General features: G+C 39.3%; 11 protein-coding genes and 1 long non-coding RNA gene across 19 annotated transcripts; 8 read left to right on the top strand and 4 right to left on the bottom strand.

Annotated features, from left to right (window-relative positions):
* The first annotated feature begins 1,605 nt into the window (after nt 1-1,605).
* On the top strand, nt 1,606-79,685 carry LOC137274571 (glutamate receptor ionotropic, kainate 2-like). The gene is made up of 13 exons (XM_067807831.1): nt 1,606-1,837; nt 47,080-47,220; nt 54,772-54,912; nt 55,236-55,475; nt 55,771-55,976; nt 59,321-59,377; nt 60,185-60,412; nt 63,120-63,224; nt 67,496-67,618; nt 72,157-72,357; nt 73,166-73,995; nt 74,994-75,180; nt 75,904-79,685. The coding sequence occupies exons 2-13, from the start codon at nt 47,124-47,126 to the stop codon at nt 75,952-75,954; spliced, it is 2,466 nt and encodes an 821-aa protein (XP_067663932.1). The 5' UTR covers nt 1,606-1,837; nt 47,080-47,123; the 3' UTR covers nt 75,955-79,685.
* On the top strand, nt 24,578-30,296 carry LOC137272099 (uncharacterized). The gene is made up of 3 exons (XM_067804460.1): nt 24,578-24,869; nt 26,561-27,851; nt 30,194-30,296. Exons 1-3 carry the CDS (start codon nt 24,578-24,580, stop codon nt 30,294-30,296), a joined length of 1,686 nt encoding a protein of 561 aa, XP_067660561.1.
* Nucleotides 79,686-105,872: 26,187 nt separating the features above from the next.
* LOC137272993 (armadillo repeat-containing protein 3-like) lies at nt 105,873-131,442 on the bottom strand. The gene is made up of 22 exons (XM_067805432.1): nt 131,350-131,442; nt 130,510-130,564; nt 130,105-130,222; nt 129,483-129,608; nt 129,002-129,073; nt 128,096-128,271; nt 127,555-127,681; nt 127,059-127,198; nt 125,987-126,125; nt 125,661-125,777; nt 125,177-125,329; nt 124,717-124,825; nt 123,771-123,947; nt 122,924-122,996; nt 122,519-122,655; nt 121,886-122,010; nt 119,202-119,340; nt 116,489-116,593; nt 111,192-111,401; nt 110,468-110,630; nt 109,839-109,934; nt 105,873-106,933 (listed from the first exon to the last, which is right to left on the bottom strand). The coding sequence occupies exons 2-22, from the start codon at nt 130,555-130,557 to the stop codon at nt 106,823-106,825; spliced, it is 2,661 nt and encodes an 886-aa protein (XP_067661533.1). The 5' UTR covers nt 130,558-130,564; nt 131,350-131,442; the 3' UTR covers nt 105,873-106,822.
* Nucleotides 131,443-220,123: 88,681 nt separating this feature from the next.
* LOC137272100 (uncharacterized) lies at nt 220,124-222,368 on the bottom strand. Its single transcript, XM_067804461.1, has 2 exons — nt 222,322-222,368; nt 220,124-221,510 (listed from the first exon to the last, which is right to left on the bottom strand). Exons 1-2 carry the CDS (start codon nt 222,366-222,368, stop codon nt 220,124-220,126), a joined length of 1,434 nt encoding a protein of 477 aa, XP_067660562.1.
* Nucleotides 222,369-223,706: 1,338 nt separating this feature from the next.
* Nucleotides 223,707-375,710, top strand: LOC137274572 (rho GTPase-activating protein 7-like). Of its 6 annotated transcripts, XM_067807833.1 has the most exons (19): nt 223,707-224,206; nt 236,094-236,192; nt 239,528-239,839; nt 257,459-258,922; nt 293,292-293,328; nt 353,441-353,512; nt 355,755-355,836; nt 362,565-362,625; nt 365,468-366,683; nt 370,312-370,579; nt 370,823-371,244; nt 371,357-371,482; nt 371,638-371,768; nt 371,948-372,142; nt 372,296-372,442; nt 372,629-372,792; nt 372,977-373,102; nt 373,374-373,550; nt 373,812-375,710. In XM_067807833.1, the coding sequence occupies exons 2-19, from the start codon at nt 236,124-236,126 to the stop codon at nt 373,924-373,926; spliced, it is 5,184 nt and encodes a 1,727-aa protein (XP_067663934.1). In that variant the 5' UTR covers nt 223,707-224,206; nt 236,094-236,123; the 3' UTR covers nt 373,927-375,710. The 6 variants fall into 6 exon arrangements, with proteins under 6 accessions (XP_067663934.1, XP_067663933.1, XP_067663936.1 ...); XM_067807832.1 differs by lacking the exon at nt 236,094-236,192 and having other exon boundaries at nt 223,867-224,206; XM_067807835.1 differs by lacking the exons at nt 223,707-224,206; nt 236,094-236,192; nt 239,528-239,839; nt 257,459-258,922 and adding an exon at nt 260,926-261,101.
* A 5,183-nt stretch (nt 375,711-380,893) lies between these two features.
* Nucleotides 380,894-403,168, top strand: LOC137274573 (uncharacterized). 2 transcript variants are annotated; one of them, XM_067807839.1, is made up of 18 exons: nt 380,894-381,201; nt 381,300-382,312; nt 384,083-384,266; nt 388,100-388,215; nt 388,461-388,650; nt 389,339-389,481; nt 393,927-394,074; nt 394,421-394,552; nt 395,314-395,445; nt 395,920-396,014; nt 396,293-396,486; nt 396,947-397,081; nt 398,004-398,234; nt 399,946-400,112; nt 400,490-400,621; nt 401,301-401,474; nt 402,140-402,375; nt 402,798-403,168. In XM_067807839.1, exons 2-18 carry the CDS (start codon nt 381,334-381,336, stop codon nt 403,055-403,057), a joined length of 3,648 nt encoding a protein of 1,215 aa, XP_067663940.1. In that variant the 5' UTR covers nt 380,894-381,201; nt 381,300-381,333; the 3' UTR covers nt 403,058-403,168. The 2 variants fall into 2 exon arrangements, with proteins under 2 accessions (XP_067663940.1, XP_067663939.1); XM_067807838.1 differs by having other exon boundaries at nt 380,898-380,947.
* Nucleotides 403,169-407,014: 3,846 nt separating this feature from the next.
* LOC137274575 (uncharacterized) lies at nt 407,015-419,646 on the bottom strand. Its single transcript, XR_010956186.1, has 3 exons — nt 419,318-419,646; nt 412,179-412,229; nt 407,015-411,343 (listed from the first exon to the last, which is right to left on the bottom strand). It is a non-coding gene; the product is annotated as an uncharacterized lncRNA (long non-coding RNA).
* Nucleotides 419,647-419,994: 348 nt separating this feature from the next.
* On the top strand, nt 419,995-433,742 carry LOC137274576 (putative divalent cation/proton antiporter TMEM165). The gene is made up of 7 exons (XM_067807840.1): nt 419,995-420,357; nt 430,752-430,986; nt 431,396-431,494; nt 431,862-431,938; nt 432,284-432,460; nt 432,795-432,900; nt 433,288-433,742. Exons 1-7 carry the CDS (start codon nt 420,163-420,165, stop codon nt 433,356-433,358), a joined length of 960 nt encoding a protein of 319 aa, XP_067663941.1. The 5' UTR covers nt 419,995-420,162; the 3' UTR covers nt 433,359-433,742.
* Nucleotides 433,743-445,096: 11,354 nt separating this feature from the next.
* On the top strand, nt 445,097-450,891 carry LOC137274577 (sequestosome-1-like). Of its 2 annotated transcripts, XM_067807843.1 has the most exons (7): nt 445,097-445,113; nt 445,605-445,895; nt 446,305-446,400; nt 447,276-447,499; nt 448,413-448,626; nt 448,930-449,340; nt 450,013-450,891. In XM_067807843.1, the coding sequence occupies exons 2-7, from the start codon at nt 445,727-445,729 to the stop codon at nt 450,171-450,173; spliced, it is 1,275 nt and encodes a 424-aa protein (XP_067663944.1). In that variant the 5' UTR covers nt 445,097-445,113; nt 445,605-445,726; the 3' UTR covers nt 450,174-450,891. The 2 variants fall into 2 exon arrangements, with proteins under 2 accessions (XP_067663944.1, XP_067663942.1); XM_067807841.1 differs by lacking the exon at nt 445,097-445,113 and having other exon boundaries at nt 445,498-445,895.
* Nucleotides 450,892-456,599: 5,708 nt separating this feature from the next.
* Nucleotides 456,600-482,967, top strand: LOC137272994 (uncharacterized). Its single transcript, XM_067805433.1, has 5 exons — nt 456,600-457,743; nt 458,287-458,382; nt 458,937-459,260; nt 481,004-481,234; nt 481,415-482,967. Exons 1-5 carry the CDS (start codon nt 456,921-456,923, stop codon nt 481,579-481,581), a joined length of 1,641 nt encoding a protein of 546 aa, XP_067661534.1. The 5' UTR covers nt 456,600-456,920; the 3' UTR covers nt 481,582-482,967.
* A 4,185-nt stretch (nt 482,968-487,152) lies between these two features.
* On the top strand, nt 487,153-513,325 carry LOC137274578 (protein Jade-1-like). The gene is made up of 17 exons (XM_067807844.1): nt 487,153-487,342; nt 489,811-489,941; nt 490,302-490,385; nt 490,586-490,665; nt 491,392-491,546; nt 499,795-499,833; nt 500,292-500,452; nt 501,281-501,339; nt 503,331-503,420; nt 503,637-503,699; nt 503,901-504,019; nt 504,446-504,551; nt 504,711-504,884; nt 505,102-505,238; nt 506,363-506,483; nt 506,618-506,743; nt 510,213-513,325. Exons 2-17 carry the CDS (start codon nt 489,884-489,886, stop codon nt 512,646-512,648), a joined length of 4,008 nt encoding a protein of 1,335 aa, XP_067663945.1. The 5' UTR covers nt 487,153-487,342; nt 489,811-489,883; the 3' UTR covers nt 512,649-513,325.
* A 5,987-nt stretch (nt 513,326-519,312) lies between these two features.
* LOC137274579 (short coiled-coil protein B-like) lies at nt 519,313-529,727 on the bottom strand. Its single transcript, XM_067807845.1, has 6 exons — nt 529,660-529,727; nt 529,317-529,539; nt 525,751-525,828; nt 523,636-523,722; nt 522,291-522,447; nt 519,313-520,842 (listed from the first exon to the last, which is right to left on the bottom strand). The coding sequence occupies exons 2-5, from the start codon at nt 529,378-529,380 to the stop codon at nt 522,305-522,307; spliced, it is 372 nt and encodes a 123-aa protein (XP_067663946.1). The 5' UTR covers nt 529,381-529,539; nt 529,660-529,727; the 3' UTR covers nt 519,313-520,842; nt 522,291-522,304.
* Between the last annotated feature and the right edge of the window lie 18,003 nt (nt 529,728-547,730).

Here is a 547,730-nt window from a genome sequence, read left to right on the forward strand (position 1 = left end):
CCACTCAACCGCAATGCGAGAAATAAAACAATTAATACAGTTGTTTGTTTAGTATGATCAGATCGCCTGCGAGTATCGTTCCAAACAAACGCTGCTACAGCTATCGTAGAAAAAGGAAGGAAGTGCATCAGAGGAGGTTTAATAAGCAGCCGGTGAATAATTATCTGTGATATCAAGATGGTCATACCGTGTGATAGTTACTGGGGGGGGGGGGGGGGGGTTGACTGCCCCCAGAAACTCATCTTTGCGTTAGAGGCGACCAAATGGCTTGTAGGCCTGGTTGGTGGCGTGGCATGGCACTTCGACAACGAAATCGTGGGTCATTACGCTTAATATACAGGACTGTAGGTCAGGTCTAAGCTTTTAGTTACTATCCTATGAGATGCAGTTTGTTATTTGAGGTCGGTAGATCATATGGCAGTCGCCTCCTACATGTAGTCCCAAACTTTGGGCCAAACACTCATAAAGTCTCGCAGAGTCACAGGCATTAAATACAGAAGACACATATAGTCTCGCAGACTCACAGGCATTAAATACAGAAGACACACATAGTCTCGCAGACTCACAGGCATTAAATACAGAAGACACATATAGTCTCACAGACACTCATATCAGCAGATGCAGAGGTATAAAGACACATAAAGTCGCACAGATGCACACATGTTTACTTACCCATGGGCAGTTACATAAACACGCTTAGTGAGTGAGTTGAGTTTTACATTGTTGTTAGCAATATTTCAACAATATCACGGCAGGGTCACCACAAATGGGTTTCACATACTGTACCCATATTAGGAATCGAACCCGGATCTTTTGAATGACGAGAGAAAGAGTTTAACCACGAGGCTACCCTGCACGTGGGCGCAAGTAGTCATATTGCCACAAGCATAGGCTCTCACAGACAATATACACACAGGCACCACACATGTACTTATAGACACACATACCCAGACACCGATGAATACACACAGACACGTACATACACGTACACGTGCACACCCGGGCTAATCTTACAAACAAGAACATACATGGCCCTGGATATTGACTATATGAGAATAGAAACAAAGCTGGGGATTTTTGCTTGATGTAATCATTAAATGTGGGTATCATACATTTAATGCCTCATTTCGTATTCTAGACGAGTAAATGAATATCGGGCTGGCACAATAATCCTTAGAGGAAAAACATGGAATTCTCATTAACATATATCATACAAGTATAATGAAAGTGTGGAAATATATCGACACACAGCTCCGTTGGGACAGCATGCCCCTCGTGGACCGCCAACAGCTGCATTAGTGGTGAGATATATCCACAAAAGTACCTGGGCGCTTGAAGCTATGTAGTAGTAAAACAAAATACTACGTATACTCATTAAAAATGGAACCAGTCTGAAAATACAGCCCCTAAGCAAAAACAATTAAATGAATGTAATTATTTGTGGGCCGCAATGCCCCAATGCTAAATATCCGAAGTGCGGTCGGAACATCGAGAGCGTTGCCGTTGTTAATTGCCGACGAACACAGATGAAGGTACGGTAGTGTTATTCCGTGTCCAGGCGGTAACTGCACCATGTGTTCTCACAGGATGAGGAATCGATAGTTTAATATGTCACTGATTCCCTCCTCGGTTTGAACGCTGAGATCAACACATGCAGCGAGAGAGGTTAACTTTTTGGACTCTGCGGTCGAAATTTATCGCCCGGTAAAGGGGATTCAGATATATGTGAACGACGGTTTGTGTAGAGGAAGGATGCGAATTGCGATATAGCGACTGTAGCGTATCGTGAAGACATGACAAGTTGGAATGTTACAGGGGAGAACGTGATTCGAGCCAGGTAGGTGCAAAATCAGTTTTTCTGTGATCAATGGGCACACCTCCACGTACCTGTTTTCTTGAAAGTTTGCATATCACCGTGTGACAGAATACATTACATTCACTGTTATACGCGCACATCCATGAATGCCTTCATTGTATCATGTACATAGGGTGTTTAGCGTGTATCAGCAAAATATATTCATGATTTTTGAGTAATGAACGTGTAGAAGTGTCTGTAGCATGGTCCTCATGACTGGACGTAAATGACCTCTTTAACAATGTTATACATTCCTCTTTAAATGGTGCCCATGAGTGGCCCTGATTTATGTCAGCAGTTGTGATGTCGACAGGGCATTTATAGGTTTTATAGCTCAAGCGTAATCTAAGCTTCGTTATTTGCTAACTGGAGTATATCTCATGTGTGAGAAAAGATAAAAGTGCAGAAATGCATCATGATAACCCAGATATGAGTCTGTGGGAATGATTGTCGAATGAACAGAGTGGCTTTCATATGTACTGCAAGAATATAGATCTGTCAACCATAGATTAACATGTTCGATGTTTTTTAGAAGATGTCGCATCAAGGACATGTATCAGTCTGTGTGTTTGTCTGTCTGCATTTCCGTTTGTGTGTCTGTTTTTTTCTGATTTGTTTTCCTAGTGTTAGTCTTGCTATATTTCTATCTGTGGGGTTCCGTCTTCCCCCAGCCTGTGAATCTGTCTGTGAAAGAGTTTGTCTCTGACTTCTCTTTTCATATCTGTACTACCGTCTACAATGATATATAATTATTCTGATCTATTACCACGCGTCTTCATTAACCCTCGTTACTCAAACGTTGAATTTACTTAAACCTTGAATTAGAAGACCAATGTATTGTCTGTGATACGTTATGACTATAAGCGTCTCTGCTCACATCACCTCACATGCTCTCGTGTTCGTACCGAGGCACATATATCCGCATCCGTCAAGGTGCCGTTACACGTATGGTGTTAACTCATCACCATAGCAAGTCGTAGTTTGATAAGTACCAAGCGACATAATGAAACGCGGGTTCTCAGGCTGTAAAATATTCTCCATGAAACATTCCATATCCTTTGATCCTGTAGTTACGTTACTCGCCGCATGACGGCTACCACGCTGTCAGGCTAGTTCACTGCTTCTAGCATGTCACGTTGTTAATGAGGCGTCTACGTTTCTGTTAATGACGACGTGGCACACGTCATGATCTCAGCATACCCTGTTCGTTGATTATTTTTTTAAAAATTCAAAGTAGAACTCACTGACTTTATATACTTTATGTAATTACACTTACAGAAGTAGTCTGTCTCGCACTCCCTGAACCACATTATTTTCACTAATGCCTAACCCTCCCTGCAATGCTAAATCCTTAAATGAAGCAAGTCAGATGTCCTCGTAGTATTACTGTTTCCATTCCTAGTTGTCACACGGCTTAGGAGTAGGACTTCTTACCACTGAGAGTACAATTGTCTCGGAACTGAAGACCTACCATACACAGTATGCCAGTTTTGTCTGAGCACATCCGGTTGCAATGCAAGGGCGATAACCCTGCATGTCTTTGCGACGCCTGGCTGCTTGATGTTTTAAAAAAAGATGATCCTATCATTTCAACAAAATAGTATAGGTAATAAATACATTTTAATGTTGGTGGGCATGGTAAATGTAAACATTTGCAGTTGAGCTACTTATGATAGTTCAACTTCAATTGATGTGCTGGGCGCAAACAGACATTACTTCTGGTTCAAGTCGCCCTGAAACTACACCAGCATCACGACGCCTGGTTTGCATGTCAGTGGCCATGGTGATAAAGAGGGGAAAGGAATGTCTGTATGGTATATTTGTTGGTGTGAACTAATCTGGAGGAGTGCATGGTGTCACGTGCCCTCTGACACAATATACACTGGGTCCATGAAGTAGTGCTTATAACTGTGGTTGTTCGACGTTACCAAGGCTTACGTCCAAGGTTCTGGTATACAATTCTCAAGAAATCACATAAGTTTCATTAACTGAGCACAATGCCAATATCTGGTGTAACCTCCGCCAACTGCATTACCCTCCCTGACCTTATCTCTGATCGAGTGTAACAGACATTGACTTCGATGCTGAGGGAATTGCATTTCATTATTGATAGAGAGCTTGTTCCAGTACATCGAGATTTGTACTTGACGTATTCCACTACCCACCATGTTCCATACTTGCACTGTGATCTGGACTCATAGCGGGCCAAGGTAGAGTTGCTACAGTCCCTCGAAGGAAGAGATCACGACGTGGTCTATTATTGTCGTTCACAAAGACAGGACTTCCATAAAGAATGGATGTTTAGCGGATGGCCTTCGAAATGTGGTACAACAACTCAGTCGAGGGTGTCAAAGTTCTACCATTGTCCACTCAGATTTTGTGTGATCGTCACAAGGTCAACATTGCAGTCATGTGAGGGACACCCTACACCATCAACGAACCCTACACCAACAGCGAACCCTACACCATCAACGAGCCCTACACCATCAAGGGACCCTACACAATCAGCGAATCTCGCCAAACAGTATTTGCTAAGACATTCGTTGTGCATGTTGTGCCACACAAGAGTTTCGTAGCAGGGGTACCTTCCCCATGACATCAAATTTCAGTGACTGCGAGTTCCACGGGCCATAGTGGATTAGTGGTTAAAGAGTTCCCTCCTCACGCTGAAAATCCGGGTTCAGTTCCCCACATGGATCTCATGTGTAAAGTCCATTTCTGGTGTTTCGCGCCACGATATTGCTGGAATATTGCTAAAAGTGGCGTAAAACTAAACTCAGTCATTCGAGTTTGACTCGATACTAGCCGTGCTGTTTTGTTGACCATACAAACTAATATATGCATTTACATGACTCTATGAGGGGAAAAAAGATTAGGTGTTCCGATGCCCTTTTCCAAGTGTATATATTTCCGTTTTATTGTTTTCGTGCTTCTGATCAACGCATAAGTAAAACCCTAAAATTGTCTTGTGAGTTTCATGGTCTAAAAAATTATATAGTATAGTCCATTGACAACGAGAAGAAACGTTTCCAAGGCAACAATGTTTTCAAATCAATTTCAACGGTGGGTCATCATACTGTTTCAGCCAAAACGTAATCATTTGAATCCAGTCATGTCAACACTCTTTTCTTCAGCCTCTTGACTGGATGTATTCAGAGACTTTCGCATGCGAACTTCCATTATTCTTTTGTGACGTCACAATAAAACTGACGTTTGCTCCCCGTGACTGATGGCGCAGTTATGTGTGTTCGAAACTAAACGTCAATATTTTATATGATGGACTTTAGTTCAGTATATTTGACATACAAGAACAATTAGAAGGTGTTATCACAAACTAAATACGCGGATGCGTATTCGTTGTATGAAATGTTTACAGATACATTAGGTAATGAATATCAGTGAGGTTGATTATATTGAACTTCTTGTACATCGCAATGACATGTTCAATGTAACGCACAGTGCCTTTGTTAAGTCATACTGTGTGACTCCAATTATTATCTGACATCCTTCGTTTTCATAATGCGTGCTGAAAACCGCCTTTTAATTATGAAGGTGTCTGCACATATTGTACTACCTACATTCATAATAAGCATCCGGGCGTGAATTTTATTGTGGAAACTATTGATGTATATACAGCTAAATACGTGCTTTGTACGAAATGGTTGAATTAAGTAGCCTGGGTGTAGTTGCACTTAAGGTGAGTTATATCATTTGGGGTCAAGTGTGACGGAAGACCATGTCTAATTAATAACTAGAATTACCAAGTGCCGATATGACCACTGTTTTAGTAGTTGATCATCAGCGATCAGGTAGGTGAGATTGTTTGAACAGATGTAATTAATCATTTGCAGATTTGTTTGTTGTTATCCCTGGAACCCATAGAACAGTAAACGTTGAAAGTTTAGGCAGCACTGCATGGAGGATGATTTTGGTGATGTGAGCGACTATAGTTTGCAGCATTTTAGCAAAATGCAAGCAACGTCTTTGTTGGGTAGCCGTGGTGTAAGAGCGTTCTCTTGTCACATTGAAGACCCGAGTTCGATTCCCCACATGGATACAATGTATGAAGCCCATTTCTGGTGTCCCCCGCCGTGATGTTGCTGGAAAATAGCTAAAAGTAGCGTAATACTAAACAGGAATTCGAATCCTGACTTTCGTAGTGACGAGCGAACTCCTTTGCCACTGGAATACCGAACCGTCACAATTTTAGGCTAAAGAACTGGAGTCGTTGAAATTGTATTATTCTTTGAAGCAAAATTACAGACTACTTTCATCGTAGTCGTTGTCAATAGGTCACGTGTTAGTGACGTCATCCAGGTCTAAATAATGTCGGGAAACTCAAGCATCAAACGTACATCAATGGTACCGTCATTTGATGTTAATATCAGCACACGCGCTAATAACATCCTCGCTTAATACAGTAGTATTTACGTTGTTAGTGGTATATTGAACGCAACCTTGCCCCATATATAATAACAACAAAAAAGTGAGAGGTCGTATGTGTGGTCATGAATATTCATGAAGTATCTCATCTACAAAGGACTCCATAATTCACATTGTTCCACTTAAACATGAAATATTAAGCTATTCAATGATTTGCTTTTACGTGACGTATGGTTCTGTGTGAGTCTAATGAAAGCGTAACCAGCTGCTTGCTTTTATATAGCGCTCCTGCAGCCCATAGAGACTTGGGACATAACGTTCATGTATACATCGATAGTTTCCCAACGGATCGGGTATACAAATTCTGTCATGTGGAGATTCAAAACGGGTGTCTTGTAAAATGGGCAACCGTTCTGATTACTGACCACACATGCCTACTCCCACTGTGACCGTTTCATGACGCATGCTACTAACAGCATAAATTATACATAGCTCTAATTGCATTGTATGTATTCACGCCTCCATGCATTTTGTGAACACGTCTGATGAGCCGTCGATCTGCACAGAGTGTACATTATATCTGGAGCGGTAGAGGTTAGTACTTAAATATTCCTCATCTATTAAGAATGGTGGATCACAATGGCTTTGTAAGGTGTTCTTGTTGACAATGCCTCCCAAAACAATTGCTGATGCATTTACAAAAACGTCGACGTTGACGGAGTATTGACGTAAAACAATGACACGGATTCAAATGTTACTGCAGTCAGTACGTTTCATGGGTTGCTAAATACTACTGATTTTGATCTGGGAATTGTGAGGTTGATGGTTCGGGTTAGAGAGACCATTCCATACTGTAATCAGTGCTGAGTGCCGGGTGGACGTCGAAAGGTAGGTGTTTAACGGTTCATTTGGGTTTTGGATTCATAAAGCTCGAAAATTAAGGAGCAATTTAGCTTTAAAAATCATCAAAAGAATATCATAGGTGTTTAACGGATCATTTATGTTTTGGATTCATCAAACTCGATAATTCAGTGGCAATTTAGTTTTAAAGGTGACCGCACAGGACAGTAATCATTATCAATTGATAACCTGGTTACGAGTTACGAGTGGCAATATCTGGTTTTGAGCAGAGGGATGGCACGTCAACGTTTGGCCGAAATGTATCCTTTCCGCAGACTCTCGATTCGTTGTTTTCTTTCCCGGGTTGTTTTCCTTTCGTCTCTCTTGGTTATTGACCGTTTCTACCATACCTCAGTCCTGTTGTCCATGTCCCACCTCTTGGATATGATCCACCCGGAACTTTCGGGTACTTTGAGGCACAACCTGACTATATCATGACGTGAAGCTGTGAAGACGAATGTGACAAAACCAGTAGGCGCTTACGACATAATCTGCAAGGATGGTTATGGTAAAAACAGATTCATAATATCAAGAATCCAAAACGTCACATGATAGCAGAGTTTGGTTTCAAGTTTTGCAACATATACTCAAAGTTAAAAGTTCCTCGACTATCACATTCTAGTACACCGCGTGGCATGGTTGTTATGGAAATAATTTCAAGACCAGACAATAACCAGTCTCGTTTATCTGCCTAAAACATTGGGAGTAGACAACGAAATGTTTGACCCATATGAGTGGGATTTTAGAAGTTGGGAAGTACAACATAGATAAACTTTATGGATAGCAACCCTTTTTTTCTTGAGTGATACGTTTCACATTCCTGCTTGACATCGGTACTAGACTTTGTACCAAAACGTCGCACCCAAGAAATAAAGAAGTTCTTATCCATAAAGTTTGTCTACATTGTGATGAAAATCGTATGAAGGCATCACCGAAATTAAAATCAGTGATAACAGCAGGTATTTCGCTTTCTCCATTTGGTTACAGCAATATAAAATCGGAAAGGAAATTAATTTTATTGATAGACGCATTATTAATTTATACGAAGGGAATTCCTATTTCATCTTATACAAAGTTATCACCCGCGTATATCGCTCATTGCCATAGGTAATCTCCTCGGTGTCGTTCATTACATGTGGGTGTTGTATATCACAACCCTGCAATATGACCTCTGTTTCTGTTCTGATCATGGCTATGTACACACTATGATCATGAATCAACAACAAATTGATTAGAAACACACGTGTCACCACCATATATGCAGGTGTAACGTTACATTACAACGGTTTCTATACAGTCACGTCTTGTGCCTACACCCGGTGTCTCATACGATACTGCGATGTTGGGGAATGCATCACAGTGCCTGCTGGGGACATGATTTTATGTGATCACACAATTTCAACATCTAAGCTAACTCGTTCCACATTCTCCAGTCGAAAATCGACTGCGCTTGGGATCAAGCAGTTGACCTTTGTCGTAGTTTGTCTACAATCAGATCTGATTTGTAGCAAGTTCTCTTATATGATGAAACAATGCTATTCGACATGTTCGTGTCATACTTTATTCCATCTGTCTCCCCGGCAAGTGTGAAACATTTTATCGCGCTAAATTGCATTCCTATTAACGGTGCTATTCTCGCATGTCACGAAACCCGGATGTATATAGCTTTGTGAAAGGATGTACGCGGGACCCGGATGTGGGCGGTATTTTTAATGCTGGTGTGACCTTTGGGTCATTTTGCCATAATTTGCCATGAGAGATAGCCACTTTTAGGTGATTATTTTGGTTGTAATTGGTCAATTTAAAGCATCAGCGCTTAACCATGAAAACTCAGTGTCTAATATCAAAGGAAAGCATGGCCATGTCCTTAGTAAATACTGTAAATATTGTTAATTTGACCGGAGTTCGAAATAAATAAGCTCTATTTAAACTTTAGTTTAGTTAAAACAAACATGTTTCATGTGGGATTAGGTTATAATCCAGACTATGTCCATGTTCTCGACATTGTCAACTGTTTTGCCATCACACCTGTTCGTGACGTTAAGTAACGACTGTTATTACGAATGCCTAACGTACGGTAAGTGCATCAAAGTTCTTGTTTCCAAAGTGAAAGGTTTACTTGTAGGTAATTAACCGAAAATAGACTAGTCACTGGTAGGCCTTTTAGAACGGTTTTATATAATGTTTATCTCTATTGACCCTACAACAGAGCACCGAGTTAGTTTCTTGTATAACTAACTATTCCAGTACCCATAAGCCTCTTCTGGGAGAATGCAGTTTTACTGCGGCTGTACGATTGGGTCGAGAAGCATGTTGACATTATCATGTCGATTTGCTGTCTTACTTACAATTTTTCATCCCTGTGGCTTTTCTCAGGAATCGGTGTTTAAGCGGAATTACAAAAGGTTTTGACTTTTGTTCTGATAAAGCGCGTTTAGGATGCGTGGAACAGGTGAATCAGATACACAGGTGGAACTGAGTTGTACCTCGCTTAGACCTGAGGTCAGTCATAGTTCATGCCGTGAATTACAGGTAGAGAAAATATACGCAACGACACCAACCATGAACCATGTAGTTTACAGATATCTGATTCGTTAGATTTCTGGATATGGATTTCTGGGGACGTGGATGGGGTGAGATCTGCGTGGTTTGGTTCATGGGGCGGATATGTTCTACACCTGCTTTCAGCTCTGTACAGTATTGTTGCAGTTCTTCAATTGGCTTGGCTCTGGGAAATTCTTTCTCTCTCAAACGCGTTTCCTATTTCTGAAAACTGGATATGAAAACCCACATGACCGTAAACATTTCCAGTCTTATGAATGTCATGTATGGTGTAACCAGGATCCAGTGATCGAAAGTTCGAATCTCAGTCCCCCGAAGTGTAGTCCTTTGGTTGCCTACAGTATGCCCATGTTCGTTTATATCGTCTTATTAAAATAATTGATCATGTTAGCAGTACACAGATATATTTAACGCAAATGGCATGATCATTAATCTTCATGCCGATAGCTTCTGCAAAATAAACAATTGAGAATTTGACATTTCCAGAAAACCAACAGGTTCCATTGCAATACCTTGCCCTTTTAAATTTAAAACCCCGAGTGAAGTTGTTTTTGAAAATAGTGAAAATATGCTTATAGGTTGAGTACGCAAATTATAAAGTTTTGAATTAGTTTGAAACAAATGTAATTTGGTCTAGCTGTTTCATATTTCATATGTTGTTGTAATGTTGATTCTGTGTGACATTCTGTCGAAGAAAAAAACCTGAGGATTTTAAGGGATTCTAGATCTAAAGCATCCTAACTCACTGAACAAATTTCTGCTAAATATGTATTCATTAGCTCAATACCGGCACCAGTGATACCACGGCATAGGTGAGCTTCGGGGATAATACAGTCTTGAAGTATTTTGACATTAACACAGGTGTTAGCTTTTAACTACATGTAGACGTTTTAAAAATATAATAATATCATTAATTTGATGACGTCAGGCTCCGTGCAGCTGTTCTCTAAAAATGAATGAACTAATACGTAACGTAAACAGGCTTTGAAGATTCGACATTTCATAATTCCGTGTCTTCAGTATGGTGGATGTTTTCCCAATGGTGGCGGATGTTTTCCCATTGGTCCATTGGATGAATCCAGCATTATAATGACCTTTACAGCGCCAACTAAAATGAACTCCGATTCCCGTCACGACGTCTGGTCATCCCTCACTGACACGCCACGTTACAGAGGATACGTTTTGGATATAACAACACACCTGCTCGCTGGTACATATGGCCTCCTTTAAATAACTGTCTGTCACAGAGCAAAGTCAGATATGTATGTTAATTATCTACTAATAATATCTAAAAATGATGGCACACGTGATCTTTAGCAAAAACGATGACGAAATTTCACTCGTTTAGTTGCAACAGTGGCCATTAGGCTGAGTAGTTGCTGTTAAGGGGGTCGGGAGGAGGACATGGTGAAAGCATTTTCCTGTGATTTGAAAAGTGTGATCTGTTCAGAAAACATAACAAATGGTGCATGTTGAACGTGTGTGTTTTAACTGCCCAAACTGTAGATAAGGTATTTCATAGTTACAAGTATGAGTGTGTGACAGATAGATATATGACAGATAGATCTATGACAGATAGATAGATAATGGAGGTAATGGAGACTGGCTGGAAATAACAAAGAGCATATACTTAGGCAGATTCACTCACATTATTCAGCTCACTCAGACGTGGGTATGAATCATATACCGTGTTTGATACAATGGGTCAAATATAATCACGTGCTTGATAACGTGTTAGAATCTACTCCGAAACGTCGCTCTCACTGTTACAAAGAAGTTGTTCATCCATATATTGTTATCCTTCCTTAAATATAAGTGTCCATGCAGGATGCCGGCCCATGATGTGTCACGTCATCCCATTACGCATATGAACAATAAGCATGCATATCCAGCGTTCGAAATAACCCCCTGCCCGGAGGCCCATCGCCAGTTGTTGTATTGGGCCGGCAGTTTCAAATTTGTGCAGGCACTTATGGCCTTCAGTAATTTATCTGTCAATTATTTTACCACTGGAATGTTTACACGTTTTTCTTTATTAACGTTCTAGAAACATCCAAGATCCCTCATGTAATGATAACTTACAACTCAATTCCGGGTATTTCTTTTGCGTGGGGTTGTCAACACCAGTTAAACAAATAAAAACTCTGTGTGCCATAGGATTCGCTTGATTTTGTGGAAACAGTGTGAAACTGTGAACAATGTAGTCAGTTTTGTTGGCCTGCAGATTTCATTCAGGGCTCGTAGATTTTAAAGGCCTGCAGGTGGCAGTAGGCCCTGATAAGTATTGCAAACACTGTCCATATATTACGTCAAACATTTTCGAATTAATTCTTTTACTTCATACATACAGAGAATATCCATCATATATCTTTAAAACCCCGGGCAACAGATCCTCGCCGACGTTCCGTAGACTCTGTGGGTCCGAGGGACGGGGGATAAAGTAACAGATAGCAAGGGTGGGTTGATAGAGGACCCGCTGACTAACAGCGATAAAACCATTCCATAAACAGGATGAAAGTTCAACGCCTCCACTGCAGATTCTATGGAGCATAAAGGCATAATAGCCATGAATATTATATGACTGGATCATTACTGATTGTAATCGGCAGATACCGGGTGTCCGCGAGAATATGAGACTGCTCTGCCCAAACACAGGTTGGCAATATTTATGTCGAGTTCAACGATGTATTTAATTGCCTACCACAAATACCAATGTGTTATTGAAAGATTGTTGAATCTTCAACAAAAGGCAGTCTCTTAAAACAGTAACCATTGTTAAAGATATCCCCTCTTTTCAAACTGATTATAGGCCAGTGGTCCGACACCCTCTAAAGGAGAGTAGACATCATATTCTGGAGTTGCCGGATGAAAAACAGAACCTTGTAAAACATCTAATTTTCCACATAAACATAGAGTGTCTTTGGATTAACCCTCCAAATAAAGAAAGGCATAACTAGTATTCCTCTGTTCAAAGGGCGTCACTTTAACGGAATTTCACCCGTGAAGATCGGGGTTAAAATTGGTCTTCAGCAGCCCATGCTTGTCGTAGAAGGCGATTAACGGGATGTGGTTGACATCATGCTGTTGGTCACTGGTTTGTTTGGTTCAGACTCGATTTTTACAAAGCACCGTCATATAGCTGAAATATTGCTGAGTGTGGCGTAAAACTAAACTCACTCACGCATTGTCGGAATTACGAATTACTGAAATGACGAAAACATGAGGATCTTCCTTATTATATGATAAGTCTATGGCCACTGCGTCTACAAGCACGGTTTGCGGAAGACCAGTTCTTACCCAGGGACACTTTTAACATAACGATCGTAGCGTTAACTTATCTGCAACTGTTATATTTAACAGTCCTGGCTACAGCCGTTGTGTGTTACGGTGTCCTGAGATATTCGTGTGACTCACTAACAGAGATAGAACTTTTGAACACAGGTGTTATTATTGTCGTCTAGAAGGTTTGTTTTCTTCCACCTTATAAGAAAGTACTGGTGTATCCGATGATAGTAATGTTTGGACAAAGTTTAGGTTCTGCTAGACACTTCTCTGTTATGTCTGAAATAGCCTTAGCCACTATCATACAGGCCTCCAAATGGGCGGGGGTCTGCAAAAAAATATACTTAGGTATTCAGTTCAATAACAGTATAAAGGAAGTCACTTATTGATACGGCTTCTTTTACCTAAATAGTTCTAATAGCAGTTATAGGATTACAGAGCACCCTCATACCTATTTACACTTACACATCACAGTGCTTGGGGGATGACTATTTGCTCCGATACAAATATTGACATTTGCAATAGAGGTGAAGCACTTCAGCTACTGAGAACAGGTTCCAAAATGCCTTAGAGCTGTTTTTCCTTTACATAATCGTAGACAATCATTAAATGCATGGGACAGACAATCACTGTTTTCTGAAAAAACACGAGAAACACCTTCAGGAATTACGGCCTAGATTTTCGACGCTCTCTTAGTGCTAAGATCGTAACTTAATGATTATTTATGACACCTATGACTATCTTAACGCTAAAGAAAATCTAGGCTCTGGATTATATTTCCAGCAGAGCTCCGAACATGTGTGGGATTTTAGAAGGCACCGTGGTGATTTAAGAGAAATAGTTGCATCCACGAGCCCCCACGTTGAAATCAATCTAAAAAGGACTTTGGTGTAGAAGTGTGCACAAGTAACACATTCAGCATGATCATTCTAAACATGTGTAGGAGGCTGGTCAAACGTCGCAGCTGACAGATTCAGATATCTGACGGCTGAGACAGGAAAGTAATGGAACATCCAAACTGGTGTGATGGTTACTAGAATCGCTAAGGTAACCGTTATTCTGTGCATCCTCCGAACGCATGTGTACAACGCTAAATGTATACAGATGGCATTCAACAGGAGAATTACATACAATACACAAACTTCTCATATTGGTCGTAGACGACATATAGTAATAATAATTATTATTATTTTATTCTTTTGGATGCATATTATAGCTGTGTGCTGTAATTTGGATAATGTCAGTCCGTCAGTGTGAAGTGTCAATTCGGACTAAAATGAAACTGAATTATTTATGTGCCTAACCTCAGTATCGTAGAGGTTGAGTTTTGTCAGCAAGAAAGACGTTCTTGAAGGCGTCTGACCCCGTCCTCTTAGCATTATTCCCGGGTGGAACGCTTAAGACGACTTTTTATGATGCAATGAGTTGCGCCAGGATCCGCTGACCCTTGTCTGACAGCACCATACTGTTCACATTGGCTTGTCCCTCAAGATTGAGCTGGCACTTTCATGTAACTATAAAAATGTTCATTGCAGCGTAAAGCCCACCATACCGTCTTCATGAAACATAAGTCTTCGTCACATTAGGCGCCGTTTGGAGTTGTGACTTGTACTGATTCATTTCTAGTCATGGGTATAGCATACAACGTGCTGTTATAATTTAAGAGCGACGGGCCCAGTACAAATCCTATTTGCGCCCAACACGAGTATAGCGTATAATCTTAGTCGCGAGTTATCACCACTATTGTGATTCAACTACAGCTTACCGTGTTATTAACCTATACCCCGTATTATTTGTGCAGACGGTCTGTCAGTATAGGACTGGAACAGTGTAATTACTGAATCCTGAATCACGGTTCTTATCGCGCCATTCATTATCTTGACAAAACCCCAATATTTCCCGATCATTATTCAACATTGTAAATCATACAGACAAACAGTCTCCATACTGTGAGTAATGGAAGGAAAATTATCACGCACATTGATTCATATCAGAACTAGTGATTGAGCTAAAATCATTTATCTTGCATCGATATAACTTTGTCATTTTGGTAGTTTGATACAGCTGTTTATCCTAGGAAATGTGTTTGTCTCAGACTATGGGCCACGTACATATTTCCATACTTATGATAATAATTCCACATTAAACTCTCTGCTAAACTCGGATTGTACAGTCTCTACTGTTCGGTAGGTATGTGTTGATGAATCACAATCCATCATGTGTTGATGAACCACAATCCATTATGTGTTGATGAATCACAATCCATCATGTGTTGATGAACCACAATCCATTATGTGTTGATGAACCACAATCCATTATGTGTTGATGAACCACAATCCATTATGTGTTGATGATCCACAATCCAAATTTTGTAAAGGTTCAGCAGTGACAACCATAAACCGTTGTGAAAGCAATAACACAACCTTGAATGGTATAACTTTAAACGTTCATATTTTACACATATTTAACACACCTTACGCAAGAGAATAAGATTTTACATTTTTGAAGGTGAGTTAAGGTAGAGAGTTCAAAATGTCCTTGAACGTGTGATGGTGACTGATTTGTTTATTCCATAAAGGATGGGCGTGCTCGTGAGTTATTAGATTAACGTGCTTTTTAATCACAAGATGCAATGATTAATTACAACCAGGTGATTTATTACATGAATATATTTGTGCATGGGCTAAGTATAAGAAAATGTCAAATGTGATAAGATTACATGTAAATGCAGTTACAAAGACTAGTTTACCCAACTAAGTGCAGCATCTTACATACGAATACTTGAAACCACCGGATTTGAAGATTGAAAACGGATTCTCGCAGCTTTGCCCCTGCAATAGAAGTTTCAGTTTGGACGCAACATACTTTCTCGGGGGTAAGAATGATTGACTTCTCTGACTGTGCTATCAGAAACAATGACAAGGGCAATCCATTGTGTGAGCACTTTCAGTAATTGCTAACCAAGTTACACGCAGCACCTGTTTAAGGGTAGATTCACTTTAGCATGAACGATGAGCGTGGAATAACTGTGAAATCCTAACAGTAATGTTCGATATTTACACTCATAGATTGCTTTTTAGTTTGATCAGAAACACATATTAAAGGTTGGTGGAAATATATATCTATATTTTTTCATAGATATTCATGATATTCAGGACGTAAAATCTTGAATCACTGTGAATAGTTTCAAACCATGAGTACTTTTATTAGATTGTAATACACTAAAGGATTCAGCAAGAGGGGACGACAATGGATGACTTATTTGACACCGCGTTACACAGTTATTAAAATATACGAGGTCTCACAGATGACCGTTTATTTCTAGAATTGATGATGATTGATCTTCTTGGTGCATCTACAATGATCGTTGAATACAGTTTTCCAGCGCAATAGAATTAACACACACTTTCCACGAACATCAGCCACGAAGGCAAACAATAGCTGCGTACTATATTCTTCTTGTTCTGGCTTCTCAGAATTCAACACAAAGCTTGACAGAGAACTGGATTGAATGTATTGTTAACACTCGATCAAAAAGTCTATCATAATGGCTTTAGTCGTGCTCTGATGTGTAAATATATACATCGCTATAATGAAATACCAGGCAAACAAACCATGAAATCAATGATTGTAAGAAACACTCATGAAAGTAGAGGTTATTGATCACTCTGTCGCGTAGGTATATGTGAGTAAATGTATTTTTATGACTTGAAAGCAGTTTTAAGGAGGAATTCAACACAGTGAAATGTTTTTGCATATGGTCATCTCTACCCGATATAGCCACTATTGTATTCTTCATTCACTTCCACCCTGATGCCGGAGTACAACTCACGTCAAGCAATCAGTGTACCTTTTTAGGAGTGCTTCACATCTGATTCTGCCAAAGCCATTTGGCGACAAATGTAAACAATGGCTTATTCAACCATATGTCTTCAAGTCATCAGTGTGTTAGTTTTACCATCAAGGAATCAATAGATAACCGGACTTTGACGAGATTCATTATTTATAGACCCTGGCACAATGACAGATTAACAGAACTGATATATAGCTGAACAGTTTCTGATGTCGGGGTGCAAATACAAGGAAAGTGCTTCTGTGAAGGGCAAAATGAATCATGACCCACTTCTCCACATGTGCAGCCTTGCGTATGTGTCAATATAAGAATGCATTAATACAACTGATAATTAATTAATAGTTTATATATTGAGGGGCCGGTGTAAGAACAGCGAGTTTATTCCAACCGGTGTCACGTCCAACGACCTGTAGTAACTATGGCAATATTGCCGCAATGAAAGTATTATGTTTCCGTCTTGCATAGTTCAAAGTTATAGTTGATCTTACAACTCACTGACTCTTGGCCTCGATGAATTCCAGTCAAAACAGTAACCTTCAACATTTGCATTCATTAGTGTGGTAGTAACTTTATGACATTATGTGAAGAGCTAGGCACAAAAAGTGTCTGGCAGTTTACTATATACGACTGTAAGTCATATCAAGAGGAGAGGGGCTCTTTTGCGAATGTACAATTTGTGTCAGGCAAAAATCCGAACCAAATACGTTTTTTTCCAGATGTACATGGAATGGAATGCGCTCTACAAGTGGGTGAATGTTTCAACTATGACACCATGAGGGACTCTCATGTCTCGAATAATAACACTGTGTTAAAACAGCGATATACTCATTTTACTGTATGAATTATGCTGCAAATATTTGCTGGAGAAACTGTTTCAGTAGGTTTGCATTCCTAAAGATAAAAAGAAAACGTTTGCCCAAAGTATTTAAGCCTCTTGGTATAGATGTCATTATGGGTAAAGGATATATCTGGAAAATATAGTTTCACCATATTTTATTCGTGCTTTCTAAAATGTCGAATTTATACGTCTCAGTTTTGAAATGTCCAAATTAACGATATCATCTTCAAATATCTATAGAAGTCATGGTATATGTTACACATTTTAGAATGAACTCTATGCAATTTACATACAAAATGAACATTTCTGACGATATGATACAGTTCAAGAAACTTAGATGTGCGTTTCCACTCTATTCATGTTTAAATTAATGGTAAACAATTCTAGTTGTGTAAGTCTCATTACCTACTGTTCTTGACCTACGTCTTGCTGGCCTCCAAGTTCATCGTTACCTACAGTCTTAAAGAACCGAAATCAGATTCGGTATTTGCTAATCATGAATATCAACAGGGCTGGAATACCACAGGAACGCATTATTAAGAATGAGCTATGCATTTATAACACAAAGCTGAAAAACAGTCAGAGACGTGTATGTTTCGATCCAGTCTGGAAGGTGGTTGTTGACCATATCGATTAGGCATTATAGTTATTACTGATATACAAGAGTGGTGTTGCGTGTTTGGAAATGACCAATCGGTTGATGCGTCATGCCCCACGTGGGCTCATTGTCTACTGTTTACACTGGTAATTCAGCAGAGGAAGTACAATAGATGAAGTGAACTGACAAAGGTGATATGTACGTGATGCAAGTAATCGTGATAACTTTGATCAAGACAAGGAAGCCAGTGCATGTGGGTCACTAGTTGAGGATAAATCTATGTGGGGTGATCCGATACAACCCGAGTGTACCGATCCAGCCTCCATGAACAGTGTTATAGACCTATCACGGGGTGTCATCTGAGGATGAATCTCGATCCTATGGTGATCAGATACACTCCGAGTGTTCCAGGCCAACCTCTGTGAACAGTGTTTCAGACCTATCAGCTGGATGTGGGAAGAAACCACACTGTGATGTTTGTCCCTGATCTTTGCCGTTTAGATGTAAACATTGAACACAGTGTTGACTAACAGAACATTATACTGAAGCTTAAATCATGTAATACACGGATATAACCCTGTGCAACGAATTTAGACGTCAGGCGCGTTGCAAGCCATATTTTCCCGCGTAAGCCGAAAGCTTTAAATTTGAATAACATTGAAGGCTTACCTCTGTAGCAAGAATCATGCGTAAGCCAAGGCTGTCTTATTATAGTAGCTACGCCCCTGGACGCCATGATTTGTGGTCACACTGACACCAACAATCGCAGTAAGACTGACTGTGACTGGATCCAGTGTTCAGGCTCGCTGACGTGCCTGGATTATGGCATCGTAATCCAGTTGAGGAAATCGATGCTCATGATGTTCATCACTTCATCAATGTATTGCCTGGTTCAAATTCGAATGTTTAACAAAGGCTGTTATATAATTATGTAGCTAGAATATTGCTGAGCATAATTTTAAAGAATAAATAAACATCAACGACAGCTACTGCGTGAATTACTATTTACACGCATGACTTTCAGCTTAGATTCAACCTCCAACACAATAATATACAGTGCTCCCGCAAGTGATGTAAGGTCGGAGAAGAAGCACGGCACTATCACTGACACGTGCAATACGCACTGGCAATATATACACTGTTGAGAGCGGAAACCCCAAACCACATCTGGGATGCATGTATTTCAGTTTTATTTGAAAATTTGCTGTTCATGTACAAGGTCATTATATAGGCATTTGTGACATTGCTTGTTCGCTGTTTCGGGTTGGTTGTCAGAAAGCGTTATTCATTTTCAAAGCTGAGCTGACGTTATCATTTACAGATTTACTATTTGAGCTCAAAACCTTTTCGGCTGAAACATTCTGTTATTTTTCCACCATAAAGTCCTTTATCAATTCATATTAATGCCATACGATATGATATTATAACACTATACAGAGCGTTAAGGTCAGAAAATAACCAGACTCGATTATCCGCCGAAAAAGGTTTCATGCACGTTAAAGGGCAAAGTATTGAAAATCATATGGCTGGATCACTGAAAATCAATGATGACATCCCGTATTGAATAAGTATGAATAACCATGTTCTACCCTACGTACAAGAAAATATGTTCTGTTTTCATTTCATTCCGGCGTCACTGCGAATCTTGGCAAATGTATACACAATGTTAAAAAGCGTAATGTCATGTAACGTTATTTGTTACCAATTCAGTCTTCGTCTTTGGGAAAAGTGATGTGTGTGCTCAAGGGCCGTGTCGTCATGATTTACCACCTGAGTACAAACATGTTTATTTAAATTCAAAACATAATTTGTGGCTACCTTTGCCAAGTGCTGCGTTTTTATAGGGATATGGCCGTAAATGTAAATAGTACACGCCATGTTGTAATTAGGGGTGTTTCGGGCAAAATAGCTTTTAGAACCAATAAACTTGTCCTCTGTGGAGGCATTTCAGCTGTTTCGTATATTTACAGATTCGTTAATCACAAGAACACTCAGCTTACAATAACACAACCTGCATGTGGAACTCTATCATATCTCGACTTAGAAAAGAGAAGGATGGCTGTTTACTTCATGCAGTCAGACATACATGTGAAAAACAAAACGTATCTTCAAGAACAAACGAGAACAGTCATTTTGAATTATGGAATACAGCTTATAGTTTACATACTTCTAAATATCCTTGATAACTTGTGATCAAGATGCACGCGTGGTGCAAGGCTGGTCTGAAGAGAACAAGACCCGTCATGGTCAAAACCCAATGCTACATCATCATTCACGTTGTAATATAGATGTATGAACTCACTCACACCCGATAACAGCTAGTTTACTGGCAGTTATACGGTAAACGGCATTCATTACTATCAAATGGCAATATTTGGTGTGTTTAATGTGCGGACACACAGCAGAAATCAATAACCCGTGTCAGGATATATCAGTGGATATTGCCGATCGTTCCAGTTCATTAATACTATATTTCTCTTTCTCTAAGCAACAGAACATATTTGGAAAGAATGAATACTGGTTATAATTGTTCAAATTGTGTAAGTCCTTTGATTCCTTGATTTTACTTGATGTCGTCACATACGTAATAGCGGATTGGCGTAATGGCGACCCGCATGTATTCCATGTTGTGGGAAGACATATAATGTCTGGACATGAACGAGGTTTAATCAAGTACACCAGAGTTAATGAAGTAAAACCAACAAAGCACATTGATGAAACCATTGATTCTCCTATAAAACAGATTCCATAAATATTTTCACACTGAATGGCATCTGTATGGTTTATGGAACTGTGCTGGAATGTTTTTCAAGAAGAGAATCAGCCCTCAGTGTTTCCAGCAATCCCATTTGGAACTAGATTTGGGAACACCCAATATCATATCATTCATGCAAATCATGATTTTTTTTAAAAAATAAGGCGGTTTAACAACCCGTTCAACTTTAACCTTTTCATAGAAATGTTTCCTAATCACGCTCATCTAAAGAACACAGTGTCGACGTTTACCGAGCCGGATACAATCTGTCTCAGTTCCGGTAAACTATACGACCTATCCACTGCATAAACAGAGTGAGGGTATTCCTATTGAGGAAGGTCACTGTGACACGAGGTGGTACTGACATCCCCTCCCCCAATAACCCCTCAGGGTAAACATGACAGGTTTGTTATGGGCGTGTATTTCAAATCTTGTCTTTTACATGGAAATACGTTGTTCTGTACCAGGACCTTCGGTATTAGAAATCCTCCCCCGCATTTGATTGCATGTTTATAAACTTCCTGTCCATAATAAAGTTGGTAATGCACAGATTTCCACCAGACTCCGTAGTTTGTGCTTAAATTGGTTGTTAGTGTGTGCGAAGTGAGCTTTGTGGAAGCCAGTGGTATATACTAAATGGGATGGTTCGCCCCCTACTACGCTCCCAGGATAGAAAATGGAGTTTAAGTTTCATCGAGTTTATAAAATTAAGACTACTTTACTACACATTGCTGACCAAACGGATTTTGCCTGGATATAACGCTTTCTTCCTCGGAAACGAGGTTGTGGTTGAAGTGACAATATTATCGTAAGTAATATTATATTGACCCCAAGAGTGAAAGTGTTATGTTATAAGCAATGTCATGTAAAATCCTAATGTCCATCAATAAAATACACATTTTGCTACCAGTAGAAAGTAATTTTGATTTTGTAAGTCGGTGAAAACAAAATTAAATAGTATTCATCCTCAGACAGGGCGCCGCCATTTTTGAAAATCCTGAAGTCACGGGCTAAAGTCCGTTAGAATTAATGAGATTATGATTTGTTCTCATCAAGTTAGAAAATCAAAACTACTTTTTACTTGTAGTTAAAGATGCATTTGAATCATGGCCACAAAACCTTTAAGATAAGGACTTCTTCCAAGGAAGCAAGGTAGGGGTCGAAGTGACATGTATATTGCAAGCAATGTTATATTGACCTCCACCTCACTTCCAAGAGTGAAATTGTTATCTTATAAGCAATGTCATGCAACATCCTATTGTCCATCAATAAAATACATATTTTACTACCAGTAGAAAGTAATTGTCCTTTTGTAAGTCGGTGAAAACAAACTAAAATAGCATTCACCCCAAGACAGAGCGCTGCCATTTATGAAAATCGTGAAGTCAAATCCATTTGAATTAATGAGATTAGGTATGGTTTGTTCTCATCACGTTAGAAAATCAAAACTACTTAAATATCTATTTGAATCATTACCAAAAGGAGTTTGCATGACACAACCTGTAACATAACCTAAGCGAGGTCGGGGTCGAAGTGAAAATACTGCGTGATAAATTTCTTCACTTGTTAAATTTACTTGGTTTGTAGCGTTCACTCACCAGTATGTAGACACTTGTCAATATACGTCTTTATACTTTATACTTAATCCTAATTACTTTATAATCATACTTGTATGCATTTTGAAAAAGAAGCGATCTGCGAATGTATAACAGGAATGTAATATGTAGAGATTTCATAGTTTTCTTATATGAATCATAATTCGCACGCACACCCTCGTGCATGTCGTGTGCATCGTTACACTTAACGACGAAAACAATGATTCTGCTGAAAGCTACGACAACTTATTAAAAACAAAAATGCAAATATTAAAATTAGAGTTATAGGAGCAATGTCAGGCTATTACCTTCATCGAGGAATGTATCCATCAATATCCACAAAAACGAGTGATATATAATTCATCTGCGGATTTCCCAAGTGATGTGACTTTTAACAGTCTAATATACGAAAACGTGATGTATCGTTTCAGGTTTTTCACATGGCTGTATAGTTTCATTGGTTACCCAAGATAGCACACCTGGCAAGTAATTGCATAATGTGCGTCATACTTTTTATAAAGTTATTTCGTCAGCCAATAATGAGTAATCAATGTATTGGCGGTTAATCCTTTGAAAGAAGGGTGTTGTTTTACATAGACACAGACACGACAGACTGTATTCAGTATAGATTAGTAAATGTACATACATAAACTCTACCTTTATACAAATCCCCCATTTAAATCCCCACAAAACTAATTAATCAGTCAGCGTGTTATCGGTTAATACTTTGATCGATCCAGACAAAAGAAATCCTAAATGGGGGCCTTTGTCGGGTAATCTAAGTGGCGTTACCACTAATTATTTACCTGTTATAAATTCATTAACTGAGTATCAAGTGAATCATAACAAATGACGTGTCGGTTTATACCACCTAACACGGATTACAACCTTGCGACATCAAGTGATTTTGACAGAATCGTCTATGAAAACAAGGGTTGTAACTCCAAAACTAGGCGAAGCAGGAGACAAACCTAAATGATAGTAGATTGTGAGAACATATAGCTTTCATTTTTCTCCACAGCTTTCGCGATTTCAGGTTTGTACAAACCTGTAAACGAAATAGTTTAACCCCTGAAATGTAGATTAATACTGCACAGACCCTCATTTCTATACCCACTATTACGTCACGGAGACGCGCCGCTCTGATTGGTTGAAATTACGTTTGCGGCTGAGAATTGTGCACTGTTGAGAAAAAGGTCGATTTAAGGTAATTAAAGATCGAAATGAGCAGTTTTAATCACGGGGTTTCATTTATAACGATGTGAGCAAGTGATTTTGCATTTGTACCCTATTAGAGTATATGTGACCTTTATTGTAGTGTCAACTGATGTGGACATATGTGCACCAGATACGAAAACTAAGTTTGAAAGTTTAACACCATGTAAAATGACGTTTGTTTGAACTCAGTACGCGTGATTGTATTTTTTTAAACTTGATACTAAATTCAAACTTATCATGTGGACAAGCATTTAAGCAGACCGCTAAATGCAAAATCATATACATCATGTACATCTGAGGGCTATTTATGAGCTGAAAACTAATTGCGGGCTTATCTCTATGTGAGCTTTATATAGTAAATATATTCCTTCCATCCATATTTGAGCTGTACGTGCTTGGACAACACAATATGTTGACTCATTTACATGTGAGCTCTCCATGTGTTAGCTGAACACAAAATACAGACTTATCTACGTATTAGCTCTATATGCCCGAGTTTAACACGAAATGATGACTCATTTAAGTGAGCTCTGTGTTTTAACTTAAATGTTGACTCAAACTATAAATATGTAAGTGCTTTATGGTTCAACTTCTTTATTATACAAGGTCACAACGTTTCGAGACCCATTGTTATCAGTCTACTGTTATGTGTATATATACTACAACCCTTTAGTTTTACCCTCACTTCACCTGAAGAGACTAGAATCTGTCTCGAAGTTTGATTCCTCCAACTTCTAAATGCCTTTGAAACAACTTATACGACATCATCATGGAGATGAGGCAGTCTCAGCGCTCAACCGATTCACCAACTTGTTAATCAAGAAGACTCGAAATGACAACCAGCTTACATTCCTTCTGAGATGCCGGGATAACAAACTAGTCCCTAAAGGCCTGCAACTGAAAACCTCCCTCCGACGGTCAACACCAGCTATTGCTAAGATCCTGCATGAAGCCAGCAGCAAGATACTGAAACACCAGATAAGCAACCTGAGGCAAGACAGGAGTCACCTTCACCAAGCCATACAGAATGGTAAGTCAACCCTTAAACACCAACTGGAGTCAGACATATGAGAAGATTCAGAACATCACGGTCACCTCATCTAAGTCACTTCAGGACAAGATCAGAACCAACCACATCAAGAAATTCCAAGACCTCCTCAACCATAGTGTCAAAAACAGGAACAAAACAGCTAGGAAAAACAGAGATGAATACCTGAACAAAACAGTAATAAACCTAAGCAGCAAACCATTGACAACCTCACAGATCTCACTCCTATCCAAAGGACTAAGCTATGTGCCGACCAACCCATGTCCCAACCCAGATGTGTACATCAGCGACATAGAGAAGGGTAGTGTTCCCCCTAGGCACATTTAGGAGGGCGCAGCGCCCTGCCCTTTGATTTTTGCGCCCTGCCCTTTTCGCCTCAATCGCAGTCGTTTGCTACGCCGAGTGTGCATTTTCCGGATTTTACCAAGGGCGGAGTTCTCTCCCTTTCTTGAGGAGTCGCAATGATCTGTGGATTACATGGAATGTATTTTAGTGCGTTTGGGGACAGATATTCATACGACTGTGCCGTTTAGGTGAAATTCTGTAACTCGAAAATGTCCGCCATTTTGAACCCATTGGCAATTTGAAACTGAACTTGTTTTACTTCGTTGTTTGTCCTGGTAAATGAAATAGTTGAAACAGCTTACACACTGTTAAAACAGTTCTTTTAGTTTTGTGTTTAGTGGCGATTTCATTAACAAGTATGTCTTGAAGGAATAAAACTTTTTCGATTTCAAACAATGGTAAGCCATACGCCATGTTGAAGCAGACAGAACTTACAGTAGATACTTACGTCCAGGCGAATGTTTGTGGGATATTTTAGTAAAAATAGTCATGATATCAAATTTTACTATCTTAGAATATTTTTAACATGGTATACATTTGTATACTATTTTTCAGGCCGGAATTAGACGAGACAGAGGTAGTTTCCTATGACAACTCAAGGAGTCAGAGGCAGTTATTCAAACAAAGAAGAAAGATGGTGGTCACAAAACTGCATTTGACACATATTGGCAGCAAAACCGGCCCTGGCTGAGGTACTCAGAAGATGACGAAATGAAGGGAAAGATGTTTTGTTCATTATGCTCCAAGTGGAATACCAAGGGCAGAAATAGATCTCAGGTTTGGACAGAGGTTGGATGCGAGACTGTCCGACTTGATAAGGTTTCCATTCCATGAGAATTCTCAAATGCATCAAGATGCTGTCCTTATGGAAAAGGATGACAAAGTGTCCATTGAAAACATTTTCTCAAGATACACAGAAAAGGAAACTGCCGCACTGTAAGATGCACAGAAAGTACTGTTTTTCATTAATAAGCATAACCTGCCACACACAACTTTATATCACCTTCTTATTGACTTGTGCATAGAACTTGGTGCTTCAAACTTGGCAATGCTGAATCACGGCAAAAATGCATCACACACTGGATACAGTACAGTACCGGAGTTCATAGAATGCCAAGCTGAAGTTTTCGAAGAAACGGTTATTGGGAAGATAAAGGATAGCAGTTCATTTGGATTAATGTTGGATGAGTACACTGATGTCTCAACCAGAAATTGAAATTAAAAGACAATTCGACTTCATATACATTTTGTTATTTTTTCCAACATGCCCTTTTATGTTATGAAGTGCCCTTTTCCCATGAATTTACCCTGCCCTTTCTGAACCCTAGAGGGAACACTAAAGGGACTGCAACAACTGGCCCCTAATGGCAATGTGGACTACCTACGACACCAAATAGCTGACATCATCCGCAAAACCCCACGCCAACAGAACAACCTGTCCAAAGATGAGAGGAAAGCAATACAAGAACTCAGAAAGGACAAGGGGATCACCATCACGGCTGCAGACAAAGGGAAAGCCACAGTTATCATGGACACTCCAGAATTCACACAGCTAGAAGACAAGACCCTGGAAGACCCCACAACTTACAAACCTCTAAAGAAAGACCCTACAGCCAAAAAGAAAACTCTGAAGACCCTCCATACCAACCGAGAAATCAGTGATTCCATATTCAACCACCTCAATCCCAACAACGCCCAACCACCATATGCCCGCGCCACTGTCAAAATACATAAGAACCATGTAAAGACTAGAATCCTTGTGTGCTCTAGAGGATCTGTCTACTACAACACGGCCCAACATCTATCCCGCACCCTAGCCCCACTGGGAAAAACTGGCAGCTCCTTTGTGAAAGATTCGGCATCCCTCGTACAGCAACTGAGAAACACCAGTGACACAAAAAAGTTAGTCAGCTACGACGTGGTAGACCTATTTACCAATATACCCATCAAAGAAGCCATTCACATCCTATCTACTAGACTGGAAACATCTCTACCAGACCTAGACACCAAACTCACAGCCCAAAGCATCGTCGATCTTGTAAGTAAATGCTTCGACACTTCATATTTCAACTGGAATGGCCAGCTCTACCAACAGATCCATGGATTGCCAATGGGACCCCCTCTATCACCACTACTGACAGAAATATACATGATTGCCTTTGAAGACACTGCCCTGAAAACTGCACCATTCACCCCAAAGCATTGGTTCCGCAAAGTAGATGATGTCCTAGCTCTCCTGGACGACAACCAAGATCCAGAGGCCCTGCTGCAACACTTGAATTCCCAACACGCAAGAATTCAGTTTACAATGGAAGAAGAGACACACCAACAGCTTCCCTTCCTGGACATTCTTCTCCACCGACGCCAACAATCCATTGCCACCAGTGTTTACCGTAAACCAACACATACGGATCAGTATATTCATCACCAGTCCAACCATCATCCCCAGATCAAGAAAGGCATAGTAGCTACCCTGGCACGAAGAGCAAAAGCGGTCTGCAGCCCAGACAGCCTCCACAGCGAATTAAAACACCTGAAATCAACCTTCCAAGACCTTAACGAGTACCCACCCCATCTAGTCAGCAACACCATCACCAAGACCCTGAAAGAAACTCCCAAGTCAACTAAACCAGAACCTTCCCCCATCAGAATTAGCATACCATACCATGGCCAGATAAGTCATCGCATCAGCCGTCTCATCAAGAAAACAACAGGAATAGACGTCACCTTCCGTAGCGACACCAACCTGAAAACGCTACTATCAGCTAATGGACGTGGGCCAACAACACCTAAATGCAACAACCCATCAGGATGCATCTAACAGATCCAATGCAGTTGTAAAGAGACATATATTGGTGAAACTGGTCGACCACTGGCTATCAGGTTAAAAGAACACAAAATATCAGTTCAAAATTTGGATCAGAAGTTTGCTGCATGTGAACACATCATGCACAAGCCCAATCACAAGATTGTTTGGGACAACACCAGGACATTAGTTAGGAACGCCAATGACTTAAAAAAACGGAAGCTCCTAGAAGCCATTGCAATCAAGCGGAACAATCCCTCAATCAACAGAGACGGAGGTGTTTACTTACCCAATGCATGGAATCACCTTATCCTCAGTGACTAATCTTTATCCAAACATCTTTACCTGTAACTCGTTAACCTAATCAACACAAGCCTGCACATCAATCAGTTGAAGCCTGCACATAAGTTGAAGCCTGTACATCTATCAATCGAAGCCTGTACATCTATCAATCGAAGCCTGTACATCAATTAATAGAAACCCGTATATCTTGTTACCCATTGTTATCAGTCTACTGTTATGTGTATATATACTACAACCCTTTAGTTTTACCCTCACTTCACCTGAAGAAGAGACTAGAATCTGTCTCGAAACGTTGTGACCTTGTATAATAAAGAAGTTGAACCATAAAGCACTAGTCTTTTAGTTTGATTCCTCCAACTTCTAAATGCCTTTGAAACAACTTAATGTTGACTTAGTCCTACTGCTGAGCTGCATAAAAGGCGACTCAACTTGGCGTAAGAGGCGACTAACGGGATCGGGTGGTCAGACTCGCTGACTTGGTTGACACATGTCATCGGTTCCCAATTGCGCAGATTGATGCTCATGTTGTTGATCACTGGATTGTCTGGTCCAGACTCGATTATTTACAGACCGCCGCCATATAGCTGTAATATTGCTGAGTGCGGCTTAAAACTAAACTCACTCACTGAGCTGCATGTGCGAAACACTGAATACAATCTTCTCCACATTTAGTAGCTGTATGTAGTACCAACACATTGATCAGACTTATCAACGTGTGGGCTCTAGGTGTTTTTCTTCACTCATCTGCATATGAGCGCCATGTGTAAGCTCACAGCTAAATCTATACCAACATTATGTGAATATTGTCTCGTTCAAATTTCTGCACGCTGTGTTCTCTATACGTTGTGTAGAATCGTCTACAGGCGTTCTATGTGTCCGCTAATGACGAACACTGGTTGTAGTACTATCGGTATACATGTATTCACAACATGCTGTTCGAATTATACGTATTGCTATATTTTTATCAGAACCGGTATAATACTAGGCAAAAATGGCTTTTGTGATCATCTCTAAGGCTTACACAGATTTTTAATCACAACTTATGCTTCCTCTCGTAATCAAATTACATGGTCTGAATTGTACAAACTTGGAAGAATTTATAACTATCTGCCTAATTATGAGATTGTTGTTATTAGAGTCATTACATCTATTTTAGGGGAAATAGTGTGTACAGTCAGTGTCATTCACTGTCAGACACTTCAGGACCCATTACACCGCAATACTTATTGGAATACTGATACCTGTATTGCAATACATGTTACATTCCAATGCAAAGTCCTGCTAACTACAGCACTCTACTAAGCAGCTGTAAGTGAAATATGAGCACGTGAGTATGATTTTACGCCGCCCTGAGCATTACTTCAGCAATGTCACATGGGGGACACAAGAAATTGGCTTCACACATTGTAACCATATTGGGAATGGAAACCGGGTCTAAGGCGTAACCAGTGAACGGTTTTACCACTGAGCTACCGTCGTGTGAAAGATGAATGTCAGACGTAGACACAACAGGTCAACAAATAAGTGATGGGTGCCTAAAAACTGACCTGTGACAATATACAAGAATAATACTATATCCGTAAGCTCCTATATGCTAGGATGTGATATGTAAAAACTTGAAAACCAAGTTAGTTGTCCTATATCATTTCGTTCTCTAAGACGTGAAAGACGCAAGACACAAACACAGAACATTTCTCATATGGCGTGAAACTATTCAAACTGCAAATCATTGATTGGATGACAGAACTAAGACTACCTCGGACAGAAAGCATGTAATTGCATCCAGAACCACGGAATTAAAAGGTTGATTTATATTGACATTATGACGCTGTCAGGAGCGCCTGTATTGCAGCAGCCGTGCGCCTAAATGCCGAGTCCTTCTGTCCACAAGTCTGGCCATGGCACTCCAGACTGACGAGGGCACAAATAGTCTTGGCTTGAAAGCCAGTAATTAAACACTAGTCAAACATTTCATTGACATATGCTGGAACAATTATACAGAACTAACTACCACTCAATGTGTTGTATGTGTATGGGGACGTGTAAATGCAACATAATGTTCACAGAGATTAACGGTACTGATGTGTGATGCCGCCAGGGTGACATTAAAGGTAAGCCACTTTATTTTCTGTTTAAATTCTAACTTTTACGTTATGTTTTACCTATTCAGACGTATAGTATATACATTACTGATACTGCATACAGAAGTATATAAATATATAAAAAAAATCCAATATATATTAAAACTCTTCAGTATCGTGAGACATTCCTGCGAAAAGCAGGAGCTATTGTAGTAATAAATGTAGTAATGACTTTTACACTGCTTTTAGTAATATTCCAGCAATATCACTGAGGGGGACACCAGAAATGGGCTTCACAATTGTACCCATCTTCGGCGTGATGAGCGAAAGCTTCCATTTCTAGGCTATCCTCACCGCCCCATATGCAGTCATAGATCAATGTCAAATAGTCATGGTGTAGGTCTAGCGAAAACAATCTCTGTTGTAAACCGTCAAATACGAACACTGCATCACTTAATTTATGGGCTGATCTGTCATTTCATCATCTTGCACAGCAAACAGTCTATTTTAGGGGGTAAAGTCACACGGACAAATACCCCCTAGCATGTTCGCGGATACAAAATGATCTCCTCCTAATTACTTTGAACATTGTCAAGCATACCAGACCATGAGTGTCGCTACAAGATGGTTTCGTGTTTCTTGTCGGCTGTAATAACATAACCAAGTGCATAGCATGTGGGGATGGGATGTATCCCGTCTCAGGAATCTGTTTACTTTGATGTTCCTGGAAGTCCATAAAGGTACGTACACTATCAGCGGGGAGCGGCAATCAAGGCAGTTCCACCAGTCGCTACCTTCACGTGAACCATCTACCTTAGGTTAATAAGTTTTCAGTAGCTGTCTGTGCTATTGGGGAGATCATATATGTTTTACTGATTAGACTTTATTTTTCAAAGATCTAAAAATATCTGTTTACGTTAGAGATCCTTGTGTCCATGAGGTCAGTGAGACGAAACAGGTCACTGTAAGCAACAAAGTTCAGTGTTACAGATTTGCTTGCAGTGATATAGTACCGCCGAGAATACGCAGAATATTATGTTTGCGAGTGGTGTCATAAATACATTAGATTTTATGACATGGTATTTTTGCAACAAGTGATTATAAATTTACAAGTAGAAATGAAGATAACAGCTTTGCGTGGTTTACTTTTGATAAAACAGGGAAAGGTAACAAATTTGTGTTTAAATGAAATCCCAACCGATATTATAGATGCGTTTAAGGACCAAATATGCTTGTATTCCGTCAGACACAAACCTACATATATAAATATACAATGCAATTATGAAAGTGATCAGATGTAATAAACCTTATATCTGGTATATTACAGCACCGGCTGGGTAACTTACTGATTCTAGTGCTCTCGTGGGTGTATTCCAGTTCCATCAGGCCGGGGTACCTCATTGCTAGTTCCTGGGCCGCACTATTTTCTTCCGTGCCTTGCCTATTCTGCACTGCTAAAGCCCTAAATGAAACAAGTCTAGATTTCCGCAGTTTCTGAATGTTACCAATGTAAGGAATTTATGTTATCAAATTTACACATATTCATTAACTATACGTGACAGGGACCAGAGTCTGATTCTGATTCTGTTGGTAATATAGCTTTTCACAACACTTTCCTTTGTCATTTTGTTGTTTTTCTGAGAGTCAAGTCCAATGAAAATACATGTAGCAGGTGTGGTCAGATAAAAAATATGAAAGAGTCAGTATTTCATTACTTCCTTTGAGTATTTGAAAGTCATAACGAGTCAATAGGCTTGACAGTAATGTCCTTTCATGTTGTGGTTTCAAAAAGGTTTCTTATACTTCAGGGTTCATTTCCTGTCTCCGGATTTAATGGGTGGCATGACTGACTGGACAGTATTTGAGACTGCTGGTCACAATCCATCCCTTAGCTTCCTACTTTCTGGTAAAGTTCATATCCAGCTTACAATTTAAAATTGCTTAATGTGTCCCCAGGCATCTCTTGAGTAGTATTCCTACTCTGAAAAGCGTTCCTGATTATAAGCCTTTATGTCACAGGGTAACATCATGGGTGCGCATACCACTGAGTGTAATGAATGCACAGACAATTGTATTAGCCCGTCATTTCAGAGTTTGATTATATCAAATGGAATGCAAAAGCGTAAGTTCAGGACTATTTTCGGGGACAGCCGACATTTTTACTCCTGAACACAGTTCTTCGTCTCTGTGATGCTGGTCTGAGGCAGGATGACTGTCGTGTACATAAATGGTTTGTCTCTGAAAACTTACAACATTAACCCTCATTCAAATTGACAAGCAACCCTAGTGTATGAGAGAGTGGGTATTTTGTTTTACTCCGCGCTCAGCAATATTCCAGCTATATAGAGGCGGTCTGTGAACATTAGAGCCTGGACCAGACAAGACAGTGATCATATGAGCATCGATAGTGTCAACTTAGTCATCCTTCACCACTCGATCCCGTTAGTCGTCTATGTCAAGTAGCATGGGTCAATGAAGATCAGTTTTATCCCGGATCTTCACGGGTTAGACCGAAGGTTCTAAACCCTGAGGAAATTTATTTGGTTTTTTTTTTCATGAGAGTAAAAGACTTGATGACATAGTTCAGAGACAGTGTAACAGTCTAACAGTCATGTATGTAACCGCTAGAACATGGACACCTGAAGGCGATGCACAGACTAATAAACCCACAGATTATATTTAACATGTTAGCCTCTGGTAAGACATCCTATTACAGTATGTATACAGTTTCGATAAATCATATAAATAACTCAGTATAACAGATATCTATATCGTCCTTAGCAAACGTCTGACAGTAAGCCACATGTATGGTTCATACAGCCGACATATTCTCTATGTTGTACTTACTTTTATAGATATAAGATATATCTATATCGTTCATAGCAAACGTCTGACTGTAAGCCACATGCGTGGTCCACACAGCCGACAGATTTACCTGCACTTAACGCATGTGATTAGAACCTGTATTTATTTGATGAACCAGATGCTGGATCAGCAATGCAGCTTATGTTGATACCCTCCAGGACAAACTGCCTTCCTGAAGACATCAACGTAATGCACGGTTAAGGTGACAAAACTAAATACTTCTGAAATAAAGTGAGGTAATGTTATATCAGATGAGTGAAGTTCTGAATATATTCTATAATTACTATGCAGCGGATAGTATTGAGTACGAATAAGGACGGTTAATATTGACAGTGGAAATAGACGTTGATAACATAAACAGTAGAAACAGACGTTGATAACATGAACAGTAGAAACAGACGTTGATAACATAAACAGTAGAAATAGACGTTGATAACTTCAAACACTTACTCGTATCTGAGCACTGACTACTTAGCACGGGCTTCATGATCACTGCAGTGGGCCCACGTTCATTCTCGAACGTAAGCAAACCAGCAGGTGCTGTTAGATCGGTGAGAGTCTATGAGAGGACGGGACTCCTAGTGACTCCTCGCTGCTTCATGCTTCAGTGCACATAAGTACAGAACGTGGAGCTACGGTTTCATCGGCGACAGGTACCGTTACTAAATTTAATGATGAGACTCACTTGAACTTTATATCACGGAATCAGGTCAAATTATTCACAGTCGCATAGTCAGTTTATTCATAATTATCCACCCTCTATCTTGCCTATTAATTAATCTGAGCCACCATCTATCTCGCCTAGCGATTAACCCGTTCACCGAGTGTGTTTATCCAACCTGCTTCTATTTCTAGTTAACCCTTGAATTGCTTTTATCCATTACATATCAGAACTAATCTTACGCCTGGCCTCCATTCCTCAACTGGAGTTAGCATTCAGTACCGAGTAAATGTCATCTTACCATGTCAAGTTTCCACTCGTGCTCTCTTATTACTCTGTTGTTCTGATGTACACATGCATCTACATCCGAGTATTCTACCTGAAGACGAGGTCGGGGACACAAATAGTTCTTATCAAAATTAATTGAATTGTGTAAAGGTTTAAATATTTAACTTGTAATGGAAAATTTGAACAAGATAGATATGGAGGAAAGGTAATATATCACCTGCCGACAAAATGTTGGTAAAGAAGATTATTTAGTGTTTAAAGGATGTGTTTAATGTTAGTACTGACTTCGATGTGACAGACCTTTGTTACTATATTCACATTACCCTATGGTCTCCACACATGCTCTGTTGTTGCTATCTCTTACGAAATGTATGGCTGGTTAAAGAAAGACTCAATGGAAAATGTGAAAAGAAACGAGACTTTATAAATAACATCATTGTAACTCAGGCGGACACTATTTGAGACAAAATCAACAGACATAAAACTGACAGTAAGACATGCTTTGGAAGAATTTGTGAAACGGCTCAAAAGAATATCATTTGGCAAGACGGATGAAATGTGTACCCAAGTTGGAGTAAGTCGGACTCAAGTCTGAGATTTTTATTAATGCCCAGCAAAGAATATTTATGAATATTAATGTCATACTAATTACTTGTTAAACTAGTATAGATACGATAGAAATGATATACTTGAACTTTACGAAATATTAATAAGTCTAAAGATGTACTCCACAGAGAGGTGTGATGAATGTCCATCTCTGATATAATTAAACAAGGACTGTTGAAATATTGGTCTGCGATGATATACAGTAGAATACGGAATTTAGTACAGTTATCCATGAAACTGTAGACAGAGCTGACGTGAATCGGTTAAACGTTATCTGCTGGATTAGACAGAGCTAACGTGAATCGGTCAAACGTTATCTGCTGGATTAGACAGAGCTAACGTGAATCGGTCAAACGTTATCTGCTGGATTAGACAGAGCTGAACACAGACAACAAGTTGTCCCAATTATAAGTTACCACAAAGTGTAAAAATTACACCACGTATCTTTCATAAATGTTGTCAGACAGACACAAGTTTAGATCAAAACCTTCCCAAGTCAGTACATGTATTCCACCGATTATTCAAACATCGAGCACAGTTCGAAAGATATCTCTTATCACTATTCTCAGGATGTAATATTCCGATTATTAAAATACGATCCAGTAAGCATATATTACCACTAGAACATAGCATATAGGGATATATACCACGGAAAGGCTATTCGTTGTCGCTGTAATACAATTGCCCTAATCGTTATCTATTAATGTCCTTTTCTCATTACTTGTGTTAACTGTACGTTCACAAAAAGTAATTCACAAGATCTTTTAAATACTAAAACGGATTTAAAACAGTTCGTAAAATACATCAGAACAATGTGTGATGCAGAAGAATCTGCCTCGTTACTGAAACATGTCCGATGTTAAATTTTTATAAATGTTTGTTGTTCTCTTTGTTGCAACTGTTATTGTTGTTGTTGTTGTTGTTGTTGGTGGTGGTGGTGGTGATGATGATGATGACAATGACGGCGACGATAAACGTATTTTTCTTAGATGACTCCGAAGAGGAAAGTGGCTTAAAATTTAAGTGTACAACGAGAAGCAACATGAAATATATAGGTGGGCCATCAATGCGTATCTGAAGCTTGTAATAATGGGGACATACACACTATTTAAATATGGACATTTCACAGTGGACTAAACCCCATACACCGTGATCTCCAGCGTTGTGCAACAAGTGGAGTGAGGGACTATGGTGGCAACATTACAACAATATCGTGGCGGGCAGAAACATGATGATCAGGATAGTCAGGAAAAGAATCGACTTAATGCTGAGTGTATAAATTGACCCGTGAAGATCTGGGTTAGAATTGATCCTCAGTAACCCATACATGTCGTAAGAGGCGACTAACGGGATCGAGTGGTCAGGCTCGCTGAATTGGTTGAGAAATTTCATCGTATCCTAAGTGATTGATATTCATGCTACTTACCACTGAATTGTCTGGTCCTGACTCGTTTATTTACAAACTGCCGCCATAAAGGTGAAATATTGCCGAGTACGGTGTTAAACAACCTACCAACTCAGCAACCTAACCAGAGTATATATTATCAAGGCATGGATGCAGTGCTTCTGAGTATCTACATCTGCGTTGTTGACATTCTTCATCTTTCAATGGCTGTCAGTAAACACAACGAAGACACACAGCTAAAAATTCTGAAGAACTGCTAGTATTGCATTTAATTTCAAAAGAGTAGTCGATGGAATTTATTCGAGTTACCCGTTTGAAATATTGCAGCTTGAGAATTGTATAGATATTTGAGAAATAAATAACCTTTAGAAGAACAAAACAAAAGAACTGAACGAAAACAAAAGAACTAAAAGAACACAGAACAGCGTCCACGGAGTACGTCTCATGTTAGTTATGCTAGCTACTAACATTACATGAAAACATCTTCAGTGTTTCTCTCCGCAACTTGTCATATCAGTTATTGCAGAGAGAGCGTACGTTGGGAAATACAACTAACCTATGTAACCAGACTCGCGAGTCTGTCATACCCTTTATACAGTCCTTTTCCTGACAGTCACATGACACTAAACGATATAATCGCTGTTCTGTGTTAATATGTTTACTTCGGTTTTAAAACTGCAATTAAACGTAATGCAGCCATGTATTATGAAACGACGTTTTTTTCAGCTTCTGGTGTATTCAACAACGATGCGCCCAGATCAGCTCGGCGAGACTGCATGTTATAGGAAGCTATCATCGGTATTCACAAACAGAATCCTCCTGAATATCGTTTTCTGGTGGTATTATTATACAGTAAACCAATCATGACGGCCCGATTAAAATTCATAACACTTGGGTTTTTTTGATTCGCGTGCATTGTTCCGACAAACTAATCTGCTCCAGTTCGCCAGCGATGGACGGGGCTCATACGAATTCCAGGTGTCCAACGACTGTGTATTGAGGTCTGCCTTTGTTGACTGTAAACATGTCTGCTATCAATAAGTAACACAGGTTTGAAGGATCTGTTGGTTTGTTTACCAAAACATCAACCACCAACGCCGCTCATACGACATAAAGTATTGACGATCATATTAAACACCCGTTCCATAGGAAACTATCAGCGTTAGAGTAGATACTAAATTTTTCAACTGTAAACAGCACAAAACCACCAGTTTACAACAAGCGAATACAACAAGAAATTGTCCTTTTTTCCGATTTATTTATTCTTTCAATTACGCAGAAGCAGATGATAAACTATATTTATAGTTTACTTCTGTATGTGAATCTGTTAACACTGAACGAGTTACGGCTCGGTGCCATATTCCAGACAGACGTAGGTACACCGACAGTAGAATTTGTTCCATTGTGATACGTGGGCATACATGTGATAGAACCCTTGGAACTCGCCACACCAGGGGCAAAGTGAGCTACGACTTTGATCTATAAATTCGATTATTCCTTGAATGATTTAATCAGAAAAAACTGCCGTTGTGTAAATATTCATGACAGAGCTAGGCTCAGATGGATGGCAGGGGGCGGTTCTCTTCTGCGATCAAAATACCTGTTCAACAGAAACACTCTGTTCTTAATAGAAATAACGGTTAGTATTCACACACACCGTTCTTTGAGACACCAGATGATCATACACAATAACGTGTATACAAGCATTGCTTTAGTCTTGACCAGTAAATAACTTTGCTGCTTAGAACAGAATGAAGTTAGTGAGCCCCTACTAATCAAAACAAGAAAGAAGGCAATGTGTTAGTCATCAGACCGGAAATGGCATTTCCAGACGTAGACCATGCGTTGTTACAATAACCGTCTTAGACCATAAGGAATTTGCCAGAGTTTACAGAACTATTCATGCACCCCGTTATCTTATAATTATTCCATCTAACATTGCCGAGTATGTACATGTTAACTCATGGCGTCGTATGACACAGATGGTTGATCATTCACAGCCATCAGTACCTCACACTGTTAAACGTATCATTGTATACATGTTTCGGGCTACGTGTCTTCCACACTGGCTGCAAAGCTTTAAGCCATGAACTCACAATTATGTTTTCTCGTTCACCTCACACTGAAGGTTTAATTCAAACTTTCCTATGTGGAGAAAACGCCAATGTCATAATAGTTCTTACTTTCTTCCATATATCCTTTGGGCTGCTTTGGATTTCCTTCGACTACTAGCTCTGGGTTGAGCTAGATCTCATTGGGTTGCCTTGGTTGGTTTGTTGGTTGACTGCTTGTTGAATGCCGCACTCACCAATATTCCAACTATGTGGCGGCGGTCTGTAAATGATCGAGTCTGAACCAGACAATCCAGTGATCAACCGCATGAGCATCGATCTAATAGGATACGTTGACACATGTGAGCGAGGCTGACCACCCAATCCCCTTAGTCGCCTCTACGAGAAGCATAGTGGTGCGAAATGACAACCATGGCAATGGGAGTTCTTAGAATGATCATTTATTCTTTGAAGAAAAAATTCTGAAATAATCAGAAAAGACACTCAGTAAACATTCTGATAAAGTAATATTATATATACACTCATAATACAACACTCATAGCCATTTACTCTGGACCAAGCATGATCAATACATGAACAATACGCATGATCTCTACATTGTGACTATTAACAGAAGCTACAGTGCTTCATAAATTACAAATAACTCTACAGGCTCTAAAATGGTTCCACTACCGGCAAATATCTCACACAGGCTTAATATATTCCTTTAGTTGCATTTCTCTCAGATAATGCTACAATCTCTAATGCCAGATGTGAAAGGGAGCTCTTGAACGATAACAACACAGTTTGAGGACCTTGATGCCCAGCAAATGACTCTGTTGGAGCAAAGAGACGTGATAGGTTGTTACATGTCACAACCGCACACAATGTCTCCGACTCAAAGTTTACTCAAATTCATGAAAGGTGGCAATACGAAGAAACAAACAAATATTTCACCTGGATATGAACGTTCCATTGCAAAATCTAAAAAATGTAGCAGATGATATAGTCGACGCCTCGTCTGTCCGTAATCATTTTGTTTCCGGAGCATAACTCTAAAACCGTTCAATATTTTTAGACCACAATTGATAGATATAATAATCTGAACCTATGGTTGTGCCTTTTGCTATTTACAGAGTTTTGGCATTTTTATTTATTTATCTGTTATTTATTCATTTTTGTTTTTGTTTTTGTTTTTGTTTTTCCATGGAACATTTTGGTGTTAGTCTAATGGTGGGGTGGGCTTCGTTTGCGGAGCAGAACTAAAAAATCGTTCAATATTTTTCTGCAAAACTTGGTAGATATGTCAATCAGATCCCAAAGTGGTGCCATTTGCTATCTACTGTTTTTGTGATATATTATTTTCTCGGTTTCCATGGAAACGTTTCGGACTTAGTCTCAAAATGGAGGGATGGGCTTCGTTTCCGGAGCAGAACTCAAAAACCGTTCAATAGTTTTCTGCCAAACTTGGTAGATATGTCAATCAGAACCTAACGTTGTGCCTTTTGCTATTTACAGGTTTTTGTGATTTATTAATTTTTCGGTTTACATGGAAACGTTTTTGACTTATTCTCAAAAGTGAGAAGTGTGTTTCGTTTCCGAAGTAGAATTCAAAAACTTCTTAATATCTGTCAGTAAAACTTGGTGGATATGAGTGGCAGACGCCAAAGTGGTGCCTTTTGCTATTTACAAGTTTTTGTGATTTATTATTTTCCCAGTTTCCACAGAAACGATTCTGACGTAATCTCAAAATGGAGTAATGGGCTTCGTTTCTGGAGCACAACTCGAAAACTTGGTAGATATGTGAGGTAGACCACAACGTAGTGTTTTTTGCTATTTAGAAAGTTTTGGCATTTCTATTTTCCCGGTTTCCATGGAAAGAATTCGGACTTAGTCTCAAAATGTAGTGATTGGCTTCGTTTCCGGAGCACAACTCGAAAACCAATTGATGTCTTTCAACAGATCTTGGTAGATATATGAGACAGATCTTGAAGTGGTGCCTTTTGCTGTTTACTGATGTATAGCATATTTTTCATGATTTCCATGGAAACGATAGCCTTCAGATGATTTTGTCCTTTCGAATATTTGGGGGCCGGGGGGATATGTCATGTTCTGATGACTCTTGTTAAGATAAAGAGAACTTCCTATGCGACAAAATATGAACACGGGGGATATTTAAATTTGATATTTAAAAAATAGTTATCATTAGTTTATGAAGAATTAACCCAATAGACCTGTAGCCAATTCAAACCACATGTGTTACCGAAGATCAATTGCAACCCGGACATTCACGGGTTTTCATTGCCTTGGAATTGACGAGGCTTACTCTGGGGTGCTCTTGGTTGCTTCATGTTACATTGAGTTTTTGTGTAATTGATTGGAATTGCTGTGGATTGGTTTGTGCTGTGAAAATGAACATTGTTCACAGTTTGGCCACATTCCAAAGTTTTGTTCTGTAAAATAACGGGCGATGTTAAGTCATTAAACTCTCGTGTTATTTGTGGTGTGTTTTGAGGCAAAGTACCTCAGCATTTCAAGCTCTTCTATGTGACAGTCTGTCTGTTTCTTCTGCCAAATGTCATCGGTCTCATTATGTGTTCTTAAGAATGAATGCGTCAAACTGTGAACCTGAAAGGCCTTACTTTTGGAGTTCCGACCTCTTCTGTTCTGTTATTATGCACCGATGAGCGACATGCTTCAACATGAAAATGTTTGATTTGAGCTATTGGCAAGAACATATGTATTAAACATGGAACGGATGTATTCCAAACAAATAATTATTACAATATTTTCTCAGTCACATTTAATATAAATTTCCGAGCATTTTAATGTAGGAGTATATTCCCAGCTGCCATGTGGCCAAATATGTTTATTCCTTCGTTGATGCTGAAGCAGGTGTGCTAAATCTGCTCACAATTAATGGGCATGATTTTACTTAATGACCAAATTAAATGTCAAATGACTGTTGTTGCAAGTCATGATATCATGCACTATAGAACTGTTAGCGCCATAGTTTAAAGAACAAGTCAGTAAGGTAAGACTGCACGTTTACGTGTTTCACGTCATGTATTTTTTAAATCAAATAATGTTTGGTGAAACATTATTCAACTACATGTCTTTATGTACATCTGGCCTTAAATAGCTTGTATGCGGTGGTGAAGAATGTGAAGTTGTAGTGCCATTATGATCCATTGATACGATTTGAACAGTCAGTCGCATCATCCCGTTTTTGTTAGTCTGTGTGATCTACATCTATTGAACCTAGCTTTGACGAACTTGTATATTTTAGATAATGACCTTCCATCGCATGGGAAAGAATGGCAATCTGTATATAGGTTCCTATGACTATTTCATACCACTTTCATAATATATGACATCGTATATAATCTTTATGATGCTGACTTCGAAGCACTGAATATTGAGAGGTCGGGGAGGACTTATCATCAGTATCAGGTTTTAGTAACCTCCTGTACACTGTTCTACGATTTGGGGAAATGACACATTGATGATGTCTCGTGTCCACTAGCAATAAGTGATGCGTTTGTGGTTTTCAGATGAAACATCAAAAGAGCCCATAAAGAACTGCTGGCTTGAAGGTTCTGATTTGTTTTGTAGTGTACTCTAATGCCGGTGTGTATTGGTATGAAGCTTTACTGAAGAGTCTCTTCTTCAGTTTCATTTATCCATGCTGTGATTTCAGCAAAATGGAACCGTGGGTGATTGTATGCTGCACGGTAAACCCGTGCCTTGAATTAATGGATAGCAAAAGCGTCCGTCCAATTAGGGCAGTATTTACCCTTTCCGTGTAAAGCATCATTTCAGTGATAGGGGCATTGAGTGGTCGGCTTCCCTTCGGTAAACGGTTGCAGAACAATTTGACAGCTTGAAATATGTATCAACATTTGCATTCCCATCCAAATACTTCATGATTTTCACGACCCAGAGCAAATAAATAGGAACCTTTGACATTCGTAAACGTTGGAGATATGTTAATGTTACTCCCTTTTGAATTTGCCATATTTTATGCTTGTGTGGCTTCCACGGGGCAAGTATGATTCGTGCATGTACATTTCTACCAAAGCTTCATTTCCTCCGGGAGTCACAGCTATCTTCAGTCGATGGAGTGGGCTAGTATTTGCCATTCCTCGATGTACTACTCGTAGCTGCGTTGAAGCATCGCTCTGTGTTGTGTTTATCGGTGTACGCCAACTACTTTGAGGAACTCTGGCTGATCGTAAACTGTAACGTTTCGCTGGGACTGAACGTAAGTAGATCATAGTCTGTAGACCCCTACATCCGGGATCTTTTATTCATTACTATGAACATGAGTACTGCTCCATCTTCTTCAAGTATGATATATTCATGGGAGAAGGTAAGTTACGTACAGAAGTTGTATGAAGGGCAGTTTACACTTTTAGCTGAGAATCAGAAAATGGAATATCAGCTTATTGTTAATTTGTGTTATCGATGATATGTCCAGTTTTGTTAGGGTGGGTTTTTTTATAACACAGCTTTCATTTTAGACGATTCACATAATGATATAACATGCAGTGGTACTTGTCTTCCTCTGCGGAGTATTGCTGCCTATTCCTTCCAGTCCTGGCACACAGGGGGCATGCGGTGCTTAACATGTCTTGTATTATACTTGTGAGGCTACTGAAATAAAAGCATGAATCATCACCAGAAAGGTGACTTTTGCGTGGAGAAATCAAAACTACGTTTGTGTTGCGCACATCGTTTATTGTCGGCACAAAATATCGTTGTCCATATAATCGCCAAAACCTCTGGAAAGTAAACTAAAATTTTGATCGCAGCTTTTCCAAGGAAAAGGGCTAAAATGTGTCAGATTTGTAAATTCTTAAATCCAGGAAAGGGATAATCGATAATGACGAGTCGTAGTGTCTTTACGTCACATCAAGTGGCGGCTACATTGTGGACGAAACATGGAAACCACGACAGAGTGATTCTAGCATGAACCCATAGGAGCAGCCTCCGCCTATAATTTTAGTCACTCTTTACATGCCCAGATCTCAGTCTGAAACATGACAGCAACAGTCCCAGCACTGTATAACAACATTGAACCACCTGCTGAAATTAGGCTTTCAGCGAAAATCAGAAGAGATAAATGTAGTGTGTGCTAGCGTACTTTCGACGACTACATTACTGTCCCAATGTACATGTACACGTGTACCTGGGGAACAGAATTAGCTGAAGCAGTCGTGGGTTCATTGTATTCATGAATCTGATGCATTTAGTATAGCAATGTTTAATGCTCAAATATAACAGCTATATATGTGTGTAAATGTAGTTAGTAGATATAACGTCTAGACAGACTGACATAGAAAAATGAAACAATGCGTTTATGGATGCTGGCGTTTGAATATATGTGTTATGTGTAAGGAATCGTGCATAAACAAATGCATTAGATGGTTGGGTATTGCACACTGACATTGACGGCGGACAGACAATCCGGTGATTCACATCACGAACATTGGTCTACCCAATAAAGAACAATCCAAGCGAGCCTAATCACCAATCACGTTGGTTTCTTCTTATCAAGAGCATGATTTGCTTAAAGACGATTTCCAGTGTGTTTTTTTACCTCTTTATAGACTCAAAAACATATGAGAAATGTGATCTGACATACATAGTTTACCGTTACCAGACATGGCATAACAGCTGAATAAGTCGGGATTAATTTAGTAAGTCCTCATCAAGTTTTGTATTGACACTGTTTACAAATCGTTAGGGGTGGTAATTGCTATCTTAAGAGCGCAATTTGGGTTTACTTCCTCTTTAATATCGAGCCGACTTGAACACGCTCATAAGCCCCTCATTCAAACTATCAACACAACTATCAATAAAGCTCCTATTTCTTCACACATAAACGTGTATTAGAATTTGAGCAAAAAATGTTGAATAATTGAGGAATTTGAGATGTGAGAGGTTTCAACCTATTGCATGACAAACATATCTAGCGATGCTATAATTCCACATGTACCAGTTATTTTCTTGGAAACGTGTTTTTAATAGATTCCTTTGCCCAATAAAATATATGTTGAATTTTAGACATGAGTAAGAGCTGTCTTATTATTGAAAAAAATAACTATCATTGCAGTTTTCAAATAATTACACTTGCTGATATTCTTCGTTTGAAGCAGGGAACGTCGAAATTTCTGGCACACTGATTCAAGATATAGCGCCGAGAATCTAATACATTTATTAACTCTATTATTTAAAAAAATCACTGCTGGCTCCGGATTCTCGCGTGTGTCACCTTGGATCTTAAAACTATTTGCGACTGCAAGAGGTCGCATCCGTAGTTGTCAAACATGCTTAATATTTTACAACGTTGTGTATAACATAACATAAAAAGAAACATACAGTACAGTGAAAGTAGGTTGTATAAACATTGAAAAAAATCAATAGAATCATGCTTTGCAGCAACTGTGCAGATGCAGGAGCCATGGAGCCATGTAGCCGTAAATTAACGTGACGAGTTCCGTCCCTTTTAAGACGTGCCAGAAACTTATGATCGACAGTTTGAATCCCGGCCCTACGTGAGATGTGTTCCTTGGCTTGCCAGCATCCTATCTGTGCTCAGTGTCAAAACTACATCAACCAGGGCTTTCCTACCACAACGGATACTGATATTCATAGATTAGAGTTGGTAGATTGAGTGTTCAATTTCCCTTTCTGAATAAATACTGAATATCTTCCAAGCAACTTAAACAGAAGCGACACAACATTTTTTTCCCATGAGAGTAAGGAGGACGCGTAAAAATCCGGGTAAGTATTGGTCTTCCATGCTTGTCTAGATCGGGTGGTCAGACTCGCTGACTTGGTTGTCACATGTCATCGTATCCCAACGGCATAGAACAATGCTTCTGATCACTTGGTTGTCTTCTGATCAATCGAGCATTTACAGACCGTCGCCATACAGCTGGAATATTTCTGAGTAAGGCGTTAAACAACAAACAAACAAACCATACTATGACGATATCTGTGTACAGTCCATCTGAAAATGTCTACTATATCATTAACACATGTTCATGAACCACTGTTATAGACAGAGATGTTATGTTCACGAAAGGTTGAGCGGTGGCCCCCGTCACTAACACAAGGAAATGGAAGGGTGGTACTCACCCGTATAAACAACTTTGAGCGAGGATTGTATGACGTTATTTGAAACAATGGTAGAATGAAGAACACCAGGCTGGAGCAGCTAGAACATCACTCCACATTACAAAAATGACCAGTAATGGTATGAGCAGATTTCGAAGATGCTACTAGAACAAAACAATGTAACGAAAGAGACCCCTTTGGAGTTCAGACATGTATTATAGATACTCGAGCCAAAGATAAGTGACGTGCCAGTATGTAGAGAATGGTTCAAGATCACGAATCGCAACACACACCACCCCGCAACACAAAACTCACACTCTTATTTCCACGTCCATTGTAGTATACAGAACAAGTGTTTGATTAGCACGGGGAACGGTTGATAAGTCCTGAAACTGAGAAACAGAAGTGATGGAGATAGCTACTCACTTGTTCTGCTGATGGACAGCTAACCCATTGCTTTAAACATTGTTGGAATCCTGTCTAAAGAAATGTACGCGTACACGCCTTTGAAGAATTTGCTCCATGGGAACTGATGTGTTATGTGATATCTCATGCTTTTGATAACCTTCATCCATGATGTCAGTCTCAATATCACATCGTATATAATCAATCTCAACAAACCGGGAATCATATTTCAGCTCTTGCAGCCAGGAGGCATTTACAGTTTGGTGGACTGAGAGACAGTCACAGTTTACTGCTCGTTGCTGTTAACGCAACTAGGTGTTTGTCTGTATTTATGTGGCCACCATCTGATCATATACCAACTGATTTGTGTGTTCTTTTAAGTGTACAGGGTTGTCATAACACGGAAAGAGTCCGTACACAAAGCTGACTCAGAGTTTTTTCAAATGGTCACAGGTGGGCTCGAGCCCACCTCGAGCTCACTGATTCCCTAGCCTGGCGCTTTAACCAGCTATGCATCCCAACAAAAAGTAAAGAGTAATAATAGTATAAGACTTAGGAGTAAGGAGTCACCTAGGTATAACCATTTGTAATCATCCTTTGATTTGTAAATGATTTGCCAAATATCTCTCGTTTGATTCAATATTACACATTTCCCAGCGATTAGGGACGTTGGTGCAGCTGTTAGGGTCACGACCCACGCTCCAGGAGACACTTCTAGCACAAACAGCTGATGTCATATTGCCTGCACAAATATCATGATCGAAGTAGACTCTCAGTCGTTGTTCAGACCCAACGTCTGTTGTGAAAGGTCCCTAACTGAAACAATAAGTTAACCTTGCAATCCATATATAAGAGCGCCGACAAAAAACCAAGAAATGGAGCACTTTTATCAATCATTTTAGAAAACTAGACTGACAAACCAATGCAAATCTCTGCAGAGTATTTAAAACGGTAGAACACACTAGAGTGGCAGTGCACAACAGAGGATATACATTATACAACAGCAATGGAAATATTTGAAAAATCAATAAATTAACCAGACATCTGTTCGCAAAACATTCAGGTGTGAAACCAACAAGCAACAATAAAATGTTAAATAATACACAACTATTTTACAGAATCATATCAAGGATAACATGTACTATTCTAGTCTGACTTGTAAACATGATCAACTTTTAGTCGGATTTCACATTCAGGTAGATATATGTTTCTGTTATATCGGCCATAATTAGTGTATTTTGTTTGTTTCAGGAATGATAGTCCTCTAGAATAAGTGGTCCGACTTGGGAAGGAATATGTTCAAGATGGCAGAAGGTGTGGCCTTGCCTCACCTGGTAATATGTGCAGTGTGGTTTACTAGTCACGGAGCGCTCACAGCCACGCTGAATATAGGTAGGTAACATCTTGTATGGTCAAAAGGTCAGCTGTCACCCAAGGACTTTGGGAAGTTTGTAGTCCTGTTTGGGTATTTTACATTAAATGCTGTCAGGGGTGGAGGGAGTCATCCTTGTCAGCCTCGCAAGCTATTCTTGAAACGTTCGTCTTTCTACGAAGTTCTTAAACCCCTGCTATCACTAGGACTTAGAAATGCTGTGACTGCTCTAGCGAACAACTGGTGAAACTCGGCCATTAATGAACGTTTTGATGTCTTTTTCCTTTCGTGGAAATCGAAGACATGGGACATATATCTTCGGTTCTACAATTAGGAGAACTGGCTCAAACTTTAATTCATATACCTAAACCCACATGACTTAGCAGCATACAAGTTGGTTGGATGGTTGTTAACGTCGCACTCACCAATATTCCATCCAAAAGGCGGTTGTCTGCAAATGATAGAGACTAGACCAGACAATCAAGTGCCCAAATGCGTGAGCACCGTTCTACACATTTTGGATACGATGACATGTGTCATCGAGTCTGACCACCCGATCCCGTTACTCGTCCCATACAAGAAGCATGTGTTGCTGAAGACCAATACTAACCCGGTTTATGGCCATGTATCAGGATATGCTGGTGCCAACTATTCAATAGTAACATGTGTCATAAAAATGGGAATGGTATGCAGAAAGTCAAGAATACAAACGAAACAAAATTAACCCTGCCTACCATGCTGCATAAGATATCATATTAATTACGTCAGAACATTTGGGTCAAATCACATTTCCAAATTCTAAAATTTATATTTTTTCCGACAACCCGTATCCTAGGTCAAGCGGTTAATGCTATACTTTGAACACATGCTTCTGAGATATCATCTAATAATACATTTCATGTTGCACGGATACGTTTTTCATGTTGATTCCGACTTTTTTCAAACGACTTGATCTTGTCCTATAATTGTCAGTTTAATCAAAACGATTCCAATAACTCAGTCGCGCTCTCGACATAAAGGGTAGAGGACTGAACTGTGGTACATGCTGATGGCGATCAGTATCATATTACCAAGCTGTTCATGGTTTTGTTGGTTATAATTTCAAACCTTATTAAAAGCTACTTTAATGTCGTTGGGAGCACACAGCAACGCTGGAGGCATGTGTTCGGTGACGTTGAAAACATCTGTCACGTTGTCGTGCGGATTTTGCCAACAGTTGCGCAATCGGAAAGTATTGTCTGCGACGGAAAATCAATTGTTTCAAGTTTGCACTTGACGAAGCAACTCATTATTATTGGCATATTTTTTCAATTTCGTGTTCCTGGGATAATGCTTTAATGAAAGAGCAGTGCAATTATGAGGGCGTGTACACACAATCTCCGATAACTAGCCTGCAGATTTCTGATTAGATGGAACTAAAGGCAATGCAATAACTATATCGTGTTCTACTTGTTTGACACATACTCGCGGTGCTATATGACTGTTTGGAATAAAAGACAGCATATAAATCCCCAGAAAAGTGAGGGAGTATGGTTTAACGCCACTTTTAGCAATATTCCTGCAACATCGCGGCGGGGACACCAAAAATGGACTTCACACATTGTACGCAAGTGGAAACAAATAGAAGACCGTACAATAAGAGGTAGACCGTGTCTATAGATCGCCCTTGATGTGCGAAATATTTCTCAATGCTCGATCAGATGTCTATGGCGGAATCCAGCTATTATACACATAGGTATACACAGAGACAGGGCTATAACTACAGTTGTAAAGTGTAACAAAATTCGGTCAATTACCCGTGTCTAACAAAGGTTTATATATGACATCTGACTTCAAAGAAAACACCCGAAATAAAGTACTGGTGTCTAACAAAGCTTACAAAAATTCCGTCCACCAAAAGTTCTAAGAACACGTGCTTACTTTTGAAATACACGTGCCCAAAGTACATTTTTGCTCTCTCAAAAGCCAGGATATAACGGTAATTTCACTCCCAAGGATTGATGCACAACTGTATAGCTATGAAGGTAATGTCACTCCCAAGGATTAATGCTCAGCTGTAAAGCTATGAAGATAATGTCACTATCAAGGATTAATGCACAGCTATAAGGCTATGAAGGGAATGTCACTCCTAAGGATTAGTGCTCAGCTGTAAAGCTATAAAGGTAATGTCACTCCCAAGGATTAATGCACAACTGTAAAGCTATAAAGGTAATGTCACTCCCAAGGATTAATGCTCAGCTGTAAAGCTATGAAGATAATGTCACTATCAAGGATTAATGCACAGCTATAAGGCTATGAAGGGAATGTCACTCCTAGGGATTAGTGCTCAGCTGTAAAGCTATAAAGGTAATGTCACTCCCAAGGATTAATGCACAACTGTAAAGCTATAAAGGTAATGTCTCTCCCAAGGATTAATGCTCAGCTGTAAAGCTATGAAGATAATGTCACTATCAAGAATTAATGCACAGCTATAAGGCTATGAAGGGAATGTCACTCCTAAGGATTAGTGCTCAGCTGTAAAGCTATAAAGGTAATGTCACTCCCAAGGATTAATGCTCAGCTGTAAAGCTATGAAGATAATGTCACTATCAAGGATTAATGCACAGCTATAAGGCTATGAAGGGAATGTCACTCCTAAGGATTAGTGCTCAGCTGTAAAGCTATAAAGGTAATGTCACTCCCAAGGATTAATGCTCAGCTGTAAAGCTATGAAGATAATGTCACTATCAAGAATTAATGCACAGCTATAAGGCTATGAAGGGAATGTCACTCCTAAGGATTAGTGCTCAGCTGTAAAGCTATAAAGGTAATGTCACTCCCAAGGATTAATGCTCAGCTGTAAAGCTATGAAGATAATGTCACTATCAAGGATTAATGCACAGCTATAAGGCTATGAAGGGAATGTCACTCCTAAGGATTAGTGCTCAGCTGTAAAGCTATAAAGGTAATGTCACTCCCAAGGATTAATGCTCAGCTTAAAAGCTATAAAGATAATGTCACTCCCAAGGATTAATGCTCAGCTGTAAAGCTATGAAGGTAATGTCACTCCCAAGGATTAATGCGCAGCTATAAGGCTATGAAGGGAATGTCACTCCTAGGGATTCATTCTCAGCTGTAAAGCTATAAAGGTAATGTCACTTCCAAGGATTAATGCTCAGCTTACAAGCTATAAAGATAATGTCACTCCCAAGGATTAATGCTCAGCTGTAAAGCTATGAAGATAATGTCACTCCCAAGGATTAATGCACAGATGTAAATCAGAAACACAACAGTGTTCGACTTGGAGAAGAGGGGCGTTAGGTGTTACGGCGTATGTTATGGATAATTACGTCAGTTAAATTATATATTTCGATGTTCCAATTAAATGAAGTAATCGAAGACTAACACCAAACGACCAAGCAATCGATCACATTTTCTCCTAATTGAAAATAAATGATTTTGGAACTACTGTTATTTTTTTTATTAAATTCATGACGAAAGAACATATCTTAGACGTTATCAGCGATTGAAAACGTCTTTAAGTCTTAGAAAAATCACTTCACTTGCTAAAAAGTCTTGACTGAATATTTCTTGAAGACAATAGGAATTTTATATTATAACTTCATGACATGATAGTCATCACTTTAATGCAGCAAGTTACACCATTTAACACTGAATGCAAAATTCGCAAATTTGCACAGTTTCTATATAAAACAAAACAAGAAATTATAGGTATTTTTTCTTCCTACTTGTCTGCAATAACAGCCTGAATAGAATCATCTGAAAAATGATGCTAACCAATATTTTTCGATGCTTGCTCTTTGGTAATGAACCAGTCATTAGTGACCTCCCTGCCTCTTTCACTCTTGTGTCCACATGTTGCACAGAGATGAAGATATAACAGCGGCTGTTTGAGGGATGGTGATGTCGAGATAACCTCAACCTGAACCGCCTAATTATACGTCTTGTGACGCGGGGAGAAGTTGGCATACTTCGGCGTAACTCAGCCGTTAAATTAACACCTTAGTATATATAGGTCAGGATGTTAAGAGCAGACCATTGGCATTGGACTTCACGTAGTGCGTTATATGGTGTACTGCCTAGTGAAGCCTCCGCAGGCAATGTGTTCCTCGTGACAGGTTGCGCGATGGTTCTGGCAATATGTGCGTTGTGTTCACCTGAGGTTGCAAACGTGATGAAGTGGGCGATAATTAGGGATGAAGATAAGTAACATACAGATAACTCGAGAAATCTGTCTCTCTTCACGAAATGATAAGATCTTCATATAGTTGATTTGAGTGAGTGAGTTTAGTTTTACGCCGCATTCAGCAATGTTCCAGCTGTATGACAGCGGTCTGTAAATAATCGAGTCTGGACCAGACAATCCTGTGACCAACAACATGAACATCGATCTGCGCAATTGGGAACCGATGACATGTGTCAACCAGGTCAGAGAGCCTGACCACCCGATCCCGTTAATCGCCTCTTACGACAAGCAGTATCGCCTTTTATGGCAAGCATGGGTTGCTGAAGGCATATTCTACCCCGGGGCCTTCACGGGTCTGTAAAGTGTGTATCTGAAGTGTGTATGAATCAGACATACTTTATCAGTTCAGAAATGTTTGCTGGAGAAGATAGTTTACTCCTCGTTTTACGGGTTTAAAACACAATGTTCCAGATCTAACAAATTATCCAGCCTTCACATCCACACTACCCTCTTAAACTTTTGAAACCTTCATTGATCACATTGACCATCTTCTACCACGGCGCCACCAGGACCATCTCCTACTTCAATTGTATTATTCATTGAACGTATAATTTACGCGATAGTGATATGACGTCATTTTGCTATGGGGCACTTTACTCAGTAACCACAAAGGAATAATGGTTTTACACAGCCAAACATAATCAAAGTACATTTTGTGAGAATTACTGAAAATGGTTGTATCGCATCTTTACCCTCATGTGTAATACATTATTAATTAGTTTATAATATGCATTTACATAACTCGACATTCTTGGTCATTAGCCGTTCACATTACTGTACAACCATACTGAATTAGCTTGTTGCAATTAACATTGTAATTCCTGCAGGGTTATGTAACAGCTAACTGTTCAGCAAGAGGTTACGAACGAACGAACTGAACTGCGTGAACCTTTATCAAATTCGAATGTTTTCCTAATATTGTGCAGATTTTCCTCCCCTGTTTGTATTGTGGACTGTGTGCCACGTGTGCTTAAACACAATTTTTCCAGTACACCCATTCACCTTTCAGAAAGTCGTCATTTTAAATTTTGTAGGTTTATCGTGTCATCTTTATACAACATTCCGACGCCCAATGCCTACCTCACAAGAGTATAGCGTCTGAGATACGTTGCCATGCAACTTGTAAGAGCAACATGCTGCAGTCGTATTTTGTATATATCTAGAGTCTACTATAAGAAAAATGATCAAGCGATGTACGGCTTTCAGGGACATATTTTCCATTAACCGTCGTCTCGAAGGTATCATGTATTCCCAATGAGTTATATTGTTTCATTAGGATAGGCCGGGATAATGGGTTAATTCAAGAAGGTTTTTTGTTTTGCGTGAACAGACATGTTATGTGCATTTCCAGGATTGATAAAGTTTGAGGAGTTCCTGAAACGGTCTTTTCTGTGATGCGGATCATAAATCTAAATCAACTTCAAGGGGATCTCAGTATGGGTCTAGATTTTGAGACTATATGGTTAACTAATATATGACGGTACTTTGGGTAATACTTACATTCTTGATATGGAGCAGAAAGCAGCACACGGTGGATTTTGAAACACAAATCCTTGGTTCCGTGTCTGGCATATTGGTGAGTCAGTTATCGTCATGACTCGCCTATTATTAATCCCGAGGTTATTGCCGCAGCCATTGTGTCTAGGACTGCAAGTTTACCTTTCTACCATGACGGTATCGTTTGATTGAAATAACAGCATCCCCAACCATCCCGCCCGTGGTGCTTGATGTCCGACCTCAGTGTGGCAAATCGTTGCCGGGTGATACTGAAATGTGGGTGGGAATTCGATAAAACAAAAACGGATTGAGTAAAGTGATCTTGGCGTCAGGTGGAATGCTCATCGGGGAACGCACTATTACCTGAAGCCCAACTGCTGCAGCTTTCGGTATCTGATTTTCTTCCCTGCATACAACATGATATCATGAGTGTTATACTGAACAAAAAGAAATATAGGCGTCTTAACGATTCGGGAAATATTGTTAGTGAAGACGTTACAAAATTTTACAAACGTAAACCTCAATATTTCCATGATTCATGATGAGTTTATTCAGACTATGTTTATATGTTTGATTTACCACAAGCCCTCAGGGATGATAATCATCACACTTGATGAAAACGTTTATGCGGCCAAATAGTGCAACGTGCTAGTATAAACAGTTATAATGCCGTATAAACCCCCGCAATGCAACGGCGATAAAAGTAACAAGAATGTTGTTGATATATTACGTCGAGATGAGGCAGCATTTTCAAATGAAAGTATAATCACATGGGCAAGTGGAAGCAGGCAGAAACTGATACTAACACACGCACACGCACACGCACACGCACACGCACACGCACAAGCACTTGTACACACAGACCAGAAGAGTGTGTAGTAGACTAGACGATCTCCTGACCCGATAACCTCATGCCCGTATTTATCTCATGTTCCCGGAGAAATGAGAAAAACAAACTGTAGTAAAAAAATGACTTGCCTTAGATTTCGTTTAGATATGGGAACCCTGTGGTGTAAGGTGTCAGTCTCAACACGTGAGTTTATGTACTGTTATACAAACTAATATCCACTCAAATACACGCATTGTGAATTTTGACAGGAATGAAAATATTGACTAAGAAAACATTCTTTTGCAAAACGTTCACTTGAACAAATAGTTGTTCAAAAAGCGTTTACAGGCGCGTAGAAGAATCATGAATCAGACGGGGTGTAAGCTGTTTGAACCGATTCGTGCCGATGAAAATTAATTTGTTAATACATTATAACATTACAAAAATGCATCAGTGAATAACGATCATGACACTCATTTGAACATACCCGTCTAAATTGTGTGAAGAAATAATTGTCACTAGATGAACACACCATAAGGCCAGATAGACTGGTGATTGATTCAACCAGCACAACAGTGTAATGATGTGGTATCCACATGAAGATAGCATGGCTGTGTGTTACCTCAACAACAGGAAATTATACCACTGAAGAAACTAGAGCACATTGGATTCACAAATGATGAAACCAAGGAGGAAACGGGTGATGAAAATTAAGGGAAAATGTGACAATTTATTCCATTCCTTTGGAAATGTTTCATCTGTATGGGTATATAGCACATTTTCTAAAATGCATTGGCATTGGCTAGTGGCATGGTCGCAAAATGGAATATCCCCTACTTTTTAATGGTATTTATTTCAAATAGACGCCATGAAATTCGAAAACGAAGTATGTAATGGTACCAAGGTTTTAAAACTGAAATTTCAACAACGACGTCAGTTATCTTATCAAAATTTGTGATACCACATGAAATTTTAGATATGATGTTCTTATATGAACAGGAGTGCTACCATCATGGCGGGAAGTGGTGGCCAACTCATCACGTGGCGTTAGCAACGTCATCAATTACAACATCACCAACCTGAAGTTTTACGACATCTTCACACACGAGGGTCAGAGCACCTACACACGGATGGGAGAAGGTAATAGTCTCTCGCTATTCAGCATATGTAGGTAAATTTGTATTTCGTATTGATCAAATCCGAGGGACAGAACCATTACTTTTCGGCAATGCATAAAATAGGCATACGAAACGAATAATGTTAGGGAAATGGTCATTCAAACAATCGAATCGCCTTTGCATGTGTTTGTGATAGGGGTGACCACCGAGACACGATACGCTCACCTTTACGTGGACACCCGGTATTACCTCCATGTCATTAGCATATACTCATAGTGGAGTCAGATTCTCATGAAATAAGCGCGACATCAAGGTTAAAAACAATAAATTCAAACCTTATTTCAGTTCATCGAAGAATACAGCGTTGGTCCATCGACGCCATTATCGGTCCCTATGACAACGGCGTGGCTTTGGCAGCAGAAGAACGGAAGATTCCTTACCTTGCTACGTCTCCGGTGACCAGGGAGACGCTAAAACACACTGTCCAGCTCTTGCCGGAACTGGACGACTTCTGCCAGGCCCTGCTGGAATTTGCGCAAAAACAGAACTGGAAAAAGATCAGCGTCTTCTATGATGATGATAAAGGTGAATGATGATGATGATGATGATGATGATGATGATGATGATGATGATGTTACAAGAATATCCATAGCATTGATATGCTTTGTGTGAGTTAGACTTCTACACCGCATTATTAGCAGTGGTCAAGATACATCATGGGAGGACACACGAATGTGTAGAAATGGTATAATTTCGTGTTGAGCGAACACTTTAACCACTGGGCCATACCACCAACAACATTCTGTCGATGTCGTAAGTTCATACAGAAGCATGACATATTACTAAATATATCTTTGTTTCTATTGAATTCCAAACACAGGTTTGGCGGTGCTGGAACGACTGATGACAAACCATTCTCTGTCTGTCAAGGCCTGGAGACTCCCTGATCCAGGGCCGAAAACACGTGACACGCACCGTATCATGGGGTCGAAAGCAAGAGAGGCGCTTGTACAGATGCGAAAAGTCCTGGTCGAACACTCTATAGTGATATGCGGTAAACTCTACACAGAGTTCCTTCTCAGAGAGGTATGTCTCCGGAACTGTTACTCACTACCACACTTACTCTAGCTCTGGTTTCAGTGCGTCCTCTAGATGTCGGATACATAGCTTGTTCCAAGTACGAACGTGTTTGTTTGTTTTTTTAAGAACTGATAGCATGGACCAGCTGGTCACATTCCCTGGCCTAATGGGACAGTGCTGTGTTGTGACTATGTGTCCCAGTCCACCCACCTCTGAATGGGTAACTCGTAAAGATGGGAAAACCACATTAACTCGGTGCGCCGAGTGGTCGAGTTGTATGATCCCCAGGGAGTTCAGATTGATAACTGTGGCATTTGAGACGGACAATCAGTGATTGCATGGAAAACAAAGCACCTTTGAGCAAGTGATCTGGATATTTGGCGCGAAATAAATAAATAAATAAATAAATAAATAAATAAATAAATAAATAAATAAATAAATAAATAAATAAATAAATAAATAAATATTGTGCGGCGTTCAACAATATTCGATAGCTAGTGTAAAAAATATTGTGTTACACCCATGAGCAAAGATAAGCACGTAATATTATATGCTTGAAAAACAACCCCACTTTCTGTGATAAATGAAACAACCGTTTCGTATCTTTGCATTAACTACTTAATGTGTTTGTTTGTTATCGTTAAGCACGTACAGCCCCTTCATGCACCGTTATCTCGACACTCCAGTTATCAGAAACGTCTTTAACACGGCGACAACGATATCATGGTGAGAAACCGATGGAAGATTTCTTTTGAACAGTAGTGTACATTCTGCTCGAAAATGCTAGGCAGAAATATCTGTGTCACAACATAAAGTGAATCAGATATAATACGAATGTGAAGCAGAACGAGTATTAAAATACTATCAACCAGTCACCTCTTCACACAAATACAAGACAGTTTACTGATGGTGATTACAGATTTTCCCTCACACACAGAAAGGATTACTTTTATGTTTAATTAATCCCCAGACGTGAAGACGGTAAGCCTTTTTTAAATGGTCCAAGATCAAATACTACTGATAATCACAGGGAATGGTTAACATCGTGCTTAAACCAAGTCCACAGATTTCCTCTCGTTATCGAATATACTCCTTGGTCTTGGGATTCGCGTATTCCATGTTTTTAAAAATAATTTAATGAAGATTTCGAAGGCTAGCCAGATCCAGTGATTTATGGCTGGGGGAATTCTATGTTGATGCTAGTCAATTTGTTTTCATCAAAACAAGTAATTCAAAAGATTAAAACCATCCTCTGTTGCTGTGGTTTATCTCGAAGATATGGTTGAGGATGCTGATCTACTTTCACTCAGATATTCAAGGTATCTTCAGCACGCAAGAGGATCGCTGATGTAGTCCACCATTGCACGTTTCTTGTGATAGAAGGATTCTCTGGAATATTTCACCGCCTTATCAATGGCATATTTTTAAAACTCATGACGCAAACGCGATATATTATACTTATAGTATCTAGACATGCACGAGGCAATACGACTGATACACACTATAGCCTCGTTAATCCAGACCCTCTGTAATAATAAACATTTATATAGATAAGGACAAACTTTATGGATGAGCAACTTCTTAAAGTTTGTCCTTATCTGATTCACCAACATTCCACTCAAAGAGGATAACATTCATATAGGAATGTGGATATACAGAATATATTACAGGCAGTGTCTAAACACGTGCATTACAGTACAGCTTATATTGCAGTCCCGTCATTCTGTAATCCTCAAATTTCAATTTAGAAATGTAAATGTAAAGATTGTGTCTAAGAAGTCATAAATCCCACACATGATTCTAAAATCAGCGCGATTCCACTGGGAATGGTACCTTCCGGATGAGCGGGAGTGTTTACAGGTAAGCTTGTTATGACTTTCTACACTCTGGCGGATCTGAACTACAGTGAAAGAAAACTGATGGCTGATATTGTCAACTCAGTAACAAAAATCTCACGACAAAACCAGTTCAATATTCAAGCTAAATAAGAGTCCGTCATGAAACATTATCAGCTAGTAATGACAGCAGGATTGCTGAGACTAGCGTTTCCTGCACCACTGGCGACTCCGGTCACAGGCGTAGGCATAGGCAATGGCAAATCAGTTGCTTACGTGGAAAAACATGAATGTTGGTTCAAGTCGAAATAGGGAGCTGCATCGGAAGTCATTCATTAAACAGAAGATTAAACAACAGAAGGCAACAGACGTGAAACTTGTAATTTCACAGGAAGTGTGTGGTAACAGTTTCAGTAATATGATTGAACTTAATCAAGAAGTTGTCACACAAATAAGAAAATGGGCTTTCTTTTGCTGATGACCAGTTCTAATAGAGATCTTTACTCGGATAATTGGTTACTTGTTTCTTCAATGTGTGAGAAGACACAAGAAATCTAGATCTGCCAAAGTATGGTATCATTGCAACCAGACATGCCGCATAATGTCCCACAAAAAGGAGGCAGACAAATTGACAAGGAAATGAAAAAGAGATGGACATTATGTCAGTGTATGGGAACACATTTCACCTGTCAGTAGCAGCACTGGCTTGCAGCAACATTATCTGCCAGGTGAATTAATTATATCTTCGCAGATAATTTTGTCTGTTATTTTTTCGGTTAATTGAGCATCATGTAAATATATACTGAACTAACATAGTTAGGGATATGTAAATTTTGTCATTATTAATAATGATGTATTTATTCATTGACACACTGATGAAATATCAGTCCACTTCTTCTGTCCATTATATGAACTCAGCTGGAACTCGGGACCGTTTGAAACAGGCCTTGTTGTCTTATTAACCTCATAATGGAACCACATAAAACCAGAACTTCTGCATTCGGTACCACTAAGTGGGTTGTTATTCCTGATGATCTCCTGCTCCCCTTAAGTACTCCATCTTCCCTGTTCAATACAGTAACATTCGGCATATGGGTTTATGGACAACAACAAAGGGAAGTTTACCTGACAAAGTATTCAATGCAACAAATCGTATCGATAATTGCTGCACCCTCTGTCTGGTAGTCTCAGTTCAGTGACGCTAAAACTATCTATTTGTTCGTTTCCTTAACAAATAACCCAAATAGGGAGTAATTGGTATTAATTTTCTACTTTAATATATATTCGTAGTTGTTAATTACATTGAATCATGAGTACGTCAGCACATCATTTATTATAAACCTTAAACCTTAATACGATATTGTGTATGTCCGTTTGTTAGCTTATTATAGTAATGAGGTGTCTTTAAGGGACATAATAATAATCATGACCCCGATTTTGACCCGTCCCTATTTTGTATAACTTGTTCCATTGTGATAATGATGTTTGCTAATCTACGACATGCTTCTTCCCCAGGCTCGCAACCTCGCCATGTTGTCAACGCCTCCGTACGAATGGGGCTTCTACGATCCGGTATGTATAACTGCGCGTCACTCCACACTTAGTGAGTGATTTGGGTTCATCGTAATTTTTGAAACAATAGTTTTGGAATATCAAGGGGCGTCAGATAGATATGGGAATGCCGGAAGTGACGTAGGGTTTAGATGTTTACCATTTCTTTGAAACATGCCGCTGACATAACTGCAAATATAATTAGAAAAAATCAGAGATTAGAACCCAGTATTTTGTGTTTGGGTACATTAAACGGATGCAACTACGTACAGTCAGTTGCTCTTCTTTAGTGCTGAGGCGCCAGTGTCCCTTTCTGAATCTGACCAATGTTTTGTATAATCACACTGATATAAGACACGTTATATTTGGGATTGCATCTTTCCCAGAAAAGTTCAAATTCTAGATCTTCGTTTTTATTTTAATCCAGTCCGATTTCACCCACGTGTCTCACTCAAACTGTTGTAAGTACGGGACGCGGGTAGCCCAGATGTGCCCAGGTCATGGTAGGTTTATCATAAGCCTGAGCTGATGGGTTCGAATCCCGTTTGGTCATCATTATGTTTATGATCTGTCAGTGCATTCATGGGTTTCAACACAATGGTAATTGTTTTTCGTCCTTTCAATTTACCTGGTGAATTGGCCGCCTGGAGTATGTGCTGGAATCAGAATTCCAAAACAGTTTCAACTACTCATGTTTTTGGTACTGGTGTGTTGACATGTCTGCCATTGCAGTTTAAAGATTTATTAATGACATCTCATTATAATACTATGGCAACTGAACCAGTCTACGAGCAATGGGTTTATATCTACTTGTGTTGTTACCCCTAGGGCGACGCTATCGGCGATCTGTTCGAGCCTTACCGAGACATCGCCGTCAACTTCACTGTTTTCTCCTTATTGCCTTATAACTCCTCCGTCAGCGACATGGCCAGCCTCAACATCAAAAGCCACATCAACCAGTGGAAGCTTGAGTACGCCCTCGCACACGACGCTATGCAACTTCTGATAGCGTCCAGCATACAGACAAACGACAGTCTCCTGAAGAACATCAAGAGTGTAAGTCAGGCGGTCATTCGTCCTGCATTAATGTAGATAGAAAGATCACGGTTACATGCTGTCCAATGAACATGGGCAATCTCAGCGTTCATTACATTTAAATATTCGCAACTAAACCTTTCCCACATAAGGAAGAAATCAGTAGAAATGATTGTGGTATTTTGACTTTCTCGTAAATATGCCTTTACCAAACAAAACTGACACCAGGTGTTCGCAAAAAGTGTATGCATCAGTTGCATGTCTCACAAACCCCCGCAAAGACATGTCAGCAAAGACATGTCAGCATGTTGTTAAGCTAAAACCAACAACAATGCGACTTATTCATAACCAGTAGGAATATATGTACATGCGAATTCTTGTTATTATTTACACACTACTAGAGCCATCATTAGTTGAAGAGATACATGTTTTGTCGGTACTACAAACGTTTGGGTCTTGTTTCTGCTAACCCTTACAGTGTATAGGTAAATATGATACATCCATACGTACGTCGATATCAACGTATACAAATCCAAAGATAATTGATCAACTAGTATGAAAACCAATGATCCGAAACGCCTGAAATAACGAGTCTCACACAAATAACTTCAGCTGTTCTGAAAAGAATAGAGTTGAGAATTATAAGAAATTTATATTTGAAATTATTAAATATTAAATGCCTCACGTTGTCTGTGTCCATCATTCATAGATCTGACAGTCGAGCTGTATTGACATCAGTGCTTGTGACATATAAAGGTGACACAAAACTGTTCCTACGTGTAATACTGCATGAAACATGGGAATATAAATGACATGGGAATATATTACCCTATACAAATTGCCAGTTGATTAAGGTTATCAGTCACTCTCGGGTCACATAAACAATCTGTCCTGAAACTTAGATTGTGCTACCGGGCTAATTGCATACTGACAGCAGCGTCTCACATGATACAGTCCTTAATACAGTACCGGACAAAAGAAGCCGTATGCTTATTAAATGGTTAGTTCATGGTTATGTATTTGACATGGCGTTATTGGTAACATATTTCGTACATAACCATACATTGAGTGAACAAAGTATTCCAAATGCATAATACGTTTATGGTGACATTCGTACAGTTCGATCCGCAAAGCAAATTATGTTGTCAAGTGGGGTTCAGTGAGTAAAATTTTAACGTCACCTCGGCAACATTTCAGCAATATAGTGACGAGAAGGGTTTTACATACAGAGTAAATATATGATCTTAAATAATGAGTCATCAAAGGACTGTTAAGTGACTACAGTATCACAGATAGTGTTTAAAACGAGAACGGAGATCTGAATCTATTTTATTTACGAAGACAGTACAATATAAAAACAGGCTATAGGTCGTCAAGAACGGACAGTAGATCACTATGATAGGGACCATGGAGACTTACAGTACTTATCCCTTCAGCCGCTGGTTCAGACAACCCGTGATAAGATCTGCAGGCCATAGTCCATATCATATAAATGAGTACCTCACAACAGATGATCAACATATTGGGGGCGGGGGCAACTTCCTATCACATTCAGTAAAGAAAGTCTAAATTTATATTTGTCCAGATACACCTTGCAGTAACAAACATCAAAACCATTAAATCGATAAAGTCATGGTACTTTGTCCAGAGCGTCATGGTACTTTGTCCAAAGCGTCATGGTACTTTGCCTTATTGTTATGTCTGATCCTTTCTCATCTCAATCTTAGTCACTATCCTAAAATAGTTCGTAACATTACGATGTCGTAGTTTTTTTTATCATTGACTTTAGAATGTCGTAGCTCTACTAATGCTATGTGGGTCGGAAACCTGCAATGTAAGTTATTGCTATCATGTCGGCAGTTTGCATATTAATTTACCAGTGCCAGGATCCGCTGCTCGAGGTTTGAATCCCAGTTTGATCGTGTGTATTCGTTACTTGTCAGCACCGCGAACTGTTCTTCAGCTTCATCGCACTGTACTACTGTAGATAATAAAATGCTTTTTACATAGCTATAGTTAAGCCTGATCACAACAGACTATAGCCATCTGACAAAGCAAGTGTTCTTTATTATTACATCCGAGTTACACTCTCAGGGGAAATACCCCTACCTCTCATACAGTATTCTGCGCTCAGCAGCTGCTAATGCGGAGCCAGTGACCTCTCCATCCTCTGTAACAATAAGCTGACACATCATAAAACTTACATTCGAGATGACCCACCATTGTTATTATAATGCTAGGGAGATCGTGACTTGGCCTTGATCCGAAGAGTTATGTAACGCAGACGGGTCTGCTTGAAAGAGTGACTTGGTTTTACGCCGCTTTCACCAATATTCCATTTACCTCACAGCAAACTCATATACCCATGTGGGAAATCGAATCCGGGTCTTCAGTGTGACGAGCGAACGCTTTAACCACCAGACTACCCACAGTTCTCGGCTTGCCATAACCCAGGCATCGATTATTCCCGATCATGTATATAGGTTTGGCAGCACCAAAGTTGGAATAGCCTGAGACCTGCATTACTTCGGGTTCCCCTCCCATATTAAACAGACATGACTGATAAGTAAAGCACTATCTTAAAGGACAGTATCCCAACTCACTCACATACAAATTATTAGTATGAAAACATAAATAGATGTGAGAAATCGGAAGGTGGTGTTCTCCCTCCATCATACACTGGTTTAGATTATTTTTTTTTTAAATTCCTTTGTGTTTTTTTTTTCAGAACCAAGAGTTTGGTTTGACTGGCAACCTTCAGTTAGACACTCACGGCAAGAGGTCTAACTTCACCGTCCATCTAACTGGCTACACGGGCAACGAGAGTTACCCGGTGAGTGGTATTTACAGTTATCCGGTAAGTCAGTTATGAGTTTTCTCCCTTGACCCTCTGTCGCTACGTTGCTGGTCGTCATCACGATGGTGTGTCCTGCGATGTCGTACCGTTGGTATTAGCTTTAATTTATGTGTACCGATTTATTTTCGTTACATCGTTAGAAACTATCGTGCTTGCCAAGGATCGTCTCAATGAAATGGCTACACCTCTTACGTTGCTACTGAAACATAAATTAGTAGTACAGTACCCCTTTCGCAGCGCTAAGATGATCGTAACTCACATACTTTAAGATATACTTACGACTGTCGTAGCGCTAAGATGATCGTAACTCACATACTTTAAGATATACTTACGACTGTCGTAGCGCTAAGATGATCCGGGCCCTGGAATATTTATTCTCTACAGATTCAGCGAAATTATTGAAGTTATTCCCGGATACATGTAAGTCGTGTCTGACTCCGTGTCATGGGCTATATAATATTATATCTCTCTCCCCTCATCCTGGCGAAGGAAGGATTGGTGCAGCTGCGCCATGTTGCTCGTATATCGAGCACGTTTCGGACCTAGATTTTCTCTTAGCGCTAAGATAGACGTACGTTTATGTTAATGTATGGTACTTACGACTATCGTAGCGGTAAGAGAGCTTCGAAAATCTGGGCCCTGGACCTGTGCGTGTTAATGGGTAACCTGTAAATGTACTGGAGGTTTGGGTGTGCGTGGTTCAGGTACAGTATGGCTGATCATACGGTACATTGCAAAGCTTCTGACAGGGTAATGGACATCACTGGTGTTATCACGTTTCATAATTAATAATATCGTTCGGTTAAGAAGTTTAACTTTAAACCTGTATTGAACAGTTACCGTTATATCAAGTGGTCTTTGACTCTGATTAATGTAAGGAATTTACTAGAGACGTCGTCGTCACATATGAACGCGTTATAGTGGGGATCTGTACCGTTTCGCATGTGCGACTGCATGTGGTTTTATGCCGTTTTTGCAATATACCTGCAATATCACTGCAAAAATGTGAACACGCATTGTTCCAGTATGGAGACTTGAACCTGGGATGTCGGCAGGATCAGCGACTGCCCCACCGGTCTATTCTTTTGAGAATCATGGCTGAGAAGATAATGATTTCTTGTGAAAACACATTCTTATCAACATTTAAACACGTCATGAGCCATAATTTGACAGTTATATTCTACACGTATTAGTACATTTTTCGAAGTCGTAAATATTTCAACGAACAGTTTAATGTTTTATGCTTGTGTATCTTTTCACTACTCTCCCCTCAAATCAACCCTGACATCGAGAGGATTCTTAACAGTAGTGACGCCTCCTGAGGGTTGGCAGGTTATAAGGATAATTAATGATGGGTTGAGCCATATCAGGGACATTGCATCAAAGTGTGTGAGAAAATGTTCCACACTGACACATATACAGGTAATGGGCACTCCCATATTCGTATTATGTAATTCCTTCAGGTCAAGACCCGTGAAGATCCGGCATAGAATTGATCTTCAGTAACCCATGCTTGTCGTAAGAGGCCACTAACATCATCGGGTGGTCAGGCTTGCTGACCTGGTTGACACTTGTCATCTTACCCCAGTTGCGTAGATCGATGGTCATGCTGTTGATCACTGGATTGTCTGGTCCAGGCTTGATTATTTACAGACCGCCGCCGTATTGCTGGAATATTGCTGAGTGCGGCGCAAAACTAAATTCACTTTCAAGTCGAGATGTCGGGTAATGGCGTTATGCAACTATGCCCTTTTGTGTTATCTGTATGACCCATTATGTTTAAGCTTTATCCAGACTGTTGTTGTAGATCACTGTGATAGTAGTTTCTCTGCCTATAGAGTTCAAAAGTCATACTCTAGTTCAGTGTGAAGGTCGATATGAAATTTCATTACTTCGAAACCTGCGTTTCTTTTGCGGTTCAGTTTGTATTGCTCTCATCTTTGTTCCCTTTATTGATATTGTTTGTTAACAATGATAACGTTTGCTTCGCTATCAGTATATCCGAACTTGTACATTAGAATCACCTAACCGTTGCTTCAAACACTTCTATGACGGACGTCAAAGATCGTGAAACGATGTTCAGTGATAAAAGAGAATCCTTGTTTTTACTGTTAGCAAATAATCGCGTTGAAAAACATTCCTATATCGTGCAAGTATTCAATAAAGTCATAAATATTTGTAGACCTCTGTGTGTTTCAATATATTTACGTTAAATGTTGTTCAATGTGCTTCAGGCAATGTAGTGGCTTTCATTGGCAATCGATTCGAAGTACCACAATGTATGTGTATCCTGCCCAGAAACGGTTGACATTGTATTGTGTTTAGAGGAGCCTCAGACGTATGGGATCGTTATTTCTCAGTGTATGTTTCCATGTCACGCCTTTTCCTAAATATTGCACTGGGGAATCAACTCTTCCTTTAGTCCTTGCTCGACATGTCCCGCCTATTTACAGAAATATGTATGAAAGACGCTTGAGCTGCTATCTGTAATGTCTAGTTTTCTAGAAATGCTTATCCTGCGATGTTAGTAGAGTTACATGAGAACGTTACGTGCGTGTGTGTTGGAGGTTGGAAGGGTTTTACTTACAAATGCGTTGATATTGTCACCCCTTCGTGGTCGTAATGACTCGTGTATTGTAGGTCTGTGACATAAGGTACAATATTAGGAATGTTTATCGTGCTTGAGTCAAATGACCATTCAGCCGTATATTTAGCACCGTCTCCCATCTAGCCGTGTATTCCTTTAGGCATTCTACCACAAGCAACAAAGAACCACCCTCCGTACCACCCACCACCTCCCCAAAGGCATCCAACACATCCACAAAATCTCTTCCATACATACAACCCACCCAACACCATCCCACTTATACCACCCACTCACAGAGTGTTTCATATCAGTGGTATCAACGTTGACAACACTATCCGGAATAAGCACCTCATTGACGTAGATTCCAAGTACAAATGGCCACACCGATTATTCATGACAGGAACTTATCTTATATTTCGTGCAACTTGAGGCAATTCCAATGTTTCTGTTTTCGTTCTTTCATCACATCTTATTGCCTGCGTGTCTTCGTTCCTATTCCACCTGCAGAGACACTGCTGGCACGCTTCATGGACACACTCCTAGATCTGTAATATGGGAAATCTCATAACGTTTTTATCAAAGCATTGAGGATGGAATTCCTCATCAATACGAACATTGATCTTCACACAACCGAAAGTAGCTGATAGGTCTACTTATATCTATCTCTATATCCATATGTATCTACTTCTGTGTTAACCATTTGTGACAGGCTCACCCGTTTAATGAATGTTACCGATAGGAATGACAAGACATACGCACGTAGGCAGGAGCACTGAATTATCAGTTTGAGAAAATGTCACACGGAACAAAACATGGAATGTAATATATAGGTGTCTGTGGAGTATACAAAAGTCGCATTTTCACCACACTACATTCACATAACTAACAACCTTGCTATAAACAACAACCAATGAAACTCGCGATTTTAAAGAATTCCCCGATTAGTCTTGGCCAGATTTCACATAGTTGTATATTTATGTGTGTTTTTATCGTACGTCAATATATTTAGTGCGTTGTTTAAGAAACCTCTTACAGGTGATTTCGATTTACTCCTATAATTTTTAGTATTGACCGGGTGAATGAGTGAAGGGTGGAGTGCGTACCACCACATGAAGAGTATTCAAGATGTAACGCGTCGCGTCAGTGTTTACGGGATAATACGGCCCATAATTACGCTCTCGTACAGAGGGGAAATATTTCGGAAAGACAATGAACGTAGGAATGGTCATGACAGTTCAGGATTATACTTGGGTGACTTTTATTTTAAAGGTCGACCAGCGATCCTGACATGAATAAATTCAATCAAGATAAACTTCTGCTTAGTATTATTCGTTATTCGCACCATCATACTGGGTCTAACAAACCCAACGGTCCCATAGTCATGATTCCTTGCGATACAGGGAACATATGACTAGGACAGGAGCCGAATCGCTTGTCTCAAGTTCCTTGTTCATATTGGCATAGTATACAATAATAACAAATATACTAGTTACAGCAAGTCTTAGACTTGTATGAAACAGTACTAGTGCACAATACATTAAGGTGAAGAGGTCTTTTGTCATTAGATAATGGTGCACTTAAATTGTATTTGTGTGTTTTGTGTCTTGTTTACCTATCTCGTTTAATAAAGTAATTAAATGAGCCGTTACTTTGATTCCAGCACGGGGAATGGCTGAAGCGTCCGTCTCACAGTTACCTTCTCCTCAACACGTCTCAAGCTCCACCAAAGCGACGACGTATTTTCCCACTGAAAGGTCGCACGGTCAAGGTCGTCATGATTTTAGTAAGTAATGGTAGCGACAAAAAACGGTCATAAGCAGTGTCGTCATGGGAAAAGTTCACAACCAACCTCACATTTTTACGATCTTCCTCTGTAACCTCCCTGAAACGCCATTCTTATATATACGCAGTCAGTCTTACATAATAGATAGACAGCGAGACAGAGCGACAGACAGACAGACAGATAGATAGATCTGGACTCCCTAACACAGTAAGTTTTACACAGTCAGTCTTAAATAAACTCCCTGACACAGTCCTTCTTATATATATTACATTGACTCCCTTACAGTGAGTCCTGTATACACTCTCATATATAGGCTCCCTAATGCAGTCAGTCTTATATGCAGACTCCCTAATACAGTCAGTCTTATAAATAGACTCCCTAGTATAGTCAGTCTTATGACTAGACTCCCCAATACAGTCAGTCTTATAAGTAGACTTTCTAATACAGTCAGTCTTATAAACAGACTCCCTAATACAGTCAGTCTTATAAATAGACTCCCTAGTATAGTCAGTCTTATGACTAGACTCCCCAATACAGTCAGTCTTATAAACAGACTCCCTAATACAGTCTTATAAATAGACTGCCTAGTACAGTCAGCCTTACAAAGAGATTCCCTAATACAGTCAGTCTAACATATATAGACTCCCTACTACGGTCTTTCTTATATATAATCTCCCTGATGCAGAAACACTAAGGACACATTTAAACGGGAAGAACTAATTAATTAAGGTTTTGACTGGTGACACACACCAAGACCGAGGTTCAATTACAATTAATCGGCGTTAATGATAATTAGCGTTTAATATGACAATACAACGGCAGTGACCTACACAGTAATGGAATTAATATAGGAAAGGCAAGTGTGATATGTGATTTGATTAACCAATTATCTTCTCGTGTGACACTTTATTTAGTAATTATGATTAACACCAGGATATACGTTTACAAAGAGTGTTGTTTGCAATAGAATATTCTTGTTAAGCATACGTAATTCAGTGACACAGTGAACAAAGACTCTAAACAAAGATTCCAGTATTACACACGTTGTTCGCTTAACATCTTAAAAATCCTTCAAAGGGAGATCATGATATCAGTGCTGACAATATTCAGACGGAATAGACTGAAAATGATTCATACAGTATAAGGTGTGGAGAGTGATGACGTCATCCCCATGGTGCTATGTCTATTCACATTGAATGAGTCAGTCCCAGTGGTGCAGTTCATCATCATCATTCATCATTTATTTCGGTACTCAAGTGATAAACATAAGTACTCATCATGGTTACATTCAATAATGGAATTGTTTCTCACGAGTACACAATGTAATTTAAAACATGTTGGGAGATACTGACCTATAAATAAAGGTCACTGTAAACATAGAGATGACCCTCTAACTGTCGTGTTTAACCAACTGTTAGGTAGATACTGAATGTAGAACCGAAGGTCAACTTTTCCTCCCCAGTCTCTTTCAGTTGGCATGCACGCTATGCACAACGATGGAAACTGTTTAGTCCCCCGCAGCACGGAACGGGGGATTATTTCTTGAGCAGCATCTGTACGTACGTCCCTACTTCCCTACGTCCCGATTCTTCATATACGAAATATATATATAATGAAATCAAGAAACCTATACCTCATTGAAACCACATGTGATCATTGAAGGGTGCGCTGCAAGTGTATGTAATGTGCGGCGTTAAACAACCAACCAACCAACTGTGACCGGACTGGTTGGGTGTCTGTGTACCCCTGCATCATGGGTCCTCACTTGCAAATATCATTAAACCCTTTCTACCTCTGTTATGTTCTACCAACGACGAATATGTGTGTGAAACAATAGTTCATTCACATTTCATGGCAAGATCAAAATTCCAGACCAGTTTGCAACATGACTTTCCGTATTAAATAATTTGTTTGCATACACCATTGACAAAGTGTTATGTTCTATGAAAAGAACGAAGTGGTTTGATGATCCTACAGACCATTTGTAGAAAATGTTTTATGTCTGAAATTCAGTCCCTTTAATTGATATTGACAAACCAGGGAGGTCTTTCACGGTGAAAAAAAATCTGTACTAATGACTTAATCAAATAAAACGAACTATAATGCTTAGAAAACAAATACAGTTGACAGCTGAACACATCTGGGACAAAGACTGCGTCCACGGAAGGCCCATTACATAAAAAATAGATTACTCTTTGATTGTAATTATAATCAATCGTAAGTCGTAAATGGAGGCACTTCCACTAACAGATTGTGCAATGTTTGTGATGCAATCTGTCCGGTAACGGGAAACGACTAATATTCTTTATTAATCAGATAAATATCACGTTTACAATACAATGATATGGGCGCCGGCACTGCATGACTCTTGCAATGTTTGTTAACTCAAATAGTCGCGGGACGTAATCACGACGGATTAAATTTTTTCCATTTGTTTTGTGAAAGTTATTTCGTTTCGCAATGCTTGATTTACATGTTTTTACAAAGACCCTGACTTCACTCTGTAATCCATGTGTTGAGTCAGGGTTATTGGCGTTATGTACAGTTGGGAATATTTTGTTTCGCAATGCCAAACTTACCAATTTTTCAAATAACTCTCTGAATTATAGAGATTCACTCAGTATCCTTAGTGTTGTGTCATTCGCGTTTTAAAGCGGGTTGTTTACTTGTTTGGTGTGTTCCATCAGTTGTTTTAGCCTTCTCTCGGCCTGTATTCACTCGAATGTAGTCCGAACAAGCCATTATTAACAGTCAACTTCCCACTCTTTTCGCTGGTACTCATTCTCAACCACCAGAGTGATACTCGTTTCTTTTCACGACCGGAAATCAACTTCTGAGGGCATTTCATATGCCCCTTTTGTGTTAGATACCAGACTGCACAGGGTGTGTTTTGAACTAGGTCCCCACAATATGCCAAACAACAGAACAACCTTTATCTGTTTTCACCCGGGCTTCCAAACTGTAACAAACATAATAACGCTTATGGTATATCATATGTAGCATGCAGCCTTGCGGGAACACTTGGAACCCATTGCGCAAAATGATCAAATCTTAGAGTGATTGAGTGAGTTTAGTTTTACGTCGCACTTAGCAATATTCCAGCTATATGGCGACGGTCTGTAAATAATCGAGTCTGGACCAGACAATCCAGTGATCAACAACATGAGCATCGATCTGCGCAGTTGGGAACCGATGACATGTGTCAACCAAGTCAGTTAGTCTGACCACCCGATCCCGTTAGTCGCCTTTTACGACAAGGGTGTTAGGAATTGGAACTAGCAATGCAGTTGTAGAAAGATTGTTTTGTTTCCAGAATGTTTTGAGATGACATACCTAACATTTTATGACATCTCTGATCACACATAAAACACTGTCACGGTATAACATCTCACATTAACCATATAAGATGTAATCAAAAACTTTCCATAACCATCGGAAACCACTGGCAACACATGTCGCAAACACATGCAAAGTCAGGGGAAATGTTCACAAGTACAAGTCAAAATAAGGAAGCCTATTTCTATCAATCATTTGTCACATCCGACTTTTCACTTATGTTCTAACGGTCTGAAACTTTAGAACCCTTGAACAGTAAGAGCAACAGTTTGGAATATTCGTTGGAATCGCACGTTTGTCTGTCAAACCTGTTAAATACATACACCGAATGCTGGAACTGCTGGTATGCTGTTAGGCCTGAAGGGAAAGTTAACAATATGAACATTGAAAAATTAAATGAAGTTATCTCAAACAAGAGCGACACGCCACTTTCCATAATCAGTGAAAGTTAAAAGTGAATGAGTTAAGATAAAATATGGTCTCACTGATCCGTTATCAGACTATCGGAGGTAGGATTGTTGTAAACATTTCACATTCTGGATCTGTTTTGTTTCTCGTATAAACTTAGCATTCAAACAACACACCTGGACGAGATGTGCGTGTCTGTAACAGACTATCCGGTAAATGTCGAGGACTTCCAGTCAACAAAGACACAGAACCTACAAAACAGTCCGTTTGGGTTCAAATGAGAAGAAGTATGAATGATTAAATAACTGCTCGGAAAAAGAAGTGCACAAAACATAAATAAGACACATGGTCCTGAAACCTGTGTACCCGACAGTCTGGAATCTAATGTTTCATGGTCGATCAAGGGACAGGTTATTTGAGAAACAATCATGTAATAGTGTGCTATTTTCACGCTGCACACCGAGGGATGAGAAGCGGCTGGTGGAACAGCGACGGTGCGTTCTTCACGTGCAAGTGAGGACAGACACATGAGATGACCCTTACCGTTCAAGAAACGGTCGTTTTGTGCGTTTTTCCCTATTTCCAGCTATTCAATCATTCATCGTTCTCATTTGAACCCAAACGGGCTATAATCACCAATCAACTCAGTGGCCTCTTTGACAAGCATATTTTGGTTGGGGCCTATATTCTTACATAGAATCGCAACGAATTTTCAAACGCATCAATGTAGATGTCATAAGGCAGCTCCGTGTGAAGTACCAGTTATACAACTTCTCCCTCTTCTTGTCTTTCAGGAGCAGCCCTTCACCATGTTAAAGAGGGATGCGGTCATGAGACGCGGTAACGACCGGTTTGAGGGGTTTGCCGTCGATCTCCTGACACACGTGGCTGAAACTCTAAGTTTCAACTTTGAGATCTACCTTGTTCCTGATGGGAACTTCGGCAGTAAGAAAGATGGCGAATGGAATGGCATCATAAAAGAATTGCTTGATGGAGTAAGTCAGCGTCACTCCCGGCTCCCGTACCATCTAGATACTTGAATGGAACAGATTAAGTTGTTATTTGTCAGGTCGAAGTGTATCGTCGGTGGTGTCATATCCAGATGTGTACTTACACAAAAGTAGCACTTTAAATAGTATAAATAGTTTTATGTGTGCCAGGGTGTTCCCCCCAGATAAACCCTTCTGTCGTGCATTAGTTTTCACAACATCAGGTATTTATCTTGTAGATACATTGAGAAAACAATGTAGATAGCAAGACTAACGGATATATATTGCTTTAAATAAATTCACATGTTTCACATATACCGAAGTTCGTAATAAACGTACCATGTAATACTACGTCGTCAGAACTTACGTGGTCCATTTCACGTGGTGCGAAGTCGTTGTGTCTCGATGGTTTTTCTTTTAACTCCAATGAAAGAGTTATATTTTTATGGGTACCTCCTCTTCTATGCTCACTTTGATTTCGAATACAATTCGAAAACAGGAAATCCTTGTTCTGTGACATCATCAAAAGTCATTTGTAAGAAAAACAAAATTACGGAAAATTATTCTCTTCGCCATCTCGCCATTTTGGCACTTTACTAAAATTGTAATCATTGTTTAGTGTATAACAGAAATCTAAATTTCAAATGTGAAATTTGGATTTGAACTCACAACTATTTAAAGCTGATGTTTAGTTTGATTGAAAATGAGTTTTTCAAGCAGTAATATTCACGTGTTTAAGAAACGTAGTGCAAAGGGAAATCTTTAAACACATATTATTCATCTATACACGATATAGATATGACCATATTTGCAGGAAGCAACAATGTCGGTGGCTCCCCTCAGCATCAACTCCGGACGCGAGGAGGCTGTTGACTTCACCAAGCCGTTCATGACACGGTACATCACAGTTATCCTAAAGATCCCCCAGAGAAAGGTGTCCTACTTCGAGTTCCTCAACCCCTTGTCACTCACCGTGTGGGGGTGTACCCTCGCAGCTTTCGTAGTCGTCAGTTTTGTCCTGTACATGTTGGAGAGAATCGGTTCCACCAAACAGAGAACCAACCCCCAGATCTCTGTCAGGGAGAGTTTCTGGTTCATATTCGGGTCCCTGCTGCAAGGCAACACCGATGCCTGTCCGATCACAATCCCAGGACGTATCCTAACCAGCTCATGGTGGTTCTTTGCCCTCATCTTAATCTCCTCCTACACCGCTAACCTTGCAGCTTTCCTCACCGTGAAGAAGATCAACACCCCAATAAAATCTGTCACAGACCTGGCCCAGCAGACCAAAATCAAGTACGGAACGGTCAAAAACAGTGGAGTCATGTCCTTCTTCGCCAACACAAACATTGAGCATTTCTCCAAGATGTGGGCACAGATGTCGGAGATAGAACCTGATTCCATGGTGGACAATACAACAGAAGGTTATAGCAAGGTAACAGATGGGAATTATGCCTTCTTCTGGGACACCACTGTCAACAAGTATAAGACTACCACGGACTGTGATGTAATGGAGATAGGGCCACCGTTCGACCCTAAGGGTTTTGGTATTGGCGTTCCACCAGGGGCGACTTATCTGGAAGAGCTCTCCATGACAATATTGAAGCTCAGCGATAGTGGCATATTGCATGAATTGGAGAACAAGTAAGTATGCGTACAATCGTGTACAGTTAGGTACATTTGTATACATGGGCTCAGTAGAAGTAGCTGCAGAGCATGTTTAGTATTAGGCATGATGTCTTGAGTCTTGGATAAATGGGTCTCCAGCAATGTATGATGGCCGTATAAAGTGGATTGCTCAGACTTGGTGGAGTTGTTGATATAGTGTCAATGGTTTTCATAGCTAAAATCAAATTGAGATCACACATTACATAACCAATATTTACTAGAGAAAATCTCGAAATGCAGTCTGGGCCTTGTACACAAAACGGACTGCGCCATGACTATGTTTTAGCTAATGATAAGTGCGGGCAGTACGAAGTGCTAGGAACACTTTGTGCATGAGAACCTTGGTGTAAACGGGTGCCAATTCTTCTGTATGCATTGGTAGTTAGTGCGTATTGCTAGTTTATACGTATGTATGAAAAATCTCGCCACATCAGATCACCGCCATATGCTTCTCCTCACGCAAGTTTCCTTGCACTGTACTGACACCACATAAGCTGTTGTTTGGATTTCTCATATACAAACTACTCGGTCTGCTCTCGGGGCATCTCAAGTAATTACTGTAACGGTGGTTTCCTTGGAAAAGGACTGACGTCACTAATTAACTCATTTCCCAGTTTTAGATTTATTCATATTCCCATAAGATGTCTCATATTTACATTTAACATAACATTACATAAAAACATTTGCTACGGTGCATTCCGAAAGGGTTGTACTCCCAAACGTATCCTTGACATGCCTGAGATGAAGAAGCTGCTCGTTCCTTGTGATAGAAGTAGGCCTTTAGTCGCTAGAGTTTACTATAAATAATTATTAGAAACCTGATCTTGGTTCGAATGCCCACAAGGATACAGTTGGAGAGGCGAGTGTTGTACCGCTACCGAAACCAAAGTAAGGCGGTCATCCGTCATTCAGGTAGCTTTTGGGGGAAGAGAACTTCTTACGTTCAAACGGTGTATTTTCTCCCTATGGTGCAGGTGGTGGGGAAGTAGGAGCTGTCCGGACCCAGCCAAGTCGTCGTCGGATGAGACGTCGGAACTCCAGATTGAGAACGTGGCTGGCGTCTTCTTCATCCTGGTCGGGGGTATAGTGATTGCAGGGTTGGCCTGTGTCGCGGAGTACTCTGCAAACCTCCTGCTCAAGGTCAAGAGGAACAACAAGAAGGTAAAGAAACAGGCCACTCCGTGATCAACTCTATCGACGCTGGCCGCTGAATATTCGTCACTCTTTCTATATCAGCCTCTGAATATACTTCACTCTTTCTGTACCAGCCTCTGAATATACGTCACCTTAACCATACCGGCATCTAAACATTCGCCACTCTCTGTATACCAGTCTCTGAATATACGTCACTATCTCTATGCCAGACTCTAAATATTCGCCACTCTCTGCACCAGTCTCTGAATATACGTCACTATCTCTATGCCAGGCTCTAAATATTCGCCACTCTCTGTACACCAGGCTCTGAATATACGTCACTATCTCTATGCCAGGCTCTAAATATTCGCCACTCTCTGCACCAATCCCCGAATATACGTCACTTCTTTTATACCAGGCTCTGGATATTCGTCAATCGCTCTTCACCACGCTCTGGATATACTCCACACTTCCTAAATCAGCGTCTGGCAAATAGTCATACTCTCTATATTCATCTGTCAGTATTCTCTACAGCGGTCTCTCTACATTTGTCACTGCCTCTGCAGAAGCTTCTGAACTGTTGTCTTTCTCTACTCCCGACTCCGTATTCAACATTCTCTCCTCTGTAATCGCGCTCTGGAAACACCAAACCCTCTCTCTCACGAGTCTCTGAAATCAACAGAATTAACAAAGCCTATTTCGGTGTTAAACTGATCTGCTATTGAAATATATTCTCTGTTTTCCTTGAAGGATAAACCAGATTTCACTGCAAACAGCAAAGAAAAGTCCAGTTTTCTATGAGTGACATGGCATTGATAGCAATACATACCACATACCACGGTTGAAAAGCCTCCTGATTGGACGGAGAGACAACCTCAACGCCTGAGTGCCATACAGATGACTTCCGCCAATACCGGAAGTCCGAGCTGATGTCGCAAAGGGAGTCCAGTTTCGGTTTTCATTCACTGTTTGATGTCAGGTTCCCGATTGGAAATTGTTCCAATTTCGATTAATGGTTTCCGAAATGAGTGCTCAGTAATACAGAATTCATACGGCAGTATGTTCCTGTTTTTATTTTAGGAATTATCCGAAAACGAAGCTGTTTGTGTTGCTCTTCCGTTATCTGGATAACATTAACGTGCATATTTCCTGGTTCGGATTGTGTTGATGTGGATGTGCCTTGAGACAACTACATGGCGTTCTACAAAGTAACCACTTCATCTTTGAAAGCTCAGGTTTTCATGAGGATGGTAACTATTAACAGAAACTCACAGACGGTGTATAAGTATTTAATGATATATTTGTATATGTATTATATAACTTAGTTTTGAAAGATATGATATGCAAATTTCATAAATGTACTTTTTGTTTCTCTCGGTTTGTTTTTCTTTTTTTTCTTTTCTTTTTTTATTTATGAGGCCTAGGTTGAACTTACACATTTTATACTGATGCATTGTTTTATATCCTTCATTGTCATCCTTTGTATATACCTCGCACTGTGTTCATCAGTTGTAAAGTGTCGGACAAAAGAAGGTACATGCGAGTTTAAATTGAAAAATACAAGAAATGAGTATTCGATAGTGATTGATGGATGGCAGTTTTCAGCCTGGTACCGTTTTTAATTAACTTTCTAGGCAAATCAAATTCCCAAGTATTTTATTTTGCCCGACACGTAGCATCTCCGTAAAGCATTGTTGCATATGACAAATGTACATTGATAATCCTCAAGCGAGCTTCATACCAAAACACAGACCATGATGTACGAACCGCAAACTATATTACTCTAAAGAAGTGAAGGACCATCTAAAGTCTTCATATTACAGAAGTTACTCTGTCATGCCAATACATCTCTTGAGTAGTTTTAAATTCATTATTGTGTTCCTGTTTTCTGATCAGTCTCACATGACTGATTCTCTGACTGCGAGTGTGTGCATAGCGGTAAATGTTGCTGTGCAGTCCAGGTATTATCCGGAGATAACATTAACGATTGGTTTCGTCCGGATAAATCATCAACATTCACGTGACTTTATGCAACAGAGTTTTGAAGAAGTGCACTGTTTATATGCAGCTGATGCACAGTTATTATGTATTCCTGTGTGTGTGTGTCTATCTACTCAAACGGACCATGAGCATACATTTGTTGATATATCTGTTCTTTTATGCACTTTATGTGGCCTGTATAAAATACTTCTAAATGAACCTGTACAGCGCGTTTGAAAAGACAATCGTGGATTTTATATGTTGTTATAGCAGTTGGGGTCATTGTTATGTAGGGTCGAAAAAAAGGTGATAAATGGTACAGTTGGACTGTTGTTATTCAGAGGGACTGATCATTTGTTTTAGGAGTGTCATTAGAATGTTTCTAATCTAAGGATGATGGATTGTACATGAAGTGAAGGGGCGGCAAAATTTGACAAAGTCATAAGAACAATCCCACTGTCCACCCCTCTCCGTCTTACAATTGTAACACCCAAACCCAGATTACACAGGGTTTCACCAAGTACGTCGAGCACAAATAAATCCTGACCATTCCTCAAACCGCGAGATCAGTTTGGAAGTAATGAAAGTGTTCAAACTGCATGTAAATGCTTTGTGTATTGTAGATGCCCAGTCTCCGGTGTTCCACATTGCAAGGTTGGTGTATATTTGTGTATTCAGATTATGCTAGGAGACTTCTCTGGAACAGAAACTTAGAAAGATAATTTGGAACATATGAATAGTACCTATACAACAACGACCCCGTCTGCTAATTGTGGTTAAACCCGTCTGTATATCGCGAATCACCATGTATATTTATCATACTGTACTCTCTGTTGCGTATGATCAGTCAGACCTGGCAGCGTATCCAGGTAGTTGATCGTATGTATATATGTAAGTATTGTCTCTGTGTGTGATACCTGCCTGTCTAGCAGGCCTCACCTGGGCCGATGGTCCAGCTGACCTAACAGTGGGGCACGGCATCCGTCCCATCCTCGTGCAGTTCCTCCCACAAATGAGCAAGACAGCATGACTCCATGTTTCCTCACGTATGTAAAGTGGGCATATGTGGTTTTCCCAGGTTGGTGAATCTTCCGACTTTCCAAAATTAGGTAATATGACTTTTTCAGTATTTTGAAAGCTGGCGTGTCAGTTACCATGTTATCAATGTGATCAGTGGTTGAATTGGGGTTTTTTTCTGAAAAGGGTTAGATGTAAATTTGTTTCCTAAATCTACAAATTGGGAAGTAACATTGTTTGTGAACGGTCATTGTTGGGGATGTAATATATTCAAGAGTGTCGGAATCTGAGTGAATGAATTCTGTATGAAAAAGTCATAATCTCCACAAGTACACCACAAGTCGATAAATCATCGTGAGCAGCACAGCCAGCTAGGTGTAAATAGGAAAACTTTGGATACTCACAGTAACATTTTCTTCCAACATAATCATTAAGACTGGACAAATTCGTTAAGGTGTTTATGTCAGACACGTGGTCTAACCTTCCCTATGGACATGTTGAACAGTGGAGGGGCAAGGCACACAGTAGAGGTGTCCCCCTTAGAGGTGATCGTGCATTCAATCTCATATTCACTTCAGTCTGTTTCTAAGGCTGTCCACACCATGCTCGTGTTACGAAATGGTAAACGTCCAATACCTGCAGCATTTGGGGTTTTGCCCTAGACAATAAGGTGACAGCCATGATATAATTGAAATACAACTACAAACAGCATCAAACAAAAATGAGTAGCATTAAGGCAAAAATGACTACACGTTGGTGTCTTCATCAATGTTCGCCTGTTGGACATGAACACGAAATAGAACACGACAACGCAATTTTTAAGAAATAACTTTAATAACCCTAAAGCAACATTTTGTATCAGTAGCTAATATCTCGGGTGATCTGTATTACATTCAGTGTACAATGTTTTATGTCGGAATATTGGCAAACGTTTCTTTTCAAGAAAAGCCTGCAAGTAGCTGGTTTGAACTGTATATTGTGTGGACATTTCAGTTGTAGTAACTTGTTTGCTTCTCACTTGCGACCAACCATACGCTGAACTTTTGCGCTATTTAACTGAAGGAACATAAAAAATAGAAAGTAGAGATATATTTGTTTCGTTGAGGATATTCGTATTAAGCAACTGTTCGTGTTAAAAAGAGACATTTCTTTGAAGACTCGGAAACAACGTATCTATGGTATAACTTGTTCGTGTAAATACATCTTTAAAGAGTAAGGGAATGGTGGGGTAGCCTAGTGGTTAAAGCGGCGTGAGACCATACTCACTCACTCAGAAGGTAGGTGTTGGTTGCCCTACTTGATCAAGTCGCTATGTCGTCACCCACGACTGAAGAGAGTTCAACAATGTCGTGCTGGCTCTTGTGTCGGATGGAGGAGAACGTTGTGCTTTCGTTCTCAGGTAGTTTTGTAATTGTGCCTGAATGAACGTAGATACGTATCTTGGACCTGTATCACAAACTCATTGTCAAGAATGACTGTCAATTTTGCCTGAAGAATTTTCCATCATACAAAATAAACTGTTCCTCTTATCGGAAGTGGAAGTGTTGTTAATCATGTTTCCTTTCTCACACACATGATTATTAATGTTTTCTGTTTTCATATCCACTATGTCTAACACTCCTTAATCACAGAAGACACCACAATGATATCCCTTATCTGCTTTTTCAAACACAGACACCACAGGATAGGGATCTATCAAGGCTGCCCTACGAAGTTTACGTTTAACGTGAAAAGTGTCCACATTAAACACGGCAGACTATACACACAAGCCAATACATTTTGATGCATACTGACACAAAACAGATTACTTTCTTAACTGCTGTGTAACATCATATCGCGATAGTGTATAGAAGGTTTTAAGAGTACCTCCTCCGGCAATTCTATTTTTTGTCGAAAACGACTACGATTGGTGTGAGATGAGACAGCTTAATAGCACAAGTGTCGTTCCAATCTATTCCTACGGCTAGATTATTATTTGTGGAAGGCAGCTGTCTCATATCGAAAGACCTTCAAACTCGAGACCCTGCTCATATTCCTTCGGACTATGGCACATTTCGTTTTAAAACCTTCCTTCATGTCGAATATGCACTGGCATTCTTGCTGATTCTTCTAATTTTTTTCTCTCCCATGGTAAGGGTATATGGCATAACAACCACGATGGCATTCATCACCCCACTGTATGTAACGGCATACCGCGGCGGCGGGGTAGCCCAGTAGTTAAAGCGTTCTTTCGTCACACGGGTGACACGGGTTCCGTTCCCCACATGCTTACAGTGCGCGGAACCCGTTTCTGGTGTCCTCGTCGTGATATTGCTGTAACATTGCTAAAAGCGGAGTAAAACTAAACTCACACACTTACACCACTCATACTGGAACATCATTTACTCATTACCTGGAGGAAACCATTCCGTCTCGCCAATGGAAACAATTCGAATTTTCCAGTTTTCTTACTCTTATTTCACACTTCATTTCTGTTGAGTTAGATTTGTCTCTAGTTTTTGTTGGTATCCGTACAATGTATCGTACTGTAGCTGGCCCTGAAACCAACCAACATTATCTGACAGAGGAATTGCTACACACGATTTCACTGTTTCATATATACTCACAAGTCCTTTCAACATTCTACCGTTTAGCCCATACAATGAGACCAGTTTCAATGTTTGTCTCCCTTAAAAATCAAAAGTCCAGTACCATGAGGCTGCAAGGATGACAAGAGGACTTGGGTCAGAACATGGCCCCGGTATCTGCCAGTAGGATCCCCTGAACGAGTAAAACTTAACTCGTCAGGGAGGTCAAGCCTGTTCTAGAGAAGCATCTTCGTAACGTCACACCCTGCGCAACATTATTGTTCAGAGAATTTCATTTATTTTCAGACACGGAAACAGTGATAATACATGGAACAGTAAACAATGATATAAATAATAATGATGTAATGTAATAGTTTTTACTGTTTCATTTTTAACACTGGTCAGTGACTTGTACACTGGTTTCAGAGTTCTCTGGGATAGTACTTCAATGAGCCAACTTGATAAGATGTCCTGCAGCATCCAGATATTGAAGAGGTGATTTTCTGCCGTTTTACAGGTGTTCCTTAAGTCGCAGGAGTCTAGCATTGAGTTCGCTATAAACACGCTTCCAAGACTTAGGAAGGGCACCACAGTCAAGTTGGGCACGCTTTGTTTTGTTTGCTGCTTCTATCTTCTTTATGTTTGTGATGAAGAGGTAGATGTGTGGGTGGGCTTTGGTGATGAGGTTCTTCAGTTTCAGGTGCCATCCTTCCAAGTGGTTGTTTGTCCTTTGTCCTATGTTTTCATTATGCGTCCAGATCCGTATGATAAAGCGCCCTCCGTAGTCAACCCATGCACGCGTGACATTGTCCTTGAAGTTCCTGACCTTGTCTGACTCTGGGTCTTCTTCCATGGCAGCGATCCAAGTGGCCTGCACCATGTCTCGAGGAAGTAATGGAAGGAGAGCTGCTCTCCTGATATGAGTTTGAACTTGTGGGTTGTCCGTGTGGTCTTTCACCAGTCCCTTCTCAGCTACGTTTCTCCACATGGCCTGCGTATAATGAAAGAAGCATCCAAACATATCGTCGTTGTCCCCATCATCAATGCACAGGAATTCCTTTCCATCTTAAGTGTGTGCCCATCTCCTTCAAACTGAACTTCAGCCAGTGACTTGGGCAGGACTTTGCTTCAGTGTCGATAGAGAGATGACTTGACTCGAGTACGACCTGACAGATCCTGGGTCAGCAACCTCGCGTCCGAGTGCTTTAACATTATAATAGTTCAGGGCGAAAGTGTGCTTTATTACACTATACATGGTGGTGGAGCGAACTGTATTTCTTTTCTAAGATTCCGTATTCAATAACTTCTAAGCCTAATTTCGATTAATCTATGGCAGAAAACAAACGACGGTGTCTGTGACCTAAATTAAGAATCCTCGCACAGGGCTAACTGACGCGTTGTTCTTTTGACGTGTCAACCCCCTACGTTAACCCCCTGGATGCCGAGTTTTTTTCAGGCGCACATTTTCATTAGGTTTGAAAAGTGAACGTTGTGCGAGATTTGCGCTCGCGTGGTCCTGGATCTGCGTACGGCTATGAAATTGCACAGACATGTAGAATATTTAATTTCCTATCCGTTGGTATAAATATAATTGTGACTACCTCAGGGGTTTGAGAAATAGACACTGCTAAAAGTTGTTCAAAACTTTTGTGTGTGTTCAAAAACAGTAAATTTCTCAGTTTTTTATCGTACACCAATAAAAGCACTCTGCTACGATTTTTTTAATTTGGCATCTTTACGGAAAGTGTGAGCGAAGAAAATACAGCTTGATATCTGAACGACATAAGTGTATATGAAATGGATGTATGTGCTAATGCATAACGTCCTACTCACAAAATCAAAAATGACCTGCAATAAATGTCAAAAATCGATTTTCTACTATGACGTCAAACGTCGACAGAGAGGTCATGCACGTATAAAGGTAAGGGGGCATAACTCAGCTATGGTTTACATTAAGGTCAATGTAACTCCGATCACATGGAGAGAATTTGCTGTGGATATGGACAGTATATTTTCGTTATGTTTTGTTCACAGTGAACCAAACTATTCCAATACAAATTTTCCCAATGTGAGAGGATACCTTTTGGTAGTTTCACAATTTGTAAGAAAAGATGCAAGTGTACTACATCAAAAAGCAGGCAATAGCGATTTGGATGTCCCTATCCGGTACATATTTTAGTTCTTAGATTCCCATATTCTTCTGTTTGTGTATATGTATTTTTATTAATTTTCCATCATTATTAACGGAGTAACAGCCACATATTCAAACGTAATGAAATAACTGAAGATAATGCGACATTTTAGTTGACGTCACGGCATGTTTTGTGCATTTTGTGACGTCGGAAAAAGACTACTCTGGTTGCTGATTTTTATATATCTAACCTAATTTCTACTCAATGTGTAAAAGATCTCGGCTTCTGCGTCAGAATTCAACACTTTTTAGCCAAAATATGAAATGAATGGTTTTATCACTGAAATAGTGTCCTGATTATATCAACAATTACACGGTTTTACTACATATCTTATTGTGAGCAACACGCGCACCTGTCTAGCATCAATTTAGCGTAAATGAAAATTTCACAACACCTGAATATTCATTGAGTATTCATTTAGGAAAAAGACTTTTCTTCTCATGATTATGAAATCAATTCCCTTCATAAGTATGCAATGAAAAGTACAAAGAGACCGCTTTTTCAGTAAAGAAGTATTAGAAAATGGACGTAAGGCTTGTCCAAATTAAGACTTGACCTGATTTATAATATTTTTAACAATTTCCGTATAAATATTGTTTGAGTTAGACATTCTGCCATCAGATATATTTTAATCGCATTTGAATTGACTTTATTATCGAAAAACAATGATAATGAATCATGAAACGTTTTGACAAACTCGCACCTGGTCAATTAATATTCATAATAGTTTTGTCTATAAAAACGACACAAACCAATACAATGAACAAGACAATTCCTTTAAATAGTAGTATGTGTGCCCCTACATTTGATAAAATGTACAAATCATTTTCATTAATATTATCCGTTTTACTTATAAGTTGGAAGTAAATCGCTGTTTATTAACCTGTTCATATGAAACTGCAATATTTGTCCCAACGTATTGAATATTGCACATGACGGGAACTAAAGCATATGTTGCAGTAATGGTTACGTGTGATCTTCCAACACTTGTGTAGAGGCTTAAAATGTGATGTAATACACTTACTGAGTCAATTTCCCATGTAAATATTATTCAAACAATCCAAAGCTTTCAAAGAATAAAAACGGATACCTTATATCCACACATGATATGGTGTTGAACATGGATATATGTAGATACTGAAATCAATTTCATGAAAAAATATCTGAACGATGCGCAAAATATACATCACAATACTAAAAGTGCAATCGGAATGGTATGGGCATTGTGTTTACTCTTGTTCAACCGACCTTCACCTCAAAGAAATTGCCTAATATGTGCAACAATGTTGACGTGTGACATCACTACCGATGACCGATTTCTTTCAAAATGGCGGCTTCGCTGAGAAGGGTACACAGGATTTTGAGACGACTTTTTGCTTGATTCAGGGATCTTTTGTATATAAATGTGAGATGTAAGTAATCAGAATTATTCTGACTATCTGTGTATTGTTATATGTTCTTATCGTTTACATTGTAAATGACGGAAGAAGCCAGAAATGCCGATAAGTACTGTTGTCGTTCTGCGTGATTTTGCGTCAGTCATGGCGTCAGGCTGCACTAAAAGTTTGACAGTTTCTTACGAATTACCAAATTATTTCATTGCATCTATTTTCAATTTGCTATTTTTTTGCCACGATACTCTTCCCCTGAATATACTAAGCGTACTGAGCCATTGTAAGCAATGATTAGAGAGCTGGATGTTGGAAAATTTCCGAAAATGCTACGCAGTGTAAAATTGAAATTTTTCTTTGTTTACATTTCAGTCAAGCGCTGTCTTTCGAGCACAGCGTTCGTTTTCAGACAAAGCATATTTCGTTTCGTTTTGTCTAGACAGTTGGTACTGGTGACAAAGACCATTTGTAATTTGATTCTAAGATGCATGGGGAGTTCAGTGATACATTTGTCGTAGCTAACTATGAAGTATACATGATGTAATAGGCTTCTCAATACCGGCCTTCTCGAAACGTGATTTTGTAAACACTATCCAATATGGCGGAAAGCGCACTTCGGCGTTCGTGTAAGTGTATTTTCGAAAACATCCCAACCGATTCTGGGTACATCGGTGACGTTTCAGAATTATCATTCCTGCTTACATGAAAACTTGATATCAGTGATCATTAATATGCTATTTTTGAAATTCATTACTTCCAGTAATTATCCGATTTTCACATTTCAAAACACACTGCTAATAACGCTGTGAATCTCGATTTTGTACAGTTTGAAAAATGGCGACATTTACGATGAAGCCTATTTTGAAAGGCGAGTTTAAGCACTTTAGCTTGGTCTGAGGTAATAGTGGATGGTATCAAGAAACTGGGAATTTTCCGCAGAATTCAAAACTGTGAAGTATTTATATATGCGTGGTATATTTAGAATTTTATTGGACTTCCAAGTGAGGTATGTAGAGGAAGGACATATATGTCCCTGTGGCATCCAGGGGGTTAAGACAAAGGTTACTAGAAAAACAAATGATGAACAATTTGATGATGGTTTATGGTCGGGTTAAATATCTTCTCTAGACCATTTTAATTACATCCGTGATTCTCTTAAACCATACAAGGCAAAATGACCGCCTCATTTCTGCTACCAATGAAAGTTTAGATCAGTACATTCAGGGGAAGCTGACAAGTCAAGCGACATTTCACGATTGCATTATGGGAATGTAAACATTGCCACCATTACCGTAAGATTTTGAGTCGAACTATGAGACATTTTATCCGTCGGAAAACATAAACGTATTTTTTTCCACAGTGATGTTGGCTGTGTGGTGCAACTGCAAACCAAGAAACGGGATGCGACGAATCAGTTTGATGTGGGAAGCTGTACGAGGCGATGGCAACTGACATCCATCGTGACGTTAGTTACATTGTGACGTAATGCAAAAAAAGTTCGATTACTAGGGGGCAGACTGGAATGGCGCAGCGACGTCAACACATTGTGACGTAATGCAAAAAGTGCACATTATCGTCTGATAAAGTATTGTCGGCGCCTTTGATCTTTCGCCGAAGCATCTTAGATTTGCTTATATTACAAGGGGGTATGCACATTAAATCAAACACGGAGAACAAGAAGGGTTGGTCTAAGTTAACGCTCTTCACGTACCGCACGTTCTTTTGGTTCACTGTTCCAACTGCTGCGCTTACCCCCTTGTAATACAAACCAATAATAACAATTTGGATCTATGATCCCTTGTTACACAACATTTATCCTTAGAAAATTCTAAGACTTAAATTTTCAAATGGCAAGGTAGAATTATGGATTCGCAATACTATTTTCACTATATTTGGTCTAATTTTTTGTTTAAAGTGAAATTCTATGGTACGTTTTCAATGCAAATAGACAATAAGAACAAATAATTATTTATCAGTTTCGTAATGCTACTTTCCCAAATGGTCATGGGTAAAATAGCATTGATGGTTCTCTTGTCGGAAGAGTTTATATCCAGACAATTCCGGTAGCACGAACGTATAAATTACACAAAGGCACGTGCGTTTGTGGAAAGTATCTTTTAGGGAGGCTACAGATGAACCCGCAGTAAGCCGTACCGGAATAGTCTCGTGGACACCCTCAATAAAAGAGTCCTTGGAGGAATGACCACGTCAGTTGTTCACTGAATATGTGTGGTCAGTCTGTTGGTTTTATGATTGTAAGTGATGTCCAAATAGAACCTGTGGCGCTGCAGTGCCCGTGAGTTCACAGTATGCTATTAGTGTGACCACTATTAACACTGTCATGTATGCGCATCCACGCCTCCCGCCTCATCTAATTCGTTTCGTGGTATCTGTTCCCATTTTTATGCTCCAATGTTGTTGAGTGGGAAGTAGTCATTAGGAAAGTATGATAACATCACCTAATTCATCACAAGTTGTCACACAAACGTTATCGGCCAACTGTGAATTATCGTCATTTCTCTGGGCCAATGGGAATGCTATCATGATTGTGTAGTTGACTGACGACTTTGTTTATGACTTGTGCTAATTCGTTATTGTGGTCAGTGACAATCAATGGGGACTTGTATAGTGAAGTGCTTTTAGGCAGCCATCCAGTTTAACATTTAATACAAATATACTTAGGAAATATATTCAACAATGGAAACCTTTTAAACTGGAAAGGTATCTATTTCAGTGACATGCGATATTCAATGAGTGAATTCTGATGCTGCTGTTTGCAACAGAATGGAATCATTTCTGTGCATATTTCGGATGTGATATTTTATACCAACAACACGCCTGGGGGTACTCTGGGGTATTATGTAACAGCACCTATGCTGGTAGTCTGAGGACTGGTGATTTTGTGGATTTTGTGTGATCGTATCCAGCTCTAACGATCACTGGACTGTCTGGAGTAACAGGCTGTCCCTAGTAACAGGCTACCGTCATGTACCTAGAATATTGTGTGTGGATTAAAACAGAATGTTGGATGGACTCATGCTCATGGTGTCACTCACTGGATTGTGTGGTTAAGCGGAATAGCTGTATTGAGAGGTGAGCGGTGATAAACCACAAGCAAACAGAGATTCTAAAGGGGTATGATGCTACGACCGTTTAGAAGGTCACGATTCACTGTATGTTGCCCCCCAAAGGCAAAGGTAAACCAGAATCTTGGACATGGTTCTTGGTCTCCTTAACCAAACTGCTCACGTCTGAGGCCTGTATCACTTCTGGCTTCCGCGTGAAATGACGGCCGTAGTATAAAATTTGTGGACAGTCAGGAATGGTGCGGGTCCTGGATGTTGTCCATTTTGGCGAAGCCAGTCGACTACGTACATGCTGCCGACAGACATTAGTACAACCGGCGACGAACCGACAATCATCGGATTCTGGCGCACATGTAACTATATGTACAGACAGGGGATATGGGATTTACCTATTTGGGGTGGAGTGGAGGTGTGGTCTGAGACCAATTAAGTAATACTCCTCACGCACAATAATTAAGCAATACACAGCCATCACAAACAGCTAAATAGTCACGTGTGTGGGAACATGGCAAGACCGGCCCATTACGTCATCTGGATCAAACGCCAAACGCCCACGTGCTTGCTTCTCTGATTTGCAATATATCACGGTGTCCAGAGAGACGTTAATTTGTCATTCTGTCATTTGTTCTCAGTCTACTAGTTACCTTGATCACCGCAAACACAGATCCAGATATACCACACGAACTACACTCCCCAGCAACAGGCATTCGCAATCTCCAGGGAGTGTCCAGGAACCGACAACCACCAACAGCCATTCCAGTTGTCCCCAGATTTGCAGTGTAGTTTTTGAACAGGCTCCCTTGTTGCCCGTCGGTCGTATAGTGCTAGACCTTTGCTTTGAGTGCATTTAGCCGACGTGAAACAAAACCTACATTGTTCTATTATTGACATCCAGCGACAGTTAACTCAATTTCCTCAAGCAGTTCAGACAATGAGGGCACACAAAGGGATATTTGTAACTAGAGACACTCGGACTGAGTTCTGTGTGCCTCAGCAAGTGCTTAAAAATGTTCAAACAGCGGCGCATATCAACAACTTATGATGCAGACGCCGGAGGACATGATCTGATGCGAAATCAGTTCCATCGAAAGCATTGGTTAGTCTTCAGCCATCATCATCGTCGTCGTCATTGGACTACATTTACTGATATTGTTATTACAATGATATCTGAACACTGAACAGGGTGTTCAAATCCTGAACAGAATGGGTCGGTGAGTAGCCAAGTGGTTAAAGCACCGGCTCGTCACGCCGAACACCAGGGTTTGATTTCCCTTCAGTGAGATACCACTTGCAGGTGATGCCCAGGCGTTATATGGCTTGGATGTCATGAAAACAGTCGCACGCAATACTCCTTTCTTAACTGATCACCCTTAAAGATCAGAGTCTTCATCTTCAATAAGCCATGCTTGTCGTAAGAGGCGACTAACGGGATCGGGTGATGAGGCTCGCTGATTAGGTTAACACTAGTCATCGTATCCCAGGTGCGTCATCGTGACATAGAGACTTGATATTGATGGGTTTTATGTCATAATGTTGTTTTATGTAATGCGTTGTGATATAATGTTTACCTTTCTAAAGAGGCGTTTTACCTTTAAAGTGATTGTATTCACTGCAAGGGTGGAATCACCGTCATCGGGTGCTGTATGATAGTCAGCAAAGTCGAAACTCGGCGACACGGGCTTTTTTATACACGCTAGACAAAAGGAGTGGCTGTACTGCAGTTCGCGTGTCACTTCTTAAAGGGGAAGTAACCCTGGGTGTACATGATGATCAACATGATTTATTATACATGCACCAGTTATTTCATCGCGCCACGTCTCCATGTAATCATTCGTGTCGACGTGTTTGCTCATCGCTCGTCAATATTTCACCAGTTGATTCCCAATTTGCACACCCGCCTTTCTGGCCATGTTTACTGTGCTCCATGCATCCGACTATAATTATTCTTTACAAAGCGGTAATGGAATGGTATTGTTCTAGCCTGCTGGATATATCAGTGCTGCCTGATAGAAGAATGATCTACCTGGGATAAACGGCCTCCAGGGACCTTTCATTCCGGTCAACAATTGACTGATGCCCCCGGGAACTCGCAAACTGGGTTCAGTTTCATTGTCATTCGGAATATTCATTCGGAGACCAGTAACTGTTGGTGGTTTCAGTGTAACAGTACAGATTGACACAATGTCATCTAGTCCAAGTCGGTCAGACTGCCTTTAATGACTACAGTCTGCATTTCATCTGAAATTAAGAGTCTATTTTTAACGATTGGTTCATTAGTTGTTGTTAGCTTATGGCCCATGGCTATAACAACACAATAGGCATGTAACCAAATGTACGCTGACAATTATCACTGTTGCTATGACAACTACATTGATTGTTTTCATCATGGAATACAACCACCAACCAAATATTTAGTAAGAATTCGAACGCATTCAAGTTTAATAATATTTTGCCGATGCATAAACGTAGACACCTGTGTGTATATTCAGCGTGACCTGTGCGTATTTACGCAGCAATCACACCTGTTGTTAGATTCAGCTTTCTAGTGAAGAATCTGTAAGGGCGCCATCCCCTCAGCTTTCTCTCCTCTGAGTATTTCATTTAAAATCCCGTCATATCAGTGTTGACAGCTGGTACAAGTAATTTAGACTGGACTTTTACATCTATTGCTCGACAATTTGTGTTTTGATACAGTGAGAGCTAAATGTTTTATTGATTTGTAAGTCCTGGCAGGAAAAAATGACAAAACGTATCTCTCAACATTGAAATATTGGTATCTGCGTTCATGATTGTAATATTTTTAGTCACCAAGTGTAATAAAGCCGGGCTGGAACGCTTTCGAAATAATCACATACAGTACAGTTACTACCATGTAGCTTCAAAGACAAATACGTGTATAATCGCCTTAAGTCCATTCTCTTCCCACAGAGGTTACTTGTCATATCTTCCTACGAACCTCTGTTCTAATACGGCCATATTTCGCGGTTCTCATAAAATCCCCTACCGGCAAAAAAATGGCAGCAGATTTATCCCCCTTTTTTCTGTCCAATCAGGACACGTGTTACATCGACTTAGATACAACTTGACAAATGCAAGCAATGTGGAGAAACAAAAATGACATGACTGAGTTCTGTCTTGAAGAAACATTTGAGTATCGCGCTCGGGAATAGGTTCTAGTTTTCACGATGCATCCGGAAATTACCGAGATCTTTCGAACGATCACTTTTGAAACAAGGTCGCTGATTGCACTACTAAATCTGATTGCCTCCAATCACGAGTCTTGAACACTCGCACCATGAAAGGGTCGTATTAGAACAGAGGTTACGTAGGAAAATTTGACAAGTAACCATTGTGGAAGAAAATGCCTTAAGTCTTGTAGACAAGAATTTGTCCTTTGATATATTGCAAACAAGTCGCGGTCTTGCTAAGAAGTCGACATATTTCAGATAAGTCTATGAGAACAATCTATGACTGGAACTGCCATGAGAGAAATTAACAAAACGTTCTTAAAGTTGTCGCGACACATCGTACATAATATAATGAGCTCTTTATGGTATACTTATGTAGCCCATATGTCACCTTTCTTTAGAAGGCGGCGGTTTCTTATATGCTGCATTTCCCCGTGGATGTAACGGGGTGTCCCCAGTTTGCCAGCAGGTAATGTATAAAGGTTCCAGATCACTGGATCGTGCTAAACTCTTAAAACAACAGGTGATGTACTTTTTGCTTACCCCTGAGCTGGTGAACATGATGCACCTTACCACTGAAACGAACTGGTGAACACAGTTTTACCTGTACTGAAACTAATACGGTTAAGCGATTTGATCATATGTTTAAACCATTGCACCATGGCAAAAGCATTAGTTCAGTACACATACACCCCTATTGCCAGAGCTTACTATATGATGGGCACAAGTTCCGAGTGAAAATCAGAAGGCGAGAGACTGTGAACTGGAAGTGTTGATTACAAAATGCCATTTAGAAAGTATTTTGTTTAGTTGAGTCCCATGCGGGATTCGTACTGGAATGAGTACTTTACAAAGAAAGTGTAATCCCAAATATAGCATATGATGCAGGAACTGGAGGTGTTGTAAGGCTGGGTGTCCTGCAACAATTAACACTGACAAGAACCTCATCACCACATGTATGTATATGTTGATATAAATGAACTAATGAAGTAACAGTGTCAGTTTTATGGGTAGCTTAAAAGTCACATGCAACCAAAACATCGAACATAATTAAAACACAATCATCAGTTATTAATGACATATAATATACATTGCTGCTTGTTTAAAAACAAATAACCAAAATTATAAGCGTACAATCGCGATTCAAAAGTGCAATATTCTGTACTTAGGCTCACTTCCCCCAAAACGAAGCCTTCGGGAGACCGAACCCAGTCATAGGGGTTGGATGTGCACTCAAGTGTAACGAAGGCTTCCGATTGGCTGGTTCATTTGCTGATGTGCTGAGGGCTCATTTTGTGGACAGAAAGATGATCTGTCTGATGGGCATTTAAGAAGTATGGCGAGTCACAAAAATGTAATATTCTTTATGGATAACAACTTCTTTTATTGTACTTGATGCATCGTTACAGTATGAATTCATATACCGTTGTGAAACAAAATCATATACACTGGGAGAAGTTGTTATCCATAAAGAATCTATATAGGGATGTTGGTTTTTGTAAATACATGTTCTCTGAATTTGCGTTCGATCCAATCAAAAATCATCCCAGTAGAGATGATAAACTACTGAGTGGCTGGAAACAGCCATTCGTCCAAATACAAAGCAGGACTCGAAACTGACAAGATTTTGCGTCAGTTTCCGTCAGATCCAGTCATCCGAGAAAAATGGATGTAGTTTGTCTGCAACTCACAGACATAAAAACATGTCATGTGTTCAAGTATCACACCTGCCTAATTACATAATGATGCAGAGACAGGACTCGGGTGCGCGAGTTATAAATCAATTTATTTTGTTTATGGCGTGTAGCCTGATATGTGGTCAATGATTGAAGCTGTGTATTGCATATTGTCTTTAGCAGACAAGCAGACAGGCATTTGAGACATTGAGCTTTCTCTGTGACAGAGGCTGCTTACCACAATCAACAAGGTTTTTTTATGTAACGAGTAGATTATTTACTTCTTTGTGTACACAACCAAGATTAGACGACTGCTCACGACCTCATACTCCGGGCATTCATACTGTTTCAAGCTCCGCGAACATATTCACTGCGCATGCGTTATGGGCGCAGCGCAGAGCAGCACAGCTGTTGAAACCACTTTTTCCCCCAGCGCTGGGGGAAATTTAGTGAATCGTTTGAACTCCGATTTCGCGGGATTTTTGTTCATCAAGTTTTATTTTTCAATTTAAGAGGCTGAATTGGCATTTTTGATGATTTGTTTCGGTATGCGAAAGGTATCAGAATCTGCAAAGTTATGTTTAACCTTGCATGTGACCTTTGATGATGTATTCTCCCTCGCAAGGCCACGTGAATCAATCAGAAATGGACATTCTTAAATGGGGCAGGATAAATATGCCCTGTACGTGAACCTTGAACTTGCACTTACATTTCATCATTTAATAAGTAATTCCTAGGTTTTTAACTGTTATATTCTGTGTATCTTGTGTAGTAACGGAGAACTATGCATATCAGATCGAATTTCCCTGAGCGCGTGAAGATCTGGGCCTAGATTTAAAAATTTCTCTTAGAACTAAAATAGTCGTAAGTTAACGTTATTGTACGATACTTACGACCATCGTAACACAGGGAGAGCTTCGAAAATCTACGTCCAGGGTTCGAATTGGTTTTTAGCAACACATGCCTGTCGCATGAGGCCGCATACGGGATTGGGTGGTCATGTTCGCTGACTTGGTTGAACTATGTGACTGCATAGATCGAAGCGTATGGTGTGAATCACTGGACTGACTGGTCCAGACTCGATTATTTACAGGCCGGCCGTTAAACAACGAACAAAAAGAACTAACAGACAATCCTATGTATTTGTATATGTCAGTATGTAAAATGTCTTAGCTACTCACTGATATTCAAACTGGATTCAGTTGGAATCCATACACCTTTTGTTATATATTAGAAACAAAATGATGGGATTCATCGGAATTGAATTTTTACTTTGTGTGGGCAAAAGTCATTATGTGGCGTCTAGCATCAATGCATGTTTGGCATCTTCTGGACATGCTTGAGATCATATTGCGAACTGTCTCCATTGGAATTTGGCGCCACCTCGTCCGAGTGCCTGTAGGCTTGCTGGTGGCTGTGGTTTGCCTCTAACCCCGCGTCCCAAGTTATCCTACAAATGTTTAGTAAGTGAGAGTCTGGAGATTTGACAGGCCAAGGGAGACTTTTATCCGCTGCTGCATGAGAAAACCCCAAGCATCTCTTGCTCTACGAGGTCGAGCATTTTGTCCTGGAACTCAAAGTTTTGACCAATCCTTTGCGAGAATGGAATCACTACTGGTCTTAAAAGTTCATCCACAATTGGCCTGTCAAATGTCCCTGGACATACGATATTATACCCCACACTAAAACACTTTCACCACCGTAACTGTCATGCGCTAGACATTGACGTCATTTTTAGCGCTTCCCATTGTCTTCGCCAAACCCGTGCAACGCCAGTGCTTCCTGTCGCGATTACCAAACTGTGGATACGACTGCAGTCTAAGCTTGTGCTGCACAGTAAGTGGAATTCCACGGAATAGGCGCCTTGACTTCAAATGGCCAGACGTCAGTCGGTTTCTTGCCGTACTGCAAGGAACTCGCATTCCTGTTGTTCGGAATTGCCTCTGAATTTCTGATGCTGTCACGAACTGATTTCTAAGTTCATTTGCAGTAATATAGCGATCTTGTCGGACTGTTCTCTTTCGTCACCTATCTGTCGGTATCGTTTCATTAGGCTGGAAATCACACTTTTTGATTTCTTATAATGACGTGCTACCTCCTTTCGAGATCTGCCACCATGCACCACGCCGATAGCCTCCCATTGCTGGTTTCTTGTCTGGAGTTTTGGGGGCGTTTTGATACACTGTCCTCAAAGGGGTGACAGGTTTTATACGGCGGTGATACACGTGCTTCAACGATAACACTTTCTTCTTCATGCCTTCTTTAAGTCTAGCAAGTATTGTTAGAATTGCGGATCAGGTTTGAATCCAGCACCGGCTTAATTATGCACGACTTACTGAAGTCTGTCTTCTTATATAGGTGTTCCTTTAAATTTTGTTTCCAGGATATCTGTTTATGTGTGTAATATCTGGCGCATACCAACATACTGCCGTATAAAACAGAGTGCAGTAAAATATTATGCAGTGAAACCTGTCTAAACCGGCATCCAACGGGACCGAAATAAAATGATGGTTTATACAGGGTACCGGACTAGACAGTGACGATAATTGTCCAACATAGCTGCCATTTACACTCTTCAATCTCTTTATCTCTATAATCCCTTTGATCTTTTGACATTATACAACAAGTTAAAACAGTGTTGATGGCAGATAATTGATATTTATTCAGCACTAAATATTGTTCAAATAACAAGTACAAATCAGCAATTGTGCAAGAAATCACTACTTCCTGATTGTGTAGCATGCAGAGATCTAGGAGTAAACTGGATATGGATAACCGGATTGATCTGCTCATTCCCATCCCGGCTGTATTTACTTTTTTAGCATTCAATATTGCTCTTCCAAATGTATACTGAATAATAAACACAATGAAACAACGGGTGCTGCAGCTAATCTAGCTCACCACGTATGTGTACATTTGGTAAAGTAATTTAGTAAAATTTAATTTATTAAAGTAAAAGTAATTTATTGAAAAGTAATAAAATTTCGAGGAAGTATTGTAGCGTGCCATATCCCTCCTGATTTATTAGCCTCTCGCCTGTTTTCAGCAAATGGTTCAGTGTTGTAAAAAATGATGTCGAAAAGGAGACAAGAGCGTATACAAACACTCATCTGTTTACCTGTTTACTGTGCGCTACAGTTTGCCTGTGGTTTAATTTCAATAGAGTATTCATTCTACAGCAAATACACAGAATTTCATTTCATACAAAGTTGAAAGTAGCGTTTGAGTGACACCGAAAGACACACGGTATCATAATCTGAACTTTTATACAAACCAACAAGGCGGTTTATGTCTGCAAAATGCCATCAAATGTTGAATCAACGGGGAGTGTGACCACCATAAGCTTCAATACACGCCAAAGCACGTCTGCGCACTGATGACACAAGACGACGAATGACGTTAGGCGTGATTCATTTCCATTCCTGCAGGAGACACTGTTTCAGTTCTTCAGCGATGACAGCTGGCGCTGGTACTCTTCTGATTAATTTTGTCGATCCAGGTAGTGTGATAAGTGTTCTATCCGACTCATGTCGGATCAACATGCTGGCCACGACAAAACTACAGTGTTTTGCAGAGTCATGCAGAAAGTCGTTTGTCAGTCTTCGTGCATGAGGCCTTGTATTACCGTGCTGGTCCCTGTTTCTTTCTTCGAGCATTCAGGTTGCCATGAATAATCACAAGATCGCCGCGGAACCCATCCCACACCCCCACGCCACCGAATGCAAACGGTCGGACTTTCTGAACGCAATTCGGCGCTAAGCGTTCATGTACGCATCCGTAACACGGGTAGTGTCGTGATCACTGTGCAGGCAAAACCTGCCGTCGTACGAAAGGCTAATGCTGCCACTTTTGTAGCATAAAATAATTTTTTCAAAGAAAGTTCTCGTTACTTCGATTACTCGTTGCTTCAAGTATTTTCTCGTTATTTAAATAATTTTCTCGTAACTTCGAGTATTTTCTCGTTATTTCAATTACTTTTTCGTTCCTTCGATTAATTTCTCGTTACTTCGAGTATTTTCTCGTCGCTTCGAGTTTCAGTCAAAAACTTGAAATTTCGAGTATATACTCCTTGCTTTGATTGTTTTTCTTAATTTCTATGTTTGATGAATTTAGCGTGTTTAGTTTAGGAGATCTGATCCGAGCAAGATGACATCCTCATAGTCACACACACCCTACACCACCCGAGTTTCAGTGATCATAAAACAAAATTTCAGTTCATTAGGGAGGTTGTGCACCCTTGCAACCACGGTATCTTCCCATAAGGCAGACCTCACAAAAGACAGACCACTTAAAACAACACACTCCAGGTTTGTTTGCATAAGGCTTTATTAAGCTGATAATAATGGCTTGTGCCCAGATATGTAATGTATAAACAAAACTTTTTTTAATTTATGTAATGAATTATGATTTTTATATTAAGATCTATTACATCAAAGATACAATATAAAGAGCTTGAGAACATTCTCAACTTCTCAAACAACTCAGTTCTCTACTACGTTTCACTCTAAATACTACTAAACTAAGAGAGATGGGAATGTGTTGTTACTGTACCCTGCAGTGACTGGTAGCAGAACAGAACAGAATTTTTATTCCTTTCTCAAAAACACAAAAGGTGAAACATAGAACCTACAAGTATGTAAAAATATAAATAAAATATTTACATGATATCATTTGAAGAGGCACAGAGTTTCATATATTTGGATAATTTGAGAGTGATTGGTTGATAAATCGCATTTCATGAGAAAAAAGATGTACAGATAGAGGGATTCACAGAGAAATATTTTGATGATATTAATGATATTCGTTGTTCAACAAGTGGTGGGCATATTAGTAAAACATGGAATTCGTCACATATGGCTTGAATACAAAGATTACAAAGTCGGTTTTCTTTCAAAACATTCAGACAGCGCCTTGTTTCCATTGGTAATCTATGATTTGCAGTCCTAAATTTTGTCATTGAAATTCTACTTGGAAAGGTTAATTTAAGATAAAGTTCTGGAATAAGTTCATTTTCATACATTGTGTAATGAAATCCTTTCGCTGATTGAGTATTACTTGAATTCTAAGATTGTATAAACTGATCTTACTCCGGCACTGTACTCACTATACTCAAGTGTGCGACTGAACTTGAAGCGACGACAAAACAATATCTCAGCTGAATTGCCTGGATGTGGTGATCATCACCGGCCGTTGTCACAAGTGGTCGACCATCATTGGCCTGTGTGAAGTACTCAGCAGGTATAGGCTGAACTCAGTGCACAGGTCTGATGACAGTTGCTCGGGACACCGAAGCCGAAGGTTGTGGGCCATTCCGACAGCTGGTCAACAGAAACAGCTGGGCTTCACATATGTGGTACAGTGCGCGGGATCGATCCCGGACCTTGACGAGCCAACGCTTTAACCGCTAGTAGACTACCCTGAACCTATATTGCAAACCTAGTTTTTTGTGAAGTGAACATCGTATCCCTTCGTGCTTGTTGGCTCCATACAGTTCAGTTCAAGTTCTGTACAGAAATCTGTAACGATCATTTTCAAACTGTTACACCTCTCTTTCTCTCTCTTTTTTTTCTCTCTCTCTCCCTCTCTCTCTCTCCCCCTCTCTCTCTCTCCAAGAAGCTCACCTTTCAAAGGGGTTTCACAAAATCTAATGTATATCCACTTTCAACAAAGAAACTAATCGCACTTCCCTGTTAAATATACATCGTCCAGCCTGTGAGCTGATTCATATAGGGACGTACATTTGTATTCGCGTCTTAGTCGGCGTAGTAAGACAATGTAAGCGGAAGTGGAACACAGATTACGAATCCTTTAGACCTCCGGGTCTAGTCTGTCTCCTACTGACGCCCAGTCGATAGCAACAAACAGGGGAACCCGCGAATTTACAACTGTTCTTCAGCAATCCATGCTTGTCTTAGGAAAAGAGTAACAAGATCCGGTGGTCAGGCTTGCTGGCGTGGTGACACAGGTCATCGTATCCCAACTGAGTAGACCGATGCCCATTCTGTTGATCACTGGATTGACTTGATAATTTACAGACTGCCGTCATATAACCTGAAAGTTGCTGAGTGCGGCGCTAAAAATGACTTGTAGAGCAGAGCAGGTCATATGGCGTTGGCGTTGGCGCTGGCGGTTGCTGTTGGTGGTTGCTGACATACTGATATGGGAACCAGCCCCGAACGTTGATGCCAAGGAATGTAACAATGAGAGTTCGTCCACAGTCGCTGGAATCTGTGGGTTTAACAAGAATGTCTCACAGTCACTTTTTTCCTAACTGCCCTTCCGTCCCTGCAATACTAGAGCCTTAAGTGAAGCAAGTCACAATTTAAATGGGTTGATTTGTTACTATCAGTCGTATATATACAAATGAACATTAGTTAAGCACCACCCATTTTCATGCTATAAGATTGTGTTTAACACAACACAGTGGTCATGATATGGAAACCAAACACATGATTATAATTTCGTTAACTGAACCATCTAAAGTGTCAATCCATCAACTACCAACACTGCTGCTACTTTCAGCTGTAATTTATCGACGGTCAAATGGGGGCACCTAAAATGTTGTCGATAATCATGTCCAAAACGATGGTCACACAGACAATGTCTGTGGTCCAGCGTACACAAAGTTCTCAAAAATCGTTCACTGTTCAATCCTAAGACAACAGTAATGGTGACATCAGTATTTGATGCATCCTCCCCTCATGCTGGAAATCAAAAGCCGAAAGCGCATCATTGGAATGCTCTGCCACTCGTCATGAACAGCCTGGGCTAATTCCTGTAGATTTTGAACAGGTGCATCCCTTACTTGAACTTGATGCCCCAGATGGTCCCATAAATGGTCAATCAGGGCTTCTCGCAGCCCAAGGTAATGTGTCAACTGCGTTGTTCTGCAGTTATGCGATAACAGCTCTGGAACGATGGGGTCTAGCATTGATGACAAGGGCACGGTCATCACGTGGAGTGGTCTTTCTATGGCCTTCCTGATCACGGACGATCCTTGACGTTACCAGTGGCCGCATGTGTCCTTACAAGGCGACTAATGATAGTGTGACTGATATTTAATCTGGACTCAATACTGCGACAGGACAAATCAGCTTCATGCATACCAATGATCTGCCATCTGGTATTTTCAGAAAACCTACGCCTCGGCATGTCCAAAAAAGTTCAATTTCAACACTGTTCACTTATTGATGCGTCGATAAGAAAGCAATGTGAATACTACATTTCACCGTTTTATACCCCTCAGTCGCTTGTACCACGACAGAACATTAGCATGAAAAGCATGCATTTGGGTCAGCAAGTGAATTTTATGCTAACTGCATGTGTATTTAGATATAACTGGTTGACTTCTCTGTCTTGATCCCTTTTTGTTACAATCCACGATTATTTTGGGTAGTGCTTAATTAATGCTCGTGTGTATATATTCCGAGTCTAGACTTTATCGTTTAAGTTAAGGTGTATTTATTGATAAGTGATCGAGGAAGGGAGATGTATCAGGAAACTGTAATACTACCAGACACCCCTAATGGTTTAACAACGTGGCTTTAAGGCAATATAAGCAGACACCCCGAATGATTCAACAACTAGGCTATAAGGTAGTGCTGTCAGACATCCCTAATGGTTCAGCAATGAGGCTTTAAGGCAGTACTGTCAGAAACCCCTAATGGTTCAACAACTAGGCTTATGGCAGTACAACCAGACAGCCCTAATGGTTCAGCAACGAGGCTTTAAGGCAGTACTGTCAGACACCCCTAATGGTTCAACAACGAGGCTTATGGCAGTACAACCAGACACCCCTGATGGTTCAGCAACGAGGCTTATGGCAGTACAACCAGACACCCCTGATGGTTCAACAACTAGGCTATAAGGTAGTGCAACCAGACAGCCCTAATGGTTCAGCAACGAGGCTTTAAGGCAGTACTGTCAGACACCCCTAATGGTTCAACAACGAGGGTTATGGCAGTACAACCAGACACCCCTGATGGTTCAGCAACGAGGCTTATGGCAGTACAACCAGACACCCCTGATGGTTCAACAACTAGGCTATAAGATAGTGCAACCAGACACCCCTAATGGTTCAGCAACGAGGCTTTGAGGCAGTACAACCAGATACCTCTAATGGTACAACAACGAGACTTATGGCAGTACAACCAGACACCCCTAATGGTTCACCAACGAGACTTATGGTAATGCAACCGGACAGCCCTAATGGTTCAAAATTGGGGCTTTAAGGTAGTACAACCAGACACCCCTGATGGTTCAACAACGAGGTGTTGTTATCATTTAAATGCAATATACAACCAAGGAATGAACAGCATAAGCACACCATGTTGTACAAAATCCGATTATACACGTACATGTTTTAGAGGTTGAACGGTGATATAAACTTTGCATGCGATTTCGATGCATTCAGGATGTTGTAAACCCAGGATGCTGGGCTGTTTTACATGCCGGCAGCCTTAATGCCATACTCTTAAAATCGTGATAATGTCGATAATTGTTTTTATACAAAATATCAATAATATATTTCAAGGTCAATGAGAACTCGCCGTCATGTCGTAGTCATTCCTAGTAAATCGTATTGTGCGAGTTGTACAGCTATTGTATCTGTGAGTGAGGTTTTATCGCGCAATATCACGACGTGGAACTCCAGAAATGGGCTTCACTTGTTGTACTCATGTAGGGATTGTCGAACCGGGTTTTTGGCATGTCGAGCCACCGCCTTAACCGGCTAACCCGGCTTCCTGAAATCGCCCCTTTATTTTGTTTTTTGCGATATGAGGTACTGACAACAGTTTTCAACACCTTTCTCGGACACACACCTTCGCTTGACATTGTTCATACTGATAGAGTTCGGGTGCCTTCTACAAAATGTCTCATCATAGCAATCAATGTAGTTGTCATAGCACCAGTGACCAGATTATTTTGTATGGTGTTTGGCAATGAACCAACCTCAAAACAGAAACTAAATTTCAGCTAGTTTATACAGCAATCATGTAGTCATAAAAGGCACTCGGACTAGGTAACATTGCGCAAATCACTGATGCCAACAGCAGTCGCTAGTCTCCGAATGAATATTCCTCATGACAATGAGACCGAACCCAGTTTGCGGGTCCCCACATTTGCATCAGTCAATTGCTGACCAGATGGAAGGGTCCCTGGAGGCCGTTTATCCTAGGTAGATCATTCTTCCATCAGGCAGCGCTGATTTATCCAGCAGGGTAGAACAACACCATTGCATTACCGCTTTGTAAAGAATAATTATAGTCGGATGCATGGACCACAGTAAACATGGCCAGAAATGCGGTCGTGCGAACTGTTGGTTTGACGAGCGATGAACAAACCCGTCGAAACACACGTGATTACACGGAGACGTGACGCGATGAAATAACTGGGGCATGTTTAACAAACACGTGTTGGTCATAACTTACTTCCTGGGTTACTTCCCCTTTAAGAAGTGACGCGGGAACTGCAGTATGGCCACCGAGTGCGCATTTTCAGACAATGTAAAAAGTCAGTGCCGCTGTGTTTGGTATTTGTTTGCATTCAAACCGCAGCCGATAAGGGTCGCCCCGTCCTTGCAGTTAATACAAACAATTTTAATGAGACAATGCGCCATTACAAGAATTAAAAAGTATGTAACTATAAAACGAAATACAAAGTTACTTTATTGCATTAGAAATCTCATCAATTTAGGGAGCACATTTGGGGTTTTATGTATCTTCGAACGAAGCTCTTTTCCTGTCCCTGGACAATGTTAAAAGAGGAATATGCTTCAGCAGAACAGGAAATCAAACTAATTTGATCTTCTCTGGTGCGGTTTTCAACAAAAAACGTAGCTCCACTCGGAGAATATTTGATTACCATACCATCCTGTCCACCTTCTAGCTTTCGATTGTTGTCCATGCACACAATCCCCTCCCACTTGTTTCTTTACATATCCCACAAGATCCTGCAACAACCAACGATCACAATACCATGTAGGCTACAGCTGAGGTGGATGAACATCTGGGGATGACATGATCTAAAAGTAAAGTCGGAAACAGAAAAAAACTCTCTCACTCTCTCGCATTTGCACAACTGCAAATAGAATGTGTCGAAATAACTCACTTCGGCCTAACTGGGCAGCCATTAGGATATCCAGAGAAAAAATGTTTACTCGTAAAATCGGGCAACTCTTAGAAATAATATGAATCGCGGCTGGAAACAATAGATCAGACTATGGCTGTTTCTTTTTTTTCTGTGGTGGACTCCAAGGTAGCTAAATCCTTAATATTTTCTAATATTTTTTAATGAAAGTTATTATTTTATACTTATAATGAAGCTAAGTCCCTAAGTCTAATTGCAAAATGGTCCTTTAAGAAGTGTTCATTGTAATACAATGTCATCGCACACTAATTTGCAAAAAGCCATGGTCTGTACCAAGTAAGTCGCTTTGCACTTTGCGGATGATGATGATTTTTATAGAGTTTCATGTACGATATGACTGACCATCCACCACCACCCACCACCCACCACCCACCACCCACCATCCACCGCCCACAACCACCAGTCCACTGTAACCATGGAGACTAACCAAGGGTGATGACGTCGGTCCTGCAGTATAGCCAGCAGTAAGTGTATTTTGTATGGTGACTAATTAGTGTTCCTTTGACATATGTATAAGTTTATAATATATGATGGTAAAGTACAGCTGAATGTGCAGTAAGCCATCATCAGACATGGTACTGTGGACTCGAATGCGGTCAGACGATGTTGTTCTCGTTTCTACATAAACTGGATCAGCTGTTGCTATGCGGCGTCGCTTGCTGAACCCATTTAACCACTTGTTCAGGAGACAGAGAGACAGAACTCCATCCAAGTGTCTATAGTTACCATTATCTTTTTTGTGTGTTCCTTTTAGCTCAACTTTGTATACGTTTTCTTTCACGACGTGAGTGATGAGTATAATGTAAGTGGCGTAGGTGATCGTTGATGTATTATGGTAGCAAAACATTTGCGTGCGAAATGGTCGGTAAAATGGTGTAACAACTAATAACAAGATTGTATATTTCTTCATGTCACGATACTGGTTTGATTTCCATTCGTCACTACTCGTAAGCTCCATGAAGATATTGGGCATCTGCCGAATAACGCGAGTTGGTCACGACTGGTTGACGAGCCTTGTGACTCGCCATAAAGAGATGCGATCCTTACGCGTGTGCGATCAACAATCTCGGGGTCAAATCCCAATCTATAACCAGTCATTTTTCTTGGTTTGTCAGAAGTTCGGTTTCACCAAAGCAGTGAACTTACAAGACTTGCGCCACTTCTGTAAGGGACATTCTCGCGATTCTCCACCTTTGGAAACAAACCTAAAACGCGAGATTTGGCCAAAATATATCGTATATCGTATCCAATATATACGATATACACAACATGAACTCACATCTAATGAGCGTGTCATCATAATAACTACAATGCACGAGAGTGCACGTACAGGTATTAAGCGATGCAATATAACACAGAGCCCATATTCTGGAAACGTTCGAAGCCCTACGAATTCTTAACTTTGGTCGTAGCCAATGTGTTAAGAATGGGCTTAAGAACTTCTTAGGGCCACGAACGTTTCGAGAATATAGCTAGCCAGGTGACTGACGTTATCACGTACGTGTTTACAGTGATATACAAAACGAGTGTTGGTATAAAGACTTGTAATAATACATAGTTTAACAATGAATTGGACTGATACTGTATAAAGAACACACCTGAGTGAGTGCCATTAAAATTTACTTGATTGTTACAATGTTGCAAAACTAGGATGGTGCACGTACATATCACGTTTATGCTCATTGGCAGAAACATCATGCAAACTGGTTTGCATAAACGGTTGACGTCACACATAACAGTGTACAGAAACCATTAGTCTGTCGTACAGACCCTGAAGTATATATATCCAAGAAAGTCCACGCAAGTCTAGAAAATGTGGCAAGTCTAGATTTCCTTAGCTTCATCTTCTGAAAATGAAGAAAGTCTCAGGGCTCCATTTCATTATATTATTTTTTTCACTATGAACGTTTTTTCAGTAAAATATGTTCATTTCAGAGACTAGCTGTTAGTCTAAGAAACCATAATGAATTGTGCAGTTTCAAGCATGGGTCGTCGGCCTCCAACGTCTGAAAATCAACACAATGAAGCCGTCGGGCGATTATGTTGTGGTCAGCAAGTAAGAGACGTCGCCAGTCACTTCCCAGTTCTTTACAGCACAATCAGTCCAGTTGTAGGCGTGCCATCAACACTTGCCCTACCCTGCGATGTGTAACGTCTTTTGACTCTTCCATTGTGCGGTTACATGATCAATTTATTTCTATGTTCAATGAATTATAGCATCAAGTTCTCGTGATCTCGCATTCTCGCACTTTTGCCATTTTAAGCTTGTTTCCAAAGGTCGAGATCGCAAGAAAGTCACTTACAGTACTCCATACTTTGTACTGCCCTCAACTTCATGCCATAGCGTGTCAGCTGCTTTCTTCACCAAAAGCCAGAAGTGATGCATTTTGTTTATGGTGCTGAAAAACCAAGAGCCATGTTCACCGTCGGGAGGCAACATACAGTGAATCGTTACTTACTGAACGGTCGTAACGCCATACCCCGGTAAAATTTCTGTATGTGGTTTAAGGCTGCTCCCAGTGCAACTATACATCTGAACCAGATATATACCATACAATCCAACTGGCGATCTAGTCTAGGGCCATCTTATGTGAAGCAAAGGTCCCTACCCAGAGTCTCCATTCCTAATTGTGATCTGATATCGGACTCCAGGACACTCCAAGCATCATTGTTTAATGCCGATATGAATGTGTTACTAGTTAACAAAATGAGACTTTCCAGTTGTGTAGTGTGTGCGTGTGTAGGTGTAGGTGAAGGTGTATATCTGTGTACCGTTCTGTCTGTCCAGGTGTGTGCACGTGCGTTCACATGTGTTTAACACCATACTCAGAAATAATCTTGCTACATGTCCACAGCCAGTAACCAATCAAGTACAGACCAGACAATTCAGATATGACGCCATGGTCAACAAAATCACCAAACCACAGACGACCAGCATTAGTTGGTCTCACCCAAAATCTCACCTAACCTACCTAACTAGTACCACCTAATCTCCATCTAACTAGTACCACTAACTTTAAATGTCAATCAAAATATCTTCTGAAATTGTATTAGTACACTAATACATCCCATTGTCTTGTAAATAACAGCATCAGATTTCCATTATAGAAGATCATATATCACTGAAGTGAATACCTTATCAGTTTGAAATGTTCGCATTGTTCTAAGTATTATTTGTATTAAATTTTGAACTGGTTTGCTGCATAAAACTAGTAAAAGAACTTCACTAAACAAGTCCATGTACCAAATTAGGGTCAAAACCTGAATTTAGTGTCACTGTTTTGCTTTGGTCTTAACACAAATACACAACTTGGTGAACCTGGGCCTAGATTTGCAAAGCTCTCTTAGTGTTCAGATAGGTGTAAGTTAATGTTAATGAATGGCACTTATGACTATCTTTGCGCTAAGAGCGCTTCAAAAATCTAGGCCCTGGACTTAAATCATGCTTCATGACAAAACAACAGAAACAAAACTTCAAGGATGTGCATTTAATCATTTGAAATTGTATATGTACACCATGACAGATGGGTGGATTTTATCACAAACACTGTACTACCATTATTTACATATAGTGACATGGTAACAAAAACACTGGCACAGACATATCTAGTTATAGTAATGCTGCTTGTTTTATGTACAATAATGTTAAATCTAAATCATGATAGATATCACAGACTGTTGACTAACCAACTGACCGATGTGATGCACAACAGATAGGAAGAAGCATGTAACAACTGTGCATCATCATACTTGCATCACAGACTGTTGACTAACCAACTGATCGATGTGATGCACAACAGATAGGAAGAAGCATGTAACAACTGTGCATCATCATACTTGCATCACAGACATTATTGCCTAGCAACATAACACAATCATCTTCAGATAAGTGATCATTATGTCCACACATACTTTTGGCAAATCAATCACTACATCTCCACAATCTCAGCTCCTAGATTTTACCTCAAAACTTTAAAATTCAATTTCTATTATTTAATGTCCATTTTTAAATCACCTACTGACATGTTTGACACCTGATTTACATCGTATAACTCGGTTACATCAGTTACAAAGTGAACATGATCATACACATGACTTTTTTATAAAAAAAAGGCTATAAATGTCATTTCAGAATAAACATGATTTAGAGGACATAAAGAAAGCTACTAATAAATTCCACCAAATATCTGACACCACATTACTAATCCTTCATCTAATCTCAAACAGATAACAGTAATTGAAAAACAAATCAAATTATTCTCAAACCTGATACAGACTCTTATAGTAACAAACAGGTGAGAGTCTGCAACTGATTTTCATACATTATGTTACCAAGATTAAGAAAAAAAGAAAAAGTCCAATGTGTAGTTGCCCCCTTAGTAGCTTCTGGCTGGCATTGCAGTGAGTGTCTGTCTGTTAACAGCTACAACTTCTGGTAGCTGACAGCCTCAGGTGTGTTGACTGGCAGAAGTTTGCCTGGCTCATGGATCAGATCAACAATGTAGGGCTTCGGTGGGTACCTGGCACCACCAGCCTGGAACACACACAAAATACATGTGTCATACATGGCAGTGAGTGATGAGAGCACGTGGGTGAAATTGTCCATGTCATTCATTGTGAAAACAGTGACTGAATGACGCTAAATGCAAAGATTAAACCATTAACTTCACTGGCTGGGTGCAGCTGGGCTCTGGGCTATAAACTAAAAATGAAAAAATTGAGCTGAACCAAAGAATGTACATCCTTAAAGCACTTAACAAGTTTTCTTAATGCACTCCCTTTTCCAGTAAAACTAGATATATTTAATAGACTTCAGATAGCTATTAAGTATATTTTCACTATAAGACATAACAGACAGCAATTGAAAACCAACAAAATCTGCACCCCCCAAGTTCTGCCTGAAAGTGAGTAGCTAAGAAAGTATCACTATATTTGTGATAGTGAGTTGCTTAAGATGTGTGTTTCCTGTGTACATTATCTCAGCCAAACATGTCCCTGTTGTTAGCTATCCCTCATGAACACTGTCAACTGTTTTGTTTGTTTATGTATAAAATCATGTACATCAATCATTAACATGCACCTTGTACTAAATATACTTGCTGAATGGTTCAAACAAATCTTTGTGGGTTCATAATGACACAGAAAGCGTTGCTTGATAATTTGTTAGATCATCAGTATGAATATTTTAGAGTTTAATATTTCACACTACTTAAGCTAAACTTAAAAGCAGTAAAGACAAAAAAAGATTAAACTAAAAGATAAAATGAGTTGTTAAAATTACTAGTCTGTGCGTATTCTTTACAGAGCATCCAACAAGAACAAATGCTTGAGTGAGTGAGTAGAGTTTTATGAATTATTCCAGCTATATGGGAGCGATTTGTAAATAATCAAGTCGACAAATGCTTGAGATGCTAGGAACCAGACCAAGCATGGTCCAGGGTAACATGGTAGGGGTTGGGGATTCAGGGCCAGTGTATCATATTGCAAATTCCCTTTTCAGAAAAGTCACTGAAAATGATATATTCAAATACAACCATGTCCTGTTAAAGGTCACATGCAACCAAAAAATCAGACATAATCAAAACAGTTATCACTTGTTCATGATACATAAAATGCATTGGTGATTGTGAAAATGGCTATCAAAGATGAAATATACCAAATTATGAGCGTATAATCACAAATCAAAAGTGCAATATTTTGTACTTGGGTTTACCTCCCTCAAAATGAAGCAGCTGCGATATCAAACCCAGTCACAGCCGGTGGGTGTGCACTCATGTGTAACAATGCCTTGTCATTGGCCACTGGTTCATTCGCTGATATGCTTAGCCGGTTCTTTGTTTATGGCTTATAGGTCTTAATTTCAAACTGTATGTGGTCAGTGATTGAAGTTGTGCATTGCATATTGTCATTAGCAGACAGGCAGGCAGACATATAGGTGTCAATAAACCAGACATTGGGTTTTCCCTGTGACAGAGTCTGCTTATCACAATCAACATGCTTTTTTATGTAAAGAGTAGATTATTTACTTGTTTGTGTACACAACCAAGATCAGACTACTGCTCGGGCAGGCATACTATCTGAAGCTCTGCAAAACTACTCACTGCGCATGGGTTATGAGCACAGTGCACCATAGCTGTCGAAACCACTTTTTCCCCAAGCGCTAGGGGAAAATTAGTGAAAAATAGTGAGTTTGAACTCCTATTCTGTGTACTTTCTTCATCACGTTCTTTTTAAATTTATGGGTTGAACTGGCATTTTTAGTGATTTGTTTCAGTAAGAGCATACCGAAAGGTATCAGAATCTGCAAAGTTGATTTTGCGTTGCATGTGACCTTTAAGTGGTCAAAAAGTGCATGCTAAAGTTTGGCTTGAGATTTGTTTAGGCATGTCTCTCAGTAATAAAAGTCTCAAACCAAAAGGCACGAGCATTGGCAGGTATATCTTTACACAATGATACTGCATCATTTCCAGACTTATTACATGGGCTTTGCTGAGATAACATACCCAGTGAGTGGTGGTATGTTGTGTTCAGAGACTAGAGGGAATGGTGGTTTGATCTCATTTCATTACAAAGACATTCAAAGATAGCTCTTGCTGTTAGCCTTCCTGGTGCTCAGTATTATTGATATAAAACTCGGGCTGGTCAGATAGAAGTACACTGTGTCTGTACCAGTGTAAACTGCAGCATGAAATCTTAGTGGACTCACTATAGCACTGGTCATGTACAGACAGCCACAGTGTGTCACAGACTTTCAAGAATGCCTTGACACAAATGCTATCATTTCAACCCCAGCTGGCATACAGTGATCCAACTGAAATATATTATAATTCACAGGAGCATTAACCCACAACAGTTCAGGGATAGCTGACAGTGAAGGAGGTTTCAGATGAAAAACTGAAGACTTCAGATTTATGATTATTAACGAATATTTTTGCATTACACACTTCATGTTATGTATATTTAGCATATTAATGACTGATGTCAGCCCAAATATAGGATTTTGAGCTATGCAGGGGTGGATCCAGAGGAGGTACACACACATTTTCTTTCCCTGAGGAGCATTTCCCTTTGGACTTCATGATCGTGTGCACCCTATCTCCTCCAAAATCCTGGATCCACCCCACCTATGGTATAATAGAGGAGTTATTCACATGAATTTATTATTGATACATGTGGAGAATGAGTCTTATTTGTGATAAGGAATCATGGGTCGCAAGTAACCTGGTGATAGAAGGCACTATGGACTCGGTTGACTTGGTTGACAAGATGTCCATGATTTGGATCACTGGATTGTCAGGTTCAGAGTTGATGACAAACAAATCACCAGCATTTACCAGGAATTTTGCTAAAGGTGGTGTTAAACAAGCAAGATACACACAAACAACTATGACATGAAGTTTATGTTTATCAGTGACCACTGGTGTGAAATATGACATTACCACTTCATCTTCTTGTGGGAGCATGACTTCATTCCAGGCACGGTTGTACTCTCCCCGGGTCAAAGAACATCCCACAGCAATACGGTCAGCCAGCGTCTACAAGGAAAGATAAGTTCAACTGTGAGAAATACCAGATCTCCTCCAGAGTTAAATGAGGTCCTGTTGTTTAACATCCATAACACTTTGACTATCAACCAATCATGAAGAGTTCACATTTCTACATCTTCATCTGAATGAACACATGAATTCATACAATCAGGTACTCTGGAAATCTGAAGTAGACAGAGGACTGGGACGAACAACAGATGAAAACATATGGAACCAAGCCCAGCTGATCAGCAAAAGAACCCTTTGACCAGAGGGCTGATGTTTTCCAAACCTTCAGCATATCAGAGTTATTTTCACACCAGCAATATCACAGCAGGGAACACCACAATCATAAGACACATCAGACACATGCTTCAATTATTGCAACCATGTGGTAAATCAAACCTCCCTGTACAGTTTTTAACAGACAGCTCTAATCATGGTGATCAATTGCTTTAGAACCACAAAGCTTCCTCTAGGATAAAGAACCACAAGAGCCAAGACCTGGCAAAGTAAAAGATGCTAATACTCCTGAAATTCACCTTGAAGAGCAGTGCTCTGTGCACATGGATTCCAGCCTTGATCTTGCCAATGGGGACGACATTCGACTTGAGTTCAAACTTGATCTGACTGAGAGGAAGTTCCCAGCTGAAGTTTGTCACCTGTCCCTTCTCTATAGCACCTCCCATCTTCTCAGCCACATACCTGCCACCACATAAGCAATCATGTCTACTTGTGAACAGGAAATACAATCAGTTGAGAAACATTAACATGTCTCTGAAACTCTAAATATTTGACAGAGACAGTTCTTCAATTATCTTAGTAAGTTTTGACACTGGAACTGGCACTACTACACTTGCCAGGTATTACAGACTAGTTTAAGCCATATGCAGCAATTGTTTTAGGGTCTGTTTGACAGACACAAATACATACAGTTTCTGCATCTTGGACCCAGGAAACTTGTGACCCACTGTCCATTTTAGTGCCTAAATTCCCTCTAACTATCCACCTCACATGTAAAGGCATTCAAAGTATCTTTGATTGGGATTATTTGGCACATAGTATTATGTGCACATAACAACTTGCACATGAAGTGAATGTGCAGCAAAATGAAAAAATTGTCAGAGACAAAGAACACAGCCAACTGCTCTCACTAAGACAAAGCCTAAACATGAAAATATTTTTCTTAAATTGAGCATGTGAGACCAATGTATTACACATTATTGTGAGGAGTATTTGACAGAATTTATCAGGGCAACTACATACTCTGCGAGTGCCACCACCTGCAACCTGGTAGTGGCCAGCGGCTGGATCTTCTCCACCACATCCTCCAAGTATTTAAACAGGGTAGGGTCAGCTGGTGTAGTAAAGGGTTTATTCTCCTCAGCTGCCTGAGCCTCAGCTTCCTTGGCCAGCTGAGCCTGAATCTCCTCCTCCTTCTGTTTCTCCTCCCGCTCACGTTGGGCCTTGGTACGCCTGTGTGAGAGAGGGGTACAGGGTTATACAGAAGTAGGGTATAAAGTTAGGAAGGACAGAGCTGTAGGATAAGGTATGCATGGAATACAGGGTCATGTGGGAGAGGGGTACAGGGTTATGTAGTAGAGAGAGGTACAAGGGTTATAATTGGATATATATCAGAGGGTATAGGGTTATATAGAAGAGGTAAAGGGATATTTAGGAGAGGTACAGGGTTATTTGAGACATAGAAGAGTGGCACAGGGTTTTATAGGAGATGGGTACAGAACTATTTCAGAGAGGGTAAATGGTTAGGTATAGGAGATGGGTAAAGGGTTACATATGAGAGGTTACATGGAAGATGGGTAGAGAGTCATATAGTAGAGGTTATAGGGTTATGTAGGAGATGTAACAGGGTTGTATGATAAAGGTTACTGGGTTATATAGGATAGTGGTACAGGGTGACACAGGAGAGTTTGCAGGGTTATATAGGAGAGGTTACAGTGTTAAGTAATGGAGAGTACATGGTTACATAAAAAAGGTTAAAGAATTATGTAGGAGAGGGGTACAGGGTTATGTAGGAAGTTGGGAAAAGCTCAGGTCGTTTTGTCTAAGTATTTGTCTTACACAGGGCATATAAACTTAGAGTAATCTACAATACTTTGTCCACGGGATGTTCATAGGAGCAGGGCACTGAATACAGGAAACACAATACTGTACATCATAATACATTTATAACAAATAATAATAAATTTTATTGTTTTGGTCAATTCAAATTAGTCTTAATGATGAACCTGGCCAAAACTTGGCATAAGAAGATAGGTCATTAAACCTAATAAAAATATTGGTCCAGCTCTGTCATACCAGTTACAAAATTAATCAAATAATGCAGAAGTTATCATTTGAATGCAAAACACTATGAGAAACTAGCATCAAGTGCAACAATTGTATATACTACCAAAGATATTCAAATTCATTGTGAAAAAAAAAGCAAAATATTATGTGAAAGAGATGTACTTCAGCTAGATGCAGAAGATAAGCAGCTTATGTAGAACTAGATCATTCCTAAACCATTCAGTATATTCAAGATTCAGTTTCTGTACAAGAAGAGGAATTTAGTCAACAGGAGTGAGCCATGCACTGATGTGCATCATAATTTCAAGGTAACAGAAGACAACATCCCTCTAAAGTCATTGTGTATTTAAGCTGGAAGCTTCTGACATACACAGTTTTATTATCAGCCTTAAAATGCAGCAGAGCTTTTGATCAAAATACCTGTTCCATTGTCCATTACAGTAACTAGCTGGAAATGACAAATATGTGATATGATGCAAGCTAAATTGTGCTAAAGTATCTCACAAGTGTAAGTTTGAATTCTAGCTGGCAAAGAAGCAGTGATGTTTTCGTGTAGGTAATAAGGACACAGGCCTTGAGCTGGGATTTCTGGGAGTTCTGCTTTCTGTTTCCAGAGCCTAAACATCACAATCATTGTGAAACAAAGAGACTGTATGTGGGATAAGGGTAATCATAAGCATCCGGGACCACTTGCACTAAGCGATCTTAGCGCTACGACGATCTTAAGCCTATGTTAGAGTATAGGAGTTACAATCATTGCAGCGCTAAGATTGTTTTGTGCAAGGAGGCCCTGGAGTCATAATTATCTTAAAATTTTTATTAGAAAACTCAAACATGCTTTGACTGTCAAGTATCTGAAGCCATAACCCTAAAAATTTACCATTCTGAAAAGAAAAATTAAATGATTAATTATTCTGTCTCTGTCTTTCATTTCCATCAAAGACGAAATCTCACAAGCATCACATCTGTTTGAGACAAAAGATCAACTCTGACATGGACTTAAAAGAGCCATTAGGGGATTGATGTCAGACAGCATTGATAAAACACTACAATGCTGGTATTATCTGTAATACTAATCAGCTGCAAACATTTACACCATGTTCTTCAACTGTCAGTGACGTAATGGAATCCAGCACAGAAACGTGGTAGAGAACAAGAGTCCAGGATAATACTGATCCTTAGGGGAAGATCTACTGAAAAAATGTCTCATTATTATGTCTGAATTACAATGCCATAAAACATATTGTTATTTACCACATGTTTACATGAAATGAGATTTTTGTATTTTTTCAAAACTCATAACTAAACTTGTACATGAAATTGCTAAACACATTAAATAAATATAAACTACATGACTATTTACAAGGTCAATGTAACCACTGTTTTGCAGTAATGTTTGGGATATTTCTCAATGTCTCACAGCAATGACAAGAATGTTGAAAGTACCATAAAATAATTAATTTATAATGGAGTAGTTCTGAATATGACAGAACAAACTTATCCATAGTTTAGAATTCATACAAGGTTGAAGCATAAGCATAGCACTCCTCACTGTGAAAATTGTTAACTGAATGAAAAATAAATTAAAATCAGTTTCTCTAGAATCCTTATTCTGGAAAAAAGGAATTTAAGGCAGTTAAAGCAAAAATACAATAATTAATTCTGAAAAAGCAAAATAAAAAACTACAAATTGTTTTAAAAATCTTGTGTCAAAAAAGAAGAAAAGCAGAGCAATTTGCTACATGACATGATGAGCAGCTAGCTACCCCTGCTGTGCACCTGCTACAGCATGAGGCATCGCCTGTCTTCCCCGTCTACACTACCACAGCTTCAGGAGAAGGGGATTAGGGAAGTAAAGGTTAATAATTCTCTAACTGCCACTGATAAATGTCTATCTAATTCTGTAATCTCAATACTTTTTCTTGATAATGCTTTTCCATGACAATCGTTTGGGTGGGGAAGATTTCTTATGTCTAGTCTCATGGTCAGGCTGTTCTTCCTGTTCAGATGGGGACAAAGGTTCAGTGGCCTCCTGCTTCCTGTACATGCAAACATAGGAGTTGAGCATTTGGCCACACTGTTGGTATCAAGTATATACTAATGCACTTGTAAAATGTAAAGTGTCTCAGGCTACTTGTCCAGAGTCAGTTTTTGTCTGCATGTAAAACTTGACAATAAATTTCAAATCACAAATCTGTCTAGATTGACTAAATGAACTAGGGTCAACAGAGATGATAAATGAGCAGGACTTGACACCATCAGGATTAATGACATTTGTCAGCCACCATTTAATACCAGTCAGTGAGGACAATGATTCGCACTGATTCATTATTAAAGAACATTTTGACTTGTCTAAGTACACTTTAAACATAAAATGCTAATTTTCTGTCACTTGGGCATGGCATTGCTACATCCTCCAATTAAGCTCCAATTTAGTTAATGGTAGCAGCAATCACTTTATAGCTTCAAGATATATCGTATGAAACTGCCAATATGGACATAATTTGCTGACAAACTAGTTTATAAGGATTTTGCAAGCTGTATCTGTAGCACCGTCAATTCTCACTCTAATTTACTATAGATCATATATATACGACTCAAAAACAGGTTGGGTATCCAGTGATTTACAGTACCAAAGACATTTTAGGGGAAATCCTTAGGAAAAACTGTTAATAGGATGAAAAGTGTTTGGAACATCTAAATATTCACTTGCTCATAATCTCTTCACCTGGGTCTCGAAATCACTTCACCTGGGCCTCTGTTTGCTTATAACATTACCGCCAGTGTGGAAACAGGTGACATTATAACAACACTCACATCCCTGCAGATAAGACACACCTATCCTGCCAAGCCATTCCTAAACACCAGAGTGATGTAATTACGATAAAGACATGATTCTGTTTCAGTATATGATAAAATAACTATCAACATTTTCTGATACAGTGAAAGAGTCCATTATCGAACCAAGGCAAGGAGAGAAAATCTGTTAAGTATTACAGTCAAGACATCACTTTGACAAGAGCACTTTAGAGATGTCTACATAGGATAAGATCTTGCCTTCCTCAGTGGTTCTTCCCACAAAACTTACTTGTTATCACTACAGGTGTGTCCGCAATCTTGAAGAGCAATAACTGCCATATTTTTAAAGTCAACACACCCCACTGTCTAAAATGAATCATTAGACTCTGTCTATTATCTCTTGTATGTACAATACATCATTGACTGACATGATGTATACAAACATGGTGAAAAAATCAATGTTTTTGATGAATGAGGATTTTTGTGACCTTTGTTGGTACATCACTGTATGATGACTGGCACAGACAGAGAGAAATGATTCCTGAAAGCTTTGATAAGCTGCAGGTCATTAGAAATATGATGGCTACATCAAAGACAGTCTGTCCAGCCAAATGTATTTCACACTATGATTACTGAGCTTTGAAGATTACTTCTACAATCTTCCAATCTTCTTCTAATATATCTGATTTCATGTGAGAATGTTACTTATATTCAAACTTAGCCAGTGTAACAAACATATAATCTACAAACCGCACTGCTCATACATTCTGTATGAAGCTTTTGCAAGTCATTTCAAGACTGAATGAATGACCTTCAAAGTTACCTTGACATTTGACATAATCATGGTATATCATTGGTATTGAGTTCATTTTTGAGAGCTAACGGTTTAGTGTTTGGAAATTGTTTGGATTTCTAATGAACAAGTCTGAACTTTTGAAATTTTAAGAAAGTTTTATAATCTGATCTCTGGTGACCTTGACCTCTTAGACAGTGAGTCAAAAGTTAAATGATCACGTTCCTACCTTACAGATCATGCACACATTCACAACTACTCACATTATCATATACACAAGTCAGTCCTACTCCTACTTCATACTGAGTGACTTTGACCTTCAGTGTCATCCAATTGTATCTCAGGAGCATTTCCAGAGTTAAATAGGTGTTACATAGAGCATGGAGAATCCAATATCTGAATCCAACTGCAGCAGTGGCAGAGCTCAATTACATGAAAACATTGACCCTTACCAGTCACTTCCTATTGGCAAAATATAACATAATATATCACCTACTGTACATTAATCAACATACTAGTAAGATAACAAAAACAAGTACATTAATCAACATACTAAATGAGATAACTAAAAAGAAACTTCTGAAAACAAACAGTACTTTGACAACCCAAAATATCCCAGCACACTCTATATCTGACTTTTAAAATATTGACGGCAACTCACGACTTAGTTTCTCGCCCAGTTCGAGATGACTTCCCAGAAACGCTTGTCTTGGAGCTGTCAGTCTTCAGGGCTTCATTATCCTCCTGCCTGGGGGGAGGGGTCGGCCTAGTACACAACATGGACAATAATACTTACATGAGGAGAAATTCAACTCTGGTTTCAATTACATATTATGATAAACATTGTTTTAACATTGCTTCATGAAAGAGAAATTATGTGGAAGATGTCATTAAAAATCTCAGTCTTATTATGAAATACAACATTAAAATAGCTTTGTGATTTTAAAATTCATCATCATCAAATCACCTCCTTTTCTACAAGTATACAGTTGAACATTCCAATCAGTGATCATGATGATTGAATGTAGCAAGTTCTCTAGACTATCAGAGCTAGATTAGTCCTCTACTGAGTGTAACACTATTTCAAGGTTAAACATTTCTATCTAGGATCGGTTCTGAAAATCATTTGATTCTGATTTACATTCTTTGCTCTAAAAGCATAAAGAAAAAATATCTTTGAGCTATTATGATGCAGTTGCTGTTAAATGAAGAGCCAACTGAAGCAAGACCTGTACATTATCTGCAGAATGCAGAAAGATGACAGAGTGTAAGTTGGGAATAACACAGCTCTCTTGCTCTTAACAGCAAACCAAGAAACATAATTGATGGTGATGTGGTTGGAACCCACAAAGAAGACTCCTGGTGTGCCAAGTGAACACAACTCTCAGCACCTGATACACCAGGGACATCCGAACCGAAAGAGAAATGACTGTTAAGGTTGTACTCAGCAGCTCACATTAAATTATATATTATTCACTCCAACATGGATAACAACACAGAGGCATTTTTTCTGCTTTATGATCATGAGGATGGTATCTAAAGGTTTCTGAGATAAAGTAATTGTATCTAACAAATAAAAAGTTGCTATGGCTAAAACCACTGGAAATTTGCAGTGAAATTAACAGCTTCAGTTTAACACTACATGTGTTTTAGGTCAATTCAGTGTTAGAAGGATGCCCATGAATTTGAACCCTAATACAGCCAGGCAAGCTGAGAGAAAGAGCTGCAATGTCAAGATTCTAAGACGATAAAGGACATGGATCTGTCATACATAGGGAAGCAATATGAATGAATGCTTTTCTCCTGTCTGAGGCATCATCACCATGGCTATACTAATATAAGGTCAACATAGTGGCTATACTAATATAAGGTCAACATAGAGACGCAACTGCATGTAAGCAAATTAACCCTTCTCCTCCATCAGCTCTGTATCATTACAGCCCAGTGGAAGATTAGGGGATAAGAGGTTAACATTTCAGTCAGAACAAGCTTCTATCTATCTTGCTATGTCACTAGTTTCAATACTTTTTCTTTAGAATGGATTTCCACGACAAGCGCCTACTTCCTGCACCAAGTGAAGACTGAGAGTCTGTTTCTGAATCAGGTTCTGTCGAAGGTGGTGGAGGAGGCGGACTCTCTTTCACCTCAACTTTCCTGAGATGCATACATGTACACTTTAAAACACACCAAATATATAGTTTGTCAGGTCACCTGCTGGTTGACTTAACACTTTATCAACTGCTGGGGTGATGTCTGTTGTGCTTAGATAACTCCTGTCTAATCGTCTGTAATGTAACTCCACAAACCTTTCAAGAATATTTGGAATGTTTATCTGAATTCATACTGTAGTAGGTATGGGTTTACACCACTTCTAGTAATATTCCAAAACTATCACAGATGGGAACACCAGAGATGGGCTTCACACATTGTACTCATGTTAGCAATCAAACCCATGTTTTAGGTCTGACAGGTAAATGCTCTAACCACTAGACTACACCACAGCATTTTGTATTGTCTCACCAAGAAAAAATGAATGACAAAATACATAGCTTACCTTGAGCCAAACTAAATAAACCTTTATTGACTAACATTCATAAGAAGACAGGAACAGATAAGGTTCACAAAATGCCGACAAAAGAGCCTAAAGTTAAATCACATAAACTTAATCACATATATATCACACAATTATTGCATAGTTGCCAACTATAACTATGCTGCTTGACAACAGTGCCAAGAACAATTAAAAAAATGCTGCCTTAATGGTACCCCAGTATCTAAAAACAGTTGTTTTCAATAAATTGTGACTAATTTGTTACCCAACGGGCAGCTTATCAAATTCTTATCAAACAAAAAACATTATATTACACAAGACCATGCAACCATTTTCCAATTAACTGAATCAAACCATTATAAAACAATACCATTTTATACCACTTTGCACATGAAACGTTTATGTATGTGAGGAATACGCATGAAGTTTAATCTGTTACTTGTGTTTCTGTACATCAATATATTAAAGTCTCTGTATCATTAAATAGTTCTCTCAATATAAATACAAGTGTTTACTATGATGACAGAATATCTAAGATCATCCTACCTTAACATACAAGTACAATACTGAAATGTATCAACTTGTCCACTATTCATGGTCCCTATATACAAAGGTTTGTTGATACATGTACTAGCAGTCTAATGCTTGTCATTGAATATATATAATTTTGATGGTAGCATATGACCCATATAAATTGAAAAGGAGCCCAAAAGAGACCAGAGATTCATTTAGGTCTTTGGCATTGCAGATGGGGTTTGGAATAATGGAAAATAATGTGGTTCAGGGACTGTGAGACAGACTAATGTACTAGGGAAATACTCACTCTTGTTTTGAATTGATGAGCAGGATGGGTCTCTTGTCATTCATCTCCTGCTTGCAGTAGTCTTCCAGGGACAAGAATTTGGTGCCAGGCTTCAGCTGACCGGCATCAAAGAAACCATCTTCTATCAGGTTCCCACTACCTACAGATATAAGATATGTGAAGGATATAATATGACCCGCAGGCATTATAGAAATGTAAACTCACTTCCCTTGGAAATGCCACCAAGTCTTTGGCACTTGGGGTTTTCCTCGCAGAAATAACGCCCAAGGGTCATGTTATAGCCAACTTATAAATTGTCCGAGGAGATACTTTAGATATACTTTCGATTTACTGCTGAAATCAACTGGGTTGAGACTGCCTCACAATGCATGTGCTCTGCAAGTGCTAACCATGCCCTTACATGTACATTGCTTGAACTACTCGGCTTGTGAGAAACCAACAGTTCACACCAACAAACAGTTTCTTCACAGCGATCCTTCGTAGCCTAGTTGATGAAACCACCAAGCTAGTAAGTGAAGGGTTGGGGGTTCGAATCCAAGTGTCGACACTACATGTTGGAATTTGTCAATAATGTCATATTTAACATTGCATTCAATGATGGCAAGATAAAGTCATATCAATCTTCAAAACTTTGTAATAATTCAAAGTGAAGGACTATTTCTTAGAAAATCCTGGGCAGAGGGACATTATTAAGGTAATGCCCAGGGCAAAGGTACATTATTTAAACAAGTGCCCGAGGAAACAAGATTGTATCAGATTTGAGGGATATTACGAAAAGGAGTGTCCCCAAAGAACAATAGATTGACGTCACTGTTGGGTTTTAAGTGTAGGATATAACATGACTATACATAAAATACTTTTCAAAAGTAAGCCCACCCTCCTGTGGGAAATACCAACAGGCCTCTGGCCCTCGGGCATTTCTCAGGGAAGAAGGATCACTTTGCAATAATGCCAACGTGTCATGTTACATCCAACTTATAAACCAAATACAGACATATACTTTAGATATAATGTCAATATTTGGTATCCACAGATGGTCTTCATCAGATGGCACACCCATCTCCAACATCCTGGAACCACCCCTGTATTGAATGTCTGTCTATCATTTTACACCAGATTGTCATATTTCAGCTATATGGTGGCAGACAGACAACGATTCAATCTACACCATACAAGCCTGTGATTGACATCACATCCCTTATCACCCTGTGACTGACACAGTGTGCAACAATCTACATCATGAGGGTATGATGGCAATCAGTCAACCACATCACATCCCTTATCACCCTGTGACTGACACAGTGAGCAACGATCTATATTCTGAGGGTATGATGGCAATCAGTCAACCACATCACATCCCTTATCACCCTGTGACTGACACAGTGAGCAACGATCTATATTCTGAGGGTATGATGGCAATCAGTCAACCACATCACATCCCTTATCACCCTGTGACTGACACAGTGAGCAACGATCTATATTCTGAGGGTATGATGGCAATCAGTCAACCACATCAAATCCCTTATCACCCTGTGACTGACACAGTGAGCAACGATCTATATTCTGAGGGTATGATGGCAATCAGTCAACCACATCAAATCCCTTATCACCCTGTGACTGACACAGTGAGCAACGATCTATATTCTGAGGGTATGATGGCAATCAGTCAACCACATCAAATCCCTTATCACCCTGTGACTGACACAGTGAGCAACAATCTATATTGTGAGGGTATGATGGCAATCAGTCAACCAGATCACACTTCTTATCACCCAATTCATAGGTTGTCCTCCTATGACAGACACAGCTTGCTGGCCACCAACTCTAACCTAGAAAAGCCACCATGATACATATGCATTTCCAAGTTGTCTTCATGAGCGAAACTCCAGGAATTCCCAGACATTACTTAACTACTACAATAACACACTGGTAAATGTGGACACAGCTTAATAATGAATTTACCACAAGCATTCCGATAATAATGAATTTACCACAAGCATTCCTCAAACTACCCTACATGAAAATATGTTTGCTTACTTTCAAGTAAACAGCAGAAAGAATTTTAACACCAAGGTAGCAGACATGTTTAACAGAAAGGAAACTATTATTGAATATGTAGGATTTAATACCTGAATAAAACCCACAAGTACAACTGATGAAAGAGAACTGAATCATGTTTAAAGCTATGATGTCTGTAACACAGAGCAGCCAAATAGGTTATAGCGTAGCAACAAGAGTGATCAACTCCTTCAGCTCCTGAAACCTTGATATACACTGACAGACATCCTGTCAACTTTCTGTTGACTGGTCAAACTAGGATTGACAATCAACAGTGACATATATATCATATGTGCCAAAATCACTTTTGCCTAGCTACCATTGTTTCAGCATTTTGTTGTCTGTGACACCAGTTAATAGTTGAATGTGACATCAATGAGCAGGGCTGTCACACTTGCTGACCATGTTTTACTCCACAAATGCATATGAAAAAAGTGGATAGTAAAGATATTATTACACTTGAGGAAAGTTTGCATCATGACGTATACTGAACTCGCTCTCACTCGAGCTATTTAAGATGACTGTTTTACATATGTTGTTTGACAGACTTTCCTCAAGTGTAATAATTTCTTTATTATAATATGCTCTATTTATCCTGTAGCGGTTAGTGACAGGTGTGTGCGTACCTAGATGTCCTGAGAGGGCATATTTAGCGGACAAGTTGCTGTCAAGGAGTCTGTCAAGTGCAGCATCTGTGAAGGGACTTCGGCGTGTGCTGGACATCTGAATCTGTTGTAGGACATCTAGGCCACTAGAACAAAACCCCATACATCTAGAACTGTCCACCATTGGAGCCATGTTTAACATAACTGGAAGCACCCACAGGTTGCAAGGAACATATTATAGTAAAGTGGCCATGATCAGATTGAAGAAATTATTAAGACTTTCCAAGAGTGGGTACACTGCATATGTTATCTTACAATGGTCTCAATAAAGTTCAGCACAACAGTCATTCTGAGTTTACTATTTGTAAGTACCATTACTGCTCAGCACAGAACAATTCCTTTTCTGACATTACCATTTGCACTTGATTCATTTTCCAGTTACTAGAATCGGTGAGCCAACTTAAAACATCTTTACTACATCTTTACTACTTATCAGGACAAGTTAGTTATGGGGATAGTTCTTTGACAATAACTGGAACTAATTTGACCAACCTTTGTTTGCTTCTACTGCCAATGAAAAGTTAATAGGATATAGATAATTAACACCTAATCAGGAATGCATTCACCTAATGAATCACATATTGCTAATCTCACCCAAGTTTACATATTTCTGTGGCAGTGGGCTCATCAACACCACACACTGTGACAGCCCAAGATGCGTTTCTCCGCACTTCATCGTTTCCAGAATGCAACAGAACAATCAAGGGCTCCACTCCACCAGATACACGTAGCTGGATGAAACAAGGAAAAGCCTCTATCACTTAACATGTAATAACCAGACAATAAACAATGAGTGAAACACCAGTAAAATCTTTGATGCGTTAAGATGGACAAAGGGACATAACTGTGCACATTGCATGAATGTACTTGCACTTGTTTGTTTGTTTGCAAGTACATTATGTGAAATGGAAATATAGGTAAGGTGCAACACTGACATGTCCTTGAAAGTCTTAGTAACAAATTTTATGTTATGTTGGAAAACAAGGCTGCAAGTCTCACCTCTGTCCGGGCATCAGCATCACACACAAAGGCTGCCAAAGCTAGAGCAGCTTTGCTCTGGACATTTGTATTGCTGAAATTATGACAAATGGACAAATTTCTGAAATCAGTTCTTGAGAATATACAAGGACTATATTATATAGAGCATAAACATGGATGCTTCTTGTGACTTTGGAAACTTTGCTGAGTTAATTCACCCAAGCAGAGAAGCACGCCAGTTAGGGCCAACAGGGGTTTCACCAGGAACCTCAATGGGACCTGAAACCCTTATCATAATAGTTGGTGGAGAATCTGGGTACAAGAATGAGGTGAGCGGAGTTCCAGCTTAACCCCTGGGCATTTCCTAAAAATAGCATAATCCTGCTTGCAGGTGCTCCTACACAGACAGTTGGAATACTGGACTCAATATTTCGATATATATGTGAGCATATATACAGTATTTTATAACAATGGACAGGCGAAGACTCAACAACTGACACATACAGAAACAATACAGTACAGTTGATGTAATGGAAAGCACGGCCAAGGGGGATGACCAATTAAATGCCATATAATGTAACTAAAGAGAGTGACAGTATGGTACAGGGTGGCTGTCAAGACAATGTGATAAGAATTAGGAATGCAGACTTAATAATTACAAATAAGTCTCACAAGACATTGCTACATAGTTTATTGTATTTAGAAATATTTGGACGATGGCTGTCCTGAAATGAACACAATAACACTATTCTGACCATCATATTACCACTTCTTCCTCCATGACACCCTTGGGTTCCACCCTTCTGACATTCCACAGAGGTGTATGTCAATCCTGTGAAAGTGTAACAGTATGGAGCATATTGCCTACCTGGACTTAAGTGGGTCTATGAGGGAGGAGACAACAGCACGGTTGAGACACTCGATACGGAGCACCTCCTCCTGAGCCAGGTTGGTAAGGACACTGGCACTGTTGGCTACAGCCTCTTCCCGACTGTCAGACAACAACTGGATTAGAGAGTCTAGCCCATTCAGGTTCAGCATCTCACTGGAAAACATCAAAGGCATGGTATACACATCATTAACTGGCTATACACACAAACCTTTCTCAGTGATCTCCCAGCATGTTTCAACAATCACTCCAGGAAAGAATTGCCTCTGTAACAAGCTGTCACACAGGGTTAACAAGACTGCTGGTGACAATGAAATCTGAATAAAACATACAAGAAAGGTTTACTAACTCTACCATAACATTCCATATCTATCTCAGAAGTCTGTAAACAATCAAGTGAGAGCCACACAAACCCACAAACTGGTGGCTGACTGCATGGATATGATGACATAGCCAGGTCAGACATTGTGACCTTCTAATCCTCTTTTAACTATTCCCACTTTTATTTCATTATCATCACAGGAGGTGCTGGTAATCTAGTCTGACCTTTGATTTAGATATGTGAAGGTGAAGGTCATATTACCAATTCAAGAAAATTTTACTTTGTTGTAACTAGTGTGAGGTGAGTGTGTTTAGTTTTATGTTGCACTCAGCAATATTCCAGCCATATGGTGGTGGTGTGTAAATAATCGAGTCTGAACCAAACAATTTAGTGATCAATAGAGTGATCATCAATCTACACCACTGGGATATGATGACCTGTGTCAACCAAGTCAGCGAGCCTGACCACCCAATCCTGTTAGTTGCCTCTTACGACAAGCATGGGTTACTGAAGATCACTTCTAACCACCAATGATCTTCACAGGTACTGTATACCCAATAAGTGTCTACTGCAATGTAACAAGAACACAGTACAACAACTGACTTGCAGTTTGTTGAGTTGGCCGTGGTGAGGTTGGCAAGAGCTAGTGTCACTGACTCCTTCACGTCTCCACTTTCCGAGTTGAGCAGCTTGATCAGAGGTGCCAGCCCCTCTGTAAATACAACCTTTCTCAGTGACAATTCTGACAATCTTTAATGCTATTCCTGGACAAATACATCAGTAAAAGTAACCATATAATTTGGTAAAAGAAAGTTAACTCTGTATGAATGTCAGAGAATATGAACTAAAGTAAATGGATTTATTGAAATGGACTAATTGTAGTTACACCTTGCAGTAGTTGTGTCAATCAACATGTCATAAAAACCACATCAGTGTTGTCGTAGTTATCATCAAAGTCATGGATTGACTCTGTACAAATGTAATTCATTGTGCACTTGTAAGTTAAAGATAGGCTATTTCATATCAGCAGAAACAAGTAAATATAGAGGAGCATGTGACTGACCCCACTCTCTAATGGAGTCTCTGCTGCTGAGGTTCTCACACATGATGGCGAGAGCCAGGGCTGCTGCACTCTGTACATCCACTGACTCATGTGAGAGCAGGTGAATCAACATCTTCTCAGCCTCCTGCTCATGTAGGATCTTACGGTTCTCCACTGAAAAGGGGAGGTAACACACTGGTAACACAAGAACTGGCTCTATGATGAAAAAAATGTACCAGTAGGATCATCTCTCTTCCCTTTCAAAGTGAGATTCTATGTTTCCATGGTGGTAGTTTATTACCGATATTATGCTACCACAGTCACCGTCGAGGCATTGTGACATTCACTTCAGCCATAGAGGACAGTCACTCACACCATCTGGGCATGACACACACTTACATCATCTGTAAGTCATTGTGGAACAACAGCCCACACTTCTATGGCATCATGATACACTCCAGCCATAATCAATTATTAAAACAGTGTGATAAAAATATTTACTGACCATTGCGTGCTGACCGAGCAATGGCTCTAGCAGCACTCATCTTGACATCAGGGAGAGTGGGGATGATGGAATCTCCTCCTGGGGACTGTTCATCCTTCTCCTCAGTCGCCTTCTTGGCTGCATCACATAATGGACAAATTGCCAATGGAATCCATAAAATATCACCACACAGAAAATGTTGGGGACAGTTTATTTGTCACCTTTTCTGATATGATAGCCATTGCAGGTAAACTAAAATGTGATGAAAATATTTTGAGGAGGAAATCTATAAATGATGAAATGTTTTGCTACTGTGTGTTAAGTTTTGTGCCATCAGTTAAACTGACCTTCTCCCTTAGCACTCTTCTTGCCAGCTCGTGACCCCGCCTTCTTGTCAGCCTTTCCCCCTTTGGTCTCCTCCTCTGCAGGAGGCTGGTCAGTGATGATTGCTACAAGCTTCTTCAGGCCACCTGTCTCTTTGATTTGCTGGATACAAAATACATTTCACATCTTTCAGAATTCTACACAACAAAACAGATTGCAGAACCCTCCATACTCATCAGACAAAGATCAGTTGTATACATGTGCCTACAGGTGACAGAAATACATAGTCACTGAATTATTGATATCTTGGAGTTTTGCCTTTACAGGACTTTACACCTGAAGTATTATGTCTCTTTTATTATGAACCATTGACGTCAAATTCATGCAAATGGCACAGGGAAAAGTATGATATTTCAGGTAAACAAATTGAGGAATGTTGACTGTGACTTGGCCTTGATTTCTAAGTGTGACTGAGTGAGATGTTTGGCCCTTGGACAAGACAAGAAATTGATTCAGCCCCATCATGCCTACCAAAGACAAAGTTTCCCACAGTGCAGAAAAACACAGACAAGCCCATATTAACTGAGGAAACAGCAACAGATACATAATACTCCACTACTGAAACAGTACAATCAACAATGGAAGGTGACGAATCTCCGAATCTCCAACATTTTGCACCAGCGATCTTTGGCCTGTGCTGCACATGCCCATTACAGTCAGCACTTCATTCAAATTTCTGAGCAACCATGATTCACCTCTGTAGAAAAAGTATTGAATATGTCAAAATAATTGCTGTCAATCATTTGGAAGATGTCAATATGCGGTCAAGACTTTCTCTTTCATGTGTGCATGCATAAAATCAAAGGTTCCTTGTATTTTTATCCAGTGTTAGTGAGTTATGTTGCTGTTTTTACTGTTTTAGTAGCCAGGTATTATGTTTATGTTGCTAATTCCATGATTTATGTGGGCTTTTCAGCATTTTCCTGCAGAGTGGAAAAGTTTTCTTTAGTAGGCCTGCCCATAGCACGGACCTGTGTGTTTCACTCCAGGTTACAAATGTTCGGATGGATGAAGCAGAGGATGAGCAACACCTACCTCCAGACTCTCCACATCCTCCAGCAGATTGGACAAAACTATCACTGCCATTACGTGTAGGTCATTCCACTCAGGATGAGCCAAGAAGTTGATCAGGTGTGAGATGGCTTCAAGCTCTCTCAACGAGGCCCGATTTTCAGCTACATATAGAAGTGAACATAAGACCTGATCAGTCAAGATTCCACTGTTATCATAATTTACAACAGCTGCCTATATCCAGTATCTTAAACATTCAGCTGGGATACCAAGATTATTTATTTAAGGAAAAGATAATATGCAGCAGAATCAAGCATTGTATAACGAAGGGCAACATGTTAAATCTCTTAAACATTCACTGGTGATACCAAGATTATATATTCAAGGAAAAGATATTATGCAGTAGAATCAAGCATTGTACAATGAGGGGCAACATATTTTTCCAGCAGGATCTTAGATGAAATTCTGATCTCGACATTCACAACAAATATATGACAAGAATTAGACACAATTGACCTACCATCCTGTGAAGACCGATCTAGAGCGAGGAGAGACAGCTTCTGGATGATGGCGTACTCAGACTTCAGAAGGTCTAACATTGGTTGGAGGCCATCATACTCCCGCACAGCGCCTCGTGTCTGGTAGTCCTGCATACACCATAGACAGAGGGTAATGATGAACACAACATATCAATACTAATAATACGACCTTCACACTAGCAAGCACATTTAAAACACAAGATCAGCTGTCTGTTACATTCTTACATTCAAACCCAGCTCGGTCAAATGCACAGTTCCAACCTAACACTCTCTATATTTATCAGTATTAAAACCTGGATGCATCAAATTCATTTGTTACTTCAAACTCAATGTGGAGTCCCCTAATTTTTGATAAGTAAAAACTGCCCTGATAAGTACAACTCAAAAGTAAAGGATCTAGCTAAACTGCAAGCTTGCAAAAACTTTATCAGTTACACACCATTAATTTATATGTACACATTCAAATGACATCATACTTATCACAAGTCTTATCACACAACAGTATAATTACACAATACTAACAAGTAACATCTGGGCAAGAGCTTCAATGGCATTTTTCTGAACATCCGGATCCGTGGAGGATAGACATTTGACGAGGGGTTCGATGCCATTGTTCTCAAATATGGAGACCTTTGTGGAGAACTCTGTGGCCATATAGGACAGAGCCAGGGCAGCAAACTCATGGACGACCGTGTCCTCTGGGGAAACACAACACACAGGACATATAGACTCACACCATCTATCTCAAACATGTGAGTGAGTGAAAAAGTGAGTGAGTTTAGTTTTATGCTGCATTCAGCAATATTCCAGCTATATGGCAGTGGTCCGTAAATAATTAAGTCTGGACCAGACAATCCGGTGATCAACAACATGGGCACTGATCTGAGCAAATGGGAATCGATGACATCTCAAACATGTAGTAATTTTTAATTTATGCATTAGTCTAAATTGCTTAAATATCTGAAGACTGTTACAAATCATTCTAATTTAACTTAGTATGTACCATTGCATTGGTCAATGCTATAAATTTCTGACTGTATTATCAGCATATCAGCATATACAATCCCAATGCATAAACTGATTCACTAAAACTTCGGAATGTATCCCAACACTGAAGGGGTGATGCTGTTTCTTCAGGGCATAATCATTTGCAGAAGCCCTAGAACTTCAGTTAACTCCTTTAGAATGTCTAACATCAATTGAATTTGTGTTAAGAAAAGACAAAACTATACCATAAATTCAATTGTAAGTTTACTTCAGATAAGTCACAATATCTGAAGTCTGTTATGAATAAGACACAAGATTAGTTACCAAATAACGTATTCACACCCAATTGTTACATCTCCCTGTTCAAGTACAGAGACTAAATCTTAATACCAAAACAAATTCTGGAACAAAGAAATTGGTGACTTGTAGAGTGTCTCTTACCTTCTGGTTGCAAGAGATTCACGAAAGCAGCTATAGAATCATCTCTCTTTCGTAATAATTTCCTCACATCAGCTGAAGACAAAAGGTTTTGAATATCTTGATCTACAAGTAATCCAGTTCTACACTGGAAACAGAGAATGTTAATTTCTTAATTATGCACCATTGTGATTAACCCTAAACAATTATCTAGCAATGAAATGGTCAAATGTAACATTATATATTTGGGAGTACACTTTCTGAGTAAAATACAGATTCTACTACATTTTTGTTAAAGTCACACTGGCTGAGTCTGATGGTGTCCCGGATGGGATAGGAATCAACCCAACAAAAATGAACTAGAATCTGTACTTTACTGACAAAGTGTAATCCCATTCATAACACATGCTACAACATACAATACATTTAACACAAAGCCTTTGAGTGGTAACAGACAAACGCATTTACCATAAGGTATCATCAACTCCACATGAAAACAACTTACGATGTGCACACATCACTCCAAGAGCCATGCAAGCATTGCGTCTGACAGTTCTGTCCTCTCCCTGGACCAGCCTCAGCAAGGGATCAATGGCATCAAGGTCTAGTAATGTCTTCTTGTTCTCATCACCTAAATACATAAACACGCTGCTGTATCTGTCAAATACAGTGAGATACCTCAAAGAACTTCATATATCATACAGGATACTATAACTGCAGCCAAGCTGAGGATCCGGGTTCAGTTCCCGACATGGGTATGATGTATGAAGCCCAATTCTTGTGTCTGTCGCCATGATATTGCTGGAATATTGCTAAAAGCGGCGAAAAACTAACACGCTCACTCACTATAACTGCAGTCATTTACACCGACATATTTTCAGATGAGCTCTTCTCATATCTAAAGACCCATGCTCTATATTTGGTATAACATAAGGAATTCAGATTCAGATTCTCTTGGTAGATGGTGAGGTAAGCAAGCTTACACAGAGGCATATTATCATGTATCACAAACACAGTTATCTCCACACTTCATCAAAGTTTCCTCTCAAGATCTTGGTCATCTGAAAAGACTAATCTTGTTAAAAGAAAATGGCTCCTTTTTCTGTGGGCTTGTAGAAATATCTTACATTTATCAACAAACTTGTAGATTGCTTCACATGCCTTAGACTGCACATCTTCCTCTGGACTGTTGAGCATCAACACAACCGTGGCTGCCTGTCGGCTTTCAACCAGGAGAGTGTCAAACTAAACATAAGTAAACAGTTGGGATCAGATATTACTTATTACCAGACACCTGCAACCTAAATGCGTGGATCACAGTAATTATCATGCTGTCTAGCAGATTTAGTAAATTAACTCTTATATGACGTGGTGTTTTGATATACTGATATTGTTAAATTATATGGGATCACATAGGTTGGTAAAATATTTTGGGCTAAAGTTCAGACAAACGACCATGAAATCAATGAACTAAAAAGAAAAGAAATTCCTAAAGTCATCCAATGCAAAGTCTATATATGATTTGTACTTACCACGTCCTCTGGAGGAGCTTTCTTGTCTTCTTTCACTTTCTTCCCCATTATGAATCTAATGCAGAATAAATATCTCATAAATCGTGCTTTATAGATGAATACATGAAAAAATATCAAAGAAACCTAAATAAAATACATATGTATTTCATTCTTATACAGTCATAATAGACATTCTGCACTGTTTGATAATAATGACCTGGTATCAAATAATGTCTAGATATCTCAACACAAATTTGTCACAATGCATTTGGATATTATTTTCATTATCAGCCGAAGTAGATATTTTTGCACCAAATGTAACCTCATTATTTCCTGCAGTTGAGGAGCTGTGTTATAGTAACTTACACATGTCCAATTATGTATGCGTCTGGACCTATGTGTCTTATGATACAGATTAACCAGATGACAGTTCTACTTCATTCCTTCTACTTCATTATCACCGAGCATCCCAATAAACGGCATAAATATGCATCGACAGACTGGTGGAATTTCATGGAATCCATACGAACTGTTATGTCTAGTCCAAATATCAATAGAAGCAGAAACGTTCCATCCTTTTGCATGAATTATTTACTAAATTACACTCTCATCTAATTCACGCAGAACATTAACTTGGCCCCATTTACTTCACCTGGATTCTTTTGAAGGATACTCGTGTGATCAAATGATAAGCAGACGAATTCTCGACTGAAAACAGATCTACCGCATGACAACAGTGCGTCTACGTTCTCATTCAGTTACAGTGATCGTTCTGCATGAGTTCCTAACATCCGCTGATGTCTTTGAATGCGATGTTATGAAAACAAGCCCAACAAACATGTGCTATGCAACATGACTTACCGAACCAAACAGAAAACAATCCCCAAAGAGATGTTTTCAGGTTTGGCGGAAGTTAGGTGATGCTGTTGCTATATGACGCGACAAAACAAGTGCGCACACATCGATGACGTCATTATACTATTTTAGTAACAACACACTTTATTGAAGACATTTGACAGTTCATCTCAAATGGTGCATGTATCACACTCTGGGAACTGTTTGTTTCTCAAACCTTCATAATTCCCAGTGTAGCCAAGCAGACTTTTGCGTCTGTCGTACCGTTTGTTCGCGTCCTCCAACTCCTGCACTAATGAAGCTTTAATGCTAAAACACCTGAAATATTTTACTGCATACGAATCAATAAAATATTTACCCATCCTAATGTGGTTCCATGGCATCATGAAACAGTTCCATATAATATCAACAAAAGAAGGCACACATACATGTTCTAAGCATTTTTATAACCTTAACACAGAGACTATAATATTATACGTGTATCATAGTCCCTGATTAACATTACTCTTTCTTCAACACCTACTACTTGTGGTCAAAATAATGAATACACCACAAAACACTAAATGATGTTGTTGCTTTGTGGTTGTTTATAGATGTAGTTGTTGTTTTATATGACTATCATTACTTAACATATGCTGTCTGAACCTATTGAAAATTTCAATGTTATATGCTTTTAGGGGAATACCACTAAGTAAAATCCGGATCAAGAAGACCGAATCAAACCTGGTTATTGGCAAACACATTGCCACGTTTATTACATTTTAACAACTCATTGCTAAAAAAGTCGAATGAATTAATAAAAATTATATATCTTATATTAAACGAGTTAACTGAATAAAATATGCATGTACGTTCAAATATTTTGTGCGTAGTTCCTAACCAAGTTTGATAATATTTACGTGTTGAGGGATTGAAGAGTCACAGTGAAATTCCACAGGAAAAATGGCCCAAGACGATTAGTGAAAATGGTGATTATTTGGCACAAAACTGACTCCAATTTAAAAATAAGTACAAACAAAATCCAAAAGAACACATCTATAAAAAGACCGTTGTTCAGTCAAGAATGTACATTTAGAAAGTGGCCAGACGTGACGCGTTATATTTGGACAGCACTTTTTCAATAAAGGACAGATTCTAGTACTTATGTTAGGTTGAGTTGCGCCCGGGATTAGAACCACTCTAAGAGGCAGGCTCTTCACTTACTCTGGCAGAAGCGTAGCTAACATTACAAAAAAAATATTTAAAACATAATAATAAAAAGGCCCGGGCTTACATGGCTGATGCTGAAACGGCTGTGCAAAAACTCGATAATATTTAAATATATAGCTTTGCAATCTATCGGGCTTACGCGAAATAATTGGCTTGCTGCGTCTGCCTGGTGACACATCTCATGACCTACTTTTCTCAAGTAACAGTTAATTGGTCGGCCAACAGTCTGAGAGAGTCCCCGTGATGTACCAAAGAAAAATGTGAAAAATAAATTGATAGCTACCACTCCGAGGTGAAGGACATTTGAGATATTGCCAAAGCAAAGAGAGAAATAAAACACTATTAGTTAAATGCCAAGTAAATCTAGATTAGATGAAAGGCAAACGGTTTAATAATCAGATTTAAAACCATATAATACAGGCTTTGGCGTCGGAGGGCACGCTGAAACGTCGTCATTTTTGTAAAGAGTGAAAAGTCCATGGATTCTTCAAATACCTGTGTACAAAGAATTTAATACCACTATTCTATATTACTGACGGCGGCACCTGAGAAGATCACTCCGCATTTTATCCGCCAAGTTGTTGGCGCGTGCACGTGCCGCACGCGCGGCATTTGCATGAAGATTCGTGACGTGTCCATTTCAAGTTGGAGGTTGTTGATAACGGTGTAAGTGATTTCACAGCAGATCAACAAGTTCTTTCTTCGAAGTTTGTTTGTAGTTTTTCCGATTACGACCAAGAAAGTCTTCGTCAAGGGGCAGTTAGAGTAAAGGCGGGGTAAGTTATGTTATTACGATATTTAGTTGAGATAAAAGAAGTGTAATGTTTGCGTTTATCATTTACCTTTAAAGATACATTATACATAGAAAATTGTGGTTTAATTTACAACATTATAATTAGATTAAAAGTATAATAAATCCCTTTAAATTCAACCAAAATTATGTTTCACTGGAACGATTAGAATTATCAAAGGGACACAACTCCTTCTGACTTATCTTCATATAATGTTGGCTAAGTCGTCCTTAAAATTTACAACCACACTTGAAAATCATTGATCTATGCTTCCCATCCAATGTTCAGACTCACTTAAGTTAACACTAAGTCTCTCTCTCTCTGTCTGTCTCTCTCTCTCTCTCTGGTTACAATGAAGACTGCTTTCTTCACTAACTTGGGGGAACTATTTGCAAACATTATGCAGATGAAATTCAGGAGGTCAAGCATCAAGTTGCTGAACAGCTTGTTCAAACATCGTGCACGTGACCAGCTGCGTTTTGTTGTAAATGTTTGTGAAGAATTCACCAATTTTCACTGGTTTTATCATTTATTGAACTCATGGCAATAATCTTTCTAACGTTATGAATTGGTTTACAATAGGTCAGTTATGTGTAAACAGTACCTTATACAGTACGGAATATTTTGCAAAAAATATTTTAGAACAGTTGCCTGAATTAAGGGGTTATACCAGAGACCATATAATATATTATATGGTCTCTGGTTATACCTACACTAATGAGTCTAAACTTTTGATGGAAAGGTTAGATTATCTTATTTTTCAACCAAGTTTCTTTGTAAATAATGGTATGTTAAACCAACTAAAACCATGCTATACTTATATCCTGTTATATTAACATGTTTTCTTGAGACAAGTGATAAATTTATGATAAATTTCTTTTCCAACCTGAATAGCTTCACATATATTATATTGACAGATGAACAAGTATATGCAGTGCCCTTTTGTCATACTCTAGAATGTGGCCCAAATTCATGTACCTGACACTGATCTCTAAATCATTGAGATATCCTTACCTTGTTAGTGAGTTGGCAAGTTAACCACCTTGGTCATGTGGACACGGTATCTGACTTAGGACTAAAAAGTTAAAAGTTCAAATCCCAGCATGGGACTGAGAAAGTTTAAAGCCAGTTTAGTGCAACTGGCCCAGTTGATATGATGGTTCCATTACATGTGTGCAGAGGTATCCAGTAGCGGTATGGGAGTGGCTTGTCGGTGGTTCCACTAAGCTAATTAACAACGTACATCACAACTTCACATTATCAGAATTGGTCTTCAGCAAGCAGTGCCATTTTAAATTAGTATGGTTTTACACATCTTTAGCAACATTCCGGCAATATCATAGCTATGGTCACCAGAAATGGGCTGAACACATTGCACCCAAATGGGGAATCGAACCCAGGACTTCAGCATGAAGGGCAAATGCTTTAACCACAAGGCTACCCCACTGCTCCTCCAGATTTAAGAGATAACATGGTCCAACTTGTGTTGGTGGGTCATAGAGGTCACTATAACCCAGGTCTAAAAATTGATGCTCTTGATGTCACTCACTGATTTGTCTAGTCCTGATGTAATTATTTATACAATACCTTCATACTGCTGGATTATTGTAGAATTAAACATTAAACTCTGAGCAAAAGTACTGTTGTCAGTTGTATTTGAATGGTGTATAAAACTGACAACATCTGTACATCGTGCTCCAGATTTCAGTTTATATATTACAGCATTCTCATCAAAATGAACCACAATCAGTGCCATCTTCTTTTTAAGCACATGGGTGTTCGCATCGTTTTTGTGAAAAAAAGCAACCACAGCATGATGAGTTTCAAAAAAAGATGGTACTGAATAAGGTTTGTTGTTAAAATCAGAATAAGGTTCATTTTTAGCTTCAGAATCAATGAAGGTATACATACAGGTTAGAATTGGTCTTCAGTAACCCGTGCTTGTTATAAGTGGCAACTAATAGGATCAGGTGGTCAGGTTCGGTGACCTGTGTGTCACATGTCATCCATGGGTGCCACATGTCATATCCGAACTGATGTTCCTGCTTTCCTTCTGTTTATAATTGGATTGTCTGGTCCAGATTTAATTATTTACAGACCACCTTCATGTAGCTTAGAAATGTCAGAATGCGGAGTGATACCCTCTTAAAGATAATTATATTTGCATTTAGTGTTAGGATTTATATGAAATCACAGCAATCTATTGACATAAATAGAAAATTATAGACTTCTTACATACATATGACATGCTTTAATGTCCCTGCCAAGAACCCAGATTTTTTTTAACCTCTCTTATTGCTAACATGGTTGTGAGTGCCATACATTAACATTAACTTACGAATATCTTAGTGCTAAGGCCCAGATCTTTCTTTATGTTTGTTATGTTAAATAAGTACATTACTGTCATGCTTATGAGATGTAGATGGTTATTTATCCAGTAACATTAATATTACCTTTTTCATTAAGTTCTGTTTAGAAGTAAGAATCCAAGACTTTACCTTGACTTACAAACACAGGAGTTGCAGGGATCCGTAATTATTAGTTTTAAGAGACTTTACAGGTAATACAGGGCTCTTGTGAAGAATGGTTTAGAAACCTGTATGTATTGATAATTTCTTGAGAGCCCAAAATGAATCATTGATCATGAGGACTGATGGGAGAAACAATGCAAGTAACTGACCCAAAAGCAAAAACCAAACCTTTATCAAAGTCACAGATTTGTTATGGGTGCAATAACGTATATTGTACATCCTTCTGGAGGCAGTGAAGTTTCTTGTACATCCATTCTCCAGTAACACTTGTGTGTGCTGGACCCATATTTGTGCATTGTGTAAAATCCAGAGGATCCATGAAAAATATGTAGGACAAAAATAAAATCAATCATTCTCTCTGAACAATTTGTTGGTTTTGAAATATTTAAATGGTCAACAAGAGAACATGTCTCACACTGCTTGGTGAAGTAGTGAAGGGCCATGGAGCACACTAAGCAATTTTATGTAAAAATTTTACTTAATTTTGACACATTCCTGTCATGGCATGAAGAATAACTGTGCATATAGTTATGCAAGATTGCCATGGTAACAGCCTCTGTCATGTGCTCACATCTATTTCTGTGTTCTTTATGGAGCTTCAGTCAGGTCTTGGTCACGATGCAGTCTAAGTAAACTCATCCTCAGTACTTTTCGTTACACTCCACCACTGACTCTAACAAAACCTTATGGGAGGTCGCGTCAGGTAACCTTTGAGACTGACCTATCAGAACACAGCTTACCAAACCGCGAAAGTGCACATTCACACATCCCCTTTGAACTTTTTATCTCGAAAAGGTTCGTACCCGAACGATTCCGAATGCTGTTTAGCGTATGATCGCTTCCGGGTGATGCACACAGCATACGTACAGCCATGACAACGGTGAGTAAACAGTCGCTGAAAATATTGTTTTTGACAATATTCAAGGATGTTATCGTGCAGAAATATTTGCTAATAGTAACCATGCCAACAGAAACCCCAAAGCGTATATACTGCAGGTCAAATAACTGTGTTATATGCTGATTTGTGTTTGTGGAGAGACCTGTGTCGGTGACCTGAATATTTTGAAAGTCCCTCCGATCCCTAAATAGTAGCTGTTGTCTGATTGGTTAATTCTATTTAACCGTCTCACATTTGATTGGACTGTCATTGGTTGCTCAAAGGTTACCTGACGTGACCTTCTACTAGGTTTTGTTAGACTCAGAGGTGGAGTGAAACGAAATACACTGAGACTAAGTATACTTAGACTGAGTCACGATGTGGCTGAAATATTGCCAGCGTGAAGTAAAATCGTAACTCACTCACTTCAATCAGATAGATCTATCCAGGGTATAGTGGAGCGTTATCGGAACAGATTCCCTTGAGGATGCAATCAGATCAGGGTTTGTGGAGTAGCCTCGTTAAAACATTTGCTCTTTGAGGATCCGTTTTGATTCCCCTCATGGGTACAATGAAAGAGTCCCATATCTGGTGTTCCCCGCTGTGATATTATTAGAATATTGCTATAAGCGGGTAAAACTCACTCACTCACTCACTCACTTGACTCAGATCAGTTAAATTCTTGATAAAGTTGATATAGTGACACAAGATGGAAAGCTAATCAGTTTATCTGGGAATACAGCATTAAAATAAAACATGTTGAATATGCTAACATAAAGATAGTACACTGCATGTTTTTTTTTAAAATGTTTGAAGTTTGCTGAATTTAGGGGAGGTTTATCAGTAAAGTGAAGATATATCTGGTCTAAAAATGCACTTTGCCCTTTAATCAAGGTAAGACCATAGTTGTTTTTACTTGCTGTACAGATCAGATGACAAAATCCTTTTAAAGTGAGAGAAGACTTCCCTGTATTTAATCTCGTTGATGAGCTAGCAGTATCTCAACAAGTACCAATGTTACTAATTTTGCATCAGCATGAAGGGGATTATATAACATGAAGACAATATGAAGCTTTTTTTTAGCTTTTTTTTGTCTGGTACAGACATACTTGTAGAGGATGAAACAAATAATAATAAATCAGAATTGGTCTTTCAACAGGTTTTGTTGGTAAAAACAATTTGAAAAACGATTTCCTTTAATATTACCTCCAGCTCTCTAGAGAGGTCGTTTCTGCATCACTGGTATACTTGTGTAAAACTTAGCCAGCAAAAACAAACCGATTGCTCCCAAAACACAAGCTGTGTGTGTATTGTAGAAGTGAGAATAGATATAGCACACTATTCTAGCTATTTCTGGATTAAGTATATCTTGAGTCGCATCTGCTGTCTATTTAAAGTCAGCTCAGCCTTGCCTCAAGGTTCTGGAATTTAAGTCTTCTCTGTTAGGCCAGGATCTCTCCCTGATAAACACGACGTACCATGTTTGTTTTTTGTTCTGATGGAAGAGGCTTCTGCAGAAGACATTTTACCACATAAGAATGTAATACGAGACAATTCAGGTAATGACACATAATCCTTTACCATTGGAGCTGTTAGTTACCTAGTTGCACATTGTAAGTGTCATTGATGACAAAGTCAAGAATAATATCAACAGCTCAGAAGAGTTAATCTATGCATATATATATGCAACATTGTTTTTACTGATTTTTTTAACTATAGGTTAGTAATTGAAGGAGTAGGAAGCGCTGTACTGATCTGCCAAGCCAACACTGGTCAGAAATACTTTTCTAACTTGCTGGAATCTTAGGACAAACTTGAAGCATACCATGACAACATTATAATTGTAATTAATTTTACCTGCTGCTTTTTTGTGTTACTGATTTTTTTTTTTTTTTTTTTTTTTTTTTTTAATTATTTCACTTACATCGAGTAAGATCATGATCAAAACTTTACTTTTAACTTCAAATCTATCAGTCAGACTCTCAGCAAATTTACACTTTCATCCTTGGCCCTGTTTATCTGGAGACTTGGTAACTTGGTTTACTGTGTACATCATCAATGCTCATTATATCAACCACTAGGTTGTCTACTTCAGAATCACTGCCACATAGCTTTGAATGTGCAGTTAAACATATTAGCAGTGAATGTTAGGGAACATAGTCATCTTATGTGGTTCCAGTGTAATGGGGTTCAAATGAAGTACTTATGATATTCTGATATGATCTACATGGCACAATGATACATGGCTTATTCATACAGAAAACACTATTAGAACAGCATTTTTGGGAGCTGGAGAGGCAGTAAGGGACGGACTTTATGGATGAACAACTTCTTTATTCTGGTGATGCAACATTTCAGTACAGTCTTGTATCTTTGTCAAGCAGGAAAGACAACATAACAGGAATCTATCAAAATGTCGCATCACCTGAATAAAGAAGCTGTTTATCTGTAAAGTTTGTCCTTATCATGCATAGAAAAGTTTAAGTAATGAATTCGTATGTAAAGGCATGTATAAAGAGAGTTACATGGAGCATTATCAAAATAGTAACATAGTGTAGCATTAGATTACATGAAGTGTTGTAAAATCTCCAGTTCCTGACAACAGTTCTTGTTTTGAAGCCACTGTGTATACGCTTATCATATGACTTGTGAATCAGTTAACATGATCATGTCAATATGAACTTGATATTTCTGTAGCTCAGTATTCTTTGCCTTAGACTGTATTTTCTTTACCAGGATATCAAAGCTCCTGCACCAAGTTAACAAACCAAAACCATGGAATGATGATGATCTATATACTTGTTTGAGGTTCCTACTTGAACCCATTCGAGAGACAATGTCTGGACATAAACAGGATAGGGAATAGGAGGACTTAAGGATTATATGTTTATAAGATAACATATTTGATACATAGCACTTCCATGAAGAAACAGTGGCAGAATTCTATAAACTACAAATATTAACACAGTAGTTACAACGTTGTGTAGTATAATCACTCAGGAACAATATGAGGAGACTATATAATTTGTAAGTTCGTTGTTATAGGTATTGTTTATTCTGAACAATGAACATGGGGAAAATATGGGATGAACTCACTAATCAACTGAAAGCTATAATTTCTGAGAATAAAATAGCTGTGCCCCTCTTGGCAATATGTCTGCTCGGTACTGATTTGAGCTGTTTGCAACAAACCAATGAAGTGTACCTTTTGAGCTGAACTGAGTTGCCATCTGTTTCAGAGAAAATGTAAGAAAACCCTTAATGGTGATCTTCATACTTATTTCTACTAAATCTAGGGTGAGTTATTTCAGAAACCACAAGCAGTAACAAGATACAACTTTGCCTCCTTTAGACTAATCCAGCAAACTCAGTCTCATGTAAGAAATTTAATGCCTCTTCATAAATCTAGGTAGTGCTTTGTTTATGTACTGACTGGCTCATTCTGTATGGGGAAGCTGTTCTACATGTGCAGCAGTCAAGTTGGAGACCAGGCTAGACGTTTAAAGCCAGTACTAAGATACACTCACTTTGATTATTTTAAAGAAGTATTTCTTGAACTGAAATAGTGAAATTTATAAAAAGGCAGTCACTGGTTTCAGGCAATCTAAATGTGAAGACTGGTTTAGCATGTCGTTGGCTCTCAGATCTATACAATGGGCGGGAACATGTGCAAACATGTAAGCCTCAGGCTAGTTAAAGTTCATTATCCGGATTGTCCTGGTAGCTTTTTTTTTCATGCAACCATTGAAACTAATTATCATTTTTCAGTAATCACATGCAAAAATTCTTCTTTTGATCACAAAACAAGATCTTAAAGAAACATTTATGACATACTCATATTTTGGAACTGTTGGCATAAAAGTGTGGAGACTGTCTAGTCTGCCCCCAGCTGGCTGGTTGGTTTAAGCTGCACTCAACAGTATTCCACCTGTGTGGTGGCGGTCTTTTACTAATCAAGTCTGGGCCAGACAATCCAATGATCAACATCATGAGCATCGTTCTGCACAACTGGAAGGAATGCTATGTGATGCCCAGTCAGACAACCTGATCACCCAATCCCGTTTGTCGCCTCTTATGATGGGCATGTCTAGCATTTTCATCAAAATCAACCTTGACCTTGATGTATGTTTATATAAGAAACCTGTAGGTACACACAGCCTCCAGTTTCACCATTAGGCAATACAGATTAAACATTCATGTCAGTGTGCAGGAACTACTATATAGCGTGACATGATGCTCTGTATCTGGTATTACAGAACAACATGCCTGCTGAGTTGTACAGAACAATGTGTTCACTATCACCTGTTATAGCCACATAGCACATGGACTGTGGCATGACGGGTCATATCGGGGCATGGTGCTTGTATGCTAAGTAAGTAAGTAAGTAAGATTAAGGTGAACTTCAATGGGGACCAACCTTTAAGTCACGTACTGCCCTTTTAAAATCCTGGCTTTGCTTACCATATTTTTTGATGAAGAGGGCCCTGTTTTACAAAACTCTCGTAAGCCTAAGATCTCGTAACTTTTCTCGTAGCTCTTGTACCTGGTATACTGTAACATAGGAGGTGCAAATGCTACGAGAAAAGTTACGAGATCTTAGGCTTACGAGAGTTTTGTGAAACGGGCCCCAGGCCCCTAAGCTCCCCTAGTGTTAATTTCATTGACTTTTGAACAAAGTTTGTTTTCAGTCACTAGACACCAGGGTTTTTGCAGAAACAGTCCTTTTCTAATTAGTGCTCAGTCACCATGGTAATGCGTTTTATGTACCAGCACCCAGTTCAGAAGCGCACTTCAACCAGGATGTTGACTCAGCAAGAGAGTAGAGTGTATTTTGATTGTATTACCTATGTTGTATATGGATGACCTTCACAGCCTGTGAAGTGAGCCCTTTCTGCAATGCCAAAGCTCTCAATGAAACAAGACTGTCAGTATTTCTTAAGCAACTTTTTGTATAAAGGTTTGTACTTAATCTTATGCTACACCCTTTTTAAAGACAATAGCAAGACTAGTTGTACTCAGGTCCATAATCTGCCATCCCTTTTTCTCTCTCTCTCTCTCTCTCTCTCTCTCTCTCTCTCTCTCTCTCTCTCTCTCTCTCTCTCTCTCTCTCTCTCTCTCTCTCTCTCTCTCTCTCTCTCTCTCTCTCTCTCTCTCTCTCTCTCTCTCTCTCTCACACACACACACAAACACACACACACACAAATGTTATGGTTACCCCTCCATATGTTATGGTTAAACTTAATTCAGGGTAGCTAGGATTATTTCTTATTTCAGACATTATGAGGGATGCTCTGTGGCAAGCACATGTTTCCATGCATGTTTGTGGCCATCTTGATACAGTTTTGAAATCAATTTCTGGTGTCCCCCACTGTGATATTGCTGGAATAAGGCTGAAAGTGGGTAAGATCTCACTCACTCACTCTTTCACACACTCACTCACTCACTCAAAGTTTTCATCTAATAATTGGTTAAAGATTTGGAACTTTTCCTACTTGAAATCAATAATATTGGCATAAGAATTACTTGTGTTCCCCCGAACCCTCCCTTCCCATTGAATTTCCAACCATTGGTGTTGCCTTGGGACTGGCAGAGTCTGAATGATTCTCTCTGTTTCTTTGTCTGTCTGTTGAACAACTTTGTACAGGTCTCTATATTTCTTCTTCATAGTCAACTGTACAAATGTTTAAGGGTCATTGATGAACACTGTCTGTGTTGTCGCATAACATTCACGTTTTTTCCATCAAAAACTGAAAAGTGGCAAGGATGGTAAATATGCTGTACAAATTGTGCTTGATAACAGCTGCTTGTTCAAACTAACCCCTCCCATTTAAGGAGGTGAACCTGTGTTGATAATAAATATTGGGTATGTCTCCCACTGAAATCATATTTAACCATGGTTAAATAGATATCTCAAATATTTGAGAGTCATTGCTTTGTATGGAATGAGATTAAAATGATGAAAAAGAATACAGGATGTCAAACAAGGCCATGGCTTGTTATAAATGATAGATCAAACATTGAAGCTGCTGAGACTCTTTTATACATGCAGGTTGCATGTTGATGTATTTACTTTACTGTGGGCACAACTGGGACGATGTTTTTAAATGTGTCAAGGACGCAGCTTTTGTGGATTTATCCTTAGTATCCAAGAAGTAGCAGCAATGTAAATGTCCTCCCCCATCACTAGTTCCTTCAGCTCCCATTGTCCTCCCCAATCACTAGTTCCTTCAGCTCCCATTGTCCTCCCCAATCACTAGTTCCTTCAGCTCCCATTGTCCTCCCCAATCACTAGTTCCTTCAGCTCCCATTGTCCTCCCCAATCACTAGTTCCTTCAGCTCCCATTGTCCTCCCCAATCACTAGTTCCTTCAGCTCCCATTGTCCTCCCCCACTACTAGTTCCTTCAGCTCCCATTGTCCTCCCCAATCACTAGTTCCTTCAGCTCCCATTGTCCTCCCCAATCACTAGTTCCTTCAGCTCCCATTGTCCTCCCCAATCACTAGTTCCTTCAGCTCCCATTGTCCTCCCCAATCACTAGTTCCTTCAGTTCCCATTGTCCTCCCCAATCACTAGTTCCTTCAGCTCCCATTGTCCTCCCCAATCACTAGTTCCTTCAGCTCCCATTGTCCTCCCCCATCACTAGTTCCTTCAGCTCCCATTGTCCTCCCCCATCACTAGTTCCTTCAGCTCCCATTGTCCTCCCCAATCACTAGTTCCTTCAGCTCCCATTGTCCTCCCCAATCACTAGTTCCTTCAGCTCCCATTGTCCTCCCCAATCACTAGTTCCTTCAGCTCCCATTGTCCTCCCCAATCACTAGTTCCTTCAGCTCCCATTGTCCTCCCCAATCACTAGTTCCTTCAGCTCCCATTGTCCTCCCCAATCACTAGTTCCTTCAGCTCCCATTGTCCTCCCCAATCACTAGTTCCTTCAGCTCCCATTGTCCTCCCCCATCACTAGTTCCTTCAGCTCCCATTGTCCTCCCCCATCACTAGTTCCTTCAGCTCCCATTGTCCTCCCCCATCACTAGTTCCTTCAGCTCCCATTGTCCTCCCCAATCACTAGTTCCTTCAGCTCCCATTGTCCTCCCCAATCACTAGTTCCTTCAGCTCCCATTGTCCTCCCCAATCACTAGTTCCTTCAGTTCCCATTGTCCTCCCCAATCACTAGTTCCTTCAGCTCCCATTGTCCTCCCCAATCACTAGTTCCTTCAGCTCCCATTGTCCTCCCCAATCACTAGTTCCTTCAGCTCCCATTGTCCTCCCCAATCACTAGTTCCTTCAGTTCCCATTGTCCTCCCCAATCACTAGTTCCTTCAGCTCCCATTGTCCTCCCCAATCACTAGTTCCTTCAGCTCCCATTGTCCTCCCCAATCACTAGTTCCTTCAGCTCCCATTGTCCTCCCCAATCACTAGTTCCTTCAGCTCCCATTGTCCTCCCCAATCACTAGTTCCTTCAGCTCCCATTGTCCTCCCCAATCACTAGTTCCTTCAGCTCCCATTGTCCTCCCCAATCACTAGTTCCTTCAGCTCCCATTGTCCTCCCCCACTACTAGTTCCTTCAGCTCCCATTGTCCTCCCCAATCACTAGTTCCTTCAGCTCCCATTGTCCTCCCCAATCACTAGTTCCTTCAGTTCCCATTGTCCTCCCCAATCACTAGTTCCTTCAGCTCCCATTGTCCTCCCCAATCACTAGTTCCTTCAGCTCCCATTGTCCTCCCCAATCACTAGTTCCTTCAGCTCCCATTGTCCTCCCCAATCACTAGTTCCTTCAGCTCCCATTGTCCTCCCCAATCACTAGTTCCTTCAGCTCCCATTGTCCTCCCCAATCACTAGTTCCTTCAGCTCCCATTGTCCTCCCCAATCACTAGTTCCTTCAGCTCCCATTGTCCTCCCCAATCACTAGTTCCTTCAGCTCCCATTGTCCTCCCCAATCACTAGTTCCTTCAGCTCCCATTGTCCTCCCCAATCACTAGTTCCTTCAGCTCCCATTGTCCTCCCCCATTACTAGTTCCTTCAGCTCCCATTGTCCTCCCCAATCACTAGTTCCTTCAGCTCCCATTGTCCTCCCCAATCACTAGTTCCTTCAGCTCCCATTGTCCTCCCCAATCACTAGTTCCTTCAGCTCCCATTGTCCTCCCCAATCACTAGTTCCTTCAGCTCCCATTGTCCTCCCCAATCACTAGTTCCTTCAGCTCCCATTGTCCTCCCCAATCACTAGTTCCTTCAGCTCCCATTGTCCTCCCCAATCACTAGTTCCTTCAGCTCCCATTGTCCTCCCCAATCACTAGTTCCTTCAGCTCCCATTGTCCTCCCCCACTACTAGTTCCTTCAGCTCCCATTGTCCTCCCCCATCACTAGTTCCTTCAGCTCCCATTGTCCTCCCCAATCACTAGTTCCTTCAGCTCCCATTGTCCTCCCCAATCACTAGTTCCTTCAGCTCCCATTGTCCTCCCCAATCACTAGTTCCTTCAGCTCCCATTGTCCTCCCCAATCACTAGTTCCTTCAGCTCCCATTGTCCTCCCCAATCACTAGTTCCTTCAGCTCCCATTGTCCTCCCCAATCACTAGTTCCTTCAGCTCCCATTGTCCTCCCCCACTACTAGTTCCTTCAGCTCCCATTGTCCTCCCCCATCACTAGTTCCTTCAGCTCCCATTGTCCTCCCCAATCACTAGTTCCTTCAGCTCCCATTGTCCTCCCCAATCACTAGTTCCTTCAGCTCCCATTGTCCTCCCCCATTACTAGTTCCTTCAGCTCCCATTGTCCTCCCCAATCACTAGTTCCTTCAGCTCCCATTGTCCTCCCCAATCACTAGTTCCTTCAGCTCCCATTGTCCTCCCCAATCACTAGTTCCTTCAGCTCCCATTGTCCTCCCCCACTACTAGTTCCTTCAGCTCCCATTGTCCTCCCCAATCACTAGTTCCTTCAGCTCCCATTGTCCTCCCCAATCACTAGTTCCTTCAGCTCCCATTGTCCTCCCCCATTACTAGTTCCTTCAGCTCCCATTGTCCTCCCCAGTCACTAGTTCCTTCAGCTCCCATTGTCCTCCCCCACTACTAGTTCCTTCAGCTCCCATTGTCCTCCCCCATTACTAGTTCCTTCAGCTCCCATTGTCCTCCCCCACTACTAGTTCCTTCAGCTCCCATTGTCCTCCCCCATTACTAGTTCCTTCAGCTCCCATTGTCCTCCCCCATTACTAGTTCCTTCAGCTCCCATTGTCCTCCCCCATTACTAGTTCCTTCAGCTCCCATTGTCCTCCCCCACTACTAGTTCCTTCAGCTCCCATTGTCCTCCCCCATTACTAGTTCCTTCAGCTCCCATTGTCCTCCCCCATTACTAGTTCCTTTAGCTCCCATTGTCCTCCCCCATTAGTACCACCTTCAGCTTACCTACCTGTGGAGGATTCAAGGTCAGAGTAGGTGTCTACCACCTTCAGCTTACCTACCTGTGGGGGATTCAGGGTCAGAGTAGGTGTCTACCACCTTCAGCTTACCTACCTGTGGGGGATTCAAGGTCAGAGTAGGTGTCTACCACCTTTGGCTTACCTACCTGTGGGGGATTCAGGGTCAGAGTAGGTGTCTACCACCTTTAGCTTGTCTATCTGTGGGGGATTCAGGGTCAGAGTAGGTGTCTACCACCTTCAGCTCGTCTACCTATGGGGGATTCAGGGTCCAAGTAGGTGTCTACCACCTTTAACTTGTCTACCTATGGGGGATACAGGGTCCGAGTAGGTGTCTACCACCTTCCAATTGTCTATCTGTGGGGGATTCAGAGTCAGAGTAGGTGTCTACCACCTTCATCTTGTCTACCTATGGGGGATATACGGTCAGAGTAGGTGTCTACCACCTTCCACTTGTCTACCTCTGGGGGATTCAGGGTCGGTGTCTACCACCTTCCGCTTTTCTACCTGTGGGGGATTCAGGGTCGGTGTCTACCACCTTCCGCTTGTCTACCTGTGGGGGATTCAGGGTCAGAGTAAGTGTCTACCACCTTCCGCTTGTCTACCTGTGGGGGGATTCAGGGTCGAAAGTATAGGAGAAAACATGCCTCCAAGGTTTTGGTAGACAATGTAAAACTGGATGGGGAGGGATTTCCGGACACTGATGGTTTTACATTGTCTACCAACACCAAGGAAAAGTGTTTTCTCTATCATATATACTGTCAATGATGGGTAATTACAATGTAGATGATCATTTAATGAAGCTACATAACAATAACTGAAGTGCGACTAAAATCAATTTAATGACTTAATGACAGTAACTATAAGTAGATAATTTAATTCCTTCAGCTTTTTTGGCCACGGTGGTCGTGGGGTAAGGCATCTGCCTACGGATGAGAGAATTGCAGTTCCAATCTCCCTTCAGAAAACCTTTGTATTGTGACTTTAATCTTGAACGATGTTTTCAGGAAAAGTAAACCCTGGGAAGCGGTCTTACAAACGAAAAGTAAAACCTGGGAAGCAGTCTTACTAATGAAAAGTAAAACCTGTCCTTCCAAAACAAAAACCTCAAATGCGGTTATTCTGGGAAAATAAGATGACTTAATATGTAGTGAGAAGCACACTTTAGGTTTATATTAGGTGTCTGCCACCGTCCGCTTGTCTACCTATGGGCGATTCAGGGTCAGAGTAGGTGTCTACCACCTTCTGCTTGTCTACCTGTGGGGGATTCATGGCCCGGGTAGGTGTCCACCACCCATCTGTGAACATTAAGTGTATACAGAAGTGGTTCTTATGAAACATTACTGTTTGGAAGGACTATGTATATGGTGTATAACATGAAGGGAAGGGAATAGGTGAATAGTTCACCTTCAGTTTAATGGGATGTGAGGATGTCAAAAATCCAAATCTAATGATTAATCTTCAAAGACATGTTCAGTAGTTTGCATCCAAGAATTCCCATGGGATCTTTTAAAGCTGATTCTTCCCAAAATTGTGTTCGGGGTGTCAGGGACCTCGGTTTGTCTATCTAACGGAGTCTTCAGGTGTTGGGACCTTTTCCAGCAAAGAATCTTCCTGTAATGTCTAGGATATAGTCTGGGACCTATTTTGTCCAAGAATACACACTGAAACCTTCAGTTGAATTGTAATGTGTGGGACCTGTTCAAATCAAGAACCCCATGTAATGTCTAGGACCTGTTCCAACTAAGAAGCCCCATGTAATGTCTAAGAGCTGTTCAAACCAAGAATGTCCATGTAATATCTTGGGCCTGTCCTACTCTGGGTTCCCCATGTAATATCTGAAACCTTGAACCAGGAATCCCCAAATAATATCCAGGACCTTTTCAAACCAATGATTCCCATGTAATGTCTGGGACCTCTTCAAAACAATGATTTCCATGCAATGTCTGGGACCTCTTCAAACCAATGATTTCCATGCAGTGTCTGGGACCTCTTCAAAACAATGATTTCCATGCAGTGTCTGGGACCTCTTCAAAACAGTGATTTCCATGCAGTGTCTGGGACCTCTTCAAAACAGTGATTTCCATGCAATGTCTGGGACCTCTTCAAACCAATGATTTCCATGCAATGTCTGGGACCTCTTCAAAACAGTGATTTCCATGCAGTGTCTGGGACCTCTTCAAAACAGTGATTTTCATGTAATGTCTGGGACCCCTTCAAACCATGAATACCCATGTAATGTCTTGCACTTCTTCAAACCAAGAATTCACATGTAATGTCTGTGACCTGGTCAGACCAAGAATTTCCATGTAATACCTGGTGATCAAGAATTCTACATCAGAGAGCCATGTGGTTTCTGACACCAACCCTTCCATCAACTTTCTGAACAACACAGGCTCCATGGAACCATTAAGAAAAAGAATTCTTTTCATGCAGTTCATGAATTCTCTCCAGTCCACTCAGCTAAATCTGTAAAAAAAAAATTTTTTTTGATTTACCGCCTCATGAAATGTATGCATAAACACATAAAAGAATGTTTAACCTTCATTTAAAACACATAAGGCAACAAAATGATAGTGAAGTTCTTTGACAGCCAATCAGTCGTTCATTGGTCATGTTAGCAATGTGCAGAAAAGTTTTGAAGCTCTTGACCAGACCTTAAGAAAACACGTTCCCCATGTTATCAGTGTTTTCCTCCGGCCAGTGATCACCAAAAGCCGTTATCACCTCATTACCTTCATCCTCACAGCCTCGCAGACTGATGCTTTCTGATTTAGGCGGATGGAACATCAAACGGAATGAATGGTGGAGGGTTTTAGGGGAGGATACAGACACCAAACGCCTCCATCAGGTGTGGAGCTGGTTTATAGGTCTGCTGCTAAGTTAAAGAGTCAGACTGCAGACTCTCTGGCAGTTCTAGAGATGAACACTTTAATTCTTAAGTGCCTTCGTACTTTGTTTACACCGTTCACAAAAACTTAATGAAATTTGACTTTCATAGGAATTTGGTCAGCTTGGTCAGAAGGAGAAAGAGCTATTTTGACAGATGAAACCTTGCAATTGTATACTGATATGAGAAGGGAGGTAATGAACTAGAAAACTGCAAAAAGATCACCAAAATATTTCTTTTCAGCCTTGACTGTTATTATTAAGAATTAATACAAAAAATGTGACAAAATATGTACATACAAACTGTAACAAACTGTACATATATTATTTGTGATTGTAAACCAAAAGTCACTGTGTTCTGTAATCTGATTGGTTGAAAAACATGATCAAATGGTATTAGATTCCCGGAAACTGTAAGACTATTCACTGCGTATTTACACGTAAACAATTGTTTTGTTGTGTCATCAACAGTGGTGACGTCATTCAAATCATATTGTGACGTAAAGTTAGAATGACGTCACAAATGAGCAACTCCAGATGCTACCATGGGAACCAGCTGAAACGGCCAGCTGATGACACTTTACTGCTGTACTCATACTCGATGTAAACGAGTGCAGACAGTAAAACCCCTTTGGTTTACTTTTTTGTTTACAATGTCGATAAACATCATGTGTTGGCCAATTTCTGGGAGTTATTGAGCATTTAAAGCACGGGAATATTTCCCGGAGGTTTCAAATGAAATATTCCCATGCTTTAAATACTCAATAACTCCCAGAAATTGGCCAACACATGATGTTTATCTCCTAAGTGAACATCAACTGAATAGATATACATACACATAAGGTGACTGGATGATGTGATGCAACCTGCAACATGTAATGCAACATGCTTTTCAATAAATATGTATTGCGGTATCTTTCCTATGTGTTCTATTATTTTGCTATGTGTTGGTATATCACAGAATACAAAATATAGCAAGTTTGATTATTTCAGCACTGTTCACCCTAAGATCTACAGAGACTTTCATTCACAAGAGATGTAATGTTTCAAAATCAATTGACACATTACGCACGAATGATTTTCTCTCATATTGTTACCCTGTATCCATGACAGCTAAATAGCACTGACAGGCTGTTTGTCTTTGAATCATATTTTCATGAGTGAGTGAGTGAGTTTGGTTTTACGCCGCACTCGGCAATATTCTAGTTGTATAGCAGTGATCTGTAAATAATCGAGTCTGGACCAAACAATCCAGGAGTCAAAAGCATGAGCATCAATCTTTGCAATATCAAACCGATGATATGTGTGAACCAAGTCCGCAAACCTGACCACCCGATCCCATTGCTGAAGGCCTATTCTACCCCGCATCTTCACGGGTCTTTTCATGATGAAAATGAAAATGGTCTTCAATGTATGATTACACTTGACATATTATTCACTATAAAAAACATGATTTAACATCAGTCCCAAACAATATGCATGTTGCAACTGTCGGTAAATACATTAACAGAACCTGACTAGGGGTCACTTAGATGCCCATTCCCCTCTTCGTGCTGAAAGTTTATTAAATGACTATTGAAACTCACGAAACAAGTACAAATGAGGTGTGCCCCCACCTTTCTCAAAAGTGTGCAACACCCAATCCCACCCCTTTCTCAAGGAGCCGTATCCACCCTGAAATGGATGTGGTTGACTGGCTCAGTGATTTCTTCATTCCGTGTCTGTCCCAGTGGTGTTGATTGCTACTCATGGTGTCAGTCACTGGATTGTCTGGTCCAGACTTGACTATTTATTGGTGCCCTTTTATACAAACAGAAAAGTACTGTAAGTAACCTCATTAGGTCAAAGAAAATGTTCATTCATGACACTGTGTAAGTGTGTATCAATAGATTCCATGAACTCAACGTTACACTTCCTGATCTTTTGAAGTACACATACTCACTCACTTAAAACCTGCCAGCACACCCTCACCCACTGACATACTCACTTACTCTCTCAGAACTGTACATACACCCTTACCAACCCTCAGAATCACTCAACCACTAACAAACTCAGTCAATCACTCACTCACTGACTACCATCCACACACCCTCAACCACCACCTCACTCACTCACCCAGAATCTGTCCACACACTAAGTCACTCTGTAACAGAGACTGAGCCCTCACGAATGGTTAAAGCTGAACAAGGGGTTGGCAGATATGGGTATCAGAAAGTATGAGTGTTTGTACAGAATGCTGCTGACCTTATTATAGAGATAAGTTGTGCTTTCATATCAGACCGTTAGGCTGTTCCTGTGGCCAAGCTGGCCAGCTGTAGCATTGAACAGGTCCCATGAGATAGTGGACCTTTGCTCTGTGTCAGTGAAGCCTGCATTGAGTGAACTGCAGGGGAGAGTTCCTGTCTAACACTTGGCTGGAGAGATCTACATACCCCTTACAACTCTGTATCACACAGTTGTTGGCGCAGGAACACTCTCATGTGTTGGTGAATGATTTAACTGGATACAACTGTGAAAGTTGGACATTGGTCACTTCATTTGTACAGGTATGCTATATGGTTACTGACTGGACTGCTAATTTTGTTGGATAATTCATTTGGTCAATATGAGGAGGTTACAATTTGTACTCCTTTGGATTGTATGAGCTAACTTCTGTGATTAACTTGTGTATATGTTACTTTCATCTTCATTTTGTGGTTCTGTTTGTTAAGTACCTTCTATTTTTTTTTTTATAAAATCATATCCACATGTAAAAAATTATTCAACATATCAGACATTTTAAGACTATTGTAGGATTCTGGACTTCTGACTGTCTTCTTGTGGTGCAAATAAGGTAAATTTTATTATACCCTTTAGTTGTTTTGACATTGATAATGAACATATGAAATGATTTTTGTCAAATTACCTGTGCTTTTGAAACCATGATAAAGTCAGTAAGCTGCATGGTCAGCACAATCAATACCACTGCTGCTGCTGCTACTACTACTATTACTACTACTACTACTACCACCACCACCACCACCACCACCACCACCACTACTACTACTACTACTACTACTACTACTAGCTGTAGCTGTAGTCTTACATGAACAATGGCTGTCATGTTCATCATCAAATTATCACAGTTATTCCTGTTATTGAACAGTAACTATTTCACAATGATTGCAATGATTAGGTTTGATTCATCAAAAATGAAATATTATCACCTTAGTTATCAATGACTATTATGACTTTTCAGGTATGATGTTTCAATATCGGTTTAAATTATTTCCACATCGCAAGAACGTAATTTTGACTCCAACATGAACAGTTTCAAGCACTAAAATTATCTAGTTAGAATTGTTGTTAATTAGTAGACATCGCCAAATTGACGATGGATTTGACGCTACTCAGGGCTTTACACAGATTTTGCAAAAAGAGAGTCATGGTGACGAACAGTGTTTATTTTGGGGAGTCATTTTCAATGTTTGGGAGTCTTGAAATTTTGGGTGTAATATTTATTTGTGTATATCAAAAAGCAAGAGTTTTGCAAAGATTTTGTTGTTTTGTGTTGTATTGTCATTTCTAAAGGGGTTAGAAAATCCCATCGCCCAACACCCAGGACAAGTCAGTTTTCATTTCGGGCAATCAAATAATGACAATGCATCTTACTTGTCCATGGACTACCAGATAATTTTCACTTATGGTTTCAAACTATCTTGGATATTATTTCACATCTGCCCATAATGAAGCTATTAAAGCTTGCAATAATAATTTAGTAGAGCTAGTAGAGAGTGACATTATCACTCTTCAATAAATAGTCCAGTAAACATCATGCATTGTGTCATAAAATCAGGGCAAGTGGAAAATTAGTCAGGACAAGTTACTTTCTTGAAGTCACTTTTCAACATATTTTTGAACCCCTGTCATATGTTACCAGAAGTTGATAAATAGCATATTTTGCAAAGTTCAAATCAGTCATAACAGAGTCCAGTAAACTTAACCAATAATGTGATTTATTTACGCTTGCATACAGTTATTAACATAAATTGAAAGAAATAACTAAATTAATGAAGACCTTGTGAAAACGCTCATCAATTGCTTATCAACTCACACTGATTGAACTGAATTCTGGGGGTCACACATAAAACTTGCGCCAAGCTTCACTCGTATGATAATACATTGTATTTTGAGAGTGTTTTACAAACTTGTTGCGTGAAATATGCAGCATGCAGCAATCACGCATCATTTTAACCGTGGGTGCATAATTTCCATTCCTGATTTCCCAGTCAAATTTTGGAAAAAGGTTTCATTGTGATAGGTTTTGTTTAATAAATCAAATCAGATGTTTTACTAGTGTGAAGAATTGATTAGAATGTCCAATATCCATCATGCATCAAATGGAATCAAAGTCTGGATGAATCATTGCAGTCATGATGCTTATGATATTGACAAAATAATTCCGTAGACTCTGCTTTTCGCAAATATTAGTGAATATTTTGGAAAGTTTTTGTTTTTGTTATTTACAAACAAAGTGAAGTTTATGTAAGGGACAAGTTGATAACCATAACAGGTGCTTAGTTTTGCTTCAAACTTAGCTAAATTTCAAATAGCAAACATTTATGAACAGCTGCCAGAATCAACCTTAGTGGTTTGGGAATTTGATAAGCAAGTTTGACAACTGAAACAGTGTTTTCGGGTGTTTTTGTGACTATGTTGATAGATAGTATGGTAAAGAATCCAAAGAGTTTCTAAATTGTTCCTTGTCAGATGGTTAGTGCCAGAGAAGCTCTTCTTGAAAGAAGGTCCAGGTCTACTGAAGTCTCTTTAATATAAATACTTTTTTTCTCGCCTGGAGGTTTTTGGTGTACCCTGTAGTTTGGCTTCACTGTTGTAGCAGGTGCAGAGGAAGTGGACGTTGTTGTCGACACTGCTTCAGAATTGAGAGAGGAAAAAAATTGTTTGATCTTCATCTGATGAAAACAAAAATAAACACCATGATGCTGGTTTTTAAGAGGTTTTCTAAACTCCAGGTTTCGTTTCAAATTGTACATTGAAATTTTAGATAAGCAGTATTAGGTAGCTTGCTTAAAATTATTTTCTTTGAAACGGATAAATAAACAAATGAATATGTTTGAAAGCATCTTTCACAAATGAAGATGCAGGAATATGTTAGTTCTGTTTTTGCTGGCTCTCTTATGTACATGCGGCCAAGAGCAGATTACACTTGGCAGTTTGCCCTGTACAGGCACTGTACTAAATCTGTATTGTCCTCAAAGAGCATCTAGTTAGCCTCATGGTTAAAGCATTCACCCAGGTTCAATTCCCCATGTGGGTACAGTATGTGATGTGGGTACAATATTCTGATGTTGAAATATTGCTAAAGAGGCTGAAAACTAGACTCACTATAGGTATTATGCTGTGCTAAAATTAAGGTCTACTGTCAGATTAAATAAGGTCTCATAGCTTGTATAGTAAGGTTTTACAGGGTGTTTAATAATGTCAAATATTCTGTTTGAAATGATCTCATAAGATATTTGATATGATATTATATGTTGTTTAACAAGGTCTCATATGTTGATAAATAAGGTCTCAAATCTTGTTAAAAGAACAAATAAACTCACATTGTACTCTTTTACCCACTATATATGAAAGACTTGTGGTTCATCTTAAGCGGAACACCAAATTCATTCTTGAAAAATGTGTGGTTACTTAATAACGTGCGATTAATAACGAGTCATCTGCTTCACTTTCGCCTGCCATCAAAACCACAGACAGGTTTTGTAACTCTGTCGCCAGACACTGCAGTGATGTGTGGAGGAATTTTCAGTTAGTTGTATATAAAATGTGTAACAATCCTAAACAGCATTTATTCTCAGACTTGCAGATCTTTGTGACAGGGCACTGCCATTTTTTTAAATCATACAGTCACGATTTTCTCAAAGTCATTTTTAGAATTAGTTAGATTGTGGTTTGTTTTCATCAAACTGAATGATCAAAAGTACTTCCTAATGATAGTTAAATATGCTTTTGAATCATGACAAAAAAGATTTTGCACAACACCGCTTGTAACAGAACTACAAGAACAATTTATAATAATTATGATATCCAGCGATTTTGACAGAATCATACTTGAAAATAAGTTGTATCTCGGAAATTAACCAAAGCTGGTGACAAGATTAAATGGCAGTAGATTGTGAAAACATAGAGCTTTCATTTTTCAAAGCAATTGTCACGATTGCAGGTTTAGACAAACCTATAATCCACTGTAGTAATGTATGAACTACGCCCTTGAACTCTGATGGCGTGGATCAGTGCTCAGTTAAGAGATAAATATACTGTTTTCAGTTTATGTGTTTAATATAAATTTAACCTGTCTAATTAAAAGTTTGAACTTACAGCACAAATTTCATTCAAGAGTTACTTCACTTTCATCTCAGTATTTAACCCTCAGCTTACCAAACCAAGCAGCAGGTGGATGTATCATGGAGACACAACATCCTTTTTCTGCCATAGCTTCATTCATACTTACCATCATGGTCAATCATTTCCCTATAGGCATACTGTAGAAGTAGTTCCGCAGTGAATAGATGAGTCCTGCAGTAAATAGCTGTGGCTTCTGTCCAGTGAACACAAATCATTATCATTATTATCATACCAAGGCGGTATTGTCCAGGTACAAGAGGCTATTTTCTGGTTCAAGGGTTCTTTTCGTCAGGAATAACTGAAACACGGGAGAGGGTGTAGTTATTGTGAAATAATCCCACAGCTCTGGGTGGGAAGAGACTTGTATACACTGATAGTGATGTTCTCTCACAATTTAGAGAACTGTGATGGACCCAGGTAGATGGTTATAAATATGGATGACTGACCCACAAATTCATGGGAGAATAATCATTATTATAAGTAAAGAAAGATATTGACATTGTCAGAATGTACAAGAAAATGTAGGGTTGATAATGAAATTAATGAAAAATAGATTTGACACAGCTTGTCATTTTCTGCCTAATTGATGAAGAAAATATGGTTTAATGTTGTTCTGATTAGCAAAGAATACTTCTTTTCATGCTGTATTTCTGTCAGTGCACAGATCCAGAGTACAGTGTGAATGAAATAGATTTTAATCCTATGAAGAACCAAGTTGGGAAAAGGCCTTAGCAATCCATGCTTGTCACAAGAGGGATGTGTGGCAGAACACAGAGTCATCCCATAGATGACATCCTTGCCATGTCAGCTTGCTGATAGGGATATACCTCTTTGGTCATGTGGTCAGAGGGTCCTTGGTTTGAATTCCATCACTGGACTCTGTATATGGCCGCACATGTGAAATAAGATTTCATTGTCAGGCTCACTGACTGGTTTAATGCATGACATCTTATCTAAACTGTGCATGTCAGTGCCCTAGTATCAGTCATTGGATTATCTGGTCCAGTTTCAAATATCTACTGCCTGCTGTCTAAATATTTCTGAGTGTGTTTTGTTGAAAATGTGCCCTTTTCATTCAGTATCTAAATAATAGATATGACATGTTATGAGTTTGTGATGGATGTTACTGAAATGTTCCAATGCAAAACTGTGGAACTTATGTCAGCATAATTATATGAGATCAAGGAACAATTTTAGGGAGGGTTCTCTAAAGGAACCTCTAGATCTTGATCCCTTTGTCTCTAAAGGAACGACATGTCTCTAAAGGAGCCCCTCGTCTCTAAAGGAGCCCCTTGTCTCTAAAGGAACCCCTTGTCTCTAAAGGAATCTCTTGTCTCTAAAGGGGTCCCTTGTCTCTACAGCAACAACTTGTCTCTATGGAGTCCCTTGTCTCTAAGGGTACAACTTGTCTCTAAAGGAACGACTTGTCTCTAAAGGGGTCCCTTGTCACTAAAGGTACCTCTTGTTCCTAAAGGAGCCCTTTGTCTCTGGAGGAGCTAGTCTGGTTTCATGGTAAATGAGGTAAATGTCTGAGACTGGCATTGTTTCAGAATTTACTCCCACATCAAGACAATAGACCCTGATTTAACAGGGAAAACAGTTCAAAAAAAGGCATTTCCAAAGATATATTTGGGTGTTTTATGGTTTCAATGTTAACCGTGTAAAGTTAATTTCCCTTGAGAAAATAAAGCATTATCTTGTCTTAACTCACTCATGCTTATCTTGAACCCTCAAATGCAAGGCCTCAGAAGCTCGAGTATTAGAATCATTTGCAAAATAATCACTGTTGTGGTGAACTAAGAATAGGTTGTCAACTATTCTTTTGTGTATGTTAAAACAAATTTCATGATTACATACACCAGAAGAAATATGACATCTATTAACACCGATTAATAGCACTTCCATCATCACAGATGAGTATGAACTGCAGTGTCACAGAAGTACTCCAGGAAACGAGTGGCTTTGAAATACCATTTGCTTCCTTTGGATAAAGGCCATTCTGTATAAAGTAAAACTAAGTTCTTATAAAGTAGTCACGTGGCTTTGCTTGGTTTCAACACGTTGTTCATATGGTATATATTTCCCTTTGAAAACTTCAAGTAGCTTCTTGAAAATGTCATCCTATGTTGACCCTTTTAACAATTCAAAGGCAGGAAAAATTATCTCAAGTGTCGTCATTTTCTGCCTGAGAAACTCCCTACACACCTTTCCCTACCTCTACCATTTGTTTTCCTCTCCAGACAGCACAGCACACTTCAGATCCACAAAGCCACAGAAAATTGTTTTCACCTGCTAATTGCTGTGTAATATGATATCAAGATATATAAAGTTTTGGATGTGTTATTAGTTGAAAACCAAGCTGTAAAAGGTCAATGTGTCTATGACACAGGTAGTCTGCGGTGACAGTCATTAGTGCAGATCAGCTTTCTCTGCTCATATCAAATCATCTTTGTTCAATAGTACGTGATTATCAGGCTTATGAGAGGACAGGATTTGCTGGTGGTTATGCTGTTTGTATTTCAGTATGATTGTGACACATGAATCGAGCCTCTAGCTGATTGTCATGATGAGCTATCACGTTGCTTGTCTCCAGTCTGTGATTCCATTTGAAATTCAAACATGTCTAGACATTATACATTGTAGTGTATGGGAATATGGCTGTCCAGTCAGAATGGATAGATATGCTATAGGACTCAATAGAAGTTAAGGATCATGTGTCGTATGCCATGGCAGTTTAAATATGGTTATATGATGGTAAGGGTGTTCTTTAACTGCTGTTGAATAATATATATTTTTAATACGTATGTAATTACAGATGACTGAGTTAATGTGCCTATTGATTGAACTTGTACACTAGTGAAATGTTGATAGAAATAATAGAAATCACTTGTAGAGTGCGTAATATCCACTTCAAAGATGCTCAATGGTACCAAGGACAAATTATGCACAGAGTGCAGACATTAGTTTTTTGTGATATCAGGTATCTGGTAGTGTTCATTCCTGGATTCTGATTTCTTAATTTCTGCGGATGCTAGTTTGGGAAAATGTGTTTGTTTTGATAAATAGAAGGGATTTTGGAATTCGGATTTTGTACAAGGTGTCAGGGCTAGAAAGTAAGGTGTAGATCTGCTAGGCTGTGCAGATTGTCATATTAGGAACCAATATCATGGGTTTGAGTCCTTGTGTGGCCTGATTAAGTTTCAGAATTTACCAGAAATATACCAATATTCTTGAATTTCTCTATAGTGATATAATGATGATCATCATTTACGTGTAAGATACCTATTTGCACAATATGCAGTGTATACAATGAATGTTATCAAGTCAAAATTACACAAAGCTGACACATCAAACCAGTGCTAAACACCTTCGATCTAATCAGAGTATGGTTCAAACTATTATTATACCAGACTCTCTCACTCCTGTGCTCTCTTGTTCACTCACTCACAAAAGGTAAGGGATCACTGGTAACATCATACCATTTGCCACACTGCAGTTGCACTATCCAATCAAGTTTGTGCCATTTTGGCTTTGATGGAGGGCTTCACTGTACCAAATGTATGTACATTCTCAGACAACAAGGGGAACACAGACTTTGATGAAAATACCAAAAACTAAATAACACTTTCTAGTTGAAGGATCTACATAGAATGTCTCACAGAAAACAGATTTAGGGGCCAATAGAACTGGCACCATTGACACAAGAATGGGTGAGGATTTATGAGTTGACCAAAATAACCATTGGCGCTAAATGCCTTTTGACTTGAGTTTCCACCTGTACTGTGTATTGCAGACTTTCAGGAGACCCTGTGGCACTGCCAACTCCATCACAGATCAAAGGAAGGGAGGTCACAAACAGAGCTTGCCAAAAGCTGATTAGATATAAGCTCTGAATTTTTGTCTTAGAACTACCTATTCCTTGTCTCAAAATCACATTTCAACTTACATCTATGAGTAAAGATTTTTTGCACTTCTGGAACAAATCATTTTCTTTAAAATGCCATTTTTTCGCTCCCAGAAATATACTATGGAGCACAGGAACAAATTGCTGTATAAATAACTGTGTATCAACCTGTATATCAACCTGTTTATCTTCATTTATAGTATGGAGCGATGGGGTAGCCTGGTAGTTAATGTGATCACCCATCATGCCGAAGACCGAAGTTCAGTCCCACACAAGGACACAATGTGTTAATCCCATTTCTGACGTCTCTTGCTGTGATATTGCTGGAACATTGCTTAAAACAAACTAAACTAAACTTAACTAACTCACTCACTCACTCATTCACTTACTTTGTGGTATACGTATGTCAGTTCCAGGTCATTGCTAAGTATTTGTTTCTGTATGGTATTGTTACCCTGACCTGTAAGATATTTGTTAATATAGTTAATAACATATTGTCACTGTCCGTATACGGAACATTTTTGCAATAAGTATGTAATATTTTGTATCTACAAAAATTCCTGTCCGTACATCTGCTGGTACCTGAGTCTTATCAAAACTGTTCTTTCTACAGGTAAGAAAAACTGATATGACGTTTTACCCTTTTTTTATTTCACCTTATCCCTGCTGTGACGTTTTCATTTTAAGATAATTTGGGACTAAGTGTTTCAGGTTCTGAAATAAAGAAAACAAGAATTCTACATATATATAATTTAGATAAAACTCATGTCCTCAAAATTAGCTTGAAAACAAAAACTGGGTGAAAAAAGCCACTGGTTTTGTAAATTAGAGTAAAACTTTAAAGGCATGTTGTCTCAAAAACATTTATACCTGTGCATTAAAAAATGTGCTAAATGACATATAAACTAATGTTTTGTCATTGCATGTTTATGATTTTTTATACTAACAAATAAATCCATTCGAACTGAAAAGGAGCCCATGTGAGGTAGGTGATAACCAGGGGAAATGTAGACTTGATTCATTTAGAGCTTTAGCATTGCAGGGAGTGCTTGGCTTTAGGAAAAATAATGTCGTTCAGGGATTGTGAAGCAGACTGTATTAACATGTCTAGGCACTTCCTCCAACTTGGCTTCCAATGTCTTGAATCCCATTTCCCCACTGGTATGGAGATAGTTCTTTGTTCAGTGTGTAAATATGATATTGTTTTTGTAGTTTTATGAGGAATTCATCATCTTTTGGCTCATTAAAATTAATACAATTTGACATTGAAAAGAACAAAGTTGATAAGATTCGCATCAAGTTTGTGATGACCAGCTGCTGCCTAAACCTGGTCCTTCCTTCATTACCAGCTTTTTCTATAACTGTTAACTTATAACTGCCTATCTTTGAGATATGTTTAAACATAATTCTGACATTGTCCTGAACCTGTTTCCCAGAGGAAGTCATTAAGATCACCAGGGCAGCTTTTATTTCAGGAATCATGATAAACACATTTGTAAATTGCTGTCTGTGGTTTAAACATCATACGCTGGGTGAGGTTATGTAGGAGAGATGACAGCAAGTGGTCACATCAGCTGAGACAAACTGTTGATACTGTGAACAGTAGCGATACCTCCCAGAGTTAGACAGGAAGTTCCTGGAGAGACTCACTGATCTGTGTTGACACTTTTGAACATTTACTCTTAATGTGTGTTTTTTATCTAAACCCTTTTGACAAAACTTCACACCAACGGGGCATTAATTACTACTACTTTTTTAATCAATGAATGTGTATTGGTTGAGCATTATGCTAACAGGAGTGTAACATGCAGTTATATTTTGTTTGTATTTGTTAGCTTATAGTGAGATCTGCAGTTGAGGCAAATGTAGCCTGATCTTGACCTTTTTCTCATGGCTAAATGCTTCTCAAGACAGGAATATTGTATACAAGGTTTATGACTTAATGGCTGTGTGATAGTGTATTATTTATGTTTAGTTTTTCCCTTGATGGCCCTCCCAGAGCAGGCAGCATCAAATGTGCTTGATGCCAGATACTGCCCATATGATACTTACAAAGCCATCAATGGAAAATGTATTATACTATAAGTAGCTATACATCAAGTGTATCCTAAAATTCTCCTAAATACCACCAGAACCTATTATAAAAGTTTATACCTGTGTGTTATAACATTCTGCAAACCTTGACATATAGCCTGCAATGAGTGTGAGTATGCAATAAAGTCTTCTTCTTCTTTGCACTGGTTTATAATCAAAACGATTCTTGTTAGATTTGAAAACAACATCATCTGGTTGAACTCAAAATTCTTAAATGTCACAAGTGGAAATATAGTGAATAAAGATTTATTAGTTTTGAAAAATACAGTATAGTAACTGTAATAACTGTTGGGTGAGACTCTTCGAGGAACAGGGTGTAATGTTACTTTTTGGTGAGACAAAGGGTGTATTGTTACTGTTAGGTGAGACACTTCCTGGAACAGGGTGTAGTGTTACTGTTAAGTGAGACACTTCCTGTACCAGGATATAGTGTTAATGTTGGGTGAGACACTTCCTGTATCAGGGTGTAGTGTTACTGTTAGGCGAGACACTCCTGGATCAAGGTGTAGTGTTACTGTTGGGTGAGACACTCCTGGAACAGGATGTAGTGTTATTGCTGGGTGAGATGCTTCCTGGAACAGGGTGTAGTGTTACTGTTAGGTGAGCAGGGGTTAAAAAATCCCATCGCCTGAGGCCTGGGACAAGTCAGTTTTCATTTCGGGCTATCAAATAATGGTATCTTACTTGTCCGTGGACAACTAGATATTTCAAATTTCAAACTGCAAATAGACTTGGATTTCATTTCATATCTGCTCATAATGTAGCTATTACATTTCGCAATTATAATCATTTAGAGCTGTGGTTCTTTGTTAATGTTGGGAGAGACACTCCTATAACAGGGTGTATTATGTTACTGTAAGTTGAGACACTTCCTTTAACAGGATGTAGTAGTTTAGTCAGGTAATACACTTCTTGGAACAGGGTGTAGAGTTGAGATTCTTCCTAGATCATTGTGTAGTGTGAATCATTTCTCTTTCCAGTGTTTAGCATTTCCTTCTAGTTAGATATTTGCTACACCAGATCATAAATTCAAGTGGACATGGCAGTACCCTTGTAACTGCTTGCCATCTTCACTCTTGGAAATTAAACTGAACAGAACCAAACCAAGGAGATGCTTTGCTCCTTTGAAAGATTTGTAATTTCCTGTGCTTGTAGTAGTCAGGAGCATTTAATTTGAGTGATTAAGATCGTTTTAAAGTTTCTGTGGTGACTTGAAATTTTGCAGGTCACCCTTTCAGTTTTGATTTGTTGAGAGGGAAGTTGATGAGCAGGTGTTTCAGTCAGGGTCACCTAGACCTTGATGGAGGAAACATGTCTGAGTCTTGTGACCTCTTGTATCTTTTATCTTTTTGTTACAGTTGCTGTGAGTGAAATGTCATTTTCTTTGCTTTTTGTGAACTGACACTGTGTTCTGTTGTTTCAACTGGGAAGGTCACACGATGTGGGTTGCTTTATTGAGAATTATGGCAAACTTCAAGTTTAGCCTTTATTAAAATATTTTAACCATTCTCCATAATAAATGCCATATTCCAAGTGACACAGGATTGTAGAACAAGTGTTTATGAGTGCTCATTTCAAAGATCCACATAACTACATGACTGTATTAAAGATCTTTTGAACCCATGAAGGTCCGGGTAGAATAGGCCTTCAGCAACCCATGCTTGCCATAAAAGTTGACTATGCTTGTCGCAAGAGGTGACTAACGGGATAGGGTGGTCAGGCTTGCTGCCTTGGTTGACACATGTCATCAGTTCCCAATTGCGCTCATCAGCTCAATGCTCATGCTGTTGATCACTAGACTGTCTGGTCCAGAGTTGATTATTTACAGACTGCCACCAGATAGCTGTAATATTGCTGAGTGCAGCAAAAGCTAAACTCACTCAATCACTACAGATGTTTTCAGAAAAACATGTAGTGTGGGTAAATAATTGGCCAGTAATCATATTGACATCAGTGTTTAACCTTAAAATGCAGTTCATGAGACTAAACAATTGACTGTTTACAGCAAACAGATAGATGGTGGCAACCTGTAAATAAACAAGTCTGGATCAGACAAACCAATGATTGATATTGTGAGTAATGACGGGACATCATTGTAATTTAACAAGGAATCAGCCTAATGTCAAAGACTGATAGGTTAATCCTCTGAGATGCCTCTTAAACCTAGGATGGATTCCTGGGGAAGAATTGTCGCCCTGACTTCTCACAGTCAGTGGATGACTAAACATTTTTCACTTTTCCAGACCCCTGAAGATCTGGTTTAGAGTAGCTCTTCTGCAACCCATTCTTGTCGTAAGAGGTGTCTTATGACTTGATTGATACATGTCATCCTATCTCAGTTAGATTGATACTCATTATGTTGATAACTGGATTGTCTGGTACGTACTCGATTATTTACAGACTGTTAGTGGAATATAGCTGGAATATTGCAACTTTAAACAACAAGCAAACAAGCTATAGTGGGACAACTACAAGTTATGCATTAACATTAGCCTTTATTTTGTAGCAAAATGATCTGCTAACAAGAAAAATCCCAAAGCCTAGCCTTGAGAAAGCTGTAACCATAAAAATTCATATTGATGCCATTGTTAGAAACTTATTGCTTCATGTTCCAACAATGTACAGACTCCATGCATGTATGCTGCTGGCTGACCTTGATCATGAACTACACCCGTTGATCATAGACTACACCCTACACTACATTGTACATGAATGTTTCAGTCTGGATGGACATGTCCCCAACATGATCTCACGTGTGATGTTGACATTACATCAGGAACTACACCCTACACTACATTGTACATGAATGTTTCAGTCTGGATGGATGTGTCCCCAACATGATCTCACGTGTGATGTTGACATTGCATCATAAACTACACCCTACACTACATTGTACATAAATGTTTCAGTCTGGATGGACGTGTCCCCAACATGATCTCACGTGTGATGTTGACATTACATCATAAACGACACCCTACACTACATTGTACATGAATGTTTCAGTCTGGATGGACATGTCCCCAACATGATCCCACGTGTGATGCTGACATTGATCATGACTATCAAAAGTCTCCTGCTGTGAATATATTTGTTTGTGATAACTAACATGGGTATCACCTTCACACAGCTCGCTAGGATGGAAGATGAAAGGTAGTTGAAATATCAGTGTGTGACTTGTCATATAATTAGATGTATTCAGTACGGGCATGTAATTAAAGCCATATTCCATCCTAGGTTTGGATTTTGGTGTTATCATCTGTGGAGCCTGTGATTGTAGTCAGTGACTGGATGACAAGGATAAGTAATGGATTCAACCACTTGATTGTGTGGTCCAAGTGTTTGATATGACTCTGTTATCTACCAACCTTGGGTGAGTGAGTGAGTTTAGTTTTACGCCACTTTTTAACAATATTCCAGCAATATCACGGCGGGAGACGCCAGAAAATGGGCTTCACACATTGTACCCATGTGGGGAATCAAACCCGGGTCTTCGGCGTGACGAGCGAACGCTTTAACCACTAGACTACCCCACCAACCTTGGATAAGAAGGGGGACAAACTGTTCATTCCTGACATTCCTACAACAAACACATAACAGAGACTTTTTTTGTTTTTAAGAAGCAGTCTTCATTTGTTTTTGCTTGAGTCAGGAGCAACACCATAGAAGAACAATGAATTCATCATTCAGTAACCCACAGCCATCCATAGTCTTATCATACAGACCCTGAAGCAAAGATATCCAAGCCCATGCAAGTCTAGAAAATGTGGCAAGTCAAGATTTCCACAGCTTCTGAAAGTGAAGAAAGTCTCAGGGCTCCTTCTCATTATATGTATAATTTTTTTACTACAAACATATTTTTCTGTCAAATATGTTCATTTCATTTCAGAGACTAGTTGTTAGCCTAAGCCATCCATGACCCCTATCCAAAAAGAGAACTCTTAACACACTCTTATGCCTTTACTTCATGGAACACTCTGGTAATACATTCTACCCACAAAGTCCTATGTGGCTGTTGCAGCCTGGGTTGAGGTTCTGGGGAGCTCCTGAGTCCACACACAGATCATGTTCAAATTAGTCTGCCTGGGAGGTGCTGTAGTTAGGTTAGACAGGATGACACTGAGATTCCCATCTTCACAACTCTTAGATCAACAAGTTGGTGTAACATACTCTCCGACTTCCTTCATGCTCTGTGAATATTTACTGCATATTCAAGGCAGGATCTGCTACATGCAGGTGTTTTCCTCCTTAACGGTTGCAAAAAATGACATTTCTGTGTGCAAAATGCTCAAGCAGTGAGTTGCTATTTCCGTTACAAGTACAAGATGTGCTTTCTGTTCCACATTTCTATGTGCAAGATTTCCATGTTGAATGCTTCACAACCACATGTTTAGTGTAATCATATTTGTTGGTTATGAAGATAATACTGCCCATCATGATAAATGTCAGGTACACAGTATCTAAGAATCATAGGAATAGTTTCCTCACAACTGATTGCAGCATGTCTGTCATACACAGAGCCCTGTTACAGCTATGTTCTTCAGAGGTGTCAATAAAAATCAGCATACTTGTGTATGCTTTGATTGCTCTGGGGTCTCCCCAAGATCTTTCCCTCCTAAACGTGTGTATGAATACAGGAGACAGGCTGGTGGTCTGAAGGGAGATGGCCTCGCTCTGGAAGATGGGGCTAGTTGGGTTAATCGTATGATAATGACAGGAATGATAAATGATCCTGCCATTATTTTAAGAGCTTTCGAGTATCTCCTCTCCCTGTGTGCCACTTACCTGGTGACTTTCAAGGAGCCGCACCATTTCGCTCACCTGCCCTGGGGACAGTTTCCTCATTAACAAGGTGAGTTGTCAGGTTAGCATCTTCAACAAGGATTCTTGTATTTTATTAATGGTAACAGAAACTTGGGTCTTGTCTGACTGGGATTTGGTACTGTTCTGCAAATATTTATCACAGAAAACATAAACCAGTGAAAAGAACATTTATTCCAAGGATTTAAAATTTATGAAGATTGAGGAGCACCACATCAGTTTTGTTGATTTACAAACTCATAAAAAGATTTGACCGTTATGAAAAGTTAGCTGTGAAGCAAAAGTATAAAGCAAAAAAAATATATATCATTTATTCCGAATACTATGGACTGTTTGATAAAAAGTCATCTGTTTTGTCAAAAGCATCTACTTTATGATATTGATGTTTGTTTTGAAGTAGTTACGTCAATGAAAATTCAAAAACAGATCTGATTTAAATACAAGTGAAATAAAAAATGTATTAGTTTGTTTTCTCAACAAATTTCAGTTTGAAGGAGCAGTTATTCTGATAATGGTTTCATTGTGATTATCTGCGAAGTTTCTTTCTATCGCTAGAGTATTTGTACTATTATCATAAAATCTCTCACTTGGAGGAGACAAATGTTTTTTACATGATAGTACAACTCCAGTGTGACAGTTTTGAGTGGCGACATTCCTTCGTAACTACATTCACAGGCATATCTCCACGAAGACTTGTGTTGTTGCAAAGCCTTATAACAGCTCTTAGTGCATTAACTTTTTCTGCCAAGGGCTCAGCGGCCAAATGCCCTAGTATGTACACATTGTCGTAATAAGCCTGGGTAGTAAGCTGAGGTTTGCTCTGTGGTACTTTGCAGTGGGGATTTGTTGGATGTTGAAATGAGATGGGTGGATGGTTTGTGCTTGTTCTTGCACCTGCAGGGGTAAGGTGATCTGAAGGTGGGTTCACCCAGATGATTAATTCTTGAATTAAGATCCTGCATCCCATGAAGTAGCAATGTTGGGATGAATGAGGAAGAAGATACCTTACTCTTTCTGCTGGGGGGGATTTGGTGGAGGGCAAACAAGTTTATTTCAGTAGGTCGTGTAATTGAATCATTTATTTCATCACACTGTGGTTATTCAAGTACATCTTTGTGGTTACATTGTTACAAGTGTCCCAGTAGTGTAAGATGTTGGTTAAGTTGTGTCCCTTTGGTGAGACAGGGCAAGTGACTTCAAGATAGTATAACTTGTCCTGACTAATTTCTGCTTGCCCTGATATTATGACACAATGTGTGATGTTAATGTTTATTGGACTATTTATCGAAGAGTGATAATTTCACTCTCTGCCCGCTCAATTTTATTATTATTGCGAATTTAATAGCTTCATTACGAGCAGATATGAAATGAAATCCGAGATTATTTGCAGTTTGAAACCATAAGAGGAAATTATCTAGTAGTCCACAGACAAGTAAGCAACCTTTATTTTATTGCCCGAAATAAAAACTGACATGTCACGAAAGTCGGGCGTTGGGATTATGTAACCCCTGATGATGTTGCTATTAGAAGCATAAAACCATACTCACTCACTCACTCACCCACCTTGTCAGGAAGCTAGCTTGGGACCACAAAGGAGAAACCATCAAATCACATGTTTTTTCCTTTCAGTGGCGCAGCATGAAAAACTTCATGCACACAAGAATTAAATAGTGTTACACGACATCAACACCTCTCTCATAGGTGGTCTTATCTGTAATATATACTGGCTGTGATCACAGGACATAGGTTACCATGTGTCAACCAGTGTTTGCATATACTACTACTGGGACAACTGTCTCTCACTACTATACTCCCTCAGTGAAGCTTAGCCGACCTAACAGCTTTGCTGAAACTGAATTTATTTGTTTTATGATATTGATATGGAGTATAGAACATGTTTCAGTTACACCCTTACCAAATCCATTTTCATTCATGATCTGCCCAATTGGAATATCTAAGCATAGTCTTCAGGTAAATAGTTTAATACTGATATCTGTCAACAATGGGGAAAGAGGAGCTATAGAGTGAGTTATTTGAATGTTGCATGTGTAGTTGAGTTTCTCCATGCTGGGTACATGCTCATTTCTGGTGTCTGGTTCTGAATATTAACATCAGATTCCTGAAGACATTTCTGTGGGGATGCAATAGGAAACAAATGTTATCTTACTGAGAGTTGATATTGTCACTTGGTTAAGGTACATGTACCTAAGTCATGTTCTCTTTTATCTGTGTGGGCATGGTGGGGTAGCTCAGTAGTACCTATTTTCATTCAACATGTTTGAAATGTATCTTGCAAATGTGGAGTGCATTTTGTGTGATATATATAGGTTAGCAATAAAGGTTTCTCTTTGTATGAGAACTTGACTCCAGAGAACTTGTATGAGAAAGTGGAACAGATTTTACAACCAATATATGAATTTAGAAAATTTTAAATAACAGACTATTGTCTGTCTGTACTGTACTATCTAAACTTGGCTCTTTAATGGATAGGCTTAGCACTCTGTACAGCCTTTGAGTGAGTGAGTGAGTGAGTTTAGTTTTACGCTGCACTCAGCAATATTACAGCTATATGGTGGCGGTCTGTAAATCGAGTTTGGACCAGACAATTCAGTGATCAACAACTTGAGCATCGATCTGCGCAATTGGGAACCAATGACAACCAAGTCAGCAAGCCTGACCACCCTATCCCGTTAGTCGCCTCTTACGACAAGCATAGTCGCCTTTTATGGCAAGCATGGGTTGCTGAAGGACTCTTCTACCCCAGGACCTTCACAGGTACTACAGCCTTTGAGCAAGGATAGGGTACATTGCATGTTGCCCATTTTCATCCTCCCCTGCTGTCTATGTAGTCTTAGAGTAAGTGAGTGCAACATTCTAGCAATATCATGCTGGGGGACACCAGAAATGGAATTCGCTCATTGTACCATTGTTTTCGCTGTGATGTGCGAACAATTAGCCACGAGGCTACTCCACTGCCCCACCTGGAGAATGAGCTTAGAAATGATTTGGCATCTACAAATTGTCTAAATGCATAAAATTGTCCACCAAGAATTAATTCATTCATTTTGATGAATAGTAAAAGAAGATTTTGATAAAAAAAAAAAAAAAACAGTTTAAGAAGATTTTTATCAAAGAGGACTTTTGTTAACACTGGCTATTATTAAATTACATTTGGAATCTGTTACCTTTCTGTGCAAGCATGGTAATTTGTGCTCAAGGTAAAGTGATTATTATGGTGATAAGCCATAAGCCAGTTGATGAGCTGATTTCCACAGGTACATCTGGTGTTTGTCTGATCGTTGATAAAGGACTCTTTTTATTAACTGTATGATTGCACCAGAAAGATGTACATTTAACATGAAGAAAAAACACCATTTTTCTCAAATCAGAAATATTTTCAGAGTCGAACAAAGACCATCTAACAGAGCTTTTGAAATGTCAAAGGAAATGAGTTTCAAGATTCAAATGTATTGGGGAATAAAAGTGTGTTCTTCAGCAACCGATACGATAATTGCTCATTCCTTTTTGAAATTGAGATGTAGAGGACACCCAAAGCGACATACAAAAAGGTTTATCTCAATATACAAAAAGTGGAGCATAAATAACCACAGCACATGAGCAATATGTGTGCAATGCTTCTAAAGGCCAAATGAAGAGGCTACTTCAGACTGCTTAGTTGCAGGAATTATTCTTGGCAGCGGTTAATTTGCTGAAGCTAAACTGAATCAGACTAATTATTTTTGCATCTGAGAGGTTTAAAGAAGTTCACTTTCTTGTAAGGGGTTAAATTAACTTTGTTATTTTCTTACTGTTCATCCGTGTCTGGTACTGGCAGCCATGGAGGGTTAAACATGGCTGACATTCTGTGTACAGAGTTGCATCCCTTGGCCACTCACTCACACACTCACTCATAGCGGTGGCAGTAAGCAATATTCCACCTATGTGATGGCAGCCATTAAATATTTGAATCTAGACCAGACAAGCCAGTGACTTATGTTAAGAGCATAATATGGATCCACCCTGTTATTCTCTGTTGGTACAATAACATGCAAACTGCTGAACGTGATTGATCCACCGAGAGCATTTGTAAGACCAGCATTGGTTGATGAGTACTGCCTCATACCGATGTCCCCAGGGATGTGTTTTTATCACGCTGCGCACTGTGCAACACAATAAAGTTTTGAATTTGAAGTCCCCGCTACAACTGGTCAATTCATGGTACAATGCAGCCATATGTTTATAAGAACTGAAAATTACTGACAAATATTTCTTAAAGGCAAGTTGTGATGGGTGTTGTAGGATGTAGTATATATTTTTATTTATTCCATTATTTCAAAAAGGAAGGAGAGAATGAACAAAGGCCTGTGAGTATTAAATTAGACTAACGCTTAGTTTCTGATGATATATATTTTTTTAGAGTAACAAATAACCCACTTAAATTGAAAAGGAGCGCCAGTCAGATGGGGATTCGACCTAATGGATTCTAGACTTGCTTCATCTGGGGCTTTAGCATAGCAGGGAGGGCTAGGAAGAAAGGACACTAATGTGGTTCAGGTACTGTGTCACAGACTAGTATTAGTGTTTTGACATACATTAACTTGTTAGTAGTATTCTCTTCAAAATGGAGCAGTAGCTGAATGAATGCCATGATAAATGTTCCAGTGTTAGTACATACCATGTACTGACATATCAGACAGTTTGTGCAGCCATGGCCATTTATAATTGACTAATAAAACTGTCAAGAGTTTAACAAGGCAGTAAGTGGTCATAATATTCCCATAAAACATTAGGCTAATTGAAATTTAACTCTTTATAGGATGGAATTAGATAGGCGTTGCTTTCAATTCTCACAAATTTAAATTGATTTTATGTGATTATGAAATAAATTAGTGTGTCTAAAAAACTGTTTAAGTTTCAAAGCAGTGACCATTATCGTGACAGAATGACATACATCCTGGACCAGCTATGAAACATCCATACCACAGAGGTCACTCATGGGATAATGTTCCCTGACTCGTCATGCATTTATAAATTTCAACTGTTCTAAATTGGGAAAGCAAATTAGGAGCACAAAGGTTAAAGTTGTTTTCAAACATTATCTGAAACATGGCAAGCATTTGATTGTGGCACAGTGGATAATGTGTTAACTAGGAAATGGACTAGATGAGGGTTCAATCACTCATGTTGATTATACAATACCCAGCCTCTCATTATTGGCATTGCTACTAACATAATAAAATAAGAAAATTGAAGTAAACAGCTTGCAAAAGAGTTTCGTTTATATCCATTAGTTGATTCATCTGAAACTTTTTCATTTGAAACAAAATTGACTGTAAATGAACATAGGGAAGAGGTTGGATTGTACAGGCAGAAAAGATCCCCTTGCCTCCTTGGTTGTTTGAGCTTTCACAAGGACATAGGGAAGAGGCTGGATTGTACAGGTAGAAAAGATCCCCTTGCCTCCTTGGTTGTTGGAGCTTTCACATGGACATAGGGAAGAGGCTGGATTGTACAGGTAGAAAAGATCCCCTTGCCTCCTTGGTTGTTGGAGCTTTCACATGGACATAGGGAAGAGGCTGGATTGTACAGGTAGAAAAGATCCCCTTGCCTCCTTGGTTGTTGGAGCTTTCACAAGGACATAGGGAAGAGGTTGGATTGTACAGGCAGAAAAGATCCCCTTGCCTCCTTGGTTGTTGGAGCTTTCACAAGGACATAGGGAAGAGGCTGGATTGTACAGGTAGAAAAGATCCCCTTGCCTCCTTGGTTGTTGGAGCTTTCACAAGGACATAGGGAAGAGGCTGGATTGTACAGGCAGAAAAGATCCCCTTGCCTCCTTGGTTGTTGGAGCTTTCACAAGGACATAGGGAAGAGGTTGGATTGTACAGGCAGAAAAGATCCCCTTGCCTCATTGGTTGTTGGAGCTTTCACAAGGACATAGGGAAGAGGTTGGATTGTACAGGCAGAAAAGATCCCCTTGCCTCCTTGGTTGTTTGAGCTTTCACAAGGACATAGGGAAGAGGCTGGATTGTACAGGCAGAAAAGATCCCCTTGCCTCCTTGGTTGTTGGAGCTTTCACATGGACATAGGGAAGAGGCTGGATTGTACAGGCAGAAAAGATCCCCTTGCCTCCTTGGTTGTTGGAGCTTTCACATGGACATAGGGAAGAGGCTGGATTCTACAGGCAGAAAAGATCCCCTTGCCTCCTTGGTTGTTGGAGCTTTCACAAGGACATAGGGAAGAGGTTGGATTGTACAGGCAGAAAAGATCCCCTTGCCTCCTTGGTTGTTGGAGCTTTCACAAGGACATAGGGAAGAGGTTGGATTGTACAGGCAGAAAAGATCCCCTTGCCTCCTTGGTTGTTGGAGCTTTCACAAGGACATAGGGAAGAGGCTGGATTGTACAGGCAGAAAAGATCCCCTTGCCTCCTTGGTTGTTGGAGCTTTCACATGGACATAGGGAAGAGGCTGGATTGTACAGGCAGAAAAGATCCCCTTGCCTCCTTGGTTGTTGGAGCTTTCACATGGACATAGGGAAGAGGCTGGATTGTACAGGTAGAAAAGATCCCCTTGCCTCCTTGGTTGTTGGAGCTTTCACAAGGACATAGGGAAGAGGTTGGATTGTACAGGCAGAAAAGATCCCCTTGCCTCCTTGGTTGTTGGAGCTTTCACAAGGACATAGGGAAGAGGTTGGATTGTACAGGCAGAAAAGATCCCCTTGCCTCCTTGGTTGTTGGAGCTTTCACAAGGACATAGGGAAGAGGCTGGATTGTACAGGTAGAAAAGATCCCCTTGCCTCCTTGGTTGTTGGAGCTTTCACAAGGACATAGGGAAGAGGCTGGATTGTACAGGCAGAAAAGATCCCCTTGCCTCCTTGGGTGTTGGAGCTTTCACAAGGACATAGGGAAGAGGCTGGATTGTACAGGCAGAAAAGATCCCCTTGTCTCCTTGGTTGTTGGAGCTTTCACAAGGACATAGGGAAGAGGTTGGATTGTACAGGCAGAAAAGATCCCCTTGCCTCCTTGGTTGTTTGAGCTTTCACAAGGACATAGGGAAGAGGCTGGATTGTACAGGCAGAAAAGATCCCCTTGCCTCCTTGGTTGTTGGAGCTTTCACATGGACATAGGGAAGAGGCTGGATTGTACAGGCAGAAAAGATCCCCTTGCCTCCTTGGTTGTTGGAGCTTTCACATGGACATAGGGAAGAGGCTGGATTGTACAGGTAGAAAAGATCCCCTTGCCTCCTTGGTTGTTGGAGCTTTCACAAGGACATAGGGAAGAGGTTGGATTGTACAGGTAGAAAAGATCCCCTTGCCTCCTTGGTTGTTGGAGCTTTCACAAGGACATAGGGAAGAGGCTGGATTGTACAGGCAGAAAAGATCCCCTTGCCTCCTTGGTTGTTGGAGCTTTCACAAGGACATAGGGAAGAGGCTGGATTGTACAGGCAGAAAAGATCTCCTTGCCTCCTTGGTTGTTGGAGCTTTCACAAGGACATAGGGAAGAGGCTGGATTGTACAGGTAGAAAAGATCCCCTTGCCTCCTTGGTTGTTGGAGCTTTCACAAGGACATAGGGAAGAGGCTGGATTGTACAGGTAGAAAAGATCCCCTTGCCTCCTTGGTTGTTGGAGCTTTCACAAGGACATAGGGAAGAGGCTGGATTGTACAGGTAGACAGATCACATAGCACCTTTGTTTGTTGACGCTTTTTCAAGAACATTGGGAGAGGATGGATTTTACAGGTAGAATAGATCTCCTTACTTCCTTGGTTGTTGGAGTTACGTGGGGTGGGGGGATGTTGGTTTTACAGGCCATCAATGAACCTTTTTCCCATTTGGGCCAAGCAGTCTTCTGGAAGCCATTGTGTTTCACGTCCTACACAAAAGCATGTCACCATATATGCTGTTCCCACTTCCTAAAGCACAGTTGTCCTCATACCCACCAATAAATATTTCTTGGATAGATTTGTCTCAAACATGAAACAGGAGACAGATTTTTCCTCTTTACCCCAAAGTTGATTACATGAAATACCAAACATAAGGTGAGCATGAGACAGGCTAGCACAGTAGCCATCCGAGCATCTTTGGTTCAGACTCCTGAAATATTTCTGCTTGAGTCTGCTTGTTCAGTTTATTTTACACTTTTACAGAAATTACTCAGTCTTTTTGTCAATTTTACCTAGGTATTAAAACCAAACTCTGGAAGAAGGTACAACAAAGCCAACTCACGACTTCAAAGGCAGTTCCCCATAAATGACCGGTGATAGTCTGAGACACAGTCACTGTCCAGCAGCTCCTGTTCAAAGCAAGATCAGTTGTCTAATCTAGCTGCTACAGTGACAGACCACTTGTGGACAGCTTTACATTTCAATGTTCTTTAACAGGAAATTAGAATTTGTGACTTCTTGATCCTGGTAGTCTTCAGACGGAGTTCCCTCAAGGAGAACTGCTGTAGCCCACAGATCTGTGCAGCAAGTGGCAAATAACCACACCATAGATGACTCAGTCAGTTGTGACTTCAAATGATTTAACATGACAGTGAGTGAGTGAGTGAGTTTAGTTTTACGTCGCACTTAGCAATATTCCAGCTATATGGCGACGGTCTGTAAATAATCGAGTCTGGACCAGACAATCCAGTGATCAACAACATGAGCATCGATCTGCGCAATGGGGAACCGATGACATGTGTCAACCAAGTCAGCTAGTCTGACCACCCGATCCCGTTAGTCGCGTCTTACGACAAGCATAGTCATTAACATGACAGACACCTCATGGACTGACTTGTTTTTGAAAATATAACCATGTGTAATTTATGATGTGTAATTTTAAGAAGGTAGAGTTCATGTATCCCCTCTGGCTCTTTTGCTGATGTAGGGTAGCCTAGTGGTTAAACCATTTGCTCTTCATGCCGAAGACCCGGGTTCAATTCCCCACATGGGTACAATGTGTGAAGTCCATTTCTGGTGACCCCACCATGATTTGCTGGAATATTGCCAAAAGTGGCGTAAACACTAAACTCATGCATCCTGTCACTCAGCTTCAGCGTCAAGTGTCATCAATACAGATTTCCTGATAGAATTGTTTGGTCATGGGTTAGGGGACGAGGACAGTGTTTTATAATGATGATGAAGACATCCATAACTTTCCATGGGAGGTGTGATGGAGCTAAAGTTGAGATAAGATTTGAGATGCTTCTACAGTTTTTAGGATTTCAATATTATGGATTTTGACATCAGCTTTTTAAGCAATACTGTTGGAAAGTCCAGTGGTCGAAAGAGCATGACCAGTGCATTTATCAGCTGGACAAAACAGTTTATTCACACAGTCAGACCAGCCTGTAGACTGTGCATATTTAATTTTGATAGCAACAAACTAGCCCATATAGATGGAAAAAGAGCCCAAGGGAGACCAGAGATTCAGAACCTGAGGAATTCTAGACATTTCATTTAAGGCTTTAGCATTGCAGAGAGGGCTTGACAGCAGGGAAAATAGTGTGGTTCAGGGACTATGAGACAGAATAACCAGCCTGTTTCATTTGTTGAAGTGATTCAAAATACAGTCTGGATTTGTTCTAACCATTGAAATTGCCCAGAAATGATTGAGTTTGGTTTTTATGTTTGCTTTTAGTATAACATTCTAGCAACATCACATTGGGAAACACCAGAAATGAACTTGACACGTGAAGGTCCAGGGTAGAATAGGCCTTCAGCAACCCATGCTTGCCATAAACTGCAACTCTGCTTGTTGTAAGAGGCGACTAACGGGATCGGTTGGTACATGTCATCGGTTCACAATTGTGCAGATTGTTGCTCATGCTGTTGATCACTGGATTGTCTGGTCCAGACTTGATTATTTACAGTCTATTGCCATATAGCTGGAATATTGCTGAGTGCGCCCTAAAACTAAACTCACTCACCCCAGAAATGGGCTCCACACAATGTACCCATGTACGGAACAGAGCCCGAGCCATCAGCATGAGTGGATGGTTTAACCTCTAGCCTACCCCCATGACCTGCACTGAAATAAAACAGTGATACATATAGTTTTGTTTGATTTGGTATGGTGAAATTCGCTGTGCAGGAATTGGGATACTGCGCTCATTTTCAAGAGGTCTCCACATTCAGATCATCTTGTTACTTGTCATTCATTATTGTCAAATGTGTGAACTAACATGAACTTAAAAGTACTGGACATATGTTAAGGAAATGTAATTCTTTCTCCCTGTCCTCTAAATACAATACTTTAAATAAAAAACAGTTATAGCAAGCAAAAAAGTATTAGAGTATTAGAGATTGGTAAATAATATGTCAGCTAGTTTTAGTCTAGTTTTTGAAGGAAAGATTGAGCATAGTGCTATATATTTTTTTAACAATGAGCAATAGTCTCAACATACACTGTTTTGGTCACTTTTTTCAATGAATTTACAGACAATCCAACATAGATTTTGTGGAAACAATGTACATTAATGTTCATAAGATAGCAGTATGTTTTTGCATGTTACAACTAATTTTGTTGCATTAGTGTCATAAGAAATTGTATATCATACAATAACTGGGTAGAAAAGAATGGAAAACACTTGTAGTAAGAATTACTGAGATGAATTATATTTGTGACTTCCTCCGTCCATGTTATGTTGCACAATACCTCCTCCCACATACATGTATTGCAACATCGTTTAATGTCAGTGTAACTTTGTATTACAGCAAAACCTGACCAGCTGCCATTGTGTATTGAAGAATTAACCACTCCCAGGAACTGAGGAATTGATGGGAACCATCTGGATGTAATCAGAAAATAACAACAGCAAGTAAAACAACAAAGGCCGCTCCATCGGGGGTCCCCTCCTCGGAGCACAGGTGCTGTGTTGTCTGCAGTTGCACATAGTTTGCACTGTTGCCTGGTCAAGGACTTGGATACCTGGATGTGATGGAGAACAGGAAGCATGGTGCTGGTCATCTAGATTGTTGCAGGTAAGGAGTTCTACTATTACATCTGGAACAATTTGAGATCAGTTATGGAAGTATTAGGAACTGTGTTGTTGTATTGTTATTGAAATCTGTCCAGTTGACTCACGATATGACACAGTCAACAAGACATTCTGTAGAAGGTGTCAAAATCATTGAACAAGGGAGTTCGGATTTGCAGCATTTTGAAACCACTTAGTTATCACTGACAAACCAAGACACACGATCAAGGTGAACCGGGATTCAAACCCCGGAACTTGAGTCTCCTGCATGCCTGCTGGTCACCATTTACTGGGGCACCTTAGAGACTGGCTATGTAACTTGACTGCTCCCTTGTTGAAAATATGCTTGTTATTCTGTTGAGTAAGAAGGAAGCCGTTCCTCAGTGATAAGGTGTTGCTTTATAACCAAGTCCATCGCCATGTTATAACTGTTATGCAACGGGAATATAGTATGTCTCACAGTCCCTGACAGTCCCTATTTTCTGAAAGCTCAAGACCTAATTGAAGCAAGTCTAGATTTCCTCGGAATCTCTCGTCTCCTTGGGGCTCTTTTTCAATTTGTGGGTTTGTTACTATCAAATTCATGCATATTCAGGGATGAAGTGTGGCTACTACAGCAGTGAACAACAGTCTGTCTGTTATGGTTTATATTCTTGTATCACCGACAACATCTCAGTGTCAGTCAACAGCTGGATTAGCAATGAAGACAGGGTGGACTTTCATCACAATTACTTTATCAATCATTGCTCTTATCTGTACAGAATGATACATCATAAAAATGTAAACAAGTGTAAATAAATACCTCAAATAAAGGATTTCTAGCCAGTGTCATGGAGTCAGGCCTTCAACTGCGTATAGTCAGCGGTGAACTGCAGCCCATTCACAATCATGTTTAGAATTCTCTGATTTTTTATTTGCATTTTCGTTCTACGACAGTATTTTCATCATTAAAGGGTTCTCTAAGAGCTGTGACTCACAGAGTGAGTTTCATTATGTGATAATCATCAGATTATGATATTGTATTTCTGCATGATCACAGAATTTCCTTTTCAGTATGTTGCTATCATTTATGAAAACAGCTGAAGATGTTCTATTAAGAACTGTTGATAAAATTTGCATTAATCATATCAAATTACAAATTACTTGTCAAATTAAACAAGAAGGTCACATATCAAAGACGTTTCAAGTATTTGACTTATCCTTGCTGTCGCTATCATTATAAGGCTGTGTAATAAGACGAAGTCACCCTGAGATATTATCAGAGAAGAGGATAATTATCTCCAAGTACCATATACATTATTAAGTGATAGTATAGACTTACAGCAACCCAACACCCCTTTAAGGCTATGGCTGTTATCATATAATAATAACCTACTCCCCTGACAACTTCTAAAATCTTGAATCATTCCAACAGAACTGAAGTTACTTTGAAATAAATCAAGGTGTGGCAATCTGACTTTACATTCAACTGAAGACAATGGAAGAGAGCAGTGAGGCCCAAAATGGGTTCCAACATTTTTTTAGTATCATAAACGTTTAAATGGTGGCTTGTCCCAGATGAGCAGTTCAAGCAAATGTCATAGAAGTAAATCAGAAAATGTATCAGGCAAATGTATCGGCCTCAGTATTATGAAGAGGACACGTCAAGGCCTGCTCCACAAAGCAATCTTAATTAGTGCTAAGATTGTCCATAGTTGCATATAATATCATAGACTTGTAAGTATTATAATGTTGATATATATCACTTTCAGGAACAGGGCAATGGGGTAGCCATGTGGTTAAAGCATTTGTTTGTCATGTCAGAGACCTAGGTTCAATTCCGCACATGGGCAAAGTGTGTGAAGCCCATTTCTGGAATTTCCCTCAAGCAGAATATGCATGTACAGTATGTACTTAAAGTCACTGTTTCCATTTAGCATGCTAGAATGTTTCTTATGACACAGTATCACTGCTCAGTGACAGAAATGGGAGAAAATCTGTCATGTTTAGAAAATGCAAAATCAACTCATCCTTCCCTGCCTGCTCTTGGTACCATGTATCTGGTTACCGATTGTGACCATAGTACACTTACGTATACTGAAATACCTCAGCCATTGAAAAAAAATGTAGGTGAAATTTTGACCTAGATGTCAATGTGAAATATGTGGTACGAACGATGTTGAAACATCACCAATACAGAATGAAGAATTTGTATATCCATGAAAATAATCCTCATCTACCCAACTTCAAGAATGCCAATCGAAGAAGTCATGCCTGTGCCATTATCAACCCATTAATTTGCCTTTTGAAGTTTCAGTATTCGCACCATTCCATGTTTCTTTCATTCAGCTTACACACAATGATAAAACTGTCACACTGATCATAGGAATGTTAAAGGGGCACTGATGCGGAGCGAATAATGTTTCTCGCCAACGGTCTAATTACGAAACCAAACCGCAAATTGGTCAGCGCCCGCTCCTTCGACCGTGACGGACGAAGGAACTGGGCTCCTGTCCATATCAGCACAATTTCTTCGCCTAAACAGTCAGGAGGCCGGATGCCCATCATATGCCATTTGTTTAAAAATATCCATGGTATTCCCTGTCTGATCGTAACCAAATATCCCAGCAGTGTAGTTCTTTTCGGATGCTTGGATGGTATAGTTACTGATCCAATTTGATCCTATTTCTGTGTTTTTCACATCGATATTTGATCATGTTACATGAAAATATGATGTCTACAGGCACGTAGCAAGCCATTTGTTTCAGTATGGAAGATTGCAAAGCTTTACATATAGGTAGTTTTGAGTGTTGGTTCAGCTGTGATAGCAAATATCATACGTACATTTTGGTAGCTATGGTAGCTACAATGGTTTATTATTTATGATAATAAAAACACACGGTTGATTTATTTGAATTCGTAAACAAAAAACGATGACTTTGCCTTTGGTAGAGAAATCTGAAAATTTTCTTACGTAAAAACCCCTTATTTCACCTATTTACCCAAGTACACAGCAAATACCTGTGTGTATTCCTTATTTAACAAAATTCCGTTGGTATCTGCAAAACAGTTTCGGCCCATAAGTGTTTTCAGGCTGCATGCGACACAGAGATTACATCTTCCTTGCTGTAACTCGCGTTTGAACCTACACGTGTTACTTGTCATCCTTCTCTGGATGGTCAGTTAACGAATTTATAACAGGTATAATTAGTAGTAACACCACTTCGGTTACTCAACAAAGGTTCCCATGTGGCATTTCTCCTGTCTGGAGTAAATACTCAACATTATAAATTAAGGCCTGTAATTGCAAATGTATTGTATGTTATGTAATATGTGCATGTAAGTGATGCAAGAGGGTTTATCAGCTGAGTTGCAAAAACAAACATCGATCAAAGGATTAACCGATAACACACTGATTGATTAATTACTGTTATCTCCTAGCGGATTTGTCAAAAGGCAGTGTGTGTAGATGACTACACCCTGTCGTAAAGAGTGAGTGCAAAAACAACATCCTCCCTTCAAAGAATTAACCACCCTTGCGCTCATTGATTGATTGTTCATTATTGGTTAACTAAATTACTTAGAATAGTGGACATCATACAATTAGTTGCCAGGTGTGCTATCTTGGGAGACCAATGAGAGGTTTATCTGGTTTTCACTAACGAAAGACGTGAAACGATGTGTTACTTTTTCGCAAACTAGACAGTTGTAAGACACGCGACACAGAGCATGATTATTTACCAGCTGCAGATGAATGGAATACGATTTCTTTTATGTGGATATTGATGGATGCATTCCTGAACAAGGTAGTAGCCTGACATTGTTGCTATAAAATTAGTCTGTTTTACATTCATTATTTGCAATTTGTTTTAATTTATTTGTTGTAGCATTCAGCAGAATCTGTATGACAGAAAACACACACTAGATCGCGTATGTGTGTGAAATAGGATCCACATTGACAATGTATAAATGTTGCTGTTATGTTAGAAATTCACTATGAGTATAAGCAGGTCGTGTGTTCTTTTATTAATTTTCAGAATCATACAAATATGACAATAAACTAATCAGGGTTATGAGACAAAATATAGAGACGTACATTGGCTTCGTTATTTTTCCGCCCTAATAGTTTTTTACCATTTCTACCACTGGCAGATGATTAACCTTCAAAGTGTTTCATTTGTTTTCATAATACATTTGTAATGAAGTAAAAATGACTTCACCTAAGTTGATCTGTCTATAATTAAACTATCAGTTGCGCTTACGGAATGCGCAGCAGAGGTCACGAACCAGTCACGAATTCTGGGATATCATCCGGGTACTCACGGGAGAAAAACAATAACAAACGTTTACACCAGTCCACGGAAATTGCTCCGCATCAGTGCCCCTTTAATGTCTCTGGCTCACAAGAAGAGCTCAAGATGGAAGTACACAACCCATACAGGGCCTCTCCTGACATGGTTTCTTTAACCCAGCAGGCTGGTCATTTGGTCAGCCAAGGTCTGAGGATGTGGGGCACAGGATTCAGGTTCCATCCAGATAGATTGTTTGTTCTACAATGGATCCATGTATTTGCATAGCCAGTTTATCTAATCTTTTCGTAAACCTTATACTGATATCCAAGTGTTTCAATGCATACAGTGATGGCCCATAATCCAGTGCTTCCTTCTCTACTGTTCAACATGTAATACAGAAAATATATATCTACAGATACTACATCTGTCTAAATGTTAACTGTCATGTGTTACATCCTAGCTCAGAAAAGGCAGACTTTGTTACAAATGTCCTCTCATGTTCATAGACAGAACATATCTTTACACATTGCAAGACAGAAAGTTAATATTTTGTCGTATGTACGTGAGTGAGTTTCAGTGAGTTTTATAAACACCTTTATGTACCTCTTATAACAACATGTTATACCATTTAGCATCATGTGTATCAAATAAATAGTTACCTCTGGTTTAGGTATTTGTTGAAGCTAGTACTCTGATGTACTCTGCCTTTAGGGGTGTTTTGTGGAATAAAAGATTTGGTTCTTGATTCCTCAAGAAAGTTCAAAGCATTATGTTGCATACTGGTGCTACAGTTAAAAATTGCCATGACAAAAGGTATCAGAACTCCCCTCAGAACCAGCAAAATATGTCACTGACAAGTCAAAAATATGCAGAATTTTGTTTTGAACAGAGAGCAAGATACAATGATTCACAATAGAGGTTTCATGTACAATGCAACTGAGTCAAATGTAAAGTAATGGGTCAAAATCTAATATCAACTCACCAATGTCTTGGTCTGAGAGTGAGAAACAGTTATGCTGAATGTAACACAGCAAGAGGTCAGGCAGCAGTCACATAGGTTGATGTTAGCCGAATGGTGTACTGCAGTTAATCGAATGGTGTACTGCAGTTAATCGGTATGTGTCCATCCCCAACAACCAGCCTTTATATGCGTCACTGATTCCTGAAGATTCGAGCACGATACAACCATCAGCTTAGTCTCATTCTTACCTCAGTCAAAACATTCTCAAAGGGTGATAACTGTAGAGAACTAGTTTAAAGGCCTACCGCTAAAATAGTAATAGCACTGAACATTTATGATACGAAATGTGACCCATAACTATCACTCAAAACTCTAAACATTGTGACCCAATTATAATTATCACTTAATCAGCAACACAAACTACAGAAAATACACTCTCGTAACACTGGAGAGAGCATGTTTGTTATGTTGTATGTTTTAAAATTTTCAGGGACTTTGAGAATCACCTTAGAGTGAACACATAGATCACTGGACTATCCCACAACCCCATTTAGATAAAAACAACTGTTGGGTTGTTCTTGTGATTGATCAGAGTTTTTTTGCTGCTAAATACTTACTCACTCGATCACTGAGACTAGTGTCGCTGCTTGACCTGACACAACAATGAGGGGACTGCATGCTTGACATGACAGTATGATGAGGGTGCACTTACTGCTTGAATATTTAAATCTGACACGACAATCCAGTGATTGACATCATGAGCATTAATGTATGCAAAGGTGGAAATGACATGACTGCACGCTTAAATCATTTGTTGATAGGATGGATGAAAGAATCATAGAATCTAACACATTATCACCATCTCTGATTCTGTGAACAGTAACAATACCACAGCATGTGCTTGTTTTTACACATTATTTCCTGCAGGGGCCGTTACGTCAATAGACCATTATTGTTCCATTTTTGTGCAAGTGAAATGTAATTACATAGGAAACAACAAAATATTGAACCATTGATTTTTATCCAAGGGCATTAACAAAGTTAAACTTGAGTTTCAGCTTAAGCCACGTGCCTCACAGATTGATTGGATAATCAAGAAAGCATGTTATTGGCTGAGCGTTATTGACCATGTTGACTAATCACGAGCATTGTATATAATGATTGACATAACAATGAACCAATCAATATGGGTCTTTGTTTTCAAATGTTCACCCAACAAGCTGATCAAATTGTACAGAACAATAACTTGAATGTCAGTGCTGAAAATGGTTCTGCACTATCCGGCTGTTTCCAACGTATCCCAGGTAACCATGTTTTTATGGTCAAGTATATGGATGTCTATCTGAGTTACCTCTTTTGATGGAGATTCTCTCTGTGTCTTCACTGGGAGGTGTGAGTATTGTTTCGTTTTCAGTTTTCACACTTTGGACTTTACACTTTGAGTCAGTTGTCAAACATTTGTGATTCATTTGGTACTGGATTCATTTCCTTCATATCATCCATACTCTTCCTGAATACACAACTATTGTTTTTAAATGTCTCATTTCACAAATTAATCTTTCAGATGATTTTGTATCTTATATATATTATTCTGAAAAGTCCAGTGGTTACAGATTGATGTTTCAGTGTTTCACTGCATGAAATGCGTACATACATATACTCATGGAAACAAGTAAGGGAACACATGAAAGTACAAGTGTTCCTTTATGTATTTCCAGAATTTCACTGACACTGCAATACATACCTTGTGAAGAAACCTGGAAAAGAATAAAGGAACACATGTACTTTCCTGTGTTCCCTTATTTGTTTCCATGAGTATATGAATATATAAGTCTTATGTTCTCTTGAGGATAATACAGTCTCATGTATGCCTCTTCGTGTCAGTGTTACTCAAAGGTGTCAAATGATTGTGCTTCAAGTGATTGCAAGATAATGACAACTGAACAACATTGGGATATGATGACACACAATCGTCCAGGATAAGCCTTAACGTGTGTCTATGATGATCAGTATCGCACAGTGTAAAGTGTCCTCATGAACTAAATATTTCTAGTGTCTCAAAAAATTGGCAAAAATTGTTAGTAAAATCTGTCCATTTAGAAATTAGTACCAAGGGAGAGTTTAACTACAGGATCAGACACTTTTTGACATATAAGAGTCGATGATGATGCATTCTCATACAGGAATCCTAAGGGGCACATTCAAAGCATGAACAGAGTCCTTAGAGGTTGTGTGTCAATCAAGTATAAAGTTTCTTCATCTGAGACTGATCACCTGACAGATTTATTTATCCTTTTAGTCAGCTGGTTACCTCTTAAAACCCAGGGTCTCAACAGAGTGTTTAGTTGTAGCATACTGCCATTTGAAGCTGCATGAAAGATGTAAGATTATCAAAGCCCTGAAAAACTTGACTAATCATATACAGGTCAAAGTGTTTACAACCATTTTGAAATTCATGAAAGACAGATGATAATCAGATGAACCACAGAATCAAACCCACAACCAGTGCATCCTGGCCATCAAGGGACATCACTCCACATGGCCACTTATGTTCCTATAAACTGATCTGTAAGACTAGCGTAACAACCAGTTTTTGAAATGAACATATTTTGTGGGGAAAAAAAGTTCATAATGAAAAACATGTAGCATGTAATGAAAAGGAGCCCCGAGGCCATATCTTCATTTAGACATGCCACATCATGTAGACTTGCATGGGTTTCTTGGATATTTGTATCTGGAGGTCTGTAAGACAAGTTGTATGCTCTGTATGACTGGTTTGTATGATGGGTTTGCCCAGGTAGTTATTTGTGAACACAAGGAGAGAACGGTAGTAAACAGCTGCTGAAGCATGTCAGTCTGTCTCGACTCTCACACCCTACTTCAGATGCTAATCAGGCTAATTTCAGCCAAACATTCTCTAGGTTTCTTTCAGGATTTTTTCTGGAAGTTTTTACAACCCCTTAATTGGATTTTCATGAAATGTATGTGCATGCACTGTTTAGTAGAAACTCTAGATTATATGTACGCCAGTTTTAGAACATTATAACCTTTTCAAATTACAGCTATGTTCTAAATATAGGTCTAAATTAGTTTTCAAGATTGAATGAATGTTATTATTTGAGAGGAATATTTCAGCTGTTTTGGAGCTGTCTATAACTAACAACATTTTAATCACATTAACAAAGGGTTGATGGCATGACAGACCCTCAGTTACCATGGCAAAAGCACTCCGTCATGACATGTGTTGTCATGGTGACGTGCTCAGTGTAAATTAGTCTGTCTCACATTCCCTTAAAAGTATCATTTTCCCTACAAACTAGGGTTCTCGCCATGTTAAAACCCTAAATGAAGCAAAGTCTAGATTTCCGCAGGTCTGACTCTCAGGTGTCACAGGGGTTCCTTTTCAATTTGAATGGGTTTATCAAAATTATGTATATCCAGAGACTATAAACATTAGACTAAGTGTAATTTAGTAAACTGTGTTGGTAATGGTCATCAGCAGATTGTTGCTAAAAGTGACTAATATTATTTCAGGTCAAACTCAGTGACTTGTTTGATGCATGTCATCTGATGTCAATCACTGGTTTGTCATCAGATTTGAATATTTACAGACTGTCACCATATAATATGAGTGCTGTGTTACAAGTAAATGTCAAATAGACATCATACAACAAAGAATGTATTGAGCCTACCTTTGTATATACAGAGTGAATGAGCAGTATTCCAGCTATATAGAGGTGGAGGGCACCAGAAATAGGCTTCACATCTTACACCCATGAGGAGAATCGAACCCCAGTGTTCTTCTTACCACTTGGTTATCTTACTGATCTTGAAATAGATACTTCCTGCTCACACTCCAACTTCAAGTGTCCCTTAGTCAGGAAAAACTTATTTCTTATTTTATATGTTTTCATTTTCTTTTTGCTAAGAATAGAAGTTGTGAGAACAGTAATTACAAAAAGATTTAGGCACGGAACAAGCAATATTAAAATACAGAGTTGACCTTACAGGGTTGTAGACTGATTCATATTTCAAAAAGAAATAATCTTGGTTGTCAAAGAGTTAACATGATGAAAGCTAAATTGGAAAATAAGCCTAAAAATACTTACAAGTTATTTTCCACTGTAGTGACATTCACCTGTATGTTTGTGAAAAGTAAAGTAAATGTTTTGGATTGTCATACTTCATCATTATTTTTGATGAGATCTCTAAAACCTGCCTCAAACTGGATGATTGCTGTTTGGATTCAGTAATAAAAATAATCTCAAATACCTTTTTTAAACTAAAAATGTAGTAATCAATGAAAAAAACATTAGTCATTTGTATGATTAGATTGAAGCTTGGCTTTTTGTTTAGTGATTTGTGATATCTCTAATTAATGATCATTATCTAAGCTGGGCGGGCCTGTAAACACAAGCATTTCTGTATTACCTATGTTTTATATACTGTATTTTCAATGACGATAGATAAAACTTGACACTAAGTCAAAACATCATGTTAACGCTATACACACAAATAATGTTCTGAATTAAAGGACAAGATATGGATGACACTGGTATGCTTTCAAAAAGGTGAAGCTTTGTTTACATGAACACAGAAATGGAATGCTTTCAATGTGTGACATACTTGAAATGTCATTTCTTAACGTACATGGATTGAAATTGAAATGTGTGAAAAGGTTGATGATGTATGGATAAGCTGACTTTTAAAACTACTCTGTCATTTCTTTGTCAGCCAGAAGAGACCATAAGAAAATGTATTAAATGACATCATTGGAATTGCAGCTGCTAGCTGTTTATGAGTTTGTGATGGAGAAAGGTTATTATAGAACTGTAAATATTTACGAGAATACTATGTCATATATTTCTATATTTCACAATTGTCAATTTTTTTCATGCTGTTTTGAAGTGAAAAGTCCACACAAAAAAGAACAATTGGAAAACAATGTCATAAACTTCACAACTTTAATTGTCTGTTAATTGTTCATTTCCCGGTTTTGTGTTTGATGTAACTTTTTATCAGGACCTTTTAAGTAGCAGATGTAACTTCTAATCAGGACCTTTTAAGTAGCAAATAGAAAACAATGCATGTACCTTCACCATTTTATTTCCTTGTCAAATACAACAAAAACAAAACAAGGTACATTCTAGCAATGAAATATGGAAGTAACAGCCAGAAAACTGTTATTTTGATGAGGTTAAGTATTGTTCCTATGCTCATTAATTTCCTACAATTGTGTGAATCAGAACTGTCAAAAACATTACAGAGGTCAAATGCATATTTTTCCTTTCAACCAGTTGTGAATATTTGTAACAATGCTTCCTGTTTTGTTGACCTCCATGCTATTTTGGCCTCTGTAAGATTCTAACGTTCATTTCAATGGGTTGCTGTTCGGACACTGTCTCAAAACTTGAAAATGTGTTTGGGGTTTGTTTTTGGAAAATACTTAACTGTAATTATTTCTGATTTTAGAAAGATTGTTTTGTTAAATCAGAGACCATATAATCTATTATATGGTCTCTGGTTAAATTAAATCCATTTAATTATACATATACTTGTAAATCTCTGTAAGAATATGTTTTTCTGTCTAATACATTAGTTCAATGGGGAAAACAAGTTACTATTTTTGAGATTGTCCCCATACACAGAGCAAAATACTGTCAAAGTGACATGCTATGACAAACAAGATTTCATTGGTCAAAAACCTTGAGGGCAAGTGCCCCTGTTGTGATGCATCTTTGCCCCATGGGTGATTTTTCCCTCACCCTCAACCCTGCCCTCCCCTCCCCACCTTGACCCCAGCCACCCTGCCTGCTGTCCCCTTCAGGGTGTGGTATTGTTAGACCCCTCTGTCCACAGAACTTGCCACAACGCAAGCCAAGCTTCTGTCCACAAACACTTGGCAACAATGGTTGACAATCACCATAAAGACCCTTGTGATCCTCCAGCTCTACGTGGCATTGTGCACCCTGAAGATGATAATTTAATTGGTCATGATGTGGCCCTTGAAGAAGAATTCATGTTGAAAGTGTCCCATGTTTTATGCATGGTCTATATCTCATTATATATCTTGTGTTCAATATTCCATGTTTTATCCTGTGTTATATACATCACGTTATTTCATATATTCTATATCCCATTTTATGTCCTATGTACTGTAAACCATGTTAAATCCAGTAGACTTTATGCCATGTCCTGTCCCAATGTAGTATGTATGTGCCATGTCTATGTGAGTATTATCTTGTATTTCCTGTGTTTTATGTCCAACATAATATATCCTATGTTGTACATCTTCATGTTTTAAGTTCTATAGAATGTTTATCTGTCCTATGTTTTGTAGGTCATGTTCTACAACTGATCTTCAATGTTTATGTTCCTTTTGTTCCAGTTATTTACCATTTGTTGTAAATCCTATTTGTGCTGTGGCATATTTTTTGTTTTGTGTTCTGTGACTTATCATCTATGTCATATATTCTGTCATCAGTTATGTATCTCGTGTCATTCCCCATGTTGTGTTCTAAGTGCTATATATTACGCCATGTGAATTGAATATTTGTGGTATAGTTCAAATTTTGAAATTCCTGCTACATGTCTCTGTTACAAATCTGTGTTATGGCCTTTCTTATCCATCCCCTGGCCTCTTGGGTACATACAACACCCCTCACTTATACACCAGCCAGTGTTCACACATTTATCCTTAACCTTTGACCTTCTGTCCATCAAGAGTTGGCCTCATCCATCCCAAGTAATGTTGTCCACTAAACAAGCAGGCCATGAAGGGCTGCCATCATTTATACCATGCCATGATATTCTCACTCATTGTCAAACCAACATTCTTTGAATTTCTAGTTTAAAAGGAAGAATTATAAAACTTTCTCAATAAATTATGAACCTTTTTCCCTTGTTCAGATTAGGCATTATACTGCATACTTTGCTTGATGACCAAAATCTAGATCATACAATGCGTGAAACTGTCCTCCAGTGACTGTTTTCGTCATCTTAAATTATTCTTCTACAAAAGCACATCTACATTTTATGGTGAGGTTTACAATCACCAAAAGTTGTCAAGGAAATAGCCTTTTCTTCAACAGATGAGGTATGTTTTGATCTGTCAAACGTGATATTGAAACTATGAACTTTCAGAAAAACAGACAATTATTAATGCTTCAATACTCATTAACGCATTCAATTTAATGAACAAAATCATATATCATGTCATAAAGCATACCTACTTTGAATTTTACTCCTTGTCATTGTGAAAAATTTTATTGCTGAAATTGAAAAAAATGCCCTCCCGTGCATGAAAAGTGGGGTCATTTATGTCCCTTAAATGTTTTCGGCTGACAGTCCAAACTGAGTATATATCAAGTGTAGTCGAGGTTAAATCTCAGAATCACAAAGAGAGCATCATAGTGCCCCCTGCTATTGTCAACACACACTTTGAATCTTCCGCCTCGTTTAGGTGTAACTGTACGATAGTCTCGACACTTTACACCTGGCTGAGCGTTAGCTATGCTGAAGTAGGCTTGTCTGAGCAGTGAGACTACGACAACCCTTTACTGCAATCCTCAAACTGCTTCTCTCAACGCTGCCACAATCATTATTCAGGGTGTGGAGGGTAGGTCAGGCTCCAGCAGTCCCTGCGTTAAGGGGCAGCAATTGTCTCGCTGATTGGTTGATTTAATCCAGTTTGCCGGAACAATTTGTGTGCACATGTTCACTCAGAAGGATTAGACAGAAACTTGGAATACTCACACGGATGTTATCTGCTTGGTTGGGTGAGTTTTTAAGGATGAGTTGAGATTTATATTTGTAGTGAATATCTTTTCTATGAATTTATACAAGAATTTTATTTTACATGATGTCACAAACTTTTAAGTATGGGTTGTGTGTTTTATAATTGTTTTCTTGTTAGATGTCATATGTATATTTTCTCCTTCTGTTGTCTGTACAGTTGTAATGATTAGAAAACACAACTAGTGTAGACCATTCAGTTTTAAAGTCAAAATGTTTAATGTCTAAATTAGTTAGGCATAGTTGATGAAAATTGAAGAAACAAATATTCTGGTAAGAAATTGCACTAAGTATAAATTAAGAGAATGTTTTAGGTAGGCCTTTATGTTTTCATATCTAAATTGTAAAGTTAATTTTTTTTTATTGTACATGTATTTCTATGTATGTGCACACATTATTATTCACATAGGTATATTTCAATAATGACTTCATAAATTTGAAAATGCTTGTTTATTTTTTGATAAATCATTCAGTAAGTCATTTTTATGATAATGTAATACATATATTTACAAGTAGAATGCCTTTTTCCTGTTATTCAGAGACGATTATTAAGATAATGAAACTGAATTGTTTGTCAAATAAAAATGACCGAGTAAATTTCAAACTGTAGAATTTCTTGGTTAATTTAGGTTAATAAACACAGTTGAATGCATAGTACCATTTAAAAAGTGGTCAAATGTTATGTTATATTTTTGGGATTACACTTTCACAATAAAGTACAATTTCTACTTATTTGTTAGGATGATTCATAGCCAGGAATCGAACCCATACTCTCAGAGATATGGCATCCAATCACACAAACCTAACAAAAGCACTAGAATCTGTACTTTCCTGAGAAAGTGTAATCCCAAATATTACATATATTACAATAAACACAATTTTAAAAAAAACTTGTTTAGCATATGTGGTAACAAATTCAATAGTTTTCATACAGGTCGACACAGAATATTCAGTTAGTAAGTCAGACAGTACATGTGACTCCTGTTTCTTCAAGGACAGGCTATGCTGGGAAAGGCATGAAATGCACAGTCTGATGCTGGTATGACATTAACTGATGACAGTTAACACCACCAAACATAGTTTTTCTTCATGATATTGTCTGTTTTTTCTGCAAAACATGGTGTGATTCTTGCCATTGTGTCATGTTACACAATGTACCTAGCGTGCTATTGGGTGGTGGACTACCACACCATGCCGTTGACCAATTGTAGGAATCTGTGTAACGGCCCTGATCTGATTGGCAGACCAGTAACTGATGATTACCATGTTCGTAAAAGGGTTGTTGCTGTTGTGTAGTACAGTTTGACAGCAGTCTCTTTTTTATCATGATTCTTAAAGTTTTGTTAATTAGTTTTGAAGATATTTGAATTGCTTTCAACTCATTTTCACTAATCTTAAGCAGAATAGACAATCTCATGCTGCCAACACAACCAGCTGTCAACTCAGTCATGTGCAACCAACAAAAACCCATTGCAATGCAACTTATCATACACATTCCATTGCAGCACAACATAACACACAACCCATTGCTACCCAACCCATCACACATTCAGTTGCAACTCAACACACACACACAAGCCATTGCAACCCGTCATACACAACCCATTGTAACCCAACACAACCCATCATACACAACCCATTGTAACCCAACACAACCCATCATACACAACCCATTGTAACCCAACACAACCCATCATACACAACCCATTGTAACCCAACACAACCCATCATACACAACCCATTGTAACCCAACACAACCCATCATACACAACCCATTGTAACCCAACACAACCCATCATACACAACCCATTGTAGCCCAACACAACCCATCATTCTACACATACTGTAACAGTGTGTGACATCTTTGACAATGCATGACATTATGTCATATTGTCCTCAATAATGGAGCAGTGCATTGCCCCAGCTGACCAATCAGCATTGAGAAACACTAACATGCACATATCAGACCTATACCACTTCATCCTTTGGTGTCATCCCATCCTTCTACTCCATGTACTTCATGTCTGATACCACGACATGAGAGCCTCCTGCAGCCTCGTCCTATGTCCAGACAAACCTCTCAGCATGTCAGCAGTGAGGAGCCCCTGTCTCCACTTAATGATACAGCACATAGGTGATGGGTGTGATATCAGATGGTCTGATGTCCATTGGTCAATGTCCATGTCACATACAGGACTTGTTACTGCCTGGTGTGTGATACATATTGAATACCGACCCTCTTAAGGAATTGATTGTTGCGATATCTGATTGTCAGTCTGCTTATGTCAGATTTCAGGAACCTTATACTGTGTTGTGTATTCTGATACAACAACAACAACAGTGGTAATGATGACTCTCTATGTTTGATGTATTTGGATTTTCAACTCAGAAATTTTAGTCTGTCTCTGAGACCCTGGAGAATAAATGGTAATTCAATACCACTAAAGTTCCAGAAAGATTTTCCAAGTCAGTGTAGCCTAAAAGAATTTAGCCTTGTTCCTGGCTTCTTTAAGATTTCTTCATACTTAACTGTATTTATGGGACAAAATGTTAATTCAACAGAAATCTTTGTGCTTTAAACACAAGAAAGTGAGTTGTTTTTTCATGCAAAGATTTTGGACAGTAATAACATGTTCCCAGTTGTACCTGGTGAATTGTCACTCTAATAACTGCTACTAATTGTTAAATGTTGGCTTCTATTCCTCACTAATTAACCATTAAGTGTTGGCTTCAATTTGTTCCACTGTTTAGCCTGCATCATGGTATATATATATGTTTTCCATTATCTCACATTTATATTTCTCTACCAGTATTTCACCTGATGAACGAGTAAGGATATCCTCCAAAACATTGTGTTCCTCATTAAACTTAATAAGCCTGTATCCTTGATGTATCCTTGATGTTGAAGGTTACCACCATAACTCTGGTGCGACAATTTCCCAAAGCGGGACTTGTCTCCAGAGAGAATCTCACCTGGATATGACCATCTTCTGTGATATTAATGACAAAGTGTTTGAAAACAGTGCTAAACCTAACTGACTCTCTCCAGCTATCCTGTTGACAGCCACTTGTTGATGTACAGGTACGTTGGCGGCAGTAGGTTAGGGGGTGAGCTCATTAGTAGACACACCTGTCCCATCTGTTCAGGTATCTTCAACACACTCGACACTTTGTTACCTGCCACCCATGCCTTGAACTTTGTAAGAATTACTTATAGGAAAGAGAGAACGAGTGAGTAGCATGTGATCATTTGGCAGCAGTCCATGATGAACTTGAGAGAGAGATATTCCTGTCCATAGGTTGTAACACTGTGCCATGACATCATAATGCCATGTTGTGTTCTTTTGTTGTTTAATACTGCATTCAGCAATATTCCAGTGTCTTAAATTCCAAGCCTGTACCCGACCATCCGTTCATGGATATTGCTATCCGTGCAGTCCACCAGGTCACCATGCAGGGGGTCCATTTGTTCACCTCTTACAACCAGCATAGCTCCTTGAACCTATTCCCCATGCTGGACCACTGGATCCATTTGGTCACCCCTTACAACCAGCATAGCTCCTTGAACCTATTCCCCATGCTGGACCACTGGATCCATTTGGTCACCCCTTACAACCAGCATAGCTCCTTGAACCTATTCCCCATGCTGGACCACTGGATCCATTTGGTCACCCCTTACAACCAGCATAGCTCCTTGAACCTATTCCCCATGCTAGACCACTGGATCCATTTGGTCACCCCTTACAACCAGCATAGCTCCTTGAACCTATTCCCCATGCTGGACCACTGGATCCATTTGGTCACCCCTTACAACCAGCATAGCTCCTTGAACCTATTCCCCATGCTGGACCACTGGATCCATTTGGTCACGCCTTACAACCAACACTGTTTTGAGAGTATTTTAGACTTTGAGTCTATTATGTCATTCAGACATCAATTTTAGGTTATTTCTGAGGTAGTGAGTCAAAGTTTATTTGACGCTATTTGATGTAAATATTACTTAAACATGTTAAAGGGCACAGCTAAACACTGATCCACTGAACTTAAGTGGATCTTTGAACTTCAAACTATCCACCTGAAAGGCTTGAATGATAACGTCTAATCTTGGATTACCCCAGCCTCCAGCCTCACTGTCTAAAATATTACTGGTCATTGTATGAGATTAACATCAACAGGAGAAAACAGCTGGGTGTACTTATGCTTCTTTTGTCAGTATCTTCAGAAGAATAGGAAAGCCGCAATAACTGGTCGTGCCTAGTGGGAGTTGAGATTGATAATGCAATGTTTCCTTTGAGTTTGATATCCAGTGATGGAGGGAAAAATACAAGCACCGGGAGCATGTGCTAGTTGCGGGACTATGTTTTATATAAACATCCTATAATAAATGATAATAATATATGATGTATATTGCTAAGGTGTGATTTCATTGAAAGAAACTTGGTCAAGGTAATCGCTTTGTCTTGTCTGATTATTTCATTCAACAATTAACGATGCATTACATAAAATATGGATGTCATGGGATGGAACTTGATATTCCATTGTTTTGAGGCTTGGCTGAAATTTGATGACAAGATCAATTAGGATTATGTAAATGTTGCCTCAGTCAATAACTGTGATAAAACAATAAAAAGGCTAGACACAGAAATGACATATTATGGAATATGCTGTTCTATAGATTAGGCAAGTGAGATTAATGGAGCCCAGTGTGAGGCAGCTGGATGTTTATTGTACTTGCCGTAGAAGCAGTTTGACACATCTAGCCCTCAACATATTGCAGTAGCCTTACAGATCAAAACATGTGGACTATATAAACCTGGTGAGTGACAAAACATGCTTCTATACTATGGGGATAGTGTAATACAGGAAGTGGACTATCTGGCTCTCGTAGTGTGTCTTAGCTAGCCTTATGCTTGGGAATAGTAGATCTCAGAATAATGTGAGTCTCATACATTGCAGGAATATGTAAGTGCCTCGATCATTTCTTAAAGGAACTATAGGTGGCCCAGCGTACTTTAACTGTGGCATGACCTTGTGATCCTGGGGATAGTACCTGATTTAGCACTATACACTTGCTTGTGTGTTTTAGTGATGTGATAAAGAACCTGTACCATTCAGTCTTTCATACCACCTAAGCAGACATGTTTTGATGTGTCTCACTCATTCACTCACTCACTCACTCACTCACAATATAACTCATTCATTGCTTTTGCAAATGATTGATTGATATCTAAATAATCCCAACACACCTTGAATTAAGCATGCATAAAAAGAACATTAATTCATGTAGTATTCAATATTTTATCAAATGACAATGATAGCATCTCTCTGACAAGACAATGGTATGCTGCAGTGATTAATGTCATACACCATGGTGCAACAGTCTGTATTGACATGGGAGATAACACAAATATTTAACACTGAGCTTTAACTCCATATTTTACAATGACTATCATGGAGACAAAGGGTTAGAGTTACTGCAAATACATTCGGTGCTGTGACAGATCATGTGGCAACCATTAATTAATTTTCCTTTAGAAGAGGTAAAAATTATAGGATTGTCCTTTGAGAAAATCATTAAAAGCTTACTCTGGCCAGCTGGCTCAAAGTAGTACCGTAGATAGATTATGCTGATGGAGAAATGTAAGTTTATTATAGGGAAGGGAAGGAATGTACCTCTGTTCCAACTGTTGACAGAGGAATGCCTTGTACATGGTTGCCTTGTTGAGAATGGAACTGGGTTATCAGCACAAAGAACCAGCACTTTCAGCATTGGACTATCCCTGGATCATGTATTTAGAGAAATAAACATTGTGCTTTGCATGCTGAAAAAGCTCTTTAGACACAAAACTGTCACTGTTGGTGCCTAAAGAAATGTCACAGCTTTGTTGACTTGACTGTAACTGGTGGTGCATACAAAATTGTAAAGACTTTGTTTGGCTTAGCTGTAACTGGTAGTACAGACATAACTGTAAAGGTTTTGCATGGTTTGTCTATAACTGGTAGCACAGACAAAGTTGTAAAGGCTTTGCATGGTTTGGCTGTAACTGTTATTTCCACCTGTTTCGACAGATGGTGGCTCCAGCAGACTAGAATCAGGGAGGAAATTGATACACATGACATACAACACTGTTTACACAGGGACCATACTCATTGTACATATGATTTATGCTGGCTTTAAATATCTAAAACAGTTCAAATATCTGGAAACTGAAAGCAGCAAACATATTTAAATAACGGATTCGGGAGTCAAAGAATATTAAAGTGGCATTAATATTCTGCACCATGTTTGTCATTAGTTGAGGTATATTAGGGTTTTATCTGATGATATTTGAGAGCATTTTTTGAGTAGCTTTGACAAGACAAAGATCACATTGCAAATTGGATGTGACAGGATGTTGAAGGTGCATCATTGTTATGGAAAACAGGAATAGCTGAAAGCAGTGAGCATTGACAGAAAGGGTATTGAAAAGAGGAAGTAATGTATGCTATTGTACTTATTATAAATATTTCTCTTTGTTCTTGATATACTTTATTGTTATGATATATTCACATAGAATTGTAAAGGGAATGAACAAATCAAACAAAGATTGAAAGCATTTTTTCTCAATATACCTCACTAACATACTTGTAACTGTGACAAAAAAAACCAAGTAAGGCTAGCCAGAAATAGAATGTATGACTGCCTTTAATACACCCAAATTGTGAAGATGTCTTTGATACAATGTGAGCGATATTTTGGTGTAGTTTCTAACACCATTATCAACACCAGTTCAAAATTACTGTATCATTATCAGCATAATGCATTTAGTGTGTGAAGATAATCAGGATATCATCTGCAGATGAAGAATAAGGACTATTTGTATGGAAAAACAACTGAATAGGCGATGTTTCCACATAGATTCCAATGCAGTGGTCAAACAAGTGATGACATCTTCTGTAGATGTAAACTGACCATGATGACTAAAGCTCTTGTCATCTTCTCCGAAATATCATTATTCAAAATCACAAAAAAATGCAAAACAAAATATCGTTATTTTGACTGATTTTTTGCCATGGGATATATTTTATATAAGAGTTTATATTGCCAATCATAATCCAAAGATCACTTTGTGCACCTGTATGAACAATCCCATTTGAAAGTGGTCAGATGTAATATTTGTTATATTTTACATTAAGCTTCCTAAGTAAAGAAAAGATTCTGGTACTGTTGAGTCCCATCCGGGATTCGAACCCATACACTCAGAGTCAGGCACATAATCACCAGCAGCTGGTTCAATGGTATTTTTATTCATCCATATTGATCCAGCTATCTCATAGTTGGGCACCATGTTTTAAGCTCATGCATCCCCAGTATATTATTATTATATGTTTTACAGATTAAGATTAAAATGCAGCAGAGAGGGTTTGGGTGATCCTGGCACAGTCAGGCTGGTCAAGCTCATCATCAGCTCAAGGCCCTCACCCCCTCTACACGCAGCCCAGACAGTGAATGGGACTTCTCCCAGGAAACACTGCCGAGTCGAACCCATCAAGAACTTTATTATTATTATAATTATTATTATCATCCTAATTATCTCTGTTGTAATGTATTAATTTGCATGCTAGAACTGTTTGTAGGTGGCCCTTAGTGGGTCTATTTATGCAGAATATCATTATGAATACTCTAAAATAACATTCATGTCAGCTGGCAGGCATATACAAAAACATCATTTCTCAGCATTTTGTATCTGTCCCTTTAGATGCATATGAAGAATAAAATCACAAATTATGATAAAAAAACAAAAAAACAAATGTGTGTCATCTGGCAAGTGTATACAGACATCATGACTGAACTTTATGTATCTGGTCCTTTTGAATGCATATGTAGAATAAAATCACAAATTAGGTTTAGAAAAAACGTATGTCAGCTGGCACATGTTTTTGAACATCATCACCTGCTGGTCATGTGACGGGTATATTCAAACATAGTAATGTCTAAGCATTTTTTATATGTATAGATGTATACATGGAATCACAAATCATTTAAAGAACTTAAGAAAATGTCATCTAAGCAGGTGGATAAGAAAATTATCACCTGCTTGTCATGTGTTTTGACAACTGAACTGTGAGGCTCTCAGCATGTATAACATTTTTCACATCATCACACATAAAGAATACAATTTTATGGAAATAAGCCATAACTCACCTGCATTATAATACAGGGAAATGATGTGAAATGTCATCACAGTCGGTTTATCCACTAGAGCGTGAAGATGGTTTTGTGTCATACAGCCGTTGTAATGTCTCACAGGCTGTCTCACAGTCCCCAAACTGAATAAATTTCCCTTGGTCCTGCTCTTTCTCAAAGTGATAGTATTAAATGAAGCAAGTCTGGATTTCCTCAGGTTCTGAATCTCCCATCTTACTGGGGCTCCTTTTCAATTTAAACAGAATTATCTATTACTATCAAAGGAATATATGTTCAGACACTTAATGCTAGTATAGTTAAGTCATAGTGTTGCGTTTTACTTGACTGTCAGTTCTGTTTGGACTTTGAGTCTACAACACATTATACAGTAATTTGCACTGTAACAAACAAAATGTTGAAAATAGAAATATGGCTTTGGCTCTTGTGACCTAATAATGATAAAATTATGGTACCAACAAGGTGCCCAGAAAGTTAGAAGGTCAGTGGGCTTGGACAAGTTTTTGGATTTGGTTTGTTTTCATAGGGTTTTTTTTGTTTTGTTTTTTGTTTATTTCTTCTTTTTTTTGTACTCGTTTTCTTTTGTGCCACTTGGGAAAATGTTCCATCTCTTTATAATGGTGGCCTTTAAATGAAAGGCATAACAATCCAGTGGTTGATATTGTGAACATCACTCCACATCACCAAGGTAACCACTCTCCACCAGAATGTGATATCCCATATTATATGCTGCTGAAGGGGATGGTAGGGTAGTCAAGTGGTTAAAGTGTCTGCTCATCATGCCGAAGACCCAGGTTTGATTCTCCACATGGGTACAAAGTGTTAAAAACCCATATTTGGTCTTCTCAGTTACGATATTACTGGAATATTGCTAAATGCGGCATGATTCCATAATCAGTCAGTCACTTTCTGTTGCTGACACATGCAATGTCTAATATTCATGAATAGTTAATGAATGCATTTGCATGTATATTAAATGTAGACAACAGTGTTTAATCATGTGAGAGTCACGTTACCACATAAAATGTAAGTCAGTCATTCCCAGGTAACAGATCAACACATTCAGCTATAACCTCCAACATGGCTCTGTTGCTCTATATACTCTTAATGTATTCCTGGCATTGGGCTAGTATGTGACACCATGATTACTTTTACCTGTGGGAATAGAGAGAAGCTGTTGATTGTGTAGTGAAGCTGTGTTACCTGAGACAGTGTGTAGTAAATTAACCTGGAATACTGTAGTACAAGTTTGACTGTGTGTAACATCTGGTCGGACGAAGGTATCATCTCCCTGTATTGTAGGATGTCAGTTTGATCTGTTGTTGTCGGCGGTGTGTCTGTACCAGAGATGTTGAACTTGGAGTAACACTTACAGATGGGCCATCTTTCCATGTCTGACACACCTGTGAGATTGATATGTAACTTGGTAATACAGTACTGAGGCACCTATGCACTTACCTTGTGCCCAACACTGTCATCCATCTTCACACAGCTTATGCTAACACAGTCAGTGGCCATCGAAATGGATTAATACCGTTACTGAGGTAATGTGGTTTACAATATTAGGAACAATTTCAGAATATATTTAGACAAATGTTTTGCTATTATTATTTGTTACAAGGCTTGTTTCTGGATTATTTGTTATGGATTATGACATAATTCAGGAATAGTTTGTTTATTTTTGCTAAAATATTTCAGGTTGACTATTATTTTTGCCAAATTGAACTGCAGTCTGTAGTCTGTTTGAGCAGTTGGATAGCCAGCGGTGCTTGTCACTCTGAAGAGTGAGTGAGGTTTTACGCACTATTCCAGCCACAGGAGCGGTCACCAGAGGTAGGCTTCACACACTGTACCTTTGTGGGGTCTTCAACACAATGAGTGAACTCTTTAACCTCTTAGTTACCCCACCACCACTGTATAGCTGAGGACCTGTCTTCAATTCCAAACATGGCTAGTGTCCATTTTTGGGGTTCCCAACGGTAGGTTTAAAAGTAAGTGTTCCACTGCATTGTCTGCCAGTAGCTATTAAGCTGAAGGGAGTATGACAATCAACATGTATTTTCATGTCACAAACATATTTCGTGGGATAAAAATGACTGACGGTTTATAAGAAACAAGACAAACACCCAATTGTGATCATACCTGGCGCCATTCAACTACATAAAGAACATACTTTATATCTTCAAGTAGTCGAACACACATTTTGTCATAAAATCCATGACAAATTTGATTGATCTGAGATGAACCTGATCGGTGCACAGCACCTGATAGTGATCTCATGATGTCAATACGATTCACTATATTGACATATGTCAGGTGTGAGCTTAAACAGAATAAGTCATTGGAGGAAAACATAAAAACTTTGAAAAATTCTCAGTTCTCTACTCATGAAAAAAGAAGAGTGTAGGCTGCTGGAGCTAAGAAGAAGATAAGGAATGAGACTGAGAATCATTTTATACAAGATATTTGTGGGTTTATAAGTGAGACAAGGGATTCACAGTGTCTGTCCATGTGAAGCCTGAGCCTAAATCAGGCCATGGGATTACAAATTCTGGCTGTTTATGTACACAGTTATTCTGTGTCTTGAAGGATGTATATGTGTGTAATCTCAAGTGTTGGTATGCAGCTATGTTTTTAATTGTGTGAATATGAGGCTGGGTCTTGTGTTTAACATATAGCACTGCAGATTATGGCATTCAGGTGCCAGGTGAACAGGGTGACGGAGACCTGCATCCCTCCGGGGGGGGGATTATTGTTACATCTTAGACTGCTCTTCATGGGGTGTATATATTTGAATGCTAGTACCGTGTTAATGAAGTGCTGTGTCTCGCTGCAAGGCAGTTCCTTTGATGCATGTCATGCGCATACTCTGTGTGGTTTGATGCATGTAGACCTGGCAGTGATAGACAGGTGCTCATGTGAGTAGAATATGAGAGGACACGATGTGAATAACTGTTATAGTGCTTCTGACACAAGGCTGCTCTGACATTGTCTACATTTCCAGAAAGAACTAGGAACAGGTAATTCATTAGCTGCCTTCAAGGTTGGATAAAGCACTTCTTAAGAAACAGTCTCTATTGTAATTGTTGTTTGTTTGTTTATGTTTTACTATTAAAAATGGTCCTGGCAATTCTTTGAATGACTATGGGTTAGGATTATTTCATGTATTTTCCTATCTGTACTAAACTGAAGAGGTATCATCAAAGGCAGCTGTTTGAAACTGTTTGTATCTCTCAGCAGCACATGGAATAAGTCCTTCCTTCTTAACTTATAGCTTGTGATTTAATATATTACACTGTCAATATTTTGTTCATAGATTGTCTTTACATATAGTCATGGACTAACAAAATTGACTGGGTCCCATGTACTGTTAATTGACCTCTACACATGATGACTAAGCTTTTACTTTGGGACAAATAAAAGGTCATGTCATGTATCAATGGTCGTTCAGCTTCTAAATGCCTTTCAATAACTTCACAAGTTTACCACAACTATGTTTAAGGTTATTAAAACATCAAAAAACAGCAGAATATATATTATTTCTAAAATGTTTAAAATAAGTTGGACTGTTATTGTAAAGATTAGTAGAACTAGACTTGCCCAAATATGCTGTGTTTTTCTAATATTTTGGCTTCAAGCTATGTATGAGAGGTTGCACCTTTACTATATGATGCTACATGATGACATGGTGCACACATCAATATCTCACAGCCTGCCTGTTAAACTTTATGTTTTACAGCTCTGTCTGCCTGGAGGAATGCAGCAAAATAAATAAACTGAAAAGTTATGCTACTTTTAATTAAGGAGTGTTTTTTTTTAATTTTTTTTAGTTAAATCTGTAAAAGAAAACAATTACATGATGTCCAAGATCTGAACAAGTCTACATTTCGTCAATTTTAGGAAGACTCAGAATAGTAAGTCCTTAAGTATTTTGTTTTAAATGATTAAATATAAGTCAAGTTTGAAGTATTAGTGAAACAAGGAATTAGAATGATCTGGTGTGATAATGGTTGAAATAAATAAAACATCAGTACTTAAAGACATATCCCCAACCACAGAATCTTTTCAAGACAACAACATATACCAGTTAAGCTGATATGATTAATTTACTGTGACACATTGCATCAAGCTGATTCTTGTAGCCAGATGCTGGTCACATCAAGATGGTAACTGTCACGTAGCTGGGCCAGGATAGCGTGAAGTAACGACCAGCAGACAATAGCACCTGTCACTGCCAGACAGAATGTGATGACCAGTCTATGGCTGCTGGTGAAACCCTATATTTTAATACAAGACTTTGACCAAGAGCACTTGGTTTCCCACCTTCACTCTGATGGGTTATTTTTTCAGCCTGGCATTTTTTCCATCAGGGATTATATGAAAACAGAGGCTTATGCTGTGATTCATGTCACTGTAGCGGGTTGACAGGTGGATATATTTGTTGGACCTGGGATGTCAGGTGATGGAGATATGTTTGGGAAATAACCCAGTTGTACTGAACCCCAGGTAAAGTATTTACCACTTCAATAACAATCATAAAGGTAAACGTTGCACAGGTAAAAGTATTATGGGTAATGGTTGCACAGGTAAAATATACCATTTCAGTAAAAGCTATCCTTGTAAATAACATTTAGGTAAAAGTCATGTAGGTAAAATATAGCATCTAAGTATTTGTGATACAGGTAGAAGACACAATAATGATTGTAAAGGAGAAGGTAAAGTGTACATTATAAGCAAAAGTCATACAGGTAAAAAGAACTATTTTGGATAAGTCACATTGGCAAAATATAAAATCAAAATTTTTATGGTACAGGCAAAAAGTGTGATAAAGCTCCTGCAAAGTTAACATGATTTCATACCAGCAGGTACAAGTCATAAATAAAGTGAAATAAACCTCAGGGTTAAAGTTATACATATCAGATATACTGTCCAGGTAAAAGTCATCCAGATAAAAGTTTACAGGTTAAATATAGCATCTAGGTAAATGTTTTGCAGGTAAAACATACAATATATATTTAATCTGTACAAGTGAAATATACTACTTAGATTAAACAACACTGATGAAATGTTGATATAGTTAAACTATTCTTCAGACTGATGATGTCAACAGGAAAAAGTTGTTTCAATACATTTTGTGTAGGATTAGACTGTCTTACAGACCCTGAAACAAATAAATCCAAGAAAGCCTAAGCAAGTCTGAAAAATGTGGCAAGTTTGGATTTGGACATATAAAGATGGAGAAAGTCCCAGGGCTCCTTTTCATTTTATATATATGTATGTGTATATGTGTGTGTATGTGCGTGCAGGCGTGTGTGTGTGTATGTGTGTGTGTGTGCATGCGTGTGTGTGTGTGTGTGTGCATGCGTGTGTGTGTGTATTTCTTTGTTTACTTTGAACATTTTTCTGTAAAATATGTTCATTTCAGAGACTAGTTGTTGGCCTAGTCGAGGATAAAAGGTTGTAGCAATGGAAGGAATTTTTGGACATTGTAGTGGCAGCAGTAATACTAGTCTGTCTCACAGTCCCTTCACCACATTATTTTCTCAGAACCGCATTCCCTGCAGTGCTAAAGCCCTAAATGAAGCAAGTCTAGATTTCCCCAAGTTCAAGGCTCTTTAGAAGGGGTTGATATATTACAATAGAAGTTAGGTATGTTGAGAGACTAATTGTTAGTCTATGGTAATAGCAGTAAAAGAAGATGTCATAGTGATACTGAAGTAAATTGAAGCACTACATATTGTGAGAGTTTTAAATATGTCCATGGTGTTCCCCTACCACCATGTGAATGTGTAGAGTCTGGTAGTCCGGGGTGCTTGATGATTAAGCCACTTGAAGCTTCAGCAATGATTTTGTGGCCTATTTGCCATATTATGTAACAGTGACACAACACAACTAATTTGGTTACAGGTGATAACGTCAGATGAATAATGTTACCTGATGACAGTTGATTAACATAATCCACTTGCCTTTGTCACCAGGTATAACAATGGGTGTTTGAGAGCACCTTAATACTGTTTATATATGTTAAAGACTTGGTGAAGAAAATTATATATACCATGACCAAACCATGTTAAATATTTGATGGAGGTCTTTGTTCTGTTACTTAATCCTAAAGATGATTATTGACCACTGTTAACATTGGTCCGACTGCATGTTCCAATCGTTATGTAAGTATCAACAGTCAAAAGTCAAAAACAACAAACTGTCTTTGTCATTGAATCATTTTTGTACAAGACGTTTCTGCAAACAATTAAAACAATTTTATGTGTAAAAGAATAAACAATTTCAGACATATATCCAGTTTAGAAATCCGAACCTTTTCAAATGCCATTTCCTAGACCTGTTTATCAAGATAAGTGTAATTAAAATCTCCTTAAAATGTATGTGCCATCACTAACGATGGAGCATCTCATCACTTAGTCTGGGGGTTGTTTTTATGCACTGTGTTTAAGTTTAATGTTTGATGTTAAGGAAGCAATTAGGTTAGAAATGTATGTTTTTATAAAAGACGTATATCTCTTGGCAAACCTCAGCCCAGGGAGACATGAGCTAGGTTTCAGGTAGTAATCCCACCAATATTGCAGGGGATGTATTTTAACTGCAACTCATCTCCCATCAAAGCCACTCTAATGAAGCACGTTGTGTGCTCAGTTCCCTCCATCTTGATTGTGTCTTGCATTAGGCTATACCTCAAAAAAGAACTTTAAACCATCCTCACTTTTAATTATCTAAATTTTTCCCCTCAAAGTCTCTGTCCTGCTCAGTTACCTCTCTACTGGAGCCAGTCTCCAATTTCTTTATTCTCCGATTCTCCTTGACTAGAACCAGGTTGTACACAGCAAGACTGGAATCAGTCAGTCTTTGTGAACTGTCAGTTAATCTGAGACTGAAACCAGTCTCTTGTTTGTGTGCACTCAATTTCTTCTACAACTGAAACCAGTCTCTTATTTGTGCTCTCAGTTTCCACCCAGACTGAAACCATTCTCCTGATTTTATGCTTTCAGTTTCTCCTAGACTAGAACCAATGTTAAATTTTGTGGTGTCTCAGTTTCTCCTAAGCTAGAACCAGTCTCTTATTTTGTGCTCTCAGTTTCTCCAAGGCTGAAACCAGTTTCTTATTTGTAACCTTTCATCATCTCCCAGGCTAGAACAAGTCTCTTATTTTATGGACTCTCAGTTCCTAATAGATTAGAACCAGTCTCGGTGTGCTCTCAGTTTCTCCAAGACTGAAACCAGTTTCCTATTTGTAGGCATTCCGCATCTCCTGGGCTAGAACGAGTTTCTTATTTTGTGGGCTCTCAGTTTCTATTAGATTGGAACCAGTCCATGTTTGTGTGCTCTCAGTTTTTCTTTCATAGAAACCAGTCTAATGAATCCTTCAAAAACAATTAACACCAAATACTCTAACAGTTTCCTTTCTGTTCCAACTAGATTGAAACCAGTCCCTTATGAGTGTGGTATCAGTTTCTGCTAGACTGAGTCAGTCTTCATCTGAGACTTTCACTGAAGACTTTCTACCACAGTTGAAACACCATGGCATAAAACCATGAATGTCGTACAAATAGTCCATATCTAACACTGACACACCAGTAGTATTCCCAGGTTTATAACCTTGTTACACCAACAGTGAGATACACCATGCCATACCATGACATAAAACCATGAATGTCGTACAAATAGTCCATATCTAACACTGACACACCAGTAGTATTCCCAGGTTTATAACCTTGTTACACCAACAGTGAGATACACCATGCCATACCATGACATAAAACCATGAATGTCGTACAAATAGTCCATATCTAACACTGACACACCAGTAGTATTCCCAGGTTTATAACCTTGTTACACCAACAGTGAGATAAACTCTCATGTCCTCCTCTCATTATTACTATTATTGCTTTGCAATGTTCATGGAGTTGGCACATGCTTGTACACTTTCTCCTGTTGTCACAGTGGAAGGATAATAACTGAATCTATGTTTGTTGATCAGTTCACACAGCGGTGTCATGAGGCTCCTGTTGTACACATGTTGACACAGCTCCAGTAAGATGAGACATCTAGCTGGTTTTGTCAAGGTTGCTTGTCAGGTCATATCTCCTGATGGAGTGCTCTTCTTGCATCTATACCCTCTTACTTCATCACTGGACCTCATGAAGATCTTGGTCAAAACTGGTCCAAGCAGGTGGTAAGAGGTGACTCAGGTTGAACTGGGAGGTCAGCCTTGGTGACTGAACTGTATCACAAATGCTCAGTGCTCATGAGATCAATCACTGGATTCTATAGTGAAGTATGTACTGCAGGAGGGAGGCACACAACATGGCAAGAAAGCAAACAAACAAAGAAGCAAGTCATTGGTAGGGACATCAACCTGCTGCTGAGTTTGATGCAGATTGTCAATGTAAACCGGCAGCATTGTGCAGCGTGGGCAGTGTTTGGTAATAGCTGTTTGAGTACAAGGACAAAATGGGATTAAAATAACTCATAAATAAGAATTCCTTGTAGAGCTTTACATTGTAGAGTGACTATTGTTGTACTCAGTTAACCCTATGCTTCATCTGTAATGCTCACCCCTATCTCCACCCCATCCTTACCCCTTCCAGTGTTAGCCACCACCTACCTTCATGCTCCCTATATAATTCTCATTGCTTCTGTAACCGTATTTTTGCCATGCACCCTCACCCACTTCGTTAACTCTACCCCAGTCTACTGTAGCCCCTCTCCACATCCTGTGGAACCCTCACCCCTTCCAGTAACCCCACTCCACCCATACCCTCAGCACCTTATGCTCCCTCACCTACGATCTGTAACCCTAACCCTGTTTACCGCTATCTTCTGTAACCATACCTGTCCCCCTAAATAATCCCACCACTCCCCTATTACCTCAAAAGCTCCCTTATAGCCCCACCCATTTCCTGAAACAGCCGTTTTTAATAATGTGACCCCTTCCTCTCCAGCCCCTACCTGTCTCCTCCTCCCCCCTTCACCTGCTGTGATATGTCAATATTTACTGTCACCATAACCTCTATAGTTAAGTTATCGGTGTGTTGGACAACATACCCTGAATATTCCACGCAGTTCTGCCAGTCAGCCCACCCCGCTACGTGTACAAGACACCCTTGTGTGACCACCTGTCCAGGAGTGACTTAGGAATTAGCTCATAGGTAACAGGCGTAAATCTGAGGGTTCATTCAGTCATACCATTATACTGGGGTATGCCCCTATGACATCTGACATTGAATATTATGTTTATGCTGATTGATTTTGATAAGGGACCATGTAATAGTTAAAAAATTCCTACTTGTGAAATTGGCATTTTCTGCATTTAAGGAGATACCAGTTCCTAATCCAGTGTACTAAGTGTGTAAATCTCATTATTGATGAATGCCCAGTGTCCACATTGGTTTTTATGTTTATTTTTTCATAAATGTTCAAATATAGTGCAATCAATTCTTATGAAAAATTATAGCTGGGACAAAAACTTCACAGATTGCTTAACAAACAAAATTAATCACAAAAATATTGACAGTGATACAAAATCAGTGACAGATGTCAGCCTAGTTAAGCAAACAGTGAAAAGTAACCCAAGCCCTTTCATAAACAGAAGAAATCTCTGCTAAATTCAGTCAGGTGCCTGCTTTCTGTCATATCCTGAACCATTTGTGAACCACTTTTAAAAAAAAATAATGCCACCACATGTTTGCAAAACCCGCTCATTTTAAGATGAACCAATCAGGAAGCTAGTTTATTGGTTGGTTGGTCTTATTCAGGGATTTTATGAGAAGCAGCCTAAAAGGTTACTTGGTTGGTCAACCAAATACTATGGAATCACTTGCAATTTGATTATACATGTATAACTGCTTTATATCTGCTTTATGTCAGGAACTGTTTAACATGGTGGTGTCTCAGAGTACATGAACATATGGCAAGGGGTTGTTGTGATGCCCCACTGAAACTGACTACACTCTTGATGTTACAGCAGGTGTAGACGAAGACAGAATGAGGACTTAATGCATGTGGCGTTGCACTTAAGTATCAATAAGGAAATAATCGGTCAGTAGATTTATAAAGCAAAAAGTAAAGATTCTGTGTAAAGATTCAGCTGGATATGGCCAGCTGCCACCTGCATTGCTCTTGCCCTTTGTGAATTGTACTAGACACAGACTACAGGCAAAGGTTAATATGACTATATCTGATCTCTAGTGTATGGGATATTCTGCTGTTATATCTGTAACTCTGCCACGAGACAGGGTGTGTTCTGTTTGAGGTGGTTTACTGTCTGTATGGATTCTTTAAGATACTGTAGGCATTAAAATGTCATTTCATAACTGATTTAAAAAGTTGTTTTTTGTAATTGTCATTTCTAGTACATGAAGTGGATGTATACAGTTTTGCACACTGCCCTTAAAGTGATTCAACAATGTACATGTTTTCGGTCATGGTACAAGTCCATTATGATGTCAGATGGAAACAGTGATTGCATATAACATGTATTATTTGGGGATTTATATTATTATTTGGGATTACACTTACTTAGTAAAGTACAAATTCTACCCCAATCACCAGCACACAAAGTCAGTTGCCCAACTGGTAGTCTAAACTGTGGACATTGTGTACCCCTCTGATAAGTTGATTGATGCTTTTGTTAATTGCAGGTCATTGTAGCCAATGGTTCATGCTCATGATGTCAATCACTTGTTTGACTGGTTGAGACTTATTGAAAGGAACATTGCAGAGTTAAACTACAATAAACAAATACATTTACACATCACTAATTGCATCTAGTTACACCTATACTTCTGATGACAGTGGCCACAGAATTACACCCCTCAGTGGCCTAGTGGGTGGGGCATCTGTACTGAGAACACAGTCAGTAGTTCAATCCCTCACCATACCAAAAAAGCATTAAATAATGGTACTTCTTGTTGCCCTGCCTGGTTGTCATCATGGAAAGTATCAAACAAAGGCTGAGAGGCTTGGAGTCTGTATTGTGAGCTCTTTAGGTTACGGTGTTTGCAGTGTATCACAGTGGGGCAGTGCTATTGAACCAGCATTAGTTTAGACTGGTGCATACACGCACACCCGTTCTTGACACAGACATTCAAGTGCGATAATCTTTCAAATAACTAGAACCACACCCTTTATGAAATTTGTTTTCCTGAATTATCTTTATAATCATATGTCATTGGCCGACATAAAAGATCATCCACTATCCCAGGCTAGTCTGTGGAGACCCCAGCCCCTGGGAACTTAACAGAGTGGAAAGTTAATCTTTCACCCATTTGCTCCTTGGTGGGGATGTATTGACAATGGTAGTAATCAAAGTTTGGTAGAACTCACTTCAGCGGTCTCCGTGCTGTTTGTTGTACAGTTGGGTCATTGAATATATCTTACAGAATGTGAAATTAATATTTGTAGCAATGATATTTTCCATTGATGTTCTGTTGTGTGCCTGGGATTGAAGTCTGTGCAAGGTTCCATTATTAATGAACAGCCAGCAGACTGTGTTTGTTGTAAGTTAGTTTAGAGGGAGACCGCTAGATCTTTGGGTGAACTTTGGAGAACTTAATAGCTCTGTTTTCAGTTGAAGCTTGTCCCCACCCAAGGAACTTAGTTGAAAGGTGTTGGAGAGGTTAATGGTTTCAAATACCTGCACCTTCCACAGGTTTGTTACAACTGCCATCGAGACCCATGTCATGTTGCCTTGATGCTCTTTGACAAATGGAATTTTATAGAAACCTTATACCATTATGCTTGCTTGAATTCAGGAACAGGAGAGATTACTTCGTGTTCATTTTGTCACCCTAAATTACTCATTTTGAAACTGCATAATACATTTTAGAGGGGGGGAGGGGAGGGGTTCTTGTGCCTTAAAATTTGAGTAATTTTGATTTAAAGTAAGAAACCCTTGATGTATACCACTTGAAGAAGTGCAAGACTGTCTGATTTTGTCATATGTTCTTTGATTGCTTTGCGTAGTATGTATATATGTTAAACATTTGAAATACCTACCTTCTGAAGTACATATTGAAAAAGGAATGATATCTGGCAGGTGCGAAAATAATTAAAGGGATCAGTAATTACATGTGATTTACACTACACATGTCATACACTACAAGCTTAGAAACACAGCCTAAAAATATTTGATTAAGGAAGTATATTAGAAACAAATAGTGATAACACAGTTAAATATCCATCATTTTCTGTTTTGAAGTGGGAAATGTTTATTTGGTTATATAACATCTTTTCATATTGATATAGCATCTTTTGATTTTGAGAATTTTCTTTTTGCAATGGACAATATCTGGCTATTATGGCAGCTTTGATATTGAGCTTTTCTCTATTTTTAATGGAAAAATATTTTACCAGATATCGGTTCTATTGGTATTGAGCATTTTCATTTTGTAATGAGCAAATAATACCATTCAGAGTGTCAGCCAGTTGTTGAAGCCTCTTCTTCCCAGTGACATTTAATGAGTGTAACCTCTGTGTTGAGGTATAGACTTGCAACAGTTGTAAACATAAGCTGGCTGTGTGGAAAATGGCGCTTGTCTCAGGTTCGAAGAGGCAAAGATATATGTTTTTTCCCAGACATGATCTATTGCAGATTTACAGACTTAATCCATTAGTACAACCACAGCTACATTACAGGATATATAATGCTATTTAAGGGCCATGCTGCAAACTCTATGGGCCCCCAAAAGGCATATCATAATGAAATTTTCCAATTATTGTCTTTAGTCTAATACAGGATTCCTGGATGACTAATACTGATGAGTGTTCTGTAAACCATGTTCAGAGCCATAGTATACTTCTCACCAGCCCTGAATATGCATAAATTATGGTAATTGTTTCATCTCCTTCGGACAGCATCCCCTTAACATGATTCAGGTTCTCTGAAATCAATAAGTTGAGAAGGTGGTCAGTTCTTGAATGTCTGGTCAGCCAGCCAGCAATTAGCACATAATTAACTTCACTGTTGATTAGTATTGATGAAATTCTATAGGGTAAACAGTAGTCTGGCTGTTGACACTGGACTTTACCTGGTCAGTGAACACTACCTTGATTGTCTCGTTAAGGGACAGGTGAAATTCAGCTGCTGGTGAGTACAAATGTCCTTCCTTATAGATGTGAAAACATATTACACACCCTGAAATCCAGTTAATATTGAGACACTTCATTGAAAATCATTTAGATTTCAGAGCATGTGGAGAACAGCTATGTTACATGAAACTTGTTGAATGTTCATACGATGTGATATGACTGAAGTACATGTTATATTTGGGATTACTCTTTCACAGCATAGTACAGATTCTGGATGGCAATCAATCCAACAGAAGTACTAGAATCTGCACCTTTTTTTTATCAGAAAGAATAATCCCAAATTTGACATGTATTACATTTGACCATTTTCGAAATGGCATTGAGTTCATATATGACTGAAGGCTGGAGTAAAGGGCAGCAGAATGTAGTACTGAATCACTGTCTCTTTCTTTTGGTTTAGCAACAGATTTATTTTTGACATATACTCCCCATCAAAAGTTTAATCACTAAAGCACTCGCTGTATGTTATGTGTATATATATATATATGGTTACATCAAAGATGATTTTCGCCGCTAGCTTGGGTTAACCAACTGCAAACCTTATGCAAATGAATTTCATGAGGGTCATGCTTAAATTGCTGAAAAGCATGTGAAAATATGGTGCATGTGAACTACTGCATTCTGGTTGATGAAGAATTGTGAAGAATTCACCAACTTTCACTGAGTTTCATAATTTATTGAACTCATAACACTGATGTTTTCAACATTACAAATTTGTTTTACAATACATCAGTGACTCTAAACTTTTGATGGTAGTATATATACAGCTCTTACTAGGTGTTTGAGGGGTTATTTTTGAAATCATAATCTGAAACTAGAGCTGTCAGTTGCTGCACTGATGAGAACAGGATTTGTCAGGCATTTGATATTATCATGACTCAAGATTGATTCCAACTACAACACACACTATAGCTAATGTTTATGTACAACTGCAAAACTGGCTCTGAAGGATTAGGCTTTTTCAAGCATGTTGTGTTGAAGTTTTCTTTTCAGTATTGTAGTAGTAATAAAGAACTTAGCTACCTGCAAATATTACTATGATGGTTGTTCTATGTTATGCTGCATGTGAGATGGATGCGAAGTTATTAGTGCTTTGATCTCTGAGTATGTGTCACACAGCTGACATAGCTAGGCCATATCAGGCCATTTTCAGGGTATGGTATTCAGCATGATCAAAAGACATGGATGGATTTTTCTGATTAAATCTTCTGAAGCTATTAGAAGAATGCTTTGATTATAGCATGGAATAATTAATATCATCAGAACAATTTAAGCAATATGAAATACAGAAAATAGGACGATGCCAAATATTGGCATTATTTGCCAACTGTGTGTTCTTCATGGAGGGGTCATGTTTGATCAGTTTGTCTATGTCACTGACCAGTGCCAGTTAATATGGATTGCTATTAGTTCACTCTGGGGCTTTGAATAATGGTTATTGATGAAACAGAGACACAAGGCTTTGACCAACTGCTGGTCACTCGCTGGTCAGCTGTTCTTCTGGTTGGTCAGCTTGTATGCATTGGTGAGAAAGTAGCAGGTGCTTGGTGCATCGTAATGAATGACTGGGTTTTATGTCCAGTGGAAAATTAAATGCTAATGGAAATTTAAGCCGTAAAGCTGAAAATTGGGGTCTAATGGAAGAGGTTTTATCATAGCAATTTATTAATTGAGAAATATGATGCATGTTCCTCAATATGACACTGTTGGCCTGATATTCCATAAAATGTTCCGTGGAGCAGAACAATGTGTTTTGTGATATAGGAAATGGAATGTTATTTCAATGCAGATTATCAAGAGTGGTATAAAATATACATGGCATGAGAAAGGTCGACTCTTGAGCATAAGGTGTTGCTATGGTAATGCCATTTGTATGGAATGTTTTAGTGGAGGAAATCCTATTTTATCATGAAGATATTTTGACCTTTTATATTAATCATAATTCATGTAGGTAATAGGAGACTTGTATAGTGACTGTATATAAACTGTGTGTAAACTATTGTTTAAGCTGGATAATAGTTTTTGCCATAGATGTTCAGGTAAGTAGACAGGAAGTTGTTTGTGGTTTAATAATATCACACATTTCTGGCAAATAATTTCTCATATTTAAACAATGTATTGTAACTTGTAGAACTTGTTCATTTCCTCTCTTATCATATACATCCAAGACGTGAAATGTTTTTACATTTCTGACGTTGATTCCTCCTTTTGTCATTATAATATTTCATGTATTTTTCTAACTACCCTGATGCTTTAAAGGTAATTAATGGTCAAGTTAATTGGCAGTCCAGACAAGTTTGTTCATGTCACTTACACATGACTTCCTATGACTGAATTCAGACGGTATATGTAACAGGTACTGAAAAACCTAACAACACAGGGGGACAGGTAGCCTTGTGGTTATTGTGATTGCTCATCACACCAAAGACCCAGTTCGATTCCCTACCTGGGTACAATGTGTGGAGCCCATTTCTGGTGAAGAGCCCTGCTGTGCTATTGCTGGAGTATTGCTAAAAGTAATATAAAACTAAACTCACTCACTATACATAGACAGTGTGTTCTTGGTGTCTTGGATGAGTGCTTGCAGAGGGAGATGACCCTCCTTCTAAGATGACCCTTACCACTGGACATTTAGGGGGATAAAACAAGGACAAGTCTATTTGGATCTTGGAATACTGTGTCTGAGTGGGATCCCCACAGCATGGTATTTCAGTGGAATAGTGGTCTGAAACCAGGATATCTCCACACAAGTATGTACACAAGCAAGCACTACATGTCCATGCATGTCACCCATCTTGCTACAATGTCAGGCAGAAAAAAAAGAAAGTGTCATTCTTTGTAGTTATTTTAAGTCTCATTTTTCATCTTCTGCCTTTATATCCACACATGCAATCCATGGATAATCTCCTATTTTCCAGAATGCATCAGTGGTAACAATGTAGCTGTCAGAATTGATACCGAGTTGTTATAAGGTATTTACATTCATGATTGAGCAGACGTCAATATTTCTTTAATGAAAGCATCAGCTCCTCATGTCCCAGATGAGCTCTCAGACTTCACCAAGTAATTATCCCACATTAAGATGGGCCTTATTATTGGGAGACATTGAGATGGGTTAGAGTCAACAGGCAACCATTATCCAGGATGCAACTGTAGATTCAGGACTATGGTAGAGTACTGTGCCTTTCTTATAGCCTTTGTAGTTTTTTTGTTGTTGTTGTATTGTGTTATGGATCTCTCGGAAGATATTTGTATTTATCAACTAGACAAAATTCTGCAGACTTTAATAATTGGTGTGATATGCAATGTCAGTTTTTGTCTTGACATCGTTAAGAAATTACAATGTTCTATGGACACTTGTTAGTGATATCAGACATTATTGTCTGCTTAGGTTTACTGTAGAAATTCATAAGACAGTTTATAACTTGTAGGAGATCTAGCCATCTAGCCTCACTTGCCAAGAAACTCAACTATAAAATAGTGTATGTTCAAATGCTATGATGTCATAGAGTTTCCTCTTGTTTCACTAATGTGTTGACATGTCACGATAGACTGAGTTTTGCTGGGTTACGGTACTAATTGTTCGGGAACACGAAACGGTAAGTTCAAACTGTTGCTCAAAACTATTTCACCAAATATTAGTTTTCATAGCTTGTGATAAACCAGTCTAAGGCCATGGTACATAGTCAGTGAACTTGTGGCTGATATCTATTCTGTCCACTAAACCTATTCATACTGATATATATATATATATATAATTGCATCTTCACAGTTTTCACACAGCTGCTCCTAGGTCAATGTTAATCTGGTTTTGATTTAAGTATAAATCAAATCCAAGGTCTGCTGATTGTACCAGTGTACAAACTTCAACAGTTGTACATCAACAGATGATTTTCAATTTCAGTAATACAGTACGTTTTCTCTCTTTGACAGTTAATGCCATATCTAGCAGTGTTCCTGTTGTATGATGGTCTGTAATAATCAGCTCTGGGCCAGATAAACCAGTAATTAACATGAGCGTTGATATATGCAGTAGGGATACAATGACATGTCAACCAAGTCGGTGATCGGACTACAATAGGACTAAGTTATGATTGATTGGTTTCTCTCCTACACTTAATCAAGTGTGGTTTGTGTGCTGACTACTTGAAATCTGTTGAATAACTGATGTTTTCAATATGTATTTGTTTGCATTGTGATCTTGTGAATTCTTGAAGTGTGATTGAGGGGGTCATCATTGAAAGTGAAACTGAAAGGAGACAGACCATTTAAGAAACACATGTCATCCATGTTTTTTTTTTAGATGTGTATAAGATTTTAGTGGTCTTGGTGATTCCTCAATGGGTTCACATAAAGGTACCCAAATGTATTTGGTATTCAGACTTGATGACTTGTTTGATTTCATGTCATTCAGTGACAGCTCATGGTGCTGCTCAGTGTATCTCTCACCACTTCAAACTTTCATTGCCAGATTATAAGAAGATCTAGTGTGTCATACAGACCTTGAAACAGACATACCCAATTCAGTTCTTGCTGTTCAAGCATACATGGCAGGTCTAGATTACTACAGTTTCCAGAAATCAAGAAACTGTCTGGGCTCGTTATTATTATATTTTATGGGTACAAGTAAGGAACTGTTTTCTTTATACATGTATGTTCATTTCAGAAATTAGATGTTAGCCTAACCACCATCAGATATCTGTAATACTGAAGATCCTCAACTAAATCCTTGTTTATATCAACAGAGTGACCCCTTTTGTGATGGGAGGCTACTCTGAATGTACAAGGTAGTGTTGATCCATCGTGTCTGATCATCAATACCTCCTTGTCATTAGCCAATCAAACTGATGGAGCAGTTCAATATCCTGTCATCACAGAGCTTTACATTCTGTGTCGCATTTAATGAGTCATCATTAACAGGGCAGTAATATTGTTTTGTGGGAACCCATAACCGCATACATCGGAGTCAGACAAAACTAACATACAGTCATGTTCAAACACATTTAGGAATCTAATTCAGATAAATTTGGTTGAGGTAGTCCTGGACATGTTGATTTTCTCACATTCATCTAATGACGGCAATTAACTTCACATCCAGTGGAGTTATAATGGTGGCCATAGGTCACACTATGTGGGATAGTCAACTCACCACTACGAAAATGTTTGGGGTTTTGTTTATATGTTTATTACTTATTCTTGTTTAATGCTATAGGTATGACTATTCAAAACATGTGACACTTCTGTATAATTAGGTCAGGGCAAGATGAAATCAGTGATTGATGTAATAAGCAAAATTCTTACTGAGGTGGAATGTACTGACACAAAATCAGAATATATTTAGGCACAATGGAAATTATTACAAGCACAGTGTGGAATGATTTTATTCTGACATTGACAAACGGTTTTCCATAAATGTATCAGTATAGTAATCACACCCGAGGAAACTATGGATATTATAATCTATTAAGTGGCTGTGAGTGAGTATGTTATTATGCAACTTTTGGCAATATCAAAGTGAGGGACACCAGAAATGGGCATTTCATTTGTTCCAATGTAGGGATTGAACCTGGGTCTTTGGCATGATAAGCAAATGCTTTAACCACTAGACTGCCCTCTTGCCCCCATAAGTGTCTGTGATACTCATCAAAAGCCATGATTCTATGTTTGTTTTGACACTGTATATATTACTGTGAGTTTAGTTTTATACTTCACTCGGCAATATTACAGCTATATGACGGTATTTTAAGTGATATACGACTGAATGACCGAAGCAGTGACAGCAAAACATGTCTACATAGGGTTTATCCTGATTTTCCAGTGCTGATGATCCATCGATTGTGAGGATGTATCTGTTAATGAGGGGTCTGAGAAAGGCCAGACAACTTGTGTGGTGTTGGAATATCCTGTGTGGTATTCAGTGCTCTATGGATGTGTGGTTTTGATCAAGCTTGTGTTCAGGGCTGAAGAAAGTGTTTCATTAGCAGTATAAACCAAATATAGACCCTGTTACATACACACTAATAGTCAGACAACTACTTCAAGATGAACTCAAGGTGTTTGTGTTGGAACTTCAAAGATGAGGTATATTTATGGTGTTGATGTATTTTCTATTTTGGATTTTTAAGAAAAGAATATTTTTTTCTAAGCTATAATTAGGTTATGTGGTATTGTATATTGTACATTATTGATTTACATAAAAGCCAAAGTCTTTAGAAACGTTTCATGGTAGCACTTATCAAAACAATTCAAAACAATATTTTTGTTCATTTTTTTCATTGAATTTCTGTACCTCAACTTTTAACAAGTTTATGCCTTATCTTACCATGGGCTAGTGAGGTAAATATAATGTTAACTAAAGGCCAAGGTTCAAACCTCGACATTGGGATGATGTGCTAAGCCCATTTCTACTATGAGTGAGGTTAGTTTTACGCCACACTCAGCAATATTCTAGCTATATGGTGGCAGTCTGTAAATAATCAAGTCTGAACCAGACAATCCAACCGAGTCAACGAGCCTGACCACCCGATCCCTCTTGCAACGAGCATGTGTTACTGAAGATCAATATTCTACCTCCTGGGTGATTTCTGCTGTGATGTTGGTAAAATATTGCTAAAAGCAGCAATCACACTCACTTAACTCAGCTCTAGGTTATGTGGTTTAGAAACATGGCAGTATAAATACCAAGAAAAGACTCTGATGTTTCAAGTTTGTTTTGTCGGTTCATCACCTGTGAAATATAAGCATTGCCTCCTCCTGTGCATGGAGGGGATTCTCAGCCATTAGAGATGTTAGGATGGTTGTTATGACATAGTGTTCAAAGAGGCAGAATACAAGGTGATATACTCCATAATGACTTGGCTCAATGCCAGTAGTTGGACAGTTTTAACATGTGTCAGAGCTGGTAAAACACCACCAATTCTTTAAGCTGGATAAGGCCGATTATTCTTCAAGACTAAACATTGTGTTTTTCTCATATATTGTGTCTGTTTAGCTTGTTGTGATTGAAAGTTATTTTTAACATAGAAAACAATTTTTTTGTTGAGAATAGTTTTGTTGAGAAATAATTTCTGAAAGTTGGAGAAAACATGAAAGTATACGTAGTTTCCAGGTTGTGTGGAGCAGAAGATATATAATTGTTATGGTATCATAAACTTTTTAACTTCTTAGAAAATACATAAAGTAATGATCGAATATATTTTGTGTTTCTTTAACTTAGTCTACTTCCATTTTCTCCATATTCTTGCCTTATATGTAAGTGGACATCAGTGTGTTGCTCTGTTTTAGTCCTAAACTTAATATATATACCCATCTGCCAAACCCTAACTCTGTGCCTAAAATACAGCAATTCTAAATTTCCCATAAATTTCTCATCTGGGCTTAATTTATATTCAGCTGAGATCTCTGCTTCTTTCAAGAATATTGATCCATAGATTCTTTGCAAGGTTCGATTCCCCACATGAAATCCCGGTCTTGAAATATGTGGAATATTGCTAAAGCCATTGTAAAGTAGTACTCACTCATTCTCTCTCTCTCTCACTCACTCACTGGCACTTAAATATGTGATTGAAATTTCTCACAAGGGGATATTGCATGAGAAATCACTAGAATATTTCATCTATCATGAAATCACTAGAATATTTCATACGTTCATATGTGAACTTTTGTCACCTTCACCCATAAAGCTACTCACGTATCATGAAAACCCATCTCATTGACTATTCATGCTTGCAAGAAGTTAAAATTTGAATGAAAAAAAGTTGTCCTGTGAGCTTCAGTATCAGGTGAGCTATTATCACAAATCATGGTAAGTACCCGGTTTTCTTGATTCAAATAATCTGGATCATGTAGACTGTGTTGAACAAATATGATTTGTGAGAAGTCAGTACTTAGAATGTGATGTGGTTGACACGTATTATGATGTCTGGTTTAAGGACAGGCATTGTCAACAAAATGTCAAAAAATGACATGTAAAGCAGAAAGATCAACATTTTGTGTTGCTGTAGGGAGCCAATAATAGACATTACCTTATATGTCATCTATTGTTTACAAACAAAACACCATGACTTGTTAAATGGTGGAAATTGATACCTGTTTTGAGGAAAAAAGTATTTGGGAGTTTGCCAACAATTTCACAGACAGTGTACAATGCTGTTTTTACCATATTACTGAACAGATATGTTGAACGTTTAAACCCTTTTGATCTTACCGTGACAATTGTGTATTTCATGGTTGTGTTTGTGATAAATGATTTTATTCAATATTAAATTAAACTGAATTAAATTAAGTTAAATTAGTGGCAGGAAAGTTAAAGAACATACTTGCTGTGTATGTGATATGCATACCTTTCTGTACCACTGTAGATGTGGGGTGGAAGTTGTGGGGGTAGGGGTGGCGATAGCAGTACTAGAGGTATTTGTTGGGGTGGAGTGATAGTACTGGAGGGGAGAGAGGGTAGTAGAGAGTAGTAGCAGGAATAATATTAGTAGTGGTGGTAACATTGAGGTGGCAGTACTACTCGTGATGCTATTAGTAGTAGGAGTCGTCATTGTGGAAAAGTAGCAGGAGTTGTCATTGTGGAGAAGCAGTAGCAGTCGTCATCGTTGAGAAGTAGTAGGAATCGTTGCAGTTGGGAAGGTTGTAGCAGGTGTGGTGGTGGTGGTAGTGGTAGTAGTAACAGCAGCAGTTGGGAGGGTTGTAGCAGGTGTGGTGGTGGTAGTAGTGGTAGTAGTAACAGCAGCAGTTGGGAGGGTTGTAGCAGGTGTGGTGGTGGTAGTAGTGGTAGTAGTAACAGCAGCAGTTGGGAGGGTTGTAGCAGGTGTGGTGGTGGTAGTAGTAGTAACAGCAGCAGTTGGGAAGGTTGTAGCAGGTGTGGTGGTGGTGGTAGTGGTAGTAGTAACAGCAGCTGTTGGGAGGGTTGTAGCAGGTGTGATGGTGGTAGTAGTAACAGCAGCAGTTGGGAGGGTTGTAGCAGGTGTGGTGGTGGTGGTAGTAGTAACAGCAGCAGTTGGGAGGGTTGTAGCAGGTGTGGTGGTGGTAGTAGTGGTAGTAGTAACAGCAGCAGTTGGGAGGGTTGTAGCAGGTGTGATGGTGGTAGTAGTAACAGCAGCAGTTGGGAGGGTTGTAGCAGGTGTGGTGGTGGTGGTAGTAGTAACAGCAGCAGTTGGGAGGGTTGTAGCAGGTGTGATGGTGGTAGTAGTAACAGCAGCAGTTGGGAGGGTTGTAGCAGGTGTGGTGGTGGTGGTAGTAGTAACAGCAGCAGTTGGGAGGGTTGTAGCAGGTGTGATGGTGGTAGTAGTAACAGCAGCAGTTGGGAGGGTTGTAGCAGGTGTGGTGGTGGTGGTAGTAGTAACAGCAGCAGTTGGGAGGGTTGTAGCAGGTGTGGTGGTGGTAGTAGTAACAGCAGCAGTTGGGAGGGTTGCAGCAGGTGTGGTGGTAGTAGTAACAGCAGCAGTTGGGAGGGTTGTAGCAGGTGTGGTGGTGGTAGTAGTGGTAGTAGTAACAGCAGCAGTTGGGAGGGTTGTAGCAGGTGTGGTGGTGGTGGTAGTAGTAACAGCAGCAGTTGGGAGGGTTGTAGCAGGTGTGGTGGTGGTGGTAGTAGTAACAGCAGCAGTTGGGAGGGTTGTAGCAGGTGTGGTGGTGGTGGTAGTAGTAACAGCAGCAGTTGGGAGGGTTGTAGCAGGTGTGGTGGTGGTAGTAGTGGTAGTAGTATCAGCAGCAGTTGGGAGGGTTGTAGCAGGTGTGGTGGTGGTGGTAGTAGTAACAGCAGCAGTTGGGAGGGTTGTAGCAGGTGTGGTGGTGGTGGTAGTAGTAACAGCAGCAGTTGGGAGGGTTGTAGCAGGTGTGGTGGTGGTAGTAGCGGTAGTAGTAACAGCAGCAGTTGGGAGGGTTGTAGCAGGTGTGGTGGTCGTAGTAGTGGTAGTAGTAACAGCAGCACCAGGAATGCTGTTGCAGTAGTTGTAATACAGTCTGTACCAGCAGTAGCTTTGTTTATAATGTTTGCGACATCACAGCTGTTATATGTCTAGCTTCCATGTGTACAGAGTGACCTTGACATATCCACGCACATGTTCTAGCTTGGGTTCACACACACCCCAAAACATAAACACACATAAAATAACATTTCAAAAGGATATATGCAAAATTGTTCAGATACTCAATCAAATACACTGCACTCCGTGTCTTTAACTTCAAGCTATGTAAACTGCATCTGTCAAAATATAATTTTAACTCACAGAATGTTTTCCTTATGTTAACAGCTTCAAAATTAATTGAGATGATTTAGGTTTCACATTTGAAAACTGATATCCTCCAGGATATGATGCAGTGTTTGTTTGTGTACATGTCCCAGACAGGAAGACTAAAACTGAATGTTAAGTCTATGAATCTGTTGTAAGTCTCTCCATGTAATTGGCAAGTCTATGCCTACAATTATCCACAGATGCCAACAAGTATAACTTGTTGCTATTAGTCATATGTTGTATAGATTATAACTGATACAGATTTACTTAGAGACTCAAGTCTATGCATGTTCTTCTATCGATGTACACATAGTCTGTCGTACAGACCCTGAAGTATATATATCCAAGAAAGACCACGCAAGTCTAGAAAATGTGGCATGTCTAGATTTCCTTAGCTTCAGGAAATGAAGAAAGTCTCAGGGCTACATTTCATTATACTTTATTCACTATGAACGTTTTCTTAGTAAAATATGTTCATTTCAGAGACTAGCTCTTAGTCTAATGTACACAGAACTTCGGGTCTTCTGTGTTCTGTGAAACATCACAGAACATACCAGTAAATGTGGTGACCAAGGACAGTGCCATCTGTGTGTGTCTCCATGTGTCATTAAACATCTGTTGAGGACAGGACCTGGTTGCTATGCATGTTGCGCTCATTCAGAAAGTCACTAGTCTTGCTTCATGTCCCCCGAATGATGCATCTGCGGATGTGTGGCAGTTCTGCCTTATAATTAGCCAATATATATGTAGATGTACACTAGCAGTAGAAGGAGGTCAGTGGATGGGGACAACTGATTCTTTTTATCTATGAAATGTGGGAATTATCATTTCAACTATTGATCACTTTCTTAGAGACTTGCACAAGTCTTTGGACACGTTAATGTCATCACTGTTGTTTTTGAAAGGGAAACTTTGTTGAAGTCATGAGAAAAATCTGATTCAGACACTATATGACCAAGACTTTACTTTTGCTATTGATTTTATGAGGGAAAGCCTTGGCTAAAGGAATGGCAAATCTGCATGTATGGAAAGATGTTTTGTGTATTTGAAATTCAGTTTAAAGTATAATGAGTGCCATGTTTTTTCTTGTCTCAGCTTGTCTTAGCTGATATCAAATATGTAAATGTCTTTTTCAAGAGGGGTAAATTCAATTCCATTTTCAAGGAAGGAATTTATAGATTCAGTCTTAAACTGTTTTGTCTTGCATGTTACAGTAAAGGCCATTTTATGAACTTATTGCAAGCAATTAAAGATAGGGGTGGTGGACTAGAGGATAAAGCATTTGCTTGTCATGCCGAATAATCAGGTTTGATTTCCATCACTGGTACACCATTTGAACCCATTTCTGCTGTCCCCTGCCATGATATTGCTGGAATATTGCTAAAAGCAGCGTATAACTGAAGTCACTCAATCACTAATTGAGGATGGAATAGTCTTGGATTGTGATATCAGATCAAGTTTTCAGTTATAACTCTGACCACTCAAATTCAATCAGTCACCCTATTTTCAATGTAACTGGAGTCTTTTTTTTTTTGTCTTTTTTTTTGTCAAAACAAAGTTTGAATAGGAAGTGCCACCTCCTATCACATTCTGGTATCTGGTGTGGTGGAAGCCCTGCTGCACATAGAAAACTGGTGAGGTGTAATTAGTGTTTACTGTAGTGCCACTGCTGGTGTTAGATGTAGCAGGTAATTAGTGTAAAGTGTCAGTTGCAAGATTTCTTGGTGCTTCTACCAACTTTCTTTGGCATGATTTAACAAATGTTAAATTACTAAACCCCTTACAAGCTTCACATTTCTCTAAAACAGTCTTCTTACATTGTTGCTAATCAACACTGATTAGTTTCAACACAACTTTTTGAGGTGGCAAATTGACATTTCCAATTTACCTCTGTTGAAAAAGTAATTTATTTAAAGGAATAATGTGCAGAGAGACCATTGCCTGCTGGGTACTCCTCTGAAGACGTCACAGAGTGCTGCAGCTCCTCAGGCTCTGAAGTCAGCGCCAATAAACAGTTCCTTCTCCGTTAGCCTATCTCTCACTTTCTCTCCTGGCAGTGGGAGGAAAAGCAATATGTAGAACTCTTATTCTCTGGAGAAGCAAAAACACATGTTGAGTGGGAGGCGGTGGTTCCAGTCTGTGGCGGGAAATCTTGCCAGAAATTGTGAATGACTTCATCGAGCTTGTTAATTCATGAAGAATGTAATGGCGTAACCTGTGATGTCATTGTGGCTACAAGAGTGCTCCTGTTCATAAATATCTTCATTTGTGTCATTTGACTGAGAAGAGATAAAAAGCTGTAATCTGAGTCTCATGGAAGTGTTGTCACACTTCAGTCAGTTTCCTGTGGACCCACACATTCTGGCGCGACTTTCTGTGTTTGTGTTTCTGGGAAAAACTCTGATCTATATTCAAGCGAATGTGCTCTTATGGGCAGAGGTAAGGAGGTGTCATGTTATCATTAGAGTTTCAGTGATGTATTGTTGTTCATGTTGATCTTTGTGTTAACACCAGGGAACACAAGATAGAATATACAAACTAGAGTAGCTCTGTCATTGTTTACACAACACTGACTTAAATTCATTGTCCACTTTTGTTTTCCACAGTCTTCTGGTTACTAATTTGAATGAAAGCTGTGTGTTACAGAACACTGTTTTCTTACTCTCGAATATTCATAACAGTAAAACAACAATCAGATCATGTAATGCTTGGTCTTTACTGTTAGGGGCCATTTTTAACATGGCTTAAATGATGTATATTACTAAATCAGTTTATGGTTTATTATCTCATGTACAGAAGGGTGATGATATTGGAATTTCCTTATTTATTAGGAACCCCTGCCAAAAGTGGTGACTGTATAATTCCAATTTTGTCATGAACCTTTGTTTATGAATCACTATCAAATCATCATGGCACCCAGTGTTCAGGAAAAAGTAAACACATTCTTCCCTGTTGGTGGTTCTGGTCACAAACAAATGCAAAGTCAAATTGTCTCCTTGAACAAAAACATGTGAATACCTGTTTCAGACTGAGATAAGAAAAAGCATTGATGATCATTTTAGTTACTGATATTTAGTTACTGATATTGTTAAATTTGGAACTATTCCCTGTCTCATTCATTCTGGTGGAGAGCACTTTTTCACTCTGAATCCTTATTAGATCAAAGACTCGTGAAGGTCCATATTAAAATATTGGCCTCTAGTAACTCATGCTTTTCATTATTTTTAAGGAGGCTACGAACGAGTCAGACTCACTGACTTGGTTGACACATGTCATTGGTTCCCAGTTGTGCAGATCGCTGCTGCTGCTGTTGATCACTGGATTGCCTGGTCCAGACTCGATTTTTTACAGACCAATGCCATACATCTGGAATATTGCTGAGTATGGCATAAAACAAAGCTCATTCACTAATAAATCTAAACAAGGAACATATGAAGCAGCCCCTCTTGGTAGGTAGGTCGGAAGGATGAAATCTGCCATTTCATGGTTATCGAACATTAAAGTGTTAATTTGGACAAATTGTGTTTTAGATAAATAAGGCCCAATTCCCACTATCTAAGAGAAAATTATAATTGGTGAGCCCATTAGATAGTGGACATTTTCAGCGTGCCTTGCATTTGATTCTCATCATGTACAGCATATGAATTCATTCCCATATTTAGAGACTAAAAGTAGCGTAAGATCATTTCTTTTTCTTTTTTTTTGACATACTCATTTATGATAATCACTGACTAAATCTGACTCTCTCATACAATTGCCAGTTTAGAATTAAATGAAACTATAACTATCATAATCATGGCGAATGTTGATTGTGGCATTTTTATTGTTTTCAGACAAGAAACCAAAGCCACCACCTATTAAAAAAAACCAATTGAATATTGAAATACACTTGTTTGAATTTGTGTAAGAAAATATTGATGCCATAAAAATATAAAAGTGCTAGCTGAAGATCATTTCATATTATAAGCATCAAGTAATGCCAAATGATCTAAGGACACACTCAGAGAAATTCCTGATCAAACTGTGTGGGCTTCAGATTTTCTATGACAGTGTATACATAAACATCTTCATTGTGTTCAATAAATGTTTCCATGAACCATCTGTATAGGGTAATGGTGTTTAGTGTTTTCATACACAGCAATTGTAAACCTATTTGGGTAGATTATCCTGGAGGGCCCTTATTGTAATCTTAGCGTGACCTAAGTAAGATCTACTGCTTCACCTTCAATGAACAAATGGCAGCATGTTTGTTCTGAAGCACCTTGTAGGCTGTATATCTTATCATTGTGGCATGTTGGAAGGAACCTGACATCAAACCACTGCCCTCAACTCACAGGCTAGATGTTTGATAAGTTTGAAGTAGTTTGATTTTGCTTTTCCTTACAGAGCTTTTAAGCTGCTGTTGATACCTTCATTGCTGTATGTGACTTGAAACCCTCCTCTCAAAAAAAAAAAATTGAATTACTTGGATGCACTTTTTGTAAGCTATCAGAGCACTGACTCAATAAAAGTCTTCCTGACATTGCTTGATGGAAACATTTGTTAAATCTGGATTTATGCTTTCATAGTAAGTAGTACCTGTCAGGTAGAGTTATTGTACACTTGTTCAAGTGAATTTGAATACCATGAGTTATATTTAGTTGTAACAGATACAGCAATACCCTGAAGAGGTAACTTCTTCAATGCAAAGTAGTGTTGACTAAAGAGAAAAGTCTCATGACCCATTTAAAAATTGTTTGTGTGCTAATTCATTTCTCTATCTCTAGTTGACAATACAGATGTTCAGATGTATCTTTAATGTTATCTTGATCAGCTGATTGAAGAATGGAATGTAGATGGTGCCATTCTGATGGTCCTGAAGATGAGAAATGTCCTGTTTCTTTGTACATGTCATGAGTTCAGACAAAAGCCACAATGAGCCAATAAATAAGTTTTGAGTAGCAGGAGATTTAATCTATGGGACTTTTATTATCTTATGGCTTTACTTAAACATACCAGGGTAAATCTATATCCATATGATATCCTTCTTCAGTGTACTTTTCCCACACTAGATACAATGCTGGAAGCACATCATTACCAAGTTCAGTGGATCAGTGTTCTCAGCCCCCTGGGGAGAATACAACTGATGCTCTCTTTCATAACCTGAGGGAGTCTAGACTTGCCTCATGTAGGGTTTTAGCATTGCAGGGAGGGTTAGGCATTAGGGAAAATAATGTTGTTCAGGGAGTGTGAGACAAACTTCACCCTGATGAAGGAAATGTAACCTAACCATCCTCACAGGTTGCATTTGTCCAGAAATAGGCTTGGTTCTTTCTGACAACACAAGGACACTCTAGTGTTTAGCAATTTATATGTTTGAGGTAGTGTTTTGTTCCTGTCTCTCTGTTGTCTCGATGGCGTAACCCAATCTTAGTCTAGCCATCACATGGCAAGCACAATGGAGAACAAACAACTCCAGGGAAGAAATCCTAACCTCTTCAACAACTCACGTTCATCTCAACCTAAAACAAATGATTATTTCTTCTTTGTATGTCATGTGTCACCCATATTTAAGATACGACATTGTTTACCAAATTTCAAGGTACATGACTCCTCCCAGACTGAGTCTTGGTACCAAGCCCTAACTCCAGACAGCGCATATTTCAGTAATGCTCTCTACCTGCCAACACAAAGTGCTCAAGGAAGGGTTGGTCTGTCCAAATACCCTCCCACATATTCAGGATGTGCTGTGTTCTGCAGGCTTAGTACTGGATGACGATGGTGTTTATTTTAAATGTTGAAGGATGGTCAACATTCTTAAATTTTTGTGAAACTGAAGTACTGTTTTCAATAACTATATCATATAACAATGTGTTTTACATAGTGTTTGTGTGTGTGTGTCTGTGTGTCTGTGTGCCTGTCTGATCCTACAACTGGTATAATACTCCACATCTTCTGTCTGTCCGTCTGTCTGTCTGTCTGTCTGATGCTACAATATATAATAATATAATATAATACTGCACATCTTCAGTCTGTCTGTCTGTGTGTCTTTCTGCCTTTCTGCCTGCCTGCCTGTCTGTCTGATCCTACAACAGGTGTAAATCACTGCTGGCTGAAGAGATGTGAATTTCTTATTCTGTTTTAGCAATATTTCCAAGTGTACTTGTGTCTTGTGTTTTTATCACTGCTATATTAACTAGTCTTAAATCAATGTCGGCTTGTTCTCAAGAGTTCAGTATGGCAGCTACCATTTTCTTTACACAACTGGTTTTGTATGTTTCATCAGATGCTCCAGGAAACCATCTGTTCAAGGCATCATTACGTATAGACCTTGTCCTCTCCTGACCTTAACTGACCAGTGTACCGATACCAACACAACTGTTTAAATATGGGTAGAATCTGTATGTATTTATGGCTGTAGGAAGCAGATGTGACTATTTATGAGGGCATTTGTATGGGAATATACTGTGGTCAGTTCAGGTGATAGACAGATGTGTTTGAAGAGGGAAGTGTTTGCAAATAAACATCTGGATAATATGGATGTTTTCGTTTGAAATAGGTTCCTGATTTGAAAATCTGGCAGAAACCTGTACATCCTTCACAGAGAATCCATATTAAATAGATTGATTTTGTTTGTTTTAATTAACAGAAATAATAAAACATATTGAAATGAGAGTATAATACGAATGAATTCATTTTAGCCATATGTTGAATCATGTAGACAGTGGAATTTTAGTTCAGTTGTATTATCAAACAGCTTGAAGATAGAAACTAGAACTGATTATGTGCTGCATCGCTCCTGATCTTGATTATTCATAGAATTTGAATGTCTGTTGAATATTCACTTGATGGTAAAGGTATTACATTTCTCATCAACAAAGAAGTTGATGTCTTAGGTTTTCGTTTCATCTGAAGAATTATTATTAAAAATTGTTTTTGTCTCTAGCTATCAGATCGCAATGACTGGATCATAGATGAAGGAAACTGGGTTGATGTTGTATAGAATTCTTTTCTGTAATCCTTCTGATAAGTATGTTTGCAAGAATTTCTTAAAGGGGGATGTTGATATTGTAGTATACATAGAACAGGTGTCTGCCTATAATCTACATGCTTAACACCATGTTCTCTAACTTTTTCAGATGAGTGAGTATAGGTTAGATGATACATTTATTGCTTAGCATTCCATCAAGAAACAGTAGCAATTTTCTATAAACTACAAGTTTGAACTGAGTAGTTACAAACATATGGAAATATGGATACACAAATGATATACATTCCAACAGGTTATCATTTGTAGTATAATCACATGGAAACAATATAAGGTAATACACAAAATTAATTTAAAATTGTAAATGTCATGACATGTTTTAGAAATAGTTTCGGGATTTCTGTCGTAATAAAAATTGTTAAAAATAGTTCTTCTCTAGAAAGTGTAGCAAAAATTTTATCATGAAAAAGCAATGGTTGTAGAAGTGATTCCCTTTCTTTGTTATACTTGGTACAAGATATCATGTAGTGTTGTTCATCTTCTAGGACATTGCACATTTCACTGAGACATTGTACTCATGGGGTTGCAGGTTTTGTATATTTGCAAGAATTTCTTTAAGGGGTTGTTACCATGGTATAGGTATAAGAGGTGTCTTATCTATTGTGTACAAGTTGAACAGAATGTTGTGTTATTTCTTCAGATAGTGTATTTCCAAGATTTGATTGAATAAAGGTGTTACTGTGCAGAGATGGCACTGATATACATGGAGTGAGTATCAGTTAGCAGGTGCTCCTGCCAGCCTTGACCCAGATCAGAGTCTGTTGTGCCTCATTAGGGTCAGTACTGAATATCAACAACTTGGGAAACATACCTTGGGAAGGAAATAGACAGAAGGTAAATTGAGAAAAGTGCTGGAAGAAATGGCTGAATGTAGCATTTAATGGACTCAAATTGTTCCACATGCCTCTGATTTGCTGTTTAGGAAACTGCAGTTGTAGAAATACTAAAATGCAAATTTGGTAAACGTGGTTTTATCACAATTTTCAGATAGATTGCTACACTACTACGTGATCTAGTCATATTTTTTCACCATGGTTTTGTCTTTTTTTACTGAGTGATTGAGAGAGTTAACATTTAAATCGCATTAGAAATAGTTAAGCCACATCATGACTATGAAACCTGCAGATTGAAAAGATCATGAATTATGTGTGAAGCCATGATGGTGACTTTTGTCCTATCATGAATGTGCCTGATTACTTCACATATTTTGCCATATAATTATTATGATGATTTAGAGCCAAAATTATGACCCTTCTACAAGTAGGTGACTTATTTGTTAAAGTTATGCAATTATATTCCTTGTGTCTCTTCTGGAAGTTGATAATTTGTCCCAGAGGTGTGAGTGTTCAGTAATCACACTGCCCGATCCTTCTTCAAATTTTGACATGAATAGACAATGTAGAACCTGTTCCTTGTGGCCATGGCAGAAATTCACTACTCATTCAACATGCTCTGTTTTGTGCAGTATTGGGTAACCTGAAAAATGAAAATTGAGTTCAAAATACTTCAAAATGTTCAAATGCAACCACTGCAGATATTCTTGCCTACCTGTGCAGAAAGAGATTATATAATCTTACAAGGCAGTACAGTTCAGTATTAGTATGTCAAGAAACATCAACAGTAACACTAGATTGTCTGTTCGTATCAAATTATTTACAAACTGAAATATTTCTGACAGCAGCATTAAACTAATATCAAACAAATGTTGAAATCCAATCGAAAACATTTCTAAGTGATTAACCAATAATTAGAAATTCACACCAAAGCAGTGATCCATGCTAATATATGAGAAGGGAACAGCAAAACCAAATGCAGTCTCTTGCAATGCCACAGTGATGAATAGTTCAATGTAGTTTCTCTTGCAGACAACTTTATATTATGTATCAAGGGAAAGTTTAACAAATCTTGAAATGTTTTAATATTTCAGGCAATAAATGCTAATCTGGCTAATGTGTGGCAGTCAGTTCAAGTTACTTAGTAAAACTCTTTCATCTAGTGCTGATGGTACACTCACTCACTAACTCACTCAAGGTACAGCTTTTTGGCCTTGACCTGTTACTTGACCTTATGAGTTGTGAGTATGAGGTCAGCGCTGTGTAAACTGTAATGGGGTTCTGATGGCCATTAGTTGCCACTTGTTGAAGACAGTATAATGGCTGAGCATTCTTGGAATCATTCATGGAATCGGTTAAGTGGCAGGATAATTACTGGTGATGAATCCCTGCTTTTAGGACCTGTCTGTAGCTCCTGATCGTTATACCAACAGAACTAGGAATCATGAACTGTCTTTCATTCTATTCACATAATGATTCATATAATACTTGACAATGATGCGCTGCCACAATTTCAACACAAAAGTCTAATAGTCAAGGTCTAAAACTGAACATAACAGAGCTATATTAAGAGTGGTGTTATAGTGAGGAAATGTGGTATAGAAAGGTAATAGGAATAATATCAGTTCTGTTAAATAGAGGAAATGATTGGAAAGATATAACAGACGCTTACATAATGCAGGATAGAGGCAGGTCAGTAAACATGAGTGGTGCAGTTCATGGATAATGTAATATATTTAAAATGATTGTAGAAAATGAATCTTCATATATGTCCATGAACCAGTCAGCAATAATGACGTAGTTATCATTAAAGCTATGCATGTCTTTGATTTCCTTGAGTTTTTGACAATGTGCGTCCAAACAAGATGATCTCAACAAACTGTTGGGCAACACAGTGCAGAACCAAAGCACAAAAACTATCACTCAAGTATTCTCTCTTTTTATGACTTTGCTGACAAACATATGTTTGAAAGGATGCCAAGAACAATTTCAAAATATTTTTGAAAGCAAACTTTGCTGAGCTTTCACAATTTATTGCCATTAACCTCAAAAGCAATATTTGAAAAAACTTTGAACTGCCACATGTGTGAGACCTAGGGGAAGGCATGGTGCACTGGATGGCCATGGTTGTCTTTGGAGACTGTGACATGTTGGTAGTGATTAAAGGTCTCAAGTAGTGAATGAAGATTTTGGGTAGTTCTTGTGAAGTGAATGAAGATCTTGTGAAGTAGATGAGGGATTTGTGAGTAAAGGAAGACCTTGCAAAGTAAATTAAGGTTGTGTAATAAATGAAGGCCTTGTGTAGTGAATGAGGATTTTGTGACATGAATTAAGCTAATTAGTGGGGAGTGACTAAGTTTGTGCAGCTTGAACAGTACTACCATGTTTTTTTCAGGTGAAGAACTGATTTGCCTTTATAAGTGTTTGTAATGGGTTCAACAGCCAACCTGATGGTGAACACGTGGCATCATCACTACATGTCTTTGATAATTGTTCCTAAACACATGCGCTCATACAATGGAGATCTTATATAAATATGAAAATGGTATTTTTATTAGTAATCACCTCATGTTTACTGAATGGGTGGGAACAAGGATGGCACATGTCATACAAGTTTGCTTGTTGATGAAAGCAGTGAGGTGTTTATTGAAACTAAGGATCACATGTAGGTTCAGTCTTGTATTCTAATCTCTCAGACAGCTCATCCTGACAAAACTAGGGGTGATAACTGGACAGCAAGTTGCTTTTGCTAATAAAATGGTTCAGTCTGTCTGTCCTGAGGTCACAGAATACATGACACCTTTTAGACTCAATGCTAAACTTAACAAATTTCTGCTTAATCAGTGTCATTGCAACAGTCAAATACAGAGTTCTGTGCCTTAAGAAAGATCATTATAACCAGTAATTGCTGATCCATAACACTGTCTACCAGGTAGGAATTGGACTTTAGTAGCGAAGGTTTCTTGTCAAAGGTGACCTACAGGATCACATGGTCAGGTTCAGTGACTTGCGTCATGTCATAACATCCCAGTTGATCAGTGCTCACAATCACATCACGGGATTGTCTGGTCCAGACTAAACTGATGGCAGACCACCAAAATTCAGCTGAAATATTGCTCAATACAACATTTAACACCAAACAAAACACACACAAAATACCACAGACTGCTAGAATTTCCAGTTGCCTTTGAAGGTGATAGTGCCTTGGTAAGTTCAAGTTTGTGTGTTGATGAAAGAGTAGGGTCTTTGAAGTGATGGATGCTAGTATGCCTTGGCCTCCAACCAGCATCCTGTCAGCACTCTTGACTGTACAACAGACTGGGGTGTGCTACTTATCTGTTCTGTCAGTGCCCAAAGTGTTCACATGTCAGAACTCAATGTTTGGTGCTGTCAGTATGTGTAACTTGGTCTGAAACCTTCTTCAGTCACAGGAGTTTTGTTTAATTTTGTTTTGAGAAGTGTTTCAGGACTTATGTGGTGTCAGATTAGTGTTGCAGATAACCCTAGAGTGTTGTAAGACATAGATGTTTCCATCTTTGGTGATAGGACGGGATGTGGTATTGCCAAACCTATAAACATAATCAAACTGAGATTTAGACCCATTAACACAAGTTTTTGACATTCCTAAAGGGATGTACCAACATGAGCCTCAGTTAGACAGCAATCATGGTATATGAGTAATAGAAGTGATTTCGGGGCATAATTAACACTTCAGGTGGTGTTCCAGTAGTAACATTGCTGCTAATCAGACTCAGAAATATTTTACATTGTTGCTTGACCACTTACAGATTTAAATAATTGAAATATTATTATCAGACAAGTAGACCAATATCCTTATGCTAGTAGAAGGATGGCTTTTTGTCCAAACATCTGGTATTGTGACATTACCTCAAATCGTAAATGAGTGGTGGACGATGTTGTAAAGACAGGTATGCTCCATCGTTATGGACCCATGGTCCTCATAATGCTATTGGTTAATGATTACAGTTAGTAATAGTGAAGTGTTAACACAAGTCTTCATTTGGTGTTTATTTTGCATACTGTCTTTCACAGATTATCAGCATTGCATCTTTCAGTCCCTGAACCATACTTGTTGGCCTTTTGACCATTCCTAGGATCTCTCACACTCCATGAATCATGCTATTTGCCAATAAGACCAGCTCCTACTGTAATGATGTAACTTTGATTGAGCAAGTGCACATTTTCCACACCAAATGAAATGCACATGTCATTTGGTCTCCTTTTCAGCTCAAATGTAGTTGCTTGTTTGATTAAAAGATTAATCATTGCTTCAGTATTAGGTGTGTAATGTATTATTTCATATCTTAATTTTTAAATGATGTATTGCCATTGAATAGCTGCAATATTGCTGCAATGAATTCATCTTCTCCAACTAGGGCATGTGAGTTCAATGAAGTCCCTGAAGTTCGGGGTGAGCTGCCTCACATGTGTTGGGGCTCCTTTAGGTAGAGATATATAGGTATATATTTTGTATATGCAGGCTATTTTCTGCCACTGTTTATCCATGGCACTGAGTCTTGCTGGGGTGTTTATTGAAGTGGAATTCAGTGGCCAACCAGGTTATATGAACTACAAATAGGAAACAAAAGTTTATTTTCTTTACTGTAGAGTTCCAGCTGGAGGAAATGTGTGATTGGCCATGTTCCACCGGAAACTCATTTGTTTGGATCATTGGATAGTTTTATACCCTCATTGCAATGACAATACATGTCATGTTTAGATGTTATCATGAATTTATTATGCCCAATTTGACAACCATGGAGATCCACTGAAATATATGTGGCTCCAAGTTAGATACACGTCATTGTCTCTTGAGACCAACCAGACTGTTGTTATGTTCAGGTCGACCTACGTCAGGTCAAATGTTTCTACCTGGTGCGGTAACTGAAGATGGACCCTTTCCTCTGAGAGTACGAGGTACATCCACACAACACAGAAATAGTCTTCAAGTCATTACAGAGTTTGGCACTCAGAAGTAGAGCACCTGTCAGCTATAAATATGTGTCTGAGTTCTGGTGTCTTTTTTCATGTTATTTTCTTCTTCTTGTTCTTGTTTCACACCATATTGGCAATTATTCATCATGATGTGGAACTTTACTAACTGAGCTTCTACAAACCCCCCAGTGATTGATTTTCTTAGCAATTCACATAGTGAGGTTGAGAGGGAAACGGCAAATGGTTAGAGCATTCGCTCGTCATGCCAAAGACCCTGGTTCTATTCCCCACAGGGGTACAATGTGTGAAGTCTGGTGTCCCCTAACATAATATTGCTGGAACATTGAATGAAGTGGCATAAAGCTAAACTCATTGACTCTGATTGAGATTTTATTGTTAATAGGCTTTCCTTTAGGTGGCTTAGTGTAGTATTGAATAAGAAACAAAGCACTGGAGATGTATGCATTCACCATTCAGCTACTGCAAGAATCTGTGTGAACATGTTATAAGATTATATATACCAGCAAAGGTGCACATCTTTGAAAGGAATATTCCTGTATTCTTTACACACTGCATGAAACACCCACGTTCAAAATACACTTCTAAACCATATACATACAGGTTATGGTGTCTGTTAGAATCAGATGTCATTTATTATCCTAACATTTTTGAAAAACATTTTTATGTAATATCGTTTTCACTTCCTGCGGCACTGTGCCAGGGGTTTGTGTCTTACATTATTTATATGTCTGGAGCTGTCTCTGAGTGTTTCTACCATCCCATGTCAGTGTGTGCTTAAGGTATTTACGATAGCAACACAGGAAGCGATTATCTCAACAGTGAAACTCATACAATATACATCCCAGCCAAGAGGGATGCCAGTCAGGTGGTGATGACATTACACACTGTACAGGGCTGTTTCACTATAATCTACAATGTTAAACATACCCATTGTCATATGTTATGGTCAGAAAGTCATTTCCCGTGTAAGGGGATCAGTTATATGGTTTATTTCAATTGTAGGAAGTTTAGCATTTGTTTGTCTTTTTTTGCACCTTAAAGTCTGCTACAGGGAATTTCCATTTGATGTTTCTATAATTTCCGTAGAACACTTTATATCATATTATGATGTATTGTTGATATATGGTTTATGGTTCTGCAATATTCACATTTTGGGGCAGACGTTGATGCAGAGTTGTGTCCCTTTATGCAGGATGCGATTCACTGGTTTTGTAATGGATTAGGTTTCAATGTAGAAATATTAATATTACCAATAATTATTGTACCCTTTGGGCTAAGGAAACATAAATAAACATTGAGGGTACATCAGCCCATTGTCCCCAAGGGACCAGTGAGCAATGTACTCATCTTTCTCATGTTCGTTCTGAATTGTTTGAATCAGGGGTACAAATATTTTGGTTGTTATTAGTAGATTTTGTTGACAAGAAAAAAACAGATTTAGAGTTATCTGCCTTCCATCCTGATCGGTTGTTTGATCTGTGTGTTTCAGAATGTAAGGTGTGTTTGAGCTGTGCTTGGCATGGAAATGATGACCAGCAATGTGGACAATGACTACAAGGCGCTTGAGAGGTACATCCTCAAAATACAGGTGAGTGAGTGAGGCAGTTGAGGTTTACATGGCTTTTAGCAATATTCCACTGATATCACAGTTGGGAACACTGGAAACAAGCCTCATTGTCCCCAATGTGGGAAATCAAGCTCAGGCTTAACTTCCCTCTGCCCTCTTCCCACTGCCCCATGTACATGTAGACCAGAATCTAGTGTGTGATGTAAGTCTGTGAGGAGTCTCAGTAACACCTGCCCAAATGGATTGGCTGGTCAGGCTCCATGGCCTTGTGGTGTAGATTGTTGTCAGTGTCAATGGATTCCTTGGTCCCGACTTGATTATGCACTAGTTGTCATATTAGTGAAGTATTGTAGTGTGCTACTGACAATTAACTATTAAACATCATACAAACTGAGCAGGCACAATGAAATCTTTTTGAAATGGACTTTGTGATCAGGTTTAGACAGACAACACCTCCTCAGAGTATATTCATTTCTCACTTCTTTGTGAAAATTTAATTGAAAAAGCTTAAAATAACAAAAAGTATCAAGTTTTAAGTAGGAAGTAGTAATTTTTTTGTGTTGAAGTAATGAAGGCGATGTCATCCCACCTGGTATGTCATGCGTTACACTGTGGCAGACAAGCAACATGTGCAACAGCCAGTCAAATCGCTGCCTGCTGTTAATGCCAGTTATCACTGGTGATATCTTGACAAATTCAGGAATCGGTTTTCTCACTAAGGTAGATGAAAGATAAGGTTCGTGTTAAAACTGAAACTCCAAATGAGAACCGTGTGTTGACACTTCAACATTTCCTTCCACACAAAAAATAACTCACAAAAACATGGTTTTGGGGAACACCAGACCAGGACTTTCACTGGGGTATAATTGTATTCTGTGCTTGTTGGTTAAAGATGCAAGAAGAACATGGTAAAGTTATCGTTGATAAATACCCATAGAGGATAATTTGCATTACAGATCTTGTCATGAGTGTTGAAAGTAATTATAAACATTTATCTGATTGTTTGCAAAAGTCAGATCTGAAAGTAGAGTCTTTGAAATTTCTATAACAGCTAATTAAGTATGAATACTTGCAAACATTCATTTGTGTTCAAAATGGCCTGCAATGAATCTGTTGACAGTAAGTACGAACCTGCATTTATCTAACTATATCAGCATACCAAGCACATAAGCTGAATCTTTAAAACACATGTTTTGAAACATTATTTAAATATGAATCTCATATCATTTAGGAGATACTCATATTTCTCAAAGCCGAAGTTTAGCTAAACCATTTGGGACCTGAAAAGGATATGTCCTTGATTTTGTCTTGTACTAAACACTTGGGAAAGTATCCAAAATGTTTGGTTATTTAAATGAACTTATCTTGGTGTTAAACAGGTTCCCACCATCTGCTCTCCTGTATCCCACTGTGTAAGTTTGAGATAAAGCATTAAAGATGACCTATGGTGTACCAGTATGCCAACATTGTGATATAACCACTGAAAATGTGTTACAGAACAAGAAGAAGTAATGATAACATAATAATAATAATAATCGTGGTGTCATATAGCACATCAATCCATGATTAATGCATGCTATGATCGCACATATATGTGTGTATTGAGTCATTCTAGAAAGGCAGTTTTAAATAAGTAGGTTATTAGCTGAGATTGGAAGGTGGCAATTGTTGAAGACTGTCTGAGATTGAGGGGGAGATTGTTGAAGACTGTCTGAGATTGAGGGGGAGATTGTTGAAGACTGAGATTGAGGGGGAGATTGTTGCATTGGATACATCCTGAAGAAATAGTGGCAGTATTCTACAAAGTACAAAGTATGTGCTCAATGATTATGAAGCACACAGGTGCTTGCAGACAGAAGAGTGTGTTTTAGAAAGATAATGTAATTATAGGAGGTGAAAGGTGAAAGAAGTAATGATGCAGATATGTTTTGTTGTACAAAAATTTGTTCATTATACATTGTTGACAAAATTGTTTCTGGTAACCACTGGCAAATAAGCTTAAGAGCTGCTCCTTTTTGCGATGAATACCAAATCTGTTATTATGCCAGAGGATTATTTGGAGAACTGATTCACATTCTGGGTTGTATTTTATGTATTGTGCTCCTCTTCCTCAAAGACTTTACATGTATTGAAGAGATGTTGTTCAAATGAAGTTGGATTGTTTTAATCTCTTTAAATGTTTTGATATATATTCATACACTCAAATACATGCATGTCATCATCAGTGCCAGAAGCAAGGTAAGTGTGAAATGCAGTAACTGCAGGTAACCTACATTGAACACTGATGTGTACACCAACCCATCAAGAGCACCCTTCATTAAAGTTCCAATTCAAGAAACGTGCAACATTCAATTAGTGACCAGAGATGCCCCTGGGGTACACAGCCCCATGTTGTTATGGTGGCTAATGGTATAGTAGGATGATACCATATGATGATGACCACATGGCCACTCTGACTCTTCCCCTGGTCCGCTGGCTGCCCCCAGGGTCTGATGAACTCTTGCCTCTTTGCGTCATCTTAAACCTCTCATCAACCAGGTCCTTGTACCAGTAATATCAGATGGATACTTTTCTCAGGAGTATTTATTCTTTGATGGAATTGAAAGCAGTAAGTTCTCATAGTTATTCATTTTGTCTGTGACTTGTGTTGGACATGCTTGCATTAGTAACCTACATCTTCTCCTCACTAAGGTACACTGATCTTAACCAAGGGGAATAAGGTGAAGTGGCTCAATGTGATAGAAAATGCTTTCCCTGATATATTCTACTCATCTTTTCAGAGGGATAATCAGATGTCATTCAAGTTATATAGATACTTGGTATATCATATTTATTTTTATATATTGTACTACCCCTGTAAAAACTGGAGTGGTGCTTTTATTGCTGACTTTGTTAATATTTGAACTACTAATTTTAATCATTACATGGTCTCTGTTTTAATGCATTACTGGATCCTAAATGTCACCAGTGGTTCCAGAAAATGTTAGTATGAGGCAGTCTGGATTAGAGCAAAAGAAATAATCAGAGCATCCTTGTCTCGCTGATTAAACAGAGATAACTATGATGACGTGGGGGTCGTTGGGTCGTTGTCCACTGGCATTCTAGAATGAGTATGTGCATGCATGCATACATGCATGTGTCTCTGTATGAGTGCATTAGATATTTCAGATTATTTTCAGACATTTTTTTACCAGGATATGTGAAAGTGTGCTTTATGCCCCTCAGGGGACACCTGAAATGGGTGTCATACATTGTACTCATTTGGGGAATCGAACCCAGGATATGTAAGAGCCTGCCTGACCTTCACCTTGACATGTCAGAGACATTTTTTACATAGATGTGTTTTGTATTTTCAGGGAGAAATATGTGAAGCCATATCAAATGTCACCGATGACTTAAAACGTGAAATTGCTGAGGATGTACATGTGGGGAAGGTGACCAATCTGAAGCCTGGTAACAAAACTGAGGAATCTAACAACAATTCTCAATGGATAAATTCAAATCATTCAAGTGGTGGAGAAAAGGATAGTTGTGAAGTGGAAGAGGGTCGTCGGCAGTCACGAGAGTTGACCCGTCGGTCCAGCAAGGAAGGATATCGCTACTGTTGTATCGACAGAGACTGCTGTGACGAGGAGCAGGATGCGGAGCTACAGTATGGGGACAAAAAGGTAACCTCATCCTCTGGTATACTGGGTATTTTATTTTCATTCCCGTATCTGTTTGCTGCCAAAACTGTGCTCAAGGAGTGGTGTTATTGTACACAATGCTCACACTATCGACCACTGAACTAGTCAAGTTGCAGTGTCTATGTCAGCAGCTCGTACTGTTCATTGCTCACACTATCGACTACCAATCCTGTGAACTTAGCATGTGATCATACACATATGACACAGTTCAATGCCCATTCTGTTGACCTCTGAACTGTTTAAATTAGCAAGTGACTAAGGCTGCATAAAAGAATTTAAATGTTTTCAGGTACATATTGTTTTCTCACAAATACAGCTTGGCAAGTTTAGCACATGTTAATGAGTTGCAGATTCAGGTTCTTACAGACATTCATTCTTATAGTGCACAAATAGTTAATCGGGACATGGCGAAGTCAAAATTATTTTTTTTAAATAGAAATACAAAATTGTTACACACACAAATATAAGTGACGCACCGTTGCCCAAGAAACATTTTAATTTTTGTATTTAACCTTAATGCTCACACTAGAGAAGGTGGTCTTTACCACATTTTATTGTAAGAAAACATATTTGCTGATTATGTTGAGGACATTTACCATAAACCCTCTGAAATTGGGTTTGCATAAACAAATAGCAACCTTCTCATTGGAATGATAAAATGAGATATTTTCCCAAATCATGCCTCTCAAAGATGTCTTCAGCAACTATATATCTGAGTTTCTTGAACCTACATGAGCAAGATTGAACAAGTGACTCTTACATATCTTGAAAATATTCTTTTTATGGACTCAGTGATGTCCCTATTAACCATATCATCATGAAGTACATTGCTTTCATTCTGTTTGAGTGTTCTTGATATCGTCCCCATGAATCTTCTTGTTATTCCATGTTCAAGTACGACTGCACTCACTGAGTGCCAGTACAATCAAGGACATGCAGTCAGTCAGTGAGTGAGTTTAGTTTTATGCCACACTCAGCAATAATCCAGCTATGTTTCAGGGGTCTGTAAATAATCGAGTCTAGTCCAGGCAATCCACAGCATGAGCATAAATCTGTGCAAATGGGAACCAATAACATGTGTCAACCAAATCAGCAAACCTGACCACCCGATCACATTAGTCACCTCTTACGACAAGTATAGTCGCCTTTTATGGCAAGCATGGGTTGCTGAAGGCTTATTCTACCCGGATCTTCGTGGGTCGATAACTGGAGAAGAGCATCTTTACATTTTTTTACAAACGTTTTTGTATTTTCAAGAGAAATAAAACTTGTCATAAATATGATGCACTAAAGAACATGAGCCATTAACCCACATAACACATGCAACATTTCTTTTATCCAAAAACATTTAGAGATTAATTTTTAAAGCATATGGTCCAGATATTGGTAATTACATAACTGTACTTTGTGACCTAACAAGCACATGTAAGGCATCACTCGTTGCCATAACATATAGGTACAGAGGTATCTTCAGTTTCACAGGTTTTCAATGTGAACCATATGTCCCTTCATGTTGCTTCACAGTTCCCTGTGAATCATTTCCTGGTCTCCCCTCAGCCACACCTGGGTCTACAACATGGAGTCTGGGCGATATGTACATAAGTGCAGTCCCTCTCTCTTCAGATATGTTGTGTAGGGCCAGTAAACAACCACTCCTGTTCGCCTCTTGTTTAGAGTCAGTGAGTGAATATTGCTATATACAACAGTAAGCAATATTCCAGCTGTAAATCTTCCAAACACTAAATTAAATTAAAAAGTGAAACTCAAGTCTAGTGTATTTGGTATGATTCAGCAAGGCTTCAGGAATAAACATTGTCCTCAGCTCCATTTGAGATCTACATTTTTTCATTGGTTATGTATTTATGATGAGCACAACCTCTGGAACTACATATTAGCTTGTCTGTTAGTAATCAGACCTGGGCAAGCAGACCTGTGTTCGAAAGTGTGAGCAACAGCCATAGAGCATGGGTACGATAATAGTCATATCACAGTCAAACAACCCAAAGTTCCATAATGTCAAGATCAGTCATGCTACAACAAGTAATTATGACTCTTGAGCACTATTTCATTTGGGAGATGACATAGTTCATTTTCATATGAAGTTACCTGGACTCTGTTCCCTTTGTGGATTTGGGGTGTTTTTGTTTTTTTTCTAGTTATCTGGTATTGCCGCAGTGGTGACAGCTATATATTGCATTATGTAACCCAGTGGTAGTTATGGTCATGTGCTATAGAAAAGTCTCAGTTCTCTTCCCTCGTGAATCCCACTTTTTGTATCTGCTACGTTATCAAACGTCTACAGCAGTGATTCATGCTTTCAGAAAGAATGGATTATGAGCCTGAAATTGTTTTAGATTCAGCTGGTGTATGAGCAGTAATGACACTGATTATAAAAATGATTGAAATATGTTGCACTGATGTAAATCCTTGCTTTTCAACTATCCTGGAACATTTCTAGACTAGTTACCATGGAGACTAATGCATGTCACATGGTTCCAGGTAGTTTTGAAAACAAGATTCTTTTTCTAAAGACAAAATATGACTGGTTGGAAATAGCATCTTATTTAACTACAACTGTTGGCAATTATTTCTCAAAGTAATATTCTTTTCCAAAGAAGGAGATACAACTGGTCTGTTATAGGATCTTCTTTAGCCAGTAAAACAATATATTTTGGAAGTTTTGCAAAAGAGAAATGATTATTCACCAGAAGTAGCATCTTATTCAACAAGTAAAAACTTTGTGTTGCAAGAATCTGTTTTGAGTACCAATTCATCATCGTAATGTTTCTGGTCAAAAAGTAGACTATCAGTGTTTCATCTGTTCTAGTGGTTTCAGAGCAACTGATATCCAAGAGATGTGATATGTTATGATATACACCATCTTGATAACATTTGAGTTATTTCATGTACCAAGTTCCAAGAGGCCACTGGCTACACAGTCCAATAGGTTGTCTCATTACCATTAGAAAAGATCCAAAGATCTAATCTTGTTGAGTTCCAGTCAGTATAGCGCTAAATGATAGGAAGTGTACCCTGATACTGGCTGAAAACTAAACTTATTCCACCCTAGTCTCTGATGTCTTTATGGTAAAATGCTCCACAGTACCGCCTAAGGGTAGTTTACCAAAATGAAAGCAGCCCAAACTTACGTCACCATGTCACATCCAACTCACGTCTACCCCTTTGATCTCCATGGCAGGAACAAGACCTTATTGTTGTCTGTCTAACTGACACAGAGGAGCTTAGTTTGAGGTAAACACCCTGGTCAGTCTCGGTCAAATTGACCCACTCAGGTAGCAGGTGCAGCTCCACTTATACATACAGAGACCTAATGCACTGGGGTCTATCATAAATGACCTGGTACCGACTCTTTACATAGTGTCACAATGTTGATTGTAGCCTGCTCCATTAGCCAGTAGTGTAGGGATTCTTTCAGCTTCTCAAGGAAGTAATTAAAGTGGCATTTTCATAGGACCTATTTTTGATGGTGGGAACTATTTTTGTTACAAATTATGGTAATGTCAGTCAATAAAGTATTGTATGTCAACGTATAAACAGTGCTGGACACTTTGGGGTCATGACCAGTGAAGTTTCCATGCTCTCTAGTAAACATCAATGATAGAAAATTGTGCTGGAGGTTTTTTACAGACACACAATGTTTCATCCTGTTTGCGTAGAAAATGTGAATGAATGCAAATGATTTCAACTGCATGTCCTGTGTGAATGTTTGAGTCATAAGACTTGTTAAAGTTGTAGATCGCTTGTCATATAAAACTGACATTTCTTTTCTGATGAGGAACACAGGGTTCATCGTGTCAGTAGGTAACTTTCTTCAGCCCTGTATTAGAATAGCTATCAATATGATCCTGAATGTTTATGAACATTTGAATTCCAGTGAAGCATGATACAGATCACAAACCTTGATACTCCATATTGTTACCCCAGTCAGACATAAACCTTGATGTATGTCTGTTGCTTCATTAAAAAGGGATTTTTTTTTTTTTTTTTTTTTTTGCTGTTTTGCAATATCTCCTTGACAGGGATCTTTTTTAAATACGACTGTATCGGATTTAGTAAGATCCTGCGTTTATGTCGGCGATATAAGAATAGGGAATAAGATATTGGATATTTCATAATATTTTATAACCTGTGCTGTACAATCATTCATTATATAAATGGGATCAAGAGTTAATCTAGTGTATCTGGTGGTTTAAAGCACAGGCAGAATCAATTGTTTCCTGCAAATGTTCTCTCAAATGTGAAAGTTATGCAAAACACGTGCAACCAGAAATCAGTCTATATGAAGTGAGTTTCATGAAAGAGAAGTATATTTCCATGCATGGTGTTGGACCTATTGCTTAGTGGCACCAAGGTCAGTTTATCTATATCATGATCCCAGCAAATGATGGCATAATCGTTGATCTTTGTAAATGGGATTCGATGACATGCCTCACCTAAGTCTGTGATCCTTACCATCCGAGACTGTTTATTGCTTTTAACCAATTCCAGTCACCTTAAAAGTTACACCCATGAAGGTCCTGGGATAGAATAGGCCTTCAGCAACCCATGCTTGCCATAAAAGGCGACTATGCTTGTCATAAGAGGCAACTTAGGGGATCGGATGGTCAAACTCGCTGACTTGGTCGACACATGTCATCGGTTCTCAATTGCGCAGATCGATGCTCATGTTGTTGATCACTGGATTGTGTGGTCCAGACTCGCTTATTTACAGAACACAGCCATATAGCTGGTACATTGCTGAGTGAGGCGTAAAACTAAACTCACTCACTCACTCACTTAAAAATTACAAAGCCAGTTTAGCAGAAATGTACATGCTTGCTCCACCCATATACAACCAAATTAAACAAATGTTTGAGTCACAAAACACATAGTGGTCAGCGAGCTGGATGAATGCCGGGCGGGTTCTCTGGACTATAGTTAAGGTCCTTTATCTGGGACTTTTTGACCTTGAGGCACCTGCATATCTTGACAAGTTTTATATCATCTTTTAATGAGTTAGTTTATCTTGAAGTGGAAGATATAGTGACACCTGTTATCTTGACCCTCTTCAAGTGACCCTCAGGCTGAAGGTTTTCTACCAATGTTAGGAAGAAATGGCAGTTTGAGGATGTCTGTATTTTGACTGTTGATGCTGATGGTTAAGGCCTTTCTAAACCTGTTACAGAATGTTTCCAGTCAAGCTGTTGGTGATAATAAATGATGCAGCTGACAGTCCTTGACTAGACCTCACACATTCAATGAATAGACACTTCTAGCTCTATTTAGTTCTACTGTTTCAGTTTCATTGTATGATGTCATGGGACTGTGATGTCATAACAGAATCATTGATCTTTTATATTGTCTCTGATGTAAGCTGGAGGAATCTGACTACATGGAGAGTCCATTTATTTTGTAATCACTCATCGATACGTAGAATAATCATGATTTTATCTAAACTTATCTCCTGAAGACTGTTTCACATCGGTGTTATTTTTTGTACATAAAATATGTGTATCTTCTTCAGTAGCTGTTCCTTATCATGTTTTCCCGTCTGTTGGTTTGTTTGTCATGTGTGTAATAATACATTGGATTCTGTTCATAAATCTACCTGGGGTCTATACAGGAGAATGTTTGACTTTTGCAGTAGAAAGTTTGTAATTTACATACTGTTCTGTTGAGTCAAAAAATATTTTTCATCCTTCACAATTTTTAATGTAGATTTAAGACATAATTGTCCATTTTTCCATTTCTGAATGATCCTAAACACCTTCTTTGAGAGGCATTTTAGCAGTTGTATAGGTTAAAGAAAACCCCAAATCAATACTTAGCAATCCAATGTTATATCAACCTTGTCAATAGTATATACTTCCTATGCAGCTATGTATATATTCTCCTTGTTTCAACTTATCACATGCTTTATAACAGTGTTGCAATGAAGAAGTTGAGCATCCATAGAAGTATTCCCTATCCGAAATTCATGCTGGTCAAGTGGGGTCATTCACGATGACAGTCCACACCTTGAGGACAGTGGTCATGGAGGCTTTCCCAGCCGGAGGGTCTCCACACACCACCCACACAATAACAGTGTCGATACAATCACCGATATGGCAGCCACGAGTCCACCTCATGCAGGAACAATCGTAGAGCATGTATGTTGAACAGAATGACTGAATTAATAGGCACGATTTTATATGGTATGCTGACGATTATATGTCAGGGTAGCACAGCCCATGCTGGCTGACCATTTTTGGGTCAAGCTCTGATTACTAACATTTGTTGTTGTTCATTCAAGCATGTACTGGAATGTGAAGTATACACGACACTGTAAATCAGTTTAAACTAAACAAGTTGTTTGTATTGGTCCTTGAGGTGTAGTGGATGATACTATATCGCACAGGTCAGGGATATTATTCTTTAAAGAGTTTACCGTCTTGCCTGAGTTAATGTAGCTTGTCGAGCCACCTTGGTATGCTAGGGTATGTTGTAGGGAGTGTGTCTCCACACGTGCTGTCAGAATACAACAAACAAATGAGATATGTCAACTATGCTGGAATCTAACACAGGTTGAATCTCCATGGACAACTGATACTGTTTTATCCACTGTTGGGTATAAAGTACTAGGCTGATTGTCAGCTGTTGTATGTCTTAAGCATCCCGGCTACAGTTTTAAGGAAGTCATATAGCAGTGTGGGCAGATATACTCTGTTTTTGTTACCTGTGCAGTTACATCACCTGGGGCAACACCTGGATTTACCTGTGATTGGGATTGTTTGTAGTGGTGTTATATGTATGCCTATGAAATGGAATCTACCAGGTTGGAATGTTAAGTGGTGAGTATGTTTGCTGGTTTAAGTCTTTCATGGATATATACAGTGAGAGAGTTTGTTTAAACGCCTCTTCGATAGTATTCAAGTTCTATACAGGTGTGTCAGCTTGATGCAGGAGAAGTCACGGGGCTTGTATCGGTTAAAAAAACATATATGTGTCTATTCAACTGTTTGTCTTTCTAACACTGTTTCTAGGTGATACAAGCCCCTGTGGGAGAAGCAATATTGATATCAGACATTTTTAACAGTATTGAACCCTATAAGGACTGGTGTGATGCTGCAAAAAATCATCTGTGTTGTTTAAAGTCATTGTTTAATATAGTACAGCTGTACAATGGGACCAAGTAAAGCTTCAAGTTTGAATCAAACAATCTAGTGATTGATATCACGAGCAACAATACATGCTGTTTGGGTATAATGATAATCGATCACCAAGTTACTGCCTGATGTCCACGTCCATTAAGTCACTTCTTATGACCAGCAAAGGATGCTTGGATATACCCTATCCCAGAATGCTATGCAGGTATAACGTCTCAGTTCCGACTTTGGACATTGTGGTTGAATGAGTTAAATGAAATTTGCTGAGTCACCAATGCTCCCCATAGATTTACAGTTTTAACACATTCCTTTCAGTGACTGAGGTGAAAACTGCTTGGGTGTCTATCTGCTCGAGTCACTTCATCATAAGGGTATGTGTAAGAATGAAGATTTTATGGATATCAACTTTTTTATTATGAGAACACAACGTACTCCTTCATCAGGTGAATGAGAATGGGGTACAGAGCTATATTTATATGTACAGGTAAACCAATAACAGTTAACTCCGAAACGTTGTGTTCTCGTAATAAAGAAGTTGATATCCATAAAACCTTCATTCTTATGTATTTCACTTCTAAATGCCCTTCAAAGACTTGAAGAGTATGTGTGTTTATCACAGACAACAGTTGTGTGGACAAATGAACATCTGAACTTTTCTTCAGTCAAATTATGTGTCAAAACCATCATGAATGAAGATGTTGAAGATATAGTATTTGATGCTTTTACTGAGGATTCATCTGTGTCTGTGCTACAACCTACCCTCTTTTTGATGAGATACAAGGACAGTGTACATGGTACATCTGTAGACAAGGTACTGTAGTTTGATGGTCCTGGCTCACTTCCTGGAAATACATTGTACCATTGGCGTGATTGCTATTCTTTAATAACAGGTGGAGTAGGTGGCCCATACATCTAAGCTGCTGCCGTATGTTATGAGGAGTTGCACCTCATAGGAATGGGTTTGAATCTCTTTATCTCCAGCTATGACATCAATCCACAGAAGAGAAGGAGATCAGATTTGGATCAAGATGGAAATGGAAGAGGGCCAGATGGGAAAAGGCTAAAAATGAGAATGTGTTAAAAATATAAAAAGGGACCAGAATAGGGAGAAAATAGGGTAAAATGTGAACATCAACTGAGGTCAAGGATGAAAGTAGGAAAGGCTTATCAATCATCAGGGATGAGAATGTGATGAAAAGGAAAATAGTAATGTAATGTAAATGGGAATGGAAAAAGGTGTCGCGATGGGCCCATGGTTTAAGCTGACAATGGTATTGGATTATGATTAAGGTTAGAATTAGCATTATGATGAAGTGGGATGATGATGAAAATGGAATGAAGATGAGTTTGAGATGACGGAGGGAGTGGGACTAGATTAGCATCGGATTCAAGCTGGGAGTAGGATGAAAAGTGAAAAGCACTTTATGATGACATGCACATGGGTGTGCAGACAGACTGGATGATATCGAGGAGGACAGATTCAGGATGCCTTCCATGGATCCAGAGATGTTGGTTAGTGACGCAGAAAAGATGCAGTCATTGTTACCCCGGACACTGTTTCAACCAGTCCTGCTTAAACCAACTGTCTGTAGAAATGTAACAGCTGGTTACTCTTAAAATACATACCTTCTCAGTATAAATGTAGATCCATGCGTTACACCACTACTTACAGGGTATCTGGTCTCAATAGTGCGTATTAATAAATACATACCACATTTCATGACTGACTGAGTGAGTTGATCTCACTTTTGACTGGCAGACGTCTGGTATGTTTGATTTGATAAGATGACAGTATTATGAACATGACATTACCAAGTTTTTGCCTGGACTACGCTGTGTGGTTAGCTCCAGTGTCATTACAAGTCATGGTCCAGGAGTGATGTAAAGGCTGCTTAATTATCAACATAGCTCTCAGGGAAAGCTGAACGTTCTTTGAATTCATCAGCAATGTGATGTTTACATTGAAAGAGTTTTCTTTTCAAAAGATAAGAGCATGGCTTATGTACAGCATGGGAAAAATGTTTCATGATGAATGCTGGAAGTTTGTTGCAGTTTAAATACTGTGTTTCCTCAAATAAACGTTGGCTTCTGATAGGCTCCAGAGGTAAAGTAGCAGTTTAAGATATAAGTGCCAGGCCTCTAATAAGTGCAGGGTATTTTTTTATAAATGTGTTTTGCCTTGATCCAAATATAGATGTATTGAGGAATGTTCCCTTTAGTCATAACTTTCTGTTCTCCACATGGCACGGGTTCATGAATATTGTGTAATCATCAAAGCTGCAATCAGAGGATCAATAATAATTTGAAGGGTAAACAACCATTTATTAGCAAATAGCAGGGTCCAGTGATCACTGGGCCTCTAAGAAATGCCAGGTCTGAATGTCTACTGAAAAAATAGAAGAAGAAGAAACCCTTCTTCTTGAAAAAATAAGTGCCAGATGCTTATTAGAGAATTGTTATGATATGTCTGTAGTGACTGTTTCCCTGCTGTCTCATCTCTGTCTTGAGGCATTAATCTGGAACTTCTGGAAACACCAAGTTACCTCTTCAGTCTTGTCACCAAGGAGTTCCATGATTCTCTTCAAATCCACTTTGTTGGGATTCCAAGCTGAAATATGTCTCTTGCAACCTATGCTGGCCACTTGCTTGAGTGTGATCTTCCCATAGTGTCAAAAAGCACCTTGATCTTTCTACATATTCTGTTACAAATACATAGAGACCCTATATTCTCTTTAAGTGTTGTCTCACCATAGTGTCAAGACATCCCTAGATCTTTAGAATGTCTAATACAGATATCAGGATACTTTAGAGTCTCTTAAGTGTGGTGTCACCATTCTGTCAAGATGTCCCTAGATCTCTAGAATATCTAATGCAGATATCAGGATACTTTAGAGTCTCTTAAGTGTGGTGTCACCATTGTGACAAGATGTCCCTAGATCTCTAGAATATCTAATACAGATATCAGGATACTTTAGAGTCTCTTAAGTGTGGTGTCACCATTGTGTCAAGATGTCCCTAGATCTCTAGAATATCTAATAGAGAAATCTAGATTAGATACCTTAGAGTCTCTTAAGTGTGGTGTCACCATTGTGTCAAGAAGTGCCTAGGTCTCTGCAGTGTCTAATCCAGAACATTGATACCTTTCAGTTGTTTAGATATGAACTCTGTATTAGCAGGTAAGCATTTCAACAAATATAGTTTTGGTGTTAGATATGATCTCTGTGTCGCCATAGGTACAAGTGCCTTTTGAATGTCATGCATTAGGGATAGCATCTAGGACCAATTACAGTAATAGTCACTCTTTGAATCCATTTGGGAGATGACAAACATTCTTGTGTGTGCTGATAATGCGCAGGTTGAAAGTTGAAATCTCATGACATTCACAATTTTTCCCTTTGTGTGTCTATTGCTAACTGATATAATCTTTAAACACCCAAGTGCTGCTCCACCAGTTCATGGGCCTTTAATGTACAAGACAGACACAAGGTAGTACATGCCTTTAATGAGGCAAATGCTGTCAGCTTGGTACGGCTCTGAAATACATTTAGGGATTGGGTTTCAAGAGATAGCTTCTGTTGGTACATTACTTTGTATAATTTATCTGTCAAGGTAGTTTTTGCTTCAAGAACTGCATATGCCTGTAATAGATCAGGAAAACATTTATTTCAATTTAAGGCAGTGAGTGTGTATGAATTCCTGGATTGCCAGGCATTATGATATTGTCATCTGAGCCTGACACTCTAGATACACTCTGAGAGATCACACTTGATTATGGGCAGTGGGGTGGCTTAGTGGTTAAAGTATTCACTCATCACAACAAAGACCCTGGTTCGATTCCCCACATGGATACAATATGTGAGGCCAATTTCTGGTATCATCTGTTGTAATATTGATGTAATAATGACAAAAGCAACGTAGAACTGAAATCATTCACTCACAGTTCATTGTGTGAGATTCATGTACAGAAAATATGTATCATAAAAATATGTACCCTTATGATCCATTCAGTGAGCCTGCTCTTTCTTCGAAGAATGTCACGCCTCATTCCTCACCTCGTAGAATACATAATGTTATGAAATATTTAAATGAACGCTGGGAAATAATTATGCTATCTTATCCCTCTACACCAGCCTTAAGGGCCTGCCATTTCATATTTCGATGAGGAGATACTTAGAAATAAGTGCAGATTATCTTCAAGTTTTATCCACTTGAATAAAATGGATGTTAAAAATAATATGTCATGATTTTAAAAATATTTTATGGGATCTGTGATTGAAAGCAACGATGAAAAAAGTATTTTTTGAGGAAAATACCCGATCCTAGCTTCCTCACTGTCAGCATAATCATGTTTTGTTCTATTTTCACTACATGGAATTTTGTGGATTAACAAAACAGGCTTGAAACCTCAAGCACACAATAATCTTGATCCCAGAGAACAAGGGCTACCACTGTATGTGAACAAACACTCTAGACCTTTCGCGAATACGGTGTTTACAGGCCAGACATGAAACACTGACACCCAGGATAATGCCATCAAATATTATCCAGGCTATAAGCAATAATTTGTGTATTCACCATCAGTAATAAAAGCTAGAACAAGGAAAGGGTGGATCCCACTCTTTGTTTATGGCTGTTTGAGAGGAGGGGGGGCAGCTCACGGCAATCTGGAGGTTCTCTCTAGGTACTGGGTTACTGTTTACTGTGTTTAAAACCTGTACTTGACATTGTTGTATGGACACATGTCTTTTCTCATCCTATCTGGCTCTGTCTGCCAATCACACTGACATGTACGTGCCTCCGGTCATTGTATCCACTGCTTGCTTTATTGTTGAATATGAAATCAACATATTTTCATGGCGTCTAAGGCCTTGGGGACATCTTGTTTGTATTTGCAATGTGCCAAGTTGTTAAATGTAAACTCAAGCTTGAAGTGATTTTGTAACAAGTTTATTGATTGCATCAAATTTATAAATATATGTACTATTTTTCCAGATTCAATTGATAAAATTGAGGAAAATATATTTTTGAATTCCATGGATTTGGCACATGCTTCTGACTGATTGTCTTGAATAAACTTGTAACTAGAAATTGATGCATCATGAAAAGGCTTCTGAGATTCCTAGCTTTCAAAGGTTATCAATTGGTTGATTTGGTTTGATGACTTGGTTGATGATGTTTCCTACCCCAATAATGTGGCTTGTTCATCATATCAACCACTTGATTATTGCTGCCTTGTACAACAAGCTTAACAAATGTTATTATAACTATGTATAACAGTGCGGGTGAGTGGTGGACTGGACTGGAAAATGATGACCTCCATCACCGCAAGCTCTCCTCAAAATGTGAAATAGTTAACCTTTTTTTCATTAGTAAGATTTCAGATATTGGTGACAAACCCCAACTCTGGTCCTAACTCTTTTATTTATGTTGCTCTTCAGAAGAAAATTAAGCTGTTCCCTTTATATAGCCTGTATAGTTGTTAGAATTCAAGACAGGAGTTGTTTCCTTTTATATAGCCTGTATGGTTGGTAGAATTCAAGACAGTAGTTGTTTCCCCTGTATATAGCCTGAATGGTTGTTAGAATTCAAGACAGAAGTTGTTTCCCCTGTATATAGCCTGTATGGTTGTAAGAATTCAAGACAGAAGTTGTTTCCCCTGTATATAGCCTGAATGGTTGTTAGAATTCAAGACAGAAGTTGTTTCCCCTTTATGTAGCCTGTATAGTTGATAGAATTCAAGACAGTAGTTGTGTCCCCTTTATATAGCCAGTATGGTTGTTAGAATTCAAGACAGTGGTTGTTTATTAAAGTCATCATTTTGAGATTATGTGATTATCTAGACAAATCTAGAGTTAGCTATTTTAAGGAAATAATTATCAAACATCCATGTACTGATATATCAGAGCAGGATTATACTGTTTAATCAGTAGACATGCCACAAGTGAATGAGATTGATGCAAGTATTCTTCCCACACAAACAAAAAAAGAAAATTACAGGTAGACAGTAGGTAATAGTAGAAGTATAGTATTTCATAAATAATGGATTTAAAATAACAGGGTTGTTTGTTAAGGTAAAATCAATACCACTCTCTTTAGATGTGTTGCTCCAGATTTATTGCTTGTGTAAATTTGATACAATGTAATATGATCTTAGTGCCCTTATGATACTGGAGAAGGGGAGTGTGGGAAACAGCATGAGCAACGTGTGGCACTGGTCTACAGTAAACTGACCTAGCTTCTCTTGCCGCCATCGAATGAATGTCCCTTTACTATTACATCCCTCTTTACTTATCCCAGCTTTAGATTATAAACAGTACAAGCCACTTGTTAGTGTGTACGTCTATCACCCTGCTCTCTAGGTTGCTAGGCCCAGGACCTACTCACAGATAAGGACTGATGGTTGTATTTCAATATTATGAATGGATTCACAACAAGGAACACATGGCTCACTGCAGTTAAAGCTGTACATCCCTGCAGGAAGTGGCTGATGTTGGTTGATTGGTTGGTCCAATATTCCAGCTATATGGCGGCATTCTGGACCAGACAGTCTGATGATCAACATCATGAGCATCGATCTACGCAGTTGCTGATGTTGAGTGAGATCTAGCTGATCATTAAAAAGGAGTATATGTGAAGGCATGGAGTTAGTGAGTGAATGCAGTTTTTTGCTATATATTAGTTTCATGAAAGTCTTATCCATAACCTCCAAAGTGATACAGCTTGTAGCTTTGAATCATTTGGCAGAATTAACCAAATGCTTGGTCTCTGAATATATATCATTTTGCTAGTAATAAATGCACACACAATGAACAGGAGCTCCATTTAGATGGGAGATTCAGAACCTGAGAAATCTATACTTGCTCTGTTTAGGGTTTTAGTATTGCAGGGAGGCCTAGTCTTTAGGGGGAAAAGATGTGGTTCATGGAGGGTGAGACAGACTGTGGTAGAACCATCATCTCAACTCATCCTGGCAATGTCAGATGATAAGATCTGAAGCAGATGAACCAAAGACAAAAAGTGTGAGACATGATATCAGTATTCAAGGTACAAGGTCAGGGTCTGTGCTCTCACAAAAAAATCCCTATGGTTTATCAAGCTGGATAAAAACTGTTCTTTATTCTCTAGCTTTGGAAGGCCAAAGTGTCCATGTCTCTCCTGTTAGTCCCTATATAGAAAGAGTACATGTCTCTCCTGTTAGTCCCTATACAGAGATAGTCCCTATTCACTATTGCTTATAGTTTAAGCTAAATCTTTCCTCTATAAGATTGTACAAAGTGATGATCGTTGTTGTTCTAATTGTGAACATGAAAATGAAACCATTGAATGCTTATTTACAAATGCTATGAAGTTCTGCTTCTAATTGAGTTGGTTAAAAAATGAAACTGGTTGTGGTATTGATTTCAACCTCTCTTCATTTTTTCTGGGTGACCCCAATGAAAGCATTCATGTGAACAAGCTATGCATTATCATAAAAAATACTTCTACATATGTAAATGCACACTTAAACAATTCAATTTTAACCATCTCCTAAAAATTATGAAGTTGTATTATGATGTTGAAAAGTGTATATTTGGTGAAGATAATGAAGAAAAATTGTCTGGCTGTTTTACAGTTTAAACATCATGGCTAGTTCTCTTTTAGTTTCTCTCTCTCTCTCTTTCCCTCTCTCTGTCTCTCTCCTCTTCTCTCTATCTTTCTCTCACTCTTACATGTAAACGAGAATGAAAAAAAGCAAAACAGTACAATTATCTTCTCAATTACGGTAGCGATTCCCTGATATTTCAGTGTCTAGATCTCACAGAGACACATTCATGGTCAAGTGCGGTTCGAGGGGGTATATATGACTTCCATGTGAAATGGTTGTAGAAGTCCAAGGATGCTATTATGAACTGAATTACTGCTTGCATAGGTACTATTTAATACACTAGGTTATGCTTTGAAGTTGATTATATCAAACAGCAGATGATATTTTAAATCTGATGTTATCTTTTATTTCAAGAAACTGTTGGGACGGATTATGAAGGACAAACAGAAGCACTCAGCCTGAGATATTTGTGTCTTGGAAGAATATCAGGATAGCCTTGGGTTCTCCGTTAGCACTGCATGAACAATCACCTTGGGAAAATAAACACAAGTGAGGGAAAGAGTGCAAGGAGTACATATTGAATTATCATCCACATTAACATCAACTTCACTATGGGTTAGGGGAGAGGGTGGGTGGGGTGGGGTATGTAGGTTAGTGGGTCCTGTGTTGGGTTATGGCATAATGCATTTTGGGTTTGATTCCATAGCTGTGTTAGCTTTGTGTTCATTAGTTTATAACATTTGGAAAAAGTTGTAAAATCTGTGAGCAAAATCAACCCAAATTAAAGCAGGAATTGTAACTTTTAATTTTCTGTATATAAGTATAAAACAACTATAGGAGGAATGTACCTTGAAATCATCTGCATATAACTATACCACAACTGTAAAAGAGATGTACTTTTAAATCATCTGTATTGATGTACATGTGTCCCACAACTGTAGAAGGAATGTACTTTTAAATTGTCTCCAGTTAGATTTACCACAACTATAGGGAGAATGTACCTTTAAACCCTCTATCAGTAGAAGGAATGTACCCTTAAATCCTCTGTATATAAGAATGCCCTAATTGTGGGAATATACCTTTAAAACCTGTTTATCAATTTACAACTGTAGTAGGAACATACCTTTAAAAACATAAATATACCACATTAGGTGGCCCATGTTATCTATGTTGCCGATATATCTACGATCACATCCAGTATAGAGCACCTTCAAATGATCACGTGATCATTAAGTTTCTGCTTACATCCATACATATGATGTGTGCCACGTCTCTTTGGTCGATACTTTTTATCAGATAAAAGTTGAAAGGTAACGGAAGCTGGTGATAACGTGTGAAGTGTGTATGATAGATGGCATGTACACAGTCCATAATTAACACTATGGGTTTACACTGGTGATAAATGTCACATTTACAGGATTAAACACCAATTCAGGGAGGAATATTTGATCATTATGATAGTCACAGACGACCCATCTCCCAGAATGGTACGTGATAACTATTTTGTGTTCATAGATTCAAACTGGTGTAAGTGACCATTTTCTTAAAGAATGTCTCTGTCATACATTTTGTGCTAGTTAGCTTCTGGTGGGTTGAATAAATTTGAGGGGGGTTGGAATATTGTATTCTTTTGATATCATACAAATGTGTATTCTTCAAATGTCACCACTTCTGACATCATTGAGTGTGCATTGAATATACTTTCTCATTCCTTTCATTTCCAAAAAGAAGTGACTCATTTGCATAATGCCTCAAAAATTCATATTTTGTTATTGTTATAGCCCTACCTCAATATTTGTTGTAATGAGACATAACAAAATATATGCCAAAATTAAAGCCTATGTATGCATGAAATAGATAATCCTAGATATATCGTTGGCATCTTTTGTATTTGAATTATAAATTGAAATGACCGTCAGTGGGCCACACAGCCTCTCTATGACACCATGTTTTTTTACCAACATAACGTGATAAATCATTCTGTTCATAAGCTATATTTAATATATGTGTATATATATGTGACGATATTCATCATGATCGTCGCTGTTGTCGTCGTCACTAAATTATGTTGTAAACATTAATATTGTCAGAAGATATGAGATTTATTTTTCATGAATAAACTATTTTTCATGAAGTTCAAAGTAATGTTGCAAATCATCTCCTGTGAATTTGTACAGAATATATTAAAAATGTATGAGTTTTTTTTGTGTGTGTTTTTTTTTAATTTGTTTGCTTCTTTACTCTCTAAATAATTAGTTGCTCTTTGTTGATGGGTATTACACTTCTTAAACAAATAAACTACATTTGTGAAAGATGTTCAAATGATTCAAGCATTCAGGCCTTAGAACTGTTGGAGATTTTACTGCAGCTTCGGTCAGTTATCCACAGCTTGCCACTGAACTCATCACCTGCAAAACTAAACTATAGCTAGTGTCTGATCATATATAATTTTGATGCTAACAAGAAAAAACCATGTAAATTGAAAACGAACACCAGGGATACCAGAGATTCAGAACCTGAGGAAATCTAGACTTGCTTCATTTAAGGATTTAGCATTGTAGAGAGGGCTTGACAGTAGGGAAAAAATTGTGTTTCAGGGGCTGTGAGCAGACTACTGGAGAACAGCAAAACTGGGATGACTTCCACATGATATGACTATGACTCAGATATATGACAATATGTCAGCACAATGTTGGTGAAGCCAGTTTTATTCCAAGAACTATCACCAGGGTTAGATGTAGAGCCCATAAAGACTTCAGACCATGTAGTATGTATTGCATGAAGTCAAGGAGCAGTGTTGCCATTTGGATGTATAGGTAACAGTCTTTGTTGCTTGAATCTTCTGTCTAATGTGAGCCTTATCCCTTTCAGGAGCTGGTGGTCTCCGACGATGATGGTAAAACAACATCATGTCTACCTTCAGTTGATCACACGGAGCAAATAATCAGTCATGTGATCAACCAGCAACGGACCAAGAGGAAGAGCCGATCAGAAAGCAGTGATGATACTGGGAATCTGAGGAAAAGCCAATCGCGATGCAGCAAAGATATAGCAGGGCTATCTGATACTGAGCATAGTTACACAGACTTTGGTTGCCAAGTTCCACCAAGCCCAATCAAGATATGCAAAGAGTATCTTTGTAAGAATTGTTCAAAAAGCAACTGTGATCAAATAAATAAAAACTGTAAATGTGTTTCTGAAAAACAAAATTCACATGCTGAAACTGCCAGGAAGAATTCCATCGGTTGTCAGACAGTCTCATCCAAAGTAGACGTGAAAGATGTAGAAAAGATGTCAAAAAGCTTACAAACCAAAGATAAACTGTTAACTTTGCACAAACATGGAAGGGTTTCAAGAGCTACACAGACTCACAGGAGACTCAAGTCTGCCCTGATGGAATCCGGGAAGCAGGGAGTCCCAACAAGGTCAAGGTCATTTGAACGAACACGGGAGATCGTCACCAGAGTCAACCCTCGTCAAAGGAAGTCTTCTGATAGTGGTCTACCGAGCAAATTCAGTGGAGAGCTGACCATTGCTATAGATGAAAACATGCAGAGTTTAATGGAGGATAAATCCCCTGAGATGCAGGTTGTTGTCAACTCGTCAACTCCAGTACTGGATCGCAGACGCCCATTCAGACGAGCAAACTCAAATGAAAATGGCAACAAAACAACTGAAGCAAGTGAAAGCTTGAAAGTTGATCAAAATCAAAATATGCAGTGTAACACATGCATTGACTCTACGGTGAAACCAAGTCGTGAGAACTGCCTTCAGAAGCAACCAGTTGAACAAAATGGACGCTCACCTAGAATACCACCTCGGCACTTGACAAAGAAGTCAGGTGAAGAAAGCATAATAATTAGTCCTGAAATGTCCAGAACATGGCATGGTATAACCGGGACTGGTTTTTCAAAACCATTAGCACCAAAGATGGGAGTTGGTATGATGAGTTCTGAGAGTGCCCCCCATTTCACTTTGCTCAACAGACGTAATGCTAGTCTTGCTAATATTGGCAATGGTGTGACGACAATGGGCCAAGGTCAAGTTCATCGAAGTTTACCCCATATTTCAAAATCATTACTCGATGCCATGCATAAAAGGTATTGCTCATATCAGTATTCACAACAGCGTCACCTACTGGCTGTTGGAAGACCCCCTTTTAGTACTGAATCAGTACAAGTAGTACAACTGCCTCCACCCATCCCCCCACGGGGTACCCCTGTCGACTCAGACACACCCATCTCCACCCCAGGGAGCAGCCACCAGTCTTCACCCCACTCACAACACACAGTCAAAGGGGAGGGAACTCCAAGCAGCACACCTACACTGAAAAAGGTAAGACTAAGTTCATACCTTAGACCAAAGATTCATATATAAATAGTCCCATCATTATTGTATTTTGTATTGAAATGATCTTCTGTCCTAGTGCACGACAAGGGTCGTGGGTTTCCCACTTGTCTAACTCGCTGCAATTTACAGCGTTGTGTACCTTTGGTGGACAAGGAACCTGATTGTGAGTTTGAATCCCAGTTCACACTGCTTATGTTCGAAGGTTATTCGTACCCCCTACATTAAGCTGTCACATTGTGATCTGATATTAATACCATTCAAAGCATGATCAGGACAGTAGGGTCACCTAGTGGGCAAAGTCTTCACCCATTTATTGTGTCCCCTGCTGTGATGTTGCTGGAAACATTGCTGCAAGCAGCTTAAAAACAATCTTACTCTCTCACTCAAAACAGCAGCAAACCTACTTACTCTAATTCCCAACAGATGTTGATTCTGTGTAGCCTAAATGGTAATAAAAATTTTCCTTGTGTCCTTGAGTAGAGTCTAACAAAACAAACTAATTTGTTTAGTGTAACAAGTCATATTTTGGATGCATTTGAAACCATGTCTAGGTTGTTTTTGTCCAGGCACCTAATATGAGATGGCATATATCTTTGCCCATCATCTCCCTTACATGATACAAGCATACCTGTTGTCTGACATTTCAAATTCTGCCTGCTGTATTGTCTTGTAATGATTACCATTTGTGAAAAGGAACCAATCATGATTTTTTTTTGCATGTAAACTGACTGAAGTTTCATACAATCCTTCTGTATGCATGCATTTAGTCAGTCGGGGTGTCTTGGATGAATAAATACAGTGTGTTTGTAAAGTTGGCATCTGTGATTCTTGAAAATCAAACTTGAGAAGATAAAAATGCGATTCATTTGGTCAAACTCTGTTTGGATCAGTGCTCATGTCTGCGGTGCTGTACAAGCTTGGTGGTGGTGGCGTAGCCTAGTGTTTATGGCATTCAGTCATCCTGCTGAAGGCCCGCTTGATTCCCCACATGGCTACAATGTGTGAAGTCCATTTATGGTGTCCCCTGCTTTTGATTTTGCTGGAATATTTCTAAAAGTGGCATAAAACCCAACACACGCTAACTCATTCACTCACTCACTCACTCACTCACTCACTCACTCACTGTACAAGGTTGAATATTTACATGGTGTTATCCCACATCTGAAATATTGTGGAGAGTGCTGTCAAACAACATAAAGTCTGTATGTCCGTAGAAATTTAGAAAGCCATAAATACCAGGAACCAGCTAATATCAGGCTGAAAATTGCCTCCCTCACATTACTGGCACTGCATTTCCAGTATAGACTAAACTGTAGGTTAACCACTGACAGGGCTTCGTGTGCACACAACCTCTGATGTCATGATTGTGCACTTTTAACTAGTATGTGAGCCAGGGCCGATTTCTTATACATCCTCTAATGGTGTGAACTCTCTCCTTGAAATATACAACTGTATATACCTCTTTGTCCAAACATGTGAAAAATGTATTAGTTCTGTTTAGTCTTTTAGAATAAGGAATCTACTGTTCCACAACTGGGGCATAGAAAATAATGTGTTTATATTATTTTTACCCTTCAAAAGCAGCACTTTAAAAGTGACGCATGGAAGTTTCAAACAATAGATTCTGTGTATAAAACATCAGCAAACTGTTTAAAATATATTTTCTGGTCTACATGAACTCACAACACCATTCACAGATACATTTTTGTGAAAGGAAGGATGTGTTTATTGTGAGGATGGCATATAACATGTTAAGGATAAAGATGCCACATTTAGCTTCATAGCAGCATGCGATAATCAGGAAACTTGTGGCATTTGACTGTGTCTGTTGGGAGAAGTGAGACGTTCATTCTTCCGTTATTGTATCCGTTGTTCTTTCCGTTATGAGTAGTCAACAGATGAGCCAAATCCAGGCCTGATGACCTGTTGCTACTTGACCTGTCCAGTTTCCTGGTACACTAGCTGGTATCAAGTCTCAGTTTATCAGTGTGTGACTTTCATGCAGTTAGTTCTCATCATGCAGTCAACACAAGTGCATATGTGTTCAGTAATTGGTGACTTGTAAGATTAATTTTGTGTGTGTGTGTGTGTGTTGACCCACCAAATGGAATATACCATGAAAAAGAGATATCAGACTTGGAGTCATCGACGAGGAGTGTCGTTGGTGAGTTCAATTTTTGTACAGTGATAATGATTAAGGAAGGGTTTGGGTCATTATTAATTTAAGTAATCTGTTATTAAGCAGTTTTGAAACTGAAAGATCCGTCTGTTGAACCAGGATCTGCTGCTGTGACATGATTACAGATGTTCCTCAGATGTTTCAGTTTCTTGTTCATAAAGTTATTTACCAATGTTCCAGCAATACAGGAGTACTATGTTTGCTGAACAGCCAATTCAGTGATTGATATTATGAGTAAAGATTCGCACAGTCAGGCAATAATCAGCCAGTCAACAGAGTAACCAAACTGGACTACCTAAATCTTTACGTTGTCACAGCACCTAGGTCCTTATTCTCAAAATGTTCGTAGTAGTCAGAATTCTTAACTTTTGTTCATAGCCAATGTGTTAAAAATGGGTTTGAAAAGTTTGTAGGGCTACGAATGTTTTGAGAATAGCTAGCCTGTTTCTTGGCGCCAATGTTCCTGAGAATTCTTAACTTTGATCATAGTCAGCGTGTTAAGAATGGGCTTGAGAAGTTTGTACGGCTATGAATATTTTGAGAATAGCTAGCCTGTTTCTTGGGACCAATTCCAGTTTGCCAGTCCATAGTTCAATAGGTTGGCAATATCTGTAGCATGGATAGTTGAAGTTGATTCTTAACTGCAACCCCTACAGGTGAAGATGTTTGTGCATCTTGTATCTACTGTAACAAACTGTTGCCTTCCTTTAAACTCCTCTCAGTCTTCGATACATGGTGTATTGGGACAGTCAACAACTGTCTATGATGACATGTTGTTTAGAATGAGTGTTGTTTTAGTGAATGTTGTTAAGCATAAGTTGTTTAACAATGCTGACATCAACTTTCCGCCTAAAGAACAAGTGCCTGTAATTTGTGAGGACCAGGCAATCCAGAAAGTAGGAGCATGGATTCGCTCTTCTGTTTTGTGATCTTTATACTGATGCTTAGTCTCTGAAGATATAGATAATTTTGATAGTAACAAATAGTCCCATTTATACTGAAAAGGAACCCCTGCAAAATGGGAATGGGAGGTGAACCCAATGAAATCTACACTTGCTTCATTTAGTGGTTTAGCATCGCTTGGAGGATTAGGCACTGTCCCAGTCCACCAAGCTGTGATTGGATACCTCGTAAGGATGGGAAATCCACACTAACTTGATGCGCCTAGTGGCAGCAAGCATTGTATGATCCCCAGTAAATTGATAATGTGACATGCCATTGAGATTAACATCCAATGATCAAGGAATACCCAAAGTGCATTTGCATCATCACCTTGAATAAAATCTTATCCCTGAAAATGGTTCCTAAATACATTCATAAAATATGATGAAAAGGAATCCAGAAACGTTCCACAATTGCAAGCAGAAAATGATAGTTTGGATCTGCCATATGGGCTTAGACTGTTAGGTATATTAGATGGAGGGTCTATATGAAACTGAGTTTAGCAATATTCCTGAGTGAGTGAGTTTAGTTTTATCTGCTTTTAGCAATATTCCAGCAATATCATGGCAGGGACAACAGAAATGTGCTTCACACATTGTATCCATGTAGGGAATCAAACCTAGATCCTTGGTGTGACAAGTGAACACTTAAACCACTAAGCTTACCCCACCACCCCATGTATGACAGACTTATCACCACTGGGTGGTTTGTGTAAAACTGCATGTATGTATCTCTACGCTGGACTCAGTGTCTGATCATCACTGGATGGTTTGTGTAAAACTGCATGTATGTATCTCTATACTGGACTCAGTGTCTGATCATCACTGGGTGGTTTGTGTAAAACTGCATGTATGTATCTCTACGCTGGACTCAGTGTCTGCTGCACAGATAGGGAGGACTTGATGTCTGCCACATTTATCAATGAAGGATGTCAATAGTCACATGCATGTAGTAGTATTGCTTGTAAATAAACACGTCAGTGTACGAGGCACGAGATAAACAGTCAGCTTGGCTCTCTGGAGGGCAGTATTCTATCAAACATGGGTCACAGTGAATTGTCATCTAGGATAAGGAAGGGTAAACATGCATTATGTCACATCTTCACTCATACCAATGCTCAGTCAGATGGTGATTTTTTAGTTTTAGAAAGCAATGATGAATATCTTGTCATATGACTAACATTACATCTGAAAGGTGTATCTGATTCCGTTTGCAATATCATGGCAAATGTTATCAGGAATTGGTTCCACACTTTGTGCCCATGTCAGACCTGGTCATTCATCATGATGAGCAAACTCTGCTATCACGAGCAGTCCACATCTTTGTATTTTTGGGGTGGGGTGGTAGCTTAGAGACTGAAGCATTTGCTTGCCATGCTGACGACTTGGGTTCGAATCCCCACATGGACACAATGGGTAAAATGCACATTTGTGGTGTCATTGATGTGGTGATATGGCTAGAATATTGCTAAAAGCAGCGTGAAACCACACTCATGCACTCACTCACTCTTTGAATATTGAACAAAAGTAGATTTGGGCTTAGATGATAAATGAGCAGGTGAATAAATAGTGTTGTCACATTTAGCATTATTGCAGACACATCATGGCAGGGACGTCAAGAATGGGTTTCATGTTGGGAGTAGAACTTGGGACCTGTGTAGTGAAAGGACACCCACTCATGTGACTATCCCCTCAATGAAATACACAGTCAGTTGTATTTCAATATGTTGAACAATGATTACATTAATACCAACAAAGTATGATTCTAAACAAGCACCTGTTTTGTTTGTCTGAGGAGAATAGGATGTCCCAGTAAGGTCATGGTCATATGTTCAAATGCATGTCATAACATAGACCGTGAGGCTCTCAGGAACAAGCTCTCCAACTTTGTCCCCCTTGACGAGGAGTGTGTTATCACCTCCTCCACACACCCCCACTGCCAACCCAGCTGCTTCACCCTCCACAGCAGGACCACTGATAACCTATCTCTGCTGTACAGGGTATGTGACTAGAAGCATGTGCAGACATCAGATCCGTGTTTAGTGCTGGTGGATGGATGAAGAATATTACCCTGAATTGTTGTCTATAATTGAAATTGGATGGCAACAATGGCTACTGGCCATATCCAGTTTGGGTGAAGCTACTGACCACTGGTTTCAACTGTTTTCTTGAGTTTTCATGGTTGTTTGTACAATTGTTTAGCTTGGTTATGGATTTGTTATTAATTCAGCTTGGTGTGGAAAATATTTGCACAATTCAGAAATAACATGGCTAGGTACCTAGCTGAGGCTTGAACAGTGCCTCTATCAATCATCACTGCATAGACACTGTTACGTCCATAAAGAATTAAGTTCTGATGACAAACTTACCTTATTACTGTTTACTGCACACAGAAGATTTGGGGGATGGCAGGCATAAAAATATTCTTAAAGTATCGTTTCTCTATTTTCTCATTTTTTAAAAGTTTCATGGGCCATAAATTTTGGGCCTGATAACATGAATTGTCCGAGGTTTGCCAACTGCCAGCACAAAGCTTCAATTATTTATATAATCTGACATAATTCTTCACTGACTCACTAACATCATGAGGTCAGAGAGTAGCATCTGTTGTAATAAATACTTAGGACAGTTGTATTGTGAGACGATGAACTCACTTTGTTGCTATTCTTGAGCCAAGAACTATTGTCATTAGACAGGATGTATTTCCTTACATTGTAAAATTTATGGGAAACACAGGATTTAGCTAACCTGCCAGGTGCATTCACAGACATGTGATGCCTACAGAAACACTTCATTGATGACATCCGTGTAAAGAAACACTGACTTTAAAATCAACTCACAGATAACCCACAATAATATATTGGAAACAGAAGCCAAATAGTGATAAGTCACAGACTACACTGACTGACTTTACATGTGATATTAAAGGTTCTTCTGTGTCGTGGCATTGAACCCAAGTCACTCACTCATGCTGGTCTTTAGGATCATGAGTACTAACAGTTGTGAGTTAGCCGTACGAGTAACCAACTTGTCATTTCAGGATTTGTTACACAGATGCATGTGCGTTTGACTTGTCACAAACCCATGATAATTTGTTAATATCCCACACTGAACTTATGAAACCTGGACCTTTGGTGTTACAGGCAGAAAACTCTAACCACAAGACTTCCCTATCCCTCCCTTTTAGTGTAAGGTATCAGGATGATTTTAACACTCTCTTGGAGGCCTGTTACTCATACCAAACAGTGTCATGAGGCGGGGCTGTGTTTCTGGCTAGTGTATATAAGCTATATTGTCACACAGGAAACATGCTGTGATTCACCACGATCTTAATTACATGTCCCATCTATGTTCCAGCAAATATGTCTCCTGTCTATCCAGCTGTACTGAAGTCTTTAATATCCCAGACTGTCTCCAGTTTTATCACTTGCTTTTATATGTTTTAGTCTCTGTTTTCTTAATGTTATATTTTTTCTTAGGATTTGTGATTTTATGTTCATTTCCCATGGTGGCATGTGAGGTAGGGAAATGGTTAAAGTGTTCATGTCATCCCACTATTTGGGTTAATATTCCAAGTTGGCACTACATGTGAAGCCCATTCTGGTGCACAACCCCGGGGTCCTCTGCATAATGAGAAAATGCTTTAACCACTAGGGTACCACACTGCCCAACAGTGACCTGTTTGAAATCAACCACCTCCTAACAGCGACTCATGCTGAAATTAATTCAGCAGGCTGAAGGTTAAGGAGACTTGCGATGTGCTGGTCAGTGCTGTTAGATTCTTTTATTCACTCCCGTTTATTTACATTTTGGTGATACGTCAACAGGATGTGCAGCGTATCACCAGTATGAACAAGAAATAAACTGCTTACATTTTATTTGATTTTATGTCAAGTATTAAACAGCACAACTTAAACAACAGTAATGTGGAAAAGTTTGGCGATCCTTTACTTTTTTCAGTAGTATGTGTCCTTTAGAACAGTGAAATTCACTTCTGGTGCTCCCCACCATATTATATAATATATATATATTGTTGGAATATTGCTACAAGCAGAGTACAACTAAACTCACTCACTCACTCTTTAGAACAGACAGTGTTGGAATCTGGATACCCTTGTACAGGAATGCATAATGATGTTTATAAGAGCCTCCTTTGAGAAGAAGCAATATGATCTGGCAAAATATGAAAACAGAAAGCATCCTCCAACCGGGTCCCATAAACTCACATAACATACATACTTCCTGCAGCAAATAACAATTCATGACTCATACTTGGACATTGATTATATACACTGACACTTAAGGGTACATAAATAACAACAATTGTTCATGGTAGGCTGTTATTTTTTGTTACTGTTAAAATGGTCTTTGCTGTTTGTTAAGGTCTGGTATATATTTCTGTTTCATGTTAAATGGAGCAGAAATGAAGCAAGTTGCTGACTTGTTTGAAACGTCATCGTTGCCTAGATCAACGCTCATGCTGTTGGTCACAGGTTTGTCTGAACCAGACTTGATTATTTACAGACTGCCACCATAGGGATGAAATATTCCTGAGTGTGTCATAAAACTGAACTCACTCACCCACATAAATCAATATTCAGAGCTGTGTCAGTTAGGAATGGCAGAATCCTGTTATCATGGTTTTGCATTTCCAAATTCAGTTTTGTTTTAATTCTTGGTTTATGTGCAGCATATCCATGTTCTAGGATTTCTGCCCAGAATCACCATCGTCTTTCTTCCTACATTGTCAGAGTGGCAGTAATCTAACTCCAAATCAAGAAAGACGTGTCATTGACTTGGAGCAATCACGTAATACAAAGTTAAGAACATAAGGTTAGACTATTCGGGTTTTTTCAGTGTATTTTACGTTGCTTTGCTCACTCACTCTCTCACTCACTCACTCACTCACTCACTCACTCACTCACTCACTCACTCTCTCATCACTTACAATGACTGCTTCTGGGTTTACAAGAGTGTAGGTTTGGTCTAAAACTTGTTGCCATTGTTTCATTTCCTGCGCTACATCGCAGGATGTCACTAAAACATTGAACAAAAAAATACACATCCCACAGAACACCCCTTTATCAAGGTCCATTAAATACCCATAATCTAAAGAACACCCTTTGCCATTATCCATGAAAGTATCCCCCCATGCTTGCTGAAACACCATGAACTCAGTAACACTATACTTCTCACATCAAATAATCTTAACCTTCAGCCCTCCTGTTACCATTCCAAGCAATTTATTGCAATACACCTATGATAAAAAAACATTATGTATCTTTCTGTACTCTTCTACAACATGAATACCCCTACACCCAGTTACCTGTGATATTGTTAAGTTATCCAGGTGTACAACCATGTACCCACCCTGCATCAATATGACTGCACTACCTTGCCACCCAAACCCTCTTTCCTGAGGGTATGCTATCAGTTGGGCCCTGTGTGTGAAGCTACCCTCACAAAGAACCCGTGTCAGTGCCTCATCCAGCCTCAAGTAGTCAGACCCAGCCAAGGCTTTGTAAACCCTCAACATTGAGGGTTTAATGTTGAGTCAATATTTGTCAACAAATGTAGAATGGCATAACAATGACACTAAGCGTAAAGAGTTTGTTTCTATACATCAGTCCCTTCACCCCCTGTGCAGTTCGCACTGAAAACTTAATCTTCTATGACTGTCATATAATTCCTTGTTGCTTGTTAACCAGATTAATAGTTCAATAAAAGGTACATTTTACATCATGCTATAGCTTGGGGATTTGTTTCATGTAGACTATAGTGTTAATTAATGAGCTTGGGTGTTGTAAATTCTACTTTGGTGGCCTTCTACTCAACAGGCTGGAAATACTTTGATCTGGTAAGTTTCAAATCACACTTACAATACTGGATCATTAAGGATAGTTTAAGTGATTTGCCAGGTATGGCAGGATGGCTTGCAAACCATTGTGTCTGTGCATGCCAACTGCTGATAGTATGAGCAATCATGCATGTTGGTGATAGCTGTCACCATGGAAACACATTGTATCCACCGTGCCCCATGTATGGGTGAGTGAGTGAGTCTAGTTTTATGCCACTTCACCACTATTCCAGCATTGTCATTGCAAGGGACAGCAGAAATATGCTTCACACATTGTACCCATGAGGGGAATCAAACCAAGGTTTTCAGCTCGGCTAACCATTAGGCTACCCCACCACCTCCTACTATGGGGAGCAGCCAGAATCTTGGTAAATCTACAGTTGTGATTTTAGTAGAGCTTGCTGAAAGGGATTGGATGAGTACCTGGGGTGTTTGCTTAGAAGCATACCCTGTACACTACCCAGGCCCATGGTTAGACGCGTGATATACTGTTTGACAATTATTGCAGTACACCTTCATCGCTCTGTGATAAGTCCTGTATGTAGTATTTCTTTCAGTCTGTTCATGCATTACTTCTGATGTTTTTATCTTTGATTTATGCTTCAGTCACCTTCAGTGTATGTGTTAGATCATTTCACATGTGGATCTGAATGGCTTTTTATCTGAGCTCTTGTAAAACAATTGTTGATCAGACATTTTGTACCAGGCTTTTGATACCAGGGCAGAGGCAGGTTATAGAACACTTTAACCTCCAGTTCTAATAAGTAAGAGAAGAGGAAGGTTTTTAGGCACTTTTAGCAATATTCCATCATAGCAAGGAAAAACAGAAGTGGCTTTTAAGCATTGAACCCATATGGGGAATAAAAACTATGCCTTCGATGTGACGAGCAAATGCCACTCAGCTACTCCACCGCTCAATCCCATTAGGCAATTTGGTAAACATTGTATTCAAAAGGACACATCTCTCTCTCTCTCTCTCTCTCTCTCTCTCTCTCTCACACACACACACACACACACACACACACACACACACACACACACACTCACTCACTCACTCACTCATGAAAATGATGTTTAAAGAGACAACTATTATTGACATTTATGGAAGCAGAGGTCTGAGGTCCCCTACAGGCTCTGAGATATAATGATGAGTTCAGTTTGTGGAGCTAATTATGAGCCCCAGTTATTAAATTCTTATCACGATGGTATGGTCAATAGGTAGGAGATAATCCTGCTGGTAATCTTACAGAAGATGTATGTGAGTGTGATGGTGATCACAATAAGAGATACGTATCTGTCTGTGCCATGTCATCCAGGTCCATGGAGGCCATGACACGTGGTCAGACCACTCTGACATAACACTGCATGTGTTACATGTAATCCGATCTACTCTAGGAATATACTCCTGTGGCATGAGAAGTAGTCAAGCCTGATTATGTTTCTGAATTAATCTGCATCCCTGCCAAGCTGCCACCTATTGTGGCAGCTTCATGAAATATGGTGTATTCCTGATGCAATATATCCCTCAGGTTATTTCACCGATTGAATGGAACTGAGGCTCAGAGACAGCCGGCATGAACTGTCTCATTTGGGGAGCATTTGATATTGGAAGAATAAATGTTCAGTAGGTCATATAATCTTGTGAAAGTAAAGGTGACTTTTCAAAGAAAAAAATAATATGACTTTGTTTTTATTTGGGTTTATTATGTCTGTTTTATGTTGAAATTTCAGTGGTAGTGAAAGAACTACATTTTTAAGCAGATGAATTTCTTCTCACACTTTGTGTGACAGGTGTGTTTGACAAGTTGGAAATTGATATGGAAATGTTGGGGGTGTTCTACTGCTATCTGTGCAAACCACAAACACTGCAGGGAATGGATTAACTTCTGCACTGGTGTAAACATGGAATTATATATACATATAAATCTTTGGAGAAGAAGCATTGATTTATTAGTCAGAAAGTCTTTTTCCTGAACCTCACGGTCAGAAACAGCAGAAAAACTGACAATTCATGATTGAGCTTAAACACTGAAATTGTTAAGCGCTTGCTCGCTTGCTCACTCACTTACTCAACCACCCACCCACTCATCCATTCCTGCACTCACATATCCACTCACATACCCATTCCTATACTCACTCACCCACTCACAAGAAAACACATACACAGTAAATCAAACTGCAGCCAGACCTCAGTAACATCAATAATCCGTAATCCTTAATGGTAATGAACCTCCTATTTACAAAATCTGGAGCAATTACAATTATCTCAAGATAGCTCACAGATGAAATGGTTATTGCCGAGAACATGATGACATATGCCCAAATACCAAGTCGTCTATGGACTGCACAGTAATTAAAGTTACCAGGGTTCCTACTATCTGCTTTCTACAGACATTGATTTATTTAGGATTCATTCATACAATGTGTTTTGCATGACTCACTCACTGAATAATTAATACAGAAATTGGTTACCCAACAGTGACAACAAATGTGGTTTAATTAATGCATGAGTGTTTCCCTTTAATAAAAATACTGAAGTAGTTTTTGTCTTTCAAAATGTTATTAATATTATTAATATTAATTGTGGGTAAAATATTCTATAGATTTAAGTGCAAATGGTGGATTAATAGTAACACGTCAAGAATTTACAAGCATTAAGCTGAATTTTCCCTTGTAATTATATAAGTTATTATCTGTTTGTCTGTGAATAAGAGCAAGCATCTTTGTTTGGGACACAGTGTTTGATTAGCAGTTTCATGTTAACAAGATTCTGATCAAACTGTAGAGCTACTGTGGAAGTCTTTCACTGTAATAGTGAACAAGATTTCCTTTGATTAAATGTTTAACCTTTAGATTGTATGCAGCAAAATAAAGATGTATAAATGAACTAAGTGCACATTCTAAATTGCGACCTAAAAAAAATATGTATCTTCTGTGGCATATTTACTGAATGAAATGGTCACAGTTGGGTTCATTCCTTGCCAGCTGAGGTTAGTTAAGTGTACCTGTCAACCCCATGTGACAATGGACTGGCCCACTCTCAGGTAGGGAGTATCAATGAAGTAGCGATCTCGAGTGTGGTATGTCCGTGGATGAACTGGCAGTCATAGCTCAATATCATGGACACGACAGGCAAAGAAAGTGCTCCTACACACTCGTAAAGCTGGACCATGAGAGATTATAGGACATGATTTGACCCTGTGCGCTGGACGACAGTTTACACACTTGGAACGTGTTGAGAGTTGTACCTGTGTTTTACCTGAGCTTACCTGGACGTTGACTTGTTAGTGGCATGACTCTTTACCATGGCTGATGTATGTTTTTATATCAAGTCGCTGTCACTGTTGTGTGGCAGTGAAGACGGAGGAAAATGGACATTGCAGGTACGCCACAACTTTTTACTTTAGACAAACTTTTCTTCCGTGGCCACGGGGAATGTGACCCTCTGCTGGAAGAGTTTTTGCAGCTTTACAATCATTCTCAGCAGTCCTCATAGCAAGGAGCCAAGCACAGCACGTAACTCAGGGCTAAAATCTTTATAAATATGCAGCTCGCTTGTGCCTCAATCAAAGCAAACAGTTTTTGCTCGTCCACACTTGCCGAAAATTTCAAAAGATTTCTTGAAAGGAATATGAATTTCAAATTCCGAAAATCTCAGCAACCGACTATAAAGATGATCCATATTGAGTTTTAATGTGAAATTGTTTGCCTTGGTTACTTGGCATTCAGTAGGTTCCAGCAGCACTAAAAGTCAGGGTTCAGTGGATACTCCTTTTAACTGCGTTTTACAGATGACTTGCTGAAATTTGGAGGGAAATTATGGATAAATATGAAATATTTCTTTGTCCTATATGCCTAAACTTCATTTGCCTGAAACTTTAGGAATGACATAAAATGTGCATATTGAAGGATCATGAACATTTTAGTAGTATGACATATATTGTATTCTCTGTAATCCCTACTAATATTCATGAACATATTCATGATCCTAATTTTGGGTGTTTTTGTGGGCTCAGTATATGTGAAATGTTCATGTAGAATTAGATTCTGTTAATAATTTGTAAATTTGTTTCTGTATGAGTAATGATGTAAGATAAATTCAGCATGTGTACGAAGGTTGATAGCTACATCAGTCATTTAAATATTTTCTTGATCTTTCTGACCAATTTCAAGAGTTAAAATATTTTAGTCTCATGTCATTTTGTTCCCCTGATGATTGTTAATATTTTTAGGTCTGTTTCATATTTGTGAAGATTTTGTCAGTTATCATTAGATTATTTAAAAAAACCAAACTGTATGTTCTTCCAGCAGGGACATATTGAAATCAAACAAAGATGAAGGCACTGCCCTCTACTTCTAAATTACATTTAATAACATTTGATTAATGAAGTGATATTGCATGTGGAAGAGCCACTGTGCAGACAGAGTGGCTTTATTGAATAGTTTACACTAACTGTAAATAGGGGACAAAAGAGCTTTTCATTAAATTTTGAAACTGATGCAGACACCATTCTTTTTCTCATCAACCTAATGACACAGATTCGGAGGGCGATTTTGTCATCAATTTCACTCCCCGGGGACCAAAGTATCAGGTGTCTGACGTGGAAGCTATCTTTTAAGGCTGCAGTAGAAAATTGTCTGGCATTGATCGAAGGGTTGATTTAATGTGTGGTTGTCTCTTCATCTATGAGTGCGACATTCATCAGGGATGTGCTTGTTGAGATGTCATACTTCAGGACATGAGCGTTCAGGTGAGCTGTGACGTTTTGGGTTGTATTGTCTTGGGATTATCTCTGCCTTTGATGGACTTTGGCCAAAACTCTTTGGCACAAATTAAAGAAGAATAGAGTCAGTGATGACCGTTTATAGAACTTTCTGTTGCTTTGATGTGCATAGTTGAAAAGATTTGGATTCGTAAGGTTGTTTCTTATTTACACTGGGTGCTGGTTGTGTCTTAAACATGCCCGCCAAGCTGGGTGATATGAACAATAATGTGATGAGAACAAGTCACGCTAAAGCAAAGGAATGACAGTGTTGAGCTGAGATACAGCTGCTTACAGAAGATCTTTTTGGGTCTTGCTGTTATTGATGAAGGATTATAATTTGCTGAAAGATTAAACATGATTGATGATCTTATGTGCAAGTTTCAAAGCTTGAGCAGCAGTTTGTGTTATATTTACCAGAAGACATGATGACATTGTGAAAATGCATTACTAAGAACAGACTTGGATAGGTGTGATGAATGGAGAGGTTCATTTTCAGAAAAATATTGATAATAACAGCAGTTCTATCAGATGATATTATTGGTAGATTTAATTTTGTCTAAAAATGCTGCCTCATCAGGATAATTATATCAGGCTGTTGTAGAAATTATGTCTGACTGTAACATACCTTGTCCAAACAGGATTTTTGTCCTAGTTTTTCTAGATGCTAAACAGTATCTTCTGCAGATCCTCATTATGACATACATCCAACCTTTTATAGGCATTGAACAGGTGCCCCTCATGTGAAGCTATATTTGTGTTCTCTAATAAGTGATTGTTAAAGTACCAGAAGAAGGATTGTCTTAGTGTGTAGACTGTCACTAGTTGATGTTATTGTTTTAGAATTCAGACTGTCTGATTTTGTGGGATAGTATTCAGGTATTTATAAGCTGTCACGGTCTAGTTGAAATATCCATGCCCAGTGTGAAACAACTTTCACTCACTCTTTCTTGAATGATAAGTAGTATGGCAACGATGTCCCCTTGAGCACCTCCCCAGCAATTTGTACGTCTGAAGAGTGCCAGTAATGGATCAGACATACCCAGGGGCTGCATCTCTAGAACACTTCACCATGATAACCCATGATTACACTGATGAACAGAAAGTGGACATTGTCCACCCACCACCTAGTCCTCCATCCACAACAAGATGTGTCCAGGGGCACTTCCTGTTGTACTCCTCCCTGTAAGTTCAGGACTCTTTGAAGGTAGCCCATCATGACCAAGTCTATTTGATGAAGTCATTGTGGTTGTTCAACTGGACACAGGTTGGTGTCATGATCCTTTTTGTCCATCAGTTGGGCAGACATTCATCATGGTCTCAGCCTAATCCTGGTAACTATTGTTTATCTTTCTTGACCATTTTCATTGAACACTGATTTCATGTGGATTTGTGACCCTCTTGGTGAGATTTACGTCTTAATCTTTTATAGAGTAGGAGAGTCACAAATATTGACTGCACAGGGCGAAGCTAAATCCCAGGTTTATACTTCAAAGTTAATTGACTCTTAATGTCTCATTTATTTCTTTTGAGGAATTATATTTGATCTAAACTTGTATTTAGTATAAGATTCTTTCAGTGACTTAGATTTTATAGGCAGAATTTATGACCAGAGGGTTTGTTTGTTACTCATCAATTAAGTTGAAGGCAATATGTTATATACTTTTTTCAGAAACTTCATTTTGAACAATATATAATATATAATATATTTATAGTACGAGCATCTTGAAGTAGGTACAAACACATGAACATTCACTGAAGTTAGCAGATCCATGCACTGAAATAGATATACTCCTCAACCAACAACCACAATGACTTTACTTATCTGTCATGGCAATGTCATCTATCTAATAAAGTGTTCTGTAATGTCTGTTGGGTAGTATTCATGTATAGAACCTTTTATTGAAGCTGATCACGCACCTTAGTAAACATAACCAAATATGCACTAGATGGGTGTAACCATGTACTAAAGTTATATTTAAAATGCATGTTATTATCATCAGAAGTAGATGACTATAAGAGTATATATACTTCATTAGAATAGTACATTGCTCTACAATGACACTAATGTATCATATGGAAACATTTATGAACTTATTAAGTTTGAAACATGAAAGGACACAAATATGTCATATGTAAAATTTATTAATTTCGATCTTTTGAGAACATAATTTCCAGCAAAGTATGTGAGAAAAGTTTTGAAACATCAAAGGAGAAAATTAATTTGAAATTAATCAAACTTGAGATTTTGTCCATATCTAGACAAGGGTATCATGTTGACTGGGCAGGCCTCCCTGCTGAGAGTATGCCACAGGGGATCTGAGACCAGGGGTCCAAGGTTAGGGATTAGGGGATTGAGAGAGAGATAGAGAATGTTGACAAGAGTACCTGGCTATTGTCCTCCCTCCCATAGCTATTGAGGAGGGCAGGGGTTCGTTCAGCATCTTTGTTCTGAGGCAGTGACATGATAGCAAAGCTCTTCAAGTTGTAGGAGCTGCCATGTCCCCTATTGGCAGCCCTCTGTTATGGTTCAGTCTAGGTGATGATGTCTCAAGTAGGGACACTGTTTCATTTGATAGTCTACAATAATAGTTTTGTTCAAAGTTCAAAGGATATGAGTCTGGATGGGTGACCAGATTGTGAAACATTACAGGTATTGTAAGAGCAATGAGATGACCTCTAGAGGTCATGTTTCTTCCTTCCTTGGACCAAGAGTGGCTGATTTGTCTCAGGGTTCAATCACTGCATTAAGTAAGTATATTAGGGTCCAGTGAGTCTGAGTTTGAATCCTGGTTTGGGTTTTAGGTTTGTCTGCACCATACCCATGCTTAAGGGTTTCAGAAACATCTAAGACCTGCATCACTGAAGGCATTGTGGTTCCCAATTGTGCTTACGCTGTCGATCACTGAATTATCTGGTCCATACTCAATTATGTACTGACCACCACCATATTGCTGGAATATTACTGAGTGCGGTGTAACAGTAAGCTCACTTACTCACTTACAGCTTTCTCCCACTTTAAGCTGGTATGCTCATATAAATGGAATGAATGCTGTTCAAGGTGACATCAAACTTTTGCATGAGTTGTATGTGAGTTCAAGAATCGAGAAATAATTCAGAATGTACAAAATCCAAACTTGAACCAGAGTTCTAAATAGCTGCATCTTGGAGTAAATATGAGCAATATGTTTGCAGGAATTATAGGTAATTATGCATACAATATGTGTTACATATGAAAAAAAATTGCATATAATTTTTATTCAGTATATATAGCTTCTGAAATGATGTGATCTTTTTTGAACCTGCCAGAAAGAATTTTGTTGACATAGTTTGTTTGGGGTTTAAGACATTCATTTGCTTGCTTGCTCGCTCACTCACTCACTCACTCACTTAATTAGAAACTAGAGGCCACATTTTTGTATTTTGATGGTGCAGTTAGAGCTTTGTGAACTCAATTAGGGTCAGCGTGTCTACATGCTTGGCCTTCATGGAATTTGTCACACCAGCGCTTGTCTGTTATTTGAGACGATTTTTTTTTAATGAAAATCTGAAGCTATCTCCATGGCAACTGTCGGATTTTTTTTTAATGAAAATCTGAAGCTATCTCCATGGCAACTGTCGCCCAATTATCCAAGAACATGCTGTATCAGCATGTTTGAGACAGACTATGTTTGTGCACGTGTTCAGCTGCCTTGCCTCCTGTGCGATCAACACAACACGATCAACATGTTGGGCAGTATCATGGCAGTTCACACTCACAATATGCTGAACTGGTGGTCAGTATACAACATGCCACTATCCATCAAATCCTTTGTGGTCATGTGACCTATCTGTTAAGTGTTTGTGTGTCTAGCCTGTCCAAAACATGTTCATGTAAATAATCTACATATCATCATCCATGTGTTATACTAGGGTTTGCATGTGAGCTGATTAATTAAGGTAATCCAAACCAGTAAGCATGAGTTTAAAATATCACACAAATATTCTTTAAATGAACACGTACTTCAGCTGTTCCCAAACCAATGGAAAGACCAGGAAATCTTTAACATATTTTCTGCAATAGATAAATAATCGAGTTGAGCTTGAGAATACAATTTTATGCTACAACCTTTATTGCAGTTAAATTTATCTTACTTCATGGAGATATGTGTTTAAGTTAAGTGGTTGAGGTATTCACTCAGCACACCAAATACCTGGATATGATGCCCAGGTCTGTACAGTGAGGTTATGGTATGCTCTCCTTCCCTAGTTTGGTTAATGGTAATAGTGGAGTTAAACCTTAGTCACTCACTAATGAATAAGAGAGTGACTGGAGTAAGATCTTTGTAATTGACTAGATCATTGTAGCCTAATGGTTAAAGTGTTAGTTTACTCAGCATGGGATGGAGGCTTATGCCCAAGTGATAATATGTAAAGCTAACCTGTTCAAGCAACCAATCTAAAGTGAAATCCTGATGAACCAGTACACCTGTAAGAGACATACCATGTTCCAACAGCTCAAATATATTTGTGTTGCTATTGTCAGTAATATGAACTAAACACTAGCACATCTGAACTAAATACTAGCACATCTGAACTGAACTAAATTCTAGCACATCTGGAGTGAATAGTAGCACATCTGAACTAAATACTAGCACATCTGAACTAAATACTAGCTCATCGGAACTAATCTTTAGCACATCGGAACTAGATACTAGTTCATCGGAACTAAACTCGAGTACATCTGAAGTGAATAGTAGCACATCACAACTGAGTAGTAGTACATCAGAACTAAATACAAGCACATCTAAACTGGTGCAATGGTTTGTAGGTTCTGTACACCAGTGTACATGTATTTTACAATCCTTCCAAACTTAATGGATTTATCAGAATGAAAAAAAAACATGCCTCAGTTATAGGGTGTGAAAATGATATATGATATGGGGTTCTTGATCGGAATCATAAATTCACTCCATGATTTTTTAAGTTTCAGAATACGCTGAGTCATATCTGTTGCTACATGGCCAGAATCATCAATATGACCTTCATTTAATGTTAGGCGAAATAAAATTTATATTTGAAGGGTAACATATTTTTTCTAATATAATAGTAAACAACTGAGTGCCTGTTTATGTTAAAAAGTTTGTTTAGGTCCAATGCATTTCTAAAAACAAATTGGTAGAAAGTAGTGAAAGCCAAATACCCCAGAAAATCACATTGCTCTTTCTTAAGAAGAGTCTTGAAGAATAGATACCTGTATGCACTGAACCCATATTGTGTAACACCACCAAATTTAACATGAATTTATTCTAAATTGAGACTTAAGTGTGGTGATTTATTGAAGTGACACACTTTTAGACACATTTAATTATCCCCCTGTGCAAATAGTCCATTAGATGGCTGTTAAAAGCACCATATTTACATAACTCAGGGCAGTTTCTGGTACAAGTTCTGTAATAAATTGTGCTTCGTTGGACATATGTGTCATTATTGAAGCAGTTGAGTGACACTTTGAATATGAGGAACGGTTTCCGCCCTTCCAGTGGTTTTATGTACCTGGGCCCAGTATATTAAATGTTATAGTTCTCTTAAAACTCCAAGAGGAAATCTGGTCGCTGATTTGGGTCACCTCCATCTACATAGTGCTCAGTTATTTCAGTACTGCCTTGATTTGATTTCATAAAATGAACATGGGTGTAGCTCCCATGTTGACTTAGGTCCCTGAACCAGATTATATTGCTGTAATATTGTAGCCTTAACTGTACGAGTGAGTGAGTTGTGTACGTTTTTTTGGTGGAAACACTCCTCTCTCCTTTTTCAAAATTGCTAAATCCACCTGTGAGATTTATACTTTTTTTTCAGCATTATTTCAGCAATATCATGGTGGGGGATACTAGATCCATGTGGGGAATCAAACCTGGATCTTCAGCATGATGAGTGAACGCTTTAACCACAAGACTACCTCACTGCCCCATAGACTTAAATGAAGGAAATCTAGATTTTCTGCTGGTTCGTTAATCCCTTTGGCCCATTTTCAGTATAAAGGTAGTTCCTTATTTCTGCCTGAAATATATATATATATATATATAGGTGCCATGTTGAGTGTCTGACTGAAGAGGTGGTCTGATTGTTTGACTGGTATTAACTGCTAGATCAGTTAATACTGAATATGCTGTCAGGTCATGATATCAGTGGACACTGTTTTTTTTGTTTGTTTTTTTTTAAGTGCTCTTGGTTAACATTTACCTTTACATGTATATGGTTAAAGTCAATCAGGATTCTGGATGAGAACTGGTCTCCAGCAACATGGTGTAGTCATATGAGGCAACAGAATGGAGCATGTGGTCAGTCTCGCTCACTTGGTTGACGTCGAGTCATTGTAACCTTAGGGTATGGATCAGTGTTCATTAATCATTCATTAGTACGTGAAACCCAATTCTAATATTAATCACAGGATTGTTTACAAAAGGCTGAAACATTGTCTATGGCTATGTAAAACAATGAACAATGTTAGACTTGAAAATGTCGCAGTTTGCTCTGTTTATTAGAAATGTTGTTCAAGATGTATCTAACTTGTATAGACTTAATACATTTACTGATGTACCTGGTAATAAGAATTATTCTTGTCAGTAGTTACAAATATATTAATGTTTGTATTTATGGCTGTACATGTCAGTCATCAAAATATTAAAGTTGCTCTCATATTCTCTGACAATAAAAGTTGTAACTCATTAATTTATAGGTAACATATTGTGCTTTTCTTAACCATTAATGGTGCTATCTGTTGCATGTAAAAGGTTTTGGAAAATTTCCATAACAAGTTCGTTACAGAATCATCTTAATGTTTATTGACACAGAAACATGATGAGAGAGAGTTATGTGATGACTTGAGCCATTTGTGGATATTAACATCATATGCTTGAGAGTGAAGCGATATTCGAGGACAAAGTCGCAGTGTGAGGTCATGTCAAAGTCTGTGTATCTACAGGGAGAATCCTATCACTATCTCACAACATGGCCCTGTCACACCAGAACTCTGCACTTCCGCACGTACACACTGACAATTAAACAACAGCTGATCCAAACAATGGATTACATACCTAGTTTGATCATATATCTCTTAAAATCTAGGTCTGGAAAAAGGTGTGCTGTAAATATTGACACAGAAATAACTTTCAGGTGTTTGCAGATGACAGTTGAGTTGTTTGTGTGGAAAATGTCTGTCATGGCTGATATTAGTCATAAGAGACTACTTACAGTAAAAGCCATTAAAAATAACACTGATGTTTTGGGTATAGGATTTATATGAAGCTTCGTGGAAGGCTATAGAATTGGACATCATGACACAATCAGGAAATATGAAGCATCATGAAAAGCAACTTAACGTCACAAACACACAAACACGAAATATTTGAAAATATTCAATTGAAGTATCAAATAATATGTAAACTGTTCAGTAATTTGAAATTCAGGTTTACTTTATTTTTTGCATAATCTTTGTAGTTTGGATATGATTTGAATTCAGGTACTCATTACATCTGGTCATTATATGTTTTTGTACATACTGATGATGTGGATGAAATATGTGCCGCTTAACTCGTTTCTGATTAAAGAAACATCCCCATTAACTTTGAGTATTATGACAGTTGTTTGAGATGTATGAAGAACCAGTTGTATTTCTAGATCTGGTAACTGCGACACAAACCAGCAAAACTAACTCGGATCTCCTGCTACAAACACAGTAAACGCAGTCCACTTAACATGCATGTAACGATGTCAGGATGCCAACTCTGAGAGACGTAGCCATAACACACTATCATAACTTGTTGTACACACTGACAACAAAGTAACCTTCACTGTTCATGTTACATCATTGGTTGCCCATACAGCACTGGAGACGACCGAGGACATTGGAACGAGATATTATAGCTACGCAGAAATTTGACTTCGAAATTGAGTATCCCCACTTTTCAAGTACTCTTTGTCCAATTTGAAGTGCAGGAAATAAAAATATCTTTTAGATTATCTGGCTTGTGTGAATATTTCAGGATTACGTTAAGACTGGTTTCTATGATTTTCTAAATGGCAGGTAACACGCCTGCGATCTGAGTTATGTGATATATAGTGGTATGAACAAGATACCACGTGTATCAAATCTGATATACGCGGTAGTGGGGTGAATGTAGTACTGTATTCTCCTTTCATATTTGTTTCATATCTTGTTCATAATTTGTACATTACCTTAAATTCAGGTCCTTGGTTGATGTACTAAGGAGATGGTTTTAATGTAAAGGTATATTTTTCACTGAGGTCAAGTAAAATATTCATAAACTTAAACCAAACTTTTTTTAATAATTCTGCTGATGGGTTATGGATTAAACGATATAAATACAATGTGTAAGTGATGAAATAGTATAATATGTAATAAGTGCTAGTTACTCTGTTCAAGTATGTCTGTGATCATGTTTGTATGTTCTTAAAGCAATCATAACATGTTTGCTGATCACTGAGAGTGCAGTGCAAGGCACCCCCACCCCCACCCCCACCCCCACCCCCACCCCCACCCCCTTGAAGGATGACTCACTGAAGTTCAAGGTTTGAGAGTTGTAGGCTTGTGCTACCACAGTTATTCAGGTTGTTCACTGTTTACAAATCTGACAAATGGAATGATAGTTATATTCATTGTTTTCTTTCTGGTTGACCATAAGTGATATTTGATGTTTTCTGTCATTTCAATTTCATTTATTATCAATATGATGAAATGTAGAGACAAACCAAAAATCAAATAATTATTTTCCCTAATCTTTATTTACCTTTTTCTTATGAACCTCTTCTAAAATATTCATCATGAAAATGAATTATTCAATTTACCAAAAAGAAGAAACTCTTCTTGGGTACATTTTGTTTTGTTTTTCAGGAATTAAGTGAAGTGTCAGCATCTATTTTTTATAAAAATGTTAGAAATGTGATTTAGGTACGAAAGAGTCCTGAGTAATGATGTTAAGATCACTATCAACAAACATATCTGTTGTGTAGCACATACTGTCCCCTGTCCATCATTGACTGCCACTCTGACGTGCGGTATCTGTAAGAAGGTTTTTGTGGAAATCATGCCTCTTCTGACACCTGGCGACAGTAAATAACTCCCCCCTACCTAGATATATCGATCCATAACAAGCCCATATTTCCACCTGGTCACACACTCCGTTCATTAGCCACCGCCTACATCATCCAGGTGTTACTTTCCACGCTTTCACAAACATTCCTCCATTTTCACGTCTGTATTTGAAAATGATAAGCCTTTTTAGAAAATCATGAACTCTGTCAGTTTATTAATTTGTATTTATTTTGTCCTGGATGTGCCATACTTCAACATTGTCACGTTCCTTAAACCTCCCACCCACGAACCACATGTTACAGGTATTGAAGTATCAAAGGTAGTTGACAGGAGACCGTCTTAGTTTTTATTAGTTTTGAGGTTCATAGCTTGTCCAGGGGACAGTAAAGAGTGCATTACAAAATTATTTCAATTTCAGTGTATTGAAGACATATTCTTAAATCACACTGATGATATAATCAATCAAAAGATTGCCATAATTTGCTCCTACTGGTTAATGAACGTATCAAACTGGCACATTCCTAGCTTCTTTTATAAACCATTTTGGTTCACATTTTCAGATTTACTAGATGACCTTGCCGTATATGTGGACATCTTGAAAGAATATTTACCTAGCTGAGAAAGTAACAGCACCTTCTTTTATAACAGGTTGGAGATAGTTGTTAGACAAATAGTACATAATGCATAGCTCCATTTTCCTGACCACCTGTAGTCCAAAAGCCTTGCACTTGTTCCTCCGAACTTAGATATCATAGCCAACATCATATTTGCTCAACTTATGTCAAAGAATTCTGACAATCTTGAGTAAAGAAAGATATGTAGAAATATAACTGGTCAAAATGACACCCTTTCAACACATTGTAGTGATTCATCGAAGAAAGGACATGGTCATATTGACACAAGGGTAGGGAGAGTTGATTTAGGTTTGGCCTTCATGTACCCTACTAACCAAATCTTGATATATGACCCTGTGTGGAATTTGTTTTTTATCCCCTTGGGGCTTATTTAGCCTTCTTCAGCAGGTATGAAGATAAATTGATCGATCTTGAACTGCCATACGTTGTTGTGATTTACTCGGTCAAGCTCTTGCAAACAGTCCAGGCTACCATCCAAAGAATTACTGTCTCTGGAATACATTCTTCGGACATTTTCCAAATTCAGGCTCTGGGAATGGTGACATGTTTGTTTCGGTGTATGAAAATGTATACCTGTTAAGGCTTCGAGATAAACATGATCCCGAAGGTGGAAGTTATTTTAAAAGCGTGACTCATTCATTGGCTATCTGCTCCTTGAATAAAATTTACAGGACTAAAAATATGATTAGGACGTGATTCTTGTATACATTTTTGTCACTAATAAATGTTTAGTTGTTGAGCCTAGTGTAAATCAGTCAATATTGACAATATTTGCTTTTCTTTACAATCTAAAAATTTCCTTTTCCAGTTCTGACCACTAACTGATGATAATTTGCTTGAATTGCCATTCTATAGAATCACTTTCATAAAATAAATGAAGTTGTAAGACTTGCAGCTTACCCCCACTAGAGACAAGGTAACCCCCACCTCAAAAGTGTTAGATCTGGTAGATCTGGTTACCTGGGGTCAAGGGCTGGCTGTGACTCACACCAGGGCAAGGCTGGGTCTGATATACAGGGCTGTGTCAACACAGGAGGGTTCCTTTCTCCTCGGTGATAAGAGAATCAGTTAGATTTACTAAAATCCAAAGTAAAAGTGGAAACATGCCTTCCTCGTTAGGCAGTTCTGTGAAATGAAAGGTATGATTCAAAGCGTCACAAGTTGTATACCAAACCTTGGATTAACATATTAATGCTGTCATCCTGTACTATGTCTGAGGAATATCTATATATGCCTTAATAACACCTGCCTTGGTGTTAAAATAGGCAAATCTTGCTGCTTTCAGCATGAATTTGGTTAACAGACACCCAAAACATAGTGACATGAATAATTTGTAAAGTGAGATTTCATAAAGGGGGATTGTGTAAATTTACTTATAAGTGTCGTCAAGTCAGATATGCTAAGTTTAAATGGCAATGACTCATGAATGTATTATTTGTGTATAAAAAATGTATAATTTTGTTAGATGACACAATAGATTTCAAAACATTGTCAAATTTCACATTCAAAAAGGGAAAATTTTTAGTATGGCTTTTGTTTAATATTTCAAAAAGGAAATTATTGTGAAGATTATATCTGAAGAAATGTCCCAGTCATCTGAAGAAATGGTTCTGTTGATTCAAATATTTGGACTACCATCAGTCACTGGTTAGATTCATCCAGACTAGCAGCTTTTCAGTACCAATCACCCACTCACATGCATGCAATTAATAACTAATGTACCCATGTCATTCTTTAAAGTCAGTCATCAAATGCTTGTTCCAAGAACTGCCTTATCCACATACCCAAATGGCTAAAATGAAATTTAAAAAAAAAAGATAAATAGTATGAGAAAAATATGTTATCTGTACACTGATAAAAATAGTCTAACCTTTTTCTTTCTTTGTTTTTTTACTCATGAATGACAAAAGGTAATTACCTAACTCGTGTTTTATGCAAAAAAAAACAGTAATTACATGCAGGCACACTTAGGTCACATGGTACTTCAGATCTTCAAGCCTTTGGGTATCAGTTGATGACTTCCTTTACCTTTCATGATTATAAATCAGTACTTATATTTGACAGTTTCATAATTAGCCCAAAAGATAGAGAAAAAAAATGAAATAATGCCTTAAAAGAGATGCATGCTAACATGGTGGAAACCAGTGTAATTACAAGTCGTGATGTTTCAAATACAGTCACAGTCCCTTCAATAGTCTGTATGACTGTGGTCTGTCAAGGGGCCGTCTGACTGTGACATCTCATATATGCTGTCATGTCAGATATCAGTACTGAGTAAACAGAGCCGTCTGTGATAGGCTGGTGGTTCTTCAAGTTTTTTAATCTAGACATACGAGTTGACTTCAAAGATAAATACACCAAGCATGTGTAAGGAGTGAACTCATTGCTGGTAAGGTGTATGCAGAGTGGTCAGATGTGATTGATAAAGAGGATTCAGCTGGTTGTGAATGAGGGATTGTTTTAGTTTTTGTTTCTGGATTGCTTACTCATCTTAGCTCAAGATTGGTCTTTGAATATTCTTGTCTCAGTTTGATTTGGAAAGAAGCTTGAGGAAGCAATGTTTTCTTCAAACTGTGGCCTCTGTGAGCTGATAGCAGTTTAAAGTTAATAAGCAATAGTTTTTTAATAAAGATCATCAGTGATTCATGACCCTTTGGAAGTCAGATTTGGACAAAACTGGGTGGTTTTTCTTTACTCTTTTATTTCCGTGTTTGATAATTACAGAAATATCTTTATATTAGTTTTAGCAGTGTTCCCCGTGTACGGGTACAGCCACTCCACACAATGTTCTCATGCGGGATCTAACCCAAGCAGCGTTTGCTTGTCATGACACAGATCCAGGTTTGATAACTCACATAGGTACTATGTGTGAAGCCCATTACAGGTGTTTCCCATCGTGATACTGCTTGAATATTGCTAAAAGCAGTGTTAACTAAACTCATTCACTCACTCTAACCCAAGCATTACCAGGAACACCTTATCCATGGGGCTACCCAGTTTCCCATCAGTGTATTGGGTAATCTGCCCTGTTTATTGCTTTACAGAATCTTCTTGCTCTGTTTGCAATGACTGTGTGCCATTGTGAGCGGGTATAAGATGCTGAACAGTGTTAATCATCGAAATATTTGATGTTGCATCAGCGTGGGTAGAACAGAAAATCATTAAGACAAATAACGTTAATGGTCACCTGTGTTAAAACTGATGCAGAAATCAATAGCGATCTGTCGGTGACAGAGACAAAGCAGGAAAACACTTGTCGTATAATGTTTACCGTGTTAGGAATCCATTTTGCGTTGTAAGCTTAGGACAAATGATTGGTTTAAATGTGACTGATCACTGACATGATTTATGGGTATGGAGGACAGGGTCGTGTTCAGGTGAATCAGGCTGATTGTGTTTCGTGCAATATTATTTCGTGCAATACATATATATAAACATATGATTTTTATACTCCTAGGCACAATGTACTGATAATATCCAAATGACGTAATATGATTCCCAGGTCTTATCCCGAACACTGCATGATGAACCATTTTCAAGGCCTGAATTATCACTCTCAACATGAACAACTAGTTTATAATTTTACAGTTAGACAGCTTAATTCTGAAAATTATTCCAAGTCTGTGATCAGAAGGGCCAGTTAGCTAGCTATAGCCTAGTGGTTTGCTCATGACACGGACATGGTGGGTTTTCCTCATAGGGACACAGTGTGAGACCTACTTGTTTGCTTCTGTGACATTGCTGAAATATCACTAAATTTTGTGTAAAACCATATGCATGCTTGCTCAGTCAACAGTCAAATACTGTGATTTCTTTTAAATATTATATAGATTTTATTCTTGATTTTATTCATGATTAAAACTATTGATACATCATGATCATGAGTAGCACATTGTGTATGAAATGAAAATATAGTTTCAGACAAGTGTATTCCTAAAGCCTAGACACAAAAGTCTTCAAGAAATCAGTGGAAACAATATATATGGAAACAAATACATGTATAGTGTTTTTTTAATAGAATGATAATGAACTGGAAATCTAACACTTTTCATGCTTAAATATGTTTAAATCCATCTAGTTACATCCATGAAAGATGTTCATTCAGAGTTCCACATGGATAACTGTTGTTAGTTATACCCAGCTCGTCCCTCTATCACTGTAATATATTCTATCTGTAGTCAAGTATTTGCCCCACCTTCACCTGGAGGGATGTGTTTTGTCCCTGACAGGTAACGATGTGATGATGATGTCACAGATAAGACCATGAGTTGGAGACAGGTATTGTACCTCAGGGAGAAAGCAATTTTTTACTCTTTCACTCATGACACGTTTTGTCACTAGATGTGATGGTCCTGAATCTGAAAGTGTTATATTCAAATTTTGTACCAGATTTTCCTCATCGATATTCTTTTAAAAGATATACATATTTTCAAGTTGGCCCCAGTGTGACATTCTGTAAATAAAGATTACATATCCTGTTTCCAAATTTGAAAGTTGGCTCAATAATTTAGACTCTGCTCTGGGTACAGATGTTTTTGGCTGTTTTATGATTTTTCTGTCACTTATGTTTAATATGTCTTTGACAGTATATCTCATATGTGGATTGTATGTGCCTAATTAACTATTATTACTATCCTACACATACTGACCAGCTAAAGAAATGCAACTGGCTTTTTGTCAATTTTTGAAACAGAAGACATAAGCATGAGTGCTTACTTTTATGAGGTATCATTTTGGTCTTTTTTAACATGCATTTCTTTTGCTGTTCAGTATATATTAGAAACATTTCTTGGATAAGATATTCATGACACGTCTCTGAATGTGTGGAAAACTTCGCTGAGTTATCATGTACAAAATACAAAGCTACACATTGGTTTGTAAAGATTTCACAGTAAAGACATATTGTTAGTACACATGGAATGTATAGCCAGGGGGGAGGGTGATAAAGCTCTAAGAAGCAATTAGGGAGACTCAATTGGACTGTTATCTGTAAGATAGCCTTCAGATATAGCATTGTAGAAGAAACAGCCTGTGTCCTTGCAGAGTCCCATTGTCAGACCGCCTCACAGCCACTGAACCAGTGTTTGAAGTGTTTGTCTTTCACCAACTGTTTTCTGTAATACATATGCTCTCAAACTGTGGTGGAATGGGTTAAATGGTGGACTTTGTGCACTGGTGCCTGACTCAGAGGTAGTGGGTTTGACTCCCAGAAGGGACTCAACATAACAAGAGTAGTAGAATGTGTACGTGACTGAGAATGTGTGATCCCAGTTATAACATGTTATACCTCATATGATTATTTTAGTATGTGATGAAAGGGCAAAAGGGAATAAAAACTATATTGATTACCCAAAGAAAACTACTTAACTTAATACTCCGTGCTGATAATAGCATGTAAGTTTCCAAATGGCTGGAAAGATTGTCTGCAGCACTGGCAAACTGCTTGATGCTGCCACACAAACTGAACTTTAGTGAGGGTAGAATGACAATCAGTAACCTTATCATAGGCAACACTGGTATCTAAAGTGACAATCTCACAAGGGGCTGTGATGTCCCTTGCCAATATAACACTGACCCCTAATTAGCCTGTCTGACACAAGAGAATATTGAGACACCCAGGGTATAAGTAGCGGTAAAACCCTAGCAAGCATCAGTACCTCATTAATTTGTTGGTGTACGATACACTTGTCTGGCCGGTCATATTGACATAGACAGGGCTAGGTGTTACCCCTTGTTATATCACTCTGCCCTCAGTGTGCCCCATTCCCAACTCTCATAGACCAGCATATGTGGGTTGCAGGGTGACATTGCATCACTCATGTTGGTCATCCAGGCTGACCATGTCACCAGCCTATTACTGGAAGCCTGCTTAGCTTTATTGCATCATTGACCAATGGTCATAGAGTGAAGTCGTGTGTGGTCCAGTATTAACACAATCCACACTTGACCATTATGTATTTTTAGGCTGTAACCACTCAAGGTATCTGTTAGGGTTCTACTTGATTTCAATATGGTGGTGGACTTATCGTGTAAGGGTGTTTGATGGGCTTCTTTCATGAGGTATATTTAGAATGGCGTTACCACATGTGGGTTGGCAGAAGACCCTGCTAGAGTGGACACTAGAGTGTCAGGGGGTCAAGCAGTATTGAAGATAACACCCCAGTGTGTGTGGGGTATTAATGTGGACATCTGCCTTGTACTACATGGTCAATGTACTACACACATCCATGTTAGGGGCTTTGACCAGTGGAGACACTTGGAACCGTCCTTGGCTGAAATCTATCAAGTGTTGGAGTTTTAGCAATTATTGTTACCTCCTTGACATATTTTTTGTTAATGATAATTAAATATTAAGTTGTTGGATAGCTACTTAAATTAAGTTCTTAAATTAATTCTTGTCAATTTCTGGAGGTAATTTTTTGTGTCTTTGTTCTTGTTTACCCTCAAACTTGGCAATAATGTCAGCTCTACGACAGCAACAAAAATATTGAAGCTGTGCCGGACAATCCAGTGATCAATATTGTAGGCAACTCCACTCGATAAGGGTATGAATACATCTAATCAGCCACATCCAGTCTAAGCACCTGATTCATATGGTTACATTTTATTGAAAACTAAGGCTGCCATGGGTCTGTTCTAATCACTATGAATTCCCCCACTGTGACATTGCTGAAGGGACTGATCCACTTGCTTAACATTTGTATCCAGTTGTGTAGGGAGAGTATTGAAATCGCCTTCAACAGGCATGTTCCAGAATGATATTACATGTGCTTGTATTTGTTAGGAAACTATGTGAAGTCAGTTGATGGCTCCCCGCTGTTCTCTGTGACATGTGCTGTATACATTCAAAATCATGGCAGGGAAGTATTTTGTTTATTGATCAAAAGATTGTAACGATGTAGATTACAACTTTTACATAACATGTCACAAAATCCTATTTGTGTGTTGTCTTGGATATGGTGTGGATTCTGGCTTTTCAAAAACATGACAACATTTGGTCTGATAAGAAGTTCCAGTAAGGAATGTGGATGTATATATGAGTCCAGCTACAAGATATGTCATACTGTGGCTGTTAATCCCGCACCGGCATGGGACAGATAACACCTCTGTATTTATCAGTCAAGAAGCATGCCAAGTGACGCCAAATCAAGTAATGTTTTACAAGATATTCTGTTGACCAAACACAGGCTTCAAAAGATTAATTGTAGGCTCAGATAAATCACTTGAGGTGCACTGGTCCGAAATAATACGTAAAAATATGGATTTGTTGTGAGATCATGTGTAAATTGAGGTTGAGATATGTAAAGCCATGTTCAAACACAGATTCGTGTGATGTTGAGATATTCCAGATGATTAGTTACATATAAAAATGCTAATACTAAAAGATCTGGATGGATTCAGCTCAAAATACAGCAAGTTGGATAGGTACAATATTCCTTTTGGACACAAAGAAAATACCATACATTGAGACTCTTAAGGCTGAAAGATCGTCCTGGCTCTGTAATCCAGTCCACAGGCTTACTGAATGGTGCTAATTGTGGTATATAAGTGATTAATCCTCACACATACTGTCCATTGTGGGTTAATGAGGAGATTATATTATAATGGTAAGATATATGATTGGCTAATTGTCTGTTATGCCTTGGTCTGGTAGTTTTGTAAGGCAGTAGGGAGATACAAGGTTACAATTGAAGTTATTCTGTCGGAGCAACAAATTACCGTGACTGTAAGCACTCGTTCAAACAAACTTACCTGACAACAAGGACATTATGTTGTCTGCTTTGTGTAATAACCTGGATGCAATCAGGGGGGTGTTCCAGTGGATGCTCTGATGAACACAGCCTCATTTCGGATAGATCCTAACAATGCTTTACTCATCGTAGACCAGGGTTGTCAAAGACAGGATTGTTTACAAAATTTATGTTATGCGATAAAGTGGTATGCAGGTTTTTGAATGAAAGACTTCTTTCAAAGAAAAGAGTTTGTATTTCTTAATCCTTTACACATTACTGAAATAAACTTTTGACTTGGAAAGTAGGTTGGAATTGTAAATACATGTTAGTGAAACATCGCAAGTCAGGATGACAAGTTTAAGATATTATTGCCTCTTCACAAAGATACAATTATCAAAGGCAAGTATGGATTGCGTATTATGGCCCACTAAAACAGCAGACGTTTCAATCTGGCTTTAACATGTGGACAGCCAAGAAATACATGTCTAAAAGGAAAAGTAATGTCATGTAAAGAAGCATGTTAAATTGTTCTTGCATGTGAAGTAGTGACGAACATGGATGATTGCGGAGTCAAGACATGAACAATTTGTAACTTCAAAAATATGACATGTTGTTTAGCGAGGACAAGTACGTGATCATGCATGTGCCATGAGTGAGGGATGTCTTCTGAGTTAGGAAGTTGTCCTCTTTCCCTAAGAATATATTAGAGTAGGTCTACTTTGACAAGAAATTGAAAAAATTTACAGTGACTGCCAATTTAATTTTCAGTATTACTTTCAATTATGTGGATGTGTAATAGATGCAATAAACCATGCTATAACTTGTTATCACTATGTGATAAAATATGCAAATGAGGTAATCTGGCAATACACAGTCTGTTTGATCTGTATATTATTGACTGGTATCCCTTATACATTTTGATATAGGGGTGTCCCATTAATTAATCTGTGGACAAACATGGCTGCAAAAAGTTTAGGAACTATAGGATAAACTAGAAACTTTACTCAAACATTGTATTGATGCACTTTTCACCGTAACTTGACTGAGTAGAAATATATCAATAATGATTATTTTAAGAAATACGTTACGTTAGTATTTTATGACATAAATAGCATAAATTACCAATAAAACGTACATCATTTTGACCAGGGCCTTGATTTTTGTTTCTTATATGTTATTTATGATATGGCTACATGCTCTGCTTCCTGATATGATAATATCATTTTTCTGTACATTTGTAATTAATTTGATTAAATGTTTTCTCATGTGCCCGGGACTGCATGCCAGTGACAGTATCCATTTATCCATTACTGATGAAGTAACATAACGGATGTTGAATTACGAATGTTGAAATGATGATGGAAAAGATATTGCAATGTTGATTTTGACAACCTTTTTGTTGATGATGGACTTCATTACCCAGAGCACGCAGAGAGTGTTTACATCACTGTGTTAGTGGTCTGGTTTATTTGTGGCCTACAGGCAGACCAATGTACATAAGTGTTATCCCAGATCAGGGATACTCTTTCTTGTAAACTGGCCCTGAATCTGCATACATATTAGTTTAGAATGGTGAAACTGTAATGAATGACCACAACCTTAATGAAGGATCTGTTATTATGAAAGGTTTCAGATATAATCATGTTCAGGGTGGTACTTTTTTGTACACCAGCCCGGAGTCTGTATTTTATGTGAGACGGAAGGAATGACCATAATATTTAGGAGGACAGTGAAGCATCCCATCTAATTAATGCATATCACATCCAAGTACAATTACTATACATGGGTGTGAGTTATGGGAAAATCTTGTGGCCTGGATCAGCATTGCAGTTTGTCATCAGGAATATAGCATGGGTCAGTCAGTCACTTTGGATGAATATCACTGCAGTTTTCTCTGATTATTTTTCAGTATGAATTACAACCAGTTTCATGGAAACATTCTCACAACAGAGTACTTGCTGGATTGTGTTTGAACGCATTTCATTGAAGCTGTGAGCTTTAAAACTTGACGTTATGTCAAGGTGACAATCTTCACGATGTATATTCTGTGTCGAGTTGACAGGGAAGGCTTTCAGATAGGTTGATGTGTATATATGTACACTGCCTTGAACTGTCTGTAAAGAGACACCATGTCTACTTCGTATGCAAATGGGATGGAATAATTGTCTTGACTGTATGTTACTTTTGGTGCCTTGGATTTACCGAAATGTTTTGTTTTAAATCAGAAGATAGGCCACTGTGGGTAAGTGTGGGCTTCATTAAGTCATCACGTGTGCCTTTGAATGTCATCAGAATTCCTTGATTGTGTCTTGGTAAAGTTTTAATCTTATTATCCATTCAAATAGAAGAGCCTGGTTGTGAAATATGGTTATTAAAGGAGGTGGGTTATTTGGTGACGTGTATCTCTAGTCCATGACTTCAGAACAGGACATTGTGACATATATACTCATTTCTAAGAGAAGGTGTCTTCACAGTGTTTCTTTCATGTACTTATCATCTTGATTTTGCCTTTAACCCCCAAAAGAACCTGTTTCAGAAAGTAATCAAGTATTTCCAATGATACATATTTAGCCAGAACTCCATGGAGTTAATTGACATTTTGTTGTGTCCAGTAAGGTAAACTGTCTGCTCCATCAGTACCATGAGACTATCCACATACTCATCCTGAATGCCAAAGTTAGAAGGTTCATACGGACTCCTTAAAAGAAGTTAAAGAACACAAATTGTTTAACAAACAGTCCTTATTATCTGGAGTATGTCTGCTTTTCATGTGTTGAGCACACCACTGTCATTGACGCAATCACGAGACCCATGAAGCCCAGGGTAGTAAGTGGCCTTCAGCAAGCCATGCTTGTCATAAGAGGTGACTAGCAGGATCAGCTGTCAGACTCATTTACTTGGTCAACCCATGTCTTTGTATAACAGTTATATAGATTGATGCTCATGATGTTGATCACTGGATTAGCTTTCTCTTTGACTAAAGGTCACAACCTCTAATTCAGTTATCTGACTGTGTATTGGACAATAGTCATACCTTTTCATCACAAAGACCATTTACTTATCATTGGCCTTAAGTTATCATTCACCATCTTCTATAAAGTAATGAACAATGTGGATTATTTATTTGTTTTGTTTTTTTTACTTCTCAGAAGCTGAACACTGGACTCAGTGAGCGGCGACAAGCAGGTATGCATATTTTGATCAATTGTTCTGCTTCCACAATGTATGCTACTCAAAGATGTTACGGATCATCTGTTTCTGTCTTGCAGGAATAGTGATCTATATATATCCTTGACAGATTCACACAGATTGCATGAAGAACGTGGATGTTCTTTGAGTAGTATACAGTCCATGGTTCTACTTCCATAACAGCAAAGTTGCTAGGGTAATATTATGCATGCATGGTTAAAGGTGCATTTCTTCACATGATGTTTTCAAATCCTTACCTTGCGTTTTAAATGTGCGTCAGAGCTGCAGAAAATAATCCTGGTTTATGGAAATTAGAACCACATATATTTCAAAGAATTTTTTGCAAATGACAATTTGATGCAGAAAGGTTTTAGAATAAATTCATCATGAGATTGTTGCTTGAACAGTATTGAGCAAAAGCAAGTGACATTGTATTTATCAAGTAATAGTTTGAGGAAGAGAACGAATTATTTCACATATTTCAAGAAAATATTTATTTAACAACAATGTAAATTTAAAATGAAAGAAACTATTCTTCCAGTTTCAAATAAGTGTTGTCCTAGTGCAGGCTCTTTAGTTAAATATGTGTAGAAGAAAAAATGTGACTTGCCATTGCCCAGTACTGTACAGATGAACTGTTAGTGTAGAATGTAGCATGGAACTTGAAACAGAAGAGTCTAATCAAGGTAAGTGGATTGTTTAAAATGGTTTCTGTTACTCTGACATTTCTTACAGGAATTGTTTTTGCAGTCACTATTTCAATTAATATTCCAATTTCCACATTATAATCTCACAGGTCTGCTTGTTTGCAAGACTGACACAGGAGGAAGTTCAATTTGTTAATGTTTCATAATGTTATATGAGAACAAAAACCACGATACTTCAGGCACTTATTGTGAGGTCAAGGTAAAGGTTGTATGGAGCTGATATGTGCCATCTCTCACAATGTGCACTAAGGGTTTCCCTTCAAAAGTGTTTTGTAAATATTCTTCATTTACTTACAAAAAATTAAAACAATAATTCTTTGGGGTGAAGGTCATTTTGTGACATTATTACCGTGCTTGCCGCCACGTAGCTGTGTTCAATTTCCCATTACTATCCATACAGATTTCTTTATTTATCCTAATTAATTCTGTCCAAAGTGAAGCTTTAGACTCTTGTGCCTTCGTCTTTGTCTTGGTATTTGATGTGCTCAAATACAAGCACATTATCATGTTGTTTCTACTCTCTCGGTGTCGTGAACATTTGTGGACATAATGGCTGTCGTGTTTCTCACATCTTACAGCTATGGAAACTTAGCTGCGTTAATTGTCAAAAGTGCTGTTTCATTGTTGGGTACGAAAAGGGACTATTTTATCTGGTGGATGGTCTTTAAACACTGGCATTGTGGACAGTCAATATGGCGTATCACTGCTCTGACCTCCCGAAGTCCAGTGTCAATATACAATACCTTGCTGAGAGTTTTTCAACATACTTTCTACAAGGATGTGCTTCTTTTGTCTTTGAGCTGCAGATTTTTGTACACATATTTGTGGAAGAGACTTACAATCAACTGTTGTCTGGGGGTTTTTTTAAGTTAAAACTTGGTACCAAGTTATACAGATTTTTGTATATATCACCAAAAAATATTTGAATATTATCGAAATTGCTTTCTGTTAATGTAAGTAGATTGATCTTCTCTGCATTAATGCAAGTCATTAAAGAGCCTTTAGATTCATCAATCTGTGTGCGATATTGAGCTAAATAATTTGAAAATAAGTCTGAACCATGTTTAAAAAATAAAGAATTCTCACCTATGATATTCAGAATCATTCCTAAACCTCCAACAATGAGGAAGAATCTACACTTTTTTCTACAATTGATACGTTTTAAATGAGAGAGTGAGTGAAGAAACTAAAATCACTGTCAAGACTTAATTCTGAGCTTAATAACATGTGACTATAGTACCATACTCCATATGGGCTTAATGCTAGTCAGTCTCCATGAAGACCTGTCATCAGCTGGAGTAATTCCTGGGTTTCCAAGGACAGTTGTGCTGAAAACTGCAATTACCAAGTGGAACAAGATCAATGATGACCTCTTGTTAGGCCAGTTCATTAGTCACTTGGTCTGCTGAGGTCAGTCAGGACTGGGGGGGAATTCCGCAGTGGCTGGCTACAAGTCTACTGTTGTCCATTGTTAAACAAACGCTGTCCAAACTCGTATCACATGAGAACACTGGACCTGTGTCCCTCTGACAGACACACTGACTGCTGACAACATGGAGGAGCAACTTTATGATCAATGATAATGCCATTTTGTGATGATGATGATGACGATGATGATGATGACGATGATGACCATCATATACAGTATTCCTCAGATGTAAGACTCAGATTTCAATCTTTAAAATATGCACCAACATTTACACAAAAACGTGTAAGTTCTCATATCTTCTTTTCATGTGATGAATATTTTATACGTATCTTTGCACATTTTCACAAGATCCATGGTAATGAAGCAAATTGCAGCTCATTTATGTTATGAAAAAGGGAGCCACATTTTATTGTGTGATGCAGTGAAAATCAACACTGGTTTATCTGAGTTGAGCACTTCAACCATGGAGCCACCTAGTGCTGTGTTAATGCATCCCTTAGGTTTGAATGAACCTAAAATAAAGGTTTCTAAAGAGGTAATGAACTGAAACCTATCCCTAAGCTTGTGTAAGTGCAGTTGGGAATCTCATGTACAGGTGCATATACTCTTCACTCTAGTTAAACTGTAGTGTTCATCAAAATGTCATATCAGAATTGTAATATTCTTAAGGCCAAATTAAACTATCCCAATTCTTGATTTATCAGATTGTAAAAATTCTTTTTGATTGTGTTTATACATAGAAATTTATGCATTGAGTTCATGCGAAAATATTTGAGAAGTGGTTGAGAATCACTTTGTTTCAGTTAATTGTTTTTCAGGTTAAGGTTTTAGAAGAACACATTTTTGCAAATGCAAAATTATGAAACATGTACTTAGGAACCTGAGATAGCAGACAGATGATAAAAGTGATAAAATTACTATTTTGTGACTTATCACTCCATGGTGTAATCCTTGCATGATATTAGTATAGTTCAGCGAACGCCTCATTCATTTATTGGGTATTGAGCCTTCTCCAGATTTGATTGTTCCAGGCACGCCTTCATTCCTAGACTGTGTCAGGTTAGTGATATAAAAACTGTCCCAGATACAGAAGATAAACACCAATAGAAATAATTACATTAGCATTTGATGTCGGTATGTTTGAGTAATCTAGATACAGGAGATTCATTTTAACTTCATATAATTTGTAAATAATAAGGCTGAAGTCATTTTTACTTCTTGATTTTGTCAGGCCCAGATATGATGCCCTGGTTGAACATACACAAGATGCATGGTCTAGTGGAGAGAATATCAGCTACAGTGTGGTACATGTTGTTACCTTGCCTTGTACTTGGGTTTGAGCAGATAAAACAAGGACTAGTTGGCTGGGGGCAGTATACTGTGTCTGGGTGGAGTATCCGTGTTAAGCTGCAGCAAGGTGTCAGTGGGCTAAGAAGAAAGACCAGACTAGAACCAGCACATGCACATTTTTACAGAGACAGGATCATCACTGTGTAAGTGCAATAATCTTGAAGATGATGTTGAACCTATTTTCAGCTGACCTCACCTCTGCTTAGAGCTGTGGATGTGTGTCAGGTGCTCTATCGCCACGTTCCCACAGCACCCTTTCACTTTCTTTCTTGACAGAGTTATGTCCCTTGCCCTATCTTCCCAGCAACATGCCTAGCCACAACATGTTTTTAGACCCAATATCACAAATGTAAACAAATGAAAATGTCAGATGTCATTCTTATGGAATTAATGAGCAGTAAGAACTCTCAACATGTCTTAAAGATTGATGGTATTGGGAAATTTTGATCGCTTTGACCAACAAAATCAGTCATGACAATGAATGGGCTCTCACTATTCTTGAAGCTATGACTTGTTTGAACTGTATAAGCCTATATATCATAGTAATATGTGTACAAAATGTTGTATTCATTTCATAGTGAATTGGAAGACATTAAACACAAAGTACCTACTGAGGCTTGACAGCTTGTGAGTGATTGACTTGCTCAAAATATAAAGTTAGGAAAGAGGTCATGGTGGATGTCTTTCTTTCAAATGTCACACTGGTATATGCTGGTATATTAATGTCCACAACTTTTTTATTGAATGTATAGGAATGTGGGAGTTAAATGGCGCAGGTTGATTAAGTGCAGTCTGACCAAGGACCAACTTGGCTCAACATTTATGAAACCAAATAGGAAAACTTGGGACATAGGTCACGGGAGCAAGTAACATAGGATTGTCAGTTTTCATTGTCAGAACACGTTTACCTAAAGGCTGCAGTAAATAAAGGGTTATTCAGTCTAATGAGTACACTTTAGATTAGCATTTACAGATATAAATTTGGGATATAAGATAATTTAAAAGTTTATGAACATGTATTGTTTGTTAATTATTTAAAAGGTCGGGTGGGGTAGCCTAGTGGTTAAGGCATTTATTTGTCATGTGGAAGACACTGGTTCAATTCACCACATTGGTACAATTTGTGAAGCCCATTTCTGGTATCCCCACCATGATATTGCTAGGATATTGCTAAAAGTAGGTTAAAACTATACTCACTCACTAATAATTTAGTAAAATAAAATAAAATAAAATAGAAAGATCGTGAGTCACTGTGATCTGATACGTCACCAATGGACATGCAGTGGAACATTAAAATGACAAAACAAGAAAACAGCAATTAAGAGATGTGTTGAAACCTGCCCATGAGAAGATAGTAAATACTGTTAGGTACAGCAGATAGAAGAACAAACATAGTCCCCCAAATAATGTTATGGATGCTAGACACTTAAGTCAGAACACACGTAATTCTTTTTCGTATTGCCATTGTCATACTGCACTTTCTATTCTTTCATGCATGTAATTATTTAATTCTTTAAACGGTGACCTTTTGTCACTATTAGCTCATACTAGTGTAGCACTTTTTGTCCTCTGCAGGTAATGTAGACTAATGCTTAGTCCCTGAATATATATAATTTTGATATTAACAAGCAAGTATAAATTGAAAAAGAAACTCATGGAGGCCAGTGATTCAGAACCTGGGGAAATCATTTAGGGCTTTAGCATTACGGGGAGGTGGCAGTAGGGAAAACAATGTAGTTTCAGGGACTGTGAGACGGACTACACCTGATGCTGGAAACAGGATTGAATGTGTGCATGGAATTTCTCCACATCTGTGGCAGTCCTGATAGTATAAACCACAAGGGGCCATCATTGGCAGTTTCCTGTCTCCATGAATACAGATTTTATCAAAGGATATCACACAGTTCATATTTACGTTGTTCTGTCAAGCATGAAACTTTGGTGACAGGAACAGTAGGTAGTTATTGGCTACTTGCCTGCTGCGGGCAGCTGAAGGAGATGTTGTGTTGGAGATGGGTACTGAGGGGTATCTCAGGACATGGGTAGGACTAATGTGAACCTGATTACATGGGGTGGGGTTCAGCTGAGTCTGAGGGTATGGTATGGGCTCAGGTGGGTCTGAAGACATGGCATGTTGCTCAGGTATGTTTTAACTTTCATGGATAACATGGGGCAGGCCTTCATTGTATCTGATTTAGTACTTGTATGCAACAGAGAAATAAATGGAATATTGAACATATGACCTTAAAGGAAAAAATCTGTATATGAGACTCAACGGAAAATGTCCAGATCTATGTAGACCGACTACTGGTCTCTGAAATGAACATATTTTACTGAAAAGGGTTCATATTTTAAAAAAAAAGAAATATTATATTGAAATGGAGCCCTGAGACTTTCTTCATTTTCAGAAGCTAAGGGAATCTAGACTTGCCACAGTTTCTAGACTTGTAGGATAAATATGCTTCGGGGTCTGTATGACAGACTAAGTTTGATGCTGCCTGTTTTGTGAAGTTCAGTGATTAGGTCAAGAAATACTTGAAGTCTTACAGCATAAAACATTGACTGACCAAGAGACTGTCCTCAGTAAGGACATACAAGCCCAGGTGTTCATCCAGGTGTGGGCATATATACAGATATCACCTGTGTCATACAGATACCTGTCTACCAGGAATGCTCCCTAGGCTAGCAACATGTGGCAGGGATTGCTACTGGACGACCAGGGGCATGTGGCCAGTGTTTCTAATTAGATTGCCATAAACACACGACAGGTTTTTGCTGAGGTCAGGGGTCACCTCATAGAATCAGTGGTGGTAATCAGTAGAGATGGTGATCCTACTTCCTGTCTGGGTAACACCTACAGCTGTTCTTCTTCAAATAGTTCATGTTTTGTCAGTGACAACAGATGTCATGTGGTTGTCCTCGAAAATTATATAATTATTGTTTTATCAAAACAGAACAACTGCAGCCTGTGAAATTTGTCCATTTTCAAAGAAAATTGAACATAGCAGATAACAGAGAGTTAGAGAGGCTGGACGGGTTGTGGTCGGTATGTTGTGTGTACCCCACCTACGTGTTTTTATATAGAAATATACCATAGCCAAAAGTGGAATACTAAAAGATGCTCGTGGAATCTATTTCAGAGTGTGGTGTTTTCTGGATTGGAACTGTCAAACAGTTGTAGCAGATGCATTGGATTGTACTCTATAAGAAAAGACCATACACAGCAACAAAATATTTCACAGAGCAGTATAACATTTTCATTCAGACGAAAGGGAACAACTACACATTGTTTCTGTGTTGGGTTGCAAAACATGGACTCATCCATGTAAGGTGGCATGTGCGTTTCTGTATTTTGGCCTTGTTTAGTGTACATTACCATATACAGAATGTACCTGGGGTATATATCTATAGTGCTTGTGCTGACAACAACCCCTTCAGCATTAATAAGATAGCCCAATGGAAAGTGCATTTGCTTGTCACATGTCAGACTTGAGATTTATTCCCAGTGAAGGTACAATCAATCTAAACATTGTGTCCATTATTTTCTGTCCTTTCTCAATGTACCTTTCAAAGCAATAGTCTAATTATAAAGAAGCTAGTATTTCTATCCAGGTATTTCCAAGCTATGAACACTCTATGAATGAATGAGAAAGGTAAATCATTTCCGCCAAGAATGTTGAATCAAGTCAGCATGAGTGAGCACATACCATGAACATCACCTACACAGCATCCACAGTGGTTCATTGAGGGGAGGGAGGAGTGTCTCTGTCAGAAACCATTAAAGTTGAATAATTAACATCTTGTATTGTTGGCTACCTGAATGATATATAGTTGTCGATCAGTGAATACACTTGAGTGACTTTGCAAAGATGGTTTACATATGACAAGTATGGCCACCATTGATGTGGGATTGACTATGTTTCACCTGTTTACCTCTTGACAATCACCTTTTGTCAGGGCAGCGGTGGAATGGGAAGGGTGTTATAAAAGCATTTTGTTTTGCCTGGTTATCTGTGTGTACAAAGTTTAAAGAATCTATTGAAGATGATTGATTGTATTTAAAGTGCTTGGAATCAGAAAGCATGTAGACAAACTGTAAACAAATAGTGCTGTTTATTCACAAAGATTGTAAGACATATTTAGACAAGCTATGCTTGTATGTTCATTTTTTTCATCATTATTCATACAGCAGACCTTAAGACGACCCTGTGTTGCACTCAGGTGGCCCAGTGGTTGATACAGTGGCGACCTTTTGTTGCACTCGGGTGGCCCAGTGGTTGATACAGTGGCGACCTTTTGTTGCACTCGGGTGGCCCAGTGGTTGATACAGTGGCAACCTTTTGTTGCACTCGGGTGGCCCAGTGGTTGATACAGTGGCGACCATTTGTTGCACTCGGGTGGCCCAGTGGTTGATACAGTGGCGACCATTTGTTGCACTCGGGTGGCCCAGTGGTTGATACAGTGGCGACCTTTTGTTGCACTCGGGTGGCCCAGTGGTTGATACAGTGGCAACCTTTTGTTGCACTCGGGTAGCCCAGTGGTTAATACAGTGGCGACCTTTTGTTGCACTCGGGTGGCCCAGTGGTTGATACAGTGGTGACCATTTGTTGCACTCGGGTGGCCCAGTGGTTGATACAGTGGCAACCTTTTGTTGCACTCGGGTGGCCCAGTGGTTGATACAGTGGCGACCTTTTGTTGCACTCGGGTGGCCCAGTGGTTGATGCAGTGGCGACCATTTGTTGCACTCGGGTGGCCCAGTGGTTGATACAGTGGCAACCTTTTGTTGCACTCGGGTGGCCCAGTGGTTGATACAGTGGCGACCTTTTGTTGCACTCGGGTGGCCCAGTGGTTGATACAGTGGCAACCTTTTGTTGCACTCGGGTGGCCCAGTGGTTGATACAGTGGCGACCTTTTGTTGCACTCGGGTGGCCCAGTGGTTGATACAGTGGCGACCTTTTGTTGCACTCGGGTAGCCCAGTGGTTGATACAGTTGCGACCTTTTGTTGCACTCGGATAGCCCAGTGGTTGATACAGTGGCGACCTTTTGTTGCACTCGGGTGGCCCAGTGGTTGATACAGTGGCGACCTTTTGTTGCACTCGGGTGGCCCAGTGGTTGATACAATTCCATCTTTAAGTGGCATATTTAGAAGCTTGTATGATGAAGAAAAAGACATTTTATAGACAGGCAACTTCTTTATTGCAACAGATGCAGTGTTTCAGTGTAGATCCTTACAACTGATGCAGTGGCTTGTCATAAGTGCTCATTGTGTTACAGTGTATATTTTGTTCAGCTAGATCTCATCCATTTCGTCAGCCAATATAATCAGCCCAGACTAAGTAGTAAACAATTCTCTCTTTTTTTTGTTAATTTCCACAAATGGAATGTATCAACAAAGAAGCAAAAACCCTGTGGGCCATTCTAATCACAAGCAAGTGGTATCAGGAAGATAGCACGCTGCCATTCTGCATGCTGCAATTGGGAGTCTGGTGGAAAATGTCATGTGAAAATACAGATAATTACTTAGTTGCCACTTTCTCAAGACCTTCTCAACCAGTCAGGATAATATTTACAGGATATGTTGTGGTTATTGCTGGAATTTGATTGCAGTAGTGTTGTGTTTGTGATAAAGGAAGTAATTGACAGCACTGCTCAGATTGCAGCCTTTAGAGAGCAGCATTGTGTTTGGTCGAATACCTTCTACATGTATGTTACTGGAGCAAGCTAGGAAACCCCAGGTTACTAGAACTGGGGAATCCTATGCCAAATGTCTTCTAGGTATATGTTACTTCAGTTGGGGAATCCCATGCCAAATGTCATCTAGGTATATATGTTACTTCAGTGTGGGAATCCCATGCCAAATGTCTTCTAGGTATATGTTACTTCAGTTGGGGAATCACATGCCAAATGTCATCTAGGTATATATGTTACTTCAGTGTGGGAATCCCATGCCAAATGTCTTCTAGGTATATGTTACTTCAGTTGGGGAATCACATGCCAAATGGATTCTGGATGTAGGTTACTTCAGTTGGGCTATCCCATGCTAAATGTGTGTTTTGTGTTAATTGCAAATTAAGACTTAATGAGTTGATTTCAAAATAGACATTCTGTACCTCTAAATTCTCCACCACTGCTTTAAGATCTTCTCTCCTTTCATTCCTAAAGAGCCATTAAAGAAAATCTGCATCTCTCTCTTGACCAATTGTAGCAATGTTTCTATTTCCATCAGGCCATTATAACGCATCATGACCATTCTCTGTAGTCTGCCCTTAAGGGTGTGTCTGTCATAAATTTTCTTTGCTGAGTGACAAGGTAGAATCTGTAAGTGTTTACATTTATTTGGTTTTAAATGATGGATGTATTGATTGTGATTAGGTTTTGTATTGTGTGAACAAATTGCTGTTTCTGCATACTGAAGCGTAACACCTGGTTCAGGTCTGATGAAATATATGCTGAGTAAGCGAAATATGTAATAAAGGAAATAGTTTGTTTATTGGATGTAATGTCGTGATTGTGATATTGTTTATGTAGTTGAGATGTGTTTTGAAGAAATACTGTATACAAAAGCAGAAAATAGAATCAATAGCCAGGATTGATTCATTTTTTCTGTATTAGCTATCTTGCATGGAGAATATGAACACAAAGGCTATCTTGAGAGCAGGGCAAATGTCAGGCGAATAATTAGACAACTGTGGAGCCCTGGGTCATTCAGACCACCCAGTGTTCTTGTACTGAGATAGGAAAATATACACCAGCAGTTACCACAAGCCTGGTGGAACTAGCTTTGTACATATTGGATCTCATCCTTGTCGTGAAACTTTAAAAGACCTTTCATCAGGGAGGCGCCACTTAAAGCTATGCAGAAAACAAATGAACATTTAAGATCATTGGGATTTGTGGTGCTGTTACTTAAGGTGAGTGATAAGTAAAATGCTTGCTAAACTCTGTTATACTAAAAGAAGATGTGAAAATTGCTCACAGTTTCTAGTGAACTGAACATTGGAGATTTAATTTCATCAGTTTGTTTATGACTTTTCCAAACTTTGTTTACATCTTCTCATCATTTGGTTACGACTTTTAACTAGAGTGTGTGTAACTTCCATTAACTTGTTTACTAATTTCTTGAGGAAGAAATGTTGAAGTTAATCTCAGTGTTCTTAACATCTCATTAACAGTGTAACTCAAGTAGCAGAAACAGCAAAAATCAATCTGATGGTAAAGAACTGGAGAATTAATTACGAAGATGCGTTAAATCATCACTTTACATCAAACCACCGTGTTTCTTCATCCACCCACCTGTTTGGGGCAGAGTTCAACAGAGGCTACATTTACAGGATTAAGATGCTCAGAGATCAAGGCTGCTGCCCTGTAATCTCACACCCAGGGGAAGTTTTGACCAAATGTCTTGAAAACTACACACCACTTATCAAAAGAAATGTGAGTTGTGTAGACAAAAGGTAACTTGACTCTTGGGCAGGATCAGCAAGAGGGAATAGCTCATGCAGATAATGATTTCTTCTTCCAGGAATATACAGTACCTGATGTTTTGACAAACAGCTTTCAAGATATAAAAGCAGCTGCACACTTGGAAATTAGGTTTGCTTCTTGCCATATCAGGAAACTAAATGTCTTCTTTAGTTATTATACAAGGACGAACAAGAAAGCAAAGGAGAAAGACAGATATCCTGTTAAGGGATTCATCGTATCCATCAAACATTAGTGTAAATCTGAAATATTGTTTAAGTCATTGAGTAGACTTTATATTTTTTATGATTAAAAATATCATAAAATAAGTCATTATTTGGTCTCTAGAAGAGTGTAAGGCTTTTAAGTGAGAAGCAACACCCACCTGTGGGTTTAATCTTTTAAAGTTGATTTGCTGAAAACTCCTCAAATCCAAGAATATAATCACACAGAAATAGGTTCATATCAAGATAATAATCAAAAGCTATTTTTGTGCAAAGCAAAGAGATACTTGTAAAAGTTAAATGTCAGTTTGACAGCTAACCTGAACTCCTACTAATGTTAATCAAGTACAAAGACAAACTTATAGCTGAACGATGTTCCACATTTGATGAGATGGAGGTGCGGGATATAAACCTTGCTGGTAGTAACAGTTTCAAATGTGTACACTCTAGAAGAATCTTAAACTTTGAAAAGTTACCTTTGAAGTCTGTTTTTCTGTAATATCACGGGACGTTTATGTTTGCAGCGCTTCTTTAAAGTGATATTGAAATAGGATCAGAGCATGTACAACATGCTATATCTGGTTGTGATTTACAAAATTCAGGAAAAGGGCTACACCCATAATGCAGAGTGAAGCAAGCCTGAAGTTGTCTCTCTGGTCGCTAAAAGCTAAAATGTTTTATTTAAATTTGTAATTTTAGTTTAATCATGAAAGCTTGGTTAAAATTGTAAGTTTACTGAACCATATAGGACAATTATAAATGTTAAACCAAAAAAGCTGTCATAAATATTTCGGGACCATTTTTATTAAAATGTTTGCTCTGTTTTCAATAAAAAACATGGTCCCTGACATTTTCTGTTCAGTGTATACATTCTACACACAGCAGAAAGACAGCATCTGTGAAAATGCTTGCCATTTTATCACAAAGTTTCGTCCAGGATATTCCTGCAATATCATCCTGATGGCTGTATTGAATTCCAACTAGTCCATCATCAAATCCCTTGGGGGCCATCAAAACAAGTGCCCTTTGAAGCTGTCCTCTCTGGGGCTTCTGCAAGGGGAGCCACTACCCCCTTCTTTCTCACCACATCAAGCAAAGGAAGGGCTGATGTGCAGGCTCTACAACAATGTCCTTCACAGTTGTCATACTCATTGACTGTTCAGTGATACTTATCTATCTTGTTTGGAGTTTCCAACTTCCAGCACAACTAAAGATACCTGTGTCCAAACTTGAATGGAATTTACAGCTCATTCTTTTGCCATGCCTACCTGCCATGTGACCCTATGTGGAGCTGGTAACTCCTTATTAGCTTTAAATGTCTACCAGTACTGCTTCTGTAAGGAGTTTGAAGGGTTACATCAGCTCAGTATAGGTTTGAATACCTTTGACCACAAGGTGACACAGCTCTACGGCAGTTTTGTGTGTCTGAGCACAGGGATCAGACATGCAGACACTGATTGTCTGAGGTGATGTAAGAAATGATGTTATATGCTTTATCTACTATGTGAATATGTTACAGTCAGATTGTGAAATGCTCAGTGGTCATGTCTGGTATAACAAAAACACTGTGCTATGACAAAAACACTCTCACTCACTCACTCACTCACTCACTCAAACCTGGCATGAGCACACATGTACTCTATGAGACAGGAGTTTCACCTGTAATTATACCCTGACACCAGTTAAATGAGAATGGATATTTAACATATCGCACTTAATTAGACACTTGGAACATTCTTTTGAAACTAGATTATGATCGGTTTTACAGGTTTGAAGAAGCCATGGGAATGGCAACTGTATTGGTTGGATGTAAGAAGTACAGATAGTTCCACACTGGGAAGATTGCAGAGCGCCATGTGGTCTACACATTTCCCTGATCGTTTTCTTTGATTAAACAAATGGCTTTCTCAACTTCCATTTGCAGTTTGGGGGCTAATTACAAAACTTGATTGAAAAAGTTTGCATACATATTCTGAAGTAAATTCATTTTCTGTCTTGAGTTTGACAAGAAATCCAGTGTCTGGCAAATATAGTGGCAAGTAGTTGCAAGTGGAGAACTATAAATATAGACGGTCTGTTCCAGGAACTGTTCATCCTTGTGTGGTAAAGAATGCATGTTCAGAGCGTGTTAGTCCTTGTTATACAAAAGAAGCATATATGTTTGAATTTTTCCCACAAACATAAAACTGTATTCCAATTTTACATCTGCTACAAGTCTAAATATCAACAAAATCTGATGATATAAAGCAATATTTCACAGTGCTTTAAACGTACAGGGTTCATTTCAATTAACATGGCTCCAAAGATACCCATCATTTTCTTCTTATTTCACTCATACCCATTTTCATCCCTGGGTATAAGAATTATTTTACTATACTTGTATGGTGTAAGGTATATTTCACCATACTTTGGGGATATATGGTATATTTTACCATTATTATAAGGCCTAGTTTCGCCATGCATTTGGTATGATATGAGATTTATTTCACAATGCTGACATCGTATAAGATTTATTTTAACATGGTGTCAAGCCTACATAGACAAAATCCTGTATGTTGGTGTTAGAGGATGATCCAAAGATGGAGCAGTCTTGCATGATCTGTGTGATCAGCTACTGGCAGGGACCAGCATCGTCAAATTGGTTGAATGGAATCAAATCTCAAGCTGCATAAAGTAATGTTTGAGATTTCTGTGCATTGTAACCCTGCCTGACTCCTTGGCCGCCATGTGGGGCACTGTAACCTGCAGGATACTCTTTATGACTTGCACATGGAGTGAGCACTGTTCCTGGAATAATTTCAGACTGTCACATATGGTTTCAGTCATCTAGATATATTCAATGAGGTGTCGATTTGTAAACCATGTTGGTAAATATTCCAAATGTTTTCTTGGGTCAGGGAACTGATGAGTATCCCAGTAGCTGAAACTTCTTGCAAATACTACTTCCAACCACCAAAACCATGTGTTCGAGTTGGTGGAATGTAGAGGAAAGTGGTTTAAAATCAAAATTACTATCTTGTGTTGGTTTGCTGTAAGTGTCCAACGGGAAACCACAGACACAAAATATTCTGATTAATTATGATGACACAGATTTTCAACTCAGTACTTACAGCTGTGTGGGCCTGTTAAATTTTGAACTCTGAATAACTGGATTTGAATTTGTCCTTAATGACCTATGCTGGTTGTGCAAAGACACTAACATGACTTAATGCATCATGAGTTCAACTTAGTGTACCAACTGACAATGGTTAATGTTCACAATATCAATCACCTGATTATGATTCTGATGATGATGTATGTACATGCCTCCGTTCTACTGATGGAATATTGCTGACTCAACAAGTCATACACATCCTATAGTTCAACACGAGCACTGTGCCTCCATTGGTGTCTGCTTGTTTGCTGGATGGTTTTGTCATCTCCCCAGTGCATCATGCATGGATGAACAGTATCCAGATATCTGAAGCCAGCAGTGTAAAGGGTGAACTGAAAGGAATATTGCCTCAAAGTCTTTGTCAGATCATTCATGGAAGCAGTGAATGAATATGGAAAAATGTGGATGTCAATGGTCAAATCTAGATACAATCTGCATAAACATACTCTTGCATCACAAGAAAGTCACTCATGTACAGAATTTCTTCACAAATATCAAATATCAGTGATCAAAGTGATAGCAGAACTAAATATATAAACAGCAGGATTGTCAAAGTGGTTGTAATTTTATGCGTCATAAACATCTTCTAAATGACAGACTTTTGTGGCAGATATGGATATGTGAATTTATTAATGCCTATGACATGATCTGACCTGTGGATGTCATGTTACATATATCTTTGTGATGTATCAAGAAGGGGGGCTTAAAAATGTTCCAGTGCACTCAAACATACAAGGAAGGTGGCCATTTGTGCCACCTTTGTCCTTATCTGGAAGAGAGCATGTTGCCACCAGATACTCACATAAGTCTGTCATAACAGGATGAACCAGTCAGTGCTGCTGGAAGGAGATTTTTTAGAACGTTGATGATATTCACAAAACACATGAAGAGGATGCATTAAATCTGACTGACTGTGAACATTCAGACGCAGAACATGTCAGGGCACTTGCTTGGCCTCCTCACTGGAAGTGGTTTTAGATTGTACAAGTTAATGCTGACGTACATATGTAATCTCTGCTTGTGTGTGTCACTGCAAGTGAAAGGATCTGTGTTATTCTCAGGGCTGTAGGCTAAGAGTTGAAGATGGTGGGGTCGTTTTATAAGAAAAATGTATTATAATAATTGTGTTAGTTTAGTTTAAATGTTTAGTTGGTCATGTTTACATTTGATTTGAAAAATGAAATGAGGAGTAGAGCATAACCAGCACAACCAATGGCATGGTGATAGAAACATGCCAAGGCGAGTCAGGTGAAAATGAAATCCTTTGGTTGTTTCTGTAACAAGAATTAACTTAGTGATTATTTTGACAAATGCAGTGGAAATTCAAGTTTGTATAGTTTATGTGAGCTCCTTCCTCAAACAGTGATAGAGTGGTTGCTGTATCAAGTATATGGACTTTGTGCATGGTTTCCATGGAACTGCTACCTTTATTTAATTCCAGATTACATAATTCAGATATGTTTGTCTTTTAATTCTTAGAGAAACCTGTGATGGTTCGCCACTATAAATATACCTGGCTGTAATTCCAGTGTGATTGAAATGTATGTGATTAAATAAACTAGAACTATAACCTTTATAGCTGGTTGTAAATCTTGTCAGGAATGTGGATTAACCGTCACTGTCCCTAAAGGCTATCTCAGGATTGATACAGTCATATCCAGTCCACACTGGGGTCAGTACGGCTATATATATACTAGTGGTCAGTAAGAATCCAAATGTACAACATTTGACCACCACCTTGGCAGAGTAACTGACATTACAAGAATGCTGAGAGAATGGTATCTAAGTTAGATTGATGCTAGAACTTTAACACACCATTGATTACACACAGTGACACTGTTTCGCATAGTGTAACTGAAAAGTGACAAAATGCATTTTTATAACAGCAGAGTTTATTCATACATAGATAAATCTATTCTAAAACACCATATGGCAAACACATTATTGGAAAAAACAAAAGGAATTAATGTCAAAGAAATAGAATAACATATCTCAAGGGCATTAAATGTTGCAATGGATGTCATGATTTGTAAACATACATTTGGGAAAAAAGTCATTTCAAGATAACACACAGACTTTTTGATGGGTGAAGTGGCACCATAGGGCATGGTGTTGAAGCGATGAAGATGCTGAGGGCATTCTGTTGGTTTGAAGTCAACCTTTTCATTGACCCTCTCTGTAAACTTGTTAACACATAGATAAGGCTAGTCTACATCCTGCCGAAAGATAACTGCTGGACTCCGATCTCAATCTTTGGCACTAATTAAGGAGGAAAATATTTACACCAACATAAACCTCCAACATAAACCTCCAATGCCAAAAAGCAAAAACAAGACTTTCTTTATTATCGTTCCATGCCCTCAGAGCCAAGTAGTGATTGTACCTGCATGCAGCATGACAAGAAATAATTAGAGTTATTCTCTGAAAACACATTTTCTACATCTGACACTACTTACAGCTGATTTAGCCATAATGGTCAGTTGGATAGGTTCCAGGCAAGAGGGGCTGTTAATGAGATGAACAGTTTTTAGGAAAACAGTCTGACAAGCTGCATTCATCTGGAATCTGCAGAAGAGGTTTGAAATGCCATCTGTTGAGAGTAGTGCTAATGATAGGACTGTATTGAAGGATGATCAACGGCCATGATTGATGCACATGCATGCTCCGGCAGATGACTGGCGAGTGCCTTCACCACATTTAGCTTTTGATGGATGCAGAAACCTGTTTCATGACAACAGCTTTAACTTTCAGATCCACTGAACTCACTTGCTCAAATGTGTTGATAAAAGTTTATGTGGAACCTTATCATGAAGACAATACAGAACTCTGATTTATGTCTGATCATGAAAGATACTGCGTAATCTAAATTCATTGATTGAGAAAGATTTGACATAAAGGTCCATATATGTTTAGGCCTTGATCTGAGTTAATGCATTGAGTGTTCCTACAAGTTTAGTGTCAGCTTCTACTAGAAGAAGGGTTCAACCAGATTAAGGGTAAAATACACCAAGTTCATTGTGTTTTCATGGCAACAGACTAACACTTAGTCACTGAATATATGTCTGTTACATGGAAACCATGCAATTTCTCTTAATTGAAGAAGAGCCCTGTGAACCTAAGGAAATCTAGGTTTGCTTCAGTTTGGGCTTTATTTTTGCAGAAAGGGATGGTCAGAAGGGAAACTACTGTAGGTCAGTGTCTTTGCTAGACAAACACTTAATAGTAACAAATAAATCCATTTCATTTGAAAAGAACCCCCAGTGAGATGAAGCTTGGGTTATTGAGACTTTGCTTTTTTTTAAGGCTTTAACATTGAAGGGAGAACTAAGCAGCAGGGAAAAGAATGCAGTTCAGGGACTATGAGACAGACTACTCTGGCAAGTGTGAGCCATCATTTCACGGCAGGTCATTAGTTTCTGTGGATAAGGTGTGTGTCATATCATCAGAAGGAAGAGGACTTATTTGCACATTTCATGGACATTTAAAAATCCTGATCTTCATATTTTGGTGCACACTTACTTCTGTTGGCAGTTTATTTAGTGTGGCAGTGTAACATCTAGTTGAAGTCAGGCAGAAGCTGCAGTAAGGTAGACTGTCATCTGTATGAACCCAAGTTCTGCTCATGGGGAAAGTAAACGACAAGCAAGGAACAGATCTTTTAAGGAAACAAACAAGTTGTTCTGTGCCAGGAATAGCAATCTTTTCAAGGAAAGGTGTAATGTGTGATTGTGTTTAAAAGGTTTGCCAAAGCACTGGGATGTGGGTTGTCCAGAATTCTAATTTGAAAACATGAATTGGAAGCCAACCTGATCAGAATTATTTTGTATTGAAAGGGTAAGATATTCAGCTTCAGGGATTTACTGATACTTAGGCAAAAACTGAAGACTGATATTGTGCACATGGTTATTTGAATGTATGACGGAGGCCAGTGATCTAATTGCTGTCATTTTGTATAAATTATGTCTGTTGTGTTTTCTGTCATCTGTTGTATTTCAATGAATAATACACATATTATGGGCAGTAGGGTAGCCTTGTGGTTAAAGCTTTGCTTGTCACACTCACTTAAGATTCAGGTTCAACTCTCCACATGGATGCAATGTGTGAAGCCCTTTTCTGGTGAACCTTTGATATTGTTTCAATATTGCTGAAAACTATACTCACCACATGAACTAATTCTGAGACTTTTATGATTTTATGAAAGGAATGCAATGTATCATATATCAATTGTGACATGACACTGAGGGTGGTCATAACTGAATATGGCATATATCACAGGGTTGTGTTGGTCTGTATGTCATATGTAACCAATGGCAATGGCATAGGTCATATATATCAGTTATAACACTGACTGTGAGAGTGGTCACAATATGACATATATCACACATGAGGATTGTATGGAAGTAATCCAACCTGTATGGTACATGGAGCTGGAAGCTGGTTGTTCATAGCCTCCATACTCCACCTGCTCTGACACATCCGTGGCAGAATGTCACCCCCCATCACCTGACGAGAGCATGTTTAACACAAACCTGATAAACAACAAACCTAAGGGTGGTATTAGACTAAAAATTTGATTAACCTGATTGTGGAGAAAATTCATGGGCTGAAAGATCATTAGCATTAAAAGCTGAAGTAGATTTTTTGTAGTGTTGTCAAATTCTGAAAATGCTGAAGATGTGGAGATGCTTGTACCTGCAGTCTGTCATACTACGACAAATTCTTTGTAGTGTTGTCAAATTCTGAAAATGCTGAAGATGTGGAGATGCTTGTACCTGCAGTCTGTCATACTACGACAAATTCTGCAAATAGTTAAAAAGATGTTGTGTGTTTTGGAAGCATGTAATAGTTGGTTTAGAGTATGAACCACTTGCACTGAGGAATTCAATTAAAGGATTATGGGATTAATCCTGTGATTCAGCCAAGGATCACACAATTACCTGCAGGTGCTTGTTCTAATGCTTACTCAGTGATTTAACCTGCCCCTGATCAACTCACTGTACCATGTAACTTTGGCATATTTTCTAAATAAATACCCTGTTGATCATATAAGCTGCCCAACTTATATACCACGTTCTCAGAGCATGGAGATTCCTTTGTAGAACTGGCCTAGGCTAATAGAAAATTAAGGTTCATTAACCCTGACTAGCAGTCGATTAACTCAAATATGCTGCATTAACTTTACTACATGCAGTGAACTTAAGCTTACTCTTATACTGCCTTGTTGTAGCAAGCTTTGTGTGTAAGTAAATTCCACAGCGCTCTCCATGTGTCTAGGCTATATTGATGAGATTGGTCAAGCTCGCACAAGCTGACCTCAAGAGAGTTTGACTATAAATCACTGACCATTGTTTATAGTGTGTGTGGAGCAACACCCCAGAGGAGCGCACTTGTCAGTGTCTGAGCCCTTACTTTGTGCAAGGGGAGGAACTAGGTGATATACCTTGATTGTGGTTGGACTATCTGCTGCTGGACATCTGACCTCACAGACAAACTGTCCTTGTGTTTTATGGAAGGATGCTCTTTGATTCTCATCAACCTACTTTAAAAATGAAATGTTGGTTGGAACAAATGACATGGTATTCCTCAACATTATTGGACACTCATCAAGATTCATCCCTTTGTGACTGGTGACAATGGATAATATGGAGAGATATTCCACAGTGATCATCTTAAATTTATCATATGATATGGAATAATACTCTATGACAGTGGTCATCAATTCAGAGTGTATGATACAGGCTGATTCTCTGAGAAACCAGTGATCCAGATTTATTGGGTTGATATGTGCTGTTATTCCCTGACTGTTGTCTTCTATGTGAAGTGAATGATACAGACTGATATTCCATGATAGTAGCAAACAGCACTGGACAGACACCCTCATATTTATCTACCACATGATATATATATTCTGAACATGTGGCATGCTAGCTGGTAGGCTGCCAGTCATTTGCTTGATCAGTACTACTTGATATGTCATCCAGTGGTGATCTGGCATTGGCTGGACGTACAGGGTCACATCCTATGACAGTGGTCAATTTGTCTATCACTGGCTGGACGCTCAGGATCAAGTTTCAATGCTCCCTTGTCCCAACTGAAACCAAGATGATGTTTTGACAGTGGTTACTCTGTCTGTCATTAAGAAAAGACTGGACTCACAATTCTGTCTGATCCGACACTCTATCATTTAGGCACACAGTAATACCTAGCAGTGGTCTGCCCAAACATCAATCCTCCAGAAGAGGTTACAGAAACACTGTCCACCCTTTCATGTGACCACCTGGCCACATTTAATTCACATACACAGCAGGTGGCTTGATATAGTTTGAGCAGACTCTGGGAGAAAACAATTTGGTTCTTGACCTGTAAAACAATGGTACACACAATCTCACAGTCTGCTAACCTAGCCAGAGGGACATGAATCCAGTGCACGGTAAATTCAGTGTAGGTTCCCCCTATGAGCTTGTGATCCTGTCTAAGACATAGGTATCAGCTGAGTACCAGGAGAACGTCTGTCATTGGCTGGATGTGGCTGGAGGGTTCTCTAATGCACACTGACACTGCTGGGAGTTTAGAGTCCGTGATGTTTCACATAGGATAAACAGGTGGGCTCTCTTCACAGGAACATTAGTACTTATATATCATGTGAGGTTTAAGTTAGATCCTATCCTCCTGAATTCTGGATTGCTTTCAGGACCAATCTTCTATATAGTTCCTTTGTTAGTTCAAGATGTGGAACAGAAAAGGTTTGGAAACGTAATGACATGAGACTGTTGTACTTCCTTAACAGAGGCAAAAGAGCCGTTTGATAATATCCTGTGAGTGTGACGGTGAATCTGATAAGACTAGGTAAACTGGAGTTAATTTCAATGGAGGAAAGAAATCAGGATTTTCTCACGTGCTGTTCTTATTGTATCATTTTCTTCAGCAAAGATTCCAAGTGGATTTGTTCTATTTACAGACAGGTTATCGTACATATCCGATAACTGGATGTGAACTACCTATTGGATAGACAGGCAAAGATGATTCACAAGGACCAAACTAGAAAATTACTGCAACATAGATATGTGAATCCCTCTTCACGTCAGCACTAGGAATTGTGCTGTCGAAAGCTATCTGAGGTGAAAGTTTCGGCAATACCTGATCAAATTTTCATCCAATTAGGGTGCTCAGAGGGTCAAGGAAGCAGTAGATAAGTTTGACCTGGGCTGTTATGATGTGTTATACTGACAATTATTCAGGATTTAATGAGATTTGACAAGACACAAGAGTGGACAAATGGGTATGAACGTCCTGCAGTGAACATTATTGGAAGTTTATGCTGCAAGGTGTGAAGGGATCAGTGAAGCTTTCTAAATCTGAACTGAAGTCAGACGGATAAATGGAGTTTTATGTTATTACATGGATAGTGGTTGTCAGTGCAGCGATAACAGATATAAGACACACTCCATTTAGGATGACTAGGAAGTGGATGAACGGAATTATTCTAATTTCTCTTTTCACATTTCCATGGAGGATGTATGTTAAGGCATATCTGCCATCTCAGGAGATGTGTTTTACCTATCTCCACAAGCTAGGGTTTTATTGACACCATAGGAAAGGTCGGTTCTGAAGTTTCCAAAAGCAGGCAGATTTTATCAGAAAGTGATAACTGCTATAACATCCGGAAAATGTTCAAACAACTCTGTGATAGTGTGTGGAGTAGTGGAGGTGAGCTAGTGTAAATACTGTGGTTATTGTAGAAACATCATCAAATGCTTTGACATACGGTAGCTGGTGACAGACACTTGTCAAGGCAACTTTTGTTGACGAGTGCTATTATTGCTGATGGATGGAGATACCGGAATACTGCTAGTGTAATGACTACAGAGAAGTTGGTTTGCTTTGCAGATTTTACGCTTTTCATAATAGTTGTGATCATATTATTCATGAAATTGTTCATGAATTAAATATACTGGGAAGATATTTTTTTCCGGTTGTTATGGAAGAATATACTTATTCTTCAGTTTGAGATTCTCTTCTAACATTATTGGAAAGTTAATGTGAAAATGGCAACCAATTGTTGGTCAAAGAAAAAGGATGACGGGTTTGAGACATTCGGACATAGTCACTATGATGATGAGGGTTCCGAGGATGAAGAAAACCATAACTGGGTCCGGAGTTTCAGTGAAAGAGTTCGAGGTTTTCGACGTGGGAGATTTGAGCTTGGAATTGGAGCTCAGAGAGAGAAGAAGTTGGCAGGTAATGTATTGACTACGGTATATGTTTCATTTATAACGCAACAGGTGAGGAATCATGTGGGAAATATGACGTCATGGAACTGTGGTTTTTAAGTATGTTATAGCCTATTTGTAACTTAAGTGCCTCCTGAAATATTAAGGATTTGCAAAATGATAGAAAGAACTCCAACTTGATGACCCATAGAAGGAGAGCAATGTTGACATATGGCTAATGCATCATGATGGCTGATGTAGATGAGGAAGAAAGACTGTCTAATGATGCTCCAGCAGTTCCTTGCTGGATTTCATAACAAAATTATTGAGCCAAGACTTGAAGTCTTTCATCAGCTGGCTGCTGAGTTAAGTGAGACGTGGAGTAGCCACTGATAGCACTGGCATATTTACACCAGGATAAACCTATGTGTAAACATAACTGAAAATAATTCCACAAATAATGTGAGCTAATCAAAATGCCAAAATGAACTCTGCTAAGACAGAGTCCATTTTGTATGATTTTGGTAGTAGTGTTCATGTGTTTATGAATTACTATTAAATGGTACTTGACGATTTAGCATATCCTGCTCCACAAATCTGTCACATGCAAAGGCAAGTCATTTGTTTCTCGAAGAAACATGGACACATATATTTCCAGTAAAAATAGAGAACTACATAAAACATAATTCTTGTCACAGATGCATGTCTGGAAATATACCACTCATGCCTAATGTAAAAATCTTATTGAAAGCTCTGCCCTAAATGTAGGCAGGGTGGCTGGGTACCACCCTTTATGGTAAAGCATTCGCTCACCCTAAAGACTGGTGTTTGATTTCCCCTTGGGTAGAATGTGTGAAGCCTTTTCACTTGTCGCCACAGTGATATTGCTTGATTATTGCTAAAAGTGGCATAAAACCAAACTCACTCACTCCGAGTGTAGGTAGCTAGAACTGGGATTGGAATGGGATGAGGTCAATTGTTTCACTAAATAATTGCCCTGGAGCCTGTAAAAGGACTAGCCTCAGACCTAACCTCAACAAAAACCTGTTCGCATGACACAGTGATCCTGCAAGATTTAGTTGTACAGATGTGGTGAAGGTGTCACCGGCTCACTCCTTAGCAAACACACAACCTGAAGCTTGGTCACTGTGATTTATACCGAGACTTAGCTCAGATATGGCCTGTGCTTTGGCAACTTTCTTATTTGTTTTGGCTCTCAAGTTTGGACAACTTTGCTTACAGACATTCAGGTTTTTCACATGTCCAAGTATCAGGCCTGTGGTTTGGTAATCTGGGGAGATCTGCAACTTATTGATGATCCTGCCCTCATTCAAATATACAGGACATGAATACTGGGAACATTGAGAAATTTGAGTCTTTAAGACAAAACAAATGTAAAGAAATATTCATGATGTTTTTTATTCAGTGTTTACTGTATTATCTGTAAGTGACAGGGTTGGGAATTAGATTTAATACCAGTTAGGAGTTAAGTCTGTGAGGCACCTATGTTGTGTCATAAATCGTCACCCTTACTTGCGTACCTTTACAGGTGTAAATTATTCTCCTACCCCAAAAAGGATTAAAGTGCATGTTCATTGTTTAAACAACCCTCCACTGTATTTGTTTGAATTGTTTACGTTTTTGTAAATTAATCTTGACCTCAGACAGACTTTTGATGTTTCTCAAGAGGTGTGATAAAACTCCAATGACAGTTTGATAAGTTTGATAGTTTGGTATGTGTTTGATAAGTGATTGGAATGTTTGCCATAAGAATAAAGAGATTCTGAAAGCAAGATTTCTAAAGAACTTGATGATATATCTGAACAGTCATATATTTAGCATTCAAGAGATCATGTCAAAATGGAAACAAGGAGCATTATTTTGTTCTGAAACACTTTGATTTTGTCCACTTGATAATGAATGATACATGTTAACATCTGGACAACTGGAAATTTCAGAACCAGGCTCGATTATTAAACAGTGAATATAGAAATTTGGAATTAATCTACAGCACCATTAAACAGACACATGCAAAAATATACTGGCACACACATTAAATGACCTTACATGTATTCATCCATCTTGAACAGTAGCATATACTCTTTTATGCAAGATGTGGTAGTGCGGAGAGAAGGGCCAGGACTGATAATCCAGATACGTCCCAGGTGGGTAATGAGTTGGACCTGGACCCGTGATGATCATGTGACTGATAGATTAAGCAACATAACATGCTTATTAGTCTTTCATGATTAAAGAGTTGTGTTTGTTTTTTTTAAGATTTAAACATATTTTATTTTCACTTTTTGTTAAGATAATACATGATTAAGATATTGAAAATTCAAAAATTTAGCCTTTCAGCAGAAGAATATATTGCTATTTCTTGGAAATTTGAAGTCAGTGATTGACATAAAGGGTATCTGGGTAGGGTAGAGTATGGGGTGGGGTACCCAGGTAGAAACCCATCCCAGCCCTAGAGGAAGAAAAGGCTGAAAATCCTGATAATTGATTCACAGTAGTCTAAAGTAGGTCTGGTTGTATACAAAGGAATGGCTGTTACAGATTGAGCTGTTCAGTTATGAAGATACAATTTCCTAGCAAGCTGTCAATTATGTCTGAGGACGAGGGTGAACTTGAGGTAACCTCAGCTGTGTGTACACACAGAGCATACCTGACTGTCCTCTGTCTAGTTCGACCTTCACCTTGTATCATCTTGACCACGGTCACCATGTGAGGAATCGCTAATGAAATTTTCATCATGTGGGTCAATTCTTTCTGTGATACCAATCGGACAGATCTCATTTGACCAAGAGTTGAAGAATAGTTATTGAATATTGGGATGGTGTGCTTCTTCCGTAGACCTTGTTGCAAGATCTGATGCTTTGCACAGTGTATCTGTGATGGGGAATCGCTAGAGGACTCAAACCCAGGACACTCCTTCAAATGGGAAATATGATATGGGGCGTACAACTAAAGTGGAAGTGCCAGAGACTTTTGTATGTGTTTGACAGAACGGTGTTAATGAAAGGCCAGGGACATTATGATGAATATCTATTGATGAGTTTGGTGATTCCATTCCACCTCAGTGAAAGGTGAGCCATCAGTTCTGCCACCTCATCACCAGGGACTTATGGATGTGAATGCTAGTTGTGTGCTGAATGGGATTAACAGGTGAAGAAAGAAGGACTTACAACTGTTGATGAGGTGAATGCTGGATTATACATGGATGATTACCTTATATAAGGGCATTGTCCTGGACAGTCAGTGTCAGGGTACTGAGGCTGTACCCCTACCACCCAGCTGCAGGTAATTATAGGGCATGCAGTAGGGTGGGGCAGGTGCTTGGTGGAGAAACATAGGAACAGTTGGGGAATATGGGGGTGATAGACACTGCAAATGGGTCTCTCTGTTCCGTTTATTTGAAGAAAGAGATAAAATGCAATGTGAAGCAGGAAATAGCCTGTGATGATAAGAGGTCACATCTGGTATTAAGGTCTCACTTGGGGACGTATAATGTTTGAATAACAACCATTAAGCTGATCATAAACCTTTGGTGACATGATGTGTAATTGACTGACTCAGTCACTCTGAAATAGTCAAATGTATTCCCATTTTGACAATTGGTGTGCGCGCGCGCACGCACACACACACACACACACACACACACACACACACACACACACACACACACACACACACACACCTATGCCTACAACATTGGTGTAGATGGTAGGGGGCTGAATTGGTGAGTATGGCATATCAGTGAGAGAGATGTGAGTGATAAATGAATGAAGGATAGGCAGGATTTGGGCAATACCTGAATGGGTCAACCGATTAAGGAGGTGTCAGTGATAGGAAAATAGGTGTTAGGTAGATGAATAATGGTATAATGGGTAAAGGATTGATTTGCTGGTTTCTTGGAATACTGATGTTGTCTCAGTTTGGGTAAGATGCAAGACATTTCTAAATATGCAAAGGCTGTGGAGTAGTCTAGTGGTGAATGTGTATGCTTATCATGACAAAGACTAGGGCACAATGGGCACAATGCGGAAACCCATTTCTGGCATCTTTGACTATGATACTGCTGAAGTAATACAAAAAGTAGCATAAAACTTAACTGTTAATATGCTAAACAATTACAGCGTTTTACATTGAAAACAAAAGTAACAGTGCCAACAAAACGTTAACATGTTTGTTGATAATAAGAGGAGCGTAAACATTTAGTATACTGAATGACAGCATTGAAGCTCACAATATGTAATGTCACACATTTAACCAGACGTGGTCTGCCATGGTTCCGTGATCACAAGGACAAAGTAACATTGACCTCAAATGACCACAACAAGACCCACTTGTCCTAGAAATAATTGAATCAGGGAGATTAGGACAATGCCTTGAAAACATATCCCCAAGGTGAATTCTCAATGCTGTACCTCCAAACAGACCTTGCTCTGACTAGTCTGCTCCCACTGCTATTGAACTGATACAGGGCAGCCTTGGGCTGAACCTATATCTCGTAATTTGACAAATTTAATGAGCATGTCTTGGGGCTAGGTGGAGTCCACCCCTCATTATGCGGGTAATTGATACATAACGGATCCTACATGTTCACATAATTGCCTTGTCAAAACAACATGGGATGTTTGGGCTTGTATTCCTAGTCTCTTGCTGACTGGTTTTTGGGATGTAAATCTGGGAGTTTAAATTTGATGTTTCTAATGATTTGATCAGGGCTTTTGCTGACAAACATTCAGGAGATATGCTGAATTTGATCCTTTTGCAAGTTGTTTTGAAGGACGTAAGAAGGTAATGTTAATTTTCTATAAATATTGTTTCAGTGGGGATGATGCAGAGAGAGAATGTTCTCTCTTTAAAAATATATTATTTAACAGAAAAACACCAAAGAAACACTCAATTTAAATTTAAAAATTATGAAAGAAACTGCTTAACCTGTGCAAAGTGTTACTCACTTCATTATTCAGAGAGAGAGAGAGATTACAAAGTAATACATATACTAGCATATATTCCCTAACAGTTATATATACTGTATTACAGTAATTAAATCAATGACAGGGAGACACATTCAATGGTTCTGTAGGTGATGTAAAACATGAATCTCTGACATCCATGTTTAGTTTCAGTTCTACATACTTTTCCATATAAACGGGATATTACCATATATGCATGAGGTGTTGCAGATGAAAGATAGTCTCTGTCCATTCTCCTTTTTGACATTGTTTACCATGCTTCAACTCATCTCCCTTTGATGTTTCCACAAGGATAGCAGTATGAGAAATCACCCATATAAAACCTCTTCACATACTATAAACCAGAAAAGATGCTTTGGATATAAGATAGAAGCAGTGGTAGTTCATACCCCCACCTGGTTACTGGGCGTCTTTGTGTGGGAGTGACCAGTCTGCATCCTTGCCCCAGGGCACTGAGTCAAATGCAGTCCCCACCCCTCAGGTTCACAGTTTCGTGACTGAGTGATTATGATCACTGCCATTCATGTTGTCGTGGGCTGAGATCAGGGTCAGTGCTGAAGTTAGAGCCAGTGTGGAGGATGAGAAATATTCTGGATTTCTGGGATACGTATAATTTTTTCTTTGAAAGGTAACTCTTATTTTGATCATGTTTTGGAGGTTAGCAAATGTTTTTAAACAAGTGATGATTAAATGGTAATTGTAATTTTCCTTGTATTTTTTATCAATTTGAATTTATCAAAAATATTTCTTATTTTACAATATGATCACACTGAAATCATCTTCAAGTTCTTAATTAATACATCATAAAAGTGACTAAAATTTTCCTTAACAATAAGATGCCTATTCTAAAGCAGAACTCATTGCTCATTTCAGACTTAACCATAAGCAATAACTAAATATATATATAAGCCATAACCATGTGTCTATACTGTTCTACAGTGATAATACCAGATGTTATGAAATGTAACTGTCTAAATTTCACCCCCACCTCCTTATTCCAAATAAACATGCTCCTGATTAAAAATGGCGTACTCGTAAGACTTCAGCATATTATTTTCAACAAATCGTAATAAGACTTATTGTCTTTTTATAAAACACAAATGTATAACATATTCTTTGCATATTGCAAGTCTCCAGTATTCAACAGATTCTGAACTTAATCAGCATATATTGATCAGTACGTATTTCTTATATAAAACACTTACCAATGTAAGTAACTGGCAGCTAATATATCACTGCACAGGCTGTGTGTGGGTGGTTGAGTTCCATCTGTCACATATATGCATAGACTCAAGGAATGATAGATGTCTGTTTTGTACTGATCTGACACATGTATATGTCTAATAAACAGCTATAGATAGAGGCATGGATGGGATTGTGGCCAGTGTTGTGCTGTGTAGCCAGCTGTTGTCAAAGGCCTGACAACTCAAGTCCGAGTAGATGTTGCTTATATGGTTTATAATGGTGCAGAGACATGGAGTGTCGTTTGTCAAAGACACAACTGTGGATGGCAATGGATCATGTTGTCTCACAGTCCCTGAACCACATTATTTTTTTCCCTCTGCCCAGCCCTCCCAGCATTGCTAAAGCCCTAAATGTAGCTTGTCTAGATTTCCTCAGGTTCACTGGTGCAGATTGTCATATGCATGGAATGTATAAGTCTCATTCTTGGTGTCAACTGCCATGGTGATTTGGAATAACATACTATTTAAAGCTGCTTAAAACCAAATACATTTAGCTGCCATGAGACATTTCATATATTGGAGTGTTGATCTTCTCCAGCACAGACTCGCCCTTTATGGCAGCAATTACTACCCATTATGTGCCTGGAGGGTACCGCTTCTCCATCAACTCAGTGAAACAGGAGGGTCACAGAGGCAGCAAAGTATGTTACCCAACAGGATTAGAAGTTTAATCCCTGGTCAGTGTTTATTAAGTCTAGACGTAGCTTAGAAGGGGAACACTTACAGTTCTTGTCCCTTCTCTGCCTGATCTTGAGGGTGGCTTGAGTGAAGAGGTGGGTTGAAGGAGTGTGGTCTGGACCTATTTTCAACCGATAGCTAAGATCCTAACCTATTACTGTTCATTATCTTAACATGACCATTTGAGATCTCCCAAAACACAGCTGCAACCTGTCTACATGGGAGGTAGTTGTCTGGAATATGTATTCTGCTGTTAGGTGCTAGTGTCAAAACAACTACTCATGTCTTTGTTGTGTGATTGTAAACACTAGATGTCCTTGCTTTATATTAGTTGTAAGGGAAGCTGTACTTCAGCATTTGTGCTCAGCCGTGTTTGTAATACCAGTGTGAAGGTTCAGTCAGATCTTAATGAAAATACTGAACTAAACCTACAAGTTGTCACTTTGAATGATAAAGAGTGTGATGTAAGGAGTGGGTTTTTTGTCAACATTTCTTGAATATATATGCAGCTGCATTGAACAAAATACTTAACGGTTATAAGCATGTCTATGGTAAGCATGCATCCTGTTTGATCTCACACCAAACCTTTGCTAGAACCAACAAACAAGACTTGGTATGTAGACACATACACCAGTATTCTAATCTGACATTTTACGAGACGCCATGTACATGCGTTATTCAAGCTATGCATTCCTGATCACCACTGATCATTCACAACCAAATATCTAAACAAATTGCATACGATCTTTATCTCAGACAGATTAGCAGGCCAAGATACATATTTTCTGGCAAGTTTATTCCTGAGTAGTATCGTCTTCCTCGTACCTCCTGGTAGTATCGCAACTTTGATCAGGATATTGTAGACTACCAGAAAAACATCCAGCTTAACAAATTACAAACCCAAGGCAGATTGAATTCCTGTTGTCTTCCTCAGATACATTGACAACTGTCACAGTCAAGTATGTCCGTTAACTAGGCTTGAGAAAATTGTTTGATTTAAGATATACAAGACTTCAATGAATATTCATTTGTCCCCTGCAGAGATAAGTTAATGGTCAAGGACAATAGAATGTTAGTTTTTGTTTTGACTTATTCATTGATTCTGTTACAGTAACAACTAGTTTCTGAAATGAACATATTTTACCGAAAAAAAGGTTCATAGTAAAAATAATACAATATAATGAAAAGGAGCCCTGAGACTTTCTCCTGAAGCTGTGGAAACTTAGACTTGCCACATTTTGTAGACCTGAGTGGGCTTTGTGACATATGTATGCTTCAGGGTCTGTATAACACACCACAAGCAAGTGTGACTCAGAGATGCTATAATAACAGCTGAACAGTGAGTGTTATACTGGGTTATAATGTTTAATGATGGGTTTGTCAGATGTAACTGAAAAGATAATATCAGTTATGAATGTGCTTAGTCTTCTGTCCACATGCATCATTCAATGAAACATAATTATTTTTACAGCGATCAATCGGATGAAAATCTCATACTTATTGTTGATGATCATTATGCCTGCAGTGACAAGTCAGGAGTAGATAACTCTGTGTTCCTTGTCCAAAAGATGTAGGTATTTGACAGCTTGTCAGTCACTGACCTCAACAATAATCCTACTATTTCCTTGACAGTTGCACTCAGGGGTATCTTGTTCATAACATTTCCTTCAGCTGGAAGTATTTTATAGGACTCAGTCTTCAAAGGAAACTATCACATTTTGCTGAATAATGTAACAAGCAGTAAGAAATCATATTCTGATTCTGTCTTTGAAAATAAATGAAATGGTACTGATTGTCATATGAAATGTGTGAAATTGTTATTTTTTTTCTTGAAGGTAAAACTTGACATCTTAACAAAGACAATTTATTCAGCTATGATTCATAGAAACACAGCTATTCATGTTAATAAAGTCACCAGTTCGAAATTCAAAAGTGCCGTAAAAATCATGTGGTGTTTTGTATATTATTATTTCCTTGACAACTGACTACCCATTGGCTGGGGGTGAAGTTACACATCACCTTACATGACGTTCACAATCACAAGCACATGTTGTCCCAGCTGGTCTCATACTTGGGTGGAGCTCAGCTACCAGGAAAAGTCAGGAAAATCAAATCTGACTGACCTCTGTGACAGGTTTAGGAGTTCCTGGTCTGGGATATCAGAGATCACTATCGTAACAGTCACTTGTGAAGGATTTCACAACAAACATGGAGGTGTAAGTATGCTGAGGTTTGAAGTAGGACTAAACCCTGTAGTCGTCATATAACATCATTATTCTCTCATAAGGTCACCAAGCGTCAGTATGCTTCTCTCACATATACTCCATTTTCGACATTTTGATAAAATTTCATGTTCTGTTTAAAGTGACGGTTTATTGTGATTCCAGTTTAAGGTATATTAGGAAACACTCCAACACTGAATTCATCAGAAAATATTTAAGATGGCAACAATTTGAACAGTAGTATTTTTCTGTTCATTTTTTTTGTTTTTTTTTTGTTTCAATTTGCTATAAATGTACATACAAAATTACAGTAACCCAAGTTATTAATTATTGTAATCAATTTATTAATGAAAGATTGCTTGTTGTTAATTTATTTATATATGTTTACAGTTCTCCGAAAATATTGTATTGTTAATCGTTACTGTACTGATACCCAATCCACATTACATCCAGTTTGTAGTGTAGCTTCCTGAACACTATTCAACATATTTTAACTTACATCAAAGAATAGTTTGGAAAAATACATAAATGAAAACATACATATGTTGGAATATATATTTTATAAACAAGTAGGTACCCTTAATATAATATTCCTGTCTATATATTCAGATTTGAAAAACCTTGAGGACTTGATTATTTGAACTATCTTCCTAATAATTTTACCCATTACAAGAGTATGTACAACTTTGTGAAGGAAATTATTTGCATTGTTCTTGACACCCATGGAATAAAAAGAATTTGTGAAATGAGTCTGGTTTGACTCACTCAAGAAAGAATTCATCACAAACAAGTTTTGTTTATAAGTGAGCATGCCCACGCCAATATTAATGGTTTTCCTGTTTCTCTGGTTTCAAGACATTTTATTGATCATAAGAAATCCCAGCAGGAACTGTTTATTGCACTTAGCTAATTAAATAAATGTGGCACTGGTGTAATTTGGTATCTTGTTCTTTGAAAGTGATGCCTTTTCATGCTTCTTAAAGTTTGAAACAGTTTATTGTCTTGGTTTTGTTAATGATTGATTTGTCAAAAAGTTGAAATTAATGACCCGTGTGCACTATATTTCTGTTTCATGTGCTACTAAAATCTCATACATATGTCGTGAATTAAATATTTGTTCTTCCTTATTGATACATCAAACAATATTAATTCTTTGTTAAAACTCAATTTTCAATCTGATATTTTATCTAATTATTTTAATCTTACGAGTCAAGTATCTCCCTTGAAACGTTATCTTTTCCTATAAAGTGCTGCATCCTCTTTCATTATTCAGTCATGATAATTAGTTACATGAAGTCATCTCTTCTGACAAAGCCAGAAGTAACTCTTATTCATTATGCACAATTTAATCAACTAATCACAACCCCAACCATTACTTGTAGGCACATAAAGTTTTATGCCCCCATGAGCTATATAAGGGCCATTTCCTCCTTTTAAGCTATCTGTTTGGCAATAAATCCTGGTCCAGTGGCTGAGTTGTTACATCATATGATGAACAGAGAAAACAGATGATACTGTGATTCTATTGTTGAGGCTCATCAGGGGCTCCACATAGGGGGGACTTCATGAAATAGATCAAAGTGTACAACTGACATTTTTATTAGTTTTACAGAAAGTCAAGATTGTACACTGTGATCAACAGTCTTAAAGTTGCAACAATGTTTTGGAACAGCCAACAGTCATATGTTATCTATTTGTTTTTAAATATTAAAGGTAGATGATTGGACCCCCATCTGCAGCCTCTTTAGTGTTGGTATTCAGTGGGATGCAGACAGACATAATGATTGGTTACAGTCAACAATGTTACATGATGTTGCACAAGTCAGATACCAAGTTCTGAAGCTGAACCTTACCTTATCTAGTCTCTGATAAATGAAAGATTGTGTTTCCATTTTAATTTGTTCTGATTTCTTTACATGTTTAAACATCTTATCAAGTGGAAAATACCTCCCATTCCTGGAGTATGTATGTGTTTGTTCTTGCATCAGACCTTGAAACTGAGGAATTGAGATACACCTAGCTTTTTTTAATGCAACATTGACAAGTCTAGATAAGACTGTGTCTTTTTACATGTCTGAACATTGTTGACAGACTCAGCACAAACACTGAAAAAAAGCTATACTTTGGTGAATGGATGTTTGAATAAATCAGTTCACTTGGTGATAATTCAAATTTAGTTCTTCATCAACACTGCCTGTTGATGATGTTTTATGTTAAGCTCGAAGTCACCTTGCCTGCTAGACTAACATCTAGTCACTGAAATGAACATATTTTACACATTTTCCTGAAACTGTGGTAATCTAGACATGCCACTAAATCTAGACTCATGTTGGCTTTCTTGGATGTATTTGTCTCCGTATGACAGACTAATTCCCTGCCTGTTGATGATATTTCATGTTAAAGTCATATTCCCTGCCTGTTGACAGTTCACAAGAAGGTCTAAGTCCCGTTTCATGTTGCGGTCCAAGTCCTGTACTCAATCTACAGACTGATTCACTGAAACAACCCCACTATGAAAGAGTAATGTCCTGTATTGCAGGTCATTGCATCACACATGCACGTTGTGCTGATCATTAATCTGTGCATGCCTGTTGGAATTCTGCTGTGTCAGCTCTTTGTGAAGCATGTGTCACTGAGCACTGAAGCCTTTGGTTCTCTGGGCTGTACTAATGGATTTAACTTTGGAATCACAGATCCAGATTCAAGTTCTGAAGCGAGGTTTGGATTTTATTACTTAAATAGTCGTGTATGCCTTCCAAGCTGCTGTGACACATGATGTTTTTCAACGGTAACTGGAGCCTGACTACTTTTAAGCAGTACAAAGGAACACCTGGAGGATTAAATTTCCATGTTTTTGTTCAATTTCCTCGTCACTTTTTACATATTTACAGAATTAATGGCCAACTGTATTTGAACACATCCAAGAGGCATTTTCATTGCAATGCAAACATTTTGATGTGATTCAGTGATAACACGTAGCCTTCACATTGATGTTTATGCTTGATGTGTAAGTCATGGGTGGAAGTACTCAATGGACGGACACATTAGGATGTGCCCACGCTGAGCAGGTTACATTATTTCAAGGAAACTTACCAGAAATATCCTAACCTGATAATCAGTAACTGTTGATTTTACATTAATGTTTGAATTGACCAGGGCTAGGGATGAGCAAAACAAACATTATGAGAAACAAGTGGCACATATGTGGCAGTCCATGGTTTAAGAAACAGATTGACCCTGATACAAAATGCAAGAGACAAGTTGTTCATTATACAAATGTTCCATGTGGAAACATTGTAAGTAGTAAATTTTATTAACAGATACTTTATGAGTTGGAAAACAATACACATCATGATCAAAATATGTCTGTAGTAACTCATCTCTATCTAAAAATATTTCAGATTTGTAAAAATTAGATTTCTGTGATGGTAAGGTTTTCAAAGTAATAATTTTGAGATAAAAGGGAATTACTTAACAAGCATTTTACTTCTTAAAATTTACTACAAAACATGTAATAGTGTTTTTCATCCTCAGTGAAAGAACATTGGTCTTGTTCTCCTCAAAGGTTAAGGTGTGTATTGTGGGTGAGTCGGAGGATGGGATGTTGATGAGAAAAGTTGTGGCTGAAGTGATCAGAAGGTTGATATGGACAGATGGTTAAAGTTGGGAGTGAGTGTCTGGAAGCACTTGGATATGTTGACAAAAGAGAATCAGTATACAAAAGAGAATGTATGGAGAGGTATGTCAGTCCTGACATTATTTCTTACCATTGATCAATAAATTAAAGTAAAGGAAATTCTCAAAGTATCTAGCTTTACTAGAAACTATGATGTAAAAGAAAAAGGCTGGATGTTTATGTTGGTTTATTAGTTGGAGTGGGAGTAGTGTGAGTTATTCTGAGGAGTCTGGAATACATGGTCTGGAATGGTTGTAAGCAGATGGAGGTTTTATTGTAGATATCTTGGGTTAGATGAGTTGGTAGGGGAGATACACAGTTACCAGCCTGCTTTATTATGGGTAAATAGATGAGAGAAAATGGATTGGAAATGAATGAAAATTGGTCAAGGAGCTGGCGAAAGGGTGTAAGAATTGTCCAGAGGATCAGCATGTGAAGGACATAGAGGTCTGAGAAGGGCCATAGAACTGTATGAGTGACAGGGTAGGCAGGAAAGGCCATGAATCATCGGTTTCATGAACAGGAAACATTTGTGGAATCATGGAGTAGATTCCTCTGCAGAGTCCAGACCCTCCTGTGATGTTATCAGGGCAGACTGGCACTGGTGGGCTTGTGGTTGAGCTGGACATGGTTCACTTGGTCTACACAGACACCTCTTTGTCTGCATTCATTAACAGGCCCTTGACTACTCTCACATGCGCCACCATGCCTCTCCATGTTGGTGATTACTTGAGTCAGTTAGCGTGACAACTTGTTTGATCTGGAGATAAAGCCTGGTTGGATCCCAGCCTATCTTTCTCCAGTAATGGAGTCCTTGGGCAGAGGTAATGCCATATGTTCAACTCCAGATTGGATAATTTCTGTGTAAAGTGGATATTATTTGAGCAGTAGGAACCTCTTTAGCTAGTACTCTTTTATCAATGTGCTAATCAGATAGTTTTTAATCATGCACATTCAATGTGGACACCTTGGTTTGTCAGCACCATAGCCATCTTATATTGTGCCACAAAAGTGGTAAAACTTTTTGCTTTCCTTACAATGAAGCTGACATGCTGTGAAAGAAACAAAAGGTGTAAAATGACTCATCGAACGAAGAGATATAAAGATAATCCTCTGTTTGAACCTGTGGCACATGTTTGAGAAGTTGCTGTTTCTGCCTTGTAGTAAGCAGAGCTCATTTCTGAGACCTTGAACAGGGGGAAGTAAAGGAGGAAAACCAACTAGTTTCCTGAATATCACATTTTGTTTTTGTTAAATAATGTATTAAAATTTTTTGAGAAATATTTTACTGAATATCACAATTTCCTAAATATTAAGTGGGCAATTAAGTCAAATGATGATATCCATAACAATTTCTGTATGACTATACAAAACATCATGGCTCCTTTCTGCTGTTTCATTACTCAGTGAGTGAGTTCAGTTTAACGCCGCACTCAGCAATATTCTAGCTATATGGCGACTTCATTACTCAGATGAGAAAACATGTTTCCAGGTACAAGTACTTAGATCAACTGTGAGAAGATCAAAGTGCCTATAGTTGAAAGAGAATTGATGGTTGATACAGTGGTTATGAGCTGTTCTTATACTCAAGGGATCCAAAGAATGTTTGTGCAGTGAATAATGTTAGTGCTTGATAAATAGCCCTCCCTGCAGTGCTAAAGACCAAAACAAAGCCAATCTTGATTTCTTCAGGTTGTGATTCTTCCACCCCAGTCAGACTCGTTTTCAGTCTGATGAGATTATTTCCTACTATCAAAATCATATTTTCTGACCATCAAAAAAATGCAACTCTGTCTTTTTGTCAAGTTTTTAAATAGAAGACATAAACATGAATGCTTACATTTATAAGACTGCTTGCTTTTCTTCTGCAGGTCAGTACCGTCATCCCTCGCCATAACGTGGGTATATACTAGTATTCAGAACTTAGCACAAGTCTATTGACAGTCAAGTATTCTATGTTTGTTTTGCCCATAATCTAAAAATTGCCTATTAAGACTCATAAATCAGGAAATGTCCAAGCCTGTCAGCTACCAAGGTAAACCCAGCCTTATCAGTATGCTACAAGTTTCCAAACACTCATGGTTATTTGCTGATTTGAGTACAATCATTTGAGTTTGTTTACAAGCAGGACGATGAACCTGCAGACACATGCCTGTGACTCCCATTATACATGTTTCTCTACACAGGTCCGATGTGAACTGATAGATCCACATATAGGATGCCTCATACTGTGAAGTGCTGTGGTCAGTTCAAGCTATTGATAAGGATGGAGGATTAACAGTGATAAACACTGTGCTGCCCCCAAGTGGGATGCAGATGAATGGGAGGCCAGATAGTGTTATCAGGGATGGGGTTACAGGGAAGGCAAGTTAATATCATGGCAGGCACTTATTAACATCATCATTGATAAGTTATTTGTGGGGAATGACACACTTAATCCTGTTGTAAATATCTTGTGTGATTGATTTGCAGAGATTCCTTAATTAATTTTCATAAGTTTATGGCCTAATATGTTTTATGATTTCACCATATAATTCAGACTGATGAGTGAGTGAGTGAGTGAGTTTGGTTTTATGCAGCTTTCAGCAATATTACAGCAATATGATGGTGGGGGGACACCAGAAGATGGTTTTACACATTGTGCCCATATGGGGAATCAAATGTTGGTCGTAAACATGACCACTAGGCTACTTCCCTTCAGACTGATGTTTCAAGTTCATAAGGTATAGCTTGTAGTTCAAGACAAGATGTCTTGTGACTGTATGTTTTCACGTTCATTCCTTGTGTTTGTATGATTTTGCATTTTTTAAGCAACTTTCATAAATCTGTAGTGTTGTGATAATGTTCGTATAAACCTTATGTGATTGGCATCTCGCAACTGTGATGAAAGGCCTTTATGCAAATGTATCTGCAGCCATGGCAACGTGCCATTCCCTCATAACGATATATGTCATCTGATCAGATTAAGCGATGGTTGTTCACTTCATGGGGGAACTAATCTGTCATTATGAACCTGCTCATGTACTGGACAAACATGACTCATCTCCACAGTGGTCAGTTTGGCAAGGAGCACACATACTGAGTTTCATGCTAACATTTATCAGCTTAGGGAATAGTCGTCAGTTCCAGAACCTTCTGAATTTGACAGCCAAGTAATAAAGTTTTTCAATATATTCAATAAATAATTACTCTTGAATTAAGAATATTTACTCATGGAAGAATGAGTGAGCGAGGTTTCATGCCTCTTTTAGCAACATTATGTCAATCTAGTGTCACTAGAAATGGATTTTACTCATTTCCTCCATGGGGGGAATTAAGTCAACATTCTGGTATGTCTACCAATGTTTAATCTTAGGTTATGTCTAAGACCTCACATACCTGAGCAAAATTTGCATCCTAAATAATAATTTGTGATGGAGTTTCCTCTCTGCATAAACAGCTGAGTTGGAATTTATGACTCACAGCTTTGTCAAATGTATAGGTCCAGTATTATGCTGATGTATAGTTAAATCATGTTTTTTACCTTCCAGAAAAGTAAACTGATGTATATTTCTGTAATGCTGGGTCAGTTAAAAAAAGAACTGATTGTTAGAATTACCAAGGTAACTCTTGATCTGTTGTTCTCTTTAAATATTGCTCAAAATATAAATGAAAGTTTTCCTGTTATTTTCCTTAGCCACTTCCTGTCCAATTGTTTCATTCACGATCTGTTCATGGTCATGCCACGTATTGCCCATATATGGAAATACTGATATGGTTCCCGAAGACAAGAATTTGTGTATTTCTCCAACATGTGCCCCCACATACATACTCACTCAGAAACTTTGTCATGTGTCAGCTATGCTCTATATTGGTTGTTCTACTTTGTGACAGACTTTTTGCCCTTTCCATGGAGTCACTACATACAATATCGTGCTGAAGAATGTAGGTTCCTCTTTGAAAGTGCAGGGAACATTTCTACTGCTGGAAAGTACTTGTGGTAATGGATTACATATTTTCAAGTCAAGGAAAAGGTGATTTTTTCATGTTTGATGTTAGAATTCTGTACAGAATTCTGGTTGGTTATTGATGGGAGTTATTCCTCATGTTCTGCCTCCATAGCAATTTAGGGTAGCAAAATGTTGAAATGGTGTACTGCATAATTTGAGTGTGCAAATTTGATTTTGCCCATGGTGCCTTGTTTGAATATTGAATGTCAACTCAGCAAATATGACAAAATGGTGGTGAACATACTATCAATTGATCACTGAAAATCTGTGTGGACACCAGGTGTTTGGGACAAGGGTTGGCATGTTGTGGTGTCCATGCCATGTTCATCGTGGCATATGCTACAGGTAGTGCCAGTACACGTATGCATACACACTTAGTCCATTAGGTGATTATTCATTTTGTCAGTTTTGTCAACCCAGGTTTGAGTGCCTCAACTGGAAGATGAAGTTTACAATTCTCTTATAGCTCCAAACTGATGTCTTCATTTGGTTAGTAGAGATAAGGACAATATCATCTGATTCTGAACACCCTCAAGGCAGCTTTACACAGGAAGTCTAATACTTTTAACAAGCCTCTATTGTTTCCTGAGAGGATTACTTCCCTTGATTGTGAAGAGACTAATTTCATTTAAGGTGAATTAAGTGTTAAAAGGGCCTGAGGTCGGGAGAGGAGCCCCAGGCAATTTGGTATTTGTTAGAAACTTCCTCATGAAGGTTTTATGGGCGGTTGATTATAGACAGAACCATCACTGACAGGTATCAGTTGTACCAACAGTCTTGGTTCTAGGTACAAGCTTTTAGAACCTGAAGATGACAGATTTCAGGATATTTTGAGAATCTCAGTAATGAAAATCTAGTCCATGAATGGTAAACTTTACAAACATGTTATAATATTCATCAGATTACGAAACGACTGTGTTGTAGCCTGTAGAAGAGGTTATTTTCTCTTGTCCTTTGAGTGTTCTGAGAGCAGCATACTCACTCACTCAGACTTTGCAGGGAAACAAACATCCTGATTAATGATAGTAAGGTCTAAATTTGTATACTGCTCAAAAGATGTTAAAGATCAGCTGACGCTTTTCTGTTACTGCGAAGGATTGTGTGTTCTTTTAACTTTTATGTAATGTATATTACAACAGATCTTGCACCATAACTATCATCTGTTTATCTTGACTCTTGTAAATCCACAGTCTAGCTGGGGAGAGTATGTGCCAGATAAGCATGTCTGTCATATTTAAACTGCAGAGACTGGATGTTACTCTATGGATGAGGAGGAAGTGATTAAAGCTACACTATCATGTCCTTGTCCCCACACCAGTGGTCATCTCACTGTCAACTTGCTACATCGTTCACTGCAGCAGTAGCTCCATAGGCCCCCTCGATCACGTCCCATCACCTACATTAGATTAGTCAATACTCAGACATGTTTGTGGAAGAAAATTATTGACATACACTCCACTTTAGCCATGTTCCTTTTCTGCCCATTGTCCTCCTTATAATGAGGAAGTCAGTTGGAAGGTCGGAGGTCATATGAGAGACCAGTAGCAGGTCGGAGTTCAGACAGTGACCAGTGTTCTGGCCACCACGCTGTAACTAATCAGGCAATGGGAAACACATCAGAAATACGACACAGATGTTATTGTCAGCTCCAAACAAAAGGTGAGACAATTCTCCTTTGTGGATGATGTTTGAATTTTATTGTTGGTCAGACAAGGATGAAGCTGTAGTCTTGTCAGACTTCATGAAGATGCATAATGCTTGCACGTTGTCAATAGACCACTGTCATTCCCAGACAGCCCCCTGGTCACTGCAGCAGACAAATGCCCACTGTCCAGGGGCATGCTGTCAGTCAACAATTTCTCTAGAACCGAAGCTGTCTGCTTCTTTCTTCCAGAACAATAAGACACTCTCTTCCTGATGTTTTTGTGGACATTAATCTGTCAGTATTATCAACCTATCATGATTCCTAATGACAGTATCCTCAAATGGTTCATTGGCTAATAATGATGGCCATTGCTGCAGTGACTGCAGAGAATGCACACGAGTTTCAAGTGCATTGGTGCACTGAAGACACCTGCACTTCAGATATGTCTTGTCACATTCTTGCAGCATTTTACTGCCTAAACGGAAACTATGTCATCTATTGTTGACTTCTACTGACTAGATATTCATATATACAAACACTGAAACACTATCAAGGATAAACCAAACAAGTAATTTATTGTTAAGACTGCACTAACAACATGTTTTTTAATGAACAGATAAGCATGTTGGATGAGCAGACTACATTTTGGGGTGAACAGTCTTGCATGTTTGGATGAACAGACATTAATTTGTCAAGCTTTACTTTGTATTCAATAATTTGTGTCATTTCATAGAATTAATTCACTTGGCATCTGTAAAATGGGATATTTTGGAAAAGGTTAATTTACATCTTTTGTAATTATGATACAGCAAAGATATTTCTAAACCTTCTGTCAAGAAACAACAGAGATGCTGGGTCCCTTGCCAACTGCATGTTCACTGATTGTCATGTACCACTGGGTACAATATTTGTTGAATGTATTGTAAGTCCCGCCATGTGTGTGTCCCTCAAGTTAGCTGGTGTTAATCATGGACTAGGTGATCCGTTTGGCAAGGAAATTACATAACACAGTCTCCTTTTGTGTGACAGTCTTATCCAATATTGGTTTAGAACGTGCTCACGGATAGTGTTCTTGTGGAAATCTTAGCAGGTCAGTTAGCGGTTAACAGGATTGGGAAATGATACAACCCCTATCTCATGTTTGTGTATGCAAACACTCGTCAGTTCTCACCGTGGTTGTTTAGACATTGTGTGGAATATTTGATGATGGCATAAGATGCCTTTGTTTCCAATAACTTTTAAACTTATTTTTTTTTTTACTTTTTATTTTCATTTGATCCTAGTTTTTCCATACATATTATTCACCTAATATGTAAATATATATTTAAAACCACATTTGTGACACACTGAAATTTACAAGCCCTGAAACCTCTCCAATTTAGCAGCTATGTTTCTAATACCCACTTCAAACCTCTTGGTTTCAAATCTCTTGAAGTTAAAGCTATGTGTTTATAATGACTTACTTAATAGTTTTTTAATTTAATTTGATTGTGGTGGGAACGTATCATGAAGTTTACTGGCAATATGCTGGCGCCGTGATTGGTATCACAGGACCATGTTGACTTTTAGAGTTGACGTAAGTGTATACACAGTATGTCATCAGGTGCTTTCATGTCACATAACTGCCCCATTTCCTCCCACTATTACCCTACATACTACTCTTATAATTGATTGCTGATGGCCAGATATTATTCAACAGGGCGTAACCTTGGAAACCGGAAACAATGGGGCGACTTGCATACCAAAATGCTATTATATTCTCATGACATATTTCATTTCAGTAAGTAGGCAAAATAAGTGTCATTTTATCATCATCCTGGATTTAGTTTCAAATTGATAAAGCCTTTGTAGTATATCTTTATGTAAATCTTAATTGTTTTACTTGTTCATGCCTGTTTTGGATATCATGAATATAAGACATTCTTTGTCAGAGTGTATATGAGTTTGCTTTTTATAGCAATTTAAAGTAAATTTGTGTTATATTTTGCGTATGGAAATCAATACCAGTTCACTGAGGGACCTGTCATATGCATGTGTATACACACTCACTTCATGTACAAAGTCAATGACAGTTCCCATTTCCATAATTTGTAAGCAGAATATTTGAATAGTTTTATGTGCAAAATGGAACTGAAACCCCATCCACCCACCCACCCATCATCATCATCATCATCATCATTGCCTTATATTAGTGGATGAGAGCGATGAGTGAAACTGTTTTCTTACTATATGTCAGTTTGAAGAATAATTAGACACCCCGAGGTTACAGTTGGTCCTGGATGTTTACCACTTTGGTGAAAATGAGTCAGTCTGTGAAACAGGTGTGATAAACAAAGTGGCAATTATAGGTGAAAATGTGGTAATGAGTTTACACCTGTTACTATCTCCCCCCTACCACCCCACCTCCCAACCCCCTACATAGCAATACTGATTGTGATTTACCCATTTGTGGACAATGCCTCTCATGAAACAACCAGAACAGTAACCTATCTCCATTCACACCTGCTAAAGAGTCAGGACAATCACACCTGTGAAAACAATGGTCTTGTCAGTGGCTTGTAAATCATATTACTTCCTGTGAGAGATGATTGATTTTATGAGACATGCTCAAAATGCATATCTATCCTGTCAGCGATAAGTATGGCATGTCAACATGTGGGACAGATCCAACTTAGCCTGCATTCATGTGTGGAGGAAATATAAGCACTTTGGTCCAATGTTATTTTCAACAGTTCAGAATAATCAAGCACAGTTCCAATTATTCATGACTGATCATGTTAGATAAAGCTGCATGTAGATTTACAAGCATACGAGTAACATACCTTCTATCATGTTAAACTAAGGCTGTACATACACTAGTGGTTGAAAAATATAACTTTGCCTCAGATATTCTGTAATCTGTTTGTTTCATACTGGTAGACGATGTTTTAGCAGAACTTTGAATAATTGATTAAAAGGTTTTTAACGAATGTCTTGTAAAGTGCATTTAGTTCCTTATCAGGTGCATTGTGAAAATTTTCAGAGAAATGTGAGAAAAACAAAGTTCTTTCAGAGAAAACTTTGTTTATAGCTTTGTATCTGAAGTGGAACAAAATAAGCCAGTTTATTAGGATTTCAATGACACTTTAATCCCATATCAGACCACAGTCCTTTTTTCATCAAGTTTCACTAATCAGCTCAGGTTCTCCAACAGACCGATACATCTTGTGGGAACTGTGTCTTACCTTCCATTAAGAAAGAAAAGGTGTAATGGACCACTCCTTAAGGTGTCGCATCAGATGATGACGACGAATCTTGATACCTGTGTCCAGACGGATGGCAGTATTCACCTGGCCCCGATGTCACTCGCCACACAGGGATTGAGTTAAGCCCACCAATGAAGCGAATGATTAACAAGGACCCCTTGTGGTCTACAATCAAGCCAGATACTGATACCAGAAACTTGAGGCAGCTCCACAGGGGGCCAGTGGGTTGGGGCCAGCCTTGTGTTGACTGGGAGAAGGTTTGCTGCTGATGTATAGTCTGGGCTGGTGTCAGACTGAACATATCTTTGTGTGACTGGCCTTGTACAGGACGGCTGTGGTTTATGTTTGTTTATCTACTCCAGTTTTGTGTTGGCACATTCATCTACTGGTCAAGCTTATGACAGACATGATGAATGTTGTGTTTAGTAGTTTATAGCCTTTTGGGGTACGGGATTAGGGCCTTCCCAGAGCCTTAATCTTTTTAATTAAATTAAATTTAAAAATGAAGTTTTTGGCCAGGACCTAATCCCATTTCCCCATTGTGTATACTGGTGTGTTGACATAAATGCAGAAAAAAACCACTGATGTATATCCTTAACATATTATATATATTTTAAGTCAATTTTCTTAGTCTGAATTCATAAATTTGACTTCTGTCAGTGTATGTTAATATAAATCAACATAATTTCAAGTAGAGATATATTTACATCAATACTTAGTACACTGTTGATACGTGTTTTATACACAGGTAGAAGAATTCATGTGAAAATGAAACAGTCCAGTTAAACACTGATATGTGCCACCAGCAAAATGGCCAAGCGGAATTCCAGTAAGACTCTATAGACGTTGCAACAAGTAGAATATGGCTGCCATTGTCAGTGGCATCAGAGAACAGCACTTGTCTGTTTGACCACCATGTGGTCCCAGTGCGCTGACTATCTGTGTAGACAGAGTATGTTGGGGCAACAGGCATCCAGCATTAGTGACCAGGGTCCAGTGAAACAAATTTATGTGGAATCTGGAAATATTTATGAAGGTAGCAGAACGATGATCCTGCTTCATAATAAACTAAAATTCCAGGGATCAACAGTAATTAGAAAGGTAAATCACAAACAGTTTTAACGTTAAATTTCTCATTAATTTTTTTTTTCATGTGTAGTTATGTTTTTTGTTTGGACCTATTTGTAATGTATTTTTTAGAAATTAAGCATCAGCCAACTTATTTTCAAAACAAGAAGTCAAAATTGAGAGAAAAATCTGAGCAAATTGTTCATTTCTAAAGATGAAATTATCTTTGATGGTGGGAGTGTTCAAGCAGATTACATCAGCCATTGTCCAGCGGCAGGATCAAGAGTAGGTGATGTGAGAATGGCTAATGGCCGACCACACAGTTAAGCAGGGATTTCTGCTGATCCTTATTGATGAAATATGATACTTGGCAGGATTCTCCCAGCTTACAAGAAGCCATCATGTTGGTGTCATGCAGAACAACATGGCTTCCAGCATTGAATTAGAATCAGTTTTACTGGACAGGACAAATAAATCAGTCGATCTGAGTTTCTAGATGAAGTACTAGAATATCTCAGATAGAGATTCTCTGATATTTCAAGTGTTGCTGTGATATCACTTCCTGTAGGGACCTGTTCAAGGATCAGCAGATGAGGGAGCACTTTAATCTTGATCAGAGCTTTCAGGTTGGGAATTCCTGTAAGTATTCAGCTAGTATGTGAAGACCCAAATACACACATCTTTTCTAGACGGTATTTACTTGATTGACTGTTTGAGTGGTATAATCTAAGTATATTGATAAAGATGAATTTCGACTAATACCTTGCTGTTGAAGTGTTAAGATGTGTGTCACAGCTGAAATGAAACCATTAATGTGCAAAATTTAATCATTTTTTACTCAGTTCTTAATACTTGAAATGCATCACAATAAAATATCAGAGTTTTCATATCTAACAATGTAAATTTGAATCTCTCCTTTGAGTGGCATTTTACAAGTCGAGAAGTACAAACTAGACCAACTTCATGGATACCAACTGTTATATTTTGTGAGTGAGACATTTTGATACAGATTCTTGTGCTATTGTTAAATCATGTAAAGCATTGTCATGGTTTTACAATAAGTAAATCAACTTAAAAGTTACTCCATAATGGGATCACTATGGTGCCTTCTGTAATATTCCATCCCCTTGAGGACTCAATACAATATGTTAATGGCATAAATATGGAATGGTGGAACAGACAGCACCGTATCTTAGACTAGATTGAATCAACAGTAATCTTGTCACACCTACGCTTGACAGATCAATCGACTGTCAGACATTGTGAGCAGTATGGTCCCGGTTTATACTAATCCTACCAATAAAGGCAACAGTCTTTTGTTTATTTTAGTCTAGCACTGTGAACGTGTTAAAAGTCTTTAACACTTGTTTATTGTAAATACCAAGTCATTCACTGGAACCACAATCCAATTGTCTGTCTGTTTCACAGCTTGTTTAGTTAATTAACCCTAATTGATGTAGGGCTGTTTGATCACCACTGTTATAGATGAGAGAGTCCTTATGTCTCAGGTGAGAGACGTGTGTTCATGGAGTAGACTGTCTACACCACCCCAGTGTGACACTTGTCTCATACTTAACGAAATACCTGGAGACGCTTTATGACCACTGGACATTTCAAGTGGACACATATAAAGTTGTTGGTCAGTTTCTTGACATTGCTCATACGAGAAACATTGAGTGCTCCTCCAGTTTGTCTTGGACTATTACCTGTCGATTTTTCTTGGATCAAATAGGTATGTTGTTGCGCTTACCAGCAATAGGATTTGTTTATTTGATGTGTAATGTTTTGGCTTTTTATTTAATTTTTATGTTTTTTATTATTTTAGTATTTTGATATTGTGTATGTGGTTCATTTTGTAAATGAACCATGAAATTGTTTTTGCTGTTTTGCTGTTTATATGTTAAATGATGGTGGTATGTGATACATGAGATCAATGTCAGTGTTAGCTATATGAAATCACTTCTCCATGCATCATTATATGATGCGATTATAGTCATAAATCTCAGTACACCATGCATTATAATAGAAAATAGGTAACCATAGGCCAGCATTGAAAGTTGACCTAAGTGTGATGGTAAACAAGATAAGGTAGTGGAGGAATATATGTTAATCAGGCCAGGTGAACACGTTACCTGATGCCCAAAGTCCCCCATTAGCCTTATTTCATTGCAGATGTCCAGCATTCATCTCAAGTTGGTCACCTGAAGGCTGCACGCTTGCTATTAACCCATGAGTCAGTTGGCAGGAATGCAGCATCATTTATCACTTGCCCATGATGGCACATGTCCTCTGGTGGTGCTGCCTAGTTTAAATGAGAATTTAATGGAACCTGATTGTTTGAGGATTGTTTATGTTTCATGTGTCAGCTTACCATGTGTTGTGATTCAGGAATTGAAAAAGATGTATTGAATTCTAAGCTGGTATCAATGATAAGAAACTCATAAGTTATACCACAAGAAAATATATGAAAAATGTAATGGTCCAAAGATGATGAAATGTAATCAGATATTTTAGGCTAAGTGGAAAGATTTCTTTATTTTTTGCATAAAGAATATTAAACCAGGCCTACAAGAAATAGGAAGGAGATACAATTCGGCCAAAACAAAGTCAACATCCAAACTGTAGTAACCCCCACCATCGTTGTTATCATGGGTGATTGGTTCAGCAATAAATGTTGTTAGTTTATCATTCAAGAAGTGCTTTATCCACTTCCCACATGCAGCTTTTGGTATAAACCAAGTGGTCCACACAGGAAGCAGATAACATATCAATATGTACATATCACTTTATCAGGCAATGTCAGGGTTAAGTATAAAATGAGGATTCAGATTGTTTAATTCCATTTATTTTTTTTTCGGCTTTGCTGGGGAGGTTGTTTTGTATGCTTCACAACATTGCTTCTTTGTTTCAAAGGTAATGATTTAATCTCATGCATTTGTTGTTAAAATATTCACATACTATGAATACAAAACTTCTTAATTTTGAAATTCATTAATGTGTTCATTTGTGCAGTGTATTTTATGACAATAAATTATGTACAAATATTTTGACATCTGTCAGAATAAGATATTAAGCTATTTGTGGTTGACTCTTTCACTAGTGCAGAAAACTTGACTTGAATGTTTATCAGATCAGTTTGGTTGTTTTATTCTTTCATTGAGCATGAAATTTGTTGCATGAAATTACAGGTTACATTTATACAAATTCATTCAGTTCCTCCTTCCTATTGAGAGGTGAAAGACTTCAAACCCTTCCACGGATGAGTTCACTCTGCATGGGTGGATGGAGCAAGCCTTTCATTTCAAAGATGAGCTGGATACCAGGCCTTTATCATATAGGGTGTGTTAAAACATCATATTACCCCCCTGAGAATCTTTCACAAATCCTGGTAACCTCCAACAAATGTGGGCAACATATTGGTCATGTGACCCACTATTGTGAAGCAGAAACACAATATGCGAGACTCGATTCTCTAAGTTAGAACCGGAGAACTCAAACAGTAGGATGGCCGTACACATGTGACACAGACGACAACCTGTCACCAACATGGCTTTACAATCGGCATCACCAACGGATATTATAAACTCTGGTGAGTTAAAAGCACCAAGTATGTACTTTGTGTATGAAAATATGTCACACATTTGACATGCTTTTAAATTGTTGTGAGGACACTGAAGATGTGCGCCTGTGCGCTTCACAAGTCAAGTCAGTGTGTACAGGTCACAGCTGTTCAACAACAGGTCTAGCTAGCAACATATAACGCTTAATGTATTTACCTGGTAATTAGTCCTAGGTCAGATTAGTGGATGACACTCGTGTAAGCCCAAGGCTCGTATGATTTTGATAGATGAATGTACATGGGTAGGTAGGTACAAACGACCACCGACTCCGCCTGTGTTACAACTAGGTTTGCCAGGGAATGCTTGTCATCAGTTTCCTTGGTTCAGTTTTAGTATTGATTCCTGGCCTCCCTGGTATGTGACTTTATGATGGATTGTTTGTAAGTTCATGTGCTGGTCATACAGCATGTTCTGCAGGCATTTGTGAACATGAAGGGGTGTACAGTGGCTGAATCAAATTGTAAGTTGTGGGATGCAGATGGGTTCATCCTAGACTTGAATTGTTGAGATTTAAAAAGTAAACAACCCACTTTATCCTCTGTAAGCAATTTTAGTGCATGTGTGAATTAGGTGGTGTTTTCTGTTTGGGCTAAGGTATTCAAAGAAATATATATTTGTATTGTTTAATTCACCCATAGTTTTAAGAGTAATTTGCAAAGGTAATGTACTTTCTCTGAAAGATAGATATATGTTTATAAGTTAACAAAAATGCTGACTTTTTATGAGAACATTCTGGCATGTAGATGTAGGTAAAATTTGAAGAATGCGTGACATTTGTGATGGCTCCTAGCCTGGTGTCTCACCAGCCAGGCTTGAGGTTGAAGTATTACACTCACACAACACTGTTGTCATTACTTTGCACTACAGATGAAAAAGATCACCCAAGCTTGAAATGTATTTTTTCAGAACTCTCAAAGTTGGTCTTCCAACTAGCTCATGATTTCTTAATTTAACTGCAGTTTTGTAAAGAAAGTTGTCAGGTTGTTTCATGGGCAGGTGGTGTCGCAGGATATTGAGGTCATATCATGGCAGGACTTGGCAAGTCAGTACACCCCTGCGTTCGGGACAATTCAGTACACATTGTTGCCACAATATGCTTTTTTCATACCTGTTTTCATTTTTGAGTATTAGTGAGATGATGAGATGTTAATGCATGTTTTATTCGTTCATGCAATAATATTTGTGCATGGAATTTTGAACAGCTACACATCCATTGTGAGAGTTTTTAGCATAAAATAAATGTTAAATGAAGCTTGCATGTCTCATCTTCACAGTTTTAATTGAAAACATGTTTTGTGGCATAATGTCTGTGTGTTTCATAGGCACTTGTTTTGAAACAAAATGTTTGCCTGGAGAAGAAAGTGCATGGTGTTTGGTGACACAATGCAAGACATCTGTGTTAATTCCTCACAAGGCCATGAAGTGCAGTGTAGTGAGATATATAGGTTCTCCTATATTCTGCCCACAAGATGTGGCAAGATGTTCATTGTAGCAGTACTCAATATCATTCTCAAGTCAACAAGTTTAATATTGATGTTATTGATCCAGTTTTGAGTTCACATTGTAACCTTTTCCCATAAGGATGCACATTCATAAAAATGCCAGTTTTGATATTTCATTTTAATCACAATTAGATTTTCTTTCCATGAAGTTGCCGATTCTGTGTTTTCAAGATAATCCTAGTTTTGATTTTTTATTATTGTCACGTTTTCTTTTCCTAAAGATGCCAGTTGTGTGTTTTTGTGATGGTAGATATGTTTACAGATGATGTAACAAGCTGGCGTTTTGAAGTACCGATGATTATGCCATTTACATGGTTTTAGCAGCCATTTTGTTTGGATAATGTGATAACGTCAGGACCTTTGTGTTGACACATGTCAGTGTTGCTGATAGTAGTTTTCAAAACACCCCACAGTCAGCACAAACATATCTAAATATCAACACAGGCAGAACTGAGTCATTTATTGATGTTCTTTTTGTTAAAAGTATTGTCTATTCAATATTGATTGTCTTCTTTTATCTTCTTTTATCATGAAAACAGTTTGATTTTTTTCTTTGGGGATTTCAGGTCAGAGTGTTTTCTGACATTTGTTGAAATGACTGACCATCCTAATGACTGGCTGTCCAAAACAGTTCCAAATCATACAGTGGTAGTTTGTCGAAAATCTTGGGTATATTTTGAAATGTGTGGAAGGTGTATGGTCCAGTCTGTGTAACTTGCTGATTGTGTGTCTATAATAAGGAATGCAATATCCGTATGGAAGGAAAACCCTGCAGAAACTGCTGCTTCATTTCCTTCATATAACACTCTATCGTTTACGTGAACCAGAGAAAATGTCAACCATTTCACCTCAATGACCATGGAACAACTGACAACTGTAAACTGTCAAAAGAGGTAATAAGAAGCAATCAGTGGCCATTTTTCATATTTCCGACAACCACATCAACCCACCTTTGTCCTTGTATTTCCATATTTAGATAGATAATTATGATAGACAAATTGTCAGCATAAATACCAGTCATTTACCAGGTATTTTACAGTGGTTAAGTCATTACATTGCCCGTCTCAGTTGATTGAAAGCAAAACAGACAAGGCTGTGTTTGTTGATATTATTAGAGGGCCCTGTGGGTTGTAAATACTTCAACTAATGGAATCACCTAGCCTTTCTCCAAGGATGCAATGAATGCTGAGTGCATGGATTACAGTTATTTTTTCCTTCAAACAGGCAAGTTGAGATAAGTGGACAGTAAGACCTCAGTCTCGTTGTTATTATTTTGTAGAAATTGTCATTTCAACTATTAATTTTTACCTTGGAGACTTGTGTGAGTCTAGAATCACCCATCCATGTTTACATGCTGTTGGTTTTGAAACTGAACTTTTCAAGCTTAGAAATTTAGAAATAGATCTGTTATGATTGGACAATTCGTAACAAGGATGATGGATAGACTGACTGAAAAGGAGTTTAGAAGTTGATATATATATATATATATATATATTGTTTCCATGTCATACTTTTTCATGAAAGTCAACAGTTCGCGTTTGATGCTGGGAAATGCACAGTTTCTTTGTATTCTTTCAGTGTGTCCTCCAAACATTCCTCAGATTTTATTATCTAAAACAGTTGACGCTTTGATATCGTATACTATTTAAGGGATGAGATAAGATTTCTTGACGTACATCGGAGACGTTTCACTGAGTTGAGGGCTGTATATATGAGAGTGTTTATTGTTGTGGAACATTCCTTCATAATGTGGGACACTGTGGCTCTGTGAGGCTGTCATCTAACAGAGTTGACCCAAGAAGAGCATTGAGCAGTCAAGGGTGGAACTGTTCTTCGTATCACTACAATTTTCCGTCTACATCTGCCCTGACCACAATATATTGAATACTAGTTAATTATAGGTTGTCTATAACTTGTTGTTAGGAGGTCAGCTCTGGTAATATTCCATGATCCGTTGTTCAAGGGTGTAAACTGATATCAGTAAAGGTACCATGAAGGTACATGGTGTGAAAATTGGAGAACGTTATTGAATAGGGTTGGTAAAACACTGTCAAAAAAACAGCATGTGTGAAAGGCTGGGTTTCCTGAGGCTAGAAGTCATTCATCCTGTTAAAGATCAGATGCTAATGTAATTGCGCATACCCATGTTGCAAAAACATTATACTCAGTAACATTGACTAACAACTAGTTTCTGAAATGAACATGTTTTACATGATAATAAAAAATAACAAAAAAGGAGCCCTTAGGTTTTTCTCATTAGTAGAGACCCTGAAACTGTGGAAGTCGAGATTTTTTCCCACAGTGCTTGAAGCTGCATCAGTACCCATGCTCCAATGATGGATGTATTCAGAATTAAATCAACCTGCAACAATAATTTCTAATGAAAGCAAGGAAGATAGCAATCATACTGAAAGATAAGACCCATCCTGATCTGTCATGGGTGTAGAGAGATGCTTCAGTATCTTTGCCCATCTGTGGATGAAGGACTTGATATACAGCAGTGTGATGACTGTGAACATTTATTGGACATTGACAATAATGAATATTTGTCACATTTATGGGTGGTTATGATGTCAGGGAAACAGCTAGTATTACTTGTCAATCAAACAAACAGTAGTTAATTATATTTTCTATCCGCTTTATTCGTGTTTGTGTAGTCACCAACTCCAACCTAAGCCCAGACAGTAACGTGAGTGAGTTATAGTTGCATGGCTGTTGAGTTTCAAGTATGAGTTAAAGTGGTCAATAAAAAAGGGAGATCCAGCTTCCGTCTAGTTGATCATTGTCATTTAGATCAAACTGTAAATATTAATTATCACAATCCCATGAGAAATTTAATAATGAAAACTGAATAGAGAAATATTTGTCTGATGCATTTTATTAAAAATGCTTAATTGTGAGTCAGATACAAACAGCTTTAGTCAATCATTGAAATATTCAGTTTGCAGTGGAATTTACTGAAGTATTATCAGATTTGTTTCCAAACAAAGAAAAGAAATAAGGTATATTTTGGTGTCTTTGTGACACTTTTGAGATAACAGTTTTTTGAATAATTATAGCCTTGTGCTTCTATTCTGAACACAGTGGCATCTTGGACCTCCATGTTTCCAACAATCTGGCATGACAGTTGGTCTTACACCTAGGTCCGAGTCCCCATCTGTATCCCTCTCCCATCTTGCAGCGAATCCCAACACAACTTCACAATGGCGCTACATTCCCACATTACACAGGAGTGGCGAGTCATCTGTTTTTGCACTGTGCTACGTGCTGTCGTATTTGTTGTTTGCCCCTGACTGATGGGGACACAGGAGGAGACGGTGATTAAATCATTTAGTCCAAGAATGATAGGATGTTGCTGATGATGTGGCAAGATGAGAGGTAGGTGAGGAGGGGACAGCCATGATGTAGATTTTCAAAATGTACAAAACTGTACTGATACTCTTCTTTGTTGACTTAATGTTTAAAACATGTATGTACATTAACACCTGTTGTGGTTGTTTCAAACCTACAGAACAGGTTCTCTGTGTCAGTGTTTTATGTTTCTGGGTCAGAATGTTGATTGGAGCTGCTTACTTTGTACTGTAGAATCTTGTTGAAGGTGACAGTATGTAGCCAGTTCTAGTACTTGGTGAGGAGTTTAGTCACTTCCTTCTTCTATTTCATGAACTGTTTAAAGACTAAACTATGTTTATTACAGACAGAACTGATGGATATAATGAACTTTATGTGGAACATTTGTATATTATATTTGAAAAATGAACTATACAATGAACTATAACCAAGAGTTCAGTATAACCTTAGTTTATGATGATGACTGCCTTGGTAGTCTTGTAGATCTGTATGGATGGAGGCTGGAGGTTTGAACCCTGGCTGCATCAAACCAAAAGACATTAAAGACGGTATTTGTTGTCACTATGAATGGATAAAACAATGCCTGCTCTGCTCAGAGTCACAACACTGTGTCTATATGGTAGCCATGTTTGTCAGGAGATGGTATTGCAGCGGACTAGCTGTATAATACCAGGATATTTCGGGACTTGCACAGTTAGCACATACACATGCAAGGTTGCCCTAATAAAAGTGCAATAATCCTGAATGTGACAACAACATCCTGGCCACCTCATCATCCTGGCTATTGGTCTGATCTGGTACAGGTGATGTATTGGTCTGATCTGGTACAGGTGACTGCATCTTGTGTTAGGAAGTAGTATATTTTCAGCTGTCACTCCTGTGTCTTATTGATAATAGTCTCGTGGTCATTAAATGTACGTCCACTTGAAGTCACAGCTGCATTAAGATGTATGTGTGATGGTCATTGTTTCGATAAATGTCGAGCTGTGACAGTCTTGGGGCTGTGTATGGAAGAATGCAGGCTAACAGGCAGTGGGCCATTGTCACATTCAAGATATTGTCCTGTGTAGGTCATGAAGTACTGCCACAGTTATTGTTTTAAGGTCAAACTGTGTTGACAAGAGTACAAAATACTGTGAAGTCACTGATGTTTACATGTGAACATTATCATCTACAAAACTAGGAGCCAGAGGACTAATTCCAAGTGTCTTTACTACTGTCTTGTAATGCAAGGGGAAATGATTACAAGGTACTGAAATTCCATTTCAAGAATTTTATAAAATAAATGAAATGAGTAATAGAAAATGTGAATACATGGAGCACATAATTATCTGTACACTATTATGTATATTTTTGCATCCATTCCATACCTTTATATATACCACTCTCACATTTGCACATCACATAAAACCTTATGGAAAAACACACCATCTGGATCAAGGCTAAATTCGTAGCAACAAGATTGACAGTAGACATACTTGACAGCTTATGTGAATGTGCATTATGTAAAGATGAATGACAAACATGTTATCTGTCTAATACCAACTAAACGAGTAAAGTGTTAAGACCGATACAGATGATCCTGTGACTACACAGTTTTCTTAAAGCTAATCCCTCGCTAGGGTCAGCTGACTGACCTCAGTCTCAGGACGGGCATGGGATGAATCGGTAATGCCAGATAACTCTGCCAAAGTAACCATCTCATTTTACACAGGCGAGTTTCAAAGGACATCCGAGGATTAGTGTTAGAACCTGACCTCAGCTTTTGTTACAGTTCGTAGGTGGACACAATGTAGCACGAGAATTCAGGTCGTTGCGCCTTTTGTTCAGACACATTTTAAGCCTGGATGAACATTGTTACGTTCTTGGGGAGGTTGTCATTATTCAGATTTTTTGTAGCATGTTATGAGGTCTCATGAATCAGCAGAATAATGTTAAGCAATGGAAAAGAAAATTGAAAAATGGATTTGAGCTGTGTGAGTGTGGCAGAAGGGGCTTAGCGTCAGTTTTGAATTTCTTCATTTCATTGCAACTTCTTCATTTTGGTTGCAATTTTGGAGCCCTTTTGAAATGTATGAGTAGAAAGGAATCAGGTGTGGCACACATGACAGGAGATTATTTTAAATGTGAGATTTACATATGTGTACGTTGTACAGGTGATACTGCAGAAAACCTCAAAGATTGGCTATGATTCCTCCCATCTGGTCACATCTGCAGGCGCCATTGAAAGCTTACCTGTTGTAGGTAGAAAACATTGATATGAGCACTTTATACATCACCAACAAACAATATTCAGGGCTGACAAAAAAAAACATACCGGTATTTTAAATGATTTTTTTCCCTTTTTGATTTAATATAATGGTATGGTTTACAAATTTTTGGCAGAAGTGTTTTTAAATTAAAAAGCATATCATAATAGATGTGAGTTAATTGAAAGTGATTGATTTGTTTTGTGGCTTTACCAATTTCACTGATCATGTAATAAACATGAGTGAAATTATGGTGTAAATTGAATCCCAACCATTTTTTAAGTTTGTAATCAGATTCATGGTTCTTTACGCCCTAATATGAAATCAATTTCTCCTGACAACCATCTGCTAATCATTCCATAATGACGACTTAACCAAACCAGCGCTGTAAACACCAAAGGCAGTTGCACCATAATGGTGGGTGTATTTGTAATATCACATGCTGCCATCGTAAACGCCTGTGTGTAGGTGTATGGAGACGAAGAGTTCGTAATTCTCGCTAACTCATCACACATTGTTTCCCTACCTCCTGTAGGAAGAGTTCTACTTGTTCTCATACCGACTCCACCTGTCTTGCAGGAAGGATACCACTTGAGTTCAGCATGATTGAATGTAAACCTTGTCAGTACTGTATTCTTTATCTGAAAGGTAGGACTGAAAAGTTTCATTAAGTCAATCTGCTTCATCATGATACAGATTATTTTTATTCACACCACATCCTATTTTATTGTTTGAAACTTACAGTCTTTATTTAGCCACCACCATGATGCTGTACACCCTTCCCTTGTATGAATCATTGTCTAAGGATTGCTTCACCGGACTTGTTTATCTATGTCACATCAAAATTTATGATTAATTAACATGCAGATATTATGAGGAAGTGATATTTGAATTTATTCTTCTTCGTTGTGTACACGAATAGCGACCAATGAGCTCATCACAATAACCAGCTAAGATTAGGTAGTACATCATATGTCATTCAGATGTCCTACATAAAGTTTTTGATGTAATTGTACGTCTACTTTGGGACAATTGGAATTACCTTTGAGGAAAACATCACCAGGTATCTTAATTGCACCTTTTGCAAATATTTATTTCATTTAGAAAAATGATGGCTTCATGCACGAAACTTAATGGTCATTTATTTTAGTTATGAAATGTATCTGATTTCATGGCTAATGCTAAGCATGGCTAAATGTGGTTTCACTGTACGTGAGAACTGGTTGTATGTTCACTCACTCACCCTAACCCTTCCATTATTGTCAACTATTATAGAGTTGTTAATATAAAGATTACAATTAGTGTCAGACTTTTGTAACCAGCTTTAGAAAACTTTTGACACTGTGGTATCTGAAAGCTTTCATAGTGTTCAAACACTTGTCGCCGGTCTTGCTAATGTGAACCAAATATACTTTTATCAGGTGTGGTTGTGCCTTGTATGGGTGCCGATAACGGTTTGTACTGCTGTACTGATCAACGTTTTCTATAAATGGCTTCTGGTATAATGGTCTGAGTAGATTTAAAATCTGAAATATGTGTTGGCTGGTTCCAAGCACTGGCCGCTCTTGGCCATGCTATGGACAATGGGGTCAGAATAGTGGAGAGATTGACATAGGATTATTGGCTGGGTGGAGCACACCACTACTGATCGGGATTCAAGTATTGGGGTATTTGTTTACAAACAGTGAGTTGTTGGGTGGTGCGGCCCTGTAACATAACAGCAGATCTGTGAGATCCCTGACCACCGTCTTGGGCAGTGCCAGATATAAGGTTTGAAGACTGTTGGTGGATGCTGGCAGGTTTCCCTGTTGCCAAGTGTGTGACTACAGCAAGGAGTTACAGTCTTCTGTGGACTGTTGTTCCTCCTCAGAATGGTGAAACAAAATTGTGTTTCTTTGGATGTGCTTCAAACATTACAGTTCTTCTTTAGGAAATCAAAAAGTGAAAATGGTAACGTTTTAGTATTATATTTTGTGATATCTCTTTTTCTCTATCAAATAAGACTGGTATAAAGAAAATATTTTATCATTACTAGTATTTTACTGTTAAATATTGTGTGATGCACTTTCATTTTGCGCTTGTGTATAAGCTAGTGTGTGCATTCAACACTTAGGTCACTGTTTGGACTGTGCTATGCCTGTTGTGGAACACTTTTGTTTCTCTTTTTTCAGTTTAGGCTGTGTTAATATTGAAATACCACTTAGCTCTCAACATGTCCAGTGCTCAAGATTTAGAAATGTTAAGTGTCTAGAACATTTAAAAGCCTAACACTGTTTGTTATACGGTTATCCAAACTGGAGCTTACCTATGAAACCATGGTTATCCACACAGTACCTTATTAAGACTTTAAGAATTGACAAATTTCCATGTTAACAAGTCATCGGTACTGTTTAGTGTTTGCATTTATACATGTCACAGTAGTCTTTTTCTGAGAGGTCTGAATCCAGGATAATGGGACTTGAGTAAGATGGTGTCTGTAAACCAGAGCGTAACAGCAGATTTAGACAACCTCCCATTCTGTAGTCAACTCGTGATTGACATTTTGTTTATATGTATTGACCATAATCCATCTGTTGCATGAATACAAAGTCATGCACAGACTTCTGGGAACGCAGATAATATCGATACAGTTGCCAACAGGACAGTCTGAGTGAAAGGCACATTTTCTGACAGAGAATTCTTACAACAGGAGTAAATTCTGTGAATAGAACAGACACATGATGAACTGGAATTTCAAGGAATGTGGACAGTTGGACACCATAATTCGTGGTTTCAGATGATACATAGTTGTGCATCAGGAGTGGTGTAATTTAGCAGTTGTAGAGCATGACAACACTATGACAGTCCAACTAGGCTTCCTTTTTTGTCATATTACAAATTTGCTGCAACAGTAATTTCAACTTATTGCAGTGGTTCAGTTTGGGAAAATTATACCATCTACAACACTGTGTCAAGTTTTCCAGTTTCAGTTGCCCAATTTCAGGTCACAAATGACTCGGTTATTTGAACTTATGGTGATTCCTCCCATGTAAACCAGGCTATGGAAGACAGCCTGAGCAATCAGCATTCATAAACATTGTTAAAGTTGATGTCTGGTTAATGAAACTCTTCTGGATATGCTGTATCAATAGGGGCCAGGGACTATCGTGGTCACAGACATCCAGCATGCTGCCTCTGTAGAAGTCGATCATCATTATATCTCCACAAATCGGAACAAAGCTACCAGCATGGCTGTAGCAGCCAAGGTGGCATGTCGCAAGCTATTGACAAGATTAAAAGTGTTAAAACACCTCTCATTGTTTGGAGGTAAAAAAGTCTGCTGCTAAATACCCAGCCCTTTCTGTGCCAGTCAGGCAGAAACTGCTAAGAATGACTTGCTTTGATCAGGAAATTTACATGAGCATGTCATTCTGTTAGGTTTGAAGAATTTTTAAGAGTATTGCCATTTTAAATATGGAAGAGGCTAAAGGGATACTTAACAATAGATGACTAAGTCGTGTTTAGGGAACAAAGGCTTACGTTTTTTATTCTACATGACTAATACTGCCTCGGCATCTGCCATAATGCCGTTCCGTTGTAGAGAGTGATTGTTAAGCTCACGAGAACATGCTTCAGATCCATCGGCTTGTTACAGGGATTGGGATTTTCCAAAATGGTCCAAAATCTTCTTAAAATATTACTACATTTTTGGATATTATCCAGTTTTATGGACGAGTGTTGTCGTGATATTGTTGGAAGCGTTCGGGTATGGAAGAAGCTAGGCGTGTGTGATGCATTCTTGCTGATTACAATCCTTCAAGGTGAACAAGGAAATTTGTCCTTTCTTTTGCCAGTGATTATTCAGATGTTTGGATGGTAGAAACATCCTGGCTATTTAAACTTCATGTTTTTATTACAGGTACTCAACCTGGCAGCGACCAGTAATCGCTTTGATGTTGGTTTTGTGTGATAGCTTCATTCAGTGATTCTTACATAAGTTGAATGCTTTATTCTTAATAACCAGATATTTTTCAGGCAGTTTGAATTGCTGTCACAGAAGATATTTGTGATTGAGCATGATGCAAACAATCTTTTATATTTTGTTTATTATTTGTTACAGAAATCGAGGCAATAGAAGCGTGTAAATGGCTACGAGCTGCCGGCTTCCCCCAATATGCCCAGATGTATGAAGGTAGGTCATGCTTCACAGATCATACATCCACATATATACCATGTCGTCTGTGCAGGGGACACACTTTGATCCAATAGCAGGAAATTAACTTTAGTTTGTATTGAGAAGCCTACCAGAAGATTAGCACGATGTTGGGAAATCTGTTTGTTCATTTGTATGTTTGAATGAGTTTCTTAGGTCTGTTTATGTATTTATTCCTCCATCTGTTTTTCTGTCCATCCTTTGTTTTTTACATGTCAGTACCTGTCTATCTGTGTTGCTGGTGTCTCCCTGACTGAGTCTCTTTTTTCTTCTTATGTCTATGAGTTTCTTAGGTCTGTTTATATCTATTTTCATGTCCTCATCTCTTTCTGTCCACCATTTTGGTTTACATTGAAATTGTCAGTCCATCTGTCTACCCATGTTTTCTCTAGTGTTTCTCATTAATTCTGTTGTCAATCCATGCGACTTTACATCATTTGTACCTCTAGCCATCAGAACGGCTTTTCATCGATCTAGCTGTTTTACTGTGTGTTTTTTTCTCCTGTCTATCCATTATTTTAAAATTCATTTTATATGTCCATCATATTTTCTTTCTTTTTATGTGTCTATCCATCATACTGTTTCTCTTTTCTCGGCTATCAATCCTATTGTATATCCTTTAGTATTTGTCTATTCCATTCTATTGTCAATTTCATATGCCTATCCAACATACTGTTTTCCCTTTTGTACATCAATTATGTCTCTCTGTCCTTGTTTTGTTTGTCTTCCATTTTTCTGTCTCCTCATCCAATTGTATCTCTCTCCTCCAATCAGTTTCTGTTTCTCTACATACCTTTGAATGTCAAGAATCCAAGCCTATTTTCAAGCAAAAGCTTTTCTTTTAGTTTCAATCTGGTGACAATCTCATGGCACCTACAAAAACGTTTGTTACCCAAAATAGTTCCAACATGAGAAAGTGGCCACTTTACCTTGACACTGCAATTACAGTTGAAGCCCTCCACAAACACATAAGTAGTGTGAGGTATTTCACTTCCCTCGGCCCCTCTGAAGTGCAGTTGACCATTCACTGGCTATGTGCCTCTCACAGATAACAGTTAGCATACAGGACAAGAAAATGGTTGTATAGACAACACTGGGATCTTGTTTGGGATAAGCATGGTTTTAGGTATGATGGAGACGAGGGGTAGAGGGGCATAGATATCTGAGATCCACCATAATCAGTCTGTGTTTTCTTTGAGGTTAAGCTGTGTGATTCAAGTGGGTATAATTCTCCAGGTTATAATCTTTCCAGTGATACAGATAAAGATGACCCTTTCCAGATTTAAGTCCTTGAGCTGAATTTTCCTTGAAGCAGCTGTGCGTCCTTTACAAGACCATGTTTGAATTCTGCTGTGGCCTAAAATGATTGACAATTTCTTGACAGGCAAACCACTTGACCGAAATTATTAAATGTAGGTTTTGTTGATAAATTTAGGTTTGTGTACAGTTTCAGCAGGATGGTAGATATCATGTTTTTCATTTAGTATGTTGATACGAAGACAGGAATATATTTAGAGGTTTTATCTATACCAGATTAAGACACTCAGGAAGTAATGAAGGAAAAAGTTAGGTTTAACACAAACAAATCTGGGCATTAAATTAAAGTCATATTAAACAAATGCAGGAAATGAAATGAAAACATATTTATATTTAAGAAAAGAATGACACAAAATTCAGTTGTTTTTGTTGTTTTGTTTGTTTGTTGTTGGGTTCCCCCTCCCCCCTCATTTTGAAAAGTCTTGTGTCTACAGTATGTAGTGTTTCACAGATTAGGACAGGGATGTTGTTGATATATGATATCAGTTATTCTGGCGTGCCAGTCTGGGGCTGTCTGTCAGTGTGGTAACTGTCCACACAGTGCCCTGCCATCATTAGTCAAGGCAGCCATGGATGCAGGTTTTAATATTGTGAAGGCTTTGAATATGACAAAGGTAAGGTAGTCATGTCATTTTTCATCTTCATCCCAAATGTGATTCCATAATAGTGGGCCGAACAAAGACTCTAGTAATTAGTCTTAGGAATCAAAGAGTCCTGGTTGTTTTGTTCAGTGATTTTGTCTGACATTGGGCACAATATGTGTGGTGGTATGCTGTGGGTGTGGGAGTATCGCATCCACATAGACGACATGTGTGAGGTCCTCAGTGTTGTCAACAGATGGGAGGACTGTGCAGTGTGTGAGGTTGCTATAGATGTGGTTCAGAGGGAGTTGATTCTGTTGCAGACGGACAGTTCCCTGTGGATATTGCCGTTGTGGAGAGAGATCACGACTTCCTCGATCGGGACTCCATACAGTCACTCTTCAGGTAATGTCCTTGTGTCACTCTGTAATTGTTAGTCATTAATATGTTGGGGAAAATAAAATTATGGTTTTGTATTTCTACCCTGAAGGATGGTAGGGCAGTGTAATAAATGAATAAAGAGTTGTCTCATCACTCGAAAGGCACAGGTTCGATTCCATAAATTGATTCAATATGTTAACTATCTTGATTTCTGATTTACAACGCCATGCTTTTTGTGTTGACATTTTCAACAGTGAACTGTTAAACAGGCCTTCCATTCTGAGAGGGTTTCAATATTTATGACTGGGCTGCCATATGTGATATCAGGTGCTTGATGATAGGTATTTTCTCATATCACATATTGTCATTAGAATGAAATATGGTTCACATCTTGTAGTTTACTCACCAGAATAAAGGCCAGAATCTGTTGAGTGACTAAGGTTGTCTTAGCCATGTAATACAACAGTTATAACATAATGGGTAAACCACTTTCTTAGTAATTTTATTATGAACACAAGACATGCTTAGATATGCTGGTATATAGTGGGTAGCCAAGTGGAAAGGCAGTCAGTAGCCTTGTGGATAGAGTGTTTGCTCATCAAGAGCTGGGTTTGATTCCCCATGTCAGTAGCCCATGGGGTAGAGTGTTAGCTTAACAAGAGCCAGGTTTGATTCCCCATGTCAGTAGAAAAGGGGGTAGAGTGTTAGCGTAACAAGAGCCAGGTTTTATTCCCCATGTCAGTAGCCCAGGGGGTAGAGTGTTTGCTCATCAAGAACCAGGTTTGATTCCCCATATCAATAGCCCAGGGGGTAGAGTGTTAGCTTAACAAGGTTTGATTTCCCATGTCAGTTTAATGTGTGAAGGCTACCAGATATGTATTCATAGCTGCAATCCCACAAGTCTCAATAACATTTTAAACCTTCAGACTCAGATGTTTTATACACCCACATAGTGTAGGCAGTGTAACATTTGATATTCTAATTATTTTAGATCTTTAAACTTTGGTAAATAATGCAGATGAAAGGAAGTTAATGACGCTAATTCTAGGTGTAGAGAGATTGTTCATACATGCAGAATTTGTTTCATAATTTACCAATTAGTTTCCAAGTTATTGAAAAGGGTGTGAAATATTAACAAGGGAGTTGACTTGACAAACCCACACATACTGTTTCTCAGCAATTATTATACATGCTTCTAAACAACCTCCGCAACACAATCTACAGTGTACTTTGGCATCGTCCAAACTCCTGAAGATATTGTTCAGTATGAAATCAGTATACTGTATACTACTAAAGTTTGATATGGTTAGTTAGAATGTTCGTGTGGTAACTGAATGTGACTGAGATATACTGACATGCAAATAGTATTTGATGGTTTATGTAGCAGATTCATTTTCAAAATGGCTTTATCAGATTTACCATTAATTCAATATACAAAATCATGTGATTAGGGACGAAGAAAAACAATTTTCAAATAGGAATCTAGTCCTCACTTTCCGAAAATACCCAGTTATGTGTAAACCATATCTGTGTATCTTGAATCAAAATGTTCAGGATTCATGAATATTTGGAGGAATATTTTTTAAGGGAAAACTGAACACACTTGGCCATAGAAATATCCCCCAAAATGCCCATTATCCATGTTTTGTTCTATATGTGTCAAAGACTTTTCCAGACTGCAGAGTGATGGGATAGAATCTCATGTTTTAGTTTAATATTTTGCAACAATCCCAACAGAAAAGTAGATGTGGATCATAGATGAACCATGAGTGTCGCTGGATTGCGTAGTGAAGCATCTGAGATTCTTTTCCCCAAACAATGTAAGCTATGTGACATAAGTAATGGGGTTGACACCAGGGTGTGGCCCGTCGAGTACTTAGTATTCTGAGCACATACAGCACATCTCTGTGTATGTATTCTACTGTAGCTGTAAGGGCGACCATTGTGTCTGTATTCATCCCACATCGTAATGTGCTATACATCTACAGGATAGCTTTCCTCGCTTGAGTCATTCCTTTCAAGGACATTCACACCTTCTGTTCTATTAAAAATTGTCCTTTTGTTTGCGTGAGTTATTGAACTGGCAATTCCTAGGGTAGTATTCTATACGGAATTTAGAAAACACTCAATTTGTTTTTTGTCTATGATTAACTGCCAAAGAACACAGATTGTTTGACAGTAGGTAAGCAGTACCAATATATACTACATGTAGACTATCCAAGAGAAGCTGGAGAACTCTGGATTCTTAATGAGATTATTGTTGTTTAGTACTCATTTAATAAGTGGAATGTTTGTATGTCCATGATTATCTGCACAGGCATATTTCCCCATGATTTTCTTGGAATGATGAAAATTTGTATCCGCCTTGTAAATAAATTTAAATTCCAAGTATTAATGAGAATCCCTGTAATTACTGTATATTAAGAATTGTGATGCAATGTGAGGTCACATCCTGTGAAATCTGGCCAGTAGATAAACAGCATGGGGAGAGAGAATATTAATGAGGGCATTATTTAACCTGGGGACATTTAGGTTTAATCCTTTCCTGGGATATTGTATGCGAACAATACCATCCACACCTAGCACTAGGAACACATTTCTGTATTTCTAAGGTATACATATATCTGTATAACAGGTAGGGAAATATACACAATAACACAACAGGAAGAACAGATCCTGATTCCACCCACAGTGTTACATTGTGTCACACTTTGCTACAGGATTGGCCTGTTGTAGTTTGATTGACAGGTAAGGGAAGATGGTAGGGAAACAGAAATGCTTGGGTCTGTTTAATATTGTGTTACAGATATAATAGGAAAATTACCTATGGTGTTTATTGGGTCATGCAAGTATTATGAAGGTAATGGTGTATACAAACTGGCCACCCTGCTTGTTGATACTGACAGTGGCATTGTTCTAGTTGTGGATATATCTGTAGAACAGTGTTGGGGCAAGGAGTAGAATTGGATTGCTACATACAGCTTATTATGGTAAGTAGAGAGATGTGCAGACTTTAGCTACTTCATGATACTGAAGGTTAAATTTTGTGAACACGCACAGTGAAGTGCCTATTAATATACTTTACTGAATTACGGAACACAAAATTGTTTTTAGTTAATGATTGTAAATTTTGGGGGATGTATTTTTGTAGTCAAGACTCAACAGTTTCATGAAAATATTCCTTATTTGTTCAGCATGTTATCATATGTGTTGATGTATGTATAAATCCAACACTTGTGTGATTGTATACCTCCAGAAATGAATTAATCTAAGTATATGTAGTGATTTTTATTAATGCAAAATGTCCTAGCATAACAGTGACATTTTAATTCTGAATGATGACTAATCCTTTTATTTATTATCAACAAGACAGAAGTTGGAAACATTAATCCACAGTAAATTGAAAATTTGTGTCATTTTGAATTAATCAAATGAATCATTATAATGAAATTATGTGTAAATGCTTTAAGCAGAAGTTCTTGTAAGGATCATGGGAATTGTTCTCCTTATTAGCTTTGACATTTGTATGGTTTGTGTGTTAAAATCAAGTAACAACCTCCACAAAATGAGGGCATATTCAGTAATGAACAATAGCTCACATTAGATATGAAAAATTGTTTTAATTTCATTAAGTGAATTTTCGAAAACCCATTGACAGGACTGAAATCATGAGATCTGGTTAATATGTGCTTGTCGGATAATAATTACAGATGGTGTATTGATTGTTATACAAACAGCCGGAAATGAATCTCAGCGTGCAAATACGAGCGAATCATCCTCTCCCATCTGTACATCCAGTGACATTCAAAATATCCATTGCCTAGCAACAATTGTTTTAATGACCATGGGATATTTGTGTCCAAGTACATCATAGCGAATGTCCAGCTTGACAGATGAGTTTGGGATTGTGAATAATTTCATGACATTGGGCTGTTTTGGTGTATTATGAAGGTCTCTCTGCTGTCAAAGGACATTTTAGGATATTTGTTCACAGAGTGATGTTTGAAATTGCTAAGTGATGCTTAGAAATATGACTGAACAGATGGTTAGGCATAACTTGTATCAAATCTGAAATGTGTATTTACATTTTTGTGTCACTCTCAGATTGAAGAAGCTTTGCTTTTCCCTGAATTCTTGCACGCAAGTTCCTTGAAATTGGGGTCACTGTTTTTAGGGGGTCCAAAATCGACTAGCATGCTACACAATATGAAATTTTATCAAGTATGGAACTGAATTCCAAGACATTCACTTGAAAATATTGAAATACAAAACCCAGTTATGCTGAATACAGGAAGTGTGGTAAAGTAGGCACTTGGCAAGAGCCACACAGATTAGAAAATAAAATGAACGGATGGAGCAGATCTCCTTGACACAGACCCATATGACATGAAATTGGTTTAAGCAGGTTCATAGCATGCTGGATATTACCCAAGACAAAGTGTTCTGTTTTGTACCGATACCATGTGTTCCTTATTGAGCGATCTGTGACATCCTGGTATCAAGAGATATCACATCCTTATGGAAATTACGTTCTTCACATATTAGGTTTTGAGATAATGCAAAGATTTCATCATTTTCCTGTGGAAGTGTGAATATGATTGTTCTCACATAGGATACTTGCGTCCCTGGATCTGATAAAATGAATTTTGAGATAAGCTTTACTGAAGCTCTCAGGTATGTTGTCACTATGAATTAATTTATGATACTTGAAATTATTATTGAATATATTTAGATGTTGAGATGAATACTATATCTGATTGGTCTTAGTCGTAGTTATTTGTGTGGTTTATGTTTTTATTTTAAAATGCATAGAAGTTGAATTGTGAATTTAGCAATTTTTAATCAAATACAATCAAATGTATAATTAATGAAAAAAACTGTGATTATTAATCTTACGATGTCTCATACAAAATAATAAATCATATCTAAAAGAAATATACATAGACAATGACATAACAAAGCCTCATTCACAAATTTTGTAAATATTTACCTCTTTTGCAGTCTATATCATTAACTTGTTTAAATTCCAAGGGAGTGTTTGACCTTTAGCCCCAGAAACCATGACCTGTAAGAACATACTGACCACACACTAGCACACCAGCAAGTGAACGTTTGTTCCACACAACCATTGCCCTGATTAAAAGAAGATTCAGCAACATGATCTGAAGAGTGTAGATTCATGTCTGTAATTAACATTTGTTTTGATAATCAGTTTGTATAATCGAACACAGTATTGTTGCTAACGAGCAGTTTGTCTCTGAGTATCGTTAGGGATTCTTTACTGCTAATGTCCAAGTCAGTCATCAGGGTGTCTCCATTTACTGTGATTGCTTGAGTGGAGTGAGCAGTTCACATAAATCTATAGACATTAATTAATTGCTGTGTCATCTCTTATAAAGAGCCTCAGCAAAGCTTTCCTCAGAAAGTAGAACTCATCCTTAGAGAGCAGTGCTGTTGACAACATGGTGTATCATGTGTATGAAAAGTAGGTTTTGTACATATTTCCAATGTACACTTTGCTGAGTTTGAAACATTGATCAGTATTTTTCTTTTTTTATAATAAACCTTAAAATTTACAAGCAAAAATATTTAAGCACCAAGTAAAAAAATATTCTATACAACATCTGTTTATTTTTTTTCTAATCCTTCAAATTGTTGCCGAAGGTTCTGAGTATCTGAAAAACAGTGAAAGAACACTGGTCATGCTCCTTGCAATATTTTCTTATTCTAGTTCGTATGCAAGTACTGATCCTGCAAATATCTGTCCATGCCTCCCTGTGTTTACTTAATGTGGGGATTATCCATTAAATGTACATTCAATATGTTCTTTTGGCTGTTGTCAAATGCATGGATTCATGTTATAACTGCATTGACAAGAGGGATTAAAAATAAACAGTCTTCATTCCAAGTATTTGCACAATGTCCAGGATCAGCGCTGATTCCTAACAGATACATCTCCAAGTGTATATCAAAGAAACAAGGAGGTTTTTCTTTATGATTAAGTAAACATGGGCCTGTGAGAAGATCCGTCCACACTATAGATCTACTCAGGTGGTTGTCTTGGTGGAAGCTTCAATAGACTCAACGAGGCATGGACTGGTATCCGTTAGGATTTTTGGTTAACATCAGCTGTTGTTTAAGAATTGAATTGACACCTATGTAATCAACAATAGGTGTTGAAATTGTTGTAACAACAAGTTAACAGTCTAAACAATGGGAGAATGTATGGGAAGCCTTGTATCTTTAGCAGGTGTTTGGTGGGCAAGAGGTAGAGTAGAGAGGTTTGGAATACTGTGTTTACACAGGGTGGGTACATTTTACCTTGAAATACACGCAAGATGAGAGTATGTCACACACCTATATATCTACCTGTGCGTCCATCACTGTTACATCCAAGTGGAGTATCCAGTGAGCACTGACCATCTACCTGTATTGAGGTATAACTAACCTTGGAATTATTTGGATGATTTTGCCTTAGGAAACATGCAGCAGTGGTCCAGTTGTTGTAGGTTTTGCGTTTCATTGAGGAATTTATTTGGCCATTTTGCAGTCAATGACAACTTATGGACATAAACTCTTGCACATCTGTAATTATGTTTGATAAATTAGAAACAAAATGCTATAATAAGCTGTACTCTTCCACTAAGCAAGTCAGAATAGGAGTAAAGTGAAATGTTTCTATTCCCTGAGAGAGTGTCTGAAAATATGATTTGACATTGTTTTTTATATGAACGTAATGGTTTTCTCCACAGACGCCTGAACACTCTCAACAGGTGTGCTGTTATGAAGATAGATGCTCATCCACGTAAAGGGGTAAGTCCGAATTTCAAATACAAAAACCTTTTCATATGTTTTATATTACTGTCAGGAAGATATGTGCACTAATTTATCATTCCACGTATAATACTGTATCAGTGTAACAGATGGTTGTAAGTGGCACAATCAATGTGTCAAAGTGCACTTTGTATGGCCACGGTTCACCACCTAGATCTCGTATCACTGCTCTGAGAAGGAAACAAGGGCAAAGAAATTCCTTGAATGAACCATTTGACTTTGAAAGAGAAAGTTTCTTAGTGGGTGGTGTTTGTTTGTTTGCAAACAAAAATATCAAGCTTGTCCTGCACGAACAGAGAATCTAACTGACCTTCACCATGCCCACCTGTATGAAGGAGCCTCACTATGATACTCATCTTCTTGTATAAACACTGGTCCTCTTTAGATTTGTGAAGCCTCCCATTATGGGGTAAATCCTACTTGAACAAGTCAAGAGGGACATGGTATAATTTCTGATCTTCAAATACTGAATGAGATAAATGATTCTTCTCCTCCCTCTGAACAAATATATGAAATAATTAGGCAACAGGTGTGGTGATTAATGAAACATCACAGTGAATTGTGGCGTATCATTCATTTATTTTCAAGTTTTGATTCTTGTATACGTATTGACATTCAAATTTACTGTAGTATCTGCAGATATGGTTGAACTATTCACTAAACTATGATATACTCCACATCCTTTTTTTTTTCATTTAAATGAATATAAAAAACTCAAAATGCCACAATAAATGATAATTCTCATGATGGAGTCGGTTCTACTTATTATATCTAAATGTACACAGACATTCAACAATACCTTAATATGATGATTCAAAATTAATAAATAGATCACAGTGGTTTCTTTCTAGTCATGATCTCTCCATCTATATAAGGACAGTGCTGCCTTTTATTATGTGATTGCAGACTGATGGGCCATTTACACTAACAATAAGGGACTAAAATATTCACCCAGGTTTACTCAACTTAAATCAGAGGAAAAGTAGGAAATCCTGTTGAAAGATTTATTATAAGCAAACTGACTCTAATTCAGTATCATAAAAAAAGGATTTAATTAAGATTGTATTCATAAATTGTTTTCTTCTTTTCATTAGTGGGATGTAATTGTTTAGTGAGTGACAGTTATTTCAGGAATTTATACAACAGCCATTAATTAAATGTAGCATGTTGAAGTGAGATCATTATTGTAATACAAGAAATATTATTTTCATAATTAATGGCAATGACATGAATTAATGTGACAATGATAAGTCCACGATGTAACAGCTTGACTTATGATCAGAATATAGACTCAAGAATCACCGAGTCTGGTTGTGTAGTGTGTGCTTAACCTGTCTGTGACTCCACCATGGATTTATGCTCTCTCAGCAGGACAACTGTGTCCATTACTTATAGCCATTTCCTTACAACATTCAGCTCAAGTGATTCTATCAAGGGAAAACAGCACCTTCCTTGACCTTCCTTTTAAATCATAGTTTGTTAGTTTGTGGAGTGAAATTATTATCAAATTACATGTTTATTATGTAGATTTGTCAATATTTTAAAAGTTCAGAATTGAAAATACTTTAATACTTTGTGATGTCAAAGGTCTACTTGTCAAGGTCAAAAGGAGTTGTTCGCAAGTACACTTAAATCTCAAATACACATTTTTGTATGATTTTGTATAACTTCAAGTTGTAGAATATATGTCAACAATATAAACGTGGTGGTGCCCAGAACCTGGAGAATAAAGTGTGTAACAAGTCTAGAATGATTACGCTATTGTAAATGGTCTCAGCTCTAATTAAGGATTATTCTGGACTCCATTTTGTTTTGTTTTTCGTTGTTTTTTCATGTTGTGCAGATGTTTTAAGTAAGATGTCTTTATTTCTGGACGAGAAATATCAACGCTGGTTCTAACGATCATCCACACAGCCTGATAGTATTAGCTTGGTGGTACAGCTTCAACCACTATAAATACAGCATAGGGTTGGTACAGTATTTATCTTCAACAAGTCGTGTGCCTGGTGATGTGGGACAATGCATTCAGTTACCTCGGGCACACTGATGATCTCACCATTGGAAAACAACACATGTCCCACATATAGCCAGGCCACATGTGCCAGGCCATGGACTGGGCCAAGGGTTATTCCTCATGTATGGGGCCCAGGCTTATATTAGGGGTCTGACATTTAAGATCACTAGATAATGGAAAGCAGTAATTGTATAAAACAGGAAAATCCAATCATTATTCTATGATGGAATGTCCATTTAGAGCAGTTGACCAGTTTGCTGGACTTGCAATTAGGACCAGATTATCTGCAAAATAATTGATATAGCCAGATTCATTTTGCAGTGATGTAGCCTGATCATAAAAAGATGGCTTGATGAAGGGGAATTGCAATGATTAAAAGTTTTACTCGGTTTGTCTCCTCATGAGATTGAGTCATTAAAGCTAAATGTATCTGTATAGTGAGAGGTGTATCATGAGACAGGAGGTATCTGCTTGGTGGGAGGTGTGAAGGGTTTAGTGTCTGTGACTACATATGCTCCAACAGATATGGCTCAAGCCTAGTGGAGGGTACATATTCTTGTGAATCTGTTTTTTATAAAAAATTCAGCTATAAGATTACTCCTGCAACATTCAACACCAAATTCCAGATGATTTTACACTGAATGATGTACTCAAAGACTTATGTATTGATTTGATAACTAATACAAATTTACTTGATATCATTGCATGGGAATTTCATTAGCTGTGTGTACATTCAATGATTTTTGAAAGATTTATTCAATATGTCTGCCTCCTTTGTGCCAGCTAATGTGATTATATTTGCTGCAGCATGAAGATTCAGATGATGAGGATCTGTGTGCACTGAGTAGCCATTGGGAGTACCAGCAGAACGTACGTCGGTGGTCGAGAAAAGATCTGGATCTAGATACCACTCCACCCACAGTAAAATCCAGTCTAAGTCACGACAGTCTTCTTGCTGACCAGGACAGCAGTAGTCCTCCTGAGGACAGTCCAGTCCTTGACAGCAAGATGCCACATCTAGGCTACACGCTGCCTGACCAGAAGACATCAACTCCAGAATCCAATGTCATTATCAGTCCGCGATTGCGAAGAGCAGCCAGTGAGAGAATTCGAAGTGCCAAGAACCTTCTAAAGAAGATGGAGAGTTTTAAAACCAAAAGGAATAAGAAATTTTCCTCTAAAAACATTGTTGAAATCAGTAGTCCAGTTGTGGCAGACCGTGTACACATGCAAGCTAAGATTCAGCATTTGAACTGTGTTGATATCAGTCCAACATCAGAACTGCCTTCATCCCATCTTCTGGGTTCTCCAGTTAGTGATACCTTGTCACCGTTGAGGTCGCTGGGTCCGACAGATGCAGACACATCGGGACCCTCCCTCTCAGACAGTTTGTCCCCAGTGCCAGCACACCCTGTGTTGGAGAGATCCGTGAGTGATAGTGAGAAATCTAGAAACTCTACATTCAGTGAGTACTATACAGCACATTCGCAACTACTACAGAGCTTGGACTCAGAGCAGATTCGGATACACCGGAGTGTCCGGCGGAACAATAGTGATACAAACCTTATGGAAATATTCCTCTTACCTCACGACCACAAACCAGGAAGTTTTCCTAAACGTCTTCAAAATGGATATATTGACACTTGCGAAGATCAAGGAATGAATTATCATACAGGGAGTTTCAGCCTTGGTCGGGATGGAAGCTACACACAAGAACCCTTTGTTGACTGCAATGGACATAAGCGCCGTGGGTCACATGACCCAAGTATGACCAATCGAATAAGCATGTATGACAATATGGGATCCCCTGTGCGCAGTGCAAGTGAACGATATGGGCAGCGGGTCCGCTTCCGGGATGGTGTGAGGTCTTTACAAAGAGAACCCTTGAAACTTGAAACTCAAGAAGAACCAGAAGCCCAAGATGATGAACTGTCTTCTGCCAAAGAGGAACTGGATCTTATCCTCCATGAGCTGTTCGAGAACATCAATGGCCTGAACGAGGCTATCTATGGTAAAACCAACAGTAAGTACAAAGTTTAATTGTTGTCAATATTATGATGAAAAAACATGGGAATCTTTTCACAAGAAACCTAAATTTTAGAAGTCTTCAGTTATGTTCCTAAGGAATAGAGCAAGTCCTATCAGACATTTTCCCAAACTAAAGTAACCTAACCTAACATCAAATCATACTGTACCATAATGAAGTGCCAGATATAAGAAGGGCCATATAAGCTATTAGGGTAGTACTGAACACATAACAGCAGGTTGTCTGATGTTGATGGTTACCTCGAAGAATGTTAATGCAGTTAGATAACAGAGTGCTCACACGTCATGTAGGTTGGATGTTTCTCCTTGGCCAGGCAAGATTAAGTAGGATTTGGGCAAGTCTGTATGACACACATGGTCAGTTGGTGGCCATTGTGTCAGACTACATTTAGATTCCGGGCCAGGTTAATGGGTGTCAGAGAGGGTTGGAGTACTCACACTGACATATATCTGCCTCTTACACTACCAGGTACGGGGCGCCCAGGGATTCGGGGGAGACTAGTAGGCTGCAATGTCTGATCGGTACTGGATACACATATGAACAATTGTACTTCTCCACCTCTCCAAATATATGGATGTCAGTAAACATAAGTGATTCTCATATCTGTATACTTAAACATGTGTGACATATACATAGCGAAACAAGAGCAGTAAACTTTATTTTGACTGTTAATTCAAACTTCGTTTTCACAAGTTATCAGGAGTTAGATGATTTCATGAGGGAGTGACAGTGATCCAGATGACAGGAGTCACTTCCCCATGTGCCCTGTTGCCTTGGTCCATCAGCACTGCACCTGCTAGTAATGGTAACAGTGTTCAACATCTTGTACCAGCTATCAGCTTTTTCCTTCATTAAGCATGGTAAAATAGTATTCCACAGTATGACCCTCTACCACTCAACACCAGTTGAGCAAGTGTTGCTGTTGTCTCCCCTCATCCACAAGGGACCCCTGCAGGTCTGAGTACTACACAAAGGTTAAATGTTCTTCAGATGGGCAGTCAAAATGGCACACAAGTGTTTCTAGAAGAGTTTGTAAATGGAAACTGACATATTGGTTGTAGATTGACAACAACACTTGGGAATAAGTGTCCTGAAATACGTTCATGCTTGTTTCTGATACATACTGCAGCAGGTGCTTGTTTTGGTGGATATTGCAGGGAACCCTGCCACACCAGCGGTAGTGTAGATAAATCTGTATGTGATTACATGTTGTACTGGCAAACAGTGGCTTGTTTTGGGTACTATTGACATGGGTGGCCAGGTAGTCCTGATTCGACCAGTAATGCATTAAACCATGCTCCATGGTTCCACCAAAGTTGTGAATGTCCCAAACCTGCTTTGCTTCAGGCCATCCACCATATTAAACTGACATGCTATTATAGACCCTTAATATTGTTTAAAGCAGCATTAAAACTATTTCAGTCACTAGGTTGGTATTGAATGGCTGTAGGCTGTGATACATATACTTTAGCTTCAGATTTGTGGAGATACACCTGCACAACACACATTCATTAATCCAAACGAATACTTGTTTACCTGGGTGGGTTACATGCAGTAGTTGTTATGGTGAAGTAGGAGCTATTTCAACGATGTCTCCATTAGGAGTAAACAAAAAGTAATGTGTTGCCATGTAGATCTCCATTCTATAAAGTGAATATGGTGAAATCTCTAGCCATGACATGAACCCATGTGGAGACTGACACAGGGATATATTCTGTATCATTTGGCTTGTTAAAGAAACTCATTACCATCTGTTTAATAGGCAGTAAAGGTGTTCCCTCATTTGCTGTTGGATTATCCTGGCTCGCACATAGAGTTGCTTGTTCCATTACATGTAAACACAGACAATACTCACCAAGTCCAACATATTGTACCTACATAATACTAGATAATGTAGACCTCAGGGCCAGGCAATTATGGAGTCTGACTTGCACACAAGCGTGTAAACTGGGCGGACCCCTGTCAGTACAATACACATGTCTAAATAGTGGATGTAATTGTAGGACTGAGTCTGGGTGAGGTTTAACATTATGTTTTCTTTTAAATGTCAACATTTGAACTATTCCCATGAAATTTCAGAAATGAAGGTAGTTAGCGGGAAGGATTTTCTCACACGATTTTTGTGGTTTGACGTTACCTGTTCGTTTGACATGAAAGGGAACTCATGGCCCGTGACATGATCAGCAGTTACACCTGTAATGGTGCAGAGATAATTACAGGTGTGTGTTATGTTAGTTATAATACTGAGTTATCTACCTTTTGTGTAAATATTCCCTTAGTCATACAGTGTTATGTTGCCTTTAAAGTGATTTTTTTTTTTCATTCATTTTTATGAATTATGATGAAGTAAAACATTTAGGAAAGAATTTTCTTTCACACAGTCTGTTAATGCTAAGACGTACTGGTATTAAAGTAAATTCTTGTAAATAGATATGTCAACAATGACTTTGACATTGCACAGTAATGCCAACAACCCCACCCATTAGGAAACAATAGACCATCAGCATGAACAGTGGATGTAGTTTTATTAATTTGGGAGTCATGGTAATATTGAAGACAAAAACAATGGTGAAATCAAATATTCCTGGTTTATGGAAACAAAATGCAAATAAATGCAAACATAAATGCTTAGTTAGCCAGTGAACTAGTGAAGAACAGTGTGTTGCAGAATATTTATTTGCTTTATGTTATCCCCCAGGAGAAACCTTCACAGCTGAACCACACAAACACATATCTAGATTGAGTAATGACGTAGAACTTGTGGGTCAATACAAACATTGTAAGTTAAACATGTCAGTGTACCTGTGAGGTGAGTGACAGGTGAGGGGTTGCGGCTTGGATATGGACATCACTCAGTAGCTGTGGACTCACGGCTGTCTGCCTACAAGTATCCCATGCTGTCCAACATGTTGCTTCCTTTCCTCTCCCCATACCACCAACTGATGTCTCCCAAAAGGCACTGAGGTCAAACTGTCAGCTGAATTTAGATTGGTTGGTTAAATTTCACCCTGAGTGATATCTTGATTCTGAAGATTGAGTGTAGTTTATTATTTAAGTGAAAACATGGAGGAGTAGCCATGTTCTGTCAAGTCCAGATGATGGAAGCCTCTTTCTGTAACTGTCACTGCAAGTCAAACCTTGTAAAACCTCTGTCATGTAGCTGCAATTGAATATCAATTCTTGACATTTAAACATCTTAAGGTGTTGGTCGCAAGGTCCAACTAAAATGATAACTGGGTGATGTGTGACATGTAGTGACAAATAGAACATAACTAGAACTGCATGACAATACATAACTTGTCCGCTCCAAAGACTTCAGAACTTGTTCTCTTTGATCAGGCTTACCTGAATAAGTCAGGTTCAGTTTGATTCACAAGCAGGAGTGAATCCAGAAGTTGGGAGACGTGGGGTGCACATAAATCATTAAATCAAAGGTATGGGGGAAATGCTCCTCAGGGAAAATGGAGGATGCACACCCCCTCTCAATCCACCGTTGTGCATTTTGTCGAACCTGTATATGACCTTTTACTGATATTGGAGAGATTCAAAATGACATTATTACATGCACCAGACAAAATTGTAACATGAGAACCTTTTGTTGTAGATGAGGAAGAAAAGGACACATCATTCCTGGAGGTGGAGAGGGCGCCATCTCTGTCAACTCCGATGGAGGAAGATGTAAGCGTGGACCATGAAGAGGAAGAGGTGACACATGACAATGATATCAGCAGTCAGCTGTCTTCATCACAAGACGCCAGCGACCATGATGACATTCCAGTCGAAGAGCTATCCCCTGACGACTCCCTCGACAACATTGAGGGACGCGAACGCCGAGATTCCGGTGTAGGGTCATCTTTGACCAGAGCTCCAAGGTATGATGATCATGCAGTCACTTGGAGAACAGCAATATACTGATAATGAACAAATGTTTGTTTCTAAATGTTTAGCACTACTGCAAGACTATATCCATATGGTGAAAAATAGATATGGTTTTAAGTATGACAGTGTTAATGAAGAAGCCACTGTATCCTCATGGTTTTGAGTTTTAAATCAATTCCAGTGGTTACAGATATACTTTATAACAAATATTTCACACAATTTTTCTGTGTTTTTAGTGATAAAAAGAGAAAGAGGATTCGCTGGCACAGTTTCCAAAAGTGCCATAGACCTAGTCTCAACAGCCGAGACTTGCAGATCGCAGCACTGTCAGTCCGTCAACTCATGGTGCTACGTAAACTGTCCCTCCTTAAGCTGACTGCAATCATGGAAAAATACTCACCAACCAACAGAACGGGTTGGAACTGGATGGTGCCGAGGTTCATGAAACGCAACAAGACACCGGACTACAGTGACAAGAATGTGTTTGGTCTTCCACTTCATGTGACGCTCCAGCGCAGTGGCCAGCCTCTTCCTCAGTGCATTCTGTATGCGATGCGCTATCTCCGGAAAGCTGCTGGGGATGCACTGGGAATCTTTCGTAAATCTGGAGTCCGTTCCCGCATCCAGAAATTGAGAAATGACCTTGAAGCTCATCCTGGTAAGATAATTTCTTAATGACTAAGATTTATCGTCATCACACTAAAATTATTTACATTTTATGGAATGTCTTCAATCCTCAGAATTTTCATTTTGTGTTTACCTCATTTTAGAAATCATGGACTTTGAGGAGATGCAGGCCTATGATGTAGCAGACGTACTGAAGCAGTATTTTCGAGAGCTTCCTGAGTGTCTGCTCACAAACAAACTGTCCGAGACCTTCATCAGTATCTTTACTCGTAAGTATGATCACAGTATCCTGAACATGAAAGTTACTGTAAACTATGTCAACAGAGGAACTGAAATCACCTGCTATGTTTACATAGAGATCATGTCCAATATTTATCAATATTGCTGTGGAACAATCTTGACCAAATCTGACACTTGTTTCCAGATGTACCTAGTGCTCTGCGTATTGAAGCAATCCAGGCAGCCATAGTTCTTCTCCCTGATGAGAATAGAGAAGTGCTACAATCGTTGCTTCTCTTTCTCAGCGACATTTCCCAGCATGCTGATGAGCATCAGGTAGGTCCAGGGGAGATAACTCCATGTACATTTCAGCCTTTAGGGAAAGTACCACTGCTTACTTCTTCAGTCATTTTGTATCACTGTGATGTTTCAAAATATTCAGATCTGTCAACTAAAATGAGTCCTATTGATGCACTGCTAAATTTGGGGGTAATGAAACTGTTTTCTGTATCTAGATGACAGCCAGCAACCTTGCAGTGTGTTTTGCCCCATCCTTGTTCAATATGTGCGGAGTCCGAAACAACCAGACAGCAAGCCCAAAACGGAATCGTAAGAACCTAGGTGCACCTGAGGCACGAGATCTGCTGGAGCAGAAAGCAGCACATGAATGTCTCACTGCCATGGTCCAGGAGTGCAAGAAAATATTCATGGTGAGGCTTCAGCAGATGGAAGATCCCTATCGGTCAAATGAGCATTTTGACAGGGTATCTTGTTCATATTCCTTAATCTAAAACATGTAGATGAATTTGAATCTATCGTCTCGTTAAACTTACAAACTGACTTGATTTATCTCTGTGTTGCAGATTGCACCGTGGGTGTTCAGCAAGCTACATCTGTCATGCATGGAAGGGGCCGACCCCATGCCTTTCGAAGAGTTCTACAAACACCCACACCATGAGGGCCCTGACTTCAAGTCTTATGGCGAGGAATGCATTCAGACAATACTCAAGGTGAGGTACTCCATACACAGTGCTTTTGTGCTCTTTTTTCCTACAAATGCCATTTTGATTATTTACATGAGTAACCTGAATTACACTGCTGTTATTAAGACACCATAACAGCAATGCATATCATACGAGTCAAATTTTAATTTTGCAGAAGCAACAATATAACAAATAAATCCTATGGTGTTTCAGGAATCTCATGACAAGAACCGAGGCTGGGTCCTGTTCCTGTCTCAGAATGGCACAGAAGTCTGCTACCGAAAACCCACAGACAGCAATCCACTGCGAGAGTGGAAGTGTTCAGTGGAGATTGAGGCACCACCTGTGGAGGTCCTCAACAGGGTGCTACACGAAAGGTAAGTGGAAGAAGAATCTAAAAACTAATTCTTCATTCTAATAGATGTGTGGTACATTAAATGTAATGGTATTTTCCATCTCACTTGAGATATGAATTAGTAGCTACGCCACTTTAGTGTTGTATACATATGTAGTATTATGCCCATGTTTGTAGTTCTGTATGTTTGTCTTGTTTTCTATCAGACATGTATGGGATGAAGACCTTCTGAACTGGTCGGTGGTGGAGTCCCTTGACAAGCATGCCGATGTCTTCCAGTACGTGTGTAACAGCATGGCACCACACCCAACCCGCCATTATACTTTGCTCAGGTGAGATATAACCACGTACGTCACAGCTAGTTAATAAGGAATTAATGTAAGCCTTAGATTAGCATTATTGTAATCCTTAATTGGTCATGGTCTTGAGAAGGTATTCTGAAGCATACAGGGATTCCATATGCATATTTGTTACTAATGTAGACCAGGTATCTGAAGAAGAAAGCTCTGCCAACACCAGTATTTAACAGCTCCATGAAGTGATATTAAATGATGTACAAACAAAATCAGGTTCTTATTTTCTTTTCAATATTGGATATTTCAGATATTGGAGGACAGACTTGGTGAAGGGAGCGTGTGCATTGGTGTCCACATCAGTGGAGCACCCAGATGTACGTGAGATCCAGGGAGTGCAGGCAGTAGAGCTCATGTCTCACTTCCTGATCGAGCCATGTGGGTCTGGGCGTGCCCGGCTCATCCACATCACCCGCTCAGACATGAGGTCAGTACACAAGGAACTGAAATGGAGTAATGGCTCTGCATTATTGTAGGGTACTGGGGGTTACTTGCTGAGATTCATGAGATAGTTTGACTAATTATCTCCCACTTTAAAACTCAAACAGAATTATTAAACTCATTTTAAGTCAATACATCCTAAGAATAGTAGGACATAATATTAAGAAAAAATAATAATGTATAATGTAAGGCCACAAAATAACAGTTTATAGTAGCTCATTGTGTAACATTTTAATTTGTGTTGCAGGGGCCGTTGTCCAGAGTGGTACAACAAGTCGTTTGGCTACATCTGCTCCAACTCCATGGAACGTATTCGTGACTCCTTCCGCCAGCAGACAGACCTCCCTGAGACAAACGTCTAGTGCTTTAGAGAATCTTGACAAGGGCAGTCATTGCCCAGCACAGTGTGTGCCGCCGATATTATGGACAGACGACTGAGGATGGAGTTCCTTGCTTCAAGTATATCATAGATGGAGTAGCAGGAAGCCTAGCTGATATTAAATGAGCAGTCGTAGATGAGTTTAGATGGACGTCTGCTTTCGATGTCTGTTGAATGAGTAGCATGCTACCAGGGCTGTGATGAGATTTGTGCCTTTCTGTAGTCTTGGAGAACATGATATTGTGACTGAGGATGACTCAGGATGACTGAGGATGATGTGTTCAGCTTGTGTATCAAAGACAAATTGTGTTCAGCTGGATTTCAAGGGAAGGGTTGGCTTGCTTCCAATCCTGCAACTGAAACATTGCAATGTTTGTCTACAGGACAATGAACCTAATCAGTTGTCAAATAGTGCTTCTGGATATTTCTGAGATTGATGCTTGAGTGACACTAGTACATCTGCACAGGACTGCATCCCATGGGTTGCCAAGGCAACAGTTGCCTTGATACCTGGTGCAAACGGACTGGATGATAACACGGCAGCTAGTTGCTTTTCGAGGAGAAATCATTATTCAGGGCCCTCCATTTGAATAGTGTGCCATGATTGAAGAGGGAATGTAATACATTGAGCATAACTATTAAGCATAAATACATTGTACATTTTTGTTAATAACATACACATGTTACTGCTGTATATATTTGTTACAAAGTATGGAAGACTGAGGAGGACAATATCACAATAATTGTGTTCTATTTATATATTAAGTAACAGGTAATTATGTCCCAGTTGTGTTCCATACATTGTGATCCGATGGAGTGGCACAGATACAAGGGGAGGTAAATCATGATTGTATTTTTATTCCAGTTCTGCATCATCTCAGTTCTACAAGCTGTAGTACCTAGGGGCAGGAGGTGTGTATGTATATTTTGGCAGCAATGGGGATCCATACTCTGTATGCTGGGACTCCATACATTGGAGTAGAACATTTCAGTTGGTGCTCTGGAGAAGCCTAAAGACATAAGAGATTTCTGTACCTACCTCATTAATTTGTTTAGAATTTTGAAAGGTTTAGTAATTCATAGTTTCTGAATTGAAATTGAAATTACCATCAATTTCCAGATGATTGAGTGCTAACGTTGAAATTAAATTGTTATTGAATCAACAGATTCAAAACCTGCCAAGGCATTTGAAATATCACACTTTCCGAGTTATAGTGCTATATGGATATTTCCATTGTCTTCATTTCTAGTCGCAGATAAATTAGTTTGTAGTGACATGAATACAAGATTGTACACACAGGTTGCATCTGAGACCCAGCGGAGCATTGTTTGAAATATTTACTCATGAACTTCTATCAGTTCTGGTATTATTCTGCTGCTAAGTAACACTCATTTTTTCAGCTTTAACTCATGAAGTCTTTGACTATTCACCATCCCTGTGATATCACTATTTGATACGAGTGATATCACCTACTTCTCCATGTGATAACATTGTAATGTGTTCTACATTGTAATACTGAGACCATGTAATATTATGAGACATAATAGTGTACAATGCTGATATACAGACTGCATGTCAGTGTACCATCAAGCTACAGGCCAAAGTTGTACATTTCTAGATGCCATGATACTGCATTTAACACCACTATACCTCTCATTCACCTGTATAATAGCATCATTGTCAGTTAATGTGTACATGCCATCAGTCATAACTCCTATATGCTGCCATCATTCATGGCCATGGTAAATAAATATGAGAAATAAAAAGACAGTCTTGTTTTGTATCCAAGCAGGCTCTCTGTCCCAAGCCAGATGTTGCATGCAGGTCTACTGCAGGATTTGCATTACATGATAATGTTAATAGAACACTGGATGATCCCGACAGAGCTCCAGATAAGGTGTGTATTTGTGTATTTTACTCAATAAAAAATCACATTTACTCAATGGTTCGCAGTGGAAGCTTGTGAATACTAAGTCAAATGATAACAGAGCACTTTTCTTAAATTTTATTTCATAGCTTTATTCCCAAATATGAATAACCCCAATTTGCTCAAATATATTTACACATACCAACTACGACATTAGAAATGTCTTCAAAAAGGGCACCATTCAAGTGTTCAAATAAGACACTATTAGAGTGTGTATCCAAGCATGACACAACAGTACTAGTGTCCAAACACAGTACCACAATAATGTGTCCAAAATATGACACTACACTTCAGATACACCAAATGTGTAATCTCCAACTTTTTCCACCATGTCTACAAACTAGACCCAAACACACTCCCAAAGTCACCCAATTATACATAGAGAGAGCCACCAAAGTGTGACTGCTCTCATTCAAGTCGAACATTGAAGTGCAAACAACCACGTGCTAATCTGCACGTGTTTCAGCAGAAAGGTTCAGTTGCACATGCGTTCCCGCGAACGTTACTACGTGTCCATGAACGGGGGTTGTTTGGGTGAATCCTTCTGTCCACTCAATTAATTACATATCTGGGATTGAAAAAAAAACTGTGTCAGAATCACTTAAGAACCAATAGGTCTATGATACCTTGTGTACTTCACTCAATTTACTAAATTGACTTGCCCATGATTCGTCATGGCACCCAGACTCCACAACAGCGTTAGCTAATAGAAAACGATGACTATAGTCTGGTTCATAATTATTGAGAATTTGTCTTCTTACTTTGAGCTATCCTAACACCTCAACTGATTCACTGATACTTAAAACTAAGTAATGGTATAAGGGAGGTAACTCATCTTGGCCTACTGAGTATAGTACAATTAGAGTTACCTCCCCTGAATTTGTAGCAGACGTCATTTTCCTCAGCACTGTCAACAATGTCTGCTGAAGATAAAAGAAGGTTGATTTTTGAGTTGTGTAATCAAGGAATTGATGATGTAAATACACTGGCAGAGAGAACAGGAACTCCTCTTTCTACTGTGTATAGGATTAGGAAGAATTTTAAAGAGGGAAAGGATTTTGGGCATCAGAAAGGAGCAGGGAGACCCAGAAAATTGGACTTCTCAGATCGCGTCCGGCTGGGAATTTTAGCGTCTAAAAAGCAAAGGGCAAGCATCTCCAACATCAGGTATGAAATGATAGAAAGGGGATCAACAGTTGTATCAAAATCTACAGTTAGAAGAAATTTGATTGATCTTGGATGGGAGAAAAAGACTGGAATTCTTTCTCCTCTCATGAAACAAGAACATAAAGACAGGCGTGTTGAGTGGTGTTTGGCACATGAAAACTTTGACTGGGAAAATGTGATTTTTACTGATGAAAGCTCAATATGGGTATATCCCAATAATGTGAAAATATTGACAAAGTCTGCGTCAGCACCGTTGTATCGACGACCTAAATACAGCCCAAAGTTTCATGTATGGGGAGGGATATCCTTATTAGGAACGACCCCGCTGTGTGTGTTTGAGGGAAATCTGAAGTCAACGCTACACTAACATGTTAGATAATTTTCTGCTTCCAAGTGCACATGTGTTTTATGGAAATGACTGGATTTTGCAGCAAGATAATGATCCTAAACACACCGCAAAACATGCCAAGCAGTGGTTTCAGGAGAAAAATGTGACTGCATTACCATTTCCTGCATATAGTCCTGACTTAAATCCCATTGAGAACATTTGGGGGATGATGAAGGAATGTGTGAATCAAAAGGGGTTGACAAAAATTGAAGACATGAAGAGAGAAGTGGTCCGATACTGGGACAGCATAACTCACGAGACACTAACCTCTCTGATAGGAAGTATGCCTACCCGTCTTAGACTGTGCCGTGAAGCTCAAGGAGACTTGATAAAATATTAAATTGTTACCTACACAACATGAAAAGGTCAGTTCACTTTCACAATACATTCAATTTTATCTGATTTGTTCTCGTTTAATAATATGAAATGCTTTAGCTATTCTCAATAATTTTGAACCATACTGTATATATAAATACATCATTATAGCCATAACCACTGTCAGGGGCTTACTCTAATAGTCACATAACTTCCATGTTGAGTGTGTAGAAATGGCTGCCAAATGTTTGACAGGTTGACAATTACTAAATACATTTAGTCTGTTCAGATGCATTTCTATTTATATATTTAGAAGAGTTAAGTACTCAATATGCCCAAGGTCTGTGTAAAAGTACTCAGTTCTTTTAAGGAGTGGAAGTATACAAAATGCCAGTTACTCCTCAAAAAAAGTGCAATTACTCATACATAAACAGACATGGTAGTATATACTCAATTGCTTGAAACATTATATGGAGCTCTGCCACATGCCAGGTACCCAGTAAAAAAACCAGACCATATACACCAATCAGTCGCTGTGTTCAAAACTGTGACATACCATCATCAGCTCACACCATTCAACGATCAGCTCAAACCATAATATGAGCATCAACTGACTGTTCATCACAATACCAGATATGAACATGGTGTAAATCACGACATTACAGCAATGACAATTACATTCGGTCACACCACAAAAACAGACATACTATAACCAGGGAGACTATACACAGATATATGTTGAAGATTATCCCTGCAGTCAGTGACGGGTGCGTAAAATATCTTCTACGACGTGTGCGAGGGAAAAACGCCTCAAATCATTGTCTTCAGTTCTTGCTGGTATTCAATAACTACCCACTTTACACATCCCCTTTTACATGCAAAAACTAATGAACGTTATACATTGTGTGTATCACAATACCCATAATTCCCTTTGACCAATATTATCAAGGACAAAATCTCCACAGATCCAGTATAAAGGGTGTCAGTAAAGAGGATCTTAAGATATGGAGGGAGGATGTGACCCTCACTAAGTGTCGTTATCGGGAAATGAGTTTATATGGTGGCTGGTTGGCTGATTTTAACACCACACACGGCAATATTCCAGTTATCTGGCGGGAATCTGTAAATATTCGAGTCTTGACCAAACAATCCAGTGTTCAAAAGCATGAGTATCGATCTACGCAATTAGAATATGTAACGAAGTCCGCGACCCCGACGGCCTGATCCCATTAGTCTCCTCATGACAAGCATGGGCTGCTGAAGACCAGTTCTATACCCCGATCTCCACGTACCTATAGTCTGTACCACGTCTATAGTCTGTAAATAAATACGTTTACACCTGCTAGATGTGGTTCACATTATCTTCTGTGTATTTATATTCTGTGTAAATCTATTCATCATTAATTGGATTCTAATACCGGGCAGGACTTTGTTACCTTTGACCAGGGAGACTGTATACAGATGTACATTATCACTGATTTGTCCAAACGGCATTGCGAACCTAACCCACATCAGGAGGGTAATACTACCTACCTCCCATACCTGTGCAAGTAACGAATGATATACACTCAGATATATAGTTAGCATGAATATATTAAGCGGTTTGGCAACAACAACCTTTCACACACTTCTCTTAGCAGTTGGCTGACGACGAGATTTCGGTGAATTGCCACGACTCTGTTGAAAACTGCAATAAACTCGTACTCATATCTTCCACTAACCTTATAGTTACCTGCAACGATCCTACCAAAATCGCAGTAGTAGGGAAAGACATGAAAGAAAAATGCCTTCTTAATGCATCAGTTAGCATCGATTCTACTGTTGCCTGTAAATAGCAAACAGGGCGTATCTACCATTATAAAGAAAAGACCGTGCTGACACATGATTTTTGTTGAACACAAATTTGATTTATAATTCATGCCAAAGAAATACCTCAAATATTAAGCTTTCCAAATCAGTAAATCTGCTTTAATTCCGAGACAAGGAATGTTTAACAGCTTTACATGTTTCTCCGTCAGTTTTCTGGAGACTTGAATCGCCACCCTTGAAACACTCTTGCAGTGATTCCCGATTGATTTAACCCTTGGTTTAATCCTTGATTTAACGGCAATGTTGACGAACACCTGCGCGAAATGCACAAAGGTTCAAACCTGATTTGACATTTGTTTATACAGTCTCAAGCGACGAAGTAAGTGTCTATCGTGCCATCATATTTAAGGACTATACACTCAGACAAAATACACGTGTTTTCTTTGTGCGTATGTGTGTGTGTGTGTGTGTGTGTGTGTGATTTTAAACTTTACTTTAGTTTAAAACACAGCAGAGACACCGTGTCTCTTTGAAAGACCTGAACTAAACTCCTTCATTGAGAGTCTACAGTATAGCTTACAAAATGCCAAAAAGATGTGTTCGTTCTTTTTAGAAATTCCACCTCTAAACACTGTAAACTGCATAGTATTGTTTAGGTTAACCTCCTAACTGAATAAGAACACCTACATGTAAAACATTCGTATATTACATCCATATTTGGATCGTAAATATGCTTGTTTTCTGTTGGTCTTGGATCTGGATATTCCCGGAGTAAATGCGATTCCTCCTTAAAAGTTCTGCGGTGAAAACTTATAAGCCGAGACTAAAACATTACAAACGATGAACTAGTTTATCCAACAATCACGTTTAAAGCTATGAGGATGAATAAGATACAGATAACCACCCGGCCACAAAAACGTGCAACTGCTGAAAATGACGTCTACTCGTGTAAGAACATCCGTATCAACTTGCATACAATTGAATCGCTGAATTTGGAAACACGACCATCAGTCGGGATTAAAAATATGCAAGAGACATATGCAGACTAAAGCAATGGCTCTTGCATGAATGTGGATCAAGTTGTTCACCTGCAACAACGTACAACTTAATATTTCGCGCCAAAATACTTCCACAACAGCTGTATGGATATTGTACGAGAGCTTCAGTAATTGGGGTTTTTCATGTTCGAAAACATACTCATTTTCAGTTCTGATTTGTACTGAATATACATCTACTGATTTATAATAAACTATTAACAAGTAGATCAAAGTCAGTGTTCAAAATTATCATGATCTGACATGATAGTTGATATCATATTTTCCGGTTTTTAATATGTAAAGGGCAGATCACTCTAGTCGTATCTCCCCCTCGAGAAATGCACTGCCCCGCCTCTGTCTGTTTGTATTGTTTATTTTGTTTCCTGAATTTCTGTCTCCCGGTGTTGGTGCTTTTTGACGATACTGCGTTCTCGTCACGTGAAAGTGCTCTGGGTTGGAAAATAAAGACTAGACTCTTAAAATAATCAGATGACATCGTATGATTCTATCGTCACTGAACCACTATCACCAGCTGATCGTAGCGTAGCCGTTGGGTTAGTTTAAATGAACAAGCTTTCTTAGATGTTGTGCATTAACACAGCCTAGCCTGTCAGGTGTGTATTAACACTATTCGTTCCTCCTTCACTTATACATGTGAATAGTCACTATGTTGTGAACCTGATTTAATACTGATTTGTATTTTCTTATCCAGGAGCATTCTGATGGTGAACTGAAGCAGCGTCATTATGGAGAATGAAGACGATGATGTGCTCTCATTGCTGCATTTGCGAGAGCATCGCAGAGCATTCGTGAGAATGGTGTCATGGGAGATTTGGAATAAGCCACAAGGATTGCCGAAACGAATGAAATCCAAACTAAACACAAGAATGACAACACATTCTGACTCGGAAACTGATTCAGAAACTAGTGACATTGATATTGAAGTTGACTGTGACAGTGACAGCAGCAAGGGAGAATATTTGTCAGCTGAGGAAACAACTGAAACTAAAGTGGATGAGTTAGCTGCAAGCAACAGAAATGCAGAAAAGAGAGAAATGGAAGTATTTCCAGATGAATCAAACATGAAAGTGCATGAGCCTAAGCCTGAGCATCACAGGGCACTTAGCAAGAGACAGAAACGCAGGAAGAGAGAGCGCATACGTGAAGACATGAAGTTAGTCATGCCCTTTAGAAATGTTGAAATCCTTGATTTTGATTGTCTGAACTTGGAAGATGATTTTGAAGTGACTGTTCAAAGGAAAATACCAAGTTTGGTGGAGAGGTGTATGAAGACTTTGTGGAAGTTCAACTTGGTGGGATCTGGAGGGACAAATGTTTTAGGACAAACAGATCTTCCTGCAGTGATGCAGCGTGAATTGTATTTATGGAGATCGACACAGCACAGAGCAACTTCCCAACTCACATGGCTATACCGGTTGTTAGGCTATGGAGAGGAATCCTTAAACAGACCTTACACGTGTTACCTGAAAGAGTTAGAACAAGTCTCATATTCGGAAGGTGCAAGCCACTGTGTGTTAGAAAGGGCTACACGTACTGTGTGGAACCATAAAGTCCTGGGTTATGATGAGTCTCAGAACATGATGGTGTACAATGGGTCAGAGGCTTCTGCTTGGCTGCCTTATACCTACATGAACAATTCAGAATATGGAGCATTCTTGAATGATAACGCATATCAGTGGAAATACCCGACTCAGCTATTGTCAGGTAAAAGTAAAGGCATGAATGTACACTTATACATCTTTGTTTGTTGTGTTATATCTGGACATTATATTGCAACCACTTGCCAACCTGTAATACCATCAGGTACATACAGACATGTTGCTGTGATACCATCAGGTACATACTGACATGTTGCTGTGATACCATCAGGTACATACAGACATGAGACTGTGATACCATCAGGCTGTGATACCATCAGGTACATACAGACATGTTGCTGTGATACCATCAGGTACATACAGACATGTTGCTGTGATACCATCAGGTACATACTGACATGTTGCTGTGATACCATCAGGTACATGCAGACATTTTGCTGTGATACCATCAGGCTGTGATACCATCAGGTACATACAGACGTGTTGCTGTGATACCATCAGGTACATACAGACATGTTGCTGTGATACCATCAGGTACATACAGACATGTTGCTGTGATACCATCAGGTACATACAGACATGTTGCTGTGATACCATCAGGCTGTGATACCATCAGGTACATACAGACATGTTGCTGTGATGCCATCAGGTACATACAGACATTTTGCTGTGATACCATCAGGTACATACAGACATGTTGCTATGATACCATCAGGTACATACAGACATGTTGCTGTGATACCATCAGGTACATACAGACATGTTGCTGTGATACCATCAGGTACATACAGACATGTTGCTGTGAGACCATGGTCATAATCAGAGTTATTCTCATATTGGAATTCTCCAGCAGAAAACAGTATCCCACCTTTTATATCCATATTCTGTTTCCTACTTCTTGAGCTTCATGTTCATATGTGAAGAGGTCGCATGGACTCCAAATGTCTTAGCACCATGGTACCAAATTGATGTGATGTCTACTTCTGACAGCATTTTGGTGCTGTGTGGGTCTAAGGTGTTTGTCATGACACATTGTAGACATGATACACAGTTCATATTAGACAAGACTATTTGGTGTAAAATACACATATCTCTGCCACACGTGTCATGATCAGTTGTTAATGAAGCAGTCAGTTCCAGCTCTTCTGGTACTTTAAACAATTGGACCTCTGATGGTGTCAGTGACTGGACCTGTGTCAGTGATTGGTCCTGTGTCAGTGATTAGTCCAGTGTCAGCGATTGGTGCTGTGTCAGTGATTGGACCTGTGTCAGTGACTGGTCCTGTGTCAGCGATTTGTGCTGTGTCAGTGATTGGTCCTGTGTCAGTGACTGGTCCTGTGTCAGCAATTTGTGCTGTGTCAGTGATTGGTCCTGTGTCAGTGATTAGTCCAGTGTCAGTGATTGGACCTGTGGCAGTGACCTGTGGCAGTGACTGCTTCTGTGTCGGTGATTGGTCCTGTGTCAGTGATTTATCCAGTGTCAGTGACTGGACAAGTGTCAGTGATTGGTCCTGTTTAAGTGACCCGTGTCAGTGACTGGACTTGTTTCAGTGACCTGTGTCAGTGGCTGATCTTGTGTCAGTGATTAGTACTTTGAAATGTCATTGATTGGTCTTTTGATGTTCCAAATTAGTTCAGACAAGTGTTGATAGCTGCAAATGGTGACTTGATGTAATACTTTCATTTGATTGTAAAACACAAATGATATTTTCTTGGCATGAAGCTTCTTGAAAATTGTCAAATGATATCTGAATTGATGATTACTTGGTTGGGACCTGTGGCTGCTTGATCATGTATGGTTCGTTTACACTATAAAATTGGTGGTGTTATGTCATGATGATGATGATGATGATGATGATGATGATGATGTTTTCCAGGTGTATCAAGTGTGTTAGATCTCATGCTGCCTCAGAGTGGAGTGTTGAGACACACTGCCATAACTAAGTCTACTAAGTCACTACAATCTGACAAAGGAGTGAAGTCTGCCACATCCAGCATGTCGATTGAAAACAAGAGGACTGTCGCTCACTTGAGGCAGATCGAGGAATCTCTCACTCAAAGGTAAACCCACAGCCACTGACATGATGTCAAACAACTCCTGTGCTCCCCGTGGAGACAGTGGTTAGAACAGATGGGTTAGATACTGAAAGTGCCATTGATGTATCCTGTGCTCCCTGTGGAGACAGGGGTTAGAACAGATGGGTTAGATACTGAAACTGCCATTGATGTATCCTGTGCTCCCTGTGGAGATGGGTTAGAACAGATGGGTTAGATACTGAAAGTGCCATTGATGTATCCTGTGCTACCTGTGGGAGACAGGGGTTAGAAGAGATGGATTAGATACTGAAAGTGCCGTTGATGTATCCTGTGCTACCTATGGAGACGGGTTAGAACAGATGGGTTAGATACTGAAAGTACTGTTGATGTATCCTGTGCTACTTGTGGAGACAGGAGTTAGAACAGATGGGTTAGATACTGAAAGTGCCATTGATGTATCCTGTGCTACCTGTGGAGACGGGTTAGAACAGATGGGTTAGATACTGAAAGTGCCATTGATGTATCCTGTGCTCCCTGTGGAGACGGGTTAGAAGAGATGGGTTAGATACTGAAAGTGCCATTGATGTATCCTGTGCTACCTGTGGAGACAGGGGTTAGAACAGATGGGTTAGATACTGAAAGTGCCATTGATGTATCCTGTGCTCCCTGTGGAGACGGGTTAGAAGAGATGGGTTAGATACTGAAAGTGCCATTGATGTATCCTGTGCTACCTGTGGAGACGGGTTAGAAGAGATGGGTTAGATACTGAAAGTACTGTTGATGTATCCTGTGCTACTTGTGGAGACGGGTTAGAAGAGATGGGTTAGATACTGAATGTGCCATTGATGTATCCTGTGCTCCCTGTGGAGACAGGGGTTAGAACAGATGGGTTAGATACTGAAAGTGCCATTGATGTATCCTGTGCTCCCTGTGGAGACAGGGGTTAGAACAGATGGGTTAGATACTGAAAGTGCTGTTGATGTATCCTGTGCTACCTGTGGAGACGGGTTAGAACAGATGGGCTGGATACTGGAAGTGCCATTGATGTATCCTGTGCTACCTGTGGAGACAGCGGTTAGAACAGATGGGTTAGATACTGAAAGTGCTGTTGATGTATCCTGTGCTACCTGTGGAGACAGGGGTTAGAACAGATGGGTTAGGTACTGAAAGTGCTGTTGATGTATCCTGTGCTACCTGTGGAGTCAGGGGTTAGATAGTGAAAGTGCCGTTGATGTATCCTGTGCTCCCCGTGGAGACAGGGGTTAGATACTGAAAGTGCCGTTGATGTATCCTGTGCTCCCTGTGGAGACAGGGATTAGATACTGAAAGTGCTGTTGATGTATCTTGTGCTCCCTGTGGAGACAGGGGTTAGATACTGAAAGTGCCGTTGATGTATCCTGTGCTCCTGTGGAGACAAGGGTTAGATACTGGAAGTGCCGTTGATGTATCCTGTGCTACCCGTGGAGACAGGGGTTAGATACTGGAAGTGCCGTTGATGTATCCTGTGCTACCCGTGGAGACAGGGGTTAGATACTGGAAGTGCCGTTGATGTATCCTGTGCTACCCGTGGAGACAGGGGTTAGATACTGGAAGTGCCGTTGATGTATCCTGTGCTACCTGTGGAGACAGGGGTTAGATACTGAAAGTGTCATTGATGTATCCTGTGCTACCTGTGGAGACAGGGGTTAGATACTGAAAGTGTCATTGATGTATCCTGTGCTACCTGTGGAGACAGGGGTTAGATACTGAAAGTGCCGTTGATGTATCTTGTGCTACCTGTGGAGACAGGGGTTAGATACTGGAAGTGCCGTTGATGTATCCTGTGCTACCCGTGGAGACAGGGGTTAGATACTGGAAGTGTCGTTGATGTATCCTGTGCTACCTGTGGAGACAGGGGTTAGATACTGAAAGTGTCGTTGATGTATCCTGTGCTACCCGTGGAGACAGGGGTTAGATACTGGAAGTGCCGTTGATGTATCCTGTGCTACCTGTGGAGACAGGGGTTAGATACTGAAAGTGCCGTTGATGTATCCTGTCTTCAATATTGCTGGAATATTGCTTCAGCAGCATGATTTCCCTCTAGCCTAAATTTGATTTCCTGCTTGAGCATGTATCTCATCAAAAGCTTCTTGAAAGAAATTGGTCTTTATAAAAAATTGTAAATATTGATGTATAGATGGATTGTTTTTTTTATTGTTTTATAGAAACAAGTTCTGTTTGTTTGTCCATGCATCTGCAATGCTTTGTGTGAAGTATATCTCCTAAACTATAGATGCTATCTTCATCAAACTTGGTATATATATCAAGCATGATACCAGTGTATGAAACTCCTACAAAAAGACAGGAAGCCCACAGGGCTGATAACTAAAAGGTGTTGCCAGACCCTGTTAACATGTGACCAGCCTGTATTAAATGTAGGAAATTGAGACAAGGTGTTGAAGTAATTAATGCTTTACTTGTAGTGAGGTAAACTTAAACATGTGCAAAAGCAAAAGCAATTTAATAAATCCATGACTTTGTGGTCATTGTTAATTCATTTAGTGTCACTGCCAACAGAAAAGAACAGCATTATTCATTGGCTGAATAAAATTGCCTAGACAAGTCACATTTAGTGTTAGATAAATGGACAGGTTGATCTCTGGATGTTACACTTGTTTGATCATGAACTGTGCAGACATCACCTAGTTACCACAAATGTAAATTATTTTCAAAATATTTACTGTAGCCAATCACATGGTCAAATATATATCCTTGGAAAATGTCTTGGTGCACTGGGCTGGCTACGAAATACAGTTGTAAGTCCGCCATGTAACTAGCAAGCAGCGGACCACCGGGCAGATGCTATTTCATACACTGATGATACCAGCATGTGCCTTTTGGTGTTTAGACCCAGATATGAATTATAATGGAAATATAGCTAAGGCTGTGGTTTTGAAGATGTTATCTTGTTCAGAGCAGATCTCCCAAACTTTAGCTTTATCAAACTTGGTACACATGTTCTCCATCCTCACCATGATCCCAAGTTGTGCCTTTTGGTGGTTACACCAGTGTGTGAATTTTATTTTTCTAGTTTCCATGACAACAAGCTTCATTTTGATTGAAATTGGTGGTTGTACTCGTCTCCAAAGCAAAACTTTAAAACTATTCTTTATTTCTTCACCAAACTTGGCACATAGATAGGTCAGGTGGTATAATGGTGTCTTTTGGTAGGTTTAGATATCATATGCACTCTAAAACATTGACACACTGTAATAATCTTAGACAATAGACATATTCAAGAGGAGTATTTTGTTCTTGCTGGGGATACTAATGATTTTGTCTCAGTTTGACTCGGCGCTGAGTATTTTTCAGTACTGTCCAGCATAGGTATCAGTGATCTCCAGCTTTGGTTTTGGTGGCTTATAGCCTTTATTATAAACTGTTGAAATATAATTATTGTGTGAAAATATGTATGATGAGTCTGTATGGGAACATGACTTGTATTTGTGATGAGCTTGTACACATGACTTGTATTTGTGATGAGCTTGTACACATGACTTGTATTTGTGATGAGCTTGTACACATGACTTGTATTTGTGATGAGCTTGAACACATGACTTGTATTTGTGATGAGCTTGTACACATGACTTGTATTTGTGATGAGCTTGAACACATGACTTGTATTTGTGATGAGCTTGTACACATGACTTGTATTTGTGATGAGCTTGAACACATGACTTGTATTTGTGATTAGCTTGAACACATGACTTGTATTTGTGATGAGCTTGAACACATGTATAAACTTGGTCTCATCACAATATAGCTGAGATAATGATGCTGCTATGCTATATTGTGACTCAATCTTAGTTGTGTGGCAGGTACCCCCTGGTGGTGAAGTATGTCGTCAAGGAGGCTGTACCCTACACACTGTGGGCTAGGGGAGATGTGGTGCTGGCCCTGCATCACTTCCTCAGCCTCGCTAAACAGGCCTCAGGTATTTGGAAAATGTGAAACAAACAATTCTGAAATCTCAGCAGCAGACCTTTAATATGCCATTGTTAAAGTTATTGAAATCCAGCTGTATTAGCCATGATGTCCACTTTGTTGAATTTGGTGCTGAATACTTATATTTTACAAATCAGAAATCTCTATCATTTTTTAATCAAAACAGCTTGAACAGACCCTGTTATCCAGACACAAATGTTTTCTCCTGTACGCACATTATCCTATTTTTGGCAGGGTATCGGTGTGCAATGTATTTGAGTGAAGGGGCTCGACTGTGTGCATTTGTTGGGGAGACAGAGATGGCACGAGACTTCTATAAGGAATCAGCAGAGGCGTTAATTGGCAGAGTAAAGGGAGGTAATCAGAATGAGCAGGAGGTCAAGACACAGAAGTTTCTGCTGATGACAGGCCTGTATGACCAAGGGTGGGTGATATGTGTCCCGTAGTGTTCATTGGGATGGTGCTGTTCTGTGTTGATTCATGCGATAAGAGAAAGTCATGTAGTGATTATGAAGTTGTAAGGTACTATAAAACTCCCGAATATTCATTTTATCCAAATGATTGTTGCCAGTGGAGATTTTTTGTTTGGTATTCAAATACCCAAAATCTTGTCTGATTCGTCCGTTAATACAACTGTCATGATTTACTGGGAAATACCTTTAAGAATGTTTCAATTAAATCCAGTCACACTCACACTCACCCTAGTCTGTAGGCATTGGTGATTTCCTGTCTGTAGTGATGGTGTCATTTGTTTGTTGATAATATTCTGCATGTGTTGGTGATATCATTTATGTTTTGGAGATATCATGCATCTGTTGCAATATCATTCATGATATGTGAATCCTGCATGTGATAGTAATGTCATTGATATGTTAGCATTATCATTTATGTGGTGGTGATATCCTACATGTGTTGATGATATTAATTTATGCATTTGTGATAACCTGTATATGTTTGTTATACTTGCAATGTATTGCATATATTGGTGATATGACTATGGTATTGGTGTCAGTTGTGAGTTTGGGATATCATGCACTTGTCAGTCATATCATGCATATGTTGATGATATCCTCCATGTGTTTGTGATATCTATGACACGTCCATGTCTCCAGGCCGATGACAGAAGAGAAGGGAGAGAAGGCATCCTCATCATGGAGGGCAACACTGCAACACGCGACCACAGCGCTGCATTCAACCATTCTCCGAGCAGTTGAATCTTACTTCTGCTTTCACTCAGGAACAAACAGAAGACAGGGTACATAATGAGACTACTTTCCTGTTCATATGACTGTTAAACGCAATCATGGTGCCACTTTTAACAAGGCTATCAGTGGATTGTCCAAGCCCTGGCATAGTCCTTCGCTCCTTCCTCTTTTTCAGAAGTCCTCCTTGGGGTACATATATAGTATTAAAATGTCCATTTTAAAATGTAACAATATATCATGTAACAGTTGTAACAGTATTTCAATAAATATTTTACAAAACAAAAAACCTGTTTTTGTCTTGTGAGACCAACCCTACAGGGCCTCTTCCTGGGCCCCCAACAGCCAAGAGCAGGTAACTTCCGCCGCCTACCTCGTACCTCACTTTTCATAGTGTCGTCATTGAGGACAGTCATCCTTTCATAGCTGTCTACAATACAGTGAAGTTTACGGAAGTGAAGTTGAAAATGAGTGAGAAAGCACCCAACTGTCTATGTATGGTTCCTTTTTAACGCACGGGCGCTCTCAGGAATTTATAAGTCATTCCTTTTCATTCATGAAATGTAACTTTGCGTGGTGCCCGTTGCTTCCAGGTATGTGGCCAGTAAGGTGGCGGTCGGCACATTCCTCGTTAATTTTTTTCCAGCCTTGTCAAGACTAAAGACATGGATACAGAGTACTACAGGATTATTATTTAACATGCTTACTTTTTATCTTTTTATATCTTTTTAAATATCGTATCCTTTATGGCTTCTCTACTTATGCACATGTGTCTGCTATTTAAACATTATAGGTATAATAGCTTTAAGTTTCCAACAGTTAAATACCGCCCGTGTGTACTATTGTTTCTGTTTAATATTCTTGTGCACTTTATGTATTAACGGACCTTGCTACTAATCATAGCTAGGCTCTGTTTTTTCCTGTTCAAAGGATGAGCATGATGTAGCACCATGCTGCCCCCTCAAGATAGGCCTGGCAGAGGAAGCTCATGATGAGCAAGGTTGCAACTTTTGCCAAGCTTTTCGCCTCGTGCTTTAAAAACTAGGCATGTAGACCTTATGTTTTATTGGTCCTTAATTCAGGCAGTGGGGATATATGGGCTCAAGAGCCACCTTCCAAGAAAGCTAAAAAAGATTCAAGTAAGAAAAAGGGTTCGTCTTCGGTTTCAGTTTCGGTGGGGGGGATCTTCCAAACCAGCGAAGAGTACTCCGGTTCCCACGGTGCGGTGCCATCAACCTCTACTGCATCTCCCCCTGAAACCCCTCAACCTTTAACACTTGATCTAATTTCCTTTTGTTGCAGCAACAGATGGCATCAGTACATATGTATCTACACATATGGCATCCAAAGGAATCCCCAATCAAGCCTCTGGCTTTGGCGTGGGGATTTCCTTAGGGAGTGAGCCGCTACCGACCGCAGCATCGGTATCCAGCAGCTCTGCGGCTGCCAAAATCGGTCTTCTGCGGGTTCTGTCCCTGCGGTATCTACACTTGGAGTGTTGCTAGTGATCCGCTACTAAGACTCCTGTCGGGTTGATAGCGTAGAGCCGCTTGGCTCTTCTTGAACCTCTCTCACTCTTGGGTGTTCCCTCGACCGATCCTCCGGAGCTGTCTCTTGACTCAGAGATGTCGCTGCTAGGGGATCGTGTCGAGGAGACTATGGAGGAGGGGGAGGGTCAGGGTGGGCGGAGCGAGTCTTCCTTCTCACTTGGCGCTTTGCTGAGGCAAGTATAGGAGCGTATAGCTACCGTCCTGCCTCAGGTTGTCGTTGTCTTGGCAGTGCCTGGCCCTGCTGAGTTTTGGCTCCCAAACGAGGCGTTTGCTCCAGCAAAGGTAGCAGACACCCGGCTCCGTATTCTTCCGCCTATTCTCGCTGAAGTAGTTTACCCCCTTCTGTTGGGTTCTCGGTCCCATTTTGATTTATCAGAACTGGATGGGAGATATCTGATGGTACAACCCTCCAGTGGTCGACAACTGCATTTATGCGTCAGTTGCCCTGGGGGGTTCCTCAGGCAATTTCATGGCCTCGGCAAAACAGGGGCATCACAGCTATCATATCAGCATACTGGGCAGTCAGTCAGTTTCGGGCCAATGGTCACAGAACGAAACTCATATGCACATCAATGTGCTAGAATTGAGAGCAGTCTGGTTCCAACACTTTCGGGAGATGGTTTGCGTCTACAGATGGACAACCAGACGGCGATGACCTATATCCTGAAACAGGGAGGTACAGAGTCTCCGTCCTTCCTACAAGAGGCTTGGCAGTTTCTGCTGTGGTGCGACCAGTTCAGTGTGCGGGTGTGTCACTTTTATCTCCCGGGGTTGGACAATGTTTGAACAGATGCTCTCTCTCAATGTGTCCTGACACCGCACGAGTGGGTTGTTCTCCCAGTTGTTCGGGTCGTTCCAGGTGGATCTGTTTGCCTCTAGTGGAACGAACCAGATTCCGGTGTTTTGCTCTTAGATACCGGATCCGAGAGGCATCGCCCAGGATGCTTTCCAACTCAATTGGATGGACAGGGTATTGTTGGCTGATTCCCAAAGTCCTCTCGCAGCTTGCCACCCAACCAGCTTGACCGCTTTTCACAGCTGGTTTCCAGTAATTCTCAGGTTTCTGGCTCTGCCTCCTGTCCTATTAACCTTTCGACCAGACTATCCCAGAACGGAGCTCCGCACCCGAATCCCAGGATTCAGTGGATGGCTTGGCCACTGTCAGGAATCTCCTCCAAACGTGCGGAATTCCTGCACCAGTTGCAAACACAATTCTGGCTTTGCGGAGGGATTCGACAAACGTTCAGTATGAGGATAGATGGGTCTGTTATGCACGCTGGTGTGTCGACTGGGGGATTCTTGATCCCTTTTCTTCAGCTTTAATTGAAATATTAGAATTTTTACAGTCTTGGTTAGAGACTGCTTTAGCTGGGTCTACTATCCAAGGCTATTCCACGGCCATTCCAGCATTTCATATTCCTGTTGATGGTGCGCTCTTGGGGCAGCACCCTCTCGTTCAGCGCTTTCTAGCAGGTGTGGATTGGATCCGTCCGACTGTCTGGCGGATTAGTCCCCCATGAGACTTGTCAGTCGTTCTTGACTGGCTGTCCAGTCCTCTTTTGCATGAGCTGTCGTCTCTTTCTCTCCAGCTGTTAACTTGGAAGGCTGCCTTTCTAGTGGCGGTAACATTTAGCAGGCGGGTAGGCGACATTCACGCAATGTCAGCGGATCCTGCTCTGACTGTCTTTCACAAAGACAGGGTCAGTATTAGACTGCCCGATTCTTACCGTTCTAATATCGCAGGGGCTTTTCATGTTACAGCACCTATCGAGCTACCTACACTCCCCTGTCCGGTACCTCTCTTCAACGTGCTCACACCTTAGATGTCCGTAAAACTCTTAGAGCTTATATATCAAACGAACTGCTGATATCCGGAAGGCGGTGTGCGGAGGGAGAGCTGGTCTGCCAGCGAACAAGCAAACCATCTCTAGGTGGCTTATCACTGACATTTGTATGGCTTACACTCATAAAGGGTTAACCATACCTAATAGGTTAAAAGCTCATTCGGTTAGGGCAGTGGCTACATCACAGGCTTATGCAGAGGCACTGCCCATTGAGGAGATCTGCTCAGTGGCTATTTGGAGCTGGCGGAGCACGTTCATCCAACACTACCAGTTGGACAAACACTCGCGGGAGGGTGCACGGTTTGGCCAAACAGTTCTCACCAGTGTAGAGAATAGGATGTGGGCATACGTCCGTCGCTTTGAGCTCTTTGCCTGATTGGCTGTTATTACCCTCATTTTCCACACCCCTGCCTGTTTGACATCAGCTGTCTCGGTGATTGGTGTTTTTCTCTGTCTCTCACAGCTTCGGCAGTGTATTAGAGTGTGTGAAGGGTACAGGTTAGCAGACAGAATGCCTCTCCCCGACTCTTGTCTGTCTTGTGCTATATATGTACCCCAAGGACGACAACTTCTGAAAAAGAATTATACAACCCTGTAGAGACCATGAATTCTTTGAAGAATGTCCTCCTTGGGATACGACCACCCACCTCAACACATTCTGTCTGACTAGTTCAGTATGAAAAGTGACGTTCGAGATAGACAGCGAGAGTTACCTGCTCTTGGCTGTTGGGGGCCCAGGAAGGGGTCCAGTAGGAGTGGTCTCACAAGACAAAAACAATGTTTTTGGTTCTGTAAAATATTTATTGAAATATTGCTGCAACTGTTGTGGCCTTTTTAACGTGGACATTTTAATGCTATATATGTACCCCTAAGAGGACATTCTTCAAAGAATTCATAATTTCTACAAGTTTGTACAAGTTTTGCACAGGTTATTGTCAAGATAGTGTGATTGCTTTATCCTCTTTTCAATAATTCAGGCATTTTTACAGCCTTTTGCACCATAATGAACGCAACATGCATCCATTTTCAATTTTATGCATGACAGGATTTAGTACCTGATTAAATCATTGTGATTTTTTGCATGAAGATTACATCTTTACACAGATGTTGACATGGTGCATCATCTGAGTGAAGGCCTGTGTTGGATCAAGTCTCTACGGGGCCGCTGTCCTGCGCTGCTGCAACATCAAGCTGTGATGGAGGCTTGGCTTGGACAGACAGCTGATGCCTACACCTCCCTGACAGGCATAAGGTAAGTCCCTCACTCCCTTCCTCCACGTGTCTGATGATGTCAACCACTAATGTAACTCAATTGCTGAATTACTTTGGCCTTAAACACCAAGATCTGTTCAAGGTTCTGTATGGGGTTGTTTAGTGGTTAAAGCATCCGTTTCTCACACCTGTGTTTGATTCCTGCTTATCACAACAGTGTTTGGTTCGCGACATGGGTACATTGGGTGAGGCCCATTTTTGGTGTTCCCCACCGTATTGCTGGAATATTGCTAAGAGTGGCATGAACCCTTGCTCACTCACTCATTGTTCTGTTGTTATATTGAGGTTATCCGTTGTTATATTGAGGTGATACATCTCTGTTTCAGAACAGATGCCATGTTGTCATGTGGGAAGGAAGTGAACATCTTCTTGATGGCATGGGTCAAGGTCACTCCTCCTCCGCCCATGACCGTGGTCTGGCGGACCCAGCTTGGACACATGCGGCTTGTGTCGGGGCAGTATGTGTTCCATCTCTTCACTCACTTACAACTATTGGGCATCATTGTCCAGACCATCAATGTGCTGCAGCTTGTGCTTGCAGTGGGCAGTTTTAGTCCAGACCATCAATGTGCTGCAGCTTGTGCTTGCAGTGGGCAGTTTTAGTCCAGACCATCAATGTGCTGCAGCTTGTGCTTACAGTGGGCAGTTTTAATTTTTTTCTACCAGCCTAGTACAAATGGTTTTCATCTAAGTTGTGAACATTAATTTGAAATGAATTTTAAATAATCTTATTTGAATTTGAAAAGAAAATATACCCATCTGCCTTAAGAGGCAATGTGGGTGCTGAGAAAACTGACAAAGGGGACTGCGTATTGAAACTATGCAAAAACCTTTTTGTTTGTTTTCAGACATCAGTGGCTACTATAAATGATGATGAAACTGGAGCTCTTTTGATAATGGATGAAGCAATTGCAAACCTTTCTGCCTTATTTTCTTCCATCAAAATTTTTTAGATGTGCATCAGGAAATAAGGGCTATCAATTTTAGTGTCAGCCTATAAAGGGGTACTTATAATGACTGATTGGTTTAAAGCATCTGATGCCCTCAGAATGATCAGTTTTATCTAAAATTCATACTAACTCTCTGAATCAATTTTATGGTATGTATCAAGTGTTTGGGATTTTACCTGAATCTTTGAAACATCAATGACAAGATGTCAGACACAAAAGCTTGAGGATAATAACTTTCTAGGTTTAGAAGTTTAACTTGATCTTTTCAGTCAATGTTATGAAGCTGACTTCATAGCACAGTCAAACCTGCATCTACATCTGACAGCAGACGGCTTCCTGTCAGGTGACCTCCAGCTGCTGTTGCCACCTATCAGGGCCATTCATCTGGATCCTTACACAGGGCAAGTGATGTTCTCTCCTCCAAATATGTCAAGTATAGAGTGAAGAAATCTAGACTTGCATTTTAGACTTACTGGAATTTCTGGGGTAACTTTCTTTCTTGGTCTGACTCTTTTCAGAGCAATAGTTCATATGTGAGTGTGATGCAACATTCCACTGTTCTGTCTCTTGCTCCCATGTGAGATATTAAGTATTATTCGGTGTTATAGCCTCAGTCAGCTGTTCCCAAGGTGTGACAATAAGTAATTTCTCTGTTCTAGTGTTCACATATTCAAGCCTCTATCCACCTTTCCTTAAGTATAAAAGTGGGGCTGGTGGGGCCTTCACTTGTCATGCCGAAGACACAGGTTAAATTCCTCACTTAAGTACAATGTGTGAAGCCCATTTCTAGTGTCCCTCACCATGACATTGCTAGTATGAAACTAAGCTCACTCACTCACTCACTCAGATATGACAATTTGTAATCTTTGTTCTAGTGCTCCTGTGTTCAAGCCTCTGTCTGGAGTTCCTGAACCTTGGCACTCCCTCAACTTCTGCAGTCTGTATTTTTCACAGCTCCCCAAATACAATGGTAATGAGTTTAGTTTGTAATGACTTGATTATCAAGTTGTGTTAACCAATGCCTGTGATGCCAGTCATGTGATTGTCTGGTCCAGATTCATATGTTAACTGACCTCCATGACATAGTCAGTGAGTTTAGCTTTACATCACACTCATCAATATTTCAGCTATGTGGCAGTGGTGTGTAAATAATATTTACTGGACAAGACAATCTAGTTATGTAGAGGAATCAATCGGGATACAATGACTAAGTCAGCTAGCCATAAATCTTTGATCTTATACTTGCAGGTGGATTTGTTGCCCCTACCATGGTGCAGCTGTACCAAGATGAAAGTGGAAACTTAGTACATCTTTCTTGCAAAACTATTGCCACAACAGTAACTGATATACCTTTGCACAGCTTAACATTCATCTGGACCACAGCCAATGGCAATCAGAGAAAAATTGAGCTTTTTCCGAAACTGAGGAAAAAAGTGAGAGATGTAAGGAACTTAAATAATTTCCAAGAATTATTTTTGGTGATTGATTGATTTGCTGGGTTTGTTTGTGTGTTTGTTGTTGAGTGATGCAGTCAGCAATTTTGTTGTATGACAGAGGACTGTAAATAATCATCTTTGGATGAGAAACAAGTGATTGACATATGAGCATAGGTATGTACAGTTTGGTTACAATCACATGTATTAACCATATCAAGAAGTCGGACCAACCTCATCCTGCTCATCACCTTTTACAAAGCAGACCTAGCCTGGAGATCTACGGGCTACACTTTGCCGTTGGGAAGCGTAACATTTAAGAAGACCATCACTATCTATCCCACTTTTCCTTCTGCTCTTCACACACCTTTCAATATGGCAATACAGCAGTATGTGTTCTTTGGTCTGGCAACACATGCACTTCACTTCTTAGACATTATATACTAAAATATTTTTGTTGTTGTTTCAGGAGAGGTTTTCCTATCTGGAGTCAACACGGGATCCTCGTGTCACACGGTTTGAGGAGGGCAATGAAGAATGGGTGTCAATGATGACCCAAGCCCTTGCCTTATGCTACAAGAAGAGTATGCCCATGGGCAATGATGTGAGTACATGTGATAAACTTCAGGTGGCTGACAGGTAGAGATGTGAGTACACATGGTAAACTTCAGGGGGCTGACAGGTAGAGATGTGAGTACACCTGGTAAACTTTAGGGCGCTGACAGGTGGAGATGTGAGTACACATGGTAAACTTCCGGGGGCTGACAGGTAGAGATGTGAGTACACATGGTAAACTTCAGGGGGCTGACAGGTAGAGATGTGAGTACACATGGTAAACTGTAGGGGGCTGACAGGTAGAGATGTGAGTACACCTGGTAAACTTTAGGGCGCTGACAGGTGGAGATGTGTGTACACATGGTAAACTGTAGGAGGCTGACAGGTGGAGATGTGTGTACACATGGTAGACTTCAGGGGCTGACAGGTGGAGATGTGTGTACACATGGTAGACTGTAGGAGGCTGACAGGTGGAGATGTGTGTACACATGATAGACTGACAGGTGGAGATGTGTGTACACCTGGTAAACTGTAGGAGGCTGACAGGTGGGGATGTGTGTACACCTGGTAGACTGTAGGAGGCTGACAGGTGGAGATGTGTGTACACATGGTAGACTGTAGGAGGCTGACAGGTGGAGATGTGTGTACACATGGTAAACACATAATGTATGATAAAAAATAATAATGTAATGGATGGATTCACCATGTTAATTTGTTAATTTTATTTTTTGGACTAAACAGAGTAGTCATACCTGTTCTTGGTCATAAGGTAATTTAAAAAGTGATCAAATTGTGAACTCATCCTTTGTTACTCCAAGTGCAATTCCTGTGTATTATTGAAAAAAAGGACATAACTGCTTCCAACCAGACCAGCTGGTTCTCACTCTCAGTAACTAGCTGTAAATGCATAAAGGAATATACAGGACAAGTATACTAATGCAAAAGAATGTTTTGATTTCACTAATTTTCAGATGCTAAAAACTGTTCACCGATCCCTGAAGAAAATCAAGAAATATGTAGACAAGTTGAAGCACTCTCATAGTGATAAAAAGCAGAAAGCCTGTGTTCAATTAGAGGATGCCAAGAAAGATTTTCAAAGACTGTGCTCCGATAAGTTTCGGATGGACATTGTGGAATACCTCGTGTTCGGGAAAACTCTGTTCCTGTTGCTGACATGTGACCATTGCACTGGTGTCACTGTTGTAAGTATTTCTGTGTTTTATAAGTGAGTGATAGCAATACTGGTAATATTCCAGCAACACCAAAGACCGTTGTACCCATGCGGGGAATTGAACCCGGGTCTTCCACATGATGAGATTATGCTTCATCCACTCGGCCACCCTACCACCCTCTTGTCATATCAGTGCTTACATATTAAAGCATGGAAGACCGGGGTTTGATTCCCTATGTGTGACCCACGCTGTGACCTAGCTGGTATATTTTTGGTGTAAACCATTTCACTAATTCATTCCAGTTGTATCAGGTTAACTTTTGTGGCTCCTTAGGACAAAATTGTTTGTTTCTGTAGGTTTTGTGGAAATCTTGTACTAATTTTCCAGAACCAAACTGTATACAGAAGTGTCAGTAGCATTATATCATTAATTTGTTGTTTTGGAAAAACCTTCCCTGACAGTTCCAAATATATATATCATTATCCTGATATCATGTTCTTGCTGTTGATTATGAATGATGTGGCAAATCTGAAAATGCAGAATATGACCATGTTTGTCTCCCTGTATAACTGAAGGTCAGATTGTGGTCATTCTTGTATCATGTAGAAGTTCAGAATATGACCATGTTTGTCTCCCTGTAGAACTGAAGGTCAGATTGTGGTTATTCTTGTATCATGTGGAAGTTCAGAATATGACCATGTTTGTCTCCCTGTAGAACTGAAGGTCAGATTGTGGTTATTCTTGTATCATGTGGAAGTTCAGAATATGACCATGCTTGTCTCCCTGCAGAACTGAAGGTCAGATTGTGGATATGCTTGTATCCTTGTAGAACTGAAGGTCAAAATATGACCTTGCTTTTCTCCCTGAAGTATTGAAGATCAGAATATGACCTTGCTTGTCTCCCTGTAGGACTGAAGATCAAAATATAACCACTCCTGTATCCATGTTGGACTGAAAGTCAGAATGTGTCCATGCTTGCCTCCCGTACAATTGAAGGTTTGAATGTGTCTGTGCTTCTATCCCTGAAAGGTTGAAGGTCAGAACAGTGTGGAATTTAGGACACATCCCTAGTAGCCAGTACTTATAGTATGATCCATCTATAGACGGAGTTAGATGATCACAGTCATACTTGGCTGATTTGTTTGTTTGTTGTTTAATGCAACACTTGGCATGTGTCAGCCATTACAGTGAACCCGACCACCCAATCCCATCCCAATCTAATCGCCTCTTTCAACAAGCATGGGTCTTGAGGACCAGTTTTAACATAGACCTTCACAGGTCCATACCTGACTGAACCAACCTGTTTTAACATAGACCTTCACATGTCCATACCTGACTGAACCAACCAGTTTTAACATAGACCTTCACAGGTCCATACCTGACTCAACCAACCAGTTTTAACATAGACCTTCACAGGTCCATACCCGACTGGTTCCTTCACAGGTCCATACCTGACTGAACCAACCAGTTTTAACATAGACCTTCACAGGTCCATACCTGACTGAACCAACCAGTTTTAACATAGACCTTCACAGGTCCATACCTGACTGAACCAACCAGTTTTAACATAGACCTTCACAGGTCCATACCTGACTGAACCAACCATTTTTAACATAGACCTTCACTGGTCCATACCTGAAAGCATAAAAGAACTGAACATATGCAGATATGAATTATTTTATTTGTTTGTTGATTCATGGTGTTTGCACAAACTTACCAAAAGAGTATAATTATTTTACAGATGTTCGACTGCAGCAGCCTGGAAACCTTCATGGATCCCAAGATTCAAGTATTTGAAAATTTTGTTCAAGAACACGAACAGGGGGAAACAATCAGTAGACAAAGAAATAACTGTATTGCCCATGGTCAAGTGATGTGGATTGTACTGGAATCAACTAGGAATGACAGGTGGCCCTTCAGTTTGTTTACAAGCTAGACAGTTTACTTATTTACTTTTGCATTTGTAGTAGGTGTTGTGTTTGTTTATTGATATATTTTTGCATTTGTAGTAGGTGCTAAGTTTATCATCTTAATAGAACAACCTCCTTTTTGTAAATGTTAAAACAAATATTTCCTGTTTGAATGGGAAACAAAGTATTTTGAATAACGGATAACAAAGGAATGGACTCATGCTGAAATGATAGGAACTTAAGGTTAACTTGGAATTACAAGAAATGAAACCCTATGTTTGAACTTAATAGAACCACTGTGCACTTGTGGGAAATGTTACAACAGATCCCAGCACAGGGTGACTGTCCACTACAGTGATGTTATGTATTTGTTAGATGCAGGCTCCTTCATGTGTATGGACAGGGAGGAAGGCTGCTGGTGGAGAAACAGCTGTCCTTGTCGGAGAAGATACAGACACCGATAATTCATGGCACAATGCTGTATGGCATATCTCCTGACAGACACAGGTGATGTTAACGCTACATAGAACTCCTTTATGTGTTTTCAGTATCATATGTCTGCTGTTGCACTGTAAATAATATATAATTATTGATTTCCAGTGAAGTTGATCAAATGATTTATCAATCTTGGATATGTGATATTCTTAATATCATATGTCCAAGGTGGATAAATCATTTGATCAACCTCACTGGAGGTCAGTAATTGTTTTATTATATGACAAAAGTACTGACATTGTCATGAAGCTTCATGGGGTGTCATCTGCCATTTTGATACAGATGGGTCATAACTCTAAACCAATTCAATCACAGGGACCAGGCAATGGCTATCGCTTCCATATATAGTGTGACACATGCAGTATGGAGTTCACAGATGGACCACCTATATCTAGTTTTATCCACAGGAAGTGCTTAGTTTGTTATGTCAACCTGATACAACATGGTGAGGTTGTCATGTGACCAAGTGGGCCAATCAGAAAGAGGGAACTCTACCTGTTCTATAATAAAAGAGGTTGTTCCCCACGTACTGTTGTGTGACTGTGTCAGTTAAAAGGGGCTGATTGTCATGTACGGTTGTCTCAGTACATATTCCTCGTTTGATAAATTATTTAACCTTTGTTAAGTTTTAACCTTTGTAGAACTGTCAGACATGATGTATTATTTCAGCTGTGATATTGTTGTATTTCAGCGTGTTGTGTGATCAGCTGACAGGTGATGACCCAATCACAGGCTGTCTGGATGATCAGTACATTGTGGACCTTCTGGTGCTGCCATCTGTTTTGCTTGTACATTCACGAGATGGTCTCCATATCCTGTGTCCCTGCTCCCTGCAACTGAAACTCATCAAGACAACTTCCAACAGGTAAATAGTAGCAATGTGTCCTTCTTTCATCATTGGGGCGGTGGGGTAGCCTAGTGGTTAAAGCGTTCGCTCGTCACGCCGAAGACCCGGGTTCGATTCCCCACATGGGTACAATGTGTGAGGCCCATTTTCTGGTGTTCCCCGCCGTGATATCGCTGGAATATTGCTAAAAGCGGCGTGAAACTAAACTCACTCACTCACTCACTCACTCTTTCATCATTATTGTTGCTTTGGTCCCTGTACAAAACAAACAGTTGTAACAGTGGCCTGTTATGAGAACAAAATGTTCATTATCAAAACTGAGACCAATTGAAAGATCTATATCAGTGACATTTCTACAGACACTGCTAGTACGTTCTTGAGGTGACCTTCACCTTGAATAGCTACCAGATTGCTGATGCAGCTTTAAACAATGATTGTTTATTCATTCTTCAGGGCCTCGTTTGACAAAACTACCAGGTGACGACAGTCTTACCTCCTATGCTGTTATGTTGACTTACGACAGTTGCAGTGCTATGATAGTTTTGTGAAACGGGGCCAGCACTTATGTGCAGAAACATAAGAATGAGTTCCATGGTGAGCTTCACTCTTGCCTCAGCAAGAGGAACATCAACTGTAATAGGAATGGTTTTAGTTTGACATATGATACATGTGTTCCTCCTCAGGTACTCTTTGGCCTTGAGTTCTGACCAGAAGATGATTGAAGCCCCCAATTTGGGCAGAGTTCAGATCATAGGAGAGACTGTCATGTCAGACACAGGGGATGATGGCAACAAGTGTTTCCTAACTGCTGTGGCAGCTGACAACCACCTCCTCCTGTTCCAAGGTCAGAAAGCCGAGGTCTGTCAGTGTATTGCGGTGCCGGGACGTGCTAAAGAGTTCTGTTGGGTGCATAAAGAAGGTGAGAACCCATTTGTATATTGGCAGTGGGGCAGTCTTCACTTTCTCTTCTCTCTTCTTTACTCAGTATGCCTCTATGATTACAACAAACATGGTGGACATAATCTGTGCTGACCAGGTTCTTGAGATGTTCAGTCAGTGATAACAATACTCTGAGTCTCCTTCACTGGTGAACTCAGTCATGCCTCTGGCCAGAAAACCTGACGTTACCTCTATTACATGGCCTGAATGGATTCAAATCACAGCCACTGACGCAGATGCTAATCTTTACAGAAATATGTGATGATGTTCTATGAGTAAAGCTTAATTTGAACTAATTGGAGGGGTACAGGGTGCCAGTTCAGAGTTGCCTCCCTTATTTTCTTGTCTGTTCACACTGTGCATTACCTTGATATACTAAGCACATTTATACTGTTATTCCAGTTGGGTTCCTTGTGTCTGTATCGATCCAAGACCCAAGCCAGGCGAACTATAGAGAGACACTGTACCACTACAACAACCATGGGGACCTCCTGGCAGTCCTGCCATTCCTAGGACCAGGACCTAGAAACATGTTCCCTGCCCTGCTCCCAGGGAACCAGGAAGCTACAGTTCATGACCCGTTGCCACACAAACGAGGATGGTATGTGTTCCTTCGAGATGGCCATGAAGGAATAATGGGAATCAGACTTTGTGACATTTGAAATTGACAAAAATCAAATGGAAGTAACGAGGCAGCAGTGGCATTAGTGTGCATGGTCAAGGATTGGAGCTATGATCAATATAAGTCTGTGATAAATATTTAGATTAAGGTATGTTAGATTCCTCCTTGGGCTACATATAAGTATCTAAATGTTTGTTTTAAATCGCTACTATATTAGAATAAAATATTTACAAAACAAAAAAGTATGGTTTTCTCTTCTGAGACCACCCCTACCGGGCCACTACTGGCAAGAGCAGGTAACTCCAGACTATGAACTCGTACCTCCAGACTATGAACTCGTACCTATCTTTCCATGCTGTTGTTGCTCTGATAAGTCATGTCCTTCAACAGAGTTGAGTCATAATTTGTCTTCGTCTGGTGCCCCACCTGCTGGCAGCTCCGTTAATGCCCAACTTGGGGACACCATGGTGCCCTGTGTTCATCCTGGCTTGCCAGGGGCTCCTGTTGCAGCAGGTTCTTCATGTGCAACCTTGATAACTCAGCCTTCGGCATCCACTCTTGAGTCCGACTACCATGTCTTATGAAGAGGTTGATATAGAGGAGGAAGAGGGGAGATTGGAGTCGGAGGTTGGAGTTCCTTACTCATACCTGTACAGGATGCAGATTCTTTGAATACAGTCCTTCTTGGGGTACGGGCACCCACCTCCCCATATTCTGTATGAATTCATTCAGCATGGAAAGTGAGGTACGAGGTTATGATCTAGAGTTACCTGCTCTTGCCACAAGGGGTCCATGGAGGCCCGGTAAGTGTAGTCTCACAAGACAAAAAACGTAGTGTTTGCTTTTGTAAATATTTTATTCAAATATTGTTAAAAATGTCGTAGGGATTTAAAACTGACACAAGGGGACTTTAGCATTTTACCATGTCAGCGAGAACCGTTCACTGGATTTTCTTCATATTCATCACCAAGCTTTATCTAGGGAAGATGCAGGACCCAGTCAGTTTTGGTGACCTTCAGTTAATTTTCAAGGTCATGGCAACACATTGAACATTTCAGCATGGTAGGCTGCATGTTAAGCTTGACAGTGAGATATCTCGAGAACCATTCCTTGTATTTTCTTTCAACACGAAGCTTTATCGAAGGACCAGTCGATTTTGGTGACCTTCAGTGTTAATCTACAAGGTCATGGCAACACTTTGAAGATTTCAGTGTGTTAGACTGCATGTTAAGCTTGTTAAATACAGTTTTTCAGCACCTGATTCCAATGAAGAATACTTCACTGACAAATTTATATGATCGAACAACACTTACTTTGAATATTTTTTTACAAACAATTCCTTTATTACTATTTTGTCCAAATTTCATACACCATGACATGTCGAGGCAGTATATGAAGTAGTATCTGCCTGGTGGCCTGCTGCTTGTTAATTACATAGTGGGCTTACAACTTTATTTCACAGCAAGCCCTCCAGGCCAATACATTTTCCAAGGGTATACATTTGACCATGTCATTGACTACAGGAAATACTTCGAAAATAATTTACAAATGTGGTAGCTAGATGACGTCTGTATAGTTCATGATCAATCAAACCATAACTTCCACATATCAGCCTGCCCATTTATCTAAACTAAATGTGGTTGGCCTAGGGAATGCTTTCAGCCAATGAACAGTGATGGTCTTTCCTGATAGTCTATCTCAATCACACATAAATTCATTTCATACAGGGCTGGGTACATGATAGCACGGCAACATTTTTAAGTTGTCTTGTTTTATTTTTAGGAGTTTCCTACACTTGTCAAGGTCTAAATGACTCTTCAAAATTTAATTGTGTTTGAACAACTTCAGTGCAAGATATCAAGAGAGTTTGAGAGTAATGATTTTGTTGACATTTTACTTCCTCTTAAACCACGACCTGTACTTTCATTTATTTGTAAGTTTGATATGATAATATGCAGCGGCAGCGGGGGATTGTCACCTTAGTGTCAATGCTTGTAAGATGGAAAGAGCGACATATTTACACAGTGACTCAATGAAACTTCACCAGTCAGTTGGGCCAGTAACTACGGAGATTACTAGCCTGACTGGATTTTAACTAGAGACGAGCTAGGGGGCCAGTGGCTATTTTACACACTGGTTGGCTTGCCCCACATGAACAAGGGTTCCCTGTCTCCAGCATCAAGGTGAAGTAAACCTGTACAAAACTGGCATGTCCCTGATCAGAACCCTGCTCTCTCAAGGGTACAACAAAATAGTTCCAGTTGCAGATTAAATGTTTGGAGGGATGTATATTTTTGATAGTTTATACATACTATTCAAGTAACTTCTCTTTCAACCATGGTTTAATTTGAGGAGTATCACATACTAATATGTTACAGTCAAATATGGTACATTTCACCAGCCAAAAGAAAGACAGAAGGATTCCTTTTCAGATCAGCTCCACATGAACCAGTGTGAAGTATAAGAGGCAGCTTATTGGAAAGGGTGGTCAGGGGGAACGACTTTGTTGAATGTGTCATCGTGCCGGATATTTTGTTTAGGGGTGTTGTCTGCTGTCTGACCAGCTGTTGGGAGTTTTGACACCTCTGAAACTACCAGGCATTAAAACTGGAATTATTCCAGCTAGGGCGTCTCTAAAAGTGCCAGCAGAATCTTGAAGTATAAACATGGAACATATTTTGAATATATGTTTAACTTTTTTAAGCTTCTTTCAAAGATGAATAAAAACTTCTAAGATGGTTGATGGAAATTACCAAGTAATGTACTAAATGACACCATTCTGAAAACAAAATAGAACATATATTATGTCAATGATTACACCAGCTGAAGTGGCCATGAAATAACCTTAGCCAGCAAAAATGTCTCCTGTGACAGGAATGTCATGACTTAACTGCATCCAAATGTAGCAACTGTCACACTTAATGTTAACCCCTCACATTTCAATGGGGCAAATTAGGGTCAGAAACCTGAGTGGGCCTCGATGGTTGTGTTCCTTCAGGGTTTCTTTTTCAGGTAAGTCTGTCACAAGCACTTTCTTTGATATTTTTCCATAATACGAAGACCTTGCTGAAGGCCACTAATTTGTCATGTGTATTGGATATGCTTGTGCAAAGGGTTAACACAAATTACTTCAAACCAGTACATGTTTACCGCCAAACAAGACAAGTATGTTAACGGTAAGTTACATCAGAATAATATTGATCTTGATGTTAATGAGTGTACTATTACAGGTATTTTGAGCTGTATTTTGATCTAATGCAAGAGCCACACACAGATCTGGATAGGAGTTGGGTTTTTTTTTCAGGCAAATAACACAATCAGTTGGTCAGACTCAATGACTTTGTTAATACAGTGGAAGCTGTCTTAACTGGCACTTGTTGAGACTCAAGAAAGAGTCCAGTTTAGAAAACGTGCCGGATTGTAGAGCTGATGATGTATTTACAAACCATGTAGGGGACTGAGATTTTATGCCGGTGGTGACAACTTGCCGGATTGGACAAATGCCAGTTTTGACAGCTTCCCCTGTATATGGTATGCTGATTGCAAAGATTGATGTTGATGATGTCGATCATTGGATATTCTTGTCAGTTTGAATTTTGAAATTTTCAAGACAGCTATCGTGTACAATTTTTCATTGTTGAGTGAAGCATTAACTAAAATATCAATGGCATATGATAAAATCAAAACCAGTCCTGTCTAGTCACATACAATTAAACGTTACTGGTACATCTTTGTACACCTTGACAGTTTCAGTGTCAGCTTGCCAAGTCTCTGAAAATACAGAATTTTGTAACCAGCAGCAAGTCCACTTATACTGAAAAGGATCCTGAATGAAATGGGCGTTTCTGAACTTGTGAAAATCAAGAGTTGCTACATTTAGTCAGGGTTGGGCAGAAAGGATAATAATGGTTTCCAGTGAGAGTAGACTTGCTGGAAAATCAATGAGATTCAGAATGTGCAGTAGAAATTTCCTCACAGTAAGAGACAAAAGACACAGTTTAGATGACTCAAAGCTGATTTATGACGACGCTGTCAATACAAGGCACCATTGCTACATGCTTCATGGTTGGCCATTATCTTTGTCTAAACAGCTTCACAATAAACACCTGACAGAAACAATTTCACTCAGTGAAATGTTCGTGTTTTTTTAAATTATACATATCAGGATCTCAGTTTAGCAGTAGGAAACTAAAAATGACAGTTGCAGGCATTGGTAAAATCAATTATCACAAATTATACAAATCTGGAATTATAGCCTACAATTAGTAGATCCTGGACACAAAGGGGCACAACTCTGAAAACACATTCCAGTGTTTTATGAAAATATTGATTTCCTCACATCCTAACCCACAGTTGTCATCACATAAAGACTGTTAACACGACAAACTGTCAGAGAGAAGTTAGTACAGATGAACAAAAACTTATAAATGCTACAGAAACTGACTAATCACAGTTCATCTACCGGTACTTGCCTATAGTACAAAACCTGTGTCTAAAAACAAACACTACCTGCATGGTTATAACATAAAATTGTCCACAAACACACACTCATTATTGTTGGTGAAGTTCTGGGTTAGAACTGATCTTCAGTAACCCATGCTTGTTGTAAGAGGTGACAAACATTGTCAGTAGTCAGACTTGCTGACCTGGCTGACACATCTCATCGTATCCCAACTGCATAGAATGATGCTCGTGCTGTCCACCATTGGATTGTCTGGTCCATACTAAGATATTTACAGACCACCGCCTTTAAAGCTGGAATATTGCTTGTGTGTGGTGTAAAGCTAAACTCACCCATCTTTTGAACAACATAAATGCATAAAACAACTTTGAACACTTACAAAGGACCATGCCTTTGACTAAAATATGATTTTGAAAATTAAGGACTGACTTTATTTTGTTTGCACTTCACAGAAAAAAAACAATTTGCAGGCTTTTGTAAGGATCCATGGTAAAAATTACTAAATTAAACTGAACAACACAAGTGCATTATCTACAATGGTTTTAGCAAAATCAGTTATACAAATTAAAGCAGACACACTTATTGATGAACATTCCAGGGGAAGAGATACATACTATACTTAGAAAAAGAACATTAACACATGTCATTTGCGTAACCAAGGTGAGTGAAAAAACAAAACAAAAAGCTTGAATGAATATAGTTTCATTCACAAAGTGAAATCCCTCAACAATTCATAGTAATGAAATCCACTTTCATGGGTGTGGTTTATTTATTTTACATGCATTTGGAAATAAATACAATGATATGTGACCACTCAGCCAATGCAGAAAATTACAATAAAATTACAAACATTTCCTGGTAAATCAGGTGGTATCATGTAAACATATAAACTTAAAAACTGTATTTTCTGTAATTTAGTAATATTCCTGATCATGCAAAGCAATTTTGTTCGTATTGGAGAATCATTGAAAGCTATATATCCACATGTAATTAGGAAATAATGAGCAGAGTAAAATGATGCCTTGGATCGTGTTCCAAGATTATTCCACATATACTGCGATGTAAAAGCTTTATGTGTGATGATGCAAAAATACCAACATACACTGCTGCAGTTTAACAAGGAGAACTTTGATCTGGGCTGACCAGTCCTTGTTGCTCCAGGCAGGAAACTAGTGACATCTTTTACCATGCTTTCACATGCATATGCATCAAACCACCAACATTCCACTCTCCACCATGACTAGAATCCAAGCAGTTAGAAAATAGAGGGATTACAAACAACACCCATTTATACTGAAAGTACATGTGACACCAATTTGCACCATTTTTATTGTAAAAACATGATTAATACTCAGGTAACATGACATAACAGGGCTGGATTGGATCCTTGCCATTCAATATCACACATAGCACCAAAAGCTATGATAAGCACATAACAAAGACGTACAAAACATTTTGACACAGATGAAGGCAACAATCTCACAACATGTGTTCAAAATAATATTTGCACAAACTACAGTTCGACAAGCAAACATGACAACAAAAATATGTGTAAATAAATTTAAATGAAGTATACTACTAGGTGATAGATGTCTGCTGGCATGAATGTGTTGCGTTCACTTTGTTCCACTAGTTGTGGATTGATTGACCTTTCACAACATCTTCAAGTCGATCTACATCAAGCAAAATGATTCAGGTGGGAATTGTAGATTAAATGTGAAACCATCAGAATACAGTATGTTATATTAAACAAAACAGGAATACATTATGTTCCTCTTACATCTCATCCTCGATATCTCCAAGGTATAAGTTCCGACAAGTCTCCACTATACCATGGATGCATCTATGGCTCAGCCCCATGAATATACAGTAAAGTTCACTTATAACGTACACGCTTACAACGAATTGCCGGTTACAACGAACAAATTCAGAAGTCCCAACTGCTTCCTATATATTGTTATGAATTAACTACCGCATACACCGAACACTGATAGTACGAATTATCTGTTACAACAAACAAATTGACGGGTCCCTCTGTGCTATTTCACGCGTTAATTGACGTGTTTAAAATGAACAGCTGATCCAAATCCACTCGCGTGTCATCTCACATGTCACCAATTAGCTTGTGAAAACAAACAGGCTTCCTCACATGGGATCAAGGGGATAATAAAATAAACTTACCTGTGAATTTTTATCATTCATTTAATCTTGTTAATCTTGTTGACATTGTCAAGGCATAAATAGTGATCTGGGAAACGTAAAGCTCTAGATCTCGCCACAAAATACCAAATCATCCAAGCTGTAGATGCAGGCGGTAAATCCATGACTGACATTGCAGCAGACTTGGACATACAGATTTCAAGGCCAATCAGTCGTGGTTAGAGAGAAATAAAAAGCGACGAGGGGTATGTTCAGCCATGACACACGGAGAAAGCTCGTCTGTTGATGATTGGCTGACGTCACAGAAGCACAAAATTACCGACTTTGTTAAAGATGCATAATAAAATACATGATCGATGATGAAGTGAATCATCAATGACAATTATATGTTCGTTGGTTTTGTCTTTCTGTGTGAACATGATCTTGTTTGCAACCAGTGGCGTGGTGACGATTCTTGGTAATTTCCGAATATTCATGAACATTCCCGAATCGCTTAGAACAAACTTCGCTTACAACGAACTGAAAACAACAGTCCCTTTGACTTCGTTATAAACGAACATTACTGTATTACATGTACCGCCCTTGGTTGGCTTTTTATCCAATCAGGTGTATACGATGTGAAGCTGAACGAACCAATCACAACTCACTTTCGCTTTTTAAATGATCTAACCGATTAAACTTGGCAAAACAAACCGTGCAGATGGTCTCTGAAATAGGCAGGAGTTCTTGCATATGTTTTGTTTAAATTTTCAGATCTATCAATGTGTCTGTATGATTTCCCCCAAAACCTGAGTCGCATTGCGAACAAATCTTCGCAGCTGTGACCGCTATCTTTGTTGACACTGGCAAGTTCAGTTGTGACGGCAGTTTAGTTGATTGGCTACTGTGAGAATGCGGAGCCTGCAAAGTGAGGTAATAAAATTTTCCGACCCTGACGTAGATGCGTCCAGGGTATAGTGGAGACTTATTGGAACGTATACCCCGGAGATAACGAGGATGCTTACATCTGTGTGTATCTGCATTCTTTCCTACAAATATTGCTTGACACAAAAACCAAAACATTCCAATAAGAATATGATTTAACAACTGAGCAACAGACTGACTATTTTTTCATTGTAGCCATGGATACCAGTATTATAAGGTGAAGCTGACACTCTGCTTATAAACTACAGGTTTGGTTACCATGGTGGATGTGAACCAAATCAATGAAAAGTTCTTTCTAACATACAACCCATGATGTTTATATAGGCACAATGAGACCGTCACCGTCACAACCCATACAAACAAAATCCTCGGGGAGTAACCATGTTAACATCCACCCCTTTCATCAGTCTTCTTCTTCAAGTTGTGTGGCTAATGTGTCCTTAGGCTGAAAGTAGACACATAGCGAAATTTGTAAAAAAGACGATTGTGCTATTTTCTAATGAGCTTCTGATGTAAAGCATATGAACCTGGTTCAATTTCTTCATCTCCATTTTATCCAACGTGTGAAGGCACATTGTTATCTTCTTTTACACTGGAACTAGGTAAAGATGATAGTAGGCCTTGTAAAAGTATCATAAATGAATTGGTTTAGGGTTCTCCATCATAATCTCATCCAATTTGTGGAGGTTGAGCCACTGTGCCGTCTCCCTTCATGATGATACGCACTCGGTCTGGTCGGACATCTTGGTTCACACGGGAGTTTTCAGGCAGCACTTGAATCTAATGCAGAAGACATTCATGAAGACAACCATTTTGTTAAGGTTGAGGGGACCCATGTAAATAAATACTTCAACTTATCTGAGGTTGAAAGCAAGAGCAAAATGATGGTTAAACATATAAAAAGCACAGACCAAGTTCATACACCAAGACAACCTCAACTTAGACATCAAAGTTCAGCTGAACAGTATTTGATTGTATTTTGTTTTGGACATAATATTGAAAGGTTGTTCATCAATTATTTTTGGATTCAGAGAAGAAATGATGTACTGAATTTCTTTTTCATATGAACTTAAGAATTCACATATTCTTTTTTTTTAAAAGTAGCAAACATTTTACCTTCTCCATAAGGCGAATTTCTCATATTTTTTAAGAATAAAAAACACAAAACTTTTATTGGCCAAAAATGTATACTTGCAAGAACATTATTTTAAAATTGTTTTGGCCCCATATACACTTCATACTAAAAGTACTTAGAAAGAGTATTACTTTGACTGGTGATTTCTTTTGCCTCCTGCAACAGTTTTCTGAACACAAAACTCTGCGAAACAATAAAACTGGTCTGGCCTGTTTTGCAGTTGTATAGAACTAAGCTACAAAGCCAAACTTCCACAGATGAAGATAGATACCACACTCAGATCCACTTTAGCTGATTTGCTTCATCCCTTCAATACTGAACACTAAGCAGGGAAACAACAAGTATCCTCTTTTAACACTTTTTGGAATGAAGATGCCAGCAATTGAACCAGCATAGTTTTACTCTCCAGGCAGATACTCTATCTACTACGCTAGAGAGGCAGTACTTTCAGCAAGAAACACACAGAAGCATAATACATACAGATAAATTTGGGTAATCCCTCCGTATAGCATCTTCAGCTTCTTTCCACGGCTGAAAAATGTAATTTTCTGAATAAAATTGATGTTTTATACTTATCCTGACTCATGCTTAATTGCTTACTCTCCTCTTCCTGGTGAAGGTAGTGGAACACCTGAAATCCCTTGAAGTACCCTTCTAAAAGAAACGGACGTAAAATCACACTCACCCGAGTATTACCTCCCCTTTCCTGCGCACATGGTCAGCTGACCACCATGCTACTTCACTCTCTCCTGTAATCGCCGGACACGAAAATGTGAGAATTCAGCGTGTCTGTGAGGGGTGGCTTGGAGGGCTTTAGCCATGAGCCAGGATAAGTATAAAATATCAATTTTATTCAGAAAATTACATATTTTTCCTTATCCTGACTTATGCTTAATTGCTTACAGAATCCGAAGGAAACAGCTGTGGATCAGGCCACACTGGATTCTGCTGTCAGTTGTAAATTACGTCCAATAATTCCCCCCCCTAACAGGAACTTGTAACAGCGATAATTCAGTCTTATTCTTTTCGTATTCATTGTAGATTTTGGGTGGAATCACATCCAGTCGAAAAGAAAGTTTCGTTGACTGGTACGTGATGACACTCATATAACTAGAGTCTTCTTAGTTTCTGATGCAACTAAATATCACGATATGAGCATCGAAACTGTTGCGACCTTTCTTCATGTATGATTATCTTCATAATGAATGCAAGGTCATAATCACTCATGCTGGTCTGTTCAAGACATGCACATAGACTTTCCACCAAAACATTCCGCAGAGCGTCTGGCTTCCGTAAGTCACGTACTAAATCGGGTGAATTAAGTCAGTGTCCTCGGGGGAACTGTTAGTTGCTGGGCGACAAGTGGTCCAAACTGATGAATGCCAGTGACGTCCTCTGTGGCTATGTCTCGTAGATAATGGTTGGCAAATACTGTATTTGACTTCCAAAAACAGCCTTCCATAACAGTAGATAGCGATCAATTATCGTGCTGCATTAGTGTAGAGGCTTGAGCTCTGACTTCATGTGCGTTTGAGGCTCGTGGAGGGTCTAATCCTGCTGCTTTATATGCTCTACGTATAACAGCTCTGATCCGCACTGAGATAAGTGTTGCTGGATACTTCCATGTGTGTCTCAGTAGATATAGGGATAAAAAGGCGCTTGAACCATTGTTCTCTAGATTTTGTACGTGCAATATATATATTTTCAATGCTCTGACTGGACATAATGATAAATCTTGTGTATCATGTGGTCCTAAGATTGAAGACAAAACCGTTATATGGAACTGTCTCTCCGGTTGACCTGGCAGTTGATTCTTTGCTATGAAATCCCATCTTAGACCTAAATGAGCTGTTTCTTGGTGACTTGTGTTGAAGCTCACTCAATTAAAGTCTAGAGCATGAATTTCTGATATTCTTGCATTAACATTTCAATTGAAGTTCAATCAAGTGGTTCATATGCATCACATGCTGGAGTACAGTATTTACACCCCATGCTGGAGCTCTAAATCTGTGTTGTTGATCTTCCAACTTGAACAAATGTAATACGGCAATGAGCTCTGGTACTTAAGTCAGTTTGGTCCCTGTTCCCATGGTGATGACTGAGCTGAGAGCCGCTAAATATGTAGATAATGTAGAACTCTTCAGACCTTTAGACTGATGTAAATAGCATAAATAATCTGCTATTTGAGGATGAGTTACCTTGTTTGCCGAAAATCCCTTTTTTTCTGGTGTATGTCTCAAACCGTTTCCACTTGTCGTCATAAAGTGTCCAAGTGGATTTCTGTAAAGGTAAGGTGACTGCTTTCACTGCTCTCGCTGAATATCCTCTGCATTTCAAACAAGTTTTAATACGGTCCATACATAAAGACGGAATACTGATGGTTGGCCGTGAATTTGTTTTGTGTGGGGATGAATGAGAAGATTCTTCCACTTTGGTAACTGTAGTGATGGTTGTCCTAGCTCTTCTATAAGTGTTGGAAACCAAACTCTCGTTGGTCAGAAAGGCACGACCAAAATCAGTTGTAACCTGTTTGTTTGTCTGATATACTCGATGACTTTTGGTAACAGTGCTGGAGGGGGAAACGCGTACACATTTAGTCCTTCCCACGGAATGCCGAGAGCGTCTGTTGCCCAGGCTAGGTACTGGTATCTGGTACTAGCGACACAAAGGTTGTTGCATGTTTGTTGAATCTTGTTGCAAATAGATCTATTTGCGGTGATCTGAAAGTTTGACTGATTAGTTGAAACGCTTCCCGATGCAGCATCCATTCTGTTGGAGATGGACGCAGGGGACAAGATAAGGCGTCTGCCATGATGTTGCAGGCTCTTGGTATGTGACATGCTTTTACTTGAAGATTCAGACTGTCAGCTAGGTTGAACAGGTGAAATGTTAGGCGTAGCAGAAATAGTGATCTTGTTGATCCTTGTTTGTTTATGTAAAACGCTACTGTTGAGTTGTCTGTGTGGATCATTAATAACTTGTTTCTCAATGCTGTCGACCAGTGGTGGATGGCATGAATGACTCCTTTGATTTCCAACTGGTTGGTGTGAAGAGCTTGTTCCTCTTTGTTCCAGATTCCCGCTGCTACCTCGTTTCCCAGATGAGCTCCCCATCCTTGTAGGGATGGTTGTTGAATACCGGTTCTAACATATAGGTTCCTGAGCAGACATTCGATCAGCGAGTCCACCACATCAGAAAAGACGGTGGTGTATCCTCCAGTGGGATCTTGTAGCCGTCTCGTAGAATATTTATGACACAGTTGTCATTGAGGATTCCCCAATTTTCCCAGTAGCTTTGAAGACGTCTGCCCACTTGAGATGGTTGTAGGGGAACGGCTGGGGGTGGAAGGCTCCAGTCGTTCCGAACCTGATCTTCAGTGTTTATTACCTCCTCTGCTCCTAGATGATCTTCCTGATGTCTGAGAGCGTTTACTTCCTCCATAGGGGCGATGAAATAAAGAAGACGATTTCTCCCCTGTACCATTGAATTTCTTGTCCCTCGCTCTTTGGACCCAGGAAAACTTGGAGTTGCTAGTGTAACATTGATTTGTCTGTTTAAGGACAGAAGTCAAAGTGTCAATGGATTTTATCGTCATAACTTCCCTTGAATCTTGAGCAACCGATCTTACTACCCTTCAATCCTTCTGTTGAATACCGTAGGTGCAGACCATGGGGCTTGATACAAGGGCTTTGTGAAGTTCTCAATCTTTGAGGTGGCGGACAGGAGCCCCTGCCCACAAGGTAGATTAATTCCCGCAGTGGTAGAAGCTAAATGCTCAGACATAAATTGCTGAACCTTCCTCTGTGTAACGAGTACCGACAGGATCATTCTCTTTTACTGGATTGCTAAACTTAGCGATGAGAGTCTCATTGATGGCTCTAGATCGAGATAATCCTAAAAAGGTTCGCCTCGTAGTAGTGTCCAGCTGCGCCACTCTTTTGTCTTCCACCTTGTAAAATCTATTACGAGCTGGGTTGATGACTTTATAGCTTTCATTGACCTCTGGCGTCTGATGAATGGCACCATATTATGAAGAGGGAAATGGTGTGTGTTAAAAGGCGTTACATGTTGCTGTTGAAACTAGGTTGCTGTCTTGAACGCTGTAGACAAAGTCTCAGGTTTCGTTGGAAATGTTAACGTATCAATGTTGTCATTCTTCATCATGTATGTGTTGAACTCGTTGGTATCCTTAGATGGGGAAGTCAGGTTTAAACCATCTGTGATCCATGATGTGATTTCCGAGTCTGAAAATAAGTCTTCCTCCGGTGACAATTCATGCTGATGTCTAACGTCATTCCTCCTAGAGAAAGAAGAATTCATATATCGCCGACAATCCTGACTGCGTGAGTCTAAGTCCGAAGGGGAGGATGACTGCATACAACGTCTTCTATAAATAAATAAAGACTGAAGGAGACCTTTTCCGCTGAAGAGTCCATCCACAAGTGCACTCACTCCTATAGTTACTCGTGTGAGTGCACTCACTCGGTGTGGGTATATCCTTCTCTGTGCTGCAATCTCAAGATCTAGATCTGGATTTTCTGGAGTGCGAGCATGCATACACATCCTCTTCATCCTCAGATGTGAGTGCAGATCTAGATGAATGCTCTCGTTGATTCACAGTCAACATAGCTGACGAGTCCTCTTCCAATCTTGGTTCCATGAGGTTCATCATCTGCGTGGTAATTGTTGCATGAAGACGCCTGCAACGAATGCAATTGGAGCGTGCACTGACGACTGTGTTGAAGAGTTGTCTACAATGCCCGTGAGTGCATTCAACATCTGTAATGTCTGTTGTACATGAGATGTGTTCTGAGGTGTTTAAGATACCATCAGTGTCAAACTATTTGCCGAAGTCTGATGCATGGTGTCTTCACTCTGTATCATTAACGGAGACTTGTCAAAATATTGGTGTTCTCCTAAGGGGACTATCTCCTCCTCAAATGACTTCTTTATCTGCATTGATCTAGCAGATGATGACTTTGACTTCTTAATTTTCTTTGTCTGAGACGTTCCTGTCTCAACAGATGATCTCTACTGAGTCTTTGGAGGGGACTCCCCCGACCCCGGACTCGACTTTGGAGATACGGCTGGCTTCTCACTGGAATGAATCTCAACATCAACAATTCACCGACTTTATCTCACTAGACTTAGACATAGCTAATGTAAGCCGACATTGCTTGTCTCTAGCATGTCTATGACCAGAGCGTAAATATAACAAAAATTCTGCTTCAGATAATTTAATGCAAAATACGCAATGAATGTGAGCAGAACATAAAGGTTTACACGCCGGGCAAAGTACATGCGGGTCAACCGCCAACAGCCGTAATCTGCACTGAAAACACGATTTCGTCAACTGAGACTAAGTCTCAGTTGACGTTATATGTTAGAAACAGACACAAAAATTACAAAATTGTATCATAATAACAAATATATACACGCCAAAAACCGTATACAGCACAAATTTAGTTGGAAAAATCGAAAGAATGAAAGACATTGCCGTGTACGGGACCCTAGCTGCCTCCAGGGAGAGAGTGAAGTAGCATGGCGGTCAGCTGACCATGTGCGCAGGAAAGGGGAGGTAATACTTGGGTGAGTGTGATTTTATGTTAGCTTCCTTTAGAAGGGAACTTCAAAGGATTTCAGGTGTTCCACTACCTTCGCCAGGAAGAGGAGAGTAAGCAATTAAGCATAAGGAAAAATAATAATGTTTTCAATTAATTTCTAACATTTTTCATCAAGAAATGCTGAACAAAAATAGCTAAGCATCACGAAATATTGGCACATATAGTACATTGTATTGTACAGGCTAAAAGACACTCAAGCTGAAAATATATCCCAAGAATATGCACAATCCCATTGTTTTTTGTATAACAAATGATACAGTCCTAAGACTTTACAAACTAGAAAAATTCATAGCAAAATACAATATTGCCTAGTTCTATTCGTGAAAAGACGCTTCCACTAGCATGAATGCTTTAACTGATGCCCTTGGTTACATTTCTGTGTCTGTGCCAACAACTCCTTCAGCCTGACAGTCTCAGAACTTCCATGCTGCTCACAACTACAGAACTGGCAGTCTAGAAGTTCTTTGTAGCCACCATCATGTGAGCCACCGTGCCCAAGTGCCAAAAAAAACAAATCAACCTACACAACATCTTTGTATTGTATTATTCACCTAATATCAATATATTATATAGAGTACCTTTATCATAAGTATTGTTATTTTTCCCTAATTAGTAATTCGATAACTCGGGACTCCGACTCTCCCCTACGGAGAGTTTTCCCCCGTCCAATTAACACACAAACTCTGAGTTTTACTCACTCTTTATCCAAACAATGTTTTACATATAAAAACACAAGCAAGCTTCTACACTTACATTTTTAGATAATCCACTCTAACAACAATGTCGCAAAATCATTGTAGTTCTCATAGCAATCCCGAAACTGGAATCATAACATCACAAATCACTTGAGTGATTAATAAGATTACTAAGCTATTAGTCTGTATACATGGCAACACAACGTCGCCACACACTCGCAGGGAATCCCCAACCGGCATGCTGTGCAGTTGTGACGTCACAGTTGGAGAACGCCCTTGTGATGTCACCAATAACACTACCACTGAGATTCTCCTCTATATAAAGGCATCTCCGCCTGATGAGTACACACTGTATGAAGCACATAACCCAGATACACTTTAGCCGATCAGGCCCTATGTAGTCCATTTCATTGCTATCCTTGTCTACAATTGAAATCATGACAACTGTTGTGAAAAACGAAAACTTTATGTTTTCACTATCTACTGTCATTTAATCTTGTCGTCTGCTTTGCCTAGCTTCTGAGTTACAAAATCCCTCATAATAATTGTTATAAATTGTTATGTTAGAAGTTGTGTTATGCTAAATTCTTTTGATCATCAATCATTTACTACAACTATTATGCAGTTTTGATTTGTTAACTTGATGAAAACAAATCTAAATGCATTTTCTATCTTGGAAGCGACGTTGGGGTCGAGTCATCTGATTAAGTTATATATTGCAGGACTCCACAACGCTAGCTTTGCACTCACAAACATAAACATAGACCATTTAAGATGAACTGTTGTGATCCGTGCATGGTGACACTATTACCTGACACTTGGGACCAGTTAACAGCAATGATTCGTCATGTGTTTGTTGACATCTAGAAATCAACAAACTAATGAGCTTGTTACACACTTTATATACTAACTGAAAATCTTTCCTCACATTACGTCACTTCCACTTAACCGCAGTGTTCTAGTGACAGTTATGTAATCTGCATGTGGTTCTGTTGGCAGGAGACGGGGAAGCAGGTGACTTTGGGGCAACATCAAATCGCTCAGTAGTAATTAACCACAGTTTTTTTTAAGAATGAAGTTGGTGTTTCGTTTAAGACAAACCAGAAATCTTTCACATGTAGATGGTGGTAAGAATTATGCCCATTCACTCTTCACATTCATTACAACATTAGTCTTTTCTCAGAGGCTTAAGCCCGATTTCAAGCGCCGCCCCGAAAATGGAGCTAGTCTGTCAGCGAACCGACTGTCTGCCATGAAAATGACTCTTCTAAGTGTCAAGCACGAATCGAATCATACGTACCTTCCCAACAAGCTCTGGCCACGACTGTCGAGACATGTTGAGCCTTTATACGGGTGCAATCAATTGCCGTTCCTAGGTTTCTGTCATCGCATCATACGAAGACTACCTTCTTTATACCTCCCGCCTATTTGACATTTCTCGTTATCAGCTGCCAGGCAGGGACTCGGGGAGTTTGTATTTCAGTAGAAACCTACGTTAAAGAATGTCTGGTATCTGCATAAAATGAGAGAATATATAATTGAATTATCTCTATTTTAACATAAACTGTAATTTCCTGGGTATGATTGTTTTTGAAACACCAGTGCATCAATTGTTCTTGCTGTGGAAACAAATATAAAAATAATTGTTCCCGTAAGGCGGTGATGACATTAGAACTATTCATGTGTCGTTTTCGCGAGAAGTGTACAAAGAAACTCCCTGACTGTTTTCGAATGTATTTATTACGAATTAGATGAATATATGTAGATCATCCATAATGTAGGCTTATTTTATTTTCGTATACGAAATTTATATGTTTTGGTACAATATGATTTCGACATAGTTCACGAGGTGCATATTTAGTGTAACACCGATGAATAGACATGGCGTATCAAGCTCCACACAGCGCGTACCACCCTCGTTTACAATGTCTCTGAGAAACGAAATATCGCTGTATGGAGTTTGACTGGCCTATAAATAAAGGGACATTACTCGATCCACTCATCACCATGACATGTCACCGGTTTGTCTGGGGCAATATTGTCTGATTTGAATTGGTGTTCCACGTTGAGTGTTTGTGAACGACTTTGCTGGACTGTTTATTTCTTTGATCGTTTAACTCAAAATTTGGTCTCAGTACCAGGAAAATGTTCACGAAGTCACCAAGAATTGTTCGCCTTGTTTGTACTTTTCTATTTGTATTTCAACTATGTTTGTTAGTGGATTGTTATTCTCATTCTGTAAATGTGGAAAACGTTGGCCATTTACCGGGAAGAAGGTTACTAGACGATCATAAGGTGTCGGAAACAAAAGATAAGGACAAAGATAAAGAAAAGACAAAGGTAAGAAAGAGTACTTGTTATTATACTGAAGCCTGTTCTATCAACATGTATTTTCATGAATTGCATCTCCAGAAGTTAAACAGCTTTTTACTAATGACGGGATGGACATAATGCTCATGTCACAAAGTTACTTGGCTGAGTACATGGTTTACATTTCATGTTTACCGAAAAAGGGTGTGTGCTGCACCAAATCAAGACAATTTATATCACCAGTGATTTCAAACAGTAAGTGACACCTGCATCTGACACTTTGTTATGAGTATCATGCATGGTTTAAAAATATAATGACTCTGTGTGCTTTAGACAAATACATTTGGTGAAGGACTAGTGACATTCATATAAACTAGCATTAGTTAGATAGCGACTCTGTAACCCTTTTTAGGACTGGTGAAAATAACAGTACATTTCTGACCTTTTTGTGTCTATCCTTGCTTGTTTTTTTACCCTGCACTTCTTGTGTATCTTTGTGGACTGTCATATGGCCCAGTGGATAGTGTATTTGCTTTATGACAATATCTTTAATGGTTTGATTTAATACCCATATCATACCCAAAGATGGTACTTCTAGTGAACCTTTTATGAGGCTTGCAGCTATTCTTACCATAGTGTTCGTTAAAGGTCACATGCAACGTAAAACACAACTTTGCAGATTCTGGTACCTTTCGGTGTGCACTTACCGAAACAAATCATAAAAAATGCCAATTCAACCTATAAAGTTGAAAAAAACGTGATGAAAAAAAAGCCTGCAAAATCGGAGTTCAAACGTTTCACTAAATTCCCCCCAGTCCATAACGCATGCGCAGTGAATAGGCTCGCGGTGCTTGAAACAACATGCATGCCCAGCGTCTGAGGGCGTGAGCAGTAGTCTAGTCTTGGTTGTGTACACAAACAAGTAAATAATCTACTTGTTACGTAAAAACAACTTGTTGATTGTGGTAAGCAGTCTCTGTCACAGAGAAAGCTCAGTGTCTGGTTTATTCACACCTGCCTGTCTGCTAAAGACAACATGCAATACACAGCTTCAATCACTGACCACGTGCAATTTAAACTTAACACCTATCAGACTATACGACATAAAGAAAATATGTTGATTTATGACTCGTGCACCCGAGTCCCGTGTTTGCCACATTATGTAATTAGGCACGTGTGATACACATGACATGTTTTTATGTCTGTGGGTTGCAAACAAACTACATTCTTTTTTTTTCGGATGACTGTATATGACGGAAACTGGTGCAAACTCTTGTCAGTTTTAAGTCCTGCTTTGTACTTGGACGAATGACAGATTCCAGCCACCCAGTAATTTACCATCTTTACAGACATGATTTTTTATTGGATCGAACGCAAATTCAGAGAACAGATATTTTCCAAACCCAACATCTCTATATACATTCTTCATGGATAACGACTTCTTTTAGTGCATATAATTTTGTTTGACAACAGTATATGAATCCATATTGAAACGACGCATCAAGTACACAAAAAGAAGTTGTAGTCAATAAAGAATCTTACTTTCTTGTGACTGGCTATACTTCTAAAATGCCCATCAAACAGATCATCTTTCTGTACACACAATGAACCCTTGCCATATCAGCAAATGAAACAGCCAATCGGAAGCCGTCGTTACACTTGAGTGCATATCCACCCGCTATGACTGGGTTCGGTCTCCCGAGGGCTTCGTTTCGGGGGAAGTACAAAATATTGCACTTTTGAATCGAGTTTGTACGCTTATAATTGTGTTTATTTGTTTTTTTAAAAGCAGCAATGTATATTATATGTCATGAATAAGTGATAAATGTGTTTTAATTATGTTTCATTTTTTGGTTGCATGTGACCTTTAAGTAATGTAAAGGATGCTTTCTGACTGCTGCAAAGAATACATAGGCACCAAGATTTACTTAAAATGATGTCAAATAATACGTTCAGGCAAGTAGAATCAACCAAGGGTTTTACACATAGTATTAATAACTGACAAAAGCAAGTGTTGTTAAAGTGAGTGAAAATTATACAGAGAGATTTTCCCAAAGACAAATGCATTGTTATCATTTCAAGATTGAATACAGGCACATTTGATGCTGTAGAATGTACTCTTCAATGGGCGCTGATTTAATACTGGTTGTATGAAGTGTATATATTCTGGTTTTATCAGGTTATGACCACAGTTAGTCTTTGTTATTATGAAGGGAGAGAAGTTGTGACAGCCATGATGGCCATAAAGCTTAACCCATCAGCATGCTATATTCCTATGTATGTCATTACTGCCTTCCAGATGTTACAGTTCATCCCAGAATAGTTGATATAATGCTGCTTGTTATTTTCCAATGTTTTACTAATTGGTTAGCCTGTAGGCATATTTTTAGCATGACATATATAGTTTCAGTAACAATAAAGGTTCAACATGTTTTGAATACTTCGGTCTTGGCATTACAAGAACATTTTACTTGTGAGTTTGATAAGTTTTTACCAGAGCTATTGTATTTTCCAATATTTTGTTATGGTGCAAGGCATTAAGTGCCAGTATTTCCATCAGTCACATGTGACATGCCAGAATAACTTCCACAGAAAACATGTAGAATTTTAATGTGTAGGGTGTTTGATGATGTATTTACTCTCTGAAATCACAAGAGACTCAGATATTTAAAACAGTATTCTTTTAGACCTGAAATACAGCCTGCTCAAACAATATTTGTGAAAGGTGCATGTGAACCAACTCACAGAGCTTTAAAAAGTCACTCTAGTCTCTCTCTCTCTTCCCTTAGAGTGTTGAACTGCATCGATAACAAATATTTGTCATGGTCATCCTCATTTACTGGTAGCCTTTGAGGACAGTAGTTGGTTCTCAATGCTTTAATTGGGCTACAAGCTGGAACTGAATTTACCGATAAGGACATGTAAGCATGTACATTTTCACCTGGTTCAATCAACACCTGCTACAAACTGTTTATCACTTGTGAAGTAATTTTTGTACTTGTCCACAAAACAAGTCATACACTGGAAGAATTTTGAAGACTGCTATATCATGATATAAAGAAATCCAAAAACCTCATTTAAATAGCTTGTTTTGTATTGTAGTTTACCTTTATCATAGTTGCATGAGATCACCTGCTATAAGGTACAGGAGTCCTGAAACTGTTATGCTTTTCTGCAACTCTGAACTATATTTATTTCCCCTTTATTGGATTTATCACTTAATAACTCATGATGATGGAATGATTGAATAAACAAAAACCAAGGTTGATTGATTATATAGACATATGTGATGTATTTGTTACCATTCATGTATGGCGTATGACTTTTCTGCAGCAAAACTTCCTTGCCATGAACAAGTGTAGCATATATATTTCTCCCTTGATATTGTCTCACTTCACACTAGCTTCAGCCTACATGGAGAAATGTCCTGTGTTGGAGATCATGTTTTATGGCATCATATACATTTACCTGTAACTTGAGGTCAGCCAAATACTTAAGATCACATTAGGTTTGGAGTCATGCTGCTCACTTTAGGAAGGTCACAGTACTGATACCATTACTGTGTTTACATAATGTTATGCAACAGTTGTAATGTTTATGAGAGGCACCTGATAAGGGGTTAAGGAGATTCTAGATATCATTATCAGTGGTTATCATTTCACTATTAATGAGATTTTATCCATAGTGTATACCTCCAGGTAAGCTCTTACAGTGAACTTGTAAAGTGAACCAGTTTATAACACTGACTAGTCTTTTAAGCTTACAGGCATTTACTGGGAAATGAGTTATTCCCTATAGGCATACAGACTGACAACAATAATTTACGTGTGCGTCCATTGAAACACTGAAATATGCAGTGGGGATATTATGAAAATTTTCTGATTAAAATGCAAGGACATGACATCGATAAACTCATAGGAAATCAAGTAAAGTGGCACAGTACACCAACCTTGGATTCCTGTATTCTTACCTGGACACACAGTATGTAGTGCCTTGGGTTGTCTAGATTCTCAGACTCAGATGATTTTGTGCATTTTACTCTACTCTTGTGTGTAATGTTATCATTTATGAGCCTTGACACTTTATCAGTTTGGTTTGCAGTATACTCAAACAATTAATTTTATTCATCTAGTTGAAACAGGAAGTAGACTTTATGTACCTCTGGTTTCTGTGAAATAACAATGATTTGTGCTGAAAACAATTTGTCCTTTGAAGATTTTCAGTATAGACTAGAATCTATGCTTGCTCTGTACTAGTTTGTAATTGATTTTATTCATAAGACAAATACTTGCTGTAACAAATTGTTAGAATTTGCCCAAGTCATGTAGAATGAAGTAGTAATCAGAAATCGATGAAGCACATGTCATTAATGTAAATGTGTAGGTTTATTATAGGAAAATATTAATCATGTTAGCAAAACAGTATCTTTCTCTCATGAATAATGCACCCTGTGCATTCAGAATGTATCCGATGCAAGTTTGTCATGATTATTGATCATTTAGAGGTCTGGTAATGAGAACAAATATTGTATCCTTTAAGATCTACTATAATAAGACAATAGAACATAGGTTTTTAATTAAAAAGGGCCATGACTCATTTACTTCAAATGGCCATGAGAATAAACCACAAATCCAAGACCTTGAAAATCTACATCATTTTTTTCTGTTAATCTGTTTTAATTACAAGTGTTCTACTGCTTACATGTGATTCTAAGTAAGGATGAGTTAGTTCCTGTCATGGCTGATCACAGTGTTTAATTGTCCTCAATGGGTACAACGTGTGATGCCCATTTCACGTGTCCCTTCCTTTTGTTAAAAGCAACTAAAACTAAATCCACTCACTCAGAGGAATATTGCTGAATGAGGCATTGAGTACCAAAACAAAACTCATTGGGATATGAGACATGTTTAAAATAAATGGGCTTAAGACTATGTACTCTGTAGTTTTGCCAAAGCAAGGCACCTGTGCTTGTTTTAAGAAGAGACTAATTGGCATGTGTCATTGTATCCCATTGGATTAATTCATGAACATATTGTATATCACTGGATTATGTGGTCCAGATGCAATATTGTGCTGTGATGAAACCTTCCTGGTGACTCTAGACCTTGTATCAAGGGGTTTCACTAACAGCAAGGGCTGCGAGCAGGTACGGGTGGTTAATGTTCCTAGCTTACAGCTGAGTAAATCTATGAAAAACACCTGCTACCTGTATCTGTCATATTGACAATGTTGCTGTAGAGTGTTATGCAGAACTATACTGATAATGACACACATTTCCTTTTGTTGCAATCATGTGGTCACTTTGCCATTTACATTATATGTTTATTCATAATGCAAGCCAATTTAAACATCTTATTGGTCGGAATCTTGACATCTGTAATGTTCATGAACAACATTCTCCCCAAAAACATGTTTCATGATAACTCTGCTCAAATGAGAACACTAGAAATGATTGGTGTGCATTAAGTTGTCTGTGCCTTTCACCTGGACACCTCTTTTGCATTGTGGAAAACATGTGCCAGAGAAATGGTACAATGCATATTGAAACAAAATGATATATTGTCAAACCAAATGTTATTTGTCAACATTGATGGGCTTAGAAACAGCAAACATTGCAATTGTTAAGAAATCAGTAAGACTGAACATAAAGCTATAAAACATCACAGAAATGTGAGTACAATATATAGAATAGCAATGCAGAAATTGATTCCAAATATCCCTGTCTTAGTTCTCAACTGAATTTTCTGATATCACATTTTATGTTAATTCCCATTCTACCATGACTTCCTTTAATACTTGATGTTGTTGGTGAATTAGGTTAAATTATAGGTAATTACATTATACAGGTCTCTCATTTTGCATTTATATATTACATAGTGGACAGCAAACAAACCACCAACACGTCAGTGGATTAGACTATTTTGCTGTCAGATATTCCACTTGTTGTTGAAGATTGATTTAGCGATGAAGCTACACTCATAACTTGTGTAAATCACCTACATAGGTGATAATACATGCAAAATTACTTCACAAGCACAGAAACAAGTATTCAGTGGAACTAGACCAAAAAAGCATCTGCCTTTCAAAGAAAAATTCAGCAAGAGAATATGTTTATCAACTTTGTTATGTCAGAATACATTGTCTGTTACCTAATTTCCTCATTAAATTTACTGGCCATTGATCCTGACCCGGTAATGGAGACACATTGACATCAAACACCACATAAACATGATAAATCTGGACAGTTTGGTTACTAATTGAAACAAAACAATATTTTTATGAGACAGGTACAGTTTCAAATTTACAGAAGCTGTACTTAAACCTTTCTGTTTTTATGTAGTTAGTGCCATTTACAACTATGATCAATCATATGGTTATGTTCGATTTATTGTTTTTGCTGAAGTATAAGTTATTCAATAAACACTCCCTTATCCACATATTTATTGGAATTAACTGGTGTTCACAGATTGAGGTGTGATCAATGATGATGGTTGATAATTATTATAGGGTTGTTATATCTTAGGATTATAGCACCACTTCAGTTGTTAAAATCAATTTGCATTTATCATGATAAGACACAACTGTATGAATCAGTATGAACTCTCTTTTGCATGAGTTACCTTCATGCATGCTTGGGAACTGATGGCGAGATGACATGTTTTGTTTGCAGCACCATTGTTTCATGAAAGTATAGGAATTCAGGAATGACAGAACCATCTCAATCTGTTTTTCATGCCCATGCTTGTAACTGGATCTATCTTGTAGCTATCTTCAGTGTCATTACATTTGAGTGAGTGAGTTTAGTTTTATTCCACACTCAGCAATATTCCAGCTATATGGCGGCGATCTGTAAATAATCAAGTCAGGACCAGACAATCTAGTGATAAACAACATGAGCATCGATGTGCACAGTTGGGAACTGAAGACATGTGTCAACCCAGTCAGCAAGTCTGACCACCCAATCCTATTAGTCGCCTCTTACGACAAGTACAGTCGCCTTTTATGGCAAGCATGGGTTGCTGAAGGCCTATTTTACCCCAGGACCTTCACGACTCTCATTTCATTTGACTAGTGTTGGGAATTGGTTCCAGTATCATAATTGATAATTGGTACTTTGCATCAATCATGGTTTGCATCATTTATCAAGTATTCCCATAATCTTTGTTGATGCACTCAAAAATATAGAAAAAATATGTAGTTCTTTGGGGGTTTTTTGTACAAATTGTGCTAGATGCATTCGCAAATTTCAGATCTATAATGGATTGCTAGTTTGTTAGGAACATAAATTTCATGGAGTCAGAACCATCCTTGTGAAAATATTGTTGATGCAAACAAGTGTACCAAAATTTTTGTTTTTCGATAATGAGAAAACATGTTTGACTGCTTGGTTGTCGAGTTACTGTGACAAACCCTTCATTATTTCAATTAATCAGACCACCATGACATTTGACTAAACTCAATTTTTGGGTACTCTTTTTACCACTGCATATGAAAGACTTCTGGTTAGTCATAAAAGGAACACCATTTTTTAAAAAAAAAACCCAAACTTGTGGTTAATTAATACCAAGCGCTCAAAAGTTGCTAAAAAGCCATCTGCTTCTCTCTTGCCTGCAAACGAAATTGCAGACTGGTTATGTAACTCTGTCGCCAGAGCCCTACATTGACGTCATAGAAGGAACAATTTTCAGTTAGTTGTAAAGAAAATGTGTAGGAAGCTTGTCATTTTGCTGATTTCTCGAAGTCACCAAAGACTGAATTGCCGAATTGTTGTGTTGCCGTCAGTTGCTCCTTGGGGTCGGGTGATGGTGTCACTATGCACAGATTTCCACTGGACCCTATAGTTTGTGCTCAAATTGGTTGTTAGTGTGTGCAAAGCGAGCATTGTGGAAGCCTTTGGTACATACTAAATTGGATGGTTCGCGCCTTACCACACTTCCAGGATAGAAAATGGAGATCAAGTTTCATTGAGTTTATGAAAATAAGACTGCTCACTACACATTGCTGACCAAAAGGATTTTGCATGAATATAACGCTTTTTCCTCGGAAACGTGGTTGTGGTCGAAGTGACAGTATTATCGTAAGTAATATTATATTGGCCCCTTATATTGACGACTTCCAAGAGTGAAATTGTTATGGTATTAGCAATGTAATGTAAAATCCTAATGTCCATCAATAAAATACATATTTTACTACCAGTGAAAAGTAATTTTGATTTTGTAAGTCGGTGAAAACAAACTTAAATAGCATTCATCCTAAGACAGGTTGCAGCCATTTTTGAAAAACGTGAAGTCAAATCCATTCGTATTAATGAGATTATGATTTGTTTTCATCAAGTTAGAATATGAAAACTACTTTCTACTAGTAGTTAAATATGTATTTGAATTGTTAACAAAAGAAGTTTGCATGACACAACCTGTAACATAACCTAAGCGAGGTCGGTGTCGAAGTGAAAATACTGCGCGATAAATTTCTTCACTTGCTAATTTTACTTGGTTTGTAACGTTCACTCACCAGTATGTAGACACTTGTCAATATGCGTCTTTATATTTGGTGTCAAAATCCTAATTACTTTATAATCATACTTGTATGCAATCAATCAATGTATTGGCGGTTAATCCTTTGAAAGAAGGGTGTTGTTTAAACATAGACACAGACACGACAGAGGGTATTCAGTATGGACTGGTAAATGTACATGCATAAACACTACCTTTTGACAAATCCCCCATTTAAATCCGCCTAAAACTAATTAATCAATCAGCATGTTATTGGTTAATCCTTTGATCGATCCAGACAAAAGAAATGCCAAATTGGGGCCTTTGTTTGGTAATCTGAGTGGCGTTACCACTAATTATACCTGTTATAAATTCATTAACTGAGCATCAAGTGAATGATGACAATTAATGTGTAGGTTTATACCACCTAACACGGATTACAACCTAGCGATACCAAGTGATTTTGATAGAATCGTCTATGAAAACAAGGATTGTAACTCGAAAACTAGGCAAAGCAGGACACAAAACTAAATGATAGTAGATTGTGAGAACATACAGCTTTCATTTTTCACAGCAGCTTTCGCAATTTCAGGTTTGTACAAACCTGTAAACGAAATAGTTTATCCCCTGAAATGTAGATGAATACTGCATGCTGAATACCCTCATTTCTATACCTACAATTAGGTCATGGAGACGCGCCGATCTGATTGGTTGAAATTTCGCTTGCGTCTGAAAATCGATTTAAGTTAATTAAAGGTCGAAATGAGTAGTTTTAATGGCGGGGTTTCATTTATAGCGATGTCAGCAAGTGATTTTGTATTTGTACCCTACTAGGGTATATATGATCTTTAAAGCTAAGATATTATGAATGCATCTAGGGTGTGTACCATACAAGAATGGAATCATGAAACCAGGGGTATTGCAGAATGTACGGTACTACCTGTATATCACTAAATCCTCTGATTCTGTCTGCAGACCTCTATATAACATTAAAACCACTGATTCTGTCTGCAAATGTCTGTATAATATATCATTAAATCCTCTGATTTTGTTTGCAGGCACCTATATGTGATTCTGTCTGCAGACATCTATATAACATTAAAATCTCTGATTCTGTCTGCAGGCATCTATATAACATTAAATCCTCTGATTCTGTCAGCAAACATCTACATAACATCAGAATCTCTGATTCTGTCAGCAAGCATCTACAAAACATCAGAATCTCTGATTCTGTCTGCAGACATCTAAATAACATCAGAATCTCTGATTCTACATAACATCAGAATCTACATAACATCAGAATCTCTGATTCTGTCAGCAAACATCTACATAACATCAGAATCTCTGATTCTGTCAGCAAACATCTACATAACATCAGAATCTCTGATTCTGTCAGCAAGCATCTACAAAACATCAGAATCTCTGATTCTGTCTGCAGACATCTAAATAACATCAGAATCTCTGATTCTACATAACATCAAAATCTACATAACATCATAATCTCTGATTGTGTCAGCAAACATCTACATAACATCAGAATCTCTGATTCTGTCAGCAAACATCTACATAACATCAGAATCTCTGATTCTGTCTGCAGACATCTACATAACATCAGAATCTCTGATGCTGTCAGCAAACATCTACATAACGTCATATCTCTGATGCTGTCAGCAAACATCTACATAACATCATATCTCTGATTCTGTCAGCAAACATCTACATAACATCAGAATCTTTGATTCTGTCTGCAGACATCTACATAACATCAGAATCTCTAATGCTGTCAGCAAACATCTACATAACATCAGAATCTCTGATTGTGTCTGCACACATCTACATAACATCAGAATCTCTAATTCTACATAACATCAGAATCCCTGATTCTGTCAGCAAACATGTACATAACATCAGAATCTCTGATTCTGTCTGCAGACATCTGAGGAGGAAGAGTGGTGGTCAGATGAACATGGCATCCTTCATCACCTGCGGAAGAGGAAAGGTGACCTTGGCTTCATCCATGGTTTCATTGCCTCTTTGTCTGTTATCATTGTGTCAGAGCTGGGAGACAAGACTTTCTTCATTGCTGCCATTATGGCAATGCGACACTCACGTCTCACCGTCTTGACTGGAGCTCTAGGCGCTCTCATCTTTATGACCATCCTCTCAGGTATGTTATGAAAATCATTTTCAGGGTCCTGTGTCTGATCTTTGTGACACAGGAAACTTAATGTTATGTTAAATTATTTTAAAGAATTTAAAATTTTATCAAATGATTGTTCAAGTAACAGTCTTAGCAAACACTTCTCTTAGAAGTGTTGCAGAAGTTATTATGAACTCTAATGAGCTTGTATAATGCTGAATTGGCAAATTTTCCAAGTGATATAATGTCCTTACTTTAATTTCCATCTTTTCAATCCCTGTTTTGTCCAAAAAGTCCTGATGATACAGGGTTTACATAGAGCCTTAGGTATAGAATATTGGTGTTGGGTTGACATGACCTGTGCGGGACCACCTGGATATTTCTGGTGGAACATAGTAAGACAAGCAGTAACTTCACTGTTGTTCTGTTGTAACAGGTTTAGTTGGGTATGCTACAACTGTGATTCCACGGGCCTATACTTACTATGTATCCTCTCTGCTCTTTGCTGTGTTTGGTATCAAGATGTTGAAGGAGGGTGAGTAAAAGATAAGGTTGCTTTATATGTATTTTGTAGAGAGTAATAGCTCATATTCAAGGGGAACAACTCTTGGGTTATTATAACCCCACTTGTCTACTCACACAAATCTATGGTGTACAGTAGTTTTTTCACTCTCTACGTTAACTTTTCACACAAATTACTATGTTAAGATATATCCTGACAATGTCGAATGGTCCTTTTCTCGTTCAAATTATTCAAAACTGATGCTAGTGCTCATGGTTTTCACCAAAGTAGTAAAATCCTCATGACTTGTATGACATTTCTGATTCTTCTCAGCTGTCCAAGTTTAAAATGTGTTAAGTGAAATGATGTTAAAGTGTAAACTCACTCATTCGGTTTGTAGGGTGGGCCATGTCGCCAGACGAGGGTCAGGAAGAATATGAAGAAGTGCAGGCAGATCTCAAGAAGCGTGAGGATGAGGTACGGACAGATTTTTCTCAAATAGTGGATGTGTGATCTGGAGTATCATATCACCTGTCTGTTTTGATGTACATCAAAGACCAACTCACTGTCAAACCTCCATATTCTTCCTTATTTCTAACTTTGCATAGAATTTCTCTTGGTTTGATCCTGAAATCAATAACCAATCAAACAGTGTCACTCACATATTAGAAATCATAGTTTTGCCCCTCAGAATATTGAATCAAATCAAAACATTTCTGAACTGACATAAAACTGGAAAAAAATGTTCTGAAGTTTATTGTACAGCCTGCCAGTCAACAATTTAACACCTGCAGAGAAATATATTTCTGTTTGTATGTGCAGCTCCAGAAACAGAACATGCCAACCACCGACATCGAGACTGGTGTTATCCGCACCCCAGGGCGCCGCCTACTGTCAGGATTAATCTCTACAGTGTTACTTCAAAGTTTTACCCTGACATTTCTAGCTGAATGGGGAGACCGGTCTCAGATTGCAACCATAGTTTTAGCAGCGAGGGAGGTAAGTATGACAACTGTCCATTTATAATCAACTCCATGGTGCTGAGACAGCTAAGACTTGATGACTTGATTGATTGCACTTGTTGTATCACCATACTGAGTCGGATATTGCTCAACATCATAATCACTGGTTTGTTTGGGCCTTACTCAGTTATTTAAACCCTTCAGTTATGAGGTTGGAATTTTGCTCACTGTGGCATGAAACAGTGGCAGCAAGAATTACCATTTTGATAATGTTTTTGTTTAGAATTGTTCAGTGTCATTCCTTTTTTATGTGAATAATAGTTTTTTAAATATTTTAATTGATTGTGCAGCATGTAGAATGTGTGTTTCAGGAAATCTGGGGTGTATTGCTGGGAGGGTTCCTGGGTCATGCTATCTGCACAGGGCTGGCTGTGATAGGAGGGCGGATGATTGCTCAGAGGATATCAGTTAGAACAGGTGTGTGTCTTAAACTGTCCTTTAATCTTGGTATGACTGAGAAAATGCAAAATTTCTTTCTGAATGTTCATTTTTAATGTATGTCCAAAAAATTGTTCATGAAACATAGATAAAAATTGCAAGACTAAAATATTTTAGTGAAATGAAAATGAATGGTACCTTTTTTACGTTTGAATTAAACTTTTGAAACTCAGTACCTACGAAGCTGAAACTAGTATTGATGCACCAAGCAATACTCTTCTCTTGACACGGTGAAGAGGTATATGTTGATCAGTTTTTGATATAACATTTCCTCAAAATTTAAGCTGACTACATTTTTAAAAGATCTGTTTCAACAGACATCAATATGTTTCAGAATTTTGACATCAGTTTCATATCTATTTTCAGTGACTTTGATTGGTGGTGTAGTGTTCATCTTGTTTGCATTCTCGGCACTGTTTTTTGGTCCTGACGACTGAGGCCTTACATGGAAGACATCTCAACTCTGCCCAGTAATTTATTATCACTTACCATCATGTTATGTCACAGCAGGCCCAGCTGCCATGTATTAAAGTGCTCACAAGACAATGGAACATATGTTGATGTTCACTCACAGAACAGTTAGGGAATTATGCTATTTATTTTCTAGTATGGAACTGAATATGAACTCATATTTACCTATGTTTATATATAGTGTGCAACCAGGGTGGAAGAGGACCTAGTTTCACAAAGCAGTCTTAGCACTAAGATGAACAATATTTCCTTCCTGTAACATAGATTTGCTGTCATTGTAGTATGATGGTTGCTTGGTGGAATCAGGCCCTGGTTTGGCAGTAGCAGTTTAAATAAAAATTAGCAAGCAAGAGAAGAAATAAGTTGTTTTGAGTTAGACTCAGGTTTAGAAGAGGAAAAGCAGTGATCTGTGAATGCTGCATACAAGATTGTTAGTTATGACTTGATTGATGTGAAGTGTTTTGAATCCCTGTAATTGTGGCAACTGATACCAGTCAAATTGATTAGAATATATAGAATACATATCTAATTGCTGTTTTAGATAGGTGCAGGCTTTGTTCTAGACCAATGACTAAATATCCCAGTGATATTTTGCAGATACACAAAATGACATTCTTTCAAAGTGGTTAAAGTCATGAAAATTACCTCATGCCACTTGTCACCAGATAAATCCCTGTCTGTGTGTTAAAAGATTTATGATGAGGAATTGTCAGCCATTATATTTTGATCACGAGCGAAGTAAATAGAGTTCCATGTTACTGATGATGATAATGTGAAGTATGAACATGTCTTGATATGTGTTTTATTCAGCATCAACAGCTGACTATGTGTTTAAGAGAAAATCAAACATGACATAACAGGTTTTGAAGTAGGGGCAGACTGTAAAACAGTTCCAAGGAAACAAACTTTGAAGAGATTTTCTCTGTTAAATCTCTGTAACATGACAATTGTGTTGTATTTCAGTATATATATCTCCACATCTGCTTTTTCATCTGATCATGTGAGAATCACTATCTTGATATTATCTGGAAAAACTCACAGAATGTCTGATGGTCTGTCTTCCAGATAGGTAGTAGGGGTTTTGTTTGTATCTCACCTGGTTCCAGTATATGTTAATTTTCGGATGATGGCATTAGAATGGGATGTACAAAGCCTTCATTATATGATACTTTTGAGTGCAGCGCCCTCTAACCCAATAGTTTTTCCACAATTCTATGTTAAGAAACAAGCATTTTTACTTTCCATGTCCCAACAAAGTGACATGAATAACAGCACTCACGGGTTCAAAATATTCCTGAATACAACAGGACCTGCTCAGACCTGACTCTTTGCATGAATTTAAGCTCTGAAAGTAAAACAAATGAATGTTTTTTATCATTTTCAAAACACCAACATTACTTGTGTCCATTTAGTATTGTTACAGTCCACATTGGAACCATGTTTCACAGCCCATCAGACATTCTTGACTAAGAACACATGTTACTGCTTTAACACTGATCTGCACATCAGAAGTTGCATTTGTAAATAGCAAAGTGTTTGAAAGATCCATTCCGTACATGACATTGATATAATATTGCATCAGTCTGTTACTTAGCAACAGTAAATAATATCACATATTATATACCTTCTCTTTACTGTTTAGTCTGTTGACTACATAAACTGTTCATGTAGCTGAGCTGGTTTACATCCAACTGTTTGCCAGAAAGTTTACATCAACTTTGTATAAATTTGTCATTCCAATCAAGCCAGATTACTTGACCAGGGCCCTCCTCCAAAAAGTATTCTTAGGGCTAACAGCTTCTAAATTCCTGACCTAAGTTATTAACTTTATTAACATAAACTCACAGTAGTAGTAATGCTGAGAGTGGAAAGGGCCCTGATTGCTGATCGATGCCAAATGAATTTATGTTTTACAGTGTTGATTTCATCCATCTAGTCCATCTGAGTCTGTATGGTCTATTTATTTCACCTGGTGACTCTGCCCCATTATCAAGTATGTTATGTAGGTTGTGGTATGCTTCATCATGGTACCTGTCCCTTTTTGTTGCCATGGAAACGTCAGCAGTATTTCTAACATCTCATTTTTTACTGTTCTTCATGTGTTCCGGACTGAGAATAGTTCCAGAATTCAGCTCGGTGAAGTTCCATGCAGTGACTATTCATACATATTTTCTAAAGAATTCAGTAGATGTACAAGTATAAATGTAAACACTGTGTAGGGAGGTAGGTGACAGATCAAGAACAGGAAAGACACATGTTGTACAGGGTAGGGTTCAGGGGTCAGGAGGTCATCAAAATGTATCACAACTATAGGATGGGTTGCATAAAAATAATTGCTTGGTTCTATTTCCTTGATTTTATAGATATAGTTTAGGCTCCATCCATCTGTATGTATGAATTGGAATATCTTAGAACCTTTGACTAGATTCTTATCATATTTGGTACTTATATTCACCACAGTATAAGAAAGGCCCCAGTCAGGTTTGGTGAGATTGACTGTCACATCTAGGTCACAAGGGGAGTTAACATTTTACCCTTGTCAGCAACATATCTCAAGAACCAGTCATGGTATTTCCTTCATGGGGAAACTATTTTTACTGGGCTGAAATGAAACGATGCTGTGGAAAGACTAACAAAACTAATGGTCGTGTCTCAAGCTGAGTACAGGTAACATTTTCAGTGTTCTTTCAAGCCACTTGTGCTTGATTCCCTTCTTGTATTTAGTGTCAAGTGATCCGGCTGAAGTCTTAGATTCACCATTTATAGGTCGGGCAAGGTGCTGACATTGTTTTACATATACTAGAGGCAGATCACAATGTGACCTGACCTGGGGAGTGCTGTGGTTTCTGAAAACAATGGCACCCATCCACCTTGGGATCCTACAGCTTAAAATCTTTAGTTGTTTAGTTTATTTGACTTTTTTAAATCCTACCAGAACTACAGTCATCTTTAAACTTACGGTCAGAGGGATTTGATACACGATCAGCTATGGGAGTTATTACAATATGCCATTTGATTTGATATTGTGATGTCATTTATAGCATGATGGGAAGGGAAGTAAGTGTACAGGAAAAAGCATATCACTGAGAGGATGCACACCATATTTACATACAAATTACAGGTTTAGCTTATATATTTTATGTTAATCTGTATATAAGATGATTGTTTTGTTTTTCTGCGAATGATATTTGAGGCTCAGATGAATTGTGTTTATACTCCATTTTTAGTAAACATTGTTGTAAATGTGGTATTATTTGAATCCTCATGTATTAGTGTAACTTTTCAAACTCATTCATTTGAGACTTTTCATTCTGTTACCTCTCTGCACAACCATTTACGACACCTGATCATCTTAGATGGTGGCCAGCATTACAGGTTCATAACTGCTAAAACATTGGTATCAAAATGTCTGATATCCAAAACTAAACTAAAATGACCACTTCAGAATTACAATAACCCTAATACGTTTGTAGTTTCTGATCTCTGTAGCACCAAAATGGCTACACTGAATGAATGTGCTTTTTCCTTTTGTGAAGATGGGAATTTCTGAAATGTTGTGTTGGAGAATGATTCTGACTTGGTATAGAGCTGACGTCAGCATGGTTCAAGAAGCCACAGATGCAGTATTTAGAATGCGGCTTCACACAGAGAGGTGTTGTAATGTGGTCAATTATCTGAATGTAGTGAGACTGACTGTTTCTTGTATGTTGCTTTCATCTACTTAATTTTGTCTCCTTCTGGCTATGTTGTTTCTGAGGTTTGACTGTTGCTGGTTCCTCGGTTCTGATCTGCTTTCACACAGTTGATAACTGAGGCAATACATAGATATATGGTTTCAGTTAATAATCTGAACAAATTATCCAGATTAAACGGTCTTGAAAATATTTTGAAACACACTAATCATTGATATGATCTGTTTGAGATCATAAGTGATCTTTATTCATTTTGGTCAGTAGTCCTCACAAAATCATTAAAAAATATTATCCTGCAACAGTTTTTAAATATTTCTTCTCCAAATTCCTGCGTAATAATAACACTTGTACCCTATGCACAATTGTGTGTTGCAAGTTTGTTGAGCTGCCTCAAGTTATGTGTTTGTGATATTCTTTCAGGTAAGTTCAAGCTCTTGTCAAGTCTTATTGGTCAGAGTAAGAAGTCCAATATGCGGGGGATCACAATGCACTCTACAGAGTTGCCTCTCTTTAGGCAAGCCAGGCAATGTCATCTGACATCTGGGAACTATGCTAACAGAAGTAATTATAGGCTTGGCATCCATGTCAGCTCGACCATCGGTCTTGGTCTGTCTCATATAGTACAGGGTGTTTGGGAAATCTCAAGTGTTATTCCAAAAAAAGTACCAAAATATTATAATGTTGAACATTACTTAGTGAAGCTCTACTATCAAAAAGTACATGCAGTTGTATGTTCTTTAAGTCTAATTAATTTCAGGCAATGTATGTTGTGATTTGTGAGCAAGATCAAAAGAATTCTTAAAGAAAAGAAACAAAAAGCGCACACCTGCAGATGGCCAAACAAGTAATGTTGGAGGAGGTAACTAAAATGTCTTCCTATTAGGCTGAAGACCTATTGTAATATATGTTTGGAAAATATCATTTTTCTTTTCTCTTCTGAAGATGCATGTATGATGCTCATTTGAGATAATATCTGGTCAGGTTTAAATAATGTGATATACAGCAAACCACCCTTACTTGCCATCAGCGTCAGCTGACAATGTAATGTTTGTGTGCTCTTCCATGCCATGGAAACATGTCCATCTATGGAAGCATTTCTTTTGGCCCAACATCAATTGTTGCCTTCTGTTCCAGTTCATGAACCTGTCATGATACATCCATTATAATCCATGGCGTCAGAGGTCACTGACAGTTTGAGATATTCAGCTATTACATCAGTAATGGCTAATTTATTGTCATTATGTTATAAATATCCATGAGACAACACCTGCAGTAGCTTAGTGTTTATTGTGATGCTGTCATTTCTTTCACTTGTATCACCATGTAGTTGAAATATGATGGAGTTTGGCATAGAACTAAAATCAAGAACTAACTTCCCTTGTGTCAGCATGTTCCTGGGGAATCTGTGTCATGAATGGATTATAATTAGATTTGACAGCTGTGATCCTGGGTATTTGTCATGATAGTGTAGCCTAGTGGTTAAGGTGTTCCCGCTTCATAATTGTATCCTGTTGCGATATTGTTGGAATACTGCTAAAAGGGATGTAAAACTAAACTGACTGCCTCGCTCACTATCAGGATAAAATGGAGATGAAATAACCAGGATTACTGGGGCTGTTCTCGTTAGGAGATGAACATCATGTGTTGGCCAATTTCCGGGTGTTATTGAGTATTTGAAGCATGGGAATGCATATGGAACTGACGACTAATGAAATATTCCTGTGCTTTAAATACTCAATAACACACGGAAATTGGTCAACACATGATGTTTATCGATGTTGTTAACAAAAAAGTAAACCAAGGGGTTTTACTGTCTGCACTCGTTTACATCGAGTACAGGTACAGCAGTGAAGTGTCATCAGCTGGCCATTTCAGCTGGTTCCCATGGTAGCATCTGGAGTTGCTCATTTGTGACGTCATTCTAACTTTACGCCACGATATGATTTGAATGACATCACCACTGTTGATGACACAACAAAGCAATTGTTAGCGATGTTTCTACGTGTCAATATGCAGTGAATAGTCTTGCATTTTTCTGGGAATCTAATACCATTGAATCATGTTTTTCACTTAATCAGATTACAGAACACAGTAACTTTTGGTTTACAATTTTAAATCATTATAGGCTGTATTGCATTAACATTAAACATGATCAATATACATGTATTTACTGATTTACCCTGGCCTCCTTCATTGATCCTTTACCTAAAGCATTGTGCAACAAGTCAGAATTACACACTCTCTTCCTTATACCAGATTATGAATTCTCCATGTTTTGCATGAGTTTCATTCTTGAACAAACAAATAAGGCTTCACCAAAAATGTTTTCATTTATGATGGGAGTTTGATCACAAAATGAGTTTTGCTTATATTTGCATGGCTCAGTAACACTAATTTCAAGAAAAACTACTGTGCCTATTTCTACTTTTTGGTTTGTTGTGTTTAAGTTTCAAGTCATAAGACAAAATTTTCCAAAATGGGTCAATTAAGTATTACTTATTTAGCATCTAATTTGATTTATTTAAATAATATTGAGTGTATCTTCAGCAAGAAAACAAGGCATAGGTGCCCCAGTTGCCCAAAGTTCTGTAGAGTTGCATTCTCTCAGTGTGCTTGAAAAGCCTATTATCTCCTTGAAGATTATAATATTTACACTTACCTGCATCATTTTGTCATTGTGGTCTTAATCACATAATATCCCTTGCCTATCTGACCAGCAGTTACATTCTCCCCATACACTTGAGGGTGTTCAGTGTTCAGTTATGGACGCTTTAAAGCAAATGTCTTGTTCTAGCAGGTGCAACCATAATAGACAATAAGAAACTCATGACAGGAATAACATTATCTGTCATTCCTGTCATGAATTGGTTATTGTTGTGTTTCTGTCATCTCTGCTGTGTAAGGTATTCTGGTGTAAATCAGTTACCTGTGTCACAGTATTGTATATATTGTTTGTGGATGGCTGTCATCTCTGCTATGTAAGGTATACTGGTGTAAGTCAGTTACCTGTGTCAGAGTGATGCTGTATATACTTTAAGTGGATGATCAGTCTGGTGACAGTTTATGCTTGTGGGAGAGAACTCAGGTTCCTTTGTGTGTGAGTGCTGTTTATGATGAGAAGCAAGTCCTTATTGGTGGAAGACAGAGTATCAAAGTGAGATATGTATTAACTCTTTCTTTATGCATGTTTGAAATGCCAGTATCCATTTTCCAAAATCTGAAACCTCGAACACCGGATGTAGGTTTGAGACCCTGTCTACGGTTGGTGAATCAAAGTAATTTACCACGCTGTCATAGCTTTATGAACAAAATGTTAACTGTTTTCATCACACAAAAATGTACATGCAATGAGTTCATCTGCAACACTGTTAAGACAGGTGCATGCAGTACCACAAATTGCAAATCTCATAAGAAATGTGAAAACATTTAAGTTTATTTTCTTATCATCCGACATGGATAAATATTTTGTCTCGACTGATCATAGCTAAAACAATATGGAAATGATGTTATTGTGAACTGCAGCTGATTGAAAAACACTGGGGTCTGTATAAAGTACAGCACATAGTTCACTGTTATTGATTTTCTTGGTATTTTCAGAGTCATTTTTTTGTGTTGTCAATTAGATGCACCAAAGGTATTTTATTAGTTAAAAGAAATGAGACTACTGGTGTTGAAGTTTGCAGATGTCTGTATCTTATGAATGAGAAGAGAAATGCCACCAGTTTCGTGGAAAGTGACATGTTTGTGTAAACTGTATGTTGTCATCCTCACATGGGAAATAAATTATTCATCTTTTTTAAACAGTGTTTTGTCACTAATTCACGCGTTATTTGTTCATTATCATGAATTAGTAATTCATACCAAAATTCGTTATTAATGGTAACCAGTACAAGCAATGTATTAGCATTCAAATATTAGAAAATATATCAGCTCCTGTCAAAAGTAGTGAAACTTATCTCACAGACATTCTATTGAAAAAGGTATTAGTTATGACCACACAATTTCACAGAGTTAAAATCCTAGCCTGAGGTAATCAGAGCTCCACTGTAAGATAAACCATTAACTAAGACAAGGGTTATGTCTGGACAGGATAATAAACTGCCTTGATGAGGTAAACATGTCATCACCTACAGTAAAATAACATTATGCAAACACCAGTTGAGGGTCGTTGAAGATCCAGCCCAGAGTAAGCAATCAAGCAACCATGATTTTGTGTACACAATGCCATTTAGAAAGTGGTCAAATGCAGCATGTGTCATATTTGGGATTTCACTTTCTTAGTAAAGTACAAATTCTAGTACTTTTTTGGTTGAGTCCCATCCGGGATTCGAACCCGCACCCTCAGAGGTGCCTGACTCTGAGGGTGCGGGTTCGAATCCCGGATGGGACTCAACCAAAAAGTACTGGAATTCTATCTCCTGGTAATAAATGACATTTCTCTTGGTATGACGATAAAAGTTATCTCCCCAGATCAGAATCAGGTTTAACTGAGGTGTGCAGCTAAGACGACTTGGTGGGTCCTTGCCACTGAAAACCAACATTGAGTTTGTAAGTCAGAGGTTTGGGGTTTCCATCTTCAGTGCTGTTCAGCTTGTCATGACAGGAGAGTCAAAGTCAAAATCAAAACGACCTTATGATTAGGGTCTGGGGTCCAAATGAGGACACCAGTGAAATCCCTTATCTAAGGGGCGTGCTAGTCTGCTTGGGGGAATTATCTCAGCAGAGTCTGAAGTCATAAGAGGCTAATTAAAACCTTTTAAACACAAAACTATTTCTCTGGGTTTCTGTGCTTGATTCCTAGAAAATGTTTACTGAAAGAACCGCTTATTCAATATTCCAGTCTACACAGGAGAGTCCGAAATGCCAGCATGGACAGTGGGTCTGTAGTTTCCACGTTCACAAGTGCAAAAACGTACGTACCGCAAGTAGTTACACATTGCTGACTGTCGACATCGATTGGTTCTGAAGCATTCATTCAGTCTGATTTAACTAGCAGGGAGAGCCACCATGTACTTGAGTTATCAGACTTGTGTTTAACCCAATGCTTGGCTTTCTCACATACCGGATCTGCGTAAGTATCGTGTCTAGACCAAATAATCCAGTGATCGATAATGCGAGCATCGTTCCACACCATCAATGTTTAATTACACGCCAAGCTTGGTTACCTTATTCTTTGGTCGCCTCTTCAAAGCTCATTGAAATAAGTTATAGTGTAGCGGTAAGTATGAATATATGATAATGATGAAACGGAACTGCAAGAAAGGTTTCATGGCAGTACTGAATGAATTTAAGGACAAGTCACGCCATTCCAAATAACAGATATTGAAAACCTCCATCAAGTTTTTCAAATAAGGCAATCTACACTCACTTGCCACATTGTTATTTTTATTGCTAAAAATATTTCTACAGCCCTAAGCTGTAAATGTCGACAGTGAAGCGGGACACGTGAACTGGTTTACACGTTTCTCCACGTTGGTTTTCAAAAAGTTGATAACGACCACGTGTTTTTCACATCGTAAACCTCGTGAACCGAGGAACGTCAGCACAGAGCGAATGGCGATAAGCATTGTAATGCAAGGAAAGTGCTGTGGTCGCAAATTCAGCGACCCCGTTCTGTAGCAAGATATCTTCAAGTCAGATTAACTCGTAGTCTCTGAATTTTTTTTTTGCCACATTACCCCATTTGAATAGAAAAGGATGACCCTGTGGGATGTGAAATTATGAACCAGAGGAAAGTCTTGATTTGACTCATTCGAGGCTTTCTCAACAGGGACTGGTCAGTTCCGGCTCTGCACCAGTGAGTGAGTGAGTGAGTGAGTGAGTGAGTGAGTGAGTGAGTGAGTGAGTGAGTGAGTGAGTGAGTGAGTGAGTGAGTGATAGTAAATACTTTGGTCACATCGGCAGTATTTCAGCCATACCGGAACTAGAAATTTGCTGCATGCGCAATAAGTACATGTTGTTAGCATAAACTCCAGTCATCAAAGGACTGTAAACACAGATGTTGTTTTTAAAATAGTATGTATCCACGAGTATATATCATCATGTGTAACAGTATAATATGAAAGAGGCTACAAATCGTCGGCAGCCAAGGAACATCACAGTACTCAAGTACTGTAGGAAACAGAAAAACACGGTGTTTCTTTTTATATCTACAATTTAGGTAATTTACATGTGTGAACCTTCAATTTGTTGAACTAAGTTCGGCCTTACTACAGTCTCAGTCTCACCATGTGCCCGTTGACAGCGCTTGTATTGCATGCCAGGTGAGTCGGCGGTCCGTCGCCATACCTGGCTGAGCGACCTAATTTACTATTTCCGATTTGGGGGACCATTGGGACGTGCAGTACCTTTGCTACCTGCATGGAACAGCAGGATTTACATCATCCCACTAGCAACTAACCATCAGCAGCAAATGTCGCTAAACTTAAAACAACCAAAATTCGATGACTAAAAACCCTGCTATTATTTGGTGGTCAAGCAAGATGTGTCATTTGGTGGTTAGTTCACACTGTATTAAGTGGGTGAGTTTAGTTTTAGCAATATTTCAGCAATATCACGGCGGGGGATACCAGAAATGATCTTCACACATTTTACCCTTGTGGGGAACCGAACCCGGATCTTCGGCATGACGAGCAAACGCTTTAACCACTTGGCTACCTCAACGCCCCACACTATGTCAGGGTATCTAAACATAAGACTCTCATGGCTAGGTCCGGATACAAAATAACCAGAGGAAATACATTTAACTGTTGTTCTGATAAAGGCTTGAAACAGGACGTAAAAAAGCAGGCAGTTGAGTCGAATCAACCACAGCGAATGACCTCGAGAGAAGAAAGTCATTATGTACAATCAAATAGTATGTGAAACCTAAGGTTTATTGGTTCGTGTGTTGATTGTATTCCCGCCATGTGGCTGCAGTCTGCAAATAGTCGAGTCTGGTCCAGACAATCCAGTGATCAACAGCCTGAATATCTATCTGCAATGACGTGTCAACCAAGTCAGCATGCCTGACCATCAGTTCAAGTCTGTGATGTACAGTTTGATAAACGTATGTACATTGTACAAAAATGTTAACACGTAGGTTCTTACCAAAGTGTATAACATTCAACCTGAGTAGGTCGCCCTTCCATCGGTGTCTTCTTTTACCGAAAATAGAAATACATGTAGGTGTATTCAAATTACTTCCTAGATTCAACGCAACACATTGTTGTTCCCGATTGACGCAAACTCACGCACAAGGAGGACGTCACTTCTCATTTTCCTTGGTTTCAGTGAGAGAAAAAAAACCCAACTACATGCCACATTTATGTTATTTCAAGCCGACATATATAGTTATATAGTGGAGACTTATCGGAGCGTAAACCCTGGAGATATCGAGGATGTGACACATATGGATCATACCAGACCCCATATACCCACTTCGTCCAATACTTTAATATGGTTTTATCTATATCATGGCGGAGTAACCAACGACGAAACTTATTTTTCCTACGAGACTAAACATGAATGTCGGTGGAGCATGTAATCTTTTCCTAATAGGTGCCCACCTCAATAGTGCACTGTCACTTCACAAGGCAGATAGCAGGAATAAAAACGTCATAATATTCCCCCTCGTATATACTGTTCAAAACGTACAAATACCTGAAATATCAAAGCAAGTCTACAATACAACGTCTGATCTAGATTTTTTCAGCAAATATTGGACTTCCCTCGACCTTTGATTATAAAAGATAACTATTTATAGCAGTCAACTTCAGTAATATTCATACCTTACAAGTGAGAGGAGGTGAACCTGGGGGTGATCGTCAGTCTTGTAACAGAGACTTTCTGACAATACAATAAAAGCATTGAAATTCACCTGTAATTGATATGTATCACTTTTAAATGAAAAATCCAAGACTTTGTATTGCATGTTAAATAACAACTTCACATGAAATGTTTGTCAATTACTGAAATACAGAAATTAAAATGAATAATGACGGCACATCATGGCGTGGGACTGATGGACACGTGGGATTCTATATACTTGGTGAACATTTCCTGCTCTTGATATTTTGTACGATTTGTGTACTGTACTGTTGCGTGGGCTGCATTACAGTACAGCTAGATCACTGAATCATTCTACGCCTGATAATATTGAACGGTACCTTTCGTTCTAGAACGGACCGTTATCAGTCTCTCCGATTTAATTATCTCGGTGAAATATGCAACTACGCAGTAGATTTTCATTTCGAAAGGTCATGAAATTTTCCGTCACGTTTCTGTGACTCATGCAACCGCGTGATTCTGACGAGTCCGTTCTAAATCGGACTAGGAACGCCCACAACCGGTCCACCGAACGATCGGGAACGTTCTTTTTGCTATTCTTAGCCGTGATACACAGCTAATTTTGCTGAATCCTTCAGGAAGTTGCGCAGAAGTCCAATCCACGAATCAAAATAAACATTCTGTGGTTGATCGCTCCTCCCACAACCTCAATGGCAGGTATATAAACCCTTGTATTCCTCCCTTGCTCCAAAGCCCGGCCACGTAGCTCACTGCAAAGAATATCCGTGATCGTCAACACCGCTGTCAACCAAACTATCACAACAAATCCACCTTTGAGGGACACTGAATCGTTGTCACTTCGCAAGCGCAAAAAGATGTCGGTCGTAATCAAAGCGTTCCTGGAGCGGGATGGGAACCCAAAGGCTGAGATCAGACGTTTCGGAGTTCCTGCTGATGCATCGGCAAGTTTTGCCTACATATTTTCGAAGGTGTCAGAAGTCTTTCCCGGACTTGTCACTGGAAACTTCAACCTCTTTTGGAAAGGTTAGTGATACATGTGGGTAATATATACAGGTAACAGCTTTATCTTTAAACATATATACAGTAAGAGCTTTTCTTTGATGAATTATATGGCATGATTTTGTGTCATATTAAGTTGGTGTAGCTAATGAAAACTTGTTATAAATTTGTATTCAGGTGCCATTTTGATCACTATTTAGATCTACATGAATGTGCATTGACAAATTACAAATTGATAGGTATTTGAATTATTTGTGAAATACATGTATGGTGATAGTCAGTGTGATATGCTGGAAGTGAATGCACTTGTCTTCCATATGACAGCTTGACAACAGATGTTGAAGATGAGTCCGTGAAATGATACATTTGAGTATATATAGATTGTATGGATTTTCATATTTAATGGGGTGTTCAAATTTTTTTGTTTCTCCAGACAGCGATGGAGACCTGGTGTGTTTTTCTTCAGATGAGGAATTGATGGAAGCTCTGGGATTTGTAACTGATTCTGTGTTCAGAATCTATGTTAGAGGTGAGACTGGATGTATATGGATTGTAAATCCTGCAACTTCGTAGTGACAGTGTTAAATCAATATGTGAGACATATAGAGACAGTCACTAGTACATTCGTAAATGGATTGTTATTATGTCAAAGCACATTTTCCCGAAATGTAAATTTCAAACAAAATTTGTTATTTTCATTTTATTCTCATTCTACAACAAAGAAAAGTAAATTGAAACCAATATTTCATTCAGCTTGATTGACAGTATTAAGCTTCCTGCTGACAAGGCCAAATAATGGAGTATATGAAGTCTCATGATGACTCATGTTTGATTCAGTAATAGTTGTAAACATATCATGGAAATGACATGTTTCTAAACATAGGGGAAATGAAAAATTTGAATTAGACTACATTGTGAAATGAATATTTCATTTCCTTCTGGTCTGTTAGAAGAGGATTTACAAATGGGGTATTTACTTCAAAAGAAGTTCTTTGCATGTATTTCAATATGTAAACTTAGTTGGTCATCATTTCATCATTGTTTTGAAGTATAGATTATATGTTATGAGAATTTTTAGAAACTTTTATGTTTGTTGACATCAGACACCACAAGAGATCAGCAGTTTTGTGATTGTTAGGTAACCGTTTTCAGTTGAATAATATGTCACAACATTGAAACCTTTTGGACAGGGATGTTCAAGCAATGTGACTCTAACCAGCTGTTCCTCCAAGTCCCCATACAAGCTGTTGAGAGTGTTCATGGGTTAATTAATGTAACAAACTGGACAGACAATAATAGTTTATGTCATTCTTGTAGAAAATTAATTTAATAAACAAACTTTGCGGACAGTTTTGCATTTGGAACAAGGGCTGTTTTATAGTGTTTGCTGATTGGTAATTTCAGAGCATGCTCCGACGTCGTCTGCCAGCAGCAGTGGTGGCAATGGAATACTCCACCCCAATGTTGTGTGTGACGCGTGTGAGGGGGCTGTCCGTGGAATCCGCTACAAGTGCTGTGTGTGCCCAGACTATGACCTCTGTAGTCTGTGTGAGGCTAAAAAGATCCACTCCGAACATGACATGTTCAAAATTGTGACCCCCATGAACTTGTGTGGCCCTGGCAGAATGGTGAGATTTCAGAATTGTTTACATTGAAGAGTATTTTGTTTTATATTCACCTGAAAGTTTGAATCAGCCTGTTGTCTCTTTGTTTGTTGTGGTTGTGTTATGTGATAACTTAAAAAATGTACATATCCTGGCATGGCTCGCTGCTTTTACTATCATCTCCGCCATGCCTGTGACTTTGACCCCGAGGTCGTCCTGGAAAATGATGATTTCAAACTTCTCTGGAATATGCCAATATACAGCCTGAGACGAATTCCAGAGAACAAACCTGATCTTGTCCTTTTTGATAAAGCCAGTGAAATTATTTATATCATTGAATTTTCTGTCCCTTTTGACAACAATGTGATTGGCAAGATTCAGGAAAAGTTTGATAAATATGCGGACCTCGCCTTTGAAATGTATAGCATGCATCCCAAGTACACTGTCGTCAGGCTCCCCATTGTTCTCGGTGCCCTTGGTTTGGTACCTCCTGATCTCTTGGCGCAGATCAGGAGAGTGCCCAGATTCTCCACCGGGAGTACAGCCCCTCTGACAATCTGGGTAATGCAGAAGGTTGCAGTGTTGGGGAGCCTCCATATTCTGTGGACAGTTCTTGGTGGGTTCCGACTAGGCAGTGTTTCCTGGGAGAAGTCCCATTCGCTCTCTGGGCTGCGTGTAGAGGGGGCGGGGGCCCTGAGCGGATGATGAACTTTACCAGTCTGACTGTGCCAGGATCACCCAAACCCTCTCTGCTGCATATCAATCTTAACCTGTAAATAATAATAATAATATTAACATGCACTCTCCTCAGTATTCATATTAATAATAGCAACAGACAAAATAATCATGGTTTGTTCTTCGGTATCGGTAGTTTTCTGTCAAAGTGTGATTGTGTAAGATAATATTGTTCACTCATCACCTTTGTTCTTACTCTCAGCCGTTTCGTCCTCCTCCACACTTCCGCCGATGGATGAAGCGTTACATGAACCGCTGGCACAACCGTCATGGTGGATGTGGCATGGAAACTGATGGGGATATTCCCACTGGTACAGACTCTGACCCTAACCAAGATGCGGAGCAGGATGCTGGTCCAGAGGAGGAATATCTCCGCAGTGTGGGAGAGAATGTGGCAGCCATGATGGACCCTTTTGGTATGTCAGTCAGTAACATGCAGTGCAACCGACGTCACCTGGGACAGGTGGAAATTGTGCTTTGTGTTATGTGGATGAGAACTCAGACATTAACATAGGAAGTTCAGATTTAATTGCTTCCTTTTGTTGATGTAACAGATTAGCCTTGTCAAAGATATTTTTCCAGATCAGAAATATTTTTTACAATTTTTTTACACATGTTCTGAAATATTGTTTTATGAATTTTATACCTTCAGTTTAATAGTTATTAAAGAATAAACATTAATGTTGGAACTGTCTACAATATTTTTTTGTGTCCTTTAGGTATTGATGTGAAATTTGAAGTTGAGCATCAAGGTCGCCGTCGTGGTGGGCAATGCCATGGAGCTGCTCGACGTGGATGTAGAGGTTTTGGAGGAGGATGGGGCTTTGGCTGGGGAGGACACAGAGGCCATGGTTACCGATTCCGCCATTGCCATCGTCGCTGTGGCAACAACCAGGACAAGGAAGCTGGGAAAGAAGACGACAAGATGAGAGATGAAGCAGGTGCCAAACCAACAGAACCCAAGCAACAGGAAACACGAGGCACAACAGCTCAGGATGGCTCTAGACCTTCTGAAGTTCCTGTCACAGACAAAATGAAGGGTCTGCAAATCAATGACGGCCCTGGTAGTTGTGAAGGAGAGTGGACCCTTCTGTCCAACTCCAGATCTCCACCAAGCCCTACTCACCCAGGTAAGCACTTGTAGCACTTAGCACTTAGTAGTGGAACAATGTGGCCACATTTGAAGCCATAGTACATGTACTACAGTATTTCTTTATTTGTGCTTAATGTGTACACATTAAATATTGGTTATGTAGTATAGTGAGTGGGAGTGGGTGTCAGGAAGAGAAGAACTGAGATAAGGGAGTCACCAAAATGTTTCACAATTGTGTTAAAAAGGTTGATTGAAGATGTAGTGAAAGAATAATAATGCTACTTTTACAGTTAAACATTATTTAAATTTGGAACATATATAAGTACTGGTCATGTATTACAGGAAGGATATTTTTTATTGAAAAAGTTTTGCATGGATCCTTGGTATTTTAGGGCGTGATGGGCTTGTTTATGGTATATTAAGAGGTGTAATACACACCTGTGCATTCCCTCATGACCGTTCTTCAACACAAGTAAATTAGACACAGTAGATAAGAAAAGAGAAATGTGTTATTTCCCCAATACTGTTTGACTGACTGCAGTAAATAATGCAGATTAATTTCAATATATTTTGTGGCTTTTGTTGCAGTGTATTGATGTCCGAATCCAATACAGTAAACCCTCACACAGAGTAGTTCTTGAATTAAGTTCACAATTTGTTATGCTTGGTACTGTGAATGAATTTTTTAGTGTTCAAAATTTTCGTGCAGACCCCAAGATTTCTGAGGCGCTACATCAGATGTCCCAGATGGGTTTCACAAATGATGGTGGCTGGCTCACTCGACTTCTTGAGGCCAAGAACGGAGACATCAGTCAGGTGCTGGATGCAATCAAACCAGATCGCAGAACCAACGAGGGCTTCAGAGCCTAAGCACTGATCCAAATTGTGACACACTTTTACAAAAGGCTGTTACCATCACTGGGTTTTAAATCTGTACATGACAACAGCTCTTCGTATGAGAAGTGATTCTGTTATGGATAAAATATCTGAGGGATTTGTCTGACTATGTTTTTAATATGTTGAACTGTCATTTCTATATATTGAAAGATGCTTTGCAATTTGTTGTTTTTTTCAAGTCAGTGACACCTTAATCAAATCTTGCCAATATCATCCTCATTTAAATCAAGGGTTAAAGAGAGAAAACTGAAGAATTGAGAAGACAGATATTCTCCATGAAAGTGGATTACAACACGTTTAAACTGTTCAGCTGAAAAATGACACATCTGGTATTTATGTTGAGTGTGAAGTAGAATGCTAAAATTCTGCCATGGAAATGGTCTTAAGTGAGATTTTGTTCATGTTTCGGTGCATTTACATTTTGTTGTTGTTTCCGATTATGGTATATGCAAAATATGCACACGTTGGATTTTATCAGTTGTCTTGAAACTGGGTATTTTTATTCAATTGTGAGGGTGATGTGGGTATAAACCATTGAAAAGGTAAAATGTAAGTGGGTTGTGTAAACCATGGAAAATATTACTGGACAGTTCAAACCATAGGAAACACAATGGGTGTTTTTTGTATATCTGTATGAAATGTTTGTTTTGATGTTCATATATGGCAGAAAATAAAGTTTTTGGATTCATCAGTGGTTCTTTTTAATATTTATATTTTGTGCTTGTCAAGTATCAAAAGTATATCTCGCTGTTCATAAAAAATGTTCCAGTAGTGACATAAGCTCATTCTTGCTTAATTTTCTAGAATATAAGTTCCAGAGTCTTGATATTGATATTATGACTCTAATATTCCCACAGTAAATAGCTGCAAGATTGCTGATGGAGCATAAAACAAAAGCCACTCGCTGATAATCCAAAAACTGCATTAAGAAATGAATTAATAGTTTTCCTTGTTTGAAAAATGCGTCAAATCCATATATTAAATCATGCATCAAAACCCTGTTCAATGAATTTCTGTGTACTCAGATCAGAATTCGTTATCACCTTCCTGGGGATTATACAACCCAAACTGCCTTTGAGGTGCTGGAGGGTAACAGTCACATCTCACCCTGTTGGGTACCCATTCACTGCTGAGTGTACATACCCTTATTTCAAAGTCATTTGCTGTGGGACACAACATACAGTGACATGAGCTCCTGTGGGTGAGAAAGTGGAGACTACAGAGGGGTGGTGGGGTTGCCCAGTGGTCAAAGTGGAATGAGTTTGATTCTCCACATATCTGCAATGTGTGAAGCCCATTTCTGCTCTCCCCCCCCCCCCCCCCATTGCTGGAATATTGCTTAAAGAATTGTAAAACATAACTCACTCATGTTACACAGCACTAGAGCAGACTCAAGCTGACAATATATCACCTATCCACCTGCTCCTCACCTGATGACTTGACCTTACCTTGTACTTTCACAGGTGTGCTTTACACAGGGTCAAGTGCCACAAGAAAGTAAACAAACTTGTTGGGACATGGCATTTAGTGCATTATCATGACGCTTTGGAAACATCAGATGTGTAAGGAGTGGTGGAAAGCATGACAAACATGTCTATTGAATTCCTTTCATCAAATTATCACTCTTTTTCATCAGCAGGATAATTCCAGTCTTTGTAATGTTTTTTCATTTCATTTGCTGTGTAGGTATTGGGTGGAGAAACGTAAGAAAAGACTCAAGGAAAGCTAAAGTAAACTCCTCAGACAGTCAGGGGAAGTGGTTGTAAAATCTTAATATATAGTCACGCTATCACATTTAAAATTTAAGCATTTAATGCTCTACAATACTGCTTAGCATCTTTATTTGCGTTAGGAATCTTGCTACCTCTTAGTGTGTTTGTGTGAATGAAAAGTGAAGCATATAATAGCTTGATAACGGTGTAAGATTATGCAACAAAATACCACCCTAAACACGCAGTAAACACGAAGTTGTCATCCCCAAAGCTGTATCCTTCGTTTTTGACTCACCAGCTTTTAAAATGTCGATCAAACAACTGTGTGAGTTGACTGACAAAGGGTCGCTGTGGATATTGGTCTTGCTAACCTTTTGGTCTTTCCCCGTGATTGAGGGAATTTAGTTTCACACCTCTTTCAGCAATATCACTGCAGGGTAATCGTGATCGCTGAAACCACTAGTACTGCAGGCTACCCCACATCCCTTTTCCATTTGAGAATGCATCTGTTCCCACCCATGATTGTCAGTAAGGGAGACTACTGGATAGGAGAGTAGTGAGTGAGTGAGTGAGTTTAGTTTTACGCCGCACTCTGCAATATTCCAGCTATATGGCGGCAGTCTGTAAATAATCGAGTCTGGACCAGACAATCCAGTGATCAACAACATGAGCATCGACCTGTGCTTTTGGGAACCGATGACATGTGTCAACCAAGTCAGCGAGCCTGACCACCCGATCCCGTTAGTTGCTTCTTACGACAAGCTGAGTCGCCTTTTATGGCAAGCATGGGTTGCTGAAGGCCTATTCTACCCCGGGACCTTCATGAGTAATGCTTGATTGATGGATATACTGTATATCATGGTATCCCGTCTGTGTAGATTGATACCAACTGCCGTCATCTATACATTTTGCTGTAGGCAGAGTGGTAAGCTGAACAACAACAAATTCAGACATTTAAACTGAACAGCAACAGAAACACAATTTTCAAAAAAGATGAAATTTCAAATAAGCAAGCATTCATATAAATGTTCATGGTTAAGTGATGTAAAGAGTTCCAGAAAAGATTATGTCATGCAATTTGACTTCCATACCAAACATTTGCACAAACACCCACAGTGCAGCAAAACGATAATTTTAGCTCGTCCATTGATGGTTTTGGATGTAAAGCATACATTTTACTCTGAGGTATCCTGTACATAAATTTGTGTAAAGAACAAAACAGTTCAGCACTGACTCTAGGGAATGTACACGCCACACAAACAATACCTAAACTAATATCTGAACAGAGGCTAATGGCCATTGCAATGCTGCAGGGAGGTAACTCTGCAATTGCTGTAGTTTGACGAATAGGCTGTCATCTTTCCACCATTACACGACTTGCACAACCTCACTAGCAGACTCTCTGTTGCTGATTGTCCCCATACAGGACAGACTGAGAGAACTCATGCACAAGATCTGCTCATCTGGGTCACTCATCTAAGGAACAGAACTCAAACAGCAACAGTAACAGCAGCTATAGTTGATGGCTTATGGGGAGCAGTGTCAAGCGAAATGACTAGACATCTTCGGGTTGTTGGAATCCACTGTTGACGGCCATATATGGTGCCAATTTTGACACGTCAACCTTGTCTGAGACGTTTACAGTGGGCTGAGCAACATCACCGTTAGTGATGGAGGTGTCAAGTTGACTTTTCAGAAGTCTTGATGCCATCCTTTGAGTGCTGTGACCCGTTTACATGTTTGGCGTTGGCGTAATGAGTGTTACACTGATTCTTGTGTCAGGTAAACAGCGTGATGGTCTGTGGAGCGTTCAGTTACAACCACAAGTCCCAGCTTCATGTCTTCCAGCAAAGAGTAACTGTTGTTGGCAACGAGTAACTACAGGGATCGTGTTCTTCAACCTCATGTTGTTCACATGTTTGCTGTACATCAACAATTACAGTCACTTAGTTATTACTACTGAATAGGTCCTTCTATTTTAAAACCATTTTAGTGACACTAGATTACACTATTAAATAATCTCAACAACTTTAACCATGTGAAGCATCATGGAGAGACGTCGGCTGATATTTAGAGCAATGAGATTGATATTGTATTGTCCCTTTATAAAACTGTAAATAAGACTATCTAATGAATGCATATACTTTTTAAAAAATAATTATATGGTCACTTCAATGGGGTAACGTGGATTACACTTTTATGGAGACATCATATCAAACATAAATTCTGAAAGAATTATACCATGGGAAAATATGTTCTGGGTATGGACGAAAGGGGCAGTACCTTATATCGAACATGTAAACTGCTTTGTTCATACTAGATGAATGTTTACTTCGAAAAATTCACTCGAAGTGTTTTACTATCATTGGAGACTTGCGCATTTTGTTTATTTCAACTTACTTCTAACCTTGAATCACTCACATGAATAACAGATTATTAAAGGGGCACTGATGCGGAGCAATTTCCGTGGACTGGTGTAAACTTTTGTTATTGTTTTTCTCCCGTGAGTACCCGGATGATATCCCAGAATTCGTGGCTGGTTCGTGACCTCTGCTGCGCAGTCCGTAAGCGCAATTGATAGTTTAATCATAGACAGATCAACTGAGGTGAAGTCATTTTTACTTCATTCCAAATGTATTATGAAAACAAATGAAACACTTTGAAGGTTAATCATCTGCCCGTGGCAGAAATGGTAACAAAAACTATTAGGACGGGAAAATAACGAAGCCAATGTACGTCTCTATATTTCGTCTCATAACCCTAATTAGTTTACTGTCACATTTGTATGATTTTGAAAATTAATGAAAGAACACACGATCTGCTTATACTCATAGTAAATTTCTAACATGAGCAACATTTATACATTGTATAGATTGCCAATGTGGATCCTATTTCACACACATACGCGATCTAGTGTGTGTTTTCTGTCATACAGATTCTGCTGAATGCTACAACAAATAAATTAAAACAAAATGCAAATAATGAATGTAAAACAGACTAATTTTATAGCAACAATGTCAGGCTACTACCTCGTTCAGGAATGTATCCATCAATGGCCACGTAAAAGCAATCGTATTCCATTCATCTGCAGCTGGTAAATATTCCTGCTCTGTGTCGCGTGTCTTACACAACTGTCTAATTTGCGAAAAAGTAACACATCGTTTCACGTCTTTCCTTGGTGAAAACCTGATAGCCTTCTGATTGGTCACCCAAGATAGCACACCTGGCAACTAACTGTATGATGTCCGCTATTCTGAGTAATTTAGTTAACCAATAATGAGTAGTTGGTTAATTCTTTGAAGGGAGGATGTTGTTTTTACACTCGCACTTTACGAGAGGGTGTAGTCATCTACACAGACTGCCTTTTGACAAATCCGCTAGAACATAAAAGTAATTAATCAATCAGTGTGTAATCGGTTAATCCTTTGATCGATCTTTGTTTTTGTAACTCAGCTGATAAAGTCTCTTGCATCACTTATATGCACATATTACATAACACGCAATACATTTGCCATTACAGACCTTAATTTATAATGTTGAGTATTTACTCCAGACAGGAGAAATGCCAAATGGGAACCTTTGTTGAGTAACCGAAGTGGTGTTACTACTAATTATACCTGTTATAAATTCATTAATTGACCATCCAGAGAATGATGACAAATATCACGTGTAGGTTTACACCATCAAACGCGAGTTGCAGCAAGGAAGATGTAATCTGTGTCGCATGCAGCCTGAAAACACTTAGGGGCCGAAACTGTTTTGAGGATACCAACGGAATTTCGTTACATAAGGAATACATACAGGCATTTGCTGTATACTTGGGTAAATAGGTGTAATAGGGGTTTTTTTACGTATCAAAACGTTTTTTTCTCTATCAAAGGCGTAGTCATCGTTTTTTTTTGTTTACGAATTCAAATAAATCAACTGTGTGTTTTTATTATCATAAATAATAAACCATTGTAGCTACCATAGCTACCAAAATTTACGTATGATATTTCCTATCACAGCTGAACCAACACTCAAAACTACCTAAATATAAAGCTTTGCAATGTTTCGGACTGAAACAAATGGCTTGCTACGTGCCTGTAGACATCATATTTTCATGTAACATGATTAAATATAGAGGTTAAACACACAGAAGTAGGATCAAACTGGATCAGTAGCTATACCATCCAAGCATCCGAAAAAAAACCCTACACTGCTGGGATATTTTGATACGATCAGACAAGGAATACCATGGATATTTTTAAATAATGGCATATGATGGGCATCTGACCTCCTGACTGTTTAGGTAAAGAAATTCTGCTAATCTGGACAGGAGCCCAGTTCCTTTGTCCGTCACGGTCGAGGGAGTGGGCGCTGGCCAATTTGCAGTTTGGTTTCGTAATTAGACCGTTGGCGAGAAACATTATTCGCTCCGCATCAGTGCCCCTTTAACAATTTCTGCCTCTCGGATACGATATATTTCAGCGTCACAGTTCACTGTGTTCTGTCCCATGTACGTTACCCTGTTCATGGTTTTAGTGGAAAATATGTAAATCATAAGCTTGGCCCCGTCTCGCATAACGCAGTATTGTCGCAAGGTGGCGAGCGCAAAGGGAGCCGACAACCAGCTTAGAGCTGACTCCGGGAAAGGTCACGATAAAGTGTTACCATTGGCTAACACAAAAGTAAACACCTTCCCCGCGGTACTACTGTCTGCACCTTCCGCTTCCGGGCGCAACATGGCGGACATCAAAGTTCTACTATAGATACCCAAATTTTCACTGCTCAGTGTGAGTAATATGTGTAATAAATGGCAACAAGATAATTACTCTTATAATGTACTTACGTAAAGGTGAAAAGGTAATGATAAGCCACCCGAATACCCAATGACCTGTTTGTTAATTTACTGCAAAAGATATTGAAAGCCAACCATTTTCTCGGTGCTGCGATAGATAGATATAAACAACCCACTTATACCGCACAACAACCAATTTATAAAGTATAAATTACCCGATTTACTACAATGGCAAAGCCACCCCAAGCCAAACGGGCACGTATGGAACTTACATTAAATCAGAAACTGAAACTGATAGAAGACTTTGAGTCTGTCCCTCGGCCATCGCAAAAAGAACTCGCTTTTAAATATCAAATTGCTAGACAAACAGTTTCGGACATTCTTAAGAAAAAAGACTTCTATCAGACTAAATCTGAACAAAACATCAGCCCCAAAACAAAACGCTTCAATGATAACTGTAAATTTGATCGCATCAACAAACTGACATATAGCTGGTTTTTGGCCGCGCGCAGCCAACAATTACCAATTTCTGGTCCCATTCTGAAGGAAAGGGCTCTTCAGTTCGCATCACAACTGGACATAAGCGATTTCAAAGCTTCAGATGGATGGCTAGCATCATGGAAAACACGCCATGATATCAAACAATTGAAGGTTAGTGGTGAGAGCGCAAGTGTCAATACTGATGACATGGAAGAGTTTAGGACAGGCTTAGACAGCATCCACTGTATAACAACAAATCCACCTTTGGGTGATACAGGCGTAGACAGCTTCCCATGTCTAACAACAAATCCACCTTTGAGGGACACAGGCTTAGAGAACTTCCACTGTATAGCAATGAATCCACCTTTGATGGACACTGAATCACTAACACTTCACAAAAAGATGTCGGTCGTAGTTAAAGCGTTCCTGGAGCGGGATGGGAACCCAAAGGCTGAGATCAGACGTTTCGGAGTTCCTGCTGATGCATCGGCAAGTTTTACTTACATATTTATGAAGGTGTCAGAAGTCTTTCCGGGACTTGTCACTGGAAACTTCAACCTCTTTTGGAAAGGTGAGTTATATGTGTGACATGGCCGAGTAATTTAAGTAACACTGACAGGTTATATATGGGATCAGTGAAATGACAGATTCTATGACTTTCTTGTTAGACCTTGTTTTCTTTGATATGGCTTTTCCACAGTCAAATGAAGCTTGTGGCAAAAACTTCCAAGACAATACTGTGTGTTGGTAAATAGTTTGGTTCAATTTGAGAAACGTAAGAAAAATAGTTTGGATTATAGGCTCTATGTCTGGGTTTATCAGGAACCCACATCATATTTGTGTTTTGGTTTTATGTGAATTTGAATTCAAATGTCATTTTTATCACTGTTTACATGAATGTGCGTTGACAAATTACAAATTGATAGGTATTGGAATTATCTGTGAAATATGGTGATATTCAGTGGGATATGCTGGTATTGAATGCACTTGTCTTCCATATGACAGCTTGATAACAGATGTTGAAGATGAGTCCGTGAAATGATACATTTGAGTATATATAGACTGTATGGATTTTCATATTTAATGGGGTGTTCAAATTTTTTTGTTTCTCCAGACAGCGATGGAGACCTGGTGTGTTTCTCTTCAGATGAGGAATTGATGGAAGCTCTGGGATTTGTAACTGATTCTGTGTTCAGAATCTATGTTAGAGGTGAGACTGGATGTATATGGATTGTAAATCTTGCAACACTGTAGTCACAGTGTTAAATCAATATGCGAGACATATAGAGACAGTCACTTGTACATTTGTAAATTTCAAAGCACATTTCCTGAAATGAATATTGAAGCTAATATTTCATACAGTTTGATTATGAAGCTTTCTGTTGACAAGACCAAATAATGGAGGATATTGATGATTCATGTTTGTTGCAATAATTACTTTATACACTTTTAGGAATTGCAAAATTTATATTTGACTACATTGTGAAATGAGGATTTCATTTCCTTCTGGCCTGTCTGTCAGAGACAGATTTATATCGACCATTTACCTCAGAAGAAATATTTCAATATATAAACTCATAAATTAAAGGAGTAAGAAAGTATTCTGAAACATTGTGTTCCAAGCAGAATCTGACATCACTGAATTCTTAAGATGGAGATCAATATTCTGTTATTCTTATAAAAATGTAAACTTGACAAACTAACGAACACTTTCATATATTTAGCAAGGTCTGTTTCATACTGTTTGCTGATTGGTCATTTCAGAGCATGCTCTGACGTCATCTGCCAGCAGGAGTGGCGGCAATGGAACACTCCACCCCAGTGTTGTGTGTAATGCATGCAAAGGTGCTGTCCACGGCATCCACTACAAGCGCTGTGTGTGTCCAGACTATGACCTCTGTCGTCAGTGTGGGGCCAAAAAGATCCATTGGCACAACCCTCATGGTAGATGTGTCATGGAAACGGATGGGAATGTTCCCCCCAGAGCAGACTCTGGTCCCAACCAGGATGGGGAACAGGATTCTAGACCTGAGGAGGAACATCTCCACAATGTGGGAGAGAATGTGGAAACTGTGGTGGACCCTTTTGGTATGTCAGTCATTATCATAATAGTTTGTTATGTGATGGTTTCACCTTTTTACAATATGTTGATAGATTGTGAAGTAATCCTGGTGTGTCAGTACAGCTTTTGGGAACAAGGAGAGGTGCATATTTTCAAACTTATCCTATCTCACATATCTGATCTATAGCTGGGTGGTAGCAAACTGAACATACAGTTTTTGGCTTCTCTTTAACCCTTCACCCCAAATCATCCCAACAGCTCCTGCTCCTGAACAGCCTGGCTGCCTTTGAGAAGCATGCAGCCTGTGCTCTGATATGGTCATGAGACTTCCTTCTCTTGTCGTTTTAGCCTTTCTTGGGTGCTGACATCCTGTAAACTGTGGCAAATAAACTGGATTAAATAACCTTCAACATCATGGAGAAATAAAGATTCAACGTCAAGGAAAGGAAACATTTTTCTTATCATGACTCATGCCTATTATGCTTGTCTGCTTCTGACTGAACATAGAACACTTGAATCCCTTGAAGTTCCCTTCACTGAGGAGGACATAAAATCAACACTCACCCACATATAGCTTCCCTTTATCCCATTCATTGGTGTGCAATTTGGTCACCATGTTTGTCACTCTCTACACCATCGCCCTACGAGACAGTTGAAGTCAACTTGAGTCCTGATGCGGCATTTAATATCCTCTTATATTTCGGTCCTTTACGCAAAATTTTGCGTTGTACGGCTTTTGTCTGTATTAATTACCATTACGATATGAAATTGTGAAATATCATATGAAATCAATGTCATCTCAACTAAGGAAATTGAAGTCAACTATGTCCTCCTAGACTATTCCTCAACTACTAGATCTTTGCAGAAACAACGAACCAGCTCTTCTTCGAAGACTGATGATATCGTCCCTCCCAACGAACGAGACATCTAAGATGTATCTTGATGCCTACCACCAGAGGTACAGAGCTTCAGGGAATCAGCACAACAGCTAGCAGACCTTTATCTACTGCATCTGCAACGATGCTGCAACCATCAGAGAGTCTACTTTCAATGTAGACATCAACAATGTCTACACTCAACACATCGGATGCTTCTGTTTCAGCATCTGGACATCATCAATCAACTACAGTCACTTTGTATGATGATTAGACATCTGCAACAGGTCCGTCAGATGAAGATGCATGTGAACTCTCCCATTCACGAAGATCTTCACCATCAGCTGTATCTTTAGAGGATGCGAGTGCATCTTTACTCCGTGAGTGCATGCACACATGTATCGTGCTACTGCTGTAAGGGATTCACTGCCTGCATCCCCCAATCATTGTCATCATTCGTCATTTTCATCGGATGTGGTCTCCACATGCAGGCCTGCTTGGAAGTATTCACTGAATGCCAACCACTCCAGGGATGCACGCAGACATGAAGATAGCAGGGATAGTGCAGGGGCGCAGGGACAACGTTCAACGAATCCTTTCGGACAACTCATGAATGCATTCGCGGAGGAATAGAGATAACTCGTTGCACAATCGCTGGCTTACATCAGAGGGAAATGAAGTCATCTTCTCAGATGCAGAGATTACATCTTGGATTACAACTGGGCGAGACCTCACTCCACCATCAAATGAGTCCATTGCCCTCACCTACTAGATGATCTATGATGACTTGACATCTTGACCTTCCCTCCGATTACGCTGATAGCTATGGTACCTGACATCTTAGTTTCCATACTGCGACGAAGTATCAGCGTCAAAACATCCCATCCTTCAACACTCAAACATTTACTCTCCAAAAAACTCTCAACTGCGCTCAAGTGCCTTCAGCATTTCAGCAGGAAAGGTTCATCACTGTTGAACGTGGATCTTCATTCTTCACAGGAGCATGCATGCATGCAGGCATGTGTGATCGCATTCGGGACTGACACATGCATAATCAGCCAACTAACATTAAACGCCATAACAGAAGGATCTGTATAAGATAACGACAGTATAATCTGCAGTTGAAGAACACTGACAACCACGAGGACAGTCTGCCTTTGTCAGTATTTAATGACAGAAGGTTTAGCACGCTTCTAGTCAGTCTTTTATACATGTGCTTACACACATATCTCTGAGACAAACCGAATGGTAGTGAGGGAATCACTGACTGCACAAAATTTCACAATGATCATTTGGCTGCAACACTGCTGCGACAGCCAGGCAGTTTATAAATAGACTTCACATGCAGGACAGCCCGCTGTCAACCTACAATGTTGACAATCTGAAGACGAAGTGATTCCAGTACCAACATTTTCATTACAGATGAAGCATGTACCTGTTTGTATTACCTCACCGACTGTCTTCATGTATATTTAGCTGACTGAAACATTCCAATAGCAACAAGCATGGCATACACAGAATGGTATCGTATTACCGGATGATTACTGATGAAGTCAGACTTGGTTCTGATACAATCTCTACATTCCAGGGAAGAAGAATCTTTGCAACATGATTGAGACAAGATTCAAGCCATGATGCTGCAAGTTCTACTCTCTCCATTACCACTTTGACAGTAGCAATGCCGTCTCCGTCGCAGGGAAGACTACAACTACGCCCATTACAACGTTGCACAGAGAACAATTTGTCAGAGCTGAACTGCCACAGTCTTCTCTATGTTGATACATCATTACAAGGTTGGGATGCACACCTGAACAATGAGGTTGCAGCAGGAATTTGGGCAAACAGCACTTTGCATATCAACCACCTGTAGATGAAAATTGTAATCAACACGGCATGAGACTGATCAACACCATTCAGGAACAAACTACTGATGGTTCACCCCGACAAGTCCAGTGTAACATTCTACATAAACAAGCAAAGTTCAACATGATCTCACATGCTGATACAGCTAGCTTTCAACTCTTCGACATTGTCGACAACTTGAATCTCTACATAAAGGTATGCCACATTGGTAAGGTGAGAGAGTGGTTCCCAGTACTCAGTGAGGAACTAGATCAACCATCACTGAGTCTCCCTGAGTGGAAGAACCTACTTGTCCATCCACACACCAAACATGCACTCGGCAATCCGACATCGTTCCAACAACACATATTGATCGTATAAGACTGCTTGAAACATCGAGGATATTCTGATAGAGCGGTGAAGGCAGTCATCTTTGCTCTACGTAGATCTACTCACTCCTTTTATGATGATAAAGGGATACAATTTGAGACATACACCAAGTGGAAGGGCTTCACTGCATCATCCTCAAGTTGCAGACTACTTATGTCACATATGGCATACTAGAGGTCTTAAAGGCTCTACACTATCAACCTTATTAGCAGCACTCAGCATCGTCATCACCATGAGATTTTGGATCTAGCTGATGAAAGTGTACGCTCGTTCAAGCTGGAAGACCAACAATGCAGATTTAAGGCACCAGTTTGGGATGTGAATGTTGTACTCCAACATCTCACCACAGACGTTTACGAGCCTCTAGGTCGGACATCCTTTAAACTGTTGACACAGAAAATGCTGTTTCTATTTGCTCTGACAATGGCAGTACAGATGTCAGAAATACATGCTCTAGACACCAATCATCGTGAGATTGCGCACCAAGGAATGTGATGGGATTTTTGCCAAAAATCAACTGAATGGACAACTGGTATGACAATTCCACATCCCGGCATTATTGACAGTCCTCAGGCCACATGATACACAGCATTTATCATTATGCCCTGTCAGAGCATTGAAAATATATCTTCAGCAAACTAAGTCAGAGAGACAAAGTTCAAGCGCCTATTCATCCCACTATCTACTGAGACACCTATGGAAGTTTACCGCAAGACTATCTCAGTATGGATGAGAGCTGTTATACTGAGGGCCTACAAAGCAGCATGATTTGAACCTCTGTGAGCCTCCAATCCACATGAAGTAAGAGCCCACTCTACATGGAAATAGCTCGCTTACAAGAGTAATTGAGAGCTGCCAACCACCACCTATGTGACATCACCACTGAGGACATTGCTGGCATTCACCAGTTGCAGTCTAAGTAAACTAAGTCTCGGTGTATTTCGTTACACTTCACCACTGAGTCAGTAGTATAGGGAATGGGGGTTCTAAAACACTTTCACAAAATGCCTCTACAAAGCCTTATTTACTAAATAAGGCTTTGGTTGGCCCCTTAGCTCTTGCTACTATTACCCCTACTACAAAAAAGTTGGCGGTAATTACTGTGCCTTGGTAGGAGGTAACACTGTGCCGTACGGCACGATCAATAATTCTTCTCTTACAAAACCCCTACCCGGCCCACCCCTCAAGTAGTACAAGTTAGGTTCGTCGGCTTTCATATCCACTTTATCTATGTTGTAAGTTTTGACTGACCATATAGGATCGGTGGCTCGCTTACGGCTATCGCCCTCGTGTTCCCCCGGCTGGTATAGATACCTCACTAGGGCCCTATCTGGTATCTGTTTCTCCTTCCCACGCAATGGAGCGGCCGACTCTGCAACTATTGATTTTAGTTTGATAGCGTCTGCCGGTTTCTTACCGGTGAGACGGGTGACTTCATGGTTGATTGCCGACACCACCTTGGGTAACCTCGTGACCCATTCAGTCGATCGTTTTCCAGGGGTGGTCATCTCCCTAGCATACTGATAGCCGAACAAGCGCTCAGCCAAAGTCCTATTAAATCTCTCAACTATGGCTTGGCTGCGATGGGCTCCGGCCGTGCCACGCCTGACCTTTGTATCGTGTTTGGCTAGCAGTTGTGACACGGCACCCATGAACTCCCGTCCGGGGTCAACTTGCAGCTCTGTTGGCCACGTCAGCGGACTGCGTTTGTATATGCGTTCGAATCCTCTGGCTACCTGGGCCGAATCTTTCGTGGTCAAGGGTTCGGCTTCCTTGTAACGACTGGCTACGTCCACTACGGTTAAGGCATACTTGTACCTCTTGTCGTGGGGTAGGAACAGTAGGTCTGCCTGGTGAACGCTATTAGGTATGTTAATACCGAACCTCCTTCTAGGCACGTAGCGTGGTGCCGGCAAATAGATCTGCCACAGGGCTTGTTTTTCAAGCCACGCTTTGGCTTCCTCCGGGGGTACTCGCGCTATTTTAGCTAGCTTATCTACTGCGCTAGCTCCTTTCCAGTACCCACGCGGGCTGTAGTAAATAGCCTCAAATTTTTTCATGTCCATATGCATATGTGTTTATCCCATCAATAGCTATCCAACGTTTCGTGTCCATAGGCGACAGGGACGTCTTGTTTATAGTCAGTCCGTATATCTTATGTCCATCACTTCTAAGTGTGTTCATTTTATGCCTAAAGGTACGGGTCTTGAACAGGGCTTCCTTGAATCTGGCGTGTTTGATGTGTTGTTTCACCACATACTTCTTAACCCCCTTAGCCTTCCGGATCTCACTATTGTCGGCTTTCAGTATGGAGTACATCTTAGGTCTCAAACCTATGTACTCGGCTATGGGCGTGCCAGCACACTCGTCCTTCATCTTACCTAGGACCTTTTTATTTACCGTACTGTGTAGGGTATGGGTCTTAGGGTAGTCGCTGGTGTCGTATAAATCGAGGTGTTTCCTCATGTCCTCGTACACGTCCTCGGTTCGAATCTCCATCAGCAGGGAATCCGTGTCAGTGTACAGCACTTCACACCTGTCGCCGTACTGTTTCTTGAGCTCGTTGTAGTAAAAGTCGTACATCAGGTGTTTGGATAAATCGAGGATGCTCATCCCCACGTAAACAGGCCGGTTGAATTTTATGTGGCTTTTCTTCATGTGTAGGGCAACCAGGTTGTCTGTGAATATCTTACTACGGTTGAATGCCGGATTGGCTATCAATTTCCTGAGCTTGTCTTCCTCACTAGATCTAACCAGCTTCACGGTCACGCGTTTCCTCAGGTTCTCCATAGTCTTACCAAACACCGAGTTGTTCATGAGCTTGTAGAGATTTTTCTCAAAATCACTGGTGGCTTTTTTTCGTAGGTCTGTGTTCATTCTGATGTAGGGCTCCATCCATGGGCTCTGGTCGAACATGAGCACCCTGTGTATTTTGGTCAGCCTCATACCCAACGACAGGTACAGCTGTAGGTTGCGATAGTGAACGATGTACTTGGTCTTATTCATTAAGTTAGGCACGAGTTTTTCAACGTCTGTCACACGCCCACCTGACAAGTTATGTTGGTACTCAGACATCCAGTCTGTGTTAACCCTCATACGTTCGGGTGCAAGGGGATAGCTGTTGTGCGATGTGTGTAATTCCTTGGGATACTCTAAGTCAACTTCGAGGATATACCCTTTGTTCGAATCTGGTGCAACCCCCATAACATCAACGTGGGGTACCCATTCGAATCCCCCTGTAGGTAGATACTGACTCATGGCCCAGCCGTACAGGTTGTTTGCGTCGAGGTATAGAATGTGATTGGTTGGTTTGTTAGGATCGTAACCTTTCACGTATTGATTATTTGCTTTCGCGTATCGTTTGGATGCCATGGAAATCCCACCTCGCAAGCCTTTCTCAATGAATAGGTGCATGTCGTAATCTGTGAGCAATTCCAAATTAACTCCGGTCTTTTTAAGCAAGGCGTCCCACGACAGACCTGGGCTGGTGTAATACCATGCGGGGTCGAGTTTATACTGCTTTAAACAGGTCCGCCGAAACGTTTCAAACACGTCGGCTAACAGCAGTACATCTGTCCTCAAGTACAGGTCGTGATAATCACCCAGGTTCTTACAACCCAGTTTATTCCATACGTTAGTCGCGTGCGAGTAATCATCTCGTGAGACGGACGCCTCATTCAGCTTGCTATAAAAGCAGTCAATAGGGGGTAGTCTGGTCTCGGTGAACTTGGCCCAACTATCCATGTACTCATAGGGGTACACACCCTTCCTCATAAGCAGGGGTCTAGTCTCGGCGTCTGTGTATCGATCGGTGATAGGGAAGGTATTGTTGGCCTTGACCAGACTGTCGAGTGACGACAGGAGGAACTGAAACGAGTCAATGAACCTAAGTCCGTTTAAGCTGAAGGAGATGTATCTCTCCATGTTGTTGGGGATGCACGTTATATTACCATCGATTTTCGCGATGGCCTGCATGATCAAGTGTGAGTCGTACCCTCTCAAGTTGTGAAAGACAACGGGGATGTTTATTGTCTTAGGGTTGATTTTAAGCTTGAGGTTGCACGCGTTGTGAGCGGCGCCTCTATACTTACCAGTTATGTGACAGTGATCTCTCACCGAATCACCGTTAAGTGGTGATTCACACACGTGACAGTTAGTGCTACTAGCGTGAGCTAGCCTGTCGGCTCGGGTCATACGCATGGGAGCGATTCTATACAATGCATTCCTAATAATTTTTTCTTCCTCCTGCAAACACTTTAGAAACCTTTCAGCCGCGTCAGGCCCCCTATACACTACCGGGGCTTTCGTTTCCCCGTCACAACGGACGACAATGTATCCAAACGAACAGGCTTTATGCTCTTGTGTCTTGTGGGTGAAGCTACCACTGGGAGCCTCGCCGGCGGCAGCCACTAAGGCTTCGAAGTCGGCGTATATAGTATAAGGTACAGACATTGGTTCTTGTGGTTACTGAATTTTAGGATATTTTCACCTTCCTTAGGCATGTCGACTCGTATGGCCGTCTGCCCCACACCTTGGCAATCATCCCGGTGGGATTCTAATAAATCAGCTCGACTGAAACCGTGTAGGCATCGTTCACAGAAGTGGGTCTTTTCTCTGTGTGCCGATTGGTCATACAACAGCCTGCTAAAGTGTTTTATCCATGTGTAGTGATACTTGTCACCTCGCTGGATCATGAATATATTGATAACTTGGCGATCCTTCACCGGGCTGACCCTGTGTACTATTGTTGTGTTACCTTCGTGCCCAAAGACATTTATAGCCAGATTATTCTGTTTTTCTACTTTAGTGATCTGAGATATGGGGGTGGGTTCATCTATACCATCCCAGTTGAGCCCATCGTCCTGTGGATAATTAGAAGCCCTGTTCGGATTAGTGTCAGCTGGAAATAAAGCTGACCTGATAGCTAACCTCAGGCAATCGTTTCCTCTATTCTTAACGTTTACTATGGCTTGTTTGTTCTTATAGTAGGGGGGCAAGGCTAGGTATGACCCGCCTCTGAACGGCACGTAGTTAGCTATGTCTAGATAGACGTTATCGATTTTATCTACAGCCCACCCGGACCCCAAGTGTGTGTAGCGTTCTAGGTATTCTCGTATCTGCTGAAAACTATTATCGATTGATGCGTCAATGGTCTCTGCATGTGTGACGACCTCTTGTTGGCCTCGGAAGTAAGGCTGAACATACTCAGTGGTACTCCCAACCTGCTTATCGAGCGACATTTTCACTGTGATCTGAAACTTGATACTTCCTAGATTATTTAGTTCCTGGTTGACCTTATCAGCTATCAGAGGCTTGATATCTGTAATGTCTATGTTTCTATCGACGAGCATGCGCCAACCTCTCAAATAGTTGCCTACAGCGCGCTCAGTGCGCACGAACTGTAGGTCAATAGCTCTATTCTGTCGTAATAATTCTAAAAGCTGTGGTTTTCTCATACGGGAATACCCGCCTAAACCCAAATCGTGTGCCTCGGCTTTCAGTTGTTTTACAGTGGGAGGTTTTGCTACGGGGGCATGTGATAACAATGCGGTTAACCCGGCTCTCCCCAGGTTTGAATAACCCGTGTGTCCAAGCTGTTTTGCTTGAGCTTTTAATTGTTTTACCGTAGGAGGGGCTTCTAAACCTAGTAATCTCAACAATGCTGACTTCCGCATTCTAGAATACCCGATAACACCTCTCTGTTTTGCGACCCTCTTGAGCTCGCGCACAGTAGACATCGTGTTTACACCTAAGAAAACTAATGTCTAATTGGTTCACAGTAAGGGGAGGTAACTCTTAAGTGGCTATCTTGAGCAGTCGCCTACGTTCTTTTATGTAGCCTTTTTTATTCTCGTATATGAGTTGATGTCTGACTACGTTCGCTCCGTGAGCTTTACATAAACAGTAGTGCCCTTTAACCCCGATACCACACACAGAACACGTGTAGTTAGGACTTCCCATATGGAAACAACAGAACCCCTGATTCCTGCATTTCCTACCACAGGCCTCGGTCTTCCCCATAAGTATATATTCGCATCGGTATGGAGCGGGTCTCATGTTTACTTATATAGGTATTTTAGTTTAATTGCTTCGCAACCAACGCAGTAGCTGCTATACCCAACACTATGAAGCCCAGTTCACGATTCATTTGTCCCTTGGATGGTGTGTAGTACTGAGCGAGTGTGGGTTTATTGAGCGGTTCCAATTGTTTACCAGTTAGTAGATAGTATTCTTTCATTGCTTCATCAACATCGTTGAATGTTTGAACGGCATGGTTTTCACGCGTGAGTTGTTCGTTAATAAAATCGATCCTCTGGAGGCGTTTTTTAGCGTACTCGGCCTGTGCTCTTTGTAATTTCTCAGTAGCGAGATCGTGTCGCTTCCTTTCTTCCTGTATTTCAGCCGCGTGATCATCTCGTAGTTTCGAGAAGAGGTAATTACTCCCGGAAAATGCCAGGGCATTCACTAACGCCCCACCGACCATCATAGCTATCGTGGCCATCCCTATATTTATTTCATTATATTATCAGGTATGATCCCTTGTTTTACTAGGATGTCTTTTGTGGCCATCGCCATACCAAGGTTCATTATGAGCATACCCATATCCTGCAGGTTGAAATCTAGCTTGATAGTTGGTTGTTTAAGCACCATTTTAGTCAACCGAGCGTACCCTACGGCTAGACTAGCGACCACTGTGGCGTGGTATGCGTCGTTGACGAACGTTTTCCCCTCAGACATTATGTATATGATATAAAATATTAAAATTATAACATGATATGCGGGTCAATAGTGGGGCCTGCCGGCGGCGTGGGGGTATCCACCTCACGGTTAGGGTTTCCCTCACGTGTATATAACCACGAGATAGCCAAGGCAGCAGTTACGCCTACAGCCAACAACAGTCGGGTTGGATTGGTCACTTTATGTTGGTTACACCACCGTTTTTTACCGGCAGCTACTCTCTTAGGATTCTTCTGTCTGGTTACTGTTGAAGTGGTCTCCACCGTCACTGGTTCCTGTGAAGGGGGTACCACCACTGGGGTCTCCTCCACTGGGGTTTCCTGTGCAGCATCCATCTATACTATTATTATTATTCTTTCTCTCAAATTGACAATGTTTTGCCGTGATAATCGCCGCCGTCACTGGAGCCAACAACATACCATATTTGTGGTACAGCCCGCAGCTGATAGAGCTCACGGCGTGTTCGATAAAAGGGTCTTTCTCGAGGTCCTCCCACAGGTAAAGTCGGCGCTCTGGTGGAATGGGAAGGAAGTGTGATACAATACCGGTGTATATCTGGGTCATAGCCGATCCTATTGTCTTTGTCATTTCTGCTCCGAGCCGGGACTCGTATCTAGCGTACAGCTTATCGATTTCTTCGGCTGACATTTTGTTAATTTTATCTGGAGTGTAGTCTCCAAAGTAATGTTTGGCTTTGCCGCCAACAGCCAACGCCACCAGTTTCTCTCGCTTGGGGGAATCCCCCACACCCCCACTGGGGGAACCCTCCAACGACAATTGTTCGAGCAATTCCTCACACTCCATCTTATAATATAACAAGTAAGATTTAGTTTTAACTATATAATACCCGATGCAGACAAAACACAGAGAAATGAATGTTAAGTTGCACACGACAAACACTTCAAATATCATAGCTATGCTTAGCATTTGCTTAGCTTTGCTTAGCTTTAGCTTAGCTTTGCTTAGCTTTGCTTAGCATACTATATATGCTACTGGTTGGTCGGTCTTTAGAACGAGCTTAGCGTGTTTAGTTTCAGCGAGCTGTTTCTTCACCCGTTCCCGTTCTAATTTACTCATCACATCGTTCTCTCTCAAACACTCCTCGAACGAATCCCTATCCTTGCAGTGAAATAAGGCCACCCATCGCGTCTGCTCCCTGAGGTCTTTCAACACCGAGTTGAACTTCTGCGTTAGCACCCAGACGCTGTGATTTGCATGCCGGCCGGAGAAGGCCAGGTACGATAGCATGTCTCTCTTTTTTGTTATCTCGCGATTAGCGCTGCAGTCGTCCAGTATAAACAGCGTCGGTTCCCCTTTAAATTTCTCGTGAAGAGCTTTCAACCAGTCCTGCAGGCGTGTTCCAGGGTCGATTTTGTGTACATCCGGGTCCGTCATCACCCAAGGTCGCGCGTACGTTTTATTCATGCTCAGAGTAGGGCACATGATAACGATGTTATCGAACACATCCTTGTAGTAACCCTCCAACATATCCAACACGAAAACGGTCTTCCCACAGCCAGTCTGCCCGCATATGATAGCGCAGTGTGGGTCAGTGGGTAGTTGTGGGTGTAGGGGTGTCCCCCACTCAGTAGATGGCTTGCACGAATCTCCCATTGTCTATATTAAGTTGCGCGTCCATAATAACGTACAGATATAATTTCAACTTACCAGCGGGTTGAGCCTTCTTAGTAATCTGGATGGTTATCCCTTCGCTGCCGTTATCTATACGGCGCCCGCTACCGTGCAGTTTATCATCATCCGTGGATCGCATGTCCAACCATAGGGCGTACTTGGTGGTCAGGTATTCACCGATCTGCACGGAGCCTAGGTCCAGGTCCTTTGTTATATAATCCCCCACTGGTAGCTTTTTTATCTCATCCCACTGCTGGTGTGGTCTCATACCATGACTGAACAGCTGGTTGGGCACGCCCTCGATGGTCACTTCCACCTTTTCAATCTCGGGGTTGAAAAACTTCTCGCTGTCCCTCCGGAATGGCTCGTAATCCTCCACGGGGACGACCAGGATACCTTTCATCGATCGCGCCGGCACGTTCAGGTTGATATTCCACACAGTGTCGCTCTTATCTCGCACGACTGATCTATGCCTCAGTACGCGATCGTACAGTATAGCCATCTTCCCAGAGTACTGACTTCGAACCTGCCTGGCCAGCTCCGGGCTAGTGACCATGTCGAACTCCAGAGAGATGTTGTCTATGGCATAACTGGCCTCATCACCGTTCGGCGTACGCACTACTTTGCTATAGTCGTTAAACGTGAGCTCGTATTCTAGCCTATCACCCAGTGCGGCCTGGTAAAACGGCGCGTGTCCCGTGAGCAACTCGAAGTCGAGCGGCACGCAGAATCGATTCCCGTATGCTAGAGCGATGGCCTTTTCACCGTCCGATAGCTTGTCTTGTTGGTCTGTCGTGAAGACGTATCCTATGCGCGCCCGGGTTGATTTGCTGATACCCTGGTACACATCATTGACTCGTTCTCTCTCGCTTTTCCAGAGATCCTTGTAGCAGTGAAACACGTCGCTGTCGTCGATGCTCAGTACCTCGTTACCGCTGATCTTGACGGTCGTTTTCTTGATGATAGCTCGACCCACGTTCCGCACTAGCTCGCGTTTATCGTTGACGGAGGTCAACGTGATATTGAACGCCAGTCGAACAGTGCCTGGTACAATGAGGTCATTCTCACCAAGGTTTGGAAATCTAACCAGCAGAGTTTGATTCTGGTCTATCTTGCTGGGATTGTTGGTGATGGTCACCGACTGTCGCACGGCTCTGGCACCTAATGGCTCTCTCAATTTTCTGAAAGGATCTAATTTTCTACCGTACATTGTTATATAAAAGAAATATATTTTTAATACTAATGGATGAAGACATACCTATGGATGATATGTGGGACGATAGTGCCCAGGCATTCAATGATGACCAGGAGACCTCATTCTCGCAAGGTGACGAGCTCCTTAAAGGCGCCGTCGATGATTATTACAACGCAGTTGAAAATAAATCCAAACTCAAGCCGTTGGGAAGGAACTATTCCGATTTTACCCTCAGCAATGGCACGCTGCGTTTGAAGTCTCGCCCGGAGATCGATCTCATGAATAAACGCACTAGAGAACCGCTTGCTTTATCAACATTAGCCGGTAAACATGGAAGTCAGTTGGTCCAAGATGAACTAGGTTTCATAGATTACGGTGGCGCGCGACCTAAGCAGTATCCTCCGAAGTTAGTTCAAGGTCTGGAAGGCATCAGGGACGCCACATCAGATCAAAACATGACTTATGATATTAAAAAGATGTTGGCCGACTACGAGAACGAGCCCTTCCCGGGGCTCGAATTTACCGTTCGGGAACTGAGGGGGTTGGATCTGTTGATGCAAACCATTCGTGGTCAGCTCTGGAAAAGCACAGCCAAAATGAGTGAGATAGACGACCACATCGCCTATGAAAAGAAAAAACTCGGTGAAACTGAGGACGAGTCTATGAAAGCCACCATTGAGGAACGAATACGTAATTTGGAAGATGAAAGGCAGACCTGGTTGGAGACAGCGTCCGGCTACAAAGAAAAGCTTAGATCCCAGGTCAGCCGTATACGGGAAACCATCAATCAAGTTCTCCACCGAGACACCACGTTAGCAGACAGGATTCGGATATTATTCCGGGAGCAAGGGATCACCATCGCCAGCATTCTGACTGCATTGGGTTTAATTATATCAACCCTGGTGGTGTCACTAACAGGAGGTACCCCTGTGGGGCCTGCCGGTGGGGGAGTTACCCCCACACCCCCTGGCGGCGGTGTTAAAGACTGGATTAAAAAACTCGGGGAAGGCCTAGCTAAACTGGCTGGTAAAGCCGCCGAAGCCCTTCCCGGCATCCTGGGTAGCATCGTCTCGTGGTTGTTGAGCGCTCTGTCTAAAACTGCCATGTGGCTCAGTCAAAACCTGTGGGCAGCCATCGTCGCCGTGGCGGGTCTGGTGTACGTAGCGGCTAAGAAATCTTTAACCAAATAAGTCCCAAAGTTACCCCGCCAACCACTAGGGCTGTTTTATTATCAATATGCTGCTGATAGGGGGGTCCCCCCACATGAATATGGGGGTGTGTGGGGGGTACATGAACTTTAGGCTCCGGAGGTGGCGCCACTATACCCTTTTCACGTGGTGGGATGTGTGGGATATAGGGGGTGTTAATATCGGAGTTGATACCCAACTTTTGATCCTTCGTGGCTATGACTATTTTGTTGTTATAACCCACCACTTTTTTTATTCTCAGTTGCATATCACTCGGGGCCATGTATAACCCCACGCCGAACACGTAATTGACTTTCGATCTGGCGTATTCTAACACGTTTTGGTAACGGTCGATGGCCCTCGGGAGATCAACTGGAGAATTGATAGCATCCTCAACGTTGGCAACGAATTGTGTCTGAGCGTCGTAAGCAGTTCCCTTACCGAGGATGTTAGAACGCGTCATCGACTGCGCACCCAACAGCGCCCACACGTACGTTCGAATCGAGTCGTTCAAGCGTATTGTACCAGCACGAGTGAATTCTTTCGATGTTTTTGAGATCATTTTAGTCCAGGCTGTGGCTGCATCAGGACTGGTTTGCTTTATACAGCTGACATGGATCTTTTCATTCGTTGTGGGGCCTGTAAATGTATGACGGTTTGGGTTGTATGAACCATCTTTAGAACCGGCATAATATGTTCCGGACCTGTAGAAGTACACGAGAACTATACCGAGACCATGGTTCACACCAGGAAGGCGAAAGTCTTTATTCGTTGGAATCTCAAACTCCCCACAAATACGTTCATAAGCGCGTCTATCATAGGGGTTATTCGTCATACTCCACGCTTTATCTTGGGGAAGAGGAGCACTTATTTCCTTCAATATTCGTCTCGTTTGATAATAAATATGAAACAAAATAACCGCCTTACTCAGTTCGTCTATACCGTAGTCTGGTGTCACACCCGACCCTGTCGTCGCACACCACACAGCAAAGTTGAGTTGGTTCTGCCAAAACTGCATTGGGTTTTGATTCCAGTTTACCACCGCCTGCGCGTTATTAACGGACACGACATACTTTTCAAAGATATCAATAAAGGTTGTTTTAAACCCCGTACCATCTGCATTCACCACGATTTTCAAGTGTGCTAAATCCATATTATAATTTATAATTCATATATTATAATATGTACATAACACTTCCAGGAATAACGAGCGGTGAGGCCGTTCAGCTGACGCACGCGATCGATAACACGTCAGGTCAACTCGAAGTCGCACTCTGCGATATCACCTACCTACCGCAATGGACTAACATTAATATCAGCAACAATAAGCTGTTCGTCAGTGGAACTCGCAGTCAGATAACTGACGGCTACTACAGCGTGTGCTCTCTAAACGATGAGGTCTTCAAACCCCTAGGGGCCGAACTCAAGATGAACGACTCAAACGGTACAGTGGTGTTAATCAACAATGGAATAAACCCTTTGAGGCTCGGCCGACCATTAGCAAGGATGCTCGGTATGTCCCCTGACGAGATAAAACCAACAACAACCGTCACAGGCACGAAGTTACCCGACCTAGTACCGTACCGAGAGCTGTACATTCATCTCAGTCAGGTGAGCACAACGTATAACATTCAAGGAGGCCACCCTTCCACTATACTGAGAGCAGTGCCGGTGAAAACTGAGAAATTCAACGACGGTAGAACCGAGTCATTTTCACCACGGCAGTATAAGAGATTAACCCAGGGCAACATACCTGAGCTGACAATATCGGTGTTAGATATAAATCATAATCCTGTAAATATAGGATACCTCAGCTTAACACTTCATGTAACATGACCAGCGCACAAGGACCCGGAGTGAAAAAATGCGTCAATATCGGGATCTCCGACCTCGGAGACACGCGTGGTTTCGACGCTCCCGGAGTAGATGGTAAAACGTACGCCTTGCAACTGAAAAACAACATTTACAAACGCGTTGAAGTCTCCTCCGGTGGAGCCCTAAGTGATATGATAGATACCACAGGAGCAACAGCCAACACTAAGTACGCCCTCGTCAACACCGGTGATGACAACTGGAGAATATACCCATCATTCGGAGGTAAACTGTTCGACTTAGACGATGTTGAGAGAACTACCATCAAAAAGAACCAGCCATATAAGCTCGGCTTCACCGAAGATGACAAGTGGGTGTTGTTACCCGATTACGCCAACTGGTTGCTCAATATTAAGCTCTTCTCCCCCTACGTGTTCACTGATAACAAAGACCACTACCTAAACAAAATCGTGAACGATGGATTCCTGCTCGTGGCTTACGTCCCAACTCAGAGACGTAGCGTAGTCGTCAGCCCAATCAACAATTCACCACTCCACGTGCTATCGAGTAAAACGGGTATACAAAACGTGGCATTACAGTTGGTGTCTGAATTCGAAGGCGTGGACAAAGTACTAGATGGTATACCGTCAAACACAACACTGGTCATCAAAGTCTACCTAGGGGAATCATCGGGGGATAACGTCGAGATCGTGAAGGGAGTCAAACTAGGGTGGGAGAAACGACACAAGGATCAAGTTTGCAACGTTTACGTTCGGGTGGGTGTCGGCTCCAACACCAGTCTGCAGGGTGTCAACGTGATCGTGGAAAACAAGATATCACTAACCAAGATCTTCCTACCTAACAACATACACTTTATTGGTATGAATTTAATCCCTGAATTATTAACAGAAAACCAGTTGGAAATTATATAATAATATTATAATAATGACCAGTCATCATCCCAACACTACGCTTAACGACCTGGGAGATACAGAGGGATTCGACCAGCCTGGTGAGGAAGATGAATTATACATCCTGCACTTCAAAAACAACGTGTACAGACGGGTGCCGTTACCAGATTTAAAAGAGCCCAAATGGCTGATCAACTTAACACCCACCTCACCTTATATCACAATAGACGCAGATACGGGGCGTATCTCTAAGATTAAGAACAACGGTATCTGGGCCGGGGATTTCATTCCGGAGAGGGCATTAGTACACATACCATCTGCTGGTTACGGTAAAAAGGGGTTAAGTGCTTATCCAAACAATAAATTAACATTTAGCAGTAATCTTGATAGAATATCCTCCCCTTTCACCCTCATCATAGAAGTCTTCTTTACGGCTTTATTCGATGGAGACCCCCCAATAGTACACCAAATTTTACCCGGGGTGTCAATACGCTGGTCTTACACATACCAATATTGTCGTATTGTTATACAACGGGATACCACGGGTCCTATAAAACGTTTAATAAGCTCCCCTGGGGTTTCTATTACAACAGGAAATTCTATTAGCCTCTCACCTATTGCCCTGACTAGTAGTCTAGAACTTGTAGACTTCAAATACATTGATAGATTTTTAACTGAAACCCAATTAAAATATCTTTCAAAATATATATTATAGGATGGGTCTGTACCCAGTTGTAGAGGAAGTAGCGAAGACGCTGGAAACCGTAGATGGGTTCCGCTTGAGGCAGTTATGTGATGTGAAACGCCAACTAGAACAAGACCGTGACACGCGGAAAGCACTATGTAAGAAGTACAATAGAGCTTTCAATATCGTGGACGGGGCTGACACTACCCTTATGGCAACCAGCATGGGACTAGGGGCGGCAGGCGTTGGGTTGTTAACCACCATCGTGGCTGCACCTATAGTGCTAGGTATTGAAATAACGGCTGGGGTGACAGGGTTGGTAGGGTTGGCGCTTAAGTTAGTATCACGCAGACTTAATCGTAAGGCATTGAAACACGACGAGATCAGGGTTCTGGCCGAAGCAAAGCTGAACACAGTGAGTGAGCGAATTTCCACGGCACTCTCTGACAGTAAGATCTCAGAAGAGGAGTTTCGTTCAATCCTCTCTGAACTCAAAAAATATAACGGAATGAAACAAGATATTCGATCCAAGTCTCGTAAGTCTGCTATCAGCGAGGACGAGAAAAAAAAGTACATAGAACAGGGGATACAAAAAGCCCAGCAAGCCTTTATTATGAACACCAAAGAGATCGTAGGCGGTTCACGTTAAACTGTTTCATCGATATAAACATAACATAGGGGCGATAGCCGTAAGCGAGCCACCGATCCTATATGGTCAGTCAAAACTTACAACATAGATAAAGTAGATATGAAAGCCGACGAACCTAACTTATACTACTTGAGGGATGGGCCGGGTAGGGGTTTTGTAAGAGAAGAATTATTGATCGTGCCGTACGGCACAGTGTTACCTCCTACCAAGGCACAGTAATTACCGCCAACTTTTTTGTAGTAGGGGTAATAGTAGCAAGAGCTAAGGGGCCAACCAAAGCCTTATTTAGTAAATAAGGCTTTGTAGAGGCATTTTGTGAAAGTGTTTTAGAACCCCCATTCCCTATACTACTGAGTCTAACAAAACCTAGTAGAAGGTCACGTCAGGTAACCTTGGAGCGACCAATGACCATCCAATCAAACGCGAGACGGTTAAATAGATTTAACCAATCAGACAACGGCTACTATTTAGGGATCGGAGGGACTTTTAAAATATTCAGGTTACCGACACAGATCTCTCCACAAACAAAAATCTGTATATAACACAGTTATTTGACCAGCTGTATATATGATTTGGGGTTCTGTTGACATGGTTACCATTAGCCAATATTTCCGCAAGATGACGTCCTTGAATATTGCCAAAAACACTATTTTCAGGGACTGTTTACTCACCGTTGTCATGGTTGTAATGTGCACCGTGTGCATCACCCGGAATTTATCGTACACTAAATATCATTCGGAATCGTTCGGGTACGAACCTTTTCGAGATAAATAGTTCAAAAGGTATGTGTGAATGTCCACTTTCGCGATTTGGTAAGCTGTGTTCTGATTGATCGCTGTTTCTGTCAGATTCTGTAAGCATAATAAACATGAGTCAGGATAAGGAACAGTATTTTTTGTAAGTAAAAAACTTTATTTTATACTTGTCCTGACTCATGATATCAAGACCTCCCAACCGCACTGCACGCTGAATTCCCAGTAGTTCTCGTCTCGGACAGAGTAACAAGCATTGCCAGTCATGTGACCAATTTGCACGGGCTAAAAGTTGGCTACATTAGGGTGAGTGTTGATTTTATGTCCTCTTCAGTGAAAGGAACTTCAAGGGATTCAAGTGTCCCACTATGTTCAGATAGAAGGAGGAGACAAGCATATCAAGCACGTGTCAGGATAAGTAATAAATATTGGTTTTATTAAAAAAAATTACATGTTTGCATGGACTGTAAGAAGAACTACAAAGTTGACAATTTCATCCCAAAGCCTCAGCTCCACCACAGACCAGTACAGCTCTCAAAAGCCTGTCCAGCAGAAGTCTTACTTACTATGTTAGTCTTTTGAATGAGATCCACCTTCTTACAAGCCTCCCCTTTTGCCTGTCTGCTCCGTCCAGCTGTGTCAAACCTTTATGAGAATCAGGTCTTAGCATCAAGGATGGCTCCTCAGCAACTATCCGCTGACATGTTGTGATGTTTTGGAGAGTGACAGTCTTTAACTCCCACTGGACTCCATCAGTTTGGTTGCCTGGTACTGATGTGGCAACTGTCCTCAGCCAGATAGTGACATCCTCTGTCCATGGAATCAGTGAATCAAGATGTATGGAAGTTGGAACTCCGTTACTTATCTTCATTCTACTTTCCTTTGGGTATGAGATCTTCCTCACCTGTCTCCAAGCTGGAACAATGCAGTACAATCACCACTGAGTGACTTTATCATAGACAGAGGCTATTCATGTATACTGCTGCAGAAGTGATTAATACTCACACTCACCCACTCATTGTCACCCAGAACTGAGCATTAAAGAGTTGAGGATACCAAGCTGTTTTGACTTTCGTGTTTAAGGAGATCGTAGGAGATGGTTTCAAGATTCGAGTCTTGGCAAGATTCGAGTCACAAGACTTTAATTCACAGTGCCTTTCTGGAAATTTAGGTGATGTGTGGTTGACATGTGGAGCTCAGCATTTGTCTTCAGGCCAGTGGACACTGGAACACTACATTTACTCAGGAATGCCCACTCAATGGGAGTGTTTGTGCTGAGGAAGCCATGGGGTTTTGGAAGAAGCAACCCATCACAAGCTTTGGAGTTATGCAGTCGATTGGGAGATTGCACTCTGGCCTCCTTGTGCATTATCATCACATCATCATACCTGTTATTCACTCAGACACAGGGCACAGCCCACCTCCAAGGAAGGGAAAAGAACAATACATGAGAGAAGATAAGTTTAAGATTTTGAACATTTTCACTAAAAATTGTATACTTTTAATACTTACCCAGTCTCACACAGTGGAATCCCACCCAACCAACCATGGTGCACCACTTACGACTGTTACACCAAGAAGAGAATTACAAGACAAAGGAGTCACATGACCATATTGGAGCACAGGCTCATGCTTCTCATGGGCTACCAGTCTGTCCAGGAACAGGACGAGAAGGGGTGTGTTGGGCCAAGGGTAGTCTGTCGAACAGACCCTGAAGTATATATATCCAAGAAAGCCCACGCAAGTCTAGAAAATGTGGCAAGTCTAGATTTCCTTAGCTTCTGAAAATGAAGAAAGTCTCAGGACTCCATTTCATTATATTATTATTTTTTCACTATGAACGTTTTTTCAGTAAAATATGTTCATTTCAGAGACTAGCTGTTAGTCTAGGCCAAGGGTTCACTTAGCTGTTTATCATGAGAGAGATAGTGAGAGTACAATGCGTGAAATTGTATGGGATAAGTATTATTACTGTACAATTCATAGCTGTCATTTTCAATTTCTCTTCAGGTAATTTTGGTATAGCAAGGGTGTAGTTGTGAAGATAAATGTATTGCAATGTCATCAATAAATCAAATGGTTGTTGATATTGGAGGGGTAAGAATGTCACAGGCTAAACAAAACAAGAGAAGTCCTTAAACAGACTAACATCAGAGGCAGCTGTATGAAGCTGATTTCAAGAGCATCACAAGCTAAGATACATAGTGCTCACATACACAAATGCTATGAGGCACCTCTATAGGCTTCAATGGAGGAACTCCTTTGTCTCACTTTTGCACACCCATTATGATTATTGCACACAAAAAACTTATGTGAATAACTCCTTTGTACTTACAAGTGCACACTATTTTCATTGATCAGTTAAAATACAGAATGTGTATATATTAGAGATATATAGAAAACTTAATTTCCGCTTTTAAGTCAGGACAATTATTTTGGATTACCCACATGGTCATTTGGTTCCTAATTTGCTACAGCTATGTTAATTGGGCAATTGGAAGTGTCAAACTACTAAGTAAAGCTTATTTTGAGTGTTCCAAATGTATATGTAGAGAGAGAAGTTTCAGCCTGATTATGAGTAAATAATGGCAAATCGTATGACTTGTCTTTTGTAAATCCAGCAAACCTTGCTTGTCGTAAGAGGTGACTAACAGGATCGGGTGGTGAGGCTTGCTGACTTGGTTGACACATCATTGGTTTCCAATGCTGTTGATCACTGGATTGTCTGTTGTTGATCACTTGACTTGAGTATTTATAGAACACTGCCGTATAGCTGGAATATTGCTAAGTGCAGTGTAAAACTAAACTTGCTCACCACTGTAAATCCAGTAAAGAGTTTGTCATTATTCATAACTGATGTTGTGCTTTGTGTTGGTTCTGTGAATGAGAACCTAGACATTAACATAGAAAGTTCAGATCTGATTGCTTCCTTTTGTTAATGTAACAGATTAGCCTGGTCAAAGATATTTTTCCAGACCAGAAACATTTCTTAAAAATCATTTGACACATGTTCTGAAAGGTTGATCTATAAATTGGATCCCTTCAGTTTAATATGTATTACAGGATACAGATTAATGTTGGAACTGTCCTTTCTGTCTTAGGCGTTCACGTGAACTTTGAAGCTGAGGATCAAGGACACCATCGTGGTGGGAAGTGTCATGGAAGTGGCCAACGTAGCCCCAAAGGCTGTGGTTACCGAATCCGCCATTACCATCGTCGCTGTGGCAACAACCAGGACCAGGATGCTGGGAAAGAAGATGGCGAGATGAGAGAGGAAGATGTTGAACCCATAAAGCTGGAGCCACAAGACTCCGTGGCCCAGGATGACTCTAGTTAATAATAGTTAATATCGAGTTAATAATACCGACCAATTTCAATATATTTTCAGGCTTTTGTTGCAGTGTATTGATGTCCAAATCCAATACAGTAAAACCTTACACAAAATAGCTCTTCACAAATTGTTATGCTTGGTACTGTGAATGAACGTTTTAGTGTTCATAATTTTCCTGCAGACCCCAAGATTTCTGAGGTCTCCATCAGATGTCCCAGATGGGTTTCACAGACGACAGCGACTGGCTCACAAGACTGCTTGAGGCCAAGAATGGAGACATCAGTCAGGTGCAGGATGCAATCAAACCAGATCGCAGAACCAACGAGGATGTCAGAGCCTAAGCACTGATCCAAATTGTGACACACTCAACAACAGGCTATACTTTCACTGGGTTAACCGTTTCCGTGGTGTAGTGGTTAGAGTGTCTGACCAGAGAGCGCGGAAAGTCAGTGGTTCAATCCCCTGTAGGGGGATTAAAAAAACATTAAAATATGGTACTTGTTGATCCCTGTCTTGCGCTCGACATTAATGGGTCCAACAAGAAGTCAAGAGTGGAGTGTTCATGCTGAACTATGGCATGGTATGTCAGTGGGCTAGCACTTTAATAAAACCTGCTGAAGTCTGGGCTAGTACAAGCAGACACACATACACATGTCATCATTTGAGTGAAATATTCTTTAAAGACCATTCCATCTCTCTTTCACTGGCTTAATCTGTACATGACAACACCTCTGTACATGAGCAGTGATTCTGTTTTGGATTAAATATCTGAGGGATGTCTCACAATATTTAACAATGTTGCACTGTATATGACGTGTCATTTCAATGTTTTGAAATGTTTGTTTCTAATACATGGCCCTGTATTCAAACTGTACCAATATCAGCCTGTTTTAATCAAAGGTTAACGAGTGATCCCACTTGTTAGAAACTAAAGAATTGAGAAGACAAGTATTCTCTATGTGAGTGGAAACTAAAGAACTGAGGAAACAGGTATTTTCATGTAACTGGAAACTGGAGAATTGAGGAGCCCGGTATCCTCATGTAAGTGGAAACTAAAGAACTGAGGAGACAGGTATTCTCCATGTATGTGGAAACTAAAAAATTGAGGAGACAGGTATTTTCCATGGAAGTGGAAAGAAAAGAATTGAGGAGACAGGTATTTTCCATGGAAGTGGAAACTGAAGAATTGAGAAGACAGGTATTTTCCATGAAGTGGAAACTAAAGGACTGAGTAGACAGGTGTTCTCCACATGAGTGGAAACGAAAAAATTGAGAAAACAAGTATTCTCTATGGGAGTGGAAACTAGAGAATTGAGGGGATCGGTATCCTCATGTAAGTGGAAACTAAAGAATTGAGAAGACTACTGTTATTGTCCTGGCAACTGTTTAAGTGAAAATTGACACTTCAAATTTGATGTTGACTGTGAAGTAAAATACTTCATCCATGGAAATGGTGTTCAGTGGTATTTTAATCATGTTTCACTGCATTTACAGCTTTCCTGTCGTTTCTGTGCGTGACTATTGTGTGGAGATTATCAGTTGTCTAGAAACTGGCTATTGTTATTTGATTGTGAGGAAACCCCAGAAAAGGTAATGGGGTTGTGTAAACCTTGGAAAATATAACTGAGCAATTTAGACCTTTGTTTTGGGGGTGGGGGGTGGGGGTGTATATCCACATGAAATGTTGTGTTGATATTTATAAATGTCAGAAAATAAATTTACTGGATTCATCAATGGTTTGTTTTATTATACGTTTTTGTTATTGTTAAATGTCACAGGTAAATCAGGTTGTTCAAATAGCAAACTCTCCCTATAGTAACAAAAGCTTACTCTCGCTTGATTAGTGAGGATATAAGTTCCAGTGTCTTGATATACATATTATTACTCCATCCTTCCCACAGTAGATAGCTGCAAGATTGCTGATTGCAGGGGCATCAAAGAAATAGTCTTGTTCGCACAAATCTGCACACTAAATCATGCTTCATCAAGCCCTTTCAATGTATTTCTGTGCACTTAGCATTCATTATCAGCTTCCTGGGGATCACACAACCCAAGCTGCCTTTGAGGGGCCTGAGGGTAACAGTCACATCGCACCCTGTATCCTGTGGTGGAGAGCGATCAGCAAGAAAAAATTCTGTCTCGGTAACAACAAAAAACACAAACACGCCTTCCATTGAACATCCTTTGTTCCAAGCATGACATCGCGCTGAGGCCAATTCCCAACCAGTCGGGAGAAGCGGGTGTAAAATCATAATCGCATCGTCATAGTAACGGTTTCGGTGACACCCTTTCCGTGTATTTTTAGGGAGCACACGATCTTCTTGCAGTTTAATGTGAATTTCATGACACAAATTTAAACCGAAACACAAACAGAAGCTTTCCACTCTTGATCGGATGGTCAGTTTTACAATGAAGCATGCAACTTCAGATGACAGCTTCTTGTTCATTGCATAGAAGGACGTTACCACGTATAGAATCTTACAGAGATAACAAACTATCAAGCTATGACCTTTAGCTTGATATCGGTGTGACAATCGTAAATCGTCGCTCAATGCAATAAATAATAGGTTGGTTTTTTTTCAAAAGTTGTGTTTATTGACTCACCAACTTCTAGAATGTCGATCAAACAACCGTGACTTCGCTAGCAAAACGACGCCGTGGATGTTGGTTATGTTAACTTTTTCCCAGTGAGAGTGAGTTTTTACAAGGGAGACTATATACAGATTATTGTAGATTATCCCTGGTTTTACCGCTTTCAGCAATATTCCAGCAATATCACGTCACGTCAGGGGACACAGGAAATGAGCTTCACATGTTGTACCCATGTAAGAAATCGAACCCGGGTCTTCGGCGTGACGAGCGAACGCATTAACCACTAGGCTACCCCATCGCACTTTTCGGGGTCTGGACATTTTTAGAGGCAGTGTAGAAGCTGCGAAGATGAAGCAAGACTAAGTTCCTAGCTTGCGTGATAACGGCGTTAGTATTTTCACCGAAACGTTGCAGCCATTGCAATCTAAAAGTAGCTGACTATTTCCATGGAACTGGGTTTTCCTGCAGGTCAGAGGTTGTCTTTAGCAACCCATGATTGTCGTGAAAGGAGACAAGGGGATCGGACAGTGATGCTCATTGACTTGGTTGATATGTATCATCGTATCCAATTTGTGGAGCCGGATACAGACCACTGAACAACGCATTCAGACATAATAGCGTCTCCTGAAAATCCTAATTTCGAGAAAATCGATCTTAAAGTTTAGAACATTATTTTAAAACTCTTGAAATACATAAGAAATTAACGACAAAATAAGAGGTTGAGGATAGCACACAAGGCCAAATAGGTTTGTAATTTTGTTCAGATCCAGAGTGTTCAATGTATCTGAAATAAGCAGAATCATTATTGTACAATTATTGTCAGGATATTTCTCCCACACCAGATTGTAATTTTGTTGTTTTAACTTGTTTTAGTTCCATGGCTTTTAACTAAGTCATAAATAAGGGCAATGTTGCATTTGTACGTCAATATTGATGGTAATAGCATCCAGACTTTTTCATCTCCATGTCACGTGATCAAACTAGACTTGGTCCAATAACCATCAAGAATACTCTCTAACTTACCATTTGTGTTATTTTATGGCGATTACACAATGTGAAACCAATTTCTAGCCTATATGTTATGGTGAAATGTTGCACATAATATGCAGTAAAACATACTCTAGGGGCCTTACCCATATTATACCAGCCGTGGACAAAGAATACTCTTGTTTTCATGCGACAATATATCTACAGACTTTACGGCCCAGTGACTCGTTATGTTCACTGACACTGTGGAACGAGTGGCTCTGTGCTCTAAAGCGTCGCAGTTCACTGCGTTGCGTCCATTATAGACATAGCATGATGCTGTGGTTGTATCCGAATCTCAGATTCGCCCTGATCATTTATGGAAAGCTCTATATGGTTTTAAACCAGAACGCTTGGGTGTGTGCTCCCACGAGCAGACGGTACGCCATAACAAAGCTGTGATACTGATCCGAGTAACCAACGTTATATTTGGGATTACACATTTTCAGTAAAGTACATATTCTGGTACTATTGTTTGGTTGAATCTCATCGAACCCAGGGCATCTAGTTGTCAGCCGCCTAACCCTCTCAACCACGGCAGCTTCCACAAAAATGGAAGTCGGACGACTGGTAATATTGACCACGGAATTTGTGAACACATCCGATATATGAAGCACGTACTGGCGGGTGAGTGAGTGTGACTAATCGCCTCTGGCAATATTTCAGCAATGTCGGGTATGGGGGCACCAGCTGTCGGCTTCACACTTGATACCTACGTCAGGAATCGAACAGGGAGTCAACGGCGTGACGAGCAAACGCTTTAACGACTTGGCTACCCCACCGCCTCGTACACAGCTCTGACTTACTGGGTTGACTCATGGAGCTTCTTCTTACTGATACGTACTGGGGAAATGTTGACCATGTATCAAATCTTGTGATAGCCTGTCGTCTTTTTTTCCTTACTAAAACTTGGTAACATCATCCAGGTTAGAACCGACTTCATGACGAATATCGATGTTCTCTTGTGCATAATTAAATTACGACGTAAAATGAGTGAGTTTAGTTTTGAGCCGCTTTTAGAATTAGTCCAGGAATATCACGGCGTGTACACCAGAAATGGGCTTCACACATTGTACCCATGTGGGGAATCGTACCCGGGTCTTCAGCGTGACTTTTATACCACTAAGCTAACGTTTGACATCACATATATGTGACAATTACCATCAAATGTTCAGATCAAAGTGTTGGATTCGAATGATCACCGGGTCCAGGTGTTTTTTCTGCTGGAATTCTTATATAGCAGTTATTTTCATTCTGGGTCAAACAAACCTGTGATGGAAGTTATGAATTGACGAAACCCATGACGTAATAACGAATTTGTTGGACTAATATGTAAATCTGATAACAAGAAGATGTGAAGGGTGGTAGAAAGCTTATTTTACTCAATCTCCCCTGATACTTTCAATAGGAAATAATGTGCGTCAGTAAGGGGGTGATGGCAGCTGGTTGATATCGTTGTTTTCTAAAATATGCATGGTTCGTAATGGAAGTGATATGAAATGATAAACAATTAGTATTCAGGTTAACTTCAGATATTTACGGACTTTAGTTAATAAGTGTCAGGTAAAACATTCCCATGGTTGAGTAAATTGAGTAAACAACTCCAGACCTCCACATTCACAGCATTACGAACTCCACCATGGTTCCCAGGTCTCTATATTAATGAGAGGCCCGGGAACCAGGATGTACGAACTCCACTGTTATGAGTACACGATTGATTCACTTGCTCGCCGTGAAATACTTTGGGATCTTGATACTTGCAATGCTTGCTTACTTGCAATGCTTGCCGTGCTTAGCTAGCAGAAATCAGCTGAGAAAAGCGAAGGCTTACACCGACTGATACTGGACTAACAAATCAATGTTAAACAGTTGACTTGCCCAGGTGGGTTTTGCTTGTAATATTTCTGGAAGTACAAATTTAAAAATATCGATACACTTACGAATATTCATCAGACATATTATCGAGCTTTTGTCTCCATTGTAACTCCAAACAGCAAACCATACTCCCAAGAACGAATTCATATGATCATGAAACATTGTTATTTTTACCAGTCTGAAAACACACGCCACGGGCTGGGAAGTCCAAAACATTTTTCATCTTTCAACCACTCTCTCCTGCTGAGTATAACATAAATAATCACGTGGATACTGCAATTCATTCCTTAAAAATCAATATGTTTGAAATGGCAATATACTGATCAATTAAAGTACATATTACACTGGCCCCAACACAACAAACATTTCGTCATGAGATACGGAACTAAACTGTGTCAAAATTATATTGCCCGCTAGCTTTCCGTGGAAGTCTCGAATACTCTCGCGAGACAGCCATGTGACCTACTTTTCCGTGAAATTTTCGCCATGATGGCGCCAAATGAGTGCTATCGAAAATTTCCCCTGATACCAAATTTTGGAAATGATTGAACGATCGAAACGCAAATATGTTGAAAGAAGAAAGTTTGTAGATTAATTGTAACTTATGGTCAAGGAGGTGAGAATCAGTAGTGACGGTTTAATGTTATCATGAATACGTAATTAGGTCGCTTGAGCAGGTGGCGGTATACGAGCACGATGTCGATGTAAATAAAAACAAATGTATCGCTGTTATCACCGTACAGAAAATGTATTCCGTGTGGACGATCAGCATTTGTTACTGACATAAACACACGTTTAACTGGTAAACAGTTGATGGCTGTCTCGATTTTATGCATTAAAATGCTGACCATGCAAGTCACATAGTGACATATGATACGATAAAAACAATATTTGTGCTATGCTACTATGTCATAACTGACTTGAATTACAGTGGAAGTGGTGAGTTGTCATTTCACTGATATAGCAGTGACAATTTCATTTGATTAAAGTGAATGTCTTTTCTTTAAGTCAGATTTTCTGTAAATGTTGATAGGTAAAATCAGAGTAAACAAACATCATACGACGTGTTTTTGTTTAAGTGGAAATATTGAATGACTTGGTCGGTTACACTGTGTATGCTGTTAAAGATTAATTCCCAATGCAAATTATTTGTTGGTTGGTAAATTATTGTTGCTGAATAGATGCATGTACTTTGTTGATGGTAATGTTTGTGAAAATATTCCGAAAGGTTGTATAAAATTGTCAGTTATATCTTTTACCAGATACTTCTTGTAGCTTGTTAGATGTTCAGAATTTATTCTTAGTCTTCTGTGTCAATTTGTAAACATATGTTCAATTATGCAGGATATATAATTGATTTTCAAACAGCAAAACACATTCATTAGACAAGTTTTGTAATCGTCTGTGCATTTATTTGGATTCTGTATTCAAATAGACCCAATGATAATTATTTTCCTTTTTATCTTGTGTAATTAGTAATTCATGTAAGTAATCTCAATAAGCTTATAGAAAATCCTTTTTTCAGAGTTAGCTCCCTTTATGATGCAAGAATATGTCATCATTAATCATGTTTTAAATTCAACAGCAATATGATTGTGAATGCTGAATTGTGTTGTTGTGTTCAGTCATGCTAGGTTTTGATGTACTTATATCTTAACAGAGAAGGCATTGTCATTAACCAAAATAACTTTTGGCCACATTGTCGAGACATTTCTTTGATATGTCGAAATTGATTGTGTGATCAGTTATAGAATGTTTATCCAAATACCTTCATCCACTTGATACTAAATATTGTTTCTTTGTTACAAGTTTCATTCTGAGATAAGAGGGGCCGTGGGCAATTTGTTTGTCCTGATGAAGACCAGGGTTTTCCCACAAGGGCCCATTGTCTGTGTCCCCAGTTGTGATATTGCTGGAATATTGCTTTTTGTGGTATCAAATAAAACTCGCTCACTCACAAGATAATATCACTTATCACTATAAGATAAGACAAGATATTGTGCTGATGGAATATACGTTCCAGGTTTTGTATTGATCAACATGATCATGTATTTTGAGATGGTTTGGACATGACTGTGATTCTAAAATGCATAAATGTTGACAGTTTATTCAGTAATACCAGCCACATGGCCTTTAATTGAGATTACTAAGTCTTGTCATTATAAATAGTCACATTTTTCTAACATTTTGAACAGCTTTTGTGGGTTTTGAATACATGTTTTAAGTACAAAGCAAGAGAACGAACACTATACATATTTTGTGAGCTAATAATATTGATCATTCTTCAAGGTATTTTAGCCTGAACTGGGCATATTTATCACACTTAAATGATATATTTTCTCTGTTGAAACAGTAATTTTAAGAGTGTGCAATGACTGTTCAAATTTTCATAATGCTCTTACCAGTGATTCATCCTGAAGATTATGTACATACATTTCAGACTGAAATATTGATTTAATGGAGCTGTAATGACTGAGATGAGTGGTAGTACAAACAAGTTCAAGCCAAGTTTGAATATATATATCTTTAGATATTGACACAAACATGTTATAACCAACACCCTGGAAAATCCAGACATGAGAAAAACCTCATAAAAAAAGAATATATCGAACATCTGAAGCCCAACACTGCTTTACATTATCATTGATCATGTATGATGGTTGACATTTGCATGTTACTGATACTGTGGCAAGAGTGTAAGACATTTTCAGTATGGAACCAAGGTTGGAAGCAAAGATCAGTATCTTATTTAATGGTGTAAAATGTGTGATGTGAGCCAGAAATTACAGCATATGCTAACTGATATGACTGAATGTGCGCATGAGACCTGCACAAATTAAGGTTAATTTATCAGAGAATGAATAGAGGACATTAGTTTACTGATTTACAACAAATATACTTCAAACTTTGTCTCTCATAAGTGTGTTATTGCAAGTATGTATATTGCAAAATATGAAATATATATTTTAATGGTTTTACGAGTGTTTTTCTGGATTTTGGTGTGTTTTCTTTTTTAATTTTTTTTACTGCTCGCCATAGTATTTTGGTACATTCATGAGGAAGGTTGTGTTGTTTCTGTTCCAGAGATAGCCCAGGCTTTTACACCTTCACCATCAGACTACAGCCAATCAAGCTCTAGCTAGACATCACAGGAACCATGATGTCAGCCACCAAAACCAAGAAGAGCAAGGACATTGCCAGGGAAACAAGTCCAGGTATCTTACTGTGACCCACACACATTATTAACTTTCAATGGCCCAGTGGACTGATTTTATCACCATAGAGTCCATATAGATTTGGTTGGTAAATAATAAAAAACTTACAGAAAAACGTACTGTCATTTTGTTTTAGTGGAAACGCTTTTTAACTTATTTTAAAATTAGTGTTTGTTGAAGTTTAAAATTTGTTCAGCATGTTGAGCCCCCATATTTTGATCACAATGGGAGTTAGGGATCTGCTGACCCAAAGAAGATCTATAAGGGAAATACAAATAAAAAAAATGCTTTTTAATTTGTTCCTAATTTTACTGATAGCCAAATGTAGCATCTTCTGACTGGAATACTGTTATTTGCTAGACTCTGGTGCTTGTTCATCCCACAAGTCCAAGAGGAGACGACTTAGTACTGATGATGAAGATGATTCAGGATCTCCTAAAAGACGTAAGTAGAACACTCAGTAGGAAACCTGATTTTGCATTCTATGGCAAATATATGGGATTTCATTTTTCATTTTTGTATGTAGAAAGGCTGCCTAAGTCATTATTAGCTGATTCAGTCATTTTAAGGCTTAATTTTCCAGTTAAGTACAAGGTGCGTTTCATTGAATAATATTGTGTATATGAGTGTATTTCATATTGCAGCAACAAATCACCCAACCAGCAAGCTGGGTCATAATGGCCTGCGCAGTCCCACATTCACCCCACACAACAAGCCAGCTGAGGTAAGAGTTCAAAAAGGGAGATAATCTCTCACTGGAATATGTGTGCATTGCAACTTTGTGCCAGGAAATTAGGATCATATTTTCAAACAGTATTTAATTCTCAAGTCATTGAAAGTACACCTGTGAACATCCGGGGTAGAATAGGTCTTCAGCAACCCATGCTTGACATCAAAGGCAACTAAGCTTGTCGCTTGGGTGGTAAGACTCATTGACTTGGTTGACACGTCATTGGTTCCCCATTGCGCAGATTGATGCTCATGTTGTTGATTACTGGATTGTCTGGTCTAGACACAATTATTTACAGACATATAGCTGAAATACTGCTGAGTGTGGCGTAAAACTACATTCACTCACTCACTCACTAAACTATAGTACACTCAGTATAGTAGTAAACTATGCACGTTCATATTCTCTGTATAGTCATTTAGCTAATACACCATCTTAAAATTCTATGCCTTTCTCAGAAAAGGTGTTGGTCAAATTGATATAATAATAAAGATATAGTGTTACACCTTGAGTAGTTTCCTGAATGAATTCAAGATATGTGTTGGACTTGAACTGCTTGGTCTTTGACTTTTTTTCCAATTTTTAAAAGGAACAATGAAAGGAGGCTTCCGTTATATTAGTGCTTGTAAACACCTCTAGTTGCTTTGTCTGTTTAGTTAATGCACATTTGTTGATCACTATTAGCTTATATTTGATATAAAGATTTTTGTTTTGTGGTAGCTTTTCCGGAAAGACTTGATAAGTGCAATGAAGTTGGCAGACTCCGAACCATTGCAGCAGGACTACATCTTCATCTCAGACCCCTGGAGACAAGAGTGGGAGAAGGGGGTGCAAGTGCCAGTCAACCCTGGGGAAATACCAGATATCAGCATCAAGTATGTATATTGATACAAACATGACATGGCGATGTGAGGATTCCCTAAATGTCTTGGGGGATACTCCTGGCCCAAATACCTCCCCACTATCAGTCCTGGACGTAAGCGAGTGACTGAATGAGTGTGTTTAGTTGTATGCTGCAGTGAGCTTTATGGTGGTGGCTGTTAGTGCTCATGCTGGATGTACTCTTCCATATAGCATTCTTGAAGACATTAAAACTTGGCACTTGTTCCCTGCCTAATACAGTCGAACCCTGTTTATCCGGACGTTTTGGTTTCAGTTGAAAATCGTCCGGATAGCGAGACGTCCGGGTAACTGGATCAAAAAGTAAAACGTGAAAATTAAGTGAATGCAAAAACAATTTCATGCATGTATATCAATAAATCAACAGTCAATAGCAATAACAGTGAATCATCATAACATATAAGTGTACCGATAATACATGGAAGGCGGAACACAGGTTACCATTTGTCAGGTTGTCTGGGATGTAATCATGTAGCGTTTGGAGCTTCAGATGGTAAGTTAGATGAAAAGCATAAATCGATGACAAAAAGTTTTGCCAATTGCTCTTGCTTTTTTATATTTTAAATGCCCTAAAAACATATGACATTGCATCGAATGTACGCTGCCTGCAGAAAGTAAACTTCGGGACGGGATCACATGACTTAGATCATGTGGGAGGCTATTTTTAATTTGCATCTTGACAGATAGCAGGGGTCGATTTATAAGTGTTATATACAGTACAATTACAGTGTAGTTTACCTTAATCCTCCTTAACGTGTGTTTTCGTTACTGGTTAGATGTTCTCACATGCGCCAAATCCTAATGAGTGACACATGTCACAAGTGTTTTGATGGCTAATTAATCAGTTCACACCAAATGTCTTCAGATAGATTATGAATGAAATCACATAGTCGTGTGGTAAACGGTATTGATGTGACACATACACATACACATGCACATTGCACACATCTCTTCGTCCGGATAACTTGATATTCTTTTTCATAGAGATCCTCCTTGGGGTACTTATAAGCATTTAAATGTTCTTTAAATTCTCGCGACAGTTGTAACTATATTTTTTCAATAAAATATATTCAAAACAAAAAACATCGTTTTTGTCTTGTGAGACCACCCCTACAGGGCCCCTGGCCCCGTGACAGCCAAGAGCAGGTAACTCTCCAGCAAACACTTTTTCTGTCGCCCGCCTGTGAAGACGTGCTACAGCGTTCAGAATTCTTGCTTCCAAGATTGACTTGACAAGTGCTAAGATGAGTAACACAGAGACTCAAACTGTATGTATGGTTTCTTTATTAGACGCATGGGCGCCTCAGGAATCATTTTCTTTACAGTTTACTTGTCAAAATGTTGTAACTTTTGCCGTCCCTGTTGGTAGCCTCGTGGTTAGCATAATGGTGGAAGGCAACCCTTTTTTCCCGCCAAAACTTTTCAGTTTTATGGCAGTCTTTTTCAAAGTAAGCTTGTGTAGCTATACTTTTTATGTACCTTTTATGTACTTTATTCATATTATCTCCATATTTACTGCAATGTTTTGTAAAATATGTCGTAAATTATGGTGTAGTGGCACTTAGCTTTTACCTTAACTACGTAGGTAGTTTTAGTTATTTAGCTTTGCGCCCATGCGTGTCTTGTTTCTTTTGTTGTTTATTACGCAACACTAGGAGGCTATTTGTTGCCTTGCAGTTTAAATCCTGCTCAACATGCAAATCCTCCATTCCGGCCAAAGACCTGCATGATGTTTGTCTAAGGTGCCTAGTGGAATGTCATCACGACGATCAGTCTTGTGATGTGTGCGCGGCTTTACCAGACCAGAAAGTCTAGACACGAGGACTTCTAGTTCTATTCCAACCTACTTAAGGCGGGGGGGGGGATATCTGGGCTCAGGACCCTCCATCCAAGCGCTCCCACAAAAAGAAAGGCGCAGCTTCCTCTTCGGAGGGGTCGGCTAAGAAGGCCAGGGTGTCTAGGGACCCTTCCCCTTCTCCTGCCGCTGTATCCTCAGCACCTATCCCTACTTCGCAAGCACCATTAATCTCTGTTGATTCAATTAATGCCTTGTTTCAGCAACAGATGTCTTCGGTCCAATCAATGATAGACTCGGCGCTGTCTGGTTTCCGAAAGGAACTGGATGCCCGATCTTCATTGAGCGGCCATGGTGGTTCAGTTGAGGGAGGCCGCGGCCTGGGCTTAGGTTCGAACGCTCCTCCCTCTGGGCAGCCGTCCTGCGCTTTGGGCGTTCAGGCGGATGTGCCTAGGGTAGTCGGCCCCAGCTTGTCCCATGGGGCAATGATGCCCGCTGTCGGCGGCTTGACCTCAGTCAGCGCGCCTAGTGCCACGGTGGGCAGGCAGCCTAGTGCTGCCCAGCCGCTGGGGGCATCGACATCCTATCCATTTCCTGGGCTCTCTGGCCACCCTCCGGTGGGGGGCTTGACCCAGTTGCCCAGGCGACCTAGTTCGGGCTCTGGCAGGGGCGAACCTAGCGGCTCGGCCCTTCTCAGTCTCTCTGTTCCTTCGAGTTCTGTATCGATAGCGCCCTCAACAGGCTCGCTTTACGGCGAAGGTTCCTTGTCGGAGGAGCGTGAGGAGATGAATATCGAGGAGGAGGGGATTGGGGAGGAGTGCGAGTCGGAGGTCACGTACTCGTTCGGTTCGTCCCTCAAACAGGTTAGAGAGAAAATTGCCGAGGTCTTACCTCAGGTTTCTATTCCTGTGTCGGAGCCCGACCCCTTGGAGTTTCGACTCCCCGGGGAGGCGTTGGCGCCTACTAAGGTCGCCGAGGCGAGGTTGCGCCTGCTCCCATCGCTGGTCGGGGAGGTAGTGAATCCGCTCCTTTCGGGTACCCGGTCGCGCTTTGATCTCCCGGAGATTAGCCGCCGGTGTCAACTGGATGAGGATTCCCTATTCGAACCGCCGGTGGTGGACGAGTATGTGTATGCCTCGGTCACCCTGGGGGGGGTCCTCCTCTTCTTCGTTAGCCTCAGCCAGGCAGGGCCGGCGGCTGCCGCCCTTCTCCACGGCCGCTCCAGCGCTGAGGTCCGCCTATTGTTCCTTCGAGGAGCAATATAGGTGTGTGGCCCAGCAGCTGAGAGTAGTGGTCCATTCGGCTTACCTTTCTGCTTTGCAGGGGCAGCTGTTGGATCATGGGAGCGCTGCCGACGACTCTCTGTCGGCAGTGTTGGGCCGGCAGCTTACGGACGTGCACTCTCATCTGGCGAGGGACAGCATTAGGTGCTGTGCTAGCCAGATGATGGGGGCCGTCATGGGGTTGCGACGGCTATGGCTATCCGTAGCCAGGTACTCTCCCGCTACCCAGCAGGCACTCCTGGCTCTGCCCTACAGGTTGGGATCTTCCCTCTTCCCTGGGGCACTACAGGTTGTGCGGGAGGCCGCGGAGGCTGTTAGCACTTTCAAGGACTCTAAGCCCTTGTTAGAGCAACCCTCCTCGTCTCGCCAACGGCCTCCCACTCTTGCTTCAGCTTACCCTTCGGCGCCGGCGAAGGAAGGTGCTAAGTGGACTGCTCCGCTGCAGCACAAACGAAGCAAGAGGGCAAAAGGCAAAGGCAAGGGGCCTGCGTTGCAGCAGTCGAGGCAACAGCAGCCTTTTCGGGGCAAAGGGAAGCCTGCCCCGGCTTCCCGTTTAACATTTGCCCAGAGCCTTTGGTGTCCCCCACACAAGCAGACGGAGAACTGCAGAATGTGGGGGTACATTGCCTTGCGCCAGAAGTCCCTGTAGGCGACAGACTGTCACTATTCCTTGCGGAATGGCAGGCAGCCACTTCAAATCCCTGGGTCCTGTCCACGGTCAGGAATGGCCATATGCCACAGTGGAAGCGAGACCCTCCATGCTTCTCAGGGATTCGGCACACGCCGGTGCCGTTCTCCCGGGAAAAAGCAGAGGTCCTCCGTGCCGAGGTCCAGTCGTTACTGGACAAGGCTGCCATCGAGGTGGTTCCGGAAGGTCAACAAGAAGACGAGTTTTATTCCTCGTACTTCCTTGTGACCAAGAAGGACGGAGGGTTCAGACCTATCTTGAATCTCAAGGGGCTGAACAAGTTCATAGAGGTTCCGTCCTTCAGGATGGAGACACTGCGGTCAGTGATCTCTTCCGTAAAGACAGGGGATTGGCTCACGTCAATCGATCTCAAGGACGCTTACCTCCATGTTCCGATACACTCCGAGTTCAAGAAATACCTTCGGTTTTCGTTCGACGGGAAGTGTTATCAGTTTCGGGTTCTACCCTTTGGCATCTCCACAGCGCCGAGGGTGTTCACCAAACTTATGTTGATTCCGGCTCAGCTAGCCAGGTCACAGGGCAGATGTTGTCATCCGTACCTGGACGATTGGCTTTTGAGGGCCCTTGGGCTCCTGTTATCACACGATGCCACACACCAAGTGATGGACATCCTGTTGAAGCTCATCTGGATCATCAATCTCAAGAAATCAGACCTGACCCCCAGGCAGGATCTGGTGTTCTTGGGGGCACGCTTCAATACGGCTCAGGGGATTGTTTCCCTAGCCCCAGACCGCATCGTCATAGTTCAGAGAACTGTATTTCAGTTTCTCGAGTTCCCCAGAGCCACAGCAAGAACTTGGCTTCATTTGCTGGGTACTATGGCGGCTACAGTGGACATGGTCTGGCGTGCGAGGTTGAGGATGCGACCCATTCAACAGGCGTTAGCCCAGTTGTGGTCCCATTCGGAGAGCTTCGAGACTGTTCTCGAGACTCCCGCTTGGTGGATTCCTCACCTGCAGTGGTGGACGGAAATCTGTCCAGGGGGATCCCCTTAGAGACACCGACACCTTACCTCTCGATTCAGACGGACGCCTCCCTCACAGGCTGGGGGGGCGTCCTGGGCGAACTATCGGTCTCGGGCCGTTGGGCCGAGGACGAAGTTACCCTACACATCAATGTGTTGGAATTGAGAGCAGTCCGCCGGGTGTTCGAGAGCTTCGTGGAGTCAGTGCGGGGTCAAGTGGTTCGCCTAGAGATGGACAACCAGACCGCTATGATGTATATCCAGAAGCAAGGCGGCACAGTGTCTCCGTCCCTCCTTCAGGAGGCGTGGTAGTTTCTGCTGTGGTGCGACCAGTTCGACATTCGGGTACTCCTCGTTTTTCTCCCGGGCATAGACAACGTCCGCGCAGATGCGCTATCGAGACGTATACTAGCCCCACACGAGTGGATGCTGCATCGGGGATGTTTGGGATTATTTCCCAGTTGTTCGGGTCGTTCCAGGTAGATCTGTTTGCCTCTGGGTCGACGAATCAGATTCCTGTGTTTTGCTCAAGGATACCAGATCCGAGAGCGATAGCCAACGACGCCTTTCTGCTCGATTGGACAGACAGAGTGCTGTGGGCGCTCCCACCAGTTCCTCTGATCTCACGAGTCCTCTTGCAGCTGACCGCACAACCGGCTCGGCTACTTGTACTTCTGGCACCGCTTTGGTCGGCTCAAAGCGGGTTTCCGGTAATTCTCAGGTTTCTGACTCAGCCTCCTGTTCTATTACCCTTTCGACCGGACTTACTGTCCCAGAACGGAGCGCCACGCCCCAATCCCTGGATTCAGTGGGTGGCTTGGCCGCTGTCCGGAGTCGCCTCCATGCGAGAGGAATTCCTGCACCAGTTGCAGACACAATTCTGGCTTCGCGGAGGGATTCGACGAACATTCAATATGAGGATAGATGGGCCTGTTATGCGCGCTGGTGTGTCGACAGGGGGATTCTCGATCCCTTTTCTGCAGATCTAGTATCTGTGTTGGAGTTTTTTTACAATCTAAACTGGAAGTCGGTCTGGCCGCTTCTACAGTTAGAGGTTACTCCAAGGCAATCTCTGCCTTCCACATTCCTGTCGATGGTGCATTATTGGGGCAGCACCCTCTAGTCAGCGCTTCCTTGCAGACGTGGACAGAATCCGTCCGTATGTCCGGCGGATTAGTCCCCCGTGGGACTTGCCAGTCGTTCTTGATTGGCTGTCCGGTCCTCTTTTTCACAATCTGTCGGCTCTGTCCCTCCAGCTGTTGACATGGAAGACTGCTTTTCTGGTAGCGGTAACTTCTGGCACGTGGGTAGGCGACATACACGCTATGTCCGCCAACCCTGAATTAACGGTGTTTCACAAAGACAGAGTGAGCATTCGATTGCCAGATACTTACCGTCCTAAGAGAGATAGCACCTTTCACGTAACGACGCCTATTGAGCTCCCTGCTTTCACGCAGCCTTCGCCGCCCGGTACCTCTCTTCGACGTGCTCACGTCTTAGGTGTCCGTAAGACCCTTAAGGCTTATATCAAACGAACAAAAGACATTAGGAAGAATGATCAATTGTTCTGCTGTTGTGGTGGCGGCAAGGCTGGCTTTCCGGCGAACAAGCATACCATATCTAGGTGGCTTGTCTCTGCCATTTGTATGGGATACACCTCGAAAGGTCGTATGCCCCTGAGGGTTTGAAAGCTCATTAGGTTAGGGCTGTGGCGACGTCTAAGGCATAGGCGTCTGCCTTGCCCATTGAGGAGATCTGCTCCGCGGCTATTTGGAGCCGACCGAGCACGTTCATCCGTCATTACCAGTTAGACAGACTGTCGAGCGAGCGTGCTCGGTTCGGCCAGTCAGTTCTCACCAGTGGGCAGGGCACGAGTGCCCTAGCCGATTGAGCTACCCTTGCATTTGACGAACGATCATTTGACATTGTAGCTGCAACAAGTAGACTGGTGGTGGTGTCTTACTGTATACTTTCCATCTTTTATCCCGGTGGTGGACTCTATTATGGTGGTGGTATTTTTTGCTTTTCCGGTCTAGACTGCCTCAGTCCTTCCCTAGCACCTTGGCCGGTGCATGAGAATGGATCCTGATATATCGGTCGCCTGTCCCGACTCCCGTTTTTTGAAAAAAAAAAGGTGGGGGGGGGGGGGGGGGGGGGCAATTTTTTATAGGCACCCTACGACTTTCTCACAGAATGGTAGGGTTAGACCGTGTAATAGCCTGGCCCTGGTCCGCACCCCCGCCGCAAGCCACAGAAGGTCACGTGACCAGGTAAGTTTGATTCCTTGTTACTTTCAGTATTGTAATAAAGGTTATCATCTTTTGTCAGGTTTATGAGCAGACAGAATGCCTCTCCCTAAGATCAGTCTTTTGGAGTCTGTCTTATGCTTATAAGTACCCCAAGGAGGATCTCTATGAAAAAGAATCGAACAAACCTGTAGAGGTTGCAGATTCTTTGAATAGTGTCCTCCTTGGGGTAAGGCCACCCACCTCCCCATATTCTGTCTGTATTGCTTACAGAACGGAAGTGTTTGCTGGAGGCTATAGTCTGAAGAGTTACCTGCTCTTGGCTGTCACGGGGCCAGGGGCCCTGTAGGGGTGGTCTCACAAGACAAAAACGATGTTTTTTGTTTTGTATATATTTTATTGAAAAAATATAGTTACAACTGTCGCGAGAATTTAAAGAACATTTAAATGCTTATAAGTACCCCAAGGAGGACTCTATTCAAAGAATCTGCAACCTCTACAGGTTTGTTCGAATTTTTCAGTGGAAATATATGGGAATGGTTTAAAAATTTGCCATCAGGGTCCGGAAGCGTGGGGTCCGGTTAAGCGAGTACAATTAATGAACGTAAGTTTCGTTACACATAGAAATCATCCGGAAAGCAGTGTTTCCGGATATGTGGGGTCTGAGTAAACGGGGTTCGACAGTAAAGGTATTGTGCAAAAACTGGTCAGCTTGGCTCAAGGTTGGTATATTGAGCCTGGATGGAATATCCTTGTTGAACTGTGTCCTGATATCTCTCTGGATTTTCACAACAGAAACATTGTAAGTCAAGTCTGTCATTACATGCAGCCCCAGAAAAAAACACATATATGCACATTGCTGTGTGTAACTGCCCTTGAACACAGCCTTATTTCACATTACATCATAGATTGATATTGTGAAATACCAAAGAAAGTTGTTGAGTTTTTTTGTCTGGAAACATAAGCAAAGCCTTGAAAACTTGTTGGGCTTCTAACGAAACAATTCCCCCAACACAACTTGAACATTTTTTGAATGGTACCCAGAAGGGACGAAAATGTGTCAAATGATTTTGGGATGTGAATTGTTCAAAGAAATGAAGTTAGTATCCAAAATATCTTTGAGTCAACCTCTTGAAAATAATCATACAATAAGGGGAAATACATGTAAACAGCTGACTGAATCAGTCTGGTCTCATCTGAACTAATTCTTTGTATTCCATCCACAGGACCTTGTATGAGAAGCCGCTGACAGGGGACTTCAAAATGTAAGTTAGATTGATTTACCAGTGGTTTAGCACTCTTTTGTCACAAACATTCAGATACTACTCCCCACATGGGTACGATATGTGAAGCTGATTCTTTGTGTCCCCTTACCGTGATAGTGCAGTAATAGTCCTTCCATTTACATGGAATTTAATTTGTTTATCAAACCAAAATCCAGGGTCTTTGAAAATCCAGTGGTAGCTTTCATTTGTATTTCCACTTCTTTATTTATTCAGTGGGACCTTTTCAGTACTAGTATCTGTATCAAGCAAGCACAAGCACTTGTTCCGATCATTGCATTGAAAGAATGAAGAAGACGTTAGAATTTTTTTGTCCTTGTTATGAGTTGGATGGTATTGGTGTCAGATGTAAAGTGTTCTTATGACCCCCTGTAACCATGACAACACAGAACTAGCTTAAGACTCTTCAACATGATCATGACAATATGGATTCCTTGCAGACCTAGGAAGTACCTCCATGCGACACAGGATGAAACCTTTCGCCAGGGAATTCATGAGTTGACGGGTATGCAGCAGTTGTCAGAGCAAGTGGTGCGGTACGATCTTGATGACCTGGATGTATCCTGGCTTGAGCTGGCTAATGAGGAGAGAGAAGAAATGGGTGAGATGCCAAGAACAATTTGCATGATATTTGGCTTTTGGTTTTCAACCTTGCCAATCCAGCCTGTGACTTGTCTCAACTAAGTGGGTATCTCAGCTGTTAGCTAGCTGTTAGTTGTGAGTGAGTGAGTTTAGTTTTACGTTGCACTCAGCAATATTGCAGCTATATGGCGGGGGTCTGTAAATAATCGAGTCTGGAACAGACAATCCAGTGATCAACAGCATGAGCATCGATCTGCACAATTGGGAACTGATGACATGTGTCAACCAAGTCAGCGAGCCTGAGCACCCGATCCCGTTAGTCGCCTTTTACGACAAGCACAGTCACCTTTTATGGCAAACATGGGTTGCTGATCTATCCTGGGACCTTCATGGGTTAGTTGTTAGTTGTAAGACTGAGAAAGGGACTAGATTGAATGTCATGCCTTGATGCAATTAAATATATCTCAGAATATGAATCAGTGTCTGTTCCAGACTCATTTATTTAACTTGAATATTGGGATGATAATCATGTACTCATCCTATATTTTGTTATCCTGACTTGTGCTATATTGCTTATCTCCCTTCTCCTTTCACAATTAAGTGGAAACTTGAATCCCATTAAGTTCCCCGAAACAAACTTATAATACAAACATTAACATTAACCCATGCTGTTCTAACCCTTCTTCTTCTTTTGGTGGCTTTAAGTGACAGATTAATTTGTCATGCAGTAGGTTTCCAAATGGATGTACACATGGAACTGGTCACATGGAACACTGAAACAGTTTTGAGACAGATATCATTTGTAGTTTAAGTAAATAAATAACTAAATCTGGGGGAAATGTTCCAGGGTTGCTGCCTGTCCATGAGTGGACGATGGAAAGAATCATAGAAGCTTTTGAATCTCAGGTATGTTCTACAAATACACCAAAAAGCACACTGTTTAGTGTATTTTTGTTGCTAATTCACTGCTTCATTCCATTTGTCTCTCATGATATTTACAGCACTCGTCATGTTACATAGATGATGCCGTATGTTGACTTAATGATGCTGTGAGTTGCGAAGATGATGGTGTGTGTTGGCTTAATGATGCTGTGAGTTGTTGAAGATGACGGTTTGTGTTGGCTTAATGATGCTGTGAGTTGCTGAAGATGATGGTGTGTGTTGGCTTAATGATGCTATGAGTTGCTGAAGATGATGGTGTGTGTTGGCTTAATGATGCTGTGAGTTGTTGAAGATGACGGTTTGTGTTGGCTTAATGATGCTGTGAGTTGCTGAAGATGACGGTTTGTGTTGGCTTAATGATGCTGTGAGTTGCTGAAGATGACGGTTTGTGTTGGCTTAATGATGCTGTGAGTTGCTGAAGATGATGGTGTGTGTTGGCTTAATGATGCTATGAGTTGCTGAAGATGATTGTGTGTGTTGGCTTAATGATGCTGTGAGTTGTTGAAGATGACGGTTTGTGTTGGCTTAATGATGCTGTGAGTTGTTGAAGATGACGGTTTGTGTTGGCTTAATGATGCTGTGAGTTGTTGAAGATGACGGTTTGTGTTGGCTTAATGATGCTGTGAGTTGCTGAAGATGACGGTTTGTGTTGGCTTAATGATGCTGTGAGTTGCTGAAGATGACGGTGTGTGTTGGCTTAATGATGCTGTGAGTTGCTGAAGATGACGGTGTGTGTTGACTTAATGATGTTGTGAGTTGCTGAAGATGATGGTGTGTGTTGACTTAATGATGCTGTGAGTTGCTGAAGATGACGGTTTGTGTTGGCTTAATGATGCTGTGAGTTGTTGAAGATGATGGTGTGCGTTGACTTGATGCTGACTTGCTGAAGATGATGGTGTGTGTTGGCTTAATGATGCTGTGAGTTGCTGAAGATGACGGTTTGTGTTGGCTTAATGATGCTGTGAGTTGCTGAAGATGACGGTTTGTGTTGGCTTAATGATGCTGTGAGTTGCTGAAGATGACGGTGTGTGTTGGCTTAATGATACTGTGAGTTGCTGAAGATGACGGTGTGTGTTGGCTTAATGATGCTGTGAGTTGCTGAAGATGACGGTGTGTGTTGGCTTAATGATGCTGTGAGTTGCTGAAGATGACGGTTTGTGTTGGCTTAATGATGCTGTGAGTTGCTGAAGATGACGGTTTGTGTTGGCTTAATGATGCTGTGAGTTGCTGAAGATGACGGTTTGTGTTGGCTTAATGATGCTGTGAGTTGCTGAAGATGACGGTTTGTGTTGGCTTAATGATGCTGTGAGTTGCTGAAGATGACGGTTTGTGTTGGCTTAATGATGCTGTGAGTTCCTGAAGATGACGGTTTGTGTTGGCTTAATGATGCTGTGAGTTCCTGAAGATGATGGTGTGTGTTGACTTGATGCTGACTTGCTGAAGATGACGGTGTGTGTTGGCTTAATGATGCTGTGAGTTGCTGAAGATGACGGTTTGTGTTGGCTTAATGATGCTGTGAGTTGCTGAAGATGACGGTTTGTGTTGGCTTAATGATGCTGTGAGTTCCTGAAGATGATGGTGTGCGTTGACTTGATGCTGACTTGCTGAAGATGATGGTGTGTGTTGACTTAATGATGCTGTGAGTTGCTGAAGATGACAGTTTGTGTTGGCTTAATGATGCTGTGAGTTGCTGAAGATGATGGTGTGTGTTGACATTTGTGATGCAGGATGTTGACATAATTGATGCTGTATTTTGATGGAGATGCTGTGGGTAGATGTTGATGAAGCTGTATGTTAGACGATGAAGTATGTTGATGTAGATGATGCTGTATGTTGATGTTGAAATTGATGAAGCTGAATGTTGACGTACATGGTGCTGTATGTTCACGTAGACACTGCTGAGTTTTGATGTAGACAATGGTGTGTGTTGATGTAGATGATGCTGTTTGTTGCAGTGCCATGAGAAAATCAAGGAGATTATGAAGACGGAGGAAGGGCTGGGCATCGAGTATGACGAGGATATTGTATGTGAAGTGTGTCGATCGGTGAGCCATCCAACATACTAAACTTCAAAAATAGTGATCCAGACTCGATTATTTACTGACAGCTACCATATATATGGAATAGTGCTCATTGTTTCGTAAAACTAAAGCTAAGAGACCCCAGTGCAATGAAATAGCCAAGCTGACGTTACCTGTTTAAGGTACAACATTAAATGAGGTACTGATCAATCAAGTCCAAGTAATTTTGTATTGTTTCAGCCTGACAGTGAGGAGACCAACGAGATGGTTTTCTGTGATGGCTGTGATATTTGTGTTCATCAGGTCAGTAGAGACAAACTGGTATTTTCAGCATGGTTTTGTGTACTTAGATATATTTTCACAACACAACTATTGCTCCTGGTTTATGTTTATAAAATGCATTTAAAAGATAATGAAGCAAACCCAGTTTCATTCCACAGTTTCTATGACAATGATTTGTATAAAAAAACAATTGACAGCTGGTAATTGTACTTGGTGTTGAAGGCATGCTATGGCATACAGAACATCCCAGAAGGACGGTGGCTGTGCCGGACATGTTCTCTCGGTATCAAACCTACCTGCATCTTGTGTCCTAAAACTGGAGGAGCTATGAAGAGCACTAAGTAAGTTAATGGCTTTTGTATGATGTAGGAGTATAACAAGCACATCAAACAGCATTGTCACAAAGGTGTTAGATCATGTTATCGAAACACATCACTGTTACAGAAGAAAATATAGTTGAAAAATATATATATATAATAATATATGTAATACTAATATGCACAAGTTATGCATTTGATAATGTTTACCAACTTAAACAGAACTTGGGATTATTTTATCTCATCCTGACACATACTAATTGCTTATCTCATCTCATTTGAGAGGAAACTTCAGTGTCTACGTTCCCCAAGAACAGAAAAAAAAATCTCATCTCAATGCAACACCAGCCTCGGCTGTGTGCTTGTATTGTAAATATTGTGTATTGTGATTATGAGTTTAGTTACGTTGACATTACATGATATAGCCTGGATATGGTGTGTGTTGTACAGGAGTGGTACGAAGTGGGCCCATGTGAGTTGTGCACTGTGGATCCCAGAAGTCAGCATTGGCTGTGTTGAAAGGATGGAGCCAATTACAAAGATCTCTAATATTCCTGTGAGTGCTAGAGCAATTACGATTCATTCGCATATTCCTCGGTAATGGAAAACTTTTCCCTTCTACTCTCTCTTCTTTTACTACTCAAAACATAAGCCATGCCAATTTTATTCCATTTTCTGTTTGTGAAAGCATGTGACGAGATATTTTTTGTTGTAGGCAAGTCGGTGGGCATTGGTCTGCTGTGTGTGTAAAGACAGGGTCGGCGCCTGTATCCAGTGTTCAGTCAAGACCTGCAAGACAGCTTTCCATGTAACCTGTGCCATATTCAATGGACTAGAGATGAAGACAATCTTAGATGAGAGCGATGAACAGGATGGCGTCAAGCTTAAGGTGAATACCAGTAACATGACTATTGTACCATGGTGTCATATACATTGATGATGAACACATCTAGTGTGTAGACTTGATTCTTTATAAGAACTAAAAGTAAAAACTAATTGGATTTGCTTGTTAAACTCAGATATGTTCTCTGTTCTATTGTTTATATGAAATACCATGCCATAAGATTTCCATGTTTATTACTCGAGTCTCAAATTTTGTTTTCCAGGCTTTCTGTCCTCGTCATAGTAAGAAACGAGAACGGAGTCAGTCTGACTCTGAACCGGATTCTCCACGTAAAGATATTCCACTGACACCAAGGAAAGATCTCAGCAAAGAGGAAGTGGCCAACTTAAGAGCTAAAAAGTAATTTACATCTTTCTAAAGGGCGGAGGTATAGACTAGTGATTAAAGTGTTAGCTCGTCACGCTGAAGACTTGCACTTGATTCCCCACATATGAACAAAGTATAAAGCCCATTTCAGGTGTCCCGTGCTGTGATATTGCTGGAATATTTCCCAAAGCAACATAGAAATAAACTCACGTACTCACTCACACATCTTGATGACTCTGCTCTTGACTTGATACTGTACCTTGTGAATGGGTGTTATCAGAGGTACAAGGAGCCATCGTGCAGAGTAATGTGAACTGTTGAACCAAATTTGATGACAGCCTACCTTGGTTGATAGCGCAGACACTAGTTGATTTTGGTGACCTTGACCTTCTTTTCAAGGTGTGCCCATCTCTTTGACTACTTAACACTCTCATTACTGCTATGTCTCATGAACTGTTGTACCCAATGTCTTCAAATTTGGTGACAACCTACACTGGGGAATTAGGCAGACACCAGTTGATTTTGACGACCTTGACGTCACTTTGACCAGTTTCAAAGTCTTGTTAATGTGATACCTCATGAACTATTGTACCTAATGTCTTCAAATGCGATGACAGCCTACATTGGGGATTATGCAAATACCAGTTGATTTTGTTGACCTTATCTTCAAGGACCTAATGTCTTCAAATTCAGTTATAGCCTACATTGGGGATTTAGGCAGACACTTAGTCAATTTTGGCGACCTCGACCTTAATATCTTCAAGGTCACCACGACTCTTTGACCACCACAAACTCTTGTTAATGTGATATCTCATAAAACATTGCAACCAATGTCTTCAGTTTTGTTGACAGCCTACATTAGATGTTTATGCAGACACCAGTCATTTCATGCATTTTGTGTGCAAGTTTAAGGTAGAAAATAAGTTATAAATATTTGATTCTTGTTTAGTGGCAAACCATTGTTGTGTTTCTTTGTACCTTGTCAACCTGGTCACAATTTTGATCAGTGGATTGTCTGGTCCAGTCTTGATTATTTCAATGCTGCCGTCATAGCTGGAATGTTGCTGGGGGTCTTTTAAACAAACACGTGCACATATCGATCATAACAAAGTTGGTAAAGAGGATAGGAAGATGCTAATGTATCCATACTCTTGCAGGATGTCTGAGCTCCAGAACAGCTTCTACAATGTAGTTGACACCCACAGCATTGCTGTGAACCTCTCAGTGGAGGATGAAGTAGTTGAAATGATGGAAGTCTACTGGAAACTCAAGAGAAAGGTGATGACACAACAAGACTTTTCCTTCAAATTAATAACTTGAAGTAAACAGAAAAATTACCAATACAATCTCGTTCTAGACATAAGATAGTTATCTCTTCACAGTGTTCGTGACTTCTTGAATTATCTGTTCAGAGTAACTTTGACAAGCCACTGCTGATGCCCAAGACCGAAGAGGCTGACATGTTAGAGAAGCAGCAGGAGGACTCGCTCGTGGCCCGCATGAAGATGTTTGTGCACCTGCGACAGGACCTGGAGAGGGTGAGACATCCAATTTGGTTGTTGCTAATGTAAAGTGTTACTGTTAATGCATTGGTTGCCTTTAAGAGAGAGAGAGCACTTTAGCTTGTTTAACAGCACACTCAATATTCAAGCTGCATACTCAGTGAAATGATTTTTTTCTCATCTCAGAAATAAGAAAATTATAGCTTTTAAGACGTTAATGAGTGTTAGTAGATTCTGTTCTATTCCATGAAGTATGTAACTTCCTTTTTAACTTGCCAAATACTGGTAACACATTTGCATGTTTATAGTATATTTCTCCTTATCCAGACTTGAGCTTACTATGCTTGTCTCCTTCTATTCGAACATAGTGAAACACTTGAATCCCTTGAAGTTCCTTTCATAGGAAAATCTCTCACCCATGAGTAGCCTCCCTTTAGTCCGTGCATTGGCGCTCGTATCAGTCACATGATCAGCCATTCTTGTCACACTCTCCTTCATCATCCTAGAGGACGGATGAGGGGGCACCTGGATCCCGAAACGGCACCATATCCTTTTACTTTTAGACATTATGTCATATAAATGTTTTGGTCTGTATACATTATGTAGCAGAATTATTACAAAATTTTATGTAGTTTATCTTGTACTTCATCATGATATGTTTGCTAGTGTATGATGAAAACTTGCTTGGGTTGTAAATACCGGTGGTCCGCGGTTGATAGGCATGTATATTGTCCTTCTTGCACTGTGGTTTTCTCTTTCAGTTCCTGTTGCAACCTTTGAAAAAAACGAAACTATTACAGAGTTCAATAGTTGTGTTTTTGCTGTTCTAAGGCATGCAAAGGATCAAATTAGAAGGCATAGTCATGTCATGTTGGGTAATAATACTGATAAAGGCACTAGTAATCGTACGTTTACTGCTGCTGATATTCATCATATTTTAGTGAATTGCCCAGCAGCTCCCAGGGGCAGTCCTCTGCTGCAGTGTCGGTCTCCGTTTTAACCCAGAAGAGATTGTCACCGACCAAGCTGTTGTCATCCCTAGTCCATCATCTGTGGGGGAGAGGGAAGATGACAGCCCAATAGACTTTGTCAAGCTCATGTTTCATCACAGAAGTCGTGGTCCATCACGTAAGTCTCTTCTGAGATTGTCCCTCCAGGCGATGTTTCTGATGACTCATGATCCTCCTGCCAGAGATTCCAGTCTCCAGTCAACCTGTTATGAAGGCTAGTGCAACAGCAACACTTTCTAGTCCGGCGCAGAACTCGGGTCAACAGCTTACAGCCGTCACAGACACAAGGTTTGTTATCCCCTTCGTCTCGACCAGAAGGTTCCACACAGAGCTTCGACCCGGGTCTGTTTATGCAGCAGTTTACAGAGAAGATGATGTCCATAATGGAGAAACTCTTCGCAGAAGAAAATGCCACCAGAGCTCCACAGTTGTCCACTCTGATGTCAGCGACCCTGCGCAGCAGTACTACAATCACATTGGGACAACTGGACCAACATTGCTTTAGTCATGGGGTACTGCACAAAGATGCTGCGGACAGCTGAAGCTCACCATCAAGATAATGAAGACCAGCGCAGTAGTCCACAGACCATTATCCAGTCCAAGGTTGCGTCACAGAACAGAAGTTTACAGCCAACCTGCAAAGAAGAATCGACCATCTCCAGAGAGCTCAGTCATAGAGACTCCCTATATAGATCTTGGTACAAGTAGCTGTAAACGTGGGTCTTCATAGATGTTGGACTTTGAGGATTATCAGGAATCATTGCTTAGACTACTCACTGCGGGATTCACCTGTGCGGAGGGATATGGCCTGCATGCACCGTGCAGGACTCCTACCGTTATGAGGATGAAAGGGATGCTGTTTTTCCAAACAAAGAAGTAATGACTTGGATTGCTGATGGTTTGGAATTAAAATCACCTTCCAAGGAATCCATTGATGCACATACTTGTAAGATGATTGATGATGATTTTGATGCGCTCACCATTCTGCCGATTGAACATACATCTATATCTAGTGCAGACATGGAGTGATGTTCTATGAAATTCAAAATTGAAGCTTCAGGAGGGCGTAAATTGCACCTTAGTGTTCTCGGAATGTTTCCATTACATCAAGTTAAGTTTCAGCCCACATTGTTGAACCTCAATCAAGACATGTTCATGAAGCATGTTACAACATAGATTTTGGTGGGGATACCATAGTCGATGACTCGTCCGTCCTTCCGTCTGTAATCATTTTGTTTCCGGAGCATAACTCAAACAGTTCAATGCCTTTCTGCAAAACCTTTTGCTATTTACAGATTTTGGTGACTTATTTTTTTCCATTTTCAGTGGAAACAATTCGGACCTGGTCTCAAAAGGGATGGATGAGCTTCGTTTCTGGAGCATAACTTGAAAAGTTCTTAGTATCTTTCAGCAAAACTGGGCAGATATGTGAGGCAGACCCCAAAGTGGTCCCATTTCCTAGTTGCAGATTTTTGTCATTTTTATTTTTTTCCGGTTTCCATTGAAAACAATTCGGACTCAGTCTCAAAAGGGAGAGATGGGCTTCAATTCTGGAGCACAACTCCAAACAAAATTTCATATCTTTCAACAGGTCTTGGCAGACATCTGAGACAGATCTTGAAGTAGTGCCTTTTGCTGTTTGCAGATATATGGCATTTATATTTTTCATGATTACCAGGGAAACTATTCAAACTTAGTCTGAAAAAAACACCAAGTAACTGTCATATGATTTGTCCTTTTAAATATGTGGGAGCCGGAGTGATGTCATCTTCTGATGACTCTTGTTTATCGCGTGACTTGCCGATGCCAAACACTCTGCAGAATAAGATGGTTGAGAGTCCATGTTCATGTCTCAGAACAGACTGTCTGAGTGATTTTATCACTGTACTTGTATGCTATACATGTACCCGAGGAAGGGATTGCATCACTAGTATATCTAAAACCACATGAAGATGTCACAAGACACTTTTATTGACAAGTGTTTCAAGTGTGGTCCCCCGAAGATACAGAACAAAAGTTAATGTCTACAGTGCCATTTTCAAGTTACAGGAAGTGAAATAAAGACTGAGAATCCATGAGGTGACTTTCCATCGATTTTGTCGGATTCTGTCAAGCATAATCAGCATGAGTCAGGATAAAGAAAAATATGCAATTTTCTGATTAAAATTTATATTTTATACTTATCCTGACTCATGAGAACAGCCCTTCTATCCTCCCCTCTCATGACACTCTGGATTTCACTGTAAATCCGGGTGTGGGGCTGTTTGATATGGAGAGAGTGACACTGGCTGATCATGTGACTGATTGGACAGGCGAAAGGAAGGCTACTTGTGGGTGAGTGTTGATTTTACGTCCTCTTCAATGAATGGAACTTCGAGGGATTCAAGTGTTCCACTATGTTTGGATAGAAGGAGACAAGCATGGTAAATATGAGTCAGGATAAGTATGAAATATCAATTTTAGTCAGATGATTACATATACCTTGTTCATTCCAGGTGCGCAACCTGTGCTACATGATAAGTCGTCGGGAGAAGACCAAGCGCCAGTACTACAAGGCCAGGGAAAGTACTTTCCTTGCTGCAGTACACACACTAACTGAGGAGAGACTGAACCTATCTGCCAGGGAAGCAGAGAAAATAGTAAAGAAATACACCAAAAACTGTCTGTATGAAGGCTATGCATCCACAGATAAGCCAAGAGTAGTGAGCCAGCTGTTTCAAGATGACAGTGTATTGTCGCCTCCGTGGCTAGGCGAGGATAGTGAAAGTTTGGATAGTGACAGCAGGGATGCTTCGAGTTCTTTTCGAGGGAGGTTGTCCTCTAAGAGCAGCAATTCTGGCAGGAGTGAGAAAGACAAATATGAAAAAGACTGGCTTGACAAGCCAAGAAGCTTATGGAATAAGCACAACGGGAAAGATAGGACTGAAAGAGAGCGTGTTTCAGATCACAGTGAAAGAGGGAAAGAGAGAACAGAAAAGAGAAGTGGGAAAGATTTTGTTGAAAAAATTAGTTTGAAAGAAAAATCAAGACAGTCAGGGAAGGAGGATGCTGTCTTGAAGACTACTGTAAATAAAGACGGTCTGAAGTTCCAGTCCGAAAAGTCAGGGAACGAGAGAGTGGAAAGTGCAAAAGTTCATTCAGAAAAGTCAGCCAAAGAGAAGGAATATTTCAAAGTTCATTTGGAAAAGTCTGCGAAGGAAAAGGTTGATATTGCAAAAGTTCAGTGTGAAAAGTCAGGGAAAGACAGTTTACGACTTCAGTCAGAAAAGTCAGGGAAAGACAAAGACAGTGTTAAAGTTCAGTGGGAAAAGTCAGGGAAAGAGAAAGACAGTACTAAAGTTCAATCTGAAAAATCAGGGAAAGAAAAAACAGAGAGTGAAAAGGTTTATTCTGAAAGGTCAGGGAAAGATAAAATGGAGAGAAGTGTGGGAAGGGACCATGAGGAAAAAGTTTCCAGGAGAGAAAAATATGATCGACAAGGAGGTAAAGATAGTGAAAAATCAAGAGAAAAACATAATCGACAAGAAGGCAGTGACTCTGGGGAAAAGGTGGAGAAAGATGCTCATGTTTGGAAAGACATTAGTGAGAAATTGTTACGTGGTGACAAATCAGAAAGAAGGTCCGTGAGAGAGCCTACAGTTGACAGTGTAAAAATCAAGGTTGATTCAGAGAATTTTGAAAAAGAAATACTTAGTGAAAAAAGTAAGCCTGATGATTCATCGGTGAAAATTGGCCGAGATAAGAATGAAAGAACTCGGGGTAAGGGGAAGGAGAAGGTGGAAGCTCTGTCAGAGAGTGAGATAGTCGATGTTGTTGCCGTTGACCCACCTGTTGTCAGTGCCAGTTTCCATCCTAATATTGAATCACGGGTTGAAGTCAAGCCAAAAGTAGAAACTTCAGTGTTTGATTCTGAGCGTCCACGACGGTCACAGAGGGAAAATCGGCATCAGATTGAAATGCCCAAGGTGGATGTGTCCCCATCACGCTTGTCCATACCAGATGCTGTCATTGTGGAAGAAGTCCCACAACCCAAACGAGAATCAAGGAAGGAAAAGCACCGACGTCGTGGTCACAAACATAGACGAGGGGAACATCGATCCCCAGACAAAAGAAAAGATGTGACTTTATCTCTGTCTCGAGACCATAAAAAAACTGAATATATAAAACCAGAAGTTAATGGTGTTCTGAGGAAGTCCAGCAAGTATATAGTAGATGTCTCTGTCAAGGAGAGAGTACAGAATAAACTGCTCAAGTCCAGAAAATTACGTTACATGAATGGTGTTGAGGACAAGTCACTGCAGAAACTAGATAAATATTTTCAAATAAAGACAGAAAGTGAATCTGGTAATACAAAATCTTCACTGTCATTACGTGCGGGTAATCGAATCCTTAATGAGATATCTCCTGATAAGGGGAAGGTCCCATTAGAGAATAACTTGTTTGGTGCACATTACACCCCAAGGGGCAGCCTCAGTGGGTACAAGATACCCAAGAAGGGGGACAGTACAGAACATACCCCCCAGAAAACGCAGAGTCCATGTGAAAAGAATGACGAACAGTCTGAGCTTTCAAACACAGGGGAGATGAGAAGTTCACGGAAGAAGGATACAGGGTTTGGTGCAGGTGTAAAGAGAGACATTTTTGCTACAGGATTTGATGCATTGAGTACAGATTCTGAGTTTACCAAAGACATGGAATTAGTTTCAGATTGTCGTGGGTACAGATCTCACTCGCCATTGTCTAGTGAGGGGACTGATGTATCTGAGCCTGGGCGTCGCCCAGACTCCAGGGAAAGTACGCCAAGGCGGGTGACCCGCAGCCAACTTGTAGATGTTGATGAAAATTCAGTAGATAGTGTTCATTCTCCAAGAAGCAATATGAAAATCCGGTTACATGAAGGGTGGCTTCGGCCTTCGAACTTCTCTTCATGACACTGAGGAGTATAATTATTGAATTTGTCCACAGCAAGAGGCAACACTTGTATGCAGTGTCGGTAAAAAGTGCTATTACGATAAACTGGTCTTGAGCAGTGTTATTTATATTGCAATGTTAAGTATGTCCAAAGCTCTGTCCATCAGTTTTGTTTGCATTGATTTGACAGTGGAGTTCATGTACAGTTCATTCACTCTGACAAAGACAGTTTATTTATATGTGCTGTACAAAAAAAAAAGTGTTAGGAATTTTGAACAGTTTGGGTGATGTTTTTTGTAGTCTAGACTGAAAATGCAGTTACTTTGAAACACCCTCCAAAATGTTCATGATCCCTAAACATATTTGTTCAGTATAAAACCAAAACCAACTGCTCAAAATTTGCTTTGGGCCACACCTTTAACTAAGATGACTACTGTGATCCATAGCAAGTGTTGAGTAGAACAAGCCGTGTATATGTCGAGGTTCACACAGCTGTGTGTACTGTGACACTAAAAGAGTACCTTTGAAGAATTGCAAGGGCAACAGAAATATTCCTAGCAAATTGTTTCATGAACATACAATGTAATATGTCTTCTTGTAAAATACCTGGTAGCAGCGCAGGTTAGACCTGATTCTTTCAAGCTGTATTTTGAATTTATAAGTGGTATTTACCAATAAATCCTTGTCCGTCAAGAAATCATTTGTCTTGGTACTGTTTTTTCATACCCCCTGTATATGTTTCTACTTGAGTAGTCTCCTTGTTTGTGATTCGATTTTAGTCACATTCAGAGCATCATCCAACACACTAGCGGTATATTGTGCACTAAATTGTTTCACTGTTGCCTGCTGTGAACATGACCCTTCAACTAGAACATGACCAAAGCTCCATTGGCATCAACAGTGTGTTCCTAATTAAGTAGGCTCGTCAAACTCCTGGGGTACTTCATAGAGCTGGCCATTCTTATGAGAGGGTGAACTCAGGTCAAGGTCAATTGTTTAGCCAACAAGAACTGTTTGGTGGAAATTAGAGGTGACTTAAGATGAATTGCCCAGAAAGGTGACTGAAGTTGTAAGGTTTGGAAAGGCCAAAATTGAAGTGTGGTTGTTTTGTAACCAAGCACCATCTCATTTCATGATGAAGGAAGTTCGTTTTCATGGTTGAAATTTGCTTAAAACTTTGTGGATGGTCTTTGTCAATGGTATGACTCACCCCCCTCCTCCTCAAATGATTCTATGCTTCATTATGGTTCAGAATGCCTTGATCCCTCTAGTAGGTGTGTAATGTACATTGGTTCAATATTGCAGGCTGGTATGAGTTGAAACTGGTTTGATATTTACAAGCATTTGAGGAAACCTGGTTCACATTGCATGGAATGTAAGGTAAAATAAGACTTCAATGAACCTTTAATTTTGTGATTGAAATTCATCAGAACACTGTTAAGGCTTTGGTATGGAAATAACAGACTGTATGATTGTTTAGATTTATGCTGCACCCAGCAATATTTTCAGCCATATGGTGGTTACAGACTGGAGCATAGTCCAGCTGTTTCCTGTACTAACTTGGGCTGATCTACTGAATCATGACCTGGGTTGGGGGTATGTACGTGCTCAAAGGGCTGGTATGGTATGGGGTATCTCTGCAGGTTTTTTTCAGAAGACATGGGCTTTCCCAATATCATCTCATCTATGATTATCTAGTGTGTTTATGTCTCCATACTATGTCACGCAAAAGATGTTCAGAACACTTGATTCTGTCAGATCCTGACAGACTAACAAAAGTTAATTGAAAGAATCAAGTTCTTTTGACAGGGCTGTCAAGCCAAAAAAATAGCTATTTTCTAAAAACGATTTTGCCTGATTTGCGTTACACACTGTTTTCAAATAGCTTTCCACGATGCCTTTGCACAAAACAATCAGTGCTAGAACGAAAGTAACTCTCATACCCCAGCATTGACTTAAGTATTCTTAGCGTGAAGGTTGTTTTGTTCAACTGCACCCACTTCATTACTCCCCAGTGTAAGTTGAAAAACATTGTCTGGAAAGTTCCAGAAAGGAGCAAGATATTTTGACATTGGTTCAGTGTTGTGTCAGTAGATGGGTTCTTACACTGGAGATGTAATTAACTTGGTGTTGAGAACGTTAAATCTGATATAGAGGCGGTCTCATTGTGATAAGGTTTTATAAATACACCCAGGAGATTTGCTAAAAATTGTGTTATGCAGACGAGAATTAGGAAATGGTTTAGGTTTTCAGTACTCTAGTGGGAATGGGAGAGATGAAGTACTTGAGTTTTTCCCCAAACAGGTCAAGATAAATAATGTTTATCCTGTCTGTTACTGTTGACTAATCAGTTGTCACTATATGTGGCTAAACCCAGGCCCTTTGTGAAATAACTTCCTAGTGATCGATTTCAAACTGAGAATAAATTGCCTCCATCACGTTCATTTGTATTGGTTATGGACATCTGTTGAACTTATGATGGGATATAGACTAGTAAATTCAGTATAAACTGTTCAGTAGTAAAGAGTAAAACTCAATTGGCTTGGATTGAATACCTATTGTTAGGTAAAGTTTTAAAATGTGACAATTCTTTTTTTTTCAACTACTTTTGATTTTGACAGCGACATGTCTTGTGGATGTTTTAATAACTCTATAGTGAATATTTCAATGGCAGAAATCGTCAAGATTAAAAATTAAAGTGGGAATGTTATGTGATATAACTGCCAGTGTTCTAGAAGATAAGAAACTTAAGTCTAACCGAACGAACATGTTTGGTGTTAATTGAATTGGTTAGGGAATGTTTTTTATTTTTTTAATCATTTTATTCAATGTTGAGCAAGTGAATTCATGCTGTCTTTCAAACCTGAATACTACGGCTGGGACGAGTCCAAATTTTCTACCCGAGTACACCAGCCTCTATTACCCTGCATACATGAATACCTGTTATGTTATCGATTTCTGACATCAAATTTGTAAGAAATGGCAACATATTCTTTAGCTTGGAGGCAAAAATTTTGATTTTTTTCAGTTTCTTAGCCACGCATAATATTCAAAAGAAGTGACTGTAATTATATCTGAACCTTCAAAGTCAATACACCCTTTTCATTAAGGACGAATTGCATATTACACTGTTTAATTTCTAAGTCACATCATAATGGGTCCGGGTATTGAGGCTGTTTCCCAGGTCCGACTCATTACCCACCTGTCCCAGTCTGACGAACTTCTGTTTAAGGAATATTTTTTACATCCTAAATATCCGTTGTGTAGGATTTGTTATGTTTGATTTGACATGAACAAATGTGTCACAGTGTGGTTAATGTACCACTGTTGCAGTAAGCGTGTAATAGTGATCGTGGTATTGCTTGCCATGGATCGTGGATCACACCTCAAATGCTAGGACAAATATTGAAAAGTAGATGTATACTCATATGTTCAAAACAGATTCTTGGTGCATTGTACCTTCACAGTTCTGAAAATAGAGATTTTAGTAATGTGCAACATGTTTGGAGAAGTCGTTTAAAGCATGTTTTGCCTGGTTGTGAAAGTGGGTTAAGAATGGCTTCAGTCCATTTGACAATACAGTCGTCTCAACTTTTTGATGGTGAGGCTGAGTATGGAAGTTATGACTGTCCTTGTGCTTGGATTGTTTTGTGAAATGATGTTCTGAACACCAAATGTTCCACAATTGTGGAATTCAACAAAATTGTCTTTGTTTTATTTCAGTAATAAAACAAGTTGGGTAATATAGAAAAGTAACAGTCTCTGTTCTCAAAATTAAGTGAAGATTTTCATTTTGTATTATTTTACTGTAGAGTATACTTTTGAGATCACCTTTAATATGTACCATTTGTTTTGACCACCGTTACTTGTAAGTTGTGAACCCAATCTCAACAAAACCAGGTTCCCTGGAATTGTCCATCTGGAGAATTGTCAGCCAGATTGATCAAGAGATGCTGCTCAGGTATCGCTGACATGCTTGGCTGATAATCCCCTTTATGATGTATAATATTCTTCACATTTTGTTCATGTTTACCCATCCATATGCACACCAGTTTGTGTACATACTTGTTGCTTTCCCCAGTTGGCTGACCTAGTTTCCCTCTGTGGACGGTTGTACTAAACATGTTTGTCAGATAAAGCTCAAAATAAAGAACATGCAGAAAACATGTTTTGTTGCTTGTTGGAAATGATCAACAGTCTTCCTTGCTGGTGTGTCCAGCATGGATGATACAACAGTGACAAGAACGTCTTACCCCTTACACTCAGGAAGATATCTGTTCTCAGAATCTGACTGCAAACTTTTGGAAGGAAATCCTTTACTTGTTCTGCACCACTACGAGGGGATGTCAGTATGTTTTGAACCATGCATAGAAAAACACAAAATATTGGTATGAACCACATTTATTTCTCAACATAGTCCCCTTGGGAGTCAAGACACTTGTTCCATCTTTTCTGCCAGTCACTGATGCCATCTCTGTAGAAGGCGCCATTTTGGTCCTTAAACCAAGCCTCAGTAGCAGCAATAAGCTCATTATCATCCTGAAATCTACGACCATGCAAGTGTTTCTTGAGATTTGGGAACAGATGGTAATCACTTGGTGCCAGATCTGGAGAGTAGGGGGGATGCGGCAAGATTTTGTACCCGCATTCCTGGACAGCAGCGGCTGCAACGCGAGAGGTGTGTACTGGAGCATTGTCTTGATGTAGAAGAATACCACGTCTGATCTTGCCCCGGCGCTTCTCCTTGATTGACTGTAGCACTTGCCTCAACAAGTTAGCGTAATATTCCCCATTCATTGTATTACCTTTTGGTAAGTAATCTATGTGGATGACGCCTTTGCCATGCCAGAAGACTGTCGCCATTACCTTCAGTACTGATCTGGAGGCTTTGAACTTTTTGGTCCTGGGAGAAGTGACATGTTTCCATTCCATGGATTCTTGTTTGCTCTCAGGATCATAGTGGTGGATCCAAGTTTCATCACAGGTTACTAGCCTAAAGTGAAAATCTTCTGGATTCTTGTTGTATCTGGTTAGCATGGAGTTGCTTATGGTGACCCCTGTTTGCTTCATTTCATCTGTAAGCATTCTTGGCACCCATCTTGCGCACACCTTAGACATGACGAGATGTTCATGAAGAATTGTCTCGATGGATCCGTGTGAAATGCCTGTGATCTCCTCTAACTCGTGGAGTGTGATTTGACGATTTTCCAGCACCAGTCTATGCAGTCTGTCAATGTTTTCCTGACTGGTGCTTGTTGTTGGGCGACCTGGATGGGGTCATCTTCAATACTCTCTCTACCATGCTTAAATTCATTGACCCATCGTTTGATGGTACCAGATGAAGGGGAAGACTTCCCATAAACTGCTGAAAGCCTTTCTTCAATGTTCTTCGCCGAGTTTCCTTCAAGAACTAACAACTGAATTACTGCTCTATACTCAATTTTATTCATTTTCACTGCCGTGAGGGGGGGAGGGGGGGGGATGTCTCTTTCTGTCAATGTGAGCTGTTCTATAACTTCTGAGAGTAGGATACCAAAACTTATATATCACATCAGGTACACCCCAAGGTTTAATGTCGTACCATAGGCTATGATACCTGGGTATGAAAAATGCTCAAGGCTCAAAACTTACTGACATCCCCTCGTACTTTGGAACTTTAGTCCCTCATTGTACATACTGTAAATCATGAAGTTAATGTGAGCTTTCTATTAATGTGAGCTTTTTGTTAATACGAAAAATACATAGGTACTCGTCTCGCATTATTATAATGAAACATTTCACTGACCATACCTACTGAAAACATGTCACTTCCTCATTAAAGGTATCTCAAGTCCCATGCAGTTGTCACTGGCTACAATCATTGGTCATTGTTTAAAGTCACTCCAGCACGTCAGCCAGACCAGACATTCCCCAACCACGCACAATCATTTTGTGATGTTTGCTCACCTGTAAAGTTTTTCAAGTCAGGTTACATTTGTAAATGTTGCCAAATGACAAGTAGTAGCAAGCAATTACGTGCTCAACCATGGCAGCGAAACCAAAACATTGTCAGCTTGTTTCCATTCATTGTTTAAGAAACTTTTTTTATGCTATTTGGTAAATAACAAGTGTGAAAAGAAATTACACATCTAAGATTCAGGGTGTCACATTTTATCAACACAGATTCCTGAGCTCACGTTAATTTTCGTGACACATTTCAGACTAGACCCTCGCACTCGCATTACATTTGTGACGCATTAAATTCATGATTTACAGTACGTACATGATCCATCTACTGTTAGTGCTTTGAGCATGTGCTTTGTACATAGAAAAGGAGCATTATCATGTCACATTTATTGTTAGTAGTAAGAAGTTGAGCTGACTGTAGTCCATATGAATACTACAACCTACTGAAAATGATGCTAAGAACTTTGAATTAGAAGACTCAGAAAGATGGTTCAGATTGAGATACTGGTTGGAACAGGATCCAAGCCAACCATATTGGCTCAGATGATTATTTACCATAAGTTTTGGATATTTGTAGTCCAAACTCCATTACTTAAAAGAGCCACAGATAAAGCTGGATTTATTCTACCTTGTGTGTAACACAGTATGGTATGTCATGAAAAGTGCTATGTATGGTTGAAAACTGTCAGGTTCAAAATGTCCAGAGCATACACAAAACATAATCAATTATGGAAGATATCAAGTGAAAAGACGTTTATTCATGTTGAATACATATACCAAACTGTCCATTCAACTGAACACACACAGATGGAGAAATGATGCCACACATTCTCATCAGTTTTTAAGAACCAAGCAGAACACAAACAAAAACAGATCCGTACTTAAAAAGCTGTTTGCAATAGCTAACATGCACATCCAACCTTGTACACTGTATTGGCAAGCATTTATTCTTGTATACTGAATGGGCAGGCCAGTCAGACTGATGAAAAAATGTGTGTGCTAATTATGCATTAATGTTGAATGGTGATTGCAGTAGAAGCTCTTCCTGCCTTTTGAAATTGGTGCTGAGATCCTGACAAATTGTTATCAACATGAAAGGTGCTTTCCCTAGCATGTCTGATAACATTTGGACAGAAACAATCATGAACATTGAAGATAACACTGGTTTAGTCTCTTGTTATGAACTGTAAAAGCAGAATGAGAATTTTTGCTGAGATATGACTTTAAAAGCACAACCGCTTGCAACAATTTCCCCTGTATTAATATACACCCAACTTAACAGTGTCCATCTTTTTTTAAAACACAAAGCCTTCTAGAAAGTACTTGCATATAACAAAAGAAATATTTGGGATAAATCCGTAAAATGTACAAATTCAAGTGAGTGCCTTATCCCCAGAACAAGAAACTTAAACCATCCCAGTCATTAAAACCCACAACATGAGATACAGGTCTCATATTATTTGTCATAATTTCTTGTACGAGACACCAAACAACCAGTTACTAACATTTGATTACATGGAGAGGATTTCTAGCAATATGCAGCTTTGCAACCTACTTTGAAATTAATGCCCTTTAAATGTCAACAAATGGTGATTACTGAAAATATCTACCATGACACATCACAACACAACATCATAGGCATGTATACTATCAGTTTGGAAAAAAATATCAAAATATGGGACATTTACTAATGTCCTAATAAACAATTATCAAATGCAGTTAAAAACCCAAAAGAGTTTCAAGACAAATGATCAACATGTCAGATTTCTGACACTGGTACACCCAGGCTTGAACTCTATTAACTAGTCACTATTTCAAAAATAGTGCACCAACATTTGAGACGACCCCACCATAAGGTCCATTCCACATACAATGACAGAAGCTATATTACATTCACAGCCATAGCCCTTCCTGTAGCATAAGATGCAAATATATACATGTGCTCAATCACAACATGCATTATACAAACAACAGGGCTCGTAAACTACTTCAAGACATTATCAAAGATAAGGACAACTTATCAGAGCTATGCATGATAGAATTTCAAAATAATTTATTGCACATATCCTCTGAATATTTTAGCAGTTTTGCTAGATATTTCTCTCTTACAAGGACCAGGCCTTGTTACAGAAATACTCATTCAGCTGTTTTGTGAAATGTGGGTGATAGTTGAACACAGAACACTGAATGACAAGAAATATTCAATGGAGATTCTGTCTGACTAGCATCTGTACACATTGTAATCACAGGTATAATGGATGTCCATTTCTGAAAAAAAGAAGAAAATATGAAAGTCTTAGAATTCATTGTAAATGATAGATAATGTTTAAAATACAAGAAAATATTCACCTGTAGGATATCAACCAAAAGGGTTCTTTAACATAGCCTTTATACCTGACAGGCAATTGTTTTACCGGCCAGTTATCCCACACCTGGGGTTTCGTTCCTTCTACCAGAACTACAGTATACCCTCGGTACTTTGGTTTGACAATCAGGGATGTGCGAGAGGCAGTACCCCAGGGCCCCTATACACTAGTTTACCCTCTACCCTACCTTAAAGCATACACAAGACGATGATCTTCTGTCAATTCATACAGAGTTGTCTCCCTTCCTGTTTCTTCAGTTTGGAATAGACTGATTTAGTGATCATTGCTGACATTGCTAACCTCCCTTGTTTTAGATGATGCATGACTGGGCCCAATTAAAGAATCCATAACAGTTTCAGACAGCTGCACATTTTACGTATTAATCAAAAGGACTACAAACCAATTGACACAACTAGATATTTCGCAAGATCTTGAGCATCATTAAATACAGAAATGTACTAGTTTTCTGGATAAAATATTTATGGAACTTCACAAAATAGACCATGTGAATGTTTGACGGCTAACATGACATCACAGTTAAGTGATGATGATAACAGACACATGCAAGAGCATCCAGCAGGCATGAACCACATCATGATTATTGGCAAAACTTCTGTGTGCTTCAGTGTTTGATTTGGAATCAGACTGAAAAGGCTGACTACATAGATGCTGTTTTCCCATCATGCCTGCTTGTTCTGTCTAGCATTAGTCAGTAGTTGTAAGGCATGTATGATTGTTAGGTTGCTAAATTAGTATTACACCTCTTTCAACAGTACTTCAGTTATGACCCGTGAAGGTCCCCGGGTAGAATAGGCCTTCAGCAACCCATGCTTGCCAAGAAAGGTGACTATGCTTGTCGTAAGAGTCGACTAACGGAATCGGGTGGTCAGGCTCACTGACTTGGTTGACACATGTCATTGATTCCCAATTGCGCAGATCGATGCTCATGTTGTTGATCACTGGACTCTCTGGTCCAGACTCGATTCTTTACAGACCACCGCCATATAGTTGGAATATTGCTGAGTGTGGCGTAAAACTAAACTCACTCACTCACTTCAGTTATATCCTGTGTAAACCTTCAGGTGGGAAATAAACTGGAATAATGAAATGACTGAGTGGATGAGTATACCTTTTCAGTAATATCATGATTGGAGACGCAAGTAGTAGACTGTGAGAACTGCACTCTGTCCTACATCAGCAATTGCTTAACCACAACGCTATCCCTCAGCCCAGTTTAGCATGGAATCAATGTTATCAATTAAAACGTGAACTTGACAGTTATCTACCTTGAACAAAGATGAAGCATCAAAAGATGATCTAACAGTGTGACAGATCCTTCTATACACGTACTTTGAGAGTGAGGTTTATTTCTTCTTAGACTTGGGGGAAGTTGACTGGAAAACGCTGCTGGCCGCCATTAGGTTCTCAATGTACTGGCCAAGGACTTGGTTCTCAGACTTTAGTTTCAGATTTTCCTCCTTCACTGTGTCCACACGTGATGACAAATCTGAAAACATGATCAGAGAAAGTCAGTTACTTCTAACTCAAGTCATCAAGAAAACAATTTGAAAAGAAAAAGTCAGTTGTTATGACTTTGCTATGTGTTAAAAACAAAACATCCACAAACAGTGTTATTCCTCTGCCTTATTACTTGTGTTTAAACAGCAGTCCCACAGAGTGATCGCAATGATATAGACCCCTCTTGTATGTCAAAAACATCTGTTATACCAGAGTGAGTGAGTGAGATGAGTTTCAGACCACACTCAGCAACATTCCAGCAATGTGGCGGCAGTCTGTAAATTATAAAATCTGGACCAAACAATCCTGTGATCAACAGCATGAGCATCAATCTACATAATTGGGATACAAAGACATGAGCCAGCCAAGTCACCAAGCCTCATCACCTGATCCCTGTAGTCGCCTCTTACTAAAAACATGGGTTACTAAAAACCAATTCTAACCTGGATCTTTAGGGTCTGTTGTACTTGACATACTACCGATCATCTAGAACAGTGTTCAAGATGTCAAGCCAAAAGCGCCCCTCCCTTTTCAAAAAAAGGGGCCATCTGATGCTATTTGGGGGACATTAATTTATTACTAGTTTCATTTTTCGAAAATAAAGGATATTTTATTCAGAACTGTTTTGTGTTTTATTTTCTTTAAAACCAAATCGCTTTGTTAGTGTTGGTATCAGATTACCTGTTTAACATTAGCAGGACACTCACACAGTCATGCAGTAGTAGGTTTTCTGTGGCGAACCAACATACTGCTTTCAATACTACTGTAATTACTTATTCTTTCTCAGTCAGAGCTTGCCTGATGCTGCTTTCAAAACTAGATTTCATTCTTTCAGCTTCTACAGCTGCTCGATGGTCCTTCCCAGTTGAATGTCTCTTCAACGTGCGAGTTCTAAAATGCTGATTACCACCAGTCACTGAATTATTTTTCTTGCATTTTTTACAAAGGGAACATGTCATCATGTTGGAATACACAATGCCATTTAGGAGGTGGACAAACTTAATGCACCCCATCAGCGCAAGCTGTAGTAGCAAAGAGGCTTGGGAGGCTCACCAAATCCCTGATGAGACTTGACCCAATAAAAAAGTACTAAAATTTTAAAACACCCTTCCCAATACCAGACTTATTGTATTTCTTAACGACTCCATTACAGACCAACAGCTGTACTTCATCTCACCATCAAGTGTGTTCTGCAGCTCCAACACCTGTGTGATCAGTCTCTGTTTCTCCTCCTCTTCATCAGGGTTGATGTCAGGGTCCAAACCTGGGAGGGTAATAGTCACACTTTCACAACTGACAAGCACTCTAAACAGTAAGGTGCAAACTAATAACACATTTATCAATGAGTAACTGTTTATTCAATCTGAACACTGCTTAAAAACAAATAGGGTTGGCTCCGGAATTCAATGGTTAGTCGGGTAATCGGAACATATTCTTAGGCCTCATACCATGATTTTGATATACCAAAGAACAAGATGAAAATACTAGCATATTGTGTTTTCAACATCAAAACATTTTCATCTACCACAAAAATATAAGCAATAAGTGATATTGGTTTTATGTAATTCCCAAAGTACAGACCAAGAGTTCACAAAAGGAGTTTTGTTACTTAAATTGTCACTGGATACCTTCAGTTCAGTAAAGAATAATATAATGCTGTTCAGCATTTATCAGTATGAAAAAATCATCAGTTGACCACTATATTGATCTGCATATCAAATTACAAGAAATATTATTTGAAGTATGGTTAAGGAGTTCTATCTGGAGACACAAAAGGTGGGTGGACATAAAAGCTGACTGGACAATGATTGCAGGGAATGATTGAGTGAGTTTAGTTTACGATGCAGTCAGCAATATTCCAGCTATATGGATGTGGGCTGTAAACATTAATCAGAGTTTGGGCCAGAAAATCCAGTGATCAACAACATGAGCATCGATCTGCGCAATTGGGAACCGATGACATGTGTCAACCTAGTCAGTGAGCCTGACCACCTGGGACCTTCATGGGTCAGTAGATTATTTACTTGTGTACACAACCAACATTAGACTACTGCTCATGACCTCATAGAGTCATACTCTGGGCATACATACTGTTTCAAGCTCCATGAACCTATTCAGCACAGCTGTTGAAACCACTCTTTCCCCCTGTGCTGGGGGAAATTTAGAGAATCGTTTGAACTCTGATTTCGCGGGGGTTTTTTTCATTGCATTTTTTTAACTTTATGGTTGAATTGGCATTTTCGATGATTTGTTTTGGTAAGTGAATACCGAAAGGTATCAGAATCTGCAAGTTGTTTTTCATGTTGCATGTGACCTTTAATGGACCCTTAGTTCAGGTAATCTAAACTTGTGATTTTCCTTTGTTAAAAAATACAGTTTTATGTTTGCCAGTTAACTGCTCAGTGCTGAATAAGTACCTGTTGTGTGTTAACTCATTAAACACAGTTTATGCCATGGTCAGTTGGTGAAAGTTCCAAACTGAAGTTGATTCCAAAAAAAATGTCCATGATTCCCCCTCATAACAGAAGGGAGTCACGATGACTCCTAAATTGTTATGCCGAGGGCAAGCACTGTGACATGCACTGTGGTTCTGGTATGTACTGTTATGACACGATCTTGATACACCTATTCATAGTGTTAGGTCTTCCAAAGAATGCCTATGGGCTTGACCTTGACACCAGAATCCTCAAGCAGAGGTAACCTTCTAAAGTGAATTACAACTGGTCAGTGTATACCTTTGTGTGATGGATAAGTATTCATGAGAAGAGAACCAGTTTTCTTGTCATATCCCATATGTATGTCAGCTAATATCAGAGGAAAACCAGAAGTGATGTTCACCACTTAAGCAATACCCACAAGCAGATATGGAGATCACTGGATCAAAACAGTACAGTGACCCTTGATTGTAAGTTTCTGGCAGAACAAAGGGGCACAACTCTACAAAACAAATTCCATCACCTCTGTGAACTGGACTACTTCTGTTCAAAGTGACAATGGAGATTTTTACTAAGTAGAGGAGTGAGTGAAAATGAATTTACACCTCTTTTAGCAATATTCCAGCAATATCATGGCAGGGAACACCAGAAATGGACTTCACACATTATGCCCATGTGGGAAATCAACCCTACGTTTTCAGTGTGACAAACAGATGCTTCAACCATCAGGCTACTGCATTGACCCCTTATACAGAGGAGCTGAGAAATGACAGCTGATGGCAAACAATTTTCAATGCTGATGCTCTGAAACATTCTTAATGACTAGTAAACCATACTGAAAATGACATAATACTTACTGTGTGTTGTTCCAGTAAATCCTTCATTTTTGGTATTTTCCTGTTCCACGACAGCTTTATTTTTTTCCACATTATCACCTTTAGAACAGAATAATTAAGACTGATCATTCCAGTTGCTTCATATTTGTAAATACTAATAAACATAATGAAACATGCAGCATACTCCATACATAACTGCTATATATTTTCAGAGTGTATTACATTAACATTAATTTTATTATTGGTGATTTACTGAATTTACTGAAAGTAACAACCTGAGACATTTTTGAACCGACAGTCATGACACTAAATGCTGAAAAAGAAACAAATTGTGTAACACTGTTAACATGGAAAGATAATTGTCCACTTATGCTGTGATTCACTTAAACAAAGACTGATCACTGCTGTCAATAAAAGGCAGAGAATAAATAATGCCACACACATCCTTGTTACCATGATTACATTCCAGAATACTGACGGCTGATTACCATTCTACTCCCATGTATTTATCCATTGAGTGGTTTGTAATAAATGACTGATCATGTTGATTGGGGGGCACCTACTGATTAGACCCATGAGCAAAATACCTAATGATCCGTTATGTTGATTGGCCTCATTAACCCATTTGAACAACTTATGGTTACAACCAGTTTTCAACACTTGTATCTTCTACCTTGGCCAAATTTGCTAATCTAGAAAACATCAGGTGACATTTTTTGCCATGAACTTTAATATAAAACCTATGATCTGGGAGTGATGATTGCAGAACAATTCTCAAGGTTAAAGTTTTATTGTTTAAAACTCATAAAATTATATTTTACTGAATACACTTTGGTATAATTCTTGTAAAAGGCTCGGCTAGAATGAAGTTTACTGGGCGTAGCACCACCCCTAATGACTCTAAGCGTAAGGGATAGACACCCTTTACGATCCTTTGGGTTAGGGTTAGTTCATATGAATAAACTCGTATTCCAGCCAAGGCCTACATCGAGTGAATTTTCTTTGACGCACCTTTCCGCAAGAAATTTGAGCGGAATGGTTTAAGGCTAAATCAAGACTGAAAACTCAACCTATCAACTGATCTTTTGCAGGTTTTGCTAAAACAAACATTTGTCGTAAAAGCGGGACACTTACCTCCAACAAAATACACTCATTTTATTTCTGACAAGTCTTGAAACATATATACCCCCCTTGACTGCCGGCCATTGTGGATATGTAAATGAGAGGTTGCTTAAAAAACGGAATCCATGAAAACGGACTATGATGCTCTGCAGTAGGCGGGAGTGAAAACGAACCGTTAGTGGTGTGTATCATTGTTTGTGGACGGTACATTTCAGGTTCCGAGATGTCATGAGACCTACAATGTCATTTCTGGATGTTTTTGGTGTTGGATAGATGTGCATAGTGTTCTTATTATCCAAATGGGAAAGGTTTTTTTCAGACACGACATTACCATGGCGTCACATGTCTCATGCTACTACCTTGATAAAGACTGAAGTTCCTATAATGTTTGAAGCCGAGGGATTAAGTCGGTGGTGAAAATCGGGGTTCGAATTCCAATTTGTGAAGTCCATTTCTGGTGTCGCCCGTCTCGATAGTCCTGGAATATTGCTGAACACCGGGGAGTAAAACTAAACTCTATCACTCACTCACCCATTTCTAATACGTAAGGTACACACGCGTGTTATTGGTGATGGTACACACGCGTGTTATTGGTAACGTATTAGAATGTGTGCCATTTACACATGTTTGACACATATTTTCGGAAAGTTATTCGACAACTGCCAAGCTTTCTAATATGCGACATTTTAGGAAGACTTCTGTCGTATGGGGAAGAGCCGTATTACTTCAGTCGACTTTATTAAGTATTTGGTGGACGTCCTGCCCTAACGTCTATAATGTCCCTCCCGTCTAGCGATAAGCTAGCCCCAAGTTAAGTGCAAATATATGACCCTTCCTCCATCAAACAGTGATGTGTATAATTAGTTATTATGTTTATATAGTTATATGTATGGATATGAATCTAAGAATGTTATGCGTAATTAGTGCTCAAACAATTCTCGGTACTTGATGTTATGTTTATAGAGCTATATGTGTGGATGTGAACGTATGATGTTTACGTCGTTTCGTGAAGCTGTAGGTGTGGTCTTTAGGAGACATCTTCCATGTACCATGTCCCCGCTTAACCACCTCCGACTTGTATTTACTAAAGCGTAATTACAAACGTTTTACGTTGTGTTAGTTTAGTTAAGTCAATTGTTGGGCCTCCCCTGTTAATTTCTGGGAGAGGGATTTGAAGTGAAAGTGCCCGCATATGAAACACTATCAAACTATTCTTGACGAAATACATTCCCAAGAGCGTGTGTCATATAGTTTTTCTTATCTTGGAAATACATTCACCGATTTGTTGAATATGCCTTCTTTCGGCGTCATGTAACTTGCGTAATGGCGCCACTTTATTACTGAAGGATAGGATATTGTATGGTGTAGACATGTCGAACGTAGAGGAAATGAAACATTTGAATGAATCAGTGAAGAAATCCTAATTTTGAAATATGTCAGCTTTACAAAGTGCATGAAAGTGAAAACTGTCAACTCATAAAACCCATTATGTATACTGCATGCACACTGCATGATAATGGTGTAGAATTATAATTACTTACAGTGATTCATTTCGTTTTAGAGTAATCAATGTAATTTTAAGAGTTCAGTGAATGGTGCGATGATATATGGGATCCAGAAATGTCTACAAAATGATGAAAAAATGCCTTAAGTTCGTTTCCCCGCAACCATAGTCAATTTATCGCTAACCGTTTTAGTGTGATTCCACTTTTTGGTTAACCAATCAAAATGTCCGTAAAGTGGTGAAAAATGGGGGTGGTTATGTATCAGGGCTGATATAAAATAAAGTGAATGGATGTTAGTGGATGTAAGTATGCCGTTTTGAAAATGAGTGTTTGTTTTAGCAATCCGTGCACCTGTTCTAGTCGATAGGCTGGATTTTTGCCTTAAACCACTGTACATATCTGTACAGCGCACAGTGCGTCAAAGAAAATTCACTTGCCGGCTAGACGTCGAGCACACCTTGGTATAGTGCGAAGTTGTCTAGTTATATGCTGGACTAGGTTAGGGTTAGGGTTTGAGCTTGGGGTTCGGGTTTGGTACCCTTTACAATCTTCAGGAAGTGCTAATTCATCTGAGAAAATGTGCCTGGTAAAATGCAGTACTCCCTGAGGCTGACATGGCATGTATGCTCAACAGACTTCTGACTTTCTATGTGTAAATATATTAGAAAAGAAATGATGAAACTTGTGCACATTTTCCCGAGTGAATATTAACAAAAACCAAGATATTACCACAAAAATCTAGATGTTTTCTTGCACAACGATAGAAAACACATGTCCCTCGCTCTGGAATAATTTACAATAACACTGTATAAACTGTGTAAAGCTTTCAAGGACGAACTTTAAACTGTTACATAAAATACGACCTACAATTTCGTTAAAACGCACACCTGCCATGCTTGCACTGAACATCGTGGCCCAGAAACAACATGATGCCATAATTTTCATAAATTATTCATTTACCTGGTTCGCTATCACTGGACAGAGGGACGTTATACAGATGTCCATTTGAATCCTCGTTGGACATTTTCAAGCCGTGTATTGAGATCTGATTTAACTTGATGATACCCAGAAAGATGACGACGCTACCCGTTGAATCCTACCCTCACTTCCGTGTTTTGAGTTGGACTACTGTCGACAACAGTTCGCAGAAATATTCCTGGATGTTGGAGATAATCGGTAATGCCTGAAAAAGGAAATTATGTTTGCACAAGTAAATTCAATAAAAACTGCAATGTGCACCGAAATTAATCGCGCCGGGACAAATAATGACGTGTGAATTGCGATAATAAACAGGATTACTCACTCATTCACAACTAGACAGCCATATTGGTTTAGTCACGTGACAATGACGTTACGGACACTTGTCAAAACATGCTTTTACTTTCCTTGCAACTGTTTAAATACCTAATGATATTTATTGATTTAAAACGGACCAGCGTAAAATAATCGATTCAACTTTCGGCATCGGTATTCAACAACAGACGGAGCTGTTTGTCTCCACCGAATTAACTGTTAAATTGGTGAAGATAGCGTTTGTTAAAACAATACTAAATGTTAAATGGTTTTATATGATACATGACTTGAAACGACTGTCAACTGTTTGAGACAAACGTCTCGCTGTTTGATTGTCATTATTTTCATGGGCGGTGGGTTAGCTTAGCTCCACAGCATTTTCTCCTCACGCGAAGGTCTAGGGTCGATTCTTTCCATATGGATGCAATTTGTGAAGTCGATAATGAGTGCAGCGTTAAACAACAGTCAGTCAACTTATAAAACGACATACGATATACGATTCAACAAAAATACGAATTAGAGTTAAGTGAAACTCGCCTGAAATGGCAATTTCCCTAGTGACTAGTGACAATATAACATACAGAGAATTATAGCTATGTTTCACTGGTTTGAGCATGTGTTTGTTCAAGGGAATTGAATCTGGGAACACTCTCCACATTGGGGTAGTTATGTTCTTGTATGCTATATGATTCAAATGGATTTACATATGAGAGGATTTACATGTGATCAGGGCAGAGCAGTATTCTTCTGTGCATTTCCCATAAACCATCTGTGATTTATATGGTGACAGTATGCTTCACAATCATTTCCCTGTACTTTTGTTATCAAACAGATTTAGTTTATCGTATACATGTGAAATAAACAAACCTTATTTAAAGACAGTGCGTTGGAATTGTAGGTTACTGATTGTGCTGTCTTTCTACTGGCGTGATGTAGTTGATTCGTGTTTCTCGTGTTTTCATTCATCTTCAACAGACTACCATTGAAACTTACAATCATAGTTGTAAGGAAAGTAGAATATTGCTCCGGCTTGTGACGGGGAATTCCGGGGTGCTAACGTAAACATACGGAATAACCCGAACCGTCGAACAGCCACCTGCTTGTAGCGAACTGTCAATATAAGCCTTGAGAGGCGTGCGGATCGTTTACCTTGGATATGAACGCGATTTTGTTGTCTTGTGGATTTTCGGAGGGAACCTGACAAATCTTTACAGGTGGGACACTTTTTAAAAACTGTTTCTTAAACTTTATACTTAAATATGTGTACTTTCATTTTTTGTTATGGACCGCGAAAACGTCAAGTAAAAACTGTCCGGCGACAGGATCGTGCGGGGACGGGATCTACCTGGCATATGCAGGTAACATTTGGCACGCCGCCTGAATCTGGCGGTGTAATGCAATTTGAACGGGATTACAAAGTGTGTTGATTTTACGGTAGTTTGGACTTCTCCTTAGGAGAAAAGTCTGTCTTAAACAACCGATGTCTACAAGCGGGAGCGCTTACTGTGAAAGCTTAGGGCAGTTCTCTGGCCAAGGAAGGCGCCCAGCCGTGCAAAGCAAAATTAGGCAGTTGACAGATGACTCTTTTCTCGTTTTTTTGTAACAGTCCACAGCCCTGACTTCACGTTATTACTGACTTAAAGCTTTTTAAATGACACGAAAAAATGTATTTCATTAGAATGTATAGATTGTATTGTGGACGCGTAGCAACGGCTGTCATACTAAGTCCTTATCGCAGAAAATCAATGTGACTAGATATCGTTTCGGAGGAAATCTGGTCTGTTTGTTGTAGAAAATCTAAGTCTTTAATCAATGAAGTAACTGGCACGTGTACCTATGCTTTTTAACTGACTTTATAAACTGAGTTTTTACATCGTCTTACTGTGCTTATGAGGTCTTACACAGTGTGGAACTCAGTGCATCCACGAGATAATTAACAGAGATTATTGATTTGGCTATCGATTCAGTTAGTAAGTAACAGTATAGTATACCATATTTATTGAATGTATAAACAAATTAATTACTCCCTGCCACCCCAGTGACATTAACAATCATAATACTAATGTGATACATTACTTGCTTTGTTTATTGCTTACAATCAATTATACTGTAATGATAAATCACTATAATTAACAGATCTCAACAGGTATGTTATGAGAGAAAACAATACTATACAAAAACAAGAAACAATATTTTTTATATTTTTTTTTACGATAAACTAAATTATGTGTACATAATGTTACAGGAATGGCTGCATGGATTATTTTTTGAAGTATGACATCTGAAGTAGAGCTGTAGTTGTATACTGGCTATTGAGTAGTTGATACTATACAGGTACTCTTCATCACAAAGTGTGTAGATAGTATAAATCCAATTATAAAAGTGTTACCTAATCAGTAGGTATTGATTACTGTGTATCGCAGTGAACCTTGACTGCTGATTAACTGATTTGTTACATCAACTGTGGTTGTGAAAACAATCAGTCTGAATTGTTAGTCCCTTTCATATATGTGTCACCTTGTTATCATTAGTTTCTAAGGCTGGCTGGGTAGACACATGGCTGGCTGGGTAGACATATGGCTAGGTATGTTTGCTCATTATGTTGAAGGTCTGAGCTTCATTGTCTGTAGATGTAAAGCCCACTACTACAATTACTAGTATTGCTAGATTATTCCAGAAACCAAAGTGACTAAATTTTCTGTATCCTGTAGTTGAGTCAACGAAGGTTATCGTAAGTCCACACACAGTGAAGAATTACAGTTCACATCCTATCCTTTTCCAGCCTGTTCTGTTACCTAGGTAATGTAAATTTATGTGTATTCCTAAATAAGGGGTGTGTTATCTGTGATATTGTTGGTGGTTATGTAAACAGTATATCTATAAGAAGATATATATTTCTCAGTATATCTGGATAGTATTAGCACAGTTCTTTGAGTATTCACTATGCCATTTATTGTCAAATTTAAAACTAAAGTATCTCTTGTCATTAGTTGTTCTTTCATGCATATGCTCTCAAGAATTCCAAATGTTTAGTCCTTCTGCTTACGAAAGGGACATTGGGATCAACTAAGCAAGTGTTAATGATGCTTAGCAAGGTTTTTTTTGTTGTGATGCCATTTGAAATGGTGTTTTGCTCTTGATGCAAGTCACTCAGATGGTAAGTTGAAAGAAAGCATTATAGGTTGTAAATGGTTGACTATGTTATGAAAAGTTTTTGGATGAACAGTCAGTTTAATACTTTACAATAATCACTTCAAAATATGTCTTTGATGGAAAATGGTTTGGCTGCATTAAAAGGAATCAGTTGATTTTTTTTTTTCAAACACAAGAGGATGTGTTCTTACAAGTGACTTTCAACCCCTTATCAACATTTATGCATTCATTGTTCTGTGACATTACAACTTGTAAGTCATGTTCATTCATTAAACATTTTCAAGCTTGATCAACCACACATAAAATGATCTCCATAGTTAGGGGCTCATATCAAAACTTTTATTCAGAACTGTAGTTTCAGAATCAGTATTACTTCAGATACCAGAATATTAAATGCAACATTTTTATTTGTGAGTAACTTGTTCATGGTTTATGAAATTATCTCTACTTAAACAGTATGTCATTTCCATGTCTTTGAAATCCAGTCATTAAAAATGACATAAAAGGTTTTGACAGGACCCCTTAGTTCATTATAAGCCATAAGTCTCTGTTAAGCACTAGATATTATTGCAAAGAATGTGTGATATGCCTACAAATTAATAAAGTTTCAAGGAGTCAGGAAACATCATCTGTAAATGTAATAATTATTTACAGCACCTTTATGGCTTGCCCCAAAGTTTAGTGACAGAATCCCTTAACAAGATACTTCCAGTTTGTCTCAGAAGCCATGCTAGGTTAATATTTACACATGTGAAGCATCAAAACCCGCATGTATCCCGCTATCATCTACAAAGAAAAAGGGTTATTAATCTGCCAAAGTAAATGTTGAATGACAGCAACAAGGCATGTGTGCTTAACTCTTGGATGTGTTATATAATTTTTCTTGTTGTCTCTCTAAACAGTCTGGATTGTCTCAATGCCAAATTAATTTCATGTCTACACATCTGATAGCCTTGAAGGGCTACAGAATTGCAGTTTTTACAAAGACACTACATATATATTTTTATTTATTGTTGAAAGCAGATGTTGATGACATTGTGGAGGAAGCGTTTTTCTCAACCAGATGACTGCCTGTTGTGATGTACAAGGATTAATTTCATAACCATGGTGTGTTGTTTGGTGTTGACTGTGTGGAGTCTTATCCTACTGAGTTGACTGTTTTGTAACGCTGCATGGTGACAGCTGACAATATGCCCACGCTTAAGCAATGCATCATCTTTAACAATATCACTGTCAGGTTTCTTTAGTAGTGCCTTAGAAGTTGCACATCTTAGTTTTCAGATATATTTGAGGTTTATATTTCAGTGATATCTTTTCAGTATGAAAGTCAAGGAAATAGATCAAAGTTTAATTTGCTGATATTATTTTTTTTAAAGTGAGAGTTAAATAATCATGTCAAGCCCAGATTATCGAGGTAAATGTTTATTCTATGCCTTGTGTTAAGAATAAGGGCAATGAGGTACGTCATTGATTGATGTTTTTTGCCTTCATGCCAAAGACCCAGTTCAATTCAACATGTGAGTACAGTATATGAAGCCAGTTTATGGCATCTTCCACCATGAAATTGGTGTAATATTGCTAACAACAGCATAATACTGTGCTTACTTAGTGAAGAATATATGTTAATTGTAGGTATAGCATGTACATTCATGCAGAAAAGAAAAACAGTTTATTATGAAACAATTTTGGGGATTCTTCTTCTATGGACAAAATGACGAGTTTTGTATGCTTGTATTGTACTTCTTTTCTGTCAGACCTCAGAATAGTATTTGTCTTGAAGCCACATATGTTATCCCTGTTAGCCAACTCGAGATTATTGTAGCAAACATGAAAGTAAATTCAAAATGAAGTGAAAAACCGGTAAATCAGGCTTCAGATTAATGTTTGATGTGAAAAATGCATTATTACGTATCAAAATATCAAAGACATGTTTCGGGGCAGAACAAGTGTTCTGAAGACCCAGAACTCTGAGGCAGAAACAGGGACTGGTATGAAGTAATTCTACTGAGTGTATCATACAACTTGTACTAATGCAAGTCAAGACATGTTGGCACTTTTTGGTTTTGTACAAGGCAACTTGCTTTCAAGCAACAATATATGATCTGTCATACTGATTGCTTCCAAACAAGACGAGCACTACAGTAGCAGAATGGCCTGAACTAAACTGTTCAAATCATCATTAATCATAAGCCACTCATTTACTTAATTTTTTGGTTTTATAATATTTTCTGTCTGGTAAAATCACAAACTTTGCACCACTGTTAAAATGTGGGAATTCGGTATGGTCTAGACTTAGCTATTTACAGACTCCCTTATATGGCTATAATATTGCTGACAGTGTTATTAAACACCACTAAGTTGTTAACATCTCTGTATTGAATCACTACAGAATCAATCATAGAATGGTTAATGATGAATATACAATATATTTGGATGTCATTCTTACAGGTACTGATAAGGGTCTGCAATTTTGCTGCATTAGCAGTTTGATGTAGACAATGCACAAATTTTCTGCAGGTTGCTGCGACACGAAAAATAATCACCCACTTATGAACCAATCAGTAGCTGGTATTTTCATGTAAGTTAGATAAACAAGAGTATGGCTGCTAACTAACTACTGATGTTATTGCACCCACGTGTACAGCGTCAAATGCCCCTACATAGGGAAGTCGGTGAAATCTGCTGTCTCTCCAACTGTTGTGTAAGTCTAGGCCTGCTGGGTACATATTTCTCCCAGTGTGTCAGGGGACATAATGTCACCATTATTAAGAAAAGGTTAAATTAAATGCTTGAGGTGACGAGCTAGGGGGATATTCCACGTGAGTAATGCAGAAAACATCATTATTACCTGGGTCAAGTATGCAGACCTGCACCGTTGGAATGTTTCATCAGTGAGGCGCACAAAAACAAAAGTTTGGGGACTGACTTAAAGTGTAAGAGGCGTTTAGAGTTTCCACTTGTACACATGATTTTTTCACAATTCATGTTGTACCAAACAGTTTTATTAAACTGTGGGTACAGTGTTTAACAAATTAAATGTTTTTCTTGTACCTAATGCGAGGCCATTTTATATGTCTCCGGGTTTCAATTAGATTTCTTTTCTGAGATACTGACTGATCATTTTTCAGTTTTGACGGTGGAATGAAATACTCTCCTGTCAACTTCAATGATACATATCCTTATGTTGTTAGTCCCAGACAGCCTTTGGGATCATCCATCTGCAAGGTATCAAACTAAAAATATGTATTACTTTATGTATAATTGTTGGTTTTTATTCTAAAACATAATAGGTTTGGCATAAAACTTTATCCTAAAAGCAAGGATATTTTCTCAAATATACACGTACACTTTAGTCAAATGGCAGTCACAGTTTTGCAATGTGTATGGTAGATTAATGAAAACAGAAACAGCTTTATTTTCATAAAACAGGAAAAATAATTGGTCCTCAGCTGTATTTTATTAACCAGACCTATTTTGTCTTCCTTATAATGATGTAACACAAGAGCCATTCCCATTATTTCACATAAGCAACACTAAAGCTGTGAAGTGTAGAAATTGTATGGGTATGGGTTTTTAGTAATATTGTATTTTGTTTGATGATAGACAATTTTAAAAAGATACAAGTGTTTATAGTGTTCTGGAATTGAATTAGTTAGAAAATTCTGGACAGAACTATTTCAGATTATTGTGAAGAGTCCTGTTTGGAATTTAGCTGAGATTTGTAAACTGTGGACATTAAAGAATGACCTCTTTGATGCTGAATTGTATCACTGACAACAGATTTGTGTATCTTTATAGGCTTCATCATGCATGTTTTCACAATACACACACTTCTTTTGTCCAGCTTACAGTCTGTTTGAGTCAGAAACGGACTGATGAATTGCAAATTTTATCATTGTACAAAACTGCTACGTAAATATAACTCGTACACATGTTTATCATTTACTAATTCCCAAGAACATTTTCCAGACTCCACCAAAAACGTTGTTTAAGAAACTATCATCACTGAAAACGCGAAAGTTGTTATCTATACACCTGGAAATTAATCAAGCAACACCCCAATTTTTTCTATTGGAGCAACTTTGAAGTGTTCTGACAATCAAAATATGCCGGGTTGATATAGTTTGACACTTTTTTATTCAACAGACGATCTCTGACAAACAACTTAAAGGGAAAAAGTATCAAGACTTTGCTTTATTGCAACGAAATCCAAATTCTTAAAACTGTCTTAAATTCATGAAAAAATGGACACAATTTACTATTCATCCACAGACGTTGTTGTCAGGTGTATTAACACAAATGTCACATGGAAAGAAAGAACAGTCATCTGAGAGTCTGCACACCGACTTTCATCAATATCTAGTGTGTCCTCCCTGCGCACGCACCACCGATTCCAGACGCCTCCTCATTCCTTGGATGAGTCTCCGGATCTGATTCTGGGGGATCCTGTTCCACTCCTCATGCAGGGCAGCCGTCAATTCGTTGAGATTATGGACTGGTGGGTCTCTCTGCCTCACACGACGGCCAATAAAGTCCCACAAATGTTCAATGGGGTTGAGGTCAGGGCTCATGGCAGGCCATGGAATTCTGTCAATTGCATTTTGCCGCAAAAAATCATTTACAGCATGCGCCCTGTGAGGTCTAGCATTGTCGTCCATAAATATGGGTCTCGTTGCCAGAGGATGGTTCTCAAAATGAGGTACCACAGCCCTGTCAAGAACCTCCTGTTGGTAACGAACACCGTTAAGGTTGCCACGGATGGTAATGATATCCAACTTGCAGTTCATGGAAATGCACCCCCATACCATAACGGAACCTCCCCCAAAGGCCACAGTCTCCTGGATGTTCCGTGGAGCCATTGCTGTGTTCCTCTGCCTCCAGACCCGAGTACGACCGTCCACCATGTGCAGCAAGAACCGGCTCTCATCTGAGAAATGGACCTTCCTCCAAGAGGCAATGTTCCAGTGCAAACGGTCATTACACCAGGCCAGTCGGGCTGCCTTATGGGCTGGAGACAGTCTGGGTCGCTTGATTGGCCTCCTTGCCCGGTATCCTGCAGCTTTCAGACGATTCCGAACAGTCCTGTTCGAGATGGGTCTCCCTGGAAGCCACTCCTGTCTCAACCGAGAGCTCGAGTCGAAGGACCTGCGCCGTACAAGTCTCAGTAAAGCTCTGTCCTCCCGGACTGTGGTCTTCCTGGGTCTTCCTGGTCTAGGCAGGTCTTTAACTTCATTAGTGGCCCGGTATTTTTTCAAAAGTTTTGAAATTATGGAATGATGTCGTCCGATTTGAGTCCCGATTTGTCTTAGAGACATACCAGCATTCCTCATGCCGATTATTTGCCAACGAGTGGCCTCTGATAATTTCCTACGTGCCATGACATTGAAATGAATGAAAAACCGAATGCAATCGACAACCTGCGCTTGTAAACACCCCAGGGAAAAAGTGCATTTTTCGAAAGTTGAGGTTAAAGCAATGCACGTGCGCTGTGCAAGCTTCACGCGCGTCATATCAACCCATGAAAAGCTCATGCTGTATGTCAATACATCAAAATTGAATAATCAATCATCAAAATTACTTCGTTAAACTTTGTTAAGTTTTTATGTGTCTTTGAATTTGGTGTTGCTTAATTAATTTCCATATGTATATTTCATCGTGCACAGGATACACATGCCTGATGGAAAATGAAGTTGAATGCTGACTTGAAACAGTTGATTAAAGTGTATGATTTTTTCCATGCTGAAGCCAAAAGGGGCAAATCATTTTAGCCCATTAATAAATTCCTTAAGCTGGCATCAAAAGCTTTAGGAGTATCAGCAAGGGTACTGACATATGTTCTGGAACACAAACATTGTGAGGGTGATGTGAAGCAGGTAGGGGTCGTGTCATAATCACACAAATTATAACATTTGGATAACTCTTAAAAGAACCTTGTAAGGCAGTCAGTCTATCAATGCCCCATACCACAGCGTGTAGGAACCTGACAGTAAAGCCATGACATCAAACATTCGAAAAGATGATATGATATCATGGCTCGACAAATTTCAGATTGCACAGCCTTCAAAGGCAACAAAGCCTCAGCTATATGAGATCATAAAAACACACAAAGTTGAATCTTTCTTAAGTTTGACGGTTAGATAAAAAGTAAGACTGCGACTTCCACCCTATCACTGTGACCTTAACACCATTGAAATGATATGGGGTATTGTCAAAGGAGATGTTGCCAGATCAAACACGACTTTTAGATAACATGATGTAGAGGATTTGGTTAAGGAATTCTTAACAAAATCATGACTGAAACTAGGCAAAACTGTGTCAACAAGGTAGCTAACGTCACTAAACAAGGTTACTGGTCTTGGGATGGATTACAACAGGCAACTGTGGCACCACTTGTCATCCCTTTAAGTGTGACTATGACACTACGACAGACAAGGAACCGACAGGTCTCCCGGAATAGATTTTGAGATGTCCCCCGCCATGACTGGCTGTTCAATAGATATCAAATTTTGCATTGTCAATGATGATAGTTTCTTAAACAACCTTTTTGGTGGAGTGTGGAAAATGTTCAAATATCAGAAAACTGTTAGGCATTAGAAAATGATAAACATGTACTATTTATAAATTATATTGATGTGGCAGTTTTTTACAATGATAAAATTTGCAATTCATTGGTCTGTTTCTGACTCAGATGGACTGTAGAACCATAGATCTTGTATTACTGTATGCTACTGAAGAGATGTTACAGACATCTGATTCTTTCATGTAACAATACCTTTGTAGAGTCTGATTAATTGTGGATATATCAAGGAATTTAAGTTGTGTGACATTTTTTGAGTAGTATATGATATTTCATGTCCAACTACGTGGGTTTACCAATAAGTATTTGTATGATCACTATATAAAGGCATGAGGGTTACAGAGCTTAGTCATCTTCTCATGCTTTACAAGGTTTCTTACGGCTCTGAAATATGGGAGTCAGTGTTATAATGACGACTTACATCTTAAAACTTTGGAAGTGTTTGTAACAAAAATGGGAATCTCAGTTATATATGTACTGTTTGGTTTTCAAATTTGCTTTGTTTTAATGATTAACAGCCTTAATTGTTTTGTTTATTTGCCTGTATTCAACATTTGTACATAGACTTAGTATTTTGTATCAGTAAACATTTTGTTCTGTGTACTATTCATAAGAACAAATTAATTTTGTGATATTAAACACAACTCCACTCATTATGTATAGAGACAGTGATGGGATAGTGTTTCAGCCAGGGTTGAGTAATGAACCTGATGATGTTATCTTGAATGTTTCATTTTATTTTTAAAACAGTATTATTCCTGCTTGAGTAGCACAGCTACTAATGTTGCTGATCACATTATTCAAATCAAGCTATCAACAAAATCAAATCAATGAGGGTGTTTTGGTTATTGTGTAATTTAAATGAATAGGTGGTATTTGTTCAGAAAAGACTGGAGAACAGTTTAAATGAAAATCATATGAGTGAGTGAGTTTAGTTTTACACCGCACTCAGCAATATTCCAGCTATATGGCGGTGGTCTGTAAATAATCGAGTCTGGGCCAGACAATCCATGTCATGAGCGTCAGTCAAAGCAGTTTGGATACGCGCAAGTGAGTTTAGTTTATGCCACACTCAGTGATATTCCAGCTGTATAGTGGCGGTCTGTAAATACCTGAGTCTTGATCAGACAATTCCGGGATCAACTGCATGAACATCAATCTGCCCAATTGGGATACAATAACGTGTCTACCAAGTCAGTGAGGCTGACCTGATCTCATTCAGTTTTTACAACAAGCATGAGTTTCTGAAGACCAATTCTCACCTGGACCTTCACAGGTCCCAGTAGGATGAGATAGCATTGTGACTTCACAGGGAGCTTGGTTTGTATACTTTCCAGGGAGATGAGAACGAATATCTAGCAGGCACTGATCCCAGGAATAATGCCCCACTCTTATGTGTAAAATACAGCTTTAACTAAGTTTACTACACATTTTTATGCCCTCGGTGGGGGTTATTGTTGTCACCTCGTCTGTCTGTCTGTAATCATTTTGTTTCTGGACCATAACTCATAAACCGTTCCACATTTTTCAACAAAATTTGGTAGATGTTGGGAGGGGTGGCTTGTTTTCCGAGCATAACTCGAAACCCATTGAATATTTTTATGCAAGACTTGGTAGCTATATCAAACATAACCTAAAGTGGTGCCTCTTCCTATTTGCAGATTTTTCTCATTATTATATTTCTCAGTTACCATGGAAATGATTTGGACTTTGTCTCAAAAGGGAGGGGTGGACTTCGTTTCCAGAGCACAACTCGAAAACTTCTGCATATCTTTCAGTAAAACTATTTGCAGGTTTTTGTCAGTTTCGGACTAAAAAGGGAGGTTTGGGCTTCGTTTCCAGAGCGCAACTCGAAAAAATTCAATATCTTTCAACAGAAGTCAGCATTCGTATTTTTCTCCATTTTCAAAGAAATGATTTGAACTTAGTCTCCAGAAAACATCAAGCTGGACTTTAAGTAACTGTCAGATGAAGTGTCCTTTCAAATATGTGCAAGCTGGGGGATATGTCATCTTCTGATGACTCCTACTTAACATGTAACCCTATGATAAACAGTTATAGTGTCTGTCTCATGTTTACATCAAAGTCATCCATAGAAAGTGTTCTCTGTCTTGTAGACTTGTAAGTCATTCACAGAATTTATTATTACACATCCAGTTGATGTTTATTGGCTGTACTTGCCAGACATGCTCTCCCCTTGTGCTGCTTGACTGGTTGCTGTGAAGTCCTTCAAATCCCACAGGCCATTAGGCAGATCTTGTTGTGGGGACGAGGGCAACGCCCACTCACTGACCTATATACAGCTTTATTACAATAAGAAGGATTGTCTTGGTGGAAAGGAATTCTCATCATATTGTACTGTAGGACATAAAAAAGACATGCATATTTGAGACGCCATGTTTCTGTTCACTCTTCATGTTTGTTTCTTCTAATAGGCATGGTGTAATATATAAGAATGTTCTGTATTGAATTTGAAAATACTGCATATTCATCTATATTGTTGTGAACCTGATTTTTATATGATTTTACATTATTACCTTTGACAGCACTGAAGTACTGAGCAGAGCTTCAACATGGTTTGGAACATTATGATTTTACAAAATTACACATTTTTCATGAACATTATTATATACTTCTCAAGAGAATTTAATAAACACTTGCTTTTATGAGATATGGTGTATTAGTTATATAGATATGAAAAATAAACAGGGAATTCTGACAACAGTCATCTATGTAAACAGTATCTAGTATTACATGACCTTGACATTTAACACTGACCATCCTATTCTCAGTCATCTTTAGTAGTTAAAGAGTCATGTTCCTGGGTGTGGGAGCTAAACAGTCCACCTTCATCCGTGTGTCAACAATCCTGGTGATTCCTGCAAGATAACCAAGTTAGGATTGATATCTAATCCTGACCCTCTCCAAGCTCTCTCAATACCCTGCAGTTTTAACCCATGTACCAAGATGATGGGTGTAACAGTCTCTCAGCACCATGCTCAGTCTCTGTGTTGCCAAAGTGGTACAGTGACTGACTCCTGCATAATTATTCTATGTCAATAGGCGGTGGGGTAGCCATGTGGTTAAAGTATTACCTGTTATGCCAAAGACCGTAGTTTGATTAATTCTTTGAATGTCATTTAGAAGTGAAAATACATAAGAATGAAGATTTTTATGGATATCAACTTCTTTATGTGGAATGAGTTAACGAAAGCTAGAAGCCAGTATGAACAAGCACTGATAGGAAGCCGATAGTTATGATAACAATGATGGAAGCCAATGGTAATGCAATACAGTTGATTGGATATGTTTACATAACACAGATACGGGGAAAGTACGATGTACATGATTGGGGATAAGGATGGAAGCCAATGGTGATACATTACGCATGATAGGATGATGTACATAGCACACAATAGGGGGTGAGCATGTTTACATGAGGGTTGATGATGTACAAACACAAGTAGGTAAGGATGTACTTGGGTAGACTGGCTATACATGAATTACATAGATAGAATGTACACAGATAGATGAGATTAATTTATCAATAAGTTCATACTGGCTTCCAGCTTTCGTTAACTCATTCCACTTGTTACTTTGTTATTGTTTTACCTGTACATATAAATACACCTCTGTATCCCCTTTCTCAATCACCTGATGAAGGAGTAAGCATTAACTCCGAAACGTTGTGTTCTCACATAAAGAAGTTGATATCCATAAAAATCTTCATTCTTACGTAGTTTGATTGCCCTCGTGTGCAATGTGTGAAGCTCATTTCTGGCGTCCCCTGTCCTAAGATTGCTGGAATATTGCTAAAAGTGGCATTAAACCATACTTACTCACTCATGCTTCATCAAGGGTGGCACCTACTGTTGAGGTTGGTGCCAAAATTTTACTCACTCATACAAGAAAACATTGCTAAAATTACAATGATAGTTTTGTATCTGTGGCACTACCAAATACCCGGAAATAGAGTACTGTATTTTGCTTACAATTCATGAAAATGAAATTTCTGGTACAGGGCTTCAGTGTTTGTATACTTACGCAATACTGTCTTCTTAAAACAGCTGGCAAATGAAAATTATCGAGCCAGTACAGTATGACATAAGGTGCACCATTGATCTCTCTGAAATTGAATTCAACAACTGATTTGTTGTTTGATACTGTGCTCTAGCTAAACGATGGCTGTGACAGAATCTATTGACAGGGTGCTGTCATACACCAAGACTTAACTTACAGCCCTGTGGTTGATGTTGTAAGCATCACTCTAGCCAGTTGTAGTACATTCACATCAACTAAACAAGCAAGCCTGACCACCCATATATTGATAGTTGCCTCTTACGACAAGCAGAGTCTCTTAACATGAAAAGCATCAGTTGTTGGAGGTAACCTCCCACCCAGATCTTCACGGGTTGCTAACGTTAGAGTATGTCCTTGTGTATTTACCTGTATGAGTACAGGTGTAATCAATCACCTGTTATCTCCAGGTGAGACTTGAAAGTATTTCTCCCGTGTGGTGGACAAGAATATTCTGTGCTTGGTCAGTGCTTTTGTTATTCTGCAATGTTTTTTTTTGAATGATACTATTGTTAAATACAAGGACTTGAATATTTTGTCCCACCATGGAGATTCCATGTCAGTTCCCAGCAACCTGTGCTCTTTGTAGGACTAAATAGATCAGATGATGCAACTTATTGATTTGATTCAACATACCCTGATAGGATCAATGTTCATAACATCATCCATTGGTTTGTCCCATGAAAACTCAAACAACCTATAGAGTTCAGAGTCAGAATTGGCCTTCAGCAACCCATTCTTGCTGTAAGAGGTGACTAACGGGATGGGGACTGACTTGCTGTCATCATATCACAACTGTGTAGATCAACATTCATGCTGTTGATCACTAGATTGTCTTTTCTAGAGTTGTTTATTTACAGACCGCAGTCATATAGCTGGACTATTGCTAAGTGTGGCGTCAATCAGAAAACAACTGTCTCAATATTTACCTGCTGTTGTCATGTTGAGAGAGTGGCACTAAACAAGAAATAAACTAGAATTAAGATTTTAGATTTTATAGGACTTACTTTACACTTTTCATGTTTTTCATCTGTTATGAAGTTGCTAAGATGTAAAAAGTCAAATAGGGAGTCATTTAACAGTGTCAGCATTGATTTGCAATAAAGTGAGAATGTCAGCTTTGGAAACAAAGAAATTTAAACAGTCTTACAAATGTTTAAGACATTGAGATTTGTTCTTGAAAATCGATACAGGTTTACTTTTTCATGTGTAGTAAGCCCTCATTGACTTACATTAGTATAATACTGGTTTTGTATGAACAAAACATGAACAGTCTCATGACATTTGGTGTAGCTTTGTTGCAACTGTGAACATGGTGTGAGAACAAGAAAAATGTTAATCTTATAAAAATAGTAGTTTAGAAAAAATGGAGCTAGGGCACTTGTGAACCATAAATGGTATTACCTTATTGCCTTAGTAAACACCTGAGCATATGTTTCCATCTGACACTCTTCTACTGCTGGCATTGTGTTGCAGACATAATTAGGGGGAAATTCTGTACATTAAAAATTATCATCTAGGCAGGCTCAGTGTGTAATCATGGTAATAGATACCAAATGTTTTTTAAGGCCCAGCATTTATTTGAAGTGTAAGCAGGGCGCAAGGAACATACCCTGTACTACCACCATACATGTTTTCCAGATTTTGTTTTCACAGATAAACCTTCTGTAAAACATGGCTTTAATTTACAAGGTCTGATCAGAACAACAATTGTCTACTCTAGTTTCAGTGTTAAAAGGGTGAACATATGTCTATACACAACAAAAAAACAATTAAAAATTTTCATTGTGTGAGTAGTGAAACTGTTTACGCACGCATTGGTTGTGAAAGTGTATCAGTGTGTAAATCTGTGTATTAATATTTTTTCATGTTGAACTGACTTAAATTAGATATTTAAATAGACTTTGAACAAACTGGAAAGATATAAAAATGTTTCATATAGTCTTTGATGTACAGTTTCTAATTTTATAGATCAAGAGATGATTAAAAGACTTAACTGAACACGTGTTAAATCCAATCATTGTGTGATGTGGAAGGTCATGATGACAGAAATTAGGGGTATTTTGTGACCTTGTTGACTTACCCAAAACAATGACATTTACCAACTTGTAGACACTTGATGTTGTTGGGTATAGAAGGACAGTATAAAAATCCTGTAGGGGTGAGCCTTGATTGGAAGAAAATACACTCTTCTAACTCTTCTAACTATCAAGATTGACAAAATCAGATGTTGCCCTTAAACTGAGTGACATTGTTTGGGGCAACCTTTATTTTAAGACTTACAAACTTTTGAGATGGTCCCATGTGTCCAGGGCTTAATTGCAGGTGGTAAAACGTGCAAATTTCAAGATATTTTAAGAGTTAAAGAGAATGTGGAGACTAAAGGCTACTCATGAATGTATTATACAGGGAAAGCAGCACTGGAATGATAGATTTGTTTATATGAATAATTGCTGAGATGACATTCTTTTGAAAATGAACTTACAAGGCCTGTTTCAACATTTCTGCTTTGTTTTTTTTTGAGCATATGAAACCAATGACTTTGCACAAAAGGACACAACATTTTGTTTCTTTCTTCAGGTACACCCCCACCCCACCCTGCTTCACCTTTACCTCACCCTCTTGTGGTTCATTCCACCCTGTTCCACCCTCTTCTGGTTCATTCCTTCACCCCACCCACTCCTGCTTCACCTTACACATTCATAGTTTGTCCACTCCTTTCCTGATTCATCCCACCCTTTCCTTATTCACTCTGAGAACTTCACCCCACCCTTTCCTACTTACCCTATTCATTCCTGGTTCACCCCACAATGTCCTGCTTCACCCTTACCCTTTCCTCCTTCACTCCACTCTCTCCTGCTTTACCCCACTCTCTTCTGCTTTAACCCCACCTTCTCCAAGGTCACCCTACCCTCTCTTCGTGCATTCCACCTAGCTTCACCCATTTCTGGTTCATTCCATCCTGTCCCACCCTTTCTTGGTTAATTCCACCTCAAACCATTCATGGTTCAATCCACCATGTCTATTCTTGGTTGATTTCACACTGTCCCACCCATTCCTGGTTGATTCCAAGCTGCCCAACCCATTCTTGGATCATTCCATTCTTGGTTGATTCCATTCTTGGGTGAGTCCATTCTGCCCCACCCATGCCTGGTTCATTCCACACTGCCCCCCACATGCTTGGTTCATTCCACACTGCCCCCCACATGCTTGGTTCATTCCACACTGCCCCCCACATGCTTGGTTCATTCCACACTGCCCCCCACATGCTTGGTTCATTCCACACTGCCCCACCCATTCATGGTTGATTCCACCAACCCTACCTCACATGCAGTATGTGAAACTTTTAAATCCAAATCCAAACATGTATAGTATACGTGAAAAATTGAAAAAAAACGACATATTTTTTATCATGGTTCTCCTACATCAGTTTTGTTGTGTGTGGGTAGGTGTGCTGAAGACGTTGGTTCAGTTTCATCAGAAATTATTCATAGCTTTGACATGATCAGCATTATTTTTTTAATGTCAGTGATGTTTTTGTCTGACATATGTAATTCCACACTTCTTATTTCTAATGATTTGGCATCAGGTTTGATATTTTATCTCTTATACTCCCACTGAAATACTGTGGTGTTGGGTTTTGGTAGACGGTTTCAAGGTTCATTGTGCATGCTAACTGTAAGATGAAATGCTTCATCTTTTGTCAGTATTTTGCAGACACAGATAAAACTTCTGCAGATCACTTTCAACATCTGATTGAATCTTTGTTAGTGTCTCTATGTCATGATTGTATTTGTGATATTGAGCTTCCTGCCTCTGAAACATGCATACCACCCACACCAAATATCAGTCCAATGATTTGGTAAGCTATATATAGTTTTAGCACCATTGTATAAAGCCTAAAGTTTACATGACACTCCATATCTTTTTGTGCATCTGAGTTTTCTTTTATACTGCCTTTAGCAAAATTCCAGTATTATCACAAGAGGGAAACCAGAAAAGGGCTTCACTCATGAAAACATGTGATCGATACATTTGTTATTGATTTTATTGAGATTAGTTAATGATATGGACAGAGTTGAACTGAAAGGCGTGAAAACTCAAATATTGAACAGCACGTCTGGTTTCAAAGTTTACTGCCGTTGTCTGTAACTTGGTAGATTTGTTTCTGGTACAAGGTGTTGAAATCTTTTAGTGCAGTTTGGATGTTATCCAGGGATTGGGAAAGGCAGGGGCCATGGGCCATTTTGCACATTAGAATGAAAAATGGCCCA

This window comes from Haliotis asinina, chromosome 2 (genome assembly GCF_037392515.1).
Source record: "Haliotis asinina isolate JCU_RB_2024 chromosome 2, JCU_Hal_asi_v2, whole genome shotgun sequence".
Taxonomy (NCBI): Eukaryota; Metazoa; Mollusca; class Gastropoda; order Lepetellida; family Haliotidae; genus Haliotis; species Haliotis asinina.

Coding starts and splice junctions, on each gene's coding strand:
- LOC137272099 (XM_067804460.1), top strand. CDS start 24,578: ATGCCTTTGAAACAACTTATACGACATCATCATGGAGATGAGGCAGTC. Junction 24,870..26,560: donor TCACCAAGCCATACAGAATG/GTAAGTCAACCC, acceptor TCTGAACCCTAG/AGGGAACACTAAAGGGACTG. Junction 27,852..30,193: donor ACCCTGAAAGAAACTCCCAA/GTCAACTAAACC, acceptor CCTGTATTGCAG/CAGCCGTGCGCCTAAATGCC.
- LOC137274571 (XM_067807831.1), top strand. CDS start 47,124: ATGTTCAAGATGGCAGAAGGTGTGGCCTTGCCTCACCTGGTAATATGT. Junction 59,378..60,184: donor AATGGGGCTTCTACGATCCG/GTATGTATAACT, acceptor TGTTACCCCTAG/GGCGACGCTATCGGCGATCT. Junction 72,358..73,165: donor TAAAAGAATTGCTTGATGGA/GTAAGTCAGCGT, acceptor CCATATTTGCAG/GAAGCAACAATGTCGGTGGC.
- LOC137272993 (XM_067805432.1), bottom strand. CDS start 130,557: ATGGGGAAGAAAGTGAAAGAAGACAAGAAAGCTCCTCCAGAGGACGTG. Junction 124,826..125,176: donor AGACTCCATTAGAGAGTGGG/GTCAGTCACATG, acceptor TTGTATTTACAG/AGGGGCTGGCACCTCTGATC. Junction 122,997..123,770: donor ATAGACCCACTTAAGTCCAG/GTAGGCAATATG, acceptor TCATAATTTCAG/CAATACAAATGTCCAGAGCA.
- LOC137272100 (XM_067804461.1), bottom strand. CDS start 222,368: ATGGAGACACACACAGATGGCACTGTCCTTGGTCACCACATTTACTG. Junction 221,511..222,321: donor CTTGGTCACCACATTTACTG/GTATGTTCTGTG, acceptor TTATAAACAAAG/CTACTGCTGGTACAGACTGT.
- LOC137274572 (XM_067807832.1), top strand. CDS start 224,081: ATGGAAGTGTTGTCACACTTCAGTCAGTTTCCTGTGGACCCACACATT. Junction 258,923..293,291: donor GCACACCTACACTGAAAAAG/GTAAGACTAAGT, acceptor TTTACTTCTCAG/AAGCTGAACACTGGACTCAG. Junction 353,513..355,754: donor ATATGCCCAGATGTATGAAG/GTAGGTCATGCT, acceptor ATTCTGTTGCAG/ACGGACAGTTCCCTGTGGAT.
- LOC137274573 (XM_067807839.1), top strand. CDS start 381,334: ATGGAGAATGAAGACGATGATGTGCTCTCATTGCTGCATTTGCGAGAG. Junction 394,553..395,313: donor ATGCGGCTTGTGTCGGGGCA/GTATGTGTTCCA, acceptor TGATCTTTTCAG/TCAATGTTATGAAGCTGACT. Junction 400,622..401,300: donor ATATCTCCTGACAGACACAG/GTGATGTTAACG, acceptor GTTGTATTTCAG/CGTGTTGTGTGATCAGCTGA.
- LOC137274576 (XM_067807840.1), top strand. CDS start 420,163: ATGTTCACGAAGTCACCAAGAATTGTTCGCCTTGTTTGTACTTTTCTA. Junction 420,358..430,751: donor AAGATAAAGAAAAGACAAAG/GTAAGAAAGAGT, acceptor TTCTGTCTGCAG/ACATCTGAGGAGGAAGAGTG. Junction 432,901..433,287: donor GAGGATATCAGTTAGAACAG/GTGTGTGTCTTA, acceptor ATCTATTTTCAG/TGACTTTGATTGGTGGTGTA.
- LOC137274577 (XM_067807843.1), top strand. CDS start 445,727: ATGTCGGTCGTAATCAAAGCGTTCCTGGAGCGGGATGGGAACCCAAAG. Junction 446,401..447,275: donor GTTCAGAATCTATGTTAGAG/GTGAGACTGGAT, acceptor TGGTAATTTCAG/AGCATGCTCCGACGTCGTCT. Junction 448,627..448,929: donor AGCCATGATGGACCCTTTTG/GTATGTCAGTCA, acceptor TGTGTCCTTTAG/GTATTGATGTGAAATTTGAA.
- LOC137272994 (XM_067805433.1), top strand. CDS start 456,921: ATGGCAAAGCCACCCCAAGCCAAACGGGCACGTATGGAACTTACATTA. Junction 458,383..458,936: donor GTTCAGAATCTATGTTAGAG/GTGAGACTGGAT, acceptor TGGTCATTTCAG/AGCATGCTCTGACGTCATCT. Junction 459,261..481,003: donor AACTGTGGTGGACCCTTTTG/GTATGTCAGTCA, acceptor TTTCTGTCTTAG/GCGTTCACGTGAACTTTGAA.
- LOC137274578 (XM_067807844.1), top strand. CDS start 489,884: ATGATGTCAGCCACCAAAACCAAGAAGAGCAAGGACATTGCCAGGGAA. Junction 491,547..499,794: donor ATACCAGATATCAGCATCAA/GTATGTATATTG, acceptor TTCCATCCACAG/GACCTTGTATGAGAAGCCGC. Junction 504,552..504,710: donor CAAAGATCTCTAATATTCCT/GTGAGTGCTAGA, acceptor TTTTTGTTGTAG/GCAAGTCGGTGGGCATTGGT.
- LOC137274579 (XM_067807845.1), bottom strand. CDS start 529,380: ATGTCCAACGAGGATTCAAATGGACATCTGTATAACGTCCCTCTGTCC. Junction 525,829..529,316: donor GTCCAGTGATAGCGAACCAG/GTAAATGAATAA, acceptor TCTGTTCTAAAG/GTGATAATGTGGAAAAAAAT. Junction 523,723..525,750: donor ATTTACTGGAACAACACACA/GTAAGTATTATG, acceptor TTACCCTCCCAG/GTTTGGACCCTGACATCAAC.